We start from the raw sequence: 576,716 nt of genomic DNA on the forward strand, positions 1-576,716 counted from the left end.
AGCCCAGCAAAACAAGCAGGGGGCATGTTAATAAGTCATACCCCTTGGCTTTCTCCTAGAATAAGTCTTTTTCTCCGGCCACCATATGGACTTGATTCACCTCCTGGAGAGGAGGGCTGCTGCTCCTGTCCTGCAACTGCTGGGAATTTTATGCCTAATAAAGGCTTCATTTAACACACAAGTGTAACAGACTTGTATGTAATGGCTGGGAGGTCTAGAGATTTGGCATATTTTATATTAAAATGTTCAATTCTTCCATCTGTGTTTTTTAAAAAGGCAAAAATAGTGAAAATGTGTCCATCTCTAATGATGCGTCTACTTGTACTTCTTGCAAATAAGGTACAACATTGAGGGCATTTCACACATAGATGTGGATTTAGTGAATGGGGATAGAACAGTTATGTCAAATTCTGTTAGCCTGTTATTCTTCTTTTTCTCAAAACAATCTTTGACATTGAAAGTGGGTTCCAGAAAGGTGAGTTGTTCCAACAGCACAATTTATACATTGCTAGCTGAACCTTAGCAAGAGCTGCAGGCAACTTTAAGAGATTTAAACAATATAGAGATGGCCTCAACGATGACTTCATTTTTGGTCCCAGAGAGCACTTCCACTACCTCTAGTAAGGTCTACATTTTCGTTTCCTTGAGTGGTTTGCCTCTCAGGCTCAGAAAGATGATTCTTTCTCCATTAGTTTCCACTCCCACCTCCTCATTAACCCTTCAACTTGGAAAGAAAAGAAAAATTGGCAATCTCTGAAAACATTCTGTTTGGGCTTTTGTGTGGTACTCACAGGATGCCTAAATTAGCTCAGAGGATTCTGGGCTGGCAATCCTTATTACATCTATTGTTAACTCATCAGTAGCCCAAAACTGCCTAAACCAAGTTTTCCACTCAATAATTAGCCAATGGTTTCATTTGGTGGTTTCTGCCATCAACTAATTACAGCCTTCAAAAGAATGATATCACTGCCTGGCTGGAAGAAAAGTTAAGCTAATTAAAAGCCATTTTCAGAGTCGACTGAAAAGGGAGAAAATGAATTTAAGCTATCAAAGAAATCATGCTGCCAGCTTTGGGGAGACAGTGAATTCACACTCTGGAATTCTAAAATTCATCTTTAACCCTGTGCTTCCTCAACTAAGCTGTAGAAATATGGAGTTAGGGATATCAACAAATATCCCTAACTTAACTTTATCAAGTTAAGAAATTTCCCTTCCCACCAAAGTTGTGAGAAAAAAAGGAAAATTTTTCTTTAAACATTTCCATTTAGCAAAACCTGGTTTTCCCAAATCCCATTCTGAATCTCATGGCCACTGAATTACTAAAGAGCTCCTCTGAAGAAGTTTTGTATTTGCTCCTTCTTGGTGCCCCAGGAGTACCACTCAACCAATTCTTACACTCATATCTTGACATGTGATTTTTCATCCCTTAAGGGTTAGGATTCCAATTCAGGTGTAGGTCCAGCAATCCAATTTCTCAGAAGGATTTGATTTTCCACATCAAATTATGGCATAGTGAGCTTCCTTGTCATCTGTCAATTCTGTAAAGGGAACTTAATATTGAGACCAAGTCAGACCCTGAAAGACCTTCCTGGGGACACAGCCTTCCCATGTCCCCCACCTCTTGTTGGTAGAAAAGCTTTACCCTCCTAAACTCCTTCAAGTTTCCGAGTTGGAAAGAGTTTGCTTCAAAAGAGCAAATTTAATCAAAGAAGTGAGAAAATGCAGGAACACAGAAAAACAAAGACAAAAAGACAAAATAATGATAGTTGAGCCATAAAACAAAGTCAAGGACCTTCAGTTCCTCCTCAAGGGCTATAGATAATATACTGACCCATATTCTTGACTCATTTTAGAGATGCTAAAACCCCCAGAAGGGGGAAGAAGGCAACCACATGCTGACCACCAACAGGTAGAGCCCAGACTGGTGGTGGTTTATCGTGTTCGACTCTTGTGACCCCATGGACTGCAGCCTGCCAGGCTCCTCTGTCCATGGGATTCTCCAAGCAAGAATACTGGAGTGAGTTGCCATTTCCTTCTCCAAGGGATCTTTCCGATATAGGGATCGAACCCAGGTCTCCTGCATTGCTGGCAGATTCTTTACTGACTGAGCTACGTGGGAAGCCTCAGACTAGTTTGAACCAAAAGGTTGATGACATTGACTCCTGAAATATAATACCACCCTGTTGCATTACCACCAACCAATCAGAAAAATGTCCATAAGCTGATCAGGCACCCTGCAAGCCTCCCCCTCACTTTGCCTTTAAAACCTCTTCTCCAAAAGCTTTCTGGGAGTTAAGGTCTTTTGAGCATGAGCTGCCTATTCTGCTTACACAACACCACACTGAGTAGCTTCAGAAACCCTCACCCAACCAAGAGTCAGTCGATTGGTTATGCTTTGCCCGGGTAAGTGAACTCAAGTTTGGTTTGATAAAAATATTCCCCTTTCTCCAGGATGTTCTAAAGTCTGGGGTTCATGCAAGAACCTCCCTTCCAACTCCCATGTATGCAGGAACAAGAAATAGGAACCCTCTATGGGGATTTAAACTCAAATTCATAGCCCTAATGGAGTTACTAAATTCCAGGGATGGCTGGATAGCATTGTTCATAGCATCCTGTTCTGATGGTCAGCCCATTTCTCCTTTAGGCACACTTAACTGCAGTGGTTTTCAAACTTTTTGGGTTTGTAAATGTTTTAAAATTGTAAAATGTATTGACAACTTAAAACCTTTATTTGGGTGAATTATATCTGCTAATAGTTACTGTATTAGAAATTAAAGCAAAAATACTTATTTAATAATTCATTTAAAATACCAGTGACAAATCCATTAAATGTTAACATCAATTATATATTTTTATTTAATAATGTTTTTCCAAAAGAAACACATTTGTGGAAAGAGTGACATCGCTTTACATTTTTGCAAATATCCTTAATGCCTGACTTACTGCAAAATAGCTGAATTCTCATATCTGCTTCTCTCTTAATCTGTTGTGATACATTGTTTTGGTTGAACTATATAAAGAAAATCTAATCTCACACAAATAAATAGTTGGAAAAAAGAGGAATGTGTTAGTAGCTTTGCAGATAACTATAGATATTCTCCTTTGATACTACACCTGAACTCAAGGTGTGATTTCTTACAGATTGGTGACAGTATGGAATCTGAAACCCTGATGATGTACCTGTCTACTCTGCAACATTAAAATATGCTTGATCTATCTTATAATTGGGTTAGATCTTGCTTGCATGATTTTATATGCTAAAAAAAAATGGTTTGTTGTTTTTTAAAATCTTTATGCATTTCATTCAGAATATAGAAAAAACACATTCATTAAAATCACCAACAATCTCATAAATATTATGAAAGTTTTAATGTCACAGACCCCCAACAAGGAGTCTTTAGTGGTCCCTGGATCATTTCAAGAACCATTGCTTTAAGTGATACAGTTATATTTTATTCACCATTTCTCAGGTTTCAGCTCTTCCATATCTGCAAATTTTCCTAAGTCATAGATACGAAATCTTTTCTGTCAACAAAGAAACATGCTACAGTGAAGAGTTACAAAGACCCATCAATAACTTTAACAATGTCTTCAAGCATAAACTCTCTGCTGGTTCACCATGGGCCAGGCTCTGTTCCAGACAACTGTCTAGTGAGTAAACAAACATGAATTAAATTTATGAATAAAATAGTTTTATTGTTTTCTGTTGGAGATCTAACTTCATTTCTCTCACAATCATCCAATAACTATTGTTCATCAAATAATTAACACCTGCATTTTAAATATACAAGTTGCAGAGGGATATATGGGAATCTGCTGTGATATCTTTACAGCTTTTCTATAAATCTAAAATTACCCAAAATAAAAAGTTGATTTTAAGTTAATTAAAACAGTGTGTTTCCATCATGTTTTCTTGAGTCAAAAGGATTGCATTATGAATTCAGTTTAAGCTGGTAGCTTCTCTTTTATAAAGACATTGACTTTATTTAGAAACTTGGCTTCCAAAATAGAAAAATGATTTGGTCACAAAGGAAGAGAAGGAAATAAATTCAAACTATACTCCTATATAAAATTAAATATTAAATTTAAAAAAATTAAAAAATGAATTCAGAAGAACTATAAATTATTAAAACACATATATTAGTATGCATCCTATTACATTTCTCTCTTATTCTGTCAGTCTCTAAACTAAATGTACTTCTTTTAACATTTACAGTAATCCTATGCATTAGGCACTATGAGTCTCTACTCTTCACAGAGCTACTCACAAAGTTCAGTGACTTAGTTGTCAGAAACGGAGCCAGAGCAGAAGACAGTCTCTCTGAATCCAGAGCCCCTGCTTTTAGCCACTTGGCTCCACTGCTTTTACTGATGTGATTTCCAGAAGTGGAAAAATTTACAGCCATCGAAGCCATCAGAGCGAACAGAGAAATGTTTTCATTGTTGTTGGACTCAGTCCCTAATTTTCATGCTACCTTTCTCCTGAAGCCACTTTTAAGGATATGATGGTGGATGATTTGGTTGGGTGTTTGGATGGTGGTTTCACTGGGTGATAAATCAAGGTATCCAAGAGCAGAAGCCTAGAAATCCTCAGAGGGTAAAAACGAGGGGCATTTTAGATACTCTCCTTAGCAGAAGGGAAATAAAACAAATGTAATACAATTAATGTTTACTTTTAAATTTATTTTTATTTAAAATATTTTAAACATTTTATTGAAGTATAGCTGATTTACACCATTCTGTTAGTTTCAGGTATATAGCACAGGGATTCATATATATACATATGAATATACATATTCTTTTTCAGATTCTTTTTCCTCTTGTGTGTTAGTCACTCAGTCATGTCTGACTCCTTGCGACCCCACAGACTGTAACCCCCTAGGCTCCTCTGTCCCTGGGATTCTCCAGGCAAGAATACTGGACTGGGTTGCCATTCCCTTCTCCAGAGGATCTTCCTGACCCAGAGATGGAACCCGGATCTCCTGCATTGCAGGCAGTTTCCTTACCATATGAGCTACAGGAATGTCCCAGTCTTTTTCTTTTAATTATTACAAAATAGAGTATAGTTCCCTATGCTATACAGGAGGTCCTTGCTGGTTATCTACTTTATATAGAGTAGTGCATATCTCTTAATAATTTTATGTTTATTTTTGCTTACACAATGCCTGATAAGTTTTATAAGCAATTTATTCTGAAAATTTTTTTAAATTACTCAAAAACACAGAGAATAGATATATGAGCCATAATCAGCTAAGTTAAACAATTACCAACATGAAAATAATCTTGTTTTATCATTCACTCCCACACTTTTTTTGGAAGGATTGCTAAAGCATTTTAAAGCAAATCCCATTTTTAATATCACTTTGCCCATAAGTACTTTGTATCATCTTAAGATTTTTTAAAGATAACCACGGTACATGATCTCATAACAAAATGAACAATTCCTTACATCATTTAATACCCAGTTTGAATTTATAGTCCCCTGATTGTCTCAAACATAACCAGGAGGAAAGGATGAGTAGGGGGAAGCGATAGGGAATTTGTGATCAACATGTACACACTGCTATATTTAAAATGTATAATCAACAAGGTCCTACTATATAACACAGGGAACTCTGCTCAATGTTATGTGGAAAGCTGGATGGAAGGGTAGTCTGGGGGAGAAGGGATACATGTATATGTATGACTGAGTCCTTTTGCTGTCCACCTGAAACTATCACAACATTGTTAATCAGCTATACTCCAATATAAAATAAAAAGTTTTTTAAAACCCATAACATTGCATGGTTAGTTTATTAAAATCAGGGTTCAAATAAGTTCCTTACATTGCATTTGACTGATCAGTCTCTAAGGATTCTTTTCATCTCTAACAGTCTCCCTTCCCCTCATTTTCTCTTATGTCATTTATTTGTTAAAATAACCAGGTCATTTGTCCTGTTGCATTTTCTACATTCCACGTTTGGTTGGTTGCTTCCCTGTGGTATCATTTAACATGTCCCCCTACTTTGTCTATTTCCTCCTAACTGATAATCAAATGAAAAGGCTTGATTAGATGTTAAGGCTTGTTTGCTTGTCCAAGAATATGTCATGAGTGTCTTATTCTGAGTGATGCTAGATGTAAGGATTGAGTCAGTAGGTTCTGGTGTGGTAAGCCTAGTCCAGCCATTATAGAGTTTCCATCAATTTTCCTGATGATTTTACCAGGCAGTTGCTAAATGGCTGCCTGTGTCCTCTTTCACATGATGGACTACAAAATTATCATCTAATCCCATCATTCCTTCTGCTCTTAGTAGCTGGATTCTACAAATTTCACTCTGAAATAGGGTTTTATTTTATTTTATTTCTCTATAAATTAATCTAACACTTTTTGTCTTTAATAAGAAGTCTAGACCATCTATTAATATGTTCAGTGACCTATTTGATAAGTATGATCTTTCTTTCTCTCTCTCTCTTCCTCCTTTCTCTTTCTTTCTCATTGTATTTTTTTTTTTCTTTCTCTGTTTGCTATATGGACTATTATTTTATTTCCGTTTTTCTTATTCAGTGTCTTGGAATGTATACACGGTAGACAATCTTTGGAATTTCTTCTCAGGCTGAGAATTCTTGGCATAAAAATTCGTATCACACCCCTGTGAAGGAGCCCTTAGAGATGTTATTTGCACAATATGACCCTATAACAGTGGCCTGAGTTGAGTGAACAGATAACTGATTCTAACTGGGCTCATTGAAATCTTTCCCCTGGGAATTTGAAATTGGGACCTTATAGTTCAGTTCAGTTCAGTTCAGTCGCTCAGTGGTGTCTGACTCTTGCTACCCCATGGACTACAGCACGCCAGGCCTCCCTGTCCATCACCAACTCCTGGAGTTTACCCAAACTCATGTCCAATGAGTCACTGATGCCTTCTAACCATCTCATCCTCTGTCGTCCCCTTCTTCTCCCACCTTCAATCTTTCCCAGCATCAGGGTCTTTTCAAGGGACCTTATATGCAGTAGTCAATTTGGGGTTCTCTCTGTTAGTAAGAGGCCTTCCCTGGTGGCTCAGTTGGTAAAAGAATCCACCTGCATTGCAGGAGACCTGGGTTTGATCCCTGGTTTGAGAAGATCCCCTGGAGAAGGGAATGGCAACCCACTCCATTGTTCTTGCCTAGAGAATTCCCATGGACAGAGGAGCCTGATGAGCTACGGTCCATGGGGTCACAGGACTACAGTCCATGGGGTCGTAAAGAGTTGGACGACTGAGCAACTAACACTGGAAGTAAGAAAATCTATACGTTTGAGCTGTTTTTGCATCTCTGCACCATTCATAGTGAAAACTAGGGAGAAGGAAAGAAGGAAATAGAGGTGCAAGTATAAGTAGACATATTCTAGAAGGTAGAGCAAGAGAGGACGTAAGGCAAGAGAGGGTCGGGTAGCAGGGAGAGAAAAAAGCCAGCCCGAGCCCCCAGGTTACCTGCAGCTCTTCGGGCCCTGAACCTAATGCTTCAAGGCTCTGCTGCCCATCCTCCCTTAGGTGTCAAGAGATCCTCAGCCACATTTCAGGGGAGCCGCCTGGTGTTGGCTCTGGCCAGGTCACATTTTAAGGTAGATTTTTTCTTTCAGAGATGACATGAATTCCAATAGGATTCATCAGTTCTGACTCACTGATGTGGTGAACAGCCTGCTGCATCCTTCACTTTGGCTCCTGGTTCTCTGGTGCCCAAGCCAACTCAGAAGCTGAAGTTGTCTGTTGAATCTCCTCTATTGGGGTAGAGTCATCCCTTTAAAGAAGGGGCCAGCCTGGCTCCTTTCCTTACGCATACCACATCTTATTGCAGGAAACTTGTGCCTTACACTCTAGGTAAATGGGAGCTTAGTTATTACAGCCACTGTCCTAGGCTCCTGGGGCAGCCCTGGGCTGTCTCCAGAGGCATGTGTGTGGGGTCAGGGTGTGGTCCTTGAAGCTTCACTCACTAGGCTTGAGGTTAAGAGAAGTACCTCCTCCATGGGAGAAGACAAAAGTCCCAGCACCCTCCCTGCTCCTGATAACATTTTGTTCAGAAATCCACTCTGAAATTTTCAAACTTTTATAAGCATCAGAAGGGTCACAAAATTACTATTGGCCACCTCCTTTCCAAGTTACACTTAGATGATCAGTTCTTACTTTGGAATGTGAGAATGGAAGGCAACTACTGCCCTCAGATTCCAGATCAACTGTGTATGTTTTTGTTTCTACAAATGTGATACACACATACACATAGTATTTTCTAAGTCTCATCTGCTCATTCAGAACTAATGGTTGTGCTCGCTTCAGCCGCACATATACTAAAATCAGAACTAGGAGTTATTATTTATTCAAAATATACTAAATGAATAGAGTCAACTGGAAATCTCCCAAAACTTATAATAATCTGAGCATTTATAGCATTGATTCATTCTTTTTCTCTCTCACTTAGCTTAATGTTTCTTTAAGGTTACAACTACTTAATGTTGTCATTGCTATTGTTCAGTCACTAGGCCATGTCCAACTCTTGGCAACCTCATGGATTACAACGGTCTGTCTAGTCAAAGCTGTGTTTTTTCCAGTATCATGAATGGATGACAGAGTTGGACCATAAAGAAAGCTGAACTCCGAATTGATGTTTTTGAACTGTGGTGTTGGAGAAGACTCTTGAGAGTCCCTTGGACTGCAAGGAGATCCAACCAGTCAATCCTAAAGGAAATCAATCCTGAATATTCTTTTGAAGGACTGATGCTGAAGCTCAAACTCCAATACTTTGGTCACCTGATGTGAAGAGCTGACTCATTAGAAAAGACCCTGATGCAAGTAAAGATTGAAGGCAGGAGGAGAAGGGGATGATTAAGAATAAGGTGGTTGGATGGTACCACCAACTCAAAGGATATGAGTTTGAGCAAGCTCTGGGAGTTGGTGATGGACAGGGTAGCCTGGCATGCTGCAATCCATGGGACTGCAAAGAGTCAGACACAACTGAACTGAACTGGACTAATATAGCAGGTCAGGCTCCTCTGTTATCCACTATCTTCCAGAGTTTGCTCAAATTCATGTCTATTGAGTCAGTGATGCTATCTAACTATCTCATCCTCTGACACCCACTTCTCCTTTTGCCTTCAATCTTTCCCAGCATCAGGGTCTTTTCCAATGAGTCAGCCCTTCGAATCAGGTGGGCAGAGGACTGGAGCTTCAGCTTCAGCATGAGTCCTTGCAACAAATATCCAGGATTGATTTCCTTTAGGGTTGACTGGTTTGATCTCCTTGCAGTCCAAGGGACTCTCAAGAGTCTTCTCCAGCACCACAATTCAAAAGCAACAATTCTTCAGCCTTCTTTAGGGTCCAACTCTCAAATCCCTACATGACAACTGGAAAAACCACAGCTTTGACTATGCTCACCTTTGTTGGCAAAATCTCTGCTTTTTAATACACTGTCTAGGTTTGTCAGAGCTTTCCTTACAAGGTGCAAGTGTCTTTTAATTTCATGGTTGCAGTTACCATCTGCAGTGATTTTGGAGCCCAAGAAAATAAAATCTGTCACTGTTTCCACTTTTCCCCCTTCTATTTGCCATGAAGTGATGGGCCCAGATGCCATGATCTTAGTTTTTTTGATGTTGCATTTCAAGCCAACTTTTTCACTCTACTCTTTCATCCTCTTCCAGAGGCTCTTTAGTTCCTCTTTACTTTCTTCTATTAGAGTGGTTTACAGTAACTGAAAGTAGGCTCTGGCTGCTTGCCACTCAAAAGCCAATAAAGAGGCAAGTTGGTGGAAAGGAAAATTTGCTTTATTTCATTTTTAACTTTTAATTTTGTTTTGGGTTATAGCCGTTTAACAATGCTGTGATAGTTTCAAGTGAATAGTGAAGGGACTCAGCCATACATATAACTGTATCCATTCTCCCCCAACTCCCCTCCCACTTAGGCCGCTACATAACATTGACCAGAGTTCCATCTGCTATACTCTAGGTCCTAGTTGGTTATCCATTTTAAATATCGCAGAAGAGAAGCGAAAGGAGAAGGAGAAAAGATATACCCATTTGAATGCAGAGTTCCAAAGAATAGCAAGGAGAGATAAGAAAGCCTTCTTCAGTGATCAATGCAAAGAAATAGAGGAATACAATAGAATGGGAAAGACTAGAGATCTCTTCAAGAAAATTAGAGATACCAAGGGAACATTACATGCAAAGATGGGCTCAATAAAGGACAGTAATCATATAAGAAGCAGAAGATATTAAGAAGAGATGGCAAGAATACACAGAACTGTACAAAAAGATCTTCATGACCCAGGTAATCATGATGGTGTGATCACTCACCTAGAGCTAGGCATCCTAGAATGTGAAGTCAAGTGGGCCTTAGGAAGCATCACTATGAATAAAGCTAGTGGAGGTGATGGAGGTCTAGTTGAGCTATTTCAAATCTTAAAGGATGATGCTGTGAAATGCTGCACTCAGTATGCCAGCAAATTTGGAAAACTCAGCAGTGGCCATAGGGCTGGAAAAGGTCAGGTTTCATTTCAATCCCAAAGAAAGGAAATGCCAAAGAATACTCAAACTCCTACACAATTGCACTCATCTCACATGCTAGCAAAGTAGTGCTCAAAATTCTCCAAGCCAGGCTTCAGCAGTATGTGAACTGTGAACGTGCAGATGTTCAAGCTGGTTTTATTTTTTATTTTTTTTTAATTTTATTTTATTTTTAAACCTTACATAATTGTATTAGTTTTGCCAAATATCAAAATGAATCCATCACAGGTATACATGTGCTCCCCATCCTGAACCCTCCTCCCTCCTCCCTCCCCATACCATCCCTCTGGGTCGTCCCAGTGCACTAGCCCCAAGCATCCAGTATCGTGCATCGAACCTGGACTGGCATCTCGTTTCATACACGATATTTTACGTGTTTCAATGCCATTCTCCCAAATCTTCCCACCGTCTCCCTCTCCCACAGAGGCCATAAGACTGTTCCATACATCAGTGTCTCTTTTGCTGTCTCGTACACAGGGTTATTGTTACCATCTTTCTAAATTCCATATATATGCGTTAGTATACTGTATTGGTGTTTTTCTTTCTGGCTTACTTCACTCTGTATAATAGGCTTCAGTTTCATCCACCTCATTAGAACTGATTCAAATGAATTCTTTTTAATGGCTGAGTAATACTCCATTGTGTATATGTACCACAGCTTTCTTATCCATTCATCTGCTGATGGACATCTAGGTTGCTTCCATGTCCTGGCTATTATAAACAGTGCTGCGATGAACATTGGGGTACACGTGTCTCTTTCCTTTCTGGTTTCCTTGGTGTGTATGCCCAGCAGTGGGATTGCTGGATCATAAGGCAGTTCTATTTCCAGTTTTTTAAGGAATCTCCACACTGTTCTCCATAGTGGCTGGACTAGTTTGCATTCCCACCAACAGTGTAAGAGGGTTCCCTTTCCTCCACACCCTCTCCAACTTTTATTATTTGTAGACTTTTGGATCGCAGCCATTCTGACTGGTGTGAAATGGTACCTCATAGTGGTTTTGATTTGCATTTCTCTGATAATGAGTGATGTTGAGCATCTTTTCATGTGTTTGTTAGCCATCTGTATGTCTTCTTTGGAGAAATGTCTATTTAGTTCTTTGGCCCATTTTTTGATTGGGTCATTTATTTTTCTGAAACAATTCCATTCACCATTGCAATGGAAAGAATAAAATACTTGGGAATATATCTACCTAAAGAAACTAAAGACCTATATATAGAAAACTATAAAATACTGGTGAAAGAAATCAAAGAGGACACTAATAGATGGAGAAATATACCATGTTCATGGATTGGAAGACTCAATATAGTGAAAATGAGTATACTACCCAAAGCAATTTATAGATTCAATGCAATCCCTATCAAGCTACCAACAGTATTCTTCACAGAGCTAGAACAAATAATTTCACAATTTGTATGGAAATACAAAAAACCTCGAATAGCCAAAGTGATCTTGAGAAAGAAGAATGGAACTGGAGGAATCAACCTACCTGACTTCAGGCTCTACTACAAAGGCACAGTTATCAAGACAGTATGGTACTGGCACAAAGACAGAAATATTGATCAATGGAACAAAATAGAAAGCCCAGAGATAAATCCACGCACATATGGACACCTTATCTTTGACAAAGGAGGCAAGAATATACAATGGATTAAAGACAATCTCTTTAACAAGTGGTGCTGGGAAAACTGGTCAACCACTTGTAAAAGAATGAAACTAGAACACTTTCTAACACCATACACAAAAATAAACTCAAAATGGATTAAAGATCTAAACATAAGACCAGAAACTATAAAACTCCTAGAGGAGAACATAGGCAAAACACTCTCTGACATACATCACAGCAGGATCCTCTATGACCCACCTCCCAGAATATTGGAAATAAAAGCAAAAATAAACAAATGGGACCTAATTAACCTTAAAAGCTTCTGCACATCAAAGGAAACTATCATCAAGGTGAAAAGACAGCCTTCAGAATGGGAGAAAATAATAGCAAATGAAGCAACTGACAAACAACTAATCTCAAAAATATACAAGCAACTCCTACAGCTCAAGCTGGTTTTAGAAAAGGCAGAAGAACCAGAGACCAAATTGCCAACATCCGTTGGATCATTGAAAAAGCAAGAGAGTTCCAGAAAAACATCTACTTCTGCTTTATTGACTATGCCAAAGCCTTTGACTGTGTGGATCACAACAAAATGTGGAAAATTCTTAAAGAGATGGGAATATCAGACCACCTGACCTGCCTCCTGAGAAATCTGTATGCAGGTCAAGAAGGAACAGTTAGAACCAGACATGGAACAACAGACTGGTTCCAAACTGGGAAAGGAGTACATCAAGGCTGTATGTTGTCTCCCTGATTATTTAACTTACATGCAGAGTATATCATGCAAAATGCCAGGCTGGATGAAGCTCAAGCTAGAATCAAGATTTCTGGGAGATACACAGATGACACCGCTTTTATGGCAAGAACTAAAAAGCCTCTTGATGAAAGTGAAAGATGAGAGTGAAAAAGTTGGCTTAAAGCTCAACATTCAGAAAACTAAGATCATGGCATCCGGTGCCATCACTTCATGGCAAATAGTTGGGGAAACAATGGAAACAGTGAAAGGGTATTTTTCTGGACTCTAAAATCACTAGAGATGGTGACTGTAGACATGAAATTAAAAATTGCTCCTTGGAAGAAAAGCTATAACCATCCTACACAGCATATTAAAAAGCAGAAACATTACTTTGCCAACAAAGGTCCATCTAGTAAGGCTATGGTTTTTCCAGTAGTCATGTATGGATGTGAAAGTTAGACTATAAAGAAAGCTGAGCACCAAAAAATTGATGCTTTTGAACTGTGGTGTTGGAGAAGACTCTTGAGCATCCCTTGGATTGCAAGGAGATCCAACCAATCCATCCTGAATATTCAGTGGAAGGACTGATGCTGAAGCTGAAACTCCAATACTTATGCAAAGAGCTGACTCATTTGAAAAGACCCTGATGTGAGAAGAGAAGGGAATGACTGAGGATGAGATGGTTAGATGGTATCACCGACTCAATGGACATGAGTTTGTATAAACTCCGGGAGCTGTTGATGGACAGGGAAGCCTGGGTGTGCTGCAGTCCATGGGGTCGCAAAGATTTGGACATGACTGAGCGACTGAACTGAACTGAACTGAATCTTCAGTACCAGGGTTGGTTTGTTCCCATTTCCTTGAGACCAATTCTCAGAATTGTGGCAGCTTATGTCATGGATACAATCTGGTCATCATGTAGTTAACTTCTTCTACCTGGTGGGGGTTTCAGTATCTAAAAGACAGCTCACAGGATATGAATCAGAATATTATTCATAGGCCTTGAAGAGTAATGAAAAAGTCCTTGATTTTGCTTAATAACTAAACCATTATTATTTAGTCTTACTAGACAGTTTTCCTTTGTTTCTGCATTTTCTCACTTCTCTGATTAAACTTATTCTTTGGCTAAATTTTTTCCTCAGACAAAAGGCAGGCTGATGACATGGAAGGGGAGCAGTGGAAGAACCATAGAGAACTGCTCCATTTCAGTAACGAATCTTCCATTTGTTTATTCCTTAGTATTTACATCATGATTTCACATGAACAATTTCATTGGGTCTTTATAGCAACCCTTTAGATTTAACCTCATTACAGAGGATAAGAGACATTGATCTATTATACAGATCCAGATATTCCTTACTTTACACTGCTTCTACAGCTTAAGTCAGTACACAAATACAGTTTAAAAAAAACAATGACATGAAGATTCTTGCCTAAAAAAAGATTTTCATCACAAGTCATATTTGTAGTAGAATTAATTCTGTCTCAGTTACTCAGTCATATATGACTTTTTGTGACCCTATGGACTATAGTCCTCCAGGCTCTTCTGTCCATGGAATTCTGCAGGCAAGAATACTGGAGTGGGTTACCATTTCCTCCTCCAGGGCATCTTCCCATCCTAGAGATCAAACTCGCAGTTCCTGTGTCTTTGCATTAGCAGGCAAATTCTTTACCAAATAGCCTTACTTACAGTGGAATCTCAGCCCCCAGATGTGTGGCTAATGGCAGTCAGCAGTGAGGTCACTCACTGAATGGATTAAATGACCTTCTTGATGCCGATGGTGCAGGCTTCCTGATGAGAACAGAGCAGGGATAGGGAGAATGTAAGAATTTTCTTTCTTGAGACCCAAAAGGAAAGCATCCCTGTATTGTAAAGATGTCTGATTTCCCATGCTATGTAGGCCTGTGAAGTTATGAAGACCACGTTCATCTCAAAGTTGTGTAAGCAGAATATGAGCTAGGAATACTCTCATTTCTCTGTGTTTCACACCCTGCCATTCCTCCTGAGCCCTTGATCTCACCCTAGCCATCCTTGGTCCCACAAACATGAGTGTGTTTACAACATACACTCAGCCTTTCCTTTCTCTACATCACTTCCAGCTGGAGTTTCCCACCCAACCCCTGTTTTGAGTTATGATGAATAAATACATTTGACGTTGAAATCATTTTTTCCCTTGTGCCTTCTCCCTTGCTCTGAATTCCAACCCCATTCTCAAGACATGATAAATACATGAATAATTCATTACCGGCTGGATTTGTCTTCTCCTTTTGCTGAACTTTTCCCGTTTGCAACTTCTGAGCATTTTCCAGCTCTAAGAGAGAACTTCCTGTTCAATTCCTGCTCCCATCTAAGTCACTAACTGTGTTTTGGAAGTTCCTCCAAGTAAGCTGATAAGGGTCTAATATTCTTTAAGTGACTGTATAATATTCTATTCTGATGATGTTCCAAAATACATTCAACCATTATTTTCATTGATTCATACTATTTTCAAGATTTTTGTCATTATAAACAGATCTGTAATTGACATCTTTTCCCCATATTGTTCTCCATATGTATGCTTATATTTCTGTGGGAGTACTGAGTCAAAAGATATGCCTAGTTTTGATAAAACTCCTAGAGGAGAACATAGACAAAACACTCTCTGACATACATCACAGCAGGATCCTCTATGATCCACCTCCCAGAATATTGGAAATAAAAGCAAAAATAAACAAATGGGACCTAATTAACCTTAAAAGCTTCTGCACATCAAAGGAAACTATTAGCAAGGTGAAAAGACAGCCTTCAGAATGGGAGAAAATAATAGCAAATGAAGCAACTGACAAACAACTAATCTCAAAAATATACAAGCAACTCCTACAGCTCAACTCCAGAAAAATAAATGACCCAATCAAAAAATGGGCCAAAGAACTAAACAGACATTTCTCCAAAGAAGACATACAGATGGCTAGCAAACACATGAAAAGATGCTCAACATCACTCATTATCAGAGAAATGCAAATCAAAACCACTATGAGGTACCATTTCACACCAGTCAGAATGGCTGCGATCCAAAAGTCTACAAGCAATAAATGCTGGAGAGGGTGTGGAGAAAAGGGAACCCTCTTACACTGTTGGTGGGAATGCAAACTAGTCCAGCCACTATGGAGAACAGTGTGGAGATTCCTTAAAAAACTGGAAATAGAACTGCCTTATGATCCAGCAATCCCACTGCTGGGCATACACACTGAGGAAACTAGAAGGGAAAGAGACACGTGTACCCCAATGTTCATCGCAGCACTGTTTATAATAGCCAGGACATGGAAGCAACCTAGATGTCCATCAGCAGATGAATGGATAAGAAAGCTGTGGTACATACACACAATGGAGTATTACTCAGCCATTAAAAAGAATACATTTGAATCAGTTCTAATGAGGTGGATGAAACTGAAGCCTATTATACAGAGTGAAGTAAGCCAGAAGGAAAAACACCAATACAGTATACTAACGCATATATATGGAATTTAGAAAGGTGGTAACAATAACCCTGTGTACGAGACAGCAAAAGAGACACTGATGTATCGAACAATCTTATAGACTCTGTGGGAGAGGGAGACGGTGGGAAGATTTGGGAGAATGGCATTGAAACATGTAAAATATCATGTATGAAACGAGATGCCAGTCCAGGTTCGATGCACGATACTGGATGCTTGGGGCTAGTGCACTGGGACGACCCAGAGGGATGGTATGGGGAGGGAGGAGGGAGGAGGGTTCAGGATGGGGAACACGTGTATACCTGTGGTGGATTCATTTTGATATTTGGCAAAACTAATACAATTATGTAAAGTTTAAAAATAAAATAAAATTAAAAAAAAAAAAGATATGCCTAGTTTTAATTTAGCAAATGTTGTCAAATTACTTTCCAAAATATACTGAAACAATGTGCATTCCAAGAGTAATGGGCAAAAATCTATTTTCCTACATCCATGCCAATAATAGGTGTAATTACTCATTAATTTTGACAAATCTGGTGATTACAAATGATATCTGGTTGTTACCTTAATTTGAAATTTCCCTGACTGTGAGAGAAGTGAAGAATATTTTCATGTTTGTTGAATGGATTATTGGATTATTTGTTTGTTTGGGTTTCACTATTCTATGAAGTGTCTATTCATATTACTCATCCATTTTTAATTTGTTTTCTCTATTCATTATGAATATAAAAAACTACTTTGAAAATATGGAGGTTAATCTGTCATCAAAATACAAACATATCCCTATTAACAGTAATTTATTGACTTAGTGTATCTTTTGTTGAATTTTTGTTTTTTAGTAAAACATGCTCTACTCTTTGATAGTGTATTTCTAGCATTTATTTATTTAGTCAACTGGAATTCATTTCTTGTATAACATGTGACATGAAAGTTAGTGTCTTTTTCTAAAGTACTGAGAAATTCCTTAGCAACATTTATTAAAATATTTTTTAATCAAGTGTAATAGCAATATGATTATATAAGAATCCTTATGTATTTTCAGTTCAGTTCAGTCGCTCAGTTGTGTCTGACTCTTTGCAACCCCATGGACTGTAGCACCCCAGGCTTCCCGGTCCATCACCAACTGCCAGAGCTTACTCAAACTCATGTCCATAAAGTCTGTGATGCCATCCAACCATCTCATCTTCTGTCATCCCTTTCTTCCCCTGCCTTCAATCTTTCCCAGCATTAGGCTCTTTTCAAAAGAGTCAGCTCTTCGTATCAGGTGACCAAAGTATTGGAGTTTTAGCTTCAGCATCAGTCCTTCCAATAAATATTCAGGACTGATTTCCTTTAGGATAGATTGGTTGGATCTCCTTGCAGTCCAAGGGACTCTCAAGAGTTTTCTCCAACACCACAGTTCAAAAGCATCAATTCTTTGGTGCTCAGCTTTCTTCATAGTCCAACTCTCATATCCATACATGACTACTGAAAAAACCATAGCCTTGACCAGATGTACCTTTGTTGGCAAAGTAATGTCTCTGCTTTAATATGCTGTCTAATTGGTCATAGCTTTTCTTCTAAGAAGTAAGCGTCTTTTTATTTCATGGCTGCAGTCACCATCTCTAGTGATTTTGGAGCCCAGAAAAACAGAGTCTATCACTGTTTCCATTGTTTCCCCATCTATTTGCCATGAAGTGATGGGACTGGATGCCATGATCTTCATTTTCTGAATGTTGAGTTTTAAGCCAACTTTTTCACTCTCTTCTTTCACTTTCATCAAGAGGCTCTTTAGTTCTTCTTTGCTTTCTGCCGTAAGGATGGTGTCATCTGCATATCTGAGGTTATTGATATTTCTCCAGTGCTGGGGTCCAGCCCCGGTGGATCCAGGGAATTCGAAATGGGGATGGCGTCGGCGAGGATCAGGAAACAATTGCTTAATTAGATGTTAATTAAGGATATAAAGAGTAATAGAATAAGGATAGCTCAGTGAGAAAATTTAGTGGAGAAAAGAGGCTGAATAATTCAGCCAAAAGGTGAGAGAAAGAATGACATGGGGAGACCAAGTTTCGGTGAACAAGGCCTGTACTTTATCTTCCAAAGTAGTTTTTATACCTTAAGTTATGCATAGAGGATAATGGGGGAAGGGGTAGAGTCATGCAGTAAGCCAGGCTTTCTTCCTGCAAACTTATCATATGCAAAAGTTTAGGTAATTTGCATCATCTTCTGGCCTGGAGGCCTGTTAACATTTTAAGACCCTTTCTTCAGAAAACTTATTTTTCTCTAAAGGTGATTAGTCAAGCGCCACCCTTCAAAAGCATTAGATAAAGTTGCATTCCTATAAGGCAAAGGTGTGGTGGGCTATAACAAGAAAAAGAATTAACTCAAGGGTCCAAGGTTACAAACATTAAAGCTACTACTTACACCAATTATATTAATCAATACACTGCCAGGGACACAACAGGTAAGGGATATGGAAACTTAGCAGCAAACATTGGCCCAAAAAGTGAAAAACCCTTCACCAATACAATTTCTAATCAATCTTTTAACTGCTCAAAGGAATCTGTATTCAGACAGTTTAGAACATCTCATGCCTCTCATGGTTGTGAACTAAAACACTCTTGTCATGCCCAGGAACTTTATTAACTGGAGCTGTAATTTAACTCTTTTTCAGAGAGAGGTGATGGGGGACAGCCCTCCATAAAGTCAGAGGTGTAGGTGAGAGCACAAAGCAGTAAAGTAGGCAGACTCTGATTCTGGGGGTAGATGCTCGAGAATTTCCAGGGGTACTCCTGAGGCTCGATATGCCTTTGCATATGCCGAGCCTCCTTCCTCATGACTTTTGCCACGGGCGGCATTCCTCACACAGGCTCCCGGCACTCCAGCAATCTTGATTCCAGCTTGTGCTTCATCCAGCCTGGCATTTTGCATGATGTACTCTGCATATAAGTTAAATAAGCAGGGTGACAACATACAGCCCTGATGTACTCCTTTCCCAATTTGGAAACAGTCTGTTGTTCCATGTCAAGTTCTAACTGTTCCTTATTGACCTGCATACAGATTTCTCAGGAGGCAGGTAAAGTGGTCTGATAGTCCTATCTCTTGAAGAATTTTCCACAGTTTCTTGTGATCCACACAGTCAAAGGCATTGGCACAGTCAATAAAGCTGAAGTAGATGTTTTTCTGGAACTCTCTTGCTTTTTCAATGTTGGCAATTTGACCTCTGGTTTCTCTGCCTTTTCTAAATGCAGCTTTCCAGTTTCTGCGTTCTTTGGCATTGTCTTTCTTAGGGATTGGAATGAAAACTGATCTTTTCCAGTCCTGTGGCCACTGTTGAGTTTTCCAAATTTGCTGGCATATTGAGGGCAGCATTTTCACAGCATCATCTTTTAGGATGTGAAATAGCTCAACTGGAATTCCATCACCTCCACTAGCTTTGTTCATAGTGATGCTTCCTAAGGCTGACTTGACTTCATGTTCAGGGATGCCTGGCTCTGGGTGAGTGATCACACCATCATGTGTATTTTAGGGCCTATTAATAACCCATTATGATCCAGTGAGCCAGGTATTTTTATAACAAATTTTGACTATTTCAAATCTTATAGGATAAGTTCTTCCTCTCCTCTCTCTTTTCATCTTAAAAAAAAAGATATATAGGACATGCTTTTTATTTTTATTGTGCTTATTGAAGTGAATTTTGGAATAATATTTTCAGACTTCATAATTTTGATTAGTGGTGTTACTCAGATAATATACACTAATTTGAGGCCATCACCATCTTTAAGATTTAGGAACAAAGCTGATTTACTTAGGCAAGTCTTCATTCAGATCTCAAGGTCTTCTTAACTTTTCTTTATATTTCTTATTAGGGTTATTCTTAAATATTTAATATTTTTTGTTGCTTAGTGACTCAAATCCCCCCTACTTTTTAAAGTACATTTAAATATACTTTAACTTTCAGAGAAACTTTAAAAGAAAAATACTAATGATTCAATGCTATGAAGCTGTAGAAGGAAATATGACTCAGAAGAGTTTGGGAAGATTTCAAAAAGTAAATCCTTTGAAACCATAATAAATGATTCCAATGAGACATCTGTTTGAATAGGCGATTGGCTAGCAGCCACCAGCGTATCCTCTCTTGATGTCTCCCCAAAATACCCAAGAAGACACAAGAAAGGTTGAAAACATAAAACAAAACTGCAAGCAAGATGCACAGTTGACCTAATGTTAGAATTGACACTAATTATATGTCAGATGACACAAGATTGAGAAAAAGACAATGAGGGCTTATCTCATGAAACATTTTGGCTTTTCTTCATGAAATCAAAACCACCTGAACAAAGGGAGGAGATGCTTTGCATCTTCCCAAACACATATCCCAGGATTTAGGGCTTGTACCCAAAAGGGATTGGTATCATTATTCTTCTGCCTCCAAGATGCTGATCTGGAAGTTTATCAGCATCTATGCTAGCTCCTCTACTATTTACTTCTTTCCCTGTCTCTCTTACTTCAATATATCTATTAATACATATTCAAGGATCTACAAAAGTTCAATCAAACCCCAAAATATTGTTCCTTGATAATCCTCAGTAGTCACTTTGTGAAACAATTGCTGTTTGGCATCCCTCTAATCTGTTACTGATCTCTTATGGTCATCTTTCTATATTTTACCAACCAGTTGAGGGCTACATATAATCCCTGAGGAATAAGAAGCACATGAGTTGAGCACCATATTCACTAAGTCTTTGTTTCTCAGGGCATTTTCCAAACCACGGCACAAACAAATAAGTCCAAGAAATGGGTAGCAATCCAAAGGATGGGAGACATGAAGATGGGAGTTTGGGATCACTAAGATGGCTGTGATTTTGGTGTCAGGGCACTGGAGAAGAGAAAGTTGCAGAATGGAAGCTCAAAATGTCTGCTTGAAAGTATTGCTTATTTCTAAGCTGTGCATGCCTAAGGTGAGATCCTGGAAGACTCTAATCAGGAGCTGCTGAGAGGCTAAAAGCTCAACAGGGATTTTAGGGGTCACAGAGTGGGTATATATTAAAATAATTCTGGCTCAGTCAGAGTGGAAGGATCTTGGAGAACCTCAGAGAGCCCAGAAATGCCACACACAGGAGAAAGGACTATGCTCCAGGACTAAATGGATGAGGTGAGGTTCCAGGGTGCAAATTTACATTATCTTGAATGTGAGTTGTTCATTTAATACTGTGCTCTGGGCAACTCACTAGCCTCACTCTAGTTTTGGCCCTGCAAACAAGGACTTTAACATCACTGTCATTACTATGCTTTAAAAAATAATACACACATAGGAAAAGGATATATAAAATGGTTGAAAAGAAGAACATTTTAATATAGAATTTAAATGCTCACAAAAAACAAAAGCAATATTTGAGAATTAAAATACCTAAATAAAATTAATAGAAATCAGTGAATAATTAACGAGAGTGACAAATTAGTGAACTCAAAAACAGGTCTATAGAAAAATAGCCAAATGGAAGTACAGAGAAGAAAAAAAAAAAACAAACTTAGATACAGGAAGATATGCATAGACTATGTCCTATGGGACATAGTCAAGCTTCTAACATATGTGTAACTGGAGTTACATATTTACTTCACATGTTTACTTCACCAAAAAAGTAAAGAGAGAGACTAAGGAATTAAGTTACAATTCAAAAAAGAAAAATAAATAGGAAATCTCTTAGACATTAAAACACATTTGAGAACTTCATGAAATTAAAAGACGCTTACTCCTTGGAAGGAAAGTTATGACCAACCTAGATAGCATATTCAAAAGCAGAGGCATTACTTTGCCAACAAAGGTCCGTCTAGTCAAGGCTATGGTTTTTCCTGTGGTCGTGTATGGATGTGAGAGTTGGACTGTGAAGAAGGCTGAGCGCCGAAGAATTGATGCTTTTGAACTGTGGTGTTGGAGAAGACTCTTGAGAGTCCCTTGGACTGCAAGGAGATCCAACCAGTCCATTCTGAAGGAGATCAGCCCTAGGATTTCTTTGGAAGGAATGATGCTGAAGCTGAAACTCCAGTACTTTGGCCACCTCATGAGAAGAGTTGACTCATTGGAAAAGACTCTGATGCTGGGAGGGATTGGGGGCAGGAGGAGAAGGGGATGACAGAGGATGAGATGGCTGGATGGCATCACTGACTCGATGGACGTGAGTCTGAGTGAACTCCGGGAGTTGGTGATGGACAGGGAGGCCTGGCGTGCTGCAATTCATGGGGTCGCAAAGAGTGGGACACGACTGAGCAACTGAACTGAAATGACTCCTAGGTCAAAGAAGCAACTATATTGGAAATTAGTAAGTATTCTGAGCTAAAAGATTACAAAAACATATTCAGAAATTGTGAGATGCAGTTACTTAGAAGGAATTTATACATTTAAGTGCACATATTTTAAAAAAATAGAAAGTTTTAAAAACAATAACCTAAGCATTCAATCCAAGAAGTTAGAAAAGGAGAATCAATTTAACCCAAAGAAAGTATAAGAAAAGGAAGAATAAAATTAAAAGTAGAAACAAATGAAATAAAAACTGGCATATAATAGAGAAAATCAACCAAAAAAAAGTTGATTCTTAAAAAAAAAAAATTCGATGAATCACTAGTAAAACTGCTCAAGATAAAAAGTGGGGAAAATTATCTGTATCATTCATGAAAAGAGAAGCATTACTACAGATCCTATAGTTATTATTATTTAAAGAATTATGCAAGGATACTATGAACAACTTTATGTTAATAAATTTGAGAATTTAAATGAGATGAACCAATTCTATGAAAAAAAATTACATAATGATATGTTTTTTATAACTTTTTTTCTGAAAAGAAAAAGAAAAATTGTGGTCAGGGATTATTATTTTTTTTTCCCTGAGAAAGAGTGCAAGGGAATTTTCTGGGATGGGAAAAAGATCTATATTTAGATATTTGTGGCGGCTGCAAAGTTGTATACACGTGCAAACTTTCAACAAGTTGTATACTTATGATTTTGCACAAGCGAAAAATAAAAGCATATAGTGAGATTTCTCTAATTTTGTATCTTAAAGCAATTAATTTTTGACAATGTTAAAACAATTGTGATCTATTTAGGAAAGCACATAGAACTCTGCTCAGCAGAAGCATACACAAAGAAAAAGGCACAATCCTATCCAAAATTGTGGCCAATGATTGTACACTTATAAGTTTTAAGTTCCAGTCAGGGATATTTAAAAAAACAAGTTTTCTATGCCTAGGTCATGAAGACATTTTCTTATAACAACTTCTATTAACATTTCAGTTTGATCTTTTGGTTTTGGTCTTTTATCTATCTGGAGGGTATATTCCTATGCCACTTTCATAAAGAACTTTCTGGAGTATAGTTGTTTGCAATGTTGTGTTAGGTTCTGCTATACAGCAAAGTGAATCAGCCATATGTATGTGTGTGTGTGTGTATATATATACACACACACACCACCTTTTCCTTGGGTTTCCTTCCCATTTAGGTCACCACAGAGCATTGAGCAGAGTTCCCTGTGCTATACAGGAGGTTCTTATTAGTTATCTATTTTACACATAACAGTGTATATGTCAGTCCCAGTCTTCCAACTTATTGGACCCTCCTATGCCATTTCAGGCTTCCCTGGTGGCTCTGATGGTAAAGCGTTTGCCTGAAATGCGGAAGACCTGGGATCGATTCCTGGGTCAGGAAGATACCCTGGAAAAGGAAATGGCAGTCCACTCCAGTACTCTTGCCTGGAAAATCCCATGGATGGAGGAGCCTGATAGACTACTGTCCATGGGGTTGCAAAGAGTCAGACACAACTGAGTGACTTCACTTTCACTTTCTTTCATGTCATTTTAGGTAAGGATTCAATTTTTTTTTTTTTTTTATAGCGATCAACTTCTTTGCTTCTTCTTGAAATGATTTTCTTCTTTTGTATGCATTAATTTCCATGCACACATGGATGTGATTCCTCAGTTTATTCTACTTGTTTTTGTGCCAGGCCTACATTCCTGCTCCTCTGTGGCTTTGTGGTGTGTCTTAATATCAGAGAGAGTAAGTTTTCTCAAAGTTATCTCATTAACTTAGCTATTCATAAGTCTTTATCCTTCAAAAGACATTTAGTAAATCAAGTTCCTTACAAAACTTTTGGTCAGAAATTTCAAGTGAGATTATGAGGAATTATGATTACTACTTCAACTCCTATATTTTTCATATTTTATGAAATATGAAACTGGCTCCTTTTTTATAAATTTCCAGCTTATTTTAATAATACATTCCCATAAATCCTGGAGATACTATTATGTTTATTATACATTTGTTGTTCACTTAATCTAATAATTCTCCATTTTGCAATATGTTGTTCCCACTTGATGATATTTTTTAATTGATTATGCTCTTCTCTTGTCTGTTCTTTTGACCTGTGACTTCAAGTACCTTATCCTGTAATGTGCATAGGGAAGGGTCAAAACACACACTCTAGTTCTCACCCTACAGGTTTAGGGGAGGGTAAGGGGGTGAACCAACAGAACCCCACTGATCACCATCTCTTTGCTTTTATGCCACCAGCCAACTGTTTGGCCAGGAAAACATCCATAAACCCATCCAAACAAACAGCTCTGAGATTTAGGAGGGTGATGGGAGTGGTGAATGTCAAGCCCCAGTCTGGTTGCCATATCTGGTTTCTCAGCTCTACAAGGCTTCTCTGAAGCTCTGATATTTCCATGTCAATGCATGGTGTACTATTGCAACAATCTTCCAGCTAAATGGGACAGGCAATAGCCTAATGTAATATCCTCTTGAGGTTCATATCTTGACTGAAGTGTGGTTTACATGGGGTATACATTTGTCAAACACTTTGAACAGTACGCTTGAGATCTGTGCATCCCACTATAAGAACACAATACCTGGGAATGACAGGACATCTATTATCATCATCCTTATTTTACTATTAGTGAACAATGACCTGGAAAAACTAGCAATCAAAATGAGCTGTAAACTGAAATAAGAACTATAAATATTCAAAAGAGGGAGATAATATTGCATTTGTTAGTCCTTATCACCTTTATTCTGAACCTCCAAAAACTCATAGGAAAAAATATTAGAGCTACCGAGAGTTTATTTTAGTTTAGTAAAGGAAAATGGCTGTCTGAGGAGGCCTTACAAATAGCTGTGAAAAGAAGAGAAGAGAAAAGCAAAGGACAAAAGAAAACATGTACCCATTTGAATGCAGAGTTCCAAAGACGAGCAAGGAAAGATAAGAAAGACTTCCTCAGTGATCAGTGCAAAGAAATAGAGGAAAACAATAGAATGGGAAAGACTAGAGATCTCTTCAAGAAAATTAGAGATACCAAGGGAACATTTCATGCAAAGATGGGCTCAATAAAGGACAGAAATGGTATGGACCTAACAGAAGCAGAAGATATTAAGAAGAAGTGGCAAGAATACATGGAAGAACTGTACAAAAAGATCTTCGTGACCCAGATAATCACGATGGTGTGATCACTCACCTAGAGCCAGACATCCTGGAATGTGAAGTCAAGTGGGCCTTAGGAAGCATCACTATGAACAAAGCTAGTAGAGGTGATGGAATTCCAGTTGAGCTATTTCAAATCCTGAAAGATGATGCTGTGAAAATGCTGCACTCAATATGCCAGCAAATTTGGAAAACTCAGCAGTGGCCACAGGACTGGAAAGGTCAGTTTTGATTCCAATCCCAAAGAAAAGCAATGCCAAAGAATGCTCAAACTACTGCACAATTGCACTCATCTCACACGCTAGCAAAGTAATGCTCAAAATTCTCCAAGCCAGGCTTCAACAATATATGAATTGTGAACATCCAGATGTTCAAGCTGGTTTTAGAAAAGGCAGAGGAACCAGAGATCAAATTACCAACATCCACTGGATCATGGAAAAAGCAAGAGAGTTCCAGAAAAACATCTATTTCTGCTTTATTGACTATACCAAAGCCTTTGACTGTATGGATCACAACAAACTGGAAAATTCTGAAAGAGATGGGAATACCAGACCACCTGACCTGCCTCTTGAGAAATCTGTATGCAGGTCAGGAAGCAATAGTTAGAACTGTAACTGGACATGAAACAACAGACTGGTTCCAAATAGGGAAAGGAGCATGTCAAGGCTGTATATCGTCACCCTGCTTATTTAACTTCTATGCAGAGTACATCATAAGAAATGCTGGGCTGGATGAAGTACAAGCTGGAATCAAAATTAATGGGAGAAATATCAATAACCTCAGATAGGTAGATGATATCAACCTTATGGCAGAAAGCAAAGAAGAACTAAAGAGCCTCTTGATGAAAGTGAAAAAGGAGAGTGAAAAGTTGGCTTAAAGCTCAACATTCTGTTAACTAAGATCATGGCATCTGGTCCCATCACTTCATGGTAAATAGATGACGAAGCAGTGGAAACAGTGGCAGAGTTTATTTTTGGGGGGCTCCAAAATTACTGCAGATGGTGACTGCAGCCATGAAATAAAAAGATCCTTACTCCTTGGAAGAAACCTAGACAGCATATTAAAAAGCAGAGACATTACTTTGCCAACAAAGGTCCATCTAGTCAAGGCTATGGTTTTTCCAGTTGTCATGTACAGATGTGAGAGTTGGACTATAAAGAAAGCTGAGCACCGAGGAATTGATGCTTTTGAACTGTGGTGTTGGAGAAGACTCTTGAGAGTCCCTTGGACTGCAAGGAGATCCAGCCAGTCCATCCTAAAGGAAATCAGTCCTGAGTGTTCACTGGAAGGACTGATATTGAAGCTGAAACTCCAGTGCTTTGCCCACCTGATGCAAAGAGCTGACTCATTTGAAAAGATCCTGATGCTGGGAAAGATTGAAGGCAGGAGGAGAAGGGGATGGCACAGGATGAGATGGTTGGATGGCGCCACTGACTCAATGGACATGAGTTTGAGTAAACTCTGGGAGTTGGTGATAGACAGGGAAGCCTGGCGTGCTGCAGTCCATGAAGTCACAAAGAATATGAAACGACTGAGCGACTGAACTGAACTGAACTGAGAGTTTAGTAAGGTTGCCATTTAATCAATAAATCCACACTGATCTATAAATGAGGGCACAGTTCAAATGCTTACAGCATTTTCACCTAATGAAAATAGATGAAAGAAATAAACTGTGAGGAGTTTATGTAGTTTTTTTTTTAATTGAGTTGTGGTTTAAACAAGTGATATAAAACTCTGTGATACTGAAGATTCTGTTTTACATTTGAAGTAGAAAAAATGAAAATTTATAAATCAGAACGAATTTATTTCTATATATTTTTTACTTGAGGATGCTGATTTAAGTGTGAAAATGACATATGACATATTTTGTATAAAGTTATCAATATCAAGCTTCATATTTCCATACTAATATGCAGAACAGAATTCAACACTGAATCCTTCAATTGGGTGCAATATTTAATTTTATATGGTTTCATATTTCACGAGAGAAAACAGCTGCTCACAAATTTAGGAAGTTCCTAACCTAACAGAATCTTTGTACAATGCTTTTTCCATTTAGTGCAATCACATTCCAGATATTTGGAGAATTATGGAATTCTAGAGTAATGATGTAAACATGTACCACAATACTGTACTGAGCTCAGGAACTTTCATTTATAGCTGTTCATTCATTCTTTTTCTGGTAAAGAAGAAGTGAAGACTATTGGCAATTTTTCTCAAAACATGACGCTATCACCATAGGCTATGTGGACTGTTTGGTTTAAAAGTTAAGAGCATTGATTCTACGACCAGACAGCTTGAATTCTATCCAGGCATCAATACTCAGGAAGTGTGACCTGGAGCCAATTTCTCAATGCCTCTGGGTCTCAGAATATAATCTGTAAAGTGATGACGCTTATAGCACCTACATCAGTGAGAAGATTGAATTACTTCAATACATACAAAGCTCTTAGAACAATCCTGGTGCATGGCAAGCACCATTATTATTAAGAACTGGTTTTTTAATTCAGCCTGTATCCCACTACTTAGGGAGTGTGGTTTATGCTGGTACATTTTTATTTTTTGGAACCTGATTGTAATATAGAAAAGTGGACCAAATCCAATTTCAGTACATCTGAGGGTGTCAAATCATACCTGGTTATCTGTCTTATCAGCTCTTATAGAATGGCTTGAATGTAGGACTATCTCCTAAAGTAAAGGCTGAGTCTCTGATCAGTTTTTCCTGTGAGCTGACATGGGGCATTTTCTGTGGATGGTCTAACAAGTCTGTTCATTTCCAATCCACTGCTGAACCACTGCCTTCAAGCAGACCAGACTACTGTAATATGTGTCGAAGTCACGAAGACAGCATTGAACCTTTGCAAGGGTCAAGCAACTTAAGCGTATCCAAGCTGCTGTGTTAATTACCCTGCATCCATTACTAATTCATTAGCTTAAGGTAAGTAAATAACGCAGAGAGTAGATAAAAGTTTGCTACCTTAGATAGAGATTTCCTGACAGGGAAAGCGAGAACCCCTAGAAGCATTGTTTGCAGGTAGGCTTACCAATTTTGACCAGTTGTGCTAAATTTCTTAAGACATAACTCAACACACAAAAATAAATTACTTCTTATTTTATGTTGTCATGGACAGGGTGCCAAAAATTTCTCTGGTGCATAAAATTTTTCATTAGCACTCTAAATTAAAATAAGTGACAGAGTGATATTATTACTTTTGTCTTATCAGCCATGATAGAAAATCCCACATGTGATTTTTTTTATTTATTTATTTATTTTTTACTTTACAATATTCAATTGCTTTTGCCATACATCAACATGAACCTGCCATGGGTGTACACATGTTCCCCATCCTGAACCCCCCTCCCACCTCCCTCCCCATACCAGCCCTCTGGGTCATCCCAGTGCACCAGCCCCAAGCTTCCTGGTATTCTGCACCGAACCTGGACTGGCAATTCGTTTCTTATATGATATTTCTTATATGATATGATATACATGTTTTAATGCCATTCTCCCAAATCATCCCCCCCGCCATGTGATTTAAATTCTCACGTCAGTTGTCCTGCAAGTCCTCAGCCATATTTTCAACATGCTAAGGGTATTTGGGGGCAAATTTCAACTTCTTCAGCAAAATGCAATGGCACAGAGTAAAAGTTTATTTCACCCTCATGTAAGTTTTAATGTGTGCAGTGTCCAAGCTGTCTGGGCTGCTCTGCTTCAGGCAGGTATCTGGAAACTGAGTTGCCATCTTGTTCTGCCTTCTTTTGGGTATTTTCATTGTTCACAGGTTTAAAATGGGGTTCTGAGAATCCACTGACAGGATGAGAAATTACTGAAATACAGGAAAAGCATTTTCCTTGGCAAGTGATACAGAATTGACATCCATCTCTTTTGATCACGGGCTTCCCTGATAGCTCAGTTGGTAAAGAATCTTCCTACAATACAGGAGATTCTTGGGTTGGGAAGATCTCCTGGAGAAGGGAAAGGCTACCCACTCCAGTATTCTGGCCTGGAGAATTCCATGGACTGTATAGTCCATGGAGTCACAAAGAGTCAGACGCAACTGAGCGACTGTTTCTTTTGATCACATTCCACACACTGACACATTGCACAGGTGTCAACTTTACCACATGGCCACCACTGCCACCAATGAAGCTGGTTCCTCCAGGGCCTGCACCATCTCTTAAAGATTCTGTATTCCCCAAATTTAGCAGTTGCCGAGTAAACCTTTAGTTCTGTATTGAATCACCTTGCTGGCAACATACTGATATGGACGGCCACCCATTTGGAGTCTTTTAAAGAAACCAAAAAATGTCTTATCATCACATCCCTGACCCCCACCTACCTCACATGCACTCCAATATATGATGCATGTCCCCTACACTGCAATGGTTTCAGGAAAAATTATGAATCCAACCTTATGCACATCACCCAACCTTTAGCATGTTCCTGAGGGGATGGAACATGAAGAGTGGGAAGGAAGGATGGGAGAGAGGTGAGTTTGGAGGATGTGTAACATTTGAGAGGAATAAACTCTCCAGTTTGGGTTGGGGACCGTGTGGTCCTGGGGAGACCCTGAGGACCTTCAGTCTCTGAAGGAAGGCCTCAGACTCTCTGAGTACAGTAAGTCCTCTACATATGAACCTTCAAGTTGATGTGGTGGTGGTTTAGTTGCTAAAGTCCTGTTCAGCTCTTGCAACCCTATGGACTGTAGCCCACCAGGCTTCTCTGTCCATGGGATTTCCCAGGCAAGAATACTGGAGTGGAATGTCATTTCCTTCTCCAAGGGACCTTCTCAAGCCTGGGATTGAACCAAGTCTCTTGCACAGTTGGTGATCTACTGCATTGCAGGCAGATCCTTTACTGATTGAGCCATCAGGGAAGCAAGTTACGAATGTTCAAAAATGTGAACATGCTGGCCAACCCCTGTGTGCCAGCTGTTATGCTGTACTACTGTACTTTCCAAGGTATTATACTATAAGATTAAAAATGTTTTCTTTATTTTGTGTTTGTTTTTTGTGAACATACTATTTGTGTTGAAAGTGTTACAAGCCTATGACAGTAGAGTACCACATAGCTGATTGTGTTAGTTGGGTATCTGGCTAACTTTGGTGGATTTATGAACAGATTGGACTCGCAGATGTGCTCTTGGAATGGAACTCATCCGTACATAGGGGACTTACCATAGAAACGTCCAGTTGCTTGAGGTAAGCAACACAGTGGGTGTCCAGCAAGTGCAGCCACCTCTCAGTCCCTGGCTCCTGGTCTCAAGCTTCATAGTCTCTTCGGAGTTGTCACTGATTGCTACCAGAAGGGGCACATCACTGTCCTGACACACTGAGGCTTGAGCTTCTTGGAGGGAGAAGCCCAGAGAATAACCTGAGCTCATCTTTCCTCTGGTCAAAGTCCCTACTTCCCAGCTTGGGTGTTCTCTCTGAAGACCCTTCGCATGTGGCAGCCTGGGGAAAGCCCACTCCTCCACAGGAGACCTCCTCCATATGCCCACAGCAACGTTCCATTACAGCTTCACTGGAACACAGCCTAGGCAGTACAACTTCCGTTCAAGAAATACACAAAGTCAGCACTCATGGCAGAAGGTCAGAGCCAGGATAGAACAGCCTGTTGCAGGGAAGGGCAGCACCAAATTGGAGGGAGCAGGAAATGAAAGACAGGCAATAAGGTTATGAAATTACCCACCCTCTATCTCAAGTGAGGAACTCAATTGCCTTTCTCTCTGGAATCTTTTATAACTGCCCTATCACTGGTATGGGTTTCCCCAGTGGCTCAGAGGTAAAGAATTCACCTGCAATCCTGGAGACACAGGAGATGCGGGTTCAATCCCTGGATCAGGAAGATCCCCTGGAGGAGGGCAAGGCAACCCACTCTAGTATTCTTGCCTGAAGAATCCCAAGGACAGAAGAGCCTGGTGGGCTATAGTCCCTAGGGTTGCATACGTCAGACTCCATAGAGTCAGCATGACTACACGACTGAAGTGACTGAGCACACACACACACACACACACACACACACATCACTGGTATAGGAAAAAACTAATCTCAGTCTGGCCTTGTAGTTCCCAGACTTGTCTGCCCATTAGCTCATCTGTAATCTTAAAAACTCCCAAAGCCCAGGCCTCATCTGTTCCAGTTAAACACAGTCCCCGGGACTGGGACCTAGGCTAAAGAAGAGTTGAGGCTCCCCAGGTAAGACCAGCACATACAGGTTTGACAACCTCACCTCTAGAGGAGTGGTTCTCAAAATTCAACATCATCAAACTCTCTTGAAAGGCTTCAAACACAAGCTGGGTCCTCTTCCCAGAATTTCTGATTCTTCAGGGCTTGGGCTGTGGCCTGAGAATTTGCATTTCTAACATGTTCTCAGGTAATGCAGCTGCTGCGGGTCTGGGGACCACACTTTGAGAACCACTGAGCCAGATAATTTAAAACTTAGTTTTCAATCATTTTAATCTACATTTGAGATTTAGTTGGCCAACCAGGGGAAACCTGTTCCATCTTTCAGATTCCTGTCTTCTGCAGAGGTGGAATTTTATGATCCATGTTGTAGGGAGGGTTCTTCCATCGGGCCCTCTGGCTCTGCTGCTCCCATCACAGACTCTGCTGCTGTCTGAGGCTTGTGTCTACCAGTGCTGAAGTTGGAATCTGTCCTGGGTTCACTCGGGAGCTTGGTGGTCCATCAACTCTCACCAGTCCTGCCTACCCTGCCGGACCATGGTGCCTTGGCTTGTTGAGGGGTCACTTTGTTTCCCCACCACCATCCCCGCTGCAGACCTAATGGCTGGCCCAAAGCAGATCAGGAATTCTACATCACAGCCTCTCTCTGCTGGACCACACTGCTCTGCCCTGTTAGCTCTGCTTGGCATAGGAGGAGGGCAAAGTCCCTGTGCTCCAAGGTCCCTCTGGACTTTGCATCCTGGAGCAGGGGATGAGAGCACCCTCTGATCATAAGGAACCACTGGGCCAGAGGGAAACATTCTCAGTGGCTCCAGGGCTCTCAGACAGGGACCTGCAGAAGCTGGGGCTGGTGGCCTGTCCTACTCCCTCAAGTCTGACCTCTGCTCTCTCTCATAATAGTAGTGCTCCAGCTCTGCTCTCTTTACTCTGTGACCTCCCTCCTTAGAGCTGGCTCACTTCTGACATGCAGATGCTATGAAACATTCCTGTATCCTTTCTGTGAAGCACCTCTTGCTTAACCATCACACTGGGGTGTGGTTGGCGGTGCATGTGTCCAGATCACATGGGCTGCTAGTTGAGTAGCCGGCTCTCAGGCCACAGCCCTGACCTACCAAATTAGAAACTCCAGGGATGTGACATAAGAACCTGCACTTGAACGGGCAGATAATTCTATGTACACTCAATTTGAGGCCATCTGTAATAGGCTGTTTAGCTTCTGAGGACAGAAACTGTCTGTTGACAAGTATATCTGCACCATTTGGCACAGAGCACGCGCAAGAGTCACCATACTGATGGCTGGGTTCCAGAGTGGGGATGGGGTGCAGACAATGATGCTCACAAAGTGTGTATGTGTGTGTGTGTGAGAGAGAGAGAGAGATTGCAACACCATCTGAATTCTGTTAGGCTCTGGAACAGATCTCTGCTTTTGCTTGAGCGGTGCTCACCAGAAGTGATGGGATGCTTCAAACACCAAAGTTACAACCTGTTGCTTACATGAGGCGGGACACCAGGAGGTTGAGACCCAGGTAAGGTTAGAGCCAGGATGCCCTTGCTGGGTTTTCTCTTCTCTCTGGGGCAATCGCTGATGGAGTGAGCAGACAAGACTGTGCTCTGCAGATGCCCTCTCCTTCTGTGGTTGCCGTCACAGAAGCTGAAAGCCCACATTACACATCTCCCTTGTGAACACAAATAGATTTTTGTTGGATTAATAAAGGAACAGCACTGTGACAGTTCATATGAACTTTTCAACAGTGCAATGAACTTTTGAAATAAAGAAAAATAGCTGTCCTGTAGATAATACTTCTCACATGCCAGATCCTGTTTCAAAACTTCTATATAAAATTCAATTAAATCTTTGATTTTATATTTTTCCTCTTTTAAATTAAATCTTTGATTTAAAAAATAAAATTTCCCATTCAACAGAGGTGCAGGCACAGAGATGAAGAAACCCTCCCAAGGTCCCGGAGGCTGGGTCTGACCCTAGGCCATCAGTTCTAGAGTCTGGGGACTGGGCTACTTCCCTCTTGGCTCTGTGAACACACGTTCCAGGGGATTAGGAACATTTCTGAAGGTCTTCCTCAGCCAGTCCCCTTTTCAAGAGCATATGAGGCTGTCCCCCTGAATCAAATCAAACTAGAAAACCAGGTACAAACACTTCTGGAGACAGAAGCCGTCTTCTATGCTAAGACATGTTTCCTCAAGCATGTTTGTGCCTGTGAGGAACTGGCGGTTGGCTAGATTGAGATAACTGTCTTTTTATTTAAAAACCACACACACAAAAGAACCCCATAGCTCCTACTTAGTTTTCTTTCTCCTGCACTCTATATTTTGTTGAATTCAGGTGGAACTTTGATATTACAAGTTATAGTAAATTTTATAGCTAAATAAACACCCCAATTGCAGGCTTTACTGTGTAGTCAGGATTGTATATAAACATGAGACAGTTTAGTGGAATTATTATAATACCTGTTTGTATTTCAAGATTATAAAAATTCTGCTTAAATAAGGTAGTACGTATAACCTACATAACATTAAATTATGTCATAATCATTCTACAACACACTCAAAATTTGAGGGCATTCCGCTGATAATGATGGATTGTTTCAATAATTTGTACCTTTTCCAACAGAACTAGAGAGTCTGTTTTGCTTGTTAAAATGCATAGTGATTTACAATAGTCAAAACTGCATTTGGCAGCAAGTTATGTAGAAGACAAGATAGGTAGGAAATATTTTCTTGATTAGATAATGGTTGGTTGAAATTCTTTCCAGCTTTGGTGAAACAAAAGTTAGCAATTGAAAGCATATCAGATGGTGCATCAATTCCCCATAAATAGAAGACTGTGCAACCTACTTTATTGGAAAAACCTTTATGCAGAGTTAGATTTAATCTCTCAATTTGAGAAGCAGGGCCATGAAATAAGACGTTTGCATGCAAAATCTCCAGATTTCCAATGGAAATATAAAACAAAGAAGCGTTCTGTTCCCTTGGGGATGGCACCTATCTTGAATTTGTTTTTTCTCTGATGTTCTTGTATGGTATTATCAGTGGCTTCAGGGAAGTGAAACAGCAGTTTGCTTCCTGAAGAACAAAGGCTTGAGGAATTAGAAACAAAAAAGCAGAAGATAATATATGAAAAGTAGTTTCCCTACTGTTCATTATATTTGTTATGGATTTCCTGAGGAGTCATCATTGTCTCAATAATTTGTCTTGAATGATTTTAATATTTAATCTAGAAACTAAACAGGACCTGGCTTTATGCTTTGTTTTCTCGGTATTTATTTTTCCTAAATCACACTTGCAAATGTTTCTTGAAGAAGGCAGATCTTTATGTGAAACTGAGAAAAGTATGGACATTCAGAGCAAACCATTCATTTTTCCTAAGGGGCTAGGTACTTTACCAAAAGTAAAAGTGACATTTTATTAGTATCTTTACATTTATTTGGTAATTAAGTATTTAGCATATGATATGTGCCTGATAAATGAATAAATGACAAATAAGACATGGTTCCATGGTTAAGGCCCAGTAACACAGTTGTGCTTGACCGGTGTATACTGCAAGCATGGTACCCAGAGAGAAAACGCATCTTTCCAGCACAGGCACCTTATCAACTATATGGCAACCATGTTGATTTCTACTCTTTGTTTCTATAACAAGACAGTCATTTCACAGTCTGTAAAATTTATTGATTTCTATTTTTAATTGTTAAATGTTCCAAAGTTTTACCTACTTATTTACAGCACTGCTTCAAAAATGTCAGGAGTGTTTCACAGTCTGTTTTTATAAAGCCATTTCTTTCTACATTCTTACCTGTGTCTTAAGAGGCAATCTCAGGTAAAGTAAGCATCATTCCTTACCAAAGTGCTTTAGCCAAACAACAGGTTAATCATCTGAAGCCATAATATTATGATGTGCCTGGATGGCTTTCGCCAAATACTGTTTCCCATGTACGAAAACCAGGAAATCCTGGAGACATCTCCAATCCAGATCTGATTCCTACAATGGGAATAAATATACAAGATAAGCTTGGGTTTTCTTGAGATTGTGTCAAAAAGACAGACCATTTAAAAATGTTTCCCTAGCGAAGTGACAGTCATTCAGTCATGTCCAACTCTTTGCAACCCCATGGACTATAGTCCTCCAGGCTCCTCCGTCCATGAAATTCTCTAAGCAAGAATACTGGAGTGGGTTGTCATGCCCTTCTCCAGGGAATCTTCCTGAACAAGGGATCAAACCCAAGTCTCCTGCATTGCAGGTGGACTCTTTACAGTCTGAGCCACCAAGGAAGTCCCAAATAGCAGGACAATTTCAGCATCAAAAAGCATTGGTATCCTAAAACAATAAATAAAATGAGACAAAGAAGAAAATCAAGCCCGTATACAAGAGAAATGCAAGCAGCAATATAAAAGTCTGAGGTCCAAAATAATAATTCATGTTACAGGTAGTAAGGAGACATAGAGGACATTTTAAGTTATTAGAAGTACAATTCACAATAGATATATATCAATAATAAATACTCATGTGATAATCTTACATCTGGTTTTATAAATCAAAAATGAAAATAAAACATGAGAAAAACCTAATAGTAAAAGATGTTAACATATCTCTCAGCTTTTGTCAGGAAAATAGACAAATATTTAAGAAGGCATAAGAAATTTTATTAAAGTAATGAATAATTATTATTTTAAAAATAAGTTTTTATTTTTTTACCTTAAAAGCAGAAAGTATTGTTTTGTTTGCTGTGTCCATGAATAGTTTTCAGAAAATGATTTATTTTAAGCCACATATTAAGTTTTAATTTATTTGGAAAAACACATTCTCTGTCTTCAATAAAATAAAATTAGAGATAATGGTAAGGGTTTAAATAAAGAATTCCTCCAATTAGAAAGTTTACAGTGGTATTCTAAATGACTTCTAGGTTAAAATGAAAATGAAAACTGCATATATAAAAAATTTGTAAAATTTAAAATGCCGTTTCAAGAACTTTCAACAAGATGTTGAAGTTTTTCTCAGAATAAATTACATATCCGTGTGGCTTTATTAATCTCAAGACATAGTGATGTAAATGAATGCATTATTCAAAGCTCAAAAATTAAAAAAAGAACAAAAAATGTAAACTGAAGAATGACCTCAATAACTATAAAATTCAAAAACTGAGAATTGCCATCATATCTAATCCAGATAATACACAAGCATACAGAAGTATACACACATTAGGCACAAGAATGAGAACAGACAGATAAATAGAGGAGAATTTTAAAATTATATTGAAATTATACTGACTTAAAATGTTATAGCCATAGCTCATAAAATAAATCATTTACACAAATGTAAATGTCTGATAAATATATAAATATTTTAAAACCATTAAAATTAAAATGAGACTATTTATATTAACCTTGGATGGAAGCAGACTTTCTGAGCATTACAACAAATGTGAAACCCAAAGTATTAGTATTCAAAGACTTGAGAGTTTCTCTACAGGCAACTGTGGATCCATGCAGACAGATTCAGTAAGTAAATGGAAGTGAGAAAGAACAAGTGACCCAATCAAAGACCAATGAACATTCCTTTTTTGAAAGTTCCATGCCAACCATTCAATCCAAATTGAGATGGGGATCCCATACTGGATTTGGTGGAGGATATTTCCACCAACGCCACTTCCAAACACGTTTTAAACAAATTACAATCAAATAGAATATACTTCCTGTGAGCCAGTCAGGTCAGCTGGCTCAGACCCAGTGCAAACAGTTGTTTGTTTTAATAGACCTTAGTGTTCAGTGCAGTTTTAGGTTCACAGCAAAACTGAGTGGAAAGTCCAGAGATCCAGGGACTCAGATGATGTCACCCAGACATGATTTGACTCCCTGCATCCTCACCTTTACTCTCCTTGTGTTGGTTTCATTTTCAGGTAAGGTTTTCTCATGCATGGCAGAAGTGGCTGCCAGGTAGCATTAGGCCACACTGTGCCAGTCTTATCCTCCTATAATTCTGTTGTAATAAGGGGGGAAAAAAAAGTTGTTTTTTAAAAGCAAGAAAACTCCTTTTAGAGGAGAAGCAAGTCTTTGATTAGCAGAACATCTTGATGAGCCTTTGTGGATGCAGAAATACAGTCTGGGGTCATGGCCAATTGGTCTAGAAGGAAAAGAATTACCTATTTTATTATCCAAACCCAGGACACTTTGGAGACAGAAAGGGAACTCTGTTAATCACTTCCCTTGGACTACAGGTATTATCTGGCATTGTTCCCTGTAAACAAAGCTTATGCTCCCCTTCTGAAGAAATGAAGCCAAGAGGTAGCTAAACCACTGTACTTAAAAAAAAAAAAAAAAGATGATATGACTAAATTTAAACTGACTGACTGTACCAAATGTTGGTGTGGACATGTAGAATCTGAAACTCTCTCTCAGTTTCCACAGCTAGTGGAAGTGTGATGGCACAGATTGATATATACAAGAGAACTGCAGGCATAAAACCCAAAGATTTGTACTTAAATGTCCATTGGAGTTTCAAAAACATGAACATTCAGGTACAAATCATTGGGTTTTATGCCTGCAGTTCAATTTTGTACCAGAAATGATCCAAATCCATCAGTAGACAAATGGATAAACAAACTGGCATATCCATCCATACAATGGAATGCTACTCTGCAATAGAGACACATAGCTATCGAGGTAAACACAGTGTAGACTAATCTCAAAATCATTACACTGAGTGGAAGAAGCCAGGCTAAGAAAGAACAAATTCTATGATTCCGTTTATTTAAACTCAAGAAAATACAAGTGCATCTATATATAGAGAGAAAGGACATTAGCTGTTACCTAATGGAGGTGGAGAAAAGACTGGATTAAAAAGGGCTCAAGGAATCTTTTGAGGGTGATGGAAATGTTGTTTGAGAGGTGAAGGTTTCTTGGGTGTATGTATGTCAGACCTAGTAGAATCGCACACTTTAAATATGTGAAGTTTTGTGCACTTCAACTGACCACAAAAAGTTGGAAGGCTTCTAAAAAATAAAAACAAGCAGGTTTTTTGGAAACAGAGTTGGAGCAATTCGAGCCAGGGTAAAGAGGAAGAGGTTTAGGGGGAGTGAAGGGGCCCAAGAAAAAGTAGAATCTATAGTTAACAGAAGAGATCAGTGCACATTCCCGTGGTAAGGTTGGGGCCCCTGGAGCTGCTGCTGCTGCTGCTAAGTCACTTCAGTCGTGTCCGACTCTGTGCGACCCCATAGACGGAAGCCCACCAGGCTTCCCTGTCCCTGGGATTCTCCAGGCAAGAACACTGGAGTGGGTTGCCATTTCCTTCTCCAATGCGTGAAAGTGAAAAGTGAAAGTGAAGTTGCTCAGTTGGGTCCGACTCTTAGTGACCCCATGGACTGCAGCCCACCAGGCTCCTCCATCCATGGGATTTTCCAGGCAAGAGTACTTGAGTGGGTGCCATTGCCTTCTCCAGGGGCCCCTGGAGAGAGAATACCAAAAGGCTTCCAGATGAATGATGTCTGACAATCTGCTGTGATATTCTCTGATGTAACTGCCATACTTACACCCTTCGTCTTTGATAAGAAATGGCCTTGGATGAGAGTTGTTTAGAAGATATAAGGGAGCTGAATCTCTGTAGGTAGATTCAGGATAGTGAGAAAAGAAACATCTAAAATGTGCAATGTGAGAAAAACCTCCAGGATTCATTGGCAGCAGAATATCAGTCTGAAATAAAAAAAGATCAGTCTGAAATGACCCAGTGAAATATCCAACTTTCAAGAATCCCCACTGAGATTTGGAACTTGGCTTAAGATCACAGTACCCAGGGAATGGGGATTTGACAGTGTCATTTGATTGTTGAAGGCTGTTAGTTTCTGGCTGACACTGAGTTACGAAACTATATCAAAGGGCAGTGGTCCCATCATTTCAATCAAGTGCTGCATTTTGGGTCAACTGCTCTTTCTAAGATTTTCACCTGGGGTCAGAGAGATTGAGATCACTGGCTTTCTGCTTCTTAGTCATCAGATTCAAAGGTAAATTGCAATTCAGGGTTAGGGAGAAGTGGTGGGAAATAAGAAGGAAAAACAGTTTTCAATTTCAGTGCCCATGGTGCCTACACTGGAAATGCAGTGCGTGATGAGCAAGATTCTTGAGTCATCTATTCCTAGAGCAGAGAGGCCAGCAGGAACATAGACATGAAATCAGGAAGAGCAATGCATGTTAGCACAAAGAGAAGGGGAAGGGATTTCCAATGTGAATTAAAGATAACTGAATCTGGGGGACTTCCTTGAGATATAATGAGGATGAAATTCAACAGATGAATAGGGGAACTTCCTTGGCGGTCCAGTGGTTAAGAATCCACCTTGTGATGCAGAGGGACACACGTTCCATCTCTGCGTCCCTGAATTAAGATCCCACATGCCTGGTGGTAACTAAGCCAGCACCCTGCAACTACTGACCACCAGCACTCCAAAGTTCAGGCACCACAACCAGAGTGTCTGTTCACCACAACAAAAGATCCTGTGTGCTGCAACTAAGACCTGATGCAGCCAAATAAATAAATTAACAATTTAAAACGTTGAATAAGGAATGATGCCCCACCCTCAAAACATCCTTGCAGACCAGCCCCCATTTCCCTAGTCAATGTAGTTCAGCAAGGCTGAAGACAGCTACCCTGGCGCCAACACTTTTGTGTCAGCCAAGCTGGATACTGTCCTAAGTATTGATGGGACAATGCAACATCTACTGCTGTGACCTCAACAGTAAAATTTGTCCCTGTCTACCACAGTGGGCTTCTGTGTTCCCAAATGGGGGAAACAGGCATTGGCTGTACATGTGACCATTCCAAATCAGAGCCTACTTCCCTTGGAGTCACAGCATGGGATGGCAAAGAAGGCCCACAGATGGACACAATGGACAATGGCAATGTACTTACTTTCAACTTCCAGACTGAGTCATAGAATTTCGCTTCCTCTTCTGTTCCTGTATACAAATACGCAGTCATGAATCCAACTATCAGGAGCATTTTTATCTGGTTCTCTAACTCAACTGCTCTTCTACACGGTAGTCTGTGCTAGACTGTTAGCTGGTGGCCCCCAGTAAAGCATGCCTCCTGGTACCCTCATCCCTATGTAATTCTTTCTCTCATTGATTCTGGGCATCACCGTCTGACTTACCTGGACCAGTGGGACATTAACAAGAATAAGGCAAGCAGGGGATTGATGAGCACCTGTCCACTAGGTCCTGTCTTCCTGAACAGCTCCCTCTTGGCATCCAGCTACTGTACTATATATAGGGAAGTTTTAACTCTTCTGTTGTGAAAGAGGGACCTCGGGGAGAAGAGCTAAGGCATCACCACTCACAATCAGCACTGAGACCTCAGGTGTGTGAGAGAGGCCTCCCAGAACCTTCCAGCCCAGCCTAAGCACCAGTTGGATGAACAGACAAGATGGGAAGAAGCCCAGCAGAGACCAAAGGAGCAGAGAAACCACCTAGCTGATCCCTGCCAATCCACTGGGCAATGAAAGAGAATATACTGTTAAATTGTTTTAGACTTATAAATAGTGCTTGCCTCACAACAACACTTATCACATAGATGTGACTCTCAGACCTTTTATTCTCAGACTTGGTCACAATGAGCCACCATCAATTTATCAATGACAACTCAGATTTTCCTACCTGGGTGCTGGTTCCCGTGGGCTTTTCTATTCATGGTCCCTACTCTAGTAAATTGTGATTCTATGTATCTACCCATTTAGGTCTCCGATTTGGGGGGCAGTGCTTTCTCCCTGTGACCGCAATTTTCTGACAGATGTGAAAAGAGTTGACTTTTAGTTTTTCAGCCTTTTACTTGTTGTTAGGATAGAGTGATGACTTCTAAGCTCTTTCCATGCCAGGTTGGAAGTTGGAAACTTAACACTTGGTTTTTAATTCAGATTATATTGAAAACAGAATCAAACTACTCGTTTAACATATTAATAATTATCATTTTTCTGTTTTTGTTCTTAGAACAATTTTCCTGTAGATGCTGTAGGATGCTCTTCTGATAAATGCAGTGTCTCCCAGACTGGCAGGTAATGCTCTCAATTGGAAGTGATCTAAGGGGCCCCCTTGTCACAATACCTATACAACTCTCCCAACCAGAAATGGGCCTCCTTTGCAGGAACAAAACAGAAGTAAGTGGAGATGGATTCTACTCTTCACCTTCCCCAGCTCCACTAGAGGCTATACTAAGAAAGTTAGGCAGATTCAGTCTATCCCTTGTGTCTTTATTTGCTCCACTCCTTCCCCAACCGATTCCACTGATAAAAGTAGAATCTCAGAAAAACTGTAGAAATAGAGGTGCTGATGACAGCTGTGGTTTCACATATGCTTATATCCATTCTTTTTAAAATTCTTTTCCCATTTAAGTTATTACAGAATATTGATTAGAATTTCCAATCTATAGTAGGTCCTTGTTGTTTATTTTAAATGAAATAGTGTATACATATTAATCCCAAACTCTTAATTTATCCCTTCCCCCTCACCTTTCCCCTTTGGTAACCATAAGTTTGTTTTCTATGTCCATGAGTCTGTTTCTGGAAAAACAGCTTTTTAAATGTTCAAAGGGCAAGAAAAGGCCCTAGATCCTAGAGCCAGACATCTCACCTAGAGCCTACAGCCAGACACTCACCTAGAGCCAAACATCCTGGAATGTGAAGTCAAGTGGGCCTTAGAAAGCATCACTACGAACAAAGCTAGTGGAGGTCATGGAATTCCAGTTGAGCTATTTCAAATCCTGAAAGATGATGCTGTGAAAGTGCTGCACTCAATATGCCAGCAAATTTGGAAAACTCAGCAGTGGCCACAGGACTGGAAAAGGTCAGTTTTTATTCCAATCCCAAAGAAAAGCAATGCCAAAGAATGTTCAAACTACCGCACAATTACACACATCTCACACGCTAGTAAAGTAATGCTCAAAATTCTCCAAGCCAGGCTTCAGCAATACGTGAACTGTGTGCAGAGTACATCATGAGAAACGCTGGGCTGGAAGAAGCACAAGCTGGAATCAAGATTGCAGGGAGAAATATCAATAACCTCAGATATGCAGATGACACCACCCTTATGGCAGAAAGTGAAGAGGAACTCAAAAGTCTCTTGATGAAAGTGAAAGAGGAGAGTGAAAAAGTTGACTTAAAGCTCAACATTCAGAAAACTAAGACATGGTATCTGGTCCCATCACTTCATGGCTGATAGATGGGGAAGCAGTGGAAACAGTGTCAGACTTTATTTTGGGGGCTCCAAAATCACTGTAGATGGTGATTGCAGCCATGGAATTAAAAGACGCTTACTCCTTGGAAGGAAAGTTATGACTAACCTAGACAGCATATCAAAAAGCAGAGATATTACTTTGCCAACAAAGGTCCATCTAGTCAAGGCTATGGTTTTTCCAGTGGTTATGTATGGATGTGAGAGTTGGACTGTGAAGAAAGCCGAGCACCGAAGAATTGATGCTTTTGAACTATGGTGTTGGAGAAGACTCTTGAGAGTCCCTTGGACTGCAAGGAGATCCAACCAGTCCATCCTAAAGGAAATCAGTCCTGAATATTCATTGGAAGGATTGATGCTGAAGCTGAAACTCCAGTACTTTGGCCACCTCATGAAAAGAGTTGACTCATTGGAAAAGACCCTGATGCTGGGAGGGATTGGGGGCAGGAGGAGTAGGGGACAACAGAGGATGAGATGGCTGGATGGCATCACTGACCAGATGGACATGAATCTGAGTGAACTCCGGGAGCTGGTGATGGACAGGGAGGCCTGGCATGCTGCGATTCATGGGGTCACAGAGTTGGACATGACTGAGTGACTGAAATGAACTGAACCGAACCGAATAAGAGAATGGGTTAACCAAATGGGGTCTGGGTGGTACCTACACTGAAATTTTGTGCATTTTAACTGTATATAAATATTTTTAGATCTGAATTTTTAAAAAATCAGGTGTATTGAGGAATAGTTGAGGTACAATTTCCCCTTATTGTTCAGTTTCATGAGTGTTGACAAATGTATACACCATTATAATCAATATATAGTATATTTCCATCACTCTGAAAAGATTCCTTGTGGCTATTTCTGGTCAATACCTTCCTTCCAGCCCATGGCATCCACTAACCTGAGTTCTGTTTCTAGGGTTTTGTGTTTTCTAGGTTGTCAGATAAATGGTATCATACTTTATGCAGAATTTTGTATCTGGCTTCTTTCACTCAGTGTGGTGCTTTTCAGATTCAGTTGTAATGCATTTATCAGTATTCATTCCATTTTACTGTTGAGTACTGTTACTTTGTGTGGATTTAGTACACTTTGTTTATCCATTCACTAGTTGATGTTAGAGTTGGACCCCAGCATCACTCCTCTCCAACCACTAGCTGATCCCAGAAACCAGAGTTCAGGGGAAACCAAGGTGAGGCACTTCTAAAAGGCCAACCTCTCAGGGAAAAAAAGTAGAGTGGAAAAGTATAGAATGGATCTGGAGGGGAATATGCACATTGTCCAGCGCTCATAACACATGAACCAATTGCACAAGTTTAAATTCTCAACAACCAGGAAATTTTATGAAGTGCTACTCTTCTAGGCTGCCTCTCAGAAACATCTTTTTGCCAATCCTTTCCCTCCTCAACCTAGCTCCAGAAGGATTGCTTGGCTGGATGCAAGCCCTGGGTGAAAGTGTTTTGTTCCTCTAAGATTCTAAGAAGAGCACATTCATACGGACCACTGTAGTGCTCCAAGGCAATTTCCTGGTTCTGTTCTCTTGATCTGTGTCTCTTGCCATGCAAAATAAACGAGAGTTGTGAACTCAGCAGCCTCCTGTGTTCATGCTGCGTACAGTATGTCTGTGCATTGTTAAGCAGCTGCCACAGTTTCCCCCAGAGGTTGCTACAGTTCAGGGCTGGATGAGGTAATGGGGATCTTTAGCCCAAGTTAAGCTTGTAAAAGTGCTTTGGGAATCTTTGGAATGAAAAGAACTGTGCATACCCGAAGAGTTCGCTATAATTACACGATGTATGCCCAGGGTTGGGAAAAGATCTCTGCATGGAAGTCTCCCACTAGTAAATATGACGACTTCTTTGCTGGACAAGATTAATCTGAGAACCGAACTGCAGTAAAATAAACTTTAGGCAGTGTTAGTGATGGGAAAACTTGAGATCATTCCCCTACCTACAAGAAGAGAATTCTGATAATTATTACATCATCGAGACTGGAAGAGGGTGTAAAGGCAATAATATGTATGAATTAATTTATGGGGAGTTTTCTGAGGTGTCAGATAACATTCTTGGAATGGCGGCTAGATTATGACAAGGGTCCCTGTCATGAAAGGCTGGTTATAGGGCAATCCGCCTGTAAAAAAAAAATGCAACTTATCCCTCGTCTGGGTTATATCTTGGAACACAGTCAGGCATGACTCAATTTGTTGAGTGGATTGAGGGGCCTGAAGACAGTGAGAAGGAGGACTGGGGCTTTAAACCAGACCTTCCCTCCTGGAGTGGGACAGGTGGTGGGCAGCTTAACCCAGTTACTGATGCTTGGCAGAAGTCCAGCCCAGCAGGCAGAGTTTAGTTTCCAAGAGAGAGGCAAGAGGCCAGGCCAACAGTCAATTTCAGAGGGTTTACCAGGAGGGTCCTCATGGGATAGAACAGTACAACCAAGAATGGTAGATCATGGAAATCCAAACCTGCAAGGGCCACCATGAATGTCCCTCAGCAAGGGATTCATGCTCAGATTTTTACTTTAGAGAAGGAACACTGGCAGTTATAAGTCAGTGATGGGGGTGAGAGGCAGGAAGTCTACGGAGAAAGACACTAGGTTCAGGGAACAGGCCCAAACCGGCTGTGTTCCAGAATTTCCATGTAAAGTGCATTGGGAAAGGCAGTCTGGTTGGAAGGGGAAGTTTGAGGCTGTCTTTACATAGAACTTTACATAAAGTTGATAACAGTTTTCCATATCACGGAATACATTAATTATGAAAGAAAGATGAAGAGAGCCCTACTCATTCACACACGCTTGTACACACTCACACACACATACACATACTCACAAGGCTACCTCCATGCACTACTAGTAGCACAAAACTAGCCATCAGAATTGAAGTCCAAAACTAGGACAGATAAGGAAAGGCGAGGCTGAGGTCAGGATCTCAGCTCAGTCAGTGCCGTCAAGCATCACATGATGCCTAAAAGGCCCATCCTAATATACTCCCTGTGTTTCTGACATTCATTCCCAATGGTCCTTTTCCCCTGCATGTACAATACAAGTGAAAGGCTTGTAGAAAGATCGTCTTTGAAGCATTCTAGACCAGGAGTTGAACCGGGGTTTCCCGCATTGCAGGCAGATTCTTTACCAACTGAGCTATCAGGGAAGCCCCATATATAGCACAGGATCAATAAATGTCTGAAATTAGATACTTGAGCAGAATGATGTTTTCGAGACTCTTCACATCCTATATATTTCATTTCATCCACCTTTTTCCCTTAATCACTTTCCCCAGTAATTAATCCCTAACATACTGGCCTGAGAATGTTTCTTGAACCTTATCTAGTTTAGAGGTATTTAGACTCCAGAACACCTTGACTCCAGAACACCTAAGCAAACACTGAACCTGAAGAAGTGAGAAAACTCCAGCTTCCATTATAGAGCTGGTTTCTTATAACAATGGCCCATAGCATCATCTTCAGGAGAATTTTCTTGACACCCAGCAAGATGTCCCAGTATAGCCTCAAACCATGGACTGTGCTGATGGGTCAAGATTACCTATAAGTTGGAAAGAAATTGAGCTGCCCAGATCTACCCATGGAGACCTAATGCTGTAGACTTGGGGTGGTATCTAGGCACTGAACCAGAGGCAGGGATGCAATCAGTCAGAATGCAAATAAAAGCCATTTTGGAATAAAAATGATTCCTGAGTTCCATGGTGACATATTTTTCCCCATGAATCAATGAAGAGATTTTGAATTCAGGAAACACAGGTCTTTCTCACTGTATTCTGTTCTGTATGCAAAATCGTATAGCCCTGTACACCATTGCATGTTCTCTGTACTTTTCTACTTCATTTGAAAACCCAGCAACCAGGATGTGATTAATGCCATTGCTAGCTTGGCAGAGGCACTTCTCCACAGCAGCCCGAAATAAGGAGCCTCTGGCCCTGTATTGTGTGCCGATTTCAGGGATCTGTCCTGAGTGTCAACTAAATTCGTCTTGACCTCAGAACAGATGTTTCCACTTAATTTTTCAGAGCCATAGATGGTAATCAACTTACAGCAAATCTTGGTCTCAAATGCAGCCACCTGGCTTCCCAGAGCAAAATCGGCAGCATTTCAGCAAATCTCCGGATGGAAAACTTGGAGGAAGGCAGAGAAATGGAATGCTTTGTAAATGCCAGGCATGGTAGGTACACAGAAACAAAAATTGATTTAGATCAGAAAGATTGCAAGATACATTGTTTAATCAAGGACCTTGGCAACCAAACAGGATCCCCTTAGGAGATAAAGCTCGGAGTTCTGGGATGGTGTTCCTACGATTTTAAGGTGCATATAAACCTGAGTTCTTCTTAAGATGCATATTCAGATTCCATGGTTGGTCCTGAGACTGCATTTCTAAAGCCATCCCAGGTAATGCTGATGCTGCAGGTCCAACGGCCACATTTTGGGTAACAAGGCCCAATAGCCACAAGCCTCTGTGCCAGTTTCATTAGACAAATTAGCAGCTTCAGTGAATTATCAGCCAAACCACAGTGACTTTACAGCCAAAAAGGATCTTGACCTTCATCAGGTTCTCTAGGGTACAAAGACCTTCTCATCCATTGAGATGCAAAATAATTTTGTATCTTCTCTCCCTCTCTTTCTTATCAGAGACTTAAAAAAAAAAAAATCTGTCCCAACCGTGGGATCACAAGAGTCGGACACAACTGAGTGACTAAAACTTTCACTTTCATAGACTCCGATGTTTTGTTATTGTGAGTTAAGTAAAGGTGACATTAAGATGATTTCTTAATGGAATAAAAATTGAGTCTGCTTCTTAGGCTATGTTTAATTCAAATTTTTGCCATTTATTTATTTATTTTTTTTTGAGGGGTGGGGGATGTAATCAGCCACATCATCACTTTCAGCCTTTTACATGAATAAAGAGCTGAAGAGGTGGATTTTAGTAAGATCTGGGTGAGTGTTCAAATCAGTGTCTAGCATATTCAGTCCCCCAATCACCTTGTGACAAATGGCAGCTGGCTCAGTTTCAGACTGCTGCCACAGATCCACATGGGGACTAAATTCATGACTGAGATGCATTAGAACAACCACGGCAAAGCAACTGAGCAATGGACCAGTGAACGTGACTAATGATGCCAAAATCTCAGCTTCTGTACGCTGGTGCCGAATCAAATCTTGGAGACAGAGTTTTAGATGAAGTAGAAAAAATATAGCTTTACTGATCTGCCAGGCAAATGGGGACACAGTAGGCTCATACCTTAAAAGCTGTATGTCCCAACGCAGGGGGAATTAGCGAGACGTTTTACAGCAGTGGTTCCACTACCATACCTCCTGGGGAATCCTTTCTTAGCACATTCCCTTATGGCTCCTAGAACAAAACGACAAAACCACTGCTCAGTCCCACATATAAGCAAACCCTAATGATCAAAACCACCAAGTTCCTGGCACTAAATAGTTTCCGACATTTCTTTTTGACCAATATAAACAAAATGTGGTGTTTGAAAAAAACCTATGTTTATATTGAACACATCAGTTTGTGTATTCAAAGGAAGACAAAAAGAAGGTTGGGAATTAATATACACATGCTACTGTATGTAAGATAAATGACCAACCAGGACCTACTGAATAGCACAGGGAACTCTACTCAGTATTATGTGATAACCTATATGAGAAAAGAACCTGAAAAAAAAATGAATATATGTCTATGGATAACTGAGTCACTTTGCTGTACACCTGAAAAAAATCCAATAAAAAAATTTTTTTAATTAAAAAAAAAAGACACAGACCACTGCTGCCCAATGTGGCAGCCACCAGCCACATGGATCTATGCCCACATACATCTAAATTCATTCAAATAAGATTACATCAAAGTTTAATTCTTCAATCACACTAGCCACATTTCAAGTGCTCAATATAGAAGGCTAGTAACTATTGTATACTAGCGCACAGGACATTTCTACCATCAGAAGAAAGTTTTGTTAGGCAATGTTGGCCTAAAGGGATGTATACCAGATAAGAGGATACCACAGATATCCTCTGATACCACTGATATCCTCTGATACCACTTATATCCTCTGATAACACTGATAAGAGAATACCACTGATATTCCCAAGTATTAGTAGTGATTATCTTTAGAAATTGAGATTGGAGGGTGGAGGAAAAGCTGTTTTCTAATTTATGTGCTTGTTGAGTTCAGTTACTTCAAGGAGTCTTATCTACTTTTATTCTTTTTTAACATGAAAACCTTGAAGTTTTGGTGAGGAATCTAACTTATAATTAAATGTATATTGGAGCCATGTTGGGGCAATGTGTTCTGTTTCTTTTTATACATTTAGAAATCAAGCTGTTTTTCAGTAGAATTAGAGTATGCCCACATGAGTGCTGCTCCATGATCAAAGCAGACTCATTCTCACTGGGTGTTGTTTTGTTTTTTTCCCCTATTTCTATTCTATGGATAAAGGAATGAAGGAACATTAGCTTGGAAGCAAAATTGTACATTGAACTGAGTTTTGAGCTTCTATTGTGGTTTGCCCTGTCCATCACAGTATAAGGTTGAATGTGACTCTCAAGGAACTTGCAGTCTAGTGGGAAAATTGATCTATAAACATATTATTCAAGACAGAGGGGCAGGCATGATGATGGAAGTATATGCAGCAAGTGATAGGAATCCAGGTAGGGTCATTAGCCCCACTCTGAAGATCAGAAAAGACACAGTTCAACAGACTTAGAAAAGGGTGTGTACATATTAATGAGGAAAAGAAAGGATTTGGTGAAGGAGAAGATATCCATGGAAAATGATATCAGCAAAGGAAGGGGTTAAACCAGAGGGGAGTATGCAGTCCCAGGCAGGGTGGCCCCCATAGGGAGAGGCCATCCTTTAGCTGAAAGGCTTATGCTCTGCCTGAATCTAGAAGAGATAGACATTGGACTCTTCCTAAGAAGATCATGAGCTTCATGCCCAACAACCCTGAGTCTGAATCCTTGATGCTTCTCTTCCCAGCTAATTGAATAAATAACCCACCTCGCTGATACAAGCCTCCTTTCTCTCTGTGCAAAATGCCCAATGATCCCCAGCTAGCAGGGTGAGGTAAGAACCAAGCAGAATAAGGTGCATACAGCAGAGCACACTGCTGGCCCTGATGCCCTATGATGCTCTGTTGCTTTCTTTGTTTATTCCAATTGTACCATTTGATAAAGTGTCTCATTACTGGGACTCATGAAAGAGGAAGAATCTTGATAATATCATCACTGGCATCATTATACTGAGCATCCTTTTGTGCTCAAGGTCATCACAGTACCTGTTTCCATCCTCCTAACAAACACCTGAAGGAAACATTATTCCCCCCATTTTGGAGCAGGTAAAGCTGAGATTTGGAGTGGTAAAGTAATATTCCCAAGCTCCCATGCCCAAAAGGAAGCCCCAGGAGCTGCAGCAACGTCTGGCTGGCCGGCTGGCAAGCTTCTGTGCACCGTGCTTCTTAAGTGGAGCAGCTGAGCATCATTTTGAGGCAGCTGAGAATCCACTATTATGAACAGATTTTGGAAATAGTTTGAACAACAAAGAATTATCACTCATGATCTCAGTTTCCTGAAGGACTGCATACAGGAATCTGATTTTAAAAGCATAAAGTTTCTCTTAGGATAATGTCCTTGTATGACTTAATTTTTCCCCCAAGTCAGAAAGGTCAGCCTGATTTGGACCTTGACCTTGGTCAACCAGGCTTTAGCAAGCCTGGGCAGACTTCCAGCCACCTCAGTCAGCCTCCAGGGGCTCTAGGTGGCTGCAGGGCAGACCCTAGGAGACCCCTGGACTCCAGCTGCAAAAATTCTGATCAAGGAATAATTTGAATATTAATAACAATTGTTGAAGTGATAGCCACAAGCAGTTTCTCCGTTTGACAGTAGGCAACACAGATACATCTTCAAATCCCCAAAGTCCAGGCTCAGGCATCGACCCCAGACAGGTGTTAACCAAGCCAAGGAGCTTACTGGCTGGAGCCAAGAGCTCCATGACCCTCTTAGCTCGGGTGGAGCCCATCCCCCACCCTCTCCTACACTGCCCTTTCCAGGCACCTCCCGGAGGCCCTCTGCCTCCAGTCAGCTTCTTGTTTCAAGAGAGAACAGAGGACGCCCCAAACCAGGAAAGACATTTTTAATCAGTTACCAGACGCCTTTGAACTTCAACAGGAGTCTCCCTCAAGGTGTACTTCAAATTTAAAGTGGGAGCCGCTGAGAGAGGCAGTCTGAGATAATCTGAACCAGAGTGGCAGAGGCCAGCCATGCACGTGTGTGTGTCAGCCAGACCTCACAGCCCCGTCTTGCAGACACAGACATTAGACACAGACTCAGAGCTCCCCACCTGCTCTAAGGATCACCCTGTAATTCTGCTTGGGTGCAAGCAAGGGAACAAGAGGTCACCCCTACTCAGTTCCCATTGGGACCAACATTCCTTTGGGGTCCCAAACCCATGGTTTTGTCATCTACAAGAATGACATGTTGATTATCATTTTTTAAATTTATTTTTAATGAAGTTTAGTTGATTTACAATAATGTGTTAATTTCTGCTGTACAGCAAACTTATATATACATTCTTTTTCATATTCATTTCCATTATGGTTTATCCCAGGATACTGAATACAGTTCTGTATATAGTAGGACCTTGCTGTTTATCCATTCTCTATATAATATTTGCATCTGCTCTGATTGTCATTCTTAATATGGTTGTTTATTATTTGCTATTTGTTATTTCAGGACTAAATAATTTCTCTGAGCCAGCAAACATTGTCCAAAGTGCTTCAGCAACAATTCCTCATTTAACCTTCCCCAAAACATTGCAAGGAAGGTAGCGTCATTCCCACTGTACAAATTAGGAAACCAAAGCTCAGAGAAGTTAAATAAACTGGCCTGGAATACAGTGTGGTGGAATAGGGGTTACTGAGGATATATTGTGATGATTAGGAAATAGGACTGGAGAGCAGAAAGCTGACTTTAGGAAAAAGAATATTTGTTAATTGGCTTTAAGTGACATCTGTGCAATTAGCCCTCATGTTGAACTGATCTTAATTTCCTCTGGGCCACGGATTTCCCATCAGAAAAATGGGACTCATGGCTCGGCCCTTAAGACAAACTCATTAATTAATTGACTCGTCTATAACCTCAATGTGCAAAGTCTTGACTCAGTTGTGAAGCACTTATATCTATCTGCTCATTCATAAAGCACTTACAAAAGGCATGAGGGCTGTGTGATATGTGTGCATATGTGAGTTAAAATGCAGCATCTATTTAGCCAGTGGTCCCCAACGCAGGCAGTGTATTGGATACTCTACAAATCACAGTTTAAATGATGGGGGACACTGAAGAAAAGGTATCCCTTTAGAAGAAATAATGAGGTCTTTTTGTCTAATTGCTCATTTATCACAGGATTTTATCTCAGTCTGCCAACCTGCAAAAAAGGAAAAGGCAGCCACAGATTTAGCCTTGTTCATCTACAACTTTAACCAGCATGTGCTTCTAATGAAGCCAAGACTTTCTGGGCTGGAGAATTTACTGGTCTAGAAGGTAACCGAATGTTCTATCACCTCCTCTAATTGAAGAGTAATAAAAATGTCACAAACGGTGTCAATTACCCATTGATGGGTTGCTTTCCTATTTACCTTTTAAGATATCAAGTGGTTCTGGAAAATACTCTGGCTGCATGTTTTTCCTCCCAACTGCCCCCACCCCCAGTAATATATCTTTCAGAAGTGACAAGGAGAGACAGTGTCGCTTGTTGATGTCTGGTCATTAAATATCTGTTGGAATCCGTGACTTAGGTTGGGTCCAGACATTCAATCACAGAATGGGGGGAAAAAGTCAAAATAAAAGCAAAATGTGAGTGTTGGTTAATTATGATCTAAAAGTCAATAAAGTCATCTGATGGCAGATTTAGGGGAACTCATTAGAGAGTGGAATTCAATTGTGGAGAAAAGCAAGCTGCTACAGCTCCGAAGTCAGCCAGTTTCATTAGGGTCCTCAAATGGGATGAGAGAAATGCCTCCTGGGCCTGAGTCCTGCACCCGCTCCCCATCCAATAGATCCCAGGAGAGCATCTGCAAAGTATTTACAGAGATAAGTCAAGAAGTAAGTAAAGAGCAAGATAGCCAGGTATCCAACACAAGCTACTTTCTTCTCATTTCACAGAATTAAATTGCTTGCTTCAAAAAGAATGCCAACCAAACTTCAGGACCATAAAGATTTCAGTGGACGCAGTCTTGCTGGGCCAGCATCAGGCATCTTAAAGCCACAGGCACCAGGGAGAGAGTTGCAACCCTTTTGTGTGTGTGACCATTTTGAGAGTTGCTATTAATAAGAAACCAAGTAGTGCTAGGCTGCAGAAAACGACAGTGAGAGCTCCTTGTGAGCCAGATAGTATATATTTGTTTAAGTGTGGAATTCGCTCTGGAACTTAAGTCTCCCGAAGCAAAGCCATAAAACAGGCAGTGTTTATCTTTGGCTTCTTACTGCCAGAATCCTCTCCTTTGAGGGGCCCTCTGCTCCCTGCACGTTTGTCCTCATGGCTCAGAGTCCTGCTCCTCGGTCTCTTGAAACTCACCTATCAATCTTCTGTGAGTCCTGCATCCTTCTCGTGACACCTTGCCAGGCTGTGAGGGAGTGACGAAAAGATGAGTGAACTGCAGCCTGTGTCTCCCGGGATCTGTGAATATTGTTGGAGAAAGAAGAGATGAAGGTATGTCAAGCATCCATCCTACTCTCTGGGCCTTTCCTTAAAAGAAAAATGTCCTCTTCTACCTGCTTATCAGACAAGGTGATCTGATTTGAGGCTCACAAAATCTGAAACTCAGCCCATTTACCCAGATGGTCATACTTTAAAAAAAAGAAAAGAAAAGAAAGCTGCATGAAATCAGAGCATCTTCTCAAGCAATCAGACCCAAGCAAAGGGCGAGAGGCAAGGTGGTGAATTAGAATACTATGCACTACTGTGTGTTCTTACATGGGCCATTTCTGTTGTCCAGTCCTTAGAAGCCAGATTTTCTCTGCTTTAAAACATGGAAATAAAGAGCTGGCATGACATATTTCTCTGAAGGTGATGCCTTCCCTGGTAGGGAGGGATTTTATGTATCAATATGAAATAGATGGGCCCCAAAATAGAAAAAGAAATGGGCAAAAAGAAGAAATACATACCCATTAAAGGAGAAAAAAATTCAATTTTATTAATACCCAAGTCCAAATTAAAGAACTGTTAAGTGTCATTTTTCATCTATGGATAGTGTCCAAAATTGGCAAAGGATTGATGAAGAGGGGACAGCAGTTTGCTGCTTAGCAGCAAGTGTAAATGGACACAATCCTTTTACAGAGCAATTTTCTGATCAGTAATCGTGAAAATGTTCATAGCCTTGGGCTTGGTAATTCTCCTTCCAAGAATGTATCCTTAGAAAATAAGCTGAGATGCATTTAAGGCTCTGAGCACAAAAGCATCCAGCACCCCCCACCTCCCCGCATCCCCCCACCCCGCCCAGCGTGACTGCCTTGTCTGGGCTGGGCTGCCAGGAAGCCTCCTGCACCAGCTTACCCCCAGGGAGCAGCTTATACTTTTCAAACACACTGAAGGAATCCAGATGTGCTCCTGACCTCCCGATGGTCTAACCTCATGTCGGCCCTCTCTCCTTTAACCTCGGGGCTATTAGCAGGTTTCTGCCTGTGTCTCTGCCACTTACGCAGTCTGCATAGTGCCCCTCTGTCATGGAGGGTGAGTCATGAGTTCGCCTCTTCTTTCACTTCAGTCTCATCGAGCAGAAATTCCTGGAGGTTTTGGTGTGCATATTTCAGCCTGCCCAAGCATCAGCGCTGGGTGCAGTTTTTCCTCTTATTTTTTCTGTGGATTATTTTAATGGGGATCTGGAAGGAGAGGAATTAGACTCTTGTTATGATACCACAGACATCACCCAGAAGTCCTGGGTTCCTTTTCTAAAAACAAAAGAGCATCAGAAGGAGGTGAGAAGGGAGGAAAGGGGAGACCTCCATTTGTGGGGCTCCTCTTCATAATTGCAGATAAATCGCTGCAAGCTTGTCTGTTGGTGTGAGTTATTTTAAACAGTTTGCCAATTGTCTGGATGTTACTGAACGGGGATTCAGTGGGGAGAGGATTGTTAGAGAAAGGAGAGATGGACATATGTCAAACAGAAAGAAATATAGCTGGAGAATAGCAGACTTCTGGGGAAGAATAATTGAGATGTGATGCCATAATGCAAGAGAAAGGACTGGCTTGCCATGAAGGACCTTTAGAATCTAGAGCCAGGGTTACTGACATCTGGAGAAATCACAGGCATGATGAGCACCAAGAAGCAGAAGGGAGAGAGTTTTCTGAAAGTCTAATTTTGTCCCGTTTGCCATTTTTCCTACAAATCTGGTGGAAGCAATCGTCTCCTTTGCAATCCCTGAATCAAAGGTCCACCTTGATGAATGGCATAAAGTTGTTTACACAAAAACCATTTCTTCATGGAGTTATTAAGTTAGTTGGTTACTTTGAAAGTGAGGAGTAAATAGCCAAATGCGTTCAGAGTTAACATACAGACTTGACAGAACGCAACCATAGTGGTGTGGAGGCAGAGTTGGCATCGCAAACACTTTGTCGTTGTTTAGTCACTAAGTCATGTTCGACTCTTTACGACCCCATAGACTGTAGCAGGTTCCTCTATCCATGAGATTTCCCAGGCAAATACAGGAGCAGGTTGCCATTTCCTTCTCCAGAGAATCTTCTTGACCCAGAAATTGAACCTGTAGCTCCTGCATTGTAGGTGAATTCTTTGCCACTGAGCCATCAGGGAAGCCCAGATTGCTTTTGAACATGCTAAACCATGCAGCTGTAGCTTGTCTTTTAGTGTTCATCTGAGGTCTACAGACCTCTCCTATTTTTCCATCTTCAAATGACCCATGTTTGATCTTCTCTAGAGGGTCTTTGGTTCTATATGGCACATCATAGTAAAGATAGCCATATAGACAGGGAAAATCCAGACTTGATTTGGCACTTTTTTTTTTTTTTTAATCACTGAGAACTTTCAAAAAATTGTCACTGAGTTCAAAAAAATTTGTTGTACATCAGTGATGTGCATGTGTGTGTGTAAAAACTGTTTTTAAGACCAGGCTGATTATAGCTGGAAAATGCTTGAGAAAAAACAAAGCTGATCAAGGAAATTTGGGTGATGTTTAACAGCTGTTTCCTGGGTACATATCTGTTATATTTTTTCAGCCACAATTAAATGTGATTTTAATAATCATTTGGTATTTAAATAATATACTATGATTGTCATATGGAATTTTAATTAAATGCACATTTTCTTCTAAAATATGAAGCGTTACCACTGTGAAAAGACCTTTTCTCTCCTAAGAAGATTTTTTTAAGAGTAATGTTCCCTGTGATTCAGTTTAAAAAAAAAAAAAAAAGCAACCTTTTCCAATATTATTTACCCTCCTCCACTAATCCAGCATTTGATGAGTCTTGAGGGAAATGAAAGACAAGAATTTTAAACTAAGTAAGTGTTCTCATAATCTCCAAATGAGGATAATGAAAACAGTGCACAGAAGGATATGCGTAAGATAAAACATGCTTCAAGTAAATAGCACGTAAGAAGCAGAAGTTACTTCCATTCTGTCTCTGTTCAAGGCATTTCCTCTACGCCATGTTTGTAAAGCAGTCACATTCCATCTTCTTTACCTTTGTTCGCCTTTCCTTTGGGAAACTTTATATCTTACACATTTTCCCCTCAGCATTCAGAGTCTCTGAACTTAGATCTTAGTTAAAAGCAAGCTTGTAAATGGAACTTGTTGAATCACCATCCATTCTTCCCAGACTGCAGAAAATCAGTGTTTGGGTGCTCATCACACATGTGTGCTAAAAGCCCTTTTATTTTCTATCATTTTATATGATCGTTTTTAAAGTATTATTTTTCTGGTGGTGTCCTTTTATGATTTCTGCCACCTGTTCACCTATTCTTACCTGTGGTTTCAGTGTGTCTACTGAACTCTGACCAGCCCAGGATCTAAAGATTGGTATTAAAAATTAAATTCCGGAAGCAGTCAATGACAATTAAAAAAAACAAAAAACTAAAATGTGTGACTCTTCCCCTTCATCAAGGGGTAACAGCTTCAGCAGCTGCCTTTCCTTTTTATCCTTCTGTTTGCTCTTTATCTTCTTGGAAATCCAAGAACCCTTTCTGTTAGAAGCGTGTAAACCAGATTTCAGCCTCATTTCAGAGCAAAGGACACTTTGTCATCCAAGTAGTGAATATAAGACAACTTCCAGTTATTTTTTAAAGCCAAAGGTTAACATACTAAAGGGAAAACAGTGTTTTCCCAAGCTCTAGTTGTTACAAAATGCCAATAAGCATCTTTCAAATATATTTAATCTATAAAAGCCACAGGACTTTTTTCTAATGTTTCAAGTCAACATTTTCTAGTAGTAAAAAAGTATATTTTCTAAAGTTTGGGGTAATGACATAAAATATACTTAACTGATTTTCTGCCCTTAAGTTTCAACCCTCCTATAGAGAGTCTAGAATAGAATATAACAGATCCACACTTGTTCACAAGCTGTGCACGAGGTACAATGGAGGTAATTTCAGCTAGAATATTTCACTGGAATTCTGAACAAGTACTGCATCTCTCTCCTATGGCTAGAAAGAGGGAGGAAATTGGGAGAGATGGGGGAGAAGCAGAAAGAAGTCTTACCTACTCAAGAAGGATTCCTTGAATCTCAGCTTGGGTAAGAAAATGTCTCTCCCTGTGGCATAGGGAACCTGATACCAGCTGAGCTGAGAGGTTAAAGCAGGAGGTTGAAATCTTCTAAGTACAGAAGGGATTCCACATGAGCCACCAAATGCAAGGGGCAGAGCAGATATCATAGGTTAAAGGATGGAACCAAGGACTAGAAGGCCAGAGAGACAGACCATGGAACCAAGTGCCAGAGCTCTCCAGAATGCCAACCGGGGTCCTTCATGACATTCCATAGAGTCACCATCACAGCACCAGGGCAGAGGGCCAGGATGCAGAGCGCAGGGCAGGGTCTGGGATGCAGCAGCAAAAAGTGAGGATAGAGAGACATTTCTGGTACCTGGAAAGCCCACAGGCTTCATGTCTGAGGCATTGGCAGATGGTACATAGATGTGAAAAGAGAGTATAATCTATCTCCTATTCTTCCATACTTCTCTACTGCTAAGGTAAGAAAATACAATTATCAGAAGGACGACAAATATGTGGAATAAAATCTAACACACCCTCCTTCTTAGCCCACAGTCAGCATTGCCAACAGACTATGGGACTCTTTGCATAAGCAAGTTTCAGAATTCTTTTCAATACAGTCTTCTTATTAATCTTAAGGACCACTAGGAGTTGACAAAGGGCATCCCCCGTGGCACTAATGGTAAAGAATCAGCCTGCCTGTGCAGGAGACACAAAAGACGCAGGTTTGATCCCTAGGTGTGGAAGGTCCTCTGGAGGAGGAAATGGCAACCTACTCCACTATTCTTGCCTGGAAAATCCCATGCACAGAGGAGCCTAGTGGCTTACAGTCCATGGGGTCACAAAGAATCGGATATAAATAACTAAGCACACACATGCCACCAGGAGCTGACACTTGAGTTAAACCCATTTGCCTTCTCTACTTTATGCTGATCTTTGATGCAGACAGTCTCTGCCTTTCTATCTTCTCTAGTTGCTTGTTGGCTGCTGGTGACATAGTCAGCCCAGTGCTGGGACTGGCTCTTACCAGCTCACATTGCCAAGCATTAATTTTCAGGAAACTTGCAAGACAGTTGTTAGTCACAGCCATCTTTAAGAGTTAAATTATTTAGGGAATTTCCGGGCAGTTCAGTGGTTAGGGTCCAGGCTTTCACTGCTGGGAACTCAGGTTCCATCCCTGGTGAGGGAAATAAGGTCCCACAAGCTGTGCAGTGTGGCCAAAAAAAAAAAAAAAGAGTTAAATTATATTAAAAACAAAGAAATACTCAAAAATCCTCACTTCCTAATTATTTTATGACTACTTGTGAGGTTATTTACATCTATTGTATGGTGAAAATACTATTACCTGTGCTATTGAGGTTATTTATGTTTATTGTATCTGTAATGTAGAAAGAGCTGTTGTATCTTTTTTTTTTTATTATTGCTTTACCATGAAACATCTCTTCCTCACCCCACTGTTCAGTGGCAATATTGGTCTTTAAAAATTGACCTGAGTGTAAATTCCACTGAAATAGGCAAACACTATGAATCAGCCCGCCAAGATAGTCTGTTATTAAACATTTACCAGCACACTATTGAACATAGTAATACTTGAAATTGGGAAAAAGTTGGAGGAGTGGAAGCCAGACATTTGAGAAGACATCATCTGGTGAAAGAGTAGAATGATTCTTGCTGTGAGGATTAGGGTTTGTGTGCTCATCTTGGTGTGCTGCATGGGCAAATCAACAGCATTTACAAGGCTATGAAAGGGTAAACAGTGCCTCTGAAAGCACCGTTCATCTTACCCAATGAAAAAGTGCATCTCAAATGATGGGTTTTTCTGTAAATTGCCATGGAGAACCTTTGAGGTGATTCTCACAGGAGAAACCAATAGAGTACAGGTGGCCAGGAAAAGAATGGAAATTAATATATATCAACATGAAGGAACTACAAGAGGAAAAGAGGAATTGGAGAGAGTAGTGATGATATATGCAGAGTACATCATGAGAAATGCTGGGCTGGATGAAGCACCAGCTGGAATCAACATTGCTGGGAGAAATATCAATAACCTCAGATATGCAGATGACGCCACACTTATGGCAGAAAGCAAAGAAGAACTAAATAGTCTCTTGATGAAAGTGAAAGAGAAAAGCGAAAAAGTTGACTTAAAGCTCAACATTCAGAAAACGAAGATCATGGCATCTGGTTCCATCACTTCATGGGAAATAGATGGGGAAATGGTGGAAACAGTGGCTGCCTTTATTTTTCTGGGCTCGTAAATCACTGCAGATGGTGATTGCAGCCATGAAATTAAAAGACGCTTACTCCTTGGAAGGAAGGTTATGACCAACCTAGACAGCATATTAAAAAGCAGAGACATTACTTTGCCAAAAAAGGTCCGTCTAGTCAAAGCTATGGTTTTTCCAGTAGTCATGTATGGACCATAAGGAAAGCTGAGTGCCAAAGAATTGATGCTTTTGAACTGTGGTGTTGGAGAAGACTCTTGAGAGTCCCTTGGACTGCAAGGAGATCCAACCAGTCCATCCTAAAGGAGATCAGTCCTGGGTGTTCATTGGAAGGACTGATGTTGAAGCTGAAACTCCAATACTTTGGCCACCTGATGCAAAGAGCTGACTCATTTGAAAAAACCCTGATGCTGGGAAAGATTGAGGGCAGGAGGAGAAGGGGACCACAGAGGATGAGATGGTTTGATGGCATCACCGACACAATGGACATGGGTTTGGATGGACTCCGGGAGTTGGTGATGGACAGGGAGGCCTGGTGTGCTGCAGTTCATGGTATCACAAATAGTCGGATACAACTGAGTGACTGAACTGAACTGAACTGAACTGATGATATAAAAAAATAGGCATGGGGAAGATGCCCAAAATAATTATTTTAGAGGAAATATTAATGCAGATGGAAAAACTAAAGCCATAGTATTGCTCCTTTCTTTGATAATGTTTGACTGGGTAAGCCAGTGGATTTCAATTGTGTTTCCAAGAAGATTCAGACTGTAGGAGAGAAGCAAAGAGGAGGTTCAAGATGACAGAAGACTAGGTTCCACTTACCCTCTTACCAGGACAGCTAGTTTTCTCATTTCCCATTGTGTTTTCTAGTATGATTTCATTTGAAAAGGTGCTGCTTCTGGTTTCCAAAAATGGGAAAAATATGAAAAAAATAAATATTGGGTTTCTATCTCTTTAACTGAAACATAAATTTATAATCAAAGACACTACAAGAATCCAATCAAGCATATTTAAAATGTCATTATTGAAAAATCAATTTTAAATACAACAACTCTAAATTATCTACCTATTCCTGAACCACTGAATAGTGGTGTGTTTCATGCGTAGATATTTTTTAATTGGAACACATAATTTTATTAATACATATTTTGACCATCTATTAAAACACTTGCTGAGTTTTTAAAAGTAGGAATCAGGTATGAAAGGCTGAACAGGCAGAAAGGAACCATTATACATAGGGTCTTTAGAATTTGGGTCATAGTTTCAGTTGAAGGTGACATGATTAGATTTGCATTTTGAAAATGGGCTCTGATTCAATGTGGAGAACAGATTTGAATGGGCTAAGAATAGATATGGGAAGATTAGTCAGAAGACAATTAAAATGGTCCAGACTTACTATGGTGGAGATGTGAAGATGCACAAAAGTGGATAAAAAAGATATTTGGGAAGTAAAATGAACAAGACTTTTAAAAACAGAGAAGTGTAGAGAATGAATCTTCAGTTGCTGATCTATACAACTGAAAGAGAGACCTGACTTATTCAACTGAGATAGGGAATTGTAACTCTAGGGGAGGAGGTAGATTAAAATTTAATTTGAGTGTATTGTCTTTGAGACATCTTTGAGGTATTCAAAAAGGAGATTTAAGATGAGCAGGTAGATATCATGCCTCTACAACTCAGAATGAGACATTATTCTCATATATTTTAATCACGTAACATAATTCATCCATTTAAAGTGTACCATTCACTTTAAATGAATGTAGTAGTATTTTGTAGTATTTTGACAGAATTGGCAATCATTAGTTCAGCTCAGTTGAGTGGTTCAGTCGTGTCCGACTCTTTGAGACCCCATGGACTGCAGCACACCCGGCCTCCCTGTCCTTTGCCAACTCCTGGAGTTTACTCAAACTCACGTCCATTGAGTCGGTGATGCCATCCAACCATCTCATCCTCTGTCATCCCCTTCTCCTCGTGCCTTCAATCTTTCCTAGCAGTAGGGTCTTTTCAAATGAGTCAGTTCGTTGCATCATGTGGCCAAAGTATTAGAGTTTCAGCTTCAACATCAGTCCTTCCAATGAATATTCAGGACTGATTTCCTTTAGGATGGACTGGTTGGCTCTCCTGGCCGTCCAAGGTACTCTCAAGAGTATTCTCCAATACCACAGTTCAAAAGCAACAATTCAGCACTCAACTTTCTTTATACTCCAACCCTCACATTCATACATGACTATTGGAAAAACCATAGCCTTGACTAGATGGACCTTTGTTGGCAAAGTAATGTCTCTGCTTTTTTATATGCTATCTAGGTTGGTCATAACTTTTCTTCCAAGGATCAAGCGTCTTTTAATTTCATGGCTGCAATCACCATCTGCAGTGATTTTGGAGACCCCCAAAATAAGGTCTGTCACTGTTTCTACTGTTTCCCCATCTGTTTCCCATGAAATGATGGGACCAGATGCCATGATCTTAGTTTTCTGAATGTTGAGCTTTAAGCAACTTTTTCACTCTCCTCTTTTACTTTCATCAAGAGGCTCTTTAGTTCTTCTTTGATTTCTGCCATAAGGGTGGTGTCATCTGCATAGCTGAGGTTATTGATATTTCTCCTGGCAATCTTGATTCCAGCTGGTGTTTCATCCAGCCCAGCATTTCTCATGATGTACTCTGCATAGAAGTTAAATAAGCAGGGTGACACTATACAGCCTTGACGTACTCCTTTTCCTATTTGGAACCAGTCTGTTGTTCCATGTCCAGTTCTAACTGTTGCTTCCTGATCTGCATACAGGTTTCTCAAGAGGCAGATCAGGTGGTCTGGTATTCCCATCTTTTGAAGAATTTTCCACAGTTTATTGTGATCCACACAGTCAAAGGCTTTGGCATAGTCAATAAAGCAGAAATAGATGTTTTCCTGGAACTCTCTTGCTTTTTCAGTGATCCAACGGATGTTGGCAATTTGATCTCTGGTTCCTCTGCCTTTTCTAAAACCAGCTTGAACATCTGGAAGTTCATGGTTCACATACTGTTGAAGCCTGGCTTGGAGAATTTTGAGCATTACTTTACTAGCATGTGAGATGAGGGCAATTGTGCAGGAGTTTGAGCATTCTTTGGCATTGCCTTTCTTTGGGACTGGAATGAAATCATCACCAGAACCAATTTTAGAACCTCTTCATCAAACAAAAAAGAAACCTATTCCTATAAGAAGTCACATCCAATTTCTCCCTCACCTTATACCTCAGTTCACTTCAGACGCTCAGTCATGTTCGACTCTTGGCGACCCCATGGACTTCAGCACACTAGGCTTCCCTGTCCATCACCAACTCTGGAGCTTGCTCAAACTCATGTCCATCAAGTCTATGATGCCTTCCAACCACCTCATACTCTGTCGTCCCCTTCATGTACCTAGGCAACCACTAATCTACTTTTGATCTATGGATTTACATATTCTGAACATTTTATATAATAGAAAGCAAAATATATTGTCTTTGTGTCTGGAAATTCAGACTTAAATTGAAGAAAGTAGGGAAAACCACTAGACCATTCAGGTATGACCTAAATCAAATCCCTTATGATTATACAGTGGAAGTGAGAAATAGATTTAAGGGCCTAGATCTGATTGATAGAGTGCCTGATGAACTATGGAATGAGGTTTGTGACACTGTACAGGAGACAGGGATCAAGACCATCCCCATGGAAAAGAAATGCAAAAAAGCAAAATGGCTGTCTGGGGAGGCCTTACAAATAGCTGTGAAAAGAAGAGAAGCGAAAAGCAAAGGAGAAAAGAAAAGATATAAACATCTGAATGCAGAGTTCCAAAGAATAGCAAGAAGAGATAAGAAAGCCTTCTTCAGTGACCAATGCAAAGAAATAGAGGAAAACAACAGAATGGGAAAGACTAGAGATCTCTTCAAGAAAATCAGAGATACCAAAGGAACATTTCATGCAAAGATGGGCTCAATAAAGGACAGAAATGGTATGGACCTAACAGAAGCAGAAGATATTAAGAAGAGGTGGCAAGAATACACAGAAGAACTGTACAAAAAAGATCTTCATGACCCAGATAATCACGATGGTGTGATCACTGACCTAGAGCCAGACATCCTGGAATGTGAAGTCAAGTGGGCCTTAGAAAGCATCACTACGAACAAAGCTAGTGGAGGTCATGGAATTCCAGTTGAGCTATTCCAAATCCTGAAAGATGATGCTGTGAAAGTGCTGCACTCAATATGCCAGCAAACTTGGAAAACTCAGCAGTGGCCATAGGACTGGAAAAGGTCAGTTTTCATTCCAATCCCAAAGAAAGGCAATGCCAAAGAATGCTCAAACTACCGCACAATTGCACTCATCTCACACGCCAGTAAAGTAATGCTCAAAATTCTCCATGCCAGGCTTCAGCAATATGTAAACCGTGAACTTCCTGATGTTCAACCTGGTTTTAGAAAAGGAAGAGGAACTGGAGTTCAAATTGCCAACATCTGCTGGATCATGGAAAAAGCAAGAGAGTTCCAGAAAAACATCTATTTCTGCTTTATTGACTATGCCAAAGCCCTTGACTGTGTGGATCACAATAAACTGTGGACAATTCTGAAAGAGATGGGAATACCAGACCACCTGATCTGCCTCTTGAGAAACCTATATGCAGGTCAGGAAGCAACAGTTAGAACTGGACATGGAACAACAGACTGGTTCCAAATAGGAAAAGGAGTACGTCAAGGCTGTATATTGTCACCCTGTTTATTTAACTCTATGCAGAGTACATCATGAGAAACACTGGACTGGAAGAAACACAAGCTGGAATCAAGATTGCCGGGAGAAATATCAATAACCTCAGCTATGCAAAGACACCACCCTTATGGCAGAAAGTGAAGAGGAACTAAATAGCCTCTTGATGAAAGTGAAAGTGCAGAGTGAAAAAGTTGGCTTAAAGCTCAACATTCAGAAAATGAAGATCATGGCATCCAGTCCCATCACTTCATGGGAAATAGATGGGGAAACAGTGGAAACAGTGTCAGACTTTATTTTTCTGGGCTCCAAAATCACTGCAGATGGTGACTGCAGCCATGAAATTAAAAGACGCTTACTCCTTGGAAGGAAAGTTATGACCAACCTAGATAGCATATTCAAAAGCAGAGACATTACTTTGCCAACAAAGGTTTGTCTAGTCAAGGCTCTGGTTTTTCCTGTGGTCATGTATGGATGTGAGAGTTGGATTGTGAAGAAGGCTGAGCACTGAAGAATTGATGCTTTTGAACTGTGGTGTTGGAGAAGACTCTTGAGAGTCCCTTGGACTGCAAGGAGATCCAACCAGTCCATTCTGAAGGAGATCAGCCCTGGGATTTCTTTGGAAGGAATGATGCTAAAGCTGAAACTCCAGTACTTTGGCCACCTCATGCGAAGAGTTGACTCATTGGAAAAGACTCTGATGCTGGGAGGGATTGGGGGCAGGAGGAGAAGGGGACGACAGAGAATGAGATGGCTGGATGGCATCACTGACTCGATGGACTTGAGTCTGAGTGAACTCCAGAAGTTGATGATGGACAGGGAGGCCTGGTGTGCTGTGATTCATGGGGTCGCAAAGAGTCCACGACTGAGGACACGAATGAGCGACCTATCTGATCTGATCTTTCAAGTAGCATGTTTCCATGATTCATCTGTATCATAGCGTGTGCTACTTAATCTTTTCATAGCTGAATAATATTCATTGTATGGATATAAAATAGATGCCACATTATATTTACCCTGTCATAGGCTAATAGACATTTAGGTTATTTCTACTTTTGAGTTATTATGATTAATGCAGATACAAACATTTGTTAAGGAGTTTTTGTGTGGACATATATTTTCATTTATCTTGAGTGTATACTTGAGAGTGAAATTGCTGAGTCATACGAAAATCAATATTTAGCATTTTGGGGAAATGCCAAACTGTACTCTGCAGTGGTTATATGGCTTTATTTCTCACCATCTCACCATAAAGTTTTAATTTCTCCATAGCCATGTCAACAATTGTTATTGTCCATTTTTTAAAGTATAGCCATTCTTGTTGATATAAATTGGCATCTCATGCGGTTTCAATTTGTATTTCCCTAATACACTAAGTATATTATTGGCCCATTGCATATATTATGTGAAGAAACTATTTAAATCCTTTACTCATTTTTAAAAAATTACTTGGCTTTTTACTGTAAATGTTCTCTATATATTCTAGATTCAAGTTCTTTTATCAGATATATGATTTGCAATTATGTTCTCTCACTCTTTTCATTTCCTTGATAGTGTCTTCTGATGCACAAAAATGTTTAGTTTTTTATGAAATCAAATTATTTCCCCCTGTTTTTGTTTATGCTTTCAGAATCACATTCATCATTGGCTAATTCAAGAGCAGAAAGATTTAAATCTATGATTTCTTTTAAGAGTTTTATAATTTTGATGTTACATTTAAGTTTTTGATCAATTTTGAATTAATTTTTGTATATGTGGTTAGGAACAGAACCAACTTTATCCCTTTGCATGTGGTTATTCATTTACCCGTTTGTTAAAAAGATTGATTTTTCCCCACTGAACTGTCTTGGCACCCTCAATGAAAATCAACTGACCATAAATATAACGATCTGTTTCCTGAATCTTAATTTTATTCCATTGACATTACTATGCCAGTATTGCATTGTCTTTCTACAAAACTGACTATTGCAACTCTGTAGTAAGGTTTGAAATCAGGAAGTGTAAATCCCCCAGTTTTGCTCTTCTGTTTTCAAAATTGTTTTGGCTATACTGAGTCTCTTCATTTCCCTACTAGTTTTAGGATCCGCTCATTAACTCCTGAGACAAAAAAAAAAAAAGAAGGCAGCTTGGATTTTGATACAGATTTCATTGATTCTGTAGAACAACTTGGGGAACACTGCCACTTAACAACCTCGTCTTTCAATCACGAACATGGGATGTCTTTTCATTAGGTCTTATTTAATTTCTTTCAAAACTGTTTAGTTGTTCAAAGTGTACAAGCTTTGTATTTTTTTGTTAAATTTGTTCCATTCTTCAATATTTTATTCTTTTTTATGTTATTTTAAATGAAATTTAAAATTTTATTTTTAGATTGTTCATTAGTAGACATGCAATTTATTTTGTTAGGAGAAGGCAATGGCACCCCACTCCAGTACTCTTGCCTGGAAAATCCCATGGATGGAGGAGCCTGGTAGGCTGCAGTCCATGAGGTCGCTAAGAGTCGGACATGACTGAGCGACTTCACTTTCACTTTTCACTTTCATGCATTGGAGAAGGAAATGGCAACCCACTCCAGTGTTCTTGCCTGGAGAATCCCAGGGACGGGGAGCCTGATGGGCTGCCGTCTATGGGGCCGCACAGAGTCAGACACGACCGAAGCGACTTAGCAGCAGCAGCAGCAGCAGCAATTTATTTTGTTATTTAGAGCTTGTATCCTACAACACTGCTGAATTTATTTAACAGCTCTAAAATGTTGGGTATTTTTTCTGAATCCCTTAATATTTTCTATACAAAAGATCTGGTTATCTGAAAACAGTAGTTCTACTCTCCAATTTAAATTTGTTTCTTTCTTTTTTTTTTTTTTTTTTTTGCTTAATTGCCCCGGCTAGGAACTTCAGTGCAATTTTGAACAGAAATGGTGAGAGCCAACCTCCTGTCCTTTTCCTCTCCTTTATTTTGAAGAGTTGTTTTGCTTGATATAAAATTCTTGAATAACAGTCTTTTTCTTTCAACATTTTTCATGCATTATCCCACTACTTCCTGGCCTCCGTGATTTCCGATGAGAAATTAGCTGTAAATCTTATTGAAGCTTCTTTGTACATGATGTTTTTCTCATGCTGCTTTCAAGATTCTCTCTTTTCCTCTGGCTTTTGATAGTTTGATTACAACATGTCTTAGCTTTGGATCTCTTTGATTTTATCCTACTTGAAATTTGTTGAACTTTTTAGATGCATAGATTAATGCTTTTCATCAAATTTGGGAAATTTGGGGCCAGCTTGGTGAGATGTCATTTACACACTTTTCCTTTAGTTGTTTAAATGTAATTTTCTTTAGTTCTTTGAATGTATTTAAAATAAATGAATTAATGTTTTCTCTAGTAAGTCCAGTGTCTAGAATTCCTTAGGACTCTTTCTATTGCCTCTTCTTTCCTATTAGCCATACTTTCTTTTTTATTTCCATATCTCATTTTTTGTGGTGAAAAGCTGGACAGTTTAATTAACAGTATATGCCAGCTGTCAGATTCTTCACCCTCCCAGAGTTTGTTGTCATTGCTGTTTATTGTTATGGTTTGCTGCTAATGTTTTTTGGCACCTTTCCTGAAAGAATTCTGTAAACTTTGAGTTGTTTGTTTTGTGTGCCATTGAAATCTCTTCCTGGTTAGCTTAGTGCTCAGCTAATGATAAGACAAATATTTTCTTAAATGCTTGGAACCAGTAATCTCCCAGGCTTTGCAAAGAGCATCTGTGTACATGTTGGAGTATACCTTCTGCCTTTAAGTGGAGACACTGTTGTTCACAGAGGTCATGAAAAATTGTACAAATTCAGTAAATACAAGTGGTTACAAGATAAGAATGAGGAATTTTTGACATCATACTCTTCTGTGACACTGCACATGGTTAAACTTTAATCTTCTGAAGTTAACTCAGAGGAGGAAGGAATATCTATCCTGACTGAAGCTCCATCACACTACATACTAGCCAACATTTAAATATATGTTACTTCATTCTATCTGTACCAAAACACTGAGAGGAATAAGAAATATGGAGATGCTAAAAAAAAATCTGATTAAATCATACTTCTATAAAATGCCCAGCCCATAGATGTTCAGTAACAATTTATTAGAAATATGAATACAAGTGGCAGAATCTGGCTCTAGTTCTGATGGACGACCATTTTCTCTTCCATAAAACTATCTAGATATACTGATACATATGGAGCAACATATATGATTCTTCATAGACAACTGGTTGTTTGGGAGGGGTTGGGTTCTTTTTTTTTTGGCCTATTAAAGAAGCAGATGGAGTAGGAAATGGCAACCCACTTCAATATTCTTGCCTGGGAAATTACATGGTTGGAGGAACCTAGTGGGTCGCAGTCCATGGGGTCGCAAAGAGTTGGACACGACTGAGCAACTGAACACGCACGCAATGTATAACATATAATTTTTACTGCTGTGTAAAGAAAGTAAAGATCTTTTTCAAAATATTATAGCTTAAAATTAAAAAAAGAATGGAAGCAGACCCTCGAAGAATCAGATCCTTGCTTTGGTAGAGCCAGGAGATAAGAAAGGCAGGCTATTACAGTGCCCAAAGCAACAGGCAAGGATAAAAGCCTGGAAAATGATGTATTGTAAAGATAGAGCACCTGGCAAGCAAAGTCTGTGCTTTCCACCTACATCTAGAGCCCCCTAAAAGCCATTCTTCTGTTGGTCTTAAATTCAACCAGTGATTTCACAACAATCTTTTCTATTTTCATGATCTGAAAAGATGAAAGGTTCCAGAGAAGGTGGGAAGAGTACTTCAAAAGTTCATCTCACAACTCTTTAGGATCAAAGGAGTTTTATTTTCTTGGCAGTGAAGACCTGAAAGGTCAATTAAAAGGCACAATATTTTATAGGGCTCTTCATTGATGGGTTATTCTTTGAGTGCCAAGGGAGGAAATAAATAATATGCCTGACTATTTAATTAAAGCCTGCTCAAAATCTGTGTATGGCTGTGTTCAGAAGCACCTCCGCAGACCTGTTAGTGAAGAGGTCAAAGTTAATGCAGAAGGGCACTTCTACAAATGTCTTAACCATTGTTTGTTATCTGCTTCCAACCTTCCTCCCTTCATCTCCAGGATGTAAGTAGGGATGAAAATGCACAGTTACTTGATTTACCTACAAGATCAACATGCAGGACAATGTGAGAATTTAAGACAACTGGTTTTGGAGAAGGGATGACTTTTAATGAGTCAAAATAAACGTTAGTCTGATGAAGAAGGGGGAGAAATCAACAAACGATCAGAGACAAGGCCCTGCAAAAATGGGCTGTGCCCATCAGTGTGGCCTGACCTCTGCCACCTACATATGCACTTTTCTCCATCTCTAATGAGCTCCCTGTGTTCCCCAAGCCAGTGATAGCAGTTATGAAACTCTGCTTTCACACCCAAAATTCCTCTGGAATTCAAAGGTGTGATTCTTTTTTCAGTTGAGTTTGTGCTCCCACCTTCCCTTTCAATAACACTCTGCTTCTCAAACTGTGAACATGCCTTGTTCCTCTGATCCTGTGCCTTTGTGAACCACACTCTTCATTCTTTTTATTTATTTATTTATGTTTATTTTTTCATTTATTTATTTTTATTTATGTATTATGCATTGATTTTTAATTTATAGTTTTTAAATTTATTCCTTCATTTATTAATTTTATTTATTTTGCCATACCACATGGCATGCAGGATCTCAGATCCCTGACCAGGATCAAGCCCGTGCCACCTGTAGCGGACGCTTGGAGTCCTAACCATTAGATCAGAGAAGTCCCAGCTCTCCAGTCCCTTCAACCTCCTTGTCTGGTCTTATCCACACACTCATCAGAGTCCCGTCCAATAACACCCTCTTCTCCAAAGTCTTACCAAATAAATCTTGCTCATTGCCTCAACCCTTTAGCCTCTGGGGACACAGAACACTGTCTCACACATGTAAGTCCCTGCTGACCCTTTTTATTCAACTTTTATGTTTTCTTCCTACAGGGTTCAAGTACAAACACAGCACTCTGTGGACTTTTCTAGTGATATTTCCAGGGCCTTATGTTTACTTTCTGTGATTTGAAAAACTGAAGGCCCTTTGACATTTTGAGACCATGTTTATTTTTACAAGAGTGAAATGATTGTGTGAATAAATGCACTACAATATAATAAAGTACTAAAAAAGTACTCATTTTTGAATGATACAAGTTTTGATAATTTATAATTGCAGTCGAAATATTTGAGGTCACATTCCATTCCAGGTTGGAATGATTTGATTCTTCTTACTATATTTGGTTACGTCATTGACATTACTAGGCCCTATGTTAAGCCATTTTGGTAAGTTGTTTTAAAAGTAAAGGGTTAAAACTTATAACATGGTCTGGAGACAATAACTAATAATTAGGTGTACTGAGAACAATTATGTGCCAGGCCTATGTTAGATGCTAGGGGACTATAGGAGCATGACACCTAGATCCAGCTAGAAGTGCGTCTGTACATACCAGCTGGAACTTTAGGAGGAGTCTATCACCAGTACCTACACAAGCTTTGTCCCTCCAAAATTCATATGTCTCAACCACTAGTACCTTGGAACATGACTGTATTTGGAGATGGAGTCTTTAAAGATGTGAAAGTGAAGTCGCTCAGTCATATCCGACTCCTTGCGATCCCATGGACTGTAGCCTACCAGGCTCCTCAGTCCATGGAATTTTCCAGGCAAGAGTACTGGAGTGGATTGCCATTTCCTTCTCCAGGGGATCTTCCTGACCCAGGGATTGAACTGGGTCTCCTTTGTTGCAGGCAGAGCTTTACAGTCTGAAAGGTAATTAAGTTAAAATGAGATCATTAGGGTGGGCCCTAACCTAGTAATCTTGATGTTCTTATAAGCAGAGGAGATTAGGACTGAGACAGAGGGAAGGTGAGATGACACAGGGAGAATGTGGTCTTCTACAAACCAAGGAAAGAGGCCTCATAAGAAACAAACTATACCGACACCTTGATCTTGGACTTCAAGCCTGCAGAATAGTGAGGAAATAAATTTCTGTTATTTTAACCACCCCATCTATGGTACTTTGCTATGGCAGCCCTAACAAACTAAGACAATACCTCTTCTTTCTTCCAAGTTCAAGCTCCAGTGAGAGATAGACACAGGAGTCAGTCATATCAACCAGAAAAGACTGATGTTTAACCTTTACAGAGCTGGTTGAAGACCATGGCTTTGGTTCTATGACTCAAATGACTTGGTAGTACCCCGTTTTAGATCAGGCAAAATTTCCTACCTAGTTTCAAGGAATTAAGTTCCTTATTATGTGGCAGAGAAAAGATCAGAATGTATGCCTCTTACAAAGAGGAGGATCTGAAAGAGAAAGGAGCTGAATTCCTTTTCTTCTAGAAAATTCACCATCAACATAGGAGTGAGGGTATAGAAAGAGCCAGGAGTGTTAATATCAGAAGTCACTAGTCATTTCTATGACTTTCTGTTTCTACGGAAACAGTGGGGCCTAAGTACTCCCCACAATTCCCAGGTTTTTTGCTTTCTGAATTCATTTGGCATAAGCTCTAAGACTATGATCAACCAGGGATATGACCATCTCTCCTAGGAGAGAGATTTAACATCATAGAGCTGATCTATATGAACACACCCCAAGCCCCACTGATTCCATCAAACACTATCTAGGCTACCTGGAGAATGAGAGCAGCCAGAGGCAGTCAATGCAAATTGTCCAGATTGGACAGTCAGGAGGTTAATTGTAGGATTTGTTTATTATATCTGTGTCTGAGGGTGGACTTCATCTATGCTTCTTTTCTAGAGAGAAGCAGCATTTGCATTTTATGATATTAAGTTTGATATTGTGATGGAAAAGAAGATGCGAAAAAACTATTATAAAGTTATTAAATTTAAGAAAAAAATGAACTATTTGTTTAATAAAATCCTGACTTTTAGAAGAGAAAATATTAACCATAACAAGTCAAGTTTAAGTTAAAACTATATTCACCAAAAAGACATTATGTATTTCATACATTTGAAATTAGATGTTCTTTCAATTTGTCTATTAAGTTCAATCATAAGAGAGACTGTGTAATTATCTTCTTTTCTAAGCTTTTACTAAGAGTAAAAGTGAATAATGGTAAATATAAAAACACTGAGAACAGGAGGGAAGCCATCAAAACACAGGGTTTTGATTAATTTCTTGATGATACAGACAGAGGTAGGATTGCAAAAGAGAGCAGTAGCTAAGAATATGCTTAGGAAGGGCTACAGTAAAAGTGGGAAACACTGATTATCCTCAGTGGAACCAGACAGCCTCCAAGTCCAAAGTCAGAAAGTACAGAAGTAGATGTGAGCCACAGGGGCATAAACCGCTGGGATAAGTAATTAATTAAAAACTGACCACAGAACAATTGGGCCCATTCTCCCATTCATAGTGCTGAGAAGTTAGAAATAGTAGCGTTAGTTCTCGTAGCAAAACTGGAAGATTATCCTCCAAAGAAAGAGAGCACTTTGCCCTGGAAAGGCTATGCTCAGTGCTCAGTTGTTAAGTTCTGTCCTACTGTTTGCAACCCCACAGACTGCAGCCCTCCAGGATCCTCTGTCCATGGGATTTTCCAAGCAAGAACACTGGAGTGGGTTGCCATGCCCTCCTCCAGGGGATCTTCCTTACCCAGGGATCAAACTTGCGTCTCTCAAGTCTCTTGCATTGGCAGGCAGATTCCTTACCCACTGAGCCACTCCAAATATTGGCACCTCAAAAGAAAGATGCTCTGTATTTGGCACCAATAGAACGATAAATCTGCCTATATTTCTGCCTTTACACCCTAGAGCAGGGTTCCTCAACAGTAACTCTGTTAATAATTTAAGCTGGATACTTCTTTGAGGGGACTGTTTTTGCACTATAGGATGTTGAGTAGTATACCTGGTCTCTATCCTAGTAACACAGTAGTAACCCCATTTGAGATGACCAAAAATGTCTTCAGACATTGCCAAATATTTTGGAAGGACAAAATCATCCTTGGTTGACAACAGCTGCCCCTGAATGAAATCTAAAGATTAGCCCTGCCCACAAACACAGAACTGGAAGTTTAGGTACTAAAGGGAGAGAGCAGTTGGAAAAAAACATCTACACACTTTCTTCATAGGTGTGAATGGACAATCAAGAGCACCACATATTTGAGGGAAATAAAGCACAAAATAAAAATCCACGTAATCAGATGCAATAACTGACCCTGGGAGAAACAGATATTTATTATCCAAAGATAAGAGGACAACTTTTCAAAACATGTAACTAATATCCTCAAACTTTTTTAAGATCACTAAAATTTTTTACATTATTTTTAAAAATGACCATCAGAGAACAAGGGAAAATGTGTGGAAATGAAAATGTGATCCCTCCTTTCCAAAAAAATTAAAATGTACACACTTTTTAATTCAAAAGTAGATACCTTGAAACTAGAACAGAAACATCAGAAATAGAAAATATAAAAGAAAAGTTAAGAAAACATCAGGGACAAACTCAAAGTTTGACACCTATTTAACAAGAGTTCTGGAAAAATGGAAAACTGAATGGAGGAAATAAAAAGAAGAAGGAGGAGATTTTCCAAGGCTTAAGAAAGATGGTAGTCTTCAAACCGAAAGCAGATTCCACTCTTACACACATCTTAGAACAATAAGGATGAAAAAGTATCCTAAAATCTTCAGAAGGAAGAAGGATATAAGCATTTATTTGCAAATGAACACTAAACAGAATAGTAGAGTCCTTATGAGAATGATAGATGGAAAGAGAATAATGGTTCAAATTCTGAAGGATATGATTTTTTACCATAAAATTTCATGACCAGCACAACCGTCAGGTTTTTTCTATGCACATATTCTGAAAGTGTTACTAAGGGTGTGCTGTCGGGAAATGAACTGGGGATCTAAAAAAGAAAAGGCTGGAGATCTAAGAAAGAGTAGAACTAAGCGTGAAGTGAAATGAAAAGAAATTTCTAAGTGAACTCTATTCAGTCAAAACTGGAAATAATGTCTAAAGTCTCTGAAATAATATCTTTAAAAAGAATTTGAATTCCACTCAACTAATAATTAAGAGTTAGGATACTAAAGCAATATTCCAGAAGATCATTTTTAATATGCAAACATTCATTGGCAAGGGTTACTTTGGCTTTCCTGATTCCTCAGATGGTAAAGAATCTGCCTTCAATGCAGGAAACCCAGGTTCAATCCCTGGGCTGGGAAGATCCCAGGAGAAGGGAATGGCTATCCATCCCAGTATTATTTCCTGGAGAATTCCATGGACAGAGGAGCCTGGAGGGATACAGTCCATGGGGTCACAAAAAGTCTGACACAACTGAGGAACTAACACTTTCATTTGCTATCAGTACAGTACAGTGGCAAAGACCACTTCTCAAAATAGAAGGGAATGCACAAAGTGTGGCTGGGGAATCAATACTGGGATTCAATTAATCTGCAGGTTTTATAATGTCTTGCCTTGGTCCTGTTGGGCTTCTATGAAATATTACAAACTAGAAGCAGGGCAAAGGCTTATAGAGTTTTGCAAAGACAGTGCACTGGTCACAGCAAACACCCTCTTCCAACAACACAAGAGAAGACTCTACACGTGGACATCACCAGATGGTCAATATTGAAATCAGATTGATGATATTCTTTTCAGCAAAAGATAGAGAAGCTCTATACAGTCAGCAAAAACAAGACCAGAAGCTGACTGTGGCTCAGATCATGAACTCCTTATTGCCAAATTCAGACTTAAATTGAAAAAAGTAGGGGAAACCAGTAGACCATCCAGGTATGACCTAAGTCAAATCCAGTACAATTATACACTGAAAGTGAGAAACAGATTTAAGGGACTAGATCTGACAGACAGAGTGCCTAAAGAACTATGGATGGAGGTTTGTGACTTTGTACAAGAGGCAAGGATAAAAATCATCCCCAAGAAAAAGAAATGCAAAAAGGCAAAATGGTTGTCTGAGGAGGCCTTACAAATAGCTGGGAAAAGAAGAGAAGCGAAAGGCAAAGGAGAAAAGGAAAGCTATACCCATTTGAATGCAGAGTTCCAAAGAACAGCAAGGAGAGATAAGAAAGCCTTCCTCAGTGATCAGTGCAAAGAAATAGAGGAAAACAATAGAATGGGAAAGACTAGAGATCTCTTCAAGAAAATTAAAGATTTTTTATTATTTATCTTTTTTTTTTTTTAAATTCCTTTATTTCTCATGTGTTCCCCATCCTGGACCCTCCTCCCTCCTCCCTCCCCATACCATCCCTCTGGGTCATCCCAGTGCACCAGCCCCAAGCATCCAGCATCGTGCATTGAACCTGGACTGGCATCTCGTTTCATACATGACATTTCACATGTTTCAATGCCATTCTCCCAAATCTTCCCACCCTCTCCCTCTCCCACAGAGTCCATAAGCCTGTTCTATACATCAGTGTCTCTTTTGCTGTCTCGTATACACGGTTATCGTTACCATCTTTCTAAATTCCATATATATGCGTTAGTATACTGTATTGGTGTTTTTCCTTCTGGCTTACTTCACTCTGTATAATAGGCTCCAGTTTCATCCACCTCATTAGAACTGATTCAAATGTATTCTTTTTAATGGCTGAGTAATACTCCATTGTGTATATGTACCACAGCTTTCTTATCCATTCATCTGCTGATGGACATCTAGGTTGCTTCCATGTCCTGGCTATTATAAACAGTGCTGCGATGAACATTGGGGTACACGTGTCTCTTTCCCTTCTGGTTTCCTCAGTGTGTATGCCCAGCAGTGGGATTGCTGGATCATAAGGCAGTTCTATTTCCAGTTTTTTAAGGAATCTCCACACTGTTCTCCATAGTGGCTGGACTAGTTTGCATTCCCACCAACAGTGTAAGAGGGTTCCCTTTTCTCCACACCCTCTCCAGCATTTATTATTTGTAGACTTTTGGATTGCAGCCATTCTGACTGGTGTGAAATGGTATCTCATAGTGGTTTTGATTTGCATTTCTCTGATAATGAGTGATGTTGAGCATCTTTTCATGTGTTTGTTAGCCATCTGTATGTCTTCTTTGGAGAAATGTCTATTTAGATCTTTGGCCCATTTTTTGATTGGGTCATTTATTGTCAGTCAAAAAAAAAAGAAAATTAAAGATACCAAAGGAACATTTCATGCAAAGATGGGCTCAATAAAGGACAGAAATGGTATGGACCTAACAAAAGCAGAAGATATTAAGAAGAGGTGGCAAGAATACACAGAAGAACCATACAAAAAAGATCTTCATGACCCAGATAATCTCGATGGTATGGTCACTAACCTAGAGCCAGACATCCTGGAGTGCTAAGCCAAGTGGGCCTTAGAAAGCATCACTACGAACAAAGCTAGTGGAGGTGATGGAATTCCAGTTGAGCTATTTCAAATCTTAAAAGACGATGCTTATAAAGTGCTGCACTCAATATGCCAGCAAATTTGGAAAACTCAACAGTGGCCACAGGACAGGAAAAGGTCAGTTTTCATTCCAATCCCAAAGAAAAGCAATGCCAAAGTATGCTCAAACTACTGCACAATTGCACTCATCTCACACGCTGGCAAATAATGCTCAGAATTCTCCAAGCTAGGCTTCAACAGTACATGAACCATGAACTTCCAGATGTTCAAGCTGGTTTTAGAAATGGCAGAGGAACCAGAGATCAAATTGCCAACTTCTGTTGGATTATCAGAAAAGCAAGAGTTCCAGAAAAACATCTACTTCTGCTTTATTGACTATGCCAAACCCTTTCACTGTGTGGATCACAAAAAATGTGGAAAATTCTGAAAGAGATGGGAATACCAGACCACCTGAACTGCCTCTTGAGAAACCTATATACAGGTCAGAAGCAGCAGTTAGAACTGAACATGGAACAACACACTGGTTCCAAATAGGAAAAGGAGTACGTCAAGGCTGTATATTGTCACCCTGCTTATTTAACTTCTATGCAGAGTATATCATGAGAAACGCTGGGCTGGAGGAAGCACAAGCTGGAATCAACATTGCTGGGAGAAATATCAATAACTTCAGATATGCAAATGACATCACCCTTATGGCAGAAGATGTAGAGGAACTAAAGAACCTCTTGATGAAAGTGAAAGAGAAGAGTGAAAAAGATGGCTTAAGGCTCAACATTCAGAAAACAAAGATCATGACATCTGGTCCCATCACTTCATGGGAATAGATGGGGAAACAGTGGAAACAGTGACAGACTTTATTTTGGGGGGCCCCAAAATCACTAGAGATGGTGACTGCAGCCATGAAATTAAAATACACGTACTACTTGGAAGGAAAGTTATGACCAGCCTAGACAGCATATTTAAAGCAGAGACATTACTTTGCCAACAAAGGTCCATCTTGTCAAGGCCATGGTTTTTCCAGTAGTCATATATGGATGTGAGAGTTGGACTATAAAGAAAGCTGAGTGCTGAAGAATTGATGCTTTTGAACTGTGGTGCTGGAAAAGACTCTTGAGAGTCCCTTGGACTGTAAGGAGATCCAACCAGTCTATCCTAAAGGAGATCAGTCCTGGGTGTTCATTGGAAGGACTGATGTTGAAGCTGAAATTCCAACACTTTGGCCACCTGATGTGAAGAACTGACTCATCTGAAAAGACTCTGATGCTGGCAAAGATTGAGGGTAGAAGGAGAAAGGGACGACAGAAGATGAGATGGTTGGATGGCATCACTGACTCAATAGACAAGAGTTTGAGTAAACTCCGGGAGTGGGTGATGGACAGGGAAGCCTGGAAGGCTGCAGTCCATGGTGTCACAAAGAGTCAGACATGACTAAGCAACTGAACTGAACTGAGATACTTCACAAAAAAAAGCAGAAATTTATTTCTAACACTTCTGGAGTCCAAGGTCAAGTTGCAGGCAAGGTCTCGTTTTCATGAAGGCCCTCTTTCTGCTTCATAGCTGAGGTCTTCTTGTTGTATGCTCACATTGTTGAAGAAGCTAGGGGTGTCTCCAAAGCCTCTTTTATTAAGGCACTAATCCCATTCATGAAGGTTCTGCTCTCATGACTTAAGCACCTCTGAAAGGCCCCATCTCCTAATACCAACATCTTTGAGGGTAGAATTAGGATTTTATATATAAATCTAGAGGAAACACAAATATTCAGACCATAGCATATTCCAAAAGAAGTGTAAGACCCTCAGGTCTAAAAAATGGACTTAAAATGTTGAGAAGATGAAATTGCATGATAGCACACAAAAGCAACAATTAAGAGTGAAAGCTAATAAGGATTCCATGTTGACAATAGGAAAATACTTAATATTTGTTGAATAATTATGGCTTAGTCACTTTGGAAGCTGTTTTTCAGTCATTATCAGCTTAATCCTCACAATAATATTAAGAGGTAGTTATGATTATCTCAATTTTACTTATTAAGAGATTAAGTAACCTGCCCCAGGTCTCAAAACTGTAAGTAACAGAATCAGCCTTCTCAATCAGGCCTCCTTGTTGTTACAAATTCTCAGCTTCTTTCTCTCCATTCTGCTTGCATGAAAGATGTGTAAAACCTAATTGATTGTATGGGAAGTATCAATTATGACAGAGGAAGGACACAAAATTCATATCAGACACTTCTCTAAAGATTTGAAGCCTCATAGCTGACTCATTCAGAGAATAACCTCAGGAAAAAGAAATATTTCCTTTCCTTTGTACACAACAATAAAAAGTCATCTACAATGTGTATCTGTATACCTCAAGAACAGCTTCATAAAATCAGAGAAAGTCCATGAAAATGCAATTAAAATGAAAAAAGGTCTAGATATATTGTTTTACTAAGATAGACTAAAAGTATTGTGAAATAATTGGTATAAAGAAAATCATGGAGACGGTCAACAAGAATGTACTTCATCCTTCTAGAATGCTAGATCAAGCAGACGTCTCACAAAACTTTTCAAAAAGGAAAATTTAGGTAAAAGTAAAGGAAGAAAAGAAAGTAATACAATCTTAAAATATACAAAGTATTTAAAGACACATCTCTCCTAAAAGGGTATACAAATGGCGCTGAAACCCCAAAAGAAATTCAGCATTAATAGTCATATTGAAATGCAAATCAAGCCATAATGAGATACTTCTACACATCCACTAGGATGGCTGTTATCAAAAATACAGACCAAAAAAAAAAAAATACAGACAATAACAAAAGCTGACAAAGATGTAGAGAAACAGGAACCCCCATACATTGCTGGTAGGAAGCTAAAATGGTGAAACCACTCTAGAAAACAATTTGTCAGTGCCTCAAAAAAATAAATAAATAAACATAGTTACACTATGACCTAGAAATTCCATTTTTAGATGTACACCAAAATTAAATGAAATATGTCCACAGAGAAATTTACACATAATTGTACAGCAGCACTGTGCATAGTAACAAGAACCAAAATAGTCATCAACAATGAATGGCTGAACAAAAAGTGGTATAACCATATAATAATATATTGATTAGCAACAAAAATAAATGAATAACTGATATATGTTACAATATGGATAAAGCTTGAAAAAGTTATTCCAAGTAAAAGAAGTCAGACACAAACACCACATATTATATGAATATATTTACATGAAATGTCCAGAATAGGCAAATCCATGGAGACAATAAGAAGATTAGTGATTGCCTAGAGCTAGAAGGATGGAGAAGGCAATGGCACCCCACTCCAGTACTCTTGCTTGGAAAATCCCATGGACAGAGGAGCCTGGAAGGCTGCAGTCCACGGGGTCACTGAGGGTCGGACACGACTGAGCGACTTCACTTTCACTTTTCACTTTCCTGCATTGGAGAAGGAAATGGCAACCCACTCCATTGTTCTTGCCTGGAGAATACCAGGGATGGGGGAGCCTGGTGGGTTGCCGTCTATGGGGTCGCACAGAGTCGGACGCGACTGAAGTGACTTAGCAGCAACAGAGCTAGAAGGAAGAAGGAATGGGGAGTGAAGGAGAGTGATTCCAAAATTAAATTGTGCACAATTCTGTGAATGTACTAAAAACATTGAATTGTGAAGTTTAAATGGATAAATTTTATGGTATAAGAATTATATATTAATAAAAGTGTCATTAAAAGTAAAGGATGAAAAAAAAAGAAAAAAAAAGTAAAGGATGATGACTAGCCATTATAAAACTCTGAGTATATAAGAATAGAGGGGCTTCTCAAGTGGCACAGTGGTAAAGAATTCACCTGACAATGCAGGAAATGCAGGAGATGTGGGTTTGATTGATAAAAAAAAATTCTGGAAGTAATAAGTGATTATAGCAAGGTTGCAGGACACAAAGTTAATGTATAAAAGTCAATTGCTTTTCTATTTAACAGCAATGAACGACTGGGATTTGAAATTAAAAACACAATACGATTTATATTAGCACCCTCCAAAATAACATACTTATTTATAAATCTGAAAATATATATATAAGATCTATACAAGAAAAACTGCAAAACTCTGATGAACACAATAATAAAAGAACTAAATAAATAGATACCCCATGCTCATGGGTAAGAAGACTCAATATTGTCAAGATGGCAGTTTTTCCCAACATGATGTATAGATTTGATGCACTACAAATCAAAATCTCAGCAAGTTATTTACTGCATATGGAAAAACTGTGCAGTTTATGAGGAGAGGCATAAGAATGAAAGCAGCCAACACAATATTGTAAAATAAAGTCCTGACACCTCCCAGCTTCAAAACTTACTGTAAAGCTACAGTAACCAAGATAGTGTGATGTCAGCAAAAAAAAAAAAAAGAGAGACAGCTAAATCAATGGAACAGAAAAGAAAACTCAGAATCCCATAAATATTAATATAGTCAAATAACCTTTGACAAAGATCATGAAAAGACTTGGAGGAAACTTAAATGCATATTGCTCAGTGAAGAGGCCAATCTGAAGAGGCTACATGGTTCCAACTTTACGACATTCTGGAAAAGAGAAAATTGTGGAAACACTAAAAAAGATCAATGGTTGCCAGGGGTTAGTGCGGAGGGAAGGATGAAAAGGCAGAGCACAGAGAATTCTTAGGTTAGTGGAACTAATTTGTATGACATTATAACGATGGATATATGTCATTATACATTTTTCCAAATCCATAAAATGCACATCAAGAGTAAACCTAATGTAAATTATGGACTCATCAGTTTTAACAATTGTCGACTCTGGTTGGGGATATTGTTAAAAGGGGAGTCTATGTATGTGTGGGGACTGGTTCAGCTCAGTTCAGTTGCTCAGTCATGTCCAACTCTTTGCGACCCCATGAATCACAGCACACCAGGCCTCCCTGTCCATCACCAACTCCCACAGTTCACCCAAACCCATGTCCATTGAGTCGGTGATGGCATCAAACCATCTCATCCTCTGTCGTCCCCTTCTCCTCCTTCCCTCAATCTTTCCCAGGATCAGGGTCTTTTTAAATGAGTCAGCTCTTAGCATCAGGTGGCCAAAGTACTGGAGTTTCAGCTTCAACATCAGTCCTTCCAATGAACACCCAGGACTGATCTCCTTTAGGATGGACTGGTTGGATCTCCTTGCAGTCCAAGGGACTCTCAAGAGTCTTTTCCAACACCACAGTTCAAAAGCATCAATTCTTCAGCACTCAGCTTTCTTTATAGTCCAACTCTCACATCCATACATGACTACCGGAAAAACCATAGTCTTGACTAGACGGACCTTTGTTGGCAAAGTAATGTCTCTGCTTTTTAATATGCTGTCTAGGTTGGTCATAACTTTCCTTTCAAGAAGTAAGTGTCTTTTAATTTCATGGCTGCAATCACCATCTGCAGTGATTTTGGAGCCCAGAAAAATAAAGTCTGACACTGTTTCCACTGTTTCCCCATCTATTTCCCATGAAGTGATGGGACCGGATGCCATGATCTTAGTTTTCTGAATGTTGAGCTTTAAGCCAACTTTTTCACTCTCCTCTTTCACTTTCACCAAGAGGCTCTTTAGTTCTTCTTCGCTTTCTGCCATAAGGGTGGTGTCATCTGCATATCTGATGTTATTGATATTTCTCCCGGCAATGTTGATTCCAGCTTGTGCTTCCTCCAGCCCAGCGTTTCTCATGATGTACTCTGCATAGAAGTTAAATAAGCAGGGTGACAATATACAGCCTTGACATACTCCTTTTCCTATTTGGAACCAGTGTGTTGTTCCATGTTCAGTTCTAACTGCTGCTTCTGACCTGTATATAGGTTTCTCAAGAGGCAGTTCAGGTGGTCTGGTATTCCCATCTCTTTAAGAATTTACCATAGTTTATTGTGATCCACACAGTCAAAGGCTTTGGCATAGTCAATAAAGCAGAAATAGATGTTTTTCTAGAACTCTCTTGTTTTTTCGATGAGCCAGCAGATGTTGGCAATTTGATCTCTGGCTCCTCTGCCTTTTCTAAAACCAGCTTGAACATCTGGAAGTTCACAGTTCACGTATTGCTGAAGTCTGGCTTGGAGAATTTTAAGCATCACTTTACTAGCATGTGAGATGAGTGCAATTGTGTGGTAGTTTGAGCATTCTTTGGCATTGCCTTTCTTTGGGATTGGAATGAAAACTGACCTTTTTCTGTCCTGTGGCCACTGCTGAGTTTTCCAAATTTGCTGGCATATTGAGTGTAGCACTTTTACAGCATCATCTTTCAGGATTTGACTGGGAATAAATGCAAAATATCTTTACCCTCCATTCAATTTTGCTATGAACCCAAATGTCCTCTAAAAAATCAAAGTCTATATTTTATTTAAAAAAGAAAAAATCATCTTATATGTTACTTGAATTATTTCCTGCAGGAAGTGACAGAGGCCAGAAATAAAGGCAAGTCTAAGCCTAGTGAGGTAATAAATGGCATATGATGTGTTATTATGGAAAGTTTGACTATTTCAAAAATGTCCATAATATTTAGAAGCTGAGCCTTCTAAAAATCATCCTAATGATCTCCCACAAAATATTTCCTTTTTTGTTAACTTTATGCAAAAATATTGTGCAGAGTAAATCACTAGATTGACGTTGAATAATTCTTGCTCTTTATTTTCACTACTCCTCAAATTGCCCCAGAAGAATCCAGAAAAGTTACTCATTTCAAGGAGAGAAAAAAGAAAGAGTAGGTTTTCTCTTCTTGGTGACATGCGCAATAATATAATGCAGAATAGCAGGGGGCCATAGGACACCTGAGAATTCTAAAAGTTTCTACATGCAGACTTTGAAATGAAATGAAAAATATCACAATGCAGGTAATACAATCAAAGAAAATATTTTCTCCTCACTATTTACATTCTTTCACACTCAAGAAAAACAGAACTCTCATAAACATGCACTCAAGACAAATTTTATGTGAACAGAAAATCAGTTGTCCAAGGTTTTTTTAAAAGAAATCATTGCAATATTATTTCATTAAGGTTGGAAGAATGATGAGCCATTGTTTGTTCAATGAACATTTAAGTAGTATAGTTTACCAAAGAGTCTCACCAGAGAGCAGTTTTATGTGTGCAGCACAGCTGGAAGTAAAAATGCACACAAAAGAGAAAAAACAAACCACTGAGTTATTAAGCTGAGACAGTAGAGTAGCAATGAAACTAGTCTGGATTTTTTTTTTTTCCTTTTCCACAGAAAGATACCATTTGGTTGAATAAACAGTGCATTCTTTGCATTTAAATAAACTTAATTTTAAACAGCAGAGGGAAGAGGAGAGATGAAACTAAACCAAACATAAAACAAAACCAGAGATCATTAAGAAAGGGACTTCAAACCAAATTTTTATTTAATTAAGACAACACCCAACAATAGAAATCTGGGCAGGATATTGACAAAAGAAACAAACTTAAAAAAAAAAAAAAATCTAATCGATTGAGATGGTTGGCCTCCAAATACCTATATAAATGGAAAAGATTATTGTGTGCCCCAGTGGATTGATATGGCAAGGGAAGATTTTTCCTTACAAGATGCAGAGGTTTCTTACAGAAAGTCTGAAAACAACAGGCGCTTCCCAGCTCTCTAACTCATAAGTAGAACCCAGGAGGTTACAAAAACAAATGCCACATTCTTCCAAGTCTAAACAAACTCCTTTGAAGTGTCATCAGCCATATGAAATGCACCTCTGTTCCTTCTGCAAAGAGAGCATAGGAAGATTACAGAAAGAACTCCTCTGAGGAAGGAGAGAATTTCTTGCATATTTTGGAAATCCATGACTGCCTCAAGGGACATCCATTATCCTAATCTTACCCAAGTCTGGACTGCTGCTCAAGCTCTGGCCGAAAGGCAAAGCTTCTCCAACATGTTCTAATTACTGGATTAATTTTTGTTCACTCCGTCTTTGCTGACTCATCACCTTCCTTAGCACAGGATACAAGTACTACCCAGAGTAAACTACCATCACAATCTGCCTCTTTTCCCTTAAGGAAATGTCACTTTCACAAGCTGGATAGTAGGGGATAAACAGGAAATGCAACCAACTACAAGCTTTAGAAACTACTTTGAAAATATATTACCTGACCAAGTTAAAAGTAACCAGGCATACAAGGACCTAAGATACCATAAGTGAAAGACAGCAGAAAAAAAGATAGATGATAGGACAGATGTTGCAGGTATACGAATCAGATTTGTAAATAATGTTCCTTACTATGTTTTGGGCTTCTCTGGTGACTCAGATAGTAAAGAACCTGCTGGCAATGCAGGAGACACAGGTTCCATCCCTGGGTGGGGAAGATCCCCTAGAGAAGGGAATGGCCTCCCACCCAAGTATTCTTGCCTGGAGAATTTAGTGGACGGAGGAGCCTGGTGGGCTACAATCCACAGGGTCCCAAAGAATTGGACATGACTGACACTTCCCACTTTTCACTACTTTCAGAAGATAAAGTGCAGATATAGATAGCTGATAGGGTTTGTTTTAGTATTGAAGTTCCATGTCCTAGGAAGCACCTCATTTCTGGCAAGAAGTTTATCATCCTAGAAAAGACAATTTTGAAAAATTTAGCAAAAGAGTTGGAAGCTGTTTTTAAAATGTAAGTTCTACAAATTAAAAATACAATAACTGAAATTAAGAACTCATTAAACAGGATTATAGCACACACATACTAGAAGAGAGAAACAGTAAACTAAAATTTGGTCAGAAAGTAAAAAGATCCAGAAGGAAGAGAAAAAGAGAGAGAGAAGTATAAAGAACAGAGAAGGCGACTAAAATACATGTAATTTGATTTCCAAAATAGGAGAGTAGATAAAGTGGGTTGAAATGAATATTTTGAAAGATAATGATTGAAAATATTTTGAAACTGAAGAAATACTTAAAGTCATAGATTCATAAAGAGTTATGACCCACAGGCAAGATGAAATCCTAGGCCCATCACAGTAAAAGTGCTAAAAACTAAGGAAAAGAGAAAGTTTTAAATCATCAAGGAAAGAGACAGGTCGGTAGTGACACCTCAACATCTAGCTTCTAAACAGACACAATACTATCTGGAAAACAATGGAAATATACCTTTGAGGTTGTAAAGGAAGGAGACTGATTTCAAGGAAATAGGATAACATCAAACATCTAAATCTGAATCTCTTTAAAAAAATACTTCAAAAACTACAAAAATCAACAAAGAAAGCAAATTAAGCCACCTATTCCTAGAACATGACTAAGAAACAAAGCATACTACAAACACAAAATCCCCTGTGAATAAGAAAACAAGCACTGCAAAACCAGCAGAGGCAGCTCCACTGCACGTGCTGGAGCAGCATCACAGAAAGCCTGAAGAAGTAATGAAACAGGAAAGTGCATCCTGGTGTTAAAAATGATGACTGGGAATTAAAAGGCATCACCACCCCCCTCCGAAAAATGAGCTCAACTGGGAATGGAGAAATAGTAAATACACGTCTAAGGCCTAGCAGATCTCTCTGACAGATGGACAATTAAAAGGAAAAGAGTGAAGGACCAGAGGCTGGGGACTCAGGAAGATAGGCTGATTTGGAAGGGCTGGTAGTACTTGGTGGTCATGAGAAAGGAGGGATTATAAGCAGTGAAAATTAAGGGCTTACAAAAGAAAAAATCACAAATTCAGAATATATACCAACTTCTTTCCCTGCCCCCAAAAGAAAAGGGAAGCATCATCCTTTTAAATTGCACATTATTATGCTAAAGAAAAGGGTATTCTTGTACTAATACATCAATTAAGCCACCCAAACCTATCATATCTTTCTACTATTGTTTGTCCAGAGAAAAAAATAAGGCATTTCAAAAGGAATGGAAAACAGCAAATAACATCCATACAAGCTAATAATACAAGAAAACAGAAAATAAGAATCAAATATTTCAGTTGATGAAAATTCTTACCATGAAACAACCACAAAATACAATAATACCCCAAACTAAAATAAATATCTTTAAGCAAGAGGATATATGTATTTTTCAGTTATAATGGGAAAGTTTCAAAACGAAAAGAACATAAAAACATGATCATGTGAAACAGGAGTTGACAGAACTCAGAAAATTTTTTCTTTTAAAAGACAAAACCCAAACGAGCAGAAGACCTAAACAGACAATTTGAAAGCATCAGTTTTTCAGTGCTCAGCCTTCTTTATGGTCCAGCTCTCACATCCATCCACAACTACTGGAAAAACCATAGCTTTGACCATATGGACCTTTAGCAGCAAAGTGATGTTTCTGCTTTTTAATATGCTGCCTAGGTTTGCTATAACTTTTCTCCCAAGGAGCAAGGGTCTTTTAGTTTCCTGGCTGTGCAGTGATGAAAATGAACAAATTATAGCTATGTGCAGCATCACTGATGAGTTTAGCAACAAAAGTCACACACGAGTATGTACTATATGAATCCTTTTATATAAAGTTCAAAATGCATGCAAAACCAAATTTTAATGAATACAAGAAAAGCAGAAAAGTGGTTATCGTATTAGTCAAGATCTCGGTTATCTCTTGGAGGAGAGAAGGGTAGTGATTGACTTCTAGAGTGCTAGCAGGGTTCTAGTTTTTCCCTGAGTGGGGAAAAACTGCTGCTTACTTTGAGATACAACATTGAGCTGTGCTTTTACTGATTTGTACAACTTCTGCTGAGATAAGAAAAGAGTACAGGTGGAATTGACAATTTACTTCATAATAACAATGTTAAAATAGCTACATATGCTTTTGATACATAGTTCAAGCTGTACAATAAAGGAAATATGATGAAAATGAAATCTCACTAGAGACAACCACAGGGAACATCTCCCTTATATCTTCCTAAAGTTTTTCTATATATAAGCAGATTAAAAAAAGAAAAAGGGAGAGGGAAGGAAAGACGCAAGGGAGGAAAGAAGGAAGGAAGGAAAGGAGAGAGGGAGGAAGGAATGAAAAAAGGAGGGGAGAGGGAGAGAGAAAAGGAAGAGAGAGATAAAGAAGGAAGGGAGAAAGAAAGGAAGGAAGACAGATATATGATAAATAAAAAGATGATAGAATAGATGATAGAGAACATAAATGAGAGACAGGAGAATAGAGAAATGGAGGAATAGAGAATAATGGAGAGATAAATGTTCTACAGGGAAATCATACCATAAAAAAAGAGAAAATACTGTATTTGTACTGTTTTGCATGATACCTTTCTCACTGAACTATACATCTTGGAGATGATTCCATATAATCACATATAACTATATCATGTTCTTTCTAGTGGCAATATTATACTTGTATAGACAGACCACAATTTCTTTACCCAGTCACTACTGATGGAGATTTAGATTGCTTCCAGTCACTTTCAATATAAATAATTTTAATTTTGAAATGAACACCATTTTATATATATATATTTATATATATATATATGTGTGTGTGTGTGTGTGTGTGTGTGTGTATATATCTTGCAGTGCCGTATGAAAATATGTGTAAGTAAGCTTCTGCAGATTGAATGCAAATGGAGAAAGGGACAGCAGAGGATAGGATAGTTAAATAGCATCACCAACTCAATGGACATGAATCAGAAATCTCTGAAAGACAGTGAAGGATAGGGGAGCCTGGCCTGAGGCAGTCCACAGGGTCCCAAAGAGTCAGACACAAACTTAGCAACTGAAAACAAGCTTCTGCAAGAGGCATTGCTCTGTCATAGGGCACGTTATAATTACAGATCTCCAAAACATTGAATCCATTTATGTCACACCAACAGTGTGTGAGAACTCTGCTTCTCAACTCACACTAATATTCTGTATTACTTCATGTTTTTATCTTTGCCAAATGAATATGCAAAAATCGGCCTCCAGTTATTAATGGTCTCTAGTTAATTTAATAACACTTCTTTTGTAAAAGGTAAGTTTGCATATCTTTTCGTCTTTATAAACTACTTGTTTTTCTGTGAACTAGTCATCTAGATATACAGTTCTTTGTTTCTAAAGCCACAAGTTGTAAAATGAGATACACATTAAAATCTTCCTCCCATCCTTTGTCTCCCCCACTATCTAGTGGCCTGCTTGGCCTCTTCCAAAATTCTCTGTGTATTGGATTGGCCCAAAAGTTCATTCAGGTTTTTCCGTAATATGTTATGGAAAAACCCAAATGAGCTTTTCGCAAACCCAATGTACTGTGGGGGGTTGTGTTTCTCTTTTTTTCCCCCACCTGGTAGCATACCATACATAATCTTCTGTGCTTAAACCAAAGATTTTCACCCGAAACTGACCAAGTGGAGGCATGCAAGAGACACAATAATTCCTACCATCTAGATACAGCAAAAGAGGATTAAATGAGCATGGCAGGAAGAAACCAGAAGAAGGAGATCTAAGAAGTGTTTTTCCTAAAGACTCCGCCCTGAAGCTATTTCGTTCGGCCAGAAACCACGGGAATAAACAACCCCTCCCAAAGTGCAATCCAGCAGACATACAGCCCTGACCTGAGTACAATGGGAGGAACACAGCACAGACGTGGGAGTCCTAGACAGCAAGGGGACAAAGGATGGCCAGTCTGAGGCTAGACAGGTGAGAAGGCAGCTAGCAGGGTCAGGAAGGCAGCACACAGGAAGCGGAATTCTGACTCATGAAAGCCGACTTCAGCCCTTCTCTTGGGTGCAACGTGATGCAAGAGGGAACGGCAGAGGCTCAGAGCAGCCCAGGGCAACAGCAGTAGCAGGAGTCAGAGAAGCACGAAACGTTCTATGACAAAGACTTGGCACTGAGAAAATGCGGAGCTGCACGAGATCCCGGAACAGACAACATGAATCAGGCGCTGAGGGCGGGGCTTAGTCCCACACCACTAACCCAAGCTGAGATGTGGCTGCCAGGCACTGTGATCCCCAGTAGGGATGAGTGATTAAACAAGATCTAACCTGCACTCTGCCTATTGTAATTAGCTATATGCGGGTCTAAATTAATTAGGAGGTAGATTTTTATGTCCTCAGCCATAGGTTTATGTGATACTGCTCAACTTAGCTGCTTTTCCTGGTTTTCAATATTCCTAACCAAAGAACTTCATCAGTTGTTGGAAAACTGAAATCCGTAAACTGATTATCCAAACTGATCATCCAGTTGTGCTATGAATGCTTCAATGGAGCTACTTTTACCTTAGTTCCTTCTTTAGTCCTTCAGACATTGGTCAGTATTAAGCACCTTCTATGCTCCAGGCAAAGTGATAGAAGCTGAGGGCATGGCAAGGGAAGCAGACAATCCCTACTCTGCAGGAATCCAATCTGTTATGTGTGAAAGTGTTAGTAGCTCAGTTTTGTCCAACTTTTTGCGACCCCATGGACTGTAGCCTCCATCCATGGAATTCTCCAGGCCAGAATACTGGAGTGGGTAGCCATTCCCTTCTCCAGGGGATCTTCCCAACCCAAGGATTCAACCCAGGTCTCCTGCATTGCAGCAGATTCTTTACCATCTGAGCCACCAGGGAAACCCCATTATGGGTGTAAGAGAAGCAAACAAAAGCAAACCATTAAAATTCAGTACAGAAAGTTCTGCAATAAAAACATTAACTGAGTGCTTACAGAGAAAGAAGTCACCAATTCTGCCTTATGTTGTCAGGAAAAGAGTCCCAGAGGAAATGAAATATAAGCTAAGTCTTAAAAAGAGACTTTTACCAGTTTACTAGGCAGAGAAATAGGGAAAACCATTCCTAGATGCAAGAAGAGCGTTTTATAAATGCAGAGTCATATCTGGGCATTGTGTCTCCAGGGAAGACTCAGAAGTTCATTGTAGCTGATGCAATGGTACATGGTGAGAGGAGAGGTATGGAAGTAAAGGAGAGGCCAAAATTGCTAACCCATCTGGGAAACTAGTAAGACTCATACCAAATGGAATTGAATGAGAGGAATGAGTGGCCAAGTACCCACCTAGGCAAGAGATGCAATCAATCACAAATAACCCTGAAGGCCACCAGTGATGCGGACCCTTGGGATGCACTGTCCAGCAAGGAACTGCCTGGAATGGGATTTTGCACATCAGTGCCGAACAGCAATTATCCCTCCCATCCTTACCCTTCACCAGTAGTTCTCAACCAAAGCAGGGTGGGGAAAAAACATCACAATTCTGGAGACTATGGGTCTACCTTGTAGGTAGAGCAGGCTTCCCTGGTAGCTCAGCTGGTAAAGAATCCACCTGCAATGCAGGAGATTCCAGTTTGATTCCTGGTTTGGGAAGAGGAGGGCATGGCAACCCACTCCAGCATTCTTGCCTGGAGAATCCCCACAGACAGAGGAGCCTGGTGGGCTAAAGTCCATGGGGTTGCAGAGTTGGATGAGACTGAGCAATTAAGCACAGCACAGTAGGTAGAGCCCAGCGATGCTACTAAACATTTTGCCATGTGCAGGACACCCCGCACAGCAGAGAATTATCTGGGACAATCGTGCCAGTGGTGAGAAATCTGCCCTACACATCAGATCAGATCAGTCGCTCAGTCGTGTCTGACTCTTTGTGACCCCATGAATCGCAGCACACCAGGCCTCCCTGTCCATCACCAACTCAGGGAGTTCACTCAGACTCACGTCCACCGAGTCAGTGATGCCATCCAGCCATCTCATCCTTTGTCATCCCCTTCTCCTCTTGCCCCCAATCCCTCCCAGAATCAGAGTCTTTTCCAATGTGTCAACTCTTCACATGAGGTGGCCAAAGTACTGGAGTTTCAGCTTTAGCATTATTCCTTCCAAAGAAATCCCAGGGCTGATCTCCTTCAGAATGGACTGGTTGGATCTCCTTGCAGTCCAAGGGACTCTCAAGAGTCTTCTCCAACACCACAGTTCAAAAGCATCAATTCTTGGGTGCTCAGCCTTCTTCACAGTCCAACTCTCACATCCATACATGACCACTGGAAAAACCATAGCCTTGACTAGACGAACCTTTGTTGGCAAAGTAATATCTCTGCTTTTGAATATGCTATCTAGGTTGGTCATAACTTTCCTTCCAAGGAGTAAGTGTCTTTTAATTTCATGGCTGCAGTCACCATCTGCAGTGATTTTGGAGCCCAGAAAAATAAAGTCTGACACTGTTTCCACTGTTTCCCCATCTATTTCCCATGATGTGATGGAACCGGATGCCATAATCTTCGTTTTCTGAATTCCGTTGAGCTTTAAGCCAACTTTTTCACTCTCCTCTTTCACTTTCATCAAGAGGCTTTTGAGTTCCTCTTCACTTTCTGCCATAAGGGTGGTGTCATCTGCATATCTGAGGTTATTGATATTTCTCCCGACATAGCAGAAATATTTTAGCCACATAGAGGCACTATTACATAATGGTTTCATCCTTTTTAAATCCAAGACATACAGTAAAATTATTTAAAGCAGCTTAATACTTCTTCTATCCTCCTATCTTTTCCTCCTCCCTGACCTTGAACTTTAACTTCCTGAACTACTGGTTCATCTTCTAACACCTACTTCCGCAATCTGATATCCTCTCTTCCGTTCTTGGCTTCCTTCCCTTTTCCATCCTTAATAATACCTTGCATTATACTGTCTTCACAGTGTTTAGTGTGCTCTCACCTGCATTTGGTACTTACATCCTCACCAAAGTCCTCTGAGGATAAGATAAGCATCATCAGCAAATCTTGTTGGTGAGGAACCTGGATCACAGGACTAGCAGAGGTCATAGTCAGACCTCCAATGTGGACTGACTCTGGCATTAATGCCCTCTCCCCACCCACCCACTGCAGCAGGTTGCCTTCAGACTTTTTAATATGAGGATAAAAACTGCCATAAAGGTGGGGAAGGACAAATAGGAGGCTGAAATTAACATACTTGTGTATAAAATAGGTAACCAATAAGACTTCCTATATAGTGCAGGGAATAATACTAATATCATGCAATACTAAAATTATGTAATAACCTATAGTGGAAAAAAATCTGAAAAAGAATATATATATATATACACACATATAGATATAGATGTAAATTGAATTGCTGTGCTATACACTTGAAACTTATGTGATATTATAAATCAATCATACTTCATTAAAAATTGTTTGAAAAACTTGCATAAATTCTGACCACTGTGTAGCAATTTTAATATTTTATGGGTCTATGTGTTCAGTGATATTTTATTACACAGTGAGACTTAACAGTTCCATTCACTGGGTGTCATATCTTTTTCAGGATCATTGTAAGTAAGAGCGACTCTTGCTTTCTCTTTCTTCTGCTTAAGGACTGGAAGCTTTCTGAACAAACACTGTTATGTGTAGGATACTTGATGAGTATCTTTCCAGCCCTAGCCACGTTTCTGTAAGTGCTCCTTCGCTTCCTCAAGATCTCCATGGTTCAGAGGGAGTTGTTGGTAGCCATGGCTGACTCCTTTTGGTACAGTCAATGAGTCCAGGGAAGTAGAGATGGACCAAATTGGGCCAGAGTCCCTTTCCTCAAACTTGACATTGATACCACAAGTAGTGTTTAACCTCTCTCCAGGTGGCTACAACACTTAATCTTGGGAGGTATCAGTTTTCATGTATTTCTAGCAAGTGAACCCTGCACCAAAAAAAGTAGTTTGCAGAAACAGGATAATGAAGCAGATGGCCAAACATGAAAATAAATGGGTATCTATATATATAATACGAAAGAGAGAAATTAGACTCCTCCCTTACACCACACATAAAAATTAACTCAAAATGAATCATAGAATAAGTGTTAAGTGCTAAAATTCTTGGAAGAAAACATATGAGTAGAATACTTAAAAGCGGCTAAGAGAGTAATTCTTAAATGTTCTCAGCACAAAAAAAGATAGTAATTATGTGACAAGATGGAGGTATTAGCTAATGCTATGGTGGTAATTATTTTGTAAGATGTAAGAGCATAAAATCAGTACGTTGTACACCTTAAACTACACATGTTTATATGTTAATTATATCTCAATAAAGGCAGAAGAAAAATATATATAATTACATCTTTGAGGCCTTGGGGTAAGGAATAACTTTTTAGAAATGATACTCAAAGCACAAACAACAAAATAAAAATAAATAAATTGGACTTCATTAAAAACTTTTGTGTTTCAAAGGACATTGAAAAAAGGATAAAAGACAATGAGAATGATAGAAAATGTTTGTAAACCATTTATCTGATAAAGGTAATATATCCAGAATATATCATAAACTCAGCAATAAAAAGACACCTCAATTGAAAAAGAGGCAGATGTTCTAAAAAGTTATTTCTCTAAAGAGGAGAATAATAACAACAAGAACAGGCAAAGATACTCAGTACCATTGGTCATCAAAAGCTAATCAAAACCATTAGAAGGTAGCACTTCACACCCACTAGGATGACTATAATCAAAAAAGGAAAAAATAATGATCATTGGCAAGAATGTGGAGAAATTGGAACATTTTCTTGTATGTTGCTGGTGGGAATGTAAAATGGTTCAGACAGTGTCTTAGTCAGTTTAGGCTGCTGTAATAAAATACTAGAGAGTGTATAATAAGATACTATAGAGTGGGTGGTTTAAACAAAAGACACGTATTTCTGGAGGTTAGGAAGTCCAAGATTAAGGTGCTGGCAGATTTGGTTTCTGGTGAGAATCCACTTCTTGGCTTGCAGACAGATACTGTCTGTCTAAGTCCTTACATGGCAGAGAAAGAAGGAACTCAGGTCTTTCCTCCTCTTCTAATGAGGACACTAATGCCATCCTGAGAGTCCACCCTCATAACTTCATCTAAACCTAATTACCTACCAAAGGTCCCACCTCCAAATACCTCCTAGGCATTCACATTGAGAGTTAGGGCTTTAACATTTGAATTCGTTTGGGAGAGAGGAGACACAAATATTCAGTCCACAACAGCCACTGTGGAATAGTTTGACAATTCCTCAAAATATTAATTTACCATGGAAGTGAAAGTGCTAGTCACTCAGCCGTGTCCAACTCTTTGAGACCCCATGGACTCCAAGAACTGTAGCCTGCCAGGCTCCTCTGTCCATGAAATTCTCCAGGCAAGAATACTGGAGTGGGTAGCCATTTCTTTCTCCAGGAGATCTTCCCCACCCAGGGATTGAAGCTGTGTCTCCTGCATCGCAGGCAGATTCTTTATAGTCTGACCCGACAGAAAAGCCCAGTACAAACTACCAATTCCACTTCTGCTTATATATCCAAGAGAAATGAAAACATACGTCAACGTGGAAAGTTGTTTACAAGTATACATAATAGCCTCAAAGTGAAAACAACCCAAATATCCATCTACTGAAGAATGACTATAAACTGTGTCATATCCATACAATGGAATATTATTTGGCAATAAAAAGAAATAAAATGCTTATACATCCTATAACATGGATGAACTTTTAAATCATTATTGTAAGTGAAAGAAGTAAGACAGAACAGGCAAAGCTATAGAGACAGAGAGCAGAGCAGAGGTTATTGTGAACTATGGGGACTTAAAGGAAAATGAGGAGTGGCTTCTATCAGACATAAAAGACTTCTTTTGGAGATGATTAAAAATCAATTTTAAAAATCTAAATCAATTCTAAAATTGAATGTCATGATGGTTGCACAACTCTGTAAATATACTAAATACCATTGAACTGTAAGCTTTAAATAAATGAATTGTATAACATGTGGATGATATCTCAATGAAGCTGTTAAAAAAAACGCAAAGAGAACCCTGATGGTATTCCCAGGATTTCCCATTCCTGAAAACCAGCCCTTAGGATATGTGAGACATTGCTGTTTGCTAATAATTGTGTTGTTGTTTAGTCACCAAATTGTGTCCAGCTGTTTGAGACCCGATGGACTGCAGGCCACCAGACTCCTCTGTCCAAGGGATTTCCCAGGCAAGAATACAGGAGTGATCATCATTGAATCAGTGATGCCATCCACCCATCTCATCCTCTGTCGTCCCCTTCTCTTCCTGCCTTTAAACTTCAAAAAGGGTCTTTTCCAATGAGTGGGCTCTTCACAAGTGGCCAAAGTATTAGAGCTCCAGCTTCAACATCAGTCCTTCCAATGAATATTCAGGACTGATTTCTTTTAGGATTGGCTGGTTCAATCTTTTTGCAATCCAAGACACTCTCAAGAGTCTTCTCCAACACCACAGTTCAAAAGCATCAATTCTTCAGCACTCAGCATTCTTTATGGTCCAACTCTCTCATCTGTACATGACTACTGGAAAAACCATAATTTTAACTGGACAGACCTTTGTCAGCAAGCTAATGTCTCTGCTTTTTAATATGCTGTCTAGGTTTGTCATAGCTTTTCTTCCAAGGAGCAAGAGTCTTTGAATTTCATGGCTGAAGTCACCATCAGCAGTGATTTTGGAGCCCAAGAAAATAAAGCCTGTCACAGTTTCCATTGTTTCCCCATCTATTTGCTGTGAAGTGAAGGGATCGGATGCCATGATCTTCATTTTTTAAATGTTGTTTTAATCCAGCATTTTTCACTCTCCTCTTTCACTTTCATCAAGAAGCTCTTCAGTTCCTCTTTGCTTTCTGCCATAAGGTGGGTGTCATCTGTGTATCTGAGGTTATTGGTATTTCTCTCGGCACCCTTGATTCCAGCTTGTGCTTCATCCAGCCCAGCATTTTGCAGGATATACTCTGCATATAAGTTAAATAAGCACGGTGACAATATACAGCCTTGTACTCCTTTCCCAATTTGGAACCAGTCCGTTGTTTCATGTTTGCTTCTAACTGTTGCTGCTTGACCTGCATACAGATTTCTTAGGAGGCAGGTGAGGTGGTCTGATATTCTCATCTCTTTAAGAATTTTCCAGTTTGTGGTGATCCACACAGTCAAACGCTTTAGCTTAGTCAATGAAGCAAAAGTAGATGCTTTTCTGGAATTCTCTTGCTTCTATGATTCAACAAGTGTTGGCAATTTGATCTCTGGTTCCTCTGCCTTTTCTAAAATCAGCTTGTACATCTGGAAGTTCTTGATCACATACTGTTGAAGCCTAGCTTGGAGGATTTTGAGCATGACCTTGCTAGCATGTCCATGTGAAATGAGTGCAATTATGCAGTAGTTTGAACATTTTTTGGCATTTCCCTTCTTTGGGATTGGAATGAAAACTGATCTGTTCCAGTCCTGTGGCTACTGCTGAGTTTTCCAAATTTGCTGGCATTTTGAGTGCAGCACTTTAACAGCATTATCTTTTAGGATTTTAAATAGCTCAGCTGGAATTTCATCACCTCCACTAACCTTGTTCATAGTGATGCTTCCATAGGCTCACTTGACTTTGCACTCCAGGATGTCTGGCTCTAGGTAAGTGATCACATCATTGTGGTTAGCTGGGTCATTAAGATCTTTTTTGTGTAGTTTTTCTGTATTCCTGTATAATATTCTTGCCACTTCTTCTTAATCTCTTCTGCTTCTGTTATGCCCATACCATTTCTGTCCTTTATTATTTCAGTCTTTGCATGAAATATTCCCTTGGTATCTCTAATTTTCAGAAAGAGATCTCTATTCTTTCCTATTCTGTTGTTTTCCTCTATTTCTTTGCATTGTTCACTTAGGAAACCTTTCTTATCTCTCCTTGTATCCTTTGGAACTCTGCATTCAAATGGGTATATCTTTCATTTTCTTCTTTGCCTTTCACATCTCTTCTTTTCTCAGCTATTTGTAAGGCCTCCTCGAACAACCACTTCGCCTTTTTGCATTTCTTTTTCTTGGGGATGGTTTTAATCACTGCCTCCTGTACAATGTTACGAACTGCCGTCCACAGTTCTTCAGGCACTCTGTCTATCAGATCTAATCCCTTGAATCTATTTGTCACTTCCACTGTATAATCGTATGGAATTTGATTTAGGTCGTACCTGAATGGTCTAGTGATTTTCCCTACTATCTTCAACTTAAGTCTGAATTTGGCAATACGAAGTTCCTGATCTGAGCCACAGTCAGCTCCCAGTCTTGTTTATGCTGACCATATAGAGTTTCTCCAACTTTAGCTGCAAAGAATATAATCAATCTGATTTGGGTATTGACCATCTGGTGATGTCTATGTGTAGAGTCGTCTCTTGTATTGTTGGAAGAGGGTGTTTATTATGACCAGTGCGTTCTCTTGGCAAAACCCTGTTAGCCTTTCCCCTGCTTCATTTTGTACTCCAATACCAAACTTGCCTATTATTCCAAGTATCTTGTGACTTCCTACTTTTGCATTCCAGTCCCCTATGATAAAAAGGACATCTTTCTTTGGTGTTAGTTCTAGAAGATCTTGTAGGTCTTCATAGAACCATTCAACTTCAGCTTCTTCATCATTAGTGGCTGGGGCATAGCCTTGGATTATTGTGATATTGAATGGTTTGCCTTGGAAATGAACCAAGATCATCCTGTCATTTTTGAGATTGCACTCAAATACTGCATTTTGGACTTTCGTTGACTGTGAAGGTTACTCCATTTCTTCTAAGGGATTCTTGTCTACAGCAGTAGATATAATGCTCATCTGAATTAAATTCTCCCATTCCCATCCATTTTAGTTCACTGATTTTTAAAATGTTGGTGTTCACTCTTGCCTTCTCCTGTTTGATTGCTTCCAATTTACCTTGATTCATGGACATAACATTCCAGGTTCTTATGCAATATTGTTCTTTATAGCATCAGGCTTTACTTTCACCATCAGACACATCCACAACTGGGGATTGTTTCTGCTTTGGCTCAGGCTTTTCATTCTTTCTGGAGTTATTTCTCCGCTCTTCTCCCTTAGCATATTGGACACCTACCGACCTGGGGAGTTCATCTTTCAGTGTGAAAGGCATCTTTATGCCTTTTCATACTGTTCATGGGGTTCTCAAGTCAAGAATACTGAAGTGGTTTGCCATTCCCTTCTCCAGTGGACCACAAAACTCTTCATCATGACCTGTTCGTCCTGGGTGGCCCCACACAGCACAGCTCATACTTTCTCTGATTTAGACAAGACTGTGATCCTTCTGATCAGCTTGGTTAGTTTTCTGTGATTGTGGTTTTCATTCTGTCTGCCCTCTAATGGATGTGGATAAGAAGCTCATGGAAGCTTCCTGACCGGAGGGACTGGATGTGGGGAAAACTGGGTCTTGCTCTGGTGGGCAAGGCTACATTCAGTAAATCTTTAACTCAATTTTCTGCCGATGGGCATGGCTGTGTTTCCTTCCTGTAGTTTGGCTTGATACCAAACCATGATGGGGTAATGGTGACCTCCTTCAAAAGGACTTATGCCTGCACTGTTGTAGTCAGTGCCCCTGACCCCATGGCAGGCCCCTGTCGACCCACGCCTCTGCCCAAGACTCCTGAACACTCACAGGCAAGTCCAGCTCAGTTTCTTGTGGATCACTACTCCTTTCTCCTGAGTCCTGGTATGCACAAGATTTTTATGCCCTCCAAGAATCTCTGTTTCCTCAGTCTTTTGGAAGTTCTGTAATCAAATCCCACTGGCCTTCAAAGTCAAATTCCCTGGGCATTCTCAGTCCCTTTGCTGGATCCCCAGATTGGGAAATCTATTGTGGACCTTAGAATGCTTGCAAAATGTGAGAACTTCTTTGGTAAAATTCTCCAGTTTGTGGGTCATGCTTCATCCTAGGGTAAGGAAAAGATATTAATGGGGCTTTGGCAGAAAAATATGTGATAGTATTGCCATGAAACGAGAACCAAATGGATCCCAGATCAAAGACAACCTGAGGGGAAAAGGGAGACCAGTTTGAAGGATATTGCATTCCTCTTCTTGGGAGATGATGTGACCTAACAAAGCCAGAAGAGTGGGAATAAAGGTGAACAATTCTCTAGGGTGTTTTGCTAAAGCAGGGCCATGTTAATAAGCACAGAGCTTTGCCAATGACCATGAAGTAAAGAATTAAGGGGAGACATTTTCTCGGGTGGGTCCATGGTAATGAATTCACCAGCCAATGCAGGAGATACAAGAGATGCAGTGTCAATCCCTGGGTCAGGAATGTCCCCTGGAGTAGGAAATGGCAACCTGCTCCAGTAGTCTTGCCTTGAACATTCCATGGACGGAGGAGCCTGGTGGGCTACAGTCCGTGGCATTGCAAAGAGTTAGATATGACTGAGCAACTGAGCACACACACATTTTCTTAATTAATCAAGATCATCTCTTCTGAGTAATTAATGTTAGAATTGTTCTAATTGAGACATAATTTACATACAGTAGAATGCACTCTTTCTAGTAAACAGTTCTGTTAATTTAACAAATGGACACAGTTTACAACTACCACCACAATCAATACATAGCTCAATTCTGCACTGTAAGAAATTTCTGTAAAGCCTCTCCCCATTCCCAGCCCTACTAATCTTGTTTTCTTTTCCTACAGTTTTGCTTTTTATAGAACATCATGTAAATGGGATCATAAAGTATATGACTTCGAATCTAGCATCTTTTCCTTATCACAATGTATTTGATATGCTTCCATGATGCTGTGTGTATAAATTCAATTCAGTTCAGTCGCTCAATCATGTCCGACCCTTTGCAACCCCATGAACCGCAGCATGCCAGGTCTCCCTGTCCATCACCAACTCCCGGAGTCTATCCAAACCCATGTCCATTGAGTCGGTGATGCCATCCAACCGTCTCATCCTCTGTCGGCCCCTTCTCCTCCTGCCCTCAATCTTTCCCAGCATCAGGGTCTTTTCAAATGAGTCAGCTCTTCGCAAGAGGTGGCCAAAGTATTGAAGTTTCAGCTTCAACATCAGTCCCTCCAATGAACACCCAGGACTGATCTCCTTTAGGATGGACTGGTACGAAGTCAAGAAACTCCTGGAGTAACAAGCAAATTTGGCCTTGGAGTACGGAATGAATCAGGGCAAAGGCTAATCAAGTTCTGCCAAGAGAACACACTGGTCATAGTAAACACCCTCTTCCAACAACACAAGAGAAGACTCTACACATGGACATCACCAGATGGTCAACACTGAAATCAGATTGATTATATTCTTTGCAGCCAAAAATGGAGAAGCTCTATACAGTCAGCAAAAACAAGACCAGGAGCTGACTGTGGCTCAGATCATGAACTCCTTATTGCCAAATTCAGACTGAAATTGAAGAAAGTGGAGAAAACCATAGACCATTCAGAAATGACCTAAATCAAATCCCTTATGATATACAGTGGAAGTGAGAAATAGATTTAAGGGACTAGGTCTGATAGACAGAGTGCCTGATGAACTAAGGATGGAGGTTCGTATGTATAAATTAGTTCAACACTTTATTGATGAGTAGTATTCCAATGGATGGATATAGCATTGTTTTCTTATTTTTTGCCTGTTTAAGGACATTTGGGTGACTTCCAGTTTGGGGCTATACACATAAAGACTTTATAGGTATTTATATACAGTCTTTCATGTGACCATAAGTTTTAACTTCACTTGGTTAAGTGACTAAGAGTGGCTTTCTGGTTGCTATAGTAAGTATTATGTTTAACTTTAGAAGAAACTGTCAAACTGTTTTCCAGAATGGCTGTAGCATTTTGCAACTCCACCAGTATTGTATAAAAATTCCAGTTACCCCAATCCTCTCCAGGATTTGGAGTTAACACATTGTCAATATGTTTGGTTTTTCATTTTGTTTGGAGTTGCTTTGCTTTTAGCCATTCTAATAGGTATATGCTAATAACTCATTGTGGTTTTAATTTGTAGTTCTCTAATGCTAATGATGGGCTTCCCTGGTGGATCAGATGGTAAAAAAAATCTGCCTGCCAGTGCAGGAGATCTGGGTTTGATCCCTGAGTTGGGAAGATCCCCTGGAGAAGGGAAAGGCTACCAACCTCTGTATTCTTACCTGGAAAATTTCGTGGACAGAGGGTCCTGGCAGGTTACAGTCCATGGAGTTGCAAAGAGCCGGACATGGCTGAGCAACTAACACTTACTTACTTAATGCTAAGAATGTTGAGTACCTTTTCATGTGCTAATCTGCCATTAATATATTTTCCTTGGTGAAGTGTCTATTTAAACCTCTGCTCATTTTTTTAAATTGAGTTGTTCATTTTTTCATTATTGAATTTTGAAAATTATCTATGCATTCTGGACACAAGACTTGTGCAAGATGTTTGCTTTACAAATATTTCCTCCCTGCTTGTGGCTTATTTTTCATTCTCTTAATTTGACTTTCAGAGAGCAGAAATGCTTAATTTTGATGGAACGTAATTTATCTTTTTTTTTTTTTTCTTTTATGGATCACTCTCTGGGTATCGTATCCAAGAAATCTTTGCTCAACCCAAGATGACAGAGATTTCGTCCCATGTTTTACTCTGGATATTTAATAGCTTGAGATTTTATGTTTAGATTTATAGTCTATTCTGAGTTAATTTTTGTATATTGGACCTGATAGTAGGTGTTTATCTACAATCTATAAAATAGACTGTAGTTAAACACATTTTGTATTTCTACTTCTAGTCATTTCACCTAAAAAATAAAGAAGGAAGTTCCTTCTGTCCAAATTTTCTGTAGATCAAAAGTAGAAGAGATAACATTCGGTCAGATCCCAGATAACCTACAGATATACTTAAAAGAATTCTAGTAGATGACTGGGTTTTCTAAAGATTTCATTGTTTATATAGAGTAAATAATCAGTGAGTCTAGTTTTATCATTATAGCTTATTTTTTATGATTCCTATAAAACTATTCTAGAAAAAGTCTAAACTCAAGATAACTCTTTGGTTTCTGTTTTTTGAATCTCCGTCTTAAAAGTTTTGCTCTCGTGGCAAGTTTATCTTTTGTATGTCTCCCATGCTATTCCCTGAGAAATGATTAAGAATTAAATAAAAGGCCTAAAATTCCCCACAAAAATCTAGCATTGTTTACTCCTCTGACCCCGAGCTCTTAGCCCTGGTGATACATTAATTAAGAGGGATGCTGGTCGGTTTTATAACTAAAATGGTTGATATTTTGAGAAATAATTCTCACCACTTAAACTAGATAGCAAAGCAGATAGTAGTAATAGGCTTATCTACATGATTCAACAATAACATCTGAGGTGTTTTGTTTTGTTTTGAACACGATAGAACTAAATGCTTCCAACTAGAGGAGAACACATTTGAATTTCAAGCTAAAAGTGGTGTGTTTTGTATTTGGACCAGTATTTTAAGTTGAGGAGTTGCCAAAATATGGGGCAGAATTTACTGGGCTGTTCATTGTAAAAGCCTTTAATTATCATTGCCATTAGCAGAGCTAGACCTTATAAGGGGCAGGCCAAGAGGCTGGCAGGCTTCCAGTTTAAAAAGGATAGGAAAAGACTACTGTGACCATGAAATAGAGAAGTGGGGAAAACTTTATTTTGTGGAGTTCTCTCGGAGAAAATGACATGACTGTAAGAACTTTGATGGACCCATCAAAGGATGTGCTCCTGAGGGTGGGTGGTGGAGGTGGGGAAGGTCCATGATAACATGAATATGTAACTGCCTGCTAAGGTGGGGAGGTTCATCTTTTTTCCTGGGCGAAGTATATGCATAAGACCCTGGGTCCCTAACAGTCCCCTCTGGCTACTCAGCCTTTCCCATAAATTCATGTCAAATACTCAGTTTTAAAATATCATATAAAGGGCCCCCAAATTATTAGTCTGTGTGGAGATCACATATGGCCAGCTCTACCCTTTCCTTGAAGTAGTGAATGACATTGCTGAAACCTTAATCCAGATAGTTAAACGAATTTGAGAGCCGTATAGAAAAGACAGATAGTATGCCATTCAAATTTTTTTTTATTGGAGTATAATTGCTTTACCATGTTGTGTTAGTTTCTGCTATACAACAAAGTGAGTCAGCTATGTGTGTGCATATATCCCCTCCCTCTTGAACTCCCTTCTGCCCACCCCATCCCACCTCTCTGGGTCATCACAGAGCACCAAGCTGAGTTCCCTGTGCTATATAGCAGCTTCCCACAAGCTATTTATTTTGTGTGTGGTAGTGTGTATATGCTCTTAAACTGCCACTATTTAAGCATTGGTTAGGAGAAATGTTTCATCTGGAATCAAAGGATAAGATTGATGGTTGGTTGGCTGGTTGGTTTGGGGGCTGTGTTAGAATTGGAAGAATAGATGGGAGTGTCTACTTGCAGCCAACTAAAGCCTGATTATCTTTAAGAGGTAGTTGTGGATGCCACATTGAGAGCTGTTGGAGTCTGCACTCATGATCTGGGTGACCAACTGGAATGAAAAAGGAACTTTACACATCTTCCCATAAATGATGACTGAGAAGCTACTCATTGCTCAAAGCTCTGGGGATATAGGTAGAAGTTGGCATTACCCCATTTTATAGAATGGCTAATGCTGCAGGGGTGTGTAGAGCTGAGCTGGGCTGAGTAATGTCACCCAAGCATCCCTGCTGAACATCTGAGTCTCCCACAAATCCCTGGGGGAGGGGAGGAGAGCTGATCTGCTCCTCCTTGTCACTCTGTCTCTGCAGCACCTAAGGAAAAATGATTCCATGGGAAGTAAAAACTGTCCAAAAGGGGGAGTTGAAACGGCTGGGGAGTGAGGGCTACACAAATCTGTCCAGGGCTAGTATTTGCTGAAATATTTCCTGGAACAATTCAGTAGTGGCTTCAGGACTTGGAGTTCAAATTAGCTTCAAATCTCCATCCTACAGTATTTCTTACTGGAATAGACAATTTGAAAGGTTTCCTTTGATTTTAGGTTGGCAGCCTAAAATTTAAGTTCTTCTGTAAAAGCTTATAGACACACACATGACAATGTTAAGAATGACTATGATCCAAGCCATTTGGTAACAGTGTCATTATCCTCAGAAGCCAGCTTATATTTGTTGTCTGTATTTCTTCTAATTCTGTGAGGAAATGTAAAGCATGTACTCATATTGTATTGAGATGAATCATTCCCATGACAAGAATCTGAAAGTTTTACCAACTACTGGGCATCTAAACCTCCGTGGGCTGCCAAGAACGGCTACTGACAGCCACTGGTGTGGACTTCGGCAAACCACACACCCTCTGATGCTTCTTTGCCCCATCTTAAAGTTGTGCCCTAACATTTACAACAGCTACCTTCTACAGTCAAAATACACACACACACACACACACACACACACACAAACACATGCAAAGCAGGCTAAATAAATAAAGATAAATAAGGTGTCATGCAGTCAATGTGGATAAAAGATACCAAAAGACCATAAAAGGACATTAAGGAACCAACCTTCCATCCTGCACACTCAATCAGGCGAGAACTGAGCACCTCTGATTATTAAATAATATTGTCCTGGACAGAAGCCAGGGTGCCCAAGACTCTTTTTCTGCAGCACCATTAAATGTATGAGAATCAAAAGAAGGTAATTTCCCAGCTACAGTCAGCCCCTTCATTACAAGCCAGCTCTGGGGGTAATTAGTCTCTTCCTCAGAATTATTTCCTCCCCTTACATCACCCCTACCTTACATCTTGGCCATGACTTACCCTCCAGGAAGCACAGAACTCCTGCGGTCACCCCCTCCATCCCCAAGAGAGCCCTGCCTTTCTGTTTCTTTGCTTGTTCTAGAACAACTCTGATTTACTTCTGTCTTTTTTCCAGCTAGTCCTCCTAGTGCCAGTTATTGAAGGATAGCCTTCTGCTTCTAAACACACGTCCTAACAGGCATAAATCAGTAATCCGTTTTGGGAAGTGATTAAAAAGAGAAATGTATTTAAATTTGTTGCAGTAGTGATGGGGCAGAAGATAGGAGGCCTGGGAGGAGGGCGTCTGGCCAGCTGCTCAGAGAGAGCCTTGTAAGAGCCGCCACCACGGTAATGAAGTCCACATGTTCCAAGAGCTGGACTGCGGCGGGTGAGACATGCAAAGTGGATTTGGTCAGTTTTCCACAGTGTATAACACTCAGGGAAAAGAACTCGTGTTACCCAAATTCACTGAAAAAAGTGGTTGTAAAAACCAGCATTTCTGCTCATCATCTTTTCAGATTAATAGAGATCATGCAAGTAGACCCACATGTTTCCTCCAGCTATCAAGACATTTTATCCTCCAAAGCAATCCCTCCCAGGAAGACAATCAAGAGAAAGTTTGGCTAGTGCCCTGCCTCTGGAAAGTGTGTCCTCTGACAGGCGGCATCAGCAGCTTGGGGATGCTTGCCGGGCTCTCTGGGGAGACTATCCAGGAATCTGTGCTCTATCAACCTCTCTCAGGGATTCTTATGCCTGCTGGTTCAAGGCCTGCTGGTCTGAAAGGCGAAGCTTCTCCAACATGCTGTAATTACTGGACTAATTTTTGTTCACTTAGTCTTCATTGACTCATCACTTTCTTTAGCACAGGATACAAGGACTATTCAGAGCAAACTACCACCATAATCTGCCTCTTTTACCTTAAGAAAATGTTTCTTTCAGAAGCTAAGCAGTAGGGGACAAGCACGAAATGTGACCAACTTGAAGCTGGGAGATGCAGGGTTTCCAGATCAGATCAGTCACTCAGTCGTGTCCGACTCTTTGCGACCCCATGGATCGCAGCACGCCAGGCCTCCCTGTCCATCACCAACTCCCGGAGTTCACTCAGACTCACGTCCATCGAGTCAGTGATGCCATCCAGCCATCTCATCCTCTGTCGTCCCCTTCTCCTCCTGCCCCCAACCCCTCCCAGCATCAGAGTCTCTTCCAATGAGTCAACTCTTCGCATGAGATGGCCAAAGTACTGGAGTTTCAGCTTTAGCATCATTCCTTCCAAAGAAATCCCAGGGCTGATCTCCTTTAGAATGGACTGGTTGGATCTCCAAGGAGACGCTAAGATTTTTGTGACAACCGCAATCCTGATAACATTGAGAGGTTGGGGTTGGCCCAAAAAAAACAATGATGAGATTTATCTCCTTTATCTTTGGCTGTAGGTTTGTTGTTGTTGTTGTTTCAGCTTTGAGGACTTGAGCAAAATCTGATGGCTTTTAGAGGTGGGGCTCTTTCTGGCAACAGAAAACCAGGGCCTAAAAAAGGGACGGAATTATGAGTGATTGGTTTTGAGAAATATAGACTTAATGAGTCCCTCCTCAGTCTCCAGCTACCTTTCTTGAAGGAACTTGAACAGGGAGTTCAAGATCCCTTAATCCTACAAACATTAGTGAGCCTCCCCTTTGTCAGGACATGGAGATAAAGAGAGAAATTCTCTTCCCTAAAGAATTCATGATCTTTTTTAACAGCATCACATATAGTAATGTTCAGTGCAACAGAGGGAAAGATGTTGCTGCTGCTGCTAAGTCGCGTCAGTCGTGTCTGACTCTGTGCGACCCCATAGACGGCAGCCCACCAGGCTCCCCCATCCCTGGGATTCTCCAGGCAAGAACACTGGAGTGGGTTGCCATTTCCTTCTCCAATGCATGAAAGTGAAAAGTGAAAGTGAGGTCGCTCAGTTGTGTCTGACTCTTCTCGACCCCATGGACTGCAGCCCACCAGGTTCCTCTGTCCATGGGATTTTCCAGGCAAGAGTACTGGAGTGGGGTGCCATTGCCTTCTCCAGGGAAAGATGTTAGAGCTATGCAAAGGCTTCAGTTGGAACCCTTGAGAAGAAAATCCAGGGTGGCATAAAAGAGAGTAAAAATAAATAAAGATTTCCTATCTAAGAGACTTTTCATGGAAGAATATGAATTAACCAGATAGATACAAAGAGGAAGATGTTTATCATAAATAAAAACTTTGGGTATTTTAATTATCCAAAATTAGAGAACTGGCTTACTCATCCAAATAGAAATTTGAAAGTCTCTTTTCTCTTTTTCTTTAGTTGAAGTATAGTTGATTTTCAAAGTTGTGTTAATTTCTACTGTACAGCAAAAAAGTTGTTATACATTTAAACTTTTTTTTTCAACTATGCTCTATCTCAGGATATTGAATATAATTCCCTGTGCTCTATTGTAGGACCTTGCTGTTTATCCACTCTCTATATAGTTTGGGTTTGCTCACCCCAAAGTCCCAGTAGACCCCTCCCACACCCCCTGTTTTATTTTTTTAAACTTTGGACTCTTCCTGACTTTAAATAAAAAGTGAAAGATATTCAATGCCTGCTGCTGCTGCTAAGTCACTTCAGTCTTGTCCAACTCTGTGTAACCCCCATAGACGGCAGCCCACCAGGCTCCTCCGTCCCTGGGATTCTCCAGGCAAGAACACTGGAGTGGGTTGCCATTTCCTTCTCCAATGCAGGAAAGTGAAAAGTAAAACTGAAGTTGCTCAGTCGTGTCTGACTCTTAGCGACCCCATGGACTGCAGCCTACCAGGCTCCTCCGTCCATGGGATTTTCCAGGCAAGAGTACTGGAGTGGGGTGCCATTGCCTTCTCCGATTCAATGCCTAAAGCAGCTAAAAGCAAAGTTGCAGTGAATAAACTCCAGGGAGGGTATGGCAGGTCCAGAGTCCTCAGTCCATTATCCGTTTCTCCCAGTATCCTTTGCGGGGGCTGCAGAAAACGGCAAGTTAGGTAAGAACCAAGCGCTGCAGAAAATTCTGGGCAGTCCGCTATTAAGTGAAAGAAGCAGATCACAACCTAGGCAGTCACTCATCCTCTGAAATGCACATCCCTAGCCTGACGGGTGGACTCAGGGAAGGTGGTGGGATTTGACTCAGGAGACATGCAGGTTGGGTAGTCACACACGTGCCAGGCTCCAGCGGGACACGAAGAGGACAATCCAGGGGAACCGTGCTTTCTTGCCACTTTTCCATCATGGAACATGGAAGAGCCGAAGAATTTTTGAAGATTTGAAGTTTTGAAGATTCCTGTGTCAAAGCAGGAGAGAACGTATTTTATTTGCTGGCTTGAGGTTTAACTTTGGAAAACTGCCACATATGAGGGTCTCTACTCTTGTCTCAGGTCCTGCAAATATTAGAGGTGATTTGTTTTTCTTAAATTGACAATGCCACCCCTTGATGTTTTATTTTGAGTTGTGTTTGCTAAATAAATATTTATTTAACCTATTTTAACTTTCTATGTAATTACAGTTTATATGTGTCTTTTTAAAGCAGTGTATAATTCCATCTTTTTTAACCCAATCGGACAAATTTTTTCACCTTACTTGGAGAATTTATTTAGTTTTATTGTTACCTTCTTTTCTACAACTTTCTTTTTCTTATGATTACTTGCTTTTTATACCTTCTTTTCCTTGTTTTGTTATATGTTTCTTATTCCTTCCCAAAAGTTTGATTTCCTTTTGGAATTCTGTTCTATTGTTATATTTGTTTTAAATGGAAAAGTATCTTTTTTACTCCTCATTGCTAGAAAAAGAATCTTATTCCAGTTTTCTTTCCCTCACTTCCCATTCCTTACTAATATATAATGATATTTTCAAACCAGATTGTTATTAATTTTCTTCATTTTACAAAGTTCATTTCAGAAATTATTTGACATGAGAATTAGATTCTCTAATCATATTTTTTCTTTCAAATTGCTATCCTTGAGATCTTATTTTGATTCAACTTTCAGTAAGCAGAGTATGTATGAGAGTGCTAAGTTGCTTTCAGTTCAGTCCCTCAGTCGTGTCCAACTCTTTGCGACCCCATGAACCGCAGCACGCCAGGCCTCCCTGTCCATCACCAACTCCCGCAGTTCACCCAAACTCATGTCCATTGAGTCAGTGATGCCATCTAACCATCTCATCCTCTGTCGTCCCCTTCCCCTCCTGCCTTCAATCTTTCTCAACATCAGGGTCTTTTCAAATGAGTCAGCTCTTCATATCAGGTGGCCAAAATATTGGAGTTTCAGCTTCAGAATCACTCCTTCCAATGAACACCAAGGACTGATTTCCTTTAGGATGGACTGGTTGGATCTCCTTGCAGTCCAAGGGACTCTCAAGAGTCTTCTCCAACACCACAGTTTAAGAGCATCAATTCTTCGGCACTCAGCTTTCTTTATAGTCCAACTCTCACATCCATACATGACTACTGGAAAAACCATAACCTTGACTAGACGGACCTTTGTTGACAAAGTAATGTCTCTGCTTTTTAATATGCTATCTAGGTTGGTCATAACTTTCCTTCCAAGGAGTAAACTTTTAATTTCATGGCTGCAATCACCATCTGCAGTGATTTTGGAGCCCCCAAAAATAAAGTCAGCCACTGTTTCCACTGTTTCCCCATCTATTTGCATGAAGTGATGGGACCCGATGCCATGATCTTCGTTTTCTGAATGTTGAGCTTTAAGTTGCTTTCAGTCAGTTCAGTTCAGTCGCTCAGTCATGTCTGACTCTTTGCGACCCCGTGGACTGTAGCCTACCAGGCTCCTCTGTCCATGGGATTTTCCAGGCAGTAGTCCTGGAGTGGATTGCCATTTCCTTCTCCAGGGGATCTTCCCAACCCAGGGATCAAACCTGGGTCTCCCAGATTGTAGACAGACGCTTTACTGTCTGAGCCACCTTAGTCGTTTCCAACTCTTTGTGACACTATGGACTCTCAGGTTCCTCTGTCCATGGAATTCTCCAGGCAAGAGTACTGGAGTGGGTTGCCATGCCCCATTCCAGAGGATCTTCCCAACCCAGGGATACGTCAAGTAATTTTTAATAGAAATTTTAATTGAATGGTTGTAGTTTCAAATGCAAGAAATAATACAGAGAGATTCCCATATATGCTTTACTTGGTTTCCCCTTCTTGCAGAACTTTACTACACTATCACAACCAGGATATTGACAATGTACAGATCTTATCCAGATTTCCCAGTCTTACTTGTACTCCCTTATTAGTGTTTGTAATATGTTTGTTTCTATACAATTTTATCATGTGTAAGTTTGAGTATCTTCTACCACAGTCAAGATAGAGAAGAGTTTCCTCCCCCAAAAGATCCCTCCCTCACACCCACCTCTCCCACTACATTCACCCCATCCAGTCCCTAATCTCTGGTGTTGACTAATCTGTCCTCCTACTCTTTCGCTTTCTCATTTCAAGAATGGTTATATAAAGGGAAGTGAAGTGAGTTCGCTCAGTCATGTCTGACTCTTTGCGACCCTGTGGACTCTAGCCTACCAGGCTCCTCAGTCCGTGGAATTTTTCAGGCAACAGTACTGGAGTGGGTTGCCATTTCCTTCTCCAGGGGAATCTTCCTGAGCCAGGGATCGAACCCAGGTGTCCCGCATTGCAGGCAGATGCTTTACCATCTGAGCCACTAGAGAAGCCCTGTATATAAAGGGAATCATACAGTAATTACCATTGGGGATTGACTTTTCACAAAGCATAATTCTCTAGAAATTAACACAAGTTGTTGCATGCATCCATGGTCTGTTTCTCTTCACTGCTGAGTCGTATTCCATGGTATAGATGTACCATAGTTGAACCATTCATCTTTTGAAGTGTATCTAGTTTTTTTTTTTTTCCAGTTTGAGGATACTACAAATAAAATTTCTATGAACATTGGTGTTCAGGTTTTATGTGAACCTAAGTTTTTATTTTTCTTGAATACATGCCAATTGTTAAATCATATGGTAATTGCATGCTTTGTTTTATATGAAACTGCCAAATTGTTTTCCAGAGTGGCTGTACCACTTTACTCAAGCAATTTTTAAAAAGAAAGATATAAATTTATATTTTTCTGGGCTCTTATTTATCTCCAAATGTCTCTTTGTTGCCTTCACACATATGATAAATTGGCTGGGAAAAATGTACTTGTTTTGCAATAGCTTTTCCTTAAAATTCTATAAGATTTGTTCCAACATCTTGTACTAGTCTAAGTTTTAGAGAAATCAGTGTCTAGCTCAATTTTTGTTTCTTTGAAGATAACCAGTTTTCCTATTTAGTTACTTCGTATGGTGTTTTCTTTCTCTTTGCTTAAAAAAAGCACAAAGTATAAAAAAAAAGGGGGGGTCTCTTTTTAACATGTTACATAAAACATGGTAGTTTTTATCTCTATTTTTAGGCCTCTGTTTAAGCCCCCCAAAATTTCCTCAATTATGTTTGATCATAGATTCTGTTAGGTTCTGAGCCCTGCCATTCTTTGCAGTATTGACTACCTATGCTGTCATCACTTTCTTACATTTGTTTTTCTTTTTACATTCTGAGACAGCATTGCAACTTTGGGTGTTTTTTTCTTTTGCATCAATGATTCATTTTTATGTAGTGACAATTCAGGTTTTGAACACTTACAGCTGGACTTAAATTTTGCTTGCAATTTCAATTATCTTTCAAACTTCCCGTATCACTCATACCTTCCTTTTTACATCATTTGTCTCTCCACCAGCCTCAAGAGGTCATAACTTCTCACTTTCAGTCAAAGTTATTGAGAATGCTTTTTTCCTCTGGTTTGCATAATAAATTGAGTTAGAAGGCATGTTTTCCTCTTGCATTTTCAGAAAATATTCACTTCCCTTGTGCTGCAATATTTTGTACATTTTTTTAATCAAAAAAGTAAATTTTTTCTAAATTAATAAAAAGACAAAATTCATCATTTGAACTATTCCAAAGCATACAATTCAGTGGCTTTTAGTACCTTCATAACGCTTTACAATCATCACCACTATTTAACTTCAGAACATTTTCATCATCCCCCAGAGGAAACCCTGCATTTAAGAAGTAATCACTTCTCATTCCCTCCCATCCCTTGGTCCTTGGCAACCACTTATCTGTCTTCTGTCTCTATGGATTTGCACTCTGGATATTTTATATAAATAGCATCATACACTTTGTGGCCTTTTGTGTCTGACTTCTTTCACTTAGCATATTGTTCTGAAGTATTTTTAGTTGGATTTTTGGCTTTGATCATCATTCTTACCCACATAGATTAATTTGGCTACTGTATTTGTTAGGAGGTAGTGTGGCGAGGTTGCCGCCCTGGTTTTTACTTGGTGACTGGGATAAGCTCTTTCTCCACTCTCTGTCTAGCAGAAGAGCACATAGTTGTGCCAAGTCTTATCCTCATCACCCCACTCCTCCCCTCCCCACCAGTGCCTGCTGGCTTTCATTGAGTGTAGTTCTGCTGGAATCAAACTGAAATCTCACCTCCACTGGCTAATTAAATAGCCTGCATGTGAACTTCCCTGGTGGTTGAGTAGTTAAGAATCCACCTTCTGATGCCGTGGACACTCGATCCCTGGTTGGGAACTAAGATCCCACATGCCATGGATCAACTAAGTCTGCATGCTACAATTACTGAGACTACCTCGAGTCATAGCTAGAGAAAAGCCCATGCACAGCAGTGAAGATTCCTTGTGCCTCAACTAAGACCCTATGCAGTCAAAAAGAAATTAAAAGAAAAAAAAAAGGCTGAATGATTTTCAGAAAAAAAAGTAGAACCTAGAGTCAGGTAAATCAGAAAGAGAAAAGCAAATATTGTATATTAAAGCATATATAAGGAATCTAGAAAGATGGTACTGATGAATCTATTTTCAGGGCAGCAATGGCTACACAGACATATAGAACAGACTTGTGGACACAATGGAGGAAGAAGAGGGAAGGACGAATTGAAAGAGTAAGATTGAAATGCATACATTACCACATGTAAAATAGATAGCCCGTGGGAATTTTCACTATGACACAGGGAGCTCAAACCCTGTACTCTGTGACAACCTCGAGGGGTGGGACAGAGTGGGAGGTGGGACGGAGGTTCAGGAGAGAGGGGATATATGTATACCGATGACTGATCATGCTGATGTATGGCAGAAACTAGCACAATATTGTAAAGCAATCTTTAAACTTTTTTAAAAAGAAAAAAGTCATTTCTTTGACTAGTGTAAAAATGTTTAATAATAATAGCTTTTAAAATTGGTTCCTTCTGGAAAATTAGAGAGTTAAAAATTATATTTTCAAAATTTCAGTGTTCAGGATGGTTTATGTCTCTGGAAGGCAGAATATCACAGGGCTGAAGAACTGAGGTTCAGAAGTCTGGCGGCCTAGATGGATGGTTGCTCTGTCAGTGACAAGTTCCTTAACAATTCTACACCTTAGTGGAGAGAAATAATAATACTTACCTCAGAGTGTCATCTGGGGAATTAAATAAATTAAGATATGTAACACATAGCTAACTTAAAGGGAGGGAATAGGTTGATAACTGGTAAATTAGAGAAAAAAAAAGATGAATCATGTTCAATTTAAGCATACATTTTCACCCAAATCATAAGACACATTATTATTCAATTTCTATACTTTCTGTCAATGTAGGGAGCCCATGATTTTCTCAAATTTCTTTTGTATTCTTTGTTCAACATACAAAGGAAAGCAGTAACAACTCAGCATTTCTGATTTCTCTCTTCTAAATGCAAAGTTTGTTCCTGGTCTTTTGTTCTCTACTCGCAGATAATATCCTTGTCCAGTGTCATCTGCATTTTCTGGCAACTCATGATGAACATGTTACTCTTTAGGCTATGATACCACCCTGCTCGGAAAAGTTGGATCAAAGAAATGTGTGCCCAGTGAGGGTCCATATCTGCCTGGCCCAAGTCTGCCACTTTCCTGGGATCGACAGGGAGCAATTAAATCACCCTCTAGAGAGATGAGATTTTAGGTCCCCTGGGAGTTCTATCATGCAGCCAAGGAGAAGAGTTTTCTCTTAACATCCAGTCCTAAATTTCCTTCCAGGTATACCATGCTATAAATCAAAGTTAATTGTTTATCCTCCTTTTCCTCTTTAGCCAGAGCCCTTGACTTCAAGCATTGCAGGAAAAGGCATGTGATCAACAATTATTTATTCCAAAGTTTTTGGTTTGTTTGTTTTTAATTCTTACAGTGTTGTATTGGTTTCAGCCATACAACAATGAGAATCAGCCGTCCTTAAACATATATCCCCTCCCTCTTGAGCCAAGTTTTGACACAGTCACCTCCGGGTAAGGACCTGGGTATATCTTCCTTTAAAGAAAGATCATTTTCCTGGAGAAGAGTTGACACTTCTTGGAAATCTAAGGCCTTCTAAAATGATCTACGTCTGCGGAAGCACAGCAGGGGAGACAGATTCAGAGGATCTACATTTTAAAGAAAAGATGAAAAGGTCAGAGAGGTCTTTGGGTTTTGCACATTGGGAAGGAATCATCCACCCACCTTACTAGATAAAAGACTTCCAAGCCTTCAAGAAAAGTGACTGGGAAGGGATGTTTCTGCCTATTTGGAGTTTTCAGAGGTAAAAATAGAACCTTTTTTTTTTTAATGTTGTATGTAAGAGACGAGTACTGTACAGTGACAGTCATACCCTGGTCAGTGGTCATATCCCATTACTAGCCTAATGGGCCAACCATCTTGGCTCTGATTTTATAAACAGTCAAGGCTCTGAGCTTGTGTGTGCCTTAATTGCCTTTACATAAAAGTATTTAATTCAGAAAATTAATACAGATGGTTAAATAATACAGTTACCCCTTACCTCTAAAGAATGTGGCTGTTTGTACCTCATATTCTATGGGAACAGAGAGTCTGACAATCAGAGTTAGCTTTGTTATTCACTGGGCATTTGCTTATTTCATATTCTGTAACTTTTCATATTATGTAACTGATTTACTCAGTGCCTGGCCATTGACCATCATCAATGAGTGTTAGTTAATAGTACGAATGAATAAATGAAGTATGATTATTAGCTCTGCCTACCCATAAGAATTTTGGTTAACACCATTTGGGAAAAGATGTGTTACAATGCTTACAAACTGAATAATGTCATATACAAAAGTTAGTTATCATTCAAATTAGTAACAGTAACTGTTAATAAAACTAATAAAGTATAGCAAAAAATTAAAAGATCTTTATGTGCAACCAAAAGAATGCTTCAAATTGATTTCCTGTATTATATTCATAGAAGAAGAGGAATATTTTAAAATTATTACTTTCCCTAAATCTAAGCACACTGAGACTATGTTTTAAAACACAAAATAGAAGTTTTGATTCTGATCAGAAGCTGCCAGTTAGAAGACTGGACATAGAAATGATGGGACAAATGAGAAGCTGACAATAAGAATAGGGACTGGGAAAAAAAACCATTAAAAATTCTGGATTCAAGGAGCAGATTATGATTATGTAATTTAGGTGCAAGTATCCCACTCTTAGACAACCCTATGAATATCATTTTATTGCAGCATTTTGCAACAACTGATTTTATTGACAATGATGAAGTCAAGTTAATTAGCTTGAGTATACTCTAGTTAAAAGGCAAAGAAATGATTAGGCCTCATCTTTGGAATAATTTCCATTAAAAATGCTTCTTAAAATTTAGAGTGCTTTAGAGAGCAGTTTTTAACATGTGGGAGAGGAGTGATTACATAATGCAGTATCTTATTCCCCAGAAGCCATGTTCTGTCTGCTATAGAGGCTGGTATTAAGTCAGTCTACTAAGCCCAAACAAGGCTTTGGCCTTCCCTCCTACTTGGAGAATGTTCTAGCTCATAATTTCTTTTTTTTATATTTTTTAAAAATTTTACTGAAGTACTGTTGATTTGGGAAAGCTTCCTTAGTGGCTCAGATGGTAAAGAATTTGCCTGTAATGTGGGAGACCTGGGTTTTGATCCTTGGGTTGCGAAGTTACCTTGGAGAAGGGAAAGGCTACTCAATATTCTTGCGTGGAGAAGTCCACTGACAGATGAGCCTGGTGGGCTACAGTCCACGGGTCACAAAGAGTTAGACATGACTGCGTGACTGCCGGACTGATTGACTTTGCTGACTTACATTGTTGTGTTAATTTCTACTGTCTAGCAAAGTGATACATATACACATTCTTTACCATTATGGCTTATCACAGGATATTGAATATAGTTTTCTGTGCCTTGTTGTTTACCCATTCTCTACATATTAGTTTTCATCTGCTAACTCAAATTTCAAGTTCATCCCTCCTCCTTGGCAAACATAAGTTTGTTCTCTATGTTTGTGAGTCTGTTTCTGTTTCATATATAAGTTCATTCGAGTTGTGTTTTAGACTCCAGATATAACTGATATCATATGTATTTGTCTTTGTCTGACTTACTTCCCTTAGTATGATAATCTCTAAATCCATCTGTGTTGTTGCATTACTTCATTGTATGACTGTGTAATATTCCATTATATATGTGTGTACCACATCATCTTTATCCATTCATCTGTCTATGGACATTTACATTGGTGTTATGCCTTGACTATTGTAAACAGTGCTGCAGTGAACATTGGGTCCATCTGTCCATATGTGCTCAGTCATGTCTGACTCTGCAACCCCACGGACTGTCATCTGCTAAGCTTCTCTGTCTATGGGATTTTTCAGACAAGAATACTGGAGTGGGTTGCCATTTCCTGCTACATGGGGTCTTCCCACCCTAGGAATCAAACCTGTGTCTCCTGCTGTGTGGGTGGATTTTTAACTTGCTAAGCCACGTAAGAAGCCTGAACATTGGGCACATGTATCTTTTTGAATTATAGGTTCACTGGATGTTGTTGTTATTGTTCAGTCACTCACTCATGTCCAACTCTTTGTGACCCCATGGACTGCAGCAAGCCAGGCTTCCCTGTCCTTCACCAACTCCTGGAGTTTGCTCAAACTCATGTACATTGAATCAGTGATGCCATCCAACTATCTCATCCTCTGTCATCCTCTTCTCCTCCTGCCTTCAATCGTTCCCATCATCAGAGTCTTTTCTAATGAGTCAGCTCTTTGCATCAATCAGGTGGCTGAACTATTAGAGCTTCAGCTTCAACATCAGTCTTTCCAATGAATATTCAGGGCTGATTTCCTTTAGGATTGACTGGTTTGATCTCCTTGCAGTCCAAGGAAAACTCTCAAGAGTTTTCTCCAACACCACAGTTCAAAGGCATCAATTCTTTAGCACTCAGCTTTCCTTATGGTCCATACATGACTACTGGAAAAACCATAGCTTTGACTAGACGGACCTTTTTTGGCAAAGTAATGTCTCTGCTTTTTAATATGCTGTCTAGGCTGGTCATACCTTTTCTTCTGAGGAGCAAGAATCTTTTATTTCATGGCTGCAGTCACCATCTGCAGTGATTTTGGAGCCCAAGAAAATAAAGTCTGTCACTGTTTCCATTGTTTTCCCATCTCTTTGCCATGAAGCGATGGGACCAGCTGCCATGATCTTAATTTTTGAATGTTGAGTTTTAAGCCAGTTTTTGCACCTCCTCTTTCACCTTCAACAGGAGGCTCTTTAGTTCCTCTTTCCTTTCTGCCTTAAGGGTGGTGTCATCTGCATACCTGAGATTATTGATATTTCTCACTGGATATATGCCCAGGAAAGGGATTGCAGGACCAAACAACTCATAGTTTCTTGAAGTGTAGTCCATAAAGTTCTTGCTAACAGATCTGAAAGTCCATTTGTAAAGTTTTTATGGATAGATAACTGTAATTTCATACATCCTTACCAATTTATTTATAGCTTGCTAATGGAGATATTAAAGATAATTAAAATTTTTTGTTCGTAGACTAAATTTAGCAAGTTCCTTAGGTTTCTTGAAGATTCTAAATCAGCATTATTCTAAATACATGACCATCACACAAGGTACTGTGGCTATGCAAAGGTCCGGCTGTGCATGCACATATAGGTTACAGAAATGCCCAATTTGGGGAGAAATTTCCACTTTGTTGTTAGGTTTGCTATCTTGAATCAGTTGTAATTTTTAATTGGTGCTGTTTTTTGCTTTTTTAAGTATAAATAACTCTTTATTTAACCTCTGCTATTAGTTCATTGTGTTGTGGGTTGTTTGGTTAAAGATACTGTGGTAAGATATAATAGTTTCAATGGAATATTATGCAGCCATTAAAAAGAACAAAATAATGCCATTTGCAACAACATGGATGGGCCTAGGAATTGTCAACTGAGTGAAGAAAGACATGGAAAGACGAATATCACATGATATTGCTTATATGTGAAATCTAAAGAAAAGGTACAAACAAACTTATTTACAAAACAGAAGTAGTCACAGATGTAGAAAACAAACTCACGGTTACCAGGGGATAAGGAGAGGAGGGGTAAACTGGGAGACTGGGACTGACAAATACACTCTACTTTATATAAAATAGATAACTAATAAGAACCTGCTAGAGAGCACAGGAAAGTCTACCCAATACTCTGCAATGGCCTTACAGGAAAGGAATCTTAAAAAAAAAAAAAAAAAAGAGTGAATATATGTATAACTGATTCAATTTGCTGCACACCTGAAACTAACATAACACTGTAAATCAGCTATACTCCAATAAAAAAAAATTCTTGAAAGAATACGTATATGTATAACTGAGTCACTTTGCTATATGGCAGAAATTAGGCACAGCATTGTAAAACACTATGTGTGCTAAGTCGCTTCAGTCATGTCCAATTTTTTGCAGCCCTATGAACTGCAGCCTGCCAGGTTTTCTGTCATGGGATTCTCCAGGCAAAAATACTGGAGTGGGTTGCCATGCCCTTCTCCAGGGGATCTTTTCCACCCAGGGATCAAACGCGTATCTCCTATGTTTCCTGCACCTACGCTTCCTGCACTGGATTTGTTACTGCTAGTACCACCTGAAAGTGAAATTGTTAGTCTCCCCGTCGTGTCCAACTCTTTGCAACCCCACGGACTGTAGCACATCAGGCTCCTCTGTCCATGGAATTCTCCAGACAAGAATACTGGAGTGGGTTGCCATTCCCTTCTCCAGGGGATCTTCCTGACCCAAGGATCAAACCTGGGTCTCCTGCACTGCAGGCAGATTCTCTACCATATGAGCCACCAGGGAAGCCCCCAGATCAATACAATTTTTTAAATTTATTTTTAATTGGAGAATAATTGCTTTATAATATTGTATTGGCTTCTGCTGTACAACATGAGTCAGACATAAGAATACATGTGTTCCCTCCCCCTTGAGCCTCCCCCATGCTCCCCACTCCATCCCACCCCTCTATGTTGTCACAGAGTACCACCGCTTTGAGCTCTCTGTGTTATGCAGCCATGTCCCATTAGCTGTCTATTTTATATATGGTAATGTATGTTTCTATGTATTCTCTCAATTCGTCCCACCCTCTCCTTCATCTGCTATGTCCAAAGTCTGTTCTCTATGTCTGCATCTCTACTCCTGCACTGCAATATTTCCAACTTAAAATTTCTAATTACTGGGCTTTAATACATGTGTGTATTATGTGTTAAACATGACTCATTCTCTATTACTAAAACATATACAGAAAATGCACCGTGTTTTGTTGTGTGTGCTCCCTCTGTATTTGTGCTGTTTATACTATTAAGGTACCTATAATGAAATTACTGGGCTATTTTTTAAGTTTATAGAGCATAATATCATACTATAAAACTGTGATAGAAGCTAATCCTTTTCTCCTATAAAGTAAATAAGAAACAATTTGTAGGTGCTTCTAGCAAGTTTATTTATGCAGTTTAGTTCTCTCTCATGCTTTGGGCTTCCCAGATGGCGCTAGTGGTAAAGAACCCACCTGCCAATACAAGAAATATAAAAGACGTGGGTTTGATTGCAGGGTCAGGAAGATTCCATGGAGGAGAGCATGGCAACCCACTCCAGTATTCTTGCCTGGAGAATCCCATGGACAGAGGAGCCTGGAGGGCTACAGTTTATAGGGTTGCAAAGAGTGGGACACAACTGAAGTGACTTAGCCTGCATGCAGTGTTTTGTTATCTCAAAGTTATTTTCTACTAAAATAGAGGAGGAGGTAATTGAGCTGGGCGTGGGGAGGAGCGGGGTGTTGGGGAGAGAAGAGAGTCTTTTAAATCACTGCAATCATACTGCTGTCCTGAATGAATCACACTGTGTGGATTCCAGATAACTCAACTCCCAATGTACATGGAGAACCTTCCAAAATATTTTTGCCCCAGATCTTATAAACAAGCTGTAAACAAATATGTGGGGCTCCGTTGCCCTGCAAACGGAATCTCCTGACTCTACTGGCTGGTCCTCTGAACACGAAGAGGAGAATTTACTCTGGGATCATTTTAATCAGCCTGAGGTTCTCTGCTGGCCAAAGGAGTGTAAGAATTTACATTCCCCAGAATGCACTGTCTGTTCTCAGCTGAGCTGCTCCGCTCAGCTTCATCCCCACCCCCAGGGTGGAGGCTTTTTCTAATCCCCTCTCTCTTCTTTCCAGATGGCTGGTCAGGCCCCTCTCAGACACCCTCACTCCCTCCTACAGCCCTTAGCCCGATGCTCTGGGCCTAGTTTCTACCTCTCCGCCTTGCCTCTTTACATGGATATAAACAAATCTTTCTCTCTTTAATTTGTGACCTTAACTTCAGTATGTATGCTGCCCTTAAGGTTTTCCCTGGATATTCCATGGAGGAGTAGTATAATCGCTTTTCACATTTGCCCCAGAAGGTCTGTTTCCTGGGCAGAGCTTCCAGAACATTCTTGGAGGCATTGTTTCTGGTTGGGACTGGTGCTAAACAGGTGAACCTCCCAGGCCTGCAGCTGATTGTCTCATGATGGAAATACATGCATACGCATAAGCTGATGCTATTCAGTGAACTCTTCGTCTCTGAGTTCAGCATACAACTTCTGTGTACAACTGCAAGGTACAACTGCTGTCTTTCCTGTATTTCTATTGAGTTTCAGGAAGTGATGTAGAAAAATGTGGCAGAGGAGCACCCCCACAGAGTGACGTGATGATTGCCTAGCTTTCTGGTTGGCTCTGAGTCAGGAGTCACAGAGTGAGGAAGCCAGTGGGAGAGATGAAATGCTTTGTCTTCTTAACCTCTATCAATTTTTCAAGCAAGAATGCTGTGTTTCAACAAGGTGATGAGTGGATAAGCGACCAATCTTTATTCTCAAGTCCATCTCTATCAGCCTTACAGGTTGTGAAAATTCCTGAAAGATTCTACCAGGCTAATTTCTTTTCTGAAGTATATATGTGTGTGTGTGTGTGTGTACCATTTTAGAAATTCTAGTGATAAGTTAAAAAGGATCAGACAATGTCACTGTCATTTTTAAAAAGTATATTTAATAAAGTATTTAAATTGAAAGCAGGAACATCCAATTTCAAAAGGCATCTTTGAGTGTCTTCTCCCACAGTTCTATTACAATGACAAGAGAAAAAAATTAAAGCAGCTCTGAAAACCAAGGATCACAGCTAATATTTTTGAAAAGTCTTGCAGTACAGTTCAGTTCAGTTGCTCAGGCATGTCCAACTCTTTGCGACCCCATGGACTGCAGCATGCCAGGCCTCCCCGTCCTTCACCAACTCCCAGAATGTGTTCAAACTCATGTTCATTGAGTCAGTGATGCCATTCAGCCATCTCATCCTCTGTCATCCCCTTCTCCTCCTGCCTTCAATCTTTCCCAGCATCAAGGTATTTTCCAATGAGTCAGTTCTTCGCATCTGGTGACCAAAGTATTGGAGTTTCAGCTTCACAATCAGTACTTCCAATGAATATTCAGGACTGATTTCCTTTAGGATGGACTGGTTGGATCTCCTTGCAGTCCAAGGGACTCTGAAGAGTCTCTTCAACACCACAGTCTTCTCCAACACCACAGTTCAAAAGCATCAGTTCTTTAGCACTCAGCTATGTTTATAGCCCAACTCTCACATCCATACATGCATACTGGAAAAACTATAGCTTTGACTAGATGGACCTTTGTCTGCGGGGAGCCGGTGAGGCATTCCACTCGTGACAAAGGTCATGAGGAAGGAGGCTCGGCATACGCAAAGGCGGGATCGAGCCTCAGGAGTCCCCCGGATATTCTCGAGCATTTTCCCCCAAAAAACCAGAGTCTGCCTACTTTATTGCTTTGTGCTCTCACCTCTGACTTTACTGGGGGCTGTCCCCTACCACCGTCTCGCTCTCTCTCTGTCAAAGAGTTAACTTACAGCTCCAATTAATAAAGTTCCTGGGCAATTAGGAGTGTTTAAATCCAAACCCCTCTGATGGCTCTCTAACTCGCCTGACAAGTTTACCCGGACTCCTGCAGCTATGCATACGATTGTTTACAGTCTCCCAGCCTCGAGAGGCATGGGAAGCTTAAGATATTCAAATAGCTTAGAGCCTCTCAAAGAGTTAAAAACTGTCAGAATAAACTAGTAAAGGATTTCATTGATGAGTCAATGCTTGTTGCCAAATTTTCACATCCCCTGAATTGTATCCTTGAATATGTATCAATTAATAGTGGGTATGTAGAAAAAATAAGTAGTGGCCTTGGTGTTAGTAACTTTAGACCCTTAAGGTAATAAATTCTTTCTTTGTTGTAAACCCATTACACATCCGCCCTATAGGAATGCAATTTTATCTTTGGAAGATGGTGCCAAACCTTGAAATAATTACTCTTAGAGAAAGTAAGTCTTTGTTGATAAGTCCTTGTCAAGAGTCATAAAATGTTAGTAGGCCTTCTGGCCAGAAGATGATGTAAATCACCTAAACCATTTGTATACGATACATTTGCAGGAAAGAAACCTTGGTTTTTGATAAGAATCAAAGACTGCTGACTTTGCACCCCCTATTATCCTCTATGTGTAACTTAGGGTATAAAAGCCCCTGTTAAAAATAAAGCTAGGGGCCTTGTTTACCAGCGCTTGGTCTCCCCATGTCATTCTTCCTTTTAACTTCCAGCTGAGTTTCCATCTGGAGCGCGGAACCCACCACGCTTACTAACCATGCCTGGGCTTCTAAGACCCACTCGAGAAGGAGTCTAGGGTGAGACACCTTCCGCTATTCGAGAGGGCGCCTGCGGCCTACGTAAGTGGTGCAAACTTCTTGTCTTGAAGTTTTATTGGTCTCCCGCGTAAACCAAGCTACTCAGCTTCTTTTCTCCACTGAATTTTCCTACTGAGCTATCCTCATTCTATTGTTCTCTATATCTCTAATTAGCATATAAATAGTCGCCTAGGCCGTCTCTCCTTCGAATACCCTGGATCAGCTGGGGCTGGTTCCCGGCATTTGTCGGCAAAGTAATGTCTGTAGTTTTTAATATGCTGTCTATGTTGGTCATAGCTTTTCTTCCAAGGAGCAAGCATCTTAATTTTAATTAAAATTAAAAGTCTTGCAGGTATTGCTAAAATTACTAGCTAGCATATTTAGTAGAACTGGATAGAGAATTGTTTCTACAGGCTTTACCTTTTGAAATATAAAGTCCCATTCTCATAGTTGGTAGGAAGAAGTTTAAAATTTCCCCCATGATCTGCTCTGAGCTGGGACATCCATGGCCTACAACTGGGGAAAAAGAAAAAAGAAAATCTGTATAGTATCGTTGCGAAGATAGTGATTCATGGCAGAAATGCTTCTGTTTTGACCATGTCCATTCTGTGCCTGACTCCTACTAGCATTCTCCTTCTGTGTGTGTGTAGAAGTTCCGACTCACTCAGAAGAGGAACTGTTTCATGGACAGAATTTCCTGTCCATTTGGAAAAGCCATTGTCTTAAATGACTCTGGTACTAAGTGGGAGAATGACACAGTCCTAAGACTGATTGGCTGCTCATCTGAATGACAGCCACATACAAAAACCTATCCTGTTAAGTGGACTCTTCCCTTCTCTGTACTAAGCTCAAGTGAAAATAGAAGAGAACAAATTTTATCCACAGGTAGGTAGACAACAAGATCCCAAAGACCCTGTATCCTGGACTGAGAGATTTTCATGCATGTATCTGTTGCAGAAGCCTCCTTTAGATAAAATGTAAAGGTTTCTGTAGGTCTAAGAAAACTAAGCAAAGAATAAATGAATGAATATTCCCCTTGATTCTAGAAGAGAAGAACAAGATAAATGCCTATAAGAAAGGAATTGACAGCATTGATGTGCTTTATTGCTCTCCATTGGGGAGGAGTCTGCATGGACTCAAGAGCAAGTGTGTGGGACCAAGGATCTGGCTGAGCCTCACATTATTAAAGGATAATTAAAGAGAAAACACACGCAGTGGCACAGAATGGAGAAAACGCACAGGGCACTGCAAGGGAAAGGAGTGTTTTTATCTGCAAGTTTTGAAGGCACAGTTCACCTCTGAAAACTATTTTTGACAGGAAACACAGGACATTTCAAAAAAGGGTTTCTTGGTATTCTCAATAAGACAGGAATTCACAGCTCCTGAGAAAGAGCGAATAGGCTTATATTCTTTGAAAGATCAAAGAAAAGAAGAGATGCAAAAACAACAGCCCAAGGAACAAGCTAAGGGATAAACTGAAACTAAAGCAAAGCTAATTTTGAAAAAGTACCAAGTAACGAAATTAAAACACTAATGGCAGAATTAAGGGTAACTTTAATCCTATTATTCAGGATTTTCTGCAATTTTTAAAGTACTTTTTCGTAAATAGGAAAAATAAAAGTAAGTAATAAGGCTACTGTGTTTTAATTATAAAAAGCAATATAATGTAATAGAAAAACTTAAAAGTAAAAAAATACGTATAACTCACCCTTCCTTTTATCATTATGTGAACTCTCTTCCTTATTTCTTTCATACTTATATTTTACATATTTTAATCATGCTCTAAATACTTGATTCAATTTATGTTGTTTAAGGACTTCTGTTCATTTTCAGTTTTGCTGTATAATCTTCACGAGTGTTCAATTAATAGCGGCAAAACATTTCACCCAAAAGCTATTTGTAGATATGCTCAATGACTCTCCTATTGATAGACATTAAAATGACTCAAAGTTTTAAAATATGAATGATGTTCAAATAAACGGTTTTGTATATTCAGTCCTTTAATTCTTTTGTATTAGTTTTGTAATTTAGAATCCCTGCAGTAATTATTGTTCTTCTTACTTTTAACAATGACTCTTCTAAATTAGGTATTATTATCATCTTCACCTTAGTGGAAGAGAAAATTCAGTCTTAGAAAAGGTATGCACCCTGCCCGAGTCTCACCACTGATGTGTAGTGGAACTGTGTTCACACGAGGCCGTCTGCAGGGGCAGTACACACTGCCACAGTTCTTTCCAAAGCAGGTTTTTTGGAGATTAACATTGCTAACAGTTCCTATTTCATGGCACCTTTAACAGCAATTGGGTATTTATGTTACATTTTTGATGATTTAATAAGCAAGGGTCAGATGGAGGGGAAAATACCAAATTTTTGTCCTGATTTTGGCATCTTACGCAGTGGTACTCTTTTCTTTGATGATTATAAAGATATCTAAGGAGATTGTTTTCCCAGATGGAGCTAGCGGTAAAGAACCCACCTATCAATGTGGGTTTGATCCCTGGAATGAGAAGATTCCCTGGAGGAGGTCATGGCAACCCACTCCAGTACTCTTGCCTGGAGAATCCCATGGACACAGGAGCCTGGTGGGCTATAGTCCATGGGGTCGCAAAGAGCTGGACATGAATGAAGCACACACACAATAAGATTGTCTAAATGCAGAGCAGTGCCTTCAAATGATGAATAACTTGACTCATTCTAACTCGTACTGTAAGCTGATGTAAGCAGGAGCTATTTAACACAAATCAGAAACAAAAACATAGAGCCCAAAATGAACTAAAATTGAAATTCTTGCAAGAATAAAATTAATGCACTAAAAGTTATCTATATAACAGGCAGATGCCATATTCTAGATATAATGTATTACTACTAAAAAGCCTCTTCAAAAAATTCCAGAAAAGAAACCCTGTCGATTCACTGAACAGGGCTTATGATGTGAAGGCCAGGACTCAAAACTGCAGATTTCCACACAACAATAATCTTAACAGCTCTAACAATCTTGCCTTATATAAAAATTGTAGGGCTTCCTCGGTGGTCAAGTGGTTAAGCATCCACCTTGCAATGGAGGGGACACCTGTTCGATCCCTGGTGCTGGAAGATCCCAGATGCTGCGTGGCACCTATGCCTGCGAGCTGCAATTACTGAGTCCACGTGCCCTAAAGCAACAAGAGAAGCCACTGCAATGAGAAACCCTTGCACTGCAGTAGCCCCCACTCACCGCAGCTAGAGAAAGCCAGTGTGCAGCAACGAAGACCCAGTGCAGCCGTAAACAAATAAAAAGCATATAAAATTATTTTTAAATTGTATTCCTAAGAGGAAGAGGGCAATTACCAAATAAACCCGAAGAGAATAAGAAATAAAGTAGCCTGCCTATATCTATATAAAATCCAGATTGCAAAATAATGTGTTTCACTCTGAAGTACTTGATTTCTGATTGTAAAGACCATAGATGGCTACAGTAGTTTATATTTGCCACATGAATGACAGCTTTTTATATTTTGGTTTGGGGACACTTGTCAAAGTAGAGGGGCTTCCCAGGTGGTGCTAGTAGTAAAGAACCTGCCTACCAATGCAGAAGACATAAGAGATGCAGGTTCGATCCCTGGATCAGAAAGATCCCCTGGAGGAGGACACAGCAACCCACTTTAGTATCCTTTCCTGCAGAATTCCATGAATAGAGGAGCCTGGCGGGCTACGGACCATAGGGTCATGCATCCCATTTTTTCCACATCTGCTTTTCTACTAGGACTCCCATCCTCACCCATGAAAATCTTCTCATGGAAACCTTGGATGGAGCAGATAGAAGATGGGGCCAAGCTGCATATACACGAGGGCCTGATGGGGTCAGGATGAGCACAAAGTACCTCACGTGAAAATGACAAACCAAGCAGAGGTGACCCTTAACATCTCCATGTCAGTAAGCAGGCACCTTGGACTTCTGCCTCCCAAGACTTCTAACTGCCTTGTCAATTCCAAATGATGGGCAATTTGCTTTGGATCCAATATTTTCTATCCACGTGCTCCTTTGGACTTGATGCTTCAAGTCTTCCCAAGATCCCAGACCCACTCCTCACCCTACTCCTTCAGGAAACAGCCTTACCTACTCAGCCTTACCTATTCCCACACCAAACACCAGCTAAGAGAAGCAAGAGCTCAGTCTAAAGCCTTTGATCTCTGATGTTCGTAGCATGGAGGGTCTGAGAATCAGAGTAATGTAGAGTATAAGTCTTGAGCAGAATAAGGAAAACCAAAGGGTTAAAAGAAGTCAGAATTTTAGAGACAAGTAGAGAACCCAAGAGATTGATGAAATCTTTATTAAAGTTGACTGCACACACCAGTAAGTTTGGGCACTTATTCTGAAATGAACACAGAAGGCCTTGCAAAAATACAAGAGCCAAATGACCAATAACCATATGAAGAAACTCACAACATCACTAATCATGAGAAATATGAAAATCAAAAACACAATAAGAAGGGTATGGAGAAAAGGGAAGAGTCCTACACTGGTGGTAGGAATATAAATGGGTACAGCCACTATGGGGTATAGCATGAAGTTCCTTAAAAGTCTAAAGATATAGTTACCATATGATGGGGCAATCCCACTACCATATGATGGAGCATATATTCAGACAAGATGAAAACTCAAATTTGAAAAGATGCATGCACCCCAGTTTTCACAAGAGCACTATTGACAACAGCCAAAGTATGGAAGCAACCTAAGTGTCCAGAATGGATGAATGGATAAAGAAGAATGTGGTACATATGTACAATGGAATATTACTCAGCCATAAAAAATAATAAAATAATGCCACTTGCAACAACATGCATGGATCTAGAGATTGTTTTTTAAAAGCCACAATGAGGTACTACCTCATACCCATGTGGATGGCTACTATTTTAAAATAAAGCAAAACCAAACAGAAAATAACAAGCATTGATGTGTTGGCAAGGATATGGAGAAATAAGAACCCTTGTATACCACTTTTGAGAATGTAAAAATGGGGCAGCTGCTGTGAAAATAGTACAGTAATTCCTCAGATAATTAAAAATAGAATTATCATATGATCCAGTAATTCTACTGCAGGGTGATAGGCAAGAAGTTAGCTGAGAGCAAGAAGAAGGAGCTCCTTCAGCTAACTGTCCAATAGCCACCTAATCCCACCAAGAAATTTACCAGCCCCATTCCTAATATACCCACCAGTACTCCAAAAATAGTCAAGAGGCCCTAAACTTTGCCCCCCACCAAAACCACCCACTGGTGGGACTTTCCCTACTCTAGCACATGTGTACACCTCACACTCTCCTGTACTAAAGTAACCTTTGGCAGCTACTAACTGTTGGACTCATTAACTGTTAATAAATATTCTATGAAATGCTGTTGTTCAGTCACTCAGTCATGTCCAACTCTGCAACCCCACGGACTGCACCAAGCCAGGTTTCCCTGTCCTTCACCATTTCCTGGAGCTTGCTCAAATTCATGCCCATCGAGTCAGTGATGCCATCCAACCATCTCATCTTCTATTGTCCCCTTCTCCTCCTGCCTTCAATCTTTCCCAGCATCAGGGTCTTTTCTAATGAGTCAGCTCTTCACATCAGGTGGGCAAAGTATTGGAGCTTCAGCTTCAGCAATGGAGCATCTATGAATACATACATCTAATTATAACAGACTGAATTATGGGAAGGACATACATGTAGAGTATCTTGTTGTATAACCTGCAGCTGTCAAGCAAAGCTGTGAATCAATGACCCTCCTGGATTATGCAAATGACCCTGCCTTAAAAACTCTGCACCCCAGCCCTCCAGGGCCATTTGTCTCCCTTGGCATGGCCCACCTCTCTTATGAGGTGTTCTCTTGGTTCTTTGTATGGGCTCAGGGCTCAGTTGTGTCCAATTCTTTGTGTTCTGTTCTTTCTTTCCTTGTAATAAATTTCCTTGCAATGGGTAAGACCTTAGATTCTTCTCAGTGTCCTTACCAAGAACCGAGGCCCACAGAAGGAAGAGTCTGCAGACTCTCCTTCCATTAACAAGGGTATATACGCAAAAGAAGTGGAAGCAAGGACTCAAAGAGATGTTTGCCAAATGTATTTGCCAAAGAAACCCAAGAGTCCATCAACATATGAATGAATAATGAAAAATGTGATATATACATACAATGAAATATTATTCAGCCTTAAAAAGGAAGGAAATCCTGACATATGCCACAACATGGGTAAATCTTGAGGAACTTCGTGTGCGTGCGTGCTGTCACTTCAGTTGTGTCTGACTCTCTGTGACCCCACGGACTGGGGTTTCTCTGTCCATGGGATTCTCCAGGCAAGGATACTGGAGTGGGTTGCCATGCCCTCCTCCAGGGGATCTTCCTGACCCAGAGATCAAACCCACATCTCCTATGTCTCCTGAATTGCAGGCGGATTCTTTACCACTGAGCCACTGGGGAACCCCTTGAGGACTTTATGCTCAATGAAATAAGTCAGTCACAAGAAGACAAATATTGTATGATTCCATTTATATGAAATATCCAGGGTAGATAAAATCACAGAAAGTAAGAATGGTGATTTCCAGGGACTGAGGGGAGAGGAAATGGGGAGTTACCAGTTAATAGGCACAGTTCCAGTTTCACAAGATGAAAAAGTCCTGGAGATTGGCTGCATGACAGTATGAATATTCTTGATGTTATGCAACTATACACTTAAAAAAATTAAAATGGTAACAGTACTAGTGCTAAGTCACTTCAGTTGTGTTCAACTCTTTGCAACCCTGTGGACTGTAGCCTGCCATGCTCCTCTGTCCATAGGATTTCCCAAGCAAGAATACTAAAATGGTAATAAATACATTAACATGAATAAATAAGCATACAGAGAACATGTATTACACACGCACTACCTACCAGGCTCTGTGCCAATGAACTTTAGATTCTATGGCAGGAAAGCATCTTGAAATACAAATGTCTGTTCTTTGCTTTTTCTCTCCTCCTTGTTCAGCTCCCACAGAACCAGAAGGAGAACGAGGGCAGTTTAAACACAGAGAGAAAGAAATAGTCTGTGTTCAGTGTTTTAACTTCCAAAATAAGCTCTTGATCCCAGATCCATCTGAAACAAAACTTTTAAGAGCCAAAGTTTTTGATATGCAGGAGGAAGGTTTTTAAGAGAAGAAAGGGCTATTAAGAAGTAAAAAGAGAAGGCCTGAGAGGAAGGAGGGCAGAGGAAGTTGCCAGAAGCTGGGCTTGAAAAGAAGATGGCGGGAGACCAGGCTCCCACGCTATATCCCACCCCCCAGGCTGACAGAGTAGCTGAAGGTCAACCAGACTCCAGAGCTGGAACATTCTGCCACAGGAGTAGAAGGAGGCAGGAAGGGGATGAGCTGAGGCCCTTAGACCATGATCCAGTATTGAGTGTGGAAGACCATGAGCTGAGAGTGGGTAACTCACGCCACCATTAGACAGCTCATCCAAGTTGCACACCTGCGGCCTGGCCCCAGAGTCCCATTCCACCTGCCTCGTTGACAGCCTCTCCTCAGGAGGCGCCACCCTGGAATGGTTGAAACAGTGCTTGACCCCTTCACTCGTGTGTGACTATGGGCACGTTACAACTGGTAGGTCTTAGAAGCAGAGATGATTCTCGTGCACATGAGTTACAGAGGGGCTGTTCCCCAGCAAAAGCTGCAAGAAGTGAGGGAAGCAGAGGAGAAGAATGTCAGGGAAGATGGGCAAAGACGTGAGTGCAGCTGACATATAGCCTTGAGCGACTTCTCGCCTGAGAGGAATTCCACACAAGTACAACAAAGGAAATGGCAGCAAGGCAAGTTTTAGAAACTAAATAGCTTAGAATTTCCCGGAATTAAATAAAGACAGGTGCCTTCCTAGAAAGTATGCATTGTGTGTCCAGAACATCTACAAATCAACTGATCTGGGTGAAATTACAGAATTTCAAAGATAACAATAAAGTGTCAAAATCTAACAGAGAGGAGAGACCAATTACCCACAGAAAACAACACTTACAGAGACAGCAGGTTTCTTAAAAGCAGCAACTGAGGCCAAAAGTCTAAGAAGTCTTACTGTTAAAGTGTCAACAAGAAGAGGAGGAGGAAGAAGCAAGAGGAGGAGGGGAAGAAGAGGAGGAGGAAGAATGGGAGGAGGAGGAAGAGGTGTAGAAGAGAGCTACTGACCTAGAATTCTACACTCCACTAAACTATTATTGAGTTAGAACAAAATAAAGTCATTTTAGTTGTTCAAAAGCAAATAGATTACTATCAACGGACCAACACCCAAAAAAGTGCAGATGGAAGAAACTTAGCAAGGAGAAAAATAAAAGGAAGGAATGTGAGGTAGGAAGGAATGAGAGTCCAGAAATATATCCTTACATTTATGGTTACTCAGTACTCAACAAAGATACTGAGACACTTCAAAAGGGAAATGGTATTCTTGCAGGTATTCTTGCAGTAATTCTTGCAATTGGCGTTGCAGTAATTAAACAACCACATACACAATGATGAACTCAGACCCTCATCTCACATTACATATATGAAATTAATCCAAAATAGATTAAAAATCTAAATCTAAGAAGTACACAGAATTTGTCAGAGAAATCTTAAGTAATAACCTTAAGAAACTTAGGGTGGACAAAGAGTTCTTAGATAGGACACCAAAACATAATATAAAAGAAAAAACTGATAAATTAGATTTTATCAAAATTAAACACTTTTGTGCTCCAGCAGATAGAAAATACAAGATAAGTGACAGATTGGGATGAAAATTGTATATTTCATAAAAGACTTGAATCAAGAATGCATAAAGAACTCATAACTCATTAGAAAGACAAATAATTCAATTAAAAATGGCCAAAAGATTTTAATACACATTTCCTTTAAAAGATATGTAAGGAATATAAAGCATATGAGAACATGCTCACAGTCGTTAGTCACCAGGGAAATGCAATGGATACATAGGATACCACTGCACACTCATTATAAAAAGACAATATCAAGGGTTAGTGAGGAACCCTAACTAGAACCCTCATATGTTGCTGGTTATAATGTAAAATGGTATGACCACTTTGAAGAAGAGTTCACTAGTTTCTTAAAAAGTCAAACATGACCTAGGAATTCCCTCACAGTCCAGTAGTTGGGATGCCACACTCCTCTGTCCATGGGGATTCTCCAGGCAAGAATACTGGGGTGGGTTGCCACGCCCTCCTCCAGGGGATCTTCCCAATCCAGGGATCAAACCCAGGTCTCCTGCATTGCAGGCAGATTCTTTTCCGTCTGAGCCACCAGGGAAACCCAAGACTATTGGAGTGGGTAGCCTAACCCTTTTTCAGGGAATCTTCCTGACCCAGAAAACACAACCATGGATAAAAATAAATAAATGTGGTCCAATAAACATTCTTGCAAAAACAAGCAGTAAGCAGAATTTGTTCTTTCAACTATAATCTGGTGACCCCTGATACAGATGGATAATGGATTAGAGAAAAAGGCAAATCTGGAGCTAAGTAAACAAGGTTAGAAGGCAAGTGAAAAATTTAAATGAGACCACACAATATTCATTTTTCTGTGTCTGTCTTATTTCACTTAACACAATGCCCTCCAGTTTGTTTACCTGGTCACAAGTGGCAGGATTTCCTTTTCTTTTTGAAGCCTGAATAATATTCCATTGTATATTCATAGTAACAGAATAGTGGTAAATAGAATATGGCTGCCAGATGTGGGGAGTAGTGTGTCATGGGAAGTAATCATTTAATGGATGCAAATTTCAGTTTTGCAAGATGAAAAGTTTCGGAAATGTATGACAATGATGGCTGCACAATAGAATGAATGTCTTCAGTTCAGTTCAGTTAAGCCACTCAGTGGAGTCCAACTCTTTGCGACCTTATGGACTGCAGCACGCCAGGCCTCCCTGTCCATCACCAACTCCCGGAGCTTATTCAAACTCATGTCCATTGAATAGGTGATGCCATCCAACCACCTCATCCTCTGTCGGCCCCATCTCCTCGTGCCTTCAATCTTTCCCAGCATCAGGGTCTTTTCCAATGGGTCAGGTCTTTGCATCAGGTGGCCAAGATATTGGAGTTTCAGCTTCAACATCAGTCCTTCCAATGAATATTCAGGACTGATTTTCCTTAGGGTTGACTGGTTGGGTCTCCTTGCAGTCCAAGGGACTCTCGGGAGTCTTCTTAAACACCACAGTTCAAAAGCATCAATTCTTCGGTGCTCAGTTTCTTTATAGTCCAAACCTCACATCCATACATGACCACTGGAAAAACCATAGTCTTGACTAGATGAACCTTTGTTGGCAAAGTAATGTCTCTGCTTTTTAATATGCTGTCTAGGTTGGTCATAACTTTCCTTCCAAGGAGTAAGCGTCTTTTAATTTCATGGCTACAGTCACCATCTGCAGTGATTTTGGAGTCCAAAAAGATAAAGTCTGACACTGTTTCCACTGTTTCCCATCTATTTGCCATGAAGTGATGGGACCGGATGCCATGATCTTAGTTTTCTGAATGTTGAGCTTTAAGCCAACTTTTTCACTCTCCTCTTTCACTTTCATCAAGAGGCTTTTGAGTTCCTCTTCACTTTCTGCCATAAGGGTGGTGTCATCTGCATAGCTGAGGTTATTGATATTTTTCACAGCAATGTTGATTTCAGCTTGTGCTTCTTCCAGCCCAGCTTTTCTCATGATGTATTCTGCATAGAAGTTAAATAAGCAGGGTGACAGTATACAGCCCATGATGTATTCTGCATAGAAGTTAAATAAGCAGGGTGACAGTATACAGCCTTGATGTACTCCTTTCCCTATTTGGAACCAGTCTGCTGTTCCATGTCCAGTTCCAGTTCTAACTGTTGCTTCCTGACCTGCATACAGATTTCTCAAGAGGTAGGTCATCAGGTGGTCTGGTATTCCCATCTCTTGAAGAATTTTCTAGAGCTTGTTGTGATCCACACAGCCAAAGACTTTGGCATAGTCAATAAAGCAGAAATAGATGTTTTTCTGGAACTCTCTTGCTTTGTGGATGATCCAGTGGATGTTGGCAATTTGACCTCTGGTTCCTCTGCCTTTTCTAAAACCAGCTTGAACATCTGGAAGTTCACGGTTCATGTATTGTTGAAGCCTAGCTTGGAGAATTTTGAGCATTACTTTGCTAGCGTGTGAGATGAGTGCAATTGTGTAGTAGTTTGAGCATCCTTTGGCATTGCCTTTCTTTGGGATTGGAATGAAAACTGACCTTTTCCAGGCCTGTGGCCACTGCTGAGTTTTCCATATTTGCTGGCATACTGACTGCAGCACTTTCACAGCATCATCTTTTAGAATTTGAAATAGCTCAATTGGAATTCCATCACCTCCACTAGCTTTGTTCTTAGTGATGCTTCCTAAGGCCCACTTGACTTCACATTCCAGGATGCCTGGCTCTAGGTCAGTGATCACACCATCGTGATTATCTGGGTCGTGACGATCTTTTTTGTACAGTTCTTCTGTGTATTCTTGCCACCTCTTCTTAATATCTTCTGCTTCCGTTAGGTCCATACCATTTCTGTCTTTTACTGAGCCCATATTTGCATGAAATGTTCCCTTGGTATCTCTAATTTTCTTGAAGAGATCTCTAGTCTTTCCCATTCTATTGTTTTCCTCTATTTCTTTGCACTGATCCCTGAGGAAGGCTTTCTTATCTCTCCTTGATATTCTTTGGAACTCTGCATTCAAATGGGTATATCTTTCCTTTTCTCCTTTGCTTTTCGCTTCTCTTCTTTTCACAGCTATTTGTAAGGCCTCCTCAGACAACCATTTGGCTTTCTTGCATTTCTTTTTCTTTGGATGGTCTTGCTTCCTGTCTCCCGTACAATGTCACAAACATCCATCCATAGTTCATCAGGCACTCTGTCTATAAGATCTAGTCTCTTAAATCTATTTCTCACTTCCATTGTATAATCGTTAGGGATTTGATTTAGGTCATACCTGAATGGTCTAGTGGTTTTCCCTACTTTATTCGATTTAAGTCTGAATTTGGCAATAAGGAGTTCATGATCTGAACCACAGTCAGCTCCTGGTCTTGTTTTTGCTGACTGTATAGAGCTTCTCCATCTTTGGCTCCAAAGAATATCATCAATCTGATTTCAGGGTTGACCATCTGGTGATGTCCATGTGTAGAGTCTTCTCTTGTGTTGTTGGAAGAGGGTGTTTGCTATGACCAGTGCATTCTCTTGGCAAAACTCTATTAACCTTAGCCCTGCTTCATTCTGTATTCCAAGGCTAATTTTGCCTGTTAGTTCAGGTCACCCTTCGATAGCTCAGCGGGTAGAATGGAGGACTGTAGATCTGACACGTGTGGTCATCCTTAGGTTGCTGGTTTGATTCCGGCCCAAAGGAGGTGCTGGTTGCTTTTGAACTTCCCTGGTAGCTCAGATGGTAAAGCACCTGCCTACAATGCGGGAGACCCGGGTTCAGTCCCTGGGTTAGGAAGATCTCCTGGAGAAGGAAATGGCAACCCACTCCAGTATTCTTGCCTGGAAAATCCCATGGACAGAGGAGCCTGTTTGGCTACAGTCCATGGGGTTGTAAAGAGTCGGACACAACTGAGCAACTTCACTTTCACTTTCCAGGTGTTTCTTGACTTCCTACTTTTGCATTCCAGTCCCCTATAATATGAAGGACATCTCTTTTGGGTGTTAGTTCTAGAAGGTCTTGTGGGTCTTCATAGAACCGTTCAGTTTCTTCAGCATTACTGGTCAGGGCATATACTTGGATAACCGTGATATTGAATGGTTTGCCTTGGAAACGAACAGAGATCATTCTGTCGTTTTTGAGACTGCATCCAAGTACTGCATTTCGGACTCTTTTGTTGACCATGATGGCTACTCCATTTTTTCTAAGGGATTCTTGCCCACAGTAGTAGATATAATAATCATTTGAGTTAAATTCACCCATTCCAGTCCATTTTAGTTTGCTGATTCCTAAAATGTCGACATTCACTCTTGCCATCTCCTGTTTGATCGCTTCCAATTTGCCTTGAAACATGGACCTAACATTCTAGGTTCCTATGCAATATGGCTCTTCATAGCTTCGGACCTTGCTTCCATCATCAGTCACATCCACAACTGGGTGTTGTTTTTGCTTTGGCTCTGTCTCTTCATTCTTTCTGTAGTTATTTCTCCACTGATCTCCACTAGCATATTGGGCACTTACCTACCTGGAGAGTTCGTCTTTCAGTGTCCTGTCTTTTTGCCTTTTCATACTGTTCATGGGATTCTCAAGGCAGGAATACTGAAGTGGATTGCCACTCCCTTCTCCAGTGGACCACATTTTGTCAGAACTCTCCACCATGACCCGTCATTCTTGGGTGACCCTACATGGCATGGCTCATAGTTTCATTGAGCCATGGCGCATAGTCAGCCTTGTCTAACTCAATGAAAATATGAATGTCTTAATACCACTGAAATGTGCACTCAAAAATGGTTAAGATGGCCAATTTCATGTTGACCATCTTATGTGTATTTTGCCACAATAAAATTTGAAGGAAAGAAGGAAAGTAAGTGGAAAATGATATATCTTACATTAGAGTTGGCAATAGATTTGTAGAGAGTTGACTCCAGAGAGGAATTGTACTATTGGTAGTGTGGTGAAGGAGAGGGAGGAAACAAGAATATCCCCTGGCATCTGTAAGTGGGAGATGATGGTCCTGTTGGTAACTTGTTGGAGAAGTGAATGTGGGGTTAGGATGTAAAAGCATTTTATTTGAAGGAAATGAGAAGGGAATCATAGAATCTAAGCATTATTGACAAGTAAGTAAATTTTTCCAATGGTAAAAGATCATTTGCACAATGTTTCAAAGCATTATGTGGAGAGAATGACCAACAGAAAGACCAACAGAATGGAAAAAGGAACGCTTGTATTCTCCCCAGCATACTTGAGGAGCCATTTTAGGCTCTAGCAAATTTTCACAAGATTATTGTTGTTATTTAGTCCTTAAGTTATGTCTAACTCTTTTGCAACTCCATGGACTGTGGTCCACCAGGCTCCTCTGTCTATGGGATTTCCCAGGCAAGAATACTGAAGTAGGTTGCCATTTTCTTCTCCAGGGGATCTTCCTTCTTCAGGGATCAAACCCACATCTCCTGCATTGGCAGGCAGATTCTTTACCCCTGAGCCACAAGGGAAGCCCATTTTGCACAAGATAGGTAGGATAGATTATGGGATTTCAAAGTTATTCCATTGGCAGTGGAAAGCTGCTAGGTTTCCAATCAAGGGGAGTGAGTAAGTAATTGCCATTTTAGGAGATCAAGGCCTAAACTTATGAGGCACTAGACTTAGGTAGACTTTTAATCAACCAACAAATCAACCAATTTGACCAACATCCTATGCTATACCAAGCACTGTAGTAAGCGAGGCAGTGCTAAAGGAGACAAAAAGCTGAATTTAAGCATTATTTTGTAGAAAAAGGTAGAAGCAATTTGCTGACTACTTAAAGGGAATTTTATTTTTGTTTATTTATTTGGCTGTGCTTGGTCTTAGATGTGGCATGCAGGATCCTAAGTTACAGCATGTGGGATCTAGTTCCCTGACCAGTGATTGTACCAGGGGCCTCTGCATTGGGAATGCAGAGTCTTAGCCACTGGACCACCACTTACTCACTCACTTACTTCAGTCGCTCAGTTGTGTCCGACTCTTTGCGACCCCATGAATCGCAGCACGCCAGGCCTCCCTGTCCATCACCAACTCCTGGAGTTCACTCAGACTCACGTCCATTGAGTCGGTGATGCCATCCAGCCATCTCATTCTCTGTTGTCCCCTTCTCCTCTTGCCCCCAATCCCTCCCAGCATCAGAGTCTTTTCCAATGAGTCAACTCTTCGCATGAGGTGGCCAAAGTACTGGAGTTTCAGCTTTAGCACCATTCCTGCCAAAGAAATCCCAGGGCTGATCTCCTTCAGAATGGACTGGTTGGATCTCCTTGCAGTCCAAGGGACTTTCAAGAGTCTTCTCCAACACCACAGTTCAAAAGCATCAATTCTTTGGCGCTCAGCCTTCTTCACAGTCCAACTCTCACATCCATACATGACCACAGGAAAAACCATAGCCTTGACTAGATGGACCTTTGTTGGCAAAGTAATGTCTCTGCTTTTTAATATGCTATCTAGGTTGGTCATAACTTTCCTTCCAAGGAGTAAGCGTCTTTTAATTTCATGGCTGCAGTCACCATCTGCAGTGATTTTGGAGCCCAGAAAAATAAAGTCTGACACTGTTTCCCCATCTATTTCCCATGAAGTGATGGGACCTGATGCCATGATCTTCATTTTCTGAATGTTGAGCTTTAAGCCAACTTTTTGACTCTCCACTTTCACTTTCATCAAGAGGCTTTTGAGTTCCTCTTCACTTTCTGCCATAAGGGTGGTGTCATCTGCATATCTGAGGTTATTGATATTTCTCCCGGCAATCTTGATTCCAGCTTGTGTTTCTTCCAGTCCAGCGTTTCTCATGATGTATTCTGCATATAAGTTAAATAAACAGAGTGACAATATACAGCCTTGATGAACTCCTTTTCCTATTTGGAACCAATCTGTTGTTCCATGTCCAGTTCTAACTGAATTCTCAGTTCATGAAACTTGCCAGGCAGGGAAAGTTATCTGTCATGGGTTAAGATAGGAAAAAAGAGAGAATCACCATTCTTAGATTAGATAACGAAATACTCAGTATTCTACCCATTGCAATTGTCAAACTTAATCATAATTATTTATCTATCTATAGCTCCCACTGTTAGCTCATCAAGAGTAAACACTTATGACTTTCACCTCTGCATTGGAGAAGGATATGGCAACCCACTGCAGTATTCTTGCCTGGAGAATCCCATGGACCTAGGAGCCTGGTAGGCTACAGTCCATGGGGTCACAAAGAGTTGGACATGACTTAGCGACTAAACAACAACAACTGGTACCTGAAATGCCTAATAAAAACGAAGAGATTTTATTTTCCTATTGTCAAATGAAGTCAGCAATGATGGGGCTTCACATGAAGACTTCCAGTGATGCCTTCTGAAAATGGGCAATACATTTCTGGGCTTGGCTGGGGATTGAGGAAAGAATGGGTGGTTAGGAAGTGGGATCAGTAGATGCAGGCTGTCATGTCCATCATTTTGGCAATAAAAGGAAGGAGAAATACAGGACAGTGCACAGAAAAGAAAATAGGTTCAAATGAACCCTTTTAGGCTTCCTCACTTCCCATTCCCTCTAGTCTGGCTCTTCTCTAAACCGTTTCACAAAAACTGCTCTGGCATATGTTATTAATAAACTTTATTGTTGATTCCATGGTACATTCACATGCTTACCTTCCTTGACTTCTCTGATGAGCATCAGCTTGTGACTTAGTAGGCCTGTACATCTTCTGGAAGTACTCTCTTTCCCTTCCTCCTGTGTCATCATTAACTTACCTATAAGATAGGATTTTCTTTCTGTTTTTTGAATCACTCCTGGGCTGGTGCCTTCTTCACCTGCATTCACTCTCACAAAGCATTGGAGATCAAGGCTTTCAACTGTCATAAGAGCTACGTTCTGGCAATCTGATCCATTTCAATGACTTTGAATCCCACCTGTACATCAATGACTCCCTTCTCTCTAAAATATTTTTTTTTAGTTCACTGTATGTCCAGACATCTTCACATAACCATCTCATAAATACCTGAATCCACATTCAAATTTTTCTTTATATTTCTTTTCAAATCCCAGTACAATGGTACCTACTTGCCCAAGAAAGACAACTGAGAACCATAATTCTCCTCCTTCTTTTCCACCTTGCCTCCACATCCAATTTTTAATCAGGGCCTGTCAATACTACTTTAAAAATTAATCTACCTTCTTCCCTTGTCTCCACTGCCACCACCAAGTTTAAACCTTCATCATCCCTCTCCTGGCATGACTATAGATAATACCCACTGGGCTTTCAGTTTCCATTGTGTTTCAATTCATCTATGTACATCACACTTTGAGTCATATTTCTACTATACTCAAACTGTTCATACTTTGGGTTAAAAATGAAATTTAGACTTCATGTTGGTCCAGTGGTTAAGACTCTGAGCTTCCATTGTAGGGAGTATGGGTTCCATATTTGGTCTGGGAACTAAGATCCACATGCCATGCAGACAAAAAGTTTAAATACAAATAAAATTAGATCTTTAAAAAATAAATTAAAAATAAATAGATAAACTTTAAAAATTGGAATTAAAAGTTAAAATATTAAAAAAATGGAATTCTTCCAGGTGGCCAACAGGGCCTTGCAAGATCTGACCATTGCTTGTTTCTCTAGCCCTACCATAGGCCACTCTTACCTATGCATGCTCATATGCTCAGCCCATGGGTCTCTTTATTCCATACACCAAATTCTTTCCTGCCTGAAAGCCTTGGAGATGTGATTTCCTTACCCTAGGATCCTCCCCACATCCTTACCAACTCCTCTGTCCATAGGATTATCCAGCAAGAATACTAGAGTAGATTGCCATGCCCTCCTCCAGGGGATTTTCCAACCCAGGGATCAAACCCACATCTCCTGCGGCTCCTGCATTGGCAGGTAGGTTCTTTACTGCTGAACCACCTGGGAAGCCCCATACACAAAGACTATGAGCTTACAGATGAGAAAGCAGGGAAAAAAGAAATGCTGATTAACTCACCCTAAAGACACAGAGCTGGGTAGAGGAGAAACTAGGATTCCAGTCCAGGCTATCTGGCTCCAGAGCCTTCATACTTAAGCACTATTTAATTTAGAACTTCCCAGTTGGTGAGCTACAAATGAACTGCAGAGGTGCCACCAGACATCAGTTCATTTGGCCAGGAGGCAGCCAGACTCGTGCCCTCGGGCTGTGAGTAGCTTTGTCCAGGGCTCTTGAGAGAGAGGCAGAGCCAGTCTGATGTCATACTCCTGTCCCATAGTGGGAGTGGGGAGGCCTAACTTGGGCTGGACCATGTGATGACACCCTGATCCTTGATGTTTATCTCCCGAGCAGCTGCAGGGGGCGTCACTCTGCATTGCAGACAAGGTGCTCCAGGAGATACCAGGTACACCAGGGGCGTGGCCAGCAGCCCAAGGTGCTGAGGGTTGAGTCGCAGGGCTGCAGAGGAGTTCAGGCAGAAAGCTCTGTCTGTATCTAAGCGATTACATCTGTCCAGTGGTGGCTGCTGTCACCATCCTTTCAGGCACCTCAGATGGCTACCAGGTGGCCCTGTGACACCTCATGTGCCTTGTGCTAACTCAAGCTTCGTCAGTGTTCTGAAATGCTTTATTACCACGGTTTTGCCTGCTTTGGGAATCCATTCTCACTTTCACCTTTGTCCATGAAAGAAAAAGGAGCCCTCTTAGATATCTCAATGCGATTTCAACTTTCATACCTTTTTGAATGGTTGTAAAATAAAAGATCTAAAAATGTCTTATGACTTGTTGGTGTGAACAAATTTTCTGTTGATGGTCACTATCAGGACTCCAAAGAAATGCACATCAGAAGTTCCGGAATAGAGGGCCTTGCAGACATCTGAAACACAAAATCAGTTATTAAAAAATTATCTTGGTGGAAGAAAGATCAAGATTTTCACCCCCTAAAAGAATGTTGAAAAGATTTTAGAACTTTTACATAGATTCTATGCTAATATCTTCTTAATACTTTTTTATTTTTCCAGTCATAATTATATAATATAAACAAAACGTAAGTAATTTTCATCAAGCATCATATACATACCCCCAAATTTTATTGAGCTAATGGTCACTCGTTGTGTGTATACAATGAGAAGATTGAAGACCCTCTCTCTGCACTATTTCTCTGTGAAGGGTGTTCACTTTAAGATGCACTGACGTCCTAGTTATGGCCCCAGTCAACTGTACTAGATAAGTTGAAGTTACTTCTAAAGTCCCCATATGCTCTCTTGCCATCTTCTCTGTGTAGTGGTTAAGAGCTAAGGCTCTGGAACCAGTATGCCTGATGTAAATCCCAGCTTTGCCACTTGATTGCTGTGTGGCACTAAACCAGCAACCTTACCTCTCTGTTTTATCATGTGAAAAGGGCATCATACTAGCAGTTGCCATGTAATTGAGGTAATAAACAGCTCAGACGGATACCAAGCACATATTAATAGTAAACACCCCAGAAATGCCAGCTGTGTTTCTTGCTCTCTTCCACTTTCTCCTCTCTGCCCCACCTTATCCTGCCTTTGCCTGGCTGAAAGTAAAAGTGAAGTCGCTCAGTTAAGTCCAACTCTTTGGGACCCCACGGACTGTAGCTCGCCAGGTTTCTCCGTCCATGGGATTTTCCAGGCAAGAGTACTGGAATGGGTTGCCTTTACCTTCTCCAGAGGACCTTCCCAATCCAGGGATCAAACCCGGGTCTTCTGCATTATAGGCAGATGCTTTACCATCTGAGCCACCAGGGAAGTCTTTGCCTGGCTGAGTCACACTCAACCTTAGGTATGACCTCAGCTGACATGTCATTTTCTCTGGCTAGCCTTCCCTGTCCACCCTGCCTAGGCTACCACTCTTTTAGGAGCTCATGGAGCCCACAGAATCACCCCCATTATAGCACTTGGCAAGGTCCATGGTAATTTTCATTGTCTTGTCTATTGTCTACCCCGCCTCATAAGAGCAAGGTCCTTCAGAGTAGCAACTGTTGCATTAGCTTGTGAATTCCCAGTGCCTGCCATGGGGTCTAGTACCCAAAAGCCAGTTAATGAATGAACGCCCAATGGAAGAATCCCATTCTGTGCTGTTTCATAGCAATGACCCCAGAAGACAAGAAGAAGATAGGTGACTTTTCTAACAGGTATTTAGAACTCTGATGACAAAGCCAAGTATCCATAAAATTTTCCTCCTCATTCCCTCAGTCCCAACTTCCTATTTAGCCTTCATGTTGAGAAAAATAGCATTCTTCATTTTTTCCATGAAAACTCATCCAGCTGCCCTTTTGTGATGTTCTGTCTCCTCCAGAATTGTCCGTGGGTCAGAATAAAGCTTGGGAACTTTGGTGTTGGCCACAGGCTGGGCTATACCTCAGTGGAATTTCTTGATGCCCATTCAACAGATGAGGCATCTGAGTATCATTGGTCCAGCTGCATGGAGGTCAGTTAAGTTGGGCTCTGAGCCAAGGCCTGAAAAGGGTAGCAAGGGCTGGACCAAATCTCTCAGCATGGTGATGACTCCCAGGTGACAGCTTCAGAAAGTTCTGGACTCGGATGTGTTCAGCAAATTGGAGTCCTGCTCCCTTAATGCAGTATATGTTCCCCACAACTTTCCTGTTCTTGCGTTCACAAGTCACCCAAGTTCACATATCTACTGTTTCCTACACTTGGACTCCTGAATATGTCAGGGTTTTTTGTTTGCAGTTTGTTGGGACTGTTTTGTTTTTATTTTCAGGAGTGAAAATAGCAAAGGTAAAACAAGTGGGTCGGCAGGACAGAGAAGACTGACTTTCCAACTAGAACACTGATTTTCACAAATGGGTCTTATGTGATCCTTTACGTACTTCAGTGCCATGGGGTAACTGAGAAAGAAAAGAAGGAAATAAATGGAAGGAAAGAAACTCACTAAAAAAAAAGTGTGTGTGTGCATGTGTGTGTATACTTGTATAAGAGTTAAAAGAGCAAGCAGCAAGAAAGGGCTTTAACATTTATTCAGCATCTGTTATCTCACTTGGGGGCAGAGGAGAAGAGGATGACAGAGGATGAGATGGCTGGATGGCATCACTGACTCAATGGACGTGAGTCTGAGTGAACTCCGGGAGTTGGTGATGGACAGGGAGGCCTGGCGTGCTGCGATTCATGGGGTCGCAAAGAGTCAGACACGACTGAGCGACTGATCTGATCTGATCTGATCTGATCTCACTCAGGCCTCAAAGCCACCCTATGAAATAGGTGGGGACCCCTGCATTTCCAGACAAAGACACAGAAAGGTTAAGTAACAATCACAAAGTACATTTTAAAAGAATATCTTTTATCTATTTGCTTGTTTATATTTATTTTGCATTAATGGAATTATTTTGATCAATGGAATAAAATAGAAAGCCCAGAGATAAATCCACGCACATATGGACACCTTATCTTTGACAAAGGAGGCAAGAATATACAATGGATTAAAGACAATCTCTTTAACAAGTGGTGCTGGGAAAAATGTAATACAATTTTTAAAGGTCACTTTCCACTTACAGTTTGTACAGAGTTTGGGCTCTATTCCCTATTTTGTACACTACATCCTTGAGCCAATAATGTGTAATTCCCACTTTCCCGTCCTTATATTGCCCTTCCCTCCTTCCTTCTTCCCACTGGTAACCACTGTATGTTCTCTATATCTGTGAATCTACTTTTTTGTTGTATTCACTAGTTTCTTGTATTTTTTAGATTCCACATATAAGTTAGATCATAAGCTACTTGTCTTTCTGTGTCTAACTTTTTTCACTTAGCATAATACCTTCCAAGACCATCTGCGGACTGCTGCAAATGGCAAAATGTTCACTCTTTTTTGTGGCTAATATTCCATGGTGTGTGTGTGTGTGTATGTATATGTGTGTGTGTGTGTGTGTGTGTGTGTGTATATACACCACATCTTCTTTACGCATTCATCTGTTGGTGGACACTTCAGTTTCTTCTTCATCTTGGCAATTGTAAACGTGGTACAGTGAACACTGGGGTGTATATATCTTTTTGAATTAGAGTTTTTTTCTTTTGAGGGGGTGATACATACCCAGGAGCGGAATTGCTGGGTCATTTGGTAGTTCTAGCTGTTGTTTTGGAGAACTCCATACCATTTTCCACAATGGCTGCACCAAATTGAAAGAACAGTTCTTTAATTTGAACCCTCAGCCCCTTTTCCCCCAATAAGACAGGTTAGTAAACACAGCCAAATTTGGCCCTCTCCCTGTTTTGGTACAACTGCAAGCTAAGAAGGGCTTTATCTTTTTAAATGGTTGGGAAAAAAATCAAAAGAAGAATAGCACTTTGTGACACATGAAAATAATAAAAACTATATGAAACTCAAATGCCAGCATCCATAAATAGATTTACTGGAACACAGTCCCACCCATTCTTTTATTGTTGTCTCTGGCTGCAGAGTAGAAAAGTTACGCAGACTGTGTGGCCTGAGAAGTCTAAAATATTTACTATCTGATCTTTTACAAAAAAAAGGTTTGCCAGCCCCTGTTCTCAGGGAGTGATTTTGAAAGTCTGTAGTCATTTAGGAAAGTTGATTAAGAAGCAGAAAAAGGAATCACTTGGTCCCCTAAAACATTCTTCTAAATGCAGAGGATAACAGAATTATGAAACAGATGTCAAATTAATATTTTATGATAATAAAAATACTAATATTAGGTGGCATGGATGATAAAATAGCTTTTCCATCTCCTCTGTGTTTCCATCCTCATATGTTTCCCCTTTCTCATCGGTATTTGCATGTTTGATTTTGCAGAGTGTCTCTGGGGATGAACATAGAAGAGGGGAAAGATGGAGCTGTGATCCTGGCTCTTCTCCTAACTACATTAATCAAATCACTTAATCATCTTTGATTTAAATTTCCTTATCTCCAAATTGTGGGCTGGACAAGATAATCCCAAAGGTCTCCTACAGTCGTAAAATGATGGGCCTCTGTGACTTAGAACATAATTTTAAAATGTTAACTGATCACTGAGGTTTATAGCAGTTATGACTTTGCATTTATGGTAGATCAGTGGCCATATTTATGATTTATTTGACTCCAAACACTTAGTCAATATCTCAACTCCCAATTATGGCATTGTCCCTCTAGGAAAATATGAGCAACTTTATGATGATTTGATTCTCAAGAAGATTTCCAGGGATGCATTGAGAGAAAAACTGTAGAAACTTTTATCGTTCTATAGTTTATTACCAGTTTGAGATTTGAGGGTCTTTTGGAAAAGACTAACATGTATACTGGTAGAAGTTTTAAATCGGCACTTATTATTATTATTTTAAATAATATACTTCTAGTAATTGACGATAAGAATGTTGAGTCATTTTTCCAGAGTGTTCCATCTATTGACCTATATGTGGATCTAGATATTGAAACAAAAACACATTGTGTCTCTCAGACGAGTATTTCAGAGCTCTGGGTCTATTCTGATTGGTGGTCAGCTGGGAAGATTCAGAAGTACAACTGTAATCCTACCCATGGCAAGTTCACATTTAGATGTGTATTGCTGCTGTGTTGTTCCCTTCCTTTAGACAGAGTGGTCATGATTACAGAACAGTCTGTCAAGAGAATCTTCTAGAGGAAGTCTGCCCAGAGCTGGGGCTCCAGATTGGAACATGTTATACCTGTTTTCCCTGAGGAAACAGCTGAGCTACACAGTGGAAGTGTTCTGTAGCCTTTGCCCAATGCAATGTCAACAATTTTTAACCCCATTCTAATACTTGAGTTTCATAACAACCAATCATAAAATTAAGTACCAGGTCACGGCAACAAATTTCAGTGGAAACGATGAAGATGCAGAAATCTGGTAACAAGCTGAAAAAAAATGGAATATTCTGCATTCTTTCTTTCTGTAATGTCATTTGCTTCGTTCCCCTGCTGAGATCTAAGGATGTCTGTTGTTGGATGAGACGTGTAGCCTCTCAATACATTAGGTGATGATTATGCAAGATCACGGTTAGAAGTTCTTAATCAAGAAGTAGTCTGGAAACCCACACCAAGTAGTACACATCAGTCCTGGGGGACTTTGTTTGCAAGCTAGAACTGCCACCAGCTCCGTGCAGCTGGGGGCATAGAGGAAGGACATCAAACATCAATTCAGTGGTTGCAGAATGCAGTTTATGAGGAGATGAGCCCAAGGTCCTTCTACTCCACCGTCTTGTCCCAACATGAGTATGCAGGCTAGAATGTTCATTTTCTCGCCTCTACCAACCACCTCTAAATTCTTTGTCAATGATGCCTGCAAAACAAAACAACGTTAGCCACTGCACTAACCCCTAAATTTGAAAAAAAAAAAAAAAGCCCTCTGTAAAACCCACTTAACCAAATCAGTCAAAGTATATGATGCAAATAATTTTAGATTATACTAGGCTGTACTTAGACTATATTAAAGAAAATATTAGCATATAAGTCATTGGTCCAAGAAATCAATATCCCAAATTCCCAAATGAATCTTTCTGTTAACATTTCCAATCCAACTTTTTTGTTTTTACAATTATATGCCTGGGATAGACCAAATTCTAAGCAATAAACCTGGTCAAAACTATAGAGACCTCAAAAAAGCTACATACCATATTTTTAAAAGGGAGGGAGGGAAGGTATGGCTCAAATTTGTCCACTCTCTTCTCCCAAACTCCACGTTTATAAATCTAGTATCCTCTATTTCACTCTTATTACCACACACACTTCAAACTTGAAATATCATAGTAGAGGAGTGTGAAAAAGTTGGCTTAAAGCTCAACATTCAGAAAATTAAGATCATCGCATCTGGTTGCATCACTTCATGGCACATAGATGGGGAAACAATGGAAACAGTGACAGTTTTTTGGGGGGGGCTCCAAAATCACTGCAGATGGTGACTGCAGCCATGAAATTGAAAGATGCTTACTCCTTGGAAGGAAAGCTATGACCAACAAAGACAGCATATTAAAAAGCAGAGACATTACTTTGTCAACAAAGGTTTGTCTAGTCAAGGCTGTGATTTTTCCAGTAGTCATGTATGGATGTGAGAGTTGGACTATAAAGAAAACTGAGTGCTGAAGAATTGATGCTTTTGACTTGTGGTGTTTGAGAAGACTCTTGAGAGTCCCTCGGACTGCAAGGAGATCCAAGCAGTCAATCCTAAAGGAAATCAGTCCTGGGTGTTCATTGGAAGGACTGATGTTGAAGCTGAAGCTCCAATATTTTGGCCACCTGACGCGAAGAGCTGACTCATTTGAAAAGACCCTGATGTTGGGAAAGATTGAAGGCAGGAGGAAAAGGGGACGACAGAGGATAAGATGGTTGGATGGCATCACCAACTCAATGGACATGAGTTTGGGTAGGCTCCTGGAGTTGATGACGAACAGGGAGGCCTGGTGTGCTGCTGTTCATGGGGTTGCAAAGAGTCGGACAAGACTAAGAGACTGAACTGAACTGAACATATTCACACTTTACCACTGCCTCCCACAGCTCCCCTTATCTCTACCATCACAAGCCCTTCAATCATGTACCTTACATGAAATTAGTGCCATCATCTCATTATTGTTATGAGGAAGTGTCAATCAGGCTGCATTCTCCTCGCTCCCTACAAAGCAAATCAATCACCAAGTCCTAATTCCTACATTTAGGTTTATTGAGTTCATCCCATGGGATTTTTCAAATGTGTCTGAGATAGACAGTCATCCCCTCTCTAGGATCTGAAGCCACAAGTGGTAATCTTCTCTTCCCACCCGAGGTCACATGTTCTACCCTGTGATTGGAGAAACTCTGTTCTCAGCAAGACACTCTGGCCAAAGCACAGACAAACCTAGAGATAAGAGATGCTCTGAAGGTCATCTGCTTTATTTCTTCCTGGAGATTACACTTCTGGATGACTTACCCTTTTTGATTTAAGCCATTGGACTGTCTTATAATCTATCTCTTCTCATGGCGCTCTATATACTTATCAATTATCTAACTATACCTATCAACTGTCTATCACATATCTTCTATCTGTCCACCTATCATCTGTCTATCTTTCATCTATCTATTTTACTTATTTAAGACATGTTTATTGAGTTCCTACGCTGGAATTACTCTAAGTATCTTTTTAAAAGGCGAGGAAAGAAATCAAGTTGAAGGCCTCTGTGGCAGACAGGAAATAAATATCTTATTGAATTTCCTAAATACTTCTATAAAGTCAAAGGATTCCATTTAACTGCTAGGAAGCTGCAGATCAGAGGAGTTGAGTAGTTGGCCCAAAAACACCTGGCATCCCACTCCAGTACTCCTGCCTAGAAAATCCCATGGACGGAAAAGCCTGGTAGGCTGCAGTCCATGGGGTTGTTGAGGGTAGGACACGACTGAGCGACTTCACTTTCACTTTTCACTTTCATGCGTTGGAGAAGGAAATGGCAACCCACTCCAGTGTTCTTGCCTGGAGAATCCCAGGGACAAGGGAGCCTGGTGGGCTGCCATCTCTTGGGTCACACAGAGTTGGACACTACTAAAGTGACTTAGCAGCAGCAAGAAGAGACAGAACTAACATTGACTTTGATTCTTTGAGCCTAAGCTTTGTCACCAACACCAAACAAGTTTAAATGTAAGACAGCTTCTGTATTGACTTGATAGCAAATAGGTTGACTTGATGGCAAGTAGGTGGACTAAATTCTTTCCTTCTATTACTTCTATAACTGGAATCTTGTGGCAATGAGATAAGAATGGGAACGCCCAGTCCATGATAAGCCAGTAGACTCTTTGTGAAGGCTCTTGGAAAGCATGCTGGAACTGAGGGTTATGATTCTGGGACATGAATCATTTCCCTTGGGAAACATCGCTGTCTGTGTCCATTCCTGCTCCAGAGCATGGTATAATTGACAATACAAAATAAAGGGGTAGTTTCTAAAAACCTTGAAACCTGTCCTTAACAGAATCTTTATTGTGAAAGGTGTCTTGTCCAAGCTGATCGATTTGGGTTTGTGAAACTTGTTGTTTAGTTGCTAAGTCATGTTTCACTCTTTTGTGACCCTATGAACTGTAGCCTGCCAGGATCCTAGGTCCATGGGATTTTCTAGGCAAGAATACTGTAGTGGGTTACCATTTCCTTCTCCAAGGGACCTTTCTGACTCAGGGATCTAACCCGCATCTCCTACATTAGCAAGCGGATTCTTTACTACTGAGCCACCAGGGAAGCCCTTGAGAAAAATACAGGAATTTAATTACTGCCCAGGTCTCTCTTATTTGGGCAAATGAATTCCTAAATGAATTCTTCATGGCCTGGCTCCTTCTTTGGGAGACTAACCATGATGCCTATATTCCCAGCACCTTTCCAATCAACATTCTGATTATTTAATAATTGTAAAAAGAAAGATGTTTTATTCTGGCTTTCTGATGCAACCTTCTGATAAGACCAGAATCCGGATAAGCCAGGCTAACTAACCACTTTTTGCCTTATTGCCTGGCCCATATAAAGATAATTTACTCAATCCTCCACTTCATCTGCGGGTGTAGATGAAATCAGACCGCAGAAGTGCAAGCACTGTTAATTCAAGTTAACAAGAAACTAAGACTGTGGTGCATTGGTATTTCAGGCTCAAACTTGATTTTATTTTACAGCCTTCATACAAATGTGCTTGTTGGCATGCCTCTCTTTGAAATGTGCTCCACAGATAGATACCACATGTAACCTTGTATATTTCTGTTCTAAAACATATCTAATATTGGTGGAGCTTAAGAAGTGGGCAGAATGCATATTTTTTATTCGGTATATCAAATGGTAAGTAAGGAGAGCATATGTTTCTCTCCATGGTATCTTGGGAACCAAAGGAATATGTAGAATCAATGCTTTCAAATGTGATGTGAAACTTTAAGGGAAGAAAAATAAATGCAGTGTGTGGTTCTTAATTCATGTAGGAGTAAAATTATGAGCTAAGCATAAAAGCACACTTCATTATAATAACATGACTTTAAAACCAGTACCTTGAAACCCTGCTTGACACCACCTAAGGTTGCAGGAGTAATTTCCTGGATCAAGTGGAATATAAGCAAAACCAACACTAACCTTCTGTCCTGGAACCTGGAAGTTCTGCCTACCCCCAGCCTTCAGCCATGCTACTTCCTTGGCCTTCCTCTGCCTGGACCATGCTGCCAGACTCAACACTGCTCTGCATCCTTGGATCTCAGCCCCAGTCACCTCCTCAAAGAGGCCCCCCGTGGCTCCTCCATTTACGGCAGGTTCCCCACCCCGATATCTGTCACATACCACCCTGTTCTTGTCCTTCATGGTCCCCTCTGTGAGGACAAAGAAATGTGACTGTGGGCTCATTGCCATATGCCCAGTGGCTTGGGCAGCCTGTCACATAGCACATGCTCAGTGCATGTTTGTTGAATGAGTAAATGACTGAACAGAGAATCAGTCAGAGTCCCTCAGGTGTAAGCAGTCCGAACTAGCAAAGAAACCTCACCTTTTCACTGAGCCTTGCCTGCAGAGTCATCCTGCAGGCCAGGCCTGTTGATGGGTTTATATAAAGAAAAACCTAGAGTGGCAAGGGCCAGGTGCTATGGGTCTTTTTTGGTTTTGAATGACATGGTGGTAAATGGTTTCTAAACAGTTGTGGGAATGGCAGAACAGCACGTTTTTTGGAACTGGCAGATTGTTTTTTGGGGTGAGAAATTTTTCTCCCAAGAGCCCTTTGTTAAAGTACTTTTGTGACTTTGTATATTTTAGTTAAAAAAAAAACTGTTCAACACAAGTCATACTTTTATAGGTTAGGTAGATCAGAGGTTTAAGTATTCAGAGAAAGAAGGACCTCTTAAACCTCTGCCTTCCAAGGGTCTTCCTTACTGAGTGTGAAAAAGCTGTGACTAGTAACATGGAGCTGGCATAAAAAATAGGAACAAAGGAATTTGCTTTTCTAGGCATTTCTTAATCCAGACAAAAGGCCCAGCCCTTTATAATCCACCATCTCATTTCATTCTCACAAAAACTCTGGGAAATGAATATCATTGTTTCCAATTTACAGATGGGCAAACTGAGTGAGTTGACTTGGCAAAGTTACAAAGCTAGTGATGGTGGATTTACATCCAGGGCTGTTCTGTCTTGTATGCTTCTGACTAATAGGAAAGCCCCAAAGAAGTGAGACTGTTAGTTTTAGTTATAGAAAGCCAAACAATACGTTTCCAGTTACTCATAGGCAGAGAAAGCGATGGAGAGAGAGATAAAGAGAGAGAGAGAGAAATGAGCAGAGAGGGAGACAGTCCTACCTTCTACCTTCTGTATAGAGAACTGTGCTTTCCTCCTCAGCCACAGTGGACCCTGGAAGAGCCAATGAAAGTGGAGTTTCAATAACAAAGGCATACAAGTAGTCTCTGGCTCTGAGCTCTCAGCTTTTGGGCTAACGGGACAGAGAGCTTCTATATTCTTCCCATCCCCTGCTAGGCTCTCTGAGGCCCCACACTTTCTGGTTCATGAACATTCTCCCACGGCCACCATAAGCTCTGCTCTAACAGCTCTGCTAGCTCAGTCGGTGAAGAGTCTGCCGGCAGTGTATGGGTTTGATCTCTGGATCGGGAAGATCCCCTGGAGAAGGAAATGGCAAACCACTCCAGTGTTCTTGACTGGAGAATTCCAAGGACAGAGAAACCTGGCGGGTTACAGTCCATGGAGTCGCAAGAGTAGGACACGTCTTAATGACTATACCACCACAACAGTTCTGCTCCTGGCTGACCTTGCTGCTATTTGGGGAGTCAGATCCCATTGTTCTCCTCATCACCACTCATGGTTTTTTAGAAATATTTATTTGATTAATTTATTTATTTGGTGTGTCGGGTCTTTGTTGCTGCATGTGGGATCTTTAGCTGTGGCATGCAGAATCTAGTTCCCTGACCAGGGATGGAACCTGGGCCCCCTGCATTGCCAGCACAGAGTCTCAGCCACTGGACCACTGGGGAAGTCCCCATCATCAACTCATGTTAACCTCTTCCTTTGATCTCAGAGCTCCTCCTCTGAACCCCACAGTTACTAAGGTGGGGGAGGGCCCTCTTTCTACGAGTACAATACTTCTCAAGCATATGACCACTGCTTTTCATCTCTTCTTGAAATATTCCAATTCTTTATTACATTCCCAGGTGTGTGGTCTTGATTTTTTCAGTTTCTAATGGAGCAAATACAGAAACTGTTATTTACCAAAACTCCTCCTCATAGAAATTTCTCATACTTGTTTGGAGGAAAATACACTGACAAGTTGCTGGGTGTGTATGTGAAAGATTAGGGTGAAAGACTGTAACGGTTAAGATGAGCTCCTGAGCTGTATGGATGCCTTAAGCCACTTTCTAAGAGAGATGGATCCTGGAATCTCTCAGGACACCCCATTTAGAAGCGCAGAAGTGGATTGTTCTAAGAAAAGGGGAATCGGTGGGGCTGGGCACAGAACAGGAGAAGATAAAATAATGTAGCAGGGGTACAGTCAGAGACAAATGAAGGACAGAAAGTTTAGAGGAAAATGTTGGAGGTATTTTCTATGATATGTTTGATGTTGCATCCCTCCTTTGCAGCCTGTTTATAAAAAGATTCAGTAAAACCCACAATTTGTGTCAGTGAATTATTTAAGGTCAGAAAGCAGCAAATTCAAAATGTTTTCAGGAATGAGACAGATGATGCAAACGTGTGTAGCTGCAAGTTTATAAGGCAATGGGGGAGGTGTGGGGGCTGTGGCAAAATGAAGAGTCCAGGACAAAATGTACTTATGCCCAGTAAATAATAGGCGTCGATAGGCAACATGTCCCATGGACCACTGTTTGTTACCTTAACTCTATGGAAACTCAAAAAGTGCTGGGCAGGACTTCCCTGATGGTCCAGTGGTTAGACTCTGAGCTTCTAATGCAGAGGGTGTGGGTTCAATTCCTGGTTGAGGAACTAAGAGTCCACATATGGCTTGGTGCAGCTGGAAAAAAAAAAAGTCCTGAGCTTTGCTGCCAGGTAGATTGGAGCTTAAGACAAAAGTAGCAGAGCAGATCCTGGGCAAAGAAATGGAAAAGGCAAGTGAAATCAGGGTGTCACGGGAATATCCTCCTAGGAAAAGAAGGTGAGACTTCAAGAAACAGATGTTGGTCACTAAACTGCTCTGTTTGAGGCAGAGAAAAACTTGTTTTATTTTTGAAAGAGAGGGAGGGAGAAAAACTCACCCCTGAGCTACCCAAACCATCAGTGAAATCTACAAGCTCACCCCTTGCCTGCTGTGGGTGGGTTTCCTGTGGATCCGGCAGGGGTTTGAGGGTGGAGTAAGGGGTGGTGTCAGGCAGCATCCACAGGGGGTCTCTGAACTTGTTGAGATCCAAAGGGAGGGCTTTAGGTCTTCCCAACTTGTGGTATTGGCTGAGGTCCAAGCCAATTATAGCAACATCTCCAAGGTGAAGAGGGAAGCAGCCCACATCTGGGTTACATTTATAATCCCAATGTTCCAGGAAGATGCAAGAATAAGTTATGCGGGTGCTGAGTGAGAGACCCTCCGGAGGGCACCTGTGTGATGCACTTTACAACATTCTCCCTCTTGGCAAGTGGCCAGTCAGTGTGGGGAAGCTTGGGCTGTCCACTCTGGGCCAACTCAGGGAGGGTTTCCTTTCCCCGGACATGAGTGTGGCTGGTAGGTGTGCCTGGACCCTCAGTACTTCCCCCCTACACACACACTGGTAGGTGCAGGGCGTGCAGAAACATGATGTCCAGAAAATGCGAGGAGGCAGCAGGAAACCCAAAAGAGTCAAAGCTGCCCTTAGGCCATCAAATCTGTTCAGTCTAGGAATCGGCTGTCATGGCCCTGGGGGAGAATCCAGAAGAGAGCACTTTAGGAAGCTATGGGTGACCATGGGCTCTAAAACTCTGATTCTTGCTCTGTCTGCTTTGCCTCCTTCCAGGGGCCAAGTTTCCCCTCTCCTCAAACTCACATGAGATTGCCCAAGTTAGAGCTTCCTAGTTGGGAGGGAGGTCTGCCTTTTCCATTTGCTTCCACTTGGAGTGTGTGTGTGTGTGGCGGGGGGCGGGGGTAGGGTGGGGTAGGTCAGTTGAGGGGAGCATGGTGGGATAGAAAAACACTTACTGTCTTTGCAGTCTGGTTCTCAAATGCAGCCCGTATAGTATTTCCATTCCCACCATTTTTCAAAGTGGTGAGAATCCTTAACTGGCACCTACAAACGTCTGAAAGACAGACAGACAGATGTTAAACATCCTAGTTTCAGCGTTAGGCTGTGTTCTCTACTGAATTCAGAAACATTTGGAAATGTTGGATGGATGGGCTGTGTTGTCTGCAAGGAGTCTATTTGCATGCCAGACTGAGAAGCCTCCTGGGAAATAACTCACCGCAAGTGTGCACAGTATGCGGCGGATAGGCTTGGGCCAACAGTGAACCAACACAGGTGAATGAGTCGGTAGGTGGGTAGGTGGATGGATGGATGGATGGATACATGGGTGAATGCATGCACATCGGGCTATGGAGGCAAAGGGTTATACTTTCATTATGAGAATTTATTATCTTGAGTCTGGGGATGAAAAAGGTATGAATCCTTGAGCTATTTTCAGAAAAGGAAATTGGTAGGATCTTCATGTTGTTGTTCAGTGGCTAAGTTGTATCTGACTCTTTTGCAACCCCATGGACTGTAGCCCGCCAGCCTCCTCTGTCCATGGAATTTCTCAGGCAAAAATACTTGAGTGGGTTGCCACTTCCTTCTGCAGGGGATTGTCCCAAGGCAGGCAAATTCTCTACCACTGAGCCACCAAGGAAGTCCAAGATATATGAGGACAAAATATTAAGAGCCTTGTGATCAAGTATAACTTCAACAAACAAGAAATTCCTTCTCCTCACACAGATATGGGATGTACTGACTTCAGAGTACTGAGAATGCCCCCAGAAGATGGTGTCCTGAAGGCATTACCTCCCAGTAGGCAGCCCTACACTGGTCAACTGAAGCAGAGGTGAGAGTCCTGCATATACAGAAAGGGAGCAGGGCAAAAGGTGACAGTCTCACATTTACAGGAAAGGAGGAAGAATATGGTGGCATCATGTTGGGCTTTATAGAGGACTTGTGCTGTTTACCTGGCATGCAACTATGCCTCTGGCCACTGCCCTTGGTAGCCTAAAAAAAAAAAAAAGCTGTATCATGAAATGTGCATAAAGCCTAGCTGAAAGATGGAAAATAGAACTCAGCTGACATTGTTTGAGGCTCTAGGTCCTGCCTTATTTGAACTCTACTTACACACTCCTGGACTTTTCAGTCAACAAAACACCCACCTCCCCTTTAACTTAAGCCAATTTGAGTTGGAATTTTGTCACTTGCAGCTGGGAGCTTATCAGTACACATGAACTTGTACTTGGAATTTCCCAATAATTAGTAAATTACTGTGAAGAGAGATGGAAGAGCTGTAGTATCGAAAGCAAGAACAGTCATTATGGATAAGCACATGTGACAGGGCAAAAAAATACAGAGTAGATTTCCTTGGTGGTTCAGTGGTTAGGAATCCGCCTGCCAATGCAGGGGATATGGGTTTGATTCCTGGTCTGGGGGCACCTGCTGTGGGGCAACTAAGCCTGAGGGCTGCAACCACTGAGCCTGTGCTCTGCAACAAGAGAAGTCACTGCACTGAGAAAGAAGCCCATGGACTGCAACTAGAGAAAGTCCACACACAGCAACGAAAACGCACTGCAGCCAAAAAAAAAAAAAAAAAACTAGAGGAGCATGCAAAGTTTGTTCTCGGTTTCATTCTTTGTCCTCTCAGTTGCAGACCCTTTATCCTGCTTTGTTGTTTTCAGTATTTTTATGGATTGAATTGTGTTCCCCCCCAAAAGATATATTATAGCTGTAACTCCTGGAGTCTCAGAATGTGATCTGATTTGGAAACGGGGTTGTTGCTGATGTACTCAGTTTGCTGTTGCTGCTAAGTCGCTTCAGTCATGTCCGACTCTGTGAGACCCCAGAGATGGCAGCCCACCAGGCTCCCCCGTCCCTGGGATTCTCAAGGCAAGAATACTGGAGTAGGTTTCCATTTCCTTCTCCAATGCATGAAAGTGAAAAATGAAAGTGAAGTCTCCCAGTCGTGTCTGACTCTTAGTGACCCCATGGACTGCAGCATGCCACGCTTCCCTGTCCTTTATCATCTCCTGGAGTTTGCTCAAATTCATGTCCATTGAGTCGATGATGCCATCCAACCATCTCATCCTCTGTCACCCCTTTCTATGACTGTTGCCCTTAGGAAGAGGAAAGAGAGAGAGAGAAAAAGAAAAAAAAACAAAAGGAGGATGGTATATGACTATAAAGTCAGAAGTTAGAGTGAAGCAGTGGCAAACCAAGAAACACCATGGGTTGACAGATAACCACCAGAAGCTAGGAAGATGCAAGGAAAGATCTTACCCTAGAGGTTTCAGAGGGAGTATGGCCTTGCTGAGACGTTGACTTTGGACTTCTAGCTTCTAGAACTGTAAGACAATGGATGTTGTTTAATCTCTAAGTTGTATCTGGCTCTTCTTCGACCCCATGGACTGTAGCCTGCCAGGCTCCTTTGTCCATGGATTTCCCTGAAGTGGGTTGCATTTCCCTCTCCAGAGACAATGGCTATCTGATGCTCTAAGCCACCCAGTTTGTAGTCCTTCGTTATGGCAGCCCTAGGAGACTCATACTAATATCTTCGAGTCCCCTACTTCATCCAATTTTTTGCCAAAAGACAAGCAAACAAACCAACAAGAACTGTCTTATAAACTTAAGTATTTTGCAGACACAATATGTTAAAATATCCTAGGACTTTTTGCATTTGAAAAGGGAACTGAGGGAAAGCTGTCTATAAGTGAATCTATAATGCTGGAGTTTTAGACATGGAGGAAGGGTGATCTCAGAAACCTTGTAAATCTGTAAGTGCCTGTTTATCATTGCAAGGAGGTTACATTATTGAGTTTCAGGGTGACTTTAAGATTGTTAGAGATGTCTCAGGGGCTCTTAAAAAAAGGGAGTGAGTGACAAGAGAATGGCTAAGGGGCTGGGCTTTGAGACCCCACCCAACGCAACTAGAGATGGCTTTCCTTTATACGCAGGGATTCCACACAAGATTTCCTTTTGGATAACGAATTTTTCTGTTAATATAGACTGAAAGTCTTTGCGTTATGGCATTATTTAACTCACATGAGGATAACCCTTGTTTTATATTTCTTCTACCATTTCTGCAAAATGTTCCCACTCACATCTGTGTTTATCACTAAAGCAGAAAACTGTTCATTTCTGCCAAGAGCCTAAGGTGAGGACACAGGGACACACAGGTGACACCAGCTTTATTTCTCCTCTTGTTTTTAACTATTCTGATGGGCATAAGGAGAACAATGAGCTGCTTTTCCTTTGTTCTTGTCTTTTTAAAACTGAGAATCAAAATCTTCATGATCCAAAATGTGCTAGACTTTTAAGTAAAAGTCAAAATATCTAGTTTATTCCAGTTGTTGATTTATTGGCTGTCGTTCTCCTTTTTACTTTTTTTTTTTTTTTTTGCCATTGGGTGAACAGAGGAGGCTATCAGGGATGCATTATTTGCATTCATGTGATTGAGGCAGAAGCAGTACTTGAATACAAAAAAATATTGTGACTGATGCTGAAGTATATGTGGGAAAAGAGCATAATATAATTCTTAGGCATTTGTATCCATTTCCACTTTCACATGCATTATCTCCTTGGAAGCTCTTTCAAATCCTGGGAGGTATGCGGACTGGCCTGGTTTTCCTATCACCAGTCCACAGATGAGCCCAGAGCCTGTGGATGCTCAGAGAATCCTCCTGGGCCTGAGGCCAGTTAGTGAGGGGAAGCTGGGACCACCACCCTTGAATCCTAAGGCTACTGCTCTGAATGATGAGTCAGTAATTTTTTTTTTCTTCCAATCATGGTGAAATACAGAGAGAAACTGTAAAATAAATGGCTCATAAGGACCTTCAGTCCTCCTTTATCTCCACTGCTTCTACCATAAAAGCTTAAGTCAGGGTCTGCTTTTGTGATATCTTTGAGATAAGCAACAAGTCCCAGGAAACAAATAGTGAATACCACCACCAATTCCCTTAAAAAATTCTCCAGCTAAGCATGTGAATCTCAAAATGCTCTTCAGATCATAATAGCTAATCATTCATCCACCTACGCTCTTCCTTCAGTCAAAGATGCTCTAGGAGTCAACACTAGTGCACCCTGAGCTCCGAGGCGCTGCGGGCGGCCACCCGAGGGTGGGCGGAATCTCAGATGACCCCAGGAAGAATGGATTCGGGAATGCCACCAGAGTTTTCTTTTCCTTTCGTTGTTCCTCCCTTGGGAACTCCTTGTTTGGGTTACAGGTCCAGGCTGGATACACTGAAAGGGAACAGATGGATGCAGGCTGTCTGGTTGAGAATGGAGGGAAAATAATTTTTTTTTTTTTTTTTTCTGGTACGGGCCGCTGAAAATCAATCAGGGACAGAGACACTCTGGTAGCTCAGGGAAAACCACGTTGGAGTCCAGGCTCCAAGCCTGGGGTCTTTGTTTTTGTGTCCTTTCTAAAGTAACCCATGGGAATAGCAGGCTGCGTAGTGGGGAGCTCCCACTTCCCAGCTTTGGCTCCGAGGGCAGATGAGTCGGTGGGGGAGGAAAAACCTGAACTTTCAAAAGCATCCTCAGGCGAGAAGGGGAGTTTCAGGGTTGGCCTGGGGAAATGTACAAGGAGAGGGAGAGTCTAGGAGGGAAGGGGGGTGGCTGTGATCAGAGAGGCCTTAAAAGAAGGAAAAAGGGAGCCCAAACTGGGAGCCGGGAGAAAGCGGAGCGGAGAGGCGGGGCGGAAGGCGACGGGAGCTGGGACAAGCTGCCCCGGCGCGCAGGGCGCTGGGGTGGGGGGCGGCGGGGCGAGCGCGGGCGGGGAGGGCGGCGGTGACATCACGCCAGGGCCCCCTTCCCTTAGCCGGGTGGGTGGGGCCTCGGCGCGCTGAGCGGGCGCGGGGTCAAGGAGGGGGAAGAGGAGGAGCAGGCTTGAATGTGTCTGTGAGAGGATCGGGGAGGGGCGGAGGAGGCGGAGGGCGGGGAGGGAGAGCGCGCGTGGCTCGGGGCGCCCGGGCTCCCCCCGCAGCCCCCGACCCCGGCCCGGGCCGCCTCCGCGCCGCCGCCCGCGTAGCCGCCCGCGTCGCCGCTGGGATCCACTGCGGGAGCAGGGACTCGGCGGGTGGGGAAGCGCGGGCCCCCGGCGCGGCCAGGAAGGAGCGAGAAAGCAAAAGTAAGGCGAGCCGCACTCCTCCCAAGTTTTCCCAACTTCGCCCCCTGCGGTGGCAGGCGTCCTGCTGCTCGGCGCGTCCCCACCGCGCCGCCGGAGAGTGGCAGAAAGAAAAGGGACGGGGCGGGGGCGGGGGCGGAGGAAGAGGGAGCGCGAGCGCGAGCCGAGAGTCCGGCAACATCTGTTAAAACTTGGGGGAGGAGGAGCGCGGGGAGGAGGAGGAGGAAAAGGAGGAGAGGAGGGAAGGAGGGAGCGCGAGGGAGGGAAGAGCAGAGCCGAGGGACAACTTTTCCACCCGTGAGTAGCGCAGGCTGCGCGGGTAGGGACTGGGGGAGCCTCCAAGCTCGCGCGGGTTTCCAGGCCGGGATGGGACCTTCTTCCAGAAAGTCGGTTGCATGCGAGGAGGGGAGCGCAGTGGGGGCTTTCTTTCTTTCTCTTTCCCCTCCCTCCCGCGGGTGAACCAAATCAGAACTGTCACTCAGGGCCTGTGAGTCAGAAGGGATCGGATTACACGATCCCTGAAACCGATGCCGGAGTCGCACGAGCGGGCGGGAGCGGGCAGGGGCAACGCCACCGCCACCGCCGCCGGCGCGCTCGCACACTCGCCCTCGCGCCCCCTCGCCGCCCCGACCCTCCCTCCCCGCGCGCCCCGCGGCCGCCCGCGCCGCACCATGCCAGTCGCCGGGGACCCTCGCGCCCTGCCCGGCCTCTTGCCTTAGCCCGAGCCGCCCGCGGCCGCGCGGAACCCGGAGCCGCCCGCCCGCGCCCGGGACGCGGGTCTATGGGAAGTTCGGGGACTTGACAGCCGCCGCCGCCGCAGGTACGTCCCGCCCGAAGTTCTTTGTTTCGCGGGGCCCCGCACCGGGGAGCCAGCTCCTGCGGCCGCGCCCGCGCCTCTGGGTCGAGAGGGGAGTCCCCGACGGGGGGCGCGGGAGGAACTGAAAATGGCTGTCAAAAGGCGCCCAGATTTCGGGAGCCGCCGGTAAGGCGTCGGAACCAGTCTTCCCTTCGCTCCCTCCTTCGTGATGCTCCCCTTCCCAGCGTCTGACCTGGCGGCCATCCGGAGACGGGCTGGAGAATTTCACCTCCCGGAGTTGGGAGGTCGGGGGACGAAGTTTGGAGCAGTTGCGGCGACTGCTCCCCTCGCCCCGACTCCTTTTCCCGAGGGCTGAAAGGAACTCCGCTAGCCCCCGAGGGTCGGGCGCTGAAGGCGGCGGGCGGTGAGGTGGGTGCGCGCGAGGAGCGCCGCGGCGGGGGCTTCCTCCAGCTTGCGCTTCCCATCGGGGGTGGGGTGTGAGTGAGCCGGGAGAAAGAGGCGCGCCTCCGTCCTAAGAGAGGAAAAGTGAAAGTTGTACCATCTGTGGATGATTTGGGATTCTTTCTTTTCCTTTCCAGAGACAGCATTAAAAAAAAAAAAATGAAAGAAAGTAAGGGGAAAGACAACAAAAGAAATAAAAGTATTAGAAGCTGCAGGGAGTGAGTGGTGCGGAGGTGGTGGTGGTGGTGGTGGTGGTGGCTGTATAGGTGGGTAACAGTGGCGCCTGCAATGATCATTTAAGAGGTCGCATTTTCAGCGAGCAGAGTTGGGTATGAATCACTCTGCAGGGGACAGTTACTTTCTGGAGTTGCAGAGGGCACATGGGCGGGAGGAGGTGGAGAAGGAGTAAATATTTACCCCAAACTTAGGGAGTTTGTGAAGTGACTTATAAGCAGATTGCCAGATGCCGAAGCACCACCGCACAGTCAGGCCTTTTATCCTCCCCTGAACTTTGTGCTGGAGTTGGCGATGGCACCTCCTTCAGGAGATGCCATCCGGAGAGCGGCTGGACCCACGCTTCCCTGGCTGACCTCGCATAAACAGACTGTGCGGGAGGCATCCTCCGGGCGACTCCTCCCGCCCGCCCTGGGGTCTCATCTCCGTGGTGTGCAGTCCCGGATAGATTCTGGCCTTGGGTACAGCGCTCGTGGCCCTCTGCCAGTTTATATGTACATATATTTATGTAAAACATTTTCTCCCAGCTCTCTGCCAGCTGTTCCACATTTTCCAGCTGCCATTTCAGTTTGAAATGATGGACCGTCCGCATCTCCAAGTAAAAGAGTCCCGTTAGTCGGAGGTATGGAGGGTCGGTCGCTGTGCAGAGACCTGGCCAGTGGCATTAGCCAGACTGGTTTTAGAAAACACCTTTCTTCGCTCCTTTATCTTTCTCCCTTTTCCTCCCCAGAGCCCTTTGCTGGAAATGCGCAGTAATTAAGCTTTTCCCTCCCAATATGATTTTGAACAGAATTGGGAGATTTTTGAGATCCCTGAAATATGCGTCTGGTGGAAATAAATTAACTTTTAAAAAGAGTTCCAGCTTGAGTGCCTTGGGCATAGCTGGTGGAGCCCTCTGCCATGGCCATTTCTATTTAAGGCAGGAACTATTCACGGTCCCCATGTTACACTTTTTGTGTTGTTTGGTGTCTTAGCATATTATAGACAGAAATCTTCAAGAATTGGCCTAAAGTATTAATTTTGGCCTAAAGTATTAATTTTGAGTATTTATGTAATTGCTCTGTAATTTGAATAGGTGCCTTATTGATTGATTCCTGTAATTATTTCATTTAGGTTTTAAATTAAAAATTAATAATAGTCTGACAGTTTCTTAATTACATGTGTCAAGATTATTTTGAAGGAGGAAAATGCTATGTTTCAAAGTAGTGAAATAACCTCAAAATCGCTCTATCTTTCTAAAGCAGAACAGTATTTCATTTGAGGGGCTATATTGAAGTAGCAGTGATTGGCCTTAACAATGTAAACTGTGTGAAGTATCTAAAGAATTTGTTTATGTTAGGAAATATTGGTCTTAACCTGGTACACAAACACTTTGGCCAGTTGGCCTGTAGTCAGACCTAAAACAAACATGAACTAACATTTAAATTAGTTGTAATAGCATACTTATAGAGAGAAGAGGTTTATTTTACACTAAAAGCTATTTAATCAGAAACTGCCTGCCTAAGGGGAGAGCCTTTCAGGGTATATAATTCTTAAAGTCAGCCTAAGAAAGCTTTGGTTTCAGATGCCTGAATGAGTCCAATGTGAGAGGTGTCCAGTGAAATTTCACACACACAGAAGCAGTTTAAAAGGTATAGACTATATTGTTATGAATAGGCTAGTAGGTTCAACTCAGATACTTACGAATTCTTGGTACCGTTAACATGTTTGGATTCCTTGATTGGACCCTGACATAAATACACTTCTCCATAAATACACTTTTCCAGTATGTCGAATTTGCAAAGGACTACAGACAGAAATGAGAAAATTCAGTACTGATAAAAAATGACTCTGGTGAATTATTTCATTACTTATTTAATGAAAGTCATTAATTTATCAGTTTGATGCCCTAGCCTAAAAGTTGAACTTTCCTTTGTTTCTTGGCCAGTTTTCTTAATTACCTGCATGCTGTAAGGGTTTCAGACTTCCTCTGTGCTTCGCCATTAAGGGTCCTTCCATCTATGCAAGCTGTCCTGTTTATCCTTGACCCCTTTTTAGGAGGATAAGGTTTGGGAGTTTATGAAAGGAAACAATTTAATGATCATTGTTCCATGCACTCACTTATATGAAGACAGTAGTGTACTAAGAAAAACCAGTCTTGAAGGAAAAGTGAATCAGTGAGTCATGAAATCCTCAAGAAAACCTTAGTAATGGAATGTTAATGCTTTTAGACTATAGTAGATTATCTTAAAAGTCAGCCTTTTCTTCTTTATGCAATTGTTGTAAATCCCCAGCTAAAAAATTCTTTGAAGGAGGTTTTAGTTTTGCTGGCATCCGTATTCTGTAGTCGGTCTGATCTGTTTTGGAAGATTCAAGAAATTTTCTGCCAACTTATATCATGAAAGTCAATTAAAATGCTGACATGACTGTAGAAGAAATTGTGTGTGTGTGTATTTCATTTGGTAAGTATAAGATTCTACTCTAATAATGACTTCAGGTTGTCTTTTCATGAAAGGCTACTAGAAGATGCTGCCCTTCACTTCCTGTTGTCATTTTTCCAGATGAAAATTGATTTGTTCTAGTTTCAAAGCAAATAAAGGGAGACAGAGTAAACAACAACAGGGCAGGGGGAGCACCACAAACTTTTTTCAAGCACTTTCAGTGTATTTTTCATCTCTACTTTTATTTGATGGGCCTGTGAAATAGAGCTGTAGACTGGCGAAGACTTTAAATGAAATTTCACACTTTGATGATTTTTTTTTTTAACTTTGATATATTGACAGCAAAAGGAGCTGCAAAGCTTTTTTATAAGTTGAGCAGTAACGCCAAGCAGCAGTCAAATGTCTCTGTGCATTTGTGTTTAACTGCAGAAGAAAAACATGTCCATGGGCAGTAGAGGTTCTTATCAACCCCCTAATCCCAGATCCCAGCAAACCTTGAGGGCATGCCTCAGATCTTGCTGAAATCACTGTAGACTCTCACAGTTTGCAGATTAAATATGCTATGTGTTCCTGGCTCCAACAACAGTTTTATGAGCTCACTAAGCTTCCTGTTTTAAGATCCTTTTCTTAAGTTTTTAGAAGCTGTTAAAGGTAATGCTGCCTGGAGTAAGTGGTACTTGTTAATTTAGAGACACTGGGTATTTCATGCTCTCTTTCGAAATTGCCAAAATTATGATTTTTCCATCGAAGGGCTAGTTTTACAGGGAAAGAGGGAGGGGAGCCGTTGGAAAGAAATTGAATGTTAACTGTGTTGGCAAGTGTATTCGACTGCAAACTTTATGTGGTGTCTCAATTGTTTCAAGGCACTTTTCCTTTGCCTCACACCTTAAAATTAGACTTTTTCTACTTGTAATTCTAATGCACTATATTTTAGTGCCACACTTAGCTACTCATGACCACTTTCAGGTTGTTGTTTTTTTTTTTTAATGTGAAAGTGTTTTTTGTTCCATGTGTGTATATTTCAATCCGACAAAACGTCCCAGAAAATCTATGGCTCTCTAAAGAAACTGAATGAACAGGCCATTACCTAGTTAATAAGGTGGCATTGGGACATTCCAGCCCCCCTCCTGAAAGGCAATATTGTGTGGAGCTCCACACATGCATCTGCAGCATTTAAGGTTGTGTCCTCATGTTAGGGTGCTTTTGCATTTTGCATACAAGTCATAATTAAAAAAGAAAATACTTACATCATCGTCCAACAACCTGTCACATAATTCCCAGGAGAACTCGAGCCAATTTTGTGCTTAAAGGTTATTCAATGAATGAAATTGTGAAAGCCCATTTGTCAAAGTGCTGCATGGTTTCTGTTAGTTTTCAAGCCCCAAATTCATTGTCTGCCCGGGCCCCGCCATCAGTCATCAGTGTATTAGCGCTGCCTTCAGGCCATGGTGCCCAGCACTTCTTCACACCATTATAGCTTTGAAAGTGTACTCTGTCGACTTGTAGAATTACTGCTCTGATTTCCGCTTGGCTGGGTTTGAGGTAAGTCCCCTCCCTACCTTCTAGCTGACTGTAATCCTTGCTTTCTTTTAAAGCTTCTTTACAGAGATTTAGGGGAAAACTTTCTTAAGGGCCCTGTTGGCATCACACTGTGGTTTTGTTGTGGCATGCAGTGTACATATAAATTGTACCTGCAGTAAATTGGATTGATTGCTGGCCTCAAACAGCTAGTGGGCTTTTACCTTTTTTTTGGAAGGGAGGTGAGGTGATATGTGTGTGTGTGTGTGTGACACAGGAGTATATTTTAAACATCTGATTGTGTATTTGGGTGATTTTTATGCTGTAGAATGAAATTAAATAATAGGAACTAAGTGTCATTTTATTTAAATCTGTCTCTGGAAGTACCTTCAGAACCCAGTGTGACATCCTATTTGTTAATTTTCTTGTGGAAATTTGCAGCTTTAGCTCCCTGGACTTTTGGGGGAGATGGTGTAAAACACCTAAAAATACTCCAGAATTGTATGTTACATGGGTTTTTACAAAAAGAGACTGAAAACTCACAATTCAGATGAAAACTAACTCTCAAATTGCTGTAATGAAGGAATGAGGCAGTGAAACCATATTCTTGATTTCATCTTGTGATATTTTGAAAAAGAATAATTCAGTCTCAAGAGACTTTTTTTGAATGAAGCCTAAATGAACTAAGATGTATGGAACCCTGAATGGAGCATGGACCAGGCCATGCCACTTCAGGACAACATCTGCTGTTTGAAATGTGAGGTTCCAATGAAATTCCACACCAGGGCGTTTCATTGGGAGGGTGCATCGTTTGGCATCGTTTGGTATAGTTTTCATTGGCAGTTCTGTATATGATTGGTGGGCAGGAGGTGAAAAATAAGACAGCTGAAGAATTCTGTAGTTTATAGGCTGAGCTGATCAGGAATAATTCAGAAATTATTACTGAGTAAACTGTGATTTTAAAATCCTTAAATTTTGAAAACTGTGCTTTTTACATTGCAATTAAGATTCAAGAATCTGTACTTTAAAAATCAGGAGGCTAAAGTACAGAGGCTAAAGTACCAGACCGAAAAAATTAGTACCTTTGGGGTATCTCCAAGCTGATTTTAACACCTAGCAGGTATTAGCCCCATATTTGTGATGGTTTAAAGGTAAATTCTTATTCATAGAACATGGACTCTATCCCCTTAAGCTTGATTGTCAAGGCACACTTAATTCTGGGCACCAAAAGTTATAGAAGTTCTCTTAGAGTGATTTTTAAATTTAGCATTTTTTTTCCTTCTGAAACTGTTTGAAGACTTTTAATTCCTATAAACTTTAGAGAAGTGAGACAAGGGGCATCTTTGATCAGTCGTGCTGTTTTTTTGTGACATATGTAGGTTTAAGGGAAATAACAGTTTTCATGAGCTTAGCTGATCTATAGACTGATAACTGACTTATAGATCTCCTTTTCTGTCTGAAGCTTGTCTGTCTCCAGCAAACTCACAGAAAATGGGGGTGTCAGCTCATTCCTTAATAGCACCTGCTATGCAGGGCACTTCCTTCAAACCTAAACCAAAGTACACTGGCCTGATGTTTCAAAGTTTTTGCAAAACTCAGAAACAGTAACTAACAAGTATTAAATAGAGACCTTTATCCTTCAGATGTTTCTCATAAACATCTGAGAAAGTTAGATTAGCTGATGGTCTTTCCTTTTAAAGACCATTTTTGCTTTTAAGTACACATAGCAGAAAAGGAAAACCGGCATACAAAACGTCATTTGTGATTTTAATGCTAGTAGCAATGATGACTTCATGTCAAATAAGATTTTCAATAGTTGAAGTTAAATATATGGCTTTTTAAAAAGTTGAGATGTAGTTAATCTACTAAAACCAAACTCACTTAATCCATAGACAGGCATTTATTTTCCCTTAGAGTAATTCCATTCCCTTTTCAAGTAATTCTATTTGCGTAGGCCTATCATGGATACTGCTTATCTGAGATTAGGAGCTTCAGAAACTGGGAAAGATAGATCTGAAAAAAATAGGTAGCAGATTTGGGGACCTCTAGGTTACCAAAGACCATTTTTGGTGACTTGAACAGGGAGGAGCTTTCTTATTTGCAGTTAAGGCTTTTGGTTTTCCTAATTATGGGGGAATATGATCACATGTAAATGTAAAATAATTGCACATTTAAAAATGTTATAGTTAAAAATTCATGAAGATTTCATTAAGAACTTACCAAGTTGAGCTTACAGGAAAGAAAGACATTACAGACAGGGAAGGGAGAGGAAGCCATAGGAATTTTGGAAAATCTTGGTGTGTTACAGAGGTTATGCATATCTAATTGATTTTAAGTTCAGAAAGATATCTTGAGTGCCAGGAAGCGTCAACCATATTACAAACCTATAAGAGATTTTCTATAATGCATGATTATATGAAACCCACTGACATGTTTCAAATTCCCTAAATTTTGCTCATGGAAACTCATGCTGTTCCTCACTTCCAGAATTGCTTTAAAGTTAAAATCGGTATTAGTTTGTGCTTTTTGATTTTTTAAAAATAAGTTTTCCTAGAGCAGCCATTTTCTTCAGGAACTGAATTTGAATGCTACAGGAAGGTGTAACTATTTAATAGAAAATTTTACCTAAATGGTTGTTCCAAGACTAGCATCTTGAAGAAGCCGCTAATCTGCTAGTAAGTAATACAGGTGGGAGAAATGTCACTTTTCAGTGATGTGATGGAAACACCTTAGAAATCCTTACACAGGCTCCTTCTGGATTTTTGAAACAGCATATTAGGAAGATCATTCAGTTTATAAACATATGGACAGGTATAAGTAAAGATACTTTCTCTGGAGGAAAGCTTTATTTCTCTTCAGCAAGAGCTCCCTGCGTTGAAGGGAATAATTTCTCACTGAAGGCCTAATCCGCCATGCTGTTCAAAGCACCCTGTCTCCTAGAATGCCTTCTTCCTGCCTTGGCAGTAACTGATCAGAAACTGATCAGGTTGCCACTAATCAGGCTTTTAACTTGTTTTAAATCTTTAAATGCATCAAGAAAAAAAAAATCCCAAATTCAGGACACTGAAAAATAAACCAGCTGGATTAGGGAAACCGATAAAGTAGTCTGCTGTTCACAAAGGATGCATTATTAGTTTAGAATTACTGTCTCATTTCACCTTCGATTAGAAGGTCATTTTATACAGTTCAAACATCATTTCAAATGTTGATTTTAGCAATGGTGCTTCTTTTTTTTTTTTTTTTTTTTTTAACATTTTAAGGACTTAACTCATTCACAGAATCCTGCTTGTGTGTGCATTCCAGGGTTCACTGCAGAGATCTGCAAGGGGAAAGGCAGAATGGTGATTTTTCACGCTCTCCATTTATTATATAAAGCTTCGTGGTTGAAGTTCGGAACTCCACTGAGGACTGTCACACAGAAAGCCCATGAGATAGGTCTGCCCCTTCACCACTCACACACCTCATCGGTTTAGGGCAGCTGATGAAGGAACACATTTGGAACCGGGTTAAGAGCCTCTGAAGCAAGTTAGAAGTTTGGTTATGTGAAGCACCCAGCCACTGCGGTTTCTTGAAGATGTCAAGTGTCCCCCAGTCCTTTAATGTAGAGCGACACACAGGGTATTGCATTGCCAAGTGCCCAGAAAGTTGCATCTCCCTGAATTCAGTCGGTGAAGCAGCCATGTGATTGCACTCAGGGCCGCTGCCGACCAGTGTCTGTGGGGGATACTGCCGGAGCAGTTGTGCAGAGTTTTCCAGTGCTCTCGAATCCTCCCCGGGAGCGGGTGATCTGGGTGATGCAGAGTGAGGAGGGCCGCTCCTTTGGCTGCGGAGGCTCTGCGGGGTTCTGATCGTCCGGACTCTAGCCTGCCCTTTCGCTGGGGTGACGCTTCTGAAAGGCGGATAAGAGTGGAGCCGGCCTATTCCAAGGAGCCAGCGCTGCGCGGCCGGGCCTTACCGCGCTGGGGAGGGAACTTATGGCGAGGCGGGCGCCCCGAGGCCGCGGCGGCAAGATCTGAGACCGCGAATGGAGAGGCCGCCGGGGCTCGAGGACACGGACCCTGAAACCGTGCAGGGAACAGAAGGGAAGCCGGTGTGGAAGCGCAAGATGCAAGCGCTCCCAGGCGGCACAGACCACAACCCACTGCTTACTCAAAAAAAAAAAAAAAAAAAATATATATATATATATATAAATGCAAAATGACATCTTTGCAAAGATGAAAGTTTCTTTTTTACTAGTTCCAAGTGGCCACTCTAAAGGGAGGGTCACCCTTGCGGCTTGGTCGGGTGGGGGATGTGCTATTTCCAATGCAGACCCCCCTCCCCCATTCTCCGAACTGGTACATGTTGCAGCTTTTCTTTGGCCGACTTTCCAGTGGAGATGTGCGCTGCAGCATCACATGGTCAGTGACTCCAGGACACGGTGTCTTCTTTTGATGCAAGTTAAGATTTATAATTTAGAAAGGAAAGACCCACCTGTGGGCAGGTTGCTAGTAACAGATGAGGTTTAAAAGAGGGTCCGGAATTAATTGTGCTCTGGGTTTAGGCCTCGGGGAAATTACAGAAGGATCGGGGACAGATAGTTGAATGGGGAAAAGCCAGGACTGTTTGTTTGCAAGAAGGCATTTTCATTCCTGCATTTACCTATGAAACTTCAAGCTTTAGTAGGCCTATTAGAGGAGTTTTTCTTCGTTTTTTTTTTTTTTCATATACCCAAGCTGCTAGGACTCAAAACATCATCTACAGATAGTTTTTCTTTCCTTCTCTATTTTTTGTTTTCCTAAGCATAAAGAGTCAAGGGGCATGCCAGCAAATCTTGTGTGTAATGCAGTGGTGAAAAGGATTGAAGGAGAACAGTTTGACTTTATAAGAAAAGGAATTGGGTCTAAAAGTCGCATTTCATTCACATCTAAAAACCAGTGATATGTTTTCCTCAGAGAAAAATCTTTGAAGTGAAGCAGAACTGAAGTTTTCCTTCAGAGTTATGTTCTAAATAAATTCTACTTTATTATTTAAGAAATGCCAAGTTTTAAAAGGAGTCCTGTAGGCTGCTGCCCTAGTTGTGTGTATTTTAGGATTCCATCAGGAATTTTTACTGGTCACTTCTGTACCTCATGCTTTGCTTTATCTCAGGGCTGAGGACTGAGTTTTCCAACTCGGCTGAACATCCTATGAAAACATTGCGACCACAGCTAGAAGCAGACTCTTTTCTGCTCACTAACTCTTCAGGCAGAGTTTTGATGAGGTGTGAGAGTCTCGAATGTGAAAACTTTCTCCTTTGTAACTGACAGAGACAAAGTTGGGTTTTTATCAGTTAAAAGAAGCTGATATAATTTATAGGGATATACAGGAAGCAGATGTCTGCCTTGGCAAGTTGCCATTTTTATAGCCCGGTTCCAAGCATAAACCACACTTTTAAATAATTAATTACTAACTAATGAGATCCAAAAATAAGTTGTCAAAATAGAAGAAGGGGGTAGACTTCTGAGTGACCAAGGGCCTATTTCTTAAAAAAATCCATTTTGAACAGGAGGATGGGGGAGAAATTAGTATTCTCCAAGACCATTAATTAGTGTGATTTCAATCAGTGCCTGGGGCTTTACCTCTTCTTGGGAGCCTCTCTCTGGTGATGAGTATTTGGAGGGTTTTTATTGCTTTGTTAAAATGAAGTCCTTTGCTTGGGGGAAAACCAACAACTCCACAAAAACCAAGTTTGTCAAGGAGCTTTGGTGACTCCTCTCCTCACTACGATTAATTAGTTTCCTCTCCTAAGGAAGAGACAAACTGAATTCCTACCAAGAATCCCATCTCTTGTTTTTTTTTTTTTTTTTTTTCTTCCCTATTCCATTAGCTGATTTCTGTGTCTGGTATCAGTAAACTCCATCCAGATTGCACTGATAAAACTCTATGTGTGTTTCGAGGGAAACAGTTATGATAAGTGCCTGTTTATCCAAAATGGTTGAAAATGGAGTGTTTTGATTGATTAAATATTCCTGTTAAAGTTTTTAGTTTTTACATAATTTTCCAGTTTACAAAGAAATACTGGCTACAAAAGAAAAGATACATAGCTAAGTCAGTGGCAATTAAGATTAAAGACTGATGAACTGAGTCATAGGATCATTGTTGGACTGTGTATTTACTTAGTAAACACTCTTACAGGTAAGAGGTGGTGAGGAGATAGCCAGGGACTTGTCCTCATGGAGTTTAGGGTCTAGAGGAGAAGACAGACATTCAGCAAAGATTCCAGGCTTATGCAGAGTTGATTAGGATGGTGGTTGGGATGGTCTGTTGGAATTCAGCACTTCATTCTTTAGTTCATCCAGTCTGCAAAGATTTCAATGAGGACCCACAGCATTGAGTACAGAGTGGTGAACAAAAACATGTCTGCAAGTTCAGTGATCTTGATAATCACCATTGCTGTTTGAAATAGAGGTTCAGGGGCCACCTCCAAGCATCTGGGGTTAGGCTGGCAACTCTGAATGTTTCACTGAAACAAAACAAGGCTGATTCAGATGGCGCTTGTACTACCCCCAAACAGTGCTGTGGATGAGGTTGAATGGTTTTAATTGCATGCTTTAAACATGATATTTAAATCAATTTAGATCCCTGCTTGGCCTTTTGGCTAAGATCAAGTATAAATCAATTTTGGGGGAGCATTCAAAAAATTTAAAGAATTATTCTGGGTTTGGTAGAGCTAGAAGGGATGGTTGAGAATTTCTCTTTCAAGGGTTCTTGATCGCGTTGGAGGGCCTGTGATCCCTTGAAAATCAAATGGACAGTTTTTTGTGTGTTTAAGTCTATTCTGGGGAATTCCCTGGTGATCCAGTGGCTAAGACTCTGAGCTTCCAAAACAAGGGGCCGGGGTTAAGTCCCTTGTCAGGGAACTAGATCCCACATGCCACAACTAAGGCCTGGTGCAGTCAAATAAATAAAGAAAAATAAATATTAAATGTCTTTTATTAAAAAAATGGATATCCTGGGGGGAGAGGATCCATAAGTTTTAACATCTCCTTAAAGAAGATTGGACACCCCACTACCCCCAAGGTTAAGTCCCACCGTGTGACACCGTCTTGTGACAGAGAGGGAAAGTGAAAGTCACTCAGTCGTGTCCGACTCTTTGTGACACCATGGACCATACAGTCCATGGAATTCTGCAGGCCAGAATACTGGAGTGGGTAGCCATTCCCTTCTCCAGGGGATCTTCCCAGCCCAGGGATCGAACCCAGGTCTCCCACATTGCAGGTGGTTTCTTTACCAGCTCCAGGGGACATCAGTCAGGCCCTACCCATTGACTTGTGCACCATGGCAACCTTCAGAAAAGAAGGCCTATAGTCTTTCACTATTGTGATCTGTTGGGCTCTTTGAATAATGTTTCTGAATTTGGAGTGGATCTTATAATTGATATGTAAATTTAACCTAGGGTGTCTTTTTGTCTTTTTTATTCTAGAAAAGCTGTTCTTAAATAACTTGTGTGCTTTTCAGTGAATGCCAGTGGATAATCAAGGAGAAGATGTAGAAATTACTGGAAGAGCCCTTGCTCCGGGCCACGAGGCCTCTGGGCCGTCAGCTTTTCTAGTTAGTTATTATGAATTTCTTGTACTATAAAGAAAGTATTTGCAGTTCCTTGCAAATGTGAGTTAAGTTTGACTAAGAATCTTCCATCTGTTTCTTTAAGACTTTTAGTCCATGACCAAGTTGCCTAGTTTATTTCACTAATTGTTTTGATGGAACACAGTGGTATCTGCTCAGTGTAGAAGATAGGCAGATGACTCCATGGAAGAAATGCCCACAATCTAGATAACTTGAGGGAAACATGGTAGAGAGGGGACTTGTCTTTTCTTGTATTCTTTGTTGATGTGGATCATGACTGCAAAAAAGAAACATGAACCAAACAGAGTGAAAATTGATGAATGATGAGCTGGGGTGGTTATCACATGAATGACACCAGTGAAAGACAGACTAACTGCCCTGCCTTTGCTGCTGCTGCTAAGTCGCTTCAGTCGTGTCCGACTCTGTGCGACCCCATAGATGGCAGCCCACCAGGCTTCCCCATCCCTGGGATTCTCCAGGCAAGAACACTGGAGTGGGTTGCCATTTCCTTCTCTAATGCATGAAAGTGAAAGGTAAAAGTGAAGTCGCTCAGTCGTGTCAGACCCTCAGCGACCCCGTGGACTGCAGCCTTCTAGGCTCCTCCGTCCATGGGATTTTCCAGGCAAGAGTACTGGAGTAGGGTGCCATTGCCTTCTCCGGTTTCTCTCCTCAGCTGAGTTTTAATTTTTCTTAAGTGGTTCTAGCCTTTGCTGTCCATGATCTTTTGCCTTTTCCTGTGGGATCCAGAGTGTGTTGTTCTGTCACCTTGTCGTTTTAAAAACGTAACTCCAGTGAATGGAAATGTTCTGCTGTTTAGAGAAAGCTTCAGGAATATGGTTTTCCTGAATGAATTAGACTTAAGAGGTGTATTGCAGTTCACATATCTTAGTGAGGAAAGCAAAATCATTGACCAGAGTCCTCTGATTCAAAGCTTTGAGTTAGAGTTGGATGGGAGAAACCGTTGGTCACTCTTTTTTTTCTTCTAAAAGATTTTTTAATATGGCCCATTTAGAAATCTTCATTGAATTTGTTACATTGTTTCTCTCTCTTTTTTTTTTCTTTTGGCTTTTTGGCCATGAGGCATATAGTATTTTAGCTCCTCAACCAGGGATCAAACCCACAACCCCCTGCATTTAAAGGTGAAAACTTAACCACTGGATGGCAGGGAAGGCCTTGTCAGTCACTCTTTAAAACATCTAATTGATAACTAAAAACTGTCCCTGGCTTAGAAAGTTGTCTTACTTCCCTTTCTTATAAAGTTGGCCAACTTCTTATAAATGTCGGAGACATTTGGATATGTGGCTGAAAGGAGTAATGTGACACTGGGTTTCTCACCATAATCACAGCTGAAAATGGACATACTTAGACTATTTAATAGGAAATGCCCAGTACGATTTTGGGAAAAGTCCCACATTATGGACAAGTGCCTCTGTCCTCCTTTTGCACACGTAGACAGAATTCAACTGGCTTGTTACCAGAACTTTGAGGCCTTTTTGTAAGAAAACTTGTGGGGAAGGGATGTCCAGATGTCACATTGGCTGATGCTGTAGGCTGATGCTTAGGCTGATTTTGAATGGGCTGATGCTCCTCAGGTGACAGGTGAAGTGGCTTTTGGGATATTTTTTTTCCTCCATCTTATTTGAGGTTGATGGTGCTGTTGTGGATTTTTTTCAGGGATTCCTGGTTGCCAGAGCTGAAGGAATGAGAAGGCGTCATGGAGGCCCAGTCCCAGAGCTCGACGACCACTGAGAAAAAGAAAGTGGAGAATTCCATAGTGAAATGCCCCACTCGGCCAGATGTCAGCGAGAAAGCCGTGGCCTCCAGCACCACTTCCAATGGTGAGCGGCCACGGAGATTACCTGCAGCCAAGCCTGCAGTCCTGTTCTGCGCTTGGCATTCCTCGTGAATTGAGCATTTGCACCTGGACCTGTGTTTGTTTTCTGAGAGGCTAAAGAGCATAAATGGAGGTGGTGGGGGGAGGGGTTGGGATGGGCAAGCTTTAGGCATCTCTATTTTGGCAGTGAAACTACATGTTTTCTTCCAAATTTTCTAATTTGAGATGTAAATGTGATAGGTTATTTATTATAGGAAGTTCCTGTTTTGGCATTTTGGAAATCATCTTGATGATTCTGGCAGGACTTCAAAATACTTTGCATTTCACATCGGAAGTCTCCACTTATCAGGATAATTAGTGATTAGTTACTACAAAAGACACAAGCGCTGTCTTGTCCAAGTTAGTGAGAAGGTCCCCTGCCAACCCCCCAAACCCTAAGGAGTCCACTCTAAAAGATTTTAAAAGCTGTTAATGGTTGGCTCTTCAGTAGTGGTTGAAGGTTGAGCCTCATCTAGTTTCTGAGATGCAGGGTAATGTCTTTAATTTGCGTTCAGAGATAACAGAGAGCCACTGTTTCTCTTTGCTATATGTTTTAATATTTTAAGCATAGTGCTGAGAGGCATTTCAATTTAAGCATGGAGCCTTGAAAATAAATTCCAGACCCCACCTCTGGTAAAAACAGACTGAATAAGTTAATGGTAACCTTTACTTCCCGTCCTTGCTTTTTGTCCCTGCTTTAAGACCATCAGCGCCTTGGCTTTCTGTAGATTTCATAGCCACCCTTGGCCTTCATGAATTGCACTCTGCTTTGCCATGTGTCCTTGGGAAGGATGGGCTAGTCCGCTCTCCCAGTCCTGGACACTGCCTACCGGGGTAAATGAATTTGGATCTACTGAGCCAACCTGCTCCCTCCCTCCCTGTGGGTTTGGGTTTTATTTACTCCAAGAAAGATTTGACTAGGTTGATTTCTAACTTTTTACATGCAATGAAATGGGAGGGTCAGAATCTGCTTTGGAAGGTTAACAGCCCAGAACCATAGGCTGTAAGTGCAGACATCCAGTAAAAAAGCTGCACCTTCCTGTCTGATCTGTGGCACTGTCTGGTCCTGCTCTCTGTGCCTATGTGTTGCTCACCTGTCCCTCTTCCCCAGTGTCAGCAATGTGCACTGCCGGCTTGGGTGGGCGAAGGGAGGGACTGGTGTTAAACCTACTGACTAATGAGTCCCATTTTGACTTGATCTATAGGGAGATCCATTTATATCTGAGTTAAAATAATGAATTTACTTTACATACATAAGAAAATGTCTCTATTTCTTCCTTGATTTGTGATCTTTCAAGTCAAGACTAGAGCTTATTTTAATGGAGCCAACTTTTTGCGTTATTCCTCCAGTGGAATTATAGAAGGCATATTTTCTCCCTAAAAAAGCATCCCATGGCCGTTGTTTCTTGTCTCTGGAATTTGTAAAAATTGGACATGCCTATTATTTCAGACCTAGAGTCAGTCTATGCCGTGTAGGTGATTTGGGAATTTTAATAGGAATTTTTTAGTGGTGTGTGTGAGTGTGTGTGAATGGGTGAGCCTGTGTGTAAGTGTGTGTGAGAACAGGGGAGGTGTGTAAGTGGGTAGAAGCTGGTGCCACACCACTTGGAGCCTCCATAAGCCACTGTCCTTTCTGTGAATTTCAGCAGAGTAACCACAGTGAGCTATCCTTGGTGAAGGTGCTGCCAAGTCAGCCACTCTGGCACCAGAATGCATCCTGGGCAGGTTTTTGGTGCTGCCACATTTGTCTTGAGCCACTCTGATCATGAGTTGTCCCCATTAACTTCCTTCGGGTGCCCGGGAACAGTGCTAACCTAATCAGCCCCTGGCAGCCAGGAAGCCACTGGGGAAGAGTAGCCAGGGAAGGAGTAGTCACAGTTTACACAAGTTAGTCCTTGAGTCCCAGATAACCACAGAACTGACTGAATCTGAATTCCATGGGTTTTCTACCCTGATCAGGCTGGGTTCTTGAAGTACTCTCTAAGTGGGTGTAAAACATCCTATTTGGGGGCAAAAGCTCATTAGTCAGGTTTGCAGGGCTCCTGCCTGAATGATAGCCTTGCTAGAGCCCTGTGAGCGCTGACCATTTTTTCCAATGTTCTATTTCTGGTAAGGGAATTACTCCTTTTTATTTTGGGATAGCATAAAGAGCTGATCAAATAAAGGGAAATGGAGGTGGTGTTTGCAAACATCCATCCTACTGGAAGGTTCCAAGGAAACCAGCAAATAAGTTTAAAGACAAGAAAAAGTAAAATGAAGGAAAATAAACTTCTTTCCTTGTGTTGGCTTTACATAGGCAAAGCTAATGATGGTAATGATTTTTTAATATTAATTTCTCTGCAGGAGGCCTCTAACTATCTAACTAGTTCAGAGCCTCTAGAGGTATGGGACTAGGCTCATGCTCGGGGTGGAATGGCCCAGCTTCTTTGTTCTGCCAGCTTCTACCTGGTGGCATGTTGCCCTTTGCTATCAGTTGTGGTCCCATAGCTAGTCTGGGGGCTTTGGTCTGGGTTTGATTTGGGTTTTAGAGTTAGTGGGAGGTGGGCTTTTAAAGGTTGGCACACTGTCATTGCCACGGTCATTCATCTGTTTGTCAGTTCTGTCTTTTCTCTGAAACATTTCAGAAGTGGTTGGATACCTTTACTGAGGCTGTTCACAAAAAGGATATGAAAATTGCTTAGATCCTACTATATGTAGTACCAATTGCTACTGTTTCCAGGGGGTTCTTAGCCTTTCCTTACAAAGCTGTGAAATTTAGAGATTTGTAAATAAACAATTAAAAATAAGTTCCATACCAAGATATATTATGGACATAACCTGTGTATTTTCTCTCCCCCACCCACAATTTCAAGAGTGAAAGAAAACAAACAAAAACTTTTTGTTATTGGCGCTGTGTAGGGTTGACTTAATTAACTTTTCCAGCCATTATGTGCTGCAGTTTGTTCCTGATTGTGGAGCCTTCCAGCCAAACCACGCACATTCCTCTGCATGTCCTTACAGATTTGTTTTCTTACTTTTCTCAGCTGAGTATCTACTTCTAGAATAACAGTCATATGTTTTGTTTAAATGTACACATACACACAACCAAAAGGTATGGTTCAAAAACCTGAAGCAACATTTTAAGGAAGGATTTGCCTCGACATTGAACTTGAAAATAGCACAAGTGAAAAGCTGTTTTGTACCTTATGTGGAGCCAAATTGATTTTTGTAACATTTAAGAACCTATATCAACATATGAAGCATTCATTACACTTATTCAGGAACCACAGTGTATGTTTCATGTGCTATAGTTTGATTTTAAGCTTTAGTGTTATCTATTAAGCATAAATGACCAGAGGACATTTAGTTTTCTGAACATTTGTTCAGTGCAGTTGACATGTAAGTGATCATTTTTGGCATCCAGGATGGTGTCTTTCACATATAAAGTATGCACTCAGATATTAGTTGTCATTGTTTACTTAAAAATCTCAATCTGTTAATATGCTAGTGCCTTAAATTAAATGCCTTAATGATCTGTTTTGTTGGGGTTTTTTTGGAATGAATTCATTAGTTTCCAAGCTGCATGTTGTATTTTGTAAATAACGGACATTTTTTTTTTAAATCTAGATGTCCCAGTGTATTAAACATTCTCATTGTCCTGTTAAATCTCCTTTGATGATTGCAAATGCTGACTTTTCAGTGTGAGGTGTTTTGTCTCATTTTTGGTTTATGATTTTTTTTTTAAGAGGTAATCTGATATTTCTCATTAACCTACTACTCTGCTTTAAAAAAGAAGGTAACTAATAATAAACGTATGTAGGTCCTGGTCTTGGGGATCTTTTATCAGATCTGATAGTTATTGGGAACATACCTTAAAGTGATAGAAAGCAGAAAGTATTATCTTAATGGTGATGCAATGTGAAACCAAAGCTGATAGATTAATAAGGGAGAGGAAGTTCCCTGTTCCCTTTGATTATTTCAAAAAGAAGTGCTTGGTTCTCCTCTGCTTAAAAAAAAAATTCTTTGAGGTTTCTAAGGGGAAAGTGTTGTGGTCGGCAAATATGTAGGAGATGCTTTTTTTAAAAAAAAACTTTAACTTTTGATTGCTTCCTGGCCTTGTGATTTTCTTTCAAACTGTCCAGTAACTCTTATGAGTATTAATTGGAATATCTGTTGGTCTCCTTGCTGGGAATAAGATAGCTGAGAATTTTGCTGAAAGTTTGGAGTTTGTCAGCTGCTCACCACCAGGATCTCTTGTCTCTTTGACCTTTTTTATGGTAAGAGTTTATAGACCTAATTCTGCTCAGAAATGGGTGGATGGTTCACACCAAAAAGCCAGTAGATTGTGAGTTTTAGGTTGCCTGTCCCTTTAGATGTTCAATCCCTTTTTTCTTGGCCACATCCCATTTCCTGGCACATGACAGATGGACAGATGGACGGAAAGGACTCTCAGATAACGTGGTTTCACATTGTGCGGTGTTGGATAGGAATACCCCAGGGTTTGGGCTGAAAGTTTGAGCTGAGTTTTGGCAACACCAAGGACTTAGCTTGGTGAATGTGGGCAAATTCACTTCTCAAAGTGTCGGTTTCCTCATCTGTTCAGCAAGATACTAATCAGACCCACTTCACAGGATCTTCAGGATTAAACGAGGCAGTGCCTGTACATAGTAAGAGCTTAGCAAACATTAGCCAGAGTTATTAGGACAAAGCATGGGAATGAATTAACTGTTATGAATCCAAAACAAAAAGGATCATGTTTTTTTGAAAATACACATAGATTTTGATATTAATGGGAAAATGATTGGCAAAAGTAATTTTGAATTTGCTGAACTCTGTCTGAAAAATAGTTCAAGATGCTAAATAAATCCTCAAAGTGACCAAACATCTTAAGGAAGGATGGATTAAAAAAATAACAAAACACCACAAAAATCTGTGTAACTTCCTTCTGAATGCCTTCTTAAGCTAGAAAATAGGAAAGATAATTTTGAGAAAATTTATTTTGATTTAACTTTGGAAACTAACATTGATTTTATATCGTCTTAATATTAGAAACAACATACAGTGCACCTGCTTTCTTGATTCCTTTTTAGGGGTAAACTGTTTCCTTTCAGGTTAGTGGTACCCATTTATAGAGTAGTTTGTGCTGCATTAAATTTTATGCTTGTTCAAAGAGCTTTCATGTTTTTAAACCAACTAACTCAAGACGAATAATCTGATTCTCATAAGAGCCCTGACAATCTCTTGAGCTCTCAGGAACTCATGTGTTCCTAAACCTGGCAACCTCTGTCTTCTTATTTTGGCAGAGTGTATCGCCTTTCCTGCAGTCACCCAGGCTTGAAACCGCACCATCACCTTTGACCCCTCCCTCCCTCTGGCTTCCCGTGTCCTACCAGTTTTGAGGTCCTGGTAGATTTTCCTCTGTAATTATTCACCCATGTGTCCCTTCAGGCCACCCTACCACACAATACTATTTCAAACCTCACTACCTCATGCGTAGACAATTAAAGTAACCTCTGCAATCATTCTGCCCTGATTCATGGAGTGGCTTCTGCCCAATTAATCTTTTAATGCTATACCCCTACTCTAGAACCATCAATGATACCCAGCTACTTGTAAAATAAAGTTCAAAACCCTTTGCCTAATATTGTGAGATAATCTTCCAAAATCTGACCTCATTCTGCCTCTCCAGTCTGCTTTGGTACAACTCTTCTTTTCCATTTCTAACCTGTGATTTATCCAAATTGAAGGGCTCCTCTTCACTCATGTTGCTCCACCATAGAAGGGCCTTTATGCCCAACATCAGTGCATGTTTACCCTCTTCTCAAATGCGGCTCTGGACTTTGGCTCTTTCTCCCTCCATATAGTTTTGTGTCCTTTGGGGGAACTACCTAATAACGCTTGAATTGGAAGAGAGTATTTTATTTATTATTACTTTAATCAATAGACTATATTTTAGAGAAATTTTAGATTTACAGAAAAATAATTGATCATCAAGTACAAAGAGTTCCTACATACATGTCTCCCCAGTTTCCCTTATTATTAACATTTTATAAGTGTCATAATGTTTGTTACAATTGATGAACTAATACTGATACATGATGATTAACTACAGTCCATGGTTTCCAGGAGGGCTCATTCCTTCTGTTGTGTGTCCTGTGGGTTTTGACAAATGTATAATGCCATGTAGCTGCCATTATGGTATCCTGTAGACTAGCTGCACTCCTAAAATTTCCCTGTGCCGCATTTTTTTCAATCCCTCTCCTCTTCTCTGTAAAACATGAAACTTTTTGAGCATAGCACCTGGTTTGTCTTTTCTCTGACCCCACCTCATCCTCCTTCAGTGTTTTGGGTTTACAGGGCCCCAGCCTGCACGGTACACAGATCTGCTGGAACTTCTTTCGGCTCTGTGGGGCAGGGGGCATGTGTAGCACAGCAGTGGTGTGGATGCCAGGGTTTCTTCCTGCCACTTTATTGCTGTGTGATCTTGGGCTAAGTGTTTAACATCTCAGAGGCTGGCACAGTGAGTTCCCAAATATGGCAGCTATTATTAGTAATAGTAATACTTTTACTATTAATAGTAATAATGCAGGACAAAATCTGGAGGGATTTAATTCACTGACACTTTTCATCTCACGCCTTTCAACACAGTATCATTTGTTGATAATCTGAGCTTGGGTAAGCTTTAACTTGATTGAGGCAGTTAGAGGGTATTGGCTTACAGAAAATCCTTACAAGTGGTGGTCATCAGGATGGAGCTTAACAAACAAGGAGATGGTAGGAACTGGGCTCAGGAAACAGTACCTCAAGTCATCGGTCTTAAAATTGGTACAAGTTGGATTTACTGAATCAAATTGGTAAGGCTGTTCCTTATTCATAAACATGCCTTCACATTATGGGGTAAAATCAGTAATTCTGTGCTGATGGCTTCCCTGAGGGCAGAGCTGCTCTGTTCTTTTGTGTGGGGCTATTGGACTTCTCCTCCAAAAGGACAGTTTTTGGGTGCTCAGAGAAATCAGGAATGGACTCAATCCGATCTCGCCGCAGTTTTCCAGACTTGGGAGTAAAAAGAAGCCACAGCATTATGTGTTCTGCTTGTGAAAAGTTTCTGGGTTACCCTGATTACTTGTGACCCAGTGATGTGGGTATTTCACATTTTCAGAAATAAACTGATCAGAATCAGCAACAGCAACCAAAGAGTGGAAACTCAGGGTCAGAATGGTACTTGTGGGAGGGCAATGTCCCTCTGTGGAAGTATCTTGGGGCTTTCAGCCAGGTACCGCTTTGAGCCTCTACTTGAGGGGAGGGCTCTGTTCCAGGAATGCTAGAAGATGCCATCCTGAACATTGAGAACCCTGAGGGTCCCAGGCAGAGAAGGAGGAGAGGCTGATGGTGAAAGCAAAAAAGCTTCCCGTTACTGTGTTTATAGGGAAATCTTGCCAAATCCACAATTTCTGTCTGTTTTTAAAACTTTATATACAGCACCACTCACTTTTTTTTTGGGTGTACACTTCTGTGAGTTTTGAAAAATCCATTAAGTCCTAAAAATACTACCATAATCAACATGCAAAACAACCCCCTCCCCAAATTTGGACAGATACTTGCTTTTAAATTCAGTGTAGTAATAGTTACCTTATGAGTAACTGATAAGAAAAAGCATTAGAACTGTGTGAGTTGCTTGGTATTATGATTTTTTTTTTAATCCATGAGTGTTTAAATTCTGTTAGTTACACGCACTATTAGTTTTTTCCTTTTTGTCTAAATATTTCATATTAAATTAGTAGTAGAACTAAAACATTCTTAAAAACTGCCCAAAACATATCATCTCCTGTCTCTGCTGGTCTTTTTTAAGTGACCCAATCAACATATTGTTTTCTTGTAGGCCAGTTGAAAATACCATTTTATACTTATAACTCCAAGGCAGTCATATTAATGAGGGCTTTTTTTGTTGTTGTTTTGGTACCATGAATGAATTGCAGGAGAGGGTTAGAATCAGAACATTTAATGCCGCTCTAACCCAGAAGAAAAATACCGAAAGCTTTGTTAAGTCTTCTTTCTTTCTTTTCTTGGTAACATCATTCTTTCCCCCTTTACTTTTACAGATAGAACTTCATCTTAGGTAGGAGAAATTTTTCTGTACAAGTTGTTCCTACTCTGACTTAGGCTGCTGTGTTTTTTTTTTCTTTTTTCATTCTTTTTTTCCCCTTTCTTTGACTCTTTCCTCTTCTTGGTCTCTTTCTTTTTTTCCCCCCCTTTAGTTGTAGAAAGTTGAGTTCCATCCCAATTATTAAATCTTAGGAGACCATTCCCACATGGTTCCGTAAATGGTAGCTTCGTCCTGCGTTCTTTCATCTCTTCCCCTGCTCTCTGGCTTGACAGTTGAAAAGGTCTGACTGTGCCATACAATGGCTTGATTGGTTTCTCTGGGGGAGACTTTTCCCTGCTTCATCATCCGCCAGGCAGGTGGACCAGAAAGTCTCTTGGTTCTTTTGTTGCCTCTCAAAGTCCGAGGTCTTTGACTGAATAAATCCGCCGTCATGGGATAATTTGCTAAAAGGAGCCTGAAAGATGTGAGAGAAAAGCCTCCCGACTTGGGTGCCGCATTAATGAAATCACAGAGCCTTGGAGTTTGCAATTGAAAAATCACCAGGAATGCAATGGGTGGAGACGGAGCTTCTTTTATTTCCCATAATAAACTTTTAGTTCTATCATTTAAAGCCTGCTTAGTAGCCCTTTGCTGGCCCACTGGCCTGAGTGTGGGTTTTTGTTTTTTTTTTTTTTGCATTTGTACCCATGTTTCAGGGGACAGCCCTGTCCGGCTGAAAGCCATTTGGGTGCTGTGTCTAGTTAGTCATTAGATTATTACTAGTGGATGGAAAGAATTCCATATGACAGGACTAAGGTTGAGTTAACACAGGACGAAAAGTAATTTACAGATAGGCTGTCCCCAGCCATCTTTGTAGCCCCTGATAAGGTTTCATTTCAGAATGGATAGGCGACATTTCCACTTACGGGCCCATTCTGCGACACCTGTGATAACAGCTTCTGGATCCTAATTGAAATTGGTTTCAAAATGGATTTTCACTTTTCTCTGTCTGTGGAAAATATTGAATGGACTCAGAGCTGCCACAGAGAACCCCGGACCTCGGAAAATGGAGCGGGAAGCTAGGATCATCTTTCATAACAGTGTCGATGATATGACAGTTTTGTTATCTGTCTTATTAATGAAATCATTGATCACCTGATGAGGGAGATAATAAACTACGTATCCCCCCACAGTGCTCCCGAAGCTCAATTAGATTTGGATTACCAATAAGGAGGGGGGGAAAAAAACAAACAACAATGGCACTGAAGTCGTAAAGGTTGATGAAAAGTTTTCCTTCTCCAAGTGACCATTTCAGATCAACACGTTCTGAGTGATTGCTGTCCAAGTATTTTGAAATTATAGAAGGCAGCGTCATAGTCGAAGACTTATCTTTTGGGCCAAGTCACCAGCATTTTTAGTAAAGACCTGTGAAGTGAGATTCAGAAGTAGAAAGGGCAGTTCTGAATTAAGTGTTTTGTAAGGGGGAAAATGGGGTGGAGGGGGCAGGAAATCCCCAGATCCTCTCCCCAAACCCTCCGATAGGGTGAAGGGATTTGGTGCTTACCCTCGGTAGGTTTACTGGGTAAGAAAGACCAGACTAGGAAAGTAGCTCATTGTCTCACTCTTAAAGCGTGCTGGAAATCCTAGTAAGATGGGAATTAGGTTTGGATTTAACGAGGCAGCTCTATTGTTTGGTGCTGGGCTGCCTTGGAATGTGCCCTCTTGTTCTTCTCCAAGGAGGGGAAGAGACGCTGATGACTCTCATGTTTCACGGTGAATTGTATTCCTAGGTGTTTCTCCATTCTCAGAGCCAGCAAGGATCAATCCAGTCCCATCTGAGCTTGAAAGAGGAACTGTGATCAAAGGCTTTAATGATGTCACTGATCTCTGGTGATTGATTGGGAGCAGAAGTTCTAGAGGTTTCTGCCTTTCCTTATCAATTCCAATTCATTAGTGTCTAATATTAGGGTAGCTAGCTCTTCATTTCCTCAAAATTGCAGAAATGAATGATGTAAAAAACATTGTATTTTTCTTCTGGATCTGTCTTTCTATGTCTGTTTTTAAAGTTTTTTGGAACCATGGCTGCGTTTTACAAGTAACCTTCCCCTTTAAATATACTGCAGAGAAATAAAGATATCTATATTAATTGGGGTAAGTATTTGGGAATTCAAATTGGGACAGTATTTGAGAGTGAAAAGAGTTCCATTGTTTCCAAAGCAGTTTAAGCATATAGAGGTGATTACGTGTTAGGTCAACATTAAATGTAGTTAAATGTTTTATTACCTTAGGATTTTTGGGATTTTTAAAAGTCCTTTTAGTTATTTTTGTGGAACTGTCTGACATTTTCCTCTTGTCATTCAACAATGAAAACAAATGCATTTAATGTCAAGAGGTGACAAATCTTATCACTGGGGAAGATGCCACTTGAAAGAAATTCAGAAAGAGAAACAAGAGAGAACCTGAGAGATCTCATTGTGGAACTGCTCTTGACTATAACTCTTGGCTTAGATCCACCTAGAGTAGGGATTGACTGCAAAAGCATTGGAAGAAATTCTGTGTTGGAAGGCTCTGCAGCCCAAGAAGAAAAGTTGAATGGAAAATGGAGAAGGTGAATTCTTATTAAAGTGACTGTTAGCTTCGATGGTTTGCTGTTAGTTGTCAAGGACTATTGCCTCATGCTTGCTTATAGCTAATTCCTTTCATAGAAAAGTTCATTTTGAGAACTGCTTTCTGAGTAGGACTGATAAATATGTTTATAGTCTAGGGTGAGTATCTAAAGAGACATGATCATGCAGATGAGCCTTTGGGGAAAGATGGGGAGGCAATTATGAATACTAAGCTTTAGTGCATGTTGAAGACTCCCCTTTCACAGAATATTTTTTTTGTTCTATTGGCAGTAAGAAAAATAATCCGAGACTCTTGCCTATAACCAAAAAACTTCTAGAAAGAATCAAACAATGGCATGGTTGAAATAATGGGACTTCAGGCAATGTAAACATTTTTTGGTGAAACAGGAATCTAATATTCAGCTGAAGATTTCTTCCAAGCATTTAGGAACTAGAAAACACACAGTGGTCCATTTCACATTATGTTTAAATCAAATCTGTCTTAAAAACTAACGTTTCTGGGCTTGTTTTCAAATCCTGGCAAGATTCAGAGCAGTAGAAAAGTTCCTTTCCTATAAATGTTGACAGCAGTTCCGGTGGAGGCTAACAATGTTTTATAAATAGAGTTTGCTTAGCAAAAACCATATGTATGCCTAGTGAAATAAGCTCACATTTATTTATGTTTTGATTTATAGAAAACATGTGCCCCTTGACAAAGCCTTTGGGCTCTTTTCCGCAATTAAAAGGAATCATGGTTGAGAAAAATAGCTACCTTCTTAATGGGAAACTTTTTCACATCAATTGAAAGCATTTTCTTTGATCAGTTTCACACAAATTGAGAATATTTTCATCCATCAGTTTGATCCCCAAAATGGAGTGACTTGAAAAAAAAAAAGTTTATAAATATACACACACACGTGTGTGTTGGTTGAATATTGGAGAATCGAAGATTTAAAAGGTTGGCTCATATGAAAGCGCAGTGTGCAGTTTTGTAGCAGGAAAATGTTAATTTTGCCTTTATTTTTAAATGTTTACGAATGTTTATTCTCGCTGTAACTAGTGTTGGTATAGCATGAGGTGGTCTCCTGTGTGGTTTGATTTGGCTTTTTAGACTGAAGCCTGACGCAGGTCTTGTGTGTACCTGTTGCTTGGTCTTCATCTGGCTAATCTGAAAGCATCTCTACCTTGATCCTCTTTCCAACAACAACAGATGATAAGGAAAAAGAGGGATAAGAAGGTGGTTTGCAAATCTCTCATCGTTTTCCTTTGAAGAAAAGACTTCAAAAGTCTTTTTGGTTTTTTTTTTTTAAAGAAAAAAGATTATATAATTTAGTTAAAAAGATATGCCTTTTGCTTATTAAAAGTCTTTTTTTTTTTTGAAGAAAAAGACTATATAATTTAGAATTTAGTTTAAAAGATGCACCTTTTGCTTATTACTTTTTCACCAAGTTCAGGATGGGGAACGAGTTGATGAGAAGAAAAAAACCGTTTCTTACTTAAAGAAATGATTATATCAACTGAGACCATTCTGTTTCCAGTCTAAGTTAGATCAGTGATTTTCACACTGTTGGGGTGGGTGAGGTGAGAAGTAGGAGGAGAGTGTGGAGAAAGTCAGTGTTTCAATATAGAAACTTTATGAGTATGCTAATGATGTAAGTATAAATCTTACATATAAGTGCTAATATAATTTAGCACCTTGTTTTAATTGGGGGAGTAGGTTTTCTTTTTAGATACAATTGACAGATTATATGTGCTTAAAAAAAAAGTTGAATTAAACATTTTCTAATTGAAATATTGTTGATTTACAATGTTGTGTTTCAGGTGTATAGCAAAGTGGTTCAATTATATTTATATATCAGTATATACATATGTATGTATAAATATAACTTTTCAGATTTCTTGTCAATTAAAGGTTATTAAAAGATAATAAAATTCTCTGGGCTCTACAGTAGCTCCTTGAGAGTTCAGGTTTTGTAGAAACTCTTTCTCATGAAGGTGGTGTCAGGGTCCCAATCCCCCATGCAGTCGGGAATAAGTACCACTGTGTGTGATGGCTAATCTCGCAACACCAACATAGCATCTAAGAGGAATGAACTATCTTTTACAGCATGGGGGTTTCATTGGGAATCCAGGAATCCTTAAGGTTTATGGATTCCTTAAGAATCCATATTGTCCTTCAGAAATATATTTATCCTTCAGAAAATGTGCCAGCCTCCTGAAATTACATTATGCGAATGCTATGTGGGTGTGAGTCTACGACCCTTTTGTTAGAGACTCACGATCTAGGATTTTCCAGAGCCTCTGGTCTGCAGGTAGGTGTTGAACTCTAACTTTCTTCAAGGAAAATATTGATTGAATGATCAGAACTGCTCTTTGAAGGAATGATGGCCTATGAGAAGAGAGCCTCTCAGGGGTGAGGGATGGTGAAAAAGAATATATACCTTTCTCATATAAAATGTAATGCTATAACCACAGCTGTGACCTGGCTTACTTTATAGAGGCCTCCCATTAGGAAGTCAAAAGACTGCTGCCACATTGCTTTATGATTTTAAACAAGGAACTTTAGTATATGATTTAAAGAGCTCCTCTCTAGGAACTCTGTGAAGTTCACCTAAGACTCCCTAAGAATTTATTAATAGAAGAAAAGAATAAAATGACAAGAAACATGTCAGGTAGATGAGAGGAGCTTGAAAGGAATGAGTTAATGTAATCTAAGTTGAATAAGGGAAATCCAGTATTCTCTTTAAATTAATCTGTATAGATTAACATTTGTGTCCATCTTGGGTTAAAAGTCACCGAAGATTTCTGTTTAGGCCAAAATGTGCGGCCACACAGTAAGTCAAAACAACACCAGGGATTTTGGAGGGTCATCTATAGGAGATCAGGTGCACGTGGAGGGAGATTTTTGCCGCATTTTGACTGAACTGCTGATAATTATAGGTAGTTGCCATAAAGCAGTGGATCCTGTGAAATCTGAGACGTGTGTGTTCTGCCTTTAGACCTGGTATCATGCATTCCTTACCAACTGATTTCTTGCCTTCGTTTTCCTGAGAGGCTTCCTGGGAGGACTTGGGCATGGCTAAAAGGGACATTTGACTCTCGTGTGGGACTAACTCCTCCCAGACCACCCTCCTCTTTTCAGCCTCCCAGACATCCTCATAGAGGGCTCTGCCTGGTTCTCTGTTTGGCATCTGGTTTGAAAATGTAGTTATATTTTATCATGGCCTCACTGAGAGCTTTTGCAAATTTCTTTGATGCTAGTTTAGTTGCTTTAAACTTTTTGGAGTGGGAAAAAAAAGAAACAAAACCAAGAGTACAATAAACTTTGATTACTAGGCTCCTAAATACTGCATCTCTCAAGTAACCTATATTTGTCCTTATTCTTTGAGAATGGAATTTATAGGGGGAAGCTGTTCAGATGCAGCCCAGGGAGGGGTGCAGAGTCAAAGCCAGAAGATACCACCCTTCACAGGATGCCTTGAGGAGATGCTGCACCCTCCAAAGAAGATGAGATGATTCCTTACATGATAACTATTAAAATAATGCATTTTGGGGGTAGTTGCCTGGCAGTCCAGTGGTTAGGACTCCGTGTTCTGACTGCTGAGGGCCCAGGATCAGTCCCTGGTCAGGAAACTAAGATCACACAAGCCACGTGTCCATTAAGAGAAAAAGCAAAAGGCATTTTCCAAAACATTTCAGTGAAAATGAAACATAAAAGAGTATGAAGAATGAAGGACGTGCTCACCATAATCCAAGACCTTAGACCTACCCTTATTATTCTCCGCTTTCCTCTCTCTTAAACTTTTTCTGTGTGTTTAATTTTGTGTGTTTGTTTTTTTCTTTGGCCAAGCTAGTTCCCCAACCAGGGATCAAACCTGCGTCCTCTGCAGTGGAAGTGCAGAGTCTTAACCACTGGATCACTCAGAAAGTCCCTGTGTTTAGTTTTATAAAAGGAATACCGTTCATTGGGAAATAAAGAGCAACACGAGTGTGTCTGGGAATCTCTCCACTGAGAAATTACCTTGATTAACATTTCAGCGTATTTTCAGTTTTTTTCTCTTCATATTCTATATTGCATACTACATGTTCAGGTAACCACGTGCCAGGGGCATTTTTCCATGTCGTGTGCTATCTTCCTCTAACCTGATTTTAATGGTGATGTAATTTATGTTAATATCCGGGGTCATTTATGTTCTTTTTTCTTCCACTTGTAAATAAGGATGTGATGCTGCTGCTGCTGCTAAGTCGCTTCAGTTGCGTCCGACTCTGTGCGACCCCATAGACAGCAGCCCACTAGGCTCCCCCATCCTTGGGATCCTCAAAGCAAGAACACCGGAGTGTGTTGCCATTTCCTTCTCCGAAGGATGTGATGAATATCCTTAAAAAGTCTGTCTGCTTTGAATACCTCTTATCAAATTAAACATAGTAATTTCTGTTTCCATCTGCTGTTTGTGAGTGCTCACTTTCAGAAACACTTAATATGAGTGAAATATTTATTTTTTAAATTTAATTTTTAACTGGAGAATAGTTACTTTTGGAATATTACTCAGCTATAAAAAGGAATGCATTTGAATCAGTTCTAATGAGATCAATGAACGTGGAGCCTGTTATACAGAATGAAGTAAGTCAGTACGAGTGAAGTCTTTCTGAAGAAAATGTGATCAGAGAAAACACCACCGCTTGTTTTTAAACTGTTTTCATCAAAGTGTAATACAGAGAGAGAAGAGTGCATTAAGTGAGCAGATTTGATGATTTTTTCCTGTGAACACATCATGTCAACAGCACACAGATCAAGGAAAACCAGTGCCTGGAAAGGACCTCTCACGTCCTGGTCAGTTATTTCTCTCACCCCAAGAGTTGGCTCTGTTTATCCCTTCTACAGCTGATGCACACGCATCTGGATGATTCCCAGTGTTTGGCTCTAAGGAGTGTTGACTGATAGTCAGTTACCTGACTTTTGCTGGACCTGTGTGCACATTTCTATTGGTTAGATACCTCAGGATGAAATTGCTACATCCTAGGGCTACATATGTGTGCTAAGTCACTTCAGTTGTGTCTGACTTTTTTCGATGGTAGCCCTCCAGGCTCTTCTGTCCATGGGATTCTTCAGGCAAGAATACTGGAATGAGTTGCCATACTCTTCTCCAGGAGTTCTTCCCAACCCAGGGATCGAACGTGTGTCTCTTATGTCTCCTGTATTGGCTGCTGCTGCTGCTGCTAAGCCGCTTCAGTCATGTCCGCCTCTGGGCGACTGCATAGACGGCCTCCCACCAGGCTCCCCCGTCTCTGGGATTCTCCAGGCAAGAACACTGGAGTGGGTTGCCATTTCCTTCTCCAACGCATGAAAGTGAAAAGTGAAAGTGAAGTTGCTCAGTCGTGTCCGACTGTTTGCGACCCCATGGACTGCAGCCCACCAGGCTCCTCCGTCCATGGGATTTTCCAGGCAAGAGTACTGGAGTGGAGTGCCATTGCCTTCTCCGCCTGTGTTGGCAGGCAGGTTCTTTACTATTAGTACCACCTGGGAAGCCCAGGGATGCACATAGTTACTTTAATAGATGCTGACCGATCGTTTTCCCAAGTGGTTGCACAAGTTTGCTCCTTCTTTATTGTTGCCAGCTCTAGATATTTTCTCTGTTTTCCTTTTAGCCATTTTTTTGGCTTGTAGTGTTCGGTTGTATTATGTTTTATTTTTTTTTCTTGGCCTTACTGCATGGCTTGTGGGATCTTAGCTCCCCAAGCAGAGATTGAACCTGCACCCTTTGCATTCAAAGCATGAAGTCTTACTCACTGGACTGCCAGAGAAGTCGCTCAGTTGTGGTTTTAATTTTTTCCTGATGACTAAGGGAGTTAAGCATCTTTTTAGATACTTACTGGTCATTGGAATATCCTCTTTTGTGAAGAATCTGTCATGTCTGTTGGAATCTCTTTTTTAAATTTGTAGTTCTTTGAGGGTAAATAATTATTAAGTAGTTTTTCTGTCATGGATTTGGAATGATACCTGTATCTGACATTGCCTTAAAATATTTTATAGCTTCTTTTTCTGAACTCTTTTATGTTGTTGACCTGTCTGTTATTTAGCCAGTACCACACTGTTTCAGATGTCATGACCTGTAATATATTTTATTTGAAAGTGCTATTATCTTTTACTATTCTTCCTTTTCAAATGCTTCTTGGCTCATTTTCAACCTTTTTTCTTCCAGATGAATTTTAAGAACACCTTTTTGGAATTACATTGTTTATGAATTTATGTGTATGTAGCAGAAGTCGAAAAACATGAATGGATGCAATTAATTTCAGCAGGAGTGGTTGCCTCTGGGAAGAGTGGAAAGAGAGTAAGATGTGGGGGAGTTCAGTTGTATGTGTAGCATCTTACTTCTTGCAAGACAAAAAGTTTTAAGCAAATTTGACAAAATATTAACGTATTAAATCTGGGTGGTGAATATCCTGATGTTACTTATGTTATTCTCTGAAATGTGTCATAATGAAAAGATTCCCCATTGAGATTTTATTTGAATTATATTCAGCTAACTTAGCCAGGCATTCCTATAATTATATTGGCTATAAGAAGCAGCCGTGGTTGTTTTTCTGCCTCATTTTCACAAGGTTACTCCCTTCCCAGACATACATCAAAGCACGCATAAATGTACACTCTTTGGCGCCCACATTCTGCATTCATCTTCAGAAGTATTTTTTTTTTTAATCTGACACTTATAAGAAAATACGTAGGAAATAACAGTTGGCAAGACCTAGCAGGTGTTTGCTTTATTTTCACCTTTTATACTTTAACATGTTCTGGAAGCAATTTAGTTTTACTTTTGTTTCATCTGTCTTGTATTGAAAGTTGCAGGCACATTGATAAGGACTTGGATTAATGTAAATACGTCTTATATTCGCTCAGGACAGATCCGATGCTCCAGCTTCTTGGCATCAGGCAAGGTTTTTATCAAGTGCCAGGAGCTGCCCTCTCCATCCTTGCCTTGAGAGTGGTATCTGTTTCGTGGTAGCTTTTTGTACTGAAATCAATCAATGCCAGGGTCAAGGATTAAGAGTGGTTGAGGGTCTTGGTTATTTGTGTGTTGTTAGGAAGACTGAGTCAATGGAAAAGTCCAAAGGAATTGTGGTACTCTCACTTTGACCTTGGAGTAACCTTGGTTAACTCATGACTTTAGTTGGTAAGTTGTGTCCGACTCTTGTGACCCCATGGACTGTAGCATTGTCTGTGGGATTATGTCTTTGAGACAGAAGAAATACTCTGTCTGTGGGATTTTCCAGGCAAGAATACTGGAGTGGGTTGCCATTTCTTTCTCCAGGGTATCTTCCCAACCCAGGGATCAAAACCGGGGGTCCTGCATTGCAGGCAGGTTCTTTACCAACTAAGCCACCAGGGAAGTCCTTAACTCATGACTAGGGAGTGCAGAATTTAAGAAGATGCTGGGTGTGGCCAAGTTGAAGGAGAGCTCTGTGAAGGGTCCGGCCTCAGTCCTGTGTGTGACTTGCTGTTTGTCATGCATGTGTATTAGAACTCTTAAAAAGGGGCAAATCACAAACACCTTTAAGGATGCTGAGGGGCAAGAATATTCATGTCTTTGAAGATAGGAAGTGTTGCCATGAAAGGTGTAATTCCAGTAGCTTCGTAAGCCTTCATACACTTGAAAGCATGCCCACAACCTGTTGCCTAAAGCTTTTGGAAATAATTTAGAGACGTGACTCTTGTTGATTCTCCAAATTTCAGATCTTCCAGCATTTTGTTGGCCTTTTGTCTGGGGATATACACATTCGCCAGAGTCATGCCAATAAGCACAGAAAATTTGCCAGCCCACAGAGAAATTCTAACTTCCTCCTTTTCCCACAGGAGTGTCTCGGGAAATCGCGCATACAATAGAACTTTTCATGTCTAGACCCTGCCCCGGGGATTTCTGTCTAATAAGAACCTTTTATTTCCCCCCTTAAGCATACTCATATGGAACAAAGCTCAGGAAGAAGTTGGGGACAGAATGAAGGGAAAGAAAATACAGAAAATCCTGGACCATCTGATTTTCCCAAGTTTGCTTTGTACCCAAGTCCAGGCAATTACAAGTGTAAGATTCTTCTTCTTCTTTTTTTTTAAACTGATGTGCTGCCTGTCATCAACATTCTTGAGGCTGTGCTAAGTGCCAGACACTGTGTTTGAGTCTGTAGATGAATAGAATATGGGTTCTACTCTGAAGATAACTTGTAAGTGAAGGAGCGACCAATCAATTTACTGGACACTGATTATGTACAATATAAATGATACCTACAGAGTATCAAGGAGAGTATCCTCAAAGACATAATGCTTGAGTTAGTTATTTTAAAGGTAATTGGTTAAGGCAGGGCTGGACAGGACTCCGGACGGGGGGCTGGAGGGTAAAACAAGAAGAAAGGCATTCCAGGTAGAGGGAACTATATAACCTAAGACTTGGGAGTGGGGTGTTCTTGGTGATTTGGGGAATTGACTGCGATCACTCTAGGGTGCTTATTGGATGAGCATGGCTTGGGGATAGAGAGGCTGATGATTGAAAATGCTACTGAAGAGGCATATGGAGTCCATATTATGGTAGAGACCCATGAATGCACAACTACGGAGTTTGGGCTTCATCCTTAAGGTGAGTGCGAAGAGGGGAATAATAGGGTGTTATCTGCTTAAAGATACATGTTTGGCCCCAGTAGAAAGGATGACTGGCAGTGGGGAGAGTGGAAGCATCCTGGGCATCAGGAAGCAGCAGTAACTCGGTGGGGAAGTGGAGGGTAAAGGACACCGTGCGGAGGAAGGCAAGGACGAATAAGACTGGACAGAGAAATGAGTGGGACTTGAAGAAGAGAAGTGTGGAGTGAGAAGAAGTAATCTGGTTTTACTTATTTTAAAAAATTTTTTTTTTGATGTGGACCATTTTAAGGTCTTGATTAAATTTGTTGCAATATTGCTTCTGTTTTACGTCTGTTTGGTTTCTTTGACTGTGAGGCACGTGTGATCTTAGCTCCCTGGCCAGGGGTCGAACCCCGCACCCCTGCATTGTCATCTTAACGACAGTCTTAACCATTGAAGGCGAAGTCTTAACCATTGAATCACCAGGGAAACCCCAGTAATCTGGTTTTAAAAGTTTCAGTTTCCAGTATTTATTTGAACTGAACACCCAAAGCTCTGGAGAAAGGTGAGGGCCGAAGATAAAGATTCCAGGTTCATCTCAGAGGTAGGTTGATAGTAAAGACAATGGGAATGAATGAATGGGCTGGAGAAAGGGTCATGTCTGGAGCTGAGACTCAGCAAGAGCATGGATTGGGGAAGGTATTGAGATAGAGGACAAGGACCAAAAAGGCTGAGGTTTTTCGGAAGGAGGGAGATAGTGTGTGTGTGGGGGTGCTGTTTCCAATGTGTCAGAGAGGCTAGGAGGATTGAGAGCTGGGAAGACAGCATAGACTCTGGCAACTGCAACTTGAAATGGGTGCAGTTGTCCGGAGCAAGGGCTGGAGGGCCAGACGCAGTGGGTGTCAGCGCAGGTTTGTAGGAGCCAGAGAAGGTGAGGTACTACTGCATGCCCTTCACTCTTTAAAGGAAGGAAAGGGGAGAAACAGCACTGGAGCTGTTGGGATTAAGCACATGCAAGTGGGGTTAAGGAAATGTGCTTTTAGGATGGGGGACCTGAGTCTGATTGTAGGTGGAGGGCACTGATGGAAGAGAGCACGGAAGAGAAGGGGTGGTGATGATGATGGATGAGGCCGGGTAGGTCCCCTGGGCACAGTGCTTCTCAAGCCCGCCTGCAGCTCAGACGTTGAGACCTGCAGCTCTGGCCTTGGGGCTGGTCGTTAAAGTTTCTGGGGTGATGCCAGTGTGCGTTCAGGCTGTGAATCTCTGCTCTGGAGGAAGAGATGGAAAGGGAGCCTTTCATCTGGGAAAGATGGGAAGCAGGATGGTAGGGGGACTCCTGGGTAGAATCTGGATTAAAAACTAGAGGGAGGCAAGGAAGAAAATTAAGAGATGCTGTCTCCACTCTCCCTTGTTTTCTCAGTAAAGGGTGATAGAGTAGTGGGGGCAGTTGTAAGAAAGGCAGATCTCTGTTGAGGATTGGGAGAAAGTGCTGAGGACATATGAGGAGGGCTGCCCAGTCCTGTCGGGGGTCCAGCTGTGGTCAGGCAGGGTCATTTTGTCACCACATCCACAAACCCCATCCATTCGCAGAGCTTCTAGCAGAACAGAGGGGACAGGTGGCTGACCCAGGCTTACGAGATTGGCAGCCCAGGGGCCTGGAGGACACAGAGAAGGCTGGGTGTGTGTTTCCCATCTGTTCTCTCACCCCATCCACCTGGTGGTACATGTGTGGGTCAGGAAGGTTCACAAACTTCAGTCTTTTTTTTTTTCCACTGTGAGAGGACATTTATAAACTAACCCTTGTAGAGATGAGACCTGTAACCTTGCCTTCATTCATAGGGATGCTAACCAATTCTGCTTAGTTGATCATTGACATAAAATGAGTCAAATCAATACTGACTCCACTGTCCTGACATAAATTGCTTTCTTTTAGTAGAATTGTTGTCTTGCATGGTTTCATAAATAGGAGAAGGGATGCTTTGTTGTATGTCTGTGTGTGTGATCCTATGAATTTCAGGTGAGGTCAGATTTAGGGGAAAACATTAATCAAAGAAAGGCCAATCCTCTGTCTTTGGAATCTTGTTGTAATCTGATTTACTGTAAATTTTATATATTAACTTTTTTTTTTTTTTAAGAAACACAGATTCCTTTTCACTTGTGTATTTTTCTATATATATCTCTGATCTCATCTTTTTCTGTGTTGTTGTTCAGTCACTCAGTTGTGTTGATTGAGAGCCCATGGACTGCGGCACGCCGGGCTTCCCTGTCCTTCACCATCTCCCAGAGCTTGCTCAAACTCAGGCCCATTGAGTCAGTGATGCCATCCCATCGTCCTGTCCTCAGTTCAGTTGCTCAGTCGTGTCTGACTCTTTGTGACCCCATGAACCGCAGCACGCCAGGCCTCCCTGTTCATCACCAACTCCCGGAGCCTACCCAAACTCATGTCAGTTGAGTCAGTGAAGCCATCCAACCATCTCATCCTCTGTCGGTCCCTTCTCCTCCTGCCCTCAATCTTTCCCAGCATCAAGGTCTTTTCAAATGAGTCAGCTCTTCGCATCAGGTGGCCAAAGTATTGGAGTTTCAGCTTTAACATCAGTCCTTCCAGTGAACACCCAGAATTGATCTTCTTTAGGATGGTCTGGTTGGATCTCCTTGCAGTCCAAGGGACTCTCAAGAGTCTTCTCCAGCACCGCAGTTCAAAAGCATCAATTCTTTTGCACTCAGCTTTCTTTATAGTCCAACCCTCACATCCATACATGACTACTGGAAACACCATAGCCTTGACTAGATGGACCTTTGTTGGTAACGTAATGTCTCTGCTTTTTAATATGCTCTTTAAGTTGGTCATAACTTTCCTTCCAAGGAGTAAGTGTCTTTTAATTTCATGGCTGCAGTCACCATCTGCAATGATTTTGGAGCACCAGAAAAGTCAGCCACTGTTTTCACTGTTTCCCCGTCTATTTGCCATGAAGTGATGGGACCGGATGCCATGATCTTCGTTTTCTGAATGTTGAGCTTTAAGCCAACCTTTTCACTCTCCTCTTTCACTTTCATCAAGAGGCTCTTTAGTTCTTCTTTGCTTTCTGCCCTAAGGATGGGTTAGAATAGCTGAGGTTATTGATATTTCTCCCAGCAATCTTGATTCCAGCTTGTGCTTCTTCCAGCCCTGCGTTTCTCGTGATGTACTCTGCATAGAAGTTAAATAAGCAGAGTGACAATATACAGCCTTGATGTACTCCTTTTCCTACTTGGAACCAGTCTGTTGTTCCATGTCCAGTTCTAACTGTTGCTTCTTGACATGCATACAGGTTTCTCAAGAGGCAGGTCAGGTGGTCTGGTATTCCCATCTCTTTCAGAATTTTCCACAGTTTATTGTGATCCACACAGTCAAAGGCTTTGGCATATAAAGCAGAAATACATGTTTTTCTGGAACTCTCTTGCTTTTTCGATGATCCAGTGGATGCTGGCAATTTGACCTCTGGTTCCTCTGCCTTTCCTAAAATCAGCTTGAACATCTGGAAGTTCACGGTTCACATATTGCTGAAGCCTGGCTTGGAGAATTTTGAGCATGACTTTACTAGCATGCATCTTGTCCTACTACTACTTGTCCTTATTCTTTTATATGAGATTTTTAATTCTTTTATATGGAAAGCATGTTAAAATGCTTTTTTTTAAAAAACATTAAAAAAACACATTTTGTTCATGTATTGCTTAGCATTTCTTAGAATAAATGGTTAGGAGTTGAATTTGTCTGAGCCTGGAAAGATGCTGGAGGGATACTTGGAACTGAGTTTTACACACACACACTCACTCATTTTCCTCCTCATTCGCAGTTGATGTTGATTAAAGGCTTGGAGCCGGGCAGGAGAGGACAGTCAGGGAGCATTGACTAAGCTGAGTGGAGGAGGACTGTGTTGGCAGCTGGAGAAGGAAATCAGGGACCCTGAACATCAGGTAGTTGGACGTGTCTAAATGATGATGGAAGTGGCGGGTTAGTGCGGCAGAACATGGCCAAGGACCAGACCAGGGACACAAAGTAACATTTTCCCCTGCCAGCTGCCCCTTCTATAAAGCAGATTATTTTCAGACTTATTTACAAAACAGAAATAGACCCACAGTTGTAGGAAATAAACTTGTGCTTACCAAAAGAGAGAAATGGGAAGGGATAAATTAGGAGTTTGGGATTAACATATACACACCGCTATGTCTAAAATGCATAAGCAACAAGAACCTACTGTATAGCAGAAGGAAATCTACTCAGTATTTTTTTATAACCCATAAAGAAAAAATTCTGAAAAAGAGTAGATGTGTATGTTTAATGAAGTCACTTTGCTCTACACTTGAAACTAACACAACATGGTAAATCAACTATACTTCAATTAAAAAGAAAAAGATTATTTTCATAGGAGAAACCACTATTAGGTAAGCGGAGAAGATCAGTGTGTACGGTGTCTGGAAGGAGGAAGCCTGAATTGTCTGAATATAGATGATGCCCCCTCAAAGCCCTATGAAGACCCTCAGCACCCAGGCATCCCTTGCCCTATGGTAAGACCTGCCCGTTATGCTTGCAGGACCAAGTAGGTGATTTCATGGTTTCTGCTTCTTTCTTTCTTTTACCAATGATGCTAGAGTGACAGCGTTGGGAATTAGATGTGGTAACAGATATACGTGTGGAGTCTTAGCAGTTGCTTCCTGAAAAATAGCTTCAGAGGAGCATGAGGGCGAGCATTAAGGCAGCTTTGTTTCCTTGAACCAAAATAGGTTCAGTGTTTGTGAATTCAGAAAGCATGACCATCTTATTAAACCAAATAAAGAGCTCTTGTGGACAGCTTGGATGTCTGGGGAGGGAGGGCAGGCGCTTAAGAAAGAACCGTTCTGGTTGATGCGCTCCCAACCTGTGCCCTTTGCTTCCCCCCTGCTTCAATGGCTAGGAATTTATGTTGGATCTTTCAGAGGAATTCCCCTCGCTTCTGCTGAGATGTGATTCCATTCACCAAGTCACAGCCTGGGTGCTAAACCCCCATATTACAGACAAGGAAACGGGCTGGGAGATCGGTTTTTCCAAGTTCTCCTGGCAGGCCTGCTCTGGGCTCACGCTTTCCTGACTCTTGGCGTCCTGACACTCAGAGTAGGGTGGGAGGGAGTGGGGACTGAGGAAGTGGTGTAGTATTATATTTTTGTGTCTTGAATCAAAGATCAAGAATTGGCAGGACTTCCATGGCGGCCCAGTGGTTAAGTCTCTATGCTTCCACTGCAGGGGGCATGGGTTGGATCCCTAGTCAGGGAACTAAGATCTGGCATGCTGCAGCCAAAAAAATAAAATAAAAATAAATTGTAATTCAACTGCAGTTCAGTAAAAAGAAAACTAAATTAAAAAAAAATCTAGAATTGGCAACTGCTATTGTGTGTGAGAAATGATCATTTTCTGTTGGGTAAAGTTCAGTTGCCAAATACTATGAAGTTCTCACTGTATATATACACATGTATAAAGTATTTCCAGATATATATGTGTTCCATAGGTGCCACTGAGCATATGTTTGTTTTTTTTCTGTTTTTGAATCAGCACACAGCATACGTGTTTTTCCTCTCTAGAATCTGGTTTTTGGTTTTTTTTTTTTTTGCCTTTGGATGGAAAACTGAAACATATGATTTCATTTCAACACAACAAACTGAAAAAAGACTACTTTGAAATACAAATGACAGTATCCGAAAATACTTTAAAAGGCACTGAAAACACTCAGTAGAAGGCAGCCGTATCGTGTCATTGCTGGTGGCCAAGCTCTGGGCTTTAGAATGAGGAACTCCAGCAGTTTCGCAGCTGTGGTAACAACAGTATCTCCCTTACTGACTGATTCTGTCAGTTGCCTAGCAAGTTTCTGTTGTCATTCAGTTGCTCAGTTGTGTCCGACTCTGTGACCCCATGGGCTACAGCACATCAGGCTTCCCTGTCCTTCAGTGTATCCCAGATTCACTCAAACCCATGGCCATTGAGTCAGTGATGTCATCCAACCATCTCGTCCTCTGTTGCCCCAGTCTTCACACCCTTACTATTATATTAGTTAATACCAAGGTGCTCTTTATCTTGTCTTTCAAATCTTAGAATGTGTAGACATCCCAGAAGGCTGTTCCGTCTTCCTGGAAAAGGTTCATGTCTTTTACTGTTTCCTTGTGTCTTCAGACAGGCTCATCTTGAACCAATCCAGATATGAATACCAATTATTTTTTTTCCCTGAAAAGTCTGGCCTCAAGGCACTTCTTCTGTTTCATTAGGCTGCAGTTCCCAAGAAGTTATGAGAAAGTTAGAAGACACCTAGACGTCCTTTCACAACTTGAATGGTCAGACCAGCATCCAGTATGACAAGCATTCTTTCAAGCTCAAGAAGACCGTTCTTGCCAGCTTTATTTTAAATGCATAGAACTCATCACTGTGTCAGCATCATTTTTAAATACACCATCTTTCCTTTAAAGGAGACATACCTTTTTAAAAAAATGAATGCAACGAATGGTTTTAAACTGGCTAATGATTTTCATCAGTTTTGCAGGTGAAAGGGTAAGGTTAGTGGAAAGCTGACTTTAAAACCTTTGGGGAACAAAGCTTCTTGGGATATAGTTAATATTAAGAGAGTTAGAGAAGTTTTCTGATCCATTTTGCTCCCTGCCTCCTATGAGGTCCTCTCTGCAGAGGCAGGAGGATGCTGAAATGATAACCTATCTACAGGACAGACCTGGGCTTTGCTGGGGGCTAGGGTGAACCTGCATGAATGCTTCTTAGGTTGTGGCCAGTGGTATCTACCTCCCTGACCTGAACATGCCCAGATAACCCTTATAACCACTGCCCAGGCCAAGTGTCTTCTTCCTCCTCCAAGTCAGATGAGGGGTCAGCGCCCAATCAGTTAGGATGAAATGGGGAGCAAACACACCACTGAGAAGATGCTTCTGAACGTGAAAACGAGTCATTGAAGTGATATTTTGAATTAACGTGGCTGCATGTCTTATATTCATTACCACTTATGCTGCCAGCATTAAAAGGCTTCTGTGAATACTACCTCTTCCTTTCTGGTGCTTATCAGAGGGATATTTTTTTTTTGTAACATTCTTTTTTGAAACATATTTTTAATGAAGTATAATTTACAGTATTTCAGGTTTACTGTAAAATAATTCAGTTATGAACAAAGCTAGTGGAGATGATGGAATTCCAGTTGAGCTATTTCAAATCCTGAAAGATGACGCTGTGAAAGTGCTGCACTCAATATGCCAGTAAATTTGGAAAACTCAGCAGTGGCCACAGAACTCTAAAAGGTCAGTTTTCATTCCAATCCCAAAGCAAGGCAATGCCTAAGAATGCTCAGACTACCGCACAATTGCACTCATCTCATACGCTAGTAAAGTAATGCTCAAAATTCTCCAAGCCAGGCTTCAGCAATATGTGAACCGTGAACTTCCAGATGTTCAAGCTGGTTTTAGAAAAGGCAGAGGAACCAGAGATCAAGTTGCCAACATCCGCTGGATTATGGAAAAAGCAAGAGAGTTCCAGGAAAACATGTATTTCTGCTTTATTGACTATGCCAAAGCCTTTGACTGTGTGGATCACAATAAACTGTGGAAAATTCTGAAAGAGATGGGAATACCAGACCACCTGACCTGCCTCTTGAGAAACCTGTATGCAGGTCAGGGAGCAACAGTTAGAACTGGACATGGAACAACAGACTGGTTCCAAGTAGGGAAAGGAGTACGTCAAGGCTGTATATTGTCACTCTGCTTATTTAACTTCTATGCAGAGTACATCACGAGAAACACTGGGCTGGAAGAAGCACAAGCTGGAATCAAGATTGCTGGGAGAAATATCAATAACCTCAGATATGCAGATGACAGACACCATCCTTATGGCAGAAAGTGAAGAGAAACTAAAGAGCCTCTTGATGAAAGTGAAAGTGGAGAGTGAAAAAGTTGGCTTAAAGCTCAACATTCAGAAAACGAAGATCATGGCATCCGGTCCCATCACTTCATGGCAAATGAATGGGGAAACAGTGGAAACAGTGGCTGACTTTATTTTTCGGGGCTCCAAAATCACTGCAGATGGCAATTGCAGCTGTGAAATTAAAAGATGCTTACTCCTTGAAAGGAAAATTATGACCAACCTAGACAGCGTATTAAAAAGCAGAAACATTACTTTGCCAACAAAGGTCCATCTAGTCAAGGCTATGGTTTTTCCAGTGGTCATGTATGGATGTGAGGGTTGGACTATAAAGAAAGCTGAGTGCCGAAGAATTTATGCTTTTGAACTGTGGTGTTGGAGAAGACTCTTGAGAGTCCCTTGGACTGCAAGGAGATCCAGCCAGTCCATTCTAAAGGAGATCAATTGTGGGTGTTCACTGGAAGGACTGATGCTAAAGCTGAAACTCCATTACTTTGGCTACCTGATGTGAAGAGCAGACTCATTTGAAAAGACCCTGATGCTGGGAGGGATTGGGGGCAGGAGGAGAAGGGGACGACAGAGGATGAGATGGTTGGTTGGTATCATCGACTTGATGGACATGGGTTTGAGTGGACTCTGGGAGTTGGTGATGGACAGGGAGGCCTGGTGTGCTGCGATTCATGGGGTTGCAAAGAGTCAGACATGACTGAGGGACTGAACTGAACTGAATTCAGTTATATATAGATGTGCATATACATTCTTTTTCAGATTCTTTTCCATTACACGTTATTACAAGATATTGGATCTAGTTCCCCATGCTGTGTTATAGGATCTTGTTGGTCTATTTTATATACTGTAGTATATATATGTTAATGCAAAATTCCTAATTTATCCCTCCCCCCAACCTCTTTGGTATCTAAAGTGTGTGTGTCTGTGTGTTTGTGAGTCTATTTGTTTTGTAAATAAGTTTAGTTGTATTATTTTTTTAGATTCCACATAAAAGTGATATCATAAGGTATTTGTTTCTCTGTCTGGCTTACTTAACATAGTATGATAATCTCTAGGTGTATCCGTGGTTCTGCAAATGGCATTATTTCATGCTTTTTAATGGCTGAGAAATATTCCATGGTATATATGTACCATGTCTTATTTATCCTTTCAGCTGTTGATGGACACTTAAGTTGTTTGCATGTCTTGGCTGTTGTAAACAGTGCTGCTATGAACATTGGTGTGCATGTATCTTTTCAAATTAGAGTTTTCATCTTTTCTCAGTATCTGCTCAAGAGTGGGGTTGCTGGATCATATGGTTTTTAAGGAACCTCCATACCATGTTCCACAGTGGCTACACCAGTTTACATTTCCATCAACAGTGTAGCAGTTTTCAGGGGGATATTTTTCTTAACCAAGAGTTCTAGAACACAGACATCCCCCTCTCCCAGGGTGGAGGAATCTCTGTGGACCATCACCTCCTAGAGATGGGGAAGACACATAGATCTTGGAGGCTCCCCTTTTTCGTTGTGCAGATCTATTCGTAAGAGCCCAGGAGTGCTGCCACCATCACTCTTCAGGAGGGACAAAGTCTTCTCAGGGCCACCCATTCCATTTTCAGACAGTTCTCATTATTAGAATATTCTTCTTTGTGTGGGGCAAAGGCCCACCTCCTATCGCTTCAGCCATGTCTGCTCCCTGTTGCCTTTGGAAGCACTTTAGGTGATGTGATGTGGAAAGGATAATTGATTCTGGCCTCTGGATCCATACAAGTCAGTGCTAATTCTTTTTCTACAGGTTCTTGCAAATACCTGAGTAATAAGGCCCCAAGGCCTCTGGGGTTGCTTTAAGTGTTCACTGTCTGTCCCCATTATCTGGTTGTACATCTCAGTATGAAAGCACCCAGTATGGCTGAGCGATGCCGCCCCTGTTACTGAGATTGGAGCTGGGTCCAGACAGGCCTACTCCACAGCTGAGCATGACATGGGACAACATCCCAAGGAAGTATTCCTTCCCATCTGCTGCTGAGTCATAGTTCTGCCATCCTGGACTGCAGATGACTTGAGTATTCATTTTTTGGCTAAAGGATAGGCCACTGTATTTATTCCTTCCAACAGTCCCCAATCGTTTTGGCACCAGGGATCACCTTCATGGAAGACAGTTTTTCCTCAGACCAGGGGGTGGCAATGCTTTGAGAATGATTCAAATGCATTACATTTATTGTGTGTTTTATTTCTATTATTATTACATCAGCTCCAATCAGGTCATCAGGCATTAGATGCCAGAGGCTGGGGACCTCTGCCTTATTAAAGTTCATCTTCTTCACCTTAGTCCATCATCACAGGATAAAACTGATGTCATGTGACTTCTGTCCTCAGAATGCTCCCCATGTTGCTGAGCTACAAAGCTTAGGTAAAAGGAGGGACACACACACACATACACACACACAGACTTTTATTCACCTGTCTTCTGATTTTGAATGACAGCCATCACACAGACCAACCCGTGTTAATTGCTGTGACTATAGCAACAACCGATTGGGATGGAGCAGGAGGAGGAGCATGGGGGGACCTCACCTGCCCTGCCAGCCTGCAGGAGACCCTGGGGGAGACAGGGTGGGGTCAGAGATTGAATGGAGGGGAGCAGGGGCTGTGTACCCACCTCTGCAGGTGTGTACTGAGGAAAACCAGAATTCTAATGCCCTTTTCATGGGGTTTATGTAAACTTATGAGAACTAGGTATCTTTCCTGTGGCCTGCTATTTACCTTACATCCTAATAGTCTGTGTATCAACAATGGAAATTTTTCATCTGTTCCCAAGCAGGCGAGTGGCCTGAAAATCATTTTCAGAAATTTTAGAAATGTTAGTAACCCAAGTTTGTGGTGAGGAGCTCAAACCACATCTGACATTCGGATCAAACCATGTTTTCAAAGCACGGCTGCCCCTTGCATGTCTCACTGGCGTTTTCTAACTATTCCTCGTCTTTGCAGTGTATTCTTTTGTTTTTGGTTATTGACTGTTGGCTTTATAGATGCCATTTGTTATCTATCACCATAGTAAATTTAGAGGGGAAAATGCTTTGTCATTCTATTTGGCAGTGACACTGTCCCCAGTCTTCTCCTAAGTTTAAAAAGAAAGCAACTTTTTGAAAGAGGTTTGAGGATTGGAAGTTATGCGATTCTGATACCATGGATTGTGCTTCATCTGATTGCTTCTAAACTATAATGGTCTAACATTTCCTCTGCAGGAGCATTAATCTATGTATGTGGTGTGTGTGTGTGTGCACACCCACACTTGTGTCTCTCAATGTGTGAAAATTAGACCCTGGAAAGATGTACTGATTTTTAAGCATTTAGATACTAAATCAGAACTCCTTCAAGGGTAGTTCTGCAGCCTTGATCATCTTTCAAGACACCATAGCCATTTGGCTAGAAGGCCTTGGTTCCAGGTCTTGCCAGACTGCCATGCGATGAGATAGAGGATCTTTGGAGAACAAACAAAACTTGTCTTGGCCTGTGAGTTCAGTAACGCAGTCCTCCCACATCCCCTGGCTTTAGGATCCGTGAGATTGACTCCAGCCCTGAGGTCTCAGGGCGGTTCCTGGGATGGGTACCAGAGTTGGGAAAAATCCCACCCCATGAGTTTGGTCCTGCCCTGTGCCTACCCGCTTATGTCCAGTGGTTTGACTTCCCTTCCTGCCCTGACCTAGTGCTCCCAATCACATTTTCTTTTCTTCAAAAAATGTTTCTCTGTGAAGTTAGTTATTTTCCTTTGAATATAGTTAGTTATTTTCCTTTGTATATGTTTACTGCCTGTCTCCACACCAGGATCTGAGAGTCAAGAACCCCTCGGTCTTCTCCATGTTGGTATCTCTGCTTGGACTGGTGGCCAGCACAGGATGGGACCTCAGTAAATGCGTGTTGAATGAATGAGTGGGTGTAAAAATGACCTTAAACCATAGCTGGAGGGATCTAGGAGAATTTTCATTTCTTTTAGAGGAGACATTCCTGCAGATGATCTTCAGGTTTTGATGGGTTGTATTTAATTTGCTGAGCAGAAGTTTGTGCCATGTATGTTGGACAACTACACCTCTAGTTACCAAAATTGCTCTACTCTGCTCCCAGTTCTGATCTCTCTTTCCTATCTTTAACTGGTTTCCCTGGAAATAGTAGCATAGGCTTCATGAAGATTATGTGGAGCCTTCCAGAAACATGGGAGGAATCTCAAGGGTTGTCACAGGTGCTGTAATACCCAGCCAGATAATGTTTTAGTCCAGAATATGAGGGCAGGTGCTTACTTTCAGGTCTAAGAAGGCCATCAGGTCTACAAGTAGCAAACTGTCCTCTTGCTAATGGGATCACTCATGTGGTCCATCTAGATGTGAGAGAAACCAGCACTCTTCTCTGTATACTCAGCAGGGCTCCTAGCTCTAGTAGCAGGATGTATGTTTTGGTTTGAAGTTATTTAACGAAGAGTGGCCTGGTGGGTGTCTGAACTTACAGCTTCACTTGCTGTCCAGTGCTCAGATACCTCTGTTCTCCAGCAAGTAACTCTGGTTATCTAGTGAGCTGTGCATGCGTGCTTAGTTACTTAGTGTCAAAGGATGAAAATAAGAAAAAGGCTTCCAAAGCAAGATCCCTGCATTCTCTAGAAAGGGGTCATTGTTTTAGGGCTTCAGCTCTGCTAGGGAATCTTCTTTACTTGGCCTTACCTTTTAGACACCAAAAGGATTGAAGTGAAGTGAAAGTCGCTCGGTTTTGTCCGACTCTTTTGCAACCCCTTGGACTATACAGTCTGTGGGATTCTCCAGGCCAGACTACTGGAGTGGGTAGCCTTTCCCTTCTCCAGGGGATCTTCCCAACCCAGGGATTGAACCCAGGTCTCTCACATCGCAGGCGGATTCTTTACCAGCTGAGCCACAAGGGAAGCCCAAAAGGATTGGTACTGGTGAATTAGAGAAAGCCTAAAATGAGGTAATTATTCACGTGGGTGTATAGACATTTGGATAACTGCAGATGGGTTGTGAAGACTTGATTTTTCTAGGGACCCCAGGAAAGGTCAACTAAATTTTATGACATTAAGAGGGACATGGATGGTGGAGAGCTATAGTGGGGAAAGGTGGGTTCTATGCGCAGAGAAACTTGGTTGTGAGTCTAGCCTCTGCCGTTAGTGGCAGGGGCTGGGAAACTTCGAGGAAAGGTGCTTTCTAGGCCTCATTCTCCTTATGTGTAAAATGAGAATAGTAATACTTTTTGAGGCTACCGTCAGGGGTAATAGAATGGTGTCCATCAAGGACCTGTGTGATTGTCAATTTCACGTTCAATTCCCTTCTGCTGGATACTGTCACTCTCTGGCTTCTTTCTCACTTTGTGCCATGAAAAAACCAAAAACAAAAACAACGTTGCCAACCGATATTAAAATCGATTTCTTTCTCCTTTTCTCTTCTTTCCCTTTTTCCACTCTGTTTCTTTTCCTCCCTTGGTGAGAAAGGTATAATATTCTCTAACATCTCAAATGAGACATGAAACACCTAGAAGACAAGCTCATCAAGGTTTTCAGAAAAAAATTGGAAGTTTTATTTCGGAAACAGTAGTTTTCAGGTTTATAAGTTGAAGCTAAGAGGGAATTATCATGGTAACTTGGAATGACAAAGGTGGTGACCTCTTTAAAATTTATGTAAATCAAATCTGTAATGCTTTTAAAAATAAATACTGGCCAGGGCCTTTGTGTAATATGCTTTTTAGTTGTTGTCCCATTTAAACATAGATTTTTAAAAGGCCTTTCTTGGGAGATACATCATCTGTAAAGAATTGTTCATCAAGACTCGTTTGTAAGAAGATAAAATATTTAGCCCCTCCTATGTCTGTCCTCCCCTCTATATTTTCTAAAGCCTTTATTTAACCCTGGTGAGAGCTGTTAGTTAAATTGGAAGCACTGGCTCACAGTCATTTCTTTACTACTTTTTGCTAAGACAGATTTATAGTATATCTACATTTAAATGTAGGCCCCTTTAAAAAATATTTCCCTTGACTTTTTAGGACCAGGAAAATATCTTTAATCCTAACTGATTGTATGGGAACCAGCATTGTTTTCTGAAGGAATTTGGAATTCTACTTTATTAATTATACATGCTATCTTACATTAGCGAGGCTGGGAGGCCGTTTTTGTTTTTTCAAACCATTACTTTTTGTGTTTAACTTTGTTTAACTTACTAGAGACATTCCACCTGGACAACCTGGCAACAAAATCATGTTTGAAAAGTGATCAAAATGGAAATAAATTCAATTACAACATTCTAGCTAGAGCCAAGATACATGGTAAATGACAAAGTGTGTCTGTTGACTTGGCTCCTGTGTCCTAGAGGAGGAAGACTGCAAACCAGATTTGTTGAATGACTACTAATACATGCATGCGTGCATCCATGCATTAATTTGTTCAGTAAATATTTTTCAGAAATCTCCTGTCCCAAATACTGTGCTAAGTACTGTGGAGTGAATTAAACAGAAGTGGTTTCTGCCCTCAGGAAATGTCTCGTTTGTATACTAGTTAATTGTGATCATTGTTTTGAAAACGCAGACAGCAGGGTACTGGCATTGTTGGGACTGGGGTCTTCCATCAGGGAAGACTTCCTGGAAGAAGACACGTTTTAAGTTGAAACCTATAAAACTTTAAAAGAATGGTGAAAGCAAAATAAGAACAATTGAAGAGGTAGGTACAGAGGGAAGTTATGTTCCTGACAAAGAGGTAGTTGGTGAGAATTCTGTGCAGTGAAAGGGATCCCTATGTATTCAGGCAGCTAAAATAACCTTAGTGGAACGGAGGAATGGACTGGGAGGTGGTAAGTATTGATAAACAGGGTAAATAAATGGAGTCTTGGTGATGGAGGTCCAGGAGTCTCGTGTGGACTTTATCTTGAGGGCAGAGAAGAAAGAATTTAAGTGTGGAAGATAGAATTGATTATGTTGGAATTCTGTCACCGTAGCTCTATGGTACATCAAGTTCCCTTCATATGAACCTTCAAGTTGAGAGCTTTCTAAGATGCTGATGTGTGTTCACGTGTCCGGTCACATAAGTTAGTTCACGTGTCTGGCGTACTTCTCAAGGTAGTGTACTGTAAGATTAAAAGATGTTTTATTTTTTGTGTTTGTTTTTTAGGTATTATTTGTGTGAAAAGTATTGGAAACCTACTACACTACAATACTATACAGTTGATTGTTAGTTGGGTACCTAGGCTAACTTTGTTGGACTTATGAACAAATTGGATTTATGAACATGCTCTTAGAATGGAACTCATTCATATGAAGGGGACTTACTGTATATAGTAGGTTGGGGAGGCAACATAGAAAACAGGAACACTTATTGGGCTCTACTGCATTAACTCACATATAAACTGGTGGTGGCTTAGACTGGATTGGTGGCAATGGGGCTGAGAGAAGTGGAGTGAATCAGAGGCATATTAGGTTGGATTCAGTAGAGTTTAATAGGACTGTGGGGATGAAGCAGGGAGGGTCAAGGATGTTACCCAGTGCTCTAGTTTGGATTTCTTGGGTACATGGTGGTACCATTCACTGAGACAGTAGGAACAGGTTTGGAGACTATGACAACCTCAATTTACCAGGTTAAGTTTGAGGCCATCCAGATGTTTGGCATCTTAGAAAGGAGGCTTGGTTTGGAAATGTTGATGGTCATTGAGAAGGCATGAGCTCAGAGAAGCAGAACAAGAAAAGATGGAATGTAGGCGTGAACCCCAAGGGACAGAAGTGCATGGCGCCCAGATAGAGGAAGAAGGCTTTCCAAATACGCTTTGCTGAATGAGGACATGGCAGATGTTCCGAGAATGTAAACCGTGTAACTGGGGCCAATCCATTCTAATTGTAAATATTTATGAGTCTTGTTTCCTTTTCTTAATTCTGTCCTAAGTTTGTTATCCTCAGTTTGATGTTGTGCAGGCTAGAATATGCCTATGATGAGGTTGGTCATTACTGGAGCAAATAGATGGGGTGTCAGATGGAGAGCTTTTCTGAGAGTGATTTGCTGTACAGAATTACTGCTGGCTGGGACTAGGGCAAGGAACTGTCCTTTATGCATTTTGAAAAGATAGAAATCGATATTACCGTCATGAGCAAAAAAAGTAAAAAATATCTATAGGAAAGACTGAGGTAATTTGCTGTGTTTGCATTTCTGATGTGTGCATGCTAAGTCACTTCAGTTGTGTCAGACTCTGCAACCCTAGGGACTGTAACCCATCAGGCTCCTCTGCCCATGGGATTCTCCAGGCAAGAATATTGGAGTGGGTTGTCATGCCCTCCACCAGGAGATCTTCCCAACCCAGGGATCGAACCCAAGTCTTTTATAGCAGGATCTTTACCACTAGTGCCACCTGGGAAGCTGGTGAGGAAGGGAAAAGAATACGTCTTCCAGTATCAGAGGCGGGGAGACTTTGGCTATGTCTGTTTTATTTCCTTAAAATTATCTGATGCAAATATGAGAACCTGTTAGCTTGCTTACATCCAAGTTGTAGGTAACATGAATAACTACCCATAGTTTTTAGTCCTTTTCTGTACATTTGGAATATTTCATAATTAAGATTTTAAAAAGAAACAAAAATAAGATGAGATGGTATATGTGCTGACTGTTGCGTTTATTTCTCAGAATCCATGGAAATTACTACTATAAGCAGTAATAACTCATTATAAATAAATAATAAATAAATGTTTTTAAAAATTGCACACTAAAATAAATGGGAGTGTCCAGCCATGCAAACACATTTCTGTATTCAGAAACTGGGCCTTTGGTGAACATAGATGTTCAGGTAGTTCTACATAAAAGTTTCAAAACTTCTGTTTCAAAAACAAAACCAAACATCTTCTGCTCCTTGTTCCACACAGGAGAAAATGTCCCACGGAGAGCGGATTCATCCTTGGAGAAGGTTTGCTGCTTACCTTTTGCTACCAGTAGAATTCCTGAGTAATTGGAGTCAGGAGTTTTTTTTTTTCTTTCCTTGGAGCTTCTGATCAAAGCTGTTTCCATCCAAATGAAGGCAGGATGGAGCTCTGGGAGGCCAGTGCTCAGAGGCCAGGAGGGGGGTGGGCAGCTTTTTCAGTTCAGGAGATAGAAGCTTCCTCCAGGGATTTTTAAAAAGCCCTTTTGAATGGGCTCATTGTTTATAAGAACAGCTCCTTAATGGAAAAACAAAAAGGCAAGAGGGTCTGGAGCACGCTTTCTGCTTTCCTGTGCTGGCCTCATTGTTTATTTGATTTATCAAGTCTCCAGTAGTTGCTCTGCTCTGTGACCTTCCTTGAGCTATTTCTCTAGAGTATCCATTTACTTTATTTAGAAACATAATATTTAAAAAACCTGGAGCTGAGTCAAAAAATCATCACCTTTTTGATCTGGCCGGTCCCTCTTCTTTTGAAACTTTAAACTTGCCATGAGGTTTCCAATCTCTGAATCAACAGTGTGTCTAGGGCCTGGCTTCTGTGCTGAGACCCAACTGGACCGAACCAGGGTCCTCAAGGAGCTAGAAGCAAGGGACAGCAGCTCTGCTCAGCTCTATAGGCTGGTTTACACACACCTGGAGGGCACAATGTCAGAGAATTCTGTGCGAATTGGTAGACTGCAAAGACACCAGCTGAAGGTGATGATATTAGGGGGAAAGCCTGGTGGAGGAGATGGCCTCTAAGGCAGACGGGAAGCATGAGGTGGTGTGGTTCTGTGAAGAGATGTCAGGGAATGTGGAATTTGTATTGGCATCCCTTTCTTTTTTAAAATTTTATTAAAGTATAGTTGATTTATAGTCTCTTCCTATTTTAATACAGCTGTTGAATTCTTCCTGAGCCTTACTTTCCCACATTAAACATTCTGAACGTCTGCCATCTTTTAAAGAAGTTTTCTTTTTTTAAGATATTTTTTCAATTAGTTTTTTAACATTTGTCTTTCCATCTTCTCATTGCTCTTTTTTTATTTTCTTTTACTTTTAATGATAAATATTCTAACTGTAAAGTTTGAAGACCAAAGAGTAGATGTCAAACATCATTTCATCTCTTGAACACATTAGCGGTTTTAAATTGTGGCATATTTTCTTTTGAGTCTTTACTTGTCTATTGTTAGGTTTTGTGGGTTCTTTTGTATTTTCTTTGTCTTTCTTAAAAGTAAGGGGCCACCAAACATGTCTGTAGGATTCTATTAGGAAATTGGTTGTAGGAACAAGGAACTATATGGACCCAAGCTTGAAAATGACAATGACTAGCATCTTATAGGACTGTTTAATCCCCCTTATTAAAATTTCCTGGCTGGATATTCACTTCTTTTTCTTCTAGAGGAACTTTAGAATCATGTTATTAAATTTCACCTCCCGCCAAGGAAAGCACATCAACAAAACCAATATTTTCTCTGTAGATTGTGATTGGAATTACATTAGATCTATTTATTATTTGGGGGGGGGTAATTGACATTTTTTATAAAGTATAATTTACCTCTTGTGAAATATGGTGTGTCTCTGTTCAAAAGGTCTTCTTGAGGATTGTCAGGAATTTCTTTTTTTTTTTAGCATCTTCACAAGAATTGCATGCATTTCTTTTTTTTCTTTTTAAAATATTAAAAAAAATTTGTTTTTTAAATTATGATAACACATTTATAGGAGACTTGGAAAATACAAAACAAAGTTAAATATAGTTCCACTATATATTTTACATACATAAATCAAAATTTTTAGTTAGAATTTTAATATCAAACTCTTGAAAATTAATAGAATGGATATACAGAAAAGTAGAAGGATATAGTAGACCTGAAAAACACCATGAACAAATTCAACATAATTAAGATTATACAATTTTCACACCAACTGTAGGATATGAATTCTGTTCAAGTTCCCGTAGACTATAAACTAAGAGACACTGGAACATATCCAGGGACATAAAACAAGGTGCAAAAATTTCATATTGAAATTATACAGAGTCTGTTCTTTTATCATTGTGAGCTTGTTAGAAATCAATATCATAAGATATTTGAAAATAACCCACACGTTTTCAAGTGCAATGTGACATTTACCAGGAGAGATCTTTGACTTGGCCATTGAAAGCCTGAATAAAGTTAGAAGACTGAAAAAAACAGAGTGGATTGCAGAGAAGAAAGCATTTAAGTGAGAAATTAATATCCAAATGAGAAATTAATATCAAAGATACTTAAAAAAACCCCATATATTTGGAAATTAAATGTCCACTTAGAAATGATGAGTGTATCTAAGAAGCCATAACAAAGAAAATTAGGAAAAAATGAAAAGAGAATTTATCAGAATTTGTTGCATGCAGCTGAAGCTGCTCAGAGTTGCATTTCTTTCTTTTTTTCTTTTTCTTTCTGGCCATCCTGTAGACTTGTGGGATTTTAGTTCTCTGAGCAGGCATTAAACCCAGGCCCTTGGCAGTGAGGCCGTGAAGTCCTAACTGTTGGACCACCAGGGAATTCCTGCATTTCCTGCTCTGTTTATTTTTAGTATTTTTGCTTGTGTTAGGTGTGTGCCCTTCAGTTTATTTACTTACTTATTTTTTGACATCCTTAAATAATTTGCTTTAATTGAACGAAAGATTCTTTAAATTCTTTTGTGCTTTACAGTTTTCAAAAGTTTCACAGCCCTTCAGTTTAATTGGGAGGCAGAAATGGGATGGGTGAACATGAGACCTTTTTATTCCTTGGCCTGGTCTCATATGGGCTCTGTCATTTGCTATCATGTAACTTTGGGCAGGCTATGTAATACTTCTGAGTCTTGGCTTTCTAACCTATAAAGTGTTAGTCATAATGGCTTCTACTCAAAATTCAGTGAGTTAATAAATGTTAAGGGCTTAACACCATTTCTGGAAGTTAATATGTGTTCAATACAATATTATTTCTTTCTATTCTCTGGTAATTGCTGGTAAATAGGAAAGCTGTTGACTTCTGGATATTTATTTTCAATTGTATGCTTATGCTAAATGTCTTATTTGGTCTAATAGTTTTTCTGCTACACTTTCTTGACTATACTATGTGCCAATAGTAATATTTTTCTTTCCCTTTCGATTGCTGTGTACTTGATTTTTGTTTTATATCACACTGAACTGCTTTCAACTTCTGGATAATAGAGATTAATAGTGTTGATAACCATATTGGCTGTTACTTTAATATTATTATGATTTTTTTTATCATGTGAAAGAAATATCTTTCTAGTTTGAGTTTGATACTTTTTAAAAAAAATCAAGATAGGGGTTGAATTTTGTCAAATATATTTTCGTCATCTTTTGTTTTTACGATATACAACTTTTCTCCCTTGACCTGTTGATGATCTTTATATCTTTTCTCATAATATTTCTTCTTTAAAATTAAACATATTGAAATTTTAGAAAAAAGACAACGGAAAAAGCTTACCCATTTCTCCCATCCCCACCACCCTCTGCCTCTTGCAGCAACCATTCTGATCTCTGTATCTATGAGTTTGTTGCTTATTATTACTTACAAATGTGAATATATATTTTATTTTCTCAATAGATTTGCAAGACATGAAATTATGTGTATGTCTGTACAATGTTTCACATGGGTTTGAACCTTCATTATAGGATATAAACCCGAATCTATCAAGACATAAGCTAATAAGGTATTATAGCCTTTGAAAAGACTTCAAAGGTAGCTTGATTTTAGACTATTGGTTCTTATAATCCAAGAGAAGAAGTGGTTCATTCTTTTATTAGTAATCAGCAGGGAGGAAAAAAGACTCTTTGTTTTTCTTGCTCATTTACTCTAGGACTGTAAAATTTTGGTAAGAATATTCTCACTTGTGTCATCAGGTCTTACTTGCCATTTTTTGAATGTATTTCGTTTTCTTTATCCTTCAAAGCCATTGGAGTATAAGTGGGTGATCTCAGTGATAGTTTATATATTTGGTGATGCATATTAGATTACCACCCATATTTAATTTTCTCCACCTATCATTTTATTAGTTTTTTCAGTTTTTCATGATTGCCTTTTAAAAGTGGAGAATAGAAATAAACCTCTACTTTTAGAGGAGTATGATTAAATGCTTAGAACTGAAGCTCTGAAATGTTCGCTATTGATGAGATTGTTCACGTTAGTGGTTGTGAACACCACTATTCCATCCTTGTTCTGACACAGTTGACTTTCTGTGCCGCCTGGATCTATTTTGCTACTGTTTAGGATTTCTGTACATTGCGCATTATCTCTCGATTGATGACCACTCTGTTTTAAGTTTGTCATTGCTTCCAGCTATTCCACTGGGGGGTTGCATCAAAATTTGTATTTTCAGTCCTTTATTGTTGCTTAGAGTCAATTTTTTAGTTTTTTTTTTTTTTTACTATTATGAATAACAGTGCTGTGGTGGTTATCCTTGCAGCTAATTTTTTGTTTCTAGTTATTTGTATAAATTTCTTAAAGTAGAATTCCTGAATCAAAGAATATTCACATTTTAAGACTTTGATACATGTTCAGAAAGGCCAAATCAACTTACCTTTTCACCAGCAATGTGTGTATTGGTATTTTTAATCTTTTTACAATTAGCAGAGGAAATGATAGAGACCTTTCTGAGTAGTTTTCTCAGGCTGCCATAACAAATTACCATGAATTAGGTGGATTAAAGGGGCTTTCCAGGTGGCACAGTGGTAAAGAATCCACCTGCCAATGCAGAAGACGTGGGTTCGATCCCTGGGTCTGGAAGATCCCCTGGAGGAGGAAATGGCAACTCACTCCAGTATTCTTGCCTGGAGAATACCATGGATGGAGGAACCTGACTGACTACAGTCCATAGGGGTGCGAAAAGTTGGACACTGAGCAACTGAGCACAGCACACACACAGGTGGCTTAAAGCAACAGAACTTATTCTCTGAGAGTTCTGGAGGCCAGAAGTCTGAAATCAAAATGTGGACAGGGCCAAGCTTCCTCAGAAGGCTCTAGAGAAGAATCCTTCCCTGCTTGCTTCTTGTAGCTGCTGGTGGGTGCTGGCTGTCTTTGGCACTCCTTAGCTTGCAGACACATCAGTTCAGTCCATCTCCATCTTCGCATGGCTCTGTCTGTCTCTCTCCATGTCCGTGTGTTGTGTCTCTGTGACCGCTGGCCTTCTGAGAAGGGTACTGTTTGGATTTCGGGACCGCTTTAATTTATCATGACCCTATCTAATTATATCTGCATTGATTCTGTTTGCAACTGAGGTCATATTCTGGAGTTCCCTGTGGATCTGAATTTGGGAGGAGACACGCTTCAGTCCAGTACAATTGCCTTCATTTTTTTTGGTATTCAGTTAAAAGAAAGTAATGTCAATCTGGTTAGAAAAGTACAAATCCTAGCCAGCAGCCATAAGAATGATGAATGACCGAACTGATCCTTTTACTTTATGTTCGTGTCATCATCAGGGATAAACTGGATAAGCTTGTTCTTGATTTCTTCTTCCTTATTAATACAAATGTTAAATAGCCATATCCTACATGTCAAATTTCACTGTAACATTTAAAAAACGAAATATATTGTGGGTTTGCTTAGGAGGAAAATTATATCCTTATAATTTTATTGCTAACCTTTAACGCTACTTAGTAATTTTATTCTAGATAACACAAAACATTGAAAAGCTCTCTTTAGAGAATTCCCTGGCAGTCCACCGGTTACAACTTTTACTGCTGTGAGCCTGGGTTTGATCCCTGGTCGAGGAGCTAAGATTCCACAAGCCAAGCCACCAAAAGTAAATAAATAAAATAAAAGCTCTCTTTAGCTATCGTTTTACTTAATCCTAAAACATAGAGGTCATGGGAAGCACATATGTTGGGTTTTAAAATTATATCCTTTTTAATTATATCTGTTTCCAGTGCAGGGGGCACAGGTTCAATCCCTCGTTGGGGAACTAAGATTCCCACATACCATATAGTGAGTATGTGGTACAGAACCAGAAGTCAAGTCTGTTTGAACTAACTGAAGATTCAGGTGCTTATGTGTAAGATAAGTTATTTTTTTTTACTAAAGTAGAGTTGCTGTACAATATCATATAAATTATAGGTGTACAATATAGTGATTCACAGTTTTTAAAGGTCCATTTACTGTTATTAAGAAATATTTGCTATATTCCCCATGTTGTATAATATATCCTCATATCTTATTTTATACCTAATAGGTGGCACCTCTTTGTAGGATGTGTTATTTTTTAAAGATAGTGTTGTCTAGGCTCACTAAACCACGTAGATTCACTTGTGAATGTCGTGGGGCTTCTGATGGTTACACAGTTTCACATCCTGTAGCATGGTCACATGGATGGGCCAGAAGTGGGGTCCCCGAGTTGCGTGGTCCTCATCCCACTGCAGTTTTCTCTGTGTTGTAATGTCGTTCCCCAGCTTTCTCTCTTCTGGGCTTTCTGCATGTGACATTGCTTTAGAAATGGCAGAGGATGTTTCAGGCCCCCCTTTCCAGTAAAGTCAGGAGCTTCCTTATCTTTCCTGTAAATCTCTCTGGAGTACCTGCCTTGAACCAGGTGCTGTGCTGGTCGTGAGGGATGCTGACCAAGACAGAGAGGGCAGGTTTTAAGAAATTCAAACTTTGGGTGAAACAGAATACATACAAATTCTGTTACAATACCATGCATGCAATGGATATTATGGTTGAGAGGTTTTAAAAGGACTTTGGGAAGGACTTTCCTGGTGTTCCAGGGTTAGGACTCTGCGTTTCCAATGCAGGGGGCACAGGTTCAATCCCTCGTTGGGGAACTAAGATTCCCACATACCATATGGTGAGGCCAAAAAACAAAAAGTGCTCTGGAGAGATGGAAGAGAGAAGAATCAGTTATTTAATTGAAAGGAGTCTTTGGCGGGTGATGAGAGAAGCTAAGATCTGATCATTTTCTGTTTCGAACCCTGGCTTCTGTAGCATCAAACAGTGGCTTATAAGGACACTATTTGGTTCTGATGTGCCGAACCCCGTTTTAAGGTGGAATTTCATATCTGGGATTGCTGATGGTGTTCTTGGGCTTGTGTGATCATTTGCTTAACGTATGGTGACAGTGAGGCTAAATTCTCAGTCCCTGCTCCCATCAGGCCACATCTACACTCTCGTCACCAGCCAGCTATTGCTGAAATGGCTATTGTTGTCCAGAAAGACGCTGGGCACTGTGTTTCCTGACAGCAAGGGGAGGTTGGTACTCCAGGGTCTGCGAGGCTGTGATGGTCAACACAAGAAATCAGGTCTTAAATACTGCTGCCAGGATGTTTTGTGTTTTGTTTTATAATCGCAGTTCTTCGTCCTTGACACTAATAGTCCTCAAAGAGGAGGGTTATTGTAGGCTGAAGAGGACCGCTAATGGGTATAGAGGACCATGCACATGTGCCCTGGAGCAGCACATCTGTACAGCATCGGGTTGCACAAGGGAAGCTGGAGCACATCTGGGCGCCTCTAAATGGCACGCAGAAAGCACTTGGGTATTCGTGCTTCCTTAGCGCTGCAGACAGAAGCTAAAGCTCCTCTGTAGCATCTGAGAACTGCACCCAAAACATCTCGGAACATCTTGCCATCATTATTAGAAAAACATGGCTTGGAGCGTGCGATCCAAACTGCCACTTGAAAGGCTTCCGAGCATATTTTTGAATCCTCTCGGAATGGATGCTGGAAAAGGAAGCAGGACAGCATAGAGGAGTGATGGGGAATAAGAAAACACCGGGGGTGGGTGGGGGTGGACGCAGCTTTTGAGATGACTTCCCATGTCTGAGAAAACAAACAACACATGGCTGAGTTATAGAGAGAATGCCACTTGTATGTTTTTTTCTTCTTTTACCCCCACCTTTTTATTGAAATATAATTGATATATAACATGGTGTTAGTTTCAGGTGTACAACATAATGGTTCAATATATGCATGTACTGCAAAATGATCACCACAGTACGTCTAGTTACATCCATCACCACATATAGTTATCCATTGTTTTCTTGTGCTGCTGCTGCTAAGTTGCTTCAGTCGTATCTGACTCTGTGCAACCTCATAGATGGCAGCCCACCAGGCTTCCCCGTCCCTGGGATTCTCCAGGCAAGAACACTAGAGTGGGTTGCCATTTCTTTCTTCAACGCATGAAAGTAAAAAGTGAAAGTAAAGTCGCTTAGTCATGTCCAACTCTTAGAGACCCCATGGACTGCAGCCTACCAGGCTCCTCCGTCCATGGATTGTCCAGGCAAGAGTACTGGAGTGGGGTCCCATTGCTGTTTTCTTGTGATGAGAACTTTTAAAATCCAAGCAACTTTCAAACGTACAAAATAAAATTATTAACTATAGTTATCATGCTGTACGTGCAAGTTTAAATTTTTCAAAAGTTCTGTTGAGGGAATTCACACATGTACAGTCCATCAGTTTGAAGTGTTCAATTTAATGGTTTTTAGTATATTCCAAGAAATGTGCACCCATCACCACAGTCACCTCGCAAACATTTTTATCAGCTCAAATATAAATCCTGAACCCTTTAGCTATCATTCCTTCCCCTGTCCCTCCCACAGCCCTAAACACTGCTACTGAAAGTCCCCTGATACGAGTGAGTCCACTCTGAGAGTTTGTTCAAAAGTGCAGTTTGTTCGTTGAATCCGATAAAGTTAGCCTAAGTACCCAACTAACACAATTGGCCACATAGTCCTGTACTATAATAAGTTTATAATACTTTTCACACAAATAATACAGTATAGAAACAAGTGATGTCTACCATCTTTTCGCCTCACTCCTGATTATTTTCTCTTTTTTGTTTACATCGTGATCACCTGACGCATCTCAGCAGTACCAGCTCCATCACCACTGCTTTTCTGCTTGCTTCTGGATAACCTGGGCTTGAAACAATGATACTGTATGGCTGTGCTCTCTACAGTGCTGTACAGTGAGCTATACAAAAGCACAGCCGCTTGTAGAGGATGCACGCACATGACCATGTACACCAGACACGTGAACTAACTTACGTGATTGTTCATGCGAACCCATGTTCACATCTTTGATTTGCAACTTCAAGTTTCCTATGTTGGGGACTTACTATGATCTACTTTCTGGCTCTAAATTTGCCTGTTCTGGACATTTCAATAGGTGTGGATTCTGAAGGCCCCAGGAGAATGTGGTCTGAAGTATCTCCTGGGTCAGCATGGTCACAGAAAGGTGGGCCTGAGCCCCAGGTGTGTGCACGCATGCTCAGTTACTCAGTGGTATCTGACTTTTTGCCACCGCATGGACTGTAGCCCACTAGGCTCCTCTCTCCATGGAATTTTCCAGGCAAGAAAACTGGAGTGGGGTGCCATTTCTTTCTCCTGGGGATCTTCCCAACCAAGGGTCAAAATTGCATCTCTTGCATCTCCTGCATTGCAGGGGATTCTTTACCATGTGCCACCTGGGAAGCCCTGGTCACCATAGTTATAAAAGCCATCAGTCCAGGCAAAAGAGGGCAGAAGATGCCAGGTATGCAGACTTCCCCAGCCTGCATACCTGCATGCGTGAGTGGATGGGGCCGGTGTCTACCCTAATGGGGAAGTCTGTGTTGCAAGTTATGTGTCCTGAGAGGCAGCCTGTGTGATGAGTTTCTCGTGCAGGGTATTTACTACACCGTATGCTTGAGATGGTACATACGGAGGCTGGGAGACAAGGAGCAGAAGTGGATTCAGAGAGATGTTGAAATGCAGTGCCTACCCAACACCAGCTTCAGCTGACCCCACAGGAAGTCTGCAACTGGAATGGGCTCTAAGAGTTGTCCTGAGTTGGGCCGAGATGGCCAGGCTTTCATAGTCCTGCGTAGATGAGTTATCAGGTGAGGGCTGCTCTGGGAACCAAGGCAGCCTGGAGCAAGTCAGCTCTTACGGCTCAGGCAATCAGCCCCTGCACAGGCTGAGCTGAAGGGTGTTGGCTGACAGCAGCTGGGTCATTCAAGGAAGGGAGATGCAGGTTGGGCATTTTGGTGTCCACTACGTATGCATTATGGTTATATTCCTTTGTTCATTAGCTCATTCATTCATGAAAGCAGGTCATCAGCCACAGTGTTCACTTGCCACTTCTGGAAACCAGGCACTATTCCGTGTCCACTGAACTTGAGAAGCAAGCCTGCCTTCTAGTCAGGAGATAGTCTGCACAAGGAATGTGAGGGTTCCAAGTGGTCCAGGTGCTCTGATTGTCAGGAAAGGGCTGAGATGGTGAGTGAAAAGGCACAGCCACAGGGAGACGTGGGATAAGAGCATTGCAGGCTCAGGGGATGGCATGGCAAAGGCCCCATCAGGAACCCCGGTGAGTTCCAGGACAGAAACAGGATGGTAAGAGCATGGAGGAGTGGAATTAAATGGGGTCAAGGCAAGGAGTTTGTATTCTAAGCATGATGGGAATTATTAGAAGGTTTGTAAGTAGCAGGGAATTTTCTTGAAAGAGGCACTTATCTGAAAGTGTTTAGCACCTGCCAGTCCTGTGTCTTTCTTGTGAGTAACTCATTCAGTCCTCACAGCAGCCTTATCGAGTAAGTACAGCTGTTTACCCTATTTTGCAGTTGAAGAAACCAAGCACACAGGATAAATGACTTGCCTAAAGTAAGTGGCCGAACTGGGGACCCAAACTGAGGAAGTCAGGCTTAGAATTCTGTGTGCCTGACCCCTTTGTTCTGGAAAGACCACCTGGTTAATATGTGGGGCAAGGGTTGAATTGGGAGGCCATTTGGGAACCTGTTCTAGGTGATTTTGCTCTGGAGTTGGATGGATGTGGCTGCATTTGGTAAATGTGGGTGTAAGAGAGTGTGACATCTATGATCTTTATCTGGGGGACCTGGAGGGTGGGGGGAGAAGTCTGGGTTGTCACAGGTCTGCTAGTGACCTAGAAAGAAATCTAATTTATCTGTAAGGGACGTGGATTCCTCCCTGCTGTCTCCAGAAACCATTCATTTTCTAAAGCTTGCTTGTTCTAAATCCTTGCTCCGGGATGGATTGGGCTGAGAGAAGGTCGTGCCAGTTCCCTCACTCCCACAAAGACCAGTCCACTGCACAGGAGCCCTCCACCTGGGGCTCCTGCCATGGTGCTGTTTGCCAGCACGTGGTGAGGGCAGTTAGAGATCAGCATCACTCACTCAGCAGTCTTTAACCCCCAAAGGATGATGAAGCTAATATTTAATTTAGGATATATACCCTTGGGACTCTGTCAAGATTTTTTTTTTTTAATTATTTCTTGACAAGAATGAGAATACTTTTTCCATTCTGCTGTGAGGACTTATCTTCCATTGAAAGTCAGAAAATTGGTAATGACCTTGGTTGATAGGAAGTGAAACTTTAAGGTGCTCTTGAGGACTGTGTTGAGAAAAATGGTTTGGCTTTTTTGGGGAAAAGCATGATTTGACTGGGATTAATTTTTTTAAAGCAAGGTTTAGGGGGCTGTTTGAAGGAGTATTGTGGTAGAAAAAAAGGAGAAGTACTACTTGGTTTCACTCTCACTTTCATTATTCTGTCTAAAACTGCTGTCTAGCATAATAGCCATTAGCTATATTTGGGCGCTGTCTGGGGAGGCCTTACAAATAGCTGTGAAAAGAAGAGAAGCAAAAAGCAAAGGAGGAAAGGAAAGATATAAGCATCTGAATGCAGAGTTCCAAAGAATAACAAGAAGAGATGAGAAAGCCTTCTTCAGCGATCAATGCAAAGAAATAGAGGAAAACAACAGAATGGGAAAGACTAGAGATCTCTTCAAGAAAATTAGAGATACCAAGGGAACATTTCATACAAAGGTGGGCTCGATAAAGGACAGAAATGGTATGGACGTAACAGAAGCAGAAGATAAGAAGAGGTGGCAAGAATACATAGAAGAACTGTACAAAAAGATCTTCATGACTCAGATAATCATGATGGTGTGATCACTGACCTAGAGCCAGACATCCTGGAATGTGAAGTCAAGTGGGCCTTAGAAAGCATCACTACAAACAAAGCTAGTGGAGGTGATGGAATTCCAGTTGAGCTCTTTCAAATCCTGAAAGATGATGCTGTGAAAGTGCTGCACTCAATATGCCAGCAAATTTGGAAAACTCAGCAGTGGCCACAGGACTCTAAAAGGTCAGTTTTCATTCCAATCCCAAAGAAAGGCAATGTCAAAGAATGCTCAAACTACCTCACAATTGCACTCATCTCACACGCTAGTAAAGTAATGCTCAAAATTCTGTAAGCCAGGCTTCAGCAATATGTGAACCGTGAACTTCCAGATGTTCAAGCTGGTTTTAGAAAAGGCAGAGGAATCAGAGATCAAATTGCCAACATCCGCTGGATCATGGGAAAAGCAAGAGAGTTCCAGAAAAGCATCTATTTCTGCTTTATTGACTATGCCAAAGCCTTTGACTGTGTGGATCAAAATAAACTGTGGAAAATTCTTCAAGAGATGGGAATACCAGACCACCTGATCTGCCTCTTGAGAAATTTGTATGCAGGTCAGGAAGCAACAGTTAGAACTGGACATGGAACAACAGACTGGTTCCAAATAGGAAAAGGAGTACGTCAAGGCTGTATATTGTCACCCTGTTTATTTAACTTCTATGCAGAGTACACCATGAGAAACGCTGGGCTGGAAGAAGCACAAGCTGGAATCAAGATTGCGGGAGAAATATCAATAACCTCAAATATGCAGATGACACCACCCTTATGGCAGAAAGTGAAGAGGAACTCAAAAGCCTCTTGATGAAAGTGAAAAAGGAGAGCGAAAAAGTTGGCTTAAAGCTCAACATTCAGAAAATGAAGATCATGACATCCAGTCCCATCACTTCATGGGAAATAGATGGAGAAACAGTGGAAACAGTGTCAGACTTTATTTTTTGGGCTCCAACATCACTGCAGATGGTGACTGTAGCCATGAAATTAAAAGACTCTTACTCCTTGGAAGGAAAGTTATGACCAACCTAGATAGCATATTCAAAAGCAGAGACATTACTTTGCCAACAAAGGTCCGTCTAGTCAAGGCTATGGTTTTTCCTGTGGTCATGTATGGATGTGAGAGTTGGACTGTGAAGAAGGCTGAGCACTGAAGAATTGATGCTTTTGAACTGTGGTGTTGGAGAAGACTCTTGAGAGTCCCTTGGACTGCAAGTAGATCCAACCAGTCTGTTCTGAAGAAGATCAGCCCTGGGATTTCTCTGGAAGGAATGATGCTAAAGCTGAAACTCCAGTACTTTGGCCACCTCATGCGAAGAGTTGACTCATTGGAAAAGACCCTGAATCTGGGAGGGATTGGGGACAGGAGGAGAAGGGGACGACAGAGGATGAGATGTCTGGATGGCATCACTGACTCGATGGATGTGAGTCTGGGTGAACTCCTGGAGTTGGTGATGGACAGGGAGGCCTGGCATGCTGCAATTCATGGGGTCGCAAAGAGTCGGACATGACTGAGCAACTGAACTGAACTGAACTGAACTGAAATAAGTTAAACATAGAAAGACAAGTGTCATACGGTATCATTTATATGTGGAATCTAAAAATATGATACAAATGAACTCATTTACAAAACAGAAACAGACTCATACATGGAAAACAAATTTATGGTTACCAACAAGTTTGAGATTAGCATATTCACACTATGTAAATTAGATAAACAATGAGGGCTCACTGTATAGCACAGGGAACTCTACTCAATATAATAAACTATAAAGGAAAAGAACCTGAAAAAAACAGATTTATTAATATATGTATATGTATCACCTAATTGCTTTGCTGTAGCAAACCATTGTAAATCAATTGTACTTCAATATGAAATAAAAGTTAAAAAGCAAATTTAAATAAATTAAGGTGAAATCAAATTGAATAAACGTCCCTCAGTCACATGAGTCATATTTGAAGTGCTTAGTACCCACATTGCTACCATATTGGACAGAACAGATACGGAAATTTTCCATCATTATAGAAAGTTGTATTGGACAGCACTGCTTTAAGCCTTAGAATCTTAGGATTGATTTGGAATCTTGGAGTTACATTGTAAATTGCAATGCTCAGGAGAGTAAAATTTTTAGAGAAACCTATAGATATGCTTAAACATGAAAAAAAAAGACTACCCCATCTAAAAGGACCACTCTGAAGTCCCAGTATCTGAAGATGATAGTCTTATTTTTTTCTGGCTCAGTCAGTACACGGAACCCTCAGTTCCTGAAAAGTTGGGTCTGTGGCTGAGTTTTCCAGCTTGATTTTGTTTAGTAGGATACATAGGACTACCACGGAGAAGGCAATGGCACCCCACTCCAATACTTTTGCTTGGAAAATCCCATGGACGGAGGAGCCTGTTAGCCTGCAATCCATGGGGTCGCTAAGAGTTGGATATGACTGAGCGACTTCACTTTCACTTTCCACTTTCGTTCATTGGAGAAGGAAATGGTAACCCACTCCAGTGTTCTTGCCTGGAGAATCCCAGGGATGGGGGAGCCTGGTGGGCTGCTGTCTATGGGGTCACACAGAGTCGGACACGACTGAAGTGATTTAACATAGCATAGCATAGCATAGGACTACCACACAATTGCACTCATTTCACACGCTAGTAAAGTAATGCTCAAAATTCTCCAAGCCAGGCTTCAGCAATACGTGAACTGTGAACTTCCAGATGTTCAAGCTGGTTTTAGAAAAGGTAGAGGAACCAGAGATCAAATTGCCAACATCCACTGGATCATCAAAAAAGCAAGAGTTCCAGAAAAACATCTATTTCTGCTTTATTGACTATGCCAAAGCCTTTGGCTGTGTGGATCACAATAAACTGTGGAAAATTCTTCAAGAGATGGGAATACCAGACCACTTGACCTGTCTCTTGAGAAACCTGTAAGCAGGTCAGGAAGCAACAGTTAGAACTGGACGTGGAACAACAGACTGGTTCCAAATAGGAAAAGGAGTATATCAAGGCTGTATATTGTCACCCCGCTTATTTAACTTCTGTGCAGAGTACACCATGAGAAACGCTGGGCTGGAAGAAGCACAAGCTGGAATCAAGATTGCCAGGAGAAATATCAATAACCTCAGATATGCAGATGACACCACCCTTATGGCAGAAAGTGAAGAGGAACTAAAAAGCCTCTTGAGAAAGTGAAAAAGGAGAGTGAAAAAGTGGGCTTAAAGCTCAACATTCAGAAAACGAAGATCATGGCATCCAGTCCCATCACTTCATGGGAAATAGATGGGGAAACAGTGGAAACAGTGTCAGACTTTATTTTTGGGGCTTCAAAATCACTGCAGATGGTGATTGCAGCCATGAAATTAAAAGACGCTTACTCCTTGGAAGGAAAGTTATGATCAACCTAGATAGCATATTCAAAAGCAGAGACATTACTTTGCCAACAAAGGTCCGTCTAGTCAAGGCTATGGTTTTTCCTGTGGTCATGTATGGATTTGAGAGTTGGACTGTGAAGAAGGCTGAGCGCCGAAGAGTTGATGCTTTTGAACTGTGGTGTTGGAGAAGACTCTTGGACTGCAAGGAGATCCAACCAGTCCATCCTAAAGGAGATCAGTCCTGGGTGTTCATTGGAAAGACTGATGCTAAAGCTGAAACTCCAATACTTTGGTCACCTCATGCAAAGAGTTGACTCATTGGAAAAGACTCTGATGCTGGGAGGGATTGGGGGCAGGAGGAGAAGCGGACGACAGAGGATGAGATGGCTGGATGGCATCACCAACTCAATGGACATGAATTTGGGTGAACTCCGGGAGTTGGTGATGGACAGGGAGGTCTGGCATGCTGCAATTCATGGGTTCGCAAAGAGTCGGACATGACTCAGCGACTGGACTGAACTGAACCGAACTGATAGGACCTTTTCCCATTTTGCAAGTATTTGAAGAGTACCTTCCAACCCAGGCTATTATCTGTCTGGCAAATGGGCATAATAATTCGAGAGGGATATAGTGTAGGCTCATGAAAGTTTTTATTACATTTTGAAATTACAGGTGAAATATGTTTATATAGTTATCCTAAGAGATCTATATAAAGTAGAAATAGCGTTCGAAAGTTTTACATTGACTTGGAATTTAAATCATTGTGTGCATTTTTACCCACATTGCATTTGGAGCTTCCTTTTGTTAGATAGTAATAATTTTAGTGAAGATGAGAAGTTATGATACTCTAACATTATCCTTACAGGATGTCTGTTTTCTAGATTAAGGAACTCTTCAAGCTGTAATCCAAAGGTTCAGTTCAGTCCACTGCCTGTTTGTGTAGATAAAGATTTTTTGGAACAAAGCCATGCCCATTTGTTTGGGCATGTTGTAGCTTTTTATTACAGGATTATATGGTTGCAACAAAATGATGTGCAAAATTGAAGATATTTACTCCTTCCTTTACAGAAAATGTTTGCCAATCCCTGGTCCTGATAATGGGCAAGTGTTTGGTGTACCTTTCCAGTTTGGAAACAGCTGTGCCGGCCAGGTTTGCAAAAGTCTTTAAGAGTAGTCACGGATTTCCCGATGCTTTTAAAATCTTTTATGGCTATATACATTTGAGCTGAGATTCTAGTGTATAATTCTGACCTGAGATTGTCTCAAACTGTTGCTTACTTATAACAGTCATCCCAAAATTTGAAAGGGAACTGGATGTTAAGGAAGCCATTGAGATACAAAAAGGATACAGATTTCACTTCCTTTTAAGCATCACTGATACAGCTCAATCCCTGGCAAAATCAGTTATGTTATCCATAGGTGAATTAAGTACCAGATCCATATTAAATAGTGGGTGTCTAAGTACATAAGCCTATCTTTTCAACATTTTTTTGTAGTGTTTTCAGCTTAATATGGCCATTCCTGAGAAATATGAAATAACTTGAGTCCACTCACTATGCTTAATTTTTATTAGGTACACAGTAGCAAGGGTAATCACACATCACACGTTTTTGAGGGGGGCTCAGTGACAAAATGCCACTTCCTGGGAGCATCGTCCTCCTTGTTCTTTTACTTTTCTATTCTTCCTGAAAGACTCTCATATCTTCTACTCATTGCTCTAATGAATGATTCTTTCTTCTTCCTCATCGCTCAGCTGATGATGTTACTTTTCTCCTTTTATTAATTGAAGCCGACCAAAGAGAGCTTCCACCACCTCCTGCAATCACATCTGCTCACCGTCCAGGATCTGTGCCCTAACTGTCCGCTGCCCTGACCTGTTCTGTGCTGTCTGAAGCCAGTTTCTCCAGCCTCAGTGGGAGGAGAGTTTGAGGGGAGAATGGGTACATGTATGACTGAGTCACTCTGCTGTGTACCTGAAACTGTCACAACATTGTTAATCAGCTATACTCCAGTATAAAATAAACACTTGGGAAAAAAAAAAAAAGCCAATTCCTCCAAATGTGCCCTGGGTCCCATCCCTCCCACCTTCTCCAGGCCACCATCATCCCCTCTCTCTTCTGCGTCAAAGTTTTTGTTTTTTTGCTGGATCACTCCTATCAGTATATAAACTTCCTCTTAAAAGAAACAAACAACACTCCTTGACCCTAGTCATCTCCACCAATTGCCACACAGGTCTTTGCAGCAAATCTTCAAAGAGTTGTTTATATTCACTGTCTATGTCTTGTCATCAGCCACCCCCTTTAGACCCACTTCAGCTTTTTCCTTGATCTCTTGCTTTGTGGAAACTGCTTGTGTAGTATATCCGTGACCCCACATTGCTAAATCCTAGAGGACAGTTTTCCATCGTCTTTGTCTTGGGCCATCAGCAGCATTTGACCTGACTCTTCACTCCCCATTCCTCGATGTTCCTTCTTTCCTTGACATTGATCTCATCTCTCCACCTGTTTTCTGCTTTCTGTCCCCTGTTGATCATCTCCTTCAGTGGCTTCTCCTGCTTTCTCCAAACTTTTACTGTTGGGGTGCCCCAGAGTTCAGTCCCCAATCTTCTTCTATCTCTCTGTTCACATGACTATAGAAGTAAGCTCCTGCATCTTGGTGGGTTGCAGTGTGCTCTCCCTGATAGCACCAACTGACTGCCTACCTCAAACTGGAACCCCAGTGGGAGCTGCGTGCCTGAAACCATGAGCTAATGTTTAAAACTCGGCGCTTTGGGTGATGTGCATTTTTGTCCTGTCTTTTCCTGAAATTTTCTGTTTCAATGCAGGGAAGTGGTACGGGTGGCTTCTGTTCCTCTGTAACATTTGCATGCTGTCATTGGCAAGAATCCTCTCAGCTGGGACCCAGCTGGATCCTCCTCGTCCTTGGGCCCAGAGACAGGACATCTGCTCTCTCTACTTCATTTCACAATTGGGCAGCACCTGAAATCTGTTTTAGCGACTATCTGATTATGTGTCTCTTTCCATTAGTAGACTTTGAGGCCCATGAAGGCAGAGCTATGTGGGATCTGTCTTGGGACACTGATATCTGACCCAGTCTCACCCATGGCAAGGTTTAATGAATGTTCATGGAATTGTGAGTGACATTGCCTGAAGCAGAGCCTCATCAGAAGCCCTGCATGAAGCAGATGGAAACAGTTCTGGAGATGGATGGTGGTGATGGATATACCACAATTTTAATGTACTTAATGCCACTGATCTGTGCCCTTATCACGTACTCTTTTTTTTAAATTTAATTTTTGGCTCAAATTTTTTAAAAAGTTAATTAAATTAATTAATTTATTTTTGGCCATGTCAACACATGTGGGATCTTAGTTCTCTGACCGGGAATTGAACCTATGCCCCCTGCATTGGAAGTGCAGAGTCTTAACCTCTGGACCAACAGGGAAGTCCTTGAACCATGCACTTAAAAGTGGTTAGGATAGTAAACTGTATATATATTTGACCACAAAAAAAAATTGGGGGAAAGAAGTTAATGCATGAGGCATCCATCAGTCTATGATACTCTTGGATTGTCTTACTGGACAAGCCAAGGCCAGGAGGCATGGAGAATTTCTACTGAGGAGAATGGAATTGTTAGCATTGGTTTTGTGCTATTAAAATGGCTTTTTCTTATCTCTGCTGTTTATCTATGCTTTAAAATTTGATTCACTTTACAGTTTTTCTTTGGTTCCTGTATCCCTTTGATATTCACTCTGCAGTTTGTCTTTGGTTCCTGTATCCCTTTGATAAACTGCTTATTTGTGATCATCCTTCCATCAGATTTAATAGTTAAAATTTCTACATTTTAGAGCCACAGACAGGTAGAAGTGGAAATCATGGACCAGAGACTTGGCATCAGACTGAGTTCCCGTCCTAGTGCTGCTGTCTGCTACATGTGTTCTTGGACTTCTCGCACCTTGGGAAGGTCCGGGAGGAAGGATCAAGCCTGTGTCATCAGCTGGCCGTGTGCACCATATTTTGAATATGGATGTATACTAGACATAATTATTGTATTATTACTGGCTTTTTGTATAATAATAGTATTGCAGTTCTATAGAAGAGCATCCTTATTCTTTAAAAGACATGCTGAAATAGAAAAAAAAAAAAACCTGATTTTTTTCACTCCGTTCTCTTCTGTTTATTTAAAGAATAAAATCCAAAGTCAAATCTGGTCCTGTTAACCTAGAAATGCTCCTTATGATTTTTATAAACGAAAGAGTTTTTACTCTAAATGCAGTTTTAAGTAGTGTTTTCAGTTTAAATAAAAGTCATTTGCATTTCAAGCATGGGACATTGCCTTCATCTGGACCAGGATGGTTGCAAGTATCCTAGAGAATTCACAATTCAAGCAGCTTTCATATCAATGTGCTTCTTTTTTCAATCTAGAGCAGGTTGATATGACATTCAGTATAGCAATAAAAAATATTCCAAATACAGCAGGTGACAAAGTATTTTTGGGGATTCATTTGCCAAACTTCCTTTGGTCTTCTGACTTGAGCTCAAGAAATGAAAAGTGGAGAATAGAATAAATATATATATAAAAAAAAGCACCCGGTGGGGGCTCAGCACACAGGTGAGCTGGACTGGGGTGAATGAATAAACCAGAGCATCTCCTTACTGTAGCCTGTCCTTTCGCATAGCTTGGCTGATGCCTTGTGATTGGGGAATAAGGTTTTACAGTGCTGAGGGCAGAGGGCAGAGCCTCTCTGTTCTTCCTGGAGCCCCAGGCCTTGTCTGCTTCTCCAGCCCTTTGCAGGCAGTTAGAAGACGCAGTGATCCGTAGTCCACCTTCAATACGAGTCCAGGGGAGAGCAGGAGGCACAACTAGTTGAAGACCCAGGAGGTAGTTCCTTGGAGGAATTCCTTGCTGAACTGAGTTTTGGACCTTTTATTTTTGCTCAGTGGCCGAGGGATGGAGAAGTAGGTTGTCTTAGACACATGAAAGGTGAAGAAGCATTCTGTCCCAGCAGAGTTCAGGTGGGGCTGGTTGTCTGCTATTTGCATGACCAATGGACTTGTATTGCTTTAGACATGTGTGTGCATGAATTCCTATCTTGTTCTATTTCTTTCCACTGATTGGGGAGTTTTTTTTTTTGGCCAAACTGGGCCAAGTACCTAGAGACAGAGTTTCAGAAAGAGAGAGAGGAGAAAATCACATGTGTTTGTGGAATGGAGGAGGAAAGATATTCCCAGGATTCTTGCCCCCAAGGAGTGATGTTGATCCTGGGTGGAGTGGATGAGAATAGTTAGAAAACCCAGCTAACAGATCTGTTTTCATGAAGGATTTTGTGTGATCTATGGACCTAAACAGGATTTTTTAGGACCTTGGCTCAAAGGAGTATACATAGCAGTGGAAGGGGCATTCTTTGTGCCTTTGCTTAGAGCCCAGCTCCCTTCTGGTACCTTGGTGAATCTTTGAGGCCACCTTTGGGTTAGCACCAGCTTCTGTGGGGGTATATAACTAATGCAGTTTGAGTAAATGTTAAATGCAGTTGAAATAAGATTTTGTGTTAGGCTGCTCAGGGCACCTGTCTCCTTGTTGGTCACCATGCCTGATTTGATGACCTGGCTGGCTAGCCTGTGTGCCCATTCTTCTCTATCATTCTGTCTGAGACTTGAGATCGTTGACAAATTCAAACTGCTGCAGTAAGAGGAAGGTTCTGGGGCTTGTACTGTCCAGAGTGTGTGCTGAGATTCCACAGACCCAAGCTTCATTTGATTGCTGTGTGACTTTGGGGAACTTTTTTTTTCCGTCTCTCAGCTTTGGTTTTCTCACTGGGAAATGGGAATGATAAGATTGTGGTGAGGATTTAAGGGAATCAGAGATCTGAAGGGTTTGCACAGCTCGGCATTCAATAGCTTATGATATTGCTGTTTACATTATTAGTCATCTTAGTGTACGAATTGGAATCCACTTACTCTTGCAGAGTATATGCTTTTCTGTATCAGTTGGTAGAACTCAACTCACTCCCTGCCCACACGTTGTATGAGGGAGGCTGCTGTCACTTCATTTATGAAGAGACTGAGGCCCAAAAGGGTGAAGTTTGTTTCCTCACCTCGGAGAACTGGACTGAGATATGGCAAGTGAGCATTTCTGAGTAACTGGTCCAGAGAACTTCTTTCTGCCAACATCACTGGCTCATGGCAGCAGTAAAAAACATGTATCACACACACACACAAATGCTCCCTTGGTTACAGACACACAGGTGGGTGGAACATCACATATGAGGTGTGTTTTTATTTTCATTGAAGTATAGCTGATTTACAATGTTGCATTATCACAGCAAAGTGATTCAGTTATTTATCTATCTATGTATATCCATATTCTTTTTTAGATGCTTTTCCATTATACTTTATTACAAAATAATGAGTATAGTTCCCTGTGCTGTACAGTACATTCGTGTTGGTTATTTTATATATAGTAGTGTGTATATGTTAATCCCATCCTCCTAATTTATCTCTCTCCCTGCTTTCCTCCTTGGTAACTAAAGTTTCGTTTTTTATGTCTATGGGTCTATTTCTCTTTTGTATATGAGTTAATCTGTATCATTTTTTTTAGATTGCACATATAAGCCATGCCATATGATATTCATCTTTTCTCTGTCTGACTTACTTCACTCAGTATAATAATCTCTAGGTCCATCCATGTTGCTGCAAGTGGCATTATTTTCCTCAATTTTATGGCTGCGTAATAGGTTTTGATCAGCTAGTTTCTCAAGGTCTTGCTTAGAACTTCATGGACTTGAAAGTTTGCATAAGGTGTGACTCTCAGGCAGCAGGCTTCCTTACATGCCTCAGGCAGGACTGCTCTCTGAGGTGTCTGCAGAGTCTGTCAGCCTTGGGGGAGAGGTTGGGCAGAGAGCTGACATCCGGAGATCACTTCTCACAGGCGTTCCTTCATTCACGGCAAGCCCACTGCCATCATCACACTTTGCAGATGAGGAAACGGTGCTGGGGAGGTCACTCGTGCGCCGAGGGTAGTGACGCCTGGGCCTTGAACCCTGGCAGCCAGACTCCAGGCCTGCGCTCTCACCCTCTGTGCGGCCCTGGGGGGTGGCTGATGAGCAGAGTTCATCAAAAACGCACTCTGAACCTACAGATGAAAGAGGAGGCCTGCAAACATGCGAAGGTTCCTTTGTGAACTGAACTGTGCTTTAGTTGTTCTCTGTGTCAGCAAAGAGCCACCATGAACTCCCAGGTCGTCTGCCCCGGCAAAGGGCTGATTTATGAGGATTTGCTCAGCTCTAACCAGCTGGTTAATGACAGGACGCTTTTAACGTTTCAAGGGGAGGAAGTGAGTAAATAGGCATTGAGAGTGAAGCTGGCCAAGTCCCTGGGGTTGGCTGGATGGTGAATTCAGTTGAAAGAAGTTTTGACACACAATGCTGACATCGCTAGACCCAGTTTTGAACCAGGGCTGTGCTGTGCTTAGTCTCGCTCAGTTTTGTCCAACTCTCTGCATCCCCATGGACTATAGCCCACCAGGCTCCTCTGTCCATGGGATTTTCCAGCAAGAATACTGGAGTGGGCTGCCATGCCCTCCTCCAGGGGATCTTCCCAACCCAGGGATCGACTCCAGGTCTCCCGCATTGCAGGCGGATTCTTTATCATCTGAGTCACCAGGAAAGCACAAGAATACTGGAATGGGTAGCCTATCCCTTCTCCAGGGCATCTTTCCAACTCAGGAATCAAACCAGGGTTTCTTGCATTCCGGGTATATTCTTTACCAACTGAGCTACTAGGGAAGCCCATTTTGAACTGGAGTACCGAGTAAATGAGAGCCAGAAAATCAGAATTTGAGGGTCAGTTCTCCATTTCTCACGGAGAAGAGTCATCCAAAGAAATATCCATGTGTATTATTGGGAGTGGGGGAGGTTATGTGATTTAGGTGGACTAAGTCAGATGGAAAAGGAAAACTAGTTGCCCAGATAGTAACAGGTGATGCACACCCTTAATTCATTTTAAATTTGATAAAATTACTATGTGAAGTTTTTGAACAATTAGAAGACTTATATTTTATATTATATCCTACTAATTCCTTGTGCATATTTACAAGCCTTTTATCCCATAGAATGTAAGAAACTATTCTACATTTGATTTTATTTTTTCAGTTCTATGCAATAAGGCAATACTTTACATTGCCTTTTTTGTCCCTAAGAAGAAATGCAAAATTAGAATGTTTTTGCAGAATTAACTTAGTGGGCCAAGATTTCTATAATCCTTCAGTATGTCTTAGAAATAGAAGCCATGAGGCAGTGGTCAAGTGTATGTCCAGTATGTGTGTGTGCTCAGTCACTCATTTGTGTCCGACTCTTTGCAATTCCCATGGACTGTAGCCCACCAGGCTCCTGTGTCCATGGGATTTGCCAGGCAAGAATACTGGAGTGGGTTGCCATTTCCTCCTCCAGGGCATCTTCCTGCAGGGATCGAACTGACGTTTTCTGCAGCTCCTGCATTGGCACGTGGATTCTTTTCCACTGAACCATCTGAGAAGCCCTATATCCAGGATATAATGACCCTGAATATAATGTTATAAGAACCAAAATGAAATGAACATGTTCTTCTTTAGTCCTTAGGCTCTCACAACCCTCACTTTTCTCCCTTGTCTCCCCTGGGTCACTTCCACACTGGAGGAAACACTGAGCCTTCCTAAGTGTCATTGGCTGTATTTTTATTGATGTTCCTAAAGAATTCCTGAAGGTTTTCCTGCTTTTGGGGAATCGGTGACTCAGAAAATCCTTTTTGATCATAAGAGAAGCCAGTCTTTTGGCAGGCCCTTTTGGGGATGCAAGCGAGGAAAGGGAAGGAGAACTGGAAAATACAGGGGGGGAAAAAGGTGGGAGACTATGAGAATGTTTATTTGCTTCTAAATCAGAATAAATGGGCAGCTTTCTGCAAAAGCAAACAGACTGCAAATTCATTACCCAGCTCCGTGCAGGATGCTCATTCATTCATTACTCTAGATTGATTGCAGAGACTTAAGTACGAGTGCAGTTTTAGACATCCCTTTTCAGAAATGAGAGCCAGACCTGAGCCTTAGAAGTAAGTAACTTTGGGACTTCCCTGGTGGTCCAGTGGGTGGAACTGTGCTCCCAGTGTGGGGGACTCAGGTTCCATCCCACAAGCTGCAACTAAGACCCGGCACAGTCAAAATAAATAAATATTAAAAATAAATAAAAAATATTTAAAAAAAAAAAGGAAGTAACTTCAAGTTGCTTAGGATGTGATGGAAGGAAAGAGAGAGAAAAGCTCTCAGTATATCTCAGACTTTTCAAATGATTTCTTTAAAACCGTTCTTGCCCGTATGTCTGTCCAGGGCAGCTCCAGAACCTAGCCTGGTGCTCACGAAGGGCTCCATTTTCTCCAGATGAGGCTGACATTTCATAAGCCTCTTTGGGACATCTACCAGCTGCAACATGCAAAATAAAAATATAAGACATTAACAGTAAATGATGGTTCGTGTTGGCTTTACTCCAGAGAAAATCTCAGGTCTGCCACTGGAGGGTCTTCCGTTCTTCCTGGGCAGCTTGTGGGAAGCCCAGGTCAGAGGATGGACTGGGAGAGCTGGGATATCTCAGTGCTGTTTGTCTCCACTGCACACACTGCTTAGACACAGAGCCTTTAAGGCTGTGACCAAGGAAGGGACATCAAGAATGGGTGCAACTCATACATTTACCTGGATGTGTGATGATTTTGAGACCATTTCCTCCCTTCATCCTATTAAATGTTTAATACTTTTTCATTTTACCATCTAATTCTGCTGGTTGGTAGAAATTCCAGCCTCCCAAACTCTCCAACTCTGGGGACACGCCATGGTGACTGCCATGATTCTTCTCCCTCTCCTCTCCCACAGGCTATGGGAAGGCAGGCCGGGGAGCTGACTGAAGTGAGATCTTTGAACTGAAGCAGTGTGTGTGAATCCTGCAGAAACACACTCCCCTCCACATTTGGAGCAGGTCACATGGTTTTATTCTTAGAGTCAGTGTGAGGGCACAGTCTGTTCAACTTTTATGGGTGGAAAATGCATCCTCCTCACCTACCCTCCCTGCCAGAAAAGCATCATTAAAATGTAAGAGAGAATTTTTGGTAGGAACGATGAAACCAGATCATGTCCCAGTCTTTGGTCCTTTCTTTATTCTCCCCTGTATCTTCACTGTCAACATGGATAATAAATGGCACATGTTTTCTGCATACCCTTAGAAGGAATGCCTTTGGAAGAAAGCTTTGGAAACTGTGTAAAACTTGTGTGTTTGTGATAAGTCCCGAATTCCAGGGCCCTTGATCCTCACTTCTCTGCTCTTTATCTCATTAAACTTTTTGTGTCCTAAGTGGGCAAAATCGCTCTGTTTTGTCTGACTCTTTGTGACCCCATGGACTGTGGCCCTCCAGGCTCTTTTGTCCATGGGATTCTCCAGGCAAGAAGACTGGAGTGGGTTGCCATGCCCTCCTCCAGTGTATCTTCCCAATCCAGGGATCGAACCTGCGTCTCTTAGTTCTCCTGCACTGGCATGCCGGTTCTTTACCGCTCGTGCCACCTGGGAAGTCCTTTGTGTCCTGTGGCACATAATTATAGCTTTCTAACAACAAGTCAGTACTTAATGCAGAAAATATTGAAAACATAGCTAAAGAAAACAAAATTCATCCTTACCATGACTTACGTGTGGGAAAAATGAACATTTTAGTGTATTTCTTCTAGTCTTTTTTTCTACACACATGTGTTTATCACAGGGCTTCAACATGGTGACGTAGGAGTTAGAAATTCTCCTATTTTATTCCTTAAATACTTGGACTCACTCTCCTTCTCAGTTCTCCTTATAGGAAAGGATTTTCAATGTCTTGAAGTTTCACTTAGGAGGGAGGTTCTGCCCCTTACTGAAGACAAAAATGCGCCCCTTAGTGACACCCATAGCACAATTATTTCTACCATAGAAAAGTCCGTGAAATCGCATCTCACCCAGACTTCTGAACCATCTTTGAAAATTTTGCAGTCAATGCAGTCTGACACTTAATAGGAGCAAAGGTGAAAAGCAGGGCAGAGCGAACTGTTAATACAATGCCCAGAGCTACTCAGGGTCAGGAGAGCTGGGAAATGGTGTGAGTTGGCAAGGGAAGACACTGTGGCTTTTATAGAACTGTGCCATTGCACATAGTATGATTAATAAATAGCTGTGTGCTGAGTCAACTGAGTCGTTGCTGCAGGGAAGAGAAACAAATGAATCCTCACAGGTTATATTTTGTCTGGGGAGTGAGGGTTAAACTGGGCATGAACTCACAGAATGTCTAATACCTCCTTCCCACCCCCAAGGGGGATTTAGGAAAGAAGAGAAATGCCCAAGCAAATACTTGATGGTGGCAATTGCAGGGAGAGTTCTGGCATTTCTTTTCTTTACTGTTAACTTGTATTTCAGAAAGACCAAGGGCTTTCTTAAAGGGCCAATAAGCCCTGTACATAAGAACTATATCTAAGAAATTGCACTGGGACTATAATATTTAAGCTTGAAACAGCTCTGCAAAGACACATTTATTTCTAAATTAAACATTCTTTTAAAACATTAAGAAAATTTTTTATTGGAAATAGTTGCTTTACAATGTTGTGTTACTTTCTGCTGTACAGCAAAGTGAATCAGCCATAGTATACATATATTCCATTTTTTGGATTTCCTTCCCATTTAGGTCACCACAGAGCCTTGAGGTGAGTCCCCTGAGCTATACAGTAGATGCTCATTAATTATCTATTTTATGCATAATATCAATAGTGTATATATGTCAATCCCAGTCTCCCAATTCATCTCTACACCTTCTGTGGAATGGATAAAGGAGATGTGGCACATACATACAGTGGAGTATTACTCAGCCATAAAGCTTTTTTTTTTTAAATTTTAGAAAAGAATTAGGAAATAGAGAATTTAAAAACTCTCATCATTGACTTTTTGACAATAACCACCGCTGCTAATACTCTTTTATACACTTCTGCCCTTTCTGCTCCCAGCTCTTTTTCTCTTTGCTTTGTGGATATTTTTAATCTCTTACTGTGGTCATTGTAAAGTGAACTTTACATTGTAAAGTATGCAGCTTTGAAAAGTGAAAGTGGCTTAGCCATGTCCGACTATTTGTGACCCCATGAACTGTAGCTCACCAGTCTCCACTGTCCATGGAATTCTTCAGGCAAGAATACTGGAGTGGGTAAACATTCCCTTCTCCATGGGATTTTCCTGACCCAAGGGTCGAACCCAGGTCTCCTGCATTATAGACAGATTCTTTACTCTCTGAGCCACCAGGGAAGCCCCTTGTCTTATAAATCATGTTTCAGTGAACATCTTTGTAGCTAACTAAGTCTTTGCCTGGAACCTAAATTACTCCTTTGGGTACGCATCCAGCAAGAGCAGGATTTGGTAAAGTGGTATATATATTTAAGATGTGTCACAGGGCACCACACTGATGTAGAGATGTGGGTATGCAACATGTACTACTTTTACACACCGATAATAATGTTTTACTCAGCCTTTACGAACACTTCCTGATTTGATGTCAAGGCAAAACTACAAAGCACTACTATATTTCAATTTTTACTTTTTTCATTATATAATGAAATAAAAAAATAGTTTTCATTTTCTAATTGCACACTTAAATCTCTTCTTCAGTGAATTGGCTCTGCATGTCAGTTCCACACTCACCTCCCCCAAATTTTGGGAGTTCTTTTTGTTATAGAGTAACATTAAAATTTTTTAAATTGAAATTTGGTTAATTTACCATAGTGTGTTTCAAGTATACAGCAAGGTGGTTCAATTATACACACACACACAGACACACACATATTTTTTCAGATTCTTTTCCATTATAGGTCATTCTAAGATACTGAGTATAATTCCCTATGCTGTATGGTAGGATCTTGTTTGCCTAGTTTATATATAGTAGTGTGTTTAAGTTAATTCCCTGACTCCTAATTTATTTCCCCCACTCTGCTATCCCCTTTTGTAGCTGTAAGTTTGATTTCTGTTTGTGAGTCTATTTCTGTTTTGTAAATAAGTTCGTTTGTATCATTTTTTTAGATTCCATATGTAGTATCATATGATATTTGTCTTCCTCTGAATAATTTAATATGATAATCTCTAGGTCCATCCACTTTGCAAATGACATTATTTCATTTTTATGGCTGAGTAGTATTCCATTTGTCTATGTATCTATATCATCTTCTTTACCTATTCCACTGTTGATGGACATTTAGGTTGCTTCCATGTCTTGGCTATTGTAAATGGTGCTACAGTGAACACTGGGGTGCCTGTATCTTTGAATTATGGTTTTCTCTGGATATATGCCCAGGAATGGGATTGCAGACTCATATGGTAACTCTTTTTTTAGTTTTTTAAAGAGCCTCCATACTGTTCTCGAGTAATGTTTTTTAATATCTGGCAGACATTTGAATACATTTGCATTAGGTTACATAAAATACACAGCTGCAAGTTTCATATTTAAGAAAGGTAAGAGCACTTGTGAATGGGCGTGCAAGAGACAAACCTGAAGAAGAGCACATTTAGGAACTGTCTGGAAGTTTTTAGAACTGATGCTTAAACACATTTTCCTAAAAGAAATATGCATGTAGAAAAGTGCTCATATCATAAATTATACAGTTCAGTGATTTTCACAAACCAAACGTATGTGTGAAACCGGCACCAAGCCCTTGAAACAGATGGTCACCAGCATCTTAGAGCCTGCATATCTGACTTATCAGCATGGACTAGTTGTAGCTGTTTTTGTACTTTACAGATTTATTACTTGGCTTCTCCTTTCTTGCTCTATATTGTATTTACAGGATTCATTCACATGTCGTGTAGTTCATTCACCTTGTTTTGTGGTGAATGTGCCACAGTTTATGAATCCTTCCTACCGCTGATGGGCACTGGCAGTTTTGAATGTTTGGTTACAAATGGTGCTTCTGTGTATTTTCTACTACCTGTGTTTCAGCACACTTGATGTCGGGAGTACAGCTGGCATTTTAACAAACTTTCATGTGTCTACATCCTTCTTTTGTCTTCTCCACCTACCTCTCTTAAGCCAAGTACAGAACAGCACGGACTTGAAATGAATGTTTTTCTGTTTTGTCTTTTCTTGTAGTCACCCTTTTAGTAAGGATGCGAGTGATGAAGTTCTGTTAACAAGATACTGATGTAAATTGTGGATAATGACTGTTGGCTTCAGCCTGGGCTCTCATCTCTCTGTGAAGCGTTACATTTTCCATCCTGTTATTTTCTTCTTCATCAGTTCTTGACTCATTCTAGTAAATGGAAGGTTCAAATTGTCTGAAGAGGAAAGAGTTTTTTAATGTATTGGTCTTACAAGCAACCTTTCTTGGTTTACTAGTTTAATGAAAACCACATCTTTGGGGCAAGGCCATGTGCATGCATGAGTTGAGGTTGAGGTGTCCCAAATCAAGATCACACTGCTGTGTGATCTTCTGGTAGAATTAAATAAAAGGCATTAAAAAAATTTATAGCCGCCTTTTACCAGCTCTATGTCTGATTTTTTTTTTTTTTCCTCTCTCTCTAGATTCTTTGGCTGACATGAGTTTTGAAGTTCTGCCATATTCACTTATCAGCCTGTGGCAAATGCAGTCCTACCAGAGTAAGATGAAAGGCTGAGAATTAAAAAAAAAAAAAAAAATCCATGTGCTACATAAAAATGGCCTATCCTTTTAAGGAATTGGCAGAGTTACTTTATTTCCACCACCCTTCACTTGCTGTCTCTCTCCCTCCTTTTATTTATCTGAATGTATGGAGAAAGGTTAAATTTTTTTTAAACCATTGTTCAATTTCTTTATTATTATTTTTGTTTACATCTTGGCCATGCCGCTTGGCATGCAGAATCTTAGTTCCCTGACCAGGGATCGAACCCGTGCCCCCAGCAGTGGAAGCGCAGCATCCTTACCACAGAACTGCCAAGGAATTCCTGAGAGAGGTTAAATTCTTAATTTGTTTTTGTTATTCTTCAACGCATCGATTTTATGTACAGTCATCAATACTTTCCAAAACCTGTCTAACCTGGTGACTCATTGTCTCAAGGTGGGCCAAATGTTTGTTGGTGTCTCCAGTTTTATTGGTAGCTCTATAAACTATGAATCACTTTGTATCTCTCTTATCTATGTGACTAAATGTTCATCTCCACAGAAACTCCCTTGAAATGAAGACTGAATGCGTCAAAAATCTCAACCAAGTCTATGATAGGATAGTTCATGCCTGGCTTTTCTTGCCCTTTGTCTGTTTGCTTATTTTCATTCTCCTTGCTTTAGTGTCCTCAATGTTTTATCTGCCACTCAAGGATACTATCCTTAAATTGATGAATAGCAAGATAATATTCTTAATTGATAATCTAGCAACAGTTAAAAAAAAAAAAGTGAAATTGAAAGTTAGTTGTGTCTGACCCTTTCCGACCCCATGAACTGTAACCCACCAGCCTCATCTGTCCATGGGATTTTTCAGGCAAGAATTCTGGGGTGGGTTGCTGTTCCCTTCTCCAGGGGATCTTCCCAACCCAGGGAATGAACACAGGTCTCCTGCATTGCAGGCAGATTCTTTACCATTTGAGCTACCAGGGAAGGCCAGCGACAGTAAACGAGGGCTTAAAAATCAGAGCCAATGCCTGGCCAAAGGCTGCCATAGGTGACTCCCCTCTGTTGTTCATGCCCGTTTGTCACCCCACCCTGATTTGGAGCTGTGTTTTCACTTTGGGCATCTTGTTTCTTGAGATCCTGTTGTCAGAGCCCACATGGACACCCCAATGTCCTTTCCCCTGGGGCTTGATTCTAATCAGAAAGATGCTGCTACTGCCAGCCCTGGAAACAACATCATTATAAGATGCTACCTGCAAGTCCCACCCCATTTATTCAATTATTTATTCCTCTCTAGAATGATGCTCTAGTGCTGCGGTATACTAGGCTGAAGAGATACAACAGTTAACAAGATTCAGCTGCTGCTCTCAAGGAACTTATAGTGCTAGAGACATGCAAGTAAATAGCTTATCATAGAAAAGGGTGAGAAATGCCCTATAGACATTGGGTGGAGAGTGGAACAGCCTCAGAGGATGGGCAAGGAGAGGCCTGGAGGTGGTTTCTTCTCACTCGGAGCCCAGGAAGTTTGGGGTTGGTTGTGTAGAAACTTGAATTTCCTGCAAGGTTTGTGAGCAGAGAAGCGACAGGTATTTCTAGAAGATTTTTAAGGATTGGAGTGAGGATTACCAGGACTTTTAACATTGCTTCAGTTTTCAGAAATCCCTGAAAAGTTTGCTTTTGCACTTTTGAAATTAAAATTGAATATGGTGACTTCCCTGGTGGCTTAGATGGTAAAGCATCTGCCTACAATGCGGGAGACCCGGGTTCGATCCCTGCGTCAGGAAGATCCTCTGAAGAAGGAAATAGCAACCCACTCCAGTACTCTTGCCTGGAAAATCCCATGGACAGAGGAGCCTGGTAGGCTACAGTCCACGGGGTTGCAAGGAGTTGGATACAACTGAGCGACTTCACTTTATTTTCATATGCAATTTTAGGATTCACAAAGTTTATTTCCTAGTTCTTTGTATTTTCTCCTATGGTTTGAAGTTTCTTTGTAAGACTGGGTTTTCCTTTTTTGATTGAGTTTTTCAGAATGTTAGGCTGCTCAGTAATTTTGCGGAATCTACTTGTTCTCTTTTCAAGTAGCCTTTTAGGTGTTTTTTCCTACAGTCAGCTGGGCAGAACGCAAAAGAAGTTCAAAACTTGGCATCACCAGTAACTAGATTTCAATGAGCCTAGGCCTAGGCCTGGCATAAGTAGGGAAGGAGACCATCCCCTCCGCCTCCTGCCCCCCTCTCCACTCCACCCCACCCCCATCATATACTAGCAGTGTGTTTTGATTTAATGACATGATACATTGTATAGCATTTTATTAGCATTGTATAGCATCATATAGGAAACATTTTATATCTTCATGACCTGGTCATTGAAATTAACCTATTTCATGACCTCTGCTTTCTCATTTTCCAGGGTTTATGTGGAACAATGATTCTGTATTTGTGTTTTAGGAATATGTATTTCTGAGGGGATATTTTTAAAAGTAATTAAATAAAAGTCCTCCTAGCCCCCATGAAATTCTTGATGCTTTTGCAAGTTATTTTAACTTACAAAACCTTCAAATAGAACACATAGCAAGATAGTTCAAACTGGATGAACAAGTATTTTATGAAAACTTTTGGTGGTTTCTGTGGTTTCTTATAGTAGGGTTGTGCTAAAACGAAAGATTTTCTACTGATTTACTATATCTTCAAGAAATTGCAGTCTGTGAATAAGTTTTAATTCCTTCATCATTTCATTATTGCTTTCTTGCACTAATAAAACTGCTTCTAGAATGTAGAGTTTCATTGCACAATCTAAACCATTTTTGGATTTCTTAAATGCATTGTAACACGGAAGTGTATAACCATATAAAAACACCACTTTTCAAAACTTTGTAGTGTTAGTGTATGTATAGGATTTTTTAGTGATTATTTTCTCTTTATCCTTTTCAATTAGAACTTACCTTTTTACATGTACTTTGATGTTTCACCTCACAATGAATTTCAGGTTCATCCAGGTAGGCCCATTAAATGAATTTACAAAGTTCTGGAACATTCACATTTTGGAGTCATTCAAATTTATTTATTTATTTGAAGTATAGTTGATTTTACAATATTGTGTTGGTTTCAAGCGCCAGTTCAGTTCAGTTCAGTTCAGTCGCTCAGTCGTGTCCGACTCCCTGTGACCCCATGAATCGCAGCACGCCAGGCCTCCCTGTCCATCACCAACTGGCGTTCACCCAGACTCACGTCCATCGAGTCACTGATGCCATCCAGCCATCTCATCCTCTGTCATCCCCTTCTCCTCCTTCCCCCAATCCCTCCCAGATTCAGGGTCTTTTCCAATGAGTCGACTCTTTGCATGAGGTGGCCAAAGTACTGGAGTTTCAGCTTCAGCATCATTCCTTCCAGAGTAATCACAGGGCTGATCTCCTCTAGAATGGACTGGTTGGATCTCCTGGCAGTCCAAGGGACTCTCAAGAGTCTTCTCCAACACCACAGTTCAAAAGCATCAATTCTTCAGCACTCAGCTTTCTTCACAGTCCAACTCTCACATCCATACATGACCACAGGAAAAACCATAGCCTTGACTAGATGAACCTTTGTTGGCAAAGTAATGTCTCTGCTTTTGAATATGCTATCTAGGTTGGTCATGACTTTCCTTCCAAGGAGTAAGCGTCTTTAAATTTCATGGCTGCAGTCACTATCTGCAGTGATTTTGGAGCCCAAAAATAAAGTCTGACACTGTTTCCACTGTTTCCCCATCTATTTCCCATGAAGTGATGGGACCAGATGCTATGATCTTCGTTTTCTGAATGTTGAGCTTTAAGCCAACTTTTTCACTCTCCACTTTCACTTTCATCAAGAGGCTTTTGAGTTCCTTTCACTTTCTGCCATAAGGGTGGTGTCATCTGCATATCTGAGGTTATTGATATTTCTCCCGGCAGTCTTGATTCCAGCTTGTGCTGCTTCCAGCCCAGCGTTTCTCATGATGTACTCTGCATATAAGTTAAATAAGTAGGGTGACAATATACAGCCCTGACATACTCCTTTTCCTATTTGGAACCAGTCTGTTGTTCCATGTCCAGTTCTAAATGTTGCTTCCTGACCTGAATACAGGTTTCTCAAGAGGCAGGTCAGGTGGTCTGATATTCCCATCTCTTGAAGAATTTTCCACAGTTTATTGTGGTCCACACAGTCAAAGGCTTTGGCATAGTCAATAAAGCAGAAATACATGTTTTTCCGGAACTCTCTTGCTTTTCCTATGATCCAGCGAATGTTGGCAATTTGATCTCTGATTCCTCTGCTTTTTCTAAAAGCAGCTTGAACATCTGGAAGTTCACAGTTCACATATTGCTGAAGCCTGGCTTGGAGAATTTTGAGCATTACTTTACCAGCGTGTGAGATGAGTGAAATTGTGCGGTAGTTTGAGCATTCTTTGACATTGCCTTTCTTTGGGATTGGAATGAAAACCGATCTTTTCCAGTCCTGTGGCCACTGCTGAGTTTTCCAAATTTGCTGGCATATTGAGTGCAGCACTTTCACAGCATCATCTTTCAGGATTTGAAATAGCTCAACTGGAATTCCATCATCTCCACTAGCTTTGTTTGTAGTGATGCTTTCTAAGGCCCGCTTTACTTCACATTCCAGGATCCCCGGCTCTAGGTGAATGATCACACCATCATCATTATCTTGGTCATGAAGATCTTTTTTGTACAGTTGTTCTGTGTATTCCTTATTATGTTTAATAAGTTTTAATTATTTTTTCAGATTCTTTTCCATTATAGATTATTGTAAGATATTGAATATAATTTCTTACGCTCCGTACTGGTCCTTCTTTTTTATCTGTTTTATTTATAGTACTATGTATCTGTTAATTCCAAGCTCCTAATGTATCCTCCTCTCCTTTCCCATTTGGTAACCATAAATTTATTTTCTGTGTTTGTGAATCTGTTTCTGTTTTGAAAATGGGTTCACATTCAAACTTAAAGAATAGAAAAAGACAGGTACACAAAGTTTGCTTGAAAGAGTGAGTGGAAGATAGTGTTGAAGCATCAGTGCAGAGAGGAAGCTATTAAATTGGCCAAAGGACAGTTCTTGGAAACCTTACAGACAATTCAGGAGTCAAATGCAAACCATAGAAGGTCAAGAAAAAGAGACACCGAGGAGACTTCCCTGGAAGTCCAGTGGTTAAGACTTCGCCTTCCAGTGCAGGGGATGTGGGTTCGATCCCTGGTCTGGGAGCTAAGATACATGCCTCATGGCCAAAAAACCAGAACACACACACAACAGAAGCAATACTGTAACAAATTAAAGATTTTAAAAATGGTCCACATCAAAAAAAAAAAAAAGAGAGGGAGAGGCACTGGAGTCAGGAGAGTTTAGAATTTGCTCAGTGGTATGACAGATACAGAAGAGAGATGGTGTATTGGATGGAGGTGGTATTGGGTCCAACAAAGACATTGTTAGAGAAAACTTGAAGCAGAAAGAGGCCGTTACCTGGCAAAGGCAAGCTGGTGATGAGGATGCACACTCCTTGCTGGCACTGGGAGGGGTGTGACAGTGAAGGCTGAGCTGGTGGAGCACTCTAGTGTGGGGAGACAAGGAGCACAATGAGAGGACAGGCAAGTGCACAGAGATACATACCTGTTTGGTTTTATTCAGAGTAATTTATGAAGCCCTTGGCGAGGAAGACTATGGCCCCCTCTTATAGAAAGAGGTCAGTATTGCATAGAATCAGTGTTTGGATGGCAGATCTGAAATTTGTGAATACTGGTGTTATTGGATAGATTGGTGATGTAGCTTTGAAGATTAGTTTGAAAATGTTAAAAAAAAAAGTGCTTCCTTCTTCCTTTTATGGACCATGCCTCCCTAGATGTCCAGAGCCAATAATGCATAGGAAGGAAGACAAATAAAAATGACCTTCCTTGCTCTGTGAGGCTGGCTGCTTGAGAGCCCAGGAGAGGCCGCTTCTCCCTGGCTTGAAGTTGCAGTGGTTGCTAACATTCTGTTGAATGAACTGTGAGATGCGTTCACTTTATAGGGACGGGATATTACATTTGCTAGCTGGATCATACTAGAATTTTTTTCCTTTCCTTACAAATGATAGAATAGACTAAAGAGACCCAATAGAATTAATAAAATTGTCAAGCACAATAAAAATGCCTGGATTATGTGTCTTGGTTGCTGTTTCCTCCAACTCTTCTTGAGGGCTTTAGTAGAGCTGGACCCAGCCATGAAAGGAGGATGGAAGAATTTTTATCTGAATGACTTGGCAGGAAACGTCAGGTTTTTCTGCCAAGAAATCGGAATTTCCACTTGTGTCAGCAAGATGTGAATTAAAAAAGAAAGAAAAGTGCAAAAAGAAATAAACAAAAACCACACAGGTGCCTTTAAACCCAAGGTGCAAGGTTTTGGAGTCTCAGAGTCATGATTAATACTGTGCTGTTAAGTTGAATGTATCCCTGAGGGGTTTGGGGGAGCTTGACCAGCATCTTTGAAAGTTTGAAGTGCAGAGGAGACTGAGCTAAGACTTTCTCAAACCAGATCTTGTCCAAACCTTCTTCAAGAACGTCTGCCTGATGGATGTGTCCACATCTAACAGCTAAAGAAACTCCCTTTCCTATTCAGTAGCCTCCCCCGACACTGACTTAACTGTTCATTGGTCCACTTCACCAGCCCTGACCCACGGATGGAGACTTCGATGTGGGTGCATCCATATACATCCGGTGTGGGTGATGGCTGATCTTGACCAGTTTGCATTCTTTGTGTTGACTCGGTCAGCCCTAAACCTCCTGGATGCAGTTCTTCACACAGGTTGCAAAAACACTTTCTCGGAACCCTGGCTAAACTTGCCAAGCTATTTATTTTTATTTATTTATTTGGTTATGCCAGGTCTTAGTTGCAGCATGCAGGATCTTTAGTTGTAGTATGTGAACTCTTAGATATGGGATCTAGTTCCCTGACCAGGGATCGAACCTAGACTTCTTGCACTGGGGGAGCATGTTGTCTTAGCCACTGGGCCACCAGAGAAGTCCCCGCTTTTGCCTTTTGGTCAGGAGATTCCTAATGTGGTGAGAACAGGAAATCTCAAGACTGAATGCTTGTACCTCTACCCTTGTTAACAAAAATATTGATACATGCCAGTCTGGGTTGTCCTGCCTTCAAAAACAGATCATTGTGGATTATATCTGGTTCAGCAGAAGGTACCTTCTCTTGTATTTAAAAAAGGCACATTGAGTAGCTTGATGTGGGAAATGGCCTCTGTCATCTTCAACTGCTGGGAGAGTGTGACATGTTTGACCAATATGTACTTATTTGTTTTGTGATTGTTTTGAAAAGAACAGAACTCAAACAACGGCAGACACACCTCAAGCTGGATAAGGAGACTGATCTTTAGTCACACCCATCTCAGATTGTATATTTAAAATTCATTATTTAACACTGAGAGAGGAAACATTCAGGAAATGTTTTCTCTCTTTAAGCTTATGAGAAAGGCCAAAATCTACCTTTCCTCACCGTATAAATGGTCAGGTTTAGAATTATAGGGAACTAATTTGATTGCCAACTCACTGACTTGTGACTTTGGGGAACTTCATTTTTCTAAGCAAGTTTCCTTCATCTGTAAATGAAGGATGATATTAGTGCCCACCTTAAGATTCGGAAAACTCAGTACGAATGTGTTGAATGGTGCTGCTTTATTGTTGGTATGTATGTCTCAGGTGTGCTTCATCAGTTCACTGATGGGTGTCCCCAAGCTGGCTAAATCAGGGGATGGCACACTTTTTCTGGAAAGGACTAGCTAGTAAATATTTTAGAATTTGCAAGGGCGCTTTGGTCTCTGTCATACCCAACTCTGCTCTTATAAGGAGAAAGCAGCCATAGACAATATGAAAATGAATAACCCTGGCTGGGTTCCCATAAGACTTTATTCATGGACACAGAAATTTGAACTTTACATACTTTTCATGTGTCATGAAACATTCCTCTTCTTTTGATTTTTTTCAGCCTTTGAAAGCTGTATAATCCAGTCTTAGTACACTGGCCATACAGAAAGAAAACAGGAAGTGGGTTTAAGATGCCAATAGTCATCCTAGGAGAATTTGCCTGATCATTTTTAGTAAACATTGCTCATGGAGAAACAGCACATGGATTTCTTGGGAAGATTCAAGAATCTCAAGTCATTGTAGCAAACCAAGTAGAGAAGAGATTGATATTTTCTACGCAAATTTCAAGTAGGCATACTTTGTAAATGTTGTTTATGGGCCTGATCCAAGAGACATTTAAAAAGTAGGTGAAAGAGATGGCCAGTTAAACTATAGTTCATTAACTTGGATCCTCTTTCTGGTTGTGAAGCAGCAATTATTTGCTCCCAAGACATCTAGCCTGGCTCTTGGTGAATGTGCATAGGGGTTTGTTCCCTTACAGTTTTTTCTGTATAATCCCATCTTTTCGCCTAGGAATCTATGAGAAGTTGGGTGGAGTAGATTGGTGATGGCTTATTTTATATAAGGGGAAGCAGCAGCCCAGAGAAATTCTGTGACTTTGCCTGAAGTTCAACTGATGCAGCAATAGAATCAGCCTTGGAAACTCAGCCACTACCTCCCAACCCACTTACATCCCACCGTCCTGCTTTGCACAATTATTAAACAGATAATGAGGAAATTAGTGCTGGTACCTGGCATTCATAAATGCCATAATTTATAAAGATCCTTATCATATTTTGTTTAACCCTCAGGAAATAACTGGCAAGTAAGCAGAGCAAGTTTTATTGTCTGCCTGTTAAGTGAGGCAACTGACAATCTGGTATATTTTATAAGTTACTCAGGGTCACACACCAATAAAGCACTGGAGGCAAGTCTGGTCCTTAGGTTTTCTAACTTCTTTTATTATACCAAGCTGCCTTATTATATATACGATATGGCAGTTGATGTCATTAATATCCAAACATTAAAAAATAAATTGAAAAAGAAATAACACCCTGCCCTGGTTCCAGCCCCTGGCAGTGATTTTTAAGTAGAGGTTTGCATTATGAGAATTTTTTTTGCTTTCAGAATGCTGCGTGTGCCTCCTGTAAAAGGTTGAATTAAATGCTTTTATTTTTGGTAAGTGGCCCATGTAAGTTTATTATTTATTTATTTTGGTACTTTTTGCTCCAGCTCCTTTGCCTAAACGAAGCACTGCTGCATTTTTATTGCATACCTCATCATTAAAAGAAATTGAAAAGACGCTTGTTAGTTTTAATATTGCATGGATGAAAATCTATCTGGCACTTTTAGGAACAGTTACGGTTCCTAATAGTGCATTTTAAGAAGGAGTCTGGTTTTGTTCTCGATTAAGAAAAGAGAGAAGACTTTCTGAAATTTGCTATAATTTGATTATCATCTTTCTTGGGGAGAAGGTCTCTTGCTCAGTGTGACCCTGGTTTTACTGACTCATTCGGCATTCTTTTCCAGCCTGTGGGAGGGGAAGTATGCTCTGGGGCTGCATGAAAGACCTTTGGTTTGTTGGTAAATAACCCAAGCAAAGCTGCTTCCAAAGGCAAGTTTTCCTCTCTTCTCTATTAACCATATGCTTCTTTAACTCTGGACATATGCCCCTTTCCATAAACTACATGCAGCCTTAACTGTTGGAGCTATTGTTAACTTGAACACAAACCAAAGACTCAGATGCCTTCTGGCATGTAAGTCTGTAATACAGTCCCCCCAAAGATGGTGGTAAATATTCCTTTGCATAAATAGCTTTTCAGAATCAGGAGACACTGGATAACGGGTCACTTGATTACAGACTAAAGTAGCCTTTCCTGATAACTTTTATAGGAAGGGGTAGAATAATTTTAACACCGATCATCTTCATCTGTACCTCTAAAGCAATGCCAAGCAGATCAGTGTTCAGCTCTCAGGGCCTTTGTAGTAGACACTTTGCAGGGGTTAATCATCATTTATAATATTGATAGATAAGAAAGTCCTGCTGACGTGGCCACTTACCTGAAGGATGGCTTGAAGTGGGTTGTTTAGACTTATTAAGCCTCAGGGTATTTACCTGAATAACTGGGGTGCCAGAACTGCACACCTGGCAGACTGTGAGCAGCCAGTGGGATTAATGCCTTTGCACTTGGCGTATGACCTGGCTTTCCGTACGAGCTCAGTGAGTGTGAGAGTAGCCGTGCAGTAGCGATCATTTCTAATGCACTTTCCTTTTTAAAATTCTTTTATTTTTTCTAATGCACTTTTCTTTTGTACCTTTCAGGGGATGACCTGGCGAAAGCTGGTTTGGCAGGAAGGGACATTAGGGCATGTTAGGGATGTACTTGTTGGAAGGTACTTGTGTATAGTACAAAATAATTAAAAATAGTCCTATAACTTGAAGGAAGTGAATTTACATAAAGCCCAGTATCATTGTAAGCTGTCACTAATATGTGTAAAAATAGCCTAGCAAGCACTTACAGCTTTAAGAGGTGGGATAAATAGTTTAAAATAAGACTACAGGACTATAGGAGATAAAATAAGACTATAGGAGAGAAACTCATGGAATAATTTTTCAATGTATGTATACTTAATTTGGACTTCTCTAGAGAATTGTTGTAAAGGTCATACTTAGGATAGAATTAAAACCAAGAGTAAAAGAAAGCAGCTATTTCTGCACTCTAAAATTCTTGAGAAATACAGAACCATAAAGGAAAAACATTGCATAGAAATATTTCATGCTCTCTTGGTGCGTTTTTTAAAACTTAAAAAAATGTATAGAAATAATTATATATTTGTTTTCCACCTTCCCCTCCTCCAAAAACTTGACTCCTTAAAGAACTTGAAAGCACAGTAGTCTGGTGGGTGAGTGGACTCTGAATGTCCATTGCTGGCTCTGCCTCTTTCTAGCTGTGTTTTCTTGGATAAATAAACCTCACTTTTTGTATCTGTATAATGAGAAGTACAGAAGTATTTGCCTCATAGGATTGGCATGTAACACCTTAGAAAAGTACTTAGTGCTCAGTAAAATTCTTTCCTATATTCATTAAAATCCTTGATTCACTGTATTTAATAACAATATTCCATCCTAAGATAATGGACTTTAATTTTGTTACCTAGTTTTCCATATTATAAATAACACTGTGATGAATATCCTTGAAAACAAACTGTCTTCTTTTCTAATTTTTTTTTCCCTTAAGATACAGCCTGGAAGTGGATTATGGAAATATTTTAATAGTGTGAGAAAGTGACTTGCCCTCCATGTCCCCCTCTAACTCTCAGTATTACTGCTTTTGCAGTTTTACTGTAATATCCCTCATTGTTTTGGGTATAAGATTTATTGGCAAAGGTGGGTAAGTTCCTTGAGGGTAATAGCTAGTCTGAAGTGTGTAGCCAAACCTAGTCTGCTGCCTGTTTTTGTGCAGCACATGAACAAAGGATAGCTCTTTACATTTTTAAATGTGATGTGAAAATTACATAAATTCAGATTTCTGTATTTATAAATGAAGCATGGGGACACCGCCATGCCCGCTTGCCTGTGGCGGCTTTCATGCTGCAGCAGGGTTTGGTGGTTGGGAAGTTCCCAGACACATGCTTTAGGGCACTGCTGCTGCTGCTAAGGAGCTTCAGTCATGTCCAACTCTTCTGCGGCCGCACGGACTGTAGCCCACCAGGCTCCTCTGTCCATGGGATTCTTCAGGCAAGTATACTGGATTGGGTTGCCATGCCCTCCTCCAGGGAATCTTCCCGACCCAGGGATCGAACCCGTGTCTCTTACATCCCCTTCTTTGGCAGGTAGGTTCTTTAGTGCTAGTCCACTTGGGAGGTCTTAGGGCATTGATCACAATTCAAAATTATTTTATATTTCTTGTCACTGAATAAGGAAGTCCAAGAGCCAGATCTTTAAGTAGGAGCTTTAAAGACTGACTGCCTGGGTTCCAGGCTCTGCCCACCAAGCAGCTGGGTGTCCTGGGTAAATAGCCCACCTTCTCTCTGCCATAGTTTCCTCATCTGGCAAATGAGCAGAAAAACAGTGTCTAATCAGGGTACAGTGAAGAGTAAAGCAAGACAGGCGAAGTCCTCTCGATCTCATAGTAAGCAGATGTTAGCTATATTTCACTGGTATGTGGTTAATGAATTTGAATTGGTCAGGTGAATGAGACCAAAAAAAAAAAAAATTACTTGTATTTTGGAAAGGTAGATGAATTTCGTGTTTTATTTGTTTCCTTAATCACTTACTGGGACTTCTTGAGTATAAAAATACATTCCCCTGGCGTTGTGTCTGGAAAGTTAGAAAAAGGACAGAAAAAAGGTCTGGTTGTGTCCTGGTTCCCAGTCTCCTGTAGAGGCTGGGTGATTGGTGTCTGCCCTGTCCAGTTGGTCGGAGGAGAGGAGAGCAGCAGGGTACCAAAGCCTCCTGTCTTGTCTGTGACCATCAACGTGGACTTTGGGGGAGTTTAGGTTTTGTGACCATTCCTGCTTTTACTCATAGTTTCTGAACCACTCCTGGAAAGTGTTTCCCAAAATTTCAGACTTTTGTGGCTAAGTAACTAGAAGTAGACTTAGCTCTATTAAAAGTGTGAAGAGTCAAAATGTGCTGTTTTCATTTGGGTTTCTCAAATGCAGGTTTCATAGCTGAGGTCAAAGTGGGCAGTGGCTAGAGGGAGCTTCTGTGGTAGAAATCTGATCCAGGCAGCACCTGGCCTTGCCCAGAGGCTGAGTCAGCAGAGGTGAGCACCCTTGCGCCATCCCTAATCTGGTCCCAGTGGGGGTCAGGCCTCCAGCTCCTTTCTGTACAGTAATGATATTCTCTTGATATTTAAGTGTACTCTCCAGGAGGATCTGATTCCTGCCATAGAGTAAGCATGGTCTTTAAAATGTTATTAAAAATACAGTACCACCATATGCTCAGGCTTTCTTATTTCCCAGTTTTCTAAAAAACCAAAACCAGGCAACATCAACACACCAGATGAAGCCAGTTAAATTTGTGTTCACCCCCCAAATTTAAAACATGGTGGAAAGTTTAGGAAGTGGAACTCTGATGTTAGGGAGGGGATTGGGTGGGTGAGAACCTGGGAGCCACCATTCAGAAGTACGGCCAGTGGAGGCTGTCACACACACAGATTTCTTTCTCTGCTTGCCTTTAAAGGAAGAGCGAGAATTCCCTGGAAGTCCAGTGGATAGGACGCTGTGCATCCACTGCAGGAGATGTGGGTTTGATCCCTGGTCGGGGAACAAAAATCCCCCAAGTATGGCAGGACTGGGGGCAGGGCAGAGCTCCAGGGCAATAGGCTTGGTCCCACTGGAGGATGCAACCACAGCAGCTGTCAGCTCACTTGAGCCTTGTGAGCAGACATTCCACGATGTCTCTTATGATTGTGGGTTGTGGATGTCACTATGGGTGGTTAACTGCTTAGGTTGTAGGTGCAAAGCAAGGAAGAGAGACTCTTCATTCTTTGCTTTTAAAAGACTCAAACCGAGTTCTCAAAGAACTCTCTAATACCTAAATGTTCCTGAGACTGTTACTCGCAGATAGGCATAAATGCGCTATTAAGTGGAAGGAAAAAAAATGGGGCCCTCCTGAGAATTTATTGTACTGCCTTTGATGTCACTAATTAACTCACTCTGTGTAAGCAGTGACTAGTAACTAATAGCAGGCTAATAGAAGAAGCTTCATGACATTTTAGAATTCTTAAAGCTAGGAAAGGTCTTCTTGAGCTCATGGAAAATTAGGAAGATCTCCGTTTTACAGGACGGCCTGCCGGGCCCTCAGGGGCCTGTTTTGTTGTTTGTTGTTGTTGTTTTTTTCGTCTTCCCAGGTACAGGTGGGGTTTGGCTACTGCTTTGTCTAAAACTTTGAAAACTGGTTAGTAAGGTTGGGTTTGTGCTGGGCCAAGTCATAGTGTTAACACCCAGAAACATCCTTCCCGAGGTGGGCAGGGGTGTGGACCTCTGATTGGTGTGGGTTCAGAGAGAGGCGAGGCAAGAGGATGTAAACCCTATAGGGCATGCCTGGTGAGGCCTCAGACATGAAGCTTGTGTGATTGACCCCTGATTTTCCAGATGACGAGGAGCCCTTATTTTTGAAAAGGCAAGAGGCTGCTTGCTCCAGACCTTGGGAGCTCCCTGCTCCCGGGAACTCCCGGCAGTGTCAGGTTTGCCCTTCAGTTTATCTAAATTCTTGTCTTACTCTCTCTCCACTCTTTCTATCCCAGGAGCCCCTTTTAAAGCTGTGTGAAGCTCTGGAAGCTGAGTAGTAGGGAGTGAGGCCAGAAATTGCCTTGGGTTTAGTCCTGTTCTTGGGAGCAAATAGTTTCTGGTGAAGGGCTGGTGGGATACTGGTGGGTCAGTCCAGACTATGTTTTGTTCTTTGGCAAAAAGAACTCTAGAAATGTTAAAAAAAAAAAAAAAAAAAATTGTGGTACTCCTACTGCTGGGATGGGGGCCGTTTTCTACTTCTCTGCTTTCCCCTTTCTATCTCCTCGTTGATGGAAGGAGTCAGAGAGAGCTACCCGTTAATGCTTGAGCCCATGATCTTTGAGAAAGGATTGCCACTTGAATTTCTCCAAAGCTTCAAATCCCCCGGCTGCCCTCTCGAGTAGCAGGCCCTGCAGTCGGTTTAAAGGTTGCAGACAAAGCAGGGAGCGCTCTCGGATCCATCTGGGCCACTCCCTCTGTCATCAGTCATTGTCAATGGGAGATGTATGTGTAGCCGCACAAGGGCGATGTCTGACCCCAAGGGCATTGGAAATGTTCTTAGAGAAGGCTTTGTTTGCTCCTCCCTTTGGAAGCCAGACTCTAAGATTCCAGGGAGCAGCTTCTGGCTTAGGCATCTCTGCAGTCAGGATGGAAAGGGTCAAGATTCTGCTTCTAAAAACTACAGACACTACCTCCTCCCCCCCGCCCCCCACTTTCTGGCATAATTCTACAAACCTTGTGAATGTACTTAGCCTCTTCTCTTTCGTTTCTGATCTCTCTTTGGGCAAAGTCTTAGAGAAAATTCTGAAACAAGGAGGCGAGGCATTGGGTTCCATTGGTTTTTTTATTCAAAGAACATCAGAAAGTAAATAACCACAGAAATAAAAGCTGACAAGATGCAACCAATGCATAATAAGAAAACATGAAATAATGCTCTTTCCAAACACAGCCAAGCAATTTCCTGGGGGAAAAGCAGAAAATGATGTTCTGTTTCTTCCTTAGACGAGAGGAAGGTGGGGCTCCAGGCTTGTGGGAGCACACTAAAACCTGCAGTAACACAGATGCCATTGGTCGAGCCTCAGCGTGCGACAGTATGTGTGTGCGTGAGTGAGTGTGTGTGTGTGTGCTCGCGCACACACAGCCTGTGTAAGGCATGCGCCTGTCCTCATACCTGTGGGGATAAGATGCTCCAGGGTACTAAGACCCTGAAGTTGGATGTCCTACCATGGATTTGTCCCTGGGGCCTTCTGGGTTTTTCCCAGAAGTGGTTGTTTGTTGACAAAAACTTATTTGGAGAGTATCAAGGATTTGAAAATGTCAGATCATCGAAATGTAATTACTCTCCTCCCTTCCTTTAACTGATGGTTGTGGGGGTGGAGGCTGAGATTGCACACAAGCCACAGGTATCATTCACCAAACCTGCCTGGGAGCAGACCTCTTCTCATGTTAACAGGACTTGGTGGCCTATCGAAGGCATGATTAGGATTCCTCTTACATCACGTATAAGGGACATATTTGCATAGTTTTGATCAGGAAACTGGCCCTAATGCCTTGTCTGGCTGTAACATCGGGTTCTGGTGAGGAGCAAGTGAGAAGATACAAATAATAAAGCGGTCTGTGGCAGAAACGGATTATTTCTTTTCTTAAGAAAGGGGATTGACGTTTGCCAGTGAGGGGTCAGGAATAGCCCTCTGCGTGTTGATTGAGGCTCACACCTGTGTTTTGATCCATTTGTAGATGACTTGATGATATCATTCAGTTTGGAAATGATGAGGTTTCACAAACTCAGACCTTATTAAACACGGAAATATTATTTTCTTGTTTGAATCCTATTCTGTTCGAAATCTGAGTATCCACTCCTTTTTTTTTTTTCCTCCTTAACATTTTGTGGCCTCCACCCCTCCCCCCAGCCGCCCTGCCTTTTGGGCTCACCGAAATTTGAGTGCCACTTTTCTGGGAAAGCCTGATATTCTGACTTCAGTTTTGTAATTTAATGATGGAGAGTTTCCTTAGTAAACCAAATTTAGAGTCCTAGAATGCTTATCTTATATCCAGACCTTGAACATAAAAGGCATTTTATACCCGCAATTGTTCATTTAATGAGCAATTGCAGAGTGCAGGCCGGTTAAGGGATTGAGCTATATGCACTATTATTGCAAGAAGTATTCCGAAATACCAGAAATAGGACGTAAGCTCTGATCAGGGAGACTGCGAGCACAATTACCTTCTTTTCAAATCCTTCTGTGACACTGCGGGAGGAAAAAGGACTTTGAAACTTGAAAGGAAAGAGCTTGCTTTCAACCTCAAAAGCTAGGAGGAAAGGGCTCTGAAATTTGCTCTGAATTCCCAATTCACCATTAGCCTGTTTCTTCCTTTAGCCTCAAGGCATTCTCCGCTTTTTGAAAAGATGTTAAGAAATTCAGTCACAATAGAGAGCCTAGTTCTGAACGTGTTTCACTCGGTCCATTGAGGTCTGGGCTCCAGCCTTTGTGTGGAGTGAATTGAGCTGAGCGGCTAGCTGGTTGCAGAGAGGTGAATGAACAGTCGCTGTGCAGTGGCAAATTCTGGCAAAGAAAGAAGCGCCCCCTCTTCCTTTATTTTCCAATATGCATTCCTGTACAACCCTGCTAGTGGCCATATGTGGCGTCGAGCCTGTTCTTAAGTCAATACGGGGTCCTTGGTTTATTGCAACTCTTGTTAAGTTTGTCTTGTAATTGAAGCTGCTGTTGACCTTGCTTGGGGACCGTTTGTAAAACCGTTTATTTAGCATAAACTGAAATAATAAACCCTCCTTCTCTGGGGCTGATTGTGATAGGGTGACATTAGTTTGATTTAATGATTAGCCAGCCTGACCCTTCTGCTGGAGAGAGTGCCTTGAATAGAGAGAGTTCACTCGGAAGCACTCAGAAAGAATACTAATGAGCTTGTTAAATTTAGCATGGCTCCAACCACTTTTAATTCCTCTAATGGGAGCAAGCACTGCCTGGGAGAGGGAGAGGGCCAGGGTGCAGGGAGGCAGGGAGACACCGAGAATGTTCCTAGCAGGTCTGCACTGCTAGAGAAAGCCCAGCAGAAAGAGAAGTTTGCAGAAAGTAGCTAGCCAGAGCCTGGGACTGAGTTGTAAGTATCCGTCTGTTCACTTTCGCTCTGTGTCTTCTGTGTCTTGGGGGGAAGAGAGGTGTGATTCTTTTAAAACGGGATGGCAGGGGACGGCTTGAAATCCACGTTCATTTCAAAGAGGTGAGCACTTGTATCACAAGATCCTCACCCACTGATTTGGTCAGGGGGACAGGAAGTGTTCCTGGTTGGTGATGGGGTGCAGGGTTTTACCTTTCGATGGAAACAGTCATCTGAAACTTTTCTGTCCAGTCCAATGCAAAAGAGCACTTGTGTCCTGGGTCTCCAGGAGAAGAAATCAATCAAGAATTTGGGAACAAATGCACAGGTGTGTGTGTGTGTGTGTGTGTGTGTGTGTTGAGTCCTGCTTCTCACCACATGATGACTTCCTGGAAACCTTCCCTGTAAATGATCTAAGCAATGCTGGTGATGAATCCGCTCTTGAGTTGTGAGAGTTTATGGCACCAAGCACGTCTGATGCAGTATGGGTTGCCTTTGGATGAGTTTGGAAAAACCTGAGACAGCTTCTGAAATGCAACGTGGGGGCAGCCCTCCCTGCAGTGGGTGGGAATTCCCTGATTTCCACTGGAGCACAGATCTGCAGAAGGCAGGGGATCCAAAGTGGGATCCTGATGACAGTTTTGAAAACAGTTTTTCTCTTGAATTTTTTTAGAGACTTGCATGTCTCAGTCTGACCCTCCGAGCCTGCAGCTGCTGAACCGAGAGAGGCACGAACAGTCGCCCTGTGTTTGGCTGTTCAACTCCACTGGCAGATGCTTCTGGAGGACTGGGCTGTTTGCTTACATTTTTGCAGCTGACTTCTGCTTGTTGCCATGGTGGACAGTATGTTTCTGTCAATAATTTGGCCTGGCGTAGCCTGTCTGCGCTGACTCTCCAACTTTATTGAACAACTCAGCTCGACTGAGCAAGATTAGACAGCTCTCGTCTTCTTGGCTTGCTAGAGTGGTTGCTAAATTTATAAGAGCAGGCAGGAATATGGCTTGGAAAGTTTCCCTTTCACTGTAGAGAGTACGCTTTCAAGCCTCATAGCTGTTTGTATTCTGGGGGTGTGTACTGTCAAGGTTTCATCCTGTATGCCCCTCAGAATCAACTCAGTATAGGAGATAAACTTCAGGAAATAATCACCTGCTGGAATTTTCTGGAGAGGTAGAGTAGGTGAAAATGTGGGAGTCCTGACTCATATAAGAGTAAGTCTGATGAAAGTTTCCACGTGAAAAAAATCCTGGCCTGCGTTTTACTAAGAGAATTAGTTCATTTTTTTTCAGTATTAAGTGTTAGAACTTTGCTGATTTCTTGTTCTAATTTGATATTCACACATATTGTGTTAACTGTTATGAAGAAATTAATTTTTAGCTAAAAAGACCCGCCCGTTTCCACTTACCCGCCTCCCCCTAACTTCGTCTTTCTCCCACGAGGTGGGGGAGAAGGTGGGAGGGCTGTGATTAGTCCATGCCCATTATTCAGTTATTCGTGAGGTTGGATTCAAATGCTTGTCTGTAAAGACATCGTGTCTAAGAAACTCACTCTATTGTAGGGATGCAGTTTTAAGAGAAGAAAAGTTAATTTCTTCTAGGAAGATTAAGTCAAGGGAATCCTGTTTTAAACCTGGAACAGATTAGTAGGGCTTGGTTATTCATCTTTCCCAGAGAATGCTAATTGCATGTCACAGTCCCTCTTGGTATGAGCTGTCTGGCTTTCCAAATGCAGGTCCATTCTACAGAATTTACACCTTAGTGCAAAGTTGAAATTGGAAGTTGTGCAGGCACACCTTAGTGGAAAATATGACTTTGGCCATGGTGGGAATTTTTATAAACCGACTATGAGTTTTGAGTGTTTTTAACATCCTTCCATCTTTACATCACTGAAAACCTTCATTCTGCAGCTTGCAACTTTACTGCTAATGAAGTCTGAGTGTGGATTAGGGCCTAAAAGTATTAGAAAGAGAAATTAAAATGTCGGATTTTTTGTTGTTGTTGTTTTTGTAGTTTGTTTTTAAACTAGCAAAAGCATGGTTGGAATTGCTTTTGGAAAGATCAATGTGTGAAAATGTGACCATTTTCTTTTTTAGTAGTTACTTGATAGATTAAACTCATAATTTATCCCATCATTACAAGATTTGAGGGTGGGGATCTGCACAAAATAGTGCTAAAATAATGTTTCACAGTTACCCAGCAGTAGTCAGCAAAATCACTGTAAAGTCCAGAACATACCTCATTGCCTATTTGGTTTTGAAAGTCATTTGCTAGGCTAAAAAAAAAAAAAAAGAAACATACACTGCTTATTTTTTCAGGTCCCAAACATAGGCAGGAAAATGAGAATTGCTACTGGCTTTAGGTAGTTCAAAGTATTAGTCATCCCAAAAGAGTTGTTGTTACTTGAGTTTGTATTTTCACACTAGTTCATGTTCATAGTTATTTTTCTAAATTTGTCAAAAGAGCTATGAAATTGCTAAAGCATACTTTTTTTCTGTTTTTTTTTTTTTTTAAGAGAAGTTTAAGAGAGTATGTCTTTAAGAGAGTATGTCTACCTAGCTAGACATACCTCTGGTTTTTTTTTTTGATATTTTGAAGAGAAGTTTGTGTGTGAAGATTAGATGAGTTCAAGATCTGTTCAACTAAATAGTACAACAGTATTATTGTTTATATCCACTTATGGTTTTTTTGTTTTTGTTTTGTTTTTAGGATCAGGAATGAGAAATAGCTTTCAAATGAGGTGTCTAAGCAGTGTCCTAACAGCTTTGTTTGTTTCCATCAGCATTTATCTGCCAGAGCACAGTCTGTGGATTAAACACAGAGCTTGTGTGGGCATAATTGAGAGTGCACGTATGATTCTTACAAATGAATCGGTCCACTTGTTGTGGGTTCTGAAAGCCAGTTTGGTTTGATTTTATGCCACGGGTCTTTGATCTGCTGTTATCGGAAAGGCCATCCAATCACATTTGCAGAGAACTGTAGTGGACGGATGGAAAGTTCTTACAGATGAAAGGGAACAGAAGTATGAGGGAGCTTGAATTTCATCAAGCCATTTCTTACATGTTTGAAATGATGTCTGGAGCCCACCGGAGTGTGGATGTAGATCAGTGTAGCTGACGCCCTCCACACCCATGCTCTATCCCCATTTTCCTCTCAGCGCTCAGCTCCGCTCTGTGGGCCGAAGCAGGAAGTGTCCTGTAAGGGGCACTGTAGGTGTTCATGATTGCCATCTTTATCCCTTGGAACCTGTGGGTTTTCGGTCCCATGTCTGGCACTGTTTCGTCTCTCAGTGGATCACACACCTGACTTAATAAAATCACAAGGATAAGTTTTGCTTTCTAACAGGTCTTCCTCTGAGGAACAGGGGTCCCTTGCCTCCTGGATCACTGGAGGCCTGACTTCCTCAGGCCAGGAGAAGCTGGCAATCCATAGCCTTAGTCTGGCAAAATCTCCAGCTCCTCAGGCCCTGCAGGGATACTGGCAGGTCCCTGATGGGAAACCTCACGCGGGCAGATTCGGCTGGAAGCCGGGAATGAGAATTTGCTGACATCTCAATGTAATAGGCTCATTTCCTGCTCCCCTTCCTCCTTCAATTTGTATCCTGGACTCTCATTCATAAACAATTTTGGCTTGAGACCCTCCAGTCATGGCTAGCTTTCACAGTTGCCAAGAATGAGAAATAGGCTTCTTTTGGAGGCGGGGAGATGGATGGACAGGGAGCCCCAACTGATGATGGTTTTTGAATGTCTCCTCAAAGTGCTCACAGAGTTTTCATTTCCCTTCTGTCTTCAGAGGATGAAAGTCCTGGACAGACCTATCACAGAGAGAGAAGAAACGCAGTCACTATGCAGCCACAGATTGCCCCGGGGCTCAGCAAGATCAGCGAGGAGCCTTCAACATCCAGCGACGAGAGGGCCTCGCTGATCAAGAAGGAGATCCATGGGTCCTTGCCCCACCTGGCCGAGCCCTCTGTCCCCTACCGCGGGGCTGTGTTTGCTATGGACCCCAGGAATGGCTACATGGAGCCTCACTATCGTAAGTCGCCCCCAGTCTGTGGCACTTGCTGCAGGAGCCACGGCAGGCTGTGTGTGTGTGCGTGTGCACTTAAAGAGTTACTTGTCTTGTACTATTTTATGCAAATGTTTAATTTACTGTCTACATCTTAACTTCTCCCACATCCTGTTCCTTCTTTTTAGGGAAACCATTTCTTTCCATCTCTAAGCAACTTGGACCTCCGGGGCTGGGAGGCGGCTGTCAGGAAGGTGTCCGTCTGTGGCTAATCCACACAGACCTTTCCTGGGAACTGAAACCAGGTTTCCTCCACCCAAGTAGACCCTGCTGGAGTAAAATCGGTTGAGGAGGGGGAGTTATTAAAGTGGGAGGCATTAGCAGATGTCTTTAATGGCAGATATTCCCCTGTTAAAAAAAATATATATATATATATATATTTGCTTTATTGTTGAGGAACAAACAAACCTCTTTTAACCAACCAGGGCCAAATTCCTTCCTGTGGAAGATTTTTCTGTGTATTCTACTTTCTTCTGGAATTCGTAGACTGGAGACCTCGTAAGCTCCTCTTCTCACACTCAGAAAGTTTAAGAAATGAACCAGGATGGTGAACACACCCACAGGATGGTTGCAGAATGCAAAAGAAACTATATAATGGTTGAGCTTGTTTCCGGCCTGGTTCTAGTTAAAATATATAATTCGGTGGTGGAGTAATGAAGTTCATATTGAGATGCCCAAGCGTGCAGCTCTTGATTACAGATTTATCACCTTGCCAGGATACAGACCTGCTGTTTAACCTTCCCGGCTCCAATTCCAGATGATCCATCGTGTGCCACAGAGGGGGACTGGTTTGTGTTTTCCATTTTCCACATCATTCAGAAATTTTAGTGTTTTAAGGCAAAAGGTCATTAGCCAGATGACTGATGAGTGAGGACAGCTGATTAGTGCATGTTTTTTGGTTCAAGAAAGTGCCCAGGATAAAAGCTAATTTCATCCCTTCATTAGTTGGCTTGAAGCAGAGGGGAATGTTCCCTCATCAGGGCGCAGATCAAAGTGCTTCACACAACCTTAAGTCTCAGCAACTGCTACCCCCTCCTCCCCAACCATATTATATTGTTGGTAAAGATGGAAGATACATTACTTTTTTTCAGTGGAGGGAGAATTTTTTTTTAAGTGGTCAGAGGCATAGAGGAAAAGGTTCGATGGCTTCTTGTTAGTTTTTCAAAAAGCCTGCAACTTTTCTGTTTAAAAAGTGCTTCTCAGCCCTGTGGCTACAGTTGTTAACTTCTACAGTTACAGAAATGAGGATGTATAGTGTGTGTGACTATAGATGTATAATCTTTCCTCGTTAGAGGTTTATTTCATTTTATTTTTCCTTTATTTTTGGAATGAGAGTTTACAATAGTTGTCAGTAGAGTTTTTCTCCAAGCCCATGTCTGAGTTTTTTACAATGTATTTTTGTGGATGGGTCTCTATTAGATCTCATCCATGCAGAAAATATGAGGGACTCTACATGCTCCTTACCTATATTAATATTCCCTGAGAGTATGCTTACTTTTGAAAAACAATGAAGTCTAGATTATCAGCCATACATGCCCTGCATCGTTTGTGCCCTTGGGTGGGAACACAGACTTGCCCTGTTTCATATTTATCTTTTGTTTTTCATTCCAGATGCCCACTAATTAGTGAATAGTTAATTGCTCAGGACAGCTGATCGAAGTAGGCAGATGACCGTTAACTTTCTCTGTGCTGTTCAGCGTGCAGCTTGCTCTCGGCCCATTTGTTCTAACGGTTTGCCCATTGAGTCCTCTCCTCATCCCTTGAGGGGCTGGGATCTCTGCACACCTGGGACCCTTGTCCCTGCTTGTGTGTGACCTCCTTCTCCAACATCCAGTGGGAGTATGAACTAGCACAGGGCGCTGGAAAACTCTTGATGGCTCTTGGAACCATTGCTTGTCACTCTGTTGAAGAGACATCGAACCTATAGGTTGGTTGTGCTTCAGCGTTTCCCATGGTATTGTTCAAGCGACTATAAAATCATTGGATAATTTACAAGTGAGGTAGGCTGTCTGTCACCAAATGGCAAATGTTTTTCTGCCCCACCATTCCAAGGTTGGAGAAGGCAATGGCAACCTATTCCAGTACTCTTGCCTGGAAAATCTCATGGATGGAGGAGCCTGGTAGGCTCCAGTCCATGGAGTCGCTAAGAGTCGGGCACGACTGAGCGACTTCACTTTCACTTTTCACTTTCATGCATTGGAGAAGGAAATGGCAGCCCACTCCAGTATTCTTGCCTGGAGAATCCCAGGGACGGGGGAGTCTGGTGGGCTGCAGTGTATGGGGTCGCACAGAGTCGGACACGACTGAAGCGACTTAGCAGCAGCAGCAGCAGCATTCCAAGGTACTCACTCAGTTGGGCATGAATAAATGCTATTGTTACATCCATCATATGGACGTGGAGTCCTGGAGATTGGCTCAGCAACCAGGGCACTCATGTTCCAGCCTTGCTACATACTGACCTCGTGACTGTCGCCAAGTGGGCTTGTCCTCTAAGATCCCTCTGAGGATCCCTTTTCAGCTGTTGAATGGGAGTGTTATGAGACTGCCAGCCCCACAGCATCCTTGTGACAATTAAGTGAGACAGTGCCAATAAAATACCAATATTTTGTACAACCTCTGGCTAGTGTTGAATGCATCTGAATCATTAGGGATTCTCTCTATTCTCTGCCTCGTTTTCCTTCGCCTGCTTCTTCCTCTTCTTCCTGTTCCATCTTCGTCATCATGAGCAGCAGCAGCATCATCCCCACCACCACCTGTATGTGATAAGTTCACTCTCCAAACCAAGGTGTCTTGTCAGAATTGCAGTTGTGTTTGGTTCAGTGTAGACTGGCCTTTCTCTGTCAGACCTGCCTTTCTGATTCCCCAAGGTCAGTGTCTTCTCTAAACACAGATTAGAGATGAGATGGAGTGAATTGTAAAAAAAATCTTTTCTTAGGGAAAGAGTGTGGGGTTAGCATGGGGTGCTGCAGTCTTCTAATCAGAAGTCTTTCTCGCTAAATCTTAAAGGATGGACTGTCATTTTTTCCTATTGGAGGAGCAGAGAACTTTTAAACCTTTTACATGAGTTGGAGTAGTTTTAACATTTAAAATTCCTACCAGAAAGTGTTTTATATAATAAATACAAGCTTAATGCCTGTGGAAAAGTGAAAGGTATATTATTTAGGTGTTCATGGTAAATGATGGAAAGGTGTCCTAAACTAAGCTCCAAGAAGTCAGTAGGACATGACTCTATTTTTTTAGAACCCAGTTGGATTACTTAATCTTCTACCAGTATAATGAGTGCTTTTTTAGGTACTTTGTAATAATACCTATCTGACATGGATTTAAATTATCCAGGTAAATGACAGATGGGAAGCTGAAATTGACACATCTTCCAAAAATCTTTTAGCGTGTGAGAAAAGTGCCCTTTTTTTCAAGTGAGATGTAAAAGTTTGGCCAAGTTTCTTTACCTTGTCTCCGTCGGCAGCCTTGTCAAGCACACAAACTGATTGTGGACCTTCGGTAGCTAAAGGTTCAGAGACATCTTTTTAGGTCACTCTCTTTTCCCTTGAGTCATCTGCCAGCCCCACTAGACCCTTGGAGGGAAAGATTTCTCTAATCCAGTGTAGCTGGGCTTGTGAACTCTCACAGTATTCCTGCGTTTCTCTGTGGTTGGAAAACGCAGACGTTCCAAGATGCCTAATTTGTGCTTCTATATATACTAACTTTGTATTTCTAATGTGTGGGCAGGCTTCCTGTAAGACCGGAAAAAGGAAAATCGTTTTTCCCCTCAGAAGGACATCTGTAAAATTTTTATTGCATAAGGCTCTGTTATACTTGGGTAGGCAATGTTGCATCTTCACAAATTGCACTTAGGCGGGATTCAAAGTATTTTGGGTTTTGTGGGTTTGACTTTTAGAAAAAAGAAAAAGAGAAAACCCCAGGATAGCGGGCACTTCAAACATTTGCAACATGTGTTTGGAATAAAATCCTCACAGAGGGCACTGGGGGCTTTCTCTCGCCAAGGGTAGCTGTGGAAGCCGTGTATATCAAGGCAAGAAAGTAGATGTTCCAGCCGCGTGGCTCAGACTTGGGGTGGTGCTGACAGGCTGGCTGCTGTGGGATCACTCGTGCTTTGTAATTGGGCAGGGCATGGGAGGGACCAGATTTGGGGAATCTGACCTGCATGTCCCGGAGTCAGGATGATGACCCCCATCTCCAGCCCAAAGATTTCTCAGCAAAGATTTTATTCTGCTCCTGCTTCATCTGCAGCCAGATATGCCAAACCACCATCACTCCCGGCTTTCACTTACCACCATGCATTTCTTCTTTTATAAACTGACAAGGCAGGTGACATAATAGTTAAAGCATTCCTGTACCCTGGCCGACACTTAACTTTTATTTGCTTCCCTGTTACAGAAAACATGTGTTGCATTGTCTTCTGGACTGTGGTGTGCAGTTTTTTAACTATCCCTGCTGGGCTCTTGGTGGGGAGTTTCTTGGAATCACCATCATGTCATACAGGTCCCCCGCTGGTTTTGTTATGGTGGGGAGGGTTTAGAAAGATGCCCCCTTTTCTAAAATTTCAGGTCTCTTTTCCAGTTTTATAGTTGTGTGAAGACTGCTTTCTTTATGCCCCCAACTGCTCCCAAGCAGTTATTCCTCCTGGAAACTATGATTCATTCCTCCATGTAAATGCTTTGATTGAAAACATACCGCTGGTATTCTTCCTTATGTTTCCCAGCTCAGATGACAGAACTATTAGTTGCTAATTAGCAAAAACCTGAGGAATTAGCTTAAAGAAAAGAAACTGAATTTTTAATTGGCTAGCATTTATCTTCTGCAGAAAGCTGATGTGCTGAGCCCACTTGCATTCTTGTGTGCTAAAAAAAAAAAAAGGCACGGAAGATATTTTTTCTACCTGTCTGTCTTTATGTTAGGTGACTTTCCACACCCTTTAGAGATCCGTCTTCTAAGTGAGGAGACGGGAAGAGGTGTATTTTACATATTTAATAGACGCACCTGCTCACATTTCTTTTACTCTCGGAGTGTCATCTGGAGGCTGTGAAAGACAACGATGCCTACGAGGCACAAATGAACAGTTTGGTGTTGACCAAACTGCAGAGACAGTGACAGCTCCCCGGGTGCACAGTTCTCTTCTCATCCAGGCTGTCGTTTCCATCTTTGGAGAACAGTTGGGAAACCAATCAGGAATGTTGTGATTGTTCCTCCCTCCCTCCCCACCACAACCCGCCGAAAACTGGAGGGTTTCACCAGAAAGCCTGATGTTGGGTCCTAGTCTGGGGGCTTTGCTGCCTGTCTTGCATCTTGAGCTAGTCGAGTTGAATCATGGGAGGACCTGGAGTGGGAAGATGCAGATAAGTCTAGGAAGCTTTGCAAAACTTATTTGTGAGCTTAAGAAAAGCTCCCTGCTTATTCCTGTCCTTCTCTTAGAAGTTCCGTGTAATGATCCAAGGTTTCTTTCAGCAGCTTGGAGGTAAATGTTTTAACACCAGAAATAGTGATCGCATGTTCACAGACTTTTTTTAAAATAGAGCTACACAGAAGGCAATGGCACCCCACTCCAGCACTCTTTCCTGGAAAATCCAATGGACAGAGGAGCCTGGTGGGCCGAAGTCTATGGGGTCGCTGAGTCAGACACGACTGAGTGACTTCACTTTCACTTTTCACTTTCATGCATTGGAGAAGGAAATGGCAACCCACTCCAGTCTTCTTGCCTGGAGAATCCCGGGGATGGGGGAGCCTCGTGGGCTGCCGCCTATGGGGTCTCACAGAGTCGGACACGACTGAAGCGACTTAGCAGCAGCAGCAGCAGCACACTGCAAGCAACCCTGCAGAAAGTGGTGAAATTTCGGAATCATTTTTAGGAGGCTCCAGATTCTACTCCCCACTGAATCTTTGACATGACTGTGACTCTACACATGAGTCTTGGGAAACAGTGAGTGAGACTGGAAGTCGATGGAAGAGAAGCTCTGTGACCTTTGGAGAAAGAGCTATTGATTTTATCCGTTGAATTTAGGGGACATACTTACTAGAGGGGACCAGGGAGAAGCTTGAAGCCCATTCCTCTAGGAGAGGAATGGAAAGGCAAGACAAAGGGAGACCATGCTCTAGAGAGAAGCAGTTGGCTTATTGTTTTGGCCTGGCCCTGTCTCTCTCTGTTGCCCTAACAGTGCCCCCTGCAGGCAAGTCTGGCTCCCTTGGCCCACTGCTCAGGCTGCCCCGCTCAGGCTCTTGTCATCTCAGAATAATTCTTGCCTGTTCTCTTCACCTTCAAATGCTATGCAGTCTTCAGTCTAATGATGCACTTCCTTTGAAAGGCTTCCTTAAGTCCCATCTCACAAGGATCTTTTCCTACCCCGCACTCCTAGTCCATGTAAGACCCTGAAACGCATCACAGCTTGGGTTGTCCGTGTATGTTGGCCTGATCTTCTTTAGAATAAGGTGATGTCTGGGGCAGTGCTTTGTTCTTCTATCCACCAGAGTTCCTAGGCAGGACCGAGAGGGCTTGTTAATACAGAGAAGGAGTGAGCTGTTCATTGCTTGGCCTGTCAACATTGGAGATGAAGTTGATCCAGAGCTTGCTGGTCAGAGGTAGCTCCTCAGCAAACAGAAGAAATGGAAGCTTCTGCTTCCATTTTATAATTTACTCACTATAGTCAACCTCTGATTCAAACGTACTCCCCACCCCATCCTCTCTGAACATAGGCAAGGTTTAAAGTGTTTATGACACATTAATTCATTTATAAGATGTTCATTTGCAAAACATCAAGAGTATTTGCTTCCACATACCTGCAGCACATTTAGAACTGCCAGGATGCTCAGACAACGTGCATTGTGGTTTTTTGGAGGAAATTGACACTTTACTCAGAGTTAGATGAGGACCAATTCATTTTAAACTCCATGGGATTTGCATAGGAGATCTCCTGTGTATCCATCTAAAATCAAACAGGTAGGTATTCTTCCTGTGGTTAAGGTGAGCATGGTATTTGTTTTGCCCTTTAATAAATTTCGGTGATTTCTCTTATCTTCAGTAACCTCTAAGGCAATTCACGGTTTCAGTAACATCTTTCCAACTTACTAGTGTGGAAGTATGTGTGTAACTCCTGGTAGTGGGATCCTCCATCGACAAATTGATTGGGATCATGAATCCAATTGTTTAAATATTCCATGGAATTCCGTTCCTTTTCTAATTTGGTTACCCACCCAACACCCAGCACCAGTGGCAGTATTCTTAGTTGCGTATAGTTTCTTTTCCTCCTCCGTCGCTCCCTCCTTCCTTGAGAAAAAGCATGAGAAACACAGCAGCTCCTGCCATTTCATAGCCATCTGCTCACAGCTTCCTAGCCCATTTTCTAACAGAGGCAACATTATCCTTGGCCCCCTCCTCCTTTTTCTTGTATAATTAAAGAATGTTACCTTTGATGTCTCTTGAAAGCTGCATCTCCTGCTCTGCTTTAGCTTTCTTGATCTTGTACCTATAAATTTGTGCTGTATCTTCATCTCACTTAGTAAAAGGGCTGGATTTTTCTTTGTGCCTTGCACAGTTTGCTTTAATATGGGGTTGCCGATCTGGCATTTTATGGCTCTGTCCTTCTTATGTTCTGATAGAGTTTGGATTCTTGCAGAACTCTTTGAAAAGTATCCAACTTTCAATCCTTTGAGCTTTTACATGTGGGTCCATACTTTGGGTCTCTCCTAAAACGCATTGTTTTCATTTTCCTAATATCTTCCCTTCTTTGTGGGCTGGGGTGGGGGTGTCTCCTGGCTTTTTATCAGCCAAAGTTTTTGATGAGTTTCTTCCTGTTAGAACAACATGAAGAAAGTTCTGGACTCATTTAGCTGTTTGTGTTTTCGGTTCACCTGTCAGTCATTTGCTAGTTAATCATGCTTACCAAATGTCTCTTAAGTGCTAACCTGTGTTGGACAGAAAGAACAAGGTCGTTGCTTCTGTGGAGCTTTAGGCCAGTGGGACAATAAAACAAGTAGATAAGCCCTTGCTGAAAGTCGGTATAAAGGATGTATAATAAAAGATAGATACAGAGTCCCTGAAGAGTAGAAAACACACACATACCTCACCCAGACTTGATGAGTTGGGAAGGCTTCCTGGAGAAAGCTGTACTTGAATAAATATTTGTGGTAGAGGTAGAGAGACATTTGCGAAGATATAAAGGCCAAAGGAAAAACTGACGCTCGTGAGGACCTGAGAACTAGGGGGCTGGGGAGTGGAGCTCACGTCAGAGAGTGACAGGAGACAGGCTGTAGAGGTGCAAGCCCGCAGGCTTCCTAGAAGCTGATCTGCTGCTGCATGAGTCCAGGGCAAGCCCTAAGACTTATTTCATGGCGTTTGCATATTTAAGCAGATCTTTGGGTAACTGTGTTTCCCATCACCAGCCCAGAATTTGTCCTGGATTTAATTCACTTCCTCCTTCTGATTTGCCCGTGTGCAATTTCATCCTCAGACCCTCCTGACTTCTTTGGCTGACTCCTCGTCCTGTGTTCCTCAAGGACATGCTACTGCTTCCCCAGTGCTGTGTGTTAAATTTTCTTTCGAAGACAACAAAATGATATCTACTTGTTCTCCAGCTGCTGAGCTTTTCTGTATTAGATAACCCTCATAATCATGGCATCTTGGTCTCAAAGTACAAACCCTAAACACTGGGAAATAAGTGCAACTTCATTGCCAATGAATTAAGAATGCTCTGTATTAAGACATGTTTTAACTTCAGAATATAAGATCCACAATAAAAAATTAAAAAACCTGAAGTTTTACTTTATTGAAAAACTCAAATCCTCTGACATCAGTGGAGCCAGAGGTGTTGTGCAAAGGGCCCACGGCAAGGTTGGGGAAAGGGCCCAGGAATAACAAAGTGAAATTCATCTGGGAAATCTAGTAGCTAATGCCACTGGGAGAAAATGAGAACAAAGACTTCCAGAAGTGGGATAAGCCCGCAATCCAGCCTGGACAGAAAGAGTCTTAAGGGAGATGGCGGGGGTAGGAGGGGGGGGTACTCATGAGTTCTCTCTGTGGGGGGCTGCAGGGCTAATCAGTGGGCATTGTGTAGGTCAGAGGAAGCTCACTCTAAGAAGCTGGGTGTTTACTCATCCACTGGGGGGACCCAAATCTGCATCCTGATTATGCTCCTGACTTGTGAGTGGGATCAAAGGGGAGCCTGTCTCCTGGTTTAGAGAGGAGCAGAGAAGTGTGCTCGAAGCATCCTAGGAAACAGACACCAACTCTTTTTTCTGTTGGCTTTTGTGAAATAAGCCTGCATTTGAATTTGACGAGATTTCAGATTTCCTTCCCCAGTCCTGTTTTTCCCCTTTACATAAGGAACATCATCACTTCCCTTCCCCCTCCACCAGCGTCTGTGATTCCAGCTTAGTTCAAAGAATCTGACCGCATAGGTTGACTCTTTTGATCAAATGTGCAGTTTACTTCATATTTAGTATACAGGATATATATTACACAGCATATAATGCTATGAAATGCATTTTTATGTAGCCTTTATGTTTTATCTTTAATGATGTTTCGAGCATAATTTGTGCCTTTCACATTCCCAAAATTGATGATATAGAGAGACAGTTGATGAGCAGTTGGAGGCACCTGAGTGCCTCCAGTGTCCCCGACTATTCTGATCAGAACCCTGGTGCGATGTGCTTCAAGTCTTACTCCATTGGGTACATGATGTATAATCTTCATTTGCATTTCAAAAATTCCTTGTATCTTTTTGAGAGTCTGTCATCAGTCAGACACTGTCTAGGTCCGGAGGGGGCAGTGTTTGCCAAGACCAGCCAGGTCTAGGCCTTCGTGGAGCCCACATTCTAGCCAGAGGAGAAACACACCAAACATGGGGGGAGGGACATCAACAATGAGACAGCACAGCAGGTGCTCCGAGTCCACTAAGACAGATGGTGTGCTGGGGCGAGAGTTGGGGTGGAGACTCGTACCTTGCAAGGGGCAGGCAGAACAGAAGACCCTTCTGGGCAATGTTTTTACAGTTGACACTCAAGTGACAAAGAGGAGTTCAACCTTGGGAAGGTCCAAGGGGAGGGCATTTCACTTTAAGAGTCGAATTTGTGGATTTCCTGTGGCCACATCTAGGAGCAGAGAGAAGGCAAGTGTGCTGGATTAGTGAGGCAGTGAAATAGGTGGGGGAGATGAGTTGGGGGGATCTTGTAGGCCAATGGATAGCCAATGGAGGGAGTGACATGGTTTGATTTTTTTTTTTTTTAACTCAAGGAATATCATGTTTTTGGTGTGTGGGGACTCTCATGAAGGAGTGCAGTGTAGAATTTGGGAGGCAGCTCTCAACAGGTGTTGCAGTAGCCCAATGGGAACTGGTTCCCCTTTTTAGAAACATAGTTGGAACTTCCCTGGCAGCCCAGTGGTTAAGACTCTGTGCTTCCACTGCAGGGGGTGCGAGTTTGATCCCTAGTGGGGAACTAAGATCCTACATGCTGCCCACCCCACGCCGCAAATAGAAACCATAGCTGGCAGAAGTGGAGCCCTCCCTCTGTAACACATAGTATGGTACAGGCTTTGCTTGAATTCATGTAATTCGTGAAATCCCAGCAACAACTACATGGGAGTTCATTGTGATTTCCCCCATGGACAGACGAGGAGACTGAGGTCCAGGAAGGCTAAGTCAGTTTTTACCTGGCTCAAAGTGGTTGAAACAAGACTGGGATCCACAGAGTTGGGCTCCAGAGCGCAAATCTTTAGCTCATGCCCTGTAACTGCTGAGACTTCAAGATGGCAGTCCGGTCTGCACCAAGACCTATGTAGGCTGGCTCAGTTGGGAGCTCAGGGATTCTTCCAGAACTGGATGCTGGTGTTGCCAACGGGGACTGGCTAGGGATTGGAGGGCCTTAAGAGGGCAGGCTGCCTGCCGCGTGGGTCTGCAGGCCTGTACTGTAGGATCCTAGCATGGTGGGCACAGGTGTGCTTAGTGCCACCCCTGTCCTTGCCATATTTCTGGACGTGGCTGTGTGGGAGAAAAGGAGAAATGGCTTTGCAGCTTAGACTCTCCCAAAGATTGGAAGTTACCTATGACCTAAGTGTGGGGAGGCCTCCCGGTCCTCTCTGTGTCTCTGCTTTGGGGGAATAAGTGTGTGGGGAAACACTGGTGCTCACATGAAGTATTTGTTGTGTGCCAGCTGCTGGGCTCCAGACCCCCGTGACATGATCTCATTTCTTTTTTCCCACAAACCCACCTGGCAGCTGAATTAACTGAGGCTGAGGTCTGGAGTGATTGCGTGGCTTGCTCCCAGGGCCAGTTTGAGTCTGGTCTTCTAGGCCTAGGGTTTGGGAGTCAGAGAAGAAGGCCCCATGTGCACTTGTTAAGCTCTGTCTCCTCACCATGTCCCCGTTTCCTGCAGACCTACAGGGACTTGGGCCACAGGCTTGTCTGTTGGATCCACAATGGATTCATTACCTGAACTCTCCATTCCAAAGAGCAGCCTGTGTAAGTAACTGGGCTTTCACGTGTCACCAGTATGATGCAGTGTCTCGCCCCATCTAGGCCTGTCTGGGGACAGCTCCCCCCACTGCTTAGAGGCCACTGGGCCCCCACCTGGCCTGTGTGACACCAGGGCAGTGGGCCACCCTGCCCAGCCAGGGGAGGAAGTGGCAGGGAGAGGGCATCCCTTTATCTATAAGTATACTTGGAAAGTTTATATCAGAGAGGGAGAGAAAGAGAACCACAGTCTTTGCACAGGAAGGCATCTTGTTGTCCCACTAAAATGGGCAGTTCCTTGTCTCCTGGTTTTTGGTGTCTCAGAGAAACAGAAAGAATCCTGGGGAGAAGCAGTTAAGCATGATTAAGGAGCTGGAGGAATGATTTATGAGGAAAGATGAAAAGGATTGAATACGAATAACAGCCTGTGCAGGCTAAAAAGACACAGGGACATTCAAATAAGGAAATAGATGCCAAGGAAGGTAAAGACAGAAGCAAATCCATGAAGACGGTCAAGAAGACCAGGGAGATCCCTTTCTCTCAGGGACCCGCAGCAGGACTGATATTTGCTGTAGAGACTGATGTGAGTATCAGATCCTATCTTCATAGACTTACAGTTTAGGGGACTCGATCTGACCTGAGATGTATCAGGATCAGATAAAGATACAAGTTGTAACAAAGCTTCCTCTGTACCAGGAGAATAATAAAAGTGAAGGTGGAGTCTTTCAAGGGTGACTTTGATCCCCTGAGATCTTTATAACTAGAACAGTCTAAAAACTATGAAAAATTGCTCTAAGGCGTTTAGAGAAGGCAGAGGAATGACTTAGATATTTTTATTGATTCCCCAACGTTAACTTAGCACCACACACAGTAGAAACACAAAGTATGACCCTGGCTCTTGATTTTATATTTTGGGGAGAGATCGCCTGAAACAACACATGAAAACAATTAAGTCCCCTATCAACAAGTATAAAATAACAGGATGAAAGGCACGACCCAGGTCTGGGGAGGGTGATTTCTGATTCCAGCGGGGTTTTACAATAGAGCTCTGACTCCATGGCAAATTTAAATCCAGTATGAAATTTCTCCTAATTAACATTTCCCTTCTTCCTTCCAAATATCAAATTTATGGACTCTGAGAAATTCACATAACGCATATGCCGATGCTGCATTTTCTTTCCGCTTGATCCGTTCCAGCTGTTATTAACTTTCATGTCTGACTTTCATTAATTTATGAGGAGTTCTGAACTGCAATCTGAAATGCTCCCATGAATTTTCAAGTTTTGATGGGGGACAGATTTCACGTAAGTTGATCATGACCCTTGCTAATATTTCAGCCAAGCAAGGGAGTTTGTTTTCTCTCTAATAATCTTTCCAGGGCCCTCCAGTGATGCGTGCATGGTCGCGGTCCCCAAGGAAGTGCACAATAGGCTTTGTCACTGCTGATGTCACCAAACCTCCCATATGACTGATAGAACCTGAGCGTCCTCAGTGGCTTTCATCCGGCATGCAATTCTTGCTCTTAAAGTCTAATAAGCTCATGAAAAATAGATTGTCTAGGTTTTTAGAGGCATGCCTTCTGAGCTAGGACAGGCAGAAGTTTTAATTTTTTTTTTTTCTTCTGGAACCTAGTTCCCTGACCAGGGATTGAACCTGTGACTCTAGCCACGGAAGCACGGAGTCTTAACCACTGGACCACCAGGGAAGTCCCATAGGCAAAAGTTTCAGTTGGCATTTTTGTGTACCATCGAGGCTACCTAAAATTCTCCTTCCGTCTCTTCTCCATCATCTAATACTTCAAAGGAACAAGGAAATGAGTCCAAGGCATGAAAAGTTCAAGTGCAGTTTCGGGTCATTGGTACTAGATTATTTTAAAACATGAGTCCGTTTCATGCTTGGTTACTTGGACTTAATATTTCATTTTGATGGCCATGTTTCACCAGACTGTAAAATATCCCAGCAATGGTCGAGGCGAGTGGTCAGCACAACCCACCCTGCTCCACAGAGAAAGAATTGGGAGACTGGCCTTACAGTTCCTTTTTAGAAATCTGCTCCAATAGGATCTTCTTTAAAAATCTGTTCTTTTTGAAAGCAGCAAAGCCTTGTCCCTTTGATGCTAGTCTCCTGCTATTAATGTTCAGATTTTCTGAAGTGTCTCTCTTAATGAGTCACTAGGTGAGCGTGACTCTAAGGCATGGATTTTTTGCTCTTGCCTTCTGTCTCAAATGTGAAGATTCCAATTAGAAGCTCTGTTAAACAGAGCTTGATATTAGGGCTCTGATTTGCCCCTCCTTGGAGAAGAGTTGAGATCCTACAGGATGATAATGTCATGTGGAAACATGGGCCCTCCTGTTGTGGGAGGGCCCAACACCCATGGTTGACAGGGACTTGGTGGGTTTGGGAGTGAGACCTGGATGCAGACTGGCTAGAGACTCCACAGGTTGTACCTTATGATAGGTTTTGGAGTTACTGACCTCAGAGGCATCAGCAATATGTCCTATCCTTACTTGTCCTGTATAGCTAATAATATCTGAGACCAAGGTAAGATAGTTCTTCCAGAGTACCTGCTTTATTTGAATGCCAACCTCGTTTTGCAAACAGCCATGTTAGAAATAAAGATTCAGAGAAGTTGGAGCTTCATTTTCTCTTTCTCCCCCCTGTAGTCTGATGGCTTAGATATTATATTTTCGTTTGCTTGATTTGCATTTTTAAAGAATTTCATTCTTTCAACATTCCTAAAAAGTTTTTTCTCCTAAAATTAATCCTAAAGGTGGCCTTTTTGTGTTCTGAAGTTGAAGGAAAGGCTTTTGGCCTTGGGGATGATAACAGTGGGATATGGTGATATGCAAAGCAATTGATTCTTTTTTTAATCTTTTTTTTAAATGAAGTATAGTTTATTTACAGTATTTCAGGTATACAGCAAAATGTTTCAGTTATATATGTATATTCTTTTTCAAATTCTTTTCCATTATAGGTCATTACAGATATTGAATAGAGTTCCCTGTGCTCTACAGTAGGTCCTTGCTGTTTTTCTGTTTTATATATAGCAGTATGTATCTGTCAGTCCCAAGTTCCTGATTTGTCCCTCCGCTTTCCCCTTTGGTAGCCATAATTTTGTTTTCTATGTCTGTAAACTGATTCTTAATAGGGTGGTTCAGTTCAGTTCAGTTCAGTCGCTCAGTCGTGTCTGACTCTTTGCGACCCCATGAATCGCAGCACGCCAGGCCTCCCTATCCATCACCAACTCCCAGAGTTCACTCAAACTCACCTCCATCGAGTCGGTGATGCCATCCAGCCATCTCATCCTCTGTCGTTCCCTTCTCCTCCTGCCCCCAATCCCTCCCAGCATCAGTCTTTTCCAATGAGTCAACTCTTTGCATGAGGTGGCCAAAGTACTGGAGTTTCAGCTTTAGCATCATTTCTTCCAAAGAACAATAGGGTGGTAGGTGGTAAGTAAAGATTCTTATCTTCATTAGGGCTCATTTTATTCTAAATACCTTTTAAGGTCTTTTTTTTGCTCTCAGTTAAATGTTTTACAAAATCACCCTGTGACTATTGGTTCATCTCTGTCAAAGGATGTCTGATTTAGTTGAACAGATAAAGCTGATGTCCTGAGGATGCCAAAACGGGATGCAACTTGTGGAGCTACGGGCTTCCAGGCCATTTCAGGAGTTCAGAGTGATATTCCAAACTGGAAAAGCTGAGTCAGGTACCAGCAAAGGCCTCTCCTTGAAAGTTGTAAAAATGAAACGGGGGAAAAAAAACATGATTTGTAAAAGCTGAACATTTTTTGTCATATTTGGGGATTGTTTGATTACTCCAATGTTGGTCTGTTATTTATCCTTAGAAAAGATCCAGAAAGAAGCTTTAAGTTCTCTTTATAATTTAACATTTTATTACATTTTTATTAAAATTTTATTTATAGCACATGCTCACTTCTACAAATTATAGTGTTCACAAGAGTTTAGGATGCAAAGCTAATGTTGCCCCATCCTTCCTGCTCCAACCTTAGACCCAAGGATAGTTTTTGATATTTCTGTTTTAATTCTTTTGATAGACAACAATTACAGCTGCAGTATGTGCTAATACTTTTAGTTCCTGATATATCAACTCTCGATATATTGTACTCAGTATGGTCTATTAACTCTCCAATAAGACAGTTAACCTTTAATTTGCTAACACTGGGCTTCCTTTCCTTTCAATATTGGTATTATAGCTAACTTTTTTTGTCTGCTGTGATTTTTTTATAACTTTAGAGACTATCTTAAACCTCCGTTTCTTTTCTTCATCAAGTTTTCATAGTAACTTTTGATTTTCCAGTTTAAAAGATGAGGATATTAAGGTTCCGCCCTCCCCTGAAATCTCCTGAATCCAAACTTTCCTGTCATAGTGTCAAAGTTGTTAATATCTCCATGTATCTTACAATCAGCACCATATCTGCTATGTTTTTGTCCATAGGTTGACTTTAAAAATTGAAAATCAATAAAGCATCTCTAGCCTCAAAGCTATAGAAATGCTCTTCTATTTCTTTCCATAAATACTAGTGTCTCACTTCTTTTTTTTAAGTCCATTTTTATATTATTTTATTTTATTGGCCTCACCTTGCAGCTTGCAGGGTCTTAGTTCTCTGACCAGGGATTGGTCCTAGACCCTGGCAGTGAAAGCATGGAGTCCTTAACCACTGGACTGCCAGGGAATTCCTTCACGAACTTCTTTTTAAAAAATATATTTGGCTTTGCCAGGTCTTAGTTGCAGCACTTGCTGCAGTATGTGGGCTTTTAATATGACACGCAGGATTTAGTTCCCTGACCAGGGATTGAACCCAGGTACCCTGCATTGGGAGCATGGAGTCAACCACTGGACCACCAGGGAAGTCCCCATCACTAACTTCTTTTTGGGTCCTGATGGTGATGTGTCTGGAGTTAAGAACAAGTGCTTTGTCTATTCTTACCCTGATTTAATAGCATGCATACTAGTGTGTTGCCTTTTTGTAGTTACTTTACCTTTTCCTCTAGTATTGCCTTTATACTATCTTTACATTTCTCCCTAGCCTCGCAACCGTATCTTTTGCCCTTAAGATGGAATACTTAGCTTTCCTGGGCACTTCGTTTTCCCAGTTAATCTTGACCAAGTGTGTTAGGACATCCCTTCACAGTCATCTGGGTTGGAACCACTGTTTCCTGGGTCTGACAACTTGGTCATTTTAAGTTTATTCTTTTATTTTACTGGGGTACCTCAAGTAACTTCCCAACAGCAGAGGACAGACGTACTTTTTGAGTTCTTGCCTATATGAAATACTTTTATTTTGCCTTTGCTTTTGTTTAATCTTTTAGCTAGAATTCTAACTTTAAAAATCTGTTAACACTCAAAGTTGTAGATGAGAAGTCTGATGCCTGTTTGATTTGTATACCTTTGTAAATGGCTTATTTTTCCTGTCTGGAAACTTTGGAAATTTAGTAGTCTGAAAGCATGTCCCTAGATGTAGGTATTTTCAATTAAATTAAGCTAAATTTTCATTCGTTCTGCTTACTACTTGGTGGATCATTCCAATCTGAAGATGCATCCTTTATCTCTTCTGTTACTCTACTTAGTTGAATGCCTGACCTCCTGAGTTATGTCTCTGTGTCTCTAATTTTTTCTCTCACATTCTCCATCTGTTTACTTTCAGTTCTGTGTTCTGGGAAATTTCCTTGAATTCACTTTTCAGTGCTTTTGGTGATAGTTTCATTTTGGCCATTGTACTTTTAATTTCTAAGGGCTCTTTAAAAAGACCCTTTCAATGGCTCTCTTTTTCAGCATCTTGCTCTTTTGTACATAATGCTTTCTCAAAACTCTCCAAAAGTTTCCTGCAGGGTTAGTTGTTCTTGTTTATTTTGGTCATTCTCGTTTATACCCTTCTAGCTCCTCATAAGCCTAGTGATCCTGAGTGTGAGTGAGTGTTCGTGTTAAAACCTCGGGGATGGAGGTTGCCCTGGTTTCCTTTCTTTGGAGTAAGTATCCTAACGGTGCAGATCTATTGCCAGGTTCATCTTTTGGGAGATAAAGCAGGGCTGTCCACATGCCAGGACCAGGAGGGCTTTATGGCGGGAAGCAGTGAGAGTCAGTGTGGCTTGGCCCAATCAGGGGTCAGGCACCCTGCAGTGGCAAGAGCTGGTATGACTCTCGTGGGGAGTGTATTTGAATGAGAGACCTGGGATGGGAAGAAGGCTCCAATATTCATAATGAACTTGCTTTCCCAGGACAGCACATTTGTTTTTTTGTTTGTTTTACCTTTTTATTTTATATTGGAGTATAGTTGATTAACAATGTTGTGTTAGTTTCAATGTATAGCAAAGTGATTCAGTTATACATATACATTCATCTATTCTTTTTAAAATTCTTTTCCCATATAGGTCATTACATAGTACACACTTCCATATTTAAAGTGGATAACCAACAAGGACCTATTGTATAGAGCAGGGAACTCTGCTCAACACTAGTGCATTCATTTTTGTTGTTGTTGTTGTTGTTTTTGAAGAAGCATAAAGCCGTAGCTCAGTTGCCAGCCACCTGTACTGATGTGTGTGGGGCAACAGACAGGCACGAGATGGACACCTCATTCCATGTAAAGATGTCTCCGGCCAAAGTCTTCTTGGCTGGACTGGCCACCACATTTATCTTTGCTCCCTTAAAGAATAACCTAGACTTCTCTACAAGCCTCAGTTATGATTTGAGTCTTATCCTCTTTGTATCTTGTGGGAAGTCATTGAAATTTCTTGTCCTGGTTTTTATTAATTTCATTGACAGTGTTAAGAGTATGGGTTCTAATGTCAGACTGCCTGGGTTTAATACTGGCTGTGCCACTTCCAGAAGTATCATCCTGGGAAAATCCCTCTGCCTTTCTGAGCCTCGGTTTTCTCGTCTTGGGAATGAGGATGAGAGCAGCACCTGCTTCGTAGACTTGTTTTGTGGATTGAATTACTGAATAAATAAAGCTCCTACCTTTCTTGGTGGCTCAGATGGTAGAATCTGCCTACAATGCAGAAGACTCAGGTTTGATCCCTGGGTTGGGAAGATCCTTTGATGAAGGGAATGGCTACCCATTCCAGTATTCTTGCCTGGAGCATCCCATGGACAAAGGAGCCTGGTGGGCTACAGTCTGTGGGGTCGCAAAGAATTGGACACAACTGAGCAACTAACACACACATACACATGCTGCCGTGCTGGCTGATAGCAGATGGGCTTAGTAAGTATTAGGTATGATAATTATCCAGCTGCTGTTTCTTCTCCAAGTTGTATGTGGGTGTGTGTGGTGTGGTGGTGAGAGGTGCCCCACACAAAGTGTGTACTCAGTACATTTTATTACCATTTGTTCATATTTTATCATCATTCCAACATTTACTTCCATGTTTTTATGTCAAAGAGGTCCTCAGAGGGAGGGGGGACAAAAGTGTTTTCCCAGCCTGCCATCTTGAACTAGAAGTGATGATTTTGCATTTTTGTTCTACTGCCAAAAGTTTCTACTGCAAAAAGAAACTTAGGGTCCAGTCCCTGCTCTATCAGCTTCTGACAGTCTGCCCTTGGACAAGCACTGAACTCTGGTTTCCTTGTCTTTAAAATGGGGGCTGCATGGCAACCTTTTAGGGTGGTAACAGGAATGACATGAGAGAATGAACTAAAAGCATCTAGCAAGTCGGCTTCCCTTTTGGGAAAGACCCTTGCATGGTTGCAGTTTCTTTCACTTCTCTACATGGGGCTGTCACCCTAAAGAAGATATTCACACACATGGAAAGTGTGGCTCATGGACTGACCTTTTCCATTTAGGATCTCTTTTGAGGCTACTGAATCATTCTTTAATTTTTTTTTTTTCGCTTTTAGCTTTTGGAATGTCTTACTTTCTCTTTATGGTTTTACAAATTTAAGAAGCTTGAAAATAATGGAATTGAACTCTAAGATCTGGATAAAGCCCTACCTCGATAAAAACTAGGCATGATCGTTGTGACTTATTGGATGGAATAATGTACAAAAATTAAATAGTACAACTTCCCAAAGGCAACTGACATTCCAGCCAAAAAGTCGTTTAAAATTCTTATCCTTCTCGCTGAAAGAGCCAGTCATTCATTTCCTGAGAAGTTTCCTCTAGTTTATGTTTTCTTTTTTTTTCTCATTCAAACAGATTTTATAAAAGCAACTAATATGGTGGTTTAGTAGAAATTTAAATTACCTAGTTCAACTCGGGCTAACATTATAATATACAATTAAAATGGATGACATTGTCAAATTATATATTAAATCAAGTGTCCATAACTTTAGACTTGCTACACAGGAAAATGTTTCTCCTGACATCTACATGTATATATGTTCTCATATGTGTCTTTTATCTTTGGTTGTTTCTTATTTGCATATTAAGTCTATTTTAAGGCCACTGACTAATACACTGTGCTTTTAATTTATTTTTAACATGGTCCATTTTAATGCCACCACAAAGAAATCATTAACTCAGAAAAATCATTAATATTATATACACTTATCTTGTTTTTAAAGTGAAAAAGTTATTTTTAACCTGTCCCAGGTATTAGGAGGATATAAAGGTGTTAAGTTGATGCTCTCTTAAATCTAGTCTTCATGGTGGAAACTGGTCGTGTTTAAGAGGTGGGCATAGTGAACTGTGAGGATGCACCTGTGCTGGATAGAAGCCACCCACAGGCTGCAAACAGTTTTGCAAGTCAGATCTCATTGAGATGAGGGAGGCGAGGAGATTTCAAAACGTTAAACACACACTGCCCACCTCACATGAAGTAAATATCAGTGTGTTCCTTTTTTAAATCATGCATCCCTGAAGATCATGTAATGAGCTGTAGTGTCAGGGAAAAACGCCTTTACCCCAGTTTGGAGAGATGAGGATAAGGCTGTTTGTCTGCTCAGAGCCTGGGAGCGGTGGTCCACCCCTTGTAGGGCCCCTGAGATGCACGTTGAAAAGGCTCATTACTGGCAGGGCTGCCTGCAGCAGAGAGCCGTGTCAGAAGCGGGAAGATAGGCTGTCCATCAGAGAGCAAGTCTTTGGGGTGGAGAGCTGGTGAAAAACGGAAAAGGTAAATATTCCCACTGAGAGAACTGGAATCAGCCCAGAATGGGTGAGGTCAAGCTGCAGTGGGCAGTGTAAGTGTGTGTGGTGTTGGAGCCAGGACTGGTTCTGAACTGACCCTCATTGTGTTTGTTCTGCTGGATCCTCAGAAGCCAGACCAGCAGGCTCTGACAGCAGTTTTAGAATTGCTGGCTTATTTCACCTGCAGTATGTGCTTTTCCGAAATGTTTAGCTATCTGTACATGCAGAACACAAGACCATGATATACACTAAAATAAGGTGTGTTCTTGACTTCTTGCAAAAGAAATATCATGTGTCTGACTCTTTCCTTTTTCCCTTTGGCTACTGGGAAACTCAGATTTAAATATGTTGCTCTGCTATACTAAGTCTATGAGATCTATGGCTTGCATGTTTTCTATTTTGCTTTCTCTTCATCTTGACCCTCTCGAGCAGTGGTCCCTTACCTTTTAGCACCAGGGATGATTTCTTGGAAATGATTTTTCCATGTACCAGGGTTGGAGGCGGGGGATGATTTCAGGATGATTCAAGTGCATTAAATATATTGTGCATTTTATTTCTGTTATCACTACATCAGCTGCACCTCAGATCATCAGACATTAGATCAGAGGTTGGGGACCCCTGAGCTAAACTGTTCTCTGACTGTATTTTTATTTAGTTAGCATTTTCAACTTTTTACATGAGTTTTTCCCACTGTCTAAAATCTTTAGTGAAATGAGGCTGCATATTAAAGTAATACCACTCCTAATGAGTCACTAAGGAGTGCTGGAATTTCACTAGATATGAGAAATAGTCATAAATGAGTATTGTGAAAGCGGTATGTGGAGACAGATTTGTGTGACAGTGTAAGCAAGTTGTTGAGAAATCTTGTATTGGATGGATTTGGATGGCGGCAGTGTTCTTTTTCCTTAAATGGAAGACCTTTTCAGAGTAACAGACACTGCCCTTCCTCCTCATATGATTCGGAAATGTCAGATTCTTCCAGCTTCTGAGAAAGGCCCCAGAGAGAACTAGTTCAGCTTTTAAACTTTTCTCACCTGCGATATGTGTGGGTGTTTAATATTTTCCCCTCCAATCATTTTGTTTCTGAAAGAAATTCTTTTAAGTTGAATCAGGTTTGGGGACATCTGCTTGTTGCCATCCTTTTTTTTTTTTTTTCGAGTCCCAGTGTGTGCTGACTCGGTAAGTGTGTTTTAATATTTTAGAACGTGTAGTCCTCCTGTTCAGAAATGAGATTATTAATCAGTTTCCATAGGATCATTCCTGTGTTTTCAAGTTATCACAGATATGCAGCTTTGGGATCTTGGCTCCCAGTGCCATTGAACCCACCATTTGTAAAGCTCCTCCACATAAATGTGGTCTACTTACACTCAAAAATAAGAGGCTTGTCTCCCGAGGACCGCTCCATATTACGGGCGGAGTATAATCCTTAACATTGTTTTTCTTTGCTTTCAAATGGCTGGAGACAGTGAGTCAGGAGTGAGAACTCCCTTTGTTTCATGTCGCGTGCATGGCGGGGGAAGAATGTAGCAGGGCAGAAAATGAAGAAAGACATAAAAGGATCTCAGCTCAAGGAGGTCAGATCCATCAGAGGCTTAGCGTTGCCTTCAAAGATGCCTGGGACAGGTGGCAGTTCAAGACAATCGCAGCGGCCGCATCCGCTAGAGCTGAGATAAGGGATTCCTCCGGCAGCCTGCTATCTGGTGCCCGTTCGCTTTGATGTAACTCTGCTAGCAAGACTTTGGGGAACGGGGACTGCCTGCCTCCGTGATAGGCTGCTGTTGTTCAGTCTTTTAAGGTCTCATTACAGTGCTCCTTGAGGAGTAATCCTCTTTAAGGTTTACATGAGATGGTTTTGTCCAGAGGCCCAGCTGGGGACCATGGTACCACCTGGACAAGGCACCGGGGCAACCTCTCTTTTCCCTGTGTCCTCCCCGGGTTGCTGATACTGAAACTGCAAACCTTCAGCATCCTTTGCTTTCCTTTCTGGTGATGACTGAGTTTTTTTGTCCCGCTCAGCTTGAGCCCTTCTTTGGAGGCAGTGAACCATTAGCACTAAATCATCAGCTTCTGTTACTCGTTCATTCATCTCCTCCAGCTTTTTAATATATGTTTTTGCACTCTACTCCATGGTCTACTCTGTCCCGTTTTAGAAAGAAATCACGATGTGCCCTTGATATGAAGAGTTCTTTTGACTTATTGCCCTGAAAAACACACTGTGTGTAGGGAGATTCCATAGGTGCCCTAGGAAAATATCTATTTGCATAAATTGCATATATTTAGAACTCTTTAATTTTGAAAAGATATACTTTTAATGAAGAAGCCAAAGTTCAATTCTGTTAGGTTGGCTGTTTTAAATAGTAACGTTTGTTAGGAAAGAAGAAGCTGCAGATTTTATTTCTGACTTGCTTGACACACACAGATAGCAACTAAACATCACTAGCTTCTGAATTTCATAAGTCAACTTTGTCCTGACACTTTTGGACTTTTGGTTGAACAAAGCGTTTCACAAACCCTCAAGTGGCACTTGAAGGGGACAAGAGGGGAGTTTTGAGACGTATTTGAACAGGAGTAAGAGGAGGACTGACTTTCGGTCTCTTGATGCTATACTCGGCCTCCTGTACCTGGGGACTGGACAGTTCTGGGGATCAGTAGTGGAACATAGAGGCTTCTCATCCCTTGGTCAGTGGTTCAGATGACTTTCATTGTCCATGGCTGAAAGGTAACTAACATCCAAATAACTACCTTTGCCCAGCTTCGCTGGGGTCAGTTTGGTTCTTCAGAGGAGAGGGCACTTGGATTGAAACTAGCCCCCCAACTAGTCATCACTCCAGGTGTCATCCGTATGTATTTTGCGCAAGTCAGACTCTTTCCAAATTTCAAATAATCTTAAAATACCAACAGAAACAAGCTAAGTCCCAGCGGTTGATTTAATGAAGAAAAAGAATGCAGTCATATGGGCCACCAGACATCATAGAGATAACTAAGACACATTTGGCTTTTAAAGTTCTGTAAGGGATTGTTTTGTTGGGTGTTTACATTATTGAAACTTAGCAGTAGTCAAAAAGAATATCATCCTCAGGATAGTATTTTTCTGGGGGTGACTTTCTTATCCCCATGAGTGTCTAATGGAAGTCAAGGCCATGGAAAGAAGTGGTTTAGAGGAGTGTCCACCAGAGATGACATGACAGGCTTCCAGCAGGGCTTTGCCTTGAGGATGATTCTTGAAATTGTAGCATCAAAACTAACCTTGTGGTCCTTGTAGATCCATAGGGAATCCTGAACATCACCCCAGAACTGCTGAGTTAGGATTTCCAGAAACTAAGTCTGAGACCCGTGTTTAACAAGTTTTTATACAATAGAGTGTGAGAACCACTGCTTTAAGAGTTAAAGCATGCTACCAATGAACTTGTTTATGAAAGGAAATAGACTCACAGACATTTAAAAAAACAAACCTATGGTTACCAACAAGGAAAGGGTAGGGAGGAATAAATTAGGAATTTGGGATTAACAGATAATCACCACTATATATAAGATAGATAAACAACAAGGACCTACTGTATAGCACAGGGAACTCTATTCTACATCTTGTAATGACCTATAATGGAGAAGAATCTGTAAAAGCATAAATATATATATATATATGCACATAAACTGAATCACTTCACTGTACACCTGAAACATTGTAAATCAACTATACTTCAATAAAAAACAAAACTGAAGATATTTATATGAACACCTTTTTTAAATTGTATTTTTCTCTATGTTAACATTCTAAATAATTTCTAGGAAAATCAGTAATTTTTGAGTTCAGAAACATTCACATCTTTATTTTAATTTCTAGTATCAATCTAAACCAAGGTGATATTTGTTAATTTCTTTCTCAAATGGTAAAGAACCTGCCTGCCAATGCAGGAGATGCAAGAGACTTGGGTTCGCTCCCTGCGTCAGGAAGATCCCCTAGAGTAGGAAATGACAATCCACATCCTTGCCTGGAAAATCCCATGGAGACAGGAATCTGATGACTTTAGTCCATGAGGTCGCAAAGAGTTGGATACGACTGAGTGATTGATTACACACGTGAATAAGAAAAAATTATTTGTACATGTTTCTCATTAACTCATGATTATACATAAAACATAAAAACATTTCTGAAGATATTTTACCTTTCCAAGGTATGTAGACTATTAAGATATTCTTCATCAAACTTGGATACTTGAATATGAATGGATATACTTTGCATGCAAAATTTTTACAATGTTAGAGATAGATAAATAATAAAATTTGCACAGTACTGCAAAAAAAAAGGGGGGGGGGTTAAGTCAATATCTTTAAATTCCAAATTGGTAAACACTTAGATTCTCTGTCATAGAAAGATTCTATAAATTTGCTCACCTGATCATTACACATTATATCTCTATTTGAATTACACTTTATTTTTGATAATTGCTTACATATAAATTTGAATACTTATAAATCAATTTAGTTTTCCTATGTGGTAAAGAAAGTTAGATACCAAATTATTTGATGCTATGGAAAATTTTTATTTATAATTTCCCAAATATTGTGCCTAAACTGAATTAACAACTGGCTTAAGGATAATTTGTACAGTTGTATTTATTTATCTGAATTTCTCTTTAGGGAATAGAAACATATACCTTTGTATGCATTTTAATATACTTGTGTTGTCAACAAAAACACAAACGTTACTAAATACAAAAAGACTGTCATTTGCTAAAATAACCACCAACTTTATTTTTATTGAGTTCAGAAACTCTATTTTTATTGAGTTATTTTTCTATTGTTACTTTTCTTGGCCAAGACTTTGCATTTGTTTTAAAGTAAAGTCTTGATACTGAAACTACTAGTTTCAGGATGTGGAAATATTAATTGAGTTTATCTCCAGAAAAGGGGAAAATGTAAGCGTAACTGGTAAAAAATGTTGGCCTGGTCTGTCCAATGATCCACCCCATCACAGTGGAAATTTTTAATATGTATTCAGACATACTTAAAATAAATACCATAATGGACTTAACAATCCATTTTCTTTGATCTGAACGCTAACACTTTGTTAACATTTGTAAAAAACCCTCCAAAACAGTAGAGGTATAAAATAAATTTGGAGTAGTACAAGTTTAGCATTTACTATCAAAATTTTTCCTTTTATTCAGTTTGCTTGTAAGGTCTCAAAGACACTTTTGTTCATTCTAATAAAAATATTCCATATTCAATCATTTTTTACCCTCCTGCAGGTTCTAGGGAAATCTGATCATCAAAAAAATGTGATGTCTTTTCTGATTTGTCATTTGGTACACAGCGGATTGTCTGAGTTTCCATGGTCAGTTTTCAAAACTGCTCTTCTTTTAAAATAGACCAGCCTTATGCATGCTCCCCGTAAAGGAAAGATGGGTGCTGATGACTTGGTTGCTTAGAGGAAAAGTAGGTGTGATTTTGGAATCAGAAAGAACACAGTTTGACTCTCAGCTGTTTACTTACTGAAATATCTAGTATGAGTCACTTAACACCTTGGTTTTCTTACTGATACCAAGTACCTGCATCAGAGGCTTTTCGTGAGGGTGGAGCAGATCTGGAGACCTTATTAGAATGAAGTATCCACTTCTCCCAGGGCTTCCCTGGTGGCTCAGATGGTAAGGAATCTGCCTGCAATGCAGGAGACCTGGATTTGATTGCTGGGTCAAGAAGACCCCCTGGAGAAGGAAATGGCAACCCACTCCAGTATTCTTGCCTGGGAAATCCCATGGACAGAGGAGCCTGGTGGGCTACGGTCCGTGGCATCACAAAGAATTGGACAAGACTGAGTGACTAACATTTTCACTTTTCATCTACTTCTCATGAGCAACTTTAGTACAACTTGCTGACTATGGTTGATGCTGCTGTAAGGTATTACTTGAAAGTTGCTAAGAGAGTAGATCCTAAAAGTTCTCATCACAGGAGAAAAAATGAGGAGATGGGTAGGGTAACTCATAACTAAACTTAATCATGGTCATTGTTTTGCAATATGTGTGTGTGTCAAGTCATTGCACAGTATACCTTAAACTTACATGGAACTGTGTGTTGATTATATCTCAGTAAGAATGAAAAAGAAAATCAGAATGCTCTCGGCACAGAGTGGATTGATTTCCTGCCCCAACAGTCACTTTGGGCCAATTTCATCATACATACAGACTTGGTGTTTCTTCTCTAGTAAAGATCATAGAAAATCTGATTTTATTTGACTGGGAGGTGACGGTTTTATCATTGGAAAAAGCCAGAACTTTCTCTATAAAATATCTCAGATAAGAAAGCATGCTTGGGACTTCCCTGGTGGTCCAAGGGTTAAGAATCTGCCTTGCCGTTCAGGGGACGTGGGTTCCATCCCTGGTCAGCGTGCCGCAATGAAAGATCCAAAGTGACGCCGCAAAGATCCCGAGTACCGTTAACTAAGGCTCCGTGCAGCCAAATAATAGTAATAAAAAAAGCACGCTATCTGATATTTTTACCTGGCTTCTTTTTATGTAATAGCAGCTTTAAAATCGATATTTTTCTGTGGTCACTAATTTGTTTGCCTGCATGTCACCTATCAGAGAGAACTTGCTTTAAATATTCAGGTGCCAGTCTGCAACACGGCGTCCTTGGTTGCCCTCTCTGTTCCCAGTCTCACCAACCATCCACGTGATATGGCTGCTTGGGATCCTATTTTAAGATCTACGACTTACTAATTACAAATTGAGAAAATCCAAGTTGTCCTGCTGAGTTTGTAGCCTTGAGGGAAAGAAAAGGCACCCTCGTGCTTGCATGCCACTAACTTAGCCGGTTCTGTTTTAACCCCAGGAATTAGGATTTTTGAAGGGCAGCAGCTAGTATTCAGTGAGTGCCAACGGCATACCAGGTGCTGCCCAGGTGCTCACGGTTGCCTGGCTGTGGGTGCATTGGTGGTGAAGGAGGAAGAAGGGGATTGTAAGGATGGTGCAGCTCTGAAAAGAGCAGATGTGTAGACTGGATGGGATCAGCACCCCCATGCAGATCCTTAGGGAGGGAAAGGAAAGACAGGAAAGGTGGGAGGGCCCTTGTTAATCTGAGATACAGGCAGTGTCTTCAGCCAAGTGTGTGAGTGGGTGGCAACTGACATTTGTTGGCTAAAATAACATACGCTGATATTTCATTTCTGTGAGGAAGAGAGGATGAAATGCAATCTGGTTGTCATTACTTACATTTTTTTTTTACCTCCTAACTTTAATGCTCTGAGCTTGTGCCCACCTGCCTGCTAGACCAGTGGTCCTCAGAGTGTGGTCTCAGACTGGCAGCATCAGCAGCCCCCAGGGAACTTGTTAGAAGTGCAGTCTGGGTCCTGCCTCAGGCATATGGAACCAGAAATTCTGGGACTGGGACCCAGCGATCCATTTGAACAAATTCTCTAGGTGATGCCAGTGTAGCTAAAGTTTGAGAACCTTTGTGTTGGAGCATCTTGTGAAATGATTTGGGTCCTGGTTAGAATGGGAACACAGAAACAGGGAAAGAGCTGTGGTCCAAGTCGGGAAAGGGGAGGAGTGTCACCTGCTTGCTTTCTTTTGACTCTTTAATCCAAAGTAACTGGAGGCCCGGGAATTCAGAGACGCGAGCCAGTAGACTTAGCATCTCTCTTCTCTTTTGTTATTTGTTTAAGCCCCTCCCTTATTAATGTATGACATTAAGAACCTGTCCTTTGATATTGTTTGAACATATGTCTGTTTAGCCCTCCAGGTTTGCAGGCAGCAGGCCAAGAACAATCATGGAGATTCCATAGGAGAAAATGGTCATTGTTGATCCTCCAATAATGGATTCATGGAAACTTAGGAATTTCAAAAGAAAGTTTAAAAATTCACAAGGTTAAATCAGCATGACAGATCCAGAGCCCTGCACGTACTTGAACTCCAAGTTAAGTCAGGGCCAACAGCCACTGAGTATGTGTCCAATTTCACCTTCTTCCTTACAGTCTTTGAAATCCTGTTTAGGCCTCTTAATTTCAAGAAATGAAAAAAGCCAAACACTTTATTCTTCTCTACAAGGCATCAAGGAGAGGGGGTAATAAACAGGACCTTGCTGATGGAGTTTAATAAATACTGGTTTACTGCAACCCACAACGGAAAGCAAATACATGCAATTACTTGCAAATTTCTTCAGTGTTTGTACTTATAAATCTCTGCCTAAACCTTCCCAGCTGGGAGTTCAGTTAGTCTTTCTGCTGTGGAACTAGGGCTTTGTTCTCCTCGTTCAGCCTCGGCTCGGTCTGGAATAATTCAGAAATGTATTAGAGAGATTGCCGCTCCCAAAAGGCATAAGGAAATAACCTTCACTCTCGGCCTTAGGGAAATCAGCCCAATCAGGGTTTGGGCGGATTTCTCGATTAAACAAAGAACTAACTGTGCACAAATTGCACCTTAACAATTTGTAAGGAGTCCACCTTAGAAATGTCTTGCAGATGGAAAGCTGATATTTTTTAATCAGGCCAGCGGGGCTGCTCGAGTCAAAATGTCGCCAGCATTTTCCACTGCTCCCCAATTAACATCCCCCCAAAATTAAATTGAAAGTTGCATTTCTAAGCAGTCCACAGCTTTGGACCCACTTCTCCAGGTTGTCAAACATGGAAAGAACTGCTTCTGTCTGTGCAAGGGTTCAGGGTGTGTGCGGGTGTGTGTCTGTATGTGTGGATGACTCAGTTCATCTGGAACACATCCCAGGGAGCTTTGGGCTGTCAATTTTTATTTCAGAAGATTTCATATTGGGAACCAAAAAAGGGGTAGAGAGTTATTGTGCTTAATGTGGTTGTGACTTGACGTGCTCCTAGTCAAATTATGTAGAAATCAAAATCAGGCCCCTGTGTTGCTGTGGAATGTTGTTTAGAATAAGACTTTTTGGAAAGATTTAATAGATTTCTGCTGATTGTAAGAGATGCTCATGCCAAATCACCGCCTTTGTGACGTTTTAAGAGAAATGACTGTATTTTAATGGCAGTTCTGGGGATAAGGGAAGGTGTGTCTAAATCTATCCAGTGTGTAATACTTTTGCTTTAATTCAGTGAAGAGGTGTGTGCTCAGCTAAAACAGGCATTTCCGGGAATTCCCCAGTTGTTCAGTGATTGGGACTCCAAGCTTTCACTGCCAAAAGTGCGGGTTCAGTCCCTGGTCAGGGAACTAAGATCCCGCAAGCCGTATGGTATGGGCAAAAATAAAATAAAAGTAGGTGCTTCCAAGCCAGCACGCTCACAGGGGCAGCCTCCCAAACTTCTGTAACTGAATTTCAGAAAAGGGGACACATTACATTAAGTCTCACAACTGTATCCTGGCCCTAACTGGACAGCCCTACATCCTGAGTATAGTGGGACCACCAAGAATGCTTGTCAGCATGGTTTACCTGGTGCAGAGTTTTGAGCTGTGTTTTGTGAAAAGAAACTGCAGTCCCATCAATTCTGCTGGAAACTCTTGAGATTCCTTGTGGGAATCAGAAACCAGCCTGAGAAAAACACTTCGAGTTTGGAGTCTCTGTATTTACAAATGGCTTTCCTCAAATGTTCTTTTTGGTTTTCTTAGAAACGCAGGCTTTGGATGAATTCATCAACAAGGTTTCTTTCCCTTGTAATAAAAGTCTGAAGGAAAGACTCCTCCACAGAACTCAGAAGACCTCGGTCCAGCTTCTGGACTTTGCAGGGTGGGGCTTGCTGGCCTGGGCCCCCTCCCTTCTCTCTGAGCCTAGCTCCATCGCTTGTCCTGGAGAGAAGTTGATGCCAGCATGCTGGCCTCTGGCGAGTCGTGTGCGAGAGAAGATTGACGGACTCTTGCTCCCCCATGAAGGGGATCCCAAGTTGGTTTTTGAAGTTTCAGTACACTTCCAGAATGCTGGCTTTGCAGTTTGTTTCCAAACAGTGGTGACAGTCTCTCATCCCATGCTGACAGTATCAAATGTGCGCATTAACCTGGCGGGGATGTATGTACCTGTGGAATTCAGAATACTGCTGAGACGTGTGGGTCAGCGAGGAGTATGGTGTGTGAAGCTTCAGGGATACCCAGCTGGTGCATATTATTTACGACTCAGTGGAACTAGGGGATCCATTTTTAGTCCTGGCTCTGTGACCGCCAACGATTGGCTGCTTTCCTCTAAACTCCAGGTTTGTCACCTGGATATTGGGGGGAAGTATATTGTCTTTTCGTATCTGCTGGGAGGCGGCGGCCACAACTCAACATTATGAACTGAGTTTGTTTTTTTTCCTTCTTTTTTTCTGGCCATATCATGTGGCATGTGGGATCTTAGTTCCCCAGGGATAGAACCTGCCTTGGAAGCATTGGAAGCCCAGAGTCTTAACCACTGGACTGCCAGGAAAGTCCCATATGAGCTATTTTGGAGCTTACTTCTGCATGAAGAAATCTAAATCAATCAGTGGTGAGGGGAAAAAAAAAAATCTTTGAATGTATCTCATTAAGGTGATTAAGCTTTAAAGAGAATGCAAGTATTTGTAAACTTGAGGTTGGTATTTTGAGCTTCTATTTTTTAAAACATCCCATATTAAAGACAAATTCATCTTCTCTTTCTCTCTTTCATATATGTCAGAATCTTCTGGCAGCTCTTGACCATATAACTACACTTGCAGTGTTTGACACTGAACCTCGGTGCCAGAATGGACATTTAACTATGCTGTGGTCCTGACATGGAGCAGCCTCGGTTACTGGGGGTAGCATATCCCAAACCATAGAATCCACAGTGGCATGTAGGGCCTGAAAGTTCCAACATTTTTTGTTTTTTTAAGTGGCATTTCCATGTTCTCCAGATCCATACCCATCACTTTAATCTCAACTCCACCATAAGTTACCATGTACAGCCTTTGAGATCATACACTTTACCGGAAGTATTTTCACGTCACCTGGCAACTCCAGCCTGAAACATCATTTGTTCTAAAAGTGGGCAACAAGCAAGTCAAAACTATTTCCCATGAAGAGTCCTGGTCTTTTTTCAAGCTTGAGTTTCAGACATCTCCCCTCCTGCACCCATTTCAGTGAGATTGCATTGTACCCATCAGATGGGAAGGCTTCCCTGTTTGCAATGTTCAATTGTCATTTTTCTTAAAACCGAGTTGCAGCTAAGTGACTTGTCATTCTCCAAACTGTTACTAACAGGCATTGGGTTCCTACTGCAACATGGAAAACTGCCTGTCAGGGAGCTGCTGGCATTATGAATAAGGGGCTCAACCATGTAAGGGTGCACCTTTGTGGTGGGAGTGAAAACGCTGCTTAAAAAGGCATCCATGGAACCAAACCACAAGGCCCTTCCCTTGTTCCTCTCAATCCTTTCTCCTTGTGCTAGCTGTGCTTCTCTATGCTTCCTCCTGTCTTTCTGACTGACATATTGAGTGAAAGCTCAGAGATCCATATTCTGTGGCAATAATTTTTAAATTTTTTATTGAAGTATAGTTGATTTACAAGTGTTAGTTTCTGCTTACAGCAAAGTGATTCAGTTATACACACACACACACATATATATGCGTGTATGTGTATATTATATATATATTCTTTTTCTGTTTGTTTGCATTATAGTTCATCATAAGATATTGAATATAGTTCCTTGTGCTATCCAGGAGGACTTTGTTCATCCATTCTGTATGTGATAGTTTTAATTTACTAACCCAAAATTCCCAGTCTTTCCCTCCCGCCACCACTTGGCAACCATAAGTCTGTTCTTTATGTCTGTGAATCTATTTCTGTTTCATAGAAAGGTTCATTTGAGTCGTATTTTAGATTCCACCTATAAGTGATATCACAGGATATCTGTCTTTTTCTGTCTGACTTACTGCACTTAGTATGATCACCTCTGAGTCCATCCATGTTGCTGCAGATGACATCATTTCATTCTTCTTTTAAGGCTGGGGAGTATTCCATTATGCCTGTGCACCACATCTTCTTTATCCACTCATCTGCCAATGAACATTTAGGTTGTGTCCATGTCTTGGCTATTTTAAATAGTACTGCCATGAACATTGGGGCACATGTATTTTTTGATTAGAGTTTTGTCTGGATTTATGCCTAGCAGTGGGACTGCTGGATCAAATGGTAACTCTATTTTTAGTTTTGTGAGGACCTTCCATACTGTTGTCCATAGTGGCTGTACTTACATTCCCACCAACGGAACAGGAGGATTCTCTTTTCTCCATACCCTCGCCAGCATTTATTTGTAGACTTTTTAATGATGGCTGTTCTGACCAATGTGAGGTGGGACCTCATTGTAGTTTTGTTTTACATTCCTGTAGTAATTAGGGATGTTGAACATCTTTTCATGCATGACACAGTAATTTTTAAATACCAACACCAAAAATTATTATTGGATCAAAGACTTGGAACTCCCAGGAAAGTAGGGAAAACTGATTGGTAGGTTGAGCAAACACCCACAATTGAAAGTGTGCAGCTGTGCATTGGACCCTTTATCCCACCCCAGAGGAAATGCACTTTATAGTTTATGAGTGACATCTATCTGTGGATGGCCTGACATTGGCCAAAGTGGGTGCCTTGATAACTCCATAACAGGCCAGAATTGCTCCAAGTTGATAAGATGGAGGGGGCTTCAGAATGACAGTCACTTTTGTGAGACCATAGACTGACCTCTTAGCAAATTATGGGATGTTGAAAGGGATGTAGCTTTAACTATGGGTGTTTATGGATTCTATTTTGGTATGTTTTGTATGAGTGTTCCTGAAGATATGGCAAGGTGACCTGTATAACAAATGAAAGGCCTAATTTGATTTGGACAGCGCTTTGGTCCAGTCCAGTTACTCCTTTGTCGCAAGGGATCTATGTAGAAAACTTTAAATTGTTCATATAACAATAAAAGCAAGTGGGTAAATTTTAAAAATGGGTTTAAAAAAAGCTTCCCACATATTTGGAAAGGAGATAAAAAGCCTTCAGTTCTTTGTAAAGTTAAAACTTGGGCCCAGTCCTTTGGGTATTGGTGAAGATGTTTAGTTTATTTAATTTATTCACCATTTTCAAAAGCCCAGACTTTCCCAGTATAAAAGTTGTTTACAGGGACTTCCTTGGCATCCCAGTGATTAAGACGGGGGTTCAGTCCCTGGTTGGAAGATTAAGATCCCACATGCTGCAAGGCATGACCAGAAAAAAAACAAAAATGAGTTGTTTACAAGTGGTTCTTCTTGCCCCCTCTCCTCTGTTTTCTTGATGTGTTTTAACTGACATTCACACTTGATCACACCAAATTAATCCCTGGAAGCTCACGGGTTGCTATTTAATAAGATTTTAAAAGTTTTCATTGGGCACTTAAGTAGGGGACCTAGACTTGCTGGTGGGTCACATGAAAATTGTTCTTCTCATTTGAGTTTGAGTTTTTCTAACTTGTGAAATGTTTGACACCCAGTAGTATCTCGCACCCCACTCCAGTACTCTTGCCTGGAAAATCCCATGGATGGAGGAGCCTGGAAGGCTGCAGTCCATGGGGTCACTGAGGGTCGGACATGACTGAGCGACTTCACTTTCACTTTTCACTTTCATGCATTGGAGAAAGAAATGGCAACCCACTCCAGTGTTCTTGCCTGGAGAATCCCAGGGATGGGGAAGCCTGGTGGGCTGCCGTCTATGGGGTCGCACAGAGTCGGACACAACTGAAGCTACATAGCACTATCTATCAGGGCAGGTTTTGCAGAAATGAATGTTCATGGAAAATATTTCTTTTTAATGTTTCCACCATGTTACCTTAGAACAATTTCAAGACAAAACTTTATCAATTAAGGAAGTATTGACAGTGGTCACATCTGCACTGGGGCTACTTGTCCTCTGAAGACTATCCACTGACAGTGTTTTCTTCTTCAGGACCTCTGAAGGAAAACCAAGACAGCCCACCACAGTTTCTAGTTCAGTCGTAATATTGTCATGGGTAGGTGTGACAGATGTTAGTACTTGCCACCAACCCTAAATTATATAATGTGCTGTGAAAATAAATACCTTGCTGCCAAATCCTTTTCACTCTCAAGTGTGATAAGAAATAAGTCGGGGTGGGAGGAATGGGGGGTGGGATGAATTGGGAGATTGAGATTGATGTATATACACTACCATATGTAAAATAGAGAGCTAGTGGGAACCTGCTGTGTAGCACAGGGACCTCAGCTCGGTGCTCTGTGATAACGTAGAGGGGTGGGATGGCGGTGGAGTGGGAGGGAGGTCCAAGAGGGAGGGGATATATGTATACATTTAGCTGATTCACTTTGTTGTACAGTGGAAATTAACAGAACATTGCAAAGCAATTATACCACCCCCCCAAAAAAAAAAAATTCAGGGCATTAAACTGCTTACATGTGCCTTTGATCATCATAAAAGGACCTCCTTTAGAGAAGAAATTTTGTTTTTCTTACCTGGGCAACCTAGCAGGTACCTGGCCCCACAGTTTGCCCTGTTTGCAAGATTGATTCCCTGGGATACTCTGACTGTAGGGAGCTGAGTGTAGAAACTCCACATCATAGGTACCTGGTGGAGCCAACGCAGCACCCAGGTCACTTGAGCTATCAGGTATGGGGAGGAGGAGAAATGAGATGATTTATACACATTCTGTTTGGAGAAAGGAAAATGCAGGGTACATTGAAGTTTGTGAAAGTGTAGGAAAATGATTTAGGGCATAAAAAGGGGGCTTGCATTGTTACCAATTTGTATCCCCGTCCCCTTATTTCTTCATTGTCAAAAATCCCATTTTGATGATTTCTTTTTCAATAGTGCCCAGCCCTAGCATACACACATGGGCATTTCTACACAGATGGATTTCTGCAAGAGTTAGTACTGGCCAGGCAAGGGCCCCAGAGCCAAACATGACTGTAGGGTTCTTGGGCTTCAGTTAAGGGGTATCACTAGAGATGACCAAAGGATACCTTCTTCCTAGACCTCTTTGCCCCAATAACCAACTCAGTCCTCCACCCGTGTGGCTCTTAAGAAAGCACTTTTGTATTTCTCACTTGTCAGGCTGCATACTCATCCTTCCTCAAGGCTCCACCCAGCCAGGCTGGGATGATCTCAGTTTCCTCATCTGTGAAATGGGATGACTATAGCATCTTCTTCAAAGGGTTAATATGTTTCTAGCACATTGATTCTTCTGGCATTCCCCTAATGTCAAGCATCATCATTATTATTAATTAAATGAATGTGAATTGGGATTGGAAGTGTACTCTGTGGTCATGTAATCTAATCTAGGTTTCCTAGGTGGCACAGTGGTAAAGCATCCACCTGCCAGTGCAGGAGACACAGGAGATGTGGGTTCAATCACTGGGTAGGCAAGATTCCTTGGAGGAGGAAATGACAACCCACTCCAGTACTCTTGACAGGAAAATTCCATGGACAGAGGAACCTGGTGGGCTCCAGTCCATGGGGTTGCAAAGAGTTGGACATGACTAAGCATGCCTGCAACCTAATCTAGCTCTCTAAGTCCCTAAAGAATTGAACCCAAGCCTTGTCCCTCAACAGCTGAAATTCCCCGATGGCTTACTTGCTGACAATAGTGGGTGCAGTTTCCTGGTGCTGAGATATACACAGTGAGCCACACTCCACTTGGATGGAAAAAACTTGGTTTCTGGAAAAGGAAAATGATCTCTTCATGAGAGGCCAGATGTATTAGGGATATATTAACCATAGGGAAGGCACTGGAATAGTTTCCCCAATTGACGTTTGTGGGTATCAGTAGCACATTCTCTTTTGAAGGCTCTACTGTCATTCTTGGTGGCTTCACATTGTTCGTGTCCAGCTCCTGTTCTCTTGATCTACAAGGCATTACACCATGGAGCTGGATCCAAGGGTGGCCAAGCCCTGGATCGTCCCATTACAGAGCCTGTGTTGATGCCCCTGCGCGTGGTGGGCCATCCTGATAGACCTCTTCCAATTTACCTGTGTGTCTGTTGACCTGGTGGTCACATTACTGTCTGCTAAAGCCTGAAGCCCTGGCCACCTGCTTTCACATTCTTTTTCCTGGATGAAAGAGTGTGATCTGACTAAGAGGAGAGCTCAGCGAACTGGTCCACTAGAAGCAGTGAGGCTCTAGAACTAGAGTTCTTGTTTGGTCTCAGGCACCTGACATTGACGATTTCAAACGTTTTCTTCCTTCCTTAGGCTTCCCCTCCTCCTTTAGAAAAGAGAAAGTTTCTTGAAATATCACTTCTACTCCTGATGTCTTGTTCATATTTATACTGTAGTGACAGGCTTCTGGCTTTCTATTGACGTTGTTGCCTTATTAATCTTCTCAAAATGTCCCCAAATGCATATTACCCTACTGCTCCATGGCCTTGGCTCCTCATTGACAGCATCATGCAAAAACCTTGACTTGATCTTCCACTGCTGGGAACCCATGAGAATGCCCTGCTTTAGTCAGACTGTAACTCGATTCAGGCTGCAGGGTACCTTCTGATCCCATCACCATGCATAGATGCCCTGCTCCTGTTCAGGCCTCTGCCTGGCTTTGCTTCTCCAAGAAGCAACTTATAGTATTGCTTTCTGTTTTGTTTTTTTGGCCGTGAGGCTTTTGGGATCTTAGTTCCCTGACCAGGGATCGAACGTGCACCCCCTCCACTGAAAGGTGAAGTCTTAACCAATGGACTTCCACTGCTCATGGGAACCCATGAGAATGCCCTGCTTTAGTCAGACTGTAACTCGCTTCAGGGCTGCAGGGTACCTTCTGATCCCATCACCATGCATAGATGCCCTGCTCCTGTTCAGGCCTCTGCCTGGCTTTGCTTCTCCCAGAAGCAACTTATAGTATTGCTTTTGTTTTCTGTTTTGTTTTTTTGGCCGTGAGGCTTTTGGGATCTTAGTTCCCTGACCAGGGATCGAACGTGCACCCCCTCCACTGGAAGGTGAAGTCTTAACCAGTGGACCGTCAGGGAAGTCCCCTCAGTAATCTTTAATACTCCTTTTCCTACTGTGACTAATAGTAATGATGGAGGAAAATTGAGGCTTGGAGATGAATAGCTTTTCAAAGTTTGCATAATTATGATAGAGCTGAGATGTGAACCCAGTGTGATGGTTTCAAAAAGCTTATCCTGTTCATTAGCACTGCACCCCAGTTTCACTTGCTACCAGCTGGAACCAGGATCTGTTTGGTGAAGGAAGTGCCTGGGTGCCCTGCTGTCCATGAAACCAACACTCAATGAATAAGTTGACCTGCCTCTTTAGAAACTAGATCTAAAAGAAACACAGCTTGTCTGTGCTAGTGATTCATTGCAAAGCCCTCCATTTCTCTCCATCATTGAAGGTTGGTCTGGGGCTTACCGATCTTTCAGTCAAAATAATTTTATTTGATAATCATTTTCAAAACATCTTAAGAGTGGGCAACACTAGTATTCACAAGACCAATGATTGGTGTCTTGTGTTTTGTGGTTACCAGGAGGGCAGGCAATTTGCGCGCCCGTTTGCTCTGAATTCCTTAGTTTACTCTGGCTTCCCTTTCACATCTTGGACTTTGGCTTTCCTGGACTTAGTACAGCTTTTGGTATTGTAACTATTTGTGTGATGAATTAACATTTCTCTCCCTCATTCTTGCTAACAGCAGGAGGGTAAGGGCCATGTCTGTGACACTTAGGGCCGAGGCTGTGCCCTAAGTGTCTGGGACAGTGCCTGGCACGGTGGGTAAAATCCATATTTGCTGAAGTTTGAATAAATGATTGAATGGATGAGTGGATGAGTGGCAATGCACCTTTATTCAGGTATCCTATGTAGGACTGGCAGAAAATTGAATGTAAGAGAAGTGTTTTTTTAATATCCAATTAGATTTTAAAACTGAAGATTTATTTATGTGAAGAAACTACCAATCCACTTGGGAAATTAAAGGAAGAATTAAAACAGAGCTTGGTTCCTCTGTCTTTTTGTTACATATATTTTCTATGAGATTCTTTCCCTTACTACTTCCTATTTTGGGGCAATATTTGCAGCTATGTTCAGGCATCACATATAATTTTTTGCTGTTGTAATAAAATGAAGCCTTATGGAAGAAAGATAGGCATATTCGTCACGTTTAATTCCATTAATGAGAAAGCAGTACTTGCTTTCCTATATTGGGTATCTTCCCTCTTTGTCCAGTGGTTAGGGCTTCTGCCTTCCTGTGCAGGGGGTGCAGGTTGAATCCCTGGTATAAAGGCTAGGATCCCACATGCCTTGCAGTCAAAACACCAGAACATAAAATAACAGAAGCAATATTGTAACCAATTCTATAAAGACTTAAATGGTCCACATAAAAAAAAAAAAAAACAAAAAAAACTTAAGTATCCAAAAGCGGAATAACCAGCATCCTGTAGCAAGTGAAAGTGAAAGTGTTAAGTCACTCAGTCCTGTCCTACTCTTTATGACTCCATGGACTGTAGCCCGCCAGACTCCTCTGTCTGTAGAATTCTCCAGGAAAGAATACTGGAGTGGGTTGCCATTCTCTTCTCCAGGGGATCTTCCCAACCCAGGGATCAAACCCAGGTCTCCTGTATTGCCGGCGGATTCTTTACTGTCTGAGCTACCGGGGAAGCCCCATTCTGTAGCAAAGTATTCAGAATTTATTGTGTTCTTGGTCAATATTCCTGGGTGTTGAGTGAAAATCTTTCTTTTTCCAGTGGAAAAACTGTTGTTCACAATGACTACTCATTGCGTTAATTTTAGAACTTTGTGTTTCTCTTCATCAATTAGCTGTCTAGTTCTGGGATACGGGGTTTGTGTCTTTATCAGCAGGTATCGCTTCATCTTATTTGTTGGTTCTTTATTACCCTGAAATCTTTTGTCCAAAAGTGTTGGCCTCCGTTCCCAGAAACAGATTTCTCTGAACCAAGTGCGTTTCCATTCTGAGGTGTTCTGTTCATCATTTTCATTGTCAGCTCAGAAAACTCTGCTGGAAAACTCCAGGGTCCGCTGGGTTTCCTGCAGCCATCTCAGTGCCTGATTTTGTGGCATTAGATGCAGTATGTTACACTGTTATTCATTCCAGTTTCCAGGCCACTCTTCTCGTGTGGCTTTCATGTATAGATCTGCCCAAACATCAGCTCTGTCTTATTACAGCCCATGGGTTTGTGTGCTCCTTAAATTTCCTGAAGTGCTAGACTTTCAGAAATTCTACTTTCTAAGACAGGGATCGCCTGTCTGTGGAAGCAAGATTGTTCCTCATCGAGGTCTCAGCTGCTCTCAGTTCCTGAGATGAATCAGACACTCTTGTGGACACTGTCAGTTAACTTGGCACTATTAAAGGGGTGGGATTAGAAGTTAAGTTGGCAAAGGACTTTTATTTAGCTTAGATAAGGTGAGATGGGAGTGTGTGATGAGTAGATGTACTTATAGAGCCACCACAAGGAAAATCAATTAGACTCAACGTGAGTGGCTTCAAAATACAGAGCTAGGACTGACTGATGGGTAAAAATTAGAGAGAGGAATATTTGCTAGTGTCCAGGGGTCAGAGTTCTCACCCCTGAGCAGAGCAATATGAGATGTGTTTTTGGAAAGGATGTGTTTTTCAGACACCAAGTTCTCAGACATGATATAGATGATTCCTACAAAACAATAGATCAACAGATAACTCTTCAGCACCTTGATTCTGAAATCCCAAGGTTTTTTTTTTTTTTTTCCTAATTTAGCCATTTTAGGATAGCTTTCCTTTCCTTTCTTTTCATTTCATGCAGCAAGGATTGTGAATTCTTGTTGTGGTTCAGGTTAAAGAAGAATTCTTATCATGGACCATTTCTTATCCTGTTGCTTTGAAATGGTCACACTTTTAGTCCAGTTTTGTTTGGACAATCTGTTCAAAGAACAGCTCCTCTGCAGTAGCAACCTGAGGGGTGTTTTGTTTCGTTTTGTTTGTTGCTGTCTTATTTTTAAATAGTCAGACTTATTTAAAAATAATAACCAGTCAAAAGCCCCGGCCAGGGTCTCTGTACAGTTGTCCGGACTGTTCACCGCACAAAGGACCCAGCTAAGAGGCCTGAAGTTGATCAGATTCTCTGCTGACCAAACTATGCTTCTACCCAGAGGCAGGGTCCATCTTTTGAATCTGCAAAAAGAAACCATCAGCTTACCAAGGGGGGACTGGGTCTCCTCCAAAGAAACATGATTTTCTATTATTAATATGTGTGAAGATACTGTCCATATAGCTGGTCATGAGTTTGGAGGGAGGTATACTGTTTCATTTCATTTATGGCTCATCAGAACTGACAAGGTTAAGCCTAAACACCCTTGCAATTTTATTGATGGGCTATGCTAAACGTGGTACTAACCATTGCCACTCTTTGTGACAAATTCCATTATTTTTGCCGACTCACCAAGCATTCTGATCTTGAAAGTATATTGAGGATTTGAAAATGTCTTAAAGACATTTTCCACTCTTCATTTGAATATTTGACCCTGTGGGGACATGACCCTGCACGTTCTCCTTCTAAGCCTAAGAATTCCTTTTGACTCTTCTGTTCAGTGTCAACCTGTAGGGACAATACATGCGGTTGAGAAGCCATTGGGCATTTATGAATGCCGGGCACCTACAGCCTTCCTCTGGAGTCTCAGGTTTACTCTAGCCACACTGTGAGTGTGCCTGTGATGAGTGAGGATAAACATTAAAGAATTCCATGCACCACAGGCAAGACTGGTTATTTTTAAAAATAAAAACAGCAGCAACAAAATGAAACAAAACACCCCTCAGGTTGTTACCACGGAGGAGCCGTTCTTTGAACAGGCACCAGAGATGATTCCTCCCCAGACACCAGTTCCTTCACTGTTTCAGCTCCCTCAGCGGTGGTGGCTGTTCCTCCCTCCTCTGGAATGCAAGGGAACTGAACGTACCACACCCACCCATTCACAAAAAGCCTGGAGGAGAGCCGCCTTCCCTCACTGTTCTCCTGTGCCCGCTCCTGCTCTGTCGTCTGGCCCCTCCCCCTGCTGCTTCCCTCCCCCACCCAGTCCCTGTTCCTTGACTGCAACAAGTGAGGAGCTTGGGCTTTGCTTGGCCAGCAGCAGCACGCCTGTGACTGTTGCACTGCAGCATATTTTTGTTTTATTGAGGGAAAACTGGTTTATAACCTTCCATCAGTTTCAGGTGATGTTTGTCCACACCAGGTGATCGCCATGATTAAATCTAGTTACCATACTTCACCGTACAATTGATCCCCCTTCATCTATTTTGCTCACTCTGTAACCCCCTTCTCTGATAACCACTAGTCTGTTCTCTGTATCTTTGAGTTTTGTTTGTTCATCTGTTATGTTTTTTAGATCCACATATTATGTGAGGTCATTTGGTATTTGTCTTTCCCTGTCTTGACTTACTTCACTTACTATGATGCTCTCATGATCCATCCATGTTGTCACAAATGGCATAATTTCATACGTTTTTCATTGTTTCATTATGTTCGTTATAACTGAATAATATTTCATTGTACATATATTCTTCAATTTCTTTGTCCATTCACTCACCCCTGGACACACAGGCTGCTTCCATAACTTGTTGTAAATAATGCTGCAGTGTTCCTGGGGGGTGCAGATATCTCTTCAGTTAGTGTTGTTATTCTCTTTTCATAAATAACCCCAAATGAGATCCTATGCTCATTTCTTAACTGGGATGTTTGGGGTTTTTTGATATTACGTCCTTTGAGTTCTTTATATATTTTAGATATTAACCTCTTATAAGATACATGATTTGTAACTTTTTTCCCATTTAGGAGGTTGCTTTTTCATTTTGTTGATGATTGCCTTTGATGTGCAGAAGCTTTTTAGTTTGAAGTAGACCCACTTGTTTATTTTTGCTTTTGTTATTCCTTCTTTTGGATTCAGATCCAAAAATTCAATGCTAAGACTAATGTGAAGGAATTTATCCTCTATATTTTCTTTTAGGAGTTTTATGGCTTCAGGTCTTACATTCAAGTCTCTAATCCATTTTGAGCTTATTTTTGTGTCTGGTATAAGACAGTTGTCCAGTTTCATTCTTTTACATGTTGCTGTCCAGTTTTCTCAACATCTTTTATTGAAGAAACTGTCCTTTCTCCATTGTATATTCTTGCCTCCTTTGTTGTAAATTAATTGACTATAAATGTGTAGGTTTCTTTCTGGGTTCTCTATTCTGTTCTACTGATCTAGGTGTCTGTCTTTTTCCTGAAATACTGTACTGTTTTAATTACTATAGCTTTGTAACAGTATAGATTGAAATAAGAAAGCATAATGTCTCTGGGTTTGTTCATTTTTCTCCAGATTGCTTTGCTATTTTGAGTCTTTTATGATTCCATATAAATTTTAGGACTTTGTTCTTTCTCTGTGAAAAGTGCCTTGGTTATTTTAATAGGGATTATAGTGAATCTGTAGATTGCTTTGGATGGTGTGGACATTTTAACAATATTAACTATTTCAATTCATGAATATGGGATATCTTTCCATGTATTTGAGATTTCTTTTATCAGTGTCTTATAGTTTTCAGTAGACAGATGTTGCAACTTCTTGGTTAAATGTATTCTTAGGTATTTTATTCTTTCTGATAAAATTCTAAGTGGATTGTTTTCTTAATTTCTCTTTCTGATAGTTTGTTATTAGTGTACAAAAACACAGTAGATTTCTGTATATTGTTTTTGTACTCTGCAACCATATAGAGTTCATTTATTAGTTTTAACAGTTTTAGTGGAATCTATAGGGTTTTCTGTGTACAGTATCATGTCTTCTGCAAATAATGACAATTTCACTTCTTCCTTTCCAATCTGGATGCCATTTATTTCTTTTGTCTTGCCTAATTACTGTGGCTAGGACTTCCAATATTATCTTAACTGGAAGTGGCAAGAGTGGGCATCCTTTTCTACTTTCTGATTTTAAAACGTTTCAGCTTTTCATTGTTAAGTATTATGTTAGCTATGTGTTTTTCTTATATTGTTTTTATTATATTGAGGTATGATCCTTTTAACCCATTTTGTTGATAGTTTTTGTCATAAATGGATATTGAATTTTGTCAGTAAATGCTTTTTATGTGTCTTTTGAGATGATTATATAATTGTTCTCCTTCAGTTTGTTAATGTGGTATATCGCATTGATTCATTTGTGGCTGTTGAACCATCCTTGCATCTATAGAATAAATTCTACTTGATCACAGTGTATAATCCTTTTAATATATTGTTGAATTTGGTTTGCTAATATTTTATTGGGGCTTTTGCATCTCTGTTCATTGGGGATATTGGCCTGTAATTTTCTTTTTGTAGTATCATGTCTGCTTTTGGTATCAAGGTAATGCTGGCCTCCTAAAATAAGTTTGGGAACATTCCCTCGCTCTTCAATTTTTTCCAAGTGTTAAGAAGGATAGGTATTAAATCTTCTGATGCCCAACACTCTCAGTTCCCTGAATTTACACTCTGCTCACTCACAAGTTCACGCATGACTTGGTGCCATTGCTTTGCATGATCCTGATACTTTTGCATTTTAATTCTGTCTTCAGAATCTTTCACTGTTCTTTATTTACTTGGGGTCAGTAGTTTCCAGATTTTTTAGCAGTAAAGTTTAAAAAAAATTGCTGTGGGAGAGACCAACGTAGGGATGCCAGATACTTATTTGTTCAAATATGGACAAGAGGGCTGGAATGGGTTGGGATGCTAGAAATGTAAAAATAAATAAATAAATAAAAATATCATCTGCTGTTGCCATCAGTCCAAAAAAAAAAAAAAAAAGAAGGGGACCTACTGTCACACCATAAGGGCATAAGAACTCATTAAGCAGAGAATTTTCTTTCAAAAAACAATAACTTTAGATGTTGACACATTCACCACTTTTATGCTAATTGCCTAGCTTTCTTTAGCTTCTGTTCATTCAACATAAATTCAGATTTCCAGCCACTATTTGGAAGCCACTGCTGCAGAGGAGTCTAAAAGAATGAGCTCTTTTTCCAGTCCCAGAATAAATATAAAGCCACCAGGGAGCCTATCTTACCCATGCAGGAAGCCATCAGATGGATGTCTTGGCCAGGGTTTGTCCCTTCCTATGTGGCCATAAAACCAGAAGTGACCAAGGTTCTACTGTTTCCTGTTGCTGACTCAGCCCTCTAATCCTGTCCCTAACCCTCTAACCCTATAACCTGTTGTGACTAGGGGTGCTGTTGCTCTTATTTTGTGGCCTCAGTGGTGGCAGGGCAAGGGTCACTGAGAGGTATGCTGTGAATCAGATTAGGATGAAGAGTAGACCCTGAGGCCTTAAGTGGAAGCTGTTCCAATTCTGAGGCTTAGCCATGTGTTCAGCCTCTGGACTTTTTCTCTCAGTGAAGTTGCAGGTATCAAGCAGTGACAGCAGCGTGGATGCTGCAGGCCATAAGAGAAAGCCTGCTGGACTGTGAGTCCAGCCTGTTCAATGACCGAGCACACTAGAACCGCTGGGACATGAGGCCGGAAAAACACATGCTTCCTCCTGCCTGCCCAGCTGCTCCCGCTGCAGCCTCATGTGGCTGTTCCACAATTTAGCCTGCTTGGCTGAAAACCAAATGTAAAAAGGATACGGGAAACCTTTAGGGACTCAAAGGAAGTCTCGAAGTTTAGGTGTGTACTGAGAAATTTGATTTCCTGGTGGGGTGTCCGGGCCCCTCGGATGAGCTGAGGCACTTGGGTGTCAGCTCACACCCTGCTCATTAAAACTGCTCTTCTGTGACCCCGTCCTGGGAGGTGTTCATAGGATGGGGCAGAGCTTCCTGTTGGCTTGAGGAAAATTCATTTCCATTCCACAGATGTGCGTTGAGAGCTGGTTACTCCTGAGGCTAGCACGGGGCAGACCTGGGCTTTCCGTGGAAGGATTCCAGCTTGCAAATCCTGCTGTTTGCTTGGTGAAAAGAAACTGAGCTAGGCTGCCTTTTCATTCACACAAACATTTCCTGAAAAGGTTTTCTATCATCTGTAATTTACTTAAGTACACATTATCTTCTTTGTAATCTTTCCTTGATTTTCCTTCTCTTTCCCCATTGCCTACTCTTTCTCCTCTTTTCTGTTTCTCATTTTTCTGTCTCTTTGCCAATAGTTTTTTTCTCCATGGAGCTCTGCTTTCATGTAGGGTATTTTTTATATACTTTTGCAACTAAATTTATGCTTCTTAGAAACAAGATTCTCTCTGAAAAAATAATTTGGGGGATCAAGCTATAATCTAGTTCCATATGTAGACATAAAATATGAAGCAGACAAAAGAAACAATAGTTTAGAATATGATTATCAATCTGCTAAACTGCAGATTCAGTTGTCCTCCTGATTTCTCCCACCTGAACTCAGGGTGCATAGGGACGGACGCATGCTAGACTAGGAGGTAAAAGACAGAGTTTTAGGCCTGGCTGTAAAAGCCCAGGGGCAAGTTGTTTATCCTTTCCACAGTTTCCTCACCTATAAAATGAAGACAGAATTTCATGTTTCATATTTCTTTGGATAAACCCAGATCATAATTATGAATGTTCTTGGTTGTCTTAGTTTGGGCTCCTGTAACAAAATGCCAAAATGGAGTCACTGGGACTCCCTTGGTGGTCCAGTGGTTAAAAATTCACCTACCAATGCAGTAGACATGAGTTTGGTCCTTGGTCCGGAAAGATTCCACATGCCCTGGGGCAACTAAGCCTGAGTTCCTCAACTGCTGAGCCCATGCTCTGCAACAAGAGAAACTACCACAGTGAGAAGCCCAAGCATCACAACTAGAGAGGAGCCCCTACCTGCCGGAATTAGAGAAAGCCCTCTGGCAGCAATGAAGACCCAGTGCAGCCAAAAATATTAAAAAAAAAATGAAGCCATTGGAGGTTCACCCATTATCTTGGGTCGCATGAACTTGGATCAAAGATGCAACCAAAACATAACTCCTGTCCCTGCTTCCTTTTTAATATGATACATTTGGTCTTTCAGTTATCTCACTGGATGAATTCGGGATGAGATAAGAAGTTCAGCTATTTATAGCTCTGTAGGGTTCTATAGATGAAAGTGAAAGTTGCCCAGTCGTGTCTGACTCTTTGCGACCCCATGGACTATACAGTCCATGGAATTCTCCAGGCCAGAATACTGGAGTGGGTAGCCAGCCGTTCCCTTCTCCAGGGAATCTTCCCAACTCAGGAATTGTACCCAGGTCTTCCACATTGCAGGTGGATTCTGTACCAGCTGAACCAATCTATGGATAGGTCCACGTGTTTTTATTCTCCTGACTCAAGAAATGGAGCTTACTTTTTTTCCTGGGCTTAATGACAGTTCTAGCAAATAGGATATGGTAGAAGTGATGGCATGTCCCTTCTGAAATTAGATCATAAAGGATGGTGGCCTCCATCGTGGGTGGTTTTCTTACTGTCTCTTCAATGATCCATTCTAGGGGTAGACAGCTGCCCCTTCACAAGACCTCTTAGGTAGCCTATGGAGAGACCCACGTGGAGGAACTGGCTTGCTGGTGACTCTGAAAGTGACCTGGGAAGCACTTCCTTCTGAGTCAGGCCTTGAAATGACCATCATTTGGGCTTAACAGCTTGACTGCAACTTAATAAGAGATCCTGAGCCAGAACTACCCAGCTTCACAGGAACTGGGAGATAGTAAGATCTACTGTTTTCAGCTGGTAAACTTGAGATTATTTGTTATGCAGCAGGGGATGACTAATGCAAGTTCAAATCTGCAGAGCAGCCTTGGAACTGTTTTGATTTTGGACTTTGATGTACGCTGTAATGTGTCTTAGTTGAGTCCCTGCACTACTATGATTGGTTCATTGAGACAGCACCCATGTACCTGCATTCAGGTGGTTTCTAGGACTCAGCTTTCAAAAGGTCCTTCTTGACTTTGGGGCAAGTCAAAGAGAAGTGCTTGCAACCTGCAGTTCAGATCCCTGTTTCCAAACCTTCCAAAACTCACTTCCCAAGCAGAAACACTAAGATTTGTAGGCAACCTAACTATAGGCATAGGAAGTGAATTCGGGGTTACCTGACCCAGAGCTTGCCTTCAGCCAGGTAAAATATTATTCTAACTTTCCTGATGAAGCCCTAAGGTGACTCAGGGGGCTGCTACAGCTGGTCACTGGCTGAGCTGTGAGTGTTCTTCTCCCATCAGCCAGGGTTATTTGATGGTAAGCAACAATAATGGATTGCAGCTATTATACCGAAAGGAACTGTTGGGATGCTGTCAGAAGCTTGGATCTATCAAAATATTCAAAGAAGCAGGAGACCTAAGCAGCCAGGAGTGGTAGAAGGACTCTACAGAGGGGTGGTCTCTTTGGGGAACAAACTCCAGCCATTTCTCCTTTCCTCCTTGTTTCCCAAGGTTCGGGTTCCCAGTAGAGACCTCAGTTGTCAGTGCCAGGTGCCCTGGCTGTTCCTGACAGTGAGGCTCCTAGCTTTTTTATTTACCCACCTACAAAGCCTGAATGGGCTTCCCAGGTGTCACAGTGATAAAGAATCTGCATGCAGTGCAAGAGCTGCAGGAGACATGGGTTCAATCCCTGGATTGGGAAGGTCCCCTGAAGGAGGGCATAGCAATCCACTCTAGTATTCTTGCCTGGAGAATCCCATGGACCGAGGAGCCTAGTGGGCTCCTGTCCATGGGGTCACAAAGAGTCAGTCACAACTGAAGTGACTTAGCACACATGCATGCACTCGAAGCCTAAATACAATAGAAGAATAATTCACCAAAGGAAACCAGTTCTTTCGGAAGAAAGAATAGATACTCTCCAGTCAAAAAAAAATGACTGAGGTCTCCTGCTGTATGCTTTTCTCTTCTTAAAATTTTCTGAGAATTTTTATATTCTTTGTTACTGGTAAATATTCACTACTGCTCTCACCCAGCAAGAGAACAGAATGTGGACTTCTCTCCAAGAGTTGCTGGTATACCCTTGCCTTCCTTAAAATAAGGTTGTGACATTTCCTAGGGCTCCCACAACAGAGTGCCACAGACTGAGTGGCTTGAAATAACAGAAATGTGTTTTCTTACAGCCCTGGAGGCTGGAAGCCCAAAAGCAAGGTGTTGGCAGGGCCTTGCTCCCTCTGAAACCTCTAGAGAGGATGCTCCTTCCTTACCTTTTCCAGCTTCTGTGGCCCCAGGTGTTCTTACATCACTGCAGTCTTTGCCTGTCTCCCGTGGCCTTCATCCTGTGGGTCTTCATCCACATTCCCTCCTCCTAGAAGGACACTGGGTCATATTGATTTAGGGGCCAGCTTAATAACCTCATCTAACCTGATTACTTTCAAAAGACTGTTTCCCCATAAGATCACATTCACACATTCTAGCAGTTAGAGCTTTGGATCTTTTTGTGGGGCCCGATTCAGCCCCCCAGTACTAAGCAACTTATTACATCTTTATTCTGCAGGATACAAGGTGGGCGCAAGTTGCTGGATTTTCACAGTCATCAAGGACCTTTGTTTGTGCTTTGGCTGCACTCTGGACAGCTCCCCGCGCACTGCTCTTAGTTTCTTGAGAAAACATTTGTGGGGTGGATCGCTTCATTTTATTTACTTTATTATTTTTTAATTAATTTTTATTGGAATACATTTGCTTTAGAATGTTGTGTTAGTTTCTGTTGTACAGCAAAGTGAATCAATTATATGTATACACACATCCACTCTTTTTTAGACTTCCTTCCCACTTAGGGGGTCCCTTGGTTTTAACTGACTGATTTTTGATTTGCAGTAAAGTGAGTATCATGGTTGTGGAGAGAATGTACTCTAGTGTGTGCTCACTTATATCAGGCTGTGTTTGGAAAGAGTGTTTTGTTTTAAATTGTACAGTATTATATATTGTAGAAAAGTGAAGTTACAGGGGAAAACAAGTGTAATTCATAACAAATAGTGTTACTATAGTAACTTAAAAAAAACTGTTCAGTGAGCTCTGTTGTATGTATGGATTGAATGAGTCATTGATTGGTTGGAGGATGGATTTTCTGTCATAAATACAATATAGGAGATGGCATGGAATTGAAAAGAAGTGATCATTCAAGGTTAACATCATGGTCAGAGGGTGAAATCTTGGCTTGCGTTTGTATTTCCTTATATTTTTGGCTCTAAGCTTAGCAACTGTGAAGCTGGTGTTGATACAGCTTCTAGTTTCTCTAAAAATGGCGTCCTAGGGATTCCCTCTGTGAGCAACATGGACATCAGTGAAGGCTGAAGTCTTTGGGGGAAGACCTTCCCCGGCCTCTGCAGGTCACGCTTTTGATGAGGGTGGGGGTGTGTGAGGGGCTTCAGCCCCCAGAGGGAGGGCTGCTGAGATCATATTCATAGATGTCCCACCATTAGAGCCCCAGGACCACACATAGCTGTCACGCCCAGCCTTCAGAGTCCCAGAACCACAATATGTGAAGAGACTTGAGTAGGAATTGGGCTGTGACCTTTGCCGTCCATTCTCTCTGGAGCCTGTCAGGATAAAGAGAATCCTGTACTGGCCTCAACTTAAATGTAGTGTTAATTTTGGTTTTTTTAAGGGTAGCTCAGCAATTGGACTCATTAGGAAATTAGGGATATTTTAAATTTTTTCAGTAAAAAGCACTGCTTAAAAGCAAGTCATGACAGTAATTAAAAATGGCAGGATGAAAGAGACCCTAAATGGATATAACACTTGCCAGATTGCAGGCCATTTTTTGCATGCATTCCCTCAGCTGGGTTTGTATTCCTGAAATGACCTGTGAGTGGATACAGCAGGTTTTAGACCTGATAAAATGGATATTCAAAGAAGTGAGATCATCTGTACAGTCTTATTCCAGGGGACATCCTCAGGGCTCTTTGTCATAGGTTGCATTGGTCAGTACACCAGGAAGTAGCAATGAATGGATCACCTCCAGATTCTGTAGGTGAGGAAACAGGGGTTCAGAAATCTCCTGAGGGAGGTCTCCAAAGGTCCTGAATCAGCAGGTGAAGGGACTAAATGGGACTGAAATGGGACTGACACTTAATGCTTCTTTTTTCCATTATTATGGTTCTCTCTTTAGTACATTGTAGAGACAATCAGAGGGTGGGGGGCAGGGAGTGAACTCTTTATTCTTTCTTTTTTATTGAAATATAATTGATTTACAATGATTCAGGTATACAACAAAGTGATTCAGTTATATATATATATGTATATATACTTTCTTTTTCAGAATCTGTTCCATTATAGGTTATTATAAGATATAGAATATCCTTGTGCTATAAATAGGCTCTTGCTTATCTGTTGATATTTTATATATAGTAGTGTGCATCTATTAATCTCAAATTCCCAATTTATCCTTCCCCCCTTTTCCCTTTGGTAACTGTAAGTTTGTTTTCTATGTCTGTGAGTCTATTTCTTTTTTGTAAATAAGTTCATTTGTATTATTTTTTAATTCTACATATAAGTGATATAATATATTTGTCATTCTGTGTCTGCCTTAGTGTGATCATCTCTAGATCCATCCATGTTGCTGCAAATGGCATTATTTTATTCTTTTTGATGGCTGAGTAGTATTCCATTATATATATGTACCACATCTTCTTTATCTGGTCATCTGTCAATGCAGTGAACTCTTTTTGCCTTTGAATTGGGGTTAGTTAAGTTTATGCATGTGAGAGTTGGACTGTGAAGAAAGCTGAGTGCTGAAGAATTGATGCTTTTGAACTGTGGTGTTGGAGAAGACTCTTGAGAGTCCCTTGGACTGCAAGGAGATCCAACCAGTCCATTCTAAAGGAGATCAGTCCTGGGATTTCTTTGGAAAGAATGATGCTAAAGTTGAAACTCCAGTACTTGGGCCACCTCATGCGAAGAGTTGACTCATTGGAAAATATTCTGATGCTGGGAGGGATTGGGGGCAAGAAGAGAAGGGGATGACAGAGGATGAGATGACTGAATGGCATCACCGACTCGATGGACGTGAGTCTGAGTGAACTCTGGGAGTTGGTGATGGACAGGGAGGCCTAGCGTGCTGCAGTTCATGGGGTCGCTGAGAGTCGGACATGACTGAGCGACTGAACTGAACTAAACTGAACTGAAGTGTGTGCTAAAGTGAAACCTGCCTTCCCTCTAGCTTTCTGATGGGGACTCAGCATACTTCTTCATTTCTCAGTGGGAAGCAGCATCAGGATACAGTGGAGGACAGATATGCCTTAGAACTCTGAAGTTTTAGGTTTGGATCCGAACTCCTTCACCTTCGGCTGAGACTGGAGACCTAGTGCTGAGAGTCTCTGAGCAGGAACCTTCTTATCTGAGATGTAACATTCTGTGCCTTGTGGGATGGTTGTGGGAACTGAATAAGGCAAATCAAGTTCTCAGAAATGTGCTGTGAACACGCTAAGATGATTTGCTTCCGTTGTGTGTCTCGCAGCAACAACATTGAACAGCTGTTCTGTAGGGCTTCCCTGGCGTATCATGGAAGGACACAGCAAGAACAGAGTTGAGGAGAGGATGTCAAAGATGTCATGGAGGGGCTTCCATGGTGGTCCAGTGGCTAAGAATCCACCTAGCAATGCAAGGCACACTGGTTTGATCCCTGGTCCAGGAATATCCCACATGCCTTGGAGCAGCTAAGCCTGGGGGTGTGCCATAACTACTGAGCTCACCTATTGCAACTACTGAAGCGTGTATGCCCTACAGCCCATGCTTAGCAACAAGAGAAGCCACCACAATGTGAAGCCAGAGCTCCGCAACCAAGTGTAGCACCTGCTCACTGCAACTAGAGAAAGCCCGTGTGCAGTGACGGAGACCAACCACAGCCAATAAACAGATGTTAAAAAAAAAAAAAAAGATGTCTTGGAAAGGAACTTAGGGTCACAAAGACAAGTTCTGTGCAACCACGTCATTACTCACTTCAGGATGGAGAAAACGACATGATAATTTTTAAGAAGTTATTTTTTTTTTCTTTCCAACCTGCCTGGAGGCTTGGGAGGGATATTGGGTTAAAATTTATTTATTTAAACTTTAAACTTCTAATTTTGTTTGAGGGTATAGCCAGTTAACAATGTTGTGGTAGTTCCAGGTGAACAGAGGAGGGACTCAGATATACATACACATTTAGATCAATACATAGAGTTTGTCAAACTGTTTCACCAAATAATGTCTAGGAGGGGAGAGCTCCTGACCACTTCCTCAGTTGTGGAAGCCCTGGGTGAGATGGGCTTCATGCTCCTGGCTGTGGGGGAAGAGGAGAGCTGCTGATGCCTGGGGGAGGGGCACGGCATGGGCCTCCCCCGCTTCCCTCTTCAGCATCTCTCCTGTCTAATCGGAGCCTGGGTGGGGGCCTGTGGAGCTGGGACTGTCTGGGGTCTGATGCCTGCTGCTCTAACTCTTGCATCTTCCCTCCATGCCTCTCCATCTTCCAGGGGGAGTGACTGTCTCTAACAGGGTGGCTGTGACAGATGCTGTGGGAATTCTGAGTTTGGGATAATGAGCTGTCATATGTCATTTCACTTAAACACAATAATACAAATATTTTGATCAAACATTTTCTCCAGCTGTTGAGCGAAAGCAATAAAAGCAGCGGGAAGCGCCAGTGAATTCCCCTGTTTCTGAACTGTTTTTTACCCTTAGAAAGCTGTTGCCTGTTAACCCTTTCTGTCTCTGTCTTTCTTCCTGCTCCTTTGCCTGGCCTCTCTGATTTTCCCCAGCATGCCTGGGACTGTAAATAAAGAGAGTGAATTCAGGGCTGTGAAGGGGCTGAAATTGACCACAGCTTTTATTAAACGTCCCTTCTGCTGGTTTCACTGCAGCCGCAGCTGCTGCCACCTCATAAAACTGGCTCAGCCTGGCCTCGGCCTCAACCTGCAGTCCCCCTCCACCTGCCTCTGTCCCCTCCCCCGGTACAATCTTGAACCCAAGGACTCTGGATTCACACCAAACTGTCAGGTGACTGTCTTTTGAGACAGCCTACTGTTTATGGGCGCCTGGTACTCCGTTCTTCTTCCTAGTTGAAATCTAGTTCCGTGGTTGATTTTGCTTGTAGATTTCTCCCTGTCATCCTGTTTGCTCTCTGCTGCTCTGACCTGGCTCCTGGAATTGCTTCATTCCTTCTCTTTAGACAGAAAGGAATGTGGCCCCATAATCAGCATTTCAGGGGTGAAAGGAGGTACAGTCAGCCATCTGTGGGACTCCTGGCACACGAACTCCTGGCTGGTCACAGCAATTCTGCTTGCCAGTGGGAAGGAAGCCAGGGGTCTGAGCATTCTGAATGCATCCTCCTAACAGAAATTCCTGGAAAGAATGGCCTGTGCCCCACCTCTTTTGTTAAGTTGCAACCTCAGTTTTAAAAGAGGCATCTCTCTCAGTATCCTGTAATAATCTGTATGGGTAAAGATTCTAAAAGAGAATGAATGCATGTATATGTATAACGGAATCACTTTGCTATACATCTGAAACTAACACAACATTGTAAATCACCTCTGTGTACGTGTGTGTGAGTTGCTCAGTCATGTCTGACTCTTTGCGATTCTATGCGACTGTAGCCCACCAGGCTCCTCTGTCCATGGGATTCTCCAGGCAAGAATACTGGAGTGGGTTGTCATGCCCTCCTCCAGGGGATCTTCCCAACCCAGGGATCGAACTTTTGTCTCCTGCATTGCCAAATAAAAGAGCCATCTCTGATTACACATTGCCACAGGGTCTGATGTTTCTCACAAGGTCTGATGTGAGCCTGGGATGGAATAGATCCTTTTTTTAAATTTTTTACCTGATGCTTTTTTAAACAGTGTTTAAGGTCCCTTCCTATTTTCTGCCTTCCTTGAATGGTGCTGCTTCCTGTTCTGAGTCCTAGGAAAGCTGAGTTCCGCCAGCGCTGTCCTCTCACTTCTGACTTCCAGCCCGGCGGCGACAACTGCCATTCCTCTCTGCCGACAGAGCATGCTCAGTTGCTTCCCTTCTGTAAACAAAGTAAAACTGTCCACACCAAACTCCTCTCTGACCCTCACCTTCTCTAGCTGCTGCCCTGGCAGTCCCACTTCTAGGGGCGCGTCACACTCTTCACCTCCCCAGCTCTCCAGCCTACACCACCTGCCACTCCCAGAGAGGTACCACCTCTTCCCTGTAGCTTCTCCACACCATTCACAGCTGGCTCCCTGGAGGCTCTGGCGTTTTCCCCTCACAGCTCTGCTTTGTCCAGTTTCTCTGCTCATCCCTTAACGGTTGGTTGGTCTCACTCCAGATGTCCTACTGATCCTGTTTGGTACCTGCCTCCTGTCTGATTTCATTCCCTCTGATGGTATTTACAACCCCTGCAGTTGCATCTCCTACTGCAGGGCAGACTGGGCTCTGGGATTCCTTCCAGACCTGGAACCACCTCCCTCCACAGCCTCAAACCCCCCTCATCCCAGCCTGAATCCATCCCTGCCCACTGGTTCTTCCTCAGCCTCTGCCTGCCTTTCCTGTGTTCCCGCCACTGTCAAAGGGACCCTAGGAGACAGCCCTTTCTCCTCTCACCCGTGTGCCCTTTCATCCTTCTTCACCCCAGGCTCTCCTCCAACCATGTATCTTCCCACTGCTCTGCCTCAGTTTAGGGGCCTTTATATCTCTTGCTTCCCACTGAGTTTCATCCATTCCAATCCATTCTCCTGATAGCTCAGTTGGTAAAGAATTTGCTGCAATTCAGGAGACCCTGGTGCGATTCCTGGGTCGGGAAGATCCGCTGGAGAAGGGATAGGCTACCCACTCCAGTATTCTCGGGCTTCCCTTGTGGCTCAGCTGGTAAAGAATCAGCCTGCCACGTGGGAGACCTGGGTTCGGTCCCCGAGTTGGGAAGATCCCCTGGAGAAGGGAAAGGCTACCCATTCCACTATTCTGGCTTGGATAATCCCATGAACTAGTCCACGGGGTCACAAAGAGTCGGACATGACTGAGCGACTTTCACTTTCATTTTCAGTCCATTCTCCACTTTCCACCAAGGTAATGTTTGCAAAATGAATGTCTGATCATTTCAAGTCTCTCGTGTCCGCTCTTGGGGCTCATTGGCCGGCATGCAAGGGCCTCTATGGCCTGGCCTCCTTTTCTTGCACTCACCCCTAGACCAGTAAGGTTCTGAGTGCAGTCCCCCAGATCAGCAGCTTCAACATCATCTGGGAACTTGTTAGAAAGGCAAATCCTTACTCCCCTCCCCAGGCCTACCGAATCTGACTCTTGAGGGTGTACCCAGCAATTTGCCTATTAAAGAGTGATGGGAGGCACATTGCAGTTTGAAGACCAGTGCTCTAAAGCAGGGGTCCCCAGCCTCTGGGTCTAATGCCTGATGATCTGAGGTGGAACTGATATAATAATAATAGAAATAAAGTATGCAATAAATGTAATGTGTTTGAATTACCACGCCCCCCCCTTCCCAGTCAATTGAAAAATTGTCTTCCACTAAACCCGTCCCTGATGCCGAAAATTTTGGGGTCCGCTGCTCTAAACCATTCTGGGCCCTTCCGGCGCCCCCCACACATCTGGCTGCTTCACGCATGCTCTTTGTGGGTTCTCTCACCTTGCTCCCACTCATTGTTTCTGAACAGGATTTTTCCTCAAAAAGAGGGAGTTTCTTTGACACTCTTCCCTCCCTACCTGCTCCCCCTACTCACTGCTCACTTGAACACCATCTTTGCACTGGGACTCTTTGAGCTGGCATTCTTGTTCATGGCTTTGTGACCAGTAGGTCCCCCAGCTCCTCTTGGGCAGGACCGCCTACTTTTAGGCTCCTTGTGTTTCCATGGCCCATGTGGTGCCTGGGACTTGGCAGTGCTTGTTAGGTTTGTATGTGAATCCATCTTTACTTATTCAAGTACATACAGTAAGTCCTCTCCATGCAAATGAGTTCCATTACGGGAGCACGGTCATAAGTCCAATTTGTTTGTAAGTCCAAGAAAGTTAGCCTAGGTACCATTAGCTGTAGGTTTATAATAGTTTTCATACAAATAATATGTAAAAAGCAAACAAAAGTAAACATTTTTAATCTTACAGTACTTTACCTTGAAAAGCACAGTAGTGTAGTACAACAGCTGGCATACAGGGAATGGAATTGAATTAACAGGCAAGAAGAGTTACTGGCTGGAGGAGAGGAGATGGGAGATGGTGGAGCTGAAGGATTGTCAGTAATAGAAGATACCAGCTGCATCATCACTGCTTTTATGCTTGCTGCCGGTCATCCTGGGCTTGAAATAAAGACACTGTACTACTGTACTCTATTCAGTCCTGTACAGTAAACCACACACAGCCACTTGTAGAGGATGCAGGCATGGGACAGTGTGTGCCAGACACGTGAACTAACTTATGTGATTGGACGTGCAAGGGTGCGTTTGTGTCTTTGAAAGTTCGCAACTTGAAGGTTCGCATGTAGGGGACTTACTGTATTTATCAGCTGTTGATTGAGCCCTGAGTCATTCAGCCTATGGCTGAAGCAGCCCAAGAAAAAATTCCTGGTTATAGTTTTCCTAGTCAAATGGAAAGATTCAGAGTAGTTGAAGAGCTGAGAACAAACGATTTATCAGCAAAACCATTATTTGGACAGTACAAGTGAGGTAGTAAGGTCATAGGAACAACTGAGACTCTTTCGTGTAACTTCACTTTAACTCACGATGCATCTTGCACAGAATCACTCCTCTTTGCCCCTCCTTTGGTTCCTTTCTGTTTTCTTTAACAAGATAGCACAGAACCGGGGCAGATTTTCGGTGTGGTTTTTCTGTTTTGAAGAAGGGCATTATGTTCTAGGCTGTCAGTCCTGAGTTTATTTGAGCATGTGGCCCTTAAATGATTCCCCCATCCCTGAGGAGCAGCAGGTAGGTAGACAGGCAGACTTCCTTTTGGGAGTTGGGGGACACAAAGATTTGTCTCAAGGTTCTAAGACCTGAGCATTCTCCTGCTCTTTAGAGTCCTCATTGTTGTGTGTGTTGTTTTTTCTTTTGTAGATTTATTACATTAGCACTTAATTACTCTTCATGACAGTATTAAATTTCATGAGTGATTTATAGTTTTAATAGAGACTTGTATGATTTATTGCAGTTGGCATTTGAGGTTTACCAACTTCTTAAAAACCACGAGTACTGGAATTGCTTACTCTGACCCTGTTCAGTACAAGCACAGCGCAGGTGAAACCCCAAATTCAAGTCTAATAGGGCTGCCTGCCCAGCCCCAGTTTTGTGTCTCCTATTGTGATGTATGTGTACCTGCATGGCAGCAGCTATGTGTGTTCTTAAAGAAAAAGGAGAGTGGATCCTTTCTAGTTTTTATTTATTTTTTTAACTTTTTATTTTATATTGGAATATAGTTGATTAACGACGTTGCGTTAGTTTCAGGTATACAGCAAAGTGATTCAGTTATACATATACATGTATCTGCTGCTGCTGCTGCATCGCTTCAGTCGTGTCCGACTCTGTGCAACCCCATAGATGGCAGCCCACCAGGCTCCCCCGTCCCTGGGATTCTCCAGGCAAGAACACTGGAATGGGTTGCCATTTCCTTCTCCAGTGTATGAAAGTGAAAGGTGAAAGTGAAGTCGCTCAAATTCTTTTCTTTTTTAGGTTCTTGCACAGTATTGAGCAGAGTTCCCTGGACTATGCAGTAGGTCCTTGTTGGTATCTATTTTAAAATAGTAGTGTGTACACGTCAATCCCAGACTCCTTAATTATCTAATATGAACCCCAGATGGTTTCCTGTGCCCTGGATGGATGGATGTGACATAAAGGCATGAGATGCACTGTTCTGGAAGAAGCTGGTGACAGGTGTGGGGTTCTGTCTCCATCTGCCAAGGGGTTCCCCAGCCAGGGGTTCCCACTGCAGGCCTGCAGTGCGTGGCTGGAGTGGTCACCGCCATCCACAGGTGCTCCAGGCTTCAGTGGGCCAGCGGGCTGCCAACCTGCCCTATGCTGGGCTCTCATAGCTACCGGAGAAGCACCAACTTAACCCGCTCACAACCTGTTCCCCAATTTACACCAAGTTTTTGCCTGGAAAATGTGACCCCCACTTCTGAGCTGGAATCTTGGGAACACACCCCACATGGTCCTTGCCTTCTCGTCCTGGTCTTTTCCTGCACATTCTATCCATGCCATCCTGGCTGCCCTGGCCCTGGTTTTTCCCCAGGCCCAACTTTGCAGCTGTGGCTCCAATGAATATTATTTCCATGCACTGTGGCTTTGTTATTTTAAACGGGGGTGGGGGGGGGGGTAGGTAGCTGCCTGCTTGGGTGTTTTCCCAGAAGACTTGATCCACTTGTACTTCTAGAAAAAAGGGTGTGCCCTCCAGGCTCTGCCTTCTCTCTGTGGATAATCCTCTGAGGGCCCTCAGCCTCTGGGCAGATAATCTCTTTGGGGTTATCTGTTAATTACCAGTGAATGTGTGAAGTATTTGTGAAAAGGCTTTTGAAGTGAGCTCCACGCGCTGCCTCGACCCTCCTGGGCCCCCTTCCCAGGGCAGAGGGGTTTTTGGGCTCAAAGCGGGTCCCCCTCAAGTGCTGGTATTCTCTTGCTAAATTGTTTGCCTTTCTAATGAAGTGAACTGTTTGTTTGACTCTGCGGAGGAAGGTATTTAACCAAGGGAACTAAAGTAAACGTTGAAGACATTCAAATAAGCCCTGCATCTCTGCTTTGTGAAGGGAAGGAAAACAGTTTGGCCTCGTTCACCTCCGGGAAGAGTCGTTAAGTTACTGTTTAAATAATAAACGGAGCCCAGCCAGCGGATATCGCCCGGCCAGTCTGGGGCTTTTGTGCTCGCCCGGCGGGCCTGGGAATTCCTCTGCCAAGGCCACAGGGGAGGAGAGAGCCGCTCCAGTCTAGCAGTTAGTAATTGTGATTTATTTATGTGTAGAGGGAACTTCTGCTTCATTCAGTCATGATGAAAACAAGCCAATTAGCCCTTGGGATGGCTGGCGGCTGGCAGGGCAACTTTGCTAGCCTCGGGAAGGCTAGTGAGAGGGTGTCATAGGGGATCCAGCTGGGTTCACCCTGCCACACAAGCTGGGGACCTGCTCCATGTGGGCCGGGTCCCTAGTATCTGGGAGAAGTGTGAGATGCTGGAATGATGGTCCCCCTGAGGGTGTGTACCTGAGATGGGGACCCCAGGAAGAAGGCTCACCTTGTTGCTGCCTCAGGACCTGGGGTGAAGGTGGGTGTATAAATGATGCCCTTCAGCTGCCTATGGGTTTTGTTATGGGGACACCTGAGGCAAGGGGAGTCCCCAGGAGGAGAAGAGTAGTTCTACTCAGAACGGGCTATGACATTTGTGCAGCCCAGTGCAAAAAGAATATTCGGGGCTCTTGCTCAAAAATGTTGAAGAATTTCAAGAGGGTGACAGCAGAGCACTGAAGCAATCATGAGGCCTTCTGAGTGGAGGCCCGAGCCTCGTGATCAGAAGCTTCCAGGGCTCTGCAGTCAGACCGGACCTGACGGAGGTCCAGCTTCGTCAGTTCCTACCTGAGTGCTATTCAAAAAGCAATATTCAACTGAGTAAATTTTAAAGATCTTACTGGCTTTATTCATCCATTTATGAACCAGGCAGCTTTCCTGTCTAGCAGATAGAAAGGGGCTCAGAGGAGCTATGCAAAGTCAAAGACTTTTATAGGTAGAAGGGAGCTGGGACAAGAGAGTTTTACTAGCAGAAAATGGGTTGGTTGCGGCAAGGTTACGCTCCTTAAGGTGATGGGATTGCCTCACTTGAGCTGACCAGGTGATTTCTGACTGACTGGTTTAAGATTCCATTTCTAAGGGGAGCCAAAACTATCATTAAGTCTCAGTTTGCTGGGTTTGGTGACATGGGGCTTAGCATAGGTGACTCCGTGTTGAGCCTGTTGTCTTTTTTTTTTTTTCTAACAGTGCCTTTCATTTCCCATCTCTGATGCCTGTTTCATCATTGTGAAGTAGGGGTAGTTATACCTGCTTCACTGAGTTGTCTTGTAGTAGAAATAAAAAAATATCTGAGCAGCAGTTAGGGTAACCCTGAAAAGTGTTAGTCGCTTAGCTGTGCCGACTCTTCATGACCCCATGGCCATGAAGCCTGCCAGGCTCCTCTGTCCATGGAGTTCTCCAGGCAAGAATACTGGAATGGATTGCCATTCCCTTCTCCAGGGGATCTTCCTAACCCAGGGATCAAATCCAGGTATTCTTCATTGCAGGCGGATTCTTTACCATCACAGCCATCAGGAAAGCCCAAGGATAACCCTGAACACAGAGTGAATGCTCAAAAAATGAGAGCTATTTATTATTTGCCTATATCTTTGGCTGTCTTTTTTCCCCCCTCACCTAATTGTTGATCATTATGTATGGCTTATACATAAGGGCTCATTACATATGGCTGATCTGCAATTTGGGGAACAGAGTTGGGTGTTTGCCACAAAACTTATTTAAAGACAAGGGATGAAGAACCTCACCTACATCATGATCAGTGAAGGCTTGAGTGCAAGGGAGGAACATGGACTGAGCAATCAGATCAAGTCTAAAGCTGAAGATGCTCAAATGAAGATGTTGACTATCAGTGTTCACTTGGACATCTGGGTTGAAGGAGAAAGACTTAGAAATAACAATAACCCTTACACGTGCGGACTTTAGATTTTATGAACAACCTTCATCTTTGTCACTTGGTCTCTTGGACAGCTTTGTGGAGTAAATAGGTCTGAATCTTGTTGGTTTTGTTATATGTGTGGAAAAAAAATCTGTTACAATTATAGTCTTGTTTTTAGGTAAATCTATAAAATGTGGTTTCAAATGGGAAGGACAGCCAACAGGAAAGGAAGTAACAAGTGTCAACTTTGGAGAGTGGAGGTGGGGGTGGTCATGGACATGTGTGGATAAAAAGCAGCTCTGGGCTTTTTATCCACATACCCAAGAACGTGTGGGTATGTGGGGTCACGAGTGCATCTCAGCAACTGTGCATGGATGGGGAAGGAGGGAGGTAGTCAGGTAAGTCACATGGTCATGATCATTGAAGAACTCGCAGGTGGCACAGCTAAATGGGCCTCCCATTCCAATAAAGGTGGACAGAGAGTTCAGGTGTGACACTGAGGTGAACTTGACTTTTCTCCTTTCTTGATCCATGCTATCGGTGTAATGATTCTATAAACTCAACTTTATTTGTGGATCAGAGAAAGACTCAGGCATTGAGAACTTCCAAATTGTGGCCATCTAATCAGTAATAGTAGGGATGCCATAGATGCAAATGCCATAGCTGGACCTTTGAGCACCATCCTTCAGCAGAAAGTGATTCCCTCAAATGATGCCATCTGATCTATGCACGTAGAGCCAATGTCTTTGAGGACGTGTGTCCAGTGTATGCCCAATGGCTAATGTAAGATTTCAGGGAAAAGAGAGATACAAGAAAAATCAGGAATATTTTGGTACTTGCATTCTCATGAACTACGATGTATGAAGGAGAATTTTTCTTTCCCCTTAGAAATAGGGGAGCCTCTTCCTTTTCTCTGATTTCCTTGCATTCCTACAAGGGAATCATTTCACTTCATGTGCTTTGTTATTTTACAATCATGGTGAAAGAAGCACTTAAATAAACTCTCTGCTTAAAAGCTTTGTGTGTTCCTGCTTCCTGGTGCTTCGTCGGCAGTGAGAATTCAGGGTTTAAGGGGCAGGAAAGTGGAGCCTTTCAGGGCTCCCAGTGTGCAATCAACGTGCTGGAATTTCAATGGATTCCAAAGGCGTAACAATAATAGCATTAACAGGCCAAGGCCTTTGATGTTATTGACAAAAAAAGGGGGAGTGGGGGCAAAGGGGCCCCTGTCATTTCTGTCATGAGCTTTTAAACTTTTGACCTCTAACCTTTTGTGTCAAAGAGCTTTTTCCTTATGGGTGTTAGCAGGCTACTCAAGTCTCCTGAATTCCCTGGAGCGTCCACATTTCCTTGGTGGGAAAGGACATTCAGTGTCTTGGAAGAGACCCAGCGTAGGGTGGTTTTCCCTGAGTGCCCACTGTTATCTGCCCCATCTTAGTGGGGTGATGGGATGGGATGGGGTAGGGACACTGCTTGTCTAAACATGAAGTGACTCCCGGCCCAGCAGAAGGCAGGCAGACTTGCGGGGCTAGAAGATGAAGATGAACTTCAGAGAGATGATTTAGCTCAGGGCATGTAGGCCTTTGCCTGGAGTAGGCTCTGAACATGGGGAGGTGCACAGGCAGGATTCTGAAGAGATGGCAGGGCCTTTCAATGCCCGAGTTTAGCCTGTTATTGAGGCCCACTAGGTAGTTGAAAGAGTCCTCCACAGCTGTATGGGCCTCGTCCACTGCTGCTATTATTTGGCCTCCAGTCCAACCAGCACAGGCTTCCCTGGTGGCTCAGACTGTAAAGAATCTACCTGCAATGCGGGAGGCTTGAGTTCAATCCCTGGGTCAGGAAGATCTCCTGGAGGAGGGCCTGTCAACCCACTCTAGTATTCTTGCCTGGAGAATCCCCATGGATAGAGGAGCCTGGCGGGCTACAGTCCATGGGATCACAAAGAGTCAGACACAACTTGAGAGACTAAGCACAGCACAGCAGCACATCCTGAAGGTCTTTGTAGGTTTTCCAGTGCCTTCAAAATATTGAGTTAGCCAAAAATTTTGTTCAGGTTTTTCCATATGATGGTACAGAAAAACCCAAATGAACTTCTTTGGCCAACCCAAAGAAGTTATTTCCCAAGGTTGACTTGGATGGGTGGCTCTTCCTGACTAGCAGCATCATTCTATGCTGTGGAACTCTCCAGAGCCTCTGAGCCTCAGCCCAGGCAGTTATTAATACCATGCAGAAGACCTGAGCTTACTGACAGCTCTTCCTGGTTCCTGCTTTTGAACAGGATGGAGACTGAAATGGGCTCCTTGAAGGTGTTTGCTGCTGCTAAGTCGCTTCAGTCGTGTCCAACTCTGTGCGATCCCATAGATGGCAGCCCACCAGGCTCCCCCGTCCCTGGGATTCTCCAGGCAAGAACACTGGAGTGGGTTGCCATTTCCTTCTCCAATGCATAAAAGTGGAAAGTGAAAGTGAAGTCGCTCAGTCGTGTCCAACTCTTAGCGACCCCTGGACTGCAGCCCACTAGGCTCCTCCGTCCATGGGATTCTCCAGGCAAGAGTACTGGAGTGGGGTGCCATCACCTTTTAGGACCATCATATTGGGAGTGCCACCTCTGGTGGTGGAGTAGAAAAAACACGAACTTGGCCCTGGTTTCTGTGACGTGAGGGTTGATCATTTAGCTTCTCTGAGCAGATCATGAAATTTTTCCCTTCTTACCCCTCAAGATTGTGTGGTAATAGGAAATAAGGAGAAACAGTACTTAGGAGGAATAATAATAAAGCCTTGGAAATGATGATTTTAGGGTTGTCAAGAAGATCACACGAAGAAACAGACATGGGTATTATGAAATGTAAAGCATTGTATTCTTTTGCTTTTACCTTTCTCAACCTACTTCTGCTAATTTTACAATATTTAAAAAAATGTTTGGGGGCTCTTGTTTTATATTTGTTTATTTATTTGACTGTGCTGGGTCTTACAGCATGTGGGATATAGTTCCCTGACCAGGGATCGAACCAGGGCCCCCTGTATTGGGAGGCCCGAGGTTTAGCCCCTAGACCACCAGGGAGTCTGCTGGAAGCGCTTTTGTCAGTTGATTTATTTTCCTTGGGACACAACTTCTAGACCTCATTGTTGTTAATTGTTGGTTTACGCACTAAGCCAAGTGACTTCTGAATTCAGTCTGTCTCTAAGGCTTCTGTATTAGAGCTGAGGTACCAAATGCTTTCCTGGAAACATTTCATCCTCTGCCTTCACTTCATCAGCATTATGAATCCCAATGTACATTTTCCAAACTATGAATTTGGCTTTTAAATTGTGCTGTGCAGGCGGTGCTAGTGGTAAAGAACCCTCCTGCCAATGCAGGAGACATAAGAGATGCAAGTTTGATTCCTGGGTCAGGAAGATCCCCTGGAGGAGGGCATGGCAGCCTGCTCCAATATTCTTGCCTGGAGAATCCCATGGACAGAGGAGCCTGGTGGGCTGTAGTCCATAGGGTCACAAAGAGTAGGACATAAGTGAAGCAACTTAAAAACTGGTCATTGGGATAAGAATATATCATTGGTAACCAATTTCCATCTTTTAATTTCCATGCTTTCATAAGAAAATATACCATTAGCATAGTTCAAGTTAATGGAGTTGCCACTTAAATATAGTGATTCTTCATATGTTTTTGTGTGATTTCCCTTGGATAGTTTTGCAGGTTAGGTATAATGGCTGTAAACCTTCTCTTTTTTCTCTTTGCTTCCTTTCCCTCTCTCTTGGCAGGAAAGCTAGAAACAACAAAAATATGATGGATACATATGGGATCATAGGCAAGGTGCATTCCAGAGACTCTGGGTGGAAGATTTCGTTGGCCAGCCAGTGAGCAGATGTGGCCTGTTTCTGCCATTGGTAATACAATGGACATGATTTTTCGTGGAAAAACTTGCGAAGATTAGTTGGGTAAAAGAAGTTAAAAGGGACCAGGAAGGGGAGAGATCAATTTTTTGTTCACTACCCAGGATACAATTGAGGTGGTAAAGACAGATTTCTTGTTAATTTACTTGCAGAGGGCTATGTATCATTTTCTTGTAGAAACACATAATTATGCTTGTAAAGAAGTATGGCCTGGATGGGTTGTGGTATGACTAGAATGCAGTGCTGGGTAGCATTAGATCTATTTAGAATATTAGATCAATTTAATATATCTCCATGCTGCCACAGAAGAAATAATAGAGAGTGCTGTCTGTGTAGTGGGGAATGCCCATGGATATTTATACAAGAGGAATCAGGGACTTCCCTGTTGGGCCAGTGGTTAAGATCCACTGCAGGGGGCACAGGTTAGATCCCTTGTCAGGGAACTAAGATCCTAAAACACTGCCTTGAGGCCAAAAAAAGGGAAGGAGTCAGGAATGTTGGGTGGTTGCCAGAAGGTTAAAATTGTTTGGTTTTATAAATAACATAGTTTTGTTAATCAGCTTTCTATGTTAACTTTGTGTATGTTCTAGTTAACTTATCAGATCAGATCAGTCGCTCAGTCGTGTCCGACTCTTTGGGACCCCATCACAGCACGCCAGGCCTCCCTGTCCATCACCAACTCCCGGAGTTCACTCAGACTCACGTCCATCGAGTCAGTGATGCCATCCAGCCATCTCATCCTCTGTCGTTCCCTTCTCCTCTTGCCCCCAATCCCTCCCAGCATCAGAGTCCTTTCCAATGAGTCAACTCTTCGCATGAGGTGGCCAAAGTACTGGAGTTTCAGCTTTAGCATCATTCCTTCCAAAGAAATCCAAGGGTTGATCTCCTTCAGAATGGACTGGTTGGATCCCCTTGCAGTCCAAGGGACCCTCAAGAGTCTTCTCCAACACCACAATTCAAAAGCATCAATTCTTCGGTGCTCAGCCTTCTTCACAGTCCAACTCTCACATCCATACATGACCACAGGAAAAACCATAGCCTTGACTAAACGAACCTTTGTTGGCAAAGTAATGTCTCTGCTTTTCAATATGCTATCTAGGTTGGTCATAACTTTCCTTCCAAGGAGTAAGCGTCTTTTAATTTCATGGCTGCGGTCACCATCTGCAGTGATTTTGGAGCCCAGAAAAATAAAGTCTGACACTGTTTCCACTGTTTCCCCATGAAGTGATGGGACCAGATGCCATGATCTTCATTTTCTGAATGTTGAGCTTTAAGCCAACTTTTTCACTCTCCTCTTTCACTTTCATCAAGAGGCTTTTTAGTTCCTCTTCACTTTCTGCCATGAGGGTGGTGTCATGTGCATATCTGAGGTTATTGATTTTTCTCCCGGCAATCTTGATTCCAGCTTGTGTTTCTTCCAAACTTAAATTTGCAAATGTTAAGTGATTATTGCCATTACTTGCTAGATTTATAGTTAATTTAATCCATCATCATTTTTATCTTAGAATTTATTTGTGATAGGTTTTGCTAAAATCATAGAATAAATATTCTTTTCTGAGTAATTACCAGTATGGACACGTCTATAGATATTTTTAAGTCACAAATTGGCATATCAGTATTTTACACATATGAAGTATGTTACCTCTCAAAAACTACACATCCATAAAGAAAAAAATTGGCATGTGTTTTTTCTGAATTGTAAACATTTCTGAGAATTGCTTTCTCGGGGTATACTGGGACAAGGTTCATTAAACTGTTTCTTATAAGGGCCAGAAGGAAGTATATTCATTTTTTAAAAAGTATTTATTTATTTTTATTGAAATACAATTGCTTTACAATGTTGTGCTTTTGCTATACAATGAGGTAAATCAGTTGTATGCATACATACATCCCCTCCCTCTTGAACCTCCCTCCCAGCCACCCCTCATCCCCCTAGGTCATCACAGAGCCCAGAACTGAGCTTCCTGTGCTTATAGGAACTAGAGTCTGTCACAGAGAGTGGAGTAAGTCAGAAAGAGAAAAACAACTAACATACATTGTGCTACATATATAGAATCTACAAAAATGGTACAGATAAACCGATTTCCAAGTCAAGAATAGACTCAGATGTGGAAAATGGACATGTGGACATGAGGGGGAAGGGGAGGGTGGGAGGGAGATTGGGACTGACATATATACACTTCCAGGTATAAAATATATTGGGTTTTATGGGCCGCGTGTTTCTCTGTCTCAGCTCACCAAGGCAGTCACTGCAGTGTGGAAGCAACTATGGGTGGTATATGAACAAAACAGCACCTGTATTCCAATAAAACTTTATTTACAAAAACTGCCTGGTGCAGTAGTTTGCCTCCCATGACGTATGCTCTACAAGTTAAGGTTCCTGCCATGGTGTAAAGTGAAAAGTAATAGATCTTTTTTACTGCAAGGCATCTCTCAGATGTCTAGAGTATACCAGAATTACAGTTTCTTAAAACTTGTACCACATTACAGCGGGTCTTATAAACAAGATGGTCTGCACTCCTGACTCTGGAGATACTTCTGGTTCCACACCACATACATGTAAGACCAGAAAGAAGATTCCTGATTCCCCATGAAATGCTTCATGGGATGATTCCACCTGGATGCCCAGCAAATCCACAGCGGGGTCCCTTTGGGGTTCCAGGCCATAGATCCTGCTCATAGCAGACCAACAGGACCACAGACTGCCTTATTACTTGAGATAATCCTGGTCAGATATCCTGGGGCTGTCCTCAGAGGGGCCAGATCAGCCCCTTTCTGGTGCCCTGTGGTCCATAGGCATTTTTCTGTCCATGGTATAATCCTGTTCACAGGCAGGAACATGAGGATGTCTGAACAGGGAGTCAGTCTGGGTGTTGGAGTCAGTCCACATAGTGATGTCTCCTTTATGCCACCGAGCCCTGGAAAAAGTCTGTAGATGCCAAAGTGATGATTGGAGATGCCCAGATTGGAAGAGGCAGAGATGAGGCCCAGGTGCCTCTCTGTCATCTTATTAGAGTGGTGAGGGTCCCTCCCTTCCCCTCTTGAGACCTCTCATTTGAGCTCTGCTGGATGATTACCTTGGTTTTGGCATCATGGATGTTGCCCGCATTGGGTTTTACTATTTCTACCAGTGGCAGGAGATTGAGTGAATTGGAGGGGACTGGACATTCCTACAGTCAAGGCTGATCCCAATGACAAGAAAAATCATTTCTAGTTCTCGTCTAGAATAAATTCCAAAGTCAGTGAACAGATGACTTCAGGATTTAAATAAGCCAAGAGAATTTATGCCCTGGGCGGTTTACTCTTGTGGGTCCTCTCATACTGTTTCCTGGGCACTTTCAGGCCACTAAAGTATCATTTGGTGAATTACTCCTTCAGGGCACTAATGGAGCTGCCTTTGATCTTTCTTTTTTAATCTACAATTTTTGTATGTAAATTTCAAACCTTAAAAGACAGTCTCCCCAAATGGCATCCAAGAGATCTCATAGCCTGAGGATATTAAAACTATTTCTTGAGAGAAGCACGCAGCAACTGAAGATAAACCTCTGAGTGTCTTTCTCTGGCTACAGGTTTTATGATCAACCCAGGCTATTGTAAGGAGACCCAAAAATCAATGCCTCTCATTCCTAATGAGACCCTCAATGCACAGCCTGATGACAGCCAGCATGAAATTGAATACCAACAACTATACCCAGCATAAATATTGTTACTATGCATTTCAATTTAAACATGCGTCAAGCCAATTACATATTTATGGGGTTTAAAGACTCTTCCACTTGCGCCTCCGATAATACGCACTTGGCAAATCTCCCTTTAGTCTAAGAGGCATTTGGTCCAATAGTCAAACCCCTCGCGAGTCTGTAATAAATCATCTTTGCAACCCAAAGCATGGACAGTTGACTGCTTCCCACTGCTCTGCAGACTCACCCCCACCTGGTAGAATTTTAATTCCTTCAGTAAAATTGATTCCCCCAGTTCTGCACATTATTCTCCCTGTCTTCCATTTAGCCCGTTAGTTTGCTGACAGCAGAGTACACAGCACTTAACAGCTGGTTTGTGGAACCATCAGTCAGGAAATTGTATGATAAATAGGAGGGAGCCAGGTTTAGTGGCACTTCCTTCTGCTTCAGCAGTTTTCGCCTGACTTTGGAAAAGTCATCATGTGGTGTTTTGTCGAGGGCCAGAGCAGGAGATGGCTGCGGCGCGGTAACTTATTACACATCCTCCTGAGTTATGATGCTCTACAGCTGTGCTGCTCATGTGTAAATAATAAACTGGGAGGTGGATAATTATGGTGGCTGCTGGCGACACAGGCCTGTTCTCGTCCTGTGGGTTTTCTTGGACAGCTTCTTGGGCCTCTGATGGAGTATATTGCGATCTTCCACATAGAAACGATGAGCCGAGTTGCAAGAGGAGCACTCCACGTTTGAGGATTCGCCAGCATCTTCTTTTTTTTTTTGAGAGATGTGTTAGGATTAATGTCATGTGATGCCACATATGTTAAAGGACATGCTTGTTCTGATTTTTATGCTTCGTCTCTACTGTTAAGCTGTGGTCAAGCGTGTCTTGAATTGGAAGAGAGCTGTTCCATTGCATTTACTAGAAGGCGGCTTAAGAGGTGTGATTTCCACTGATAACTGACATGAGGTGTAATTGTTTGCACAGACTTTATCAGTCCAAGAGAAGTTATTTTCAACTAAATCAAGAAGGAAACAAATAGGAATAAAAATGCTTAAACTAAAAATCAGATGTCTTCGATCAAGTCAGATCGTATTCATATTTTTTGGTTCTTTATTTAACCTAATTCCAGAATGCAGGATTCATAAATTTTCTTGTAACATAAATAAACACTTTGAGCAAACAATGCTGTAAGATGCATCACATACTTAGTCAGAATTAACTTTTAAACTCACAATACATACTCAACAGTGGGAAATAACTACTAAATGCCCCAGTAATGACTAATTCTAATCCTAAATTCTTTCCTTTTAGATATTTTTGCAATGCTTGGTAATTTTCTCTCTCATTTTGAAAAGGAAGAGCTTGAGAGAGAGAAAGAGAAAGTGGGTTGAAATCCTGTTAAAATAATTTCGTAAAAATATAAAGATGACAGTGCCTTTTATACGTCTATAAGGGTCTTGCAGTTTTCCCTGGGGGTGAAGATTTATACTGCTTGGGTAAATGCTTTTGATTTTATAGAATTGTGTGCCTAGTTTTCACCCCTGATGCATATAATCACTGCAACATAATTATAAATACTCATATAAAAGACAATGACTGTTACTTTTTGGATATATGAGGCATATTTGAGTGGTGTACCATTGCCTTCTCCAGAAGGTATAATACCTGCCCACATTTTGAGGTCTGGGTTTGTGCATCTTCATAATTCATAGCTGTACCCACATAGAGAAAAGCAGATATAGTTAGCACCCACTTATCTGGTGGAGAGAATTTAATCACACAGCCAAGAACCAAGAAGTAAATAAGTGAAAATATCTGCCAGGTCTGGCAGAATTGTCACGAAGTCCCTCAAAACACCATTTAAAATGATGCATAGGGAAAAGCTTGAGGAGGTGGGTCAGACGGTATGAATCCTTAATTTACAACAAGTTCTAGTAGGTTTACTTCTCCAGTTTCCAAGAATGGATGACTGTGTGAAGTTTGAAGTCTGCTGGAGGCAAGTCCATGAGCATCAGTAGTGACTGCCAGCAGGAGGAGAGGAGAGAACCACGCTCGGGGCCTGTTGGCCATCCACCTAACCCCTGATGCACCTGACCCTGAACCTCAGTGATTCATTTGGGATTGTTCAAAACTGAAGACCATGAAGCATTCACTGAGTAGATGTCAGACTTTCAGATTCATGAAATACATTACTCCACTCAATTTTATGTTGTTTTAGGAAGGATGCATCAGTTTCTTCCAGAAGAGTTAAATGAAATAGGACATTTGGGCTCTGCAGGATTCCTGGGTTATGTGGGACATTTAAACTTAGTGCAAGATTTGTGTTACAAAACAAAACAAAACAAAAGAAAACAATTCCAACATCCTTTTATAATGTCCTAAGTGATGTATTTAAAATATAACTGAATTTTTCAGATGCACTTTATAAAACGTATAGCATTTGATCAGGCAGTCAGTATGTCCCTATTGAATTTTAAGCATCATTGTACCTCATGATATCACAGTGTCAACGATATGAGATAATACCAAGATGACTCCTTTCCTCTTTCAGTACCATTCCCTCCCCCCCTTATCTTATAAGGAGCAAGTACAATATACAGTGAGTAATGCACATTTTCTACACTCTAGAACCTCTTCTTCTGGGTTCTATACCTGGTGAAGTTCAGCTTTGGGCACCTCTGTAGTGCTGTCAGAGCTGTAATGTTGTACATTAATAGTTTTTCTCTCTTATTTTATTCTCCTAATCATATTCTTAGATTCTCAAATGAGGCCAGCAGGAGCAAAGTCTTAAAAAAAAGGTGGAGGGGAGTAAAATACCATTTAAAAAAAAAAAAAAGGTTGTTATATTTACATTCTAAAAGATGCTTGTTGGAGAAAATTTGGACAAGAGAAATGTATAGGAAGGAAAATGAAAACTACTTGAATTCAATAAGCACATGTATAATACTCACCCCCAGGACTTAAGGAAACTCACAGTGGAGGATGCAGTCATACCCTCGTCTGTGTTTGACACACCCACTCCCCTGCCCCATGGGGAGGTTCTGTGTCACTTTTTCCAGCCATTCCTCAGGGCCTGTTCACAGGGTCTCATTTGGAATTGCTTTTACCGTCTACTACACTAGGCAAAATCTTCAGACTTTTCGAAGGAGCTCATAGCCCTTCTGAGGCCTGTTTGGTGTACACATCAATTCTTGGGAGTGTTCTGGGCAACAGCGGTGTGACAGCTACACGCAGGCTTCCAGGGTGACCACGTATGGAAGGTAACATTCACAACACGAGTTCTGGTGTATTTGCTGCTTTATCGCCTCAGAGTTGTGAAGGCTCCCCTCCTGCTCTTGGACTTGTTTCTTTATTGCTTCTTGAAACTCAGGAAAAACTTTAGTATCAGGGGTGCTCCTCATGATAAAATCTGGTAAAGCTATTTTCAGTTCTTTCAGTGAATTACTATTTAGAAAAAAAAAAAAGTTTATTTTCAGATTTGTCAGAGATAATCAGGGCAAGTGGGAGCAGAACTATTTTAAGTAAGCGTACACACAGAAACCTCAAAACAGTGATGACTGACCTGAGCCAGAGCAGGAGAGGAGGCCAAGGGAATGTTGGTTCAAGGCGAATGTTGGGGCTGCAGGAAAGGAACCCCCAGTTTACTCTAAATGTCCCTCTGTCACGCCATGTAACATCTCTGGCCAACCTATACATTTGCTCCCCTTGTGTTGGGATTCTGGAAGCCTGACCTAGGACAAGGAGGAGTGGGAGGGAGCATGCATTTGAATTTTTTAAGTGTGTGTGTGTGTGTGTGTGTGTATGTGTCTACATGTGACATGGATTCTAGCAGGGACTTTTGAAAGAACTCCTAACAAGTGGGAGAGATGAAAACTAGTAGTGATATTATATCTTTGTCTAAAGTTCACTTCACAGGACTTCCCTGGCAGTTAAAAGTCCAAGCTCCCAGTGCAGGGGGTGTGGGTTTGATCCCTGGTCAGGGAACTACAGTCCACATGCTGCAACCTAAAAGCCTGCATACCACAGCTAAGTCCGGGCGCAGCCAAATAAATAAATAGAATATGAAAATTCACATGACAGTGTCATTTTAAAAATAAAAAATGAGGCATTCCCTGGTAGATGAGTGGTTAGGACTCTCCAAACTTTCATTGCTGAGCATCTGGGTTCAGTCCCTTGTTGGGATGTGGCCAAAAAAATAAATGCAAATAAAAAAGTGTTTTGGCGTCTCTTCCTCTTGGCTTGGTGGCTTCCTTCAGCCTTTGCACTCTGGCCCGTCTTTCTTCCAGGCTAGGGGCACGTGTTGTACCTCTTTCTTGCCCTCCTGTCTGGGTTCAGGTTGCATTCAGTGGCTCTACTGTCTCATGTGCTGGTATTATTTGCTTGGTCCTGAACTTTCAAGAATTCTTCCACAAAGTCTTCAGGTTAATTTCAGCATCAGTTGTGAAGACAGTGTGGCGATGTGGCTTCACGTATGGGAATTCTGTTTCAAAGTGTTCTGTTTATACAGGTTGGACTTTCTTTCCTTTTCAGACCCTCCTCATCTCTTTCCTGCATTCCATCCTCCTGTACCAATTGATGCCAGACACCACGAGGGCCGTTACCATTATGATCCATCTCCGATCCCTCCGTTGCATGTGTAAGTATTACAACTTTGCCCATTAAAGAAACCACAAAATACTGGCTTTTACCATCTCAGGATTTTTGTTACCAACACAGCTACTGGGCTTGGGAGCTGTGATAGAAGTCTAAGATTTACTTTTGAAATACGGCAAGCCTATCTGTTCCTGGACTCACTGAAGCACATCCCCGCTGCTTCCTGAAGAATGCCTGTCATACGAGGTGGCTGGCAAGTATTTCCTATATATTTTTGCTGACGTGTGCTCTGTGGCCTCTAAATACTAAATTAAAAAGCAGAGGCCTAATGGGAAGGTTCCCTCTCAGAATATGTATTTGGTCAAGAGTGGATTAGAAGTTTCTCATGCTCCGATTTCTATTAATGGGAAAGCCCTGTTGCAGGGATCACAATGAGTCATAATGAAATTTTCATGGTAAATTTTCATAGCCCCTGTGGTGTCTACTCCAACAGTCACTTGATTGATGGGAATGTCACCCAAACAAAATGGCAAATGTGATCGAGCACATGGTTTACACAGAGATAAAAGGCAAGAATGAGAGTGATAACTAACATACATTAGAAAAGGAAGAAAAGACAGATATCATGTGATATTACTTATATGCAGAATCTAAAATAAAATGATATGAATGAACTTATTTACAAAACAGACTCTTCGACATAGAAAACAAACTTACGGTTACCAAAGGTGAGGGGAGATAAATTAGGACTTTGGGATTAATGTATAAGTACTACTATGTATAAAATAAATAAGCAACAAGGACCTACTGTATAGCACAGGGAATTCTGCCCAATATTCTGTAACAACCTAAACAGGAAAAGAATTTGAAAAAAAGTAGATACATGTGTATGTGTAACTTTGCTGTGCACCTGAATCTAATACAGCATTGTTAATCAACTATTCTTTAATATAAAATAAATATTAAAAAAAGAAGAAGACAGTGTCCTGGAGATAAATGTGGTATCGCTCAGTTTGGAGGGAAAGAAGATCAGGTATTCAGGATAGCCTGCACCTAAACTGAAATGACTTTCTTTTGTAGTATTGTCCAGAAGACTGATGTATACTGTTACAAGGGGAGTCAACCTTTGGGAGGGGCTGGCCCTTTGAATGGCCTGGATTTTGCATTTAGTCATGTCTGGTAATTACCCTTCATTCTGAGACAGTAAAGTTAGAAAGCCCAAAAAATACTTTGAAGACTAATGCTAGTTATTTGGATGGTAGATTGCATCTCCATGGCTATTCGTTACAGCTGTGTAATTACATATACGTCAAAGAAAAATGAAGTTGTTTTAAAACAAGTCCTCCTCTGTGAACAGAATTAATTGATATTAACAGCCCTAACTATATGCCCAAGTACACATATAATATTTTACCCACAGTTTTTTGGATCCATCTCCCATTACTGAACTGTAATTTCAGAGCAGATTTGCCTGGAGGTAAGTCATAAATCTGTGCTCAGACTTCTATAAGCATTAAAGGAGAAGTGGATATTTAGAGAGAATACAGAAACTTGTGACTTATTCTTTGACTTTTCATTGGAACATGAGTATTTTCAGGGTTCTAAAGCCTGCTAAAAATACATTCAGATAAAACCAACAGGCCCATTTAAAGCTCCCTGTACAAAGGGAAGAAAACTCCAAATTCAGGCTGAAACCTGCCATGAAATTTATCCTGCTCTCCCAAAAACCACAAAGTTTTGTGGTACCCATGGGACCCAAGCTTCTCAGATGAGGATGTGCTCTATGGTACAGAACCAGCGAGGGCCCACTGGACCTGGGAGAGGCACAGGACTGATTTCACCCAGATTCAAGTCTCTGCAGTGATGAAGTAATTTGGATCAGATTTTCTATGGAATTTCACAGTACTTCACTCTTTCAAAACTCATAGAGAAATTTCAAAAAATGAATTCATATGATAGAATGAGGGCTTCCCTGGTGGCTCAGAGCTAAAGAATCTGCCTGCCAATGCAGGAGACTTGGGTTTGATCCCTGGATTGGGAAGATGCCCTGGAGAAGGAAATGGCAACCCACTCCAGTATTCTTGCTTGGGAAATCCCATGGACAGAGGAGCCTGGTGGGCTACAGTCTGTGGTGTTGCAAGGAGTCCGACACGACTTAGCCACTAAACAACAACAAGATGATAAAATGAACTAGTTCCTCTGGGTTCATTATAGTTTGCCTTATAGTTAAATTCAAATGTGAATTTGTCAGTTAAAACCCCAAGTCTTGGTTCTTTGGCAGAATTTTAAGAATAGCAAGCCCTTGTATAGATCGCTGTTTGTTCGAGGTCGTGATTGCTGTATCTAAAGAATTCGCTTGCTAGAGATAAAAACGGGCTTCCCTGGTGGCTCAGACAGTAAAGCATCTGCCTGCAGTGTGGGAGACCCGAGTTCCATCCCTAGGTTGGGAAGATCCCCTGGAGAAGGAAATGGCAACCCACTCCAGTACTCTTTCCTGGAAAATTCCATGGACTGAGGAGCCTGGTAGGCTACAGTCCATGGGGTCGCAAAAGTTGGACACGACTGAGTGACTTCACTTTCACTTAGAGATAAAAACACTACAGGATAAGACAGGTCAAGTTTGGAGAATCCCAGGGGAGAGGGTTGCATTTCCTATATGGCTGCTGAGCTGGGATTTTTGTAGATTTTAGTATTGTTGACCCGTTGTATCTTTGGGGGGTTTTGCATTCGAGGATTCAACCAACCTTGGATTACAAATATTGGAGAAACAAACTCCAGAAAGTTCCAAAAAGCAACACTTGAATTTCCAGCACACTGACACCTATTGACGTAGCATTTCCATTGTATTGGGTACTGTAAGTAATCCAGAGATGATTGAAGTTTCCAGGAAGATGTGCATAGGTTATATGCAAACACTATGCCTTTTTATGTAAAGGATTTGAAGATCCATGGATTTTGGTATCTGTGATAATCCTGGAACCCTTCAGATACTGATATGATTATACTTCCTGCTTTTTCAGCCAAGCTTTAGGATCATTTAGCAGCAATTGACTAAATTGTTCTCTAGCTGCCTAAATGTTTAGTAACCCAAGATTCATCTTATAAAGCTGGTAGATAATCCTGAAGCTCCAAAGAGAAGCTCTGGAAGGTGCTGGGAGGATGTCATTGTCCCCTGGGACTGCTGGGCATTACAGAGTCCTGGATGGAGACACCGAACTTACGAAGTAGTCTCTGGGAAGCTGGGGGTAGTCTCATCTCTGTGCTTTTATAACGTGACATTCTCCCTGCATTACGCTCAATGGTCTTCCCTCCCTGCATGGCAAACTCCTACTTAAACTCCTTACCCTCAAGGCCTAACTCATTCTCTTTTTTTTTTTTTTTCTATTCTTTGGCCAAGCAGCATGTGATCTTAGTTTCCCAATGGGAGAGTGAATCTGCACCCCTTGCAATAGAAGCTCAGGGTCTTAACTACTGAACCTGCAGGGAAGTCCCTCAAGGCCTATTTCAAATATCACCTTTGGGGGCAGTCTCAAAGGTTGTTCCTAGAGTCTGTTCCTTAAAGCACCTTGTGTGCCTTTGTTGCAGCTGAATATTCTTGTCTGATCAGTCATTGCTTAGCGGTCACCGTACCTGCTAGATTTGCAGGCAGTCACTTGTTCAGGTGCCTAGTTAAATATGCTCCATAGACCTTCAAAGGGTCCAGTCTGGAAACAGCAGACTAGCAGTCAGAGAGCTTGAATTGTGCTCTTGCTTTGCACTTGTTGGTGCTGGGAATTGGCAACCTACAATTTCCATATATTAGTTCCATTCCATGAAAATGAAGTTACCTGCCTTACCCGACTCTCCAAATTGCAAATCGAAGAGTTCAATGAAATCATGTTCTTGTGAGCACCCTTGTGAGCACCCTTGAAAGCAGGATGCTCTAAGCAAATGCGGAGAGTTAGCATCCAGACAATTGGGGGCATGACAAACACTCAGAGATTCTATTCTGGCCTGGCTCAATCCTGAATCCCTGGGATGCTTTGGCACCTTCTTAGATGCAAATGTAGATATGCCTGTGACAGATCATTTTAGGGGTGGAGGGTTATGTAGGTGAATATGACTTGGTTACTGAAATCTTCAAAGCACATCTTTGCTTAGAGGATAACCTGGAAAAGTAAAATGATTTTATCTAGAAGTTGAATTCCAAAATGCTTGCTTTATAATTAGCTTCTAGACGATGAAATCAAGTGAGCTTGTTGTAGCCACACGTTCCGGGAAACAAACTCACTCAGAAGGACAATGCAGATAGTGGAGTGCAGTTTATTACACCGGCGGGCCCAAGGCAGAGTCTCCTCTTAGCCAAGGACCCCGACCAGCATTTGTGAAAATCTTTTATACCCCATGTGTACGTGTCTGAACCCACCACTCCAAACTCCTTGAGACTTACATAAACCAAGGAAAACACAATCCCATCATTCACGTGCTATGTGCTCATGTGCTCAAACAGTCAAACAATTAGCCGATAATCAATAAACCCGAGGTTACACTCCGATAGATACAGAAAAATTTATGGCCTGTCTGGAGGAAGGGGTGATTAGTGTATGTTTTCTCTTAGGCGGTGAGTAACCTAGATACGATCTTCAAGGTTCCCCTGTCTGGAGGGGGTCTTATCCTTCTGTTGTTGTTTTCATAGGCACTAAACACAGAGTTCAGAGTCCATTGGAAAGGTGGCTGAGCATGATCAGCATGAACAGGCCTAAGATGGAGTCCAGGCCCTATGAATTCCTTCTTCAAGCTTACTGATATTTTAGAATAAATATTTTTAATTGTAAGTAGACAAACTGGGGGATAGTCTCACTGTTTCTTACACATGATTGTTCTGGTGCCAGTGTAACGAATTAAATGCTAAGTCTCTTGGAAACAGGACGTGTGTTGATGATGGAAATGCCAACAGATCTCTGTTTAGAAGGATGGCAGGCACTGCGATAATTATGCTATCATATCTTATCATTAATGATTCTATTGAAAGAGGTTTATAAATTGCTCTTCTTTTTAGATAAACCACCCTATATTAAGGCATCAACGATATGGTGCAGAATTAAATTAAAATCTCATAAAATGAAATATGCTCTGTATTAGCTGTTTGACACTTAATTTGCCTCTGAATGAGTAGAGGAAATCACAAATTAACCTGCCTTTGTTTTTCCAACCATGGCTTATTAGGTGTTAGAACAACTGCAATTACAGCCTAATAATAACCACCAAGCCTTATAAATATGTACGGAAATACGTCAGTTTGTGTTAAAGAACCTAGTTCGTTAAGTGGAATGCCTTTCTTTAGCTTACCCGATTTCTCACAGAGTTTATGGTTAGGCAGTGTAGACAGAGTATAGAAGCTTAAATTGTTCCCAAAACAGTTCTCAAAATAATGTTAAAATTTATAGTATTTTCTTTCTTAATTTAAAATCGTGAATTTCACTTAACGATTTTAAAGTGAGATATGAAATGTTAGTGTCGTCTTTCCCTGAGTTGTCATGTAAAGAATGTCGTAGAAAATGTATAATTCCTACATTATGTTTATTTAATTCAAGCAGTTTGAAAATTAAGAAACACTGGATATGTATGGGGATATCCGGTTTCCTTCTGAAAGTTATTCTTCACTGAATTCACCAGAACTTACATTCAGTAGATAATTGAAGCATCTTGTTCTCTCTCAAATCATTTGTTTTGACCACAGAGTTCATGTTTTATTAAGCCATGGAGAACAAAGTACAATGTTTTACAAAAATATTAATGAGTATATTTTATTATGTTGCTGAGATCATTGGGAGCGTAAACAACAGAACCTGGAATCTGTAGCCATATAGCGCTGGCAGAAATTTCATCTGGTTGTTTCTTGGTCTTAGCCTTATCTCTGTTTCCTGCTCCGCACTGTCTCCATCAGGGCTATGTGTTGCACAACTCCAGGAGGCACTGTTGCAGCCTATGGAGATGGATGATGTTCTCCAGGCTAACGATTGCTACTTATTTTAAAGTCCCACTTGGAAGTTTAAACGATTGGGATATTGCATCTCTCTGCCCTAGAAACAGTTGTTTCGAGTGACTGCTTTCACTTGCATTTTGAGTGTATGCTTTTTTTCTTGGCTTTACTGTTAGAACACATTTAAGCATGGGCTTACTTTTGAAAGCTAGACAGGGTGTATTCATAGAAACCCAAATTATAAAGTTTTAATTCCACATTCATTCTGGATTTTCACTTGAGGAAAAAATATTGATCTTTTACATAGAGTTATTTTGAGCCAAAGTTTTCTCATTTATGGACCAGTATGAATTGAATTTTGAATTTCGGATGGTCCATGTGCTTCTTGCTGAGCTCGGCAATTTATTTTTTTCAAAGCAGGATCAGCCTCAGTTACTAATTCATGACAATAACTAGAGCCCCACAGATGTTGCCAGTGGAGCTGAGAGCTATCCTTGTCATGCGCTGTGAGTGCAAGCAGCACGGCACCCTAAGCCAGTGCTCTGACAGGCTGTCGCATTTCACCGTCCACTTTACTGATTCATTTTAGAAAATCAGCTGCATCTTTTCTCTCCTGGGGGAAATGAGCACTCATGTTCTCTTCGACACAGCAGCTCTTTTTTTTTTTTTTCCTCTCTTAGTTGAGTCAATGTACCTCTTTCTAAGACTGCCTAACTCCCTGGAATTATTCCACCTAAGTAAGAAGAGCTGTTCCTCCCTCCAAAAGTGGTCCACTTCCTGTCGCCTGGAGAGAGGACAGTACATGGTAGATCATTAATATTAGCTGGGAAAGAGAGGGCTTTGAAAATAAGTAAGGCTTCCCTCAACCCTTTAAGAGTTAGAGCTAGGAGATGAGTAGCAAGTTTGGAGTCTGAATAAATACATTTCTTTCCAGACAAAGAAATATCTAAGAAAAGATAGATCATTATGGTAAAAGCTTAGAGAAAGAAAGAGGCAGTGGGTGACCAGAACTACTACTCAGTTCCTCTCTGTCCTCTCCTCCCTCCCTCCCTAGATTCAGCACCAGTGTGAGCTAGCTACTCTGCCTAGTGGAGCTCCTCTAATAACTATTCAGAAGCAGCCTTCAGTCTAGCCATCACTTAAACTTTGTGATGGGCTCCTAATGTATCATAGTGATTTCATTCTTTTCAGTCCCAGGAAAGTCTCCAGTAAGATGCAGAGACTGAGCAAAACTGTGTGTTTGGGGGCATAACTGGCTTGGAATATTTTAATAGTGCAATTAAAAATTAACAAAGGCAAGTCCTTTCTCCCCTTCTGTGTTTGTGCTCTACCCTAAACGTTATTAAGACTGATAAAGTGTGATGACATCTCAGATTTCAGGCATGCTTCATTTTACTATGCTTCTCTTTATGGTGCTTGCAGATATTTAACTTTTTACACATGGAGGGTTTGTGGTAACTGTGTTTTGAGCAAGTCTGTGGGCGCATCTTTCCAACAGCATTTGCTCACTGAGAGGTAGCATTTTTTCACAAAATATTTTTAATGAAATATTTTAAAATTTAATGAATATTTAATAAAATATTTTTAATGAAAAAACATTGACTTTTTTTAGACATAATGGTGTTACACACTTAATAGACTAAAGTATAGTGTGAACATAACTTTTATATGCACTGCTACGTGGGTGCTCTGACTCTGACTCTGTGACCCCATGGACTTTAACACACCAGGCTCCTCTGTCCATGGAATTTTCCAGGCAAGAGTACTGGAGTGGGTTGCCATTTCTACTCCAGGGGATCTTCCTGACCCAGGGATTGAACTCGTGTCTCCTGCATCTCCTGCAATGGCAGGCAGATTCTTTACCACTGCCCCACCTGGGAAGCCTTTATCAGATCAGGGAAATCAAAATATTCATGTGATACACTTTATTGTGATATTTGCTTTATTATTGTGGTCTGGAATTGAAGCCCCAATATCTTGCAGGTAGGCCTATGTGTCAGCTACTGTAGCTAACACTTTGTACACTTTTTAACACTCACTTCTACCCTGCTGCTGCTGCTAAGTCACTTCAGTCATGTCTGATTCTGTGCGACCCCATAGACGGCAGCCCACTAGGCTCCCCCGTCCCTGGGATTCTCCAGGCAAGAACACTGGAGTGGGTTGCCATTTCCTTCTCCAATGCATGAAAGTGAAAAGTGAAAGTGAAGTCGCTCAGTCGTGTCCGACTCTTAGCGACCCCAAGGACTGCAGCCCACCAGGCTGCTCCATCCATGGGATTTTCCAGGCAAAAGTACTGGAGTGGGGTGCCATTGCCTTCTCCGCACTTCTACCCTAAGAAAAGAAAAAAAGAAAATGAACTAGGTTATAACCACATGTCTGACAAGTAAAGACCATCTGTGTATGTCTTTGAATTTGCTAGGCTGAACCCGTGCCTTTACAGAGTGACTTCTGGATAGTTATTGCTTTCCATGATGATAACGGATTGTTCTTTTTCAGGCCACTACAGGATGACTTCCACTCTTTGTTTTTATTTTTTTACTTTGGTGGAGTGTGTCATCTCCTGCCAACAAAATTAGCATACTTAGGACTTAAAAGGACACAATAACTACTGAAGATGGTATTAATATAAATACCTATTGCCGTGTCAGATGCTATTCACCACCAAATACATCATGTGTGCATGCTAAGTCACTTCAGTTGTGTCCGACTCTTTGCGACCCTATGGACTGTAGCCTGCCAAGCTCCTCTGTCCATGGGATTCTTCAGACAAGAATACTGGAGTGGGTTGCTATGCCCTCCTCCAGGGGATCTTCCCGACCCAGGGATTGAACCCATGTCTCTTAAGTTTCCTGCATTGGCAGGCAGGTTCTTTACCACTAGTGCTACCTGGGAAGCCTAAATATATCTCCTGACGTTAAATCAGTTCCTGGTTAAAGGTCCAAAGTCACCTTATATGACTGAGTACCATTTAACTTAAATAGCTGCCTTCCCAGACCTCTCATGTGGAAATAAAATTAATGAAATTAGCAATCTTTAATTGATAATATAGTATGGGATATCAAAATTCCAAATATAAGGGTAAAAAAGAAATGACTCAGCCATTCACAATAAAAATTATATATATAATAATGGCCATGACTGTAAAATGACATTTTTCAGTACTTACTGTGAGCATAGTTTTAGAGACTTTACAAAACTATCGCATATAATAGAATAGCCAGCCCTATGATGCAGTTATTATCGATAGGCTCTTTTCCAAGATTGGAAACCTTGACATAGAGAAGTTAATGGTCATGGTTATTTAAACCTAGACATCAGACACTACATTCCTAGCACTTGACTTTCATCCTCTCCTCATGAAAATGAACGCTGGAGCCTTTGCTGCTTCAGTTTATTTATATGTGTGTGTACGTGCATACTAAGTCGCTTCAGTTGTGTCCCACTCTTTACGACCCTGTGAACTGTAGCCTGCCAGACTCTTCTGTCCATGGGACTCTCCAGGCAAGAATACTGGAGTGGGTTGTCATGCCCTGCTCCAGGGGATCTTCCCAACTCAGGGATCGACCCTGTATCTGCATTGGCGGGCAGATTCTTCACCACTAATGCCACTTGGGAAGCCTATTTATATATATGAGGAGCCTGGCAGACTACAGTCCATGGAGTCATACAAAAGTCAGACATGACTTAGTGGCCAAAACAACAGCAACAATAATAATAATAATAAATATAGAGAGAGAAGTTTTGAATGTCACAGACTGTCATTGTCTTCGCAAAATTCTAAGTTAATAATATGACAGTAATGAGAAAAGCTAGTAAAAGCCTTATCTGTAGCTGCCAGCTCCCCCCGCCCCCCAATTAGATATACATCAAGGTTTGCTACTGTAGAACTTGTGATGCCTAGCATCTGGAATAGCTGCATGGAATGTTCAGTGAATTGTAATTCATCACTTGGGAGAACTGTTGAAAAATACTTAATAGTGGCATTTAAGAGGACCATAAGAAAACATGGATAAATAATGATCAATGATTACAGTTGTATACTCTATAAAATGTAAGCCATATTGGATGAGACTGCAACATGTATCTGCCTGGAACCTTCTTCCCTTAGGTGTCCATGGCTTGCTCCCTTGCTTCATGCATTTCCCTGCACAGACATCTAATCAGAGAGGTCTTTGGCTAAGAACCATCTAATGACTAGGGATTGCCAAACTATGGCCTGTGAACTATCCAGCCAGGACCTGTCTTTGTAAATAAAGTTTTATTGGAATCCAGTGACTGTCACTTATTTACTGTTGTCCATTCTATGACAGCTTTAGCAATCAAGGGCAGTGTTGAGTAGCTGAGATAATGAACAAAACCTGTAACACAAAGTTTGCCAAGACCTGATCTAAGTTAACACATTCTTTCTAACCTCACTATCCTCTTTCTCTGCTTTATTTTTCTTTCTTTCTTTTCAGTAGGGGTATAGTTGCTTCACAACGTTGTGTTAGTTTCTGCTGTAAAAAACACGAATCATCTACATGTATACATATATGCCCTCCCTCTTGAGCTTCCCTCCCACCCTCTTACCCCCATCCCATCCATCTAGGTCATGTCATTCTCCTGTTTTAAACTTCTAGGCTACTTTTTATTGCTATTCCCAACATTTTTCATTGTATATCATATCAGTTCAAAAAAAGAAAATGTCTTATTGTTTGGTTATCATTTCTCATGATCAACTAAATAACTGTAAAGCCTGCCTCATTTTCAAGCACCACCTTAGACCATCTACATCCACAGTTCCTAGTCTAAGTATGAAAATATAGGTAAGTTTCAATTCCTAAACTTTAAAAATTTTAATGAGCTGGCAGATGAATCCCCACGGACTTTACTTTGCATTAAGAAATGAACACAAAACAAAGACAAGGTGCTTTAAGGGCATATAACTTTTTTCTGTTTTGCAATATTCCTTTTTTAAAAATGAAATATAGTTGATTTACAGTATGTTAATTTCTACTGTATAGCAGAGTGATGCAATTATACATATCAGTTCAGTTCAGTTCAGTTGCTCAGTTGTGTCCGACTCTTTGCAACCCCATGGACTGCAGCACACCAGGCTTCTCTGTCCATCAGCAACTCCCGGCGCTTACTCAAACTCATGTCCATTGTGTCAGTGATGCCATCCAACCCTCTCATCCTCTGTCGTCCCCTTTTCCTCCCGCCTTCAATCTTTCCCAGCGTCAGGGTCTTTTCAAATGAGTCAGTTCTTTGCATCAGGTGGCCAAAGTATTGGAGTTTCAGCTTCAGCATCAGTCCTTCCAATGAGTATTCAGGACTGATTTCCTTTAGGATGGACTGGTTGGATCTCCTTGTAGTCCAAGGGACTCTCAAGAGTCTTCTCCAACACCACAGTTCAAAAGCATCAATTCAGCACTCAGCTTTCTTTATCGTCCAACTCTCACATTCATACATGACTACTGGAAAAACCATAGCTTTGACTAGATGGACCTTTATTGGCAAAGTAATGTCTCTGCTTTTTAATATGCTGTCTAGGTTGGTCATAGCTTATATGCATGCATTCTTTTTCCTATTCTTTTCCATTATGGTTTATCACAGAATATTGAATCCTTTTTATTCATTCTCTATACAGTAGTTTTGTTTTGCTATATTTCTAGTGATTGAAATATTGAATTTGGTCATTGGTTACAGAGAAAGCAGGCCCTAATTGTAGTGCATATTCACAGAGTGAGTGCCAGCTTCTTGGATAAATTCCTGTGTTCTTTGTGCTGTGCTCAGCAGTCCAGCCTTGAGCAGATATTGACTGAAGGTATTCACTGCCGCTGAACCAGAAGTAGCCAGCTCTATAGAGCCTGCCGTTCAGCCTGTTGTGGGGGCCTGGCGGGTACTGGACTGTAACAGACTTTTTTCTTTGAGTACAATGCTCCCACTCATGTTAAGCCTGGCTTCAAAGAAAGCAGAAGTTTACTGCCATCGTTGTATTTATTTTTCAAAGTATGCGGTGGAGAAAATTGAACTTTCACAGAATTTGTCCCAATGGGAAGGTACTTTCTGGTTAGTTTTTAGGGTGATAAATACCACCCAAAACCCAAGCTGCCTGCAGCTCTTCCTCCGTGGTCATCTCTCCTTCGCTTAGGTAACTGAACCTGCTTTTTCCACCTAAACAAAGACATGCCATTTCCTATAGCTGCTCAGCAGGCTGAGTTTATTTCAGACCCTTCCTCAGAGGAACAAAGGCCGCAGACACAGGGCTGCCTGTCACTCATTTCTTTTTGTTATTGTTGCGTCCCCACCCCTGCCCCCAGCAAAACTCACGCATCAAAAAAAAAAAAATATATATATAGTATTCACAGATTTTCCAGGAACCTGCTTGCTAACTTTTTGAATCCTGAGTGACAAATTAGCTAGACTTTTGCATTTTTGATGATCCGAGTCAACTAAGCACACAAAAGGAAATAGCCAGAAAAAGGTCTGTCTTCAAACTCATTCTCTGAGTCCTAGGGTAGTGATATGTTTGCAGAACATATATTAGATAACTATATTGAAAAGAAATTTTATATGGACCATTTTTTTAGTTCTGATGTGATCTCTGTAAGAGGCATATCAGAACAGTAATGGACATCATTACTTTGAAAGTTGGGAAAAATGAACCAGTTAAATGACTTATTGGTCCCATATTTACCTCCTGTGTTAACCTAGCTGAATTGGTGATAACTGCCTCAATGTTTATAACTCTGGAGTTAAAACTTCAAGTGTAATGTGAAAGATGTACCCCTACCTGTGTTTCTCCTTTCCTATTGTCTCTCTCTCTCTTCTCTCTCTACTCACACACACTAGCAAAAAGAATGCAGAAATGTAAGGAGTGGCAAAAACTGCCTTAGGTCAGGAGAGTAAAGTCGTCCCTCAGTATCCATGGAGAATTGATTTCAAGGTCCCCTCAGATAGCAAAATCCAAGGATGCTAAAATCCCTTATATCAAATGACATGGTATTTGCATATAACCTACGCACATCCTCCCATAAACTTCACATCATCTCTAGATTACTTACAATACCTAATGCAATGTAAATTTTACATAAAAAATAGTTGCCAATGTATTGCGACTTCCAAGTTTTGCTTTTTCTAACTTTGGGGAATTTTTTTCCCCAGAATATTTTCTCCCCATGGTTGGTTGAACCCACAGTAGTAAAACATTTCCAATAAAGAAAAAAAGAAAGATCTCTAACCTAAAGCTATAGATTTTCTAACCTGCAGCCATTAATATTCTGATATGAAACATCCCACATATTTATAAGTTATAGATATTAACAACATTTTTATCCAATTGCAAAGAGATTACAATTTCATTAAAATTTCTCCATTGGGACTGTTATAGGGAATATAAACTTAGCCTCCATCTAAAAGTAAAAATGAATTTATTAATAGCAGGATGAATGGTATATAGAGTGGCGGTTGAAGGTGATCTTGTAGAGGTTCACCTGTGAGGGTCCCTTAGTGCCAGTTGCTTGTGGGTACTTGTGAATAGTTCCTAAGGAACCTGATCCCCCTTAGACCTCAGTTATCCCTAACTAGTAAGAGCTTCTGCTTAAGGGAATTACATGAAATGCAGTCAGTGCATTGAGCAATACCCAGAGCCTGACAAGGTTCATGTGTATCTTCTGCTATCTGGAATATGTTAAAAACTTACCAGAGAATCACCATCTTCTAAATACATTCAAATGGTGTACAAATATTGTGAAGTCCATCAGAAGTGAACAGTGTCTTTATTATGTGAGGTGAGAAAAGAGATGCATCGTCAGTTAAATGATCAGCCTCATTTCCTACACAGATTGCTAAACCCTGTTGCTGAAATAAGATTTACATCTTTAAGACAGGGTCCAGAGAAAGTGTCTCCAGCTTCCTAAAAGGCTTCTTGCCTCTAGTCAAAGTGACCTCTCACTCTGCCACAGAACAAAGTCTCCATCTTCCTAGCATGCATTGTTTTCAACATAAACTATGCACACCTGGGAAATTTTTTAGAAACAGATTTGAAGGTTAAATCAAGAATGAAGGCAGTCAGACTTCTAAAGAGGGCTCTGACTTTTAAAAGGTTTTTTTCCTACCGTATTCAACTGGAATATAACACATGAAAATTAGGATTATATTAGATGGTGTTATTATTTATGTTACCTAGCATTTTGGGTTTCTTTATTTAACATAAGGATTTTCTTTTATATATTATCATTATTTAACTATATATATATATATATCCACACTCACATACATAGACATGCACACACACTATACACACACACATAAATACATGCACATACTTACATATACACACATATATTCACACATTGGATGTGTATTTATGGAGCTTCTCAAGTGGTGCTAGTGGTAAAGAACCTGCCTGGCAATGTGGGAGACATAAGAGATGTGGGTTCGATCCCTGGGTCAGGAAGATCTCCTGGAGGAGGGCATAGCAACCCACTGCAGTCTTCTTGTCTGGAGAGTCCCATGGGCAGAGGCACCTGGTGGGCTACAGTCCGCAGGGTCGCCAAGAGTTGGACGCAAGTGAAGATACCTAGCACACATGCATGCCTGTGTATTTACACGCTCACATAAATATATAAGCACACACATACTCATATACAGATATATACACCCTACATACATATTTACACACTCACATACATATATATACACACACTCATATACATTTATAAAATAAACACACATAACCAACATACACACATATATATACTCACATTCATATAAGTATGCACACACTATACATATATATTTATTCCCTCACATACATATATAAACACACACATACTCACATATGTACACACACACATATATATACTCCTATACATATACTATATATATACACACACACATATATGAATACACACACATAATCATATATACATACACACACTATATGTATTTGCGCACTCCTATACATATAGGGAGAAGGCAGTGGCACCCCACTCTAGTACTCTTGCCTGGAAAGTCCCATGGACTGAGGAGCCTGGTGGGCTGCAGTCCATGGGGTTGCTAAGAGTCGGACACGACTGAGCGAATTCACTTTCACTTTTCATTTTCATGCATTGGAGAAGGAAATGGCAACCCACTCCAGTGTTCTTGCCTGGAGAATCCCAGGGATGAGGGAGCCTGGTGGGCTGCTGTCTGTGGGGTCGCACAGAGTCGGACATGACTGAAGCGACTTAGCAACAGCAGCAGCAAACATATATAGGGCTTCCCTTGTGGCTCATCTGGTAAAGAATCTGCCTTTAAGAGTCGGACACGACTGAGCGACTTCACTTTCACTTTTCACTTTCATGCATTGGAGAAGGAAATGGTAATCCACTCTAGTGTTCTTGCCTGGAGAATCCCAGGGACAGGGGAGCCTGGTGGGCTCCCGTGTATGGGGTCGCATAGAATAGGACACGACTGAAGTGACTTAGCAGCAGCAGCAGCAATGTGGAAGACCTGGGTTCGATCCCTAGGTTGAGAGATGGCCTGGATAAAGGAAAGGCTACCCACTCTAATATTCTGGCCTGGAGAATTCCATGGACTGTATAGTCCATGGGGTCGCAAAGAGTTGGACACGACTGAGCGACTTTCACTTTTACTTACACATATAAGCACACACACAATGGTGCTCACGTCTATCCATTTTCCTTGTGTTCACCTCAGCCTGTCCTGGAGCTGAGTGGATAAAAGATTGTGTGATCTTCTCAATGTAAGTAGTCAAGAGAAAAAAAGAAGGTCAGCCTAAAGTATTTTAATCTCACTTTAATGATCAAAATCTGGTCACTCCCACTTTGGATTCCAGGACTGCTGAGACACATATAGTTCCCAGATGGAGGGAAGAAGGGTCCAGTTCAAAAGTTTGCTTGACATCGGGGAATTAGGGGGTGGGGGGTGAAAGCGGAGGCACAGAAAGGCTGCCCTGAGCTCTACAGAGGGACTGCTCCAAGTCAGCAGCCTGATGTCACATGCTACGGGTGACGATTTTCAAAGTGAAAGTCCTTGAGCCCTTCATGAGCCTCTCCATCTCTGGAGTGTGGAAAGCCGACTGTGTGGCTCCGAGGTGGCAGGTCATACACTTGTGAGGGTCTTCCTGTGACCTGAAGCACAATTAGAAACTACACTGCGCCAGTTTCCGTGGGTTGACTTCCCCACATCCATTCCCCCCGCCCCGCCCCCCCCCCACCACCAATTTTGGACCCAGACAGATGTAGGACTATTGAGTTATTTTGATTATTGTTGCTTGTTGTTTCTTTGTTGGCTGGGAGGAGGGAGTTAAGAGGCAGCTGAATTGAAAAGGCCGAAAAGTAGAGTCTGGTCCCTTCTCCCTCCCCCACCCCCTCCCCGCACCCCCCCTCAGTGTAGCAGGGAAACATCCTTCTGGGTCTGTTTGCTTTGCAAGGGTGTTCTTTGATGAGGTCTTTGTCCAAGGGCCCCCACTGAAGTCTCAGTGTACTCAAGCTTTAGAAAAGGCTATTGGGCCTTCTTTGTTTTCTTTGTTGAACTGTTTATTTTGCTTTCTTCCCACGAGGTTCCCTGGCCTCGCTCTGACAACGCTTTTCTGCATGAATTACATTCCTGGGAGCCAAGTCTCCAAATTCTTCCAGCCCATTTGATTCCGGCCTATGTGATTAGTCCACAGCTTCGAACTGCTGTGGGCCTCTGCCAAGCAGAGTGCTTGTAAGTGCCCCTAACATAGAGACCTAAAGACATTTGGTAACCTCATTAGCGAGAGGGTAGTGCTTCATTCGAGTTTAATAACATAGCTGCCGTTGAATCATCACTAGCTTGAAACTCACGAAAGGAGGGTACGAGTCACTTGGTTTCCTTTCAGTGTGAATCAGGCTCTTAAAAGAGGGCAGTTCAGGTTATTATACTCATGCCCAATTCAGTAACATAAATCGTCCTGGGCTGGGTGGGAGGGGAGTCTGCTAGCTCCGTTTGAGTTAAATCTACATTTGCAATGTCAAGATCATTTTGCACAAAATGCGTGTCCATCTGCGTAGAAATCATGAGCAACAATAATGAAAATTATTCAGATATCCTAATCATAGGCATCATATTTTCTTGTGTGGTTTCTAAAGTACGGTTTATGATTGAGACAGAGATGGACAAAGAACGAACTTACGAATTGCTATTTTAAATCTCTATTAATATAGATTAAATAGTTGGTTCTTCAATGAATTCTCCCATCATTACAGGTACTGTTAAAGCATTGTGACACCACTAGACACAATTCAGCTATCTTAAGAGTAAAATTTTGTATTTCTGTAATTCACCTGCTTTTACTTTATTTTTTTTTTTTTAAATACATGAGACTCGGCTCTAATGAGCAGAGCAGAGTGGGGTGTGCTGTACCTTATAGGGAACATGCATTTATTGACAATGTGCCTGGAAGTAGTTTTGACTTGAAACTTTCCCAGAGAGGGCTGGAGAGATTTTTCAGAAATGATGAGCCCACAACCTGTGATGAAAATTATATGCAGTGTGATGATTTAGATTTAGCCACTAAGTCGTGTCCAACTCTTGTGACCCCATGGACTGTAACCTGCCAGGCCCTTCTGTCCATGGAATTCTCCAAGCAAGAATGCAGTGTAAATACACATATATACACAGAAGCTCTTCCTTAAAACTGGGGAGGTCCCAAGCACTGTGACCAGGGCCTGGTTCTGGTTTCTTGGGATGCTTTATTTTCTTGATGGTCCTGGTTTGAACTGGGCTCTTGGTGTCGGATCTGTATGGCTGCTTACTGTGGGGTCCAGTCTTTCTGTGAGAGTCCACGTTCTCTTTGGCAAATAAATGTCAAATCCTCTCTGTGGGATCATGGTTCTTCCTCACACAAGGAAGGACTTGTCTGAAAGATGGGAGTTAAATCTCTTTTGGCTAGAAGAGCCCCTTTCTCCTTGGAGTGGGCTCTGGAAATAGATTCCCCAGGGAGTGAAGCACAGCTGCCATAAAACTTCCTGTGTAACATAATTAAACATCCCTCACGAGTAGACGGAGGAGGAACTGGCATCCCATTCCCTCACGAGTAGACGGAGGAGGAACTGGCACCCCATTCCAGTACTCTTGCCTGGAGAATACCATGGATGGACGAGCCTGATAGGCTGCAGTCCATGGGGTCACTAAGAGTCAGACAGGACTGAGTGACTTCACTTTCACTTTTTGCTTTCATGCATTGGAGAAGGAAATGGCAACCCACTCCAGTGTTCTTGCCTGGAGAATCCCAGGGACGGCAGGGCCTGGTGGGCTGCTGTCTATGGGGTCGCATAGAGTCGGCCATGACTGAAGCGACTTAGCAGCAGCACAAGTAGAACTGGATTACAGCTCTGCTGAGTAATCGCCTCTGAGCACTCCTCCTCCCCACCCAATAGGATGTTGTTGACATTAACCCAGGATAATGCTTTTTTTTACCTAGGTTTCAAAGTGTAATTCCAGAAAACTCCAACATAACTCAGTTGGCACCTGGCTTCTGATGAGCCTTTGTTCTTCTATTTTTAATAACAAGACTTTAATTTTATTTCTGGTCATACCACATGGCATTCGGGATCTTCCCCAACCAGGGATCGAGCCCACGCACCCTGTATTGAAAGCAGAGTTGTAACCACTGGACCGCCAGGGAAGTCCTACAGTGATCCTCTGCTTGAAGCCACTTTATAAGCTGTTTTCATAAACATGGGCCTCAGCTGAGTTTCATCTTGACTCTGCCACAAATCAGCTGGGTCCTTGAACATGTGCCTTGACCTCTCAAGCTCTCCTTGTTTTCATCTGTGAAATAAAGCAGTTGGATTAAATGATCTTTCAGATCTCTCCTGAACATCCCGTGATTATGGAAAGTTTAGGTTTATTCATGTTTTTTTAGCTTAGAAGAGGAATCTGTGACAACATCATGACCCTAATACATATATGCCCATATGCCAGTTTTTTCTCTTGCCCTCTGTCCTCATGTGCAGATCTGCTGAGAGTGTTTTGTATAAACTCTGGTTGTACCTTCTGCACTTTCTCCCACATTCCCTAGTGATGCTGCACGTGTTCCTGGGCCACCAACACCACGTGTGCCACGCGAATGTGTGAATGGGGCTCAGATCGATTCCCTTTGGAGGAAGAAGGTCACTGGAAAACTGTACTGCCCTGTTTGATTAAAAGCTTCAACAATGTTAAAGTATAAGTACTTAAACATAGATGCCCATATTTGTATTTGTCTTGTATTTTAAACACAAGTTTTCCTTTGTGTTTAAAATTATAGACTTGATTTGAATCCAGCTTGGGTATATACTAGCAGATTACCTAGGCTGCCCAAGCCCAGTTTCATTATTCAATCCCATTTGATACCAAAAATTCAAGGAAGGAGCGAATAGATAGCACACAACACAGTCTCATCATATACTATGCTATGCTATGCTAAGTTGCTTCAGTCGTGTCCGACTCTGTGTGACCCCCTAGACAGCAGCCCACCAGGCTCCCCTGTCCCTGGGATTCTCCAGGCAAGAACACTGGAGTGGGTTGCCATTTCCTTCTCCAATGCATGAAAGCAAAAAGTGAAAGTGAAGTCACTCAGTCGTGTCCGACTCTTAGCGACTCCATGGATTGCAGCCTAACAGGCTCCTCCATCCATGGGATTTTCCAAGCAAGAGTACTGGAGTGGGGTGCCATTGCCTTCTCCGAGTCTCATCATAAGTATTTGGCAAATGGCAGAATGACTGAATACGTGTCTGTTACTGTATTTAAGCTTTCTATTCAGACGTGTTCATCCTTTTTTCACCTTTTAACATCTCTGAAATTGGAATGTATCTTACAAGCAGTTATGTTTTTAAGTTGCTTTTGATGAGGTGGCAGTCATGAGGAAGTTTCAGGTATCTCTCTTTTTAAATTTTATTTTGTTATTTCTTTAAATTAAAATTATCATACTTTTACTTATTTATGTGGCTGCACCGAGTCTTCGTTGCGGCGTGTGGGATCTTCAGTCTTCGTTGCGGCGTCTTTAGTTGTGGCTGCAACTCTTAGTTGTGGCACGTGGGATCTAGCTCCCTGACCAGGGATCAAACTCGGGCCTCCTGCATTGGGAGCGCAGTCTTAGCTACTGGACCATGAGGCAAGACCCTAAAATTTAATTTAGTGTTAATTTAATTTTGTGAGTTTTACAGGTACAGCAAAAAGGGTATCTTAATAAAGTTACTTTGTTTAGATGTTTCTTATACAGTGATATATAACAAAATCTGTCTGACTAAGCCCGAAAGAGCTCTTTTCATAAGTATAAAGTGAAAATTGAAAATGATAAGAAAGAACCATTCTTCTGAGTGGTTCCTAAAATAATGCTGGGTCTTTAGATCAATAGCATCTGAACTTTGATGAAATACAGTATAGATCATATATATATACGATACATATTGTATGTACACATATATAATCAACAAAAGATGATTTCATTGTCAAGGATTTTTTTCCCTCAAGAACCCAGCCAATTTCTCCTCCATGTTGTAATAAAGGACCTCATTGCAGACTGAAAAGTTAAAATGTAAAGGGAGTGTTTTCCAAATGCTCTTGCTGCCTGAATCAGAGAAAATGAAAAAGGAGGCCGCCTTCAGCCTGTAATAGTATAAAGCAAGGAAGCATGTGCTGCTTGCTGGCTGTGTTGGTGTATTTGTACAGATGCATAGCACAGGCTCTCAGAGGGTAAGACTTCATGATTAATGGTGTTTATTCTTGACAGAAGCCTCCTTTATTTATCTGCAATACAGTTTAGTGATTTTATCAGGCACCTGAATGAGAAATATTCAGTCATACCAATATTGCAGTGTAAATTGAGTAGAGTCACTTTTTATTATATCTTTCTGCCTTATCATCTGCACAGTAATTTTCTAGCAGCGGTTTGATATGGAAAGGCTGGATTTAGCTGTACTTGACACAAAGCCTCTTCAATTTCCCCTAAAAGTTCAGGCTGCTCTTAGAAACGTGTGTGAGTGTGTGTGTGTGTGTCTGTGTGTGTGAGTGTGTATATAATATATAAACCCTCTCTGTTATCCAAGCAATTTCAGGATTTGAAAGAATAAAGATAAAATGCACAAACCTGGATGGGAAAAGTGTTGTTAATATAGAAACATTTAATAGTGGTGAACTCACCGGTAAAAGCTCCTTTAGGATTTAAGCTGAGGCTCAGTCCCGAACTGTGCACGTGGCTACAGGGTCCCACCTTTTGCTCGTCCATCACCATCCAATTCAGTCTACATAAGGCCAGACCCTTTCATCTCCAGGGAGAAATATCAGAGTTGAACACCAGAGTGGCCTGGGGCAGGGGGACATTGACTGTAATGATGATGGCAGTGCCATTCAAAAGAATGAGCAAAAGACGCAGAAAACAAACTTATGGTGACCAAAAGGGAGCAAGGGGAAGTATAAATTAGGAGTTTGGGATTAACATATACACACTCTTATATGTAAAATAAACAACAAGGACCTACTGTGTAGCACAGGGAACTCTATTCAATATCTTGTAATAACCTATAATGGAAGAGAATGTAAAAACAAAGAATATATATGTGTGTGTGTGTAACTGAATCACTTTACTGTACTGACTCAACATTGTAAATCCACTATATTTCAGTTTAAAAAAATTTAAATTAAAAAAAAAGAAAGGGAGCCAAAAAGAAAAAGTGAGACCTCATTTGTAGGACACTCACGTTGTGTCACTCAATGTTCAAACTCAACTTTATTCAAGTTATAGGCTTCATAACATGAATTGTCAAAGCTGATCAAAGGCAGACAGGAACAAATGGTTTGAATCATAGACAATGCTGGATTTTAGGACCAAAAGACACTTTAACCCTAGTGGGTGAAGTGGAGTTCATCTCATCCAGAACCTCACATTTTACAGATGAGAAAAGTAAAGCCCAAAGAGCGGTTTTCAGAAACTCTGGGGTCCCATGCAGGTTCTCTGAAAATAATCTGAACTGATAATTTCCATACTTTGTGTAGACATTCCCAGTCAGTTCAGCCTGTCCTTATGTGTGGTATCCGTAGACTTGCTTTCATTGGGAGGAACACAGCACAACCAGAGGCTGTGTGGTTCCTTTTCTAGTGGTCAAACCCACAGTATTTTCAGCCTCTCATGATGTTACTCCCTGTGCTTAGAGTATATTTCTCTAAAACCATAAGAACAAGAATCCTAAGGACATTGCTGTCTCCTTATGTAGAGCTTAATGCTTCTTTTCTATTGAATAATACAAATTGTCCCCCCAGGACATTAGATATGCTCCTTTCATATTTAACTTATTTTGGAAAAGTTTGACACCCTCAGAGGGTTAAATTTCTAGAATACTGAGAAGTGTGCCTGGGATACAAAGTCTTAATTATCATGGAGTAGAGTCTTAAAAGATCTAATTCCAGTTAAATCTAAAGAGCATGACACTTTAAAAGGGCCTCTTATTTTCCCCTTTGCTGAGCCGGACACCCCTAGCAAAACTGGGAGATTTTCTTCTGAAAGAGAGCTATTTAGATAATAATAGTTCCTTGATGGACATCTCTGTTACCACTTAAAATAAGGATGATTTAAAGAATGAGGGAAAGTGTGAGTCAGACACATCTTGCCAAGGATCATAAGAGACAACCCAGAAAACACTCTAGCCTGTAGTTAACAGTCATCATAATAATTACAAGGATTATGATGATGATGGTACTAGAGAAAAAGTCCACACCAGCTCCTGGAAGACACACCTAAGCTCAGTGTGCCAGCCTGCTGTCGATAAAGGATTTGAGCTGGTTCTTCAAGTAACGTTTACAAAATATCAATTAAAACAGAAACCCCATCTCTCTTTGGCTCAGAATTCCAGATGCACCCTGTCTTTGTTATAAATGTCCTCCATACCACCTGTAAAAGGGCTCAACATGAAGCAGGATGAAACGGGAACCTAACTTCCTGTTTCTTATCAATTATTTCCACCCAGTTTCTGAAGCCTCCTGCTGCAAGGTTTCTCACTTAAATAACAAATCCTGGCTTGGGGGCTCTTGAGATATTTTATATATCTGTTTACTTAAATTGTGGAAATTTCTAGGCAAATGATACAAGCACAGGCTTGTTTGTTCAGTTAATTAAATCAGCAGTTCTAACTGAATCCTGGTTACTATTTACTGTCTTTTTCCTTATACCTGGTGGATATCTTGGCTCAAATCAATAAGTTCCTACCAAAGGTTGTCATGGTTGATAGAATTCTATGTTATCGGAAAAGGTGACATCAAGGAACAAATGTCACAGGACCCAGGAATTTTCTAGATACCGTTGGTTCATGAGAGTTGTGTTTCAACATCTTGCTATTTTGCAATGTATTTTCTTCTTGGAAAAGGACATTATGTTACCATTTTGCCTGCTGTTTATGGGTGGGGAGGCGGGTATCAGTAATTCATCAAATTCCAAAAAATTCAGATCTGTTAGGATGAGTGGAAAGTTGGCAAAAATGTCAGAGAAATCCGACTTTGAAATTTTTGTCCCCACACCCCTATGTTTTCTTTTATCATGGCAATGCAGTACTGAACTAACACTGAAGAAAATCATGCCCTTGAATTTACTTTCAGGAAAAAAAAAAATATTCCATCCATTTTACTAAGATCAGAAGAAGTCACTAATCTCTTTAGTTTGTCCGAAGAGGTGGGGGGGTGGATGACTCCTAGATGGTACTAAGGGTGTCAGAAGAGCTGAACTCAGGCTGGCTCTACAACAACCCCCTCCTGATGGGGTCTTGAGGATGTACAAGGATGCAGTGAAAGCAGCGTGTCTTTGGCCTTGACCATCCAGAGCTCTAGTAGCAATAGCAGTAGCAGGAATAAGCGTGTTGGTCATAAGGGCCAACATTTACTGAGAACTTAGAACGTGACAGGTCCCTGCTAAATGCTTTATGTACATTTTCTTATGAAACATTAAATAGTACAGCACTGCTTTTTCATCTCTGCCTAAAGAGCCTGGAAGCAAAGCAGACTTTTAACTATCTAGTTTACCCAGAATTAAATCTAAGTCTAAGACCTTGCCACTTGGAAGATACAGAGCAGCTGATCAAAAGCACTCTCCCCACTGCCAGGAGAGAAGGAGGATGAGGCTGAGACAGCACAGCCTCTGGTCCTATGGGTCTGGCTAGATTGGCCTCCCCTATGACTTGTTCCATCAAAAGGAAGCAAGACCATCAAAAGGGAAAAGGGAGCAACTTATTATCTTAGGAAGTGAAAGTCGCTCAGTTGTGTCTGACTTTTGCGACTCCATGGACTATACAGCCCATGGAATGCTCCAAGCCAGGTTACTGGAGTGGGTAGCCTTTTCCCTCTCCAGGGGGTCTTCCCAATCCAGGGATTGAACCCGGGCCTCCTGCATTGCAGGTGGATTTTTTACCAGCTGAGCCACTTTAGGGAAGGAAGGGAGAAAAAGACAGTGTCTGTTCACTTTGTTACCTCAAAAGCAATTAGGACATGCCTAAGAAAACAAGGCCCCATCAACTGTCCCAGAATCTGACACTGAGACTAGCTCTCTGTCCCCCCACTTCCATCTTCCAGGCAGCAGATTAGGAAGCATCACTGCTGGACAATCTCCTTCCTGCGCCCACAGCTGTTTTCTCATCAAGGCGGTATCTCTGTGGACTTTATAAGGGAACATGCAACTATTGGTTCCTCTAGTAACAAGTCCTTATACATGCATTAATAAATCTATGACATGCATTATGTATATTAAAATATAAGTTAATACACACTAATTACATTAATAACTAGTTTTCTAAAAATTACATAACAGTAATTTTTTTTTTACTGATTTTGTTTTTACTCACAAACTTTGTAGTCACTGGGAGAAGAAGAGAAAGAAGATTTCTCTATTACACATTGCAAAAAGGGAGGTGCCTTTGTGTGGGATATATGGATTCCATTTAGACAAGAAAAGCTGCTAAAAATAATCATTTTAGATATCCTCTGCATAAATGGAATTAAAATACTTAAAACTGATAACAGGTTTTTAGAAACAGGTTTGTCAGCTGCCTTGTGGATCAGGGGTACTGTCTACCCATTCCTTTTCTCTTTCTTGCCCTTGGACAGAGGAGCCTGCAGGGCTGCGGTCCATGGGGTCACAGAGTTTGACATGACTAAAGTCACATAGCAGCAGCAGCAACCCTTGTTCCTAAAGCATTAAAGGCACTTTTTCTATACAAGGGTGAATTGGGACAGGAAGAAGCCCCATGCTATGGGATGTGATCATTTGTATCCAAGTGCTTATTTGAACCTATAGTATGTTTAAGAATTCGTTAATAACAGTGAATTGCACATTGTGGTTGCTTGAATGGACTGTCTTTCACATTTTTTGACTCTTCCTGACCTTGAAATCCTAATCTATTAGTATTAAGTTATATTTACAATACTGAGTGGAGACCACTTTTAGCAAATTATATTTTTGCAATCTTATCAGGAAAGAAAAAAATAATTTTTTGTCATAAAACAATTGCATTGTTCTTCTATAAAACATAGCATTGTTCCAGTTGTCAAAGGACACAACTGACATGTATTGTGAATATTTGCTTGGCTTTTCCTTTGATTGACTTTGCTGGAATTTCCTCCCCCAAAATGAATATGCAGAAGCAGTCTTCCATAGTTTACTTTGAATTGAGACTAATGTGTCCACTAACTTTTTGTTTTTAATAGTGGTGAGTATCATGTTATTATTTATGGTATTTTTAAGCAATATTTGTCAAATTTTGAAAAATACAAGTGCATATCTATTTGATTTTCTGAACTTGATAGGAATGGTTGAAATCACTGTAGAAAATACCGTTTTAACTAACACATATAAAAGCATATATTGTTTAAACTGATAATAAATAATACACCAATTATATACATATAGCTCTGTGAATTATTATGAGTTATCACAGTGAAAACGTCTAACCACTAGCCAATTCTAGAAATAGAATCATCATTGGCATCCAGAAGCTCTCCCTGGGCACACCCATCCTAATACTCAAGGGTAAACAGTTTCCTGACTGTCCCAATGCTAAAGTTCAGGTTTGTCTGTTATTGGACTTTAATAGTATATTATATTCTTTCATACCAGGCTTCTTATCCTCAACATTATGTTTGTGAGATTTTTCCACATTATGGTTTGTTCATTTTTATAGCTGTTCACTATTTCATTATATAAATTGTTAATCCATCCTACTCTTGATAGATATTTGGTTGTGGGTCAATTTTAACATGTATGAATAATCTTCCTCTGAATATTCTAGTATATTCTGACTGATGTGGCAATATTATAGGGTACACATCGAGGAAAGGAATTGCTGGATCATTAGGGTGTGCATCTGTTTGAGTGGGTAAAGCCTAGCTGTTTGCCAGTGAAATTGGGCCAACTTATACTCAGGTCGTTTGAGAGTTCCTGTTGCTCCGTATCCTCATTGATACATGGTGCTGTCAGTGTTTTTAACTTTAGCCATTCTACTGAGTTTTTAAAAATTAATTAATTAAGTATAACATTGTGTTAGTTTCAGCTGTACAGTGCTGTGATTCACTTATCTATATATACATTTTTCTGATTATTTGAAGTCATGTAAAGATAAATATTATATGATATCACTTGTATGTGGAATCTAAGAAATAATACAAGTGATGCTATATGCAAGACAGAAACAGACTCACAGACCTGTAAACAAATTTATAGATACCAAATGAGGAAGTGTGGGGATAAATTAGGAATATGGAGTAACAGATATAAACTACTATATACAAAGTAGATAAGCAATCAGGATTTATTGTATAGCACCGAGAACTGTATTCAATATCATGAATATACATTTAATATCATGTAATAACATTCTAGTGGGTGTTTAATGATAATTCATTAAGGCTTTAATTTGCACAGCAGACTAAAATTAAAAAATAATTACCTGAAAAAATACTTGGAATATATAAGTTAAAATATTGGTGTTGGTTAGATTTGATAGCTTGGATATAGGGAATGACTATTTTTTAAAAAAAAAATAGCCTCAACTTTTCAATCCATGAATATAAATTCCTTTTACAAAGACATAAATAGGAAATAAAAATAAGAAAGTCATTTTCAAATTTCTTGAAATGCTGTTTCTCCATTAAAACAAATACCTTCTCTCTCTTTCATTAAAGAAATCAACCATAGCCCTTGAATTCTCCATATAAGAAAATCCTTTCTGGCTTACTTCACTCTGTATAATAGGCTCCAGTTTCATCCACCTCATTAGAACTGATTCAAATCTCCATTGTGTATATGTACCACAGCTTTCTTATCCATTCATCTGCTGATGGACATCTAGGTTGCTTCCATGTCCTGGCTATTATAAACAGTGCTGCAATGAACATTGGGGTACACGTGTCTCTTTCAATTCGGGTTTCCTCAGTGTGTATGCCCAACAGTGGGATTGCTGGGTCATAAGACAGTATACTAATGCATATATATGGAATTTAGAAAGATGGTAACAATAACCCTGTATACGAGACAGCAAAAGAGACACTGATGTATAAAACAGTCTTTTGGACTCTGTGGGAGAGGGAGAGGGTGAGGGTGGGATGATTTGGGAGAATGGCATTGAAACATGTATATCATATATGAAATGAGTCGCCAGTCCAGGTTCGATGCACGATACTGGATGCTTGGGGCTGGTGCACTGGAACAACCCAGAGGGATGGTACAGGGAGGGAGGAGGGAGGAGGGTTCAGGATGGGGAACACGTGTATACCTGTGGCAGATTCATGTTGATATATGGCAAAACCAATACAATATTGTAAAGTTAAAAAATAAAATAAAAAGAAAATATTTCTAAAAAAAAAGAAGAAGAAAATCCTCAGTTCCTGAGGATTAATGTGTACATTAAATGATGAACCTTCATCTTCAGTAGCTACTTCTGTTCAACTCTTATCTTCTTTTGGTAGCACAGTTCATGGTGTATATTTTTCATAGCCAGGGTGCATCCTGGAAGGCTCCCGTTGAGGCATTTTGACTCATCAGATAATACTTGGTCTCTACACACTTTATGCATGTGTGCATTTCCCCCCATTTGAGTATAAACTGAGAGCAGGGACCGAACGACCATATATTATGTTTCTTGAAATCGCCGCAAATGTTTAAATCGTAATGGGTTCTTAGTAAATGGATTTTTCAATAAAATATATATCAAATGAACATTTCATTGAAATATTCATCTGTGTGGTTATACATGTAGCTCTGAAAAATTGAGATCCAATATGGTAAATTTGTAAAAGGCCTAAGTCAGTTAAAAATTCATGGGAAATATTCTTTAGCTGCAGAGATGATGAAAATGGGATTTGAAACTGAACCATCTTATCAGCTAGGGTCCTGGCAGTTTCATGGAGTGGATATTTACAGAGGTAAGGACAAGGTCAAAGGCTTGGAAAGTGAGAGCAAGACTTCTAGGAGTAGCAAAAGTTTGAGGAGGTTATCAACTCTAGCTTGAAGGTACAAACAGAGGGGAAGGGGTCAGTGAGGGAAGAGGGGTCACGCTCTGGGAGTTTTCCCCATTTTCCATGGGGAAAGTGCCATCAGCAGAACTGTAGCTAGTGAAAGGAAGTGAGGGGAATTAATACCATGACTTCTCTCCCCTCTGCCACCAGCTCCTGCCAGTGGATCTCATTAATGGAATCCAGAGGAAGCGTGAGCCTGCTGATTCAGACCACAAAGTCCAGCCTTCAGGGCATGCAGTGGTTCTGGGGTGAAGGGTGACAGGTGGAATGACCAGCACAACCATCTGTACACCGCAGAGCTGTGTGATGTTTCTGGGCAGAACTCATGTGAAAGCTCACCTTGAATAGAGGAGAAGACCATGTCAGGACTATGCAAATTTCCAGTGATGTCTAGTGTATTAGTTGTGGACATTTAGTTATCTGTTTCTGTCATTGTATGGAAAGCAACATTTTTTATTATAAATTTTGGTTTATTAAAGCTGTGCTTATTGAGTAATTAATTAGTTGGTTAAAAATACATTATAAGGGGGAACTCCCCTTAGTTGTCTGTTAAGCCATTATTTGAATATGAAGAGTGTCTACTTGTTATGGAAAGAACAAAATTAAACAAAAAATTAACTTCCTATGTAGGAAAACACCCAATATTTCAGTCTTCTGGGAGTTGAAACTCTCATGCATACCCCAAAATGTCAGGGGTATGTGTAACATTTCCAATGTACCAAGCAATAGGAAAGCAAATGGTATAATCTACCCTGTAAACCTTGCTTAATGCTCTCATAATGGGTAATGCAAGTGATTAAACACTGTGATTTTAATCTTGGCGTTTTAGTAACCCAATAAGATAGATGAAAAGGCAGTAACAAATTCAATACTATATAATGATATTTCATTCTAACTAAGAAGTCCAGTTATTCTCTGCAATACATGTTTTTGTTTCTAAGTTTATCATAGTTTAAAATGCTCTAATATTAATCCTCTGTGCTTTTCATTGTAATAGATTTCCATGACTTTATAAAAGAATTAATCTGAGGTTAAATTATTTCCACAAACAAACTCAAAATATTGCTTTATTGTCTTTGGGGAGAACATGAAAATAATTGCCACCTGCTTTCTTGTCCAAAGCTATACTTCATTTATGCATTGGGTAACATGGAAGCAAAATGGCAACCACTCACTGGGTCTTCATGCCCTTGGGAAGACAGAGAGGTGGAAGTGCTACAGGGGATGCTATCCCTGGGTGGGCAGGCTGGGGTCCTATATGCATAAGCCAAGATGCAGAGGTCATGAATGACAACTCCTCCCCCTAGTGATGCTTTGGTTGCCCAGACAACCCTCTCCAGCTTGGGCATCTTTTTGCTAGATAGTCGTTGTATGTATGAGGGGTCACAGGCATATGCCTATACTCTTTGGCTACAACATAAATAGCATGGGATCTCTGTTCTGGGAGCAGTTCTAAATTTTAGTCTTCCTCCTGGGATGTTTGTTGTTTGTTTTTTTCCTCCATGGTTTGTGCGTGCTTTCCAACCACTGAGGCACACACAGACCCAGAACAGAGAGAGAAGAGAAAACTACAAAGACAGAAGGTCATGAGAGGCTAACAGTAATCTTTAATTCAAACTGTGTGTATCCACTAAAAATATAAACCAGGAAAGTAACACTATAATTTTTTCCTGATGCTCCTGTAATTCACAAATTAAGGGTTTTTTTTTTTTTAACAAGCTTGACAAATATTTACCAAGTCAACTTTATGATAGTTTGTGAAATAATATATATCATTTATATGGAAAATTTGGTGACTGCCTCGCATGTCACATCTTCCTTCAGGAGAATTTACCCCCCTGGTCACCATCTTCAATGGGTCTTTCGTTCAGAGGTGATACACATCTGCCTATTAAAGGTAGTAAGCTTAGCCTTCCCCCTCAAATTTTCTTTATAGTTAAAATAACTAACAAATGACCTGGATGCCAAGAATTTGAAAGTGCCTCTCTTAGGTAATGTTAAAAGTAGCTTTATCGAAAAACTATAGTTTGTATATATTTATCTGCTGCCAATGCAGGAGATATAAGAGATGTGGGTTCGATCCCTAGGTTGGGAAGATCCCCTGGAGGAGGGCATGGCAACCCACTCCAGTATTCTTGCCTGGAGAATCCTGAGGACAGAGGAGCCTGGTGGGCTGCGGTCCATGGGGTCTCAAATAGACATGCCTGAAGCGACCTAGCATGCACGCAGAACATACACATGCATGTCAGGTGGCTGCGGGGGCCATAGTAGTTCAAGGCTGGATGCTCAGTGTTGATGGCGTAGAAACTCATTTTTGTCTGGCTTCAACACTAGAGAAATGTCACAATAGGCTGGCTCACAAGAGTCTGATGTAGAGACAGAATGAGTAAGTCATCAACTTTCAGTGAGAAATTGAACAGCAAGGGAATGAGAACACCAGTCTCCACAAGTCTTGTCATTTAGACATTTGTTTGCTCACGTGAAAAAGTTTTGTTGGGTGGTTCTGACAACCACCAAGAACATCAGTGGCCTCTGTCATTTACTTACCTAGTGCCCAGTGCTGGCCATGACAGAGGCCTGGCAGGGAGATGCCGTTGTTCCATTTCCTGTATAAAGTAACATGCCTCAGTGAGAGAGCCAGGAATGAGCCTGAGTTTAAGTCCAGTTCCTTCCAAGCTCTTGCATTTAATGATAACTGAGTTCATGTTCTTAACCGCCTTATGTGGTTTTATGATTTTGAGTGGAGGGTACTGGGAAATCCAAGGAGATGCTCCCGGGGTTCTGTCAGATTGGGGAACAAAGCAGACAGGTATGCTTCTATCATAAGATTTGCTTTGAAAACAGGGTTCCAATATTTGTGCTTGAAAATCACATAGTATGCTATATTTGCCATCCCTACTCCAGTACTTTGGCCACCTCATGTGAAGAGTTGACTCATTGGAAAAGACTCTGATGCTGGGAGGGATTGGGGGCAGGAGGAGAAGGGGACGACAGAGGATGAGATGGCTGGATGGCATCACTGACTCGATGGACGTGAGTCTGAGTGAACTCCACGAGTTGGTGATGGACAGGGAGGCCTGGCGTGCTGTGATTCATGGGGTCGCAAAGAGTCGTACACGACTGAGTGACTGAACTGAACTGAATATGCATGTGTGATTACGTGTTTATATAAGTAATATGTGGGCTTCCCAGGTGGCTAAGTTGTAAAGATTCTGCCTGCCAGTGCAGGAGATGCAGGCGTAATTCCTGGTCAGGAAGATCCTCTGTAGGAGGAAATGGCAACCCACTCCAGTATTCTTGCTTGGAAAATTCCATCGACAGAGGAGCCTGGCGGGCTACAGTCTATAGGGTCGCAAAGAGTCAGACATGACTGAGCAACTGCGTACACACACATGTGAGTATATATATGTACATATATACATATCTGTTTCTACTGTGTACATGTATATATTAGGGGTAGAATATATTAGTATAATTTATGATATAAGTATGTATGTATTTAATATTCGTTAGATGCTAGGCTCAGTACATGAGGCTTTAGTTATATTCACTTGCCAGCCCTCCCAAGACGTAGGTATCCCCCTATTGGATGATTTAGGACAAGTAAAAGTGTTAGTTGCTCAGTCATGTACGACTCTTGGTGATTCTGATAGCTTACGGTGAATGGTGTAGGATTCATCATCTCTGAAGAACATTTAACTTTGGGACCAGGAACCAGGCTTGATCACTCAAGAGTTTTGGTGTAGCAGAGTTTTATTAAAGTATAAAAAGGGACAGAGAAAGCTTCTGACACAGACATCAGAAGGTGGGCGGAGAGTGCCCCCTTCACTAGTATTAGCAAGGGAGCTATATACTTTTTAATTGGTTATTACAATAAATCAAAAGAATGTCTCAAGGTGGTAAAGATCTTACCAGACCCACTCCCACCATTTACATTTTAAGATGATAGGATTCAGTTCAGTTCAGTCACTCAGTCGTGTCCGACTCTCTGCAACCCCATGAACTGCAGCATGCCAGGAGAAGGCAATGGCACCCCACTCCAGTACTCTTGCCTGGAAAATCCCATGGACAGAGGAGTCTGGTGGGCTGCAGTCCATGGGGTCGCTAAGAGTCGGACACGGCTGAGTGACTTCACTTTCACTTTTTACTTTCATGCATTGCAGAAGGAAATGGCAACCCACTCCAGCATTCTTGCGTGGAGAATCCCAGGGACAGGGGAGCCTGGTGGGCTGCAGTCTATGGGATCCCACAGAGTTGGACACGACTGAAGTGACTTAGCAGCAGCAGCAGCAGCAGCAGGCCTCCCTGTCCATCATCAACTACCGAAGCTTACTCAAACTCATGTCCATTGAGTTGGTGATGCTATCCAACCATCTCATCCTCTGTCGTCCCCTTCTCCTCTCTCCTTCAGTCTTTCCCAACATCAGGGTATTTTCAAATGAGTCAGCTCTTTGCATCAGGTGGCCAAAGTACTGGAGTTTCAGCTTCAGCATCAGTCCTTCCAATGAACATTCAGGACTGATTTCCTTTAGGATGGACTGGTTGGATCTCCTTGCAGTCCAAGGCACTCCCAAAGAGTCTTCTCCAACACCACGGTTCAGAAGCATTTCTTTGGCGCTCATCTTTCTTTTTGGTCCAACTCTCACATCCATACATGATCACTGGAAAAACCATAGCCTTGACTAGACGGACCTTTGTTGGCAAAGTAATGTCTTTGCTTTTTAATATGCTGTCTAGGTTGGTCATAGAATTTCTTCCAAGGAGCAAGTGTCTTTTTATTTCATGGCTGCAGTCATCATCTGGAGTGATTTTGGAGCCCCTGCAAAATAAAGTCTGCCACTGTTTCCACTGTTTCCCCATCTATTTGCCATGAAGTGATGGGACCAAGTTTTCTGAATGTTGAGCTTTAAGCCAACTTTTTCCCTCTCCTCTTTCACTTTCATCAAGAGGCTCTTTAGTTCTTCGCTTTCTGCCATAAGGGTGGTGTCGTCTGCATATCTGAGGTTATTGATATTTCTTCCGGCAACCTTGATTCCAGCTTGTGCTTCCTCCATCCCAGCGTTTCTCATGATGTACTCTGCATATAAGTTAAATAAGCAGAGTGACAGTATACAGAAATAGATGTTTTTCTGGAACTCTCTTGCTTTTTTGATGATCTAACAGATGTTGGCAATTTGATCTCTGGTTCCTCTGCCTTTTCTAAAACCAGCTGAACATCTGGAAGTTCAGCGTTCATATATTGTTGAAGCCTGCCTTAGAGAATTTTGTGCATTACTTTACTAGCATGTGGGATGAGTGCAATTGTGTGGTAGTTTGAGCATTCTTTGGCATTGCCTTTCTTTGGGATTGGAATGAAAAGTGATCTTTTCCAGTCCTGTGGCCACTGCTGAGTTTTCCAAATTTGCTGGCATATTGAGTGCAGCACTTTCACAGCATCATCTTTTAGGATTTGAAACAGCTCCACTGGAATTCCATCACCTCCACTAGCTTTGTTTGTAGTGATGCTTCCTTAAGGCCCACTTGACTTCACATTCCAGGATGTCTGGCTCTAGGTGAGTGATCATACCATCGTAATTATCTGGGTCATGAAGATATTTTTTGTATAGTTTTTCTGTGTATTCTTGCCACCTCTTCTTAGTATCTTCTGCTTCTGTGAGGTCCATACCATTTCTGTCCTTTATCGAGCCCATCTTTGCATGAAGTGTTCCCTTGCTATCTCTAATTTTCTTGAAGAGATCTCTAGTCTTTCCCATTCTATTTTTTTCCTCTATTTCTTTGCACTGATCACTGAGATGACAGGATTAGAATTAATAGTAGAAAGATCTTATAGACCCACTCTGGTAATACTATACATTTTAAGATAACAGGATTAGTCAGAAGGTTTTCAAGAAGGAGAAACTGTCCTCAAACAGGATACATTGTTGTTATATAATCATTGGTACAGAGTTTAAGCTGAGTTGTTTTGTTGTGAAATCATCAGCTCTGGGCTTAAAGAAAAAAAAGTTTTATGTGACTAAAATTAAGAAATATAGAAAAAATGTTTGTCCTTTTTTCTTCCTTGAGAATTGAGACCCTTATCTCCTCCATGAGAGCCCCTTCTCCTCCTGAGGGACCCTGGACTTCTTATAACCTGCCTAGTGATTGACTGTCTCAATTCCATGGACTGTAGCCCGCCAGGCTCCTCTGCCCATGGAATTCTCCAAGCAAGAGTACTGGAGTGGATGTCCGTTCCCTTCTCCAGGGGATCTTCCCGACCCAGGGATTGAACCTGGGTCTTCTGCACTGCAGGCAGCCTGTTTACCACATGAGCCACCAAGAGGGGTTCCTATCACAGCCAAGATCACACAGCTTCTTGTCCCTTTCTTGGCAGTTCCCTTCATCCACAAGCCCTTCCACAGTACCACTGCTCTGATGATCTGAGTCAGTCGTCTCCAGAATTCCTGATGAGCCCACCCAGAATGACCCTCATGAACCATTTTCCTGTTGAATCCAGGGGCTGGCTGTCCTTTGTCTACTAGATCTTTTCTTTAGGGCAGTTGACACCTTGCAGCTTTCATAATTGCATACCTGTTTGAAAACATGTCCCGCTATCTCATTGAGAAAGAGGTGACCCCAAATCTTGCCTGTATTGTCTCTGAAGGGGAGTGACATGCATGCATATGACGTTCACCAGAGTGTGTGGAGTTGCCTGACTTTATCTCCAGATCTTGGAGGCAACAACACTCTTTCTGCTGTTGCCCCACACTGGTGTGGAAGCGAGGATGGAGCCTGGGTGTTCCTTTTGGGAAAGAGGTGCCCAGGTCTTGATTCATGACTCATAGAATAGTTATCGTCAGTCTTCTGTGGAAACAGGTCAAATGAAAGTGAAGGGGATGGTGCGCATGTTGACATCCACAAATTTGTGAGAAGAGAAAAGCGAGTGTTTTTCTGCTCCTTTGGGACTGGTGACCACCTCAGCCTGACATCTATAATGTTCTTATTGTTCTAAATGCTGGTTCCCCTCCCCCCATCTATTATTCTTCAATGGAATCTAAGCTGTTAGGAATATTCTTACTACCATTTTCAATTCTGGAACTTGAGAAAGATTACAGGGACCAATTTTTTGCCTCACAAAAAAACCGATAAGCAATGGCATCACCTTCACTGATTCAGAGTGAGTTCTTCATGGATCATAAAAAAAGCTTGTCTAGGAGATATCATCTCATGGATCTCGAAATGCCTGCTTCTCTACTGACATGTCTGTTCTTGTGGCATCTGTCTCTCCTCATAAATCCACAAGTGAGCTGTATTTTGTAATAATCACTTGGGAATCAGATTGGAAGGATTGATTTTCCTTTCCGGTAGAAAATGAAGGACTGAATTTGAGAGTCCCATGTTCTCTAAAGTAGCAGCAGGTCTAAACGGAGCTTCAGATTTAACCAATGACACGGAGCTAATTTATTTTGTAGGAAAGAGCTAAAATAGGATGGACTAATAGATCCTGCCAATTTCTGTTTTCTAAGTGATTATGGAAAGCCTCAAGTTGTTTGGAAAAGACGTAACTATTTTCAGGTGGTAACTTCTCACCCTGCCCACATGTAAATTTAGAAAACTCTGGATTTGTAGTTTATTTCTCCAGAAGTGGCATCTTAAGAACAAATAAAAAGCCTCTTTTTTTTTTTTTTTTTAAAGTTCAAAATGGTAAAAAAAAGTAAGAAGGAGAAAGTCAGGAGAATCCCCTCTCTCTCGTGTATTTTAACCTCTTTGATTTTCTACTGGGAGAAAATTCACAGTATGAGCTTTGGTTTCATTTAATTCAGTGCCTGCTCTGTGCACTTGGAAGAAGGGCTTCTCCCAGGATTCCATTCTAATGGGGTTGGGGCCAGAGCCCCGGCTGTGTGTGCCTTTGCTGGGGAGGCGGGATGAGAAATTGTTTCTCCTCCCTTTCCTTTCACTCCTAAAGCCAGTGCCCTGAGAGGAGTTTGCAGTCAGTACATCCCGCTCTATCACAGCTTCGCCTTTTTATGGCCATATTCTCTGTGAATGAAAAAAGAGAAAGTACAAGTGTTTAGCCTGTCAGAGCCAGTTCACTGGATTATCCACACAAAACGTTTTCTATTAGAGGAGGGACAGGGCGGTGAGGGGGTGTTCCACAGACTGGCCATTCTACAAACGCCTGTGCGCAGGGCGTGGGGCCGGCTCTGGGAAGGGAATCCCTGGAGTGGGTGGGGTATGGTGGCAGCAAGGTGTGCCTTAGAATTTATTTGCATCAGCCAAAAGCTTACACTCTGCCTTTGCTCCTTACAACTAGGACATGAGCTGAATCTTTTCCAACTTTCTGTCCCCGCACTTCATTACTGATTGTTCACTGATTGTGGCCAATCAGGAAGCCACATGCAAAAAAAGTATGAGAGAAAGCTGCCTCCTATGGCTGCCTTCAAAACAGGGAAACACATGGTAGAAAATGGTTTTACTCACCACTGCAAGACCCAGAGCACTAAAGCTGGAGCATGGCCTTATAGACTGTCAATTTCATGCTTCTTACAGACTCTTGCAATTAGACTTTTTCTTATTTGTAGGCATCTCTGCCTTGTGCATGCTCAGACTTCCAAACCAGCCAAATCTTCCTTTTCTTTCTCTCTCCTTTTTTTTCTTTCCTTCCACCCTTCCTTCCTTTCTCCCTTTCTTTCTTTCTCTTCCCTTCCTCTCTCCCTCCCTTCCTTCCTTTCTTTTTCTTTCTTTCTTTTTTTTTTTTAATGAAACACTGTGATGGTGAGAGGTAAGTTCAGCAGTGAAATTAACATTCACATCAAATGGAAAATAGAATCACAACTACCTCAAGCTCAGATGCCTGTTTAGAATTTCTTCTCATGAAGAAAACCAAAGACTTTATTTTCCTGGATTGCGAGTGCCAGAAAATTTCTCAAAGGTCAAATGTCTTTGCCTAAACAATTGTTTAGTAGCATTCTGCCTGCATTATGTCACTGTGATCTTTAAGGTCCTAGTACTAGAAATGTAAATGCCTGATATTTTTTCCCCCAAGACACCTTGAAATCGTGCTTATTTTCTTTCACAGACAGCCTCTGCCTGTGGAGCTCTTGTCTCATGTATACCTGTTGTGTCTGCTTTTCTTTTTACCTAGGCCTTCTGCCTTATCTAGTAGCCCCACGTATTCTGACCTGCCCTTCATCAGGATCTCCCCACATCGGAACCCTGCTGCAGCTTCCGAATCCCCCTTCAGCCCCCCGCATCCCTACATCAACCCCTACATGGACTACATCCGGTCCCTGCACAGCAGCCCATCCCTCTCCATGATCTCGGCCGCTCGTGGGCTGAGCCCCACAGATGGTGAGTTTCAGACCAGCCTGTCCTGCTTCCGCACATCATGGGACGTGGTAAAGAGTAGCTGATGTGTTTGTGTCCTGTGTGCCAGGGGCTGTGCTAAGTGCTGTGATTGCATGCTCTTTTTTCAGCGTTATGACACCTCCATGAGGGTGAGGATATAATCTCCATTTTCAGATGAGGATTTGGCAGAGGGGCCAAGTAACTTGCAACCTGGTTCCTTGGCTAGTAAGTGACAGAGGTGGAACTCAAGAGCCAGAATGTTGTGACGCCCAAATCCTCTTATTCACTACTCTGTTTTGTGGCTCTATTTAGACTGACCCTGTTGCCATTCCTGTATTGTACTTGTGTAACCAGCACATTTTGCTCACCTTCTGAGGAACACTTTTTAGGTCTGAAGGGCACATGTATACAGATGTGTCCATTGGAGCAGCACTTTTCACACTCCACTGTGCATATACATCACCTGGGGATGGTGATAAAATGTGCTTCCTGGTGGGATGGGTCTGGGGGACTGAGGTTCTGCACTTCTGAGAGGCCTCCAGGTCATTTCAGTGCTGCGGGTCCAGGGACCACATTCTGAATAGCAAGATCTTAGAGAACATGATGGCCTAGCCCTGTTGTATGCGCCCTCTGTCCTTGACCATGCCACATGAACACTGCAAGAGGGATACTGTGGGCCAAGAAACGACCTTTGACTTTAATTCTCTTATACAGGATGCTCATTTTCAGCTCCCAAGGACCAGATTCCTGTTGTTCTGTGAGCCTCCCAATTAATTATTGTCACCTGACTTTTAAATTGGAGCTGTTCATTCCACAACTGTCCATGATTAAAATGCTCCTTTGGGGCCTACTGTGTAGCACAGGGAACTCCACTCAATATTCTATAATAGCCTATATGCGAAAAGAATCTAAAAAAGAGTGGAAATATGTATATGTATAACAGATTCATTTTGCTGTACATCCAAAACTCACACAGCATTATAAATCAACTATACCCCAAAACAGCAACAAAAAAGTTTTTAATGTCCTTTTGGTTCAGAAAGCACATTTCCCGTTTCATGAACACATGTACAAACTCACCTGTCTACAATTGATAGAATCTGTGTTAAGGCTCAGAATGGCTTACGCTGTACTGATGACAAGTACAGAACTGTGAGTTCTCTGTAGTAAACCACAAATTGCTGGTGCTCGTGCAGGCGCACATAGACTCTGGCTTACCCAGCAGTGTTTGCCCCTGCACGGCTCATATTCTCCATGCACACACTTCCCAGGGCATGGTGGGGAGAGTAGGTAGAAGCAGCCTGAAATTTCTCAGTAAGGATTAACCTAGTCATACTTCCAGGAGTGGCTGGGCTCCAGCAACAGCTGCTGACTCACTTTTTTTCCCCTTCTGATTCAGTGCAGTGGATATACTTGTATAGTACCCAAGGAAGAAATTTCACCATTTGGACAAGATACACACTTTAAAAATAAAACTGTAAAAGAGTGAGATCGGAGTTTGTTCTGCTTTGGATTTGGTTTTCCAGTGGGAAAAATGGAGAGTCACCTCCATAGAATACTTGGGACTCCGTGAAAGTGACTCTCAAGAACAGAGGGAAAGAAGGGTAGACAGGTCAGCTGCGATGGGCTTGTAATGATGCCTGGCTTCCAGAAATTTAGTGGGGCCACTGAAGGTGGTACCTCTAATTAAAACATCTTATCATCTGCTTTTCATAGTGTTTGATGATAAGTATAAATAAAACACTTTTTATTACTTCTGCATTTTTCATCCTGCCTTACAGGAGGCCAATTAATACCCAAAATCAAGTCACTCATTTTTGTCTCTTGCGGTCCATGATTTTTGTATATATCTATCTTCATGATGTAGGAAAAGTATGAAATATAAAGAAGAATAAATAAAAGATAATATAAGATATATAAAAGAATATTTTAAAAAGGATGAAATAATACCATTTGTAGCAACATGTTGGACCTAGAGATGATCTACTAATTGAAGTTAGTCAGACAGAGAAAGACAAATATATCACTTATAAGTGGACTCTAAAAAAAAAAGATACAAATTAACTTATTTACAGGCTTCCCAGGTGGCACAGTGATAAAGAATCTGTTTGCCATTGCAGGAGATGGTAGAGATGCAAGTTCGATCCCTGGGCTGGGAAGATCCCCTGGAGGAGGAAATGGCAACCCACTCTAGTATTCTTGCCTGAAAAATTCCATGGACAGAGCAACCTGGTGGGCTCCAGTCCATGGGGTTGCAGAGTCAGATGAGATTGAGTGTGCACGCATGTGCGTGCGTGCACACACACACACACATGCACAACTTATTTACAAAACAGAAATAGACTCATAGACTTAGAAAACAAACATGGTTTGGGAAAGAGGGTAGGAGGGATAAATTAGGAATTTGGTGTTAATGGATACATACTACTATATGTAAAATAGATAAACAATGTACTGTATAGTACAGAGAACTATTAATATATTCTGTATCTTATAATACATATCCTGGGAAAGAATATGAAAAAAAATATGTGTATATATAACTGAATCACTTTACTATATATCTGAAACTAATATAACATTGTAAATCAACTATACTTCAGTAAATAAAAAGTATTTGAACACAAATATAAAGCATACCTAGACCTGTTGTTAGAATGCCAGTGTTTCTACATTTTAATGATACAACTAGCTTTTATTGATCTAATGTTATGTGCTAGGCACTTTCCATGCACCATCGCCTTCACTCCTCCCAGCAACTTCCTGAAGAGGTGGAGCTGGGATCTGCATCTAGATCTTAGTGCCTCTGGAGCCCACCCCCAGAACTGCTATAGTATCCCACAGCTTTGGCACATAAGTTGTCCGGTGGAAACCAATCATTATCCCCCTCTTATAGAGCTGACGCTTGCCAGTAAGTTGCTCCAGATTGATAGGTATATTTCTTCTTGATTTTGAAATGAAAAAAGAAAGAACTTTAAAATTATGGAACACAAAATTGCAGCTTACCACCCAGCCATGTGTTATTAAATTTGGGCTGTGCTCCCTTTTCCACTCATGGCCCTGGGTCCTCCAGCTACCGAGAACTGACTCAGACCCTCTTGCCAGAAAGCTTAGGGAAGTATTTTAAATATGTCGGGAAGGTCATTGTAGTTACCTAAGTTGTCTGGTGGCTCAGAGGTTAAAGCGTCTGCCTCCAATGAGGGAGACCTGGGTTTGATCCCTGGGTTGGGAAGATCCCCTGGAGAAGGAAATGGTAACCCACTCTAGTATTCTTGCCTGGAGAATCCCATGGATGGAGAAGCCTGGCAGCCTACAGTTCACAGGGTCGCAAAGAGTCGGACACGACTGAGCGACTTCAATTTCACTTTCACTTTTCAAGTTGTCTACTACTGTAAGAAATGTGAAAAAAAAAATGTGAACATACAGTGATTCGATATAGTCAGTCAGTTCAGTTGCACAGTCATGTCCAACTCTTTGAGACCCCATGGACTGCAGCACACCAGGCTTCCCTGTCCATCACCAACTCCCGGAGCTTGCTCAAATTTATGTCCATCGAGTTGGTGATGCCATCCAATCATCTCATCCTCTGTCGTCCCCTTCTCCTCCTGCCTTCCATCTTTCCCAGCATCAGGGTCTTTTCAAATGAGTCAGTTCTTCGCATCAGGTGGCCAAAGTATTGGAGTTTCAGCTTCAGCATCAGTCCTTCCAATGAGTATTCAGGACTGATTTCCTTTAGGATGGACTGGTTGGATCTCCTTGCAGTCCAAGGGACCCTCAAGAGTCTTCTTCAACACCACAGTTCAAAAGCATCAATTCCTTGGTGCTCAGCTTTCCTTATAGTCCAACTCTAACATCCATACATGACTACTGGAAAAACCAGAGCTTTGACTAGAAGGACCTTTGTTGGCAAAGTGATGTCTCTGCTTATTAATATGCTGTCTAGGTTGGTTGTAGCATTTCTTCCAAAGAGCAAGCGTCTTTAAATTTCATGGCTGCAGTCACCATCTGCAGTGATTTTGAAAGTGAAGTCACTCAGTCGTGTCCAACTCTTTGTGACCCCATGGACTATAGCCTACCAGATTCCTCCTTCCATGTGATCTTCCAGGCAAGAGTACTGGAGTGGGTTGCCATTTCCTTCTCCAAGTGATTTTGAAGCCCAAGAAAATAGTGTGTCATTGTGTCCATTTGATATAAGACACTTTTATTTTGGGGAGCAAACAGAGGAATGAGTGTACAGATACATGCACATATATGAATTTAATCATTGTTTATTGGAATCTAGATGCTTTAAATGTTGTGCTAGTTTCTGCTGCACAGCAAAATGGACCAGCTATATGTATACATATAGCCCTTCTTTTTGGATTTCCTTCCCATTTAGGTCACCACAGAGCACTTAATAGAGTTCCCTGTGCTATACACAGGTAATCATTAGTTATCTATTTTATATGAAGCAGCAGCAGCAGCAGTGTATATATGCCAGTCTTAATGAGTTCTTGAAACTAACCTCAAAAGTTTTATCATGTACTTGATTTTTTTTCTGTGCTTTTCCTTCAGTTTTATTTTCTAATCAATGATATCTGGGAAACTTCAGCAAAAGCACAGTTTGAGTTAAAGAAGTTTTCCTAGAACAAACCATGAAAGGAATGGCTCTGTGGGCTGCATGACACATGGATTTTGGCATATCTCAAGAAAAGCTTCTTGTTGACCTTCTTCCAACTGGTAACCGTGCTTTTCTTGTCTCCTCTTCCATCCAGCCCCCCACGCCGGAGTCAGCCCAGCAGAATACTATCATCAGATGGCCCTGTTAGCCGGCCAGCGCAGCCCCTATGCAGACATCATTCCCTCTGCTGCCACCGCCGGCGCAGGGGCCATCCACATGGAGTATCTTCACGCCATGGATAGTAAGTGGCAGGGCTGTCTTCTGTAGCCCCGGGCATGGCCAAGCTAATGCATGAAAGGGAGAGGAAGGTCCTAAGATGAGTTGATCACCTAACTTTCCAGAGCAGAGAAGGAGGCGGCACTGCCAGGATTTGGGGCTCTGGTTTGCTTGGTTTGCCAGGAAATTCCCACAGACTTGGCCATTGAAACTTGCCAATTAGCTCACCTTATGTCAGTGAACTGAAAGATGCAGGCAATTATAATTTGGCAGACTCAAAAAAACACTAGTCGGCTCTGATTGTCTTGGTAGCAGAATAAGGGAATGTGTTTGATTAGATGAACGTGCTCATGACCAATCATTTCTTGATTTTATAGATTTTATGCTTTAAAAATTAGCTTAAAAAAAGAGACCTATACTTGATTTCATGTTTTTCATGGGCTTATTTTTTTCTTATTTTCCTCCTATGTTTTCTTTTTTTAAAAATGTTATTTTAAGCGACTGTAGGTCTTATTTATTTAATTTATTTTTGGCTACGTTGCGTCTTCATTGCTTTGTGCAGGCTACTAGTTGTTGCAAACAAGGGCTACTCTTTGTCATTGTGTGCACTCCTGTGTTTTCTTTATGTTAAAAAATTCTGTCTCACTGAGACCTCTTATATAGGAAACAAAAATCATTTCCACATCAGAAAGGGCTACTCTTAGTACCTAGGAGTGGGGGAAACTGGGATCACTGGATGCACTTTAAATGACTTACTTTTGGATCCCTCAAGGCTTATGATGAGTCTTTAGTGCCACTTCTCTAGACTAGAGGTACAGATGAGAACCTGTGATTATCATTTCTCCGAATATCTAAGAGTTTTTATCCTTTAGGTTCACATCCATTTACTAGGTGCCAGGAAGTGAAGCCAAAGTGTCATCCGAGGTATACATAATGCAACCCTTTGAATACGAAGATAATGTGAGTTTGCGTAGGACATATGCTAAAGTTTTGTTTGTTTCCTCTAGTAGCAGTGATTAACTTGTGCTTCTGTATCTAGAGGCTGTTTGGATTCTTCTGTGATGATGAGTGGACCTTGGTCCACTCTCTAGCAGTGGTGAACAGTTCAGCTCTCAGATTTACAATAGACAGAAGACGATTGGTCCACACAGTGTAAAACCTACAGCTCTGGTCCCCTTAATGTCACGAAGTAACTTAGCTGGGTTACCTAGGAACACTGCTTGGATGGGTTTCCACTGGGGAGTTCATTACCTCACCCAAAGTGAAAGAAATATGTTACATCTTCCACAGGGATTTTGTGATTCTGCTTTGTAGAAGAAAGAGTTTCCATTGCAGATTCATCATGACCACGTTTCAATTAGGGGTTGTTGGGGAAAAAAAAAAAAGTTGAGTGTTATTATGCAAATCAGTTATTTAAAAATCTGCAAATAAAGAATTAAAATAAGAGAGACTCCTTGGAAGGTCAACCCATATTACCTTCTCTATTTGATGAGAATGTGTTTAGTCAGGCAATGGCGGTTTTTATCTAAATAAAGGATGAAGCTACCCTTTTACTTAGTAAAAACTAATTAAAGGCATTTTAATTTGCCAGAGTATATGGTAAATTGATTGTCATTAAGTAGGAATTTAGATATCCTATTATTCATCACATAAAAAGAAACCTCCTTTTTCTTTGTCAGAATCTTTCATTAGAATAGAGAAACAAAACAATTAACAGAAAGCCAGAGCGGGAAAATCTGTGTTGGAACAATGAGACTGCTCAGGCTTATATCTAGGAGGAAGCAGGGTGATCAGTAGAGACCTGGGCCACTTCTCTTTCAGCTGCTTTGAAATCCTCACCTTGTAGTTTAGCTGTTCCCTTCAACAAGGGATCCCAAATCACTGTCCTAAACGCTGATTACTTTCTTTGCTTAGTTGCTAGGGGATTGGGAAGAGCATAATAAAGGGTTGGAAAGCATTTAAAAAGTACTATATCCCCGCTCTCTGAAGTAGTTGAAATAGCATTTAGCTTAACAAAGAGAATGTTCTTCTGTTTTATTTTTTTTAATCATTTTATTTATTTAAGTGGCTGTGCTGAATCTTAGTTGTGTCATGGCATGCGGCATTTTTTTTTAAGTTGTATCATGCAGGATCTTTAGTTGCCTCATGCAAGCTCTTAGTTGCAGTATGTGGGATCTAGTTCCCTGACAGCAGATCAAACCCAGGCCTCTTGCATTGGGAGCGTGGAGTCTTGTTCACTGGACTCCCAGAGAAGTCCCCTGTTCTTATGTATTAAATATAAAACCTATGAGAATTTTTCAAGGGAGAAGCGAAATGAGGTTAAATTTCTACATTGGCTCTGCAGTAGTGAAAGCAGAGCCAGCCTGGGATCGAGGGGGTCATTCTACTCCACTGTAACAAATCTTCAGGACTCATCGGTTGGGAGAAAAGCAGCAGTAAACTTTTTGGACGAGCACCTGACTTTTAAATGTGCCAACAGTGGGCTTACCAGGGTTGCAGCCAGCTTCGGGTTAGAGTATTCCTGTGTTGGGCATTAGAATGAACAAGCCTGTTTTATGGCTCTAATTCCACCTTTTGGGATTCTAGTGACTTAAAGATAGGAGAGCAAGTAATCCCTATAAGGAATATCCTAGAGAAATCCTAAATGCTCCTGAAAACCACACTGTATATATGGTGGAAGCTGACTTAAGTAAGTGCCCATCTTGGAGGGGAAAACAGAGATGGACTAACCAGGCCCTAGGGAGCCACGAGCTTCCATGAAAGGCCTTGGCCTCTATCTTCGGACGATGTGAAGGGATATAGGCCCCAGTGTTTCCTAGCATCAGATGACCTCCTCATCTAGTTAGTGATGTAAATCAGGGCATCAGCTCTGTCTGAAATGTCCTGCTACTTCTAACTCTGCCAGGGATTATCGAGTCTCATTGAGAATGATTACTGTCAAGGATGATATGGAAGTTGACCAGAAGTCTGGTTTGTCCTTGAAGTCCTTTGGAAGTAGAATGCATTTCCTCACTGAAAAACTTCTTAGATGAGATTATCCTCTCATAGTGAGTAAATATGAAACATTTATGTGTAAAGCTGATGTCATAATAAAAGATGCTGGTTTAGGCAATAAAAGCTGTGAACACAGTGGGACTGCTGTTTCTGTACTCACATGGCCTAAATCATGTGGGTCATGAAACTTCTAAATGAAGAAATTCAATTTTCAATGTGCCTGAAAGAAGTATTTGAGTAGGGACCACATTTGTCATTCAAATTGGTTTACCAGTTTTATATTCATGGATGGTACTAAGTTCCAGTTTATGATTTATTTTTTATTAGCTATAAAGTATGTCTATTTATCATTATAATAATGTCTGTAAGTCTTTCATAGTCTTTCTATTGCATTTCATTAAATTATCTTAAATCATTTTGGATTGTTATCTTGTGTCAAAGTTCACCTCTGATGAAGAAAATATTCCCAGTTAGTTTTCTATAGACCAGGTACCCAGACATTTTTCTATAAAGAAGTCTTACCCTCTACTACCGTTTTCTGTGTACCCCCAAATTGCCATGTCCCTGTAAGCAGATGTACCCATTCTTTGAAACAGAAACCCTCCATTCTTTCTCAAAAGTAATTATATTTGATTTGCCTCTTACCTAGTAGGATTATATTCTCATTCTATTCTCATTAAGTCATTAAACTTAGTTTGCTCACTCTGTAATGTAAATGTGACCTTAGAAAAGGCAGGAGTGGGCTTGTGGGCCACATTTATAGTTATGCTCTGAAATCTAGATCTCTTAACATCTACCAAATTGCAGGCAAATGGGCATTTAATTTTTCACTCTCTGTGTAACAAGCATTGTATTAAGTTGACAGGCATTTCAGCGTGAGTTACTAACCTCTAGAACAGAGCTTCATCCGTGGAACCTTCTTGAAGTCTCAAAACTCTAATAAATGCATAGAATTAATTGATTGATTAATTGATCAATCCAATAACCAGAGAATTAAAATTGACTCATGTTATCTTATTATAATGCTTAGAGGGTCCCTCCCAACCTGCCCTTGGAGAATGGGTAAACAAACCATAGTCCCAAGCTTTTAAATGTTTCTTGGGACTTAGGCTGTTAGATAATGGGGAATTGAAGGCAGGGTCCTTCCGTTTTGGCACTACCAGGACTAGATGATTCTTCATGATGAGGGCCTGCCCTGCACATCCCTGGGTGTACAGTAGCTTCCCTACCCTCTCAATGTTTCTAGCCCCCCCTGAGTTATGATAACCCAAATATCTCCAGATGTTGTCACATGTCCCCTGGGGGCAAAATCTATTCCCACCCCTCCATCGAGAACCATTAATTTAGGATAATGTATTTATCAGTTTTTTCAGTAAAGCCATAAATAGTCCGTGATCAGATAGCTACAGAAATCATGGGGAAATGAAGGCATAACTAAGCTGGATTTTTTTTTTTATCTTAGGATACTTTAATTCATTTTTCCCCTTTGGCTCATTGCTTTAAAGCCATGCGTGTTGGGAGTTGGGAGGATGGGTGCGATGTGACTGTGGGAACCACTGTCTTTGTCGCTTGTGGTGAATTAATGATGAGAATATCTAAGCAGCCGTCAGATTCATAAATCAGTGGAAATGAGAGGGATAACACATAAAAGTCTTTCCCTTTTGTTTAGCAATTTATCATTTTGCCTGCACATTAATAAACAAAGCTCCCCTGAGGTAAGTCCCTGGAAGATAAATATTTCTCCCTAATTCCCTCAATTGTAGCCAGTAGAACACAAGCGGGAAAAGAAAGGTACTTGTCACCACTGGTCGCTGGCTTCTTATCCTCCAGTTCTTGCATGTGGGGTAACAGGAATAGATAACAGGTACCAAGTCCAGCCACAGGTAATCAGATTCTGTTTTGTTTATATAACAGGCACCAGATTCCCCAGCCCTAGGCTGTCAGCCCGGCCGAGCCGAAAACGTACACTGTCCATATCGCCACTGTCCGATCATAGCTTTGACCTTCAGACCATGATAAGGACATCTCCCAACTCCTTGGTCACAATTCTCAATAATTCCCGCAGCAGCTCTTCAGCAAGTGGCTCCTATGGCCACTTATCTGCAAGTGCAATCAGGTATGTATTTTCCTTAAATCCATGATACATTTCTTTAATAAAACACCACTGCTTGCCTGCACCTGTGTTTGGGGTACTGACGGCCTACAAGGTAGAATTATACAGGACACTGGGACTGACCTGAGATGGGGATCCAGGTTAAATTTCACTACAGTGGGTTCCAAAGCCAATTATTGTGCCAAAAAGACTTATTTTGCAGATGTTAGTTAGCAGCTCTTAAAAAGAAATAGTAGTTCTTTGGGAATGAAGAAATCCACTCCATAGAGACAGTGAGAATGGGGATCTTTTTTCCCCTTACTAGTTATAGTTCCCGAGAGGAAAAACCGACTTCATACCTGGTTTGGGGACAATTGCAAAGACAGGACACAAATCAAAAGACCAGATGTGAGTCTTATCTCACAGGGTAAAGGTGTGTTTTGAGAGGAAGAAAGGAAAAGGGACATCAGGGTGGATTTTTTTTGACCATATTGAGTGGCGTGCGCAATCTTAGTTCCCCAAACAGTAATTGAACCTGTGCCTCCTGCAGTGGGAGTTCAGAGTCTTAGCCACTGGACCACCAGGGAAGTCCTGACAGCAGGACTTTTGCCAGATGGCTTTTGCATCCACTCTTCGGTAGTGAGTCTTGGCGGTGATTTCCGGGAGGTCTGGAGCCCCGTAGGCTGCCTGCGTAGATGGGGTGAGTCTCCGTGACCCTTGGGTTTGCACATCGTGTCCTTCTTACCATGAGCCTGTGGAGACCATCGTTTTGTACTTCTGGGCCTTAGGGGAGGTGTTTAACTTTCCAGTGACTGTTGATTGTTGGGTTTTGGAATACCAAGGCTTTTTTTTTTTTGTCATTCTGTTTTTAAATAAATCTCTTTCAAACTTCAAAAAGCAGGGTTTTTAGTCTAAAGGAATTGATGCGACTTCCATGATGGATATACTATTAGGAAAACTCTAACAGTCCAGAAAAATGTTGCAGTAGTCACATACAATATATACTAGAAATGATGAATACCATTATTTTTTCTGTAAGTTTCCATTACAGTTTTAATTCTTTGCTAGTTCAGTTATCAGCAGTCTCCTTTGGCAGGCATATTCAGTTCAGTTCAGTTCCTGTTGTGTCTGACTCTTTGCCACCCCATGGACTGCAGCATACCAGGCTTCCCTATTCATCACCAGCTTCCAGAGCTTGCTGAAACTCATGTCCATCGAGTTGGTGATGCCATCCAACCATCTCATCCTCTGTTGTCCCCTTCTCCTGCCTTCAATCTTTCCCAGCATCAGGGTCTTTTCCATTGAGTCAGTTCTTCGCATCAGGTGACCAAAGTATTGGAGTTTCAGCTTCAGCATCAAGCGTTCAAATATTATAAATCTCCATTTTGATATTATGTCATTTTTCTGCTGTATCTGTTCTTTTAATATTGTCAAGAAAGTATGGAAACATGGAACAGAACAAATAACTGTTTACATGATAGACTTGTGGTGCTGGAGAACTCCTGAGAGTCTCTTGAACGGCACAGAGATCAAACCAGTCAATCCTAAAGAAAATCAACCCTGAATATTCATTGGAAGGATTGATGCTGACGCTGAAGCTGCAGTATTTCGGTCACCTGATGTGAAGAGACAACTCACTGGAAAAGACCTTGATGCTGGGAAAGATTGAAGGCAGGAGGAGAAGGGGGAGACAGAGGATGAGATGGTTAGATAGCATCACTGACTTCTGTGGATGTGAGTTTGAGCAGACTCTGGGAAATGGTGAAGGACAGGGAAGCCTGACAGGGAAGTGCTGCAGTCCATGCGGTGGCAAAGAGTCTGACTTGACTGAGTGACTGAATTACAACAACATGATAGCAATTGGTACCTACAGAGGGGTCCTGGGGTAGTTTCAGTATTAGCTGATGTGGTCTTAAGATACGCTTTAAAGTCAGGCAGAACTGTAGTCAGATTCCAGCTTTGCCATCAGCTGTGCAAACCATACTCGCCTATCGGCTCGGAAGTTCCGTCTTCACATTTGTAAACTACAGACAAGATTCCCGCTATAGAGGAAAGGGGTAACTTTTATTAAAGCTGGTGCGGATGGTCAGTACCTGGATGTAGACTGCTATCTAAGGGCAGAACCTCAGGAGAACTGGCCTTGATGATCCATCCAGATGAGCCACCAGGGCCTGGCCATGCTATGCTGTAATCACCCCAGTTTGGCTCTGAGGAGTGTGCCCATCTCCAACCATGGCCCGGCTGCTCTGCACTCCTGGCAAATTTCTCTGGGATCATAGATTGCTACTGACCATATCTCAGTCTGCTGAAATCATATCGTTATTATGTGACTTGCCTAGAACTCATAGCATCAAAGTGGTGGAAATGGGGCACACAGTGAAATTCACAGGAATGATATTTATTTCTTCATTTAAGTTTTCATTTCGTCTTTGTTTTTCTTCCCTTGTGCTCTCTGTCCAGCTACTGTGACTTTATAAGGCCTCTGAAGGATTTAGATTAGAAAATGGTGCCAGATGGTCGTGATGCTGTCTTTAATTTGTACCCCGCATCTTCACCAGCTTCTTAATCTCCTCCCCTTCTCCAGATAATTTAGTATCAGTCCTTAAGAAACTGCCAGTATCCTGACTTGGAATGGTCGTTGTCCCCTGCCACCAAGGGGCTACAACAGACCTGATTATTCTCACCGAAGCTGGAAGCAGAGACCCTAATTCAGTCCCCAAGAGACCTGTTTGCAGTCAAATGGCTAGGGCCATCAGGCTCTCAGGTCACCCTTGCCTCAGCTCCTCGCCAGTCCCTCTTCACTCTTGCAGCCTCACCTCTCGTTCTTCAATACACAGCCACTGTGTGTTAGGATAAGGCATAGCTTTGGATGCATATAAAGTAATACAGATATCCCAAGATGAGGTCGCCTTGCCATAACAATACATTTATTAGAAGAATTACGATCGGCACCACCTGCCAGGCTTTTAGCTGGATAACCTTAGTGCTTCGCTAGCCCTGTTCCAAGTTTCACTTTGCGAAATCTGAAGACTGACTGGAGGACTCCTCAGTAAGTGGGAGGACTGGTGGATGACAGGGAAGGAAGCTGCATGAAGAAATCTACACAGGGTAACTTTCTCAGGAGGAAAGATGCAGAAGCGAAGGTGAACTTAGCATTCATCTCATCTCTGCTTTGTACCCAGGGGTGTGGTTGGTGTGAGATGCTCTCACTGATTTCATCTCATGGCAGTTTTGGAAAGCATAGTGTTACTCTTGTTTTATGCATAAGCACAGAGGGTCTTTGTGAGAGGACCAGCCGTCCACTCATTTGCTTTTTAATTTGCACCAGACACATTTGACTTTTACATTTGACTTGTGCGTATTTTCTAATCGTAACCTTCTCATGTGGACAGTGCATATAGTAATGGTGTCAGTTCAGTTTCTAAAGATATTTTTCAATGTGTGAAGACACACGTTCAGTTTTCTAACAAGTGTCCTTCACGTGCATGTTCCAGTTCCAGCGCTCTTCTCCAAGAGGCTGATAATAGCATGGACCTCTGTTTAAAATCCCCTGCTGACTTGCTCATCTGGTACTTTGCCATATGTCTCCCTCCACTAGGACACAAAGGCCAGAAGGTCTAGGACTGTGATGCCATGTTCATGGCCACACTCCCCACACTATTACATCTGTGCCCTGTCACCTTGACAGCACTCCACAGATATTTCTGGAGTGAGTGAATGAAGGAGCTCTTTAATGAGCCGTTAGAATTCTAATCACCCTCCTTATTAAAAGGAACTTTCTGTGTGGTGGATGAATGATTTTTGTTGTCAGAAAGTTATAGTCTGTATGAATAGTAATATATCCATAAGTTGATAGATATATAGAAATGCAGAGGGATGAATACAAAATAAAGGGCTAAAAAAGCAAATGTTCATCTTCAGTTTGTATATGGTTCTTGCATGTGTGCCTGCTAAGTCGCTTTAGTTGTGTCTGACTCTTTGCGACCCTATGGACTGTAGCCTACCAGGCTCCTCTGTCCATGGGATTCTCCAGGCAAGAATACTGGCGTGGGTTGCCTTGCCCTTCTCCGGGGGATCTTCCCACTAAGGGATCAAACTCAAGTCTCTTATGTCTCCTGGATTGGCAGGCAGTTTCTTTACAGTGGTGCCACCTGGGAAGCCCATTTGATTCTTATGTTGATGTATTTACTTAATAATTTAGACTGCCATAAAAATTCCATATAGACCACATATTTAATCATAAAAACCCATCTACATGTTAAGAAATTGTTCCTGATTATATCTGACTTATTAAGACATATTGTCCAAATGTACATCACAAGTATTTTTTGTACCATAACTAAGACAATCATTTAAAAGAATAACTCTATGCACTTGGAAAGGATGTTGTGAAATACTGTCTCAGAAAGTTTTAAATTCACCATCACCCTGAGAAATGCCATCCAAGACTTGATGAGTCACATTTATCCAATACAGTCTGTATCCTCTGTATGGGGAAGGCCAATTTTTATCCAGTTAATAGTGTTAAATTAGAAATAGTTTGACCTCTGCTAATACCTTCCCCTAGAAATAGAGGAAAGATTGTTTCAACTGACTCTCATCTTCCATTTTCTAGGAAACCTAAATGAAATGAAGAAGTGAGTAATCCATTCATTTCTAACCCACCAGTTACAGCTTTCTCTCACTTTGGGTTTAATGGCAAAAATGAAGATGTCTTCATATCCTTAGCAGTTTCAGGTCTGGCTCAGCTAGGACAGACATCTCAGTGAAAATGAGAGTTGAGTGCCCAGAAGTGCAGCCTCACAAATGAGGGTGTGTTTTCTGTGGCCAGTACTGACCAGCTCTGCCTGGTGACCAGAGAACGGAAGCATCAGCCCTGCTGGAGGCCCCTGGAGTAAGGGTGCAGTTGGCAGGTCCAGTGCCGTTTCCTGAGCAGAGTAGGAACCAGTTCAACTTTCACAGCAGCTTGATACTGCTTTGTTACCTGCTATGAGTCAACTAATTTGTGTCTGAGAAACAGCTCGAAATGACTTGGGTGGGAAACACTGAAGAATAGAAGAATGAATCCAGAGCCAAATAACCAAAGTCCTTAAAACTCTGATTGCATCTTCTAAAAATTATGAGACAACCTTGTCTTCCCCCAGAATCAGTGGAAATAATAAATCCTGGCTAAAAAGGATACTTTTCATTTATTCCCAGATGTGACCATTGGTTTTAGGTAGTACTTCATTTAATCTACTACTCACTTATCCCCCAAATATTTTACTGCAGTTTCAACTGTGTGCTGGTCACTGTGCTGGGCATCAGGGCTGCATAGATGAATGAGAGACATGATTCCTGTCCTCATGGAACTCATGGAAGGGAAAGGCTTCCAGTCAGATACGAAGTTAGGATGTTTGGAGACTACCAGCAGCCCAGGTAGCAGATGAGGCAAAGCACAAGGTTGGAGGTGGGCAGGACCAGGTGGTGTACAGTGCGGACTGCTGATCCAAGGCCTGTAGGAAGGCTTTGGGCCCCAGCGAGGGTGTGTTGTTTTAGAGACCAGGGAGCTCAGGGAGGTTTGTGAACTGGATCCAAGGCACTTAGCTACTTACTTGGCCATACCTGCCAGGTCTAACTGTGGATCTCCTTTTCTGTTTCCCTTCTTTCTCTTAAAAATCCTCCAGTGGGACACATGACTAAAGGGATTGGTAGGAAGTGCTATTTATAATAGGAATATAATCATGTCTGGTGATGCTTTTAAAAAATGGATGATGTTTTTCTAACTGTGTCTGCATGACTGGCCAGTTACATAATTTGGGTGGTTGTTGTTGTGCTTGTGTGCAGTCATGTCTGACTCTTTGTGACCATTTACCATTAACTTCATGGTAAATGAAGTTAATTTACCATGTTACTTTCAAGTATACAGCAGACTCATTCAGTTATATAGATGCATGTGTGTGCATATGTATTCTTTTTCATATATTTTTCCATTATGGATTATTATAAGATATTGAGTATAGGTCACTGTGCTATATATTAAGTACTTATTGTTTATCCATTTTATATATAGTAGTATGCATATATTAATCCCAAGCCTTCTGGTTTATTCCTTTCAGCCTTGCTATCCCCTTTGGTAACCATTACTTTGTTTTCTTTGTCTATGATTCTGTTTCTTTTTTTGTAAATAAGTTCATTTGTGTGTTTTTAGATTCCACATTTAAAAGATATCATGTGATATTTGTCTTTCTCTATCTGCCTTACTTCACTCGGCACGATTGTCTATGTGAATCCATCCATGTTGCCGCAAACAGCATTGTTTCATTCTTTTTATGGCTGAGGAATATTCCATTGTGTATATATACCACATCTTTATCCATTCCTCTGTCAGTGGACGTTTAGACTGCAGCATGAAGTTTCCTAATCCCAGTGCCCAACCTGAAGAAATGCATTATAAAAGCATCACATGAGTTTCTTCTAAGTATCTTTAAAAAATTCATATCTGAACAGAACTGACCAAATTAGGGCAGTTGCAAAAATGTGTTTATAGGTTGCTAGCATTGATTTTACTTTAAAAATATTTCCTAATAATCTATAGCTGCTGCATATTCTTCATTCCTCCTCACTTTGGGTAAGAGAGGGTGCCTTTGTGACTCGGGCTTTCCTGTGACCACCCGCGTCAGGACTCCGCAGTGGTTCTCACATCAATCTCAGGCCAGCCCAGCTCCAAGCTGAGTTCTCCAGGTCAGGGAGGGGTTCTAGAGATGAGTCTGGAAACTGATGATGAGCCTTTCTGTTGAAGCCAATGTAGATAAAATGCATGGAGTATTAATCACTCTGTCCCGGGCAACCCCCTACACCCTGACCCCACATTCACACAGAGGACCTGTGGTATGGAGACTCAATGGAAGGAGATGTTCCATGCAGCTCTAAGGAAAGCTTATGTGTTTTTTTTAGGGAATGGGTAGATGCCATGTGGACTCAAGTCATTAAACAATAAGATAGAAACTTTGACCTGTAAGCATGACATGGCTGGGTGATCCAACCTCTTGCCATCTTTCTTATAGTTCCAAGTCTTTAAAATTCACTTTTACTTAGAAACAGGTCTTTTCAATATTGTAATCAGCTCTATTTACTCTCCTAGTATAAAAGACTACAGCAGGACACATCCCCTAGTGTGTGTTAATCACTCAGTCATGTCCCACTCTTTGTGACCCCATGGACTGTAGCCCACCAGGATCCTCTGCCCATGGAATTCTCCTGGCAAGAATACTGGAGTGGGTTGCCATTCCCTTCTCCAGGGGATTGTCTTGACCCAGAGATTGAACCTGGGTTTCCTGCATTGCAGGCAGATTCTTTACCATCTGAGCCATTCAGCTTTATTCATTGTACTATTATTAATTTATCCAGCCCATCCCTATCCTCTTCAGTTCAGTTCAGTCACTCAGTCTTGTCTGGCTCTTTGCAACCCTATGGACTGCAGCATGCCAGACTTCCCTGTCCATCACCAACTCCTGGAGCTTGCTCAAACTCATGTCCATAGAGTTACTGATGCTATCCAACCATCTCATCCTCTGTCGTCCCCTTCTCCTCCCGCCTTCAATCTTTTCCAGCATCAGGGTCTTTTTCAGTTAGTCAGTTCTTCGTATCAGGTGGCCATATTATTAGAGCTTCAGCTTCAGCATCAGTCCTTCCAATGAACATTCTGGACTGATCTCCTTTAGGATTGACGGATTTGATCTCCTTGCAGTCCAAGGACCTCTCAAGAGTCTTCTCTAACACCACAGTTCAAAGACATCAATTCTTCGGCGCTCAGCTTTCTTTATAGTCCAGCTGTCACATACATACATGACTACTGGAAAAACCATAGCTTTGACTAGACAGACCTTTGTCTGCAAATAACGTCTTTGCTTTGTAATATGCTGTCTAGGTTGGTCATAACTTTCCTTCCAAGGAGTAACTGTCTTTTAATTTCATGGCTGCAGTCACCATCTGCAGTGATTTTGGAACCCCCCAAAATAGAGTCTGTCATTGTTTCCATTGTTTCCCCATCTATTTGCCCTGAAGTGATGGGACTGGATGCCATGATCTTAATTTTTTCATCCTCCACTATATGTAGAGTTCCTGAAGTGTTTCTAAAATACATTATGGATTTGTCTCGTATGCTATTTTATTATTATAATTTTAAAAATTATTTATTTACTTATTTATTTTACAGTAGGTCCTTGTTGGTTATTTGTTTTAAATATAGAAATATGTACACGTCAGTTGTAAACTTGCATGCTATTTTAACTGGTTTTAATATATTTGACTTGAATATTAATGACTTTGAAATACCTGTATGTATAGTAGGGTTGAATACATCTTAACGATTGATCTTCTACAATATGAACTTTTAGTGTCTCCCACTTATATGTAATTTCTATGATTTATTATCAATTTACAGATAGATTAGAGGAGTTCTGTACAAATGTTGACTCACATCACTTCCTTGGTGTGAAAAGAAAAATATTTTTTGTGAAAGTCAAGCATGTGTATGGATTTCAAAGTTATATATATCAATTATAATTAATATGTAACTTTCCAGTTACAAATAATTATTTTATTCTTTGGATCTATAAAAGGGGTCTGTGAAAAGTACTCAGCTAAAACTTATTGAATTAGTGAATAAGGGAGTGGATTTTATGGTATTTATTAAAAATGTTTAAAATTGAAGTATAGTTGATTTACAGTGTTGTGTCAATTACTGCTGTACAGCAAACTGATTCAGTTATTCAGTTATGTACATTAATATTTATTAGTTGCTTAACATCCTTTCTTTCTACTTACACCCCAGATTTCAACCAGATTGGCCACACTTGTTGAAACTCTGAGGCAGAAGAGTTCCAGATAAGGGAGAGATTTCTGGGCTATTTACTGCAATATTAAGAGGAGACCCAGTTTGCAAAATATGACTCCACTTTCTGAAAGAATATTGACAAAACATTACTTCTGATTTGTGATGGAGAATAAATGCATCAAAACTTTCCTAACGATTCAGACTTTGGGAATTTTAATGTTAAATTTTTGGAAAATAGTGGTTCCCACTGAGACAATAATTTGCTGATCACTTTTAATTCAGAGCAGAGTTAAAACTTTTAGTTCAGTTGGTTAGTTCTTTTGGTTCAGTTAAAAGAACTGAAGTTTTAGCTCAGCTCAGAGCAAAGACTTAAAGGGAAACTGAGTCAGTAGTTACTGTGATTTAGAGTTCTGTCCCCGAGTCATTGCCTACAGTGGCATGCATGCTTCCTCTCAGGTATTATAAAAAAAAATCTTCCAGAACCCTTATCAGTTTTGATGGGTAGAAATTATGTTTGGTGGATGAAGACACCACACACACTATGATAAGGGATCAAAAATTCACATTTTTCTCAATTCCTTCTCTTGAGAAAACTACAGGGCAAATTAACATTAATTAATTTATTCTAACTTTTTTTCCTTTCCTAATTTTTTTAAAATTTTGCTGGAGTATAGTTGATTTATAATGAGTGTTAGTTACAGGTGTGCAGTATAGTGATTCAGTTATACATATATACATATTCATTTGTTTTCAGATTCTTTTTCCCATAAAGGTTATTACAGAATATTCTAATTGTTGTCCTAGAAAGTGTTTCTCAGAGTGTCTCTCTGGAAGCTCCTGCAAATATTGCCACAAACCATACCTGGGGTGGGACTTTTGAAACTCACATTCACATATTAACAATTCCAGGGGATCCCAGGGCTGTACTCCTCAGACTTTATGACCTTGACACTTTCTTTTCCTCTATAACACTTGATTGTGGGTTGTTATCCCAGAAGGACTGTGACTATGTTAACGCATTGCTTGGGAGGATTTAGGCCATCTGACACTTTCTACAGATCTTATTGACTGAATATAAATTAACAGTTGTAAGTCACATTCTTATAAAAATGTTTATGTGTTTTTAATTATCCCATCTTTCATGTAGTCATTTAGAAAAGAAGTGAATGCTATTATAAATTTTTAAATTACACTTATCATATGTTGAGTGAAGAAAATTTAAAATTCAGAACATAAACTTAATTGCTCTTCAACTGATCCATTGGAAAGAGCAGGGTGAGCAGAAATGTGAAGGCTTTGGGGTCATATAGCTCAGGTGGATGGAGGAGCCTGGTAGGCTGCAGTCCATGGGGTCGAGAAGAGTCTGACACGACCGGGCGACTTCACTTTCACTTTTCACTTTCATGCATTGGAGAAGGAAATGGCAACCCACTCCAGTGTTCTTGCCTGGAGAATCCCAGGGATGGGGGAGCCTGGTGGGCTGCCGTCTATGGGGTTGTACAGAGTCGGATACGACTGAAGCGACTTAGCAGCAGCAGCTCAGGTGGACCAAAGACTGTGTCCTTCTTGAAATAAGTTGACAGAGCAATGTATAAAACATTTCAACAGTGTCAGTACTTCATATTTCTAGGAAATTATGGAACAAAGTCTGAGCTCTTTAGGAAGATTTATTTTCAGGGTTTCTAAAAATAGAATTTGTTGTCGTTATTTAGTCGGTATGTTGTGTCCACCTCTTTTTCGACCCCATGAACTGTAGCCTGCTAAGATCCTCCCTCCGTGGGATTTTCAAGAATACTGGAGTGGGTTGCCATTTCCTCTTCCAGGGGATCCTCCCAACCCAAAAATCTAACCTGGGTTTCCAGTGCATTTCCTGCATTGCAGACAGATTCTTTTATCACTGAACTTTACTTTTCAAAAACAATTTCAACCTCTGTAATCAGCAGCATGTCCTCAGCTACTGAAGTTCTACAGAGACACACAGATCTAGTTACTAGCTTTGCACTGTTTGATAAATGTTGTCAAATTGCTTTTCTTTGAAGTAACTGTTCTGAGGGGGATGGGCAGAATAATGGCCCTCCATAAATGCCACATCTTACTGCCTGGAATCTGTAAGTGTATTTTCTTACACAGCAAAAGGAATTATGTGGCTGTGATTCAGTTAAAGATTTTAGGAAGAGGAGATGATTCTGTACCATGTAGGTGGCCCAATATAACCACAGGGGTCCTTATAAGAGAGAGGCAGGATGATGTCAGAGTTAGAGGGAGTCACAGGAGGTTGGAGTGAGGCGGGGCCAGGAGCTGAGGATGCACGCAGTCTCTAGAAGCAGGAAGAGGCCAGGTGCACAGAGACTCCAGAGGAATGCAGTACTGCCCAACCATTGGAGGATTCTGACCTTTGGAGCTATAACAGGGCAGTGTTGTTGTTCGGTCACTAAGTCGTGTCTGACTGACTCTTTGTGACCCCATGGACTGCAGCACGCCAGGCTCCCCTGTCTTTCACTGTCTCCCAGAGTTTTCTTAGCTTCATATCCATTGAGTCGGTAATGCTATCTAATCATCACATCTTCTGCCGCTCTTTTCTCCTTTTTCCTTCAGTCTTTCCCAGCATTAGGATCCTTTCCAGTGAGTTGGCTCTTCACATCAGGTGACCAAAGTATTGGAGCTTCAGCTTCAGCTTCAGCATCAGTCCTTCCAATGAATATTCAGGGTTGATTTCTTTTAGGATTGATTGGTTTGATCTCCTTGCAGTCCAAGGCACTCTCAAGAGTCTTCTCTGCACCACAATTCAAAAGCATCAATTCTTTGGTGCTCAGCCTTCCTTATGGTCCAACTCTCACATCCATACATGACTACTGGAAAAACCATGACTTTGACTATACAAACCTTTGTTGGCAAAGTGATGTCTCTGCTTTTTAATATCCTGTCTAAGTTTGTCATAGCTTTCCTTCCAAGGAGCAAGTGTCTTTTAATCATGGCTGGAGTCACTGCCCACAGTTATTTTGGAGCCCAACAAAAGAAAATGTGTGACTCTTTCCACTTTTTCCCCATTTATTTGCCATGAAGTGATGGGACCAGTTGCCATAATCTTAGTTTTTTCAGTGTTGAATGTTAATCCAGCTTTTTCACTCTCCTTTTTCACCCTCATCAAGAGGCTCTTTAGTTCCTCTTCACTTCCTGCCATTAGTGTGGTATCATCTGCATATCTGAGGTGGTTGATATTTCTTCCAGCAATCTTGATTGCATCTTGTATTTCTCAAGAGAGCCAGTGTATTTTGTTTTAAAACAGCTAAACTTGTGGTGATGTGTTGCAACGGCAACTCATACCTTGGGAGAGTGGTTCTGTCACTCATTGACTCATCTTGAGGGGCTGCCCTGTTCCTGGCAGTGTTCCGGGCACCAGGGGTTAGTGAAGAACAAGACAGGCCAGGGCCCAGCTCCCCCGAACGTAACATTTGGAGGGAGGGAGAAAAAGAGAGTCTTGTCCTGCAGTCAAACAGGAGTACATGATGCCATGAGGAGCTGTGGAGGGGGCTGGTTTAGATGGGCCTCGGCCTCAGGGGGCCTCTGTGTCTGAGGAGGTGGCATTTAAACCGGGGTCTGAGTGACCAAATGCAAGCAGCCATGCTGACCTCTGGAAGGACACGGGAGTACTGGGATACAGAGCTTAGGATGACGGTTCACTTGACATCAGAGAACAGGGGGTGGTGGCGCCTGTCCCCTGCCCCCTCCCACTGGTGGAAAGTCCTCAGAGGTTCTTTCCATGCTCTTGGGAGGATGGTGATGTTTTTTGTTCTACTTGACATTACATGCAGTACCCAGTCATCCCCCATCCTCTGCTTCTTCTTTATACAACTGCAAGGACTACCTCACAGGCTGTTCTAAAACCAAGAGCTGACTTGGCTCTTGAATTCATTCACTGACGTGGTTACAAGGCCAAAAACATCTACTTCTGCCATCAAATCCTAAACAGGCTTTGTAATCCTGAGCAAGTAGCCTTCCTCCCAGGAGCTGACAGCAGTGCCTGCTCTTGTGGGGTGACGCGAGGTCTCTACCTATGTCTGCTATCGCCCAGGTCTTTGCACACAGAGGAACGAGCGTATCTGTTGCTGGCTCCTCATGAATAAGTAGGGACCACTAAAATTTGGTGGTCCAGGACGTCTCTGGCAGTCCAGTGGGGAAGACTCCACGCTTCCAATGCAGGGGGCACAGTTTTGATCCTTGGTCGGAGAACTAAGATCCCACATGCCTCTAAGTACTGCCAAAAGATAAAATAAATTTAAAATTTCAAAAAAATAAAATTCGCTGTCCCCTTCTGTATGTTCTTATATCCCTTGGAATCTAAGAGTTGACATGGATTTTGACCAGTGTTTATTCCTGTCCTGTGGTTTGAACAGTGAAAATGCAGCCCCAAAAGGGACAAAACCCACATGGGTTGAAAGGTCTTGCAGCCCTTCCTACATCTGCTGAGGTCAGAGATTTCACTCCTGGGGACAGGGCGCTGCAGCACCAATGCTGGCCCTGCCTTTTTTCTTCTACAGCTTTTTAAAAGTACAAATGGACCTATCCTATCTGGCTATTAACAGTTGTAAATTGCATTATATACACAACTGAGGGCATTTCCTGCCTTGTGAAAGGCAGGAAAGACTACCTCTAACCGTCTTGATTATTAATTGGGTCCTAACTTTTTTGAGCTTCCCAATATTGGGCCCCCCAGAATTAGAGGTGTACATGACCCAAGGGGCCCCCTTACTAAGCCTACCTGATCATTCAGGTTCCTGAAACTCAGAAGAGGCGCATGGAGTTTTGGGTAGAGTCCATATCACATTGTAAATATATAGGTAATGAGATCTTTTAGTTTTTCTTTGTTTTTTTAATGAACAGAATGAGGTAGTTACACTTAGGAATACCCATTCACCAAAAGAAAGGGGGGGATGGGAGAGTTAAATCATTGTGTTTTTTGATGAATGGCTTGTACACCAAAAAATAAATTGGACAGACTGGCATAGAGCTCAGTGAACATGAAATCAGCTATTAGAAGAAAGCTTGTGAACAAATTCTGAGGCAGATATGCATCTTTTGATTAATGCCCTATCAATCATCCGCACAGCTACCTTCGCTAAGTCTTGCTGTAATCATTCATGGTTGCTTTCGGAAATACTGGCAGAAACTATAGCGCTGCAAAAGCGAAATATTATTACTGATTTCTCCCCAACTTACTGTGAACAATGACTGTTTTCACCAGGTTTCTGCTCTCCTTTATTAAAGAAACACAATACAGAATGAAAGGAGGGTTCCTCCAAGCCCCGTGAAATTCTCCTAGGGTATTCTTAATGATATTCAGTCTTAAATGGGCAAGCTATTGTAATGCAAGGTTCTCTGTAGGAATAATAGTAATGTAATCCCATTGAAATTGCTTTTTATGGATTGTAGTCAAATGGGCAAAATGTGGAGTCACATTAATGAAGTGAGTATATCTTCAGCATTATTACTTAAAGTTGTTGAAATGGTTTGAATTTTGTTATTGTAATTATTATATTCTCAGTTAATGCGCTCAACGGCAATAGTAATTAACCCACCAGATTGGAAAATTTTCATGAATTGTACCTTTGACTTTGCAAGAAACCTTGATTCTTTCTGGATCTTACACAGTAGGATGGAGAAAAGATCTACGTATGTATATATTTTCCCACTGAGTATTTTTTTTTTAAAGGAAGAAATTTTCACGAATGCAATTACAGTGTTTGGTGCTTTTTTTTTAAAGTCATCAGCAAATTCCTCAAGAGCACTTCATTCTCTTAAGAGGACTGGATTCCTAAACTATGCTGGTGCAGAAAACAATCTGGCACTGCCCACTAGTCCAGAAATCTTTAGGTCATCGTGGGGCTTCCTCAGAACTTCCGGTAGCCTGGGAAATACTAGGGCATAATGAAGTGGTGACAGGCATTAGCATGTATAATGGACGTTAATAGACATTGAGTGCTCTTTAGCTGGAAGAGGGAGCGATGCTTTCCCATTGGAATATTGCTCCATTGAAGCTCATTGATCACCGATTTCAGCTGGGAGAGGTTAATCCATCAGCTTCTGTAACCAGACGGCACTGATGGAAATTCTTTAGGTGGCATTCTGGATGAACCAAGCTTTCCATCTTTACAAACAAATGAGTGATATGACAAGCATGGTGTTCAAAACACATTTAACCAATTGATTTTCTTTCCTCTTGTAATAAGATCTGGAGACATATGAAAGTGTGCAGGGTGAGCCGAGATGAAAAGAATTGCTCCCTGCGTGGGGACTTACAGGATGAGGAGCCGATAAAAGTCCTATAAAGCATGTAGTCACCCATTCTCTTTGTTATATAAAGTTTGTTATTGCAATAAATAGCGTTATTGAGCTGATGCCTTTTGCTTCCGTTGTGCGGAATCTTAGGTCTGCGTATCTGTGCACATGCCCACATATATCCCCTCTAAGCCATCACCTTTCTCTAGGAAGTTTTGAGATGTTGGTCAATCATCGTTTTCACTTTTTAATTTGAACACGCAGCCCTGATGCAACCTGGGGAGGAAAAACTAGATATAGAGGTGAGCTGGTCTCTGCATCCCATGCGAATGATGGTTTTCCCTCTATTTCCCACCTGCAGCCCTGCCCTGAGCTTCACCTACCCTTCGGCGCCCGTGTCCCTCCACATGCATCAGCAGATCCTAAGCCGACAACAGAGCTTAGGCTCAGCCTTTGGACACAGCCCTCCGCTCATCCACCCCGCCCCAACTTTCCCGACCCAGAGGCCTATTCCCGGAATCCCTACAGTTCTGAACCCCGTCCAGGTCAGCTCCGGCCCTTCCGAGTCCTCACAGGTGAGAGAGACATCTTGATGACCTGGTTTGTCTTGGGAACCACAGAGGAAAGCCATGGGGCCACATCAGCCTCGGATGCGCACAGGCCATAGCATCCTCACAGCTTCCATACCGCAGCCTGTCCACCCAACCCAGGCTCTCTGTCTTCAGGTTTGGTGACTGTGCCATGTATGTGCTCCTCAGGAAAACAAGGGCTTCTTCCACTAGTCATTTTATCCTTGGTGGAAAAGCTGCTTGATCTGGCTTCCCTCTGACCCTGTGTGGTCTGCTGTCCATTCAATAAACATACATCCCATGGATAGAGTAATACAGAAACTTACAATACTATGTGTAAAATGGATCGCCAGTGGGAATTTGCTGTATGACTCAGGGAACTCAAACAGGGGCTCTGTGACGATCTGGAAGGGTGGGATGGGGAGGGAGATAGGAGCGAGGTTCGAGAGGGAGTGGACATGGGTGCACCTATGGCTGATTCTTGTTGATGTTTGACAGAAAACTACAAAATTCTGTAAAGCAATTATCCTTCAGTTGAAAATAAATAAACTTTTAAAAAGTTTAATAAATAAAGTAAACATACATCCCTTGAATGGATTACTGTCTTTCAGTCCCTGTGTGCTGGACTGTTGGAGTTCTTTTAAACCCAGGATTCCAGCTGTTTTCCACTAGCTTTGAAAAGCCACCAGGAGTTGGTACTCATGATTAAAAACAAGGAGACACCTCATGAATGCCTCATGAATATCCTGAGTTTTTTTTTTTTTTCCAACTTTTATTTCAGTACAGTTATTTACAGTGTTTCAGGTGTACAACAAAGTGAATCCGTTCACATATATCTTTTAGATTCTTTTCGCGTAGAGGTCATCGCAGAGTACTGAGTAGAGTTCCCAGTGCTACACAGTAGGCCCTTACTAGTTCTATTTTACATATGAATGCGAGCATGCTAAGCCGTTTCACTTGTTCCAACTCTTTGCAACCCTATGGGTTGTAACCCTCCAGGCTCCTCTGTCCATGAGATTCTCCAGGCAAGCGTACTGGAGTAGGTTGCTGTGCCCTCCTCCGGGATCGAACCCAAGGATTGAACCCGTATCTCTTATGTCTCCTACAGTGGTAGTCAGGTTCTTTACCACTTCTGCAACCTGGGAGGCCCATTTTATATACAGTAGTGTGTATATGTCAATCCCAGTCTCCCAGTTTATCCCTCTACCCCCTTCCCCTTGGTAACCATAAAATTGTTTTCTACATCTGTAACGCGATTTCTGTTTGTAAATAAGTTCATTATCCTAGCTGTGAACACATTTTCCAAACTCTGCTACCTGGAAATAGGAGCCTTATCTGTCATCATTCTAGTGCCGAAGAAGCCTGCTAGTCTCGAGTTGTGTGTTTTGGCTGTGGTCCTGCTCGTTGGTCAGAATCTAATTTTTGTCTCTGTCCCTGCCAATGTGACCTGCAGAACAAGCCCACGAGTGAGTCTGCAGTGAGCAGTACGGGGGACCTGGTGCACAACAAACGCTCCAAGATCAAACCAGATGAAGACCTCCCCAGCCCAGGGCCACGGGGCCAGCAGGTGAGGGAGGTGCCTGACTCAGGCACCTAGCCTGGTGCCTTTCACAGCTTCGGCTTGTCTGCTGTGTTCTTGGCCTTGGCTGTATACACGCGTTTGACAGATGGCCAGGTCTGGAATTTGACTCTGTTTCTCCAGCTCAGAAGCAAACACACAAAAATGCAGGCAGCTCTGTGGGGTAGATACTTGAGTTCATAGAGTAAGTGGTTGGATGCATTTGTTGTTGATCAGGGATGTGAACAAACTTCAGGCTATGGCTCTGATCTTGGGCCTGAATTACGAGTGCCTGGCTCTCAGCCCGAGCAGGGCAGACCAAGGAGATTCTCCACAATGATCATGTTCTTTCTTGTTCTTATTTTGCCACTTCCCACTGGCCAGGAGACCCTATAGAGCCAAGAGGATCCCGCCACAGCTAACCTAATCTAAGGTTACTTCAATTCTGGCTCTTTACCCAAAGTCCTGAAAGTACAAGTTTAAGTTTCAGTTTAGTCTCTGCTGTTACTGAGATCCTGAGTCTCAGTTTCAAAAATATTTAGATTATGCCCATCACCCTATCTTTCAGGTTCCTTGTGCCCAATATGGAGCTCAATGAATATTAATTCAGTGCCTGAGATAAGGATTGGACAAGAGTCCGGATGTGCACAGAATCTGGACCCTGAAATTGTCAGGCTGTTTTAGCCCAAACTTAAGCCCATGTTTCCTTTTCAGGGAGCACTTGAAAGATGGAATGCATGGGTGTCATGCGTTTGCTCTTACGTTTTGTTAATTATACATAAACATTGTATACAGCTTTTGCCATCTAACTGCAGGTCAGATCCTGAATTTACATACCTAATCATCTCCCAGAATTCTGGAAATTCTTTGTCTTTTCATTTCTGCAAAGCTGCCTTAGAAGCCTAGAAAAGACTATGCTGCCAAGTTTTAGATGTTGTGGCTCCTGGGCAGGGAGTGTAGCCTTGGAGACCAGAAGTTGAACCAAGGAGACATCATCCCTGTAAACATCCACAGAGTGCCTCTCACACCCTCCAATTGCAGGGAGAACACAATTAGAATTAGCAGTAAACCCTTTCCCTGAATTCCAGACTATGAGAATAAACAAATTAATATGCTGAAAAGACTTTAACTGAAAGAGAAAGACCAGTCTTTTGGGTAAAGACTACATGACCTAGTTTGATTGCTTTTCTTAAGAGATGACATCTTAGTTTTTTGGGTTTTTTTTTTCTACCTTCGTACTCAGGATAACAAAGTTTGGCCTCACCATCACACCAATATTCTGGTTTGGATTATTGTCTTTAATCACAAGTTAATGACCTCTGAAGGTGTATTGGGTAAATCTGAAAAAAAAAAAAAAAGGCACAAAAATGATTCCATCTCTGGTTTCTTCAATTCACAAACACAGTTGTTAGACCTGGGCTCCATTTTAATTCCCCCCAAAAAACTGCATCTAGAGGAAGACAAGCCTACATCAAGTCTCTCCTTTTATCCGCCCTTCTACTGTGTCTGATTTTTGTCCCCCTCTATCTCCTCGCTTCCCCCTTCCCTGCCTTTCAGGAACAGCCAGAAGGAACAACCCTAGTGAAGGAGGAAGGGGACAAAGATGAAAGCAAACAGGAGCCCGAAGTCATCTATGAGACAAACTGCCACTGGGAAGGCTGTTCTCGAGAGTTCGACACCCAGGAGCAGCTGGTGCATGTGAGCGAAGGGGGCTGGGGACGGGGCTTACCACTAGGTGACCTTTCCTGTGGGGTCAGCTCCCCTGACCCAAGCTGAGTCAGCTCTCTTAGCTAGTGGCCTGGCACACTGGCGGGGGCTTTATGACTCTCTGAGAAGAAAGAAAACTCTGAGCCATGGTGCTTGACCTGTTCAGTCAGCTAAAGCTTAGTGTAAAATTCAATAAAGTCTTCAATACAGTGTAATGACTCTGATCCTGTAAGCCAGAAAACACTATTTTGAGTTAGCGACTTTGATGGTTATTGAGTCATAGTAAGCTGGACATGAATTATTATTAACCTTTTAACCAAGTTTGATTTCAGCCAACTCCCAGTAACAATACAAAAAAAAAAAAAAATCGGAGGGGTGGGGAAAGTTCTTTTTTTCCTTTCTGCCTTACTGTCCTCACCCTCACCACCTCAGGACTCTCCCATTATTTAAGACAGCAGTTAGCATTCTCTATGAGAAGTAGGTAATGGTTCAGGATAAGCCATTAGCACAGTTTCTTGGCTTGAAGCTAATTCTTGCAGGCCCATAGTTATTAGAAAAAAGTGATATGTATTTTAAAATGTGTATAGTGATGTATGTTTTGGAAACTGCAGCGTGGTCAGATTGAGAACCTCACCTTCTCTTCCCACACCAGATTCAGAAGTCTCTGCTTTGCTCCCCTGCCTGTTATTTCAGAAAATGCAGGGCACCCCACCACCACCACCACCCCCACCCCCACCCCAACACACACACACGCATACTTGATTAGCCCTGTGTCCTCAGCTGGTGCTTCATCTTTGTTTGGTACTTTCTCAGACCAGTGGAGTCTCCCTGGCAAATGGGACCAGGAATAGCTGAGATGGAAGGGCATTTAGATAATCAGGGATGAGACGATGTCAAAGCACAGGGCTGCATTAAGGCATTAAAGATGGTTTGCCATGTGGAACCCTTTTGTAAGCTTTAAATACGACAGAAAATCTGATGGAGTAGCTTTCTTTGGGATCCCCTCCTCTCCCTTCCCCTGTCACTCAGACATACCATACACATACCCACTCCATTCTCTTTTACACTTTTTATTTTTTAGGCGATTCCTTTCACTTGATAACTCTCCTCCATTTAAACACTGTGCTGTGTGCGCTGTACTGTGTCCAGTCGCTCAGCTCAGTCATGTCTGACTCTTTGTGACTCGTGGGCTGCAGCCCACCAGGCCCCTCTGTCCATGGAATTTTCCAGGCAAGAATACTAGAGTGGGTTGCCATTTCCTACTCCAGGGCATCTTCCAAACTCAGGGATTGAATCCTTGTCCCTTGCATCTCCTGCTTTGGCAGGCGGATTCTTTACCACTGCACCACTTGGGAAGCCCGTTAAAACACTAAGATTATACAATTCCTGACACACCCTCCATGTTTCATACGCTGCGTGCGTGGGCTTTTTTTTTTTTTTTTTTTTAGTATAGTTGCTTTACAATATTGCGACAGTTTCTGCTGAATCAGCTATACGAATACATATATCCCCTCTTTTTTGGATTTCTTTCCATTTAGGTCAGCACAGAGCACTAAGTAGAGTTCCCTGTGCTAAACAGTAGGTTCTCATTAGTTATCTGTTTTATATATAGTGATGTATATATGTCAATTGCTTGGGCTTTTGAAGAGTGTCTTCCGTACCCTGGCCCATCTGCTAATATATGCACATGCTGCAGTTACATTATTATTATTATTATTATTGAAAGTCACTCAGTCGTGTCCGACTCTTTACGATCCCATGGATGATACAGTCCATGGAATTCTCCAGGCCAGAATACTGTAGTGGGTAGCCTTTTCCTTCTCCAGGGGATCTTCCCAACCCAGGAATCAAACCTAGGTCTCCTGCATTGCAGGTGGATTCTTTACCATTTGAGCCACAAGGGAAGCCTGAGAATACTGGAGTGGGTAGCCTCTCCCTTCTGCAGAGGATCTTCCTGATCCAGGAATCGAACTGGGGTCTCCTGCATTGCAGGCGGATTCTTTACCAGCTGAGCTATCAGCAGTTACATTATAGGGTCAAATACATGGTTTACCAGGTTTTAAAGTCCATCATATATAGAACATTTTGAGGGTTTAACATGACATCTGGGTCCCTCCTCCCCATTTCTTTTTTAATTATGTTTCCTTGTAATAGGATAGAGAGAATTCTAGATTTCTTCAAGCCAGCAAGAAACTAAAAGTCAAATGTTTTTAATTAGGGTGTATTTCCAGATTTTTCCATGAACTTAATTTGATTCCTGCTCTTTAATTTGATGCAAGTGTTATTTTTAAGCCAAGCCTGACTTAATGGCCTTTTATTCTTGCTGACTGTTTTAATAGAAACCACAGACATTGTAACACTAAAGAAGAAAAAAAAGTTTGGAATTTTTCTTTTAGTATGGGGAAATAATCCTGAAGAGGGGAAGAGGCCAAGAATACCCTCAGTGATAGAGTGAGTGAACAGCGTACTTGGGAAGAACTATTTGTACAAAACCTGTCGTCATAAACGAGCTGTTGGCAGTGCTGCTTGCCCTTTAAAATGTCCTTCTGAGAGAGGACTCAGTCTCATGGTGCCTTTTCTGTGGACAAGTCATTTTTCCAAGGACTACCCTGATTTTGGTCCAGCTGTTATCAAATGGGAAAGGCAATAGGAGTATATTCTAAGTCTACATTTAAAAGGAACCGTGTTCTTCATTAGAGGCTGGTTTTAATGTAACATTTTTGGGTTGTGGTGATACCTGCATATTCTCCATGCCTTCTATGCCACAGGAAAGTTTTTAAAAGACAGTGGATATCACAGATACTTCTATCTAATCTCACACAAGGTTTTAGGTAGGAAAGATGCTTTAACAGAGAGTTCTGAGTAGTTTTAAGGCAAGGCTGCTTCACCAATCAACTAAACGGCCACCATGATCTGTTTTATTATTACAGCTAGGGAGTGAATGACACATGCAGTGACACTTTTTAACTTCAAATTGGCAAGAAGAAATTTGTGTCAGGAGTAGGAGACTACCCAATATATTCGCTTTGTGATATTAGTTTTAGTCTGAGATTAATTATAGGAGTTCAGGAAACTTAGCTAAGTGAAATTAACATTTTTAACTTACAAAAACATAAATAAGGATGCTGGTTTAATACCACTTCTTCCATACCTTTTTACTTGTTATCTGGCGTGCGGAAATTCCAAACTTGTATGTTCAAATTGATTTTCCTTCGCATAGCAGGCATAATAAGTGCCTTCCTGCTCATGGTGAATCTGATAACTTCAGCAGTGGCCTGGTGTATTATTTTTTTTTGTCAATGGAATGAATAGCTAGTTCAAGTCCACCTAATTACTTGGGTGGCAGTCGGGCCAAAAACCAGTGGCAGAACCCAGTTTTATAGGGGCAGAACGAAGTATGAACTGTGTGCGTTCCTGCGACTCTCCTTGGAGAGAGGACATTTTGTGAATTAGTTGCATTTTCATGCTCCCGACAACCAAGAGGCAAGGTGTTAAACCATTCTGATGCCCTGCCTTATTTATAGCCATGACCCATTCTTTTTCCCCCTCTTACAGTTAATAGAAAGATTCATGATTCTTCATGGTTGTCTATCTAGTGTCTGACAGTCCCGACTGCCTGCGAAAGCAAGTCACTATCTATAATTGATATCCTCCCGTGGAATAGGGTGCTGGCTGCAATTGAAGGGCTTTGCTGAAAGCTCTTAAATCCTGACAAGTTCTCCCCTTGTTCTGGTTCAGTCGCTGAGCTGCACGGTTGGAATTCCAGAGTCATTTGAACTTGGTGCAGAAGGGAGACATGTGTTTCGCATTAGCAAATCACAGAGTTGAAGAGGAGAATTAGGGACTCAGCCGACTTTGCCCACCAGGTCGTCTCGTTTTCAGTGTACTGCACTCCGTGTTCTCTTGAAAAGATGACCCTGGTCCATTACTGTCCGAACAGATGGGCTAAATATCGCCTTTGCCTTCCCTTCTCCTTTATTTCAAGCCCCTGTCCGTCTCCCACGGTGTGTTGATTCCAGGTTTGCTGTGAGGTCTTTATCACTGGGATGTTTAATTAATTTCTCTTCTCAGCAAGATAATTATAATTGGGCTCCATGACTCTCCAGCTAGTATTAAATTTGTCATAAATTTACTTCTATGCCCAGAAGCTAAGAAGATAGACGTATTTTTTTGTTAGCTGGTTTTTAGTGTACTTTGCTCCCTTCTTAGTTAAAATAGGAATAACACAGTAAGAAGGACATAGAGTACAAAAATTAATTTAGAGTACTTTTGATTAAGACCAAATTTACTAATGATTTGCCAAGATGCCAGCATTTTCTCTTACCTTGACATGTGAAGACACATATTCTAACATCTCAAAACAGTGTGAAAAGTCCACACTTCCCCTTTAATCTCAGATGAATTAATTCTCTTTTTGCTGTTGTGCATTATATATTCCAAGACACATTAATCTTACATGTTTCTGAAAGTTGTAGAATATTGGTTCACAGCATGTGGTTTTTGTTTTGGTTTGGTTTGGTTTAGTTTTTTTGCTGTGTAAAACAACTCAAATTCTATCTGCTGGCCTGGGTTCTGGAAGAGATGAGAGAGGCTTCCAAAACTTCCTAAGACCCATTTCCCTCTTGTATTAATTCTGTCCTGAAAGACAGTTCCAGCTTTGGCTCTTGAACAATGGAAAAATATCCAATATGCGTTGCCTGCTGCCTTAGTCTCAGGTTGTTTGCTTCTGAATGGCGTTGTGTGTACCACTGATGCTTTGAGAGGCTTTTTAAAAAGAAGGAAAGGGAATATATGTGAAGGACGAAGAACGTGTACCTTGGTGTGAGTCACCACTGTCAGGCTTCTAGTTATGCTTAAAAATATCACTGGTGGAATCCAGAAGAATAAAGACAACATAATCATCAGAACTAATGCCCACCTGTTTGCTCTATCACTGCTATTCCCTTAACTTCTATTTCACCCCTCCAACCAGTTCTTTTCCATTTAAAGAATAATACATATAATATTTGTTCAAAAGTCTTAAAAAGATCAAATTATTTTTTAACAGTTTTATTCCCCACGCTGATCCCCCCAGAATAATCCTGCAGGGAGAGCCTTGGCAGTTACACTGTGGGGGCTCCTGTCTCCTGCATGTGAGATCGAACAGCAGAGAATGTGAGAGGTGTTTGTATTAGCCCCCTAGCTTCATCTGGGTGGCATGTATGTCACTGCACTCCTTCATTTGTATCTTTTAAGCATGGTGTCAAAAATGCACCGTTTTATACGATGATTAGCCACCTACTTGGATTTTAAATGCTTTCATATGCTGCAAATTTTGATCTTTAAAAGCTTGCTGAAGTTTTCTTTATCAGAAGAACACAGCTATAATCACCTTTGCTGCCATTGGAACACAAATTCTATGCATCAGCAGCATGAAAATGCAAGACTTTCTTCTTAATATCATAGAGATGTAGATATAAAGGAAGCACATCTAATCTGTAAAGAATTGATGCATCTGTAGAAACGCCAGGAAGAGTTACGATGTGGTGAAGACATTATTTTCATATTAATACCATGTTCCCAAATTTGCATTTTAAATATTTTCCAGCTAATTTTGATCCCTTTGCTAAAGTTGCATTGTATATCTTTACCTAAGAGAAAATTGAATTTAGGATGTGATCAGGGTCTCTGATAAGAGACAGAAATTAGTTTTGTGTGCACATAAAACCTCAAATGAACGAGTGAAGATTTTGATCTTATTTTCTCTACATGGAGTTGCTAGTTAATTTAGTTACTCTAATTATTTGGAAATACTGCATGGAAAATGTAGACGAAGAGCTACCAACTTCAAAGTCATCCTTCGACAATCATGCCCCAAGGGTCACATTCTTTTTAGAGTTACTGCCTAAATTGCACCTGCAGAAATTGTTCCCATAAAGACACTCAGGAGATTATACCGAGTAGGGGGCACAGAGGGCTGTGTGGCCCACCAGTGAGAGCCTCCTGGGGCCGGCAGAATTCTGAGTGGCAGCCCCATCTCTGCCCTGACCCTTGAGGTGACCTCCCTGGAACCATTTGACCCCTTAGAACGTTATTTTCTCACTTATCATACTGTGAAACAGCCGTGAAAATAAGTGCTGTCCCCCATGTCCAAGGCCAAACAGAGATCACATGCAGCAGCCCTAATGAGAAACAGACAGAGGGTCTCAAAGAGGTTACACGTCTCTTTGTTTTATGTACGTGTGTGTTTTGCAGGGTGGCATGGGGGAGGGGGGAGGGGTGAGGAGTGGTGCCATTGGGTTTTGTGGCTTCCGCATATTAGCTCTAAGGCTTATTTTATATTCATTGTTCCTGAGCTGAGATGTGCACTTGACTGAAGCTAGAGACCCCATTCTCTTCCTCCGTTGTGGATCTGACAGATGGGACTTCCTGAGATAGTTCACCTCCCCCATCCTCGGTTGTTTTCCTAAAGCAAATGAAGGATTCCGATTGGATAGTCCTTAAAATAAGGATGGCAGACAGGTTTCACTTCAGATACCAACTTACTGGCTGGCAGCCACCTGTGATCTTGAGCTGTGCTCTCCCACACTTTCCTGGGGTGCTGAGCTGTTCTCTCCCCCACATTGAGTTGGGGAAGTAGGGGGTAAGGAAGTATAGCCTGCCATGGATGAGGTTTCACAGGAGGCAGGTACTCACCATCTGTTTCCCAGGGTCTTTGCCATCTCTGTAGATTAAGTCCCCTCCAGAATAATTGTAGTTAATTTTTCTAAGGGTGGTATATTAATTACTTGAGTAATTATTGAATCATTAAAGTTTCCCCTTTACTAATGTGCCTTAGCCCACGAATGAAGAATAGCAAATCCATATTTTGAATAAGATATAACTGGTGTCAAATAATTTCTTAGTTGCTTTCTTAAATTTGTCCAGCCATTTTATACCTCCTGAAATAGTTCATCAAAACCTTTATCCAAATAAGTGTTTCTGCCATTTGGGAAGGATTTTCCTATCGAAAGCTTTTTGACCAGTTCTGAATGATACTTTAGGTGAGATTCTGGATTCTGCCAGTAATTGGTCCCCTGGGACTCTGTGTATGGACTCAGTTTATACAGGAAAAGATGATGTCACTTTGGGCTGGGCTGCCTACCTTGCTAAAGTTTACTTGCAGATTTTGCTGAAATCATGAATCCTCTTGTTTGTCAGAAAAAGTATGTGCTGACAAACAGCAGCTCAAGTAGAGGGCCTGGGCACAGCTTTCTTGCTGCCCACTGCCCCAGCTTAGTAGTGGGCACCTTGCCAGCAGGACTTGGGCCGAACCTTCCTGGAATGGTCCTTCTCATTGGGAGGGGGAGACAAGGAGACATAAAAGCATAGTAAACAATGTAAGGTTAGACATAATGAAGCTGTAGAGTGTTGTTGTGATTCTAGGGTCTCAGAAGAAGATTAAGGGTATAAGGTTTTCTAGAAAGGCTTCTGGGAAATTTTGGAAATACAGTTAAGGTCAACGTAAAGCAGACCATATGTGGAGGTCAGCTTTTGAGATATGGTGATCATGGTGATGATGGTGGTGAAGATGCTGGTGATGATGGTGAGGATGAGGATGATGGTGGTGATTTTGTAAGAATAAACAGCACCGTATCTGCTAGGAAACTTTGGCTGACCACTTTTCTGCTACAGTCCAATGTGCGTTTCAAAGCTGACAGGCCTGGCTTCGAAGCCTGCTCTCCACTCCAGCCATGTTACACTCCTTCTCTGTGAAACAAGAATAATAATAGTATTTACTTCATTAAACAGTTGGGGGAATTAGCTTAAAATTAGACTCAATAAAATGTTAGTGATTCTCCATACCACCAAAGTGAAGTGTGAAGATATTTACTGGCTGCTAAGTGGGTACACATTGCCCATAAAAACTTGGTTTAGGCTGGTATCTGGGCAGTGTTTACATTGGTATATCATCATGAAATGAATAACTGCATAAAGATACTGACTGGAGCTCCAGTTCATGAAACCTCGGAGAGAAGGGCTGGAGAAGTGGGTCCCTTTCTTGTACTCCAGATCCCTCACTGGACTTGCTTGCTCTGTGTTGAGATTTACAGCCTCATCCTATTATGTGTTCATCTGTGCTAACATCCTTCTGAAAGTTCTCCTTAATGGTTGCCCTAAACCAAGGCTTCTCAACTTTAGCACGTCTCAACTCTCTGGGGGCAGAGGGTTCTTTGTGGTGAGGTCTCTCTTGTTCCTTGGAGGCCTGTTCACAGCATTGCTGACCTCTGCCCAGTAGATGCGAGGAGTGCCCATGCCCCATGGTGACGACCAAAAGTGTCTCCAGACGTTGTCAAATGTTCCCCAGGAGTGGGAGAATCACCCTTCTACTGCCCTAATCTTTTCTCTTGCAGTGTGGGAAGAAAAGAAAACAGCAAAACAAAAAAAGTATATTTGTGATTAAAGATAAGTTTTATCCTGTTTAAATGGACTTTAGGACAGTGGTTCCCAACTTTTTTGGTACCAAGGACAAGTTTTGTGGAAGACACAGACTGGGGAGCAGGGGAAGGCTCAGGTGGTAATGCGAGCCATGGGGAGCAAGCCATGGGGAGCAGCAAACAAAGCTTCTCTTGCTTGCCCACCATTGTTTACCTCCCGATGTGCAGCCTGGCTCCTAACAGGTTGGGGACCCCTGCTTTAGGATGTTTGGATTAAAAATAAAAGATAACCTCATTAAATAGTCTCCAGCAAAAGGTGATTATATTTGTATTACATATATATAATATTTATGGACATTATATATTACATTTATATATATTCTGTGTGTATATGCATTCATGTGTGTGCACGTATGGGGTGTATGTTGTATGTTGTGCATAAATTGGCAGAATTTTATTTTAAAACCACATTTGCTAAGGTTAGGCACACTCAGTAGTTCAGTCCCCAAACCAGCCAAGCCCCTTTGTCTTAGTGGAGAAATTCCATCACTATTTTTTTTTTTTTTCTTGCAGACTGAAGGAAGTCATTCAGACTTCAGCTTCTGAGATCATGGCAAGCAGGGTTGGAGATCAGGCTCCCACTTTGACATAAAACAGAGCTCCAGGAACAGAAAGCAATTTTCTAGTGCAAGGAGTTTTTGAAGATTCAGAGACATTTACGTTTTTCTGAGATTAGCTAAATACTGCCACAAATAGATTTTCTTTTTCATTTCTAGAACGATTAATGTTCGCACGAGAAGAGAATTGTAAGTGGCATATCCTTAAAAGACTATGCTTAGGCCAAGGCCTTAAACTTAAGCCACCCTCACCTCCCCACCCCTGCCAGTTACCAGTAAAACTAGCATTCACCAGTGAGTGGGGTGTGGAGAGAGTATTGGATGGTATGTTGGATATTTACTTTTTTTATCCCCAGAAGATCCCCTGGAGAAGGAAATGGCAACCCACTCCAGTATTCTTGCCTGGGAAATCCCATGGACAGAGGAACCTGGCAGGCTACAGTCCATAGGGTTGCAAAGAGTCAGCCAGGGCTTAGCGACTGAGCACACACCCACTACCAAAAAACTGTTTCTGATTTTAAGTCACTCAACAACTTTAATCCTCAGTTTATCATCAGTAAAGTGGAGATAATAATATCTATCTTATTTTCCTCACAGAGTTTTTTAATTTTTTATTTGTAAGGATAGAATGAGATCATATGATGGAAGTACTTTGTAAACTCTAAAGCATTATTCAAATATAAGGAAGAATAAAACCCAGAAGTAGCAATAAAAAAGCCTAATTAACTGAAGAATGGAGAGATTAAGATTTTTCATTAGACTAAGAAAAGAATATATAAATATGTTGGTAATTTGGTTGTGCCCCCTCACCTTTGTAGGCTCTTACCAGCTACAATGCATCTTTGCCATATAGTGGCCACTACACAAATTTCAGGCATAGTATTGAGAAGACAAAAGCTTCATGCAAGTTAGACTTATGGACTTGGCATTGAGAACCTGAGACACTCATCTTTCTAAATCTATCCCTTTAAGTTAGGAGAACATACAGGGCAGGCCGTTCAGGAAGAGACAGGGCCAGGTATTGGGAAGACAGAGCAGTGGGAAAGAAAGTAAAGTGAAGGGACAGAAGAAGGACTGAGAGAAACGTCTAGAATGGAAGTCAGACAACTCATCTAGCAGTCAGGTCGCCTATGAAATGGTGCTTGAAATATTATCTTGAAAAAGCAAGTGGATGTAAAAAGGGAAAGACCATTTTGGGGAGGAGCTGGAGCATCCATGTGGAAAAGATAGCAGAAAGAAGTTAATGGGTGCAGAAAGTATGGGAGAATTTTACCTAGAAGTGGCTTATATAAGGATGGACATTTCTTGTCGTATACACAAAATGACTCATTCTGTGCTTTGGGACTGAGGAATGGTAAGTAATGCAGTGATGATAGAACCAGAGTGTGTCTGAAAGGAGAAAGGTAGTGGGAAGTAAGGTTATGGAGCGGAGAAGCAACATTTCATGGGTGACCTGACTGCTAGATGAGCCGGCTGACTTCTATTCTAGATGGAGTAAGGAGAATTGATGTTTCTGATAAGAAAGCTTGAGCCAGCATGAGCTTTGAAAAGATGAGGGCTGGATTTTGCAAAGCTGTGTTGAAGAAGACAAGGAGTAGGGTAGGGGCAGAGCTGGAACCAAGACTTTGAATTGGGAATTATTTTTTAAAACTTGGAAGGAGAGTTTAGAGATACTTCAGCGTTTTCGCAGCTAACATGGACATTATAGAAATTGTTCAGAGAGAAGTTTGAAGTTTCCAGTTGCCAACTGGGCACCTGGGAGGTGACTCATGGAATCCCTGTCTCTTTTGTAAGTGGCCCGGGCTCATTACTTACAGCGCCCAAAATCCTGTTGTCTCTATTTAAAGTAGATTGATCAGTGTGTTGGGAGAGTGATCTCTGATCACTTTTGGAAGATGCTTGCTTTGGTGCTAATCAAAGTTTAACACCCAGGTAGTGATAGTGACTCAAAGAAAGTAATGGCACCCTACTCCAGTACCCTTGCCTGGAAAATCCCATGGGCGGAGGAGCCTGGTGGGCTGCAGTCCATGGGGTCGCTAAGAGTCAGACACGACTGAGTGACCTCACTTTCACTTTTCACTTTCATGCATGAGAAGGAAATGGCAACCCACTCCAGTGTTCTTGCCTGGAGAATCCCAGGGATGGGGGAGCCTGGTGGGCTGCCGTCTATGGGGTCGCACAGAGTCGGACACGACTGAAGTGACTTAGCAGCAGCAGCAGCAGCAGGAGTGATAGTGACTACTACCAGTTTTCTTTGTTTTGTTTCTCTGCTCTGCCTTATTTTCTAGTTATGGATACATGATCTCAAGTTCTGGAAATGTCTTTCAAGTCAGGAAAAGAACACTGTGTACGTGCCCTCTTCTGTCTGCTTTACAGGATTCGGGGGTGGGGAGGTCTCTTGACACACCTGGTCCAACCCCATCTCACCTGTGCGGTTTATTGGGTGTTAGCTTCATGTATCAGCACTTGTGGGTGGTTCGTCCCAAGAAGCCACGCTTTCTCTCCAGGACAAGCAGGAGAATCTTGGCTCAGAAAGAGCAGGTCTTCCCCAGAATCCTTCCAGGGGGCAGTGAAAGTGTTCGGGCCTCCCTCTCCTGGACAAGTAGGCCAGAGATGGTGCAGTTCCTACTGGCCAGATAAAGCAGTCAAACAAACTGCAAAGAAAACACTGTTCTGGCTGTATTCTCCTGGTGTTCAGTGGAGATAACTTCGCTCTAGTCTCAGTACTGAGTCATTTGGCTTCTGGCAGGAGCTTTAATTGTTAAAATGCAGATTTTTTTTTTTTCTTGATCAAGAGGGGATTATTCTAGTTATCAGTCCAGAGCATCTTATTTCAAGATGAAAAGCCTTTACGGAATTACAGATGCCAACGTTTGTACAAAGCTTTTCAGCGACTGACAACTCAAAGAGAAAGTATGATTTATTAGCCTATAATGGCTAACCCTGAGTGATGGTCTAGGTCCTCCCGATTTGTGAAATTGTTTAATATGAACTGCCTTTTTATGCCGCTCAAGCCCCAGGTGACTCAAATAAATGTAGAGTCTCCATTACACGATCTGTTATGGGAGAGGAAAAGAGGGGGAGGGGGTGCAAAAGGAGAAAAGTGGCTTTCTAAAATCCATCTTGGTGGTGCCTTTTACAGTAGTTTGGCTGATAAGCCGGCAGAGGAAAGATTAATAACGAGGCTTTTTGCTATCAGTACCTGCCTGTCGATTCTCTGTAACAGGCCTGTCTGTTCAGCATGGAAATTATTGATTAAATAAAAATTGCTATTAGATTGTGATGTGATCCATAATCACAAACAATGGTGGACATTCCTCTTTTAGATCCTCAGCCATGCATCAAGTTGTTTCTTTTTTTCCCCTTGCCGTAATTTATAGTGCGCTGACACTTGAGCTCATTAGAACTAGCCTTTCTGCTCAGAGGCAGGAGAGCACGGACATGCGCAGTTCAGCCTAGCCAGAGGGGTGAGGAGGCTACAAAGGACCATTCTGGTTGGGAGCTCAGCCAGTTCATCCACTCAGTGGCAGCAGGGCTGTCTGTAAAAAAAAAAAAAAAAAGTGTTAAAATACACATAACATAAAATTTATCATTTGACCACTTTATTTTTTCTAGTTTTCCTGAGGGATGATGGAAGAATAAAATTGTGTGTGTTTAAAGCATGCGTGCATATGTGCGTGCTAAGTCTCTTCAGTTGTGTCCAACTCTTTGTGACCCTATGGACCATAGCCCACCAGGCTCCTCTGTCCATAGAGTTCTCCAGGCAAGAATATTGCAGTGGCTTGCGGTGCCCTCCTCCAGGAATGTTTAAAACATATGATGTGATAATTTGATATACATATATGTTATGAAATGATTAACAGAGTCAAGTTAATTAGCACATCTATCACCTCCATTGCCTTTTATTGTGCTGTGATGAGACCACAGACCCTGGCAACAAGATTACTACTGTCTCTATGAGTTTCACTTTACTTTTTATTTTTTAGATCCCACATACAAGTGGCACCGTACAGTATTTGCCTGTCTCTGTTGACTTATTTCACTAGCCTAATGCCCTCCAGGTTCACCCATCTTGTCACAGTGGCAGAATTTTCTGTTTTAATGGCTGAATAATATTCCTTTTTTTTTTTTTTTTTTTGGAGGAGACGCCTTACTATTGTCCACGATGGCAGTACCACATTTCCACCAACAGTTCCTTGTTCTCCCTGTTCAACACCAGGGTTCTCTTTTCTCTGCATCCTCGCCAACATTTGTTGTCTCTTGTCTTTTTGATAATAGCCATTTTATCAGGTATAAGATGATATCTCATTGTGATTTTGATTTGCATTTCCCAATGATTAGTGATGCTGAATATTTCTTAATGTACTTGTTGGCCATTTGTATATCTTCTTTGGAAAACTGTCTATTTAGATCTTTTTAATTTGGACTATTTTGGGATCTTTTTTTTTTTTTTGCTATCAACTTGGATGACTTACTTAGATATTTTGGATATTAATCCCTTATCAGACATATTGTTTGCAGATAATTTATCCCACCCAGCAGATTGCTTTTTCGTTTTGTTTCCTTTGCTGTACAGAGCTTTTTGGTTTGATATGCTCCCACTTGCTTATTTTTGCTTTTGCTATCTGTGCTTTTGGTGTCATATCCAAAACCTCATTGCCAAGGCCAGTGTTAAGAAGCTTTTTCTCTGTGTTTACCTCAAGGAGCTTTATAGTTTGGTGTCTTTAATCCATTTCAAGTTTTTTTCCTATTTCTGTGGAAAATACCATTGAAATTTTGATAGAGATTGCACTGAATCTGTTGGTGAAGGCAATGGCACCCCACTCCAGTACTTTTGCCTGGAGAGTCCCACGGACGGAGGAGCCTGGTGGGCTGCGGTCCATGAGGTCACTAGAGTTGGACACGACTGAGCGACTTCACTTTCACTTTTCACTTTCATGCATTGGAGAAGGAAATGGCAACCCACTCCAGTGTTCTTGCCTGGAGAATCCTAGGGATGGGGAAGCCTGGTGGGCTGCTGTCTCTGGGGTCGCACAGAGTCAGACACGACTGAAGTGACTTAGCAGCAGCAGCAGCAGCACTGAATCTATAGATCCCTTTGGGTACTACATGTGTTTTATCAGTACTAATTCTTCCAATCCAAGAACATAGACTGTCTTTCCATTTATTTGTCTTCTTTAATTTTTTCATCAATATTAATATCTTATAGATTTCAGTATACAGATCTTTAAGTTCCTCCTGTAACTGCCTTTAAATTTATTCCTAAGTATTTTATTGTTTTTGAAGCTATTGTAAATGAAATTGCTTTTTAACTTTCTCTTTCAGATGGGTAATTGTTAGTGTGTAAAACACTGATTTTGTATATTAATTTTGTTTCCTGAAACTTTGCTAAACTTTTTATTAGTCCTAACAGTTTTATGGGTGGAATCTTAGGGTTTTCTATACATAAAATCATTTCATCTATAAATAGATGCAGTTTCCTTCATTTCTTCCAATTTCATCACGCTTTATTTCTTTTTCATGCCTAACTTCTTTGGCTAGGACTTCCAGGACTATATTGAATAGAAGTGGTGAGAGAGGGCATACTCATTTTGACCATTTTAAAGTGTTCAATTCAGTGCCATTTAGCTCATTCACAATTTTATGCAGCCATTACACGACCTCAGTCCAGAGCATTTTCCTCATTCCAAGAGGAAACTATACCCATTAAGCAAGCACTGTTCTTCCTTCACAGCCCCTGAAAACCACTAATCTGCTTTCTGTCTCTATGGATTATTTGCCTGTTCTGAACATTTTGTATAAAAGAAATCATGTATGATCTTTTGTATCTTGGTTTGTCCACTTAGCAGTGTTCATCCATTTTGTAACATGTGTCAAGGCTTCCTTCCTTTTTATCACCAAATCAAGTCCCATTGTCTGATTATACTACATGTTGTTTATCCTTTTATCTGTGGAAACAGTTTGGATGTTTTCCACCTGTTGACTATTGTGTTTTTATGAGCTCTCGTTTCTCGTTTAAACATTTATTTTCAGGTCTTTAGGGTTTAATTCTAGGGGTGAGATGGCTCGGTCATATGGTAATTCTATTTTAATTTATAATTCTATGTTGAATTTTATGAGAAATGGCCAACCTACAGCAGATTTTAAGCTCTCTTATACAGTTCTGCCTTCCTAGGGTGTCTTACTGCTAACCCTATTAGCCCCTTGGAAGTGCTTGTCATTCTGGCTCCCCACCACCTCCCCTCTGTGCATGGGCTCTGCAACCTTCCATGGGCTGTGGACTCAAGTTTGCTGTCTGGGTGCTTCTCAACAGAGTGCCTGATAGCTCTGCCCTCTGTGGGCACATGGGCATCCTCAGAAAATTGGTCCATATATCTACTGTCACCATTTTTCCCCCAAAAGTGGTATGACTGTTTTGGACAAATGCATAGACTAAATATTCACAGTATGAAGTCATGTGGGCTTGGACAAAGAAAATAGATTGAGAGGTTGACCAAATTTTATATTTAAATGGTGATTCAGATGAGATTCTGTTCAGGGAAAATGGACATAATCCTCTCACAGTAGCTCATTTGTGGGTCCATGTCTAGATGTTGGCTTCCCAGATGGTGCCGTGGTAAAGAATTCACCTGCCAAGGCAGGAGACACAAGAGACGCAGGTTCCATCCCTGGGTCAGGAAGATTCCCTGGAGTAGGAAATGGCAACCCACCCCAGTATTCTTGCCTGGAAATTCCATGGGCAGAGGAGCCTAGCTCTGGAAACTCTGGAAGATGGGACTAATCTGAGTCACTGATGTACCTTCAGTTCCTGGTCCCAAGGGCATGTTCATTCAAATGAACACAAAGACAAGAGCAAGCTAGAAAATGAGCTATTTTGCTTTCCCTCCCCTGTGTCATCTCTAAACTATGAGTTCTAAGGAATGTGCCTCCCCTTTCCCAGAAGCCCTTTGAGGTCCTCAACCTGCCTCACCAGCCACTGTACTGGAGGCAGGCCAGATATGTCTACGTGCGTGCTCAGTTGCTTTAGTCGTATTCAACTCTTTGTGACCCCATGGACCATAGCCCGCCAGACTCCTCTGTCCATGGGATTCTCCAGGCAAGAATACTGGAGTGGGTTGCCATTTCCTCCTACAGGGGATCTTCCCCACCCAGGGATGGAACCCGCAGCTCCAGTGCCTCTTGCACTGCAAGTAAATTCTTTACTGCTGAGCCACCAGGGTATCCCTCTTACCTGTCTACATGTATGCACTTTCTTTCCACCATTTGTATGTATGACTTATAGTCTAACTTTACCAAAGAATTCCATCGGGATCTATATTCTGCATAGTTGTTGCTTGTTTTTTGGAGAAGCTGTGGTTGCTCAGTCAGAATGCCTTTTTTGGGTGACCCCCAACTCCCTGGCAGGAACTCCCAATCCAGAGCTTCGTGCTTTTTATCCAGCCCTTTAGGAAATTCAGATGTAAAGTCCGAGCTGTGTCTCTGTAGCTGGTAATGTGCCTTGGTACCATGCCAAGGGGCTGTCTTGCTGGCTGTTTCCACCCTGAGAAGTCTCATCCTGGAGTGTCTCCATGTGGAGGGCTACAGCTTAAAGCAGAAGTAGTAAATAACCGCAGACGTGCAGGGTGGGAGTGCTGACCCAGAGCTCAGGGTTTCAAGTTCCAAGTGTTCTGCCTCCTTCCAGTGTCTTTTCCAGCCCGTTTAATATAATCAGTTTCACATATTCTCTCTCAAGCAAAAGACAAAAGCGTGTTTTGGATGAGTGCATGAGTTTTATCTTGAGTCAAGATAATCAGCCCTAGATGGAAATCTGACTTTCACCTCTGTTTGGATTAAAGGGGTCTGATGTTTGTGACGATGAGTTATCTCTACTTTCAGAGATACTCAAAAAGATTTCAGAGATACATGCAGTAAATGCGTGTGTGTTGGGGGAAGGTAATTTTCCCCTTGCCAGAGTGAAACAGAGACTGACAGATGGGGACAGAGACAGAGAGAGACTGTATGCTGGGGGCAGAGGTGAGGTGAGTGAAGTTGGGGATGGTAGAATGCATACGTTTAAGAGACAAGAAGTCTAAAGGCCAAACTCATTGTATATGCCAAGCAACCCTTTACAACAAGAGAATTTGTATTTGTGTGTAATTAATTAGTAGCAGAGTAACACACTGACCAGCTTAGTGGCCTTAGATAAGTTTCTTAGCCTTTCTAGACTTCAGTGTACTCTGTACTTGGTTTAAAAAAAGGTAGGTAGTAGGTTAGGTTGTTTTTAAGATTCTACATTTAGAAGCAATTATAAAATTAATATCCAAAAACAAAAAATAAATAAAATTAACATCCAGCATGTATGTGCATGCTCAGTGTCCTATTCTTTGTGGCCCATATACTGGGGGTGCAGACAGTAGGAAAAGGAAGACAAATGCCTGTCCAGCTGAAAAGGGATTAAGATCACCATTGGCAAAGGAGATCCAAAGCCAGTGGAGTGACAAAATCTTTCGAGCAGATAGGTTTATCCAGTGTCAGGGGACTGAGATTCCTTACACATGGAACTGTGAACCAACATCAGTAACTTTTGAGCAAACACAAAAGATGGATGAGGGCTGGGAAATTGAAGATGGTGATATCATTGTGTACCTTCCAATGGGGCAAAAGAATGAATTCTGAAAATGACAGGTGGAAAAAGTCAACTCTACTCTAGAGGAAACTATCTTGTTAAAAGGTTGCTGTTTTATCTCAAGATAAAATAGTAATCACTGGGACCCTCTGGGCTCACCAAGAAAAACATCACGCTGGACCGGGCTGATATTTTCTTTGGCAATTTTGTTAGACTGATTGGCCATTAAAATGCAGTAAATATATGTTGGGTCCTCAGCAAAATATTTAATAAGCACTTTTGGCCAAGACAGAGAGTGATGGTTGCGCTAAACAGCAGTTAAAAGATGTAGTCATTGGGTGGGTGATGAGGCATGGTTGGACATGAGCAGGGAGCTGCTTCTAGAAGCAGGCTGCTGGGCTTGCCCTCAACCCCTGGCCCCATTTTGCTTAACAATTTGATGTTTGTTTCTTTCCAGCAAAGTTATCATCAAAGTTGCAATTATCATCAAAGTTGTTTATGAAGAATTTTCAAATCCAGTTAATGACTGAATGAATCAAGGTCCTCAAAGATCCCCAAAAATCAAAACCCTACAATCACCCCAAGGAGATTAAAAATGATGATAATAACATAGAACCTTTAATGAACTATAAATTCACTTTTACTAGACACTAGAGATTTGCCACCAAAACTAGCTCATGGGATTCTCAACTACAGAAATAGAAGTACGCTTTATTAGAATCATGCTCTCATTGTTTCAGGAAAATACCACTTAGCTCAGGACTTTGGTTTCTAAAGATATACTGATTGGATCAAGCAGAAATAGATTCTTCAAATGTGCCTCATTAATAGTGTTCGATAGAACCAATGAAGAGAGATATGGGGGTTGCAGGTGGGCAGAGACAACTCAGGGTATGATGACCATCTTCAACTATTTGTGGATGGGTCGTTGTCCTGTGGAAGGTAGATGTGATTTTTTCCCAATGGGAAACAGATTTAGGCTCAATATAACGAGAATTAATTTGACAGCAAGAGCTGGCCAAAATGCTACTGTAAGAAGGAGAACTCAACCTTCAGTTCAGTTCAGTTCAGTCGCTCAGGCTCAGTCGTATCTGACTCTTTGCAATCTTATGGACTGCAGCTCGCCTTAGGTATTTAAATTAGGCACCAGTGGGTGTGAGGTGTAATGAGAGCTTCCTTGGGTTCCTGACTAGATGAATTCTTAGTCCCTCTAAAACTTGAGAGAAATTGTTGTATTTTTCAAACCTTTCTTGAAGCCACTCACTTTTTCTTGAAGCCAGTCACGTGCTGTGTTCAGAGGAGGACTAGGCTGGCATTCATTCTTAAGAAGAATGAAATCATCTCAGTTTTTGGACAGTTCTAACACTCTTTCCTCTGTGTTTAGTCCCAGCTTTTCCTTTCCTTAATTAAAAATTTTTGTTATAAACATATTAACTAGAAAAATGAATTAGATGGGCAAACCACTTGAGAGCCAAACCTAAGAATTCCTCAGATAACAAACTTGGGATAAGAATTTGGGGACTCATTAGGCCAGAGAGTTCCCTCGTATTCCAGGACTATCTAACCCAAAATGGTCTGGATTTTTTCTCGCTGTGTTTTAGTATGACTAGTCCTGCTTTGTTATTATTTATGAAAATTTCCCTTAGAATTTTCTTTAGAAGTCTGTCTTTTGTGCTTACTTTAGGTCACCAAAAAATTTTTATACAGAGTGAAGTAAGCCAGAAAGAAAAACACCAATACAGTATGCTGCTGCTGCTAAGTCGCTTCAGTCCTGTCCGACTTTGTGCAACCCCATAGACGGCAGCCCACCAGGCTCCTCCGTCCATGGGGTTTTCCAGGCAAGAACACTGGAGTGGGTTGCCATTGCCTTCTCTGCCAATACAGTATACTAACGCATATATATGGAATTTAGAAAGATGGTAACGATAACCCTGTATGCGAGACAGCAAAAGAGACACAGATGTATAGAACAGTCTTTTGGACTCTGTGGGAGAGGGAGAGGGTGGGATGATTTGGGGGAATGGCATGGAAACATGTATAATATCATATAAGAAACGAATCACCAGTCCAGGTTCGATACAGGATCCTTGGGGCTGGTGCACTGGGATGACCCAGAGGGATGGTACAGGGAGGGAGGTGGGAGGGGGTTCAGAATGGGGAACACGTGTACCCCCGTGATGGATTCATGTTGATGTGTGGCAGAACCAATACAATATTGTAAAGTAATTAGCCTCCAATTAAAATAAATTTAAATTTAAAAAAAAGGTTTTTTTCTGAGATACTGTCAGATAAAAGTGTAAGTGCTAAGGCCATTGACAGGCAAATAATCAATGGTTTTTGAATACTAGAAAAAGAATATTTTTCCCTCAACAAATGCCTCAGTTCTCTTTGGGTTTAGACTGTAGGTACGTGGCCTGAGTCTTTTGCAATGTGAAAGATATAAAACTTAGTCTGGTCATTTAGTGTTGGCATCCTTTTTTTTCAGACTGCAGTCCTTATCAGATAAGTCACAGTCTTGTCTTTGTGTTTATTGCAAATATGCAAGAGATTATATAACACACTTTTAACATTCTGTTCTTTCTCATCCTTTCTGTTGTATAGCAACAAACAGCTCTTGCTGGGTTTTGCTTTTCTTTTTTTTTTTCTCTTTCCTTTTTTTAAATTTCCTTTCTGAGCCTAATTGTCTTGATGATTCATTTCACCCATCACCTGTGTTCTGAGCAGAGCTGAGGCATCTGCAGTATGTCAACTGTTACTCGGTAGGGAATTCCCTGACGGTGCTTTCACAGCCAGGGTCCCAGATTCAATCCCTGGTCAGGGAACGAAGATCCCACAAAACCCTGTGATGTGCCCCCTCGCAAAAGAAGAGTTCCTAAGCAGCTGACTGGTCCCTTGTTTTCCTTTCTTTGTGAATCATGAGATAAAGATGACCCCTTCATTCTGAGGGTGTGCCAGGGCTGAGCTCAGAACATCTCCAGGATTCCTATCACTGTGCTTTTAGCCATCAGAAATGCTTGAAAAACCTTAAGAAACTGAGAAATGAGTAAAAAGAACCAAATCAAAATGAACCATTCTTTACCTAAAGTACTAAGAAAACATGAAATGCGCTTACCAACCTTTGTTTCCATGGCCTTCCCTTGTAGGGGTTCTGAAAGCATCCGTAATGTCTCCCCTGAGGAGCTTGGGAGCCATCTGTCTGGTCCACTTGAAGGGATGCCTGTTTGCTTTGGAATCCTGTGTTCCAACTTGGGAATAAATCGAACTGACCCCGGCTGCCAAAATCTGGAGGTCCAGTCCCTGTCGGGATTGCCTTCTGATATCTGCGGGAGTATAAACGAGGGCCCACGTGCTGTGTAGCTAAATTCTTAGCAGCTCTAAGTCAGACTAAGAAACTGTTAAATAAACTATTTTATACTTTGGCCTGGCCTAACATGCTGTCACGGGCCTCCCAGGTGGCTCTAATTGTAAAGAACTTGCCTGCCAACGCAGGAGACATGAGAATCGGGTTTAATTCCTGGGTCTGGAAGATTCCCTGGAGGAGGGCACTGCAACCCACTCTAATATTCTTGCCTGGAGAATCCCATGGACAGAGGAGCCTGGAAGGCTACAGTCCGTAGGGTCACAAAGAGTCGGAAACAACTGAAGTGACTTAAAACACATGCACACACACACAGCATGCTGTCATAATGACTGGGAAGGCCAAGTTGAAGAGAAAATTCTGAGTCCTGTACCAGAATGTGGGGGCCCAGGGATGATTGCCTCCCAGCCCCTCTTTTTGCCTCATTCTGTCTCTGGAGATGCACGGAGACTCCCGCCTGTTAGTCCAGGCCCCACCCCAGCCCCCTGATAGGTAGTCCTTGGTCCAGGGAGACGTGTTCTCAGACAGATGGCATGGTTTGTCTTCCCAGGTATGGCTCCAGGAAGAGTTCTGTCCTGGTACAGAAACTAGACTCAGAGTCCATTGGGCCAGGGGATTCCAGAATCCCAGGATCCAGAGTGTGGTCCGGAAGGGACGCTGGGCTCCATCCAGTCCTCTCTGACTCCCGTGGGGGAGGCGGATGCCTGGAGCAGACCAGGGTCCAGCTCACAGACTGTCGTCTGCAGGGAGATGAGCACGCTTGGTGCCAGGTTGAAATCAGAGCACCCCTTCCTCCATCAAGAGCATCTTGCTTTCAAAAAATTATGTAGTCAAACTGAGCAGCATGCTTTGCTGGTTCAGACATGCACATTTTGTTTTCATTTTTCAGAAGCACTCTAGAGGGCTCCCTCAGCCCCCGAGGACCTTTCTTGGCCCAGTTTTGTGCCAGCCCTGCTCAGTGATCTTGGCTTCTGCTGGTCCCTCAGGTCCTTTCTGGGGTTAGAATCTATGATTGTTGTTGTTCAGTCACTAAGTCATGTCCGACTCTTTGCGGCCCCGTGGACTGCAGCACACCAGGCTTCCCTGTCCTTCACTGTCTCCCTGAGTTTGCTCAGACTCATGTCTGTTGAATGGATGATGCCATCCAACCGTCTCATCCTCTGTTGCCCCCTTCTCCTCCTGCCTTCAGTCTCTTCACAACATCAGGGTCTTTTTCAGTGAATCAACTCTTCGCATCAGGTGGCCGAAGTATTGGAGCTTCAGCATCAGTCCTTCCAATGAATATTTAGGGTTGATTTCCTTTAAGATTGACTATTTTCATCTCCTTGCTGTCCAAGGGACTCTTAAGAGTCTTCTCCAGCACAAAATTCAAAAGCATCAGTTCCTCCATGAAAGGAGAATCTGTGATATATCCTGTGTTTCATCTTCCTGGATGCTTTACATCTTCCCTTCTTTCCCTGGTAAAACTCCAAAAATAGGTAGAATTTCTCCCACCTTCGTGGGTCCTGACCCTCACCCTGGATCTGGTGGGGTACTAGAGAGCCTAGGGAGCCTGCATTCCAACCAGCTCCCAGATAATCCCTGCACCTGCCCTGTCCCCACTGGCTCTACAGAGCCTGGCACACACACACACCACCAGGGTTAGGGTGTGGAGGACAGGAGAGCCTGGCTCCCCAGGCTATGCTAGAGCTCTGGTCCTTCACACAAGGGAATCTGTATTTTGGTGTAGAACTTGTTCTCTGCTTAACATATTAAATTTGTTATGAAATTGATATATACACAGTACTGTATTTAAAATAGGACTTCCCTGGTGGCACTAGTGGTAAAGAACCTGCCTGCCAATGCAGGAGATGTAAAAGATGTGGGTTCAATCCTTCGGTGGGGAAGAACCCCGGTAAGAGGGCATAGCAATTGACTCCAGTATTCTTGCCTGAAGAATCCCATGGGCAGAGGAGCCTGGTGGGCTGTAGTCCTTGGGGTCACAAAGAGTATGACACGACTGAAGCGACTTAGCACAGCACATCACATATTTAAAACAGATAAGCAACAGGGACTTACTATATACCATAAGGAACTCCACTCAATAAAATATAATAACGTGAGTGGAAAAAGAATTTGAAAAAAAATAGATACATATATATGAATAACTGAATCACTTGGCTGTACATTTGAAACTAACACAACATTGTTAAGCAACTATACTTCAATATAAAACAAAAATTTAAAACAATGAGAAAAACACCTCATTTTATTCTCTTTTGAGGGGTGACATATTCAACTGAGATATAAGTGGTAAAGCAATTACTTTCTTTGTGGTAGAAGCTTGCATGAGATTTGGTTCTAAGAACTATAGCATCCTTTGGCCATGCTGAACTCAGGACTCTTTAAGAAGAAAGTGACTTGAATTATCCGCTTCCTCCCCCCAAAATTGCCTAATCCTCCTTTCCTTTCCCCCATCCTTCCTCAGTTCTTCTCACCAATTGGAGCCCCACTGCCGAACCTGGACTTTGGAGACTAGAGATAAGCAGCCAAAAGGAGAAAAAGAAATTTAATAGGAAACTGGGGAGGTAGTAAAATAAATGTCCTCGTCTTCATCCCACATTCTCTTTTCACACCCTGGTCAGTGATTTTTCAGGTTCAGCCAGAGCCTAGGTGGATGGCATTTCGTGACAGACAAAAGGGAGGCCCATGGTGAGCAAGCAGCCTTTTTCTAGAGCCAGGTGTCGGCTACTTCCTGCCAAGTGTGCAAAATGCTAGCCCTGTCTTTGCTCCGTGGCCCAGTGGAAGTTTAAAGTACTTCTCCTGAGGTGACTTGTTGGCCCTTAGGCACCGTCCATCCCTGTGTGTAGCTCACAGAAATAACCAGGACAGTGCAGGTATATGATGGTGTCCACTTGAGTCTTGTTAATGCAGTGAATAATTAGAGAGGAAGACAAGGGCTTAAGTCTCCAGCATTTTAACTTTGTTTTCAAAGCTCCCTAGCTTCACAGAAGTCTTCATTCCAACACACTCATGACTTTTGCGGACCTGTAATTTGGCTCTTGGGATTAAGGGCTTTGTCTCTACTCATAAAATATTAGAAAGCTGCTGGCATCTATAGATGCATTTAAACTCATAGAATCTGTCAGTTCCAACATGCTGGTAGTTTCTTTCCAAGTGTTTTAATTGCAGTGCAGTGTAAACTTTAAGAGGGTATGGGGAGTAATTAAACATATGCAATTATTATAATATATAATGTCTCTTCCTATTAATTTTCACAGCTCAAATACTATTTTTCCTTCATATCGTTCCCAGCCCTGTGGGCTTCTTTACTATTGCTCACACAAGGCCACACCCTCCTCAGGACCTTTGCACCTGCCATTCCCACAGCTGGGATTAATCTTCTCATAGAATCCACATACCTTCCTCCAAGTTTCTGTGGAAATTCTCAAGGTTACTAAGAGGCCTCTCCTGATCAGCATGTAGAACATGACTCAAAAGACCCTTCCATTAATGGCTTCCAAGGGGGCTCGGTGGTAAAGAATCCACGTGCTATTGCAAGAGACACAAGAGACGTGGGTTCGATCCCTGAGTCAGGAAGATCTCCTGAAGGAGGAAATGGCACTCCACTTCAGTATTCTTGCCTGGAAAATTCTATGGATAGAGGACCCTGGAGAGCTACAAGTCCATAGGGTCACAAAGAGTTGGACATGACTGAGCACATACACATAGTTAATTTATAATGTTGTGTTAGTTTCAAGTATACAACAAAATGATTCAGTTGTATATGTATATACATATATATATTCTTTTTCAGGTTCTTTTCCATTTCAGGTTATTGCAAGTTATTGAATATAGTTCCCTGTGGTATACAGTAGGTCTTTGTTATTTATGTATTTTATATATGATAGTGTGTATCTGTTAATCTCAAACTGCTAATTTATCCCTTCTCCTACACTTTCCCTTTGGTAGCCATAAGTTTGTTTTCTAATTCTTTTGAGTTTGTTTCTGTTTTGTAAATAAGTTTGTATAATTTCTATAATTTCTTTAGATTCCACATATAAGTAATACCATATTTATCTTTGATTTATTTCACATAATGTGATAATCTCTGGGTCCATCTATGTTGCTGCAAATGGCATGGTTTTATCCTTTTTATGACTAAGTAATATTCCATTGTATATATGTACTACATCTTCTTGAAATGTTACTTTTTTAAAAAATCATGATATTGTCTGCCTTTTACAACGCTACAAGCACCATGAACTTAGGAACTTACTTTACTCATTCACAGGACCAATACTGGCCTGGCATATAGTAGGTGTTCTTTACATATTATTGAATGAATGAATGAATGAATGAATGTTGATATTCTTCTTAAGACCATGGCTAGAAAAGATTGTGTATTGAATTTGGGATTGAAGAATATTTTTTTAATCAGTTAAATAAACACTTTGCTATTCATTCATCCATCCATTCTTAAAATAGACTTTTATGTTCTAGAATATAGTGATATCATTATGTTAATCAGAGAAGGCAATGGCAACCCACTCCAGTACTCTTGCCTGGAAAATCCCATGGATGGAGGAGCCTGGTAGGCTACAGTCCATGGGGTCGCTAAGAGTCGGACATGACTGAGCAACTTCACTTTCACTTTTCACTTTCATGCATTGGAGAAAGAAATGGCAACCCACTCCAGTGTTCTTGCCTGGAGAATCCCAGGGACGGGGGACCCTGGTGGGCTGCTCTCTATGGGGTAACACAAAGTCGGACACGACTGAAGTGACTTAGCAGCAGCAGCAGCATTATGTTAATGATATACAGAGGAGAGCTCTTAGAAGACTGCACTCAGCTAAGCATTCAGTTCAGTTCAGTTCAGTCGCTCAGTCGTGTCTGACTCTTTGTGACCCCATGAATTGCAGCACTCCAGGCCTCCCTGTCCATCACCAACTCCCGGAGTTCACCCAGACTCATGTCCATCGAGTCAGTGATGCCATCCAGCCATCTCATCCTCTGTCTTCCCCTTCTCCTCCTGCCCCTAATCCCTGCCAGCATCAGAGTCTTTTCCAATGAGTCAACTCTTCGCATGAAGTGGCCAAAGTACTGGAGTTTCAGCTTTAGCATCATTCCTTCCAAAGAAATCCCAGGGCTGATCTCCTTCAGAATGGACTGGTTGGATATCCCCTTGCAGTCCAAGGGACTCTCAAGAGTCTTGTCCAACACCACAGTTCAAAAGCATCAATTCTTCGGTGCTCAGCCTTCTTCACAGTCCAACTAAGCATTAAATAAGTTTTAATATTCTTGAAGCAACATTGCAGTATTAAATTTCAGATAACTGTTAAAAAATCCATAATGCCCTCAAAATCAATAAAACCAAGGTCAACTTTTATTTAAAATCTTATAGATTTCCTCTCAATGTATTCCTTTAAAGTAGAGAATATACTGAGTGTATTGGTATGTGAATTCATATTTTGTATCCTCCTTTCATCATGTAGATAAACCGTAATCACCTAATCATTGCTGTTTGACATCTAGGATTTTTTCCAACTGTTTTTCACTATTAGAAATCTTTGTGTAAAATTCTTTGTGCCTAATTAGGATAGTTCCCTTCAGACAAAATATTTAAAAAAAGGAACTGAGTTCAAAAGGTTAACTTTAGAATGATTTTTGACTAAACTTAGAATTATATACCATTGGGACTTTGCCTGGAATTTTATTAAAATCTTTTTTATAAATTTTAAATAAATTAATTTATTTAAATCTTTATTAAAATCTATTAAAATTGGAAAGACTATATTGTCTAAAAATTCAGTTTTCTCATGTAGTAATGGGATATACATTTTATTTCTAAGCTTCCTAATGAAATTTTTCTTATGACCATCTCGATTTCTTTTCTTGCCTATTCCAAAAATGTGAAATACACCCCCACGCCCAACTAGTTATCGGTCTTAACAGAAAAGGCAGTGGGTTGGATTCTTTATTTTTATTGTGTGTAAACTTAGCCTTCTGAATCCTCTTGATGTTCCTAATGGCTTTGTATTTTATTGTCCTAGGTTTTCTAATAATACATTTCTATTATTTACAAGTAATAATAATGTCTTCTTTCTAATAGATATATATTTTGTTTCCGTCTCATTGCATTGCTTAGATTTCTTAGAATAGTTTTAGATAATCCTAATGATGATAGACATAAGCACTGTTTTGGACCTGGATGTATTGGGAATGTCCCTTTAGTTTTCAGTCTTTATATAATCTGTTCATTTAAGATGAATACAGTTTTGGCATGTGAATGAAGTACCTTTCTTTCTATTCCTAAACTTATACAGACTTTATCTTGAATGATTATACAGTAGTTACTTTATTAACTTTTTGCCACCTAAAGAGATTACCATGTAGTGGGATATATTTCTTTGTCATTACTCACTCCAGAATGTGCCAATTAGTCTTCTGTTACTGGATTTAGTTTGTTCTTTTTATTTATAATTTTCCAGTTTTTATGACTGAGATTTATACCTTTCTTTGTTATGCTGGTTTGGTATCAAAGTTATGCTAGATCTTTTTTTGACGTTCTCAGTCATTTTCATCTTATCTGTCTCCAGAGTGCCTTACATAGCATAATAATCTCCTAGTCCTTGAATGTTTGAAATAACATTCCCATAAAACTATTTGGGTCTAGAGCCTTTTGAGAATAAAATCCTTTCAGTTCAGTTCAGTTCAGTAGCTCAGTCGTGTCTGACTCTTTGCGACCCCATAAATCGCAGCACACCAGGCCTCCCTGTCCATCACCAACTCCCAGAGTTCACCCAAACTCATGTCCATCTAGTCGGTGATGCCATCCAGCCATCTCATCCTCTGTCTTCCCCTTCTCCCCCTGCCCACAGTCCCTCCCAGCATCAGGGTCTTTTCAAATGAGTCAACTCTTCGCATGAGTTGGCCACAGTATTGGAGTTTCAGTTTCAGCATCAGTCCTTCCAAAGAACACCCAGGACCGATCTCCTTTAGAATGGACTGGTTGGACCTCCTTGCAGTCCAAGGGACTCTCAAGAGTCTTGTCCAACACCACAGTTCAAAAGCATCAATTCTTCGGTGCTCAACTTTCTTCACAGTCCAACTCTCACATCCGTACATGACCACTGGAAAAACCATAGCCTTGACTAGACGGACCTTTGTTGGCAAAGTAATATGTCTGCTTTTGAATGTGCTATCTAGGTTGGTCACAACTCTCCTTCCAAGGACTAAGCGTCTTTTAATTTCATGGCCGCAGTCACCATCTGCAGTGATTTTGGAGCCCCAAAAAATAAAGTCTGACACTGTTTCCACTGTTTCCCCATCTATTTCCCATGAAGTGATGGGACCAGATGCCATGATCTTCGTTTTCTGAATGTTGAGCTTTAAGCCAACTTTTCCACACTCCTCTTTCACTTTCATCAAGAGGCTTTTTAGTTCCTCTTCACTTTCTGCCATAAGGGTGGTGTCATCTGCATATCTGAGGTTATTAATATTTTTCCTGGCAATCTTCATTCCAGCTTGTGCTTCTTAAAATCCTTTACAAATGTACAATTTTTTTCTTCTGTTGTGAGGGATTTGGGACATTTCTACTGCTGAGTTAATTTGAATTATGTTTCTTTTTCCAGAAAGTCACCCATTTTGTTGAGATTTTCGACTTTAGTGTTTTCAAGCTGTGTTTATTTAAACTCTGATTAAACACCCTCTGTTTGCTTCATTGTTTCACTTTTGTTTGTTGTTTCGTCATTTGTATTTTCTCTGATTTGCTTAGGTATGTCATTGGTTCCATCTTATATTTTATCCTCTCCACCTAAATCCATTTCTGGGATTAGTTACTGTTAATGATTCTGTTTAAATTTTAGCTTGTATCTATTTTTTAATTTTCTCTATCATGTTTTTTTGGGCTGATTTTTACTTTCTCATAATTTCTAAAATGAAATATTATTTTCTCTTTTACAATAGCAAATTCACTTAAAGATATTAACTTTCACTTTAACTCACTCTGACTCTCATAAAGTTTGACAATCTTGATGTTTCACAGTCATCTGTAGTTATTTTAATATTTTTTTCAGGAAATAAGAAATCACTTAATTGTCAGTAAACTTTTTTTAGCCCCTGCTATCAGTCAGGTAATGTTCTAAGTTCTGGAGGTACATCTATGACCAAAATAGTAAAACATTTTTATCTTCATGAAGCTTACATTTCAATAATAATTTAGATTCTAGCACTACTAGTAAATAGCCAGCTAATACTTGGCCTTCAGTGAGATATTATGTGCCAGACACTGTACTAAGAGCATGTTGTCTTAATGCATTTCATCTACTCGATAACCTGAAATCTCCATTTGACACATGAAGGACCCAAGTCACAGAGTTTTAGTAGCTTGTCCACCTCACACTGCCAATGCATGACAGAGCCAAATGGCTTCTTCATAACTGTAGCAGCAAAGACAGTATGGTTTGTGTGTTCCTTGGACCTAGAATTTTATTCGTACATTTAAAGTTGAGTTATTTTGTAATTTTATCTAGTCAACAGAGATTTTAGTGTGTGGAGTTTCTGCTTTTAATATTTTATGAAGGTTAAATTTTCACAATGTGATACACTTTCATTTCTTTGCACATTCTTTTGGACAAGTAAAAATAGTCTAAGGCAACACTCATTCATTCTACTGCCCTAATGATGTTAGTCAAAGTCTTTTTGTCACTCCTTATTTTTGTCTACTTTTTCTAAAACTGTTACTTACTATTAAATTTCATATGTTATGTTTCTAACTATATTCTTTATAATTTTAGCACATCTTGCTTTATGTATTTTGATGCTCACGTTGTTTGCTAGAGGAAAGTGTGGGACTTTAGGACTGTACTTTTATCATGATGAAACAACTGTCTTGACTCCATTTAAATCTTCCTATCAAAGTCTAATTGGTTTAATATCAAGATTACTATCACTAATATCACATACACCTGTTTATTTTTTAACAATTCTCTATGATTTTGTTTTTAGGGACTCCATTAGGTTTATAGTTATGTTTATTACCATCTGAGAGAGTTTGCCTATAGTGAGTAGATTTGAGACATTTATTTTTAATATGAATTTTTGTGTCCTTTTCAAGTTTTCTCTTAATATGTGTGTGTGTGTGCTGCCATATTTTCTGTTTTACCATGGCAAATTTGAAATTTAATATAGTGTTTTAAATATTGGCGTGCTTGCCTATACATTTATTAATTACATAATTAAATGCATAATTTCTAATTACTAAAAAATAGATATCAAAAAATCCCCTACCTGCACATTATTTTGCAGAACAAATAATTTGTTATTTAAACAATTCTTTCCTTACTTTCTTTACTTCCTGTCTTTGCCAGTTAATTAGGGCTTATGGACTCAATTATTATATGTGTATTAATTTTACTATGTAAGTCACCTGGCTTATGGTTTTATGTTTACTTTTGTAACAGCCTTTTCAGCAAGCTTTGTGCTTTGCCCTGTGTGTTCAGTTGACATCTGCTCTTCATCCTTTCCCGTAATGGCTTCTTTCTTGAGATTTTTTATTTTTTCCCAAGTTTTTGTCAAGAGGGAAATCTTAAAAAAAAAAAAAAAAAAAAACAACTTCCTTCTTATATTAGTAAAAATTTAAATGAGTCAAGTTTTGGGGTGGAGTAGAAAATTTTATTTTCTCTTACACCCCTATCATTTAACATATTCCAGTGATGGGTGCCCAGTGAAAATCTGGATTAAACATTTAGCCTTTTCTTGCCATCAAATTATCCAAGCTTTTAATACATGAGCAAGGCCTTCAATCCTGTTTGTGACCAGCATGTAGCAAAATTATGTTAATCTGTGTTTTCTTCTATGGAAGGATACTTCTATATTTTGTCTTTTACTTCTTGAAATTTTTTTAATGATTCCAAGTATATCTAGGTCTTTTATATTTTTTAAGACTTTCATCTCTGGTTTATGCTCAGAACATCATTTTCAATGATGTGGTTCATCTCTACTTTCTTTCTTCTACTTCTGTCTTTGGAGATGTATAGGCGTCTGTGCTTCACACCTTGACTTGATTGGATATGGTCTTTCTGGCCCCGTCCAGCTCCCTGCTGCCCCTGCAGCGGATGCCACAGAATGCTTGAATACTTGCTTCTCCCCAGCTTCCCACCTACTTGTTTCTCCACTCAAGTGCTTTTAGCATACAGGCATCCTAGCTTCTTTTATCCCGTTTGAGAACAGCAAGCAGCTATTTCTAGTTTTCTTTCTGATTGTTTTTTTTTTTTTTAATTCATTTTTTTACAAACTGTTCTCGCTCTGGGTCTTCCACAGTCTTTCTCTTTTCCCTGGTAAGAGAAAAGCCTACATAGCCCTCCTTTGATGCTGGGTGTCGTTTGCAGCTGTCTGATGTAAGGTGTGCTATTTGTCCCTTAGGGTGGTGGACTTCGCACCTCAACACACACCTTTTATTTTAGTTTTTTTTTTTTCATTACTTTTTATATTATTTGTAGAGTCTCAAATTGAAATATTCATGTAGTTAAAAAAAACAGAAGTTGTAATAGGTATGCATTCAAAAGTCATCTTTTTTAAGTAGTTGATATGATAATCACATATCATTTTTATTTATTCATTAAAACCAGGATCCCTAAAGTGCCCTATTAGGAAATACTGTGGTTAGTCTAGTTGTTGTTTTTTTTTTTTTTCCCTAACTGAGCCTCAGGGCTTACAGGATCTTAATTCCCCCACCAGAGATCGAACTCCTGCCCCGTGCAGTAGAAGATCAGAGTCCTAACCACTGGACTGCCAGGCAATTCCCAGTCTCTGTCTTTTCTTGCTCTCCCAGTTCTCAGCTCCTTCTACAAATAATGTGCATCCGTGCGTGCATGCTCAGTCGTGTCTGACTCTTTGCAACCCCATGGACTGTAGCCTGCCAGACTCCTCTGTCCGTGGGATTTCCCAAGCAAGAATAAGGGAGTGGGTTGCCATTTCCCCCTCCAGGGAACCTTCCTAACCCAGGGATTGAACCCATGTCTCTTGTGTCTCCTGTATTGACAAGTATTTTTTTATCTATCTGGAATTCTTTTATGGGCACATTAGCAAACACACATATAAATTTTTACTCTCCCTCCATACTTTCTGTCTCTAAAACATTATAAACAGAGGGTCTGCTTGGATCAGCCTGAACCAATTTCCTTGTGTGGTAAGCGGCCCCCTTTGTGGGGGTGAGGTGGACTGTTCCTTCTGTCCCCAGGTGAGAGACCACTGTTGGGTCTTATCTTGTGGGTACAGCACGTCAGACACAGCCCTTGGGTTCAGGGCAGCTCAGCAGGGAGGCACAGCCCACGATGCCCATGTGTGGTTGACCCCCCTCCCACTTCTGATTCTGTAGAGTTGGGTGAGTCAGTGAATCCAGTGATGGCACAGACAATACCCATTCAGAGACTTGCATGGGGTTTTGTCATTGTCTCTCAGTTTGGCTACTGAGAGTGTGATTGTTGGCTTCCCTTATTAAACAGTATGTAGAATGGCCTGGAGAATCCCAGGGACGGGGGAGCCTGGTGGGCTGCCATCTATGGGGTCGCACAGAGTCGGACACGACTGAAGTGACTTAGCAGCAGCAGAATGGCTGGGTGTGGTCCAGCTGGTAGGTGAATGTGCTAGCATAGTAGATCCGAGGACTGCACATGCCACCGCAGAGGATGGGAGTGGGTGGGATGGTCCTTCACAGCAGAGAGCTTGAGAACTACTGATGTGGAGTTCTTAGACATACAGGCTGTGAAGACAGTAAGAGAGAGGAGTTGTGGAGAGAGCAAGAACCACTCTGGATGGCTTGAAAGTCGCTGTGGTTTCTGGGAGAGTGATGGGTAATAGACTAAGTCTCTGCAGCCCCAGGAACCCAAGGCCAATGAATGCAGTAAAGTCACTGAAATTTGGTTTCTGCCTTTTGGATATTTGTGAGGTCTGATTCAAAAGATGTATCCAAAGAACCACACTACTGAAGTCCAGACTCTGCTGCTTTAATGAGTAATGTATCTGTGGGTGTGAGTCTCCAGTGTTGCTGTTGTTCTTATCCAATGATGCTAGAAAACATTCTCCGTCATTTTTTGTGCCTCCCACATTAATCCAGTTGGTTTCATTTTTTTCTTAATAGAGTTTTATTGATAGTAACTTCCTACCAGGCAGTTTATTCAAAGGAAAGTGAAGAAGATGGTATGGTACCCTCTTATCAACCAGAAATTCCACTCATATGAATAATAAACTAAGTGGAATTCCAACTTTTCAGGTCACTTGACACAGAATATAGAAAACTGTGAATCCCCTTGAATGAGATTTAAATCCTCCTGCACATCATCCTCCATAGAAGCTAACAAGCTGTGTGGTATGAAATGCAGAAAAGTGAAGGGCCTTTGAAGTACATTTGGGGTGAAAAATAACACTTTCAGGCAGAAGAGAAAAAAATAAAATAATTAAAGATGTTAGTTCGTATCCACCTCAAAGTTTTGCCTTATGAAAAGGTGATTTGACTGTTGACATCCGAAGGTGAAGGATAATTTGGTGAGTAATGTAGAGGTGAGACTCTCTATGGCCTAAGCATTAAGTCAGCTCTCTCAGTGTGTTTTGTATGGAGCCAATATTATGTTAACACCATTTAGAACCTCTGCCAATAAAATTAAGTACCCTATTGAAATGCTGTAGTTCATTATTTTACTCTCTTGCTAAAGTCATGCATTTTGTATTTCATAGTCTGATGAGAGGTGTTAAAAGTGAGAAATGGAATTTATTTTTGAGACATTAAAGAAGGGAAAAATTATATAATGAATGGCTGTAGAATAGGCCCATTTACGTTTCATTACCAATTTGTTTGACATAACCCACGTCCTGCCATAGTGAGAGGCAGTTAGTTGGTTGCATCCAATCTCGGGCATCCTTTGAATGGTTTTTACAGGCTTTCTGGACACTTCAGATAAGAAGCAGTAAAGGAGCTCGTTTTTAAAATATGTATAAAGAAAATACAGTGTTCTCTGTCACATGCTTGGAATTTGAGCCCGTGGTGAGACTCCTTTAAAAGAGGTGCCATATATTGATTACTTCAGCTGTCTCAGTTTACTTATAAAATAAATGAAGTCAGCCCTTGGCCCCTCAAAGTCCCTAATGACCACTTCCATCATTTACATCCTCTTTCCAAGCATTACCCTGGGATAACCTGGTGGAGCCAGCTTAATGACCATATCTGAACCAAAAAGAATGCCTGATCCTTGCCTCTTGCCAAAAAAGAATTTTAAAAAGTCTTTGGGCAGCAGGCATCTAAGAGATGTCTTGGACCCTAGAGCTTAAACTTCCCTCCAAAGCACAGCAGAAAAAAACACCAGTAGGAGAGTGAGATTGAGAAAATCTTTTTAGTGCATCTAGCTGACTCCAGCTACAAGAAATATGAGGAAACAGGTTATTGAATCACATCTTGGATTCAAGTGGTTCAGCTGACCACTGTTTTCTAGGCACTTGCCGTGCGGAAGTCACCATAAAGGCCAGTGGGGCACCGAGATGAATGAGATCCAGTCCCTCAACTCAGGAAGCAGCCTGGAACAGGGGAATCTGAGCTCATGCAAAATAAACCCAACACCAGTGTAAAGCAGAAGGTACCATTAGGCAGGGGGGGCTTCCCTGGTGGCTCAGTGGTCAAGAATCCACCTGCCAATGCAGTAGACTTGGGTTCGATCCCTGGGTCAGGAAGATCCCCTGGAGAAGGAAATGGCAACCCACTCCAGTATTCTTGCCTGGAAAATCCAATGGACAGAGGAGCCTGGTAGGCTCCAGTCCATGCGGTCGCAAAAAGTTGGACACGACTTAGAGACTAAATAGCAAACAACAACGACCATTAGAAGAATCTCAGAGTTAGAGCCCACTTAACCCTGATGTCCAGCTGGGACACTAGCTCTATCTTTTTTCCGTTTTTTCTTTCTCCTTAAATTTTCATTGCTTAGTACACGTTCTCCTCTTTTACCCATCTAAACTGTGACTGCTGAGAGCAGCTGATCTAGAATGGCCATAGGCTTTGCCAGGGAATATCAGTAGCATTCACTTTAATCAAATGTGAACACTGACAACCCCTTAATCCCAGACAAGCCCGGTGTAAAAATGTCGACCTGTGAAGTTGGCAGTCCAGCCACCACATAGTCGCTTTTAAGGATGCTGTAAAATCTTTCCCATAAATAATATTGAAGGGGCTGGAATGTTGAACTTCTCCAAATGTCACGTTTCTTTATCAACCTCCCAACCAGTAAAGCAAGGATGCAATTCTTTTCTGGGAGATGGCAGTTTAGGTTTAGATTATGTTGTGTATGGAAATATCAGAAGGGGGAAAAGAAAATCTAACCCCCTGTAAACCCTTGTTTAAAAAAAAACACAAACTTTTTATATAGCTATAAAAGGAAAATGGTAAACACCTATAAGCACTCACAGCTGAGATGCAGTGTCCCTCCCAGCAGCTTTGCAATATGAATAAAAATCCCAGTCTTCTGCCCATCGTTTCATGGCCCATGGACTTGCACAGGAAATCAGGAAAGACTTGTAAAACATTGCATTCATGGAGCTCAACGTTTTGGTTGACCACACTTAACGCATGCAGATGCTTCAACTCAAATCAGAACAAGATGTGATCTTACAGAGAAAGAATCCTTATAATATCACATTACCTCCCCCTGAAAATTCCCCCAAGCATGTACAAAATCCAGAAGACCTAAAGGAAAGTACTGAAGAAAGCCTCTAAGACTGAGAAGCAAACTGCATTTGCTTTCCTTGTATCATATTATACATACATATTACAATTATGTCAGCGATTAAGAACATTGTCATGCCGCATTATGAACTGTTTTTATGTTTAGGATTAAATAACTCTCCCCCACACCCCTGCAGATTCCTTTTATGTCCTCAGGGCAAATCCTTTCTCTTGGGTCAGGAATGTAATAAGGTAGGTTTTCCTCTCTCTGGGATATTGTGTCTGTCTCACTGTGTTTAAATTGATGCAGAAAGCTCTTCAGAGCAAAATGCAGTATTTTCTTTGTATATGAGCCAGCAGTTGACTAACCCATGGGGAATTCTCTGTGTTGAGCATTTTAAAGGTACAGGTTGGGAATGTTTGAATTGCTGGTATTCAGTGAAAACCGCTGGGAAGGTGGATTGGCCCTGAGTCTGGGAAGAGACGAGGGCTTCCCTGGTGGCTCAGTGGTAAAGAAACTACCTGCCAATGCAGGAGACATAGGAGAGGTGGGTTTGATCCCTGTGTTGGGCAGGAGGAAACGGCAACTCACTCCAGTATTCTCGCTTGGAGAATCCCATGGACATAGGAGCAAGTGACTGAGCACAAAAGCACCAGGACAAGATGCCTTCTCTCTCAGGCAATCTTGGGGTGGGAGTGGGGGAATCATTATTCTAATAACCAATAAAATTTAAGTGATAATTTAGGAAAATTACCTGGCTCACATGAATAATAATAGTTCAAGATGGAAATAAAGATGAATTACAGTTAGCATAAATGTATATACATGTAATTTAAAGGCATTTAGCTACCAAAAATGATTTTCTTAAAAATAGCCATTTTTCTTCTATCAGACGTATGAAGTGTTAACACATACCTCCTGGGAATTGAACCATAGACCTGGGATCCAAAAACAGCAAACATAGCATTTGAAATAAAGAGAAATTGCTCTTTGATTTGATACCTCTGGCAACCTCTGATAGTTGCCAGAGGTCAAGGCCATTTCCAACCAAGGATAACTTATTTAACCCTTGTAATACTAGTTATTGGTTTTGATAGTACCCTGGACTCTAGGATCTTGGAATGGTCTTGCAGACTATAAGCAGTGTACACTCTGTGCTGTGTGCGTTTCTCTGTCTGTCTGTCTGCAGGGATGCATGTTTTCTTCTTTCCTTCTTTTGCTTCTTTAGGGATGCAGGTCACCCTTGATTGTCAGTGTACTTTCTGTAGCATTTCATTAAAAAAAAAAAAAAAACAACTCTGAGAAATGCCCCCTTCTGGTGAGCTTTTGGCCGTTTCTTTCTGACACACAATCCAACTCTCTCAGTCATGAATTTGCCATATTTTTTCTAAGTTCCATTTATATGTAGGTGGAAAGTTTTGCCGTTGGATTCTGTTCTTATTCCCTATGCCAAGAATTCATGGCACACTGTTCGGTTAGTTTCTGAACTCCTCTAAGTATCAGGAAAAGCTTCCTGTGGGAGATAAAGACTGATGAGAAATAAGCCAAGTGGAGAAACACTGGACAAGCAGGCCAGGCATGAGCACTGTGTGAACTAAAGTGCTGTGCATAGAGCCTTCACAGGCCAGTTCCAGGGAAACAGATGAGATAAAAGAGAAAGAGAGAATGGCCCTGATGCTGGCGCCACCCGCAATGGCCCCGTAATTCAGCTTCTCTGCACCAGTGCTGAATTAAATACTGGAGACAGAGTATTGAGCAAGGTAGAAAAGAACAGCTTTATTGCTTTGCCAGGCAAAGGGGTACATCATGGGCTTGTGCCCTCAGAAATTGTATGTCCCCAACCCCGGGTTATTTGCTGAGGAGTGTTATAGCAATGGTTGAAAGGCAGGGTTGTGGATAAGGATCAGGGTGTGTGCAAGGCCTGCACTGCTTTAATATGGCCTCGGGGAGTATCCTGGAGGCCGGAGCCTATTCCATACAAACAAGAAATGGGGAACACAGAAAGCTTTCTATGCTCAGAAGCCCCACAGGGTCTTGCTTGGATTCATACTTATATCTAGATGAAGATGGTCTGGGACCACGGTGACCACCTGGACTCCTTAAAATGTATTTATACTTGTGGATGAGTTACTTGAAAAATGAAATGCACAAAAATCATTCTGCAGACAGTCTAGAAAAGATCACAAACATATAGTAGACTGTTACTTTAAATAACCAGGTGACAAAATTTGGGTCAAACATTGAGTTTCCATTAGCTGCAGTCTCTGGTTTTTTGGGCAAGTGCGTCCCCTATTTTTCCCCTATAGAGTGTTAACATTTATAAATTTTTAGCTGGGTTCTGTGCTGTTAAAATCACACTGAATTAATAATATGCAATGTGGAGACAATTAAGCAAGCCACCTATATGTTGGAGACATGCATATGCTTGAAAGGTCAAATGAAAACTTTTTAGGAGTTGTGTGATTACTCAATATACACTGGCCATATTTGCCTAGGAAAATGTGCTTATAAAAATATGCTTTATAGAATCATGCCCCCAAATTAAAAACATATTTTAGGAATAATTTAACACTTCTTGAGAAATGAAATTCTTACTTTGGTGGAGAGGTAAAAGGCAAAGTGGAAAAATTTGCAAAAATGGCTGGTATTCAAGAAAAGTCATCCTCCCCCAGGGGTGATTTCACCATCTGAAAAATCAGTGTGAGGCGGGCTGGCTTCCGAGTTCTCTTTTGGAAAGAGATCACTTTGCACACCACATAGCCTTAATTTTTAAATTTTTTTTTAAAGCTGCCCGGTTGAAGCCTGCATCTCAGTGTAAAGCACATTCTTCATTTATTTGTTCAATTGAAACACTAGAGGAGCAAACTGAACTTCCTTGTTTCTGTCTCTTCAAGCACTTTAGTTATGGTAGGGGGCAAAATTTCCATTTCATTAATGAGATTTCCACAAGCAGATTAAGAGGAAATATGCCCTTCAGTCTCCTGTTACTTAACAGCATTGCATTAGAAAGAAATCTCGGTATAAACCATCCACAAAAACAATAGCCAGGGGGCAAAATTCCAGTGAGACAGAGTGTAGCTTAATCAGAAGGGTAACTTGGCCTTTTTCTCTCTCCTTCATGTGAAGCTTTATTGAATTATTTCAAGAGAAACCTATGGGAAAACATAAGATTATTTGCTTTCTACAAATAGTGGAATATAGCATTGAAAGTTAGGATTACCACTTAACTGTTAGAGCTTTTACCCCAAAGTTACATCAACATTGTCATGGTGGGCAAAAATAAAGCTTAGAATTCCTTTTCTTTAATAATGAATAGGAACCAACTAAGATAACTTTGAATTATGCCTTTACTAGCTCTAAATCTTAATTTACAATAAAAGTATGAAAGGGGGTCTACTTGGTGGACCCTTAAGGCATATGAGATGCTGAGGTTTATCCGATTGTTTCGAGTAGAGGAATCACAGGAAATTGCTTCTGTTTCCTGTGGCTTCTGGTTCTTAAAACATAACCCTAAGGGGGCAGGTTGGGAGTATATTGACGCCTGGAAACATAGCAGTTCTAAACATGGTATTTCCAATGATGCATTCCTCCAAGAAATGTTAATTAAGTATTTACTCTATGCTGGGCACAGTTCCAGGCACTTGGGACACACCATTGAACAAAATCAGTAGATATATCCATCTGTGTGGAATTGACATTCTCATGGGGAGGCAGGCAATAAATCATGAACAGTCTCTGTATGTAAATTACAGTATGTTGGCAATGATAAGGAGGGTAGTGGATAGAGCAGCAGGGGAGGGGGAGGGGTGGAAAGTTCAAGGTGGGTGTAGGGAGGTTGCACTATAAATGGGATGATGAGTCTCATCAGGGAAGCAACACTCCAAGAAGGACTTGAAGGAGGTAAAATTATCTTGACTTAGGGCTCCATCCTAGATGTAACCCAGGTGTCTCCAGCTGCAGGTCCAAGCTGTCCAGCCTCTTAAGTGGCATTTGCCTTTAAAGCATTGGCTCTGCACTTCTGTCCACATTCTGTCTGCCCCCACCCCCTGCTGCATAGTCTAGGTGGTCTTGGATTCCATCTCCGGTCTTGCTGAGCACTCAGCCCCCACTGAGGCTCCATTTCCGGCACTCTGTCCTTGGGATGGCAAGATGAGGGTGGTCTTCTCTCCTCCAGCTGTGCACAGCTCCTTGATGAACACTGTTACACAGAACTGAATTATACAGATAGCTTTGGGGAAAACAAAAAGTGTTCAAAACAGCAAACAGCTTAAAAATCAAATATTATTGACTTCTGTCCAACATTCCTCAGCCCCCTCCAGCCTGGGAATAACAAATGAGCCGGTTTCCCTTCTTAAGTTTATATTCTCTAACCATGGGTTGGAAAGATCCCCTGGAGAAGGAAATGGCAACCCACTCCAGTATTCTTGCCAGAAGAATCCCATGGACAGACGAGCCTGGTGGGCTGCAGGCTCACCCTATATGGGCTTTGCTCCATAGAGGAACAAAGAGTTGAACATGACTTAGCGACTAAACCATGACCGCGTCCCTAGACATTTTTTCTCTTTCTTATCTGATCCATCCAGACTTACTGGAACTGGGAAGCTGCCTCTGGAAGAAAACATACCTTTTGTTGCTTTAACTTCTGTCTTCATCTGCCCAGGAGTTCTCCAAATCCGCTCAACACAGTTGGTGTTTCCCAGTCCCTGTCCTGTTGCTCTGAGTCCTTTGTTCTCTCCTTTACTTCCTTTTTTATTTCCCTGACTCTTAAACACTGGTCTCTGTCCTTCCCATTTGCTGTCCTTCTTCATCTTGTGTACAGTCTCCATAGGTCAGTGATTTTCAAACTGGGCTTTACGAAATCCTCAAAATTCTGTGTATATTGGGGTCACCAAACACAATATTGGGTAGGGAAGGGAGCTGCTCTCTTTCTTCAGCCACAGTCTTTGTTTCTTGAATCTTTGTGTTTAGATTTGTCTTCTTTGTTGGAGATGTCCTGGAGGTGATCTTTGGTGGCCCAGTCTGTAGAGGCTTGAAGCAGGGTGTCTTGGGTTCCTGGCCAGAGGTTGAGGCTGGGTCATGTTAGTGAGAGCACTGAACTCAAGCCACTAGACCAGTGGCCAGTGACAAGGCCCAGACCCTTCAGCTTTGCAGAGAAGTCCCACAGAGGTGGAGAGTAGGGAGACTAGTGTTTACTAGGAGGAAAAAGAGTATGGTATGTGTGGATAGACTCACAGGTGGACTCAGAAAGAGAGAGTCGCACCCTTGTGGTAGTTTGAATTACTCTTATGGGGCATTTTCTTCTGGTTTCCTTTGGCTAAGCATTTTGATTTGCCTGGTTCTGAGTCTGTATTTGGTATATCTCAGGATCCTCCCATGCGTGATGCGCATCTCTCAGCCAAGACAGATTCCACTGAAGGGGTCTACGGGTAGCTTAGCATCACTCCCCTTTTGACCTCCAAGGATCTTTCTTGTCAGGAAGGTTTCCTTGACTGCAAGGTGAGAAATATGTGGACTCATCTCTTACTTAGTTAGGGCCCAACCTCCCCTCTTGATTGTCCTGCTATTGATAGAGTTTCTGTCCACAGGGAACAAACTCCAATTGCTCTCCCTGAGGGGCCCATCTACCTCCTGCCTCAGAAGCACCTCCAATATGTTATCAAACAGAAGCAGACTCTCTTCCAAATCTCTTTGACCTCCCATGCCATTTATTGTCTCAGAATCTTTCAAGTTAGAAACTACAGTATATGTGTGTGTGTGTGTGTGTGTGTGTGTGTGTGTGTGTGAGTCGCTCAGTTGTATCCAACTCATTGTGACCTCATGGACTGTAGCCCACCAGGCTCCTCCGTCCATGGAATTCTCCAGGCAAGAATACTAAAGTGGGTAGTCATTCCCTTCTCCAGGGGATCTTTCCAAATCATGGATCGAACCTGAGTCTCCTGCATTGGCATGCGGATTCTTTATCGTCTGAGTCACCAGGGAAGTGCAGAAACTTTGGTATCACTTATTATTGCTGCTGCTGCTGCTAAGTCGCTTCAGTCATGTCCGACTCTGTGTGACCCCATATTACCTCTCTCTAATTCACCCTGAACACATTATTCCAATGGTCTCTCAAATGGAGCCCCTTCTAGCCATCTTCACGGCCTCTGCCCTTAGTTCAGAACCACGTCTCTCTCTTGGATAATTATAGCAGCTCCCTAAATGGGCTTGGGCATCACAGGTGGTGCTAGTGGAAAGAACTGCCTGCCAGTGCAACTGACCCACGTTTGATCCCTGGGTCTGGAAGATCCCCTGGAGGAGAGCATGGCAACCTACTCCAGTACTCTTGCCTGGAGAATCTCATGGGCAGAGGAGCCTGGTGGGCTACTGTCCATAGGGTCACAGAGTTGAGTTGGACGTGATTGAAGCAACCTAGTATGCATAAAAGCACAAATGGGCTCACTGTCCAGTTCCTCTGGTATGCCTGCTAGAGTTACCTTTTATAAACAAAAGTCTGATCACTGCCCTGCTTAAACTTTCTTTTGGTTGCCTGAGGTCTGGCGCCTTAGGCCATTCACCCCCCTCGTGGAGGGTAGCAGGTACATAAATTGCGTTGATTGAAAAATGGTAAATTGTTCTACATGTTGAAAAGCTTACAAAAGCAGAGAGGTCTAGAGGCCTTCTTCCCATTTTATTTTGGTAAGACAAAACTGGAAAAGCTTGGGGCAAACAGGCCTGCCAGTTGTCTATGATATGGAGACTCGTGCATTCTTCTGGGTGGCTTACTTAATTGCAAAGGTGTCTGTGATGTGAAAGCTAATTTTTAAACAGTATTTCTTTCTGCGTTGTTCTGACAGCCAGTCTTGGCTAAGATCCAGTGGACGTGTCTTACTGAGTCTTGGCTCTTCAGTGTCTAGCTCAGTAACCGTCATATCATAAGTAAGCATTGAGTTAATAGTGAATGAATGAGTCAGCCCAGCGGGACTGTGGGCAGATTTCCAAATGGTTAATTTTGCCTGCTTGCCTGCTTCTTTCCTTTCTTCCAATAGCTCTTGAGATTTGCCTGTGTTTCTGCCATCAGCAGTCACAACCGCCGTCTTGGCACATACATACTAACTGAATCTTCTTCTGACTGTGAGAAACTCTCCTGGCACTTTTCATGCAAGAGGACAGTTTCTTTGCAAGGTGATGGGCAGAAGACCTTTAGGGTGGGTCATGGTCAGGGATGTGGCTTGGACTGGACTGGCCTCAGGATAACTTTTCTATCCCGTATTTTCAAAGGATGTCATTGAAAAAAAAAAAAAAAAGATACTTGACTCTTCTCCAAATACTAAAAATAGATTTGAAATCCAAGTATTTCTAAAATGTTTATTTATTTATTGGCCTGCATTGGATGCTAGTTACAGTATGTGGCATCTTCACTGTGGCTCATGGGCTTCTCTAGTTGCTGTGTGTGCAGGCTTAGCTGCTCCTTGCACGTGGGGAATCTTAATTCCCTGACCGGGGATCAGACTCATGTCCCCTGCATTGCAAGGATTCTTAACCATTGGAACAGCAGAGGAGTCCTCAAATACATTTTATTGTATTTGTTTCTACTTTCACAAAAATTCTAGCCATTAAAATTATGAGACTGAAATGAAATGAAATGAAAATGCCAGTTCAAGGGCTGAGTGCCAAAATGTTCAGAATCAGACTTGAATGGAGGGAACATGGCAGCTTTTATAAGAGCAGTGAATGAGAAACCAACCTTTCAAAGTCAAGTCACACCTTTCATTCACTTTTATTTATTTTTCCTTGAATTTTGAATTTTCTCACAATCATACTGTCTGCTAAGGCTCTTTACAAAAAACAATAACTGGATGTTCAGGTTTGGTGGATTGCTATGACCATAAAGCTACACTCTATTTTTTATCACCTAGAAGTGAAAAGAATCTGAAAAATTATATATATATACATATATATATATATGTATGTATATATAACTGGATCATCCTGCTATATACCTGAAAGTAACACAACATTGTAAATCAATAAAAATTAATTTTGATTTTTATCCTTCAATAAAAAAATAAAAGAAATTCATTAGAAAAAAATTAAGTCATTAAAGACTAATATTTTGTATGCCCCTAGATATTGGAATTCTTAATATTTTATATCACAAAAAGGAAAAGTTTGTATCTACCTTCGTATTCAGAAAGACTTTAAAAAATGAGTCTTGCTTATTCTTCTTAGAACTAGTCACAGTATATATGTGTGCGTGTGTGAACACATTAAACATCTCAAATTAAAAGTGTAAGGTGTGCTGTTACAATTGTATGATTGTACACATATAACCCACCTTTCAAAGTATGATAACGTAAGAAGTATTTTGACAGTACTTTGCGGAGTGTAACTACTCTACAAATACTAGTTGGATTCTTATTGCACAGAGAAACCACACATGAACCCTCTTTTCTCTTCGGGGCAGAAATCTTAGCCCACAAAGTGGGAGGATTTTAATGCTCTGGAACACAATTTGGCTTCTGAAGTCTTTTGTGTGTGTGATGGTAAATGCTATTGTCATGAATGGTCGTGCTTTCCAGATATGCTGGACTCTTAGAAATGACCCATCCATGTGAGTGCCTGATTCACGTGGTCCTCAGGAAAGGTTGCATCTTACAGGTTGCATCCTGGCCATTCTTCTCAGCCTAGGAGGGGGTGAGGAACAGAAGGGAAGCCTTTTGCTACTTCCCCTTTGGAACTAGACCTTTGGTCAGAAGACTTGATGCTTACCGTGTTTGATGAATTTGTTAAGTGCAAAGAAATGAAGTAGAAGATGCTTTTTGGGAGACAGACTTTCCAAATTATTTCATTCCGTGACACATAGTTAAAAAGGTCTTGTGTACATCCTAAGTCGCTTAAGTTGTGTCCCATTCTTTGTGACCGTATGCTCACAAAGACTGCCAGTCTCCTCTGTCCATGGGATTCTCCAAGCAAGGATACTGGAGTCAGTTCCAGGGGATCTTCCCTGACCCAGGGATCAAACCACATCTCTTACATCTCCTGCATTGGCAGGCAGGTGATGTAAAGGCAGGTGGCACTTTACCACTAGTGCCAGCTGGGAAGCCAGAATGGTCTTGCCCGACTGGATTTATTACTAGTAGTATTCTTATTCTTCTTCTTGTTCATCACTAAGTTGTCTCTGACTCTTTGCCACCCTGTGAACTGTAGCCCCCCAGGCTCCTCTGTCCATGGAATTTTCCAGGCAAGAATTCTAGAGTGGGGTGCCATTTCCTTCTCCAGGAGATCTTCCTGACCCAGGGATCAAACCCATGTCTCATCTCCTGCATCTCCTTCATTGCAGGTGGAGTTTTTTTTTTACTGCTGAGCCACAAAGGAAGCCCAAGCAAAATAGACAACATTAATCAATAGTATTTACACTTTTCTTTTTAAAAATTCTTCTCAAAAACTGCAGTATCTTTAATATTAGGTCATCTTAATCATTAATACATTAATCATCTTAATCATTAATACATTAAATCATTGGCTTGGTTAAACCAGTATATATTTCTGTGTCCTGGAGTTGAACCAGTAATGCATGTACTTCTTGTGGGGGAGGGGTATCAGCTTAGATAAATTATATCATATTTATTTCTAGTTTCTAATTCAAGGTAACAACAAAAATTAAAAAGTAGAATTCTGAATTACCTGTGCTTGAATTTTCCACAAATTTTTAGTGAATCTTAGGATAGATCATGTATTAGGAAATAGCAGTTTTTCCAGTATACACTATTTTTGCATTAAATTCCTCAAACATACATATGAATATACAGATTCGTGTACAATGTTTTCATTTTCTTTTATTTATAACTCTGCACAAAATTTCATATTCTCCACCTTTGTACTCATTTTTACAACTTGAAAGATGAAGAAGGAATACTCAGAGACGTTATATAAGTAAAGGTCCCAGGTTGTTAACGTTGGGTCCAGTGTGAAATCCACCAGGAAATATCGGGTCATAAAAGTATGTTCTACTCTGACTCAATCTGTCTGTGGATTGTGTGTGTGTGTGTGAATACAAGCTATGATATGATGCAGTCTTTGGTTCCTTGGGAAATCATTTGCCAGCCCCAAGCCCTAGATACAGTCCTATCTTCCTCAACAATTTCCTCTGTTAGCAGAGGCCATCACCAAGTGTACTTCTGTGGTTTTCCTTTTTTTTGGAGGGGATGGTAACATCTTTCTTGGGCTGTATTCATATATCATGCTGTCCACCCGTTTCAGGAAAACAACAACTCAGTATGTTTGGATGTATTCACAGAGTTGTGTCACGATCACTCCAATCAGTTTCACAGTGTTTTTATTATCCCAGAAAGAAACCTCATTTTCCGTCTTCCAATCCCTCCTCAACCATAGCCAAGCACTAACTTACAGCTTTGCCTGTTCTGGGCCTTTCAAATACATGGAATCTCACAATATTTGTCCTTTTGTGACTGACTTCTTTCCTTAACATAATGTTGCCAAGGTTCGTGCTTGCTCCTAAATGTGAATGATGAAAGGAATCCCAGTCTCCGGCTTACCTTGGTGGTGGTGGGAGTGAGGGCAGTATTTTCAGTTGATGTCAATTCTCTCAATTGAACATTGTGAAGCCCTTTGTCCAGACATTTACCGTTTTAAGGAATTTTGCCTTTCTTACTCATAGAATAAAATAATTTCATTACAGATTTATAGCTAGAAACAAGATTTTAATGACTGTCAGAGAGACTTTTTCTTAACCAAGAAGCACATTTATTCTTTCTCAACCAAGAAACATATTTTAATTTTTATATCACCCTAATTTTTAATAGTCACAGATCAGAAATAGGAAAGAAAGTACTCTACTTTTAGAAAGAGAATGCAGTTTTGTACCCAAATTCTGGAGTCCTTTTGATGTTTTCTGTATCATTTTATAGTTAGATTAAAAACTGAAAGCTACATGAATATATTAGCCAGTGTGAACTGAAACAGTCATTTTGTGAGGTCTTCATGAAGATCCCTCCCACAGCAAGCAATGATAGCTTTTTAAATACTCTGCCAGGAAGATTGATGGGTGCCACCAAAACCATTTAAATTATTTTATTTATCTAAAATTAAAGTGCATATTGAGATAAAAGGCCTGTTTCAACCCCGATAGTCTCTGACTTCTGCTTTCTTCACTTCTGCCTTCTAAAGCCTTAAGGAATCCAATCACAGGGCCTACCTAATAGAATCCGTGTCACACGATTGTAAAACTTTCCCAAATGTTACATATGTCAAATAATACACAAATCAGAAAGGTATATGGCTCCTTTCAGGTGCAAAGTTTCAAGGAATTCTTGTAGGCAAAGCCTTTAAACCTCTCTCCCAAATCAGTTTGAAAGTAAAGTAAATTTTATTTGATTCAAAATTATTTTTCCCTTTTTCTGCTTTTCAGAAATATTTCTGGACTACGAAGTCAGGAGCCTACTCATAGATTTATAATATAAGGTCAGGAAGCCAATTGAGCTTTCTTAAAATTGTTTACTTGTTGATATCACATTCTGTGCCAAAGTAGAAGGCCTTCTTAACAGACTTCCTGAGCCAATATGGAGAAGATTCAAATTATCAAGTTCTGTTAAACATATTAATTTGCTCAAGCCTGTTTGTGAGCTCATCTAGCAGCAATGTGAATTGACTTAGAAAGTATTAAACATTACTGGTTTGATAGTCTGAGAAGGAAAGTCTTGGTTTCATGTTTTTCCTTTTAAAATATTATCATGGCATTCAGATAGTGGCATATTCGTGTGTGTAGATACAGAGAAATGTAGCAAAGGGATAAATCAGAAATGACACAAGAATACAGCCAACATCCCAGGTCAGCCCAATCCCTTGCAATCCTACAGTGCAGTTCCATTGTCTTGGGTATTTAAATATGAAATGCAACACTTTCCGAGCCTTTATTTTCTTTTCTATTAAAACGGGAGTACTTTGTGTATGCATGTGCATACATGTGTGTGTGATTGCATATGTGTATACGTGTGATCATGGACATTTGTGTGCAGAGAGAGATCATGTTTACCTGAACATTGTTTTTCTAAAAACTGTAACTCTCGGTTTTCACATATACCTTGTGCTGTGAAAATCTTGGCAACTTTCCTTGTAGCAACTTTTTAAGTTGGTGAAAAAGTTCGGTGTTATTTGAGAAACACGAGATACTGCCAGAAAGACTGGTGTGTAACGTATATGCACAGGGGAGCCTGATGGAAATGGTGGTGAGGGTTGAGCCTGAAGTTTTACATTTCCTGCCTTCACTGTTTTTAGGTTGCATAACTGTAATGTTTTCATTTCAACAGTGGAAGGAATTTACCTTCTTGATGTTAGGGATGTGGCTAATTTAGAGAATGAATCACCGGCAACAGCAAGGTGTTTGTCTACTGGTTAACCTGGGCAGAGTGTGAATGGAGCTGTGCAAACCTTCCACCCACACCACTGAGCCCTGTGGTAGCCTCTCCTCCGAGTCAGTTGGTGGGGAATTGGGCCAAAGGAGAAGGGCACGAATGGAGACGCAGACGTGAAAAACAGACATGTGGACATGGCGGGGAGAGGGAGGGATGGGATGAATTGGGAGATTTGGATGGATATATATATATATATATATACACACTACCATGTGTAAAATAGGTAGCTAGTGGGACACTGTGGAGAAGGCAATGGCACCCCACTCTAGTACTCTTGCCTGGAAAACCCCATGGACGGAGGAGCCTGGTAGGCTGCAGTCCATGAGGTTGCTGAGTTGGACACGACTGAGTGACTTCACTTTCACTTTTCACTTTCACGCACTGGAGAAGGAAATGGAAACCCACACCAGTGTTCTTGCCTGGAGAATCCCAGGGACGGGGGAGCCTGGTGGGCTGCCGTCTATGGGGTCGCACAGAGTCGGACACGACTGAAGCGACTTAGCAGCAGCAGCAGCAGTGATATAGCAAATGGAGCTAGCTATACCAGTGATGACCTAGAGGGGTAGAATGGCAGGATGGATGGGAAGGAGGCTTAAGAGGAAGGGGATATATGGATATATATATATGTATATATATATGTTATATACACACACACTTATAGTTGATCCACTTTATTGTACAGCAGAAACTAACACAACATTGTAAAGCAATTATATTCCAATTAAAAAAAAGGCAGAAGTGTCCTTCCAGAGTTCATGAACTGCTTGAATAGCAGCCTTATTTGGGGAGCAGCAAACATTTGGGATAGATGTTCGGCATGTGTGTGTTTCGTCAGAAGGGTTAGGGACAGACTGAGGATGAATGGTCAGCTCTGAACTCAGACTGCAATAAGAAACAAAAGAAAGGATCCTGATGAAGTCAGTGAAGTCTATTGTGGGCATCTGTTTTGCTGCTAGTAAAAGAAAAGCTTCATTTTCCTTCCTGCACCGTTGCAGCCTCCAAGGTTGATGCCAAGTGGTGGGCTTCTCAAAGAGATGCCCTTGAAAGAAGTATCATCTAGAAAAATGGTTTATAGCTTATCTTATATATGTGTATGCTGCTAAGTCGCTTCAGTTGTGTCCGACTCTGTGTGACCCCATAGACGGCAGCCCACCAGGCTCCCCCCTCCCTGGGATTCTCCAGGCAAGAACACTGGAGTGGGTTGTCATTTCCTTCTCCAATGCACGAAAGTGAAAAGTGAATGTGAAGTTGCTTAGTCATGCCCAACTCTTAGCGACCTCATGGACTGCAGCCTACCAGGCTCTTCTGTCCATGGGATTTTCCAGGCAAGAGTACTGGAGTGGGGTGCCATCGCCTTCTCCCATATATGTGTATATTAACAGAAATAGAGACACAGACATAGAGAACAAAGTATGGACACCAAGGGAAGAAGGGGAGGGTGGGATGAATTGGGAGACTGGAATTGATATATATACACTACTATATATAAAATAGATAACTAATGAGAACCTATTGTATAGCACAGGGAACTCTACTCAGTGCTCTGTGGTGACCTAAATGGAAAGGAAATCCAAAAGAAACAGAGGGGATGTATGTTTGCATATAGCTGATTCACTTTACTGTACGGTAGAAACTAATACAACATTGTAAAGCAAGTATATCCTAAAGAAAATTTTTTAAAAAAGAAGAAAGAAATACCTTCCACTTCTCCAATAGCCAGGCCAACTGTAGTGATTCCCCCCGCACCTTCCTCTGTGCCCCCAGAGCTCCATGGGGAGTACAAGAGACAAGAATCCCAGGTCTTGGCTCATCCTGTTACAAACTCGATCACGATGGCCAGATACCAGCTTGGTTGGTTGACTGTGGGCTCCTGAGATGCTTTATTTTTTTCATCAGTCATCAGTTTCTTGAGGCAAATGTTTACAATCTCACTTCATCAGGAAACTCAGTGGCTGGACTCAGTCTTTCTGGGGTTGCCTGGTCCTGATGTCCTCGTCCTATTTATTCAGACGGGGAGCTGTCCGGGTTGGCCCCGCTGAGAGAGTTGGCATCCAGAGCCGTAATTTACACCATCTATCTCTTTCTGGCGCTTGGGCCTCTGGCAAATTGCATGTCTTGGTGTTGGATTAGTTTGGAATTTAATCATGCATTATTTTCCCTCCAATTAAATTATTTATATATTTGATTAACGTTTTCACTGCCAGGAAGTCAAATTTTCAGTGAAACCACAAATAAACAGAGGCCCTTTGAATTTCAGGCCTGCCTCCTAGGGAATCTGCCTGTCTGTTTGAGTGTTAGGAATTCACTGTGTATTCCTTTTCTTAGCTACGTAGGATTTTGGTGAGCAAAGAAGAGGTGCTTTTTTCACTCAGTCCCAGGAACATGGTGCAGAGAGGGACATATGTCTGGCTAACTCCCTCCCCTCATGTCATCATGACCCTCACTTTTATTCCTTTTTACTGCCTTCTCTGTGCTCTGGCCCTGAGACATACCTCCGCCTAATTTTTCTTCCTTAGGCTCTAGAGCCAGCCTAACCAATAATGTCAAGGGCTCTGTTAGCCCAGAAAGGAAACTTTGAAGTCATAGATTTCAGGGAGAGCAAAATAAATGGCCCACAGGCCAAATCTGGCTACTGCTTGTGTTTATACAGCCCAGGAGCCAAGAATGATTTTTACACTTTTAAATAATTGGAAAAAAGATGTAAAGACTGTCCTAGGATACTTCACAGTTTCAGCATCCGTCAACAGATAGCTGAGCCCATTTATTTGCGTGTTAAAATAGCAGCAGAGGTGAGCAGACTCGATAGAAACTTTTTGGCCTGCAGAGCCTAAAATACTTACTCTCTGGTTTTTTACAGAAAAGGTTTGTAAACATCCAATGTAGTTCATCACCTCCATTTTACATATGGGAAAAATGAAGGCCCAGATAGGTGAATTGTCCAAAAGTACACAGCTCGTTCGAACTTGGTCTGGGGGCATCTTCCAGTGCATCACCTCACCCACCCACGCCCCGGGCCTATTCCCATGCTCCTGTGGTATGAGCTCTGTCCGAACATGAGCCCTACATGAGTGCCTGCAGAGGCCAAAGTGGTTTTTTTGGCAGAGTAAATATTTAGGACCCTTGGACACATGAAGTCTATGATTTCTTGGAATTTTAATTTTCACCTGAAATCTAGCTTCAGAAAGTGTTTTAAGCTCAAAGATGCAAAATGACATATACACAGGGACCTAGTGTATAGCACAGGGAACTCTGCTCAATATTCCGTAATAACCTAAGTAGAAAAAGATTTGAAAAAGAACAGATACATGTATATGTATCACTGAATCACTTTGCTGTACACCTGAAACTAACACAATATTGTTAATCAATCCAATATCAAATAAAAATTAAAATGTAAATAAATAACCTAAATAACAGAAAGATTTCTGTGTTTCTTTGAAGTAATTGATTATGTCCTGTGCTCAGTATTTGAACCCTTAAAGACAAACAAGACTGACCTGGTCTCTGCCAACCAAGGTCAGAGAATCTCATTCCAAGAACAGTAACTTGTGGTCTCAATCCAGGTTGGCACTCAAGCAGTTTCAGAAAAACACAAAAGCATGTTAGATAGGACTTAGATCTACTCTATGGGGCAGAAAGGGAAAATTCCCAAGATGCTAACCTTTTTGAAACTGAGGTTGCTTCCACGGTCCCAAGGAACTTCTCCTCTGTTCCTCTCCAGATGAGAGAAGGCCGGGTATTGTGGTTACTGATGGGCACTGGATTCCCACCACTGGGATTTTTCAGACATTGTCCAGAGGTCAAGGCTGATGCAACTTGGCCAGGTATTAATCTGAGATGGTTTGCATTTTCCAGGCACTGCTCTCATCAGCCCATTGTCAGCACCCCCATCCCAGCTCAATGGCAGATCCCTCGACTCCCTGGTTAGCAGCTTCTACACTTTTGGTTACTAAAGTCTCATCCAGTTTAAACTTACAGCCTCCTGTCCAATCACAGCCTTCTTCCCCTACACCGGCCAGGCTCCCAGCTCAAGGAGGCTGGCAGGCTCTTTGTTTTTCTCCCATCTCACCCACCTGAAGGAGGGCACCTCTTTCCTCTCTGCCCAGAGTCTGGCTCCTCCAGCCTGATGGGGAGGACAGGAGGCTTTACTAGCTTCAGGTGGCACCTTCCCTGTTGGTCATCTCAGGCGCCCTGGTGGGTGCACGTGAGTTCCATGCAGAGGTCTCTCTCACAGTCTCCCTGCTGGACACCTGACCCAGAGTGCTGCATTTTAGGTGGGCCCCGCTTGGCCACCTCACAGGTCTCCACTGGGCCCCTAGAAGCTCATACCTCCTACTGCAGTGGCAGTGCTGGGCTGCTCCCATGTCTGCCTGGCACATCCGCTCCTACCTACATGTTCCTCTCCCGGTTCCTCGATGGCACCAAGATCTGACCTTCTCTGGGGGCTTCCACCCATCTTTTTCTCCACCCCCGTCCTCCTCTGCACACCACCAGGTCTCCACTCCTCCTTCAGTCCCACTTTAAATGCCTCTCACTGGAGAAGCTGACCCTGGTCTTTGGTGCTCCCCACAGATTTGGGACCCTCTTTTAATTGTTTTTCTAAAGCCCTCTTATTTCCCTTCCTAACACTGATCATAACTATAATTGTACAGTCATTTAAGCCATTATCCATGTCCCTCCAGCAGACTGTAATTTCCTCAGGAAAGACTCAGGTCTGTCTGAGTCTACAGCACAGGACCTGATGTGCAGCAGTACTCAGTACATACATGTCAATATGTGGGGATAGATGAAATGTGGTGATCACTGAGTATTTCTTTTATTCTCTCTGGCAAGATGGGGTTCACATTTGGATATCATTCCAATCATTCAAGTTCTTTTGAATTCTTGATACTATATTATTTTAAAGTAATACAGCATCTACATTAAAATCTTACTGTATGGATACTGGGTAAAATGTAGTTGAAGTAAGTCAGGCAAAAGCATCAAATATAAATTCTTGGCTCCAGAGAAAGTTCAGTGTCTCACCTAAGCCAATCAAACCAACAGGTATTTATGGAGGACTTGCCAAGTACCAGGGCCACCTCTCAGTGGCTGAGAATACAAAACCAAAAGATGTGGGTCCTGACCTAAGGAGTTAACTAAACCCAAACTCTCAGGTCATATTCCAATTTTAACTTTCCCTGTCTTTTCCCTCCCTCCTTTCTTTCTTCCCTTCCTCTCATCCTTCCTTCTTTTTCTTTCATGTCTTCATCCAAGGAGCTTAATGTCTAATAACGTGGAAAATAGCTGAGCCAAGAGCAATCTTTATGGAGGGGATTTGTGTGACCATTAATTGTTTTCCCTAGAAAGGAGACTTTGTATAACACCTCCGTATCATGTGGGCTTAATGACTGGGCTTCTGTACATATCTGGGACAGTCTTGGGCGATGTGAAAGGACCACAGACATGTTCTTGAAGCAGACATTTAAAGATGGCATATTGTCCCCTGGCCGACAGATCTGTTCTCTTCATCCATGTATGTGCCCCTGTATCGCTTTAAAAAATATATATTATTGTAGTATAGTTGCTTTACAATGTTGTGTTAGCCTCTTCTGTACAGCAAAATGAATCAGCTATGAGTATGCTTGCTTGCTAAGTTGCTTTAGTCATTTCCAACTCTGTGAAAGCCTATGGACTATAGTCTGCCAGGCTTCTCTGTCCATGAGATTCTCCAGGCAAGAATACTGGAGTGGGTTGCCATGCCCTTCTCTAGTGGATCTTCCCAACACAGAGATCGAACCTGAGTCTCTAATGTCTCCTGCAATGGTAGGTGGGTTCTTTACCATTGGTGCCACCTAGGAAGCCACTTTAAGTATGGCAAAATCAATACAAAAGTAAAATAAATTAATTAATTAATAAAAAAAAAGAAAGTGAAAAGAAAATGAAAGTCACTCAGTCATGTCTAGCTCTTTGCAACCCTGTGGACACTATACAGTCCATGGAATTCTCCAGGCCAGAGTACTGGAGTGAGTAGCCGTTCCCTTCTCCAGGGGATCTTCCCCACCCAGGGATCAAACCCAGGTCTCCCCATTGCAGGCAGATTCTTTATCAGCTGAGCCACCAGGAAAGTCCTAAAGCTCAACATTCAGAAAACGAAGATCATGGCATCCGGTGCCACCACTTCATGGGAAATAGATGGGGAAACAGTGGAAACAGTGTCAGACTTTATTTTTCTGGGCTCCAAAATCACTGCAGATGGTGACTGCAGCCATGAGATTAAAAGACGCTTACTCCTTGGAAGGAAAGTTATGACCAACCTAGACAGCATATTGAAAAGCAGAGACATTACTTTGCCAACAAAGGTTCGTCTAGTCAAGGCTATGGTTTTTCCTGTGGTCATGTATGGATGTGAGTGTTGGACTCTGAAGAAGGCTGAGCACCGAAGAATTGATGCTTTTGAACTGTGGTGTTGGAGAAGACTCTTGAGAGTCCCTTGGACTGCAAGGAGATCCACCCAGTCCATTCTGAAGGAGATCAGCCCTGGGATTTCTTTGGAAGGAACGATGCTAAAGCTGAAACTCCAGTACTCTGGCCACCTCATGCGAAGAGTTGACTCGTTGGAAAAGACTCTAATGCTGGGAGGGATTGGGGGCAGGAGGAGAAGGGAACGACAGAGGATGAGATGGCTGGATGGCATCACTGACTCGATGAATGTGAGTCTGAGTGAACTCCGGGAGTTGGTGATGGACAGGGAGGCCTGGCGTGCTGCAATTCATGGGGTCGCAAAGAGTCAGACACGACTGAGCAACTGATCTGATCTGATCTGATACATATATGTATACGTGTATATATACATCCCCTCTTTTTTGGATTCCCTTCTCATTTAGGTCACCACAGAGCACTGAGTAGAGTTCCCTGTGCTACACAGTTAGGCTCTCATTAGTTATCTATTTCATGTATAGTAGTGTATACATGTCAGTCCCAATCTCCCAATCCATCCCATCCCGTGTCCCCCTTGGTGTCCAGTATGTGTTCTCTACTTCTGTGTCTCTAGCCTACCATACAGAGTGAAGTCAAAAAGAAAAAAACTATTGTATAATGCCACTTATGTATGGAATCTAGAAAAATGATACAGGTGAACTTGTTCCCAGCATCAGTTTTAAGAAACTCTCATACTGAGGACAGTTAGCTTTTTACAGAAAACACACAACTGTCTATCAGGGGGTTGCGATGCCGTGATGAACCGGAGTGATTCTCTCTATGGGTTCTTCGTCACGTGCAGAGCTTCTGAAAGGATCTTGGTTGTCTGCCTGCACCCTGGGCCATGTCACCTGCTCTCTCCTGTCTCTCCGGCTTTCTGAGAGCTGTTCTAGGAGAGTATACCATGATTGCTTTTCTCTGCCTTCATCCAGTTTTAAACTACAAACACAACACAACAGACTGCTTTCTTTTTTTTCCTTACAGCAACCGGTCGCCTAGTGGAGTAACTGGGCAAGGCTGAGTGATGGAATTTTACCCCCAGGCCCCCAGAGACCACTCAGTTAGGACCCAGAACCTCATCAAGAAAGTAATTAAAAGTTCTGTCACTGCTACGTGGCCCAGGAAACCCAGGGGAGGTTTCTGTCACTGCACAAATTTTTTGGTGGTGTTTCTATGTATATGTGCGCAAGGGTTCACAAATGCCTTGAATTCAGGCAGATAAAGTATGGGGCAGCCAGAAAATAAACTGAGAGGATCAACCTAGGGCACAGATTTCCCCCATCACCCGTGACTGAATATTATCTTACTGGGGCAGACCTAAGTTTGATCCAAATTAAGAACCACATCTTCTGGTGTGTCTGTAGGTTGCACCTGTCTCCCAGTTGTAGGACCTTTGATGTATGGATCCAAGGAACTCTATTAATATACAATGGGATTCTAAAACTTTGAATCGGAATTCAGAGAAATTTCAGGGACATTCAACTTCATTTTTAAAACCAAATTCACAGAATTCTACAGCTGGAAAGAACCTTAGAAACTAGGGGATTTGTTCCTTTATTTTGTGCAGGAGGATAGCACAGACCCTCAGAGACTGTTTTGTTGACGATCACCTGGCCTTCATTTTCAGTCAAGTTCATTTCTCTGTGATTCTTATCAAAAGAATGATCTCCCTAACTGGAACTAAAGTGCCGTTTGAAAAAGTGCTTTGGTTTTTCCTAGTTCTTGTTACAGACACGTGTGTGTGTGTGTGTGTGTGTGTGCGCCCTTCCTGCAGTCTTAAGCCACATCACTAGCCCAGGTGCTACCCAAGGCCTGAAGAGGGTGAGAGCTGGAGGTCCCCTCTGTGGTCACTTCACCTGGACCCCAACTTGGCAGGTGAAAGATAGCAGAGGCCCAGAGAGGACGTGTGTGTCTCACCCCATCTCACAACTCCTGTCTTCCGTTGCCCTTGCAGTATCTTTTCCAGGACTCCAAGCTTCTTCCAAATCCTGTCACTTCTGCTAGTTAAAAAAAGTGTCTCTCCACAGTTGGTAACAGCAAACTGACTTAAGAAATGTACTAACCAGAATAGAATCGTCTGCCATATGGGAAAGGTACCGTGGAGCCTTTAGGACTTAAGGTTAGGGGGTTTGGGGCCCTCTGTTATGCTGCCTGCAGAAAAGAGTTGTATATTTCCATTTGATTTCTCTTTTTTTTTTCCCCAAAACCCAGCATATAAATAATGACCACATCCATGGAGAGAAGAAGGAGTTTGTGTGCCGGTGGCTCGACTGCTCCAGAGAACAGAAACCCTTCAAAGCCCAGTATATGCTGGTGGTGCACATGCGCAGGCACACGGGGGAGAAGCCTCACAAATGCACTGTGAGTCCCGGGGTGGGGGGAGGGGCGGGATGTGCACCCAGAGGGCGTCTTGCACCCGTGGCTCCTTCCTCCTACTCCAAGAACCAGAACCGTGCCAGCTGATGAGTGATAAACTCCCGGGGCTGGGAGAGGGGAGAGGAGGGAAGAATTAGAGACGGAACGCGGACAGCTGAGCTCAGAGATACTGGAAGGAAGTGTCCTAGACCCACCCTGTACAGCATGGTGGCCTCAAGACCACGTGCTTTGGAGATGTGACTGGCCAATCAAGGAGCTGATTTTTTTCAATTTTATTTAATGAAACACTTGGCTAACAGCAACTGAGTCAGCCCAGCTCTGCAGAGTAGCCGGTGGGCAGGTCGCAGCAGGGACCAGCCATCTAGCACCGGGAATGACCACGGGGCCACTGGGCTTGCCTTCATACCAGGGTCTATCACACCAGAGCCATGGAGGGCACAGGGAAAGGCCAGTTTCAACTTGAAAAACTTCAGTTGACTTTTCAAAAATATAACCTGTATGGCTTTAGAGTTTTTCCTCAGCCCTCGCCCCCAGCACCCCCCTGCCCGCCAGTCTGTCACCATGACCCAGTACAGACCTAAGAACTGGAGGCTAAGCTTTCTTTCACTAAGGTGCCCGCCAGGCACACTCAGGACTGAGCCTTGGTACTTTACATGTTAAAGGGCCTTTACAAACAGGATCAAATTCTGTGTCTTTGTAGGGACACAAAGCCATATTAATGAACTTTGTGCTGAATCTGAAATCAGTGGGAATTCAAGGAGATCCCTGAGCAGATAATGAAACCTATTGTCCACATTGAGTGGCCTATTAAAAAAAAAAAGTCCCGGGATTTTTACTAGCACTGAAAATGCTTTCTCTAGAATTGCCCCGAGCCCACCATCTGAATCCCAATAAAGGCAGAGTTTAGTGGACTTTTGTTCCTTGGTTTTGAAAAGCTGCCGACCCTCCAAACGTCCGTCTTTCATTCACTTGGAGCAAGTGAGAGGCAGAAGTTGTCGTTGTGTGGGGTCATCCAGATTTACCTGTCGTCCTCAGTTTGAAGGTTGCACAAAGGCCTACTCGAGACTCGAAAACTTGAAAACACACTTGAGATCTCACACTGGAGAGAAACCATACGTCTGTGAGCACGAAGGATGCAACAAGGCTTTCTCTAATGCCTCGGATCGCGCCAAGCACCAGAACAGGACACATTCCAACGAGGTAAGGCTCCTCTGGGAGACGCCTGTTGGGTCCAGAGCTCAGGGGGTGGAAATTGAGAATCCTCTGGGGAGACGCGAGCCTGTTCCGTTGTCGTTTCCTCTGGCCACTCCCAGCATGAGTGGATGTTAATGCTGCAGGTGAAGGTTTGGGGGGCCTCAGAGGAAGGGCTGAAACCTGGTCTTGGATGGGAGAGACAAGCTGAGGAAGGGGGAACAAGTTTCCTGTTGTTCAGTACTGCCACCTACTGGTCAAACAGTATTCGCATTTAACTTGGAATTCCACCAACTCGCTCTGCCTGGAATAGCCCGAATGCATTTGAAGGACGATGACCCTGTAAGCACTAAGGAGAGACTGAGAAGAGAGGTGTTGACAGCTGACAGCTTACTGCTAAGACAGCCACTTTTATTTGCTTTCTCCAGGTGGTATCTTCAAATGCATTATATCAAAAAAGACTTCTGCAGAGCAACCTGACTTGGCTAAATAGGATTTCCAGACAGTCTAAATTCCAAAGGGTCTTGGAAGCTTATTCTCAGAAACCCAGAATGGTTTCTAGTCAGTTATTTAAGATAATATATTGAGTAAAGCTTCAAGGGTTTCCTGATGTGTTGTTGTTAGTTTGAGGTATTTATCCCCCACACATTTCAGAGAAGTGTAAGAATAAATGAAAATGGTTTCTAATTCACTTCGCTTACATTTTAACTCGCTTTTGCCTGCAGATCTCCAGCTTCTCCTTGAAGGTCTAGCTCAGATTCTGCCTCTGTCTGTGAAACTTTCTCTTGAATGAATTCAGAGATTAACACAAAGGCTTCCCACATCTGTGGTGGAAATAGGCTAGCTAACCAGAACTTGTTCATGAGCTGTAGTTCTGCCCCACAGAGTGGGTCATCCATTTGCTTGAAATCATGTGAGAGAGGGAACATTTTGACCTTGGTGTGACTCTCATCTGACCCCACAAGGTGCCAGCCAGGCCCTTCATGATCTTCCAGAGAAGAGCTGGAAGAGGGAATTTGTAAAAGTGCAACATTCTGTTCACTGGCCACTGGCTTGAAGGTGGCAGAGATGGCCCTCACAAGTTTCCTTCCAACTGAACTGACAAAGGAAAAGTATCTCAAAGGGGTTTCGCCACACTCAACAAAAGCACTCGCACACATAAACTCACACACATGAGTTCACCTTTACACACTCTAGTGGAATAAAGAAACCTGAGTCCTTTGGGATCTATAATATTGATCCACTGTTTGCAGATGTTTTAGACAAGATGCCGCATCTCCTTTTTTTTTTTAATGTCAAAAATGCTTTTATGATGTGTGGTGAAAGTGAAAGTCGCTCAGTTGTGTCCGACTCTGCAACCTCATGGACTATACAGTCCATGAAATTCTCCAGGCCAGAATACTGGAGTGGGTAGCCCTTCCCTTCTCCAGGGGATCTTCCCAACCCAGGGATTGAACCCAGGTCTCCTGCATCACAGGTGGATTCTTTACCAGCTGAGCCACAAATTGTAATCCAATGTACTTGTTTACACCCCACTCCAGTACTCTTGCCTGGAAAATCCCATGGACGAAAGAGCCTGGTGGGCTGCAGTCCATGGGGTCGTGAAGAGTTGGACACGACTGAGCGACTTCACTTTCACTTTTCACTTTCATGCATTGGAGAAGGAAATGGCAACCACTCCAGCGTTCTTGCATGGAGAATCCCAGGGACGGGGGAGCCTAATGGGCTGCTCTCTATGGGGTCGTACAGAGTTGGACACGACTGAAGCGACTTAGCAGCAGTACTTGTTTTGTACAAAGTTTTAGGGGATCTGAAATAAGCAGATCCATAGAGACAGAAAGACTGGTAGCTGCCACAAGCTGGGGGGAGGAGGAATAGGGGTGACTGAAAATAGGTACAGGGTTTCTTCTTGGGATGATAAAAATATTCTGGAACATGAGAGTGGTAATGATTGCACAAGATTGTGACTGTGCTAAAAGCCACTGGACTGTGCCGTTTAAAAGGGTGTTCTTTATAGTATGTGAATTATGTTGTGTTGGCCAAAATGTTCATTTGAGTTTTTCCGTATGGACTTTCCATACAGATTTTTGGCCAACCAAATATCTCAATTTAAAATGTTTCAGGGGATTTGATTAACTTAACCTAGAATTTAATTAATCTGTTTATATTTCATATACTTAGGTACAATTATGACCAGAAACTTAGAAGGCATACATTCCTGTAGATTCTCTCCTGTTATTGTGGAGCCAGTTGGGCACCAAGAATGTTAGAACTTCAGCAATTAAAAAAAAAAAAAAAAAAACTTCAGCAATGAATAGATATAAACACGCTTACTGAGTTTTTATCTTTTTATGAGCTTCAAATGCATGCCCACATCTGTTTGCTTTAATGAAATGCATTATAGTGGAGCTTGAATTCTTCTGTGCATTAGAAAATGCAGTGTTGAATGAGAGTTGAATATCCATCATGAGGTTAAAATGTATCTTGGTCAACAATATCTTTCACCAAAATGGAGCGATTTACCTAAAATAAATGATTAACATTGACCATAAACACATAAGTAAAATTTTATTCACAATCACGTAAATCATTTTTCTCTGTTCCATGAATAGAGAAAGCCCTCAGCTTTGCCTATGAATGATAGACAGTTTCAGATATATCAAAATTAAGTGTGTCCAGGAAATCCAGATTTGTATCATCAATCAACCATGGACAAATCCAGATGTCTTCTTTCATTTATTTGTCCTCTTATTTGTATCTTCATCCTTTCTCTGAACAAATATTGATAGATGGTTATCTGGCAAGCAGGTTGCTATTCTGGATGAGGCAGATGGTGTGGAACAGAATAGGAAGCAATTGCCATTCGGGGAAGCTAATCTAGCTCTCACCCCCATGACTATTCTGCCCATGTAGGGCCACTGAACCATCGCAGTGGCCTCTGACCAGGCTCCCTACTCCAGAACATGGAGCTCCTGTTCCACCGCAAACCAGATGAAGCCAGTTTCCTTGAGCTCTGATTTGGTTGTATCTCCCTATCCAGAAAGTTCCAGAGGCTCCATCTTTCCTAGGAAAAGTTGAAACGTCTTATGCCTGTGTTGGATTGGCCAAGAAAATATTTTTCTGTAAGATACTTTGTGAACTTTTTGGCCAGCCCCATATCTACTTTCACCTGCTCAACCCCAATCTTCCTTTTCCACAATCCCTTGACCTCTCCCCGTGGTGAACATGAACACAAGCTTCCAGACAGCATGCCATGGAATGCATCTTCAATCTGAAATGAAGATTTGATATGACTTGATCGTTCAGAGCTTTTGTGTCATCAAGTGTTATTAAAGGATAAAAGAGATCGAGAAAGCTGCTGACATAGACTTGCGGCGGGGTGGGGTTGGGGGGGGCAGTAAGAGTACCCCGTGCTGGTCTTTAGCCAGATGTTATGCAGCCACTAGCCGTCTGCTAAGGAAAGAAAGGCAGTGTCTCAGAGCATGGCACCAGACCCCCTCACCCACGACATGCATTGAGATAACATGGGCAGCCAGGTGCATGCCCGCCTGGAGTGGTCCTACTAATGGACCTTCAATCTGGATACATTTTTTTTTTTTTGCATTCTCTTGCCCTCATTTTTATCCTTCAGCATCTTGTTCATCTTTCAGGACCCAACTACAACACCTTTTCTTAATCAAAGCTCTGTTTATTGAGCACTTATTATATGCCCCATATCACATCATGGTAAGCAGCATGTATACATGGTCAGATGTAGTTCATACCCTGACCCCATGAGCTGGGCATTATACCCAGATACAGAAATTTGATGATTGATGCCGTCCACCATCTTCCCAATGAAAGAATGGTTCCCCTCTGTTCATATCCTTCTTTGCATCCACACTTTTCATATTTTCCATCCTTTGAGATTTAATCCTGTCATATATAAAACTGTGCTCACAGAGTCTTGTATCTAGTAGGGATCATTAAATGTTTATCTAAAATTTTATTTGGATAAATTCTACAAAGTCAAGTAGAATGAAAGTGTTCACAAAGTATCTTTCAGTTTAGGGAGTCAAAAAGGCAATCATGGTGCCAAAATTTAAATGCCCAGGATAGGAAACATGGATAAATTAGAACCCTGACAACATTTATCTTTACCTACACTTAGATTGCATTTCAGTCATTAATCAGAACAGAATTGGGGGCCAATCTACATCATGTGGTTAGTGTTTGTTGTGAAGTGTTTTTTTCTGACCTTGTGTGCTTGGAGATTTTTGTAGGTGGCTAATGCTTATGTGCTCATACAAGGGCACATGGGCACACAGGTACTTGTTGGTCCTGGAAATGCAGGAGCTGATGAATATTAGTAGATTCATTCCATCTCTAGCTGTGTCCTCATTTCCAAATTAACCCATGATACACACATGCAGACATCTACGGGAAGAATAGTTCTTCAAACCTGGAATGCTGGCCTGGCTTTGTGCTCCCTCTCCCCGCCCCAGACATTGCTGTCTGCCTGTCATAGCAGTGCAGTGAGCCAGCAGAGGGCCGAGGTCAGACACTATACGGTAATAGCACTAATCGTCAGAGCCATTCTTCTGTCCCTAATGCATAGGATTTGATGTACTCATTTCATTATACATATATATGCTGCAAATCACACAAGCTCCTGAAAAGAAGTAATTTGTAGTTAATGGGAATCAATTCAACCCAAAATTATCTCAAATTTGGCGGTGAGGTCTCTCAGCATTCTGGAATCTTTACCTCATTCCATTAGGGCATGCCATAATTTTAGGCAGCACTCAGTCTGTTCTTTGGCTTTTAGTGGAAAAGCATCATTCTATAAGACAGGGACTCTTTTTTAATCCAACGGATACATTATATTAATCATGTCTTTCATGAATATTGTTTATCTAATAGCTCACCTCCTGATATATACGGATGTAAATATAGACTCATATAAGCATCCGTGAATATATTATATTGCAAATGAAGTAAACAGAATCACAATTCTGACATTGGTTATGAATATAATGCTAGCAGTTCTGTGATGTGAGTAAATATTCAACTACAAGGGTCTGTATAATTTTTGATGACTATAGGTTTGACTACTGACCCACACAGAAAATGAAATTAGCATGAAGTAATTTGTAGACCTTAGTACTCAGGAGCAGAGCCTCACCCAGAAATACTCACCTCCAGAATGACATCTACCAGCCCTCGTCGGTTTATGAGTGAGCATTTGTGGATACTCCAACAGGGTTTAGGACTTTGAAGATCAGAAAGGTTCTGGATATTCTGAGCCCTGAACACCCCCACACAGTTGTAATACAACCCAAAGGATCATATTTTAGTGATATCTAACGTAGGAGAGGCTACAGCAATTTTTAAAAATATTTATTCATTTATGATGTATTTGTCTGCACCGGGTCTTAGTTGCAGCATGCAGGATCTTCCATCTTTGTTGTGGCCTATGGGCTCTAGTTCCTTGATCAGACTTGTGGGCTCTAGCTAGAGCCCCCTGCATTGGGAGCACAGAGTCTTAGCCACTGGACCACCAGGGAAGTTCCAGGCAATTATTATTGTCATTATTATTTTCTACTATGTCGATGTGTAAAGAGCACATTTTAAAAGGTGGAAGAGTGATTTTAGGTCTGGGAAACAGGACTTGGTAAGAAATGTCTTCACACAAGCTCTCCCCAAAGGTGTGTAGCATTCTTCTCATGAAAGGATGGGTGTCTTTTAAGCCTTCTTCTCTTATCATCACCATCAGCATCACCACTGTCATCAAATTATCTTGGACACCATGTGACCCCATGACACTTCTTCCTACTCACAAAATAAATTTTTCCAGGAGCACAAACACAATTCACGTGTTCTAAGCTCTCCCTGTGTGTGTATGTGTGTGCACACGTGCACACATACACTCAGTTGTGTACTATTCTTTGCAACACCATGGATTGCAGCCCACAAGGCTCCTCTGTCCATGGAATTTTCAGCAAGAATGCTGGAGTGGGTTGCCATTTCCTACTCCAGGGGATCTTCCTGACCCAGGGATCAAACCCATGTCTCTTGTATAGCCTGTATTAGTAGGTGGATTCTTTATCATTGTGCCACCCAGTATTCCCAAGCTCTCCCTGAGCACTCTCTAAAATAGTAATGTGTTCAAGCTAGAGTCCATGGACCCCAAACTGTGTCCAAATAGTCTTTATTAAACCACTGCACCATTTAGAGGGTTTTGAATACCTCAAAACCTTGTGATCATGCTTTGAAAGAATTAAAAACATAATGAAGAGCCACAAGAGACTGTTGGGCCGGGGACAATCACTTTGATAACAATCTATTCTTTCATTGTTGGGGCATTTGACAGAAACCATATGTGTGCAAAATCCCCGGCTGCACCAAGCGCTACACAGACCCCAGCTCCCTCCGGAAACACGTGAAGACCGTGCACGGCCCAGAGGCTCATGTCACCAAGAAGCAGCGAGGGGACGTGCATCCCCGGCCCCCGCCCCCGCGAGATTCCGGCGGCCACTCACAGTCTAGGTCACCTGGCCGGCAGACTCAGGGAGCCCTCGGGGAGCAGAAGGACCTCAGCAACACTGCCTCAAAGCGGGAAGAATGCCTCCAAGTGAAAACGGTCAAGGCGGAGAAGCCCATGGTATGTTATTCGCTTTCCTTCTTGATTGTCCCAGGTCTCTAAAGGGGCCAGGTAGGGTGCTAAGTTAAGGGAGGATCATGTCACCCCTGTCCTCACTGGAACCCACTGTTTGATTTAAGGAGATCAGAGCTCATTGATCTCAATTACTTACCCCAGCTCAGAAAAGAGGTTTGGGGTTTCCTAACTGCTTTTTTTAAATCGATCTGGAAGTTGTGGCAGGTAGACCCACACCACCATCCACATTTTCAGGAGGCCTCTAACATAGAGAATTATTCATTGGGTCCCTCTGTAAACATATTTTCTGACTTCTTTGCCTTGGTGACCCCAAGAGAAATAAGCCATGCACAAGTGCTGAGTCACATCAGTTGTGTACAACTCTTTGTGACCCTGTGGACCGCAGCCCACCAGGCTTCTCTGTCCAAGGGATTCTCCAGGCAAGAATACTGGAGTGGATTGCCATGCCCTTCTCCAAGGGATCTTCCTGACTCAGGGATCGAACCCCTGTCTCTTAGGTCTTCTGCATTGGTAGGTGGTTTCTTTACTACTAGCACCACCTGAAATAAGCCATGGTCCCTGTTCTTTAGGGGTCTGCAGTCCAGTGGGATAGGCAGACTAAGAAAGCTTGGGTAATAGGGCTCTAAGACAAGTCTGGGTGCGAGCATTCAGAGCGGAGCTAACAGGGTGCACGTGGCGATGCCATGGGAGGGGCAGAGAGCAGGTGGCCGCCAAGCGCAACACTCAGAGAGGGGAAGGAATGTGTGCAGGGGCCCAGGGCCTGGCACAGCCAAACACGAGTCATGGGGCCCCAGGGGAATGTGCTGGAGTAGAAAGAGGGGAAGATATAAAGGGATTTTTAAATTTTTTTCTGAATTTTTAGAAAAGACAACTCCTGTGCCAATCTAGAGATTAAGTGATAGACTTGAGACCATATCTAAAATGATTCCTGAAACAAGGAGGTAGAAAGCAAGGGAGGGATTTGACAAATGTCATCGACAAAAATCTTAGTTTGATGACAAATAGGACACATGGATTAAGCTATTGCTGCGGCTTCTTTCAGACTTCGCTTGGTGATTTTTGCCTTACGCATGGGCCAGAATAAAACAGCTAAAATTTTCCCAAAGACAAAATGAAAAGAGTAGCAGAGGAGATTTAGTTCATCTGTATTTGGCATATGTATAATGGAGTCAGCTCTGTGTTTTGGGTTCTAGTCTGTCCACTCTTTGGATGTGAAAGAAATATACTAGATGAGTCACGTGCTTAGACTTCCACATGCATGGGAATGATCAGGCAGGCAGATTTCTACTCAGTGTAAGGAATCATTTGCATAAAATTAGAAAAGTCCAGGAATTAGATGGACATCCTGTGAATTCCTGAGTGATGTCATGTGTAGCCAGTATGTATGGGCACGAACTAATACGCATATGACTTAATTGCATTTTAGTGACTAACTGAGTTTGTCTTTAAACTCTTAAGAGTCTTAGCAAGTGACATTAGGTCTAGCCAAAAATCATGCAAATAAGCTATCGTATCATTATTTCCCTGTGGATAGCTGTACTTTGCTTTTTATAACTGATCCCTATACGTTTAAATTAATCAGTTCATAAACGGTGTTTTATATACTTTTGTGGGAGGAGTATTTATCAATTTCCTAAAATAAAGTCACCTGTATAAAAACTATGCAAAATATTTAACCGTTTATCCTTAATGTTTACTGAAACAAAGAAAGTGAATCCATGGTCTCCTAAATAATGTCATTGAAAGACAATGATTTATATTTTTAGGACATCCTGTGAGCTCAGGGAGAAGGCAGTAGCACCCCACTCCAGTACTCTTGCCTGGAAAATCCCATGGACAGAGGAGCCTGGTAGGCTGCAGTCCATGGGGTTGCTAAGAGTCAGACATGACTGAGCGACTTCACTTTCACTTTTCACTTTCATGCATTGGAGAAGGAAATGGCAACCCACTCCAGTGTTCTTGCCTGGAGAATCCCAGGGACGGGGGAGCCTGGTGGGCTGCCATCTATGGGGTCACACAGAGTTGGACACGACTGAAGCGACTTAGCAGCAGCAGCAGCAGTGAGCTCAGAGTCCCTGGTACCTTTTATGTACATCCTTAGCAAAAAAGAAGAAAAGAAAGAAAAGTTATCACTTCTCCAAACACTCATTATTTAAAAAGAAAATTAGTAGAAATAAAAACGTACAGCGATTTTGCTCAGTGACATCTGAGATGCTCCAAGATGTGAAATATTTTATGAGATATAGATATATTGATATAGAAATAAACTGCTAGAAAGAGATTTCAGGATATTGAGACTAGGCCCCATATTTTACAGGTGTGGAAACAGGCTCAGTGAGGTTAATAAATTAATCAAATTTCCACAGGGGACTTTTTTATGTACATGTGCTCACACGTGTAAATGAGTAGGTATCTTCATAGACGTAGTTATTGAAGCATGTGAGATATACATTTCTAATATTCTTTCTTTAAAAACTTGTCTTTGATTTGTTCATCACGCTATAAATTAAATTCTTTCTTCTTTTTTTCTGATTACTCCAACATCTCTTCTGTGTAATGCTCCTAAATGTCTTGTTCTCACTTCCTAAGGACAGTGGGTAATAAGGTGAGGGAATTTTGGCTTCTCTGCTCTCTTTGTTTTGTTTTCATTTTAACATATAGCTTTTTATTTATTTTCTTTAGTCTTTGTCCTTTGTGATATCTTTGGTAGTGAACATTGCCCAGATATGTTTCCAACATAGAAGCAATGTGTTTTGAACATTCAGCATGTGAAAACGTGGAGTTAGATGTTGAAATTCATCGTTCTATTTGTCTAGGATTCCATAATAAATCACACTGGGGCCGACCAAGCAGATGTTCTCAAAGACCATTTAATTGTCATGTTGACTAGTATAAATTTATTCTTGGACCAGACGGGCACCACCTTCTTAGGGCAAGAACTGGATATACTTGTTGGCAATCTAACCTGTATTGAACTGTCGGGGTCCTTTAAGGATTTTCTAATTGTAGATGCATGAGAGCCTTCTTCCAGGCCCTGTGGAAATGTGAGTCTGCACTCTTCCACAGGGAAGTGTGTGTACATTCACACAGATTCACACACACACATACTGATTTGACAGTCTGAGAGGAAAAGTCATTCAAAGCCCTGGATGATCTAAGTTCTCTGCAAAGGAGCAGGTGGTCTGACCCTTCAGTGCTCTGCAGAAGCAAAAATAAGCCAGGCTTCATGCATTCATGATCACATTTGTGCATCTTATTTTTCTCTGCTTGGTTGCCCAGGACACACTTAGTGTACCATGTGGTGCTCACTTAGAAAGTGTTCATTTACTTGGGTGTGTGTACTGTGGTCTCAGGAAAAGTGTGACAAGTTCCACGGAAATGACCTGTGTCCAGAGCCCCTTCTGACAGCACTGTGGTTACACCTGAGACCATAGCCGTGTGTACCAGAGTGTGTGTAGTTATCTCTCCTTGCTCACGGGCTGCTGTCAGACTCTAGTTGCTAGGTAACACCAGAGAGAGTGCTATAGAGGAACAGAAGTGAGGCCAGGAGTCTAGGTCATCACACTGTTCGCTTTGTAACTTTGGGCAGTCACTGAACTTCTCTGAACATCACTTTTCTTATCTCTATGAAAAGGATGCAGCTGTTTGTCCACCGGGAAAGCACTGGAATTTCAGATGGGCCAGGGCCAGGTTGTGTGGACCGCTCAATGCAAGCCAGAGTGCTCCCAAACGTAGACACAATGAGCTGTCCCCATGGTCAGAGGGGCCCCTGGAAGAGGGGTCTTTCCCTGAGAACCTAGTGGACTAGACTAAGTTCTCAAGAGTTGCAGAATTGGCTTGCCAAGTCCACTTGGCTGGGGTTAGGGAAACCTGGCTTGATTCTCCTAGTGCAAGGCCAGGTGCACACTGGGGACTGGAAGACGCCTGTGACTTCCCCAGAGACTCCTTTCTGTCTACGGCAGAAACTACGTGACTGAAGTCTTCCCTCCTACAACTGCTTTTACATATATCCCCCTACTTGGAGTTTCACAAAGCAAGAAAATGTAGAAGGAATGGACAGAGATTATAGAGCTTGGGGAACCAACCCTGAACCATAAAGAGGGACTGGTTGGAGGGGAGGTAACATGTGTTCCTGGCATATATATCCTGAGGACTAAAGCATGTATACTAATAACCACTAATACTCTCCAAGCCAACTAATTATCCTATTATCCAGGTCTTTTTGAACTGTGTGTGCTTTCAGGGCTTCACTCCTAATTTCCACAACAATCCTTAGGATAAATAAATTGTCCCCATTTTCTGGATAAGGAAACTGAGGTTTAGAGTGGCTAAGTAATTTGCCCAAAGGCTCAAGTCATGGAGGTGGGGTGGGAACTGAGGAAATGTGACACAGAGTTGGCATCGGGCGAGGGATTCCATGTGCTACATCACACCTGGCTCCCCCTGCTGTCCATTGCCCTCCATGGTACATCTGCCTGCTGGCCCATCCATCATCACTGAGCTCAAGGGAGGCCACCTCCATTCACTAGAAAATAGTTCTTCTCATCCCACCCACTGAGAATCCCGCAGGCCTTGATCTGCGTGATTGCTCATTGTCTGCTCCCTGGCCTTGATCATCTAGGTAACATTTATTTCCTTTTCTTCTTGACCCCACAGACATCTCAGCCAAGCCCTGGTGGTCAGTCTTCATGCAGCAGCCAACAGTCCCCCATCAGCAACTATTCCAACAGTGGGCTCGAGCTTCCTCTGACCGATGGAGGTGGTGTGGGCGACCTCAGTGCCATCGATGAAACCCCAATCATGGACTCGACCATTTCCACTGCAACCACAGCCCTCGCTTTGCAAGCCCGGAGGAACCCAGCAGGGACCAAATGGATGGAGCACGTCAAACTAGAAAGGCTCAAACAAGTGAATGGAATGCTTCCACGACTGAACCCCATTCTACCCCCTAAAGCCCCTGCAGTCTCTCCTCTCATAGGAAACGGTGAGTGCCAGCCAGACCTCATGTCTGCTCAGGGTTTTCTGTCCTTTCGGAGGCAGCCAGAGCACTGTGCAGACCCAGGTCCTTGGGTTTTCTGTTTGCTTGTTTCCCCATCAGCCGTAAAATAAGGCTGGAACTATGCATATTAGTGTTACCTCTCTGGAGAACCCATATTTTATTGGATATATAAATATATAGATATATAGATATAGGGCAGGGGGGGAACCAATGAACTTTGTTGGCCAACCCAATAAAAGCAGACAGTAAGAAAATAATACTGGAATGAAAAGTAAAACTGCACGTGACTCATATTCGTGAAATCATCATTCTTAGATCCGAGTAAGGAAATCTTAGCTGCAGAGGCATCCAGAGTTAGCCCCTGCCTCTGATTTCCACAGTCTACAGCCAGCAGGTAAACAGTCACTTTGACCAGTGTTGGCCCAATTCAGAGAAAGGGAAGCCACTTCTGCCAGTCAGCCCCTAGTCGCTTTGTGTTTCTGAGATTACACTCAGTACCTGGAGCAGAGCCCAGGTGTGAACTCCCCCACCCCAGCAACTCGGGTGCCTTACACCTGCGTAGGATGTCGGAGGAAGCCCTGAGAATGGGTATGAGACCCTCAGAATGCCTTCTGCCCTTGGATTTCCTGTAACTTGAGCGCTGTATCTGTACCCTGTGGTTCTTCACTTTGCCCTTGCACTACACCTGCGAAGGAGCTTAACTCATCCAGGGAGTTGTTACTGCTTTGTTTAAGCCAGGGAATCCACCACTGCAGCCTGCCACCTGCTCACCCACCCCCTTACTTCATCACTGGCCCTTCGACACTGCAGGGCAGGGGTGGGTCACCGTGACCAGACTGGTCATGGTTTGGTTTGGTTTGTTTGGTTTGGTTTCTGGCCCCAGAACCTGTGTTGTCATCCCGAGGTAAACCCGTGTCTCCCACGCTGTCTCTGCAGGCACGCAGCCCAGTACCAGCTGCAGTCTGGGCGGGCCCATGCCCCTCCTCCCGAACAGAAGCGACCTGTCTGGGGTGGACATCACCATGTTGAACATGCTCAACCGGAGGGACAGCAGCACCAGCACCGTCAGCTCCGCCTACCTGAGCAGCCGCCGCTCCTCTGGCATCTCGCCCTGCTTCTCCAGCCGCCGGTCCAGCGAGGCGTCCCAGGCCGAGGGGCGACCCCAGAACGTGAGCGTGGCCGACTCTTACGACCCCATCTCCACCGACGCCTCTCGCAGGTCCAGCGAGGCCAGCCAGGGCGACGGTCTGCCCAGCCTGCTCAGCCTCACTCCCGCCCAGCAGTACCGCCTGAAAGCCAAGTACGCCGCCGCCACGGGCGGCCCCCCGCCCACCCCGCTGCCCAACATGGAGAGGATGAGCCTCAAGACCCGGATGGCCCTGTTGGGAGATGGCAGGGAGCCGGCGGGGACCCTGCCTCCCGTGCATCCTCCTCGGAGATGCAGCGACGGCGGGGCCCACGGTTACAGCCGGCGCCCACTGCTGCCGCAGGATGCGCTGGGCAACGGCGTGAGAAGAGCCAGCGACCCGGTGAGGACGGTTTCGGAGAGCCTCTCTCTGCCCCGGGTACAGCGGTTCAACAGCCTTAACAGCTTCAACCCTCCGGTGTTGCCTCCATCCCTGGAAAAGCGCAACCTCGTGCTTCAGAACTACACGCGGCCCGATGGGGGCCAGGCCCGCCACTTCCACTCCTCTCCCTGTCCCCCGAGCATCACTGAGAATGTCACCCTGGAGTCCCTGACCATGGACGCCGACGTGAGCCTGAACGATGAGGACCTCCTGCCTGATGACGTGGTGCAGTATTTAAATTCCCAGAACCCAGCCGGGTATGAGCAGCACTTCCCAGGCACCTTCTCTGATGACAGCAAAGTGCCCCACGGCTTAGGGAGTGGACCCGGGGACTTTGACCCACTGGGGCTGCCCGACAGCCACGCCAGCCACACCGGCAGCCAGCAGTACCGCAGCCTGGAGCAGCCCTGCCCCGATGCCAGTAAATCCGATCTGCCCATTCAGTGGAACGAAGTCAGCTCTGGCAGCGCCGACCTGTCCTCCTCCAAGCTGAAATGCGGCCAGCGGTCCATGGGGCAGCAGGCCCGGGCCTTCGGGTCGTACAGCCACATGGGTGTTCACCCACAGAATCCATTGAGGAGTGGGGCTGGCCCAGCTGGGGGGTATCCGACCCTTGGGGAGCATGCCAGCTCCTTCGGGGGCCCGGAACACTTAGTGAGCCACGGTGGCGGAGCTGGCACCAATGGGAATGCCTTCCATGAACCACCCTATAAGGCCCAGCAGTATGGGAACTGCCTCAACAGGCAGCCTGGTGCCCCCACCTTACTCGATGGGGCCTGTGGCCCTGGGATCCAGGCGGCAAAGCTGAAAAGCATCACCATGCAAGGGAGCGGGAGCCATCTGGATTTTGGCCTGTCGGTGGTGCCGAATGAGTCAACCGGCAGCACGGTGAATGGCATACCCACCCCAGACCCCACAGGACAGGGGTACCTGGCTCAGCAGCTCCTCGGTGACAGCACACACACCCAGGGGGCAGGCCGCTCCGGGCAGAACCTGCTGGGGCAGGCTAGTGCTACCTCACACATCTATCAAGGGCCGGAGAGCAGCCTGCCCGGGCCTCCCAGCATCAGCGTGCAGCCGCCAAACGTGGCAGCCGTCAGGGGCTACCAGCCATGTGTTGGCTACGGGGGCAGCCGGCGCCAGGCTGGGCCGAGGGGTGGTCTCGCTCTGCAGCCAGGACAGTTTAGTGACCCGAGTCAGACCTGCAGGGTGAATGGCATCAAGATGGAGATGCCAGGACAGCCCCATCAGCTCTGTTCAAATGTGCAGAGTTACTCTGGTCAGTTCTATGACCAAACCGTTGGCTTCGGTCAGCAAGACATGAAAACTGGTTCCTTCTCCATGTCAGAAGCCAACTGCCTGCTCCAGGGGGCCGGCGCCGAAAACTCTGAATTACTCTCCCCAGGTGCTAACCAGGTGACAAGCACAGTTGACAGCCTCGACAGCCATGACCTGGAAGGGGTGCAGATTGATTTCGACGCTATCATAGACGACGGGGACCACGCCAGCCTGATGTCAGGAGCCCTGAGCCCAAGCATTATTCAGAACCTTTCTCATAGCTCCTCCCGACTCACCACGCCGCGAGCCGCCCTTCCGTTCCCGCCTCTGTCTTTGAGCACCACCAACATGGCAATCGGGGACATGAGCTCTCTGCTGACCTCCCTCGCGGAAGAAAGCAAATTCCTTGCGGTTATGCAGTAAGCATTAGGGGAAAAAAACGACTGCCAAGAGACCTGAAACTTTAGGAGTTTAAAAGATTAAATTGACCCTTTTTTGTTTGGCTGAGTTTTTTTAGTTCTGTATGTATTTTAGCGATCTCATCTCACCTAACTGGGATGTGTTTCAAGTATATTCCTTTTATGGAAAAGGACTCTGAAAAACCCTAAAGTATTCTAGGGAGAAACTGTCTTCCATTTCAGTTTTGAATCAGTATTGTTACACTCAAAACATCCTCTTAAAAAAAAAAGAAAACTGTAAGCCTATTCCTCCCTCCCCCTTCTTTTTTTTAGTAAACCGGTGTAAATGGTGATGTGCGCGTTCTTTCTTTTCAGAGAGAGGGCAAGTGAAAGGATTTGACGTGTCTCTCCGTTATTCCAAGGAACTAGGAAGTTGGTGTGCTTGTGACTAAGGGGTTACACGTCCAGCGTTTTTCCATTTTCCTTTACATATGCTCAATGTTTGTTTTTGTGTTTTGTTTCTTTTGGTTTTGAATTCCCACACTGGGCTCAGGAGTCGGAAGTTGGAGAGTGAGTTTGGGAATCTCTTGTGGGTGTACTGTAGCCGAGGTAACAGGCTTTTGAGAAGCTCCCAACCCCCGTTCAGTTTGGGGCATGCTTCAGACAGATACACACAAGTGGAAATTCAGGGCTCCTGTGCGGAGGAGATACAACTCTGCCCACAGTTGGGGGTTAAAATCCTTCCTGTCCATACATGTGCTGGACAGGAAGGTGGGCACGTCTATACGTCAGTTCTCAGTTATGGACCCTGCCTCCCCTCTCTGTCTGTCCAGGAGTGTTCAGCGCTGTTCCAGGGGGAGACAGGGAGGAGTGTTGGGCGACGCCCACACACACTGTTACTTCCATCTGTTCTGGTAAGAAGGTAGATATGTTATAGATTAAAGCTATTGCATAGAATTTGGGAAATATTTGTGGGTTGGCATATGATTAGTTCCATCTCTCGCCCCATTTTCATAGATAACAGAGTAACTGAGAATTGATTATATCTAGTTTTGAGTATATAGGTACTTAATCCCACAGCTGGCTATGTTATCAACAATATATTAATTCCACTATAGCAAAAGAGTATTTCTATTCTAAGTGCCCTATTTTAGGGGACGCATGAAATTTGGTTGTAAAAGAAAAGCTCATAGACCAAGATATTTGGAATAAATTGCTTCAAACATTTTCAGTATTTAAAAACTCTAAGGGCACAGTTTCATAGCTGTGTGGATACATTCTTAACACTCTATTACATTATGCAGCCATTTAAGAAGCTAAGTCTTCTATGCAGTTTGTCCTTAAGGTGGACTTAAGCTAGACTTTCAGATGACAAGGTTTAAAGACTTAAAAAGTGCAGCTACTCCCCGTGTGTACAGTTGCTACACATAAAAGACATACCATGTGTGCACAGGGTATGTGGACTATCCAGCATTTTACCTTTAAAAAGTATGTAAACTATGAAAATACAACATCAGCACTGCAGTCGACATGTTGTATTCTGCCCCATTCATCTTGGAGTTAGATTTATCCAAAGTGATTCATGAGTCCGTTATGTGTTTTTTCCCCTTTCTGCCATTTAAATTAGTAGTAGACAAAAATCAAATAAAAGTATGAGATAATGGAATATTAGGACCAGCTCATTTTTCTCAGGTTTATGTTCTCTTATTTGGACCAAGAATCTCACGTGGGGTAAAATTCCCCTCTGAATTTTAGACTTTTGGGACTTGAGCTGAGACAGTTGGGTTTGCTTTCAACTAGATGAAAGCAGAGGGGTATTGAGGTCCTCCCGCTGTTCCCCATGTGCAGCACCTTCTTTTAAATCAAAGGAAGCATCCCCTTTGGAACAGAGCCCCAAATCAAAAGACAAGCAGTGATCTGAGCTAGGAGAGTTGAGTCTCTATCACTCTTCAGTGGAAAAATCGAGGCCTTTTCTGTATTCTTCAAACGGGTCATGATCTGGTCACAGAATCGGCAGTCCAGTTCGCTGAATCTCGTCTCTAGGTGAACTCAAAGTCCCAAGGTCCTGGTCTGAGCTCGCCTGCTCTTGTGGCTTAACCGCCTTTCTGTCTTCCTCCTCCTGCACCAAGAGCCCTTCCCCACTAGAGTCCTTGGATGTGCCCTGCATTTCTCAGTTACCGTATTTCCCAAATCACCTTCACCGTGCGTGGAAGGATGGATGGAGACTGAGATGAGCATGGTTGTCACCTTGCGCCCTTGTTTTTTCTTTTGCTTTCTGGTGATTCTTCTGGTTGTCCCCTATCTTTTTCTTTCCATACTTTGTTTTCCTTGCTCTGGCCTTTAGATTTGCAAAAGACCCACTCACCTTTCAGCTCAGTATTTGGTTTCTCTCAGTATGAAAGTCAGAAGAATGGAGGAGAGGAGAGGTGGGAGAGGAAAGTGTCCTTTTGAATGTGATGATCTGTTGCGATAGTCAGTGAAGAAGATCTTTTGGGGCCATTTCCAAGTGTTCTGTCTGGACAAGGATTTCTGTACACTTAGAATCTCCTGTGATGGGACCCATCCCCAGCCTCCAGTCTTCCCTCCACTTCTCTTGTCCCTTGCACTTGGGGAGATAACACCAACTCACTATGGTCATAGCCTGCTTTTTAATGCAGGGTCGTGCATGGTACTTTTGTTTAGCACCCGTGTTAAACGTGTTTTTCCTTGTCAATTCATTTTGTTTTCTTCTCTAAAGAACTGATCAGACTGCCCCTGCTCTTCACACATTGGCTCACACTCTTGAGCCACAGAGTTTTGATTCTTGAGATGTATGTGCCTTATTTTATGTTAATGTCGTCGAAGCGAGGGACCAGTTGGTGTTGCCCAATCAGGGCTTGAGGCTGTGTGCTTGCCACCGGCCAAGAGGACCCGATTGTAGCAGAGTCTGAGCTGTCTCGTAACCTGACTTCCCATGTTGTTTTGAATGCATAGGAGGATGTTCTCTTCTGACAAGTTATTGTTGTGTATCCTGCAAACGTGTAAGATAAAATACAAGTTCATTGTTTTCACCTTTTTTAGATTTTTTTAAAAAATAAAATGTGTAACCCTTTTTTTAAAAGAAACATGTGTAAATACATTTAAGTATTGTAGGCATAGTGTTTGGACGTGGCCGGCCCCGGGCCTTCCTCGGATCAGCCTGCAGCCTGTGCGATGCCCCCCACGCCCACCTCAAGCCCGGGGCTGCAGCGCCCCCAACAGATGGACTCTACTTCTGCTTTCACAACCACTTAGTCTTTTTATAACAAAGAAAAGGAACAATGTTTCTTACAACGTCAATAAAAAAAACTCTTTGTACTGAAATGTTTCCTAGGCGGTTTATTTAATTCATAGTTGAATGGAAAAGGGGCTTTCTTTGGAAAAATCCAGAACCTGCATTTACTCAGACCACCCCCCTGACTTACACACACACACACACACACACACACACACACACACACAAGTTTAGTCTGAGACCCAGACTCCTCATCCCTAAGATGGAGAATGAGGCAATACACTCTCCGAGTGGTGTGTGAGGAGGGGTACCTGGGAGGCATGCCAGTTGTAACGAGGGCATTTTTCTTAACTATATCTCTTGGCCAAACTCTTAAGAGGAAGGACATGAATAGGTTTAACGTCTCACAACTTGTCCCTCTTTTATATATCATCCTGTTATTCGGAGATACCCTAACACACCTTAACAGAAAATCTGACATGGTAGAAGCTTACTTTAATGTGGCTTTTAATAACTGATACCAGATAGAAATAGAAGAAATTTCTCTCACTTGTCTTTTCTCACGATCATTATAAAAGACTTCAAGAAGGTCTCTTCCTCTTTCTCAGTAGCATCAGGTGTCTTTTGAATTACCAGGCGAAGGCACTGGTTGTTGTTGGGAAGGACAGGTGATCCTGGTTGTCAGTATCGTGGGGCTACAGGATGGGTGAACCTTCACGCACATGTGCACAGAGGCACAAACACACACACACACTCACCTGTCCCAGGGAACCGCTTGTCCCGTGGGTGGTGAATATATCACTCCCTGACCTCTAGCAGCAATTTTCCAGTCATAAGGATGCTTCACTCTTTCCTCATTCACAAAGGAGAATTTCCTCTCATAAATTCAAAATTCTTTGCTCTCATAACTAGATCCTTCACATAAAGTGTCCAAATGTGTCCAGAAAAAAATAAGGGAAAAAACAGGAACTTATGCCCTTTCTTAGGTTTAAATTGTCTTCTCACAAAGATGCATGCCATGTAGTAAGTCAAAATAAAATGAATCAGAGAAATGAGGCTAACAAAAAGGAAAAGTTGGAAAAGAGGTATTCCCAGAAATGAGGCGCATGACAAACTCCTGTAAGTTTGTGTGAACAGGATGCAGGTACCACTAACAGCTTTGTTTAAAAGACTCCTCCTGTCAAGGAGATGTGAAGGAGGCAGTTTGAGGTAAAATAGCAGAGCTGCAATCCATTTGGTATTTCATAAAGATTTATATTAAGTAAGTTTGGTTCAAAGATGTTATGTATTATCCAGATAAGACTATGACAGGAGAATGCTAGTATAAGATGGAAAATTTAACCAAGTGCCAAAACGTCTTATTCATCCCTTTTTCCTCCATGACTTTCTCTATTTTCTTGGCAGTTTTTCCCCTTTGGTTAGTAAAAAAAATTGCAACTGAGTAAGTTTGAAAATCAAATTTGCTTTATTAAACTGTTCATGAATGGAGCAGCGTTTCATCTAGGAAGCAGAGAAAGACTCCAAGGCTTTGTGCAAAATGGAAGGCTTTTATGGAGAAAAGAGTGGGACAGGAAAGTCATTCATAAGAGAAAAATGAAAGTTCATTGGAGGGAAGTCAGAGTTTGGGTAATGAAGGCTCCTCATTGGCTGAGCTGTATGTCCATCACCTGGGTTTGTTGATGGGCAGGAAAAAGAACTGCCTACTTTCTATCGGTGTAGTAAGGTTGTTGTACCTCCTGTCTTGAAGTACAAGGCAGTCTCTTCCTGTTGGGATCTGTGATTGATGTTTTCACCTTTGGAGTAACTGACAAGAAGCGGTAGCCTTCACTATTCCAATTTTTGTTGGGGTTTCGTTTTTATTAATTTTCACAGGCCTTACTTTATAGTATATTTACTATTCCAAAAACAACCTGAGCTCATATCTCCTTTAATGTTAGCTTCCTTAAATTTTCATTTTGCCAACCTACACTTAGTTTATGCCTTCTCCACCTAGTTATCCAAACTCCTTATTATTTTTAAGAATAGTAAGAGAATCTAAAATAGTATCTGGTTTTAGGCTTCTTTTTTCTTTCCATACATTTTTTTGACCCATACTCACCCAGCAGGGGCATGGAATCTTAGGTTCCACGCATTTTCTCACCTGTCCCTGAATCTTCTGCTGCCTCTCTTGCTGCATCCAACCTTCCTCAAGGCCCAGTGGTAGGTTAGGATGGTCTCTGCCCTCATAGAACTTCTTATAGGTTATCTGGGGGTGTTAGACAAGAGTTATATTAATTTAACAGCACTGCCTGTATGTCTAATATCCCATTCAGAATCCTTGATAGGAACTAGAGATGGAAAGATGTATAAAGTTGTGGGTCCATAGGCTTGTATAGCAGCGGGAGGGACAGACACGTAACCACAGAATACAACAGTGTGCCGTAATAAAAGACATTCAGGGGCAGGTTCAGTTTGGGGCATTATCCAACTGAAGTCCTGATAGCAGGGCTTCTCAACCTTGATATTATTGACATATGGGGCCAGATATTCTTTATAGTGGGGGGTGTATGTCATGTTCTGTAGGATGCGTAGTGACTAGTTGCCAGTACCACCCTACAAGTTGTAACAGTCAAAAATGTGTCTGGACACAACTACATGTCCCTTGGACATAAAATTGTTCCATATTGAGATGCTCTAGTTTAAGTAGTGAAAATACAAGGAGAGACATACCATAGACAGGTGCCCAGAAGAAAGATTCAAGTGTAGACTCGGACTCGGGAGTCTTTGGCACACAGGGGACAGAAGAAGCAAAGAGTGAAGCACCAGTAACAGGCACAGGTATAGAATGAGAGGAAGACTACGAACTGAACCCCAAGGAACACTGGTCCCATGGACCAAGAGCCGGAGGGCTCAGGTGAGGCAGGCTCAACAGAGAAGGAGAGGCAGGAGAGACTGTGTGCTCTCGAAACAGGGAGATGCTTTCCAGGAGGCCAAGATTGTAGAGTGCAATGTGTAGACCTGGAAAAACGTGAGCTGAAAAATACCCATTATAAGAGTCAGGAGACCCTGGAGAGTGTGGCGGAGCATTTACCATTGGGGTGGTGAGAACAGATATGCGTTCGTGACAGTTAAGAAACCAATGACGCATGATGAAGGGGAATGTGGGGACTTCTTTCAAGTAGCCTGTGCTATGTCACCATCCCAGACGCCATCAGAGTGAGACACATATGGTTCCATGTTCTCACGAAGAAAAAGCAAGCAGTGAAGCTACGGCATGATGCTTCCTATCCGCTAAGAGACACGTTCCAGTCTGAGGTGTTACGGTCACCTCAGAGAATGTGAAATACATTATTTCCAAGGGAAAGAGGCTGGAGAGGTAAAAAATCGTATTTTCTTGTGGTGGTTGTCCTTACTTGCTTCCATTTTTTCCTTCTTTCTTCCCTCCCATCTTCTATTCCTTCCTTCCTTCTTTTATAATAGAGGCTTGACCATGTTAATCACCCAATAAGAAAGAGGCAGAGGAGAGGAGGCGCTTGATGTTACAGTGGTCAGAACAAACATCATGGGGACCACCTGGATCACAGGATGGATGGATGACTGTCCTGAGAAATGGGGGATGGAGGGAAGGATGGGGACAGGTGTAGACAGATGCAAGGAATAGATATGGGAGATGGAGAGGCTGAGGGAACTCAACAGTGACTTAGACCTGTGAAGACACAGAGTGGTCTGGCTTGTGTCAGGAAGGACAGTGACCTTGAACTGGGCTTTCAGAATGTGTGGAGGGTGAGGAGGGGAGTGGAAGTCAGGGAGGAAGAGCATGAAGTTCATCCCCGCTGCTCCAGCTCCATGGGATCCAGATTAGATTGATCAGGAGTAAGACTCAACTGGGAGATTATTGTGATTTTAGGGGGGAAAGTAAGGTAGTACCTTTTGGCAGTGATGGTGGGAGGCATGTGGAAGGGAAGGGAGTGGAGGCAGTGTGCCCTTGGACCCACACAAGGACGGCCCAGAGCTGCTGCGTCTTAGGGAAGCAGGAGAGGGGGCAAGAAGGGGCCCCCCACAATTTTCTTCCCACCCCTCAGGAGGTGGGGTCCAGCCCAGCCCTTCAAAGGCAGAGCAAGCTCCAGGGACTAGGGATGCTGGGGCGGGGGGAGGGGGTGGGCCAGGCACTGGTATCTATGGTACTTTCCATCACTGGCTCTTCACCAAGCAAGCAAGAAACTTTATGTGGAATTTCTAGTCAGTGGTACATAGAGGTTTTATGTTGTATTTTTTTTTTCAACTACAGGACTATTTTAATAAAGCAACTGTGCTTCCTAGCTCTTACCTCCACTTCCCGCCTGCCATAGCTCTGCAAGGCTCAGCTCACACCTCGCCTCTTGATTCTAATTTCCCTTCTGCTAGAGCCTTTTAAAGCCAGGGCTCCGTGAGAAGTGTGAGGTGGCCTGGCAAGGCCAAGCTGGAGGGAGCACTGGCAGCCCTGGAGAGCCAGCCAGCCTTGCCCCGGGCTGGCCTGTTGGGAGAGAAGCCTGCTGCTGCCCTGGTCCACAGCCACCATCGGGCTGGGACAGCAAGCAGGGTGGATCGGCTCTGCCCTCTTCTTGAGCTGCTTCTGTGGGACCAGCCTTCTTACTCAACCTCTAGCTGAAGAAAGATTCCTCAGCTACTCCAGCTAGAAGCAGCTAAAACCCCCAGGTTGTCCCTACTTTCATAAAAGCTACAGAGTTAACACGAGAGCTTCTCATGATGGTGGTGAAGGGGCATCACAGGTCCTCCACACCTGAACCATCTGAACCACATCCACACCTGAACCATCCCCCCAACAAAGACACATTTGGTAGTATTTGTGACCCAGTGCATCACTCCTGGTGTTCTGCTAATTCCCGGACTACCAGTTGGAGAGCTTATGAAACAGTCGTTTAGATTCTCTGAAATCAGGGGGAAGGCAGCCTGGAGAGGACCCCACAGACTGCTCTTTCTCTGCTGGGCCTGCCTCTGAGTCCCTCTGCTCCTGCAAGGACCCCTCAGGAGATGGGAAAGGGACGGCTCGCCCCTGCAAGAAACCCCACGGGGCTCCAGATCAGTGATCTTGCCCCACAGCTGTGAAGCCTCCTGCGCTCAGAAATTCTCCAGCCAATGTGATCCTCGCTTGGCAGTTGGACCGCAGCTCCTCCCAGCTGGCAGGCTCAGGCCTGCAGCCTCCAGGGCTTGTGAGGGCCAAATGCAATGCGGAGGTGTGATTCACCGAGTTCCCAGCGGCAAGGGACGCGGCCAGCTGGCAGAGGGTTACTGAACAGCCAGGCCAAGGAATTCCATCGCTGTTTGGATGGAGACAAGCAGCTAGCTACTTCACTTCTCCTCCTCCCCCGCTGAGGCATGGAGATGAAGGCTGGCCAGGACTTGGGGGGCAGAGGAAAGGAACTAGACCGCTTCACTGACTACCAAGATAAGGCTCTGTGGTAGCGTCCCCAGGGAGTCAAGGCAAGCGATTTCTGCCTTTTCATTTGAAGATGATTCTGGCACCCACCAGTGTTTCCCCAAAACACACCTAGATGCACTGCCCAGAGGTGATTTTTTAATAAGCATCAAACTTGTTGGGTAAGAAATGGAATTCTGGATAACAAACAAACAAGCCCAGTGTATACTCAAATCAAGGGTTGTCTAGTCTCCTGAATAGGAGATTTCTCCCCCTGCACCTTGCTATCCCAGGCTCTCTGGGTGTCTGTTGTCTTGGTTTAGTTGCTCAGTCGTGTACGACTCTTTCATGACCCCATGGACTATAGCCTTCCAAGCTCTCTGTCCATGGGATTGTCCAGGCAAGAATACTGGAGTGGGTTGCCATTTCCTTCACCAGAGGATCTTCCCAACCCAGAGACCAAACCTTTTGTCTCCTGTACTGGCAGGCAGATTTTTACCCCTGAGCCACCAGGAAAGCCTTCTGTGGGTGTCTACCAGTTACAAATCCATTGCACAGCCATTCTCAACCCAATTTAAGAAGCTGGCTGCTCCATGAAGCCAGACCTCTGTACACCTCCCATTTGATCTACATCCTTCCACAGATGAAGTCATGAACCATCACCATAAGGATTTCCCCTGAAGTTCATGCAAAGAACAAATCCCAAAGACCCCAGCCAAGCTCCCTCCACCTAAAGCTTAGATTCCTGCATCCTCTGAATTGAGGTAACAGGTGACTGGGTAATCCTTTTTCACCCATCTGCCCTACCCCCAGGGCAAGCAAACAACACTCTCTCTCTGAGTTCCAAGGCTGTTGGGAGAAGAGCAGAATGTCCTACTGACTTTGAAGTCAGGAGATCAGGGAACAGCCTTTCCTTGGGTTGCCTTGACCTTGGGCTGTCTTCACTCGCTGTGCAGTTTTAGACGATTTAGTATCACTCTCCACTGTTTCGACTGAAAGGCTGACAGCTTCCAACACGGCGGCCTTCCAGCTTGTTGGAAAGGTGTTTTGAGGCTCTCCTAAATCAAGTGGGCTTAACATTCAGCCAAAAGGAAGGTTTTCGAAAATAAGCTGATTTCAGTCCGTCTTTGCTGGCCTTGTGCAGCCAGATTCCTGCTTCAATCAGACACAGGGTTTCCTCTTCAAGGAAGAAGTAGGAAGAGGGTGCCGGGAACGGGGCGGGGTGGGAAAGGTTGACTCCACCCCCAGCTGGTGTTTTGCTAGTGAATTCTGGCCCTTCCCCCGGGTCGTGACGTTAGCACAGAACCCACGAGTGAAGACTTAATCTTCCATAAAACTGGTGCCCCCCACAACTTCAGAAGGCAGCAGTCAGTTCAAGGGGGTATCGGGTCATCACCAGCACTTCTGAATGACTAGCTACAAGTTCGGGGGTTCCCGCAACCTCGCAGGTTGATAATTCTCTAGAATGACTCACAACTCTACAAAGTGCTATACTTCTGTTTACAGTTTTATTATGAAGGATGCACGTCAGGACTAGCTTGAGGACTATGAGGGTATCCTGAACGAAGAGCTTCCGTGCTCCCCATGTGTGGAGTCAGGACCTGTCACCTTCTGGACACATCCATGTGGCCACCATCAAGAAGTTCCACCGAGCCTCGGTGCCCAGAGGTTTTATCAGGGTTTCATCACATAGCATAGTTGATAAAGTCACTGTGATTCAGCACAATCTCCAGTGCCATCTACTCCCCAGAAGTCAGGCTAGTTCAAAGTCTGCCCCTCTAATTACATGGATGGTTCCTCTGGTGACCAGCTTCCAGCCCTAAAGTCATTTTGGGGCCACCAAGAATCAGGTGTGACCCCAGGGGCTCCTGAATAACAAAAGCATTGTTATCACTGGGGAATTCCAAGGACTTAAATCTCCCCCAAATCTTCATTTGGGCTTCCCTTGTGGCTCAGACAGTAAAGAATTTGCCCGCAATCCAGGAAACCCAGGTTCAATCCCTGGGTTGAGAAGATACCCTGGAGAAGGGAGTGGCTACCCACTCCAGTATTCTTGCCTGGAGAATCAGCATGGACATAGGAGCCTGGCAGGCTATGGTCCATGGGGTCATAACAGAGAACTTCTCCTTGGAAAACCCAGGAGGAAAGAAAGCTATGAGGCCCCAACTCAACTGAGAAGAGGTGCCCCCCCTCAGCTGGCATGGGGACATAGTGCCAGCACTTCCTCACTAGTGAGATGTGAGTCTCTGAGCATCAGTGGTCTCATCTACAGATGTGGCTTAGTTATGTACGTCTACCCCAGAGTTGTGTTTACGTCTGCCTCAGAGTTGTCCTGAAGAGGGCTTCATATGGTGGATAGAACATGCTTGGCATATGCAGGAGCCAGCGAGCATTCAATGGACATGTTTATCTTTGTGGTTATTTTTTCTTCACTCGGGCAATAATTCCACATGATTGGAGTGCAGGAAAAGGAAATCTGTGATATACAGGAAGATCAGATCAGATCAGATCAGTCGCTCAGTTGTGTCTGACTCTTTGCGATCCCATGAATCGCAGCACGCCAGGCCTCCCTGTCCATCACCAACTCCCGGAGTTCACTAAGACTCACGTCCATCGAGTCAGTGATACCATCCAGCCATCTCATCCTCTGTCGTTCCCTTCTCCTCCTGCCCCCAATCCCTCCCAGCATCAGAGTCTTTTCCAATGAGTCAACTCTTCGCATGAGGTGGCCAAAGTACTGGAGTTTCAGCTTTAGCATCATACAGGAAGGTGAAGGCCCCCAAAGCCAAAGGTCTTAAGCCCTTACTCACCAACCAGCCTGCCTGCTTTTCAACTCTTGACTCACAAAGCAGACAGACATGAGTCAGGGTTTTCAGAGGTGAGAACTGAACACTAAAAAGATGTTTCCATTCAGACCAACCTCACAGGAAGCAGGTCCAAAGTAGCAAATACTGAAGCTGGTATTTTACCCAAACATCCAAGGTATGGTAGGTTCCTGACCATCTCTGCTCTCCACCACAGCAGGGCAACAGGAGCCATACCTCCTTCTCCTGTGGTGAGATCAGAGCTCAGAGACAATTGCCATGGAGCCTCTGCAAACACTGCTCCAACTTCATCCTCACCTACTTCTCTGCAGTAGTTTTGAAAGCAAAGAATCATGTCTTCACACTTATTTTATCACTCTTTGTTCTTTGGATGCTTCGAGTATTTAGAAATTAAGATAAACTACCTTCTATAGAATTCAAGAATATGACCCAGTGGTCAGTCTGAAGATTAGAAACATATCCTGGTTCTGTAAAGATAGTCACTTTGGATATTTTCGTGTGTCTACTCCCAGGCTTTTGGGTGATGTATTTGTTTCCAGTAACATTTGTTTTCTTTTTATAAAATGAAGAGATATGCTGTGTGGAAAATAGAAAAAAATTAGAAGGAAAAAAAAAGTCAGCTGTCATTCAACCACCCAGAAATAACTGCTGTTAACTTTTTGTGATATAGTTCTGGTTCCTCCTTATACAGGTAATGTTTCACTATAAGCATTTTTCCATGTCATTGGAAATTCTATTAAAATATGTGGATGTGGGCCAGGGAATGGAAAGACAGGTGATGGGGGTGGGGTCAGCAGATGGGACCGTTGCTTCCATGCTGAGGCCTTCCTACTGCTTAACTGCAGGCTGCTGCTGCTGCTGCTAAGTCGCTTCAGCAGCCACATCCTTTCTTTCTTTGAGCTTGTGTATCTGGAAGTAGATTTTTGCACTCAGAGTAGGATACAGAAGAGGTAGACAAAAAGCTGCTATGTCCATGCCTCTTCACTTATTCAGATCCTACAGCACACAAGGATTAGAAAATGCTCACTGAATTTCCTATATACTAATCTTTCAGAACCTCCAGCAGGCCATGGGTGCACGTGCGAAAACACAGTGCAAAACCTGATTGGCTGTGCAAGTGTTGGCTGCAGAAGCATCAGCAAGAAAGGCTAGGGATGGGCTGATGGCAAAGGACCGCATCATCTCAGCAGCTGGAAGCAGTCACCTACAGCTTCACCCATGCTGCCTAGCTCTGTTCACTGTCACACACACCATCCTACATGGGCTTCCAAAGGTTCTGGCAGGGCAGGGATCTGTACCCCTGGGTGTAGCAGTGGTGGAGGGAAGCAGATGTGAGGACCCAGCAGCCAGGGTTCCCAGGAAAAGCAGACTGCTGGAGGGTCCCAACGGACAGCGTGTTAGATGCTACTGAACCCTCCATGCTGCCTTCTGGCTGGAGTTTTAAGCCTTACTGCTGAGGACCAGAGGGGCTGATGAGACCCAGGGGAGGGATGCCTGGGGGTGTGGAACTTGAGTATGTGATGAGGGGCTTTTCTGATGGAGACAATTTTAACAGGATCTGCGGATAGGTTCTCCAAAGAGTTGCCCATCCAAGTCTCACTCACATTCCAGCCTCGTCCTGTGCTTCCCTGTGCATTTCAGCGTTGCCTGCCCCCACCTCATCCCTGTCCCCTCCTGGACCCCCCCCACCGCATTCTTTACTTGGAATCATGCGCAGTGTCGGCATGTTAACCAACAACTGCCTCAAGGTGGTCCTCGGGCCCACGAGCTAACCCCCAGGAGCTGTTGGTTCATTGCCAGGCTTGGGTTCACTGCACTCCACCCTGGGCATCGAAACAGACAAGTAGAGGCCTGGGGACTTCCAGAACTAGCCACCCAGAGAGTCAAGGCCAGTGTTTACTGAGTACTTACTACTACCGATGTGTCCAAAAGAGAACAAAAGATAACCCCTATCTTATGGACCTCATGGTCCAGAAGGAAGGAAAGAAAACCATGCGATCCTTCCAGGAGGGGATGACATGTATTATAAAACCAGAGGCCTGGGGATGCTGAGGAGTGACATCCCTTTCCCAGTCTAAGGGCTCAGGGTCTCAGGGAGAGCTTCTGGGGGAAGCTGGGTGTTCAAGGGCCCAGAACAAGTGAAGCTCAAGGATAAAGGGTTTCATGGGCTTCAGGGGACTGTGGGGAGCCCTGGAGAGGGTGCCCGAGGCTTGTAAGGTGGGGAGGGCTGTGATTTCCTCTCCCCTCCCAATCACAGCAGTGGTTGCGGGCCAGGTGGTCTGGGGTGACCTGATCCATCCAGACTGCGGGCTCCAGGAATCAGTGGGCTCTAGCCTATTCAGAGAGAGGCTCCACCCCTAACCTCGGGGGCCTGCAGAGCACTTCTTATGGCAGCAGCATCACCAGCGCCATCTGTATCTCTGTCCTTCATGTGGGAAATGTCAGGGAAGGGGTTTCCTTTCTCCCTTAGATCAACTTGGGGTGGTAGAACCCAGGGGCAGCAAGGCCACCAGTGTCCAAAAACCCTTGGTTACAACATGCTGGGGCCTCAGATAGGTCAGTGGAGTATCAGGTGACAGGGACCAATCCCAGGTGGCCATATGGGTGGTGCGCTGATGACAGGGGATCCATGATGAGAACGTGTTCCCTCTCAGGAAGACTGGTCCTAAAAGCTTGAGTGCTGCTAAAAAGGATGTGAACTCTCTCCCCTCATCTTCATTTTCTGCTTTTCTTTTTTAAAAGAACTTTTATTAGAATATAGATGATTTACAATGTTGCAATAGTTTCTGCTGTAAAGTGAATCAGTTGTACATATACATATATCCACTCTTTTTTAGGTTCTTTTCCCAGGTAGGTCATTACAGAGTATTGAGTAGAGTTCCCTGCACTATACAGTATGTCCTTATTAGTTATCTAATTCAAATATAATAGTGTGTATATGTTAATACCAGTCTCCAATTTATCCTTCGCTCCCCATTCCCCACTTTCCCTGGTAACCATAAGTTTTGTTTTGTTTTGTTTTGAACAGCTGTGACTTTATTTCTATCTGTAAATTGATTTGTACCATTTTCATGCATCTTTTCCAGCGGACTGGCTCTGATGATGACCAGGAGAAGACCATGGCTCACGGCATCCAGGTTCTTAGTTCAAAGCTCCTGTCACCTGGAATGACTGATTTGTTCTCACTCACAGTTCAGACATTCCTGAGGAGGGTCTAGGAACTACTCAGCCAGGTGAGAAGCTGTGTTTGTCTTTGCCCAAGGGTGAGGGATGGAATCATTGAATGAGAACCATTGGAAACATTCCCTGTGCATGGGTTGTGTGGGGAGGGGCTGCAAACTGGTCCCTCTCATTTCTCTGGAAACGAGAACCCAGCTCCTTCCACCTGTTCCTGATGGGATGTCTACGGGACTTGCTTAATGGGTGGGGACAGGGTATTGCCATGAAGGGGGTCTTATCTGACGTTTCTTAATATGTTTTCATCCTTCAGTCTCCAGAGTTTTAATGCCTCCCGTAGCAGGACTCTTAAGTTATACTGTTTATTTAGAAACCTCACAAAAAGCTGCATTTCTTTGTGTTTCTGGAGTTCCTGGCTAGGGGCATCCAGCAAAGCTGACGGATAACTACTACATTCATAGACTCTATGACAAACCTGACGCTTTTAAAAAAGAATCTTGAATCCTCACAATAACCCTATTATTCTCTCCACCATTTTAAAAACAAAGAAAGGAAGAGAGGTGAAGTTCCCCTTCAGTCAGCAAGTGCAGATTGGGCATTTCCAGCCTCATCTCCACGCTTCCAGTGGGGGAATCCAGACGAGCGACGGTCAGAGGAGCATTGAGTTTAGCGGCAGGGAGCGTGTCAGTTCACTCGGAGGCGGGCATTTGTGGCCCCCACTGCCTGTGTTAGCCTGGGAACTTCGGCATGTGGACATCACCGTGCCTTAGTGTCCTCACCCCTGAAACAAGAAGGTACGGGACTGAGCCCCTGAGTCAGTGAGAAGCAGGTGAGCCGGGTCCTCCAAGATGCTGGCGGCACCAGGCAAGCTGTGTGTGTTAATCATATTCCAGGTGTCAGGGAAAGGTTCCAAGGATACAAGTGAAGGTTGGGATGGGCAGGTGTCCTTTCAGAAGATGAAGAGGTGGTGGAGGAAGTTATAGGAATCGATGTGAGATGGGTCGTGGACCCCGCGGGTGGGGGCAGCCAACAGACAAGTCTGGCCAGAAATGGGGGTGGGCGTAGGGGACTGATAAGAGCAGAGCCTCGGGGCCAAGACACTGGATGAAGGAACGCGGGCTCGGTCCTGAGGATCAGAACTGAAGGGAGGTAGCAGATAAGCTGGGAGGCGTGCTTCCAGGAGACCAAACAGAAAAAGAGGGAGGAGACAGAGGAAGTTGGTGGTACTCAGTCTAGAAGTCATCAGTTTGGGAATGAGGAAGCCCCACATACAAGGAGAACAGGCTGGCCTTAGGGAGTTTAGGGACAGTGACAAGGTCTGTTGCACCACAATGGCAAGAGAAAACTTCCTGATCCTCTGCTGCTATCTCCAGCTCCCCAGGTCCACGAGAGAAAAGAAGGTGAGGTGTAGTTCCAGAATACTCAGTCAACCGTTGTTGTTCAGCTGCTAAGTTGCATCTGACTCTTTGTGACCCCATGGGCTGCAGCACATGCCAGGCTCCCCTGTCCTTCACTATCTACCAGAATTTGCTCAGTGATGCTGTCTAACCATCTCATCTTCTGCCACCCTCCTCCTTTTGCCTTCAATCTTTCCCAGCATCAAGGTCTTTTCCAATGAATCGCCTCTTTGCAAAAGGTGGCCAAAACTTCAGCTTCAGCATCAGTCCTTCCAATGAATATTCAGGGTTGATTTCCTTTAGGACTGATTGGTTTGATCTCCTTGCAGTCCAAAGGACTCTCAAGAGGGTCAGTCTGTGTCTTCAGTTCAGTTCAGTTCAGTTCAGTCGCTCAGTCGTGTCTGACTCTTTGCGACCCGATGAATCGCAGCACACCAGGCCTCCCTGTCCATCACCAACTCCCGGAGTTAACCCAAACTCATGTGCATCAAGTCAGCGATGCCATCCAGCCATCTCATCCTCTGTCGTCCCCTTCTCCTCCTGCCCTCAATCCCTCCCAGCATCAGAGTCTTTTCCAATGAGTCAACTCTTCACACGAGGTGGCCAAAGTATTGGAGTTTCAGCTTTAGCATCAGTCCTTCCAAAGAACACCCAGGACTGATCTTCAGAATGGACTGGTTGGATCTCCTTGCAGTCCAAGGGACTCTCAAGAGTCTTCTCAGACACAAATTCTAAAATTTGACCACCACTTTTCCCCCTCTCTGTGCACTTCCTTTACCACATATTCGGAGACCCCCGCCTGCAACCTCCCCAAGGGGCACAGCCAACCTGAGGGGCATTATATCGTGGCTTCTCAGGGAGCGTAGCGGGAATGTCTCAGTCCTTCCATCCCGTGCTGCTACTGCCACCCCGTGGTGGAATCAAGAATTATACTAGTTTCTCCTTCCCAGTTTGGAGCCATCAAGCCTGCCTCCACAACTGACCTCTGAGCTAATACGGAAAGAATAAGTGGGCCCAACACACAGGAATGTTTCCCTCTTAGAAAGTACAATGTAAGGATTGAATATTAGGTGAAAATATCTTTGGAAATGGGGGTCTTCGTTCAAATGTGCTTGGGATTCTCAATTTTAGAATCAATATGAAACTGATTTAGTATAAAGCAGATCACCAGCAAGGACCTACTGTATAGCACAGGGAACTGTATTCAGTATTTTGTACTAACTTACAAGGGAAAAGAATCAGAAAACGAGAATATACATATCTGAATCACTTTACTATACAACCGAAACTAACACCACATTGTAAATCAGCTATACTTCAATTAAAAAAAAATAAGTTAAAATAACATATTTAGAGAGACATCTCTCTTGCTGCTGCCACGGCTCCCTTACATCAGAACCAAAGACCCTGTCTTTGGTTTTTGCTAAATATAGGAGGAGGGCTGCCTGGACTGCTTGGATGGAGAAGTGGAGGTGATGTGGCAACAGCACCCCGCTGCTGACCCCACCTGCTCACAGTCTGAAGAGACCGTCCAGTCACGTGAGCCAGGATGAATCTCAGCCTCTCTGTATCTGTTTGCCCATGTCCCTGGAGGGATCAAATCCAGCATTTCTCAGAATGTCCTCATCCATTAATGGTTTCCTTTTTTTTTTTTTTTTTAGAGCTGTGGCTTTGTTTTCGGAAGGCATAAACATGATGCCCTCTGTAAAACAGGGTGTGAGCAGGTTTGCGGGCAGCTACAAGTTACAGCAAGGTGGGGATGAACTTTGGAACAACAGCTGCAAGTTTGAATTGCACCCATGGAGAGCAAGGGACTCTGTGTGAGTTATTTAACCTCCTGTGAGCCTCTGTTTCCACATCTGTAAAGTGGGGATGCTCGTTATCTTGCAGATGGTTTGTAAGGATTGAACGAAGTGTGTTTTCTCTCTAGTTCACTCACCCCAACCCTTTTAACAAGGTCTTCTTTACTTCCAGCACTGTTTAAACTGTGATCCCTATATTCATGTCCAGGTAATTTTTTCTACCATGGATCTAAATGAAATCTGTACACCAGATGGCAACTCCACCCTTCAAAAGGCAAGAACAGGTGCAGGTCATGGTGGGGACCACAGGTTATGGGTACTTGCACATGTGCCCTAGAGGAAGCCCATGGATGAGGAAATTAAAGGATTTGAAGAGCAGAAAGTAAGAGAGAATAAGGCTAGTGTTCAAGGCTCCCTACCTGTTCTTACAGAGTTAGAGTAGGTAGTCAACGAGGGTGAAGGCAGGGCTCACGCATCTGCCAGTTCCCTGGGCTGCCTCCCAAGGGGCAACAGAGCAGGGGAGAGGGTTACAGACTCAGAGAGAAGGAGAGCCTCTTGAATTAAGCCTGAATCTGCAGAGTGAGCTGGATTCCCAGGTGAGGTGGACCAAGGACCAGAGAGAGGAGATGAGGCAGAACAAGGTCACAGGCGGTGTGGGTGAGAGAGACACAGGGCGTCAGGGAAGGGGAGTCCATGGTGGGGATGGCTGAGGATGGTGAGCTCTGCTGAGGCTATACCGAGGGCCAAGGGGCATCGTGAGCAAACGCCCAAGAGGTCAGGGAGTCGGAGCTCCTGTGTGTGGGCATATCATACTCAAAGTTCATCTCTGATGGCCTTGGTTCATGTCTCAAAATACAAACGACTTACTTGTAGATAAGAAACATAATAGACTGTCCCCAGACAGGCCCCAGAGCTTTTAGAACAATGTTCAGCCACCCCTCGCCAGTTGATGGCTAACCATCTATGAGTCTCTGACTTTATATCCTTCTCAGAGTCCTCTGAGCAGCCAAGGAAACATTTTCCTGCCCCTGAGAATGGACTAGACTGCAGCTGTCGTGGGCTTTTTGTCACTAAGTTCAGTTTTATCACTCAGGGGAAATTCTGACAAGAGAGGCGACGAAGGTCACGACTTAGAACCAGCGAAATGGAGACCTTTTACTTGCAAGGGAGGGCGGGTGCTGAGCTCAGCTTTGAGGTGCTGAAGAAGAGAGCGCGGTGAGAAACGGCGGTCACACATCGCCCCCTGGTGTCCACTGTGTTTATTGCAGGTAGTCTGTCTGCAAAGGCCGGGAAGGGAAGGGCTACAGAACAGCTAGGCTTCGTGTTACCTAACCAAATTCCTTCTTCGCAGGTCTTCTGGTTTCTTGCCGGTCTTCCCAGCAGTCAATGAGGAGAATCGATTTCAGTCTTTCTCATCTTATTTGCACACTTGTTGGCCGCACAACCCCACAGAGATAGAAAAAAAAACAAAAACACAGAATAACTGTAGAAGTCTGGTCTCCTCACCACACACCCCTTTGCACTGCAGACCAGGTGGTCTGTGTAATGGTTAAAAAACATAGGCTTTACAGACAGATCGGGATTCGAATCTAGCGGTGCTGACATAGGCTGGGACCTGGGACCCTTTCCTGGAGGGCTTGCACCTGAACAAACATCTATCTCCTTGAGCAACAGAATACAAAGAAACTATAAGGGACTAAAAATAACTGTAGGCATGTACAACTGGGGGCAAATTATGAACAAGATACAAAAAGACCAAAACCCAACTTCTAACCCAACTTTGCTTCTTTCAGGAGCAAAAGCAGGATACTGTGTGAGATCCCCAAACACCAAGGAGGTGGACAGATCACCCAAGTCATCCCTCCAGCCTCACCCACCCTTCAGCCCCATCCTCACCCCGTTCAAAGGATCAGCTCAACCCCACCCCCACCCCTGGCCTCAGGGAGCAAGCAGGGACACGTGTTTCTTGTTTTTGCTCCCTCAAGCTGCAACATGTCCCAGTAAAGCCTTACCTGAATCTCTCATCTGGCCTCTTACCAATTTCTGTTGATTAAAAAGTCCAAGAACCCAGATGGGTAACACTGCCATGGAGTAGCTGCGTAACCCAGAGAGTCACACAGTTCTTTTAGCAAGTTCCTTTAGCTTCGCTATTTTTTATTCAGTCCTCTAAGTCCGGCACTCCGTGTACCATGGTGCCAGTGAGTGAGAGTTATGAGAGAAACAGAGCTGGGGCTGGTGCAGCACATAGCTGCCAGGAGGCCACCACAGGCTTGGGCAGGCTGGTCTTGGGGCCCCTTCATCTGAGGACTGGAGATGGTGATGCCCGTCTCATTAAATGAGATAACAGGGGAAGCATTTAGCGTGGTGTCTAGCACACAAGAAGCAATAAGGGTAGTTATTAGGGTTCCAAAGGGACATCATCAGCTGGGGACAGCGGTAGGTGTGGGGACAAAGGGGAAGTGTTATTGCCTAGACTGTCCAATAGCAAGAGACTGCAAACCACAAATGTAGTTTCAAACTTTCTAGTAGCTGACTGAAAAAAGTTTTTTAAAAAATAAACTCAAAATGGATTAAAGATCTAAACGTAAGACCAGAAACTATAGAACTACTAGAGGAGAACATAGGCAAAACACTCTCCGACATACACCACAGCAGGATCCTCTATGATCCACCTCCCAGAATATTGGAAATAAAAGCAAAAATAAACAAATGGGACGTAATTAAACTTAAAAGCTTCTGCATAACAAAGGTAACTATTAGCAAGGTGAAAAGACAGCCTTCAGAATGGGAGAAAATAATAGCAAATGAAGCAACTGACAAACAACTAATCTCAAAAATATACAAGCAATTCCTACAGCTCAACTCCAGAAAAATAAATGACCCAATCAAAAAATGGGCCAAAGAACTAAATAGACATTTCTCCAAAGAAGACATATAGATGGCTAACAAACACATGAAAAGATGCTCAACATCACTCATTATTAGAGAAATGCAAATCAAACCCACAACGAGGTACCATTTCACGCCAGTCAGAATGGCTGCGATCCAAAAGTCTACAAGCAATAAATGCTGGAGAGGGTGTGGAGAAAAGGGAACCCTCTTACACTGTTGGTGGGAATGCAAGCTAGTACAGCCACTATGGAGAACAGTGTGGAGATTCCTTAAAAAACTGGAAATAGAACTGCCTTATGACCCAGCAATCCCACTGCTGGGCATACACACTGAGGAAACCAGAATTGAAAGAGACACGTGTACCCCAATGTTCATCGCAGCACTGTTTATAATAGCCAGGACATGGAAGCAACCTAGATGTCCATCAGCAGACGAATGGATAAGAAAGCTGTGGTACATATACACAATGGAGTATTACTCAGCCATTAAAAAGAATACATTTGAATTAGTTCTAATGAGGTGGATGAAACCGGAGCCTATTATACAGAGTGAAGTAAGCCAGAAAGAAAAACATCAATACAGTATACTAACGCATATATATGGAATTTAGAAAGATCGTAACAATAACCCTGTATACGAGACAGCAAAAGAGACACTGATGTATAGAACAGTCTTTTTGACTCTGTGGGAGAGGGCGAGGGTGGGATGATTTGGGAGAATGGCATTGAAACATGTATATCATATATGAAATGAGTCGCCAGTCCAGGTTCGATGCACGATACTGGATGCTTGGGGCTGGTGCACTGGGATGACCCAGAGGGATGGTATGGGGAGGGAGGAGGGAGGAGGGTTCAGGATGGGGAACACATGTATACCTGTGGCAGATTCATTTTGATAAATGGCAAAACCAATACAATATTGTAAAGTTAAAAAATAAAAAAAAATTGAAATTGTTTTTTATCATAATTTTATTTAACCTTATTTATCCAAAATTGTCAGTTCAACATGTGATCAATGTCAAAAATTATTAATAAAGTCTTTTACATTTTTCTGTTTGTATTAAGTCTCTCTCGAGTTCCATCTGGATTTAAACTCAGATCACTGGATTCAGAGTCCAGAGTGCTGACCAATACACCATGGGCTTCCCCGATGGCTCAGATGGTAAAAAAAAAATCTGCCTATAATGTGGAAGACCCAGATTTGATCCCTGGGTTGGAAAGATCCCCTGGAGAAGGGAAGGGCTACCCACTCCAGTATTCTCGCCTAGAGAATTCCATGCACAGAGAAGCCTTGGAGGCTACAAGTCCATGGGGTTGCAAAGAGTCAGATACAACTGAGTGACTAGACAACAATAACAACAAAAAATCAAGGCTATGCTATATTTGCAGCACATCTCAATTTGGACCAGCAATATTTCACATGCTCCATGGCTGCCATGGCTCATGGCTACCATGTTAGAATGCAGGAGTGGTGCAGAAAGGGACAAGACACTGACTTAAACCCTGTCTGTGGTTGAGCTGGAGGCACCTCCTCTGTCAATTTCTGCTTGTTTGGCTCCAAGAGACAGGAAATCAATGCTTACCAAAGGGTACCTCATAGATCATTTGCATCAAAATCTTCTGAGTTGCTTCTTTAACAGAAAACCAAATTCCTGGGTCCTGTCTCATCCAAATTGCTGGCCACTAGGAGTCTACTTTTTTGATAGGCCACTCCCCTCCCCCCCCCAAGGGATTTGGGATCCAGACTCCTTTCCAGTGCCTAGAATGCATTGTTTTGGTCAAAGACGCTATGGCTTCCTGTTCTCATGCGTTTCCTTTTGGATTACATGTCTGGAACAAGGTGGATGTGGTCATTATGGTTCAGAGTTTTGGAGGTGTTTATGACTTATTTGGGGCTTCCCTGGTGGCTCAGTGGTAAAGAATCTGCCTGACAATGCTGGAGACGCAGGTGATGTGGGTTCGATCCCTGGGTCAGGAAATCCCCTGGAGAAGGAAATGGCAACCCACTCCAGTATTCTTGACTGGGAAATCCCATGAACAGAGGAGACCACTGGCCACAGTCCATGGGGTGGCAAAGAGTCAGACACGACTGAGCGATTAAACAACAATCAGTGATTTGTTTGGCTGTATTGCCATTCCTTCTTGGATTCCCTTCACCTGAAACTTAAACTTGGCCGTATTTGGTCACCTCCTCCAACGTCAAACATTCTCTCTGACCTGTGGGCTTGGTATAGGCATGCAGAGTGAATTTCCCACAGGACCTGAACAGGCAGTGCTCACCTCCAGTGAAACACAGCCGTGTCCACAAACATCCCCCTCCTATACCCCAGAATGTTCTGTCACCATGCTCTGACTCCCCGACACAGAGGAGCCAGAGGTAGGAATTTCCAGGTATTTTCTCTGATTTCTCTCTCTGCTCTATGGAGCAGAGCCAAGCACAGAAGCTGTGCATGGAGGCAGAAGGACAAGAGATAGGATGGTGCTTTGAAGGCAAAACTAATATAAATCAAGGCCTACCTGCCTGCTAAGTTGCTTCAATCATGTCTGATTCTTTGCGACCCTATGGACTGAAGCCCACCAGGCTCCTCTGTCCATGGAATTCTCCAGGGAAAAATATCGGAGTGGGTTGCCACGCCCTCCTCTAGAGGATCTTCCAGTCCCAGGGGTTGAACCTGCGTCTCTTACATCTCCCACATTGGCAGACAGGTTCCTTCCCACTAGCACCAACTGGGAAGCCCAGAAATCAAGGCATTTCATAATTAAAATAGTAGCTCCATATTCAGGGAGTCCTGTGTCTTTGATATTATATGTTAAGATATTTGCTCTGCAAAAGACCTCAAGTGCACTATCTCATTTTATGTCTTCCAATACGTTGAGAGATAGCTACTAGATTCCGTTTTACATATGAACAGAGTGAGCCACAGAGAGGTTTACTAATTTGCTCAAGATCACACAGCACGTAATTAGTGGAAATAGTGTCAGAGCCCACAAAAACAGGAGAGAAAAGAGTCATGAAACTGGGGTCCTATTCTACCTTCTTTGAAATCACTAACCTTGTAGCTTAATGTAAATCTTTTACTTTTTCTGAACTTCAGTTTCTTTCCATGAAAATGTGATTGTCGAGCTGGGTGGACTTGATTATCTCTTTTCCAAATATTCATTTACCCACTTGTTTTAGGGCAAGTTTCCCAGAAAACAGATTCCAAAACCCTGAGCTTTTCATAACAAATTATTACTAGGTGGGATTTCCATGATGGCTCAGATGGTAAAGAATCCATCTGTAATACAGGAGACCCGACTTCAATCCCTGGGTCAGGAAGGTGCCCTGGAGAAGGGAATGGCTACCCACTCCAGTATTCTTGCCTGGAGAATTCCATGGCCAGAGGAGCCTGGGGTCACAAAGAGTTGGACACAACTGAGTGACTAACACTTTACTTCACATTTACTAGGAAGTGCTTTTGAACAAAATCTATAAAAAGAATGAAAGAATCAGAATTGGGCAGAGGAAGAGGCTGAACTGCAACAGTTTCAGTGGAGGCCTCCTGGGGGCTCTGGAACAAGGACCGCCCTCGAGAAGTGAGCTGATTGAGGCATGGGAGTTGGGTCTTAATGTCCTCAGCAGAACCAGTCATCAGATGCAGGCTGCCCCCAGAAAAAGACATAACCTTGGGAGAAGAAATTTCCTTTGGCTGAGGGAAATTCAGGAAAGGGATTCTTTGATGAACCATCACTACCTACCCAACACTCCCAGTGGCTGAAGCAATGGCTGCTGACAACTGGAAAGTGGATCTGGGTGGCACACCATGGCTTCTCCTGTTGTCTTTCTCTCATGCCTTTCAGATGCATTTACTTCATCTAGTGAGGTCAGCCTCACTAGATGTAGAAACAGATACTTCAGGACTGGGCTCAGTCCCCTTTCCTGTGTAAACTTAGAGAGGAATAAAGTCAGGGGAAGGAACTGTGTCCCCCACCCCAACAGTCTGCAGCTGCAAGGTGGACTCACCTCCCTCTATCGCCTGTGCTGGATGCCCCTGCTAGCCCCTAGCTAGCATCTCAGTCTGGTGGCTTACTGGTCAGTGACTCAGACTCCTATCCCTGAGGGATCTGAGCCCTCAGGACCATGGCATTCTCCAGCCAAATCTGCTTACCTATCTCTTGTCAAATCTGGGCCGAGAGTAATGAGAGATGGCACACTGGGTCACCTGGGACCAAATCTCTTCCTTGCCCTCATTGTGTAGCAGCAAGGATGCCTCCCCCTGAAGATCAAGGCCAATGAAACCTGGAAATCTGGTGATTTCTAACACAAGGAGTTTAAAGTTATCAGACTTCAGATATAACTCAAATTTAAATGGGATCCTTCCAAAGTTCCTCATGATTCTTTTCTGGGAATCAGGGTTTCTACTTATTGTAGAGCCAAGAGTTTCAGAGATGGAAAGCAAAGTTTCTGCAAGTGGATCTTTTGGAATATGGTAAGCAAGACAATGTCTATTTCAATCTCTTGGTTCTTGGACTTTATATTTTACTTGTCAGGGTCAGAACATATCATTTATGACTGAGTGTGTACACTTCATATGAAGGATGGTGTTCCATTCTCACAGAGCATCAACTCAAAGGTAACGCTAAGGCTGATCATTTCCTTGATCTATCAGACTGGCAGCTTCTGGTGGTGTGATAGGTCATAAGACCATAGGTCCTGTTACCTTCTGATACAGCTCCTTTGACATACCTTCTTGGTTCAAAGCAATGTTATGTGGAGTCTCATGTTGGTGGGTCAAATACTCTGCAAGCCTTTGAACAGTGATGTTGAATGAGATGCTGCAAGCAAGAAAGACCAGCCAGTACCTAGAATGTCTACTTATTCAGTCAAGATGCCTCTCTACCCCTTCAAGGATGGAAATGGTCTAGTGTAATCAACTCGCCACCAAGTAGGCATTTGAGAAATTATGCCATATTGGATGGTTCAGCATTGGTGCCTATTGCTGGCAGATTGGAAGTGTGACAGCAGCAGCAGCTAGTCAGCTTTGGTGGGTGAGAACCTGGCTGTGGGGTCCATGCATAAGCGTCTTCTGAATATGCCGGTCATACATTCATTGCTCCAGATCAAGCCAGGGACAGGAGCTGGCTGTTGTCAAGTCTTACAGTCATTCTGTCTAACTATTTGTCTACTGGCTCTTTGGTGGTGATTGCTTTCTGGTGGGTATTAAATTAAAATGTGATACGAAATCTTCATGTGGGGTGCCTGCTCCATGGGCTTATCCCCATGCCTCTTTCTTAGACCTCCTTATTCCTGATATTTTAATGCTGTTTTTCAAGGCCATGGCCAACAGCCAAACCATTCACTGCTCCCCATGAGTCTGTGTATATTCTCACTTCAGATCACTTTTCATCCCCACACTGTGAATGAGCACTTGCATTACCCAAGCTCTGCCGGTCAAGAGGATTTAGCTTCAAGGACTTCCCTGGTGGTCCAGTGGCTAAGACTCCATACTCCCAATGCAGGGGGCCCAGGTTTGATCCCTGGTCAGGGAATGAGATCCCACACGTCATAGCCATGTACCGCAACAGTGGCTAAGACTCCATACTCCCAATGCAGGGGGCCCAGGTTTGATCCCTGGTCAGGGAATGAGATCCCACACGTCATAGCCATGTACCGCAACTAAAACCTGGTACAGCCAAATAAATAAATACATTTTTTTTTTTTAAAAGAGGATTTAGCCTCACCACAGACTTTCAAGATCGTTACCTGGGTCTGGCCATATTTCAGGATATTCCACTTTTAGCTCGTTTCCTCATATTTAACCAGCCCATTTGTGAACCAAACTTGGTCAGTTTCCTCTTCTGCCAGTCATAATTGCTGAAGAGGAGATTCCAATAATACAACAGTGGTGATTAACTTGAGAATCTGGGCCACATGCTCATTTAATTACTTGTGCTTTCTCCTCATCCCTGTTTGTTCTGGTCTTGGACATACCACATCTAAATAGTTGTTGAGCCCGCTTGACCTTATGGCCTGATGAGTCTAACACAGCTAATGATGCGCAGTTCTGGCTCTGTGGTAGGTCACTTACTGTCCTATAGTCCTGCCTGCTCAGAAATCCCAGTAACAGGAGTTGGTTTCCAGTCAGTGTGCAGTTCTCTACAGTAAAAAGAGAAGGCCTTGTTTCAGAACCTTAAGTGTGTGTGCTGAGATTTTTCTATGAGAGCTTGCCAAAAACTCTATACGAGATGCCCCTAAAACCAGTTTTAATGTCATATAGCCCCTGTAGAAAGACTGGTTTCACTGCAGACTAAATCTCTAATGGAGTTCTGATCCACGTGTGGCCCCGCTCTGCGTGAATGAGGAGACGAAGGCCTTTGTATGAGAGCCCCTAGATTGTTTACTCTTCACAGCAAGTGGAGACTGATTAGCTCAAAACCCACTGGCGTCAAACTCAAATTATTACATGTTCAATTGTATTCAACATAGCTCACATAATTTTAGCCACTTAGGGCCTGCTTGCTTTGTATACTCTGCCAAACTACACTCAACAGCTGATACCACAAATCAATCAGATACTGCAAATAAGCCCCAGGGCTATAACCCCCTGAGATTTGCTGTCCTTTGGAGCTTTCTGACTCACAGATACCCTGCTGACCTGCTGAGTGACATCAGTTAGATCCATAAATCCCCTCCTGCCTATGAAACATATTTGAAAATGTTCCACAATGGATTTCTGTGATGGTTGCCTAACTCTAAATATGCAAAACCTATTGAATTATATACTTTAAATAAGTGGAGTATGTGGTATATGAATTATATCTCAATAAAGTTACAAAAACAATAAATAGAAGGCAATGTCAATTCTATGATTGAGTGTGTTAATAAATCCTGCCTATAGAGGAGAACAAGGAGAAAACAGTACTTAATAAAGAAGTAATTGGTGAAGTCGCTTGTATTTGCCAAGAGGGGAATGTGCAGTGTTTTGTCAGTTACACAGTGAACTGGGTTTTTATCTGTCCTTAGACAAAAGTATGGAGCAGCCTGGCTGTGTTTCACGTTATCAAGTTCTCAAAGTGACCTTGTCTGACACTGATATTGGCAGACATTGATGAGACTGCCGGGGTCCCCTGGGGGAAAATGCAGACCAGCTGTGAGTGCCAGCAAGCCTCTACCAGCTCTAAGTGCTGGACCAGTTCTTGGTTGTTAGAGGCTACTTGTCTTTGTTTCCCACAAGGATGCTGGGGAGCTTATGGGGACGTTTCAGTGAGCTCGTGACCCCCTGCAATTATATTCTACATTTCAGAGTGATAGCCTGAATTTTACAGTGAGAAAAGCCATAGAATTTATTAGATTATTTTGGTCAGTAATCAGAAAAGATTAAAAAACAAAGGCCAGGGTTAAAATGTAAAAAGAACCCAAATATGAAACCCTAATGCTCCAGACATTTTAGGGGCACTTAGAAAAAGAGGACAGCTGATGTCATAGAGGGTTGAGGAATCTTTATGAGACAAAGAGCAAACTGACCAAGAGAGACTGTTGCTTGAATCCCTGGGGGGGGGGGCAGTGGGGGGAATGCTCAAGATGTAGCCTAGGCCTGTATCAGAGGGACCACAGAGAAGTCAAGTGAGGTCAAGACCAGACTAAGTTAATTACATCGTTTTGCCTTGGGGATGAGCCATCAGTGTGGGATACTATCCCAGAAGATACTTTTGTAAGAAAAATCGGTATTCGTTTTCCCTGAATGGTTTAGTCATTGACCTGCACGAAATACCTTATGGTTTTCGGCGGCTTTGGGTCTGTGAATTTGAGGCGTCACATTTCCTTCTCCAGAGGCAGGGTCAGGATGCAAAGGTCATGAATCTCTGTGAGTGACTGAGAAAGCCAGGCAGGCTGTGAGCCTCCTGAAGTCAACTCTCCCAGACCAGCTCCCTGACTCAGCCCATCTATCTTTCAGGGAGCTTTGGAGGGTGACAATAAATGGAAATTTAAAAAATTCCCAACTGAATGTTTCTGAAGCGTTCACCAGGGAAACAGGAAGTTGTGCACCTCTCAGGTCTGTGTCTCCAGCTTATGAATGTGTTCGCTCCGTTTAGCCAGGAGGAACTTGCTTACAGCTCTGCTCCATCTGAAGGGAAAAAAAAAAGCCAGAGACGGGTTTTCCTGAAATACAGTGGCCTCTCTTCAGCCTTCCTCAATGACAGCGTCGTTCCTGGTTTCCACCTGCCTCTGCTTCCCACAGCAGGAAGTGGAGGAGGAGAGGTTGTGTTTGGAATGTCTCTGAACCAACTCAGGGGCTCTGACTGTGACCAAGGACCAAGATTCCCAGCGGGAATTTGCTCCACGTCACTCAAGTTTGATCCTCTTAAACCAGAATCTTAGAAAGATTCTGTAGCTAATATTTACTGATTATGTATTATTTACCAAGTAAATACTTTATACACATCAGCTCACTTAATCTGCACAAGTCTATTCTATAAGAGTTATTATTATCATGATTTTGCAGATAAGAAAGTGAGGCATGGAAACGTTATTCTATTCCATAAGAGTGATTTTATTGTAAATATTTCCCTTATTATTGATTCAATATACCATAGCATGTTGGTTGCTTAGTGATGTCCAACTCTTTGCAACCCGCCAGGCTCCTCTGTTCATGGGGTCCTCCAGGCAAGAATCCTGGAGTGGGTAGTCACTCTCTTTTTCAGGAGATCTTCCAGACTCAGGGATCGAATCTAGGTCTCCTGCATTGCAGGCTGATGCTTCAGCATTTGAACCACCAGGGAAGCCGAGACAACAGTATGATTCCTATCTTACAGAAGAAAATGTGCATAGAGCACTAAGGCATAGATCATGTGACTACCTTGCCCAAAGTCACATAGCTAAAGGTCTAAGGAGGAGGTTGCTCTTGGGTTTGGGGGTCTTTGCCTTACTTCTCACTGCTGCTGCTAAGTCGCTTCAGTCGTGTCTGACTCTGTGCAACCCTATAGATGGCAGCCCACCAGGGTCCCCCATCCCTGGGATTCTCCAGGCAAGAACACTGGAGTGGGTTGCCATATGCTTCTCCACTAGTAGCATACAGTTACTAGTAACATACACCAGGGCTCAAAACTACTCAGGTGGTTGTGATGGGGGTGTTGAGTCAGGCACACATTTCTCCCTGTCTCACCAGTTATTGGCACATGCTTACCCACGGCTGGATGGGGAAAGTGGGTGATCCATGACCTAAGGAGTGTTCTGCAGCATTTAGGACCTGAAAAAAGACTGTTCTCAGGGTGGGAGGGAGGGAGGAAGAAGATTGTGAAGAGTGGGGTGGGGAAGAACCAGGAGGGAGGCTGAAATTGCCCACTCCCCACCCGTCAGCCCTATTTGGAGCTCCATAAGGTACACCCCTTTCTCTGCCTCTGCAATCATTTTTATTGTTCTGCTCTTCCCTCCCCACACTCACAGAGCAGCAAATCCCTGAATACTGATAGGTTTCATCTTTATTAAGTATACGTCATTGGTATTACAGCACTGCCATAAACTTCTTGAGTTTGCCCAGAGGGCCAAAATCAAGCATTATGAGTACTTAGTTTTGTTTTTTTTTTTTAAATTTTAAAATCTGATATTAGAGTATTGTTGATGAAGAATGTGATGTTAGTTTTAGGTATACAGAAAGGTGATTCAGTCATACACATATATGTATCTTTTTTCAAATTCCTTTCGCATTTAGGTTGTTACATAATATTGAGCAGCATTCCCTGTGCCTGGTCCTTGTTGGTTATCCATTTTAAATACAGCAGTGTGCACATGTCTTTACAATTCTTGCTGTTGTTTGGCCTCTTCTGGGAAAATCTTCTCAGTTGTTATCAAACTGGAAGTAATCTGATAAGATAGTTTATATCAGATAAGGGAGCTAGGGTCCCTCTGTTACTCTTTACTAATCACTCAATTGTGTCTGACTCTTTGCGATCCCATGGACTGTAGCCTGCCCAGCTCCTCTGTCCATGGAATTCTCCAGGCAAGAGTACTGGAGTGGGTTGCCATTTCCTTCTTCAAGGCTCCCTCTGTTAACTTATTCTATTTGTTTTAAAACATTGTGAATGCAGCTTGTCTCTCACAGCAGCGTGTTGGACATCAGCAATGAGTAGTGGTACTTGCGGGGGGTTGGGTGGGTGGCGGGATGAGAAGACATCCCTCAAACTAGGGTCTCTGCTCAGCAGCACCCACTGGGGGCTGTTATCTTCTCCTTGTTCTGCAGATCACATTCCTGTCTGAGTGGAAAGTGGGTGGTTACCATTCCAGTGAATTTTCCATTCTATTTTTTAATCAGTTGAGTGTTTCAATTATGTAAAGTTTAACTCAGCATCTAAAAGCTGTGTGAATAAACCTGCCAGACACAGTGATAACGCTGAGTCAAAAAATAGATATTGTAATACATAGATACCAGTGGACTCAGCTTTGGGTCTGAAAGTCTTGTGATACGAGGCCTGGAACTGAAGGGTCTGAGGTATCAGGATGTGGGCACTGATGCTCTTAACAGATAAATGTGTTTTGGAGACAGAGGATGCAGATTCATTCCCTGAGTCAGGAAGATCTCCTGAAGAAGGGAATGGCCACCCACTCCAGGATTCTTGCCTGGAGAACCCCATGGACAGAGGAGCCTGGCAGGGTTGCAAAGAGTTGCACATGACTGAGCAACTAACATGCTATTGTGTCAATAATAGGGGAAGAACATACATACACATATGTATCTGATATATAAGCTGATGGAAAAATACACAAAGGAAGGGAAGGACTTCCCATATGAGCAGACTGGAGCATGAAATAGATGTTTCCTGAGCAGAAGTAAGGCAATCTGGAGTGGCTGATGGGCTGAGAAGGCAGAAAATTTTGATGACAAAATGTAGGTAGAGAGAAAAGAAAGAATTCTTCATAAACCTGAATTTCTGGTTTGAACAGGAGAGCTAGTTAAATATAAGTTGTTAGTCACTCAGTCATGTCTGAGTGTTTATGACCCCATGGACTGTAGCCCACCAGACTCCTCTGTGCATGGAATTCTCCAGGCAAGAATACCGGGGTGGGTAGCCATTCCCTTATCCAGGAGATCTTCCCGACCCAGGGATTGAACCTGGGTCTCCTGCACTGCAGGTAGATTCTTTACCATCTGAGCCTTCAGGGAACCACCCAGTTAAATATAACATTAGCTATAAATCAGAGAAAATGTGATGCTATATCTATCATGAGGCTTCTATATCTTCCTCAATACACTTACTTTAAAGAAGTATTAGCCCAAAATGTGATGCTTAATGGAAATTTACTTAAATTTAATTTGCTTGCCACAAATGATACTTTACTTAGAAATTAAGGCTTGAGAATGTGTGGTTATAACCTTCAGAGTATCAGAGAGCTGCACTGAATATTTCTGAAATAATATAAGCAGACAGCTTAGAAGAAAGAGAAAAAGAATCAGGAATGGCTTTCTTGACATAAGAGAAGCCATTTTGGTCCAAGCCATTTTGTGATCTAAGCTGGTCCACAGAGCTTGCTTTTGAACAGATCTCAGTAATGAGTGATCTTAAGGGAATAAAAAGGAGTACAGGGACAGAAAAAAAAAGGCAGTCAAGCAACAGTGCAGATAGTCTTAAGGACTCTCAAAGAACTCCCTCAAGAAGTATGTGCAATAATAGATCTTTGAGTTCAGCAGGAACTAAGGCCCTCACCCAGATGGAGGGCGGAAGGATGATGTTAATCCTTGAGATTTCAATCAGCTTGAGCCTGAACTCAATTGTGCTCAAGCCCCTTCATTAATATGCATGTGGCCTCGGGCTTAGTCACTCAGTCATACTCTTTGTGATCCCATGGACTATAGCCCTCCAGGTTCCTCTGTCCATGAGATTCTCCAGGAAAGAATACTGGAGTGGGTAGCCATTCCCTTCTCCAGACCCAGAGATCAAACTTGGTCTCCTGCATTGCAGGTGGATTCTTTACCATTTGAGCCATGTTTAGCTTAAAATTTCCCCCATCTTGCTGTCCAGGGAGACACTGCTTTGGGAAAATTTCCCAGTGTTCTCCTTGCTTGCTGCAAGTAATAATTCCTTCCTTCTCCTGATCTTTGGCTTGGTTGTGTCTATGGGCTCACGACACAGCAAGAGGCAAACTCAGTTTGGGGGTAACAGTGATACATCCCTTGGATGATGGACCTGAGGGGCACACGCCTGAACCTCATAGGCAGCAAAGGATGACACCTCCTCAAACACAAATCACAAATTGGTGGATAAACAACCCTTGACAGCCAAATAATTTCATTTGAATAGTGCAAACTTGGCATCCTGTGAATTTGCATACTGTGAAGGAAGGGGAAGGTGGATTTTCACGGTGGGAGCAAGTGGCATGGTCAGGATGACATGTGGTGACACCACAGGTGATGCTGAATCAGGCTTTGTTTTTACAAGTCCAGGTGTCTCTGGGATGGAGTGTGAGAAGGGGAGGATGGTACAAGTTAAGAAGTGGAGTGTATACGACATACAAGTCCACAGTGCAAGACCAAAAACAGTCACTGTCTAAGGAAGGACAGAAAATGTCAAACACAGAAAGCCAGCAGCCCAGGGACTGTTGTAGGGTCTAGAAGAACAGGCCGGAGAAGCAACAAAGAGTAAGGATTCTTTCCCTCTTTTAAAAAAAAGTGTTTGTTTTTCGTTGTTGCACGTGGGCTTTCTCTAGTTGCAGCTTCTCTCGTTGTGAGCACAAGCACCGCGTGTGTGGACTTGAGTCGTTGTGGCACGTGAGTTCAGTAGTTATAGCTTGAAGGCTCTAGAAGGCTTAGACGCTGGTGCACAGGCTTGGTTGGTTAGCAGCAAGTGGAATCTTCCCAGACAGGGGTCAATCCTGTGTCCCCTGAATTGGGAGGTGAATTCTTATCCACTGTACCACAGGGAAGTCCAAGGATTCTTAAAAGAGGAACAGAAAGAGCTTAGGGAAGAAGGTGCCTGGAGGTAGTTTTGATAAGAAGCCGCAAGAATTATTCACGGAACCCGAGAAGCTAGGGTCAGGTTCCTTGACTGCCTAATCCCTGTCAATGCAAAGGCTGACACAGGCTGGAGGATGAAGGTAGACAGCCAGAGCAAAGGAGTGAAATTTCAGGTTACAGAAGCGAGTTGAGACAGGAGAAGATCAAAAAGGGATGTTTGGAAATGAACATCTTTCCCAGCAAATCAAAAAAGTGCAAATTCTCCAGGGTTTCCTGTTGACTTTGACTTCAGTCTGCACATGGTGGCACCCTTGAGTTTTGCACTTGAATTAGAGAGCGCACTTTCAGACCAGAAATTCAGCCCAGAATCGGACTGGAATGGACCAGGTGACAGAGAAAAGAGTGAACCTATCCAGGCCACAGTGGCTTGATCTCTTTGACTTTCATCAATAGCAGGACAGGGTCTCTCAGTAATTCTGGGACTTTAGTTCATTCTTGTTCATTACGAATCCAAAATGGTAGGGGAGGACACCAAGCCACATGGAGGGAGGGAGGAGATTAGTGAGATGAATAAGAAACCTAGTAAGCAGAAAAATTACCCTGGCTGCAGTGACAATCTTGCCACATCTGGGAACATGGCAACTCTGAGAAGATCTTGTATATCTGTGCAATCCCTTGTTCTATGAAAACCCACCTTTATTTAATTTTATTGTTACACAAGCTTCTCAATGTCATCAACAGAGCAAGTATTTCCTTTTAAGCTCAACTTCTGTTGGGACACGTTTGAGGTGTTTAGGTCACAGATCCTAAAAACTGAGCTCGTTGCTTGGACCAAACAACCCTGATGCTCTAACAACAAGACCACTGACATCAGTATAATAATAATAATAGCATCACAACAGCAAACACCTATAGAGTCCTTGTTACCTGCCAGGCACTACTCCATGCACTTTGAATGTATTACTGACTTATGAATCCAACAGCAACCTTACAAGGTATATTTTCATTTTACTGGTGACTAAACTGAGGTTCAGAGAGGTTAAGAAACTTATACAAGATCACACCATTTACCCTATTTTCTGGGGTTAGAATTTGAGATTAAACAGGCTGGCCCCAGAGTTTGTACTCTTAGTCAAATGTTTGAGTATAATCAGGTGTGGTCAAGCCTATCTGGCAGAATAGAATGTCTTCCTGGAGAGCAGTGCATGCTACGTTCTACCCCCCTGAAGCCAGCTTGCATTGTACATCAGAGGCCAAGAAGAGTACAGGAGAGAACACAATTTTATTTTGAAAATCTAGGCCTTAATCCTTTCATCTTCACAGAGCCACGGGAAATTCTGGGTGTCATTTTTAATTCTCTTATTTTCAAATTCCTCAGATAGCAATCATAATACCTCTCACCTACATTGTCAGATTTGGGATTATATCACTCGAAATCAGCTTAGAAAAGAGCTTGGTAAATTGTGTAGTGCGAAGATACAAGTGTTTTTATGGCTCCATGGACACTTGTTATCACAGCCCAATGAATGGCAGGCCTAGAGTAAGACCTTATACCCATTGTCACTCACAAAGGGCAGCATATTCATTTTTCTCCATCACTGGGAAAATTACAACAGGAAGCATCCCAGCTTCTGAAGACAGGACTCTCACCCATTATGATACCTTGATTATGTTCTCTTTGGGAAAGACCATAAAAGGCTAATGCACTCAGGGATAGTGATGACCTTAAAGGGCACTGGGGAATGTCCATCATCTTTGGGGTTATTCCACTACAGTCCTTGCATTATCTCTTAGAAAGGACTTCCAAAGAGAACAGAGAATCTTGCTGTTTGACTTGTGAGTCTTACTCCAAAAGCAGGCATGGTCCCAGAGAGAAACTTTCTTTTGCCAAAAACTAACATGAGTGCCTCAGGACTCATGGCCACAAGTTTCTTTTCAGTTCACATCAACATAACTGAGTCTTCTGCTAATGACTGTTCAAAGGCTGAAGAGGAAGACATTGGTCAAGTTGGGAGGCTCCCAGGAGATGCATCAGTCTCAGCTCACAGCCATTGGCAGACACTGTCTGACAGCCGTGATGACTCTGCAGTAGATGCATGGAAGGTATAAGTCATAGAGAGTAAGTTTGGGTGAAAAATAGGAGAGCACATATGTTCAGAAGAAGAAATATCCTGAGGAACATTCATTTAAAACCATGTTATTTAAAAGTTTCAAGCATTGTTGGGAAAAACACATTGTCTATATCTGTTGGATAGAATGTCCTGTATTAGATTAATTAGGGCTATCAGATCTCCAAGACTCATTAATTAATTTAGAACTTTTTCATTTACAAGATAATGATCACATTAAATTAATACTAACAACAAAATGCTCAAACTACCGCACAATTGCACTCATCTCGCATGCTAGTAAAGAAATGCTCAAAATTCTCCAAGCCAAGCTTCAGCAATATGTGAACCGTGAACTTCCTGATGTTCAAGCTGGTTTTAGAAAAGGCAGCGGAACCAGAGATCAAATTGCTAACATCCACTGGATCATTGAAAAAGCAAGAGAGTTCCAGAAAAACATCTATTTATGCTTTATTGAGTTTGCCAAAGCCTTTGATTGTGTGGATCACCACAAACTGTGGAAAATTCTGAAAGAGATGGGAATACCAGACCACCTGATCTGCCTCTTGAGAAACCTATATGCAGGTCAGGAAGCAACTGAACTGCTTCCTGTTAGAACTGGACATGGAACAACAGACTGGTTCCAAATAGGAAAAGGAGTACGTCAAGGCTGTATATTGTCACCCTGCTTATTTAACTTATATGCAGAGTACATCATGAGAAACGCTGGGCTGCATGAAGCACAAGCTGGAATCAAGATTGCTGGGAGAAATATCAATAACCTCAGATATGCAGATGACACCACCCTTATGGCAGAAAGTGAAGAGGAACTAAAAAGCCTCTCGATGAAAGTGAAAGAGGAGAGTGAAAAAGTTGGCTTAAAGCTCAACATTCAGAAAATGAAGATAATGGCATCTGGTCCCATCACTTTATGGGACATACAGGGGGAAACAGTGGAAACAGTGTCAGATTTTATTTTGGGGGGCTCCAAAATCACTGCAGATGATGACTGCAGCCATGAAACTTAAAGACTCTTACTCCTTGGAAGGAAAGTTATGACCAACCTAGAATGCATATTCAAAAGCAGAGACATTACTTTGGCAACAAAGGTCCATCTAGTCAAGGCTATGGTTTTTCCTGTGGTCATGTATGGATATGAGAGTTGGACTGTGAAGAAAGCTGAGCACTGAAGAATTGATGCTTTTGAACTGTGGTGTTGGAGAAGACTCTTGAAAGTCCCTTGGACTGCAAGGAGATCCAACCAGTCCATTCTAAAGGAGATCAGTCCTGGGTGTTCTTTGGAAGGAATGATGCTAAAGCTGAAACTCCAGTACTTTGGCCACCTCATGCGAAGAGTTGACTCATTGGAAAAGACCCTGATGCTGGGAGGGATTGGGGGCAGGAGGAGAAGGGGATGACAGAGGATGAGATGGCTGGATGGCATTGCTGACTCAATGGATGTGAGTTTGAGTAAACTCCGGGAGTTGGTGATGGACAGGGAGGCCTGGCGTGCTGCGATTCATGGGGTTGCAAAGAGTCGGACATGACTGAGCAACTGAACAACAAAATAAAACAACAAAAATAATAAACACAAAACTGTTGAAGAAAAATAATATTTTACAAAGTATGTGATAGATATTATTTGTTAAATATTATTCTGTATCTCTACCCTTGGTTTTCTTCTTTCAGAAGCATAGTCCCTGGAAGTTCTTTTGAGGAACTCTTTGGATGGTAAACTTTCATAATCTTTACAAGTTTGAAAATCTCATCATTTTCCTCAATAATAGTTTAGGTGGATATACACTCCAAACTTGATGATTGTTTTTTCTCTCCTCTTGGGAGACACATTTGAGAAGGCTGTTGTCTAATTTTCATTCCTTTTAGGGGATTTATTTTATCAGTCTCAAAGCCTTTAAGATTTTCTCATTTGACTTTATTTCCTTTATCTGTTTTATTTCATATGTTACAGTGATATTGATATTTCTGGGCATGAATCTATATTTATTCTTGATATTTGGAAACTATTTTCAATTTCAAGACTTTCTTATTCCTCATTTCTATAAAATTCTTTTCTAATATTGCTGTTTTCCTATCATTCTTTCCCATGGAACTCCGTTCAAACATAAGTGGAGTATTTAAATGATCCTCCATGTGTCTGAAGGGCTTCCCCTTTGTCTCTGTGGTAAAAAACATGCCTGCAATGCAAGAGACACTGGAGACATGGGTTCGATCCCTGGGTCAGGAAGACCCCCTGGAGGAGGAAATGGCAACCCCACTCCAGTATTCTTGCCTGGGAAATTCCATGGACAAAGGACCCTGGGGGGCAGTGTGACTGAGCACGTACTGTGTGTCTGAATTGGACTTTCCTTTGCCCTCTTTTGTTTTTTAAACATGTGTGCCTTTTTGTGACATGTTCTAGTCTTTTTAAAATATATATATTTTTGGCTGCACCATGTGGCTCTTGGCATCCTAGTTCCCTAACCCGAGACTGAACCCATACCCCCTGCCTTGGAAGTGCAAAGTCTCAACCACTGGACTGCCAGAGAAGTCCCTGATGTGTTCTAGTACTAATCTCATTAGATATGGAGGACAATGTTCTTGTCCCTTTATGCATATGGGAACAGCATCCTAAGACTGTGTGTTCTTCACATGAAAACAAAGCACATGTCTCCGTTGAACAAGTGAAGTTTTTGGCTGAAAACGGAAACTGTTATGTAAGCAAATATTGCCCTGCCTTTTAGACTGAAGTAACTTTTTAGCGTGCCATGCAAGAACCATTCTAATCTGACCTAAGGCCTCCAAACACTGTATCTGCAACTTCACACACTTTCCCTTTCTTGCTGTATAAACACAATGCTCCTTCTTGACTCCAAGTCTTTGTATATGCCATTTCCTTCTCTGGGATGCCTGCACACCTTTTGAGGGAAGCATGGCGTGCTGCAGTCCACGGGGTCACAAAGAATCAGACACTACTGAGAGACTGAACTGAACTGACTCAAAACTAACAATTCTGTGAGATCTTTCCCAAGTTGATCAGAATTGGGACTTCTCTCCTTGCTTCATGAAGTCTATAAAGTTACTACATAATGCAATTTTCTGTTTACAAGTCTATTTTTCCCAGGATGACCTTAAGAGCTATTTGAGGGTAAAAAATAGCAGTCTCTGTAGATCCAGCAGGTCATTGCCTGTCAAAGTTGTCACGAAATGTTTTTCAGATAAATTTTCAATGACAAAGAGAATTCATTATGGTTTATAATGAATTTCCTTCTTCTAAATTTTCTTCTGGACCACCCTCCACTGACAGTTGAAACTGCTTTTGATTTGTTGGTGTTCATTTTTTTTTTTTTTCCTCCCAGGAGGTTGCAATCACATTCTGCACAGAGGAGCCAGCAAACCCAGTTCTGTTCTCTCATTATACAGACGCTGAAGCTCTTTTGTAAATGTCTGAGTTCAGCAAGTTCCCAGTCATATTCAGTGATGGCACTTCCCCTGTTGCATTCTCAAGCCAACACGCCAAAGACAATCTGTCTGGTTTTGATTGGTTAACACTTAACTGGGCAAAAATTTGTTTTGTAACACACAGTTCATGTCCAAGAGGTCTTGCAAGATTTCCAAAGCTTTTCCCACACCGTTTTTCTTCTCACTCTCAAAAAGAAACCATGTTTTGCCAGAAACAAATTATCCCAATTCTCAAAAAGGTCTGCTCTTGACTAGGAATCTTCAACCCACAAGAGTTCACGTGGGGCTTCATCTTGGCCAATCCTTATGTCCATGCAGCCCAGCGTATATCTAATTGGCTTCCGGCTCAAGTAGCCAAGCTGAGTGGCATCATCCCCTCTGCCTCCATCCCTCAAGGCTGCCGGACTTGAGTCAGCATGGGCTGGAGATAACCAGGACACCGAGTGGGAAAGTGGATCCGGGAAATGCCCAAGGGCCTACATACTGGAAATGTTCCCCAATAACCAGCTGTGGTCACAACTACCATTGGCCCCAGAGCAGGCAGATATTCTTTTCTAAGCCAAACGAGGTCTAGCTGGACTTTATCTCAGATTTTTATCTTGTTACCAGGTAGAACTGAAGAGATAGAAGCACAATTTCAGAATTAAAAACTCCTTCTTTATTCACAAAAGGAGCAACTTCACATAAAACCTGAGGTTCTCAATCAGTAAAATACATTTAACATGGTTTTATAAAAAGGAAACAAAAATTAGTATAAAATCATGTCAAAGAAAAAAAAAGAGGGGGTGGAGGGATAAATTAGGAGATTGGGATTAGCATACACACACTACTTTATGTAAGATAGGTAATCAACAAGGACCTACTCTATAGCACAGGGAACTCTATACTCTGTAATGATCTATATGAGAAAAGAATCTGAAAAAGAATAGATAAATGTGTATTATAATTGCCATTTTGGTACACACTTGAAAATAACATTTCCAGCCACAGGACTGGAAAAGGTCAGTTTTCATTCCAATCCCAAAGGAAGGCAATGACAAAGAATGCTCAAACTACCGCACAATTGCACTCATCTCACATGCTAGTAAAGTAATGCTCAAAGTTCTCCAGGCCAAGCTTCAACAGTATGTGAACCGTGAACTTCCAGATGTTCAAGCTGGTTTTAGAAAAGGAAGAGGAATCAGAGATCAAATTGACAACATCCGTTAGAGTATCAAAAAAGCAAGAGAGTTCCAGAAAAACATCTATTTCTGCTTTATTGACTATGCCAAAGCCTTTGACTGTGTGGATCACCACAAACTGGAAAATTCTTCAAGAGACGGGACTACCAGACCTGACCTGCCTCTTGAGAAATGTGTGTGCAGGTCAGGAAGCAACAGTTAGAACTGGACATGGGACAACAGACTGGTTCTAAACACGGAAAGAAATACGTCAAGGCTGTATGTTGTCACCATACTTATTTAACTTACATGCAGAGTACATCATGAGAGACGCAGGGCTGCATGAAGCACAAGCTGGAATCAAGATTGCCAGGAGAAATATCAATAACCTCAGATATGTAGATGACACCATCCTTATGGCAGAAAATGAAGAACTAAAGAGCCTCTTGATGAAAGTGAAAGAGGAGAGTGGACAACTTGGCTTAAAGCTCAACATTCAGAAAACTGAGATCATGGCATCCAGTCCCATCACTTCATGGCAAATAGAGGGGGAAACAGTGAAAACAGTGGCTGACTTTATTTTTCTGGGCTCCAAAATCACTGCAGCCATGAAATTAAAAGATGTTTGCTCCTTGGAAGGAAAGTTATGACCAACCTAGACAGCATATTCAAAAGCAGAGACATTACTTTGCCAACAAAGGTCCATCTAGTCAAGGCTATGGTTTTTCCAGTAGTCATGTATGGATGTGAGAGTTGGACTATAAAGAAAGCTGAGCACTGAAGAATTGATGCTTTTGAACTGTGGTGTTGGAGAAGACTCTTGAGAGTCCCTTGGACTGCAAGGAAATCCAACCAGTCCATCCTAAAGGAAATCAGTCCTGAATATTCATTGGAAGGATTGATGTTGAAGCTGAAACTCCAATGCTTTGGCCACCTGACGTGAAGAACTGACTCATTTGAAAAGACCCTGATGCTGGGAAAGATTGAAGGCGGGAGGAGAAGGGGACGACAGATGATGAGGTGGTTGGATGGCATCACTGACTCAATGGATATGAGTTTGAATAAACTCTGGGAGTTGGTAGACCATTAGATGGACAAGGAGGCCTGGCTTAATGCAGTCCATGGGGTTGCAGAGAGTCAGACATGACTGAGCAACTGAACTGAGCTGTAAATCAACATTGTAAATACTCTGATACAAAGTAAAAAAAATTTTTTTAATTGCTATGAAACAAAAGAAAAGAGTTATATAAAAGAAAGAAAAGAGTTATGTATATAACTTATAAAAAATAAGAAAAAAAAGAAATTAAAAAAAGTGACATATGTTAGTCATAGTTGAACAGGATGCTGAATGATTTGTTTTCTCAAGAAGTTCAAACTGAGGGACATAGAGCATATTTCCCACCATGCTAGCCTCATTGACCATCACCAGAGATGTGTCCTTTCTGGAACAATACAAGAGCCTCCTAGAATCTGACCTCTGCCTCCTCAGAGCCATTGTACCTACTCCTATCAGAGAACTTTATCTAAAGTGCATATCTGGTCATTCTAGCCTATTATTAAAACTTTTTACCAGGTCACCACTTAAAATATCTCATCTGAACTTAAAGTCCACCATGACCAACTGTATCTCATACAGCTCCCCACACACAGTCAATCTACACTCTGGCCAATACAGGTTAAGGGAAATAGGTTATACACATAATTATTAATAAATCTACTAAGTGTTACTAAAGAATAAAGGGAGGAATACAAATATATTTAAAAACTGCTGCTGCTGCTAAGTCGCTTCAGTGGTGTCCGACTCTGTGCGACCCCATAGACGGCAGCCCACAAGGCTCCCCCGTCCCTGGGATTCTCCAGGCAAGAACACTGGAGTGGGTTGCTCTTTCCTTTTCCAAAGCATGAAAGTGAAAAGTGAAAGTGAAGTTGCTCAGTCGTGTCCGACTCTTAGCGACCCCATGGTCTGCGGCCCACCAGGCTCCTCCATCCATGGGATTTTCCAGGCAAGGGTACTGGAGTGGGGTGCCATTGCCTTCTCCGATTTAAAAACTAGACCCTAAAAATTAGACAAGTATGTAAGTAGTCATAGAAATAAAAAGTATGATAATTGAAATGAAGCAGAGAGGAGCAAATTTGAAGAGGCTGTGAGTGATAATTTCCCAGAATTGAAGGAACATATAAATCTGAGATTGAAAAGCCACACTTGAAGAATGTAAACCCAAAGTTGAAACAAAAATCCACACATTTGCACAGAGTTAAAACTTTAGAATTATCAAAAAGAAAAATTCTAATAACAATTAGAAAGAAAAGATAGATTCTCTTGAAAGTTATGAAAATTAGACTAACAGAAGGGTCCTCAACAGCAAAGTGAAACTAATGAGAAAATATCTTCAAAACATGGAGGAAAAATCCCATCATTTTAGAATTCTACCCACTATGATAGTATAATTTAATAGCAAAGGTGAAACAAAGACAGTTTTGGACAAAGGCTGATAAATTTACTACTCATAGGTCTATTATTGGATGTAAGAAGTGAATTTAATTCAAAGAAAGGAGTGATTAATGTAGAGATGAACTCAGAATCTACTTTTCCTAACTCCCAAAACAGGGCTCCTAATAAAGTGAAGAGAGGCAAATGTGATCTTGGGAGGGTTTATTACAAGCTCTGCTTTCAATTTTTAACTATCATTTCACCATTTTCTCAATGTCAATGAAAACTAAGGAGATATTTATTTAGTCCTTAGTACACTGGGTTATTCATTTCTAGCAGGTAGGTTCCTCCAATAAGGTTTTGGAATTTAACTAAAACAGATACTTTGTGTAAAGGCAAAACTTGAAGGCACTCCGATTAAATCCCAGAATTAACTTAGCAGAATCTACTTATGGCAAAACCCTGGTTCTTTATTTTCATTTCTATGTTCTACATTTATAATCTACTTGTACGTTTTGCAAGGATTGCTGTAGAGACCATTTTCCTCATTAGCAAGACATAGAAAGAGCAGGACACAGAATAGGCAAGGCTATTTCAAGTCTCCCCATATTGGCATTATGAACTTGTGCAAATTACTCAACTTCCACAAACTATAATTTTCCTCATCTGTAGTATGGGGATAATAATTGTTTCCTCCCTGAGTTATCGTGGCAACTAAGGAGACCACTGTGAGTGCACTCTTCCCATCTATACGTCATATGAGAAAGTCCACAACTAGCTCCCAGTTCTGGAAAATTGTTCCCTGGGACAAAGATGTGTAGGAGTGTAAGTACCACCTTGCCTTGACTCTTGTGTGAGTGCACAGATGACCTTGAAATCCTCCCAACACCCCACCCACCCCATCCACCTCTTTAGAAACTTCAGAGATTTCAGGTCATGGGAATTGTGTCCCAAACCACTTCCCTTGACTCTGGAATCTAGATCAGATGCAGTCATCGAGTATACCAGGGGGTAGTCCTCATCTGAGATGAGTGTTGTCAGACAATTTCTGGTCAGGGGCATCACACATCCTTACTCTACTGAGTTTCCCACCCCCTGAAATGTATCATAGAAGTGTGGCTTTTCTTCTCTTTCTGATCAGTTTCCTTTGTAGTGTCTCTGACTCATGTGAATAACACACACATTCTTCTCATGGGAACTGATGTTTATTCACAGTCCCCAGCTACACTTTGCCTAACCCTATAGTGTAAGGGTTTTAGCTTTCTGAACAGAGGCAACTTTCATAACTGATTTAGTTCAGAAAAAGGAAATTCTGAGCATTATCTTGTGGTATCATGCCCTGTACAAGGGAAAACTATTTGGAATCCACTCTTTGGGTCCAGTGGCTGATATAAAAATGGGACTTTAGTGACCCCTTTGCCTCTCTTCCCTATCTTAATGGTGAAAAAGGATATTCATGTTTATACAATGTGAAAGGACATAAAGGAAAAGGGGAGAGGAAGAAGAAACTGGAGGAAGCTAGCTTGTGCCATGCACGCAGTCTCTGTTAGGCGGTGGAAGGTTCTATTCAGATATTACCCTATTTTGTTCCCATTTAACAGATGTTGAATCAAAGAGGTCAAGTAACTTTCTTGTCCTATAAATCCAGTGCTTTTTCTACTTTACCATATTGGGATATTGTAATTCATTCAGCTTTGAATTTTGATTGCAGAGGAAGTTGTGTGTGACTCACACTTTAGGATACTCAAAGGACTTAATCCCTTGTCCTTTAGGGACTTATAACCCAGTAGAGATCAAAGATCATAAGTGCTGACTGATAATGGATGATTAGGCCAATGGTTCCCAAGGGCAGGCAACCTGCCAGGCCTTCCTAGAGGGCATTTGGAAATAAGAATAACGGGTTGCCATGGTGACAGGCAGGTGTTTTAGGTGAGTGGACAAGGACTGGTGATGCTAAAGATCTTTATTGTATGGGATAGCTGAACAAAAGGTAACTTTTCTCTTCCCCAAATGTCAGCTTTTGCATGTGGAGGAAATTCTTGTATAATATAAAATTCTGTATAAATTCGGAAAAAAAATAATTCTAGATATGTAGGTGAAAAAGTCTTCATCAAGGAGAAACTTTCAACTATACTTTTAAAGAGGTATTGGATTTTGACATGTAGACATGTGGCAAGAAGACTTTTCTAAGTAGGACTTCCCTGGTGGCTCAGAGGGTAAAGTGTCTGCCTACGATGCGGGAAAACCCAGGTTCAATCCCTGGGTCAGGAAGATCCTCTGGAGAAGGGAATGGCCACTGACTCCAGCACTCTTGCCTGGAAAATCCCATGGATGGAGGAGTGTGGTAGGCTACAGTCCATGGGGTTGCAAAGAGTTGGACATGACTGAGCAACTTCACTTTCACTTTCAAGTAGGCAATAATTGCATCTTTTTCCTGTTTCCACATACTAGTGGTGATGATTGATGAGCTTTGAAGCAAGGGATGGAAGGGCAGAGTGGTTAAAGGAATGTCTGGCCGCTTAGGTCTTGGTGAAAATACATGGAGAAGAGAACCAGTGGCATGGTTCTGGCATAGTCCAGTCCGAGGCTGGAAAAGGAAAAAGTGAATCAGAGCTTTAGAATTTAGAGCTGGAAGAGATCTTGGGTGTTATCTAGTCTGGCGTTTCACAAAATATTTCTCAGAATTCTTGTCTCACAATGCTCAATGATTTAAAAATTCTCCAATCAATTATGTTTGAAAAATGTAGAAAACCACATCCCGCTGGGGAAATTGGAGCCCAATGCATGTGGGAAACCCCATGGTAAAGACACCTGCTACTTGAGATTTTCCAAACATAATTTTCCATTAAACACTACTTATTATGTAACAGTACTCACGTTCTGGAAAATTCATTCTGAGAACCAAAGATCTAGTCTTATCCTTATGTAGATCTAGTCTTATCCTTATGTATCACCAATGGTAAACTGAGGCTTGTGAAAGTTAAGTGACTTATCCAAGGAGAGAGTCAGAGCTAAAAAATGGCACTTATCACTTTATAAATTTTAAGAATATATATTAATATTTTATTATTCATATAATGGGATTAAAATTATACATCTAATTATTATTTACTCAACAAAACATTAAGCCTATACATGTGAAAAAAAATAATCAACCATTTAAGGATTTCTAGAAATGAACTTTAATCCAGTAGCAACTTCTATTCCTTTATGCATTGTGGATCTTGGATTTTATACTTTACAAGTGTTTATTTTTTTTTTCAACCTATATTTTTTGCTTATTTGAAACCTCACAATTAATAATAATTAAAAGCACATATGATGCTCCATGGTGTGTGAAGGGCTTTGTATCCATTAATCCTAAAAACAATTCTATAAGCTAGTTAACTTTATCATCCCATTCAAAGTTGAAGAAGCTGAGACTCAGAGAAATAAGGAATGTGACCAAAATTACAGAGCTCATAGGTAAAGGAGCTGAGCTTCTGACCCAGGTCTGTCTGACTCCAAAGTGCAGTCTTAACCACTATGTTTTCATAATATTCAGGAAGCTCTGTGGATTTAGAAGATTCCACACTGACATCTCAAACTGTTCCATATTCTCAAGCCCCAGTAGGAAAATCGAGTGACTTAATGGCTAAAGAATTCATACTAAGGCACTGACATGTTGAGCAAGCTCCAGCCTGCTATTTACTCTATGGCCCTCTATAAATTATGAGGCCTTAGGAAAGAGGTGGAACTTTGTGTAGTCAACTTGGAAAAGATCACAGAGGCCAAAATTACATCATCAGGTTAGGTCTGTGACTGACCAGCTACTTTGTCATCACTTGACTAGTTGAGTAAGACAGTCAGGCCATGAGAAGAAACATCAAGGACTCACATGCATACATACAGGCATGCTATTTTTTTGCCTTTCCTTTTATTAGTGACCTCTTATGCAATGCTGTAGGAAAATACTCAATTCCTGAAGTTCCACTGACTACAAATGAGGATGTTTGAACTAACTCTTGCTAAGAAACCATGATTCAGACAGACACAGACCCTGGGGTAACTGGACCTGTGAATTTAATTTTGTTTTACTTTTTTCTAAGTGAAATTGCCTCAGAAAACTGGAGGGCAACCTTACTTTCCATGGGTAGAATTTATGAAACTTGGCTAAAGTTATAGAGCTCATATTATTAGATAAAAAAATAAGCCATCTCATGATAGATGGACATTGTGATTATCCTTTAAGGAAAACTAACATCAGAGTAATAAAATTGTCCATGTGCAGAGTGTACCATCATTCAAAAACCATGATCACATCCATTTCCTTTTTCTGATCCTCACAAGAATCTTTCAAAGCTGGCAGTTCTGTTAGTCTGAATCTTTTTCATATTCATTCACCCATCAATTATATTGAGTGGCTATTTTGTGCCAGGCACTAGCAATACAGTAGCAAACGAGGTCTTTGCCCATTTGGATAGGTTCTTTGCTCTTTGGAAGGTGGCAGTCAATGAAAGAATGGATATGTAATAAGTAATTAAATAAGGATATAGGATGGAAGAGTCATAGGTGCTATTTAGAGAATTCAAACAGATGACTGAGACTGAGCCTGGGCAGCTACTTTAGATGGAGTGGTCAAGGAAGGTATCTCAGAGCAGTGACACTTTAGCCTGAGACCTAAGTCCTAGTTCTGTAAGGACTGACCCAACCATTCTGCATAGATTGGAAAATTGAGACTCAAAGAAATTCAGTGACTAAAAAGCTTATATATAGTTAGTCCATGGTGGACTTAGACTTCAATCTTAAGTTTCCGAGTCCAAAACCAGTGCCATTTGGGTCCAACATCTCTTTCAATAACAAACATGGCAGAATATATAAATAATGCTCGCCACTGCTTCTGTGCATTAGGAGAGGCAGGTTAAACAACATAAAAGGTCATTTTGAAAATTTAATACTTAAATTGTTGATTATTAAATTTCTTCAAAATGAATAAGGAAACTGTAGTTTGAACTTTGAAGAAGTATATAGTTAAACTCAAACCACGTCTGAATGATTGTTTATTTTCTGATCAAAAGGAATTTATACAATATTTTCAAGAGTTTCTTCTTTCTGCCTCTCCTACTCTTATATTTGAGTATGTCTTTATTTCAAGCAGGAAAGGGTACAATATATAACAGCCCTGACTATTTTGCCCAATCCCTAAGATGTATAATTTTTAGTTTCCTCTCTACTAGTAGCATGCTGGATAATGCAAAGCATTTGAGCCTCTTTTTTACAAATATATTAACAAGATTATATGGCAAGCCTTTTTGGTGGAATAGCGCTGTTATTACATTTTGAAAAAATATCCTGGAGTTTGTGCCTATAAATGATTAAGGAATGTTTTAAGAGAAGTGTTGACAAGAATCCTTCCAGAATGGATTAAATGCAAATTTAAAAAGAGAGAAAAAAAAAATATATACACACGTACATATTATACATATGTATATAAAGATTAGACCTCTGAGAGGCTCTCTGATTCTTTGTATGAAAAAGAGGCAATTAATATATGTACATTTAACAAAAATAATTGATATTGGGACTTAAAAATTTCATTCAAATTGGGAAAGACACAAAAATATCATGTCTAAAATACACCGTTAAATAATAGCCATAATTGACCAAACTCTTATTTAATTATTTTTTGTGGGTGTTAATTCATATAACTATACAATTTTAAAGTAAATTAATCTTATTTATTTTTATTGAAGTATAGTTGATTTACAAAATTGTATTGCTTTAGGTGTACAGTATAGTATTCGTATAGACTACACACCATTAAAAGTTATTGTAAAAGAGTGGCTGTAATTCCCTGTGCTGTACAATATATTCCTGCTGCTCATCTGTTTCATGCATAGTAGCTTGTATATGTTAGTCCCCTACCCCTGTCTTACCCCTCTCCCCATTGGTAACCACTAATTTGTTTTCTCTTATCTGTGCACAGATGTATGCTCAGTCGTGTCTGTGTGCCTATGGATTGTAGCTGGCCAGGTTCCTCTGTCCATGGAATTCTCCAAGCAAGAATACTGGAGTGGGTTGAGTTCCCTTCTCCAGAGGATCTTCCTGACCAAGGGATCGAACCCTTGTTTCCTGCATCTCCTGCATTAGTTGGAGGATTCTTTTACCACTGTGCCACCTGGGAAGCCCCTATTAGCTGTGAATCTGCTTTTATTTCGATAAATACATTGGTGAATGTATACAGTTGTCCTTGTGGGTATCTCCTTGTGTCATTTCATGAGTGGCGTCTCACTGCAGTTTTGGTTTGTATTTCCCTAGTGACTAATCGGAGAAGGCAATGGCAACCCACTCCAGTACTCTTGCCTGGAAAATTTCATGGACGGAGGAGCCTGGTAGGCTGCAGTCCATGGGGTCGCTAGAGTCGGACACGACTGAGTGACTTCACTTTCACTTTTCACTTTCATGCGTTGGAGAAGGAAATGGCAACCCACTCCAGTGTTCTTGCCTGGAGAATCCCAGGGACAGGGAAGCCTGGTGGGCTGCCGTCTATGGGGTCGCACAGAGTCGGACACGACTGAAGTGACATAGCAGCAGCAATGACTAATAATGTTGAACATTTTTTTTGTGTGCTTATTGGTCAGCTGTATGTCTTCTTTGAAGAAATGTCCACTTTAGTCATTTGCCCATTTTTAAATTGGGTTTTTTTTTTCTATTTTCAGTTATAAGACTTTTTGTACATTCTGAAAACTAGACCCTTGTCAGATATAGATTTTGCAAATATTTCCCCTAATTCTATGGGTGTTTATTATTGTTCAGCTACTAAGTCGTGTCTGACTCATTGCAACCCATGGACTGCAGTAGGCTAGGCTTCCCTGTCTTTCACTATCTCCTGGAGTTTGCTCAAACTCATGTCCATTGAGGTGGTGATGCCATCCAACCATCTTGTCCTCTGCACCCTCTTCTTCTCCTTCCCTCAATCTTTCCCAGCATCAAGGTCCTTTCCAATGGGTTTGTTCTTCGCATCGGGCGGTCAAAGTATAGGAGCTTCAGCTTCAGCATCAGTCCTTCCAATGAATATTCAGGGTTGATTTCCTTTAGCATTGGCTGGTTTGATCTCCTTGCAGTCCAAGAGACTCTCAAGGGTCTTTTCCAGCACCACAACCACAGTGGATATCTAATTCATTGTTATAGATCATGTACGGTTTTGGATCTGGACCATAATTGTTAGTTATTATAGCATATAGGTATTATTTTTGTTTGCATATCACTCCTTCTTCCCTCCTTTTTAGCTAATAACACTCTCCTCTACCCTTCCATCTATGAGTTTCTAGTCTAATTATCTTTCCTCCACTTCTAGTGCCTGATCCACTCGTCCAAGCTAACCTCACTGGAACCTATTGCCAGAAACGTTCATTCTGGTTGAAGGCTGTTTAAAGATCTTATTCCCCTCTGCTGGAAAACCTGTGAATGTGTAATAGCAGAACTGCTTTCTTCATATTCCTTGTGTGGCAAAAAAGCCCTTTGGCAGTAGGAGAAAGTGAAATCCACAAGCAGAGAAGCAAAGCAGAGAAAGACTGAGCTGTGGCTGTCCATCTGTCCCCAGAAATACCCCTGTCAATCTTTATTATGTGATTAAATAAAAACTTTTTAGAATTGGCTGAGCTGAAGTTAGGTTTCTGTCACTTGAAATGTAATACTCATTGACTAATGTAGTTTGTATACGGCTTATCAAAGATATTACCAGCAACTCTTGCATAGTGAGAGTTTGTAATCCTGTTTGTGGGAATAAATGCAAGGAAAATGTAGCTGGGTAGAATTTGGGAAAACACAGACTAACACATCTGGGGAAACAGCATAAAAATGTTTGAGTTTATGGGAAAGAGACGTGTAGGGAAAAGAGTCATTCCAAAATAGTTGCAAAGAATGGCAGATGCCAGTGAATCATGCTATATGAATCGATGATATGAAATGACAAGTAAAACAGCCTTTGAGGTATGGAAGACATGATAGTCAAAGGTACTGTGAGTCACAGACATTTGTGTTAAACATCCTCTGCAAAGCCCTCCATGGAGACTAGTTGTCAGAACCAGCTGCCACGTCTCACATATGAGTGTGGCTGTTTTTCTGAGTGTTTCTCTGTTTCCCTTCTGCGTCATCTCTTTGTATCTTTCTTTATTCTTCCTCTATTTTCCCCTAACAATCTATCCTTTGTTTCTTTTTTTTTTTTTAAGATTAAAAAGACCAGGTAGATATTATGAATAAACAGAAACAACAACTAGTCCTTTCCTCCTTTGTTAGTGATTTTTTTTTTTTAAATAAAATACAACAAAATGTTTAATGAGCAAATTCGTCTTAGCAAATATGAAACTGCCACAGAGAGGAGGGGAGGGACAGGGGCCACGGGGTGGGGGGCAAGTCCGGGAGACTAGAGAGAATCGACTACGTAAGAACCAGGACACCGGGGTGAGGACCAGAGGCCAGGAGGACGGGAGCTGTGGTCCTGAGAGGGAGGGGAGGGTACCGGGCCGGACAACAGGATTCAAAAGAGTTTGGCCATAAAATATAAACACGCTATGTTTCTACGGTGGGGAAGGGTAAGAGAAAGGGGGTATCCGGGAGAAGACTGCTTCAGGGAGGGGCTGTGGGGGTCCGACCCCGCCCTGCTGTCACCCCCTCCCCGCCCTTCCCTCTGTGTCTGTGGGTGCATGTGTCTGTGTGGGTCTGTGTGCGTACTTCCCCAGTCCCCGCCCCGCCCCAACCCCAGCCCACCCCCACCCTTAATTGCTGCCATTCCAGTTGCTGCCGGCTGTCATTCGGCTGTCACTCCTCTGCCCATCGTCTTCAGAGGGGGAAAACGGGGGGAGCAGAAGGGGGAGAAGCCCCCAGCCAGCTCCGCCCCTGCCCTCCCCCGCCGCCTCTACCAGAAGTCCCGGCGGTGGTAAGAGTCGGGGTCACAGTATTTTGTGACAACCACTCTGTTGGTGAACTTGCGACCCGTCAGGCCCTGCATGGCTTTCTGGCAGTCAAACACAGAGGTAAACTCCACGAAGATCTTCCCGCAGCCAGGCACCTCCACGCCGTCCACGGGCCGCGGGATCTCGATGGACTTGACGAGCCCGTACTTGCCGCACTCATCACGCACATCCTCCACGATCTCCTCGTACTCCTCGTCGTCCAGCAGCTCCTCGGGCAGCACCATGTTCATCAGGCACAGCACCTCCGTCGGGTGCCCGCCCATCTGCACCTGCGAGCTCATCAGGCCGGGCACTTGCAAGGTCACGGGGGTCTGGTTGATGGTGCTCAGCGTGGCATTCTTGGCGCCCACACTCGCCCTCTGGACCAGCAGCTTCTTATCTCCCAGCTGCATCCCGTTCAGCCCCGCTATGGCCTGGTCTGTGACGTTGATGTCCACGTACTCACAGAAGGCGTAGCCCTTGGAGAGCCCAGTGGCGCCGTCCTTGACCAGGTTGAAGGCCTTGAGCGGCCCAAACGACGTCAGCAGCTCTTTCACCTGGTCGTCGTTCAGGTAGTTGGGTAAGCCCCCGATGAACAGCTTGTGCGCAGAGTCTGGGACCACGGTGGACACAACTCCAGGCACGTAGACAGAAGGGTTCTCCGACATGCCCGGCAGGGGCTGGTAGTCGTGAGGCCTGCGGATCCTCAGCGACTGGCCCTGGAAGATGATGCCGTCGAAGGCCATGGCCTGGGTGGTCTCATCCATGAGCGGAACTCTAAGAAGGCAAAGTTCTTGTCCTGGTTAATCTGCACGGCCAAGACAGGGTTGCCAGGGGCCTGTGTCAGCCCCCCCAGGCGCATCTGAGCGTTGAAGAAATCCATCATGGCCTCCTCAGTGATGCCGAAGGGGATGTTGCCCACGTAGAAGCGCCCGGCCTGTCTGGTCATCTGGCTCCTGACCACGGGCACCGGCGTCGGTGTCACAGCCAGACCGTCGGGGGTCATGGTGGGGAGGAGGGCGGTGGCTGGAATCTGACCCGCAGCTTGCATGGCCTTGTACTGCATGGGGGTGATGTGCTCGAAGCCCGGTGGCGGCACGTCCCAGTATTTGCGGACCTTCTTCTTCTCGTGGCGGGGGGAGCGAATCAATCTACCGTGCTCCTCTTTAGCGCCTCTGGTCAAAGGTTTGCTGCGGCGCCGCCTGTCCCGGGAGGCGCTGCGCTGGTCCCGTTGCGGCGGTCGCGGCTCTGGCTGCGGCGCTTGCGGTCCCGGCTCCGGGAGCGGCTGTGGCTGCGCTTGCGGTGCCGATTCTGCTTGTCGCGCTCTTGCTTATTCTCGTTGAGCTGCCGCTCGAACTCGTCGAAGTCCGACATACTGAGGCGGCCGCGTAGGGTTGTTAGTGATTTTTTAAATTAATTTTTTACTGGAATATAGTTGATTTACAGTGCTGTTCATTTCTGCTCTACTGAAAAGTGAGTCATTTATACATATACATATATCAACTCTTCTTTTAGATTCTATTCCCATTTAGGTCATTACAGAGTATTGAGTAGAGTTCCCTGTGCTATAGAGTAGGTCCTTATTTGTTATCCTTTTTATATATAATTGTGTATACATGTCAATCCCAATCTCCCAATTTATCCCCTATCCCCCACCGTTAATAATTTTCTTTAGCTTCTGTGTTTTGTGCCAGTGAACTCACGTCAGAGTGACCATTAGATGCTTAAACAGTCAAAAATATCAGGAGACAGGGCTTAAATTGCACCATTACAAGGATTATTACTTCGTATTCTGTTGTGGGTGTGAAGTTCTCTAAGAATGATGGAGGATTTATGGAGTGTTTCTGTTATCTAAAATGCGCAGACTTGGATATGGTACACCTTCCTCTTGGAAGATTGTTTCTGCATTTCTGGTTGAGTTCTTTCCTTTCTGGAAATCAATGAGTACATTGGATTTAACGGAAAAGTAGGCGAGTGGTTGCTACAAGATACTGGAACGAATGTATTGAAGGAATAAGCCTGCATTGGATTAATATTTGGAGAAGGCAATGGCACCCCACTCCAGTACTCTTGCCTGGAAAATCCCATGGACAGAGGAGCCTGGTAGGCTGCAGTCCACGGGGTCGCTAGAGTCGGACACGACTGAGCGACTTCACTTTCACTTTTCACTTTCACGCATGGGAGAAGGAAATGGCAACCCACTCCAGTGTTCTTGCCTGGAGAATCCCAGGGACGGCGGAGCCGGGGGGGCTGCCGTCTATGGGGTCGCACAGAGTCAGACACAACTGAAGTGACTCAGCAGCAGCAGGATTAATATTGCAAAAATAGCACCTGCATCACACATGGACCTGCGCATTGTTGAGAAGGAGATGGAAAACTAAATCTACACAAGAAATAGTTGCCTGTGCTTTTGTCTCATAAGTGTGACATGAAAAATTATAGTGTCTCAGTAAATTTCCTAAGAAAAGACACCATCCAAGAGATATACCATTATATATGTATAATGTAGAACACAGGATGATACAAGAGGATGCAGGCTCATGATGAGAGGGAGAAATATCTCATACAGGCTTCTCAATCAAAACTCATCCAACTAAGAGTGATTCTAATATTTTAGTATAGTTTATCTATAAGTTGATTAAATTAAATATTTAAGATCTGCCATATATTTTTTGACTCACACAATGTTTCCTGTTCAACCTTAATTTAAAAAAAAAAATTTTTTTTTTCCCCAGTCACATGGCATGTGAGATCTTAGTTGCCCAACCAAGGATTGAACCCATGTCCCCTGCATTGGAACCACAGACTCTTAACCACTGGACCACCAGGAAAAATCCCTACTGTTCAAAAGCATACGTTTAAAACACTTTAAGGCATTGTTTGGTTGCATTACAACCCTGGGATCAGAGAGAGCCCATCAACAATTGTAGTTGAGATTCTGAGATCCAGAGTGAGTAAAGGAGGGTAACAGTGACCCCCTAGAGCCTGGGACACTGGCAAGTCTATTTCTGTCTGGTGAGGTCACTCAGTTGTGTCCGACTCTTTGCAATCCCATGGACTGTAGCCTACCAGGCTCCTCGATCCACGGGATTTTCCAGGCAAGAGTACTGGGGTGGTTGCCATTTCCTTCTCCAGGGGATCTTCCTGACCCAAGAATCGAACCCGGGTCTCCTGCATTGTAGGCAGATGCTTTACCGTCTGAGCCATTACCTTAAACACAGTCCAAGCCCCCTATTTCTGTCTGGGAAACAGCATATACCTGCTTCCGAAAAGGGGTACTAGAAGCTTGGGTCTTAAATGATTTTTTTTTCTGGAGGATTTATCTATTGTTGAGGGTGGGTTCTTCTACTATTATTGTGTTGTCTCTGTCTCCCTTCGGATCTGTTAGCATTTGATGAACTTATTTAGATGCTCTGAGAGCTCCGATGGCAGGTGCACGTATGTACATGCTTTATATTTTCTTGACAAACTGACCCTTTTATCATTATATATTGACCTTCTTTATCTTTTGTTAAATCTTTGGCTTAAAGTCTATTTTATCTGATGTAAGTATAACTAATCCTGCTCTCTTTTGGTTTCCTCTTGCATGGATATTTTCTTTTTTCTATCTTTGCACTTTGTGCCTGCACTTTGAGTATCCTTAAAGCGAAAGCAGGTCTCTTGTAGGAAGCATAAAGGTCTTAAAGGTCTTGCTTTTTTAATCCACCCATCACTTCTTGTCTTTTGTCTGCAGCATTCAATAAATTTACATTCAGAGTAACTGGTAGGTAAGGACTTACTAATGCCCCCTTATTAACTGTTTGCTGGGAGTTTTAGAGTTCTTATTCTTTTCTTCATTTCTTCCTTTGTGAGCTGATGATTTTCTGTGGTGTGCTTTGATTCTCTTTATCTTTTGTGAATCTACTGTAGGTTTCAGCTTTGCAGTTACTATGAGGCTTACATCTCATAGACATAACATCTCGTAGATGTAACAGCCTGTTTTACACTGATAACAATTTAACTTCACATGCATTTAAAAACTCAACTCTTTTACTCCCTTCTTTTAAGTTCTTGATGTCACAGTTTACATCTTTTTTATATTGCATATCCATTAAATTATTGTTCCTTAGCTATTTTTAATACTTTTATCCTTTAACCTTTAAGACTTAAGTGGTTAGCACATAACCATACTACAGAATTGTAGTATTCTGAATCTGACTATATGCTTACCTTGAACAGTGCTGCACATTTTCCTGTTACTAGATAACATGCCTTTATTTAAGCTTGAAGAAATCATATCACCCTTTCTTGTAAGGCATGTCTAATGGTAATGAATGGCACATGGAGGCTGGTGACGGGTGTCAGGGTGGCAGTATGCAGATACACAGCTGTAGGCACCCACTTTGAAAGTGTGCACAGTGGTAAGGGTCAGCTGTAGAAGACTAGGCTAGTGTTTCACACTCACGCAGCCACAGAGGTATTGGCTGGTGGCCTGTGCAGGACCCAGGATCAAGAGCATAGAGGTGGAAATGGAAAGGGACTGGGTCTGTCAATATAAATGCCAGTGCAGGTCAAATGCTGGTGAAATCAGCAGGGGTCCATGGTGGCTGTCCTGGCCATTGATTTCTTCAGTGGTGAAAGCTCATAGGGCTGTCTGCCAAGCAGGTCACTGAGAACAGCAATTGGTCCTGCTTCTCGACTGTCGTTAGTAACCCCTGCCATTTTTCCTCCCCTCTTATACCTCTCATCTTTGCTGGTAGCCAAACAGGCTGATGTAAGCACAAAGCTACTCTTGGAAGCATTGTTTGAATACAAGAGACTAGATACAAGAAAATACTCATAAGCAGGGCTAGTTACAGAAACCCCTGGGCATTCATACAATGGAATCATATGCAGCCACAAGAAAAGAATGAAGGTTACCTTTGTGTATGAGTATGGAAATACATTCAAGACTCATTTTTAAATGGAAAATGTAGGGTGTAGAATTTTATGTAAATGTGTTACCATTTGGGTAAGAAAAGGAAAAACAGATATGTAAGCATTTTTCTTTGGCCTTGCATCTATTTTTTTCAGGGAAGAAAATACCTGATAAGAAGGAGAGAAACTTTGGGAGAGAGGATTATTTGTTGTTTCCAGAAAATAGTACCATGGATCTTCCCAGCATTTGTTGTTTAATCACTCAGTTGTGTCCGACTCTTTGTGACTCCATGGACTGCAGCACGCCAGGCTTCCCTGTCCTTCGCTATCTCCCGGAGTTTGCTCAAACTCATGTCCTTTGAGTCGATGTTGCTATCCAACCATCTCATCCTGTTTCCAGCTTCTCCTCCTGTCCTCAGTCTTTCCCATCTTAGCTACTTATAGCAACAGGTGACCCTTGACACTTGGTGGATTAATTCCAGATTCAGTGACAATAATCTCAAGTTCAGGAAAGTTCACAGGAGAAACTTTTTCTCAACTCTTCCAGACTCCCAGTCCTCCCATCAATGCTCAGAAGAGGTGCATTATCCACCGGAAGCCCTAGTGTAAGAAATGGAGATAACTAGGAGCTTGGTAACATTTATTCTATTCTGAGTATGAAATATGTGTGACGATGCTGTGTCATGGGGAAGATAATAAATCATATGATCTTTACCCCCTCCCCCAAATTCAGAATATTGTTGGAGAGACAAGACACGCATTCCTTGAGAGCATTAAAAAGAGGCAGAATCCACTGTGAGGTATTTGACAAACATGTTTTCTTAATCTGCCCACCTACCTGGATCATTTGGGGAGAACTAGTAAAGATCCCAAGACATTGTGTATAGAAAGTACTTTGTAAACTGTTAAGTCCTAGGAAAATGTTGCCTTCCATGTCAGTAAACAAAAGGTATTGCAGGCATCGAACCACCCAGGAGGGCATGCCCTGAGGGGACTCGGGATGGAAAAAAAGGGCTGACTGATGCCAAGCCCTGAGCTACTGCAGTCACTCCCAGCTGAGCACCTGGAGGTGATTCAGAATGGAAAAAAGCTGGATCCTAGTCCTAGATAGTTGAAGTGAAAGTGTGAAAGTGAAGTCGCTCAGTCGGTCCGACTCTTTGCGACCCCATGGACTGTAGCCCACTAGGCTTCTCCGTCCATGGGATTCTCTAGGCAAGAATACTGGAGTGGTTTGCCATTAAGGTGCATATCAAAGGAATGATTTTAGTGAGCCCATAGAAAAGTGCTAAAATTTTTAACTTGAGATATCTGGTTTTCTTTAACTGTAATCTTTTGAAGCTTCAATTACCAGATCTTTGTTGCACAAACCCCTAGCCTGGCTCCTCCCTTTAATCTCTTGGGAGCAGCCTCTCAGAGGCTGTGTCCTGGGCTTAAGTCCTCAGTTCTGTCCACCAAAGAAAAGATAACGCTCAGTATCGTGCATTTTTCTTTCAGTGGACAGTAGACATTGTCATTTACCTTTGGTTAGAGAAGGCTTCAGGGCCTCTCAGATGGCGCTAGTAGTAAAGAACCTGGCCTGCCAGTGCAGGAGACTGTAAGATATAAGGGTTCAATCCCTGGGTCAGGGAGATCCCCTGGAGGAGGGTATGGCAACCCACTCCAGTATTCTTGCCTGGAGAATCCCATGGACAGAGGAGCCTGGTGGGCTATAGTCCACAGCATTGCAAAGAGTCAGACACAACTGAAACAACTTAGCACGCACGCAGAGAATGCTTCACAAAGGAGGTAGGTGTATAAACCTGAGCTGGAAACACCGGTGGCAGGTGTTAGAGTGGTGAGGAAGGGTTTGCAGATGGGGAGGTACAGGTGTTACTGGAAGGCAGGAGTGGGCGTGGTCAGGAGAGATGGGTGAGCCAACTTGAGAGGTTGCTGTTTTAAATCTAAGGATATCAGGGAGCCAAGGTTGGTGACATGGTTTCTACCTAGCCTGTAAGAACCTAATCTGAGGTTTCAAGTTCCAAGTTGAAGCTCAAGGTCAACCAGATCCAGGCATAAAATCTGTCTTCTGAAACTCAACCTGCTATCTTCAGCTTGGCATCAGCAGGGGCAGGGTGGGGGGAGGTCAGGGATGGGCATGGAGAAGCGAGGTTGCAGGAGCCCAATCTTGTAGAGCTTTACAGAAGGTTCTGGATGTTTAGGAAGCATGGAGGTCCACAGACCAGACTGCCTGACTACCTGGACAGCTAATTTCTGCCCTTGTTGCTCAAGAGAATTTAGGGAAACCAAAAACAAAGCTGCAAGATAAATTAAATCAAAGCAAGAGAAGAAATAAGGCAAAGGGAAGATAAGGCGAAAAAGATGCACCTGAAGTATGGTTATTCCACACCACATGTGCCATGCTTTCCTCACATTAGCTAGAATTGACCTTGCATTTGGCTGTACATAATGAGAACAAGGAAATAAAACCAGTCAGGTGATTTGCAGCTTCCCTGGGCACAGGAAGGTGGATAAAGACCTTGCTTTGTCACCTCTCACTTGGCCTGATGCAGGAGAAGGCAGAGGAAGTGAGGGAGCCTGGCCTTCTGCCTGACAGACATCTGCTGACTGCTTAGGCTCACAGAGGGGTGGGGCAGGGACTATGGCAGATGCTGGCCTACAGTGACAGAAACCAGTGACACAGAGGAGCCATCAGAAGAGGGACAGCCCTGCCCCCTACCCCCCCCCCCCACCCCAGTCCTTCTGATACAGAGACAGCTGGTCAGGGGAATCATGCAGTGCCTCTGGGGAGCCCATTCCTGGCAGGGTTCGGCCTGGGCTGGCCCTCTTGCAGGCTTGTGGGTGAACCTTCCGGGCTCTGCTCTGGGAACCCGCCCCAGCCATCCGGCTCTGCAATCCCCATTCCTGGGTGCTGAGCTGTTCAGGCGGCAGTCAGAGGAGGCTGAGTCCAGGACAGGGAGCCAGGGAAAGTGAGGGCCTCCCCCAGAAGCTAAGGCAAACAAATCTGGAGCAGTTTTGGGCTCTGCACCTGCAAAATGGATGAACTGGTTTGGGGGTTTTTCGATTAGAAAAACGGGACTTTGTTGCCTGCCTTAATTCCTTCTTGGCAGCTCTCTGAAGGTGATGCTGAGATTTGAGATAGAGGGGAAAGAGGAAGAAATGATTCTTTTCCTCTCTTTACTTTTTTCTTATTTATACCTTCTACCCTCCTCCCCTCACAGTGGCTCAGCCGGTAAAGAATCTGCCTGCAATGCAGGAGACCAGGGTTTGATCCCTGGGTCAGGAAGAAGGGAATGGCAACCCACTCCAGTATTCTTGCCTGGAGAATTCCATGGACAGAGGAGCCTGCAACGATTGTGGGCTGCAACAATCCATGGGGTCACAAAGAGCTGGACATAAATGAGCAACGAACATTTTCGCTTTCACAAACATACTGCACTCCCCTCTCCACACCACCCCCAACCAGACACAGTACCCTTAATGGGTTAAGTGAAAATCGTGCCCCCAAGAAGTTTCCAGTGCTGTGTTTCTGGGGTCCCTTGGAAGCCAATGCTCTTTTCCTAAGGAGTTGTAGTTTCTTACTCTCACCTGCAGCCTCTGCTTTCCCTTCTTGTTGCCAAAAGCACATGATAGAACCCAGTCAAGCTTCCCCTGCCCCTCTGCCCCCTCACCCCTCACAGCCCCTCCCCCTAGCCACCTCACAAAGGAGCTGAGTCCTCCTTTATGGCCACAGTCACCTTGAGGTGCCCTAAATTGATCTCAGGAGTTCAGGAGGGATTCTGGAGTTTCTGGGAGCACAGTGCAGATTCCAGGGCTGAAGCTCCCTGCTCCTTGACTATCTGAGGTTCACAGGGAGGCTGAGAGCCAGAAGCAGCTGGGTCAGGGGCGTTCTCTGCTCTCAGGTCTCTAGGTCTTATTGGGTGCATGTACTTATCTGTGCTGCAGTTGGTGGCTTTCTTACTCCTGATCTTCAGCTGCACCCAGGAAGGGCTTGAGTGTGTGCTTAGGGCCAGTTTGGGCCCTTTCTTGGTCACATTGAGGTAGGGAGATCCAGTTTGTGTATTTCTATGCAATATGTGTGTTCCTGGCTGAATAAATCTTCAGCAGAAGCAAAGCCTGATAATTTTGGAGAAGAGTTTGTTTCCATTTAGCAGTTGGTGAATTAGGATGTGGTAGACACTTATTCTGCTTATTCTCTGGCCCAAGGGGGTTCCATCCTTAGCCTGTACCCCACAGGTGTGTTGGGCATTCTTCAACCAACAGGTAGGTGGTTCTTGGAGCAGGAGGTAGGATTGAGAAGTCAAGGAGAGAGAAGTGAGGACCAAGGGAGAGCTGGAAGGAGGGGGTGAAAGCTAGATTGGAATTGGGATTCTGCTCGTAGTGGATTTTGTTCCCTACCCTGCATCCAGTCTCTGGCTCCATGAATCTGAAGACACTGCTAATATATGTGCAGACATCTCTCCTGATGTCACATGGAAATCTCTCACTCAACACACCCAAATTTCACTTGCATCTTTCTTCTCCAAACTACTCTCCCTTCTCTATGAGTCCCCCACTAGGTCCCCAAGCCCCAAATCTAGTCACTGAGTCTGGGCGAGTCGAGGCTGCTGCTTGGTCTCATCTGCTGTGCCCACCTTCACCTCCAGTCCCCACCACCTGCTTGGGGTTCCAAGTGCTGCCATGTTTCCCCTCACCTCCAGGTGAGTTATTTAATATCTCCTAGCCTCTGTTTGCTTCCCACTGATGAGGATAATGGAGAACCCACCTCGCAGGGATGTGGATAGAAATAAAGGAGACTGTATCTGATGAACAGCCTTGATATTGTCCCACTCATGGAAGATGATAGTCTTGCCTTCAAGCCTCTCCCTTATTCCAGCCATGTTTTTTCCCAAATGGACATCTGTGTGACAATAGAAATTCCAAGTGCTGGGCATTTCCTACCCTTTCCACACCCATCTCAATGGAGAGGAGGCTTCCAAGGAGGAAGACACTCCGTGTTCCTAGACACTCCATGTTTTCCGTGTTCCTAGAGGCTGGCTGAGTGTGATCCCTTCACTCCACTTCCATACCCTCTGGAAAAAGGGGTTGAAAGGATAGAAACTGCTGAGGTCAAAGTCATGTGTAGACTCCTTAGTGGAAAAGAAATCAAAGTGAATGTCGCTGGGTCGTGTCAGACTCAATGAGACCCCACGGCCTGCCAGGCTCCTCTGGCCGTGGAATTCTCCAGGCCAGAATACTGGTGTGGGTTGCCGTTCTCTTCTCCAGGGGTTCTTCCCAACCCAGGGATAGAACCCAGGTCTCCTGTATTGCAGGCAGATTTTTTTTTACTGTCAGAGCCACCAGGGAAGCCTTAGTGGAAGGAAGGAGTGAAACCTAGATTGGAATTGGGATTCGGCTCCTGGTAGATTTCATCCCCCTCCCTCGAATCTAGTCTCTGGCTCCATGAGTCTGAAGACATGCTAGTGTATGTGCACATATGTTGCTATGACTTTGTTCTCAGTCACTTGAAATAGAGATAATTTTGTCTGATAAAAAAAAAAAAAGCTTAAATGTAAGACCCATAGACCTCCTTCTATTTTAAGCAAAATTGGCTTTCTTTTTTTTTTTTTTGGTAAAAAAAGGAAGAAAAAATATTGCCCATCATGTGTGTGGCCTGAACACAACCCTCAAAACATCTTAAAGGTTATCCATCAAGGTTTTTAAAAGGAAATATATCATTCTTAATTGTTCTTATCTTAATATTATATAATACTTTGTGGATTTATTTTTTAACCTATCATCTTATGCCAGAAAGGGCCGTTTAGGCTTATTTTTATTTGTAGACTGAAACAAAAATAAAATATATGGGATTATGTTTACTATTTTAGACTTTATTCTCTATTATTTTGCCTTTCAACATGAAAAGGAATTTTGTGCTGCAGATCAACATTTGGCCTCGGTCAATGGTGCTCCCTTCAGGCCAGGAGAGAATGTCTAAGAGAACTCTGGGCCAGCAGGCAGCCATATATTTCTTGCTTAATCCTGTGTGTGTGGGTGAAGTATCAGGCAAAGGTATAAATAAAATGTTCTGACTCCACATATGGTATCTGGGGTTGAAAAATCCTTCATAAACTTTTCCATTCCTATCAGCAGTTTTACTCATTAGGGGACGTCCAGAAACTCTTCTTTTGGGATTATTTGAGAAGCAGCAACAGCTTCTTAGAAAAAAGCATACTTGCTGTAAGATTCAGCATAAAGATTGAGTGCCTGTGGGCAAGGAATCCTTAAATAGCCATCTAAATGTTCAGTGGGGCTTCCCCTCTTGTTGGCTTTTCTGTCCTCAGAGCCTGGATTTTTCAGTAGCATAGCCATAGAGATGGAAATATGCTTGGCCCTTTCCCTCCCGTGGACCAGGATCATGTCCATGGGCCAGCAGATGGCTTTTCTCCCTTCTGTCTGCACCTAGTTAGTGCTAACGTGGGGATCCAGAGTGGGAAATCAGGCCCAGAAGATATCATTTCAAAATCCTAACAACTGCAAAATTTTAATAGTGTATTTGCATCTTGCCCCTGACTCATTGGAAAAGACCCTGATGCTGGGAAAGATTGAGGGAAAGAGAAGGGGACGACAGAGGATGAGATAGTTGGATGGCATCACTGACTCAATGGACATGAGTTTGAGCAAACTCTGGGAGATAGTGAAGGACAACGAAGCCTGGTGTGCTGCAGTTCATGAAGTTGCAAAGGGTCAGACACAACTTAGCGACTGAAAAACAAGAGCAGCAAATCAAAGTTATGATGCTCTTTCTGCCTCCTTGTGAGATTGAACTTGGGCCAGGTGCTGGAAAAAGCATACCTTGCATTAAAAAGAGCCAATAGATGGATGTGTCCTGACAGACAAAATACCTAGACTCAACCTACATGTGGTCTCACTCATAGGAGAGAAAGATCCCATCCTTGCTAAGCAACCCCAGAAACAGACACTGCAGCTGAGGGTGGCAGAGGCTGACAGAGGCTGGTGAATGTAACTTTGGAGCTAAGGTCACATGACACACACTCCCCTCTGTTTGTTGCTGAGTGCCCTACCTAGCACCTCACAACTGAGTGTTGGATGTTTGGACAAACTGAGAGGGCCAAGCACCAGACCAGACGGTGTCCCACTCTTTTTCTCTGTCATCTGCCATTTCTAAACATTACCAGATCACCTGTTCTTTCACTACAAGGACATTGCTTCTGCTTCGATTTCTTTTATTACTCCAGATGATTGTGCTCAGTTGCAGTCAGACAACATTTAACATCTTTAGTGAAGGATCTTGTAATAAACTAGTAAGATTCAGCCTCAGGGCCTCTCGCATACACAGGCTGCCTTCCAAGAGTCAGAGGAGCCCTAGCAACGTGTTCACAGGAGGGTCACATGTATGTTTTAGGTGTATAAACAGTAAGAAAGATTCACTCACGCTTGGTTAAGATTGTTTTTTGTTTCCATTCCAACTTCCCCAACCTCTACTGTTGTGGTGTTAGTGTGTGTGTGCTTAGTCACTCAGTCATGTCCAGCTCTTTGCAACCCCATGGACTGTAGCCCACCAGGCTCCTATAGAGGAGCCTGACTACTGGAGTGTAGTCACAGGCATTTTGGGGCTCCAGCTAAAAAGAAGTGGAGTTGGGAGTACATTTGGTTTGGGTTTAGTTGGGGGTGCTTTTGTGGTTGGGCTTCCCAGGTGGTTCAGTGGTGAAGAATCTGCCTGCCAATGCAGGAGACACGGGTTCAATCCCCGGTTCGGGAAGACTCCCTGCCCCAGAGAAGGAAATGGCCACCCACTCCAGTATTCTTGCCTGGGAAATCCCATGGACAGAGGAGCCTGGCGGGCTACAGTCCAAAGGGTTACAGAGTCAGACAAAACCCAGCAACTAAACAACCACTTTTGTGATTGGCAAAGTTTCCAATTACAGCGAAGTTATTGCTAACTGTCTGTAGAAATGACTTGTAAGAATATCCCTTTGGCTCCCTGTGCTGAGGCAGCCGGCTCTGGGACACAGAACTGAGTATGTTCTATAGCATCGGACCCAGAAGTTTGTGCACTGTTAAGGAAAAGCAGGGTTTAAAATGTACAAAGCAGGGGGCTAATCTGTAAAGATTCTTACAAATGTCAGATACACAAAATTGTAGGCAGAGGACTTCATTTTCAGTAACGAGTCAAAACAGAAGTTCTCTGATTTCTGAAAAAAAATGTATGTAGTTATAAAGACTCTATGCCATGTTTACCCACTCCAGTGTTCTTGCCTGGAGAATCCCAGGGACAGGGGAGCCTGGTGGGCTGCTGTCTATGGGGTCGCACAGAGTTGGACACGACTGAAGCGACTTAGCAGCAGCAGCAGCAGCAGCGTGCCATGTTTTCTCTTTTAACGGGAGTTCTGCAAAAGAGATTTCTTAGAAATGCTGTGTTTTAACCTGCCTTTGTGGTATTTTTTTTTTTTAACAATCTGTAATTTGTATTTTGTTGTGGTTTATTTTCATTCTAAGTAGGTATTTGCTTTTATACCCAATTATTTATTCTCGATTTTGAATTCTTTGGCTTTACGAGGATTATAATTATACATTCTTCAGACACCAGAACATCTTCATAAGTCACTGACTGTCTTCTATACTGTGGTCAGGTTGGTTGGTCCTCTTAAAGTAGAAGTATGCCCAGGTGATGCCTGCATAATTTGAAGTCTTGGGTGACTTTCATCTTTCCATAAACAGCACACACTGCCCTCCTCTCCCCGTCCTACCCTCCCATGCTGGCACCAGAGACCCCGCACGCCCACGGCTCCTGGAACAGGCTGCCTCTCTTGATCCTCACCTCCTTTGACCACGTGGACTCCTCTAATGACAACAGCTCCTTTAGCATTGGTTTATTCAATAAGCTTCTATTCATCCTTCACCAAGTAGCCAGGCAGAAGATCGGGCAGGTGAGTCAAAAATCTGCCAGCACTCAAGTTGGGAGGGATGACCGGAAGGGCTCTCACAATTGGCTTTTTCATGGAAGCCGGGCATGGGCAGTTTGAACGGCAAGAGCATGGTGGCCAGTAGGAGGCCTGCCTCTCATCCCTGGAGGCTGGCTTCTTGCTTGGCCTTGAGCAGTCACTGAACCCATGGTGCTGATGGAGCCTATGATTTGAAAATTTGGATCACTATTGTATGTTGCTAATCACTGACTGTAGTCCCCAAAAAAGCCTTGTGAAAACGTTAAGGCTTTGTAATGACTGCATACTCATATTTTAAGGGACAGATGAATTTACTACTTTCTGAAGCTTATTGACCCTTCCTTTGACGCTTTGATCTTATGTAAAATGGAGTAATATCCATTTTTCTGCATCACCATACACTTGTCTAGGGATGCCTGGATGTGTATAAACTTGCACTGTGTTTCTTGGGAGTTAGTGTTTTACCATAGATCAGCTTTGTGGACCCGCTTTTCCTTAGATGTAAATGATGTTAGTTAACTGTTAAATGAAATTAAGTGGACATTTTAAAACTAGGGCTATCAGAAGGTGGCCCACCACTGGGCTGCATCTGTTTCCCTGTATGACCTTCTGGTCCCTGCTTAGGTTATATCCCAGCTGCAGTGGCTGTCTGGTCTGGATAGTGGCACGTTCAGATCCCCCCTGCCCCTCTCATTCTCTCCTCCATACTTCCTGACACTTTTGTTTTTGCTTCTTCTTTCAAGGCCAGAGCTGGGGAGACACACCAGAGAGACAGAGAGAGTCATTTATTTCTCCTTTTTTCTTCCTTTATCAAGGTTATCTCACTATTTCCACCCCCATCTTGATTAGTCTTCCAAGAAAATGGTCTCTATAAATAGACTTCAGTTGACATTTGTGACTCAAGAGTCCACATCACATGTGACGAAACAGAGCAGGAAGTACGGTTGTAGACACTCTTTGATTTCCGGTGGTAGGATTATTAGTAGCAACACTGATGACGATAAAGCAGAGACTGATTATTGTTTACCGCTGTAGCTGAAGCCTTTTCAGGCAAGCACTTCCTTATTTAGTGGGTGCTTTAATTAGTCATAGAACTGTTATACTAAATTAAGCCAGCGTTTTATTAACATTCACAGGTTATTTTCTTCTCTTTATCTCCTTTCCTGTCTCCTGTCTGTGTGAGTGTATCATCCAATCTCCCCTTTAGTTTAGGGATTTACATGTAAGGAAAGCTGGACCAACTTACAGTCCCCAACCTAACCCCTTAGAATGCATACTTGGTATCAAGAAAGATACAAAGAAACTTGGGGAAACTTCTAGGACAAAGAAAGCAAATGTGAAATCTATCATTCTTTAAGCATGCCCTTGGATAACTTTGTAAAGCTTCCTATGATTAGCTTTTGGGGAAAAATGAAAACAGATTCCATTGCATCCCCAAATCCATGCACTTTATTTCTTCTTCTGAGTATCCAATTGGCCAGTTTGAAGCCCACTCCCCCCTCACCCCAGTCTCTGTACCTGGTCTGGGAAACAAGACCCTACACATCTTTTTCCCAAGAACTGTGAATCTGTGTGGATAAATCTGCTCTTCAGATTTTCTGTCTCTGATGTTATTTAGTTAAGCTGGAGAAGGCACTCTAAAAACATGGCCTGGTATGGTATGTACCTGTCCTCAAAGCAAGCAGAAGTTCACTGTTGCTCTGTCAACTTGACTGTGAGGAATGAATCAGGTAGGAAGTCTGATTCATTCTTCAGCCTCTCCTCTCCAGGTTTGCAGCTTTACAAATGAGATCAGGTTGGGAGTTGGAACCGCTAGAATGTACTGGCTCAGTCAGGGCTGAGAAGTCACCAGCACCCCTAGGCTATCTTTAAATGCCTACCAGGTGACGAGAGGCTTTGGGGCCACTGGAGGACTGACATGAGATGGATGACAATTTCCCAAATACAGCATCGCCCTGTTAGACTTGAAACCAAATGTTAAATACCAGAGAATCATAATCACCCATAATTAAGAATGAAATGCTTTCAAGGACATTTGTTATTTTAACAAAACTGTGATCAAATGTTCAGCTCTTAAAAATTCTGATCTTGCTTTCATCTCTCATAAGTAATAAGGGTTACTGTAGACTCAATGGTGCACGGTGGGAGTATTAGATACATGACAGCCCACCAAGCCTTCTAGAGAACACAGAAAGGAGACTATTTATTTTATGCAAAAATAGTTATAACTCTTAGATGTTCTCAGCAGATCTATTTTGCCCCCCAAGATAAGTAGCCTTTATTTCTCTTTCAGATAATTAATAGTTTCTTATCTATAGTTCCCTTGTCCAAGCTCTGCTACAAGGCAGAGTAGAAGAAAAGCACGGGAACATTCGATATGTTAATTATGAGGTTATGACATTATTAAACGTACCCCAAATACAAGTGGCCTCAGAGATGAGATCTGTGCCAAAAATGAATCATGGAAGCATAGAGTTGCTGCAGAATGTTTAAGAAGTGACCATTTTTATGTTTCTTATTTATCCATCATTCTTTTGAAGAGAGCTGAGTGTATTCTTTTACCTTCTTCTGTCTGGCCACGCTTTCAATTTATATATGGAGTAACTGTTCTCTGGGAGATGGAGAGAGTGGGCCCAGCACCAGGGCAGGGGTGTTGGGCTGTCCATGTGGCACTAGCGCTAAAGAACCCGCCTGCTAATGGAGGAGATGTAAGAGACATGGGCTCACTTCCTGGGTTGGGAAGACTCCCCTGGAGGAAGGCATGACAATCCGCTCTAGGATTCTTACCTGGAGACTCCCATGGACAGATTCTGGTAAGCTACGGTCCATGGGGTCACACAGAATAGGACATGACTGAAGCAACTTAGCATTCATGCAAGATGGGAGTGATGCCTTAATAAACAAGAAATATGCTGAACACACAGGGCTTCTTGTCAGCGTACGGTTTCAGTGGATCCCCCCAAACCTGCATTGGTTATCTGGTCCATGTCTAGGACTCTGAAGGACTGAGAGTCAGTGGCAAGTCAAGGGGAGGTTGTCTTGAGGTTGTCTTGAAGCAGCAGGTTGGCCTTATCCTGAAAATGTCTTTCTGTGGTACCTGCATGGGGAAAGAAGGCCTGACCAAGAGACATAAAGAAGTTTTTGTTTCTTCCAAATTCTGCAATAACCTGTCTTGGACTTTAAGCCACTTCCTCCTAGAGGTGGAGGGGGCTTCTCTTGTTTTTCCTTCTCTTGGGCTAAGCCCCTCAGTGCCAAAGTCTTCCATCAAATCAGTGATTTCATCTTCCCAGTAAATCTCATTGCTTGTCACAAACTGTGGGGTTTTGTTTGTTTGTTTTCAACTTGAAGGAAAGAAGTTTGAAACAAAGCATTTTTTTTCATATTTTACACCAGATATTCTTTTGTCTGAATTAAAAAATGAATCAAATGAATAAAAATAAAAATTGTGCCATTTCCAGGGCAAGCCTCGTCTCTAATACATTTTATTATCAATCAGTCACTGTGTTTTACACACACATCTGTATTACTCACTCGGTCCATGTCTAGTCTAGGGCCCCTTTCAAAGACCAATCTGACTTTCTCACACCTGGTCAACAGGGGGCACTGTGAGCTGGGGGAGATGGGGTCTTCTACTGAATGCTTCTACAAAGTCAACTGCCTCTATTCCATGTTTATTTTCTCCTCTGGGACCTATTCCAAAGCATTTTCATTTCTACTCCACCCTCTTCACCTCTTTCCTCTCCACTCTCCCTCCTTAGTTTCCATCTATGTCCCAGAATCTCTCCACCAGGGCCCAAGCCCCACCTGCAGCTGCCACCCACCACTGGACTTCCACAGAGCCTCTTACTAGCTGAGCTAGCAACACTTTAGGTGTGGCACATACTACATCCAGCTTTTCTAAATGGCTGGCCTTTGGCAAGCCCCAATTATATTTTTGTCAATCACTTTTTTCCCTCTAATTTTTCAACCCCTTGTGTATTTTAAGAGGAAATTTAATCTGTTTCTGGTTCTTTTTCAATTACAGAAACTCCTTGGAACCTTGTGTTGTAAGACTTATTTGATGTTTAAGAAGTCTGAACTTTTTCAGAGTACTTTTAAAGATGTTCTTCCTAGAACCTGGAAGTAGCCTTTAGCCAGCTATAAACAAACAAACAAACAAACAACTTTGAGGGTGTGGTTTCAAGTTAAAGACCTAGCTCAAAGGTGTTTTCTCACTGTCATTAAGCAGTGATTCTGAGTGGGCTTGGTTATTGCATTCCCTCAGGAAGAACTTTAATGAGAACTGCTTGTGCTTGGAAGGCTGAGTCTCTCAGAGGGCCAGAAGTTACAGGGAGAGATGAGGAGGGAAACCTAGAGAAGGTGGCTTTAGAGTTTCAACCCTTTGGGATAAATCCTGAACACAAACATGAATGTGAAAAATCCCAGATCCAATCATCCGAGTTCCCTATTAGAAGTCTGAATTCAGGGAAATTCTTAAACACACACACACACACCCCGGTGAAATAACCAACTAAACTGGATGGTGGCAGAAGCGGAGAATGTAAACGGAAGTAGGTCTTTAGGGACGGAAGTCACTGGAAGTGGAGCCGCCTCTGGAAATGATGTGTGGACAATTGAACAGGGGCTGGAGTTCCCATTCCAGACCGTTGTAAAAGGAGTGGGGAGAATAGTTTTAACAGCTTTTGCTGTACTCAGAAGGGAAAACTGCACGCAAACCATAGTGTAAACTGGGCATTGAGAAGTCTAGACTTACTGGAAGCTGCCGACAAAGACTGAAGGACCTGAGGAAGAACTGGGAGAGCTAACATCCTTCTGAGTATTCCCTGGGGAAACATGTCTCTAATGTTGTTGAGGTGGTATAACAGCTATGGGACCCCACATTTACCCCACCAGTACCTGATGTTCAATCTTTGCAGAATCCGCGTGGAGACTGGGGCTTGACTGGACGTGCCCTGGCAATCTGCTACATAGCCAGTCTGCGTCGGTGCTAGCTGGGGTCTGCTCTGATTGGGCGATGGTGCTAGCTGGGGTCTGCTCTGATTGGGCGATATCCATACTGTGTGCACGCGTGCTCTGAAGCTTCAGTTGTGTCGGACTTCTGTCCCTAAAGACCTACTTCCGTTTACATTCTCCACTTCTGCCACCATCCAGTTTTGTTGGTTATTCCACCAGGGTGTGTGTGTGTCTAAGAATTTCCCTGAATTCAGACTTCTTATAGGGAACTCGGATGATTGGATCTGGGATTTTTCACTTTCATGTTTATATTTAGGATTTATCCCAAAGGGTTGAAACTCTTTGTGATCCCCTGGACTGTAGCCTGCCAGGCTCCTCTGTCCATGGGATTTTCCAGGCAAGAATACCGGAGTGGGTTGCCTTGGCCTCTTCCAAGGAATCTTCCTGACCCAGGGATTGAAGCCAAGTCTCCTGCCATCTCCCACATGGCAGGTGGATTCTTTATCACTGAGCCACCAGGACCACCCATCCATACTGCATTAGTGGTTAGTTATTTTGTATGTTTTTTAAAAATTTAAATTTTGTAGTCTCATCTGATATATAAGCTTAGAAGAGCATATTTGGGGTTACAGTGACAAGCTGAGAATTCTTGTAATTAATTCCAATATAAAACATGTCTTCCACCAGAACAATGTTATACAGAGGTCATGGCAAGAGTCACAATAGGAGAAGTTATGGGAAAAACAAATGAATAAAGAAGAGAGATCCAGTCTGATCATGGTTAGGAGATCAGCTGCAGACTGCCCTCCAATGCACACCATCCCTGATACAACTGCGTTGAAATTTGGATTCCGTGTGGAGTCAGACATGAGACTTCTCTCCAGGGATGAAGGCTGCTGTGTGTGGTCAATATGATCACGAGAGGCGTTGTCTGGAGAGCTGTGGACTCCTTCTCAAAACAAGCAGCAGTCAGTTCAGTCCCCAAACTCTTTTTCTTATTCACCACATTTCTACTGGTAACTCCACATAATTTCTATGTCAGGGATTATGCCTAGCAAAATAGGCCAAAAGGAAACACAATGTGAAACAGAGAGAAAAACAGAGATGTCAAGCTGGAAATATTTGCAAGAAAGTGTAAGTAGCCAAGTGCCTTGTTAACTGCCCTGAATGCTACTGAGAGTCAAGTCAAGTGGCAGAAACATTGATGTTGGGTTTGGAGATACGGGTGTAGTTGTTCATCTGGACAAGGGCAAGATCACAGATGTTTCTGGGGAGACAGCCAGATTGGAATTCTTTGAAGACTGAGTTGGAGGTGAGGAAGTAGATACTGATGAGGGCAACTTAAAACAAGAAACTAGTGAACGCAACCAGAAAAGAAGCAGAATCACAGGGACAGAGAACAAACTAGTGATTACCAGCAGGGAGGCTGTTACTGCTGCTAAGTCACTTCAGTTGTGTCCGACTCTGTGCGACCCCATAGACGGCAGCCCATCAGGTCCCCCGTCCCTGGGATTCTCCAGGCAAGAACACTGGAGTGGGTTGCCATTTCCTTCTCCAATGCATGAAAGTGAAAAGTGAAAGTGAAGTCCCTCAGTCGTGTTCGACTCTTCGTGACCCAATGGACTGCAGCCTACCAGGCTCCTCCGCCCATGGGATTTTCCAGGCAAGAGTACTGGAGTGGGTTGCCATTGACTTCTCCAACCAGTGGGGAGGAGGCAGGGGCAATAGAAGGGTGAGGGAGGAGGAAATACAAACTACTGGATGTAAGAGGCTCAAGGGGCCTTCCCAGGTGGCGCAAGTGGTAAAGAATCTGCCTGCCAGTGCAGGAGATGCAAGGGTTGCAGTTTCAATCCCTGAGTTGGGAATATCCTCTGGAGTAGGAAATGAAAACCCACTTCATTATTCTTGCTTGGAAAATTCCATGGACAGAGGAGCCTGGTGGGCTACAGTCCATGGGGTCATAAAGAGTCAGACAGACACAACTGAGAGACTAAGCACGGCATAAGCTCGAGAATGTATTGTACAAATGGGGAATACAGCCAAGCTTTTGTAAAAACTCTTAAGTCGAAAGTAGCCTTTAAAATTGTATAAAAATATTTTAAAATTTTACACCCTCCCAAAAAAAGTTTAGTAACCAAATCAATAAATGAATTAGGTTTTGCTTTGCTTCAAGGCCATTTCTCTTTAGATCAACTTTCTACTATGTTGCAGGACTTACTCACACTTCTCTTCTCACCCAGATTCTGGTCCATTCCTCCAAACTATCTTTTCTTTTCTTACGCTAAGGACTTCTGTCCTCTGTATCAAACCATACTCTAGCCGGCCTTTTCGTTGCCTCTCCCCGACTTGATCACCATGCTCTATCCTGGTGTCATACTCAGCGCGATCTGCTAAACCTGAAAGGCTCCATCCTTGAAAAGAGGAAAACATAGATGAAACTTAAAAGTTATTTTTTATTTCCTTTTAAAATATTTCCAATCAAAAACAGTTACTTAGGTGTCTACCTCCACCATTCTCCATAAGTTAAAAATAAATAAAGGGTAGAAAACTTTATTCTCCTCTTTAGCTGTTCAGCAGATGGTCAAGGCTTTGTGTTGTATGTGTGTGTGTGTGTGAGAAAGAGAGAGAGAGAGAGAGAGAGAGAGAGAAAGAGACAGGGAGAGAGAGAGAAAGAGAAAGGGAGAGAGAGAAAATAGAATGTACAGGCTAGAAAGAGCTGAGAATCAGTCAGTGTAATTATTCAGGTCTCCAACTACATTTTTGGCAGGTGTATGTAGAAGCAGCTTGCATCTTCAAATTCCACTCTAGGTCTGAAGGTTACAGGACAGATTATAAACAGCTATTTGTACTTTCTTTACGTACACATGTTCTAATATATTTTCCATTAATCTTAACATAATCTGGGTACACACTTTTAAGTACAAGGAATTTTGTTCTTCCTTCTCAAGAGTTATATGTTAACTTTTATTTCATGTCTTATTTGCATGCCTGGGACTTCAGAGCAACATTGAATAAAATAAGAAAAAATAGACATTTTTGTCTTATTCCTGAATTCTCATGTTTCAACATGAATTTTGATGTTGATTATTGATTTAGTACCTAAATGTTTTTTTATGTTATGAAAATATCCACTCATTCTTAGAAAAGTTTTTGTTTTTTTGTTTTAACGTGCAGAATGGATGTTGAGTACTGGAGAATACATTTTCAGGATCTACTATAATGCTAATATGATTTTCTCCTGTACCAACTATGGTAAACTTTGCAGTTTCTAACTCTAAGTTATTCTTGCATTCTTACAATAAATTCAGCTTTCTCACAAACATTTATTTGTTGGTTGTTCTTTCACTAATTGGGTTTTGTTGAAAATATTTAGGATTATGTGAGACAATTATTTAGTGTCCACATTTACAAAAGAATGTTTAGGTTTTCTTCTATTATGTTGACAAATTTTGATATAGCAGTTGCATTAAAATGAAGTGGATTGCTTCCTAGAGTCTTCTAAGTACTAGATTACCTGTATAGTGTATTAATCTGGATAACACTAGTTGCTACAACAAACAATCCCAGTCTCAGAGCTTTAGCCCTGAGAGACATTAGCACCTTCAGATCTCAATGTGGGTACAGCTAGATGTGGGCAGATGCTGTGAGTCCTGGAACTGGCTCACTTGGGCTCACAAGAACTGACTGTGAGCATCTCCTCCCAGCAATGTGTCTAAAATCAGCATAGTTGGAGCCTCGCATTAAGAGAGAGTATGGAAGGTCCCTTTAGGACCTTTTATAGGTCAGACCTGGGATTCCCTGGTAGCTCAGATGGTAAAGTGTCTGCCTGCAATGAGGAAGACCCCGGTTTGATCCCTGGGTCGGGAAGATCCCCTGGAGAAGGAAATGGCAACCCACTCCAGTACTCTTGCCTGGAAAATGCTATGGACGGAGGAGCCTGGTAGGCTACCATCCATGGGGTCACAAAGAGTCAGACACGACTGAGCGACTTCACTTTACTTATAGGTCAGACCTGGAAGTGGTATCCTTCATTTCTGCTGACATTGCACTGGCCATATCTTGTCACAGGGGTTCATAGATGCAAAGAAGATGAAAAATCTGAATGCCATCCTTCTATGTGTGTGTAGGTCTCCTTTGGGACATTTGCTTCTGTCCCATGGACCTGTCTATTCTGGTACCAGGACTAACTATGTTATTACTATAGCATAACATTTTCAGATCAAGTTATCCCTTACTTGCTTTTCCCCAATATTTTATTTACTATCTTTGGACATTTGTTTTTTCAGATTGATTTCAGAATTCTTTTGTCAAACTCCAAGAAAAAGATTATATTTATACTTTATTTAAATCACATTGATTTTATAGATTATTTGGTGGTAAAACTGACAAATTGATGCAGATATTACACTAATACATTAACTAATATTAAATAACTCCTTAATTCCTGGAATTAAATTTCCTAGATCATTACCCACGGATCAAACCCAGGTCGCTCACATTGTAGACAGACACTTTACCATCTGAGCCACCAGGAAGTCCTATTCTTTGAATAATTTCAGTCAAAGTTGAATGGTTACGATTTGACTTACGACTTGACTTAGGGTATGACTTTGTACATGTAAATGACAATTGGGATTGGCATCATGTCTGTCTCTCCTTCCCCTCTCTTACATATCATTGTCAGGTTTTATTATTAACGAGAAAACTAAATGAAAATGGTCTTATCATCCTTTTCTTATTTTTATAATGACCAGGAAATCATCTGATACTGTTTGCCAACATTTATTTTATTTATTTACTCATTTAAAGTTTTGGCCATGCCACACAGCATGCAGGATCTTAGTTCCCCAATCAAGGATCAAATCTGCATCCCCTGTAGTGGATGTACAGAATTCTAACCACTGGATCACCAGGGAAGCTCCTCGTTTGCCAGCTTTTAAAGTGTATTCCACAGTTTTTGGTTTATTTGATTTTTCCACTTCTTTCTGAATCTATTATTTTAGTAATTATACTCTTAAATCTCTTAATTGAGATTCTCAAAATCATTAGCATACAATTGAACAGAATTATGCCAGGGGTGGGGAAATGGGGAATTGCTTGGTAAGAGGCACTTTCAGAGAGAATGCTCGTAGTGACGCTTCGGTCATGTGTGAGCTTGTGAAAATTCACTGAAAATTACAGAAAATCAGTGCCTCTTATTCTATACAAATGACACATCAATAAAGTTGATTTCTTAAAAAAAGGACTTTAAAACATTTAGTTATTTTCAATGCATCAGTAATATATTAAGCATAGTTGTATTTTTCAGCCTTACATTTGTAGTTACCTGTGCTATACAGTGGGACCTTGTTGTTTATCCATTATATATATAAGTATGTTTAAGATTGCCAGGAGAAATATCAATAATCTCAGATATGCAGATGACACCACCCTAGTGGCAGAAAGTGAAGAGGAACTAAAGAGCCTCATGATAAAAGTGAAGGAGGAGAGTGAAAGAGCTGGCTTGAAACTCAACGTTCAGAAAACTAAGATTGTGGCATCCAGTCCCATCACTTCATGGAAAATAGATGGTGAAACAATGGAAACAGTGACAGACTTGATTTTCTTGGGTGCCAAAATCACTGCAGATGGTGAAAGCAGCCATGACACTAGCTCCTTTGAAGAAAAGCTATGACCAAACTTGACTGCATATTAAAAATCAGACATTACTTTGCCAACAAAGATTCCTATAGTCAAAGCTATGGTTTTTCCAGTAGTCATGTATGGATGTGAGAGTTGGACTATAAAGAAAGCTGAGCACTGAAGAATTGATGCTTTTGAACTGTGGTGTTGGAGAAGACTCTTGAGAGTCCCTTGGACAGCAAGGAGATCCAACCAGTCCATCCTAAAGGAAATCAGTCCTGACTATTCATTGGAAGGACTGATGCTGAAATTCCAATACTTTGGCCACCTGATGTGAAGAACTGACTCATTTGAAAAGACCCTGATGCTGGGAAGATTGAAGGCAGGAGGAGAAGTGGATGACAGAGGATGAGATGGTTGGATGGCATTACCGACTTGATGGACATGAGTTTGAGCAAGCTCCAGGAGTTGGTGATGGACAGGGAAGCCTGGCATGCTGTAGTCCATGGGGTTGCAAAGAGTCAGATATGACTGAGTAACTGAACTGAACTGATATGGGAACAGATGTTAAATAGACTTATTGTGATGATTATTTTGCAATATATACAAATATTGAGTGACTTCACTTTCACTTTTCACTTTCATGCATTGGAGAAGGACATGGCAACCCACTCCAGTCTTCTTGCCTGGAGAATCCCAGGGATGGAGGAGCCTGGTGGGCTGCCATCTATGGGGTCACACAGAGTCAGACACGACTGATGCAGCTTAGCAGCAGCAGCAGAATCATTATGTTATACATCTAAAATTGATACAGTGTTATATATTGATTATGCCTCAATAAAAACTTTAAGAATCTGGTTCCAATGTTAAGAACTAAGCAGTATCAACTGATCTCCCCGATGAAGACCATCTGCATCATTACTTTCTTATGTTAATATACAGTTTTCCCTGAGCAGGTGCTCAATAAATAATTGAATAATTAGAAAATAGATGGACAAGATTAAGCAGCCATTCTCCAACACCAGGTATAGAAAGTATATATTCATAACACACTATCTTTGGATGGATAGTGGGCTTCTCCTCATTCAAATGACAAGTCACTGATGCAACACTTACTATAGTGCTAGGCACTTAAAGTGTCTCATGTATGCCTCACGTATGCTTATGGAATAAATGCAAATTACTCATGAGAAAGGAATTCTCCCATTGTATTGGTAGAACATCAGAAGTAAGAAACATAAGATTGCCCTGATCTTCATATATTGCCTGTCTAGTACCAATGGTTAGTGGAAATTTCATCCAGCCTATCACTGACTGAATGGTGAGTCAGTTTTACACACTCTGCAAGTGTGAGTAAATTAGGAAACACAGAACAACTGCTATACCCAGTGTCAAAGAGGAGGTGGAACTTTAGTCCACTTAATGTACCAGCATTCTGTCTCCACAATTATAATTTGCAATGTAGCATATAATAAGGTGACCACTCTCCTGGTCGTCTCAGCCAGGGACTGAGGGATTTCCCAGATATGCAGCTTTCAGTGTTAAACCAGACAAGTTAGGCAAATCTGGAAAGTCCCAGACAAATCAGAATGAGCTAGTTACCCTATGTATAGAGCTGAACACATACAGCATGTTTTATATCATAATTAACAAACAGCGTATTTTATAGCAATGAAGATAGAATAAGACTCAGCATAGAGCTAACATTTTAGAGACTTAGGCTGTGAACTGACTGTAGCATAGTCTCCACAACAGATAGGATTCACACATCAAGTGATTTATTTTAATGGTATAAGAGTGTTTTTTAAATAAAATTTTGAGATTTATGAAGATAAAATATTTAAGCAATATGCAAAAACGAAGTTCTTAAGAGTTATGTCTTTGAAAAGTGCAATATAGTAAAACCTAATCAATTTTTATAAGTATCAAAAAGATAAGAGAATTGAAGCATGTTGCTAGAATTGCTAGAAGTTCATTTTCTACAATATTAACAGAAGGAGGAAAAGAAGCAGACCTGTGGTGCGGCCGTTGGTTTGGTCTTTGTTGCTGTTCAGTTGCTAAGTTGTGTCTGACTCTTTGTGACCCCAGGGACTGCAGCACGCCAGGCTCCCTTGTCCTTCACTATCTCCTGGAGTTTGCTAAAATTCACGTCCATAGTCAGTGATGCTATCTAACCATCTCATTCTTTGCTGCCCTCTTCTCCTTTTGCCCTCAATCTTTCCCAGCATCAGAAAATTAGGAGAATTGTTCATTTTCCAATGGGTCGGTTCTTTGCATCAGGTGGTCAAAGTATTGGAACTTCGGTTTCAGCATGGGTCCTTCCGGTGATTATTCAGGATTGATTTCTTTTTTAGGATTGACTGGTTTGATTTCCTTGCCGTCTGAGGGATTCTCAAGAGTCTTCCCCAGCACCACGGTGGTGTAAGTCTGCTTCACCGGTGACATTTATAGACTCTGAGGGCAAGGATGCCCATGTTGATCAGTTTGCTATGCTGATTACCCAACCTCACCCAGGTTTAGGAGACCATGTTGGAACCTAGGGACTCTTTCTGACCTTGATCTGTCATCAGGAACATCAACCATTTACCAAAAGTGCCAAGTGACTGGACCCTTGGGGTTAGTTCATTTCAAAAACGACTGGATTTACTACCAAGATATAGAAAAACATTGCAAACATAAAACAGCAAAAATCTGTAATGTAAAGAACGAAGACTCTAACCCTGATCTAAACCAGACTGTTTACCCCTTGGCTCCCTTTCTTTTTCCCTTAATTAAGCTAACTGGAAAGGAGAGGTTTTCATCCAGACAAAAGGGCATCTCCCTACCCTAATCCCTAGGACAAAACAGAGAATCCAGTCTGGAATTGAATTTGAAATACTAAAGAAAAATGACTACCAGCTTAATGCTGTCACTGTCCTGTGTTTATTTTTCTTTCTTTTATGTCTGATGTCAAGGAGAAAAATAATGTCATGTGCTGGAAATGTGAGCGTGTTTGCATTTTGAGATAATTAGAATTAATGTTGGAGGGCCAAGTGAACGCCAAAAAAATCCCTGTGCTTCCCATGTGTGTAAAACATTTTATAACGACTTTCACTTAGTCTGGGAGCCTGGCGGGCTGCTGCAAACCACCTAGATCCAAATGGCAGAGCTTCTTTGTCAAAAAGAAAAAAGCGTACATATTGGAAGTTAGAAATCAGGGCATCAGGAAAACAGATGCCCTGATTTCAAGTCTCTTTTTCTATTTGGGTTTTTTTTCCATCTCTGTTTCCTTCTTTTCCTGCCTGGATGCCAGTGCTCCTAGCACTCATGGTGACGATCCTTCATTGCACAGCTAGTGTAAAGGCAGGACTTTTAGAGAAAGGGGCAGAAATGAATCTTCCTTCAGGAGCTGGAAACTCTGGGAACTGGGTGCTGAGCCATCATCTGGGAGATTCATTGAGCAAGGAGGCCCAGACACAATGGTCATTTGTGTGGGGCAGACAGTACTTAACAGGATGTTTGACATTTCAATAGACTGTTTTGCCAACTGTACACACAATGTGAATCATGCAATAAAAAAAAAATCTCTTGCTTAAAATCTTTCAGTAGTCTTTTGACACCCAGAGGGTAATTCCAAACTGCTAACCTCCTTGGTCTGAGGCCCAAGGCTTTTCTTGCAATAGGTTTTCTTTCAAACCCTGGTTTCATTTTCCTTCTGCTCATCCCATGTACATAGGTCACAGGTGTCAAATACCTAGCCGTGCCTTGAACTCACTGAGCTGGTCCACAGATAACTTTCCTCCATTGGAAACTCTTGCTCATCTTTATGCATAGCCAAAAATTTAGCATCTAGTAGATGGTCCATATTTTTACTGAATGTATATCAAAACTCAACTCCAATATCATTTCCTCTGACTCCCCAGGGTGGAATAAGAACTCTATTTTCTGTGCTTCCACAATTCCTTGAATAGGCTTTTGGCACAGTGATTCACAACTAGGTGTGACTTTGCATCCCAGGAACTTTTGACAATGGAGACAATTTTGGTCAGTACGCTGAGTGGATGCTACTGGCATCTATTGGATGAAAATTAGAGATGTTGGTAAACCTTCTGTACTACACAGGACAATCCTCAACAAATAAATATCTGACTCAAGATATCAATAATGCTGAGGTTGAGTAACCCCATTTAGTATCTTATCTTTTGGGATAGTCATCTTAGGGACATCTGTCTACTCTATGAGAGAGGAAGCTCCTTGATATCAAGGACTATATCTTAATTATCTTTGGATTCCCATTACCCTTCACAGTGGTGCAGATGCACATTGTACAAGATGCTCAATGAGTGTTGAATGAAATGGATAATAGAAGAAAGGAATAATGCATTGCAGGAGTGTTCCGTTGTGATCATTCTCCAAGGAATTATGAAAAATAATGATAAGGCTTGACCCTAGACTTGACAAACTAAAAGATAAGCTCAAAGAAGTCACTCAGTTTCAAGGAAATGGCATCTCTCCACTTTTTTCCACTTCAAGGGGACTTTTTTTTTCCCCTTTCCAATGATGCATAGCCAGCAGTCCCATGTTGGAAAGTACCTTCTGCCTTGGGAGACATAGCTTCTACCTCACAGTACTTTCAGCCCCTAAAAATTCATACTAAAGGTTGATTTCCATTTTTATGCCAGTTCTCCGAATCACGGTCTCTTTGTAACTGGTGTCAGCTACAGTGTTCCAGAATGCCCCATAAATAGGCCTCTTTTGGGAGTTTTTGGAAGAGATATTTTGATACCTCCTCCATGCATAGTCACTTGGACTCTAGCCATTTGTCAGGGAAACCATTTGAAAAGGCAATTTGGAAGCCCACCCACATGATCCCAGCAGCTTTTTCTTCTTGCTGATGCTATTAGGCTAAAATTGGTCTGGTTTTGAATTTACCCAACCTCTCTGACTCAATAACTGGATTATGTTTAGAATAAGAACTTGAAGCAAAATGGTTCAACCAAGAAGTCTTTGCTCCTCAGAAACCTTCACAGGAACCTCCTCTTCATTTTGCGGTTCTTCCATAGAATTGTGGTTTGCTTTGATATGCTACAATCAATTATGGTCAAAGTTTGTGTCTGCCATAATGAAAACGTGAGGGATACAATTTTCATTTAATGTTTGTCTTCCCAGAAGGAAGACCCTGTTTTGATGAATATCTGAGTTGGGATTATCTTTCAGTTCAGTTCAGTTGCTCAGTTGTGTCTGACTCTTTGGACCCCATGAATCGCAGCATGCCAGGCCTCCCTGTCCATCACCAACTCCCGGAGTTTACCCAAACTCATGTCCATCATGTCAGTGATGCCATCCAGCCATCTCATCCTCTGTCATCCCCTTCTCCTCCTGCCCACAATCCCTCCCAGCATCAGGGTCTTTTCCAATGAGTCAACTCTTTGCATGAGGTGGCCAAAGTATTGGAGTTTCAGCTTTAGCATCAGTCCTTCCAATGAACACCTAGGACTGATCTCCTTTAGAATGGACTGGTTGGATCTCCTTGCAGTCCAAGGGACTCACAAGAGTATCCTCCAACACCACAGTCCAAAAGCGTCAATTCTTTGGAGCTCAGCTTTCTTCACAGTCCAACTCTCACATCCATACATGACCACTGGAAAAACCACAGCCTTGACTAGACGGACCTTTGTTGACAAAGTAACAAAGTCTCTGCTTTTTAATTTGCTATCTAGATCGGTCATAACTTTCCTTCCAAGGAGTAAGCGTCTTTTAATTTCATGGCTGCAATCACCATCTGCAGTGATTTTGGAGCCCCCCAAAAGTAAAATCTGACACTGTTTCTCCATCTATTTCCCATGAAGTGATGGGACCAGATGACATGATGTTCGTTTTCTGAATGTTGAGCTTTAAGCCAACTTTTCCACTCTCCTCTTTCACTTTCATTAAGAGCCTTTTTAGTTCCTTTTCACTTTCTGCCTTTTCACATCTGCATATCTGGGGTTATTGATATTTCTCCCGGCAATCTTGATTCAGCTTGTGCTTCTTCCAGCCCAGCGTTTCTCATGATGTACTCTGCATATAAGTTAAATAAGCAGGGTGACAATATACAGCCTGATGTACTCCTTTCCTATTTGGAACCAGTCTGTTGGAACCTATTTGGAACCTATTTGGAACCATGTCCAGTTCTAACTGTTGCTTCCTGACCTGCATATAGGTTTCTCAAGAGGCAGGTCAGGTGGTCTGGTATTCCCATCTCTTTCAGAATTTCCCACAGTTTATTGTGATCTACATAGTCAAAGGCTTTGGGATAGTCAATAAAGCAGAAGTAGATGTTTTTCTGGAACTCTCTTGCTTTTTCGATGATCCAGCAGATGTTGGCAATATGATCTCTGGTTCCTCTACCTTTTCTAAAACCAGCTTGAACATCTGGAAGTTCACAGTTCACATATTGCTGAAGCCTGGCTTGGAGAATTTTGATCATTACTTTACTAGCGTGTGAGATGAGTGCAATTGTGCAGAAGTTTGAGCATTCTTTGGTATTGCCTTTCTTTGGGATTGGAATGAAAACTGACCTTTTCCAGTCCTGTGGCCACTGCTGAGTTTTCCACGTTTGCTGGCATATTGAGTGCAGTATTTTCACAGCATCATCTTTTAGGATTTGAAATAGCTCAACTGGAATTCCATCACTTCCACTAGCTTTGTTTGTAGTGATGCTTTCTAAGGCCCACTTGACTTCACATTCCAGGATGTCTGGCTCTAGGGGAGTGATCACACCGTCGTGATTATCTGGGTTGTGAAGATCTTTTTGTACAGTTCTTCTGTGTATTCTTGCCACTTCTTCTTAATATCTTCTGCTTCTGTTGGGTCCATACCATTTCTGTCCTTTATTGAACCCATCTTTGCATGAAATATTCCCTTGGTATCTCTAATTTTCTGAAGAGATCTCTAGTCTTTCCCATTCTATTGTTTTCCTCTATTTCTTTGCATTGATCTCTGAGGACGGCTTTCTTATCTCTCCTTGCTATTCTTTGGGACTCTGCATTCAGATGCTTATATCTTTCCTTTTCTCCTTTGCTTTTCGCTTCTCTTCTTTTCACAGCTATTTGTAAGGCCTCCCCAGACAGCCATTTTTCTTTTTTGCATTTGTTTCCCATGGGGATGGTCTTGATCCCTGTCTCCTGTACAATGTCATGAACCTCCGTCCATAGTTCGTCAGGCACTCTGTCTATCAGATCTAGTCCCTTAAATCTGTTTCTCACTTCCACTGTATAATCATAAGGGATTTGATTTAGGTCATACCTGAATGGTCTAGTGGTTTTCCATACTTTCTTCCATTTAAGTCTGAATTTGGCAGTAAGAAGTTCATGATCTGAGCCATAGTCAGCTCCTAGTCTTGTTTTTGCTGACTGTATATAGCTCCTCCATCTTTGGCTGCAAATAATATAATCAATCTGATTTCGGTGTTGACCATCTGGTGATGTCCATGTGTAGATTCTTCTCTTGTGTTGTTGGAAGAGGGTGTTTGCTATGACCAGTGTGTTCTCTTGGCAAAACTCTTCTAGCCTTTGCCCTGCTTCATTCTGTACTCCAAGACCAAATTTGCCTGTTACTCCAGGTGTTTCTTGACTTCCTACTTTTGCATTCCAGTCCCCTATAATGAAAAGGACATCTTTTTTGGGTGTTAGTCTTAAAAGGTCTTGTAGGTCTTCATAGAGCTGTTCAACTTCAGCTTCTTCAGCATTACTGGTCAGGGCATAGACTCGGATTACCGTGATATTAAATGGTTTGCCTTGGAAACAAACAGAGATCATAAAATTTTTCCATCTTTGAGAGAACTCTACCCAATTGTCTTCTTGAAATGTGAATTTATTACATGCGTATAACTTAATAAAACAATTTATTAAACTTAATGACTCCTTCACAATACCCCTTTGATTATTTGGAACAATAACAAACAATTATCACACGTTATGATGTGCAAATAAGAGATGGGGATTTGGTGAAGGAAAACACAGGAAATTTACATTATCCCCAAGAAGCTTTGTTAGGGACCAGGAAGTGTAGAGATGAAAGACCTACAGAGAGAACATGACAATAAATGGTTGAAAGATGTTATGTAAATGATGGAGAAATGAAGAATTCAGAATATGAGGAAACTAGAATGTCTAGTCTAGTCAAGGCTATGGTTTTTCCTGTGGTCATGTATGGATGTAAGATTTGGACTGTGAAGAAGGCTGAGTGCCGAAGAATTGATGCTTTTGAACTGTGGTGTTGGAGAAGACTTTTGAGAGTCCCTTGGACTGCAAGGAGATCCAACCAGTCCATTCTGAAGGAGAACAGCCCTGGGGTTTCTTTGGAAGGAATGATGCTAAAGCTGAAACTCCAGTACTTTGGCCACCTCATGCGAAGAGTTGACTCTTTGGAAAAGACTCTATGCTGGGAGGGAATGGGGGCAAGAGGAGAAGGGGACGACAGAGGATGAGATGGCTGGATGGCATCACTGACTCGATGGACGTGAGTTTGAGTGAACTCTGGGAGTTGGTGATGGACAGGGAGGCCTGGCGTGCTGCGATCATGGGGTTGCAAAGAGTCGGACATGACTGAGCAACTGAACTGAACTGAACTGAGAAGTGTAGATTAAAGTTCTTGGAGATGCTTCATCAGAGAAGAGGAGGACATCAATTCTTCTTCATACGCTCTACCAGACCCTCATGTAGTATACTTTGTTTCTCTGCTTGGTATCCTCAAACCTTGAGTGGCTTTTCGTGTGTCATCTCTATTCTCTCATATCAACATCTCCTGGTGGGCAGAAGGCACAGATTTCTCAATGATGGACTCCCATAGCAGATGCCACAGTGTCTGATGCAGAGATTTAAGTAGACCTTAGTTGAAAAGAAAGTGATAACTATCCATGGTGTTTTATATACACTGGACAGAAGTGCTTACTTTAGTAACATAAAAAAGAAAGCAAGAGAATGTGGCATGTAGTTTCCCTTGCTATCTGAAAGCAGAGCGTTCCTATGAAACCCTTCATAAGCCAAAATGATAAAGAGAAGGAATTACTTTAGGACACATCTTGCTAAGGGCTGCATGAGATCGATGGAGATAAGCACAGATTTTCACAGACAGGTCAAGGTGACGGGAGCTGGATGCTGAGATGCTGAGTGGAGTTTCTGGGGAAGGAGCTTGGCAGGGCTGTTCTCAATGCTCAGAATGCCCACTGTCTCTATAAATGAAAATGAAAGTGTTAATTGCTCAGCAGTTTCTGACTCTTTGCAATGCCATGGACTGTAGCCCACTAGGCTCCTCTGTCCATGAAATTCTCTAGGCAAGCATACTGGAGTGGGTAGCCATTCCCTTCTCCAGGGGATCTTCCCGGCCCAGGGATTGAACTCTTATCTCTTGCATTGCAGGCTGATTCTTTACCATCTGAGCTGCCAGGGAAGCCCCCACCTCTATAATGGCTAGATGCAAAAGAAACCCTGATGCTATTTTTGCTTTTTTGTGTTTTTTCATAGAAGTGAGCACCCTCTTCAGATTTCTTCCACTTGGTGAAAATAGGTACTTGACACAGGTCTTTCATAAAAAGGGGGAATACTTTCACTCCCTAGTATGAAAGGAGGAGGCCCAATGGATTACCGGTCCCGGTGTCACCTGGTACCACCATCTGATGCTTCCTCCCGCTATGCCAAAGTCCAGTTGCTTTTTTCCCCTTCCGGGCTTACAAAGGGTAAAAATTTGCTGTGTGCTCCCACTTAAAATAGTTCATTCAGTTTTATTCCCCCACCAACATTCCTAAAATGACTATAATTCAAAATAATTTGAAAGCCACATTAAAATAAAATCAGAATCCACAAGTCACTGCCTTCACCTCTTTCTCCATTGGCTTAATTCACAACTTCCTTAGAGTCTAGAATTTACTCCAGGGCAATTCTGCAAATATTCTGTATTTAATGGTAGTTTGGAGTTTGAGATCATTATTCATGCTCATGAATTGCACTAAATTTACACACAAATTTTACTTGTCCCATTTCCTAATTACTGAGAAGGAGTAATGTGGTAGCATCTTCATCTAGGAAAAACATCTTGAGTGCTTTTGCACATGTTTTGCATTTGGCATAACCTAAAACACATTGCCCCACAAAACTTTTCCCCTTAACTCTTAAGCCCCTGAACATTTCAATAGAAACACAATACTTTTTATCTGGATTCATTTACACTCTCATTTGCTCATCAGCGTGGTGTTTTGTAAGAGATATTTAATATTCTCTAGGAGCCCTTTTTCTGCACATTTCAAAGTTTTTCCTGTAGGAAACACTGTGTTCCAAGCCACACATCGAGTCTGAATCCAGAAAACAGGAATTAGGTAAGCTCTAAATTTAGTGAGTTTCAAGTAGTCCTGAGCACAACTCTCCATTATCCATATGATGTGGTTTCCAAAAATGGGAAGTGAGTACCCAAGGTGAAGGAGACTGGTCCTGGTGGCTTAACTGTGATTCAGCACTCATGCTTTACTCTCACTCTTACTGTGTTGATTCTAAGACAGTGTCTTTTTCAAGAAACAGGTGTCACCACTGATGAGTCCTCTCTGGGAGTAATACACTTTCCGGAGTGACTTTCTCCTACTGGAAGGGAAGGGCCAGCACAGTGAGTAAGCTGCCTGTCATTGCGGCCTCAGGTTGCTCTCACCCATAACCATAACTGAACTTATCCGTCCTGAAAAGGATCCAGGCTTAGAGTTGACTCTCTTGTCACATTTATTTTTATCAAGAGTGAGTGTGCACTCAGTTGTGTCCAACTACTGATGACCAGATGATATCTAGCAGTACTAACTGTTGTAAACGAATAATTCCACAAATGACCACCCTCCAGACTGACTTATTTCTGGTTTGTTCTTTCTCTGCTTCTTCTCTTCACTATGGGGATCGTGGCCTTCCTATGTTCTTTGGTTTAAATAATTATGTTATTCTTATAATTGATTATCTGTCTGTAGAATTATATTATGATCACCTTCAGATTTGACATTACATTTTTTATTGCTTTCTGTATATAATCTGTTTACAGCTGCTCCTAAAACTTTGGGTTCCTAAAAGGATGAACAGTTTCTATAACTGATTCACCCTGTCCATTAGGAACAAGCCTCAGATCAGATCAGTCACTCAGTCGTGTCCGACTCTTTGCGACCCCATGAATCGCAGCACACCAGACCTCCCTGTCCATCACCAACTCCCGGAGTAACAAGCTTCAGTAGTGCACAATTTGAGTCCCCAGGTTCCCTTCCAATCTGAATGCTTGTAATTGTTGGATTTTTCTTTGTGACAAGCACACCCTCATGCCTGAGAAGACTGGTTCAAAAAATAGATGAGTTGGTTTTTATCTTTTGATTATTTACTTTTCCATCAAAACCAACTACTGAAGTAATTATTTGGTCAATCAGTACACTTCCCTAAATGCATGCACATGAAGTTATCACATAATTATTAGATAATCAGATAAAGTCATACACTTATATTTTTATAAAATTAATGAAGTCCACTAAAAATTTGATGATAGAAAACTGATGGTCTGTTTTGAATGACTTGAGTCCATACATTTTAAATGTGATAAATTTCTGTGGAGACTTCCAGGTGGCCGATAATGCTGAAGGCTTAGATTCAAGGTTTGTGATGAGTGAATGCAGAGACTCTAAAAGCTCCCTGACTATCTGAAGACAAGATAAGAGAATCCACACATCTGCTTATCAGTCACATTGGCTTCCCAGCCTCCTAGGTAATGCTTACTCCTAGCAACCTTAGTTCTTATAAAAAATCTTATCCTCCATCTAAAAAGCAGATCAATTCAAGGGCTGCAAATAAAAGAGAGCCTTATTAAAGGCATATTCTCTTGGCATTGTTGCCAACAGGACTCCAAAGCATTCATCCTTGGGAATTATCATGTCCATGTTCTTAGGGTTGAAAAATCCTTGCAGAGAAGAAAGTAACTAATGTATTCTTTCTCTTCTCTCTGATTTTACTGGGTCAAGAGAAAAATTTGTAAACAGAGCTTGCTTTCATCATCTGCCAAACGCATGGATCCAAGGTTTTCTCCCAAGAACAGGCAATCTTATGGGCAGTCCCAGGGAATAACTACCCGTAAGAAGCAAAATATAGACTTAAGCAAGTGCCTTCTCATTAGGAAAACACAGATTCAAAATTTTAAATATGTAGGAAGACAATATTCTTAAGGAAATAAGCATTAAAAGTAAAGATAATGTGCTATTGATGGAGAGCATTGAGGCAATATAACATTTCATCTATTTTCAGTATGCGGCCACTCCTCTCCACAAATTAACCTGGGTCTGAAAGAAATCAGACTGAAGTCAAATAAGAATTTGTATTTAGAATACTTTATCATGTGTTTCTCATCAATCATGGATTTTTACATAAAAGTTTTAGAAATATATTATGGTTTGAAAATGCTTACTATCATAAAACCTTAAAGTGAAAGCGTCTTTCGAGATATAGCTGTGCAGTGCTGGTTTCACAAAGGAGAGAGACAAGGACTTAGAGAACAGAATTTTCAAAAAGACATAAGCATTAATATGGAACATATCAGAGCAGAACTGAATTTCATGACTTTCAATAGTCTTTCTATTTTATTTGTTATTTAAGTATAGTTGATTTACAATGTTGTGTTAGTTTCATGTATACAGCAAAGTGATTCAGTTACATATATGTATACACACACACACACACATATATTCTTTTGCAGATTCTTTCCCTTATAGGTTATTTCAAAATATAGAGACTAGCTGCCTGTACTATACAATAGGCCTTTTTTGGTAATCTATTTTATATACAGTAGTGTATATATGTTTATCCCAAACTCCGAATTTATCCCTCCTATAGTCTTTTCCAGTATGATTGGGGTTAAAGTATGAGTTCTGATTTAAGGAAACAAATCATTTACAATTCCACCATCAAATACTATCTGTACTCTCTGTGTACTGAGATTTGACAGAGGTTAGGAAAAAGAGCAAGAGAATCTGTGCCGTAAATAATGTGTGACCTAAATAACAATATAAATATCAGGATACACCACCCATAGAAAATGTCAACTCAGATAATATATTTTTTTCATAAAATAATATCACTGACTTTTTAAAAATAGAGTTTTGTGTTTACTCTGCTTGAATATAAAGTATAATTAAACATTTGGGGAAAAAAGAAGCCAATTGCTCAGTCTCAGTTCCTTTACCAGTATGATGGAGAAAATAATTCTTAATTTGTCATGATTGATATGGGAGTTCTATAAGATAACGTGTGCAAGGCATCTAGTGTTGGGCTGGGCACATATTATGTACTCAGGGATTGCTGGTTTCCTTGAGGAATATTAAAACTCTTCTCATATCTTTTACTTGGCTACTTCAAATTTTTTCTGAATAAAATAGGGCATGCATTTATTGATACACAAAGAGTTCAGGAGTGAATTGTAGGATTTTTGGTTGAAAATAGGATCTAGTTATTTTTACTTATGTTTGACTATGTCCAACTGTCCACATGACTTCAGATCTCCAGCCCTTTGTGTGCTGGCCTTTTATGAGATTAGCTTGCAGGTACGTTGGGTGACAAGGAGCCTGAATTCACCTTTCTGTGTATCAGTTAGTCCTTCATATGCATTGAGTGGTGTCTTCTAGATGCAATTGTGAATGTGATCTTATTTGGATGGTGTCCCTATGTATGTAATCAAGATGAGGTCATACTGCATTGGGTCCTAAATCCAGTCTGACTTTTGTCCCCCAGACAGAGACAGAAGACTCAGAAGGAGGATGGCAGGTGGAGACAGAGATTGGAGTTAAGAGGCCATAAGCCAAGCCAAGAAATGAATGAAAAGGATGACTGGCAATCACTGGGTGGGGCAACAAAGAATCATTTCCCAGAGTCTTCAGAGAAAGCATGGCCCTGCCAACTCCTTGAGTTCAGATTTTAGCCTCCAGAACCGTAAAACAATACCTTTCTGTTGTTTTAAGCCATCCAGGTTGTGGTCATTTGTTTCAGCAGTAGCAGGGAAATGAATACACTTGCTCATACAAGTTCACGGGCATTTGGCAATGATTCTGCAGACCATCCTGTAGAATTTCTATCCCTTGGTAATCCTCACTTATGCCCAGATATAGGACTTGGATTTTGTGTTATCTGCAAATTCTATACCATTCCTGTTTTTTCCTTTAGAGAAGAATGTTGAGAAATGAGGTCATATCTGGTGTCTTTTTCAAGAAGTGCAGATAAATTTTCTCCCCTTGAATCCCAACACTCAGGCTTTCTTTAAGATAAATTTCCCATCCTGGAAAAGCAGAGACCTGCAAAATCCAGAAGGCCTTGGAGAAATATCATGAGTGTGCAGTCTCGGACAACTGGAAAGTTCATGCAAGAAAATATTTATGGTGAATTGACCTTGTGGATATTAAAGTGGGCTTTAGGATTTAGAACTTCCCTATTTGAACTTTCCCACTGGCCCCCTACTGTAACGATTGCACAAGGCATGACATGAAAAGCAGGTTTCTTTTCACCCGAGAATTTTACTCCCATAGAATGTTTCAGTTCATGTCAAACAAAGCATGTGTATTCAGACTTAGGTAAGGGTCTGACTTCATTCAGACAGTGCTACATGGGAACACAAAGAATGGTGTATTAAAATATAAATAAATTTCCACAGAACTTACTTGAAGCCAAAAAAGGATACGTACAGAAATACAGAAATACTAATCCATATTTCTCATTGGACTCTTCTATTGCAGTTTTTATTCTATTCATAGACTCTTGTGATAATCTCCAAACTGGACCTCTGCCTCTTTTCTCAGCCAAATTGTCCTTTCCACAAAGGAATCTGTGTGCAGCCTTGGGACTAGAATGGAAGATAGGAAAATGAAGAAGTTCAGACTTCTGTCTTTGAATACTCTGGATTCTGCAAAAGAAGCACACACACACACAATTTAGGATAAACTATAAATATAAAAGGCCTATGGCTGTAAAGAAAAAGATCAATTATTTTTTTCTTAAGAGGGTCAGTCTTCAAGGACAAAAGAAGGAATATTGGAGCTGGTCTTAGAAAGTGAGCAGGCATGAGAAAGAGAGATAAAGAGGAAGAGGGGGCTGGGAGAGAGACAGAGACAGTGACAGAAACAGAAAGAGAGAGAGAGAAAGAGAGGAAAAACCAAGTCTTGAATCCATGTACCATTCTGGAAGCTCTGTTTCAGACCAGATTAATCTACCTGTTGCACAGGGTCGAATTGTGTAACCCTCCCTTTTTATGAAACCCCAATATCCTTCCTGACTCTCCACCTATTTTTTCTATAGTGCAGTCCTGACCCCTCAGCTGGAATGTAAGATCTCCCACCATCACATCTCAATTGTATCCTCCTTACACACCTACCCCACACTCTCCTCTGTTACATCAGCAGAGTGTTGTTCAGGACTTTGCCTCCATGGCTCGAGGCTCTCCCATTTCTTCCCCAGTCCCATCCCCACAGCCAATGTTTCAAAACCCAGTTGGGCATCACCTCCTCCAGGAAGTCCCTCTTCTTTCCTCCAGTTAGAGGTGTTCTTCAGGTTTCCAGATTCCCCAAACACTTCATTTAACCCTCTCCCATGATGTGTGTGGTAGATTGTTTCTATTTCCCGCATATTTGCTCATAACCATGTCCATCCCTGTGAACTCTTCTGGTGGCCCAATGACATGAAATATGGCCAGTGACTTTCTCAGATCCTTGGAATGTGAGAGGGAAGGATGTGCCACTTCTACAGAAGCTTGAGGGATGCCATGCGGTGTGTCCATGGGGCCAGCATATCTCAGAAGGGGCTGCTCCTTTTGCCTGACTCTGGGGATGTTGGTGCTTCACTGGTAGCTCAGTTGGTAAAGAATCCACCTGCAATGCAGGAGACCTCGGTTTGGTCCCTGGGTTCGGAAGATCCCATGGAGAAGGGGAAGGCTACCCACTCCAGTATTCTGGCCTGGAAAACATAGGGTCACAAATGAACTGTGGTGTTGGAGAAGACTCTTGAGAGTCTCTTGGACTGAAAAGAGATACAATCAGTCAATCCTAAAGGAAATCAGTCCTGAATATTCATTGGAAGGACTGATGCTGAAGCTGAAACTCCAATATTTTGGCCACCTGATGCAAAGAACTGACTCATTGGTAAAGACTCTGATGCTGGGAGGGATTGGGGGCAGGAGGAGTAGGGGACGACAGAGGATGAGATGGTTGGATGGCATCACCAATTCGATGGACATGAGTTTGAGTAAGCTCCAGGAGTTGGTGCATGATCCATCTTTGGATTTATAATTTTCATCACAGTGTCTGGCATTCAGTAATTGCTCATTGACTCATGTAGCAGACAAGTGAGTGACTGTAGGAAGTGTGTGTGTGATGCGTGTGTATGAGCGTGCAGGGCTGGGAGTGGGATGGCTGTGATGAGGAGAGGAAGAACCAGCTCATTTTCTTGTTCAAGTTAGTCATGACTCTTGATCCTTAAATCTTCCTGCCCTACTGGGCTCTATTATCAATTAGTCAGTTGGAAATTTATTTTTCATTTAGAAATTCATTTTACAGTCTTCAAGACAAAGAGAAAAATGTGTTTTGAGAGGATAGACTCTAGAAAGAGTGTAACCAAAAATTTAGATGAACAAAGTTAGATTTTAGGATAAAGGTATGTTAATATCATAGCCTGATGTGATGAAATAACAGACGTGGTAAGGATAACAGGGCATAGCCTAACTTCTGGGTCTCTTTGATGACCCCTGGGAAGGTATAGGAGGTATTAATAGATGTGTTAGAAGTTTCATGAAGTTTCCTTGGAAGGATGCATGGATCTGTGCATCATCAATCTTTATGTGTTTGCTAAAATGCAGGTTCTCATAGAGTAGTTTAATGGGTAAACACTTGAGGTAATATGTTTTTAACAAAGTCTCAGATACTGACTCTTGGATCACTCTGAGTAGCAAAGTGTTGAAGGCTTTGGGACTGAGTCAGCCACGGGACCGTATGCTTGATATCTTCTAGCAAAAAGAAGAGTAAGCAAAATCAGTTTCAATGCCTGATGGGAGTTTGGGACACAGCTAACCTTCCCGATACTGAGAAACACTGTGCTCTGCACTTTTCTCAAAGTCAGAAAGGAAGCACCTGGTATGTGACACCCAGTGGACACCATAGCCAAGATGTTAAGAACACTAAGACTGGAGACAGGGCCTTGGGTTCAGTGTTCAGCTCTTCAATCTAATGGCTGGGTGACCATGCACTGTTTATTAACCTCTCTGTACCTCCATTTCCTAGTTTATAAAGAGAGAGAATATCGGAAAGCAGCTTGGATAGTGGAGGGGAGTGGGCCCTCCTTGGCAACAGGATCAAGATATTAACAGAGGACTCTTCTCACCATAGTTTTGAGTTGGGTGTCAATTTAAGAGCTATCATAAACCAAAGGGATATTGGAGCGATTCCATTTGCAAAATTTACAGAAATTGTTTGTTAAATGCTTCCATGATATTTGAATTCCCTCACTGACTTCAAATAAAACAAGAATTGAGAAGAAGGAAGGAGTTGAGAAAAGGAAACGAGATGCCGGTCCAGGTTCAATGCACGATACTGGATGCTTGGGGCTAGTGCACTGGGACGACCCAGAGGGATGGTATGGGGAGGGAGGAGGGAGGAGGGTTCAGGATGGGGAGCACATGTATACCTGTGATGGATTCATTTTGATATTTGGCAAAACTAATACAATTATGTAAAGTTTAAAAATAAAATAAAATTAAAAAAAAATAATAAAGAGCTGTTGTAGTACCTGTTGCAATGTTCCCTCTCAGGAGATATGTGGAAGGATGGGGTGTTACCTTCATCATCAGACCAGCAAGAGGTATATTTGCAACTGGAGAGTTTGCAAAGTGTCCCTGAATTTAGGAGATGCGGAGGGCATGGGTTAGACAACTAGAACACCTTCAGCCTATTACAAAAAGATGTAGGTCACTGTAGTGAAATTTGCTTGTGAGCCCAGCACTTGTTGAACCAAGGCACACTCATTCATTTTTTATGGAGCAGAGCATGGAGACGGACAGAAGGACACACACACACACAGAGACAGAGACGCAGAGACAGAGAGAAAGGCCAGGCATGTAACAGTCTTGGGAGCTGTCCATGAGAAAGTGAAGAAACCCAGCAGTAGGAAGCTGAAGGTTAACATGAGATCCATAGAGATTTTCCATTTGGAATAGAATGCTTTTTTCAGGATCAATGTAACAATGTAAATAAAGTCTCTGATGATGGAAACTCCAAAGAACAAGGAAAGTGTCAACAAGGGAAGATATAAACCTCATTCAACTGCCAAGGGTTCAAGGTCAATCATACTCAATAAAGGCTTCTATTTCTTCTCTCCACTTAATCCTCTGCCTGTTCCAACCTGATCAGAACATATCTAGCAAGTGCAGGGTCAGCAGAGAGGGAAATGTCAGTAAGAAAGAGAAATAAGTGCCTACCATCCTCCTTAAAACTGCAAGACTCAAGATTAAGGAAGGGATAGAGGACATTTTTTAAAGTTTGGTGTTTTGATTAAATCTTGGTCTGGACATTCTGACTTCAGAATCAAGACTTTTCAAGCTATCATTTAAGATCTATTGTGTGTCTAATATCCATGCAGAAAATTCTTGGGCTACCTGAAGTTTTCGTTTAGGTGCAATGGAGGATAACCTCGTTAAATAACTGTAATGAGATAACATCTGATGAGTCCATATGAGAAACGCAGGGCTGCATGAAGCACAAGCTGGAATCAAGATTTCCAGGAGAAATATCAATAACCTCAGATATGCAGATGACACCACCCTTTATGGCAGAAAGCGAAGAACTAATGAGCCTTTTGATGAAAGTGAAAGAGGAGAGTTAAAAAGTTGGCTTAAAGCTCAACATTCAGAAAACTAAGATCATGGTATCTGGTCCCATCACTTCATGGCAAATAGATGGGGAACAGTGAAAAGAGTGGCAGACTTTATTTTTTTGGGCTCCAAAATCACTGCAGATGGTGATTGTAGCCATGAAATTAAAAGATGCTTGCTCCTTGGAAGAAAAGCTATGACCAACCTAGACAGCATATTGAAAAGCAGAGACATTACTTTGCCAACAAAGGTCCATCTAGTCAAAGCTTTGTTTTTTTCCAGTAGTCATGTATGGATGTGAGAGTTGGACTATAAAGAAAGCTGAGAACTGAAGAATTGATGCTTTTGAACTGTGGTGTTGGAGAAGACTCTTGAGAGTCCCTTGGACAGCAAGGTGATCCAACCAATCCATCCTAAATCAGTCCTAACTATTCATTGGAAGGACTGATGCTGAAGCTGAAATGCCAATATTTTGGCCACCTGATGCAAAGAATTGACTCATTGGAAAAGACCTTGATGCTGGGAAAGATTGAAGGTGGGAGGAAAAGGGGACGACAGAGGATGAGACGGTTGAATGGCATCACCAACTTGAAGGATATGAGTTTGAGTAAGCTCTGGGAGTTGGTGATGGACAGGGAAGCCTGGCGTGCTGCAGTCCATGGGGTTGCAGAGTCAGACATGACTGAACGACTGAACTGAACTGAACTGAACTGAAGTTGTACTTTAAGTACATGGCAGTGGTGTTTATTCAAATACAAGTTAAATCCATCTTGGCAGCAGAATGAAAGAGCCACTCATGCCTGTGGCAAGGCTCACCACCTGGAGAGGGACACCCGGTAGAGGAAGAGGGAAGCTAGAAACCTACTGAAGAAGGGGCTTGAGCAACCTAGTGCCCTTGGAAGCAGATGTCTTGAGGCACCTGGGAGTCTCTGAATTTATGGAGGGCCAGCTCGGGAACCAAAAAGCAGCTTGCTGCTGCTGCTGCTGCACTTCAGTCGTGTCCGACTCTGTGTGACCCCATAGATGGCAGCCCACCAGGCTCCCCTGTCCCTGGGATTCTCCAGGCAAGAACACTGGAGTGGGTTGCCATTTCCTTCTCCAATGCATGAAAGTGAAAAGTGAAAGTGAAGTCACTCAGTAGTGTTCGACTTTTAGCAGCCCCATGGACTGCAGCCCACCAGGCTCCTCTGTCGTGGGATTTTCCAGGCAAGAGTACTGGAGTGGGTTGCCATTGCCTTCTCCAAAAAGCAGCTTACTGTCACCCAAAGAAGGACCTGAAGGGAGCACACGTGATACAGTATTCTCATTACCACTGTAAACGTTAGCTAAGCCTCAACTGTCTTCCTGCTCCCTTTTCCAACCCTAGGATGAGGAGTGCTGATGAGGGAAGTCTTGCCAAAATCTGAGAGTAAAAGTACTGTCTGAGTTCCAAACTGATGATGCAATTTCAGTAGTAGTTTTAATTGCTGGTTCAGATCACACTGGGCAAGTCAATGAGGGAATGGTTGAAATACAGATGAAATGTCTCCTGAATTACCAGGAAAAGCATCCAAATGCCTTCTGCCCTCACTCTGCCCACAGTGGCAGCAGGTAAGCCAGGCTTCCTTCCCAACTTCCTGCCTTGCTGCCTGTCATTTCCAGAGAGCTGCTAAATTCTGATGTCTTCCTTAGAATGAACTTACTTCTTGACTCTATTCTTCCCAGACAACCTTTTCTTCTGACTTAGGGAAAAGAGGGAGTAAGGTTTTATGCCCAAACCCCCCCCCAAAAAAAGAAGGGATTTCTGACCTGATACTAGAGAAAACAGGAAATAAATCTGGTGAACCTGCTAAGAATAAGGCACTTTAGATTCTATCACAGATTTCTTGACCACCCATGTGGATTGTAGAATCTCACAATTTAAAACGTATGACCCTTGAAAATCTATTGCATTTGTTTGTCACAGCATCAGTGTCATGCGCAGGCTGGCTCCTCACAGAGCACAGTGTGGTGGGAAGAACACAGGCTCTGGGACTGGATACGCTTGTGCTTGAATTCCATCCCTGACAGCTGTTAGTGTTTGTACAACTCATGTGTCCAGCCATTTATTACCACAATACACTTTTCTAAAGTACCTGCCATGTGTGGAGTGCTGGGGCGATGTCGGGGCTGCATGGCTCCAGGAAGTAAGTGCCTGCCCTCAAGTAATTCTTAGCATTGCAATAAATATACAGACTGCAATGTGACGAGCACACAGATGGAGATACACAGAGGTCTTCCTGATACTCACATGGGGAAGCAATGTCCTTCACTGAGGCAGAAGTATAGAATACCAAAGACACAACCCATGAAAAATAATGGATAAACTGGAGTTCATTAAAGTTAAAAACTTCTGCTTTGAAAAGGACAATGTCAAGAAAGGAAGACAAGCCACAGACTGGGGGTAAAATATTTGCAGAAGACACATCTGATAAAAGACTGTTACCCAAAATATAGAAAGTACTCTTAAAACTCAACAATAAGAAAACAAAAACCAATTAAAAAGATGAGTCAAAGACTTTAACAGACATCTCATCAAAGAAGACAAACAAATGGCAAATAAGCTTATGAAAAGATACCCCACATTGTGCATCAACAGAGAAATGCAAATCAAAACCACAATGAGATGTTGCTGTGTATCCATTTTGATGGCTATTAACCAAAAAACCAGAAAATTAAAAGTGTTGGTGAGGATGTGGAGAGACTGGAACCTTTTTTCAATGCTAGTGGCATTATAAAATGGTTCAACTGCTGTGTCAAACAGTATGCTGCTGTTGCTGCTGCTGCTAAGTCGCTTCAATCATGTCCGACTCTGTGCGACTCAATAGACGGCAGCCCACCAGGCTCCCCCTTCCTTGGGATTCTCCAGGCAAGAAGACTGGAGTGGGTTGCCATGTCCTTCTCCAATGCATGAAAGTGAAAAGTGAAAGTGATGTCGCTCAGTCGTGTCAAACAGTATGGGAGTTCCTCAAATAATTAAACATAAATCATCAAATGATTTAGCCATTCCACTTCTGAATATATACCTAAAAGAACTGAAAGCAACAATTTGAATAAACATTTGTACAATCATTTTCATAGCAACATTATTCATAATAGCCTAAATGTGGAACCAACCTGAGTGCCTATCCACAGATGAATGGATAACGAAGCTGATATGTACATACAGTGGAATGCTACTCAGCCATAAAAAGAATGAAATTTTGCCATTTTCATCAATGTGTGAACTTGTAGGGTATTATTATTATGCTTATTGAAATGTCAGACAGAGAAAGACAAATACTGTATGATATCACTTATATATGGAATCTAAAAAATACAACAAACTAATTAATATAACAAAAGAAGTGGACTCACAGATAAAGAGAACACTCTGGTGGTTACCAGTGGGGAGAGAGAATGGGGAAGGGGCAACACGCCGGTAGAGGATTAAGAGGTACAGACTATTAGATATAAAATAAACTACAAGGATATAGTGAACAACACAGGGAATACAGCCAATATTCTATAATAAGTCTAAATGGATTGTAACCTTTGAAATTGTGGATCACTATATTGTAAAACTGTAACTTACATAATACTGTACAGCAGCTATACTTCAATAAAAAATAATCCATTTATTCCAAGGAATGAAAGAAAATATACAGAAAGTAATGGAAACATCTGTAGTTTGTAGATTACCCATGAGTTTCATATTCATCTGCCTATTTGTATTTTGTAAATTTTCAGCAATGAGCGACATGAATTTTAAAATCGAGACAGAGCATCATTTTTAAAAAAGAAAAGATGAAGAATCCTGCCAGCCCCAGAAGAGGATGCATCTGCTTTTTGCAAAGGCCCTTTCACGAGCCGGCCCAAGCAGCTTCGTGCTCTTTTCTTTATACTTTTGCTCCCACAATCAACTCGATGTGTGGGCAGAAACAGAATAAAATGCTGAACTTGAGGAAACGCTTGGGAGATGCTATCGGGTAGAAATTAAGAAGTAATTGAATGGAGATTGGAGGATTTGTCAACAAACTGGAGAGAATCCAGAGAGGAACTGAGGAATGACTGAAGACCTGGGGCTGAAGGCTGGACTTGTGAGTAGAGATGAAAAGAAAATGTGTTTAACTTGGCTAGATTCTAAGTAGAGACTTAAAAACAGCATTGGAGCCCAATCAAACCTCCATTAACAACTGCCAGGCAGACCTTCATCCGAAGTGACCCTGAAAGGTCAAAACAACCTCTTAAAATTTCCAGTGCTTTTTAGTTCAACCTGAGGTTAGAGACTGTATCTTCCACGAAGTCCAGATTGCTTTTGCATGGATGCCAAGAGCTTGTCTTCATTGCGCATTAAGGATGTGAACATCATGGAGAGGAAGTGGGTCCCTAAAGGCAGCTCAAAGGGTCCCCATGACAGCAGATGCTGATGGGGCCAGAATGAGCAGGGGTTTTTCCTGGGTTTGTATGGCAAGATGCTCTAATAAAATGGTTTATTCTTCCTGTGGTTCACTCTTCATACTCGTTTTTTGTTTATCTGGGGAAATGGAGGAGTACTGAGAGTGATGGCAAAAGAGAGAAGCAGAAAGACACAGAAAAAGTGAGGCCAAGTGAGTTCCTGGGAGAGACCCAGGGAGAGAGGGACTGATAACCAGCCAGAAGAAGAGCAATTAGATTGGGATAAAAACTGAAGCAGAGAGACAGGAACAAGCAACCAGAAGGGAGGGGAAGGACAGACAGGGCCCAGTGATCTGTCCTGGGGTGGGGAACAGTAGGAAGTCTGACTCACCAGTACTAGTCAGACCATTTAAAGGAGAACAGAGATCCGTGGCAAGGCAGCACTGTTTATTTTTAATACGGAATTATATTTTGGTAACAGAAAGGAAAAAAAAAGTGAAAGAGAATTTAGAATAGATTTGGAAACTCTGCATTGAATCTTGAGAATCTTTCAAAGCAGCGCTGTGGTCAGTGGCCTGTGGCTGAGCCGAACTGCTCTGTCTTGTTCCTGTGTACGAACTTGACCATGGGGAAGGACATTGTCAGGCATTATCAGTCAATTTAGGAAATTCTTGCTCTGGTTGCTGCACTCTGAGGCACTTAAAACCTGACATAAGGGCACATGCTTCGGAGACTCTTTTGATGAAAACTTCTCAACTTTGTCTGGCCAATGATGTGGACTTCTCCAGCATTGCACAAAAGCATGTATTCATCGTTCATCTTGCTTCATTCTTGTCCTGCTTATTTAGGAACATGTTACTAAGTAATAAAAAAGTAAACATTTGTAACGTTTGTTTTATGGTTTGATTACAAAAAGAAAAATCTTTTGAGAAAGAAGGTGAAAATTCTCAAACTTAATTTGATTGATTTTTCACTTAAATAGCAATATTGACATTCACTGGAAAGTGATGCCATGTCAAAATGACAGAGATGCACTATACGAGAAAACAATGCATCCTGTCCTAGAAAAATACCCCTCTGTGATATTGACTCTAAACCTGGTATACCTACCCTCTTAATTGATGATGCCCACAACTGGAGAGCAGCAGAATGATTTGCTTGATCTTGAGGGTGAGCTCTTCTGGGTTTAAACATGATATATTTTTTTGAAGTATAATGCACTTATAAATTTGGGTAATTAAATATCCCCAAATCAGGGATGTGCACTCAGTGACAGGAGTGAAAGACCCCAAATATTTGGGTACCACTCCTACAGACTACAGAGTACTGTGGAGTTTCTTTGAGCACAGGGTTTAGGAAGAGGAAATTTCCAGAGAAACCAAATGTGGGTTAATTGCATCAGAAACACCTTAGGAACATTTAAAGAATACAGATTCTTGGTATTTACTTCAACACCATTAAACAGGAACTCAAAAATGAGATCTAGGAATCTGTATTTTTATGAAATCCTTTCAATGTCTAGACCAGGATTGTGAAGAGTGGGCTAGATCACCTCTGTTTCCTGCCTCTAGTTACTGAATATGTTATAAGCGTGATTATTAATTTAGTATTAACTACTTCCATCATGGGCTTTCCTGATGACTGAGACACTAAAGAATCCGCTTACAATGCGGGAAACCTAGGTTTGATTCCTGGGTTGGGAAGATCCTCTGGAGAAGGGCATGGCAACCCACTGCCTGACTGGCTACAGTCCGTGGGGCCTCAAAGAGTCGGACACAGCTGAGCTGTTTCCATTTTCGCCTCCATCAGAGCTCATCACATCTTTAGTAGCAACTAAAGTGACCTCTTCCACAATAAATGAGATGATTTCTCCTGACATTTGGATCACCAATTTTGTCTAATAACTT

At 41.9% G+C, this 576,716-nt stretch overlaps 3 protein-coding genes across 13 annotated transcripts; 1 reads left to right on the forward strand and 2 right to left on the reverse strand.

Moving 5' to 3' along the window:
• Positions 1-141,259: 141,259 nt before the first annotated feature.
• On the reverse strand, positions 141,260-162,872 carry LOC133246320 (uncharacterized). Of its 6 annotated transcripts, none has more exons than XR_009736007.1 (7): positions 157,602-160,159; positions 156,290-156,329; positions 155,297-155,394; positions 154,009-154,147; positions 152,469-152,520; positions 145,287-147,486; positions 141,260-142,095 (listed from the first exon to the last, which is right to left on the reverse strand). XR_009736007.1 is itself a non-coding variant. In XM_061414509.1 (6 exons), exons 1-6 carry the CDS (start codon positions 161,998-162,000, stop codon positions 147,452-147,454), a joined length of 795 nt encoding a protein of 264 aa, XP_061270493.1. In that variant the 5' UTR covers positions 162,001-162,872; the 3' UTR covers positions 147,344-147,451. The 6 variants fall into 6 exon arrangements, 3 of the variants coding, with proteins under 3 accessions (XP_061270493.1, XP_061270492.1, XP_061270494.1); XR_009736006.1 differs by lacking the exon at positions 141,260-142,095 and adding an exon at positions 161,496-162,872 and having other exon boundaries at positions 147,344-147,486; positions 157,602-159,560; XR_009736005.1 differs by lacking the exon at positions 141,260-142,095 and having other exon boundaries at positions 147,344-147,486; positions 157,602-157,666; positions 159,355-160,159.
• On the forward strand, positions 160,361-478,725 carry GLI3 (GLI family zinc finger 3). 6 transcript variants are annotated; one of them, XM_061414503.1, is made up of 16 exons: positions 160,361-160,449; positions 175,138-175,301; positions 241,304-241,378; positions 262,404-262,646; positions 335,660-335,765; positions 373,291-373,496; positions 378,248-378,394; positions 383,278-383,479; positions 398,911-399,124; positions 400,572-400,685; positions 402,234-402,374; positions 459,127-459,276; positions 460,327-460,491; positions 466,835-467,125; positions 471,797-472,124; positions 473,076-478,725. In XM_061414503.1, the coding sequence occupies exons 2-16, from the start codon at positions 175,178-175,180 to the stop codon at positions 475,406-475,408; spliced, it is 4,839 nt and encodes a 1,612-aa protein (XP_061270487.1). In that variant the 5' UTR covers positions 160,361-160,449; positions 175,138-175,177; the 3' UTR covers positions 475,409-478,725. The 6 variants fall into 6 exon arrangements, with proteins under 6 accessions (XP_061270487.1, XP_061270488.1, XP_061270486.1 ...); XM_061414504.1 differs by lacking the exon at positions 160,361-160,449 and adding an exon at positions 160,684-160,743; XM_061414502.1 differs by lacking the exon at positions 160,361-160,449 and adding an exon at positions 161,175-161,266.
• Positions 478,726-526,502: 47,777 nt separating this feature from the next.
• Positions 526,503-528,528, reverse strand: LOC133246321 (splicing factor U2AF 65 kDa subunit-like). The gene is given in 3 exon segments (XM_061414511.1): positions 526,503-527,906; positions 527,909-528,370; positions 528,373-528,528. Coding segments are annotated over 3 exon segments (1,407 nt in total). The 5' UTR covers positions 528,515-528,528; the 3' UTR covers positions 526,503-527,103.
• Between the last annotated feature and the right edge of the window lie 48,188 nt (positions 528,529-576,716).

This window comes from Bos javanicus, chromosome 4 (genome assembly GCF_032452875.1).
Source record: "Bos javanicus breed banteng chromosome 4, ARS-OSU_banteng_1.0, whole genome shotgun sequence".
In the NCBI taxonomy this organism is placed as follows: Eukaryota; Metazoa; Chordata; class Mammalia; order Artiodactyla; family Bovidae; genus Bos; species Bos javanicus.

Coding starts and splice junctions, on each gene's coding strand:
- LOC133246320 (XM_061414508.1), bottom strand. CDS start 162,000: ATGATCATTGCAGGCGCCACTGTTACCCACCTATACAGCCACCACCAC. Junction 155,395..156,289: donor GAGGCATAGTTGCATGCCAG/GTAAACAGCACA, acceptor TCTGTCTTTCAG/ACGTTTGTAGGTGCCAGTTA. Junction 154,148..155,296: donor AGAACCAGACTGCAAAGACA/GTAAGTGTTTTT, acceptor TTTTTTTTCCAG/CTGCACCAAGCCATATGTGG.
- GLI3 (XM_061414503.1), top strand. CDS start 175,178: ATGGAGGCCCAGTCCCAGAGCTCGACGACCACTGAGAAAAAGAAAGTG. Junction 378,395..383,277: donor GTATCTTCACGCCATGGATA/GTAAGTGGCAGG, acceptor TTTATATAACAG/GCACCAGATTCCCCAGCCCT. Junction 402,375..459,126: donor CCCAGGAGCAGCTGGTGCAT/GTGAGCGAAGGG, acceptor CCCAAAACCCAG/CATATAAATAATGACCACAT.